Raw genomic sequence first — 570584 nt, forward strand, 5'->3', positions numbered from 1 at the left:
CTCGTGTCTTCAAATCTATGCATTTTTTTTCTTAAATTTATTTGTTCAAATGCTTTTTCTTTTTGACATCTTGATATTTGTTTGTTCAAAATTTATACAGAGCTGCTTCTGTGGTCGGACTGAGCCTGGACTCTGGAGACGGTACTGGAGCTGAGGACTGTGTCCAGGCTCAGAGCGACCCTGGCGAACACCAGCCACCCCCTGCACACAGCCTTCTCCCAGCAGAGGAGCTCCTTCGGTGGCAGACCGCTGTCATAGAGCCCCTCCACCCACAGATTCAGCTCCTCTTTTGTGCCCCGTGCTATCAGGGGGGTACAATAAAACACTAAGGAGGGGAGGGAGAGCGGTGGTGAGGATGGTGGAGAGGTGATGGTGATGATAATGATGATGACGATGACTGTACCTCAGTGTCGGCCAGTGCCTCTGGCTGACCACCTCGTGTGCTTTTATTGTGTACTTTTATTGTGTGTTTTTTATTGTATAGGCTAGCTATTTTTCTGGCAATGTCTTTTTTATTCGTTTGTTGCTATGTCAGTTTTTATTTATTTATTGTTCTTATTCTCTATATTTAACTCTTGCGTCTCATGTGTATATGTATGTATGCAAGCAATGGAGTTCACAGAATTTCCTCAATCAATAAAGTACATATCTATCTATATCTATCTATCTATCTATCTATCTATCTATCTATCTATCTATCTATCTATCTATCTATCTATCTATCTATCTATCTATCTATCTATCTATCTATCTATCTATCTATCTATCTATCTATCTATCTATCTATCTATCTATCTATCTACAGCTTTGGGGAAGCTAGTAGTAGTAATAGTTCATCCATCCATCCATCCATCCGTCCGTCCATCCATCCACCACCTATCCATCCATCTATCCATCCATCCATCCATCCATCCTTCCGTCTGTCCATCCGTCCATCCATCCATCCACCACCTATCCATCCATCCATCCATCCATCCATCCATTTACACCTACAAGCGTCCATTTACATATGTATATAAAATAAGTCGTTTGCACTTTATTTTGTTTTTGTTTTGGTATCTATCTATCTATCTATCTATCTATCTATCTATCTATCTATCTATCTATCTATCTATCTATCTATCTATCTATCTATCTATCTATCTATCTATCTATCTATCTACAGCTTTGGGGAAGCTAGTAGTAGTAATAGTTCATCCATCCATCCATCCATCCATCCTTCCGTCTGTCCATCCATCCGTCCATCCATCCACCACCTATCCATCCATCCATCCATCCATCCATCCATCCATCCATCCATCCATCCTTCCGTCTGTCCATCCGTCCATCCATCCATCCACCACCTATCCATCCATCCATCCATCCATCCATCCATCCATTTACACCTACAAGCGTCCATTTACATATGTATATAAAATAAGTCGTTTGCACTTTTTTTTGTTTTTGTTTTGGTATCTATCTATCTATCTATCTATCTATCTATCTATCTATCTATCTATCTATCTATCTATCTATCTATCTATCTATCTACAGCTTTGGGGAAGCTAGTAGTAGTAATAGTTCATCCATCCATCCATCCATCCTTCCGTCTGTCCATCCGTCCGTCCATCCATCCACCACCTATCCATCCATCCATCCATCCATCCATCCATCCATCCATCCATCCTTCCGTCTGTCCATCCGTCCATCCATCCATCCACCACCTATCCATCCATCCATCCATCCATCCATCCATCCATCCATCCATCCATCCATCCATCCATCCATTTACACCTACAAGCGTCCATTTACATATGTATATAAAATAAGTCGTTTGCACTTTTTTTTGTTTTTGTTTTGGTATCTATCTATCTATCTATCTATCTATCTATCTATCTATCTATCTATCTATCTATCTATCTATCTATCTATCTATCTACAGCTTTGGGGAAGCTAGTAGTAGTAATAGTTCATCCATCCATCCATCCATCCTTCCGTCTGTCCATCCGTCCGTCCATCCATCCACCACCTATCCATCCATCTATCATCCATCCATCCATCCATCCATCCATCCATCCATCCTTCCGTCTGTCCATCCGTCCATCCATCCATCCACCACCTATCCATCCATCCATCCATCCATCCATTTACACCTACAAGCGTCCATTTACATATGTATATAAAATAAGTCGTTTGCACTTTATTTTGTTTTTGTTTTGGTATCTATCTATCTATCTATCTATCTATCTATCTATCTATCTATCTATCTATCTATCTATCTATCTATCTATCTATCTGAATGAATAAATTACTGTGAAAACGCCTTCAATAAAGGCTGACATGACCTACAGGACACAGGATGAGTAATGTATCATAATAATTTTAACTTTTTTTTAATTTCAGAGACAACAAAAGTACATTTAACATTCAGTTCAACATTTTCATTTTAATCTGTGTTTCAGTGTGGAAGATAAAGAAGATAAGTCTTTGCACTGGGTAAAAGCACTGATATCATCTATCATACAATAGTCAAACATGCGGTCCGGGGTCCAAATCCAGCCTGCCAAAGGGTCCGATCCGGCCAACGGGATGAATTTGTAAAAAATTGCAAAAATTACATTGTAGATATTAACAATCAATGGAGTCAAAAATAATTTTAATTCAGGCTCCACATACAGACACATACAGTCCAATTAGATTTCAAGTGGGTCAGAACTAGTAAAATATTATCATGATAACTTATAAATAATGACACCCTCAAATTTTCTTTTTGTTTTTTTTGGTGTAAAAAGTAAATTACATGAAAATGTTTACATTACCAAACTATACGTTTACAAAAAATGTGAATAACCTGAACAAATATGACCAAACGGAAATGTCTTAAGAAAAGTAAATGCAATTTTACCAATATTTTGCCTGTTACTAAATATGTTGTGCCTTTTTTTAGATCTGATCTGTAATGCATATGTATAAATGATAAGTTAAGGCAGAATATTGATAAAACTGTTCTTAAATTTCTAAACAAATTTCATTTTTTTTCAGGTTATTCACATCTTTTTTGTTTGGATAGTTTGTAAATGTAAATATTGGCATAATTGAATGTTATTATTTGCCCTAAAACAATTTGGAGTCGTCATTATTTATTGGCTATCATGCTATTATTTTACTGGTCTGGCCCACTTCAGATTAAATTTGGCTGAATGTGGCCCCCGCAAGAAAACGAGTTTGACACCTCTCATCTATCAGTTATTTTCATCTGTAGCTCTACAGGCATTTGTTGCAAAAACAAAATTAAATATAGTTTATACAGCTACAGCGTGTTAAAATTTGTAGCTGATATAAAACCCTGACCAATCACAGATGCTCAGTGGTGTAAGACCCACCCCTACAGTTCTTGAACTATAAGAAATTCAAGAACTCTGCAAGGAAAATTATGTTTCAAGTAGTGGATTTAGACCCTGATCCATGAAGTGGAAACACATGGAGTGTCTGTGGTGGAAAAAGGGTTTATGACAGAGAGGAGAGAACTGAAGAAGTGACTTTAAGCTACTCTGTGGGACACGTGAAAATCTGAGCTACCTCCTGGTGTAAGATTTAGTCCTCTGTCAGATACCGGAGACACAGCGTGAGTCATAAATACTGAAATCATGAAAGTACTGCATCACAACCCACTAGAATGTTTCACATTTTTGGAAAATACTCTCTTCTCTTTCTCCTTCCAGCCATGTTGAACTGGCTGAGGGAATTTATAGTAGCTTTTTTCCTCCTGCAGGTAAATTTATATCTGAAGTCTGTACGTTTGCTATCATCAAAGTCCATTTTAGTGAAACTGGTGCCAGAAACAGCCAGTCTGGCTCTGGCCCAAAGTGAAGACATAAAAATAAATAATAGCGGTACATCTAAACCTCCTTCAATCCTTCAGGAAAGAGAAAAAAAGAAAGTGAGAAAAGGCAAATTCATTATCACAGACACTTATAACGATGATGAATGGAAGAAGTGTGTGAAATAACACAGAAAAGCTCAAATAAATCAAGAATATGAAGAAAAGGTGAAATGATACAGGGACACTTTGATGTTTTATACACTGTAAAAAAAAAACAACTGTAATTTAACAGAATTTTCACTGTTTATTTTACAGATTTTTCCTGTATTTTAAAGATACAGGAAAATATCAATGAAATGACAAAAATAGACTGTGATTTTACATGTCAAATGTAAAATAACAATGAAAAAACTGTAGCTGTGAATAACCATAAAATTTAAATTTTTTTTTTTTTTTTTCACAGAAAAATACATTTCAAATACATTTGCAAATGTATCATAATTTCACAAATATTTATTTTCTATTCATGAGATTAAACTGTTAATTTATAGTTTAATAAAAATAAATAAATAAAACGAGATAAAATTTCTGATAATTAAACGTTAAAGAAGTATTTGTTCTGTAAGTTGAACAAGACTTGTTTGTTCATTGACAAATATCTTGTGTAATTACAGGAGGTTTCACAACAAAAATGTTGAATAAATGTATTTTTGTGAATGTATAACATGTATAAGCACTGATAAACTGTCCAAATACAGTTTTTTATCAGTGGATTGTGCAACTTTGTCTTACTGAAATTTACTTATTTATTTATATGTATGGGTAATTTGATTGTTTTAATACATGTAAATATTCTTTATTAAATATTAAAAAGTCAAAAAAAATATGCAAAATCTCATGTAAAGTCAGGGCAAAAACTGTATTTTAACCCTTTCATGCATGAATTATGAGAACCTTAATCAAGATGTTTTTGTCCTGTTTTTATTCTTCTTTAGTCATGAAAAAAATAATAAGTAAGGAAGTAAATTTTATTTATAGAGCACTTTTCACAGACAGAGTCACAAAGTGCTTTACAGTGCAAAGTACAAATAAACAGTACAAATAAAATACAATTAAAATACCAGTAAAATACAATTAAAATACAATTAAAATATGATAAATCCATAAAGTGCAATCAGTTTTTAGCAGCCTTGAGTCAGTTGGGAAATTAAAAAGCCTGCTTGAACAGGAGTGTTTTGAGGTGTTTTTTTTAAAACTCTCTACAGAGTCCATGGACAATGCGATGCGATACGAGATTAATTTTTTTTTAAGAGCTTATTTTTCATGGAGTTGCAATAATGTCGACTCAGATGGATACCATACGTTTCATTTTTGAAACAAAGCAACATGTATTTACTGATATACTATGTGACAACTATGAAATAAAAACTTTTTTTTAACATATTCATATATTTTAACATACTCTGAATACTAATTATGCTATATGTAAAGTGTCTTTTAGTACTATGAAAAGCACCATACAAATACAATGTATTATTATTACTAGTCGTGGTAGTCGTAGTAGTAGTAGTAGGAGTAATAGCAGTAGTAGTAGTAGTAGTAGTAGTAGTAGTAGTAGTTATTACTCACTTCATAGAGAAAATATGCAAAAAAAGAAAAAAACATTTTGTAAAAAACAAAATAAAACTGTTAATTACAGTCTAATGTCAATCAGCAATTGATTTACACTCAAACATGTCACTATAGATCATGTTTATCAAGAACAGTAAAGTTTCAGTAATGGTATGAATGTCAGTGTATGGGATGGTGCATAAGTGTCCACTGTGTTGGCTGATATGGAACTAAAACAACAAAATCCATGAATATACAAGAGAACAGCTGGAGAATAACTGTCCACTGTAGTGACCACTATGTATGAAAGGGTTAATTATGGAAAATTACAGTATTTTTATGAGATGGTTATTTTCCGTTATTTAACAGTATTTTCTTGGCACCCCTGCTGCCAGAATAATACTGTTTTTTTATGGGGTTTTTTTTTTTTTTTTTACAGTGTAGTTTAAGTTCTTCAGGTATGCTATTCCAGACAGATGGAACCTGAACCACAGAAGTCCCCTTACCCTTGGTCTTAAGCCTTGAGCCGGCAGGTGCTTATCAGAGGACCCCAGACTACAGGAAAAGCTTTAAAAGTCAGGATTAAAATTTTAAAATCAATTCAAAAATGGACAGAAAGTTGATAAAAGGAAGCTATCAGGAGAGGTGTGATTTCCATAATTTGGTCAAATAATATACATGGGATAATGCAAACTTTTCAGCACAAATAGAGCAGGAAAATACTCTGAAGACACACACATTAGACTGTGCTACAGGGAAAAGATAAGCTTATCTTGGATTTAAAAGATAAGAGGCCTTGTAAAAAAAACACTTTTCAGATAAAATGAGATAATAAAAACCTGCTTGTTCTAGACGAAGGTAAAACCTAAAGCCGTATCTCTAAAATCAAACTGTGTGTGTGTGTGTGTGTGTGTGTGTGTCAAATGTCTGTTACCGTGTGCAGCCAAGGTCTGAATAATGAATCCAGATCTATCAAACAGCCTTGATTCCCTGCTCCTGACAGGCAGACTGTGTCCTTGCTCACCATGTTGTCTCCAAAACTGGCCTGTTTGGGGACTAGTCCGCTGGTTGTAGACTGTGCCACCTCCACATCCTCACAGAAAAATACAACAAAATAAGTTCTGCTTCATATAAAAGTACAAATGCACAGTGCAGATCCCAGAGGCTAAGACTCTAATGCCATAGTTATTATTAAACCACAGACTGCACTTGTTAAGACACATATTTTCCTGTGATAAAATGCAGACTTCTATTAGAGAGAAAAAGGAGTAAACCTGCAGTAAGTCAGCAGTCAGTAGTGTTTAATTAAGGGCATAGAGTCAAGGCTGATACCTTGTTTTCTTGTGGAAAGGGTCTTGTGATATTGGTTTGACAAATGAGGGGAAGGAGTCGTTGTGACTGATAAGAGTAAATCCAGCAGAAAATGTGGGTGTTTATGTCTGAAAGTCAACATAACCCAAGAGTATCTACACTAACATAATATCAGTGATGTAGACACTGAAACACAGCAAAATGTACAGATTTAAGAGCAAAAAAGCGTGGAAAGTAGCCAAGGATGTCACTTGAGATCTTGGTAATAATGTTGAGAAGAAAAACAAGAAAATTATAATTTGAAGCACTTTATTGCACTATGCTCTTTAGTTTTTAGTCTTTTAAATTTTTATACATATACATTTATAATGTTTAAAGTATTTTAGGCTACTTATATATTTCGTGAGGTGTGTTTTTTATTTATTTATTTTTTATAAACTGACACTGTGGTGAGCCAAGCACCGATATTTCATTTAATAAGGTACTGATGGTGCATTTATTGAATGATAATAAAGCAAGTCTGAAGTCTGAAGTCTCTCTGAAAAACAGTTTGTTCATGGTTTATTATTATTATTATTATTATTATTATTATTATTATTATTATTATTATTATTATTAATAATAATAATAATAATAATAATAATAATAATAATAATAATAATAATAATAATAATAAGAGACAAAAAGAAAAGGAGTGGACTGTTGTCCTTGGTTGAGCTAATAATCAAGATGCTGAAGATCCATTTCTAATGACATTGTCCTCATCATAAGGTTGAATCCAGCCAAGACAAATTACCTTTAACATTATTACGTAACAAGAATCACATACTGATAACAGTCCGCTGCCATTAAAAAGCCAGAATTGAGTTTTTCACTTTTACAACCTGAGGTTGTAAATGGAATAATTCTTATTAAATTCCATCCTAACGTTGTTAAATATGTGGAGTATAGCCTCAGGCTGCATAAAACATCACAAAGGTCAAAGTTACGTTAAAATGTTTCACACAGTGTCAGCAAAGTGAAACTTTATAATGATGTGTCAGTTATTGTGAAGGGGTACCTTTCTTCTTTGCGGCTTCCACTCAAATAACACTCATCCATAACCACGGTCAGTGCTGTGAATGTCACAGCATGATTTCTGAAATTGAATTTTCTCAGGTTTCATAAATCTAATAAGCTCCCAGTTAATAACAACTGAGAAAAAAGAGATGAGTGAACAGCTTTCAATGGGATTTGATTGTTCAAAATCAAAGGCCACCCCGACATATTTTGTGCTCAGACCCATGAACACATCGTACTATATGAACACTGCATAAGACCTTAAGTTAAGCTTGACATTTGTCTGGTAGGGAAGACAATAAGTTAAATGTGCAATTCTGGAAAGGAAATGATGGACTTTAATAGCATTCTTCATGGTCAGAGGTGACAGATGCAACATGTATGAAGCTAAAACATTTATCTTTTCTATTAATGAGAATATGAATAATAGAAAACATGAATAATCAGAAAACAGATGAAAAATAGCCTTAACTATCTGTCTTTGATCAACACAGACACTTAGTGAACAGCAAAAAAGAGGCAGAAGAGGTTTATTTTTCTGTGCTATAGCTGATGAAAATATGTGCAACAAATCATTTGGGGTTTTTTTCTGACAAAAGAAAGAAGCAAAATAAAGTTGTAAACATTACAGCCTCTGGTACTGGCTAAGATTGCCATGAAAATGAAACATGCATTTTCATTCTTTATAATGAAAATCAAATCACTCATGTTTTCACTCCAGTAATTTCAGCTTCTGAAACAACTGATGCATTTATTTATAGTGCCATCAAAGATGCTGTATAGCGACTGGTTATTTATTTGGCCTTCATCATAACAGATAGTTGAAGTTGTGTTTAGTGTCACAGTAGTGTGTCACAGTGTGACAGCTGTAATCACAGAACTGGTGTTCTTAGCATGACATTTACCGCGGTAGAAACATCTGTGTTTAAACAGAGCAACACACTAAGTATTTGTAATTGTTTCACTTAGTATTCATGCAGCACTTAGCTCACTGAACACAGATTATGACCTGTCGTTTTGTCCATACCATTAAACATTCAACCCATTTTTCCCAAGCCATACATCATCTGAACATTGTGACATAATGACATAATGGCCTTTGTCAGACACAAATCAGAGAAAAACTGACCTGAGACCAGTCTGTGTTTGAACAACCCACTCTGAGATCTGGACCAGAAATGTCATCTTAAGGGGGTAAAAGGGATAAAACAGAAAAATAAAACAAGTGATAATTGCAATATGATTATGTTAGCAGTAAAAAAAAACTGTTAAAAACACAATCTTTTGTGTATTATTATTTTGAACACAAGACAGTCCCTTATTCTTTCATTCTGAATTGCTTTGAAGGCATGATCATGTCATGTTATGGCTGCCACTGCTGTCTCTGATTGGCTTACCCTGGCAGCACTCGAATACTGTGCAGATGTCAGAGTGTTCTGAGAGCGCCTGCGGCCTGTGGAATCGCAGATTGCCACCCTCCTGTCTGCAGGTTACTTCAATCAAAATTAAATATTCTTACCAATTTGAGACAACGACATAGTTTAAAAGTTGAAATAATTGCAATTTTTGGTTCGTCGTCTTCTCAACTTTTACTTCACACAATGCCATCTTTGTTTTGGCCAGAAGTGCAAACCGTATGATCCTGACGATATTGATATTTTCTTTTTCAGAACCTCCACCAGCCACTGAACCTCCTAGTGCCTAGGTTCCCATAAGGCTATGGACCCCTAGTTAAGGTCTCACACATAGTTTATGCAGGGAATTAAAATCCATCACCAATTATTGCTATTTAAATTGTGTTAATTGAAATATACATATATATATTTTTCCAAAACCAATCACATAGGAAAAATGCCCAACATCTATGCTAAACATGCAGTTATGTTACAAGCCAGACAGCATACTACAGAGGTTTACTAAGAGACCAGACACACATACTACTGGTGAAAGTGTAGTTTGCATGAAAATTGTGAACTTAAAACAGCTCCATAACAATTGTGTATTTTTCAGTGTCACATTTTGATGGAAACTGTACTTAAATACACAAATCTCATGACAATACAAGTGCTAGAAATAAGTAATATTACACAATTAAAATGCACCAGAGGCCACCAAATAACACCAAATTATAAAAATTTTCTTGGGGGTGCATGCCCCCAAACCCCCCTAGGTGAGGCGCACCTGTGGCACACAGCGGCACATTCCATCCCACAATAACTCAACACACAAAGTTGTGCAAAGCTACTTTTGTTTTTAGTGCAAACTACTTAAATATTCTGGGAACACTCTGAGATGTGCATGTATGTATATGTATATGTATGTATATATATGTATATGTGTATATATATGTATATGTGTATAGATGGACAGATGTGTATGTGTATGGGTGTATATGTGTGTATGTATATATGTACATATTGTTGGTTTAGACAAAGGGGTGAGAGCTAATAAGCTATGCTTCTTCTCACTCCTTTTCGAATATGACTTTTTTCTTTTCTTTCTTTTCTTTTTGCATGTATCATTATTTCATGCTTCCTTGAATTTTCATTTCTGTATTATGTTGTGCAAAGAAGTCAGATAGTAGTAATCAGGAAGCTTGTATCATATTCATATTCAAAATAAATCAATTAAAAAAAAATAATGTACTAACATCGTGTGGTCATCACCATCATGGACAACCCTCCCGCCAGCGCCACCCCCGATACTGATGTGCCGCCCCAACCATGGCCACATTTTATTTCATATACACCACATGTACATTCTCACTTTACAGTCTTCCTCAGTGGCTTTCGTACATTTGTCAGATCAGAATTCAAATTCTTAAAACTACTCATTCAATCTTCACATCATTATGTCGCTTGTGAACATTAAAAAAGCAAAGTTTCTCATTTCTTTGAACAAGTTGCAAATGCTTTGGTACATCCATGTAAATCAGGGGTGTTAAACTCATTTTAGTTCAGGGGCCACATTAAGCCAAATTTGATCTGCAGTGGGCCGAACCAGTAAAATAATAACAATAATATATAAATAATGTCATCTCCAAACTTTCCTCTATGTTTTAGAACAAAAAAAGTAGAATTATGCGATGAAAATGTTTACATCTACCAACTATCCTTTAAAACGATGTGAATAACATGAACAAACTGAAATTTCTTAAGAAAACTAAGTGTAAGTTTAACAATATTATGTCTCAGTTTATCATTTAAACGTGTAAATTACAACTTACAAATCATAGTGGATCTACAAATCCACAAAAGATTTAATAACAGGCAGAATATTGTTAAAATTATACTTCAGACATTTTATAATGTTCATATTTGTTCAGGTTATTCATGTTTTTGTGAAATGTTAGTTTGTTTTAGTGTAAATACAGTAAAATGACATGAAAATATTTACATTTACAAGGACAAAAATTTGAAGTTGTGAGTATTTATAGGTTATTATGATAGTATTTGACTGATCTGACCCACTTGAGATTAAATTGGTCTGTTTGTGGAACCTGAACTAAAAGGATTAATGTCTTCAGTTTAATTTTTGCATTTCACAAATTCATTCCAGGGGCCAGACTGGACCCTTTGGCGGGCCGGATTTGGCCCCCGGGCCGCATGTTTGACACCTGTGATGTAAATGATTATGTACAATCCTTTGCTGTTTCCTGCATTATCAACTGCCTATGTCATGCTGATCAAACTGTATTATAATGGGTCTGTGTTGAATAGTCTCACCCCCACAACATTTAGGCATTAGTTCATCACATAAGTCTTTACATGTAAAATGGTTGAACAAGTTGTCATAATATGTCTCAAACTTTTTTTTTTATAAATCTGTCCTGAATTGGTAAATTGCTCCCAGGTGAATCTTGACTTTCTCTAACAAAGAGAAGATATTTGTTGTGATGTGGAAGAGGATTTGTGGCCCAACAGACAGGAACATCTGCAGGTGTAGGAAGACTGCTCCACTGCATGTACAGTTTTCCCTAAGGAGATGGTCCTATGTTCACATTTCTGCTTTTGTTTTTTTCTTTGTGCTATGCAGTGCTGTCTTTTCTTTTCTGCATCACAATGACATGGTCTGTCAACAAATTACAGTACAAACAGTAAGAGCGTAAATGTAAATCTGGTCCGGTCTCTTGCAATCAATTTCCCACATACACTAAGGTGTAACTTACAATTTACAATATTATTGTCATCAGAACTTTAGCCACAGTTTACATCAGAACATCCCTCCAGAGTACACTGTTATTGACAACATGACTAAGTAATTGGATTGTCTTATCTGTACACAATGACACAAGGACTTGTCATTGTGACTGCACTGACACAGATATTTACTTTTGAGGGAAGAACTAAGGATTTGGAGGAAGAGACTGGCTTTTACAGGTAATCCATGGTGTTTTGCTTTTTGTACAAATTGTTTTGAGAAATGCACTTACCGGTTTATAAATGTCAAGGTTGATTTGAGAAATGTACCAAAGCGTCTGAGAAAAACTGTAATGCTGAAAATAAAAAGTAGTTGCTAAAACTACTTTTTCGAGCCATAGTTTTACAAACTACATTTCTCCAGGGGTAGAAATGTAATTTGTTTGAACTACTGCCATGATGAACTATTACTACTACCAGCCTCCCCAACACTGTAGATAGATAGATAGATAGATAGATAGATAGATAGATAGATAGATAGATAGATAGATAGATAGATAGATAGATAGATAGATAGATAGATAAAAAATAAAGTGCAAACAACTTATTTTACATACATACATAGACGGTTGTAGGTGTAAATGGATGGATGGATGGATGAATGGATGGACAGATAGGTGGTGGATGGATGGATGGATGGATGGATGGATGGATGGATGGATGGATGGACAGATAGGTGTTGGATAGATGGATGGATGGATGGATGGATGGATGGATCGACAGATAGGTGGTGGATGGATGGATCGACAGATAGGTGGTGGATGGATGGATGGATGGATGGACAGACGGATGGACGGACAGACAGATAGGTGGTGGATGGAGGGATGGATGGATGGACGGACGGACGGACGGACGGACGAACGGACGGATGAATGGATAGGTGATGGGTGGATGGATGATGGATGGATGGATGGATGGATGGATGGACAGACGGACGGATGGACAGACAGATAGGTGGTGGATGGATGGATGGATGTGAGATTTGTTTACCTGTATTTTGTTTTGTTTGTTATATTCAGTTTAAACTGGTTGTTTAAGCTCTGTAAAAAAAAAAAAAAAAAAGTACATACTTTTTAGAGTGTGAACTTGCTAGGAAGCCTATATACCTCAGACAGCCTCACCCTTTTGTGTGCAAACACAATCCAACACCTGGGTGTACATCCGTAGCCAATTTGGCAACAGAAACAAAGCTACACAAATTACTGCTGCCATTACATCCACCTAGATGAGTGAAAACCCACTGTACACACACACACACTGCTCCACCTTGGGTATAAATAGTGTTCTTGACGGCAGAGACCTGGCCCCAAATAGCATCTGCAATTATTTTTTCACTCCTTGAAAGTGAGAAAGTCAAGGTTTAGATCACAGGTGTCAAACATGCGGCCCGGGGGCCAAATCTGGCCCGCCAAAGGGTCCAGTCTGGCCCGTGGGATGAATTTGTGAAATGCAAAAATTACACTGAAGATATTAACCCTTTCATGCATACTGGTCACTACAGTGGACAGCTATTCTACAGCTGTTCTCTTATACTCATAGATTTTGTTGTTCTTTTCGTTGTTGTTTTTTTTTTTTGTTTTTTTTTTAACACAATTCTTTATTAAAGTTTTAAGACACTACATATCTTTTCTGACATGAATTGGTAACATTATGTAGATCTCTCCTGACCATAAACCCCCAGAATCACAAGCCCTCCCCATAGTTTTCACATAATTTATCAGTAAATACATGTTTCTGTGTGTCAAAAATTAAACATATGGTGTCCAGTTGAGTGGACATTTTTGCAACTTCATGAAAAATAGGTTCACAAGAATTTTTTTTTTTTAATGTATTTTTATTTTATTTATTTGTTTTATTTTTCAGAAGAAAATTTTCAATCATATTGTTTTTTTCATGCCTAAAAAGGAAAAAAACACTCAGGAAAAATTGTTGATTAAGGTTCTCATAATTCGTGCATGAAAGGGTTAATCATTTTAGTTCAGGTTCCACAAACAGACCAATTTAATCTCAAGTGGGTCAGACCAGTAAAATACGATCATAATAACCTATAAATACTCACAACTCCACATTTTTCTATTCGTAAATGTAAACATTTTCATGTCATTTTACTGTATTTACACTAAAACAAAGTAACATTTCACAAAAATATGAATAACCTCAACAAATATGAACATTTTGAAATGTCTGAAGTGTAATATTAACAATATTCTGCCTGTTATTAAATGTTTTTTGTGTTTGTAGATCCACTGTGATCTGTACGTTGTAATGTACATGTGTAAATGATAAACTAAGGCATAATATTGTTAAAAATTGCACTTAGTTTTCTTAAGGAATTTCAGTTTGTTCATGTTATTCGCATTGTTTTAAAGCAGGGGTGTCAAACTCATTTTAGTTCAGGGGCCACATTCACCCCAGTATGATCTCCAGTGGGCCGGACCAGTCACATAAGAACATAATAGCCTATAAATAATGACAACTCCAAATTTTTTATATGCAAAAAATAACATTAAATTATGATAACATGTACATTTTACAAACTATCCAAACAAAAAAGATGCAAATAACCTGAAAAAAACTGAAATTTCTGAAGAAAAATAAGAAGAAATAATAATAAGAAGAAAAATTTGATCAATATTCTGCCTCAATTTATGATTAATACGTATGCATTACAGATCAGATCTACCAAGACACAAAACAGGCAGAAAATTGTTCAAATTACACTTATTTTTCTTTAGACATTTCAGGTGTTTCATATTTGTTCAGGTTATTGATATTTTATTATTAAAGAGTATCAGAATTTAATGGTCTTTGCAGCAAATTAAAGAGAAAAAATTGGTGTTGCCATTATTTTAGACATGATGTCATATTATTTTTTTCACATTAAACCAAGAAGAAAATTTGGAGTCATTATTTCTTGGTTATTATGTTATTATTTTTGAGTTTGACGCCCTTGACTGTTAATATCTTCTGCACTTTGCAAATTCATCTATTATTCTTTAGTTTATCGTTGCCACATGTACATTATAACTTCCAGATCACAGTGGATTTACAGATACACAAAATATTTAGTAAAAGGTGGAATATTATTAAAATTGCACTTCTCTTAAGACATTTCAGGTTGTATTTACATTTACAAAGAGAAAAAATCTGAGTTGTGAGTATTTATAGGTTATTATGAGATTGAATTGGTCTGAATATGGAACCTGAACTAAAAGGATTGTTAATATCTTCAGTGTAGTTTTTGCATTTCACAAATTCATCCCAGGGGCCGGACTGGACCCTGTGGCGGGCCGGATTTGGCCCCCGGGCCGCATGTTTGACACCTGTATTTTAAAGGATAGTTACCTCCGCCAAGGAGGTTATGTTTTTGCCAGGGTTTGTTTGTTTGTTTGTCTGTTTGTTTGTTTGTTTGTCTGTCCGTTAGTGTGCAACATAACTCAAAAAGTTATGGACAGATTTGGATGAAATTTTCAGGGTTTGTTGGAAATGGGATAAGGAAGAAATGATTAAATTTTGGTGGTGATCGGGGGTGGGGGGGCCCACGGGGGGGGCCACTGATCAGCCTTGGCGGAGGTCTGCGCTCTCCGAGTGCTTCTAGTTGGTAAATGTAAACCTTTTCATTGCATAATTTTACTTTTTTTGCCCTAAAACATAGAGGAAAGTTTAGAGTTGACATTTTTTACATATTATTATGTTATTATTTCACTGGTCCGGCCCACCGCAGATCAAATTTGGCTTAATGTGGCCCCTGAACTAAAATGAGTTTGACACCCCTGACTTAAGTGGAATTTTAATAATACTCTCCCTGTTATTTAGTGTTTTGTTTTTTTGTAGATCCGCTGTGATCTCTAAGTTGTGATTCATATGCATAAATGATAAACTAAGGCAGGGGTGTTTTGAAAATCAATGGAATTAAAATAGTTTTAACTCAGGTTCCACATGCAGACCAATTCAGTCTAAAGTGGGTCAGACCAGTAAAATACTATCAAAATAATATTATCAGAATATCTGAATTTTTCTGTTTGTTTTAGTGTAAAACAAAAAAAAAAAAAAGCAAAATTATATGAAAATATTTACATTTGCAAACTATATTTTAGCAAAAAAAAAAAGAAAAAAAGTGACTAATCTGAACTATGAACAATCTGAAATGTCTTAAAAGAAATAAGTGTAATTTTTACCTTTTTTTTGTGTATTTGTAAGTCCACTGTGATCTAGAAGTTTTAATGCACATGTGGAAATGATAAACTAAAACATAATAATGTTAATGTTACACTGAAGATACCGAAAATCAATGGAATTAAAATAGTTTTAACTCAGGTTCCACATGCAGACCAATTCAATCTAAAGTGGGTCAGACCAGTAAAATACTATCATCATAATAATATCAGAATATCTGAATTTTTCTGTTTGTTTTAGTGTAAAAAAAAAAAGCGACATTACATGAAAATATTTATATTTGCAAACTATATTTTAGCAAAAAAAAGTGACTAATCTGAACTATGAACAATCTGAAATGTCTTAAAAGAAATAAGTGTAATATTTACCTTTTTTTTGTGTGTATTTGTAAATCCACAGAGATCTGTAAGTTATAATGCACATGTGGAAATGATAAACTAAGAAAAAAGGTGAACGACACGCACATCCAAAATTAGAGGTGTGCTGGATCCCAAAAAAGTAGAACGTGAGAAAAAATGAAGGAAGGTCCGCACAACCAGTGAACCAGTTGGGAGCTCACTGGTTGTGCGGACCTTCCTTTATTTTTTCTCACGAAATGATAAACTAAAGCATAATATTGTTAAAATTCCAATTTTTTTTTTCAGTTTGTTCATGTTATTCACTTTGTTTGAAAGGATAGTTTGTAGATGTAAACAATTTTATCATGTGATTTTACTTTTTTCACTGTAAATCATAGAGGAAAGTTTGGAGTTGACATTATTCACATATTATTACGTTATTATTTTACTGGTTCGACCCACTGCAGATCAAATTTAGCTGAATGTGGCCCCTGAACTAAAATGAGTTTGACACCCCTGAACTAAGGCATAATGGTGTTTTACTAAAGAATTTCCAGGTTGTTTATATTTGTTCATGTTATGTTCAAGTACAATTCGTAGATACAAACATTTTCATTACAGAACTGACTTTTTTCACTTAAAGGTTCTTATCCTATTATTTATATTATTTTACTGGTCCAGCCCACTTTATATCATATTAGGCTGGATGTGGCCCTTGAACTAAAATGACTTTGACACCCCTGGTTTAGATGAACCCACTGCTGAAAGATTTAATTTACCAGTGGATGTGTATTGATTTTACTGTTAAAATCAGTGTTAAACAGCTTACATTGAGAACAAGAATACTCTATTTACATATGGCGCTGAATTAAAAAGGTGGTATGAATGTGGCCTACAGCATTCAAATTGTAGGGTCCACAATGACGCAAGCAATCTCCCTCAAATTAAAATAATTAAATAAATAAATAAAAAAGAATGAAATTGTTTGGGAGTTTCAAATGAGACCTTCAGGCCTTATTAGGCTGCAGAGGTGGGTGGGACAACACAGCAGGAGTTTTGAGGGCAAAAGTAATACTGTCTTCATTAAAATGCATCAAAAATAAAGCTGTTACACAAGAGATGCTCAACAGCTGGAGGCTGCTTGGCATTTATTAGAGATGAGAAAGTCAACAGAGGATTTCTCTGCAACTACTTTATCTTGGAAAAAAAAAAAGGTAGTTGTGAGTGGCTTCAATAAACTGGGCAGTAGTCGATCTGCACCAACAAAGGTTCTTATCAAATGTCATGCTTTAGGTGGTCAGTTCAAGTAGTACAGATAAGCAGATATATGTCACAAAATCTAATCCTCTGACTTTTTTTTTTTAGCTTTATTTTGAAATTTTTTTGTGAATTCAGGAACAGGTACATTCTGGCCCGGTGTTCTGTCGAGTTGAGCGTCTCCGTCGAAGTAAGCTACCAGTAGCTTATATCGACAGCGACATCTATCGATTGACGCTACCCCGTCAAAACATGCTACCTTACATTTCGACACGCCTATCTGAAAATGAAATAATGCTTCAGCTGTAGAAAAACACCATTATTTACTTATTCATCTGAATATGGGTAGAGGAAGCTTATTTGAAAGGCTTTTAACTTCTATCAAATAAAGCTCCCACTACAGGTAACATATTTATACAGGCTTATAACTTCTATTAAATAAAGCTCTTACTATAGAAACACCATTATTTATAATAATAATAATAATAATAATAATAATAATCTTTATTTATATAGCACTTTTCATACATAGAGACTGTAGCACAAAGTGCTTTACATATCAGTTTAAAAATCAGTACCACCCCCACCCACGCACCCACCCGCACACACACACACACACACACACACACACACACACACACACACACACACACACACACACACACACGCGCGCACACACACACACACACACATATGCAAACCCACAAGCTCACACATACTTAAAAAGACTGAGCACGGGTAGACCAGAGCGAAAAAGTAAAAGTAAAAGGGGAGGCACTGTCTCAGGGAGCCATCCGCACCAGGAGGCAGCCGCCAACCCCGGCAACCAGGCGCCAGCGACACAGTGCCGCATCCCGACCAGTAGGAGAGGGCCAACTGGGACCCCCACCCACCAGAAAGGAGCAAACCCCAGTGAAAGAAGGCGCCACAGCCACCGGAGTCCACAGCCGCCCCCCGGCATGGAGGGCTCCCTCTGATAAAACACTGGAGAATAAGAAACATTAAAAAGATATAAAAGAACTGATTAAAAGAGGCTAAATTTAAGACATATATGAAAATAATAAAAATATTAAACATTAAAATGATAAAACAGAAGCACTGGTTAAAAGAATCTTAAGATATATATATTGAATATAACTATAAAACCTTTGAGTGGATAAAACAGAGGCATTAGTTAAAAGCCAAATTAAAAAGGTGGGTCTTGAACCTGGTTTTAAAAATTTCTACATTCTCTGTGGCCCTGAGGTTCCCTGGCAGGCTGTTCCAGAGGCGAGGAGCATAATGCTGAAAAGCTGCCTTGCCATGAGTTTTTGTGTTGGCTTTTGGAACCATTATGTTATTATCATCTCACTTCAATATTCTACGTCTATCCTTCGTGCACATGTAATTGCTTACAGGAACTGTTAACATAGATTCAGTCAGTTAAATGGTAGGCTATCATTATTGGTGTCTGTTGAACTAACTTAAACAATAATCTAAATGCTATTAACACCCACCTGACCCATGCACTTAACGCTATATAATACAATGAGAACTTCCTTACGCTATTATCATCTCACGTCAATATTCTACGTCTGTCTTTCGTGCACATAATTGCTTTCATGATTACCGCTCAAAAGGCACTATTAAAGAAATATACTTACAAAATATGACTCACTTCTGCCTGGGGGAGCACAAATCGACGGGCATTTAAACTGTGAAAACGCTTAGGGGCATGCGCATGCTCAGTAGCACTAGGTAGCTCAACTCGACAGGTAGGGTGGCTCGACAGGACACCGGATCTACTAAGATTCCAATTTGCGTGTAGTAATTTGCTTGCAAAATCTAGAATTTTGCGTGTGGGGTGTGACCACGGTTTATGGGTGATTTACAAAGATTGCTTGCACAAATTACAACAGGTGCAAAAGTCTTGGAGACCGCCCTATTTAAATGAGGGTTTTGCATGAGCTACTGGAGACAATACGCTGTGGAAACTGCTCTGGGATAAACCAGCACTAATGGGAACAGTGACTGAATGATCCAGATGCACGGAAATGTAACGTTGGAGGAGTTTTGTCATAGAAGGTATTGCATGACTCATTCATTCATTTATTTTTCATTTTAAAGGTGTGTGTGTGTGGGGGGGGGAGTAGATGGATTGAATGACTTTCACACACACATAATTTTGTCACACTTGTAGCCTAATGTTGGTGCGTATTTTTAATCACAATCATCAGGAGTGGAAAAGAGTCCCGTAAAGTGTCTGTGTGTGTGTGTGTGTGTGTGTTGGGGGGGGGGGGGGTATGTCTCAATTATTTTTTCTTCCGTCACTCCAAAAATGTTCACACGAGGGTGACAAATGCGTTCTCTGCATCTCGTTTCATCATTGCAATGTCTCTTAACTAGGGATGCACCGATACCACTTTTTTCCAGACCGAGTACGAGTATGAGTACTTACATTTGAGTACTTGTCGATACCGAGTACCGATACGAGTACTTAATAATCCCATTCCAGTTCTTAATTCCTTTTGTAAATGTGCTTTATTGTCGTTGTCATTAGTCTGACTGGAACAAAGTGCTGCTACTGACATTTAATGTGTTGGAATGAGCGTTTCTCAATTAATCCACCAGGGGCGCTGCTCTGAATTAACTATACTGGACAAATACCACGAAGAAGAGGAAAGGTTTTTGAGAAGAAGAAGAAGAAAGTCAGTAATAACAAACATGGAGATGACAGAGGTGACACTATGTGATACTAATATTGCAGCGTTTTCACTGGTAAGGTTTAAAAGCTTAGCTTCAGCAGGTAGAGAAAAGAGAAATGAGCCATAAGTTTCGTTTTCATTTCTGTTGGCGGCGGTCCGCACCGCTCTGTACACCCGCTGGTATTCTCATTCTGTTTACGCATCCGCCAGCACCTGGAAAACGGATGGAATGTATGCAGAGGACGGACAGAACGCTGCGTCCGTATCTGTCTGTGTCTGTAACGTTACTTGCAGTCAGCGTTACTTTTATCACCGTCATTTATTTTGATAAATCTCCACACTCTTCACACTCCACACACATTATTCCGCGTACCTGCTGCACTGAACTGTGAATGTCACACGGTCTTAAGTGGTATCGGTGCAGTTGTATTGGATATCTTTTATGAGTACGAGTATACACACTGAGTATTGGAACCGATGCCGATACTCGTATCAGTATTGGTGCATCCCTACTCTTAACCACTTCCATGTGTGCGCAATTACACATCCAAACCGTGTGCGCCTCCTTTTTAGACGTGTTTAATAAAGACGCAGTTTCTATCAGCAAAATTGCTTTCAGGTTTGATAAATCACTGTGCGTGTGCTAAATTAATATATTTACATTTTCTCCTCCCAGCACACCCACAACTGCATGTAAACGCCCCGAATTGCATATTCTTTGTGACAAATGTACTAATTGGATGCAGACGTGCTATTTTGCACCTTTAAAAGATGCAACCCTTATTGCGCACTGTTACTAAATCAGTTTGTACATTTTTTTGCGTGTGCAATGAGTTTGCACACGTTTTAATACAGAACCTTTGATAGATCCGGCCCTCTGTTTATTTAGCTCTTCTGTCCACTGTTCTCTCATCTACCAGTAACAACTACAAACATTCAGAAACAGTTAACTGTGATGCAGAGATCTGTTGACTTCCACATATTCCCAGGTGGACACATATGGAATTCACTAAATATGTTCAAAATTGGACATTTCTGAAAGCCTCCAAAGATTTGCTTTTGCACCATTCTCTGGTCAAAATATGGAGTTTGCTACTACACTGAAAAAAGTGGGTTGTTGAAGTAACATAAAATAATTTTGTACATCGGTTGCACTTAATAAAATCAAGTTTTGTAAAACAAATGAAGTCATGTTAAATATAACAAATTTTATTCTGTTAAACAAGCATGATTTTGTTATGTTAATATGAAGAATTTTTTATTGTCAGTAAAACATGGCTTTTTTCTACTAGTGATAATATTTTTTGTGTTAACTGTATTTAATTATTTCATGTCAAATTAACATGACTTGTCATTATCTCCTACTTAGACTGACATGAACTTAACTTAGTGATCTTAAGACTAGATCATAATTAACCCATAAAGACCCAAACATCCACCTTTAACCTAAACCATCTACTGCATTGCAAAAATCTAAATTTTACCAAGTGTATTTTTCTCATTTCTAGTCAGAATATCTCATCACATTTAAAATAAGACATAATCACCGAAAGAGTAACTTTTCAGTGAGATAAAAGAACTTATTTTTAGACAATAGATCGTGAAAATCTTGAATTAAGAAATCCTAACGATAATTTCACTCATTCCATCGGCAGATTTTTTTGCTTAATTTAAGATTTTATTTTGCTTAATTCAAGCAAAAAATTCAGGATATGGAACGAGTGAAAATTATCTTGGTAAGATTTTTTGAAATAAGATTTTCAGGATCTATTGTCTAAAAATAAGTTCTTATATCTCACTGAAAAGTCACTATTTAGGTGATTGTCTTATTTTAAATGTGATGAGATATTTTGACTAGAAATGAGGAAAAATACACTTTTGCATACAAGATTTTGCACTTTTTCCAGGGTGATGTCACTGTTTAATACCTGTTGATCCACTTATTCTATCAATTAATGTAAATAATTGGTGTAAAATACACTTAATCATCTTTTCATGGTCATCAGATATGACTCATTTGGACGTTCAGAGGCTCTGTGGAAACACCGTCATCCTATACAACATTAATTCACCAGTAAAACCAATGGAGTTGGATCAATGACAGTGGATTGAGATGCTTGGTTTATGTTCAGTTAATGATAGATTTTACTGAAAAAGTCACTTTTTCTTCAGTTTTCAGTGTTTCTGATATAATATCCCTAAAATCTATCCCTTTAATCTAAACTTTTATCAACATCTACATGATCAGTGAATTAAAATTAGGAAAATCTCTTATTTGCACTGAAAAAACACAAAATACAGAAGATCATTTTACAATAAATGGTGCAAAATCACTTAAGGAAGGTTAAATATAAAGGAAAAATTAATTTGGAAGGTGCCAGAAAAGTAACACTGGGTCCTTATAGGTTAATAAAAAATCACAAAGATGTTCAGACATTACAGACACTACAGAATATAAATATATATATATTTTCCTTCTGTCAATTCACAGTTCAGTTGGAGAAGTGACAGGTTACAGAGGAATAACTCTGGATGAAAAGTCAGGGAATTATAAAAGTTAGAAAAACTCCTCCTCTTCGTATGTGGGGTGTATCTGTGGTTAATGCATTGACCACACTCTGGGTCACTTCCATACCTTCAGTTCACTGCTGTAGGACAACTTTTAGTTCAGACAGGTTATTACTTATAATTCATTTTTTCTGAGCACATTCAGCAGATGGAACAGCTGTAGTTTGGAACAACTCAAACCACAACTCAACTCTAACCCAGTGGTTCTCAATCTTTTTCTGTCGGGCCCCCCTTTGGAGGACAAAAAATCTCCAGGCCCCCCTCAACCCCAACAACATTGTAACAGTGGTGCAATTGTAACTTTTATTGAAAGAAACATCAATACTGTAACAGCACTTTTTGCTTTTCCTTCAACTGTTTGTTGCACAAGTTAAAAGTAACTTAGATTTTTGTGTGAACAATACAAATAAACTCAACAAGACTGCTCCCTGAGACAGTATTTTTCCAAATAAAAATAGGAAATGAGCAATTATCTTACAACTATGATAATAAAATTCCTTTTTTTAGAACAACAAATACATTTTGGGTAACAAAGACGAACATTTTAACAATATCAGTGGCTGCAATGAGCCCATTTACATTGCACATCTCAGAACATTAAAGTGCAAACTGTACAAACTGTGCAAAAACACAAACATTGCACATTTTTCTTTTCCAGTCCAATCCTTGTCCATTGTCCAAACCTAAACTCTATGTCTAGTCTAGTGACAGATCACCATGGCAGTAGATTTGTTTGTTTTATGTCCCTAATAGGCCATAAGGTGAACCATGAAAAGTGGCTAGAAAATGATTTTTGTTCCCATGTTTGGGCACTACTTTTTAAACACATTTTTGTTTAGACTGTACCCTCATGGACTTTGGGTTAAAAGTTCTCCACAATACATCCATCCAGTTTTTTTGTCACAAGCAGGGCCAGATTAACACTTCATTGTACCCTGGGCAACAATATTCAAGGGCCCCATCATCACAACCCCAGGATCCCTATAATCTGGCAAAATACAGAATAAGTTCCAGGAATATATGTAAATATACCCTATACTTCAATATCTAACTGTCATCAAATGCATTTTGATGTACAAATGTGTAAATGCTCGTAGAACTACAAGTGCACCACTACAGCCTCTTGTCAAGGCCACTCACTTGCATATGATGATATGAAAACAAAACACATTAGCATCAGTATAATCTAAAATTGATCCACTACACTACGTTCTTTAAATTTTCAGCTTTTTTAATGTCCCTCTCCTTTTTTAATTTTTGTTTGGTGCTCCCACTTAGCTGCTTCTCCATGTTTGCAATGTTTTGATTCGTGTACGTCACTTATGTCGCGCAGTTCTTGACATCTCACATCCCGCTCAGTGCACGCACGTTGATTTGCATCACCGCTGATTCGCTTTTTGGACTGACTAATGAGGAGAGGGTCTCAGCTCATGGTCACAGACAGCAGGAGCAGGGTTTCTGTGCAGTGCAATGGCTCCGGGCAGCGGACAGTTTCATTTATAAGCAAAAGATAACCAGATATTTTCGTTATGCCGGAGCTACCCAGGGCCCTTCAGAGGTCGCGGGCCCCTGGGCAATTGCCCAGTTACCCATATGGTTAATCTGGGCTTGGTCACAAGTCATAAATCTATATGAATATAAAATTAAAAAATGAAAATTCTGTGATGCTAGGTTCACTTGTTTTATTTATCAATATAAAATGAGTCCAGGGTGCTCCAATGCTAAAACAGTCGTTCCACCTGCTACATGTTGTAACCTGAAAAAAAAAACAAACAATAAAATACCCAGAAGTGATCCTATGACCCCCTGGCAAGCCTTTGCACCCCCCCTAGGGGGCTGTCCCCACAGTTTTAGAAACACTGCTCTAACCCCCCCTCCCCCGATCACCACCAAAATTTTAGCATTTGTTCCTTGTGCCAGCATCAGCATTTCCAAAAATTTTCATCCAAATCCGTCCATAACTTTTTGAGTTATCTTGCTGACAACAAACAAACACACAAAGCAAAGTGATCACATTATGTCCTGGTGGAGGTAATAACAGTACAGCATTCAGCCATGACATCTACTACTACAATATAAAGTGTAGTTACTGTAATATAATGTGTAATAATCTGTTTACATTTCAGTCATTTGTCCTCCTCTTCTATGCTTTTGTCTTTATCATTATCTGGACTTTGCTCTGTCGTTTTTATTTCTATTTTATAAATGTGTGTGTGTTCTGTTGTTTTCTGTTTACTGTTACTGTTACTTTACTATTTATTTCTATTTACTGATCCTGTGGATTGTCATTTTCTTCACCATACCAATGTTGAATGACAATAAAGAATCTTGAATCTACATGTAGAAAACAACTGGACCAGCAGTCAATGGCTTGAAGGAAAAAGGTAACAAAATGTAACTTTGCATAATCTTAAGGCTTTTCCCCAGTTAACCCATAAAGACCCAAACATCCACCGGCGACCATAATCATTCACTGATTTCAAATGTTTAATACCTATTGATTCATTAATCCTATCAATACATGTAAATGATTGGTGTAAAATACAGTTATTCATCTTTTCATGGTCATCAGATTGGACCCATTTGGACGTTCAGAGGCTCTGTAGTGAACGTGAAAACACTGTCATTTTCTCCAACATTGATTCACCAGTAAAACTCACGGGTAGAGATGGGAATCGATAAGAATTTAACGATTCTGATTCCATTATCAGTTTTGCGTACTAATCCAATTCCTGATCGATTCTCTTATCGATTCTCATTGGGTGAGGGAATAAAAGAGTGCAAACGGGTGTGTTTGCATTAACTGTCTTTTATATTTCCATCTCTGCACAGAAAAAATCCCATATACAGTATGTACAAGTAATAATAACAGATGACGCTGGGCCCAGTTCAGGGGGGAGGGCGGCGGTGGCGGCGTGCAGTGAAAGTGAAACTAAAGACGCTTTACTAATTCCTCTATTGCCGCATGTCCACTACATGGAACCAGTTCGACTCGGCTCATCTCCCGTTGTTGTGCCCCTCATTTCCTTTCCCCTACCTTCGGAAACTTGTATTTGAGGGGGTATGACATTTGTTGCCCGCACCAGAACCGGAACTGGGCCCAGTGTTCATTCTGCCGCTACATTCACAAGCGTCGCTAAGGAGCGTATCAAATACATACATTCCTGTAAATGAATCACATGCTGTGGACAAATGTTTGAACATATTGGAGGGATTCCACCTTTACTGAAGAAATGGAAGCTTTGCCAGTGTTCCAGTGGACCTGGTGTCGTCTTTTTGGACCATTTCTGCCTCAACACCATGTTGGCTACGTTGTGACCAAAACAATGCAGTGTATGTGTGACGTCATCGTGCATGCGCAACGGAGGTGGACTCAGTAAGCAGAATCATTAAGCAGGCAGGCAAACGATTCCGAAGGAATTGAGCAACTGGGATCCGGTTCTCAAAAAGAACTGGTTCTCGATTCCAACCCTACCCACAGGGTTGGATCAATGACAGTGGATGGAGACGCTTATTTTATGTTCAGTTTATGATATATTTTGCAGAAAAATGTATCTTTTTCTTCAGTTTTCTCTGTCTTGGATATAATAATCTTCAACTTTAATCTGAGCTTTAACATCTACATAATTAGTACATAAAATATAACAAAATACCAGATTTCCACTTAAAAATGTAAAATAAATAGGATAATATTTGAGTACATGGTGATAAATTAGTTAAAGCTGCGTATGACTTTTGTCACCAATTTTTCATCAAATCTGTAAAACCCAGGTCATAGTGTAGGTATCACGAATCCAATTTCGAAGTGTACTTCACCATAAATAATCCATTTGTTTACAAACAGAGCCGGTATGTCACTCGGGGATTTTCGGAAATTTGTCACAACATGCATTGTAGGAAGCAGAGCTCCACGCAGACACATTATGGCTGCGGCGGCAACAAACACGGAAACAGCTTCAATGCCTCTTGCTACTGCAGCTACGTGTAGCTCCACTTCCCACAATGCACGATGTGACAAATTTTTCCAAAAATGCCTGACTGACCTCGATTTGTAAAACAAATGGATTGTTTATGGTGGGGTGCACTTCGAAATTCTTCACTGTGAGGGAAAAGATTCAAGTGAGTAATCATGGAAAGACTAACGGATTCGTGATAATTAGGCTATGACATTTTGCCATTATTTTTGCAACCATAAAGTCATTCTGATGCTTTGCAGTTGTAAAAGTGTAGACTACACTCCAAATGAATTAAAAAATAGTAGTAGTAATAATTAGGGGTGTAAGAAAATATTGGTTCTGCAATATATTGTGATATTTCATGTCACAATACTGTATCCATATTAAAAAGTACTGTATCGATATTTTTAGGTATTTATTCAAATGCAGATATTGTGGAGGCTCATTTTTGTTTTTTTCTTCTTATATTTTATATTTATTCTTATTTATCACTCTTTTATTAAATAATGTTAGTTCCTTTATTGGGATTGCAAAAAATAATGTTCTGATGTTAGTTATGAACTAATAGAATATGAACATTTGAACAGGATCTTAAACTGTAATGTCTGTAAAACATAATTTAAGTTTGAACACAGGATCATTTTGTGATATAGTATAAGATCCAGTTCTGATCCAATAAAAATGTGTTTAGTATTGGTGCATATTTCTGGTGTAATTCCATTCTTCAAGGAAATAATCATTAAAAAAAAAAAAAGAAACAAACAAAAAATTGCCTTTTAACAGTATTATGACATATCGTGATATATAGTATCGTGATCCTAGTATTGTGATTTGTATCGTATCGCCATATTCTTGCCAATACACAGCCCTAGGAATAATAGTAGTAAAAGTAGACCACTTTTTATTTCATGACACTGAAGGTATTTGTCTGTATTCTCCATTGCAAAGACAGCCTTCACATTCCAGTCGATTTTTGCTGCACAACACAATAATGACAAATGTCACCAGAAACTTTGATTTATTCTCAACATCTTCTGTACAAACTAATTTTAAAGAACTTCTCAAACAGTCACCACTTTGAGGTAAAACATAAAAAGATATATTTTGGTTCCAGACAGTTTAAAAAAAATAAAAAACCTAATTCTGTCCTAAAATGGCTCTTCAGACAGCAAATGTTGCCGACCCATGCTTTAAATCAATTACACTTTCTTGGGTGACACTAAAAGCAGGATGCAGTGACAGTACCAGTGCATCAGGGAATATGTTGTTTTTATCAAACCTTTGAAAGAGGAGAGTGAGCTGTGGTATTAAATGGATAAATGCCCACAACATAAAACAGCACAAAAAAAACACCTCTATGTGAAAACTTGCTGTTAGATCTCGATAAATTCACAATCTTGCATGGGATGTTTACCAGTATAATTATAATATTTTACCAAGAGCGTTGTATTGGGGGTTTGTTGCATTAATGTTGCTAAGCTAGTGAGTTTATTTCAGTCTATTTGGATACATGGGCATCTATGACAGATTAATGTTTGGTTTGAGTTCACTTTAACTTACAGAGTTTATGTATCGTGTTGTTTTGCTGCTTCTGCATAAATAACAAACGACAAAATGATTACTTCAGACGGTGATGATTTATCGTACATCTGGGAGCTGCTGGTGTGGTTTCTGAAGTGTTACATGCAGAAGTCTGATTTACTCTGCTGCTGGAGAGATGCATTACAACGTAAAAACATTATAGAATCCTTGCAAAACTCAGATTGGACAAATAAGACTATCATAGTTTAAGTCAGGGGTGTCAAACTCATTTTGGTTCAGGGGCCATATTTAGCCCAATTTATATATATTTAGCCTCAAGCGGGCCAGACCAGTAAAATTACTTAATAACCTATAAATAAAGACAAATCCAAGTTTTTCTTTTTGTTTTAGTACAATAAACCCCCAACTAAATAATGAAAATATTTACATTTTACAAAAAAGATGTGAATAACCTGAAAAAACAGAAATTTCATTTTAAAAATTAGTGCAATTTTAACAAAATTATACCTCGACTTATTATTTATACATGTACATTACACACAGTGTTACATAAACATTTGGTAACAGGCAAAATATTGTTAAAAGTTTGGAGTTTGGAACTAAAATTTGAACAATTTTTCCAATATTACATCTCTTATTATTAACACAACTACAAATCACAGTGGATCCATAAATGCACAAAACATTTAGTAACAGGCAGAATATTGTTAAAATTGCACATTTTGGGTTGTTCATCTTTCTTTTTATGCATGTATTTATTTACATTTTATTGTGAAAGAACAGTTTTGTAAATGTTAATATTTTCACAGTGTAATGTTATTTTTTTCACTTAAATTTTTTCCACATAATTTTTCACAAAGAATATTTGTAGTTGTCATTATTTATGGGTTATTGTGTTGTTATTTTTACTGTAGATCACATTGGTCTGCATGTGGAACCTGAACCAAAATGATTTTGACAACCTTGACTGTTCAGGTTCAGTTTAGCTTTTTCATCCTGAGGGCCGGTATGGAACCTTTTGCGGCCCAGATTTGGCCCCCGGGCCACATGTTTGACACCTGTGGTTTAGGTGATTAATAGAAAGAATGCAGCATCACAAATACAGTTAAGGGAATATGGACTTATGTTTACTTCAACTAGATAAGTCAAGCACTTATAATAAAGTACATCAATCAGACATAATGTTCTGACCAATGACAGGAGAAGTGGTAATAATATTGATTATTTCATTACAGTGGGACCTTTCACTGGCTTGGATATATTAGGCAGTAAGTGAAGCAGCAAAATGAGCGTCGTAAAGATCTGAGTGACCTTGACCAGGTCCATATTGTAACGGTGATGACTGGGTCAGAGCGTCTCCACAACTGCAGGTCTTGTTGGGTGTTCCTGGTCTGCTGTGGTTAGTGTTGACCAAAAGTGGACTAAGGAAGGACATCCCAATCTCAGGGCAGTTGACCACCTGTGGGAGGTGTTGGAGAAATAAATCTGATCCATGCAGGTTCACCTCTCTACTTCCAAGACTTCAGGGACCTGCTGCGAACATCTTGGTCCAGATACCACAGCAGACCTTCAGAGGTCTGGTGGAGTCTAGGCCTAAGGTCAGAGCTGTTTTTGTGGAGAAAGGGGAACCTACACAATATTAGGCAGGTGGTAATAATGTTCTGCACCTGTAGATGTTCCACCGGTTGAGATCTGGTTGTTTTTTAGATATACTTAGCGCCATTAAAAACAGGTCAGAATAATATGTATATTTGGAGATATATTCAATTAATTGGTTTGGGGTTACCTTCTTATTAAAGAGGGAGGCATTGGTCATTAGAGAATGAATTGTGGACAAATTGTGATCAACTGAACAAGTTTATTCAGTCACTGAATACGGGTACTCGGGATGGGAATCGAGAATCAGTTCTTTTTGAGAACCAGATCCCAGTAGCTTGATTCCTTGGAATCGTTTGCCTGCCTGCTTAACAATTCTGCTTATCGATTCCACCTTCGTTGTGCATGCACGATGACGTCACGTGTACGCTGCATTGTTTTGGTCGGAATGTAGCCAACATGGCGGGCAGAAACAGTCCGAAAAGACGACACCAGGTCCACTGGAACACTTGCAAAGCTTCCATTTCTTCAAAAGGGTGGAATCCCTCCAATATGCTCAAACATTTGTCCACAGCATGGGATTCATTTGATACGCTACTTAGCAGCGCTTGTGAATCTAGCGGCAGGACGTCATCCAGGCCCAGATCCGGTTCTGGTGCGGGCAACAAACATTGTACCCCCTCAAATACAAGTTTCTGAAGGTAGGGGAAAGGAAATGAGGTGCACAACAATGGGAGATGGGCCGAGTTGAACTGGTTCCATGTAGTGGAAATGCAGCAATAGAGGGATTAGTAAAGCGTCTTTAGTTTCACTTTCACTGTACATACCCCACCCCATGCCCCCCCCAAACTGGGCCCGGCGTCATCTGCTATTATTATTTGTACATACTGTATATGTTATATTTTCTGTGTAGAGATGGAAATATAAAAGACAGTTAATGCAAACACACCTGTTTGTACTCTTTTATTCCCTCACCCAATGAGAATCAATAAGAGAATCGGATCGATAAGCAAAATTGATAATGGAATCAGAATCGTTAAATTCTTATGGATTCCCATCCCTAACAGGTACTCAGAAATTGAAAGTATCATCATTCAATATTGGGTGTGTCCACCTGTGGCTTCCAAACAAGCAGTGCAGCGACAACACATGGAACTGACCAGTCTCATGATCCCGTCCTGAAGGATTCGATCTGATTTGGCACCGATCTTTCACTCAGACGACTGATTGTACTGCGATGACAGCACAGACGGCGAGCGACTTCACCACGGCTCAGACCTGCTCGTAACATGACAATAGCTCGTTCTCTCTGTTGTATTGTAAGTCGTGGCATTTTGAGCAAAATATTTCAGCGTTTTCTTTGCTGCCTTTAAATAGGCTATTGACCACACCTAAAGTTACCAGTCAAGCATGATTCTGTACGAGAGATTCAATTCAATATCCGATATTAGGGGATTAGTCCAAACGCCGACATTGTGCATGTCGGGAATGAAAAATCATCTCGTGAGCAACATATACAAAATAGGCACCTGAGTAAATCATTTTCTAGAAATTACACCACATGTTTGGGATGTGCGTTTTTAATGGCGTTAATTATACTTTTGGTAAGTATGAACCACTTTACATTGGGTCTGAACAAGATCTGGAGGTGCTCTGACCCAGTGATTTGGCATCACAATTTCCCTCCTGTCAAAGTTCCAACACATCAACTTCAAGGGCTAAATGTTCACTTTGTGCCTAATATACCCCACACACTGACAGGTCCCATTGGAATGAGATAATCAAAATTAATAGCACTTCTCCTGTCAGTGGTCATGATGTTATGGCTCATCGGTGTAAGGACAAAATGATTAAAAAAAAATGCAGAGTTTCTTGGCTGATACAACAGCAAACAGCATCAAGCTCAGCCTAAGCCTTCAAAATCTGGATAAAAGGTTGGGGAAAAGTTGTGATAATTTGTTATATTTTGTGAGAAAATTATTCCTATGATGGATTCTGCTTTAATTCTGCTTCATTAGATCCTTATATGCCATGTCACATTATTTCACTGTTGCTGCTGCTACATGGACCACCCCTTTAACTGACACTAGTTGCTTTTCCATTGACCCTCAAATTGCGCAAATATAACTTGTGCATAAAAATATACCAAATGGGAAAATGACAATTTCGCCAAAATTCTCGTTTGTTGATTAAAATTTTTTTGCGCTAGCAAGAGGTGTTTTTTTTGGGTGTAGTGCAATGGTTACATCTTGCAAAACTGCAATGGAAAGACCTTTTTGTGCAACTAGAGTCACGTGAATTAAAACAAAACTGATGTTGACGGACGTTACAGCAAGCAAAGAAGAAGAGTTTTAAAAGAAACATGGCGCGGTATGTGTGCACACACCAGGAAACCAAATCATTTTTAAATTTAGTACGTGATAGAGGGGTAAAATATAATAATAATGAATATACAGGCTGGGGAAGCAAAATTTACAATATTTTGAGGCAGGGATTGAAAGACAGTGTATGACCAATTAGTTTATTGAAAGTCATGAGAATTTATTTGCCACAAGAAAATTGACATAATAGAAAATGTTTGTATTCTATGTGTCCTCCTTCTTTCTCAATAACTGCCTTCACACGCTTCCTGAAACTTGCACAAGTGTTCCTCAAATATTCGGGTGACAACTTCTCCCATTCTTCTTTAATAGTATCTTCCAGACTTTCTCGTAATAGTTTTGCTCATAGTCATTCTCTTCTTTCCATTATAAACAGTCTTTATGGACACTCCAGCTATTTTTTAAATCTCCTTTGGTGTGACGAGTGCATTCAGCAAATCACACACTCTTTGACGTTTGCTTTCCTGATTACTCATATGGGCAAAAGTTTCTGAAAAGGTATGGATAATAGTGTTAGGTATGATTATGACATCAATATATGTTTGGTTTCAAAACAATTGACGTAGTGCCTGCTGAGAAAAAACAACTAAATGTTCATTGTACATTTTGCTTCCCCACCCTGTATCTGTAAATCAATGTGATTTTTACATTCGTCGCCATGTTTATGGAATGACTTCTCGTGTCATCTCGTAATAATATACTCTACCAGTCAAAAGTTTGGACTCACCTTCTCATTTAAATGGCATGAGATGGAGCACAGATGACCAAAAAGGGCTCAGCATCACTAGGAACTCCTTCAAGACTTTTGGAAAACATTTCAGGTGACTACCTCATGAAGCTCATTGAAAGACTGCCAAGAATGTGAAAAGCAGTAATAAAAGCAAAATGTGGCTATTTTGAAGAATCTAAAAATAAAAACATGCTTTGAGTTTTGTTTTGTTTTTTGTTTTTTTTTAAACTACATAATTCCATATGTGTTCATTCATAGTTTTAATGCATTCAGTGAGAATCTACAATGGAAACAGTCATGAAAAGAAAGAAAAACCAGGTGAGTCCAAACTTTTGACTGGTAGTGTATAAACAAATCATCGCATTTGTGATTTGATGGAAAAACCAACATGACGCACTTCTGTTTATTTGGACATTTAGTAAATATCGGTAAAGTTTTGCACATATGTCCAATGGAAAAGCCACTACTGTTGCTGTATACTGTGTAATTTTGTACATACTTAGAAGTTATTTTATTATTTCTTATTTTTTGTGTATTTTATGATAGTTTTTATTCTATTTGACTTAGCTTTTATATATTTTATTTTACATGTTTTTATCTTTGCTCATGCTACAAACACAGAGACCTGGGTAACTATATTTCGCTCTATCATGTACGATTGATTGAATGACAATAAAGCCGAGTCTGATATGATCTTTTTGTCCTGCCTTATTTATTAACTTTCAGGTTGTAGTAACGGCTCAGATGTTGTCATCATTCTTCCACCTAATGAAGAACAGTAAGACATAGATAAGTGTAACGAAGGAGAATGGCGACTGAAATTAATCATCCGATGTCAGGATTGTTTCAGCAGAGGACATCCTGTGAGACTGAGCACATAATCACACAAGTATGAGGTAAAAAAATATGGTGTGCTCTAAAATTGAGAAGTTTCTGTCTCACCGGTGAGCACCGAAGACAATCACAGCTCAAATTCAAAGGCTTTTCAGATTAAGAATGAGCTCACCTCTCACTGAATAAGAGAAAGGAGAAGAGTATAAGAAAAGAAGGAAACGAAGGGAAAGGAAGATGCTGGGGTGATGCACTTATGTTGAGGGTTTATTGTAGATTCAAGTCGTTGATTCATCTATAGAATGAAATAAAATTGTAAAAAAGAAAATCCATCAGTGTTTCCAAAAGCATATGGTGATGTTTTGTTGGACCGTAGTCAGTCTGTTGACATAAAGAGGTTAAAAAAACACAAGATTAAAGCAGCAGGGATTAAAGGATGGTAGCTTTTTAAGCCCTCAAACCAAATAATCATTTAACAAAATAGCTGCAAATGAATTCATGGCTGTCACCTTAACAGTTACTCACTAAAACTCTCAGCATTTTAACCATTAACCCTCTAGTATCCCATCCAGTAAGGCCCTTACTAAGCACCAAGTGTGCCTTTTTGGCACACATGTGGAATAATGTAAAAAAAATGTTCATACAGTTTGTTTTTAATTCTTTTACACTTTTTTATTTCATCAACTTGAGCTGTAAATAAAAATACCCAATATTCAATAATTGTCACATTTTTTAACCCTTTAAATGCTGTGTTTGTAATGTAAACAAACCATTTGTTTAGATGCAAAAAACACAAAAAAATATTTTTTTTCCAATACACTACATAAAAAGTGGATCACAAATTATTTGGTTTTTGCAGTCTGGCATATGTCAATGATTAACTCCTACATCGGTTAATTTGCATTATTATTTTTGGCGCTAGGTCAAATATTCAAAAATACTAGCATCTGTCACCAAGTGTGTGAAAAATGCACACGTATAAATCAAACTATTAAATATTATACACTGATTTATTCTAATTTGATTTTATTTTTGTAAATCAAGGTCAGCCCTAATCATACATATCAAATAATCATTCATTTTACATTTTTTTTAACCCTTTAAACGACCTCTTTTCATCAAGATGTCACTACATTTTTTGATGCAAAAAACACAAAATATGATTTTTTTTTTTTCAAAATACTACATAAAAATTGGATTAAATGTTATTTGATTTTTGCAGCCTGGCATATGTCAATGATTAACAGCAACATTAACAACGTTAATAAATTAATTTAGACCCTCACCTCTCAAATGAAGCCCAGATATCAGTAAAAGCAGGATTTATGTCTTAATGGCTTTTGGATCAAAACAGTGGTTCTAATGGAAGAAATAGTGTGTTTTAGGCACACTTGGGAGACAGATGCTAGTCTGGTAATTTTCTTTTGTTTACAATGTGCAAATTTTAGTTGGTGGCCAGAATTTTAAAGATCATGCTAAAATGAACAGCTTTTGAATTCTAACCGTATTTAAATTGTGAAAAATAATATGAAGTTTTTTAACACAAAGTGCAAAGTGTGCCTAAAAAGCGCACTCGGATACCGGAGGGTTAAAGACCTATAACTATGAATATTTTCTATATTTATCCTTTCCTAAGTCATTTATAATGATTTGTTCTGATATTATCACGTAGATGTTAAAGTCACAGTAAATTCAAGGTTATTATATCAGAACTGGTCCAAAATAGAACGGCCACATTGGCTCTTAAATGTTCCTTCAGAACAAATATTACAAAAATGCATCGCAGTCTATCATGGTTGACTGTTGAGGCAAAAACTACATTTAATCTCCTCCTTCTTATGAGGAGTGCTATTGTGAAGGGGAAATCTGACTTTCTTACCGACAGAATAAGGCATAGAGGTTTACAACGTAATGATGGCACCAGACAGGTTACCACGGGTCACCTTGTTGAGCCGTATTATGTAATAAATTCCCATTATGTAATAAAAGTTCAAAATGTAATAAGAATGTCACGTCATCGTGTAATAAAACTGCATTACGTAATAAACTGGCGCATTTTGTAATAAACTATGTCAACGCATTATGTAGTAAATTTTTTCACATCATGTAGTAAGTTATTACAGTTTGAGACACTGATTACAAAATGCACTTGACACATTTTTATTTAAAAAAAAATGTAATAACATGGTTCATTATGTAATAACAATCCAAATTAATATCATTTCAGAGCAATTTAGAAGAAATTAGTCACAGGAGCTCCAGGTAATGTAATCAGAACTTTAACCACACAGTTTAAAGATTTAATATAATTTTGTAATTTTGATTTAAGTTTTATGATGTTACTATAAAATGTTAAGTATATTCTACTAATTTGTAGACATAGCTGAAAGTACGAAAAAGTTTAAGTTGAACGGAATTAAATCACTAAGTTTTAGTCATGACCATCATAAAACTTAAATCATTTAAGTGCATTGTAATTAAAGCATTTTAGTAAATACAAATTCTGGGCTTACAGTGCGCCTTTTTATCTTCACATTGCATTGTGGGTATTGGGCATGTTGTTGAAAATGTGTTATTTTTATGTGCAGGGGTTCAGCGGGGTTGTGGTGTTAGTGTTAATTTGGATTTAATGTGTGTATGTCAGTGTTTATTGGCCTTTTTGTGTTTGTTTTTGTATTTTTGTAGAGCTGCACCATGAGTCAGAGCCAGAGGAAGAACAATGGCTTTACTGTTCATCTAAGACTGTTATTGTACAATGGAAATCTTAATGTCTTGTCAAATTAAAAGCACTTCCTGCATAGGCAAAATGACATTGAGCTAACTTCCAATCATGCGTCAATATATCAAGTTGAATAATTTCATAAATGTTGTGGGCAGGAATATGGTTATGAGTTTGATTTTCTAAAAAAAAGTAGTGTAATTATAAATTAATCTGGCTGCAACTGAGAAAATTAGTCAGTGTAACCTAAAATGCGGAGTTGAATGGTTGGATAGTGGGGTTGATTTTACAACAGATTTAAAGAACAAATAACTTGTCTTTTAGTGTTTTCTACTTAATAGTTTAAGTTCAATACTTTTAGCATTAAAGTTGAACCTACTTAAACCAACTGATTAGTCGATCATTACTCAAATCATGTAAGTGCAATCACTTGTCTCAAATTCTTTGAGTAAACTCTACTTATCCAGGCTTACAGTGTATAGATTTGAGTTATAGAAATGCATTTTTTAAAAACTGTTTTTTAATGTTTTAGTTTTTATTAATGTCAGTTTTTTAATGAGAACATCAGCCTGTTCTGGGACTACAGGTGGAAATTAGCACTGGTGCTAGAACCTGGTACACTACAGCTCTCCTTTTTAAGGTTAATGTATATTGTGCATTGTCCTGGTCTAAATAAACAAATAAAATGGAAAAAAAAAACTTTGCTGTTCTTGATAAACCTGATCTGCAGTAATATGTTTTAGTGTAAATCAATGGCTAATTGTTATTAGACTGTAATTAACAGTTTTCTTAATCAAAAAGTTTATTATTATTATTATTATTATTATTATTATTATTATTATTATTATTATTATTTTGCATATTATCCATGAATTGAGTAATAACTAGTATTAGAGTATGATAAAAATGTGATAAAATGGCATTAGTGGCTTTAAAAATGTTTTTATTTCATGGTTTTCACATAGTTTATCACTTTCTGATAATACGTTTTAAATACATGTTTCTTTGTTTCAAAAATCAAATGCATGGTGTCCAGCTGAGTGGACATTTTTGTAACTCCATAAAAAATAGGTTCATTAAAAAAAATCAGTTGCATTGTTTTGTTTTTTTTTTCATTCCTAAAGAGGAAAAAAACACTCAAGAAAAAAATCTTGACTAAGGTTCTCATAATTCATGCATGAAAGGGTTTAGCCCTATCGGCTCGCCCACGGGCCGAAAAAATTATATTAATATTCATCTACTATAAAAAATATAATAAATCAGGACAATGAATGTTTTTTTCACCTTTTGCTCAAAGTTTAGACCCTGATGTTAATAAAAGTACATCAAAAGTGTATTTTAGTGCAAACTTTAATGTTTAAACATGATTTTTAATCTTTGTGGGGTGAAATATACGCTATTAAAAATCTCCGACACGAACAATTAATTTATGCATATCATTGTCAATCCAGCCGAAAACAAACAGGCGAGGATAAAAAATTCTAATTTCTCTTTTAGTTTGTTAGAGTTTACTCAGGCATAGTAATAGATACAATATTTAGACAATGGGAATAGATTCTGTGAGGTCTCTAAATGTCCATAGACACCAAGAACATCCATATGAACCTTATTATTGTGAAGTAATTCTTCATTTACTTTGGGTATGTCTTTTTAGGCATTTTTCCCCTGAAAATATGGTCAGGGTTTAACAGGTTAAAGTCAAGAAACAGTATTGTTTGTATCTGCTGTTGTAAAATCTGTATGTCGGTACTCATGCATTTGTGGACAAGCCATTGATGCTGGCAAACTTCCTACGGCAAGACAATTAATGTGCATTCAACCATGTCTTCAGGCCAGGTAAAGTAGCCTTACAGCATTTTAAACACACATTATTGTTTTATTTAGATGACAAATGAACAGATCTACATAACAGCCTATAACCCATTGCTAATTAGTGGAACATAGTTTTACTGTAATAAAATGTTGTTAGCCTGGTCATCATATTCATAGGCAAGGCAAGGTATATTTATTTGTATTATTTGTTTATGTATGTATGTATATACAGGGTGGGGAAGCAAAATTTACAATATTTTGAGGCAGGGATTGAAACAGTGTATGACCAATTAGTTTATTGAAAGTCATGAGAATTTATTTGCCACAAGAAAATTGACATCATAGAAAATGTTTTTATTCTATGTGTCCTCCTTCTTTCTCAATAACTGCCTTCACACGCTTCCTGCAACTTGCGCAAGTGTTCCTCAAATATTCGGGTGACAACTTCTCCCGTTCTTCTTTAATAGTATCTTCCAGACTTTCTGGTAATAGTTTTGCTCATAGTCATTCTCTTCTTTCCATTATAAACAGTCTTTATGGACACTCCAACTATTTTTGAAATCTCCTTTGGTGTGACGAGTGCATTCAGCAAATCACACACTCTTTGACGTTTGCTTTCCTGATTACTCATATGGGCAAAAGTTTCTGAAAAGGTATGGATAATAGTGTTAGGTATGATTATGACATCAATATATGTTTGGTTTCAAAACAATTGACGTAGTGCCTGCTGAGAAAAAAACAACTAAATGTTCATTGTACATTTTGCTTCCCCACCCTGTATGTATGTATTTATTTATTTCGTTCATGGTTGTGCATTTCATCAGTAAACATTCAATAATCATCAAGTAAACAAACATGTACACACCCATGCTCGAAAAGGAGAAGGATGAAGAAAATCTTATATTTCCTGCCCCCTTCTAAATAATAATAACCTTAATGGTTAGCCATACACAACTAGCTATAAAATCATGCAGTATAAAGTCAGACAAACCAAACTAAATACATCCAAAGATAGTACCAAATGAATACAAAACCAAAACTAACCAAAACTACATGTCCAGAAAGTACAAAACATAGGTAAACATAAACCTGATGAAATGATGCAAAAACATTATACCAGACCAAAATGAGTAAATAAATATGTCACAAGATGCAAAACAAATACGAAGCCAAATGTAAAACTTATAACTGTTGATATAATCTCATTGTTCTTTCTTTATACACTTTTTTTCAGTTGGAATATGTTTTTACAGTCCTTCAACTCATTATGAAGACAATTCCAGAACATAGGTAAATATAAACCTGATGAAATGATGCAAAAACATTATACAGTCCAAAGCATGTAAATAAATATGTCACAAAATACAAAACAAATACGAAGCCAAATGTAAAACTTATAACTGTTCGTATAATCTCATTGTTCTTTCTTTATACACTTTTTTCAGTTGGAATATGTTTTTACAGTCCTTCAGCTCATTATAAAGACAATTCCAGAGTTTAACACCCACCACTGATGCACACATCTGCTTCAAAGTTGTCCGTGCACACTGGTGTTTGAAATAGCACCATTTGTATATTGTTTGTGTAGCGCCATTCATACACAAGGTGGTGCTTTACAAAGGCATGGAAACACATAAAATTACAAAGGACAATAGCAAGAATAAAACATTAAATAAAAGGAAAGTGCAGGAAAGATGCTCCACTCTGGTGGAAACCACCGTCTCTGGGGTTACCTGCCTCATCGTGAGCCCAATTTGCTACTCGTGCCCCCGGGGACTCAAAGAATCCCAGATGCTGAACTGGTTGTTAACAGGTTCTCTGCGAACAGCGGGTTAACCCTGCTGTCCCAGTTCTGACAAACCTTGAAGCCCAATGCGGTCGTTCCCCCTGCACAAACCCTGGCAGTGTCCCGAACTGCCTGCTAGCACCTTTAAACCTGGTATACCACACATGTTTTAAACCTGTGGCAGAAAGAAAGAAATTAAAACAAGAATAAGAGATCGTTAAAACAAAAGCTAAAAACAGTCTTGATTGAAATTAAAAATGTAATGGTGATTCAATCAAAACAGTTAAAATAGTGAGTTGCAGTGCAGGTATTAGAACTAGAAAAAAAAAAAAAAAAAAAAAGCTCTAACCAAGGCAGCTGTAAACAAATGAGTCTTTAACCTTGATTTAAAAGAACTGAGCAGTTTTCTGGTAGTTTGTTCCAGATGTGTGGAGCATAAAAACTAAAAGCTGAACCATCTATAGCTTTATAAACTAACAAAAGTATTTTAAAATCTATTTGTTGGGAGACAGGAAGCCAGTGTTAAGATGTTGTAATATTGTTGTATCATATTATAATACAAATAAAATCGAAGATCGATTTGTTATGTTGTAAATTCAATTTACATTATGAAATATGAATTATGAAACAACTGCAGCATCTGAAACTGACCACAATGAACATTTGACAAACAGTACCACAGAGCTTCAGTTTCAGCTTCACAGTTTGTCATGTCTTTTATGTATTGTGATTGTCTCTGCCAACTCAGCATATATTTCTTTTATTAGTACATTTTTCTTCTCTTCTCTTTTTTTTTTCTTTTTCTTTTTTTTTTTTTATCAATTACTAGAAATTTCAGGCGACCACATTTGAATTCCAGGCGACCCCAAATTTCGTCCCGAACCCAAGGTTGAAAAAAACACTGGTTTAGATATTTGATCTGTATTTATTTCTGTTTGTTTGGCAATTAATGACCCCTGCTGTTGGAGAAAAGGTACATGTCAAGGTAGTCATGTGATGCATCTGGTTAGTCATGTGATGCTTCAGTCAGTCATGTGATGTTATATAGCAGGGACAAAGAGTTTAGTTCTGTTTTGGAAATTCTGGGGAAAACCCACCTTTTTAAGAAGAGCTACTCCTTACTTTTGGTTGGAGGGTGCACATGGTAGGGAGTACTACTAATTATTATTTAAATTGATTTGTTTGTAATGTTTATGTTAAATATGTTAATTATGCTTGATGCCAACATTTTGATATTATATGTTATGTTTTTTTGGGTTTTTTTTTTCAGTTTTTCACGGTGGTTTGGTGTTTGATGGTTGATGAATGGTTGATTTATTTTCTCTTATTTCAGTCGGAGCGTGGTTCTCTTCTCTAGCCGGAAGAAAAAAGTTTAGGAGCAGCTACAGTGTCAGTGCAGGCAATACAGATGCTCTGGAGCGATGAAGAAAGTGTAATTGAACCTATGGTGAGTTGTTGTACCATAAAAATGACCTTGAAAATATAGTTTGAAGGGTTGAAAAACTCCACAGTGTTGCTTTAAGGCAGTGTTTTTCAACCTGGGGATCGGGACCCTACGTGGGGTCGCATGGAATTCATATGGGGTCACCTGAAATTTCTAGTAATTGATTAAAAAAATGTAAATAAATTACTAATAAAGAATATTTTTAATGATTCAATATATTTTTTATTATAATTGAAACACCACACATTTTTCCTAATAAAAATCAAGTTCAAATAAAATGCAGGATGTAATATGAAACAGAGAATGGAAAGCTTCACCCGCCTGACCCCGCTGAGACATCTCCAACAGAAAAATGTCTCCATTTTGAATGTCTGGGGTCGCCAGAAATTTATGATGTTAAAAGATTCTGTTGGGTTTCTCTAAATTGGCTTTGAGCAGGGGTGTCAAACTCATTTTGGTTCAGGGGCCATATTTAGCCCAATTTGATCTCAAGCGGGCCAGACCAGTAAAAGCATGACTTAATAACCTATAAATAATGACAAATCCAAGTTTTTCATTTTGATTTAGTACAAAAAAAACAAAACAATTAAATTATGAAAATATTTACATTTTACAAAAAAAAAGATGTGAATAACCTGAAAAAAAAACCCAGAAATTTCATTTGAAAAATTAGTGCAATTTTAACAATATTATGCCTCGACATCATTTATACATGTACATTTACACACAATGTTCCATAAACATTTGGTAACAGGCAGAATATTGTTAAAATTTTGGAGTTGGGAACTAAAATTTGAACAATTTCTACAATATTCCATCTCTTATTATTAACACAACTACAGATCACACTGGATCCATAAATGCCCAAAACATTTAATAACAGGCAGAATACTGTTCAAATTGCACATTTTGGGTTGTTCATCTTTGTTTATATTTATGCATTTATTTGCATTTTATTGTGAAAAAATATTTTGTAAATATAAATATTTTTTACAGAGTAATGTTTGTCTTTTTTCACTTAAATTTTTCACAAGGAAAATTTGTAGTTGTCATTATTTATGGGTTATTGTGTTGTTCTTTTTACTGTAGATCACATTGGTCTGTATGTAGAACCTGAACCAAAATGATGTGGACAACCTGGAGTGTTCTGGTTCATTTTTGCACTTTCATCCCATGGGCCGGAATGGAACCTTTGGTGGGCCAGATTTGGCCCCCGGGCCGCATGTTTGACACCTGTGGCTTAGAGTCTGGTTTTGACCAACTCTATATATAAAAGTGTCAAGAGATAACTTCTGTTGTGATCTGGCGCTATATAAATAAAATTTGATTGATTGATTGATTTGATTAGTTTTCCCTTTTAAGTCGTTTTGGAAAAAAGCATCTGCCAAAGGCATAAACAACAAAAAAAAACAAAAAAAAAAAAAAGGGGTCACAAGTAGGGGTGTGTATTGGTAAGAATCTAGAGATACAGTACAAATCACAATACTGGGATCACGATACGATATATCACGATACTGTTAAAAAGGCAATTTTTTGTTTGTTTCTTTTTTTAAATGATTATATCCTTGAAGAACTGAATTACAGCAGAAATATGCACAAATACTAAACACATTTTTATTTGATCAGAACAGGATCTAATGCTATATCACAAAATGTTCCTGTGTTCAAACTTAAATTATGTTTTACAGACATTACAGTTTAAGATCCTGTTCAAATGTTCATATTCTATTAGTTCAGAACTAACATTATAACATAATTTTTGTGTGATCCCAACCATGGAATTAACATTATTTAATAAAAGAGTGTTAAATAATAATAGCTTTTTTGCTAATACTGGCACATTTACCGAAATGTTCATTAGTATACTGTCCCTGCTGAACAAAAAAACAAATGAATGAATAAAATAAAAAAATTTTTAAAAAAGAGAGAAAACAAAAATGAACCTCCACAATATCTGCATTTGAATAAATACCTAAAAATATCGATACAGTACTTTTTTAAGACCGATACAGTATTGTGAAATGGAATATTGTGATATATTGCAGAACCCATATTTTCTAACACCCCTACTCACGAGCCAAAAAAGGTTGGGAACCACGGCTTCAAGGCAATATTTTCAATGGAGTTCATGTTATTTATTCAAAAATTTTGACACTATTGGTCTATCAGATCCAAATACACTCTAAAAAATTATTCATGGGGTTAGTAAATTAAGCTTAAAATCAAGAGCTTTCTCTGCTTAAAAAATTAAGTGTGTTGCATGTACACATTTAAATCAGTTATTTTATGAAGATGGTCTAAATGAAAAACAAGGAAAACAATCTTAACTTAATAACATATTGGTTTTGAACAGACATTTCTGCCTTAACTTAACATATTAGTATATTAAGTTAGTAAGTTTATATTGCAAAAAAGAGCAATAAGAATTGTTCACAATGTTGGTTTTCGGGAGCACACAAATCCACTATTTTTACAATCTAAAATCTTAAAACTGATTGACCTTGTGGAATTCAAAACTATTGAAATAGTATATAAAGCTAAAAACAATTTATACCGGGCAATATTCAAGGAATGTTTTATGAAAGAGAGGGAGGCTATGATTTACGGGGAAAATTAAATTTAAAGATTCATAAAGTACGCACTACATTAAAAAGTTTCTGTATCTCCATTTGTGGAGTAAAACTGTGGAACAAATTGTGTGTGGAGATAAAACAAATATCAAATATAATTCAATTTAAAAAAAGATATAAAGAATTGATTCTTGAGAGGTACAGTATTTAATAATGACAATGAGGCTTGTTTGTTTTGTTTGTGTATGATAGTGTACTGTTAAATCTGCTGGAATTATTGAAGAAAATGTTTGATTTGTTGAGTCTGTTTGTATGACCATACTGACACGAATATAATGTCGTGGATAATTCAGTTACTGTATTATGGATTGTTGTGGTACAATGCTAAAATTAGGGCAATAGTATAGGTTAATTGCTGTATAAAGTTAACAAAAAGGTGTAAAAGGACTGAGGGGTAGGATTAAATAAGTTTATACTTCTTCCTGCTCCTTTTCGACCATGCAAAATTCAGACTTGTATGTGCTTGAAGATAGATTCTGTCCATTTAAATGTTGTTTTGTTTATGTCTTAATAAAACAAACAAAGCAAATTTTCTTTGCATGTTCGAAATAAAATAAAGAAATAAAAAATAAAAAATAAGTACAGCTTAAACATCTTGTAAGCGTCCTTTAAAAGCTGAGTACAAATCTGACGTGCCTACTGTTGAAGAAAACAAAAAACAAATCCATACATCCTATCGGTCAACCTGTGACTGCAGAGTACCAGTAATTTCACCTGCTGGATCAGTGAGTTTCCACACAGCCGTAGACATCAAATCGCTCACATCAGCAGAGCCTGAGGCGAAAAATACAACCCCAATACAGATCACTGATGGACACGGAATGACATGAAGAATGGGAGGCTTTTACAAGTAGATGCTGAGAAAGAAGGGCATTCTAGGTACATGCAGCATGAGGGAATATGTGTGTGAATGGGTAAAAATGTCTACATATTTCCTGTCCTTTAATTTTCCTACCTTTAGATCGGTGGTTCCCAGCCTTTTTTAGCCCATGACCCCATTTTAACTTCACACATTTCTGGTGACCCCAGACATTCAAAACTGAGACTTTTTTCTTTTTTTTTTTCGCTAAAATTAATTTAGTTTTGATCATGTAATAGTTTTCTATACTATGTTGCAAATAAACATTAATTTTAGACGACATTTAGTCTATATTACAGGTGTCAAACATACGGCCCGAGGGCCAAATCCAGTCCGCCAAAGAGTCCAATCTGACCTGTGGGGTAAATTTGTGAAATGCAAAAATTACACTGAAGATATTAACAATGATTTTAGCTCAGGTTCCACATACAGACCAATTGAATCTCAAGTAAATCAGACCAATAAAATACTATATTAACCTAGAATTAATGACAACTCCAAAATGTTCTTTGTTTTACTGTTAAAAAAAAAAAAAAAATTACATGAAAATGTTTACATTTACAAACTATCCTTCCATAAAAAATGAGAACAAATATGAACAACCTCAAATGTCTTACAAGAACTTAGTGTAATTTGTCTGTTTTGTGTATTTGTAGATCCACTGTAAACTACAAAGCACATGTGTAGGTGATAAACTGAGACATAAAATTACACTTATCTTCTTTTTTTTTTTTCTGTAAAAACAGGATTTTTTTTTTTTTTTAATTATTTTTTACAGTGTGGGTTCTATCTCTGAATCTTTTCTTACCTGCAGATGCGACAGTATTAGAAGGAGCACAAGTTATTCACATAACCAAAACCATTCCTCTAGAGATGTTTTTTTTTTCTTCCCCCCCATTATTATTATTTCCTTGCAGAAGTGATATGACGTTCATGAACGAATCGAATCTTTTGAATGGCTCTTTTCAGTGAACAGCTCCTGATTGAATGGCTCCCTTCAAAGAGCCAAAAGTCCCATCACTATTTTTTACAGTATTGTTCTGAAAACCACAGCTGCCAGTTTTTGTTTTTTTTTCTGTAAAAACAGGATTTTTTTTTTTTTTACAGTGTGGGTTCTTTCTCTGAATCTTTTCTTACCTGCAGATGCGACAGTATTAGAAGCAGCACAAGTTATTTACATAACCAAAACCATTCCTCTAGAGATGTTTATTATTTTTTTTCCTTCCCCATTATTATTATTTCCTTGCAGTAGTTATGTGACGTTCATGAATGAATCGAATCTTTTGAATGGCTCTTTTCAGTGAACGGCTCCCTTCAAAGAGCCAAAAGTCCCATCACTATTTTTTACAGTATTGTTCTGGAAACCACAGCTGCCAGTTTTTTTGTTGTTTTTTTTCCCGTAAAACAGGATTCTTTTGATTATTTTTAAAATTTATTTATTTTTTTTAGTGTGGGTTCTTTCTCTGAATCTTTTCTTACCTGCAGATGCGACAGTATTAGAAGCAGCACAAGTTAGTCACATAACCAAAACCATTCCTCTACAGTAGAGATGTTAATTACACCCCCCCCCCCCCCCCCCCCCATTATTATTATTTCCTTGCAGTAGTGATGTGACGTTCATGAACGAATCGAATCTTTTGAATGGCTCTTTTCAGTGAACGGCTCCCTTCAAAGAGTCAAAAGTCCCATTACTATTTTTTACAGTATTGTTCTGGAAACCACAGCTGCCAGTTTTGTTTTTTTCCGTAAAAACAGGATTATTATTATTATTATTATTTTTATTATTATTATTTTTTTTTTACAGTGTGGGTTCTTTCTCTGAATCTTTTCTTACCTGCAGATGCGACAGTATTAGAAGCAGCACAAGTTAGTCACATAACCAAAACCATTCCTCTAGAGACGTTTTTTTTTTTTTTTTTTTCCCCCCCTTTATTATTATTTCCTTGCAGTGTGCATACATACAGCATTTATGCAAATATCCCATGTTGCTCAGAGCCTCGTGGAACTGCAGCATTTTGCGCCGCGCGTGGATGGAGCAGCAGTAGTAGAGAGCGCATTGGACGGCGGGGAATGATCACATGACAGAGGCAGCATGTGCGATTTAAAAGAAAGGCAAAGACAGACTTGAGCATCAGATTGGTGATCCGAGCGGAGGATCAGGCGGAACATCCCCTCAGCTCTGCGCGCACTGCAGCCTCCAACCGGCGGATGGACCGGGACCGAGGCTCACATCCAACCTTTTAGACCACACTAGAGCGGTAATAACAGCTACCCTTCCTCCTTACCAATAAAACCCCTTCACCGTGAAAGGGAAAAAAAAAAAAAAAAAAAAAAAAAAAAAAAAAAAAGCCTTTGTCCCACCTTTGTTCTGTAAATTATTATCCCAGCAGCAGCGCGTCCACAGAGATCCACGCATCCCTAATCCTCCAAAAAGGTAAGAAATACAACTTTTTCATTAAATTTTTATTTTTCTAATTACATATTAGCATTTTAAACCCCCCCCCCCCCTCTGTAATCTCGCGTTGTTATGCATGATCCGAGCGCAATTAATTAATTGCATTTATTTAGTGTTTTTTTTTTTTTTTTCTAACCCCTCTCGCATCTGGAATATCATACATGCTTTGGCTCAATGTGGATGAGTATCTGACAAAGGGAAATGCAGGCAGATGAGAAAACTGCATGAAAAAAAGAGTATCTCAGCTTGGTTTGAGTGCTGCAGCTCATGGAAAGAAATATTTGATGTGTAATTAATTCTGAACTTGTCACACTGTTAAAAAAAAAATAAAAAATCCTATTATTTTTACAGAAAAAAACTGACAGCTGTGGTTTTCAGAACAATACTGTAAAAAACACATCCAACTGTAAACATATTTATGAAGTAACATGTAGATTTAACATTGTAAACATGTGGATTTAACATTTTAAACATGTAAATTTAACATTGGATTTAAATGGTACATGGACTGCACTTATTTAGCACATTTTCTCCACCGTCATGGTGTCCAAAGCACTTTCCAAATCCACCAGGTCCAACTGGGAACAATTTAGGGTTCAGTGTCTTCCATGGACACATTAACATATGGACAGTCAGAGCCAGGATTCGAACCACCAACCCTTTGGTTATTGGACGAGCTGCTCTACCAACTCTACCAACCCATTCATGCGCAAGTTTAAAATGTTAATAGTTTACTTTTTTATATAACTTTTTTATTAAAAAAAAAAAAAAGAGGAAAAAAAGCAAATAGGTTGTTATTTCAACATTATGGTCTTAGCAATTTAAACGGCACCACAATGTTTTTCAATTCAGTTTTATTTTCTAAAAACAATATAAATACATCATTTCTACATACAAATCTGGTTTTGTTCACATACTCTTCCTGTAAGAACTACAGCTATATTTGATTCAATCACTGACACAAAAATCTTTTCAAATAAACAATTTGCATTGTATTGTCACTGACAGTTTTTTTTATGTTGCAATTTTACAACTTTTTGGTGTTAATTCTACAGTCATTTTTTACAGTGTATCTGACAAAGGGAAATGCAGGCAGATGAGAAAACTGCATAAAAAAGAGTATCTCAGCTTGGTTTGAGTGCTGCAGCTCATGGAAAGAAACATTTTATGTGTAATTATTTCTGCACTTGTCAGAAGAAATGTCCCAGTTTCCTAAAAAAAGACACACAATGAAGATTTTTTAAAAATATATATTTTAACCCTTTCATGCTTAGTGGTCACTACAGTGGACAGCTATTCTACAGCTGTTCTCTTATTGTATTTTCAAGGATTTTATTATTTTAGTTCCATGTCAGCCAACACGGTGGACACTTAAGCATCATCCCATACACCAGGGGTATCAAACTCATGTTAGTTGAGGGGCCACATTCAGCCTAATATGATCTAAAGTGGGCCGGAGCAGTAAAATAATATAAGTAATAGGATAAGAACTTATAAATAATGTCAACTCCAAAGTTTTTTTCTCTGTTTTTGTGTGAAAAAAGTCAAATTCCGTAATGAAAATGTTTACATCTACGAACCGTACTTGAACAATACATGAGCAAATATAAACAACCTGAAAATTCAGTGCAATTTTAACAATATTACGCCTTAGTTTATTATTTATACATATGCATCACAACTTACAGATCACAGTGGATCTACAAATACACAAAACATTTAGTAAGAGGCAGAATATTGGGACAATTCCACATACTTCTCTTAAGAAATTTGTGGTTATTCACATTTTTGCAAAAGGCTAGTCTGTAAATGTAAACATTTTCGTGTAATTTTACTTTTTTTTTTTTTTTTACACTACATCAAAGAGAAAAAATAGTTTTCATTATTTATAGGTTATTCTGATAGTATTTTACTGATCTGATTCACTTGAGACTGCATTGACCTAAAATGATTTTAACATCCTTGATTGTTAATATCGTCAGTGTAATTTTTGCATTTCACAAATTCATCCCAGGGGCCAGATTGGACCCTTTGGCGGGCCAGATTTGGCCCCCGGGCCGCATGTTTGACACCTGTGCCATACACTGACATTCATACCATTACTGTAACTTAGCTGTTGATAAACCTGATCTGCAGTAACATGTTTGAGTGTATATCAGGTATTTGTTATTGTTGTTAGACTGTAATTAACCCTTTCATGCATGAATTATGAGAACCTTAATCATGCTTTTTTTTCCCTGAGTGCTTTTATCCCTTTTAGGCATAAAAATAATAATTCTATTGATTTTTGTTAGCTTATTTTTATGGAGTTACAAAAATGTCCACTCAGCTGGACACCATGCATTTAGTTTTAGAACCAAAGAAACATGTTTTTACTGATATACTGTGTGAAAACTATGAAATAAAAATGTTTTTAATGCTGCTAATCTGATGTTTTCTCACATTTTAACATACCTGCATGGAGATAATATGCAAAAAAAAAAAAAAACAACCCTGTTAATTACAGTCTAATAACAATTATCAGTTTTTTTACTCTCAAACATCTTACTGCAGATCAGGTTTATCTAGAACAGCAAAGTTACAGTAATAGTATGAATGTCAGTGTATGGGATGATGTATAAGCGTCCACTGTGTTGGTTGATATGGAACTAAAACAACAAAATCCATGAATGTACAAGAGAACACTTTTGAACAGTTGTCCACTGTAGTGACCAGTGTGCATGAAAGGGTTAACATTAAGTTTTTTTTTTTTTTTTTTGCATATAATCTCCATAAAGTGAGTAATAGCTAGTATTAGAGTTTGTTAAAATGTAACAAAACATCAGATTAACAATATTTAAAAATGATTTCATAGTTTTCACACAGTGTTTCTTTGCTTCTAAAATCAGCTGAGTAGACATTTTTGCAACTCCATGAAAAATAGGTTCATAAAAAACAATTTCAACCGCATTATTTTTTTTTCATGCCTAAAGAGGAATAAAAACACTCAGGAAAAAAAAAAAAAAAAATCTCAATTAAGTTTCTCATAATTCATGCATGATAGGGTTAATTGAATGATGTCGCTCAAAGAGGCAAAATTGTATATATTTTTTTTCTTGATCGTGCTTCACTTTGCTGAATTATTGCCTCTGATGATTTATTCAATCTCAGCAGTGACTTTGAAAGTAAGGACAACTTGAGTTAGGAGCATAACTGATCCTTTTTTCTGCACCAGCGTCTGTAGTGTCTATATAATATTTGACAGAAGAAATAAAAGGATCCAGTTGTCACATGTCGCTACTGTACGTCCAATTAAGGGACAGTCTGCTGCATGTAGACGAGAGCCGTTGTTTTGGATTCTGCTGCTTTAAATCTGTTATGTGTAAAATTTCAGCAGAGCAAATTTGCATGGGACAGTATTAGAATCCATACTGCCTCTCAACCAGGCATTTAACAGCTGCTGTTAAAGCTGCGGCTGAGGACCGATTGCTCTGGGTGTCTGTAATTTATGCACTTGATTATTCTACACTAGGGATGGATGATCAGGACAAAAGATCACAATGTTTCTAATTACAATCAGCATTTGATCTGCTGTCTTTCCTCTTAGTTTAGTAACAGCCTGAGGATTTATTTATTTGCACAATTAAAACACAATATTACAGTAAAGATATCACTATTTCCACTGTAGATCCTTATTATGGCTTTAAGATAATGATTAAGACTGCCATATATCGGACAGTAAATTGGGAGTGATTATTATTATTATTATTATTATTAGTAAAAACTACATCTGACAGTGACTGTTCAGGCATCAGACATTTGTCCAGCAATCTTCTCACAACACAAAGATGGAGAATAATTGGATGAAAAAAAAAAAAAAATTGTAACTTAACTCACAGCTTAACTCCACTGCGGGGATCTTGTTTGTTTGTTTGTTTGTTTTTTTTGCATTTTTTTATGGACACTTGATGAGACACACTTTGACATCATGTGGATTTTCAATATCCAAAGCCTAGTTTCCAGAGGCTTTAATACTTGTTAATATACTAATATATGGAACTGACACATACACAAAAAACACTCAAAAAGAGAATTCAGAGTACATTCATTGTGGTGCACTGTGAAACCTACCATTGAAACAGTGGCAGCTACTCTTCTTTCAGAGAGGGGAAGCTCATTGTCGGCTTACATAAAAAAAAAGTCAAGTTATTTAAACATAAATTGGTCCCTCCGTTCCTTTCTAAGAAAATGGTCAGTGACCTTATCGTACCAACTAAACAAGAAAATGTTGAAATTATGTTAAATTGAAACAAGGAAGTACAATGAGTGTGTTTTATTTACAGTCCAAGAAATGAACAAGTAATTTCGTAGTGGTTTCTCTCTCGATTTCACAGCAGAATGCGCGACGGTATTAAACTGAACTCTGTCAGTGAAGGAGTAGATCTCAAAATAGCTGTCAATCAAACAGGATTCAGCCTTTTGACTGATCCTCCAATCAGCACGTGGAAGCTCAGCGTCCAGCCCGACCGAGCTCTGCCCACAGCTCCATTCACCCCCAGAGATGCCGAGCGTCCGGGGGCGGGACAACATCGTGGCATTTATCCAATTACCGTCCAGTTTTGAGGCAATGAAAAAAACTGTTCCACTCAGTCCCATTGAAGTGCATGGACGCTGAGCGTCTACGGACAAATGCACTGAGCAGAGATCGAATGAGAAAACAGCGCAACAGGAATGTATGAGGAGTGAACAACATCGAGTCCGTTGATTTGTGATAAAGCTGATTCTGAACGAACTCATCTGTGAGATGAAAGTGTTCCAACACATTTGTAGTCAATGAATTGTCAACACAACCGTACATATTTAACCTTTTAATTTTGTAATTTTAGAGAAAGCTGCGCTTCCCTTGCAGTCGATGAGAAATAGCCTCCGCATTGAAAGTACCATGATTTGTACTAGGGCTGCACCGATACCAATACCAGTATCGGGTTCCAATACTCAGTGTGTGTACTCATAAAAGTACGTGGATACAACCGCACCGATACCACTATCAGCAGTGTGACATTCACAGTAAAGTGCAGCCGGTACACAGTGGAGGAGTAACGTCAGCAGTGTGGAGATTTTTCAAAATAAATGACGGTGACAAAAGTAACACTGACTGTAAGTAACGTTAAAGACACAGACGGATACGGACGGAGTGTTCTGTCCATCCACTGCGTACATTCCATCCGTTTTCCAGGTGCTTGTGGATGCGTACCCGGACGGAGAATACCACTGGGAACTGTGGAGATAGAAGATCTGTTCAAAGAGCAACAGTGTGAGTTAGAGAAAAACTACTGACAGATTTAGGACAACTACCCTCATCAATATCAGCATTAGTATCCACATTAGTGTTACCTCCTCTGTCATCTCCATGTTTGTTATTACTGACTTTCTTCTTCTCAAAAAACTTTTCTTCGTGGTGTTTACCCAGTATTGTTAATTAAGAGTGGCGCCCCCTGATGTATTAATTGAGAAACGCTCATTCCAGTGCATTAAATGTCAGTAGAAGCACTTTGTTCCAGTCAGACTAATGACAACGACAATAAAGCACATTTTCAAAAGGAACTAAAAACTGTAATGGTATTATTAAGTACTCATATCAGTACTCAGTATTCAAGTAAGTATTCAAATGTAAGTACTAGTACTAGTACTCGGTCTGGAAAAAAGTGGTATCGTACATCCCTACACTTAATCAGACACTATAACATTATATGGACTCGCAGCAACTGAAGCCCAGTTTCCAGAGGCTTTAACCCTTTCATGCATGAATTATGAGAACCTTAATCAAGATTTTTTTCCTCAGTGTTTTTATTCCTCTTTAGGCGTGAAAAAAACCAGACAAAACAATGCAATTGATTTTTTGTTAACCTATTATTCATGTAGTTACAAAAATGTCCTTTCGGCTGGAAACCATACATTTAATTTTAGAAGTAAAGAAACATGTACGTAGTTACTGATATACTGTGAGAAAATTATGAAATAAAACATTTTTAATGTTGCTAGTCTGGTGTTTTCTCACATTTTAACATAACTGCATGAAGATAATGTGCAAAAAATAAATAAATAAAAAAAAAAAAATAAATAAAAAATAAAAAATAAAATAAATAAAACTGTTAGTTACAGCTTAATAACAATTAGTGATTTTTTTTTTTTTTACACTCAAACATGTTAGTGCAGATCAGGTTTATCTAGAACAGTAAAGTTACAGTAATGGTATGAATGTCAGTGGATGGGATGATGCACTAGCGTCTACTGTGTTGGCTGATATGGAACTAAAACAACAAAACCCATGAATATACAAGAGAACACCTTTGAACAGCTGTCCACTGTAGTGACCACCATGCATGAAAGGGTTAAAAGAGCTTATACTGATCCATGCTACATTAACAGTCTGGTAAAACTGCATATCTTAACCCTTTCATGCATAGTGGTCACTACAGTGGACAGCTATTCAAAGCTGTTCTTTTATATATTCATGGATTTTGTTGTTTTAATTTCATATCAGCCAACACAGTGGACGCCTATGCATCATCTCATACACTGCAATTCATACCAATACTGTAACTTTGCTTTTATTGATAAACCTGATCTGCAGTAACATGTTAGAGTGTAAATCAGTTGCTTTTTATTGTTATTAGACTGTAATTAACAGGTTTTTTTTTTTTTTAAAAAACAAAAAGTTTTGGGTTTTTTTTTTGAGTGAGTAATAACTAGTATTAGAGTATGATAAATTGTTAGAAAACATCAGATTAGCAGGATTAAAAATGTTTTTCTTTTTCATAGTTTTACACAATTTATCAATAAATACATGTTTCTTTGATTCAAAAATTAAACGCATGGTGTCCAGCTGAGTGGATATTTTTGCAACTCCATGAAAAATACATTCATAAGAAAAATTTCAATCCATCCATCCATCCATCCATCCATCCATCCATCCATTATCCACCGCTTATCCGGGGCCGGGTTGCAGGGGCAACAGTCTAAGTAGGGATGCCCAGACTTCCCTCTGCCCAGACACCTCCTCCAGCTCCTCCTCCAGAAAAATTTAAATTGTATTGTTTTTTTCATGCTGAAGGAGGAATAAAAACACTCAGGGAAAAAAATATTCTCAGTTAAGTTTCTCATCAGGGAAAAAATCTTGCCTAAGGTTCTCATAATTCATGCATTAAAGCACAGGTGTCAAACATGTGGCCCAGGGACCAAATCTGGCCCGCCAAAGGTTCCATTCCGGCCTGCAGGATGAAAGTGCAAAAATGAACCTGAACAGTCAAGGCTGTCAAAATCATTTTGGTTCAGGTTCCGCATACAGACCAATGTGATTTACAGTAAAAATAACAACACAATAATCCATAAATAATGACAACTACATATTTTCTTTGTAAAAAAAAATATGTGGAAAAATAACAAAACAAAACATTACACTGTGAAAGTATTAACATTTACAAAACTATTCTTTCACAATAAAATGCAAATAAATACATAAATATAAACAAAGATGAACAACCCAAAATATGCCATTTTAACAATATTCTGCCTGTTACTGTGTTAATAAGAGATGTTATATTGTACAAATTGTTCAAATTTTAGTTCCAAACTCCAAAATTTTAACAATATTATGCCTGTTACCAAATGTCTATGTAACACTGTGTGTAATGTACATGTTTAAATAATAATTTGAGGCATAATATTGTTAAAATTGCACTAATTTTTCAAATGAAATTTCTGTTTTTTCAGGTTTTTCAAATTTTTTTTTGTTAAATGTAAATATTTTCATAATTTAATTGAAGTTTCTTGTACTAAAACAAAAAGAACAACTTGGATTTGTCATTATTTATAGGTTATGAAGTCATTATTTTCTGGTCTGGCCCGCTTGAAATCAAATTGGGCTAAATATGGCCCCTGAACCAAAATGAGTTTGACACCCCTGCATTAAAGGGTTAAACTAACATTTGGAAACAGAAGTAGAAGACATACACTAAAGTTGTCAGATCGTCCATTCCTGTTCGAGCGTATTGTTCAGTAGATTTGATTTGTCCCATTAGCTTGCAGAACGACAGCCGTCTCAACATTAGAGCCCCATCCGTTGGTCCCATCGGAAAATGCAGACGGAGAATGAAAAGTTGACTCAGTATTATAATATAATGTAACTGCTTCCACAGTCCATCTGGGGCTTGTGTGTTTGTCTGCATCCTAATGACGATGCGCACAGTCAGAGACGTAGCTGTTGTCTTGGGTGTCCTGGTCGCCCAGCAGGCAGTCTGCACATTCGATAACCCCGCTGCACACTGAGCGGCAGGATCTTTCACCTTTACTGAATGTCAAACCCGCTCTTTTTATCTGCCAACATCTCTTAGGTTTCACAGCGCACCACAATGAATGATGTCTGAGCTCTGAGTGGTACATGTACGTGTGCTGCCAGTTCCATATATTAGTATATTAATGAGGATTAAAGCCTCTGGAAACTGGGCTTTGGATATTGAAAATCCATATGATGTCAAAGTGTGTCTCATTAAGGTGTCCATAATAATGTGAAAATTAATATTTATAACCATTAGAAGCCCTCGTCCTTAAAGAGCTCATTCTGCTATTTACATAATTTATCCAGACTGAATGGATGTGGCAAACCATATGCAAATTAACATCTGATTAGAAAGTACCATTAGCTACATTATTACAAGCGCTAAATGTGTTTGCAAAGTGTGTGACTATATTTCAGGTTATTTAATTATCTAACACCACGCTAATAATGATGTCTCATGCTCGCTGAACCACTCTTTGACAATTGGATCCTGATGAATCCTAGTATTGTCATGTTGGAATGTCCTGCGCCATCAGGGAAAAGAATATATTATGATATAAAGACTAACTTTTTGTGGTCTCGGTCTTGTCATCAACTCAACTCATTTGGCTTCGGTTAGGGATGGACTTATCTGACTTTTTCAGTTCTGATGCCGATACCAATGCCGGGGCCTTGCGTATTGGTCGATACCCGATACCGATCTGATATCACTGGTCTACAAGGAAAATGCTTCCAGAATAAAAGTAATGAAATTTTACCACACGAGAGTCACTGATAAAGAAAAATCAAGTAAAAAATGCTGGTTGGCTGAACTTTCCAAGATACAGCCTTGGGTCAAATGTGAAATTCAAGAATTAACGAGAGAATGGGTTTGACTCAAAAGGAATATTTGTCTCAGAGCTACAAGATCTACTTCAAAACACTGTCTGCACATTAGAATACATTCACTTTACAGGTTCTATTTAGTGGAAGATTTATAAAACTATTATATAAATGTACATAAACCGATATATATGTGGAATAACACTTAATCATATACCTTGAAAACATGAGCAAACCGGCACTTTTGTCATTTATTTTCCAATTAATCTTATTAAAATACGTAACATTTAGCACATGTAATCTCTGAAGCAAATCATTTCGAAAAAATTGTAGACCAGTGTACCAGTCCGTGCGTTTACTTGACAACTTTTATTCCTGAATTAAACTGATTAACGTTTAGATTCTATTTCAGATGCCCATGTAAACACCTTATTCCAGTTGAAAAAGAAAACTTCGGATTAAATTTAAATCTGATTAAAGTCACTGGATTAATCCACTTTTGAATCCGGTCTAAATTATTCCTCGGACATGTAAACCCTTTATTCCGTTTGGACTTTATTCCTTCCATTCTGCACATGCTCGTTGTCTTGTCCTGTCGCGATGACGCACACATTCTGCGCTGGTGGAAGAATATGCAATGCAGTCTAGTCAACCCAAACCGTTCCAGTGGGCTACTCTGATGGGATCTACCAGCCTCTAACTTGAACTGCAGTGCACCGATCGCCTTGTTCTCACAGCCCTTCCATTAGCTTAGCTTAGCCTTGTTTCGCATAATCGCTTCATTCCTATGGTCGGACGTAGCCAGGCTTTTATAGGTGATCCGTAGTATTTTATGAATGATTTTGTGAAATTCAATTCTCCCTAATCATTCCTTTAGTCCGGTGGGGTCGATATGATCACAAATTGAGGCTCAAATCATGGCGATGTGACTTACTGCAGGAATAAAATCTTGGGAAATAAAAACTAATGCAAAGCTAAAATGGTAAAGCAAAGCTAATTTAACGCATGCATCCCTTCCAACAAAAAGATTTTCCAACTTCCGTCAACACAACAGTCCCAAGATTGTATGAGTGCAGTAAGTTGCAGATCGAAAGAAATAATTAGGGAGAGTCGGATTTCAGAAAATCACTTACGAAAGACAACAAATCACCTTTAAAAAACTGGCTACGTGTGACTATGGAAATGCAGTGACTATGCTAAGCTAAGCTAACAGAAGGGCTGCGAGAACAAGGCAACGTGAGCACTGCAGCGCAAACCCTTTTGCTCATGTAATGTTATTGTATGTATGTTATTCGGGTTTAACATTTCCATGTAAACAGAAGAGAAAGTACTTTAGTTCCAGTTTAATTTCTTCTGGAAAAATAAATCGGATTTAAAAAACATCACGTAACTGTACGCATTGTTGATTTAGAGCAAAGGGTTTCACTGGGGGGGGGGGGGGGGTAACCTGCAAAAACATGTGGGGGTGGGTAAAAAAAAAAGACTTTTTGCAGGTAGCACAGGTAAAATTAAATGAAATGTGGGTGGATAGCGGGCAAGGTAGTGAAAAATAAAAGACGACTCAAGAATGAAAATAATTATCAGGACATTTAATGAGGATGATAATAATTAATTCCACCGTGGTTGATCCACAGCTGGTTGGTTTTATTGTGAAGTGAGCTTCACCTCTGTTTACTTCCGCCCACAGACATCCTTGAGCAGCACCTACTAGAGATTTATTGATGGCGTGCCTTTTAGCCAAAAATAAAACCCTTTAAATGGACTTACTGTGCAGATGATGTGTTTAATCATGGGTCAGGTTGCGGGTCTAACGTATGCAGATTTGGAAAAGTGGACCCATGCAGGACTCTGTTGCCAGTGACATCATCGTGCGTGCGTGTGTGCAGTGTGCTAGCGACATGACTACTGTTGTACATTACAACAGTACAAATCAAATCATTTGGCACATAATCCCCCCTCCCTGCTCACGGACCTCAGTCCAGTCAGAAATTTATTTTTGGGGGGGCAGCAGTAGTCAGTGATAAAGTGAATGGAGCTCACTTTCACTTTCTCACAGCTTTGTCTGCAGAGCTATATAACTAGGGATGGGAATCGATAAGAATTTAACAATACCGATTCCATTATCGATTTTGCTTATCGATCCGATTCCTTATCGATTCTCATTGGGTGAGGGAATAAAAGAGTACAAACGGGTGTGTTTGCATTAACTGTCTTTTATATTTCCATCTCTGCACAGAAAATAGACCATATACAGTATGTAAAAATTATAAGAACAGATGACACCGGGCCCGGTTGGGGGTGGGGGGAGCAGTGGAAGTGAGACTTAAGATGCTTTACTAATTCCTCTATTGCTGCATGTCCACCACGTGGAACCAGTTTGACATGGCTCAGCTCGTCTCCCATTGTTGTGCACCTCATTTCCTTTCCCCTACCTTTGGAAACTTGTATTTGAGGGGGTACGACATTTGTTGCCCACACCAGAACTGGAACTGGGCCTGGCGTTCACTCTGCCACTACTTTCACAAGCGTCGCTAAGGAGCGTATCAAATACGTGAAATTTCTGTAAATGAATCACATGCTGTGGACAAATGTTTGAGAATATTGGAGGGATTTCACCCTTTTGAATACATGGAAGCTTTGACAGTGTTCCAGTGGACCTGGTGTCATCTTTTTAGACCATTTCTGGTTCAATATCATGTTGGCTACGTTCTGACCAAAACAATGCAGTGTACGTGTGACGTCATTGCGCATGCACAACGAAGGTGGAATCGATAAGCAGAATCATTAAGCAGGCAGGCAAACGATTCCAAGGAATCAAGCTACTGGGATCCGGTTCTCAAAAAGAACCGGTTCTCGATTCCCATCCCTATATATAACCCACCACGTCCTCCACAGGTCTGTTGTTATTTTTAGAATTACATTCACTAAAATGTTGGGGTTGATCAGGGCTGATACCCGATCCTAATATCGGATCGGTACAACCTTAGTTTGGTCTTGTCTTGGTCTCAATACCCTTCGGTCTTGATACCCTCCAGTCACGACAGTGTTTTGGTCTGGGTCTAGTTGGTCTTGACTACAACATAACCTTTTTCCATCGAAACACAGTCCCGTGTTTATGCTCTCTATCAAACTGATAGTTGTTTAACCCTTTATAGTTCACTCATAGAAATACTCTGGAAATCTAAATTTCAACCTTTTTGTGTTGGACAGCATAACAAGACTTTATTACTTTTGTGAATTTAAAAAAAATGTTTGTTATGTAGAAAATCAAGGACAATGAAGTTACCATATTTGGTTCCTTACTTGCTTAACATTACATTAATTTAATTATCATAAGGCACTTTATAATGTAAGGTCATGGAAACAAAAAGCAAATGCCCCTAAGAGAATTGGCAAGACTGTGAAGGATAAACCAGCAGAACAAATAGAACTGGGCAGAAGTGAGTGGGAAGAGGAGAGGTGAAAGCACAGAGAATGGACAGTAACAAAACACAAGCAGAGGCCAGTAAGTGCACATCAGGCACATACAGTTAAGAGTTACCAGCAGAAAGAATCAGGGAGAGGAAAAAGACCAAACAACAGGAGAGCAAAGACACAAAGTTATTAACATGTGGTTAAAATGGGAAGGTTAAGGATGCTGAATCCTAAACAAAGACTGTTTGGATAATAAACATACAGTGCAAAAATAGAATATTCACACACGTATGTTTTTTATTTCATTTGCAATTATTTAACTGCACAGGTTGATTCTGCTTCAATTATTTGTTCAGTTCCAGTGTCTGAGTGTGAAAAAGCTTGTTGCTCCTCACTGAAACACATTCATTCATTTGAGGACACAGAGAGTAACCTCAAACCTACCCAATAATTAGAACAGCTTTAATACTGAAAAGTGCGATCAACACAACCTCACGACACTTATTTTATTTTACGTTTGAGTTGAATACCACTGGAAATTTGTAGAGATTAAAATGAAAGTTTGATTCCCTCTAATAACCTGCACTGTACGTTTAGGTTTACTCAAAGGTTTTATAGATCAATTTAGGATTTATTCCAGTGGCGGCTGCTCATCTTTCAGAGAGGGGAAGCTCATTATCGGCTTACATCAAAAAAATTGTCAAGTTATTTAAACATAAATTCGGCCCTCCGTTCCTTTTTAAGAAAATGGTCAGTGACCTTATCGTACCAAGTAGGCATCTTTTCCAGGGACTCGATAGCTAGTTCACTCAGACCTAGCCGACAATATGATTGATTTAACTATCTACAAAACGATGTTAAACTCAAACAAGAAAGGATTAAATTATGTAACTGAAACAAGAAAACAATGAAATTATGTTAAATTGAAACAAGGAATTACAATGAGTGTGTTTTATTTCCAGTGCAAGAAATGAACAAGTAATTTCGTAGTGGTTTCTCTCTCGATTTCACAGCAGAATGTGTGACGGTATTAAACTGAACTGTGTCAAGTTAAGGAGTATATTTCAAAAAAGCTGTCAATCAAATGGGATTCAGCCTTTCGACTGATTCTCCAATCAGCGTGTGGAAGCTTGGTGTCCAGCCCAGCCAAGCTCCACCCACAGCTCCATTCACCCCCAGAGACACTGAGCGTCCGGGGGCGGGACAACATCATGGCATTTATCCAATTACCGTCCAGTTTTGAGGCAATGAAAAAAACTGTTCCGCTCAGTCCCATTGAAGTGCATGGACGCTGAGCGTCTACGGGCAAATGCACTGAGCATAGACCATATGAGAAAACAGCGCAACAGGAATGTATGAGAAGTAGAGCCCAACTGATATGGGATTTTTGGGGCCAATGCCGATACCGATACTGGGGGCTAAAGAAAGCCGATATCCGATATATTGGCCGATATATGAAATAAGAACATTGATCTACACAGGATATAATAATCTTTTATCAGATAATTGTGGATAGGTGGATAAACAGTTGCATAAATCTTTGTTTATCTGACAAATATAATTTACACAACTTTCAAATGCAAACTATGCAATCACAAAAATAATTAGAGCAAAAAATATTACTGACCACACAATTATGTTTTCACTCACAAATTTTGATGTGTCTGCCTCACGGCACTACAACTTCTTATGTGGACTAAGGACTAAACTGAGCATGTGCAGAGTGAATTAGGTGAGTCCTAAGTTGTTCCTGACTGGAGCACTTGCAAGAGTTACAACTGACCAGTGTTACAACTGTCCCCAGTCTCCCCTACAGTATTAACAGCCAGGCCTGCTGGCAGAATGAAACTGTGAGGTAGACAGGAAGTGCACAGAGATGGGTGTGTGGGGGGGTGAATACTTCATAAGATGAGGGGGGGGTCCGTGATTTTTGGAGTGGGAGGGGGGTTTAGCAGTCTATCCTCGTCAGAGCGCGTGGTAGCGGCCCGTGATTTTTGCTGGGGTGGGGGTCGGAGCTGGGGGGGGGGGGGGGGGGGGGGGGGATAAGCAGTCCATCCTTGTCAGAGCACGGGGGAGTAGCTCTGTGATTGTGTGGTGTGGGGGGGTGATAGCGTCATTGTCCGAGCAGGAGTGAAAGTAAAATTAACTCGCTTTAAAGTTCCTCTTATTCTCCGGGCAGCGCACACACACACACACACACACACACACACACACACACACACACACACACACACACACACACACACACACACAGGAGCAGCAAGCGACAGAATCTCCGTGCAGTAAAAAAAGTTAATATATCAGCTACATCGGCTACATATTGGCCGATGTTGATTAATTGGTGATACGCTATAATCGGCCCGATTAATCAGCCGGCTGATTAATCAGTCAGGCTCTAATGAGAAGTTAAGAACATTGCGTACGTTGATTTGTGATAAAGCTGATTCTGAACAAACTTGTCTTTGAGATGAATGTGTTCTAACATATTTGTCAAATGTCAACAGAACCGTACATAGTTAACCATTTAATTTTAGGGGAAGCCGAGCTTCCCTTGTAGTCTATGAGAAATCACCTCTGATTTCTTCATATGCAGATGTCAGAAAGTGTCATCCATGCACCCAGTTATTCTGGGCTGTAGATACATTGATATAACTAACCATCAACTCTGCAGGTTGGATCATTCAGAACTGAGGCAGCCCATTGATTTTATCTGAACAAGACACAAAGCGAACACCTCTGCTGTGAAGTTAATGATCACGTCCTGTTGTTGTTTTGTTGCCCTGCTTTTGCCCCTAGTACAGTTCTTTAATTTGAACGCTTAATCGTGCATTTTGAGTTGTCCAAATTCTTTTTGATTTCAGTCTGTGGGCTCATTCTGTTCAGGCAGTTCAATATTCAATTTGAAGACTGTAAATACACAACTACACATCTGTTTTTGAATATTCTAGGCTTGAGGCAGATTAACTCTAGTTTATTCAGAGAGCACAGCCCTATGACAAAGCCAACAGACCACTTTTCACTGTTCCAAGATATTATTATTAACCACAAATTATGATCTGTTTTATCACGTTTTGTGTCAGTTGGTGCTGTTGGTCAGTTTAACTGACTGCTACCATGGTAACAAAGGTCTCAGTTCTAATTAGTCAGTTGGTACCCGTTGGTGATCCCTTTATTTTTATTTTATAATGTAACTGACAGTTGTTAATGCCATGTCCACACTAATATGGATTTTTTGCAAAGTAAATGTTCTTCTCTGCACTCGTGCCTCTTGTCTACAGTGTTTGAGATCACTAACACAGACATTTTCCAAAATGCTTTCCAGGGTGAGGATTTTTTAAAACTATGGTTTATTTATATACATGTGGAAAACGAACACATTAGAACAACCTTAGAACCTTAAAAATATTCGAGAACATGCACCTCATGTGTATATAAGTCAGTGTGGACATATTCAGAAACAGAAACATGTACCAGCATATCTATGCTATATGACGATTATAGTTTAATGGGGATGTACCCGTTTAGAAAAATGTCCATATTATTGTGAACAGGGCATTAGCCTCGGATAGTCAGCCTTATCTCTGCAGCGCTGAAGATGGTCATGCTTCACTCCTGCTACTTCTTATCATTATTACCTCTGCCAAGGAGGTTATGTTTTTGTCGGCGTTGGTTTGTTTGTCTGTCTGTCCGTGGGCAAGGTAACTCAAAAAGTCATGGACAGATTTAGATGAAAATTTCAGGAAATGTTGATACTGGCACAAGGAACAAATGATTAAATTTGGTGGTAATCGGGGGGGTGGGGGGGCGACTGATCTGCCTTGGCCGAGGTCTGCGCTGTCTGAGTGCTTTTCTAGTTTAGATAATCATTTAATTAGTATCAGTCATATTATAGTATATAGTATAGATATGCTTAGACTAGGAAGGCTATTATTGTTATTGATTATATAAGGAGAAGGGGTGGGAGTTTATAAGTTGCACTTCTTCTCACTCCTTTTCGAGTATGTATTATATGTCTTATATCTTATGTTTAAGTGTTTTATTTATTTTCTTCTGTTTTGAAATAAATACATCAATCAATCAAAATATCATTATTTAGAGTTCATTAGCTGTGGCTGAACCAGTTTAAGGGTGCATTACCTCTCCTACGTGGACTGGTGTTGCTACACACTCATGCATAGGCTTTGGTAGTCCTACTTCTTCTCTTCTGCTGAATAGAAGTGTGACTCTTATGCCACGTTTCCACTACGTGGAACCGGCTCGACTTGGCTCGGCTCAAATTTTTACATCGGCCACCCTCGGCAAACCATGGTGTAGTTTTGTGGGCTGTCATCATATGGATTAACCTACTGCTGTATTTACTGTCAACTTCCGCATCTGTTTTTTGTAAAACGGTGGGTCACAGAGACGACTCTCTGACCAATCAGTGGTCTGAAGTGTTTATATGTCACGTTTTAGTATCTGGTCCCCAGTCCTGGAACCTCGGCAGAGGGGATACCAAAAAACTAGTGCCTGGTACCAGATTTCAGGTCCTTTTTCGTAATGGAAACGTGAAAAGGCCGAGCCGAGTCAAGTTGAGCCGATACCACATAGTGGAAATGCGGCATTAGTGGTGAAAGTTGTTAAAATGGAGGTTCCTGCTCAGACAGGAATGGTTAAATCTGCTGAAATAAACAACTTGATGACAATGCTTTCAGTGTCCATTAACAACCATGCACAGAGCAGGTTAGACAAATTACTGGACTGATCGGTTAAAGTAAGGCTGATTCTTGCCACCTACGTTTGTGCCAGGAAAGTTCAGGGCACGTTCAGCACCATGGACAGCGGCCATGACAGGTAGTGATGAGGAACAAAATCCACAGTCCTCGTTCTGTACAATAATTCATGGTCATGTTCAACTGCAGCCAATGTGTCACTTCACCTTTTAAAGTTGCACTGTTTTAGTACGTTTCCCCTTCACGTGCACGGTGGTTCTTTGTTCAGCTGTAGTGGAGGTTTAGCAGCTTTAAATATGCCTACTTATGACTAGAGAGTGGAGCTGGACTCTTATATGAATTTAAGCCTAAGTAAGTGTGTAATGTATTTTTGTATAGACACACACTGGATTTTTTTTCTGTCATCACTTACATTTGGTTGACAGTAGCAATAATAAACAATAGTGTTTGGCAGTAAACAGCAGATGACTCTGAGCTGTGGTTAAACTTGTGATTAATGACAGTCAGGGTCTCAAACTAATGCACCATTGGCCTGATTTTGATGAATTGGGGATGAAGGGTGCCTGTTGTTACTTAGCCCAGTGCCTGGAGAAGTGCCTGCATTATTCATAAGCAAAGCCATGTCTGTTTGTCTTTTATTTTATAGCCTTGATGATGGCACAGTAGCAAAAAAAAAAAAACTGCATGGTGAAACTTCAGTGCCTGACTTGTCCCACTTTTCCTTGTCCTCAGCATTTATCACCTACTATGAAATCAAAGCTGGACTGGATTCTTTCTCTTTGCGGGAAATACCAAGGCAATCGTTGTAAACTATGAATATATTTTCATTAATACAAAATTCCTCATGGTTGAAATGGTGATTTGATCAAAAGGCAGTGACAGTGGAGTCACAATTTATATTCCTGCAAGTACAGCTGTGCATAGAGGTGGATATGCTTTTCTTCGTACACTATCACAACTGAAGGGAAGTCTTTATTCTAAATAAATACATTCAGATGGGCTGCTTTTAACAGATGACTTTGTGTGTTACCTACACCTACAAGAGTATATGGAAACTGTCTCTTTGTATCAGCGGTATTACACAAACACTACTGAACCGGTTTTCACGACTCTTGGTAGAAGGCAAGACCCAGGGCCAAGGACAAGCCCAGTAAATCATGGAGGAGATGCATTAAAATAAGAGGAGGCCAGAAATTTTGTTCCCTTTTTAGCTTACTGGCTGACAGGCTGTAAGCTATTGTTGTCATCCGGCGTCGTCGTTGTCTGCCGGCGTCGTCTGTCGTCGTCTGTCATCTGTCGGCGTCGTCTGTCATCCGTTAAAAAAATTTCAATCGTCTTCTTCTCCGAAACTACAATTCCGATTGACTTCAAACTTGGTATACAGCTTCTTTATGATCATGTCAACAAAAGTTAGTGAAATTATTTGGATCCGGATCTGATTCTGGATTTGGTGCAACTTTGAAAAATTTCCCCATTATAAGAGATAGGAAGTGGATCGATGCAGTAACTCGGTAAATGTAAATTATTTCAAGTGTACATTTCTACAGTCCAGCCCTGATGGGGAGATGACCAAAACATAATGTCCACATGCTGATCAGGATCTTCTTCTGGATCCGGGAACTTACAGAAAATTTAACATGGGCTCTTATGGGGACAAAATTTCAATCGTCTTCTTCTCCAAAACTACAATTCTGATTGACTTCAAACTTGGTATACAGCTTCTTTATGATGATGTCAACACAAGGCATTGAAATTATTTCGATCCAGATCTGATTCTGGATTTGGTGCGACTTCGAATAATGTTCCCGTTATAACAGATAGGAAGTGGATTGATACAATAAATCAGAAAGTATCAATGATATCAAGTTGGAATTTGAATTTTTTACAGATCTTGATTGGAATATGACCAAAATATGGGCTATTTCTGTAATATCATAAATACACAGAACTGGATGATAATAAATGGTATCTGGATACCATTTATTATCATCCGTATTATCATACCATTGGTCCTATTTTTTTTTTAAGGTGACAACCTGATTTTCGGCGGTCGGTTGTCGTTGGGCAGTCTGGTGAGGTCAGTGACATGAGTCTGTTTGGTGTGTTCTGTGCGATCAGCCGTCGTTAATACACTCGCCAGTCTTTTAAGCCGATTCAACATGTGTAACCAATCACCAACAAGTCATTCAGTCGGACCAGTCTGATTGGTGGAGGGATAGCCCTTGACTATAATCGGTGAACGAGAAGTTTCCATGTGAATGTAGCTACGCCAAGGTACTTCACACTATTATTGTCTTCTATAATCGGCCATTCGCTGCTCATATCGTATCTGAATGAGTACCAGTCAGTGTTGACTATGGACTTCATTCAGTCCATGAAGTGAACATTGTTAGCATAGTACGATTTCTCCTTAGTTTTCGCCTGCGTCATCTTTCTTCCTCCACAAGAAGAAGCCTGAGAGCTGACAACGCCAGTATCTTCTTATTGCTAGCCATCTGTTCACCAAGTACAACCACAACACTCTCTGCTGACAACAATGACTGATGACAGCAAGCGTTGGCCTAGACCAGGGGTGTCCAGTCCTGGTCCCTTGAGAGCTACTATCCTGTATGTTTTAGATGTTTCCCTCATCCAACACACCTGACGGTCATTATCAAGCTTCTGCAGAGCTTGATGATAGGCATGTCATTTGAATAAGGTGAGTTGGAAAAGGGAAACATCCAAAACATACAGGATAGTAGCTCTCGAGGACCAGGATTGGACAACCCTGGTCTAGAGAGATGTTCCGTCATTTCTGGTTTTACATCTTGCACAAGCACAATGTATGCTCAAGTCGGTAGTCGATTTGGTGTGTTCTTCACACTAGTTTGATTGTGTAGGGGAGACGGGAGCTGACTGATCAGTCGGGCTACCTTTTCTGGCGACGATCTGCAGTTGGGTTGGCGTGTCTTCGCCCTTAACTGCATTACTACGGAGCTCACATAATGCCTTTAACCCTTACCTAAGTTATTGTCTGTGGGTTATGTAAGGGTTGGTGCTTTATTTAGGCTATGCAAGGGTTTGTAGCTGTTACTCATATAATGGAAAGACTTTATTTTTTTGTATTCTTATGGTGGGCTCAACAACTGATGAAATGTTACAAAAAAAGTGTCTTATCCAGGGGTCTCAAACTCATTGTCTTCCAGGGGCCACATTTCAGCCCGATTTGATCTCAAGTGGGCCAGACCAAAAAAAATTATAACATAATAACTGATAAATAATGACAACTCCATGTTTTTGTCTTTGCTTTAATGCAAAAAAAAAAACAAAAAAAAAACTCCATTAAATTATGAAAATACTTACTTTTATAAACTATCCAAACAAAAAAGATGTGAATAACCTGAAAAAACTGAAATTTCCTAAGAAAAATAAGTGCAATTTTAATAATATTATGCCTCAACTCATCATTTCTACATGTGCATTATGGATCAGGTCTACAAAGACACTAAAGACTGAGGAACAGGCAGAAAATAGTTAAACTTGTGCTTAATTTTCTTTAGACATTTCAGGTTGTTCATATTTGTTCAGGTTATTCACATTTTATCGTTACAGGATAGTTTGTAAATGTAAATATTTTCATATTTTAATGTTATTTTTTGCACTAAAACAAGGACAAAAAAAATTCGAAGTTGTCATTATTTATAAGCGTAATGTGATATTTTTCACATTAAACCGAGAAAAAAATATGGAATCATTATTTTTTTGTAGGTTATTCTGCTATTATTTTACTGTAGATCCTATTGGTCTGTATGTGGAAGCTTAAGTAAAATGAGTTTGACAGCCTTGACTGTGGAATTTTAGCAATTTCATCCTAGGGGCCGGATTGGAACCTTTGGTGGGCTGCATTTGGCCCCTGGGCCTCATGTTTGAGACCCCTGGTCTTATCTGTGACTCAACACTAGACTGCACATGTGGGCCAGGTGGAGTCAGCTGAAATGACACACATTCACTACATTATCAGTGATTATATTAGAATGGTATTAATTATATAAAATACATACATAAACTAACCACCAAAAGGAACAAACTCATGAATTTGCATAAAGACCATGGTAATAGGCAGTTACGCTAACACAAACAGCATGGCCAAAAACAGAAAATATCTTGTTATACCATGTTTAGCTTTGCATGTATTAGAGCCCGACCGATTAATAGGCCGGCCAATTAATCAGGCCGATTATAGCGTATCACCAATTAATCAACATCGGCCAATATGTAGCCGATGTAGCCGATATATTAACTTTTTTTTGCTGCGCGGAGATTCTGTCACTCGCTGCTCCTGTGTGTGTGTGTGTGTGTGTGTGTGTGCTGCCCGGAGAATAAGAGGAACTTTAAAGCGAGTTAGTTTCACTTTCACTCCTGCTCGGACAATGACGCTATTACCCCCCCACACACAATCACATAATCCCCCCCCCGCTCGCACGCTCTGACAAGGATGAACTGCTTATCCTCCCCCCTGGCTCCGACCCCCCCACCCCGGCGAAAATTACGGACCGCTACCACGTGCTCTGATGAGGATGGACCACTAATTTCTCCCCCTCAGGCTGCGAAAATCACGGACCCCCCCCCCCCCCCTTGTCTTACGAAGTATTCATCCCCCCCACACACACCCATGTCTGTGCACTTCCTGTCTACCTCACAGTTTCATTCTGCCAGCAGGCCTGGGTGTTACTAGTGTAGGGGAGACTGGGGACAGTTGTAACATGGGTCAATTGTAACTCTTGCAGTTGCTCCAATCAGGAACAACTTAGGACTCACCTAATTCACTCTGCACATGCTCAGTTTAGTCCTTAGTCCACATAAGAAGTTGTAGTGCCGTGAGGCAGACACATCAAAATTTGCGAGGGAAAACATAATTGTGTGGTCAGTCATATTTTTTGCTGTAATTATTTTTGTGATTACATAGTTTGCATTTGAAAGTTGTGTAAATTATATTTGTGAGATAAACAAAGATTTAATGCAACTGTTTATCCACCTGTCCACAATTATCTAATATAAGATTATTATATCCTGTGTAGATCAGTGTTCTTATTTCATATATCGGCCAATATGTCAGTTATCGGCCAATATCGGATATCAGCCGATATATCAGATATCGGCTTTTTTTAGCCCCCAATATCAGTATCGGCATCGGCCCCAAAAATCCCATATCGGCCGGGCTCTAGCATGTATCCACCGTGGCATCAGGGAAGAAAGAAAAATCCACTGATGTTCAGACCTGGTCATTCAGTAGATTCAGGTTCAGCTGACCTCATTTTATGGACATATAATGTAACTGAACCTAGACCTGGTCCAACTGAATCAACCCAGATCATAACACTGCCCCCACATGCCTGTACTGTAGGCACTAGGCATGATGGGTAATCAGTTCATCCACCTCTCTTCTCACCCTGATGCCCCCATTACTCTGGAACAGCGTCAATCTGGACTCATCTGGACCACATGACCTTTTTCCATTGAAACACAGTCCATTCTTTCTACTCTATCGAAATGAAGCCTTTTTTTCTGATTAACCTGATTGAGCAGTGTTTTTCTTCAGAAAATTTTAAAATTAGAACCTACCCACTGTATCGGTTAGGATTAAAGGATTTGTTTCTGAGACATATTCATCAGTGCAGTAATTATCTAATGGATCTTACCTACTTAGTTAGATCCAGGTGGGGACTTCGTTTGCTGGGCTGTGTGATTTATGGATGTTTTAAAAAATGACAAGCGTAGACTCCAGGTCTGAGCACCGTCTGGTTTGTGGCTGCGTCTGAACATGAGTCACCACATGTCCACCTGCCACACATCAGAACCTCAAACAGCCTTTTGAATGTGTACCACGTCTTCACTTTTAAGTCAAACTAACAAAGATACATGCACAAACACGCACACACACTGTCATTTTTGACTTTCAAGTGACAGTGCATCAAATAGCACAGTTTGTCTCATTCTGTTGGCTGACATTGATTTGCTCAGAGGAGAAAAGCACAAGACAAGACATTTTAGTATGCTAAGCCTGTAAGCCATAGATGAAAGACAAATGAAAAAGGGAAACTGCGCTGCGACTAATGTAAAGCTCCACAAAATGGAACTGGTAACTGTCTCATTTCATGTTGTGCCGTGTTTACACAGTTGTATCCCACCGCTCAGAACTCCTATCTTTTTTTCGCTCTTTTTGTTTTAGTGAGTCAGCTAAGGTCCATGATTGTGTGCTCTTGGTTAGAGATAAGCACACAGAAAACAAGAGCAGGGCAAATGACTGTCTACTCTACAATATAGATTAATGAATATCCTCATTGATTATTATGAAAAAGCCGTTCCAGCTGCTGTTCTGATGGAGGATCGATGATATTGTTGCACAGCTTCACAGCACTCAGATAAAGTATTATGAACAGGACAGAATATGGCTCTACGGATACACAGAAGGTTATCCATGAAGCAAAATGACCCGTCTCTCTCAGAAAAGCTATGTTGTTTCTGGGCAAGGACAAATACTGCGGATAAAAGTTAATAAAAGTTCCATTCTTCCCCTTTTTGGAGTCACTTAACATGGTTGACACGGTGGTGCAGTGGTTGTACTGTCGCCTCACAGCAAGAAGATCCTGGTTTGATTCCAACTAGGGATGTAAACAATTAATCGACTAACGATTAATTGTCAATAACAATTTGCTTGATTACATTATTAATTGTCAGTTAATTGCCCTTTTCCGCCCGCCCACACCTGTCTGAAGGCTGGCGGTTTGTCCATGCTGCACTGATAGCCGGTCATTGAACCGGATCATGGCATTGATGAGTTAGAATGTCTTTATGGAAATAGTGGAGCCAATCCCGTCTGTTTGGGGGAGCAGTACACCCCCGAATAAAAACATGCACAAATGCGAGGTCGGTTGGTGTAGTCTACAGTTAGTGAAAAGTTTCACTTTCACTTCTGTGGGGGCACGGACTGCACTGTACCCCCATAGTATTAGAAGTAGGATGGAAAGTGACTTATGCACGCCGCGGTTACCAACCAACACGCACACATCCCCCACCCGTACTGTGCACGTGTGAGACCCCCCCCCCCCCCCCCCCCACACGAAATGCACACACGTGTACCCCATACACCACAGGTGTCAAACATGTGGCCCGGGGGCCAAATCAGGCCCGCCAAAGGTTCCATTCCAGCCCACAGGATGAAAGTGCAAAAATTAACCTGAGCAGTCAAGGTTGTCCAAATCATTTTGGTTCAGGTTCCACATACAGACCAATGTGATCTACAGTAAAAATAACAACACAATAATCCATAAATAATGACAACTACATATTTTCTTTGTAAAAAATTATGTGGAAAAAAAAAATTTAACTGTGAAAATATTAACATTTACAAAACTATTCTTTCACAATAAAATGCAAATAAATACATAAATATAGAGCAGTGGTTCTTAACCTTGTTGGAAGTACTGAACCCCACCAGTTTCATATGTGCATTCACTGAACCCTTCTTTATTAAAAAATAAAATATGATTTTTTTCAAATTCAAGACACAGGTATATGTTTTACTGGTGCGCAAAATGAACCGTGCATTAACATCACTGTGTTCAAAGAACAAAACCAATACAGTGCATGAACTCACAACAAATTACATACCTTTTCACAAAGACATGACCTTTTTTAATACTACCACACTGAAATGGTTTTAATTTTTAACCTTATGTATTCCAATAATGAACTTATTGTATTTATGCTATTTATCATTTTTAACATTTTAACACACACCCATCACCTAATTTCCATCAGGCTACAATAATAAGGAATATTTACTGCAAATCAGTGTGACTGACGGCTTTAGTGTAATATGATTTCTCCATCCGCGACGGTGCGTCAGTTGTCATATGATTGCAACTGACCAGTGAGGTGACCGAAAAATGTAAACAAACGCTACACATGGCTGCCTCTGTGGTTAACAGGAAGTAGCAAAAGTCATAACAACAATTTGGAAAAATACTCAAATAATTCCATCGTCAGACGAGTGGAAGAGAATTATAAACACTTCCGGATGTGTTGTAGTGCTATAAGCAACAACAATACACTGGATATATTGGATGTCAATCAGAGAAAGAGTCTCCGAAGCCAATTTGTTTACATACACGACCTAGCCCGACACACACACCCGACTAATGAGTCGAGTGTGTGTCTTGACCTCCGCCGAACCCCTGAGACTGACTCACCGAACCCCTAGGGTTCGATCGAACCCAGGTTAAGAACCACTGATATAGACTAGATGAACAACCCAAATGTGCAATTTTAACAATATTCTGCCTGTTATTGTGTTAATATAGAGATGTTATACGGTACAAATTGTTCAAATTTTAGTTCCAAACCTCCAAATTTTAACAATATTCTGCCTGTTACCAAATGTCTATGTAACATTGTGTGTAATGTACATGTATAAATAATAATTTGAGGCATAATATTGTTAAAATTGCACTAATTTTTCAAATGGAATTTCTGTTTTTTCAATTTTTTTTTGTTAAATGTAAATATTTTCATAATTTAATTGGGGTTTCTTGTACTAAAACAAAAAGAACTTGGATTTGTCATTATTTATAGGTTATTAAGTCATTATTTTACTGGTCTGGCCCGCTTGAAATCAAATTGGGCTAAATATGGCCCCTGAAACAAAATGAGTTTGACACCCCTGACCTACACACACCGGCGAAAGGCACACGTGCCCCTGCCCCCCCCCCCCCCCCATCAACAGATGAATTCCACAGGAAACACAGACTGTATCCAGTAGTTCAATAAATCAGTCATTAAGGAATATGACATGATTTTTCATGAAGTGCATAATCAATATTTTGCTTTTATTCTTCTAGACCATACTGAAAAAGAAATTCAGGTTCTCAGGAAAATCGCCGCTTATCAATTAATCGTTAATCAATTGATAAGGGCAACCAACTAACGATTAATGAATTAATCGATAATTTGCATCCCTAATTCCAACCAAACTCCACACTTTTCTGTGTGGAGTTTGCATGTTCTCCCTGTGTCTGTGTGGGTTCTCTTTGGGTACTTTGGCTTCCTCCCACCATCCAAACTAAGGTTATTAATGTTGATGAAAACTAGAATTGAAAAAACATTTTCGTTAACTGAAATAAATCAAAACTATAATTAAAAGAAAAAACGATAACAAACTGAAACTGAATTGTGTGCTTACAAAACTAACTAAAAAGTATAAATATATATATGGATAAAATTCCCTTTGTTTTCGTCTTTGTCAATGTTGGCTTGATATGAAATCGATTTTTTTAGCTAGCGGTACCATATGACGCTTCACGGTCCGTCACTTCTCGTCACTTGTGGTTTAGAGTCATTTTCTGGTCCTCACTCTACCTGAAAACATGGAGACTAAAGTTGGGAGAAAGCAGCAGAGTCCTGTCTGGGATTTATGGGAATATGACGGCGAGGAAGATAAAAGATTTGACAAAACTAAAATTAATACTAAAACTAAACTAAAACGAAGCATTCAGAAATAAACGAAAACTAATAAAAACTGGTAAACCTGCTCTAAAAACTATTTAAAACTAACTGAATTAGAGAGAAAAAAAAAAAAGGTCAAAACTAAATAAAACTAAACTATAATGAAAATCCAAAACTATTATAACATAGATCCAAACACTTGCACTAATGGTCAACCTACAAGTGAGAGTGATTGTTTTTTCATCTCTATATGTCAGACCTGTGATGAACTGGCAACTTGTCCAGGGTGTACCCCACCTTTTCTATTATAGAATTCTGACCCCCATATGGAAAAGTGACCCACCCCCAATAAATCACCAAATTTGTAAAAATAAAAAAACAAAAAAGTTTATTCAAGATATATGTAAATACAAAACAAGTTACGAAAAGCACAAAAAAATCTATTAACTGTAATGCATTGCACAAATGTACAAGCACGATATTAAAAATATATCTGTGAATCTGTGATTAACACCTCTTATTTATTAAAAAAAAAAAAAAAACTTACTGATTCAAATCCCGTAACCTTTATTGCAATCTGTTTTCACCCATTTAGTGTTGCATAGTTTTTGTTACAAATATTAGAACATTTATATATAACAAAATAAATAATAAACCCACAATTATTTCATAATTTAGGGTAGATTTCATGTCTGTAATGTCCAGCAACTCTAAAATGAACACAGATTTTTTTTACTTCAGAGGCTATATGAATTAATTAATTTGGTAGTTTCTGGTGAAAATGTCAAATTATACACAAATATTTAAGCTTATTATGATGTAGAAATGTATCAGAACATTTTTATTAACATACAGTACAAATTCATATAAAGGGTCAAAATTCTATGGAGTGGGTCAGTTTTCCAGACTATAAAATTGACCCGCAGGTCACAATTCGATATAGAAAAGTGACCCGGGGCTCAGATTTCCATGGGGTCAGAATTCTATATGACACCGGAGTGGGTCCCTTTTTCAGCCCAGGAGTTTCATGCCCAAACCGGCTCACTTTTCCATGGAGGAGGAATGTGAATAAATTAAACAGCAGCTAACTCGTACAATGCCATTATACTGGGTGTAAGTTCAGGTATGTGTCAGTAAGTTAACAGAAAACACTTAAAGTTTAAATTAGATAAAGATTTATAAGGTAAAAAATGTGAAATGAAAAAAAATAAAGATTAAAGGTGAAATTAAAATGGTTTTAAATTAAAGTGGCATTTTTCTTCCCAACAGAGAGGTGCTCTATTGTTAAGTAGTGGTGGATTGAGAAAAAATGAAAGGGGCGGGGGGGGTGCTCGCTTTGTTTACAGAACATACTGTGCATTACAGTCATATTCCCAACACAATATATACTTTAATCTTAAGTAACCCTGAAGCTTAGATGTAAATGTCACAGCCTGAAAAATACCAAGACAATCCGATAGCAAATAGGTCAGCCTTTGGCCGACTGAGATGTAGCTCTGCAGGTAGCACTTTGGACTGCAGCGTGGAAGACTGTGGTTCGATTTCTGGTCTGAGCAGCAACTTTTTCTGCAGTTTTTCAAATGGAGGGGCACGACGCTGGGGGAGCTGGTAGGTAAATCCACCAGCTTTACACTAAACTCTTCAGTGGCTTCCCTTTTCTTTAACCTGGCCTTCTGGGCTCCACCTGGCCTCTTCCTGCCCTCCATCACACTGACTGATGCTTTGTGCTATTCTGTTGCTATATTTTAATTTGACCTCTCCAGAAAAGATGATTCGTGGGCCAAACCAACTTTAATATTTGGCAGGGAAGAATCCTCAGGATGGTAGAACCCATTTATCTACTGCAATTAGGGAATGGAATCGAGAACCGGTTCTTTTTGAGAACTGGATCCCAGTAGCTCGATTCCTTGGAAATGTTTGCCTGCCTGCTTAACGATTCTGCTTATCGATTCCGCCTTCGTTGTGCATGTGCGATGACGTCACACGTACGCTGCACTGTTTGGTCAGAACATAGCCGGGTATGGCATTGAGGCAGAAACGGTCTAAAAAGATGACACCAGGTTCGCTGTAACACTTGCAAGCTTCCATTTCTTCAAAAGGGTGGAATCCTCAAATATGGTCAAACATTTCTTCCCACAGCATGTGATTCATTTACAGGAATGTTTATGTTTATGTTTATGCATTTGGCAGACGCTTTTTTCCAAAGCGACTTACAGGGGAAAACCAATCAAATCACTCAATCAATCAAATTTTATTTATATATCGCCAGATCGCAACAAAAAAGTTCTCATGACACTTTATATATAGAGTTGGTCAAAACCAGACTCTAAGCCAATTTACAGAAACCCAACAGAATCCTCCAGGAGCAAACACTTGTGACTGGTGACAGTGGAAGGAAAAACTTCCCTTTAACAGCAGAAACCTGGAGCAGACCCAGACTCCTGGAGGATGGACGTCTGCCTTGACCAGTTGGGGTTAAAGAGAGAGGGTAAAGAAAGAGAAAAAGAGAGAGCGATAGAGATAGACACTGGGGGAGAGGGGGAGTAGGGGGAGACACATGGAGGCAGTTGAGGATAAGTGAGTGATGATGATGAAGGCAGGACAACTGCAGCAGGTCCAGAGATAATCCTGGGAAAATCTGTGATAATCCTGAGAAAAACTTTATTAAATATTTAAAATGGAATGTCTGACAGTGCTAGGACAGGAGGTGCTCTCGGAAGAGCTGGGTCTTCAGGAGCTTCTTGAGGATAGGCAGGGACGCCTCTGTTCTCGTAGTACTCGGTAGAAACGTTCCACCAACGTGGAACGACCCATGAAAAGAGCCTGGATTGTCTTGTACAAGGTCTGGGGGGACCACCGGACAACGTTCCCCAGATGAGCGGAGTGGTCGTGGGGCAACATAAGCTTTTATCAGTGGACCTAAGGAGGTAGGAGCAGACCCACTGAGAATTTTGTGAATGTCACGTATTTGATTTGCTACTTAGCGGCACTTGTGAATATAGCAGCAAAGTGAACACCAGGCCATCATTTGGGCCCAGTTCTGGTTCCGGTGTGGGCAACAAACGTCGTACCCCCTCAAATACAAGTTTCCAAAGGTAGGGGAAAGGAAATGAGGTGCACAACAATGGGAGACGGGCCGAGTCAAACCGGTTCCACATAGTTGAAATGCAGCTATAGAGGAATTAATACAGCGTCTTAAGTTTCACTTTCACTGTACACCCCCCCCCCCCCCCCCCCCCCCCCCCGCCTCCCCAAACCAGGCCCGGCGTCATCTGTTATTATTATTTGTACATACTGTATATGTTATATTTTCTGTGCAGAGATGGAAATATAAAAGACAGTTAATGCAAACACACCCGTTTGTACTCTTTTATTCCCTCACCCAATGAGAATTGATAGAATTGATAAGGAATCGGATCGATAAGCAAAATCGATAATGGAATCGGAATCGTTAAATTCTTATTGATTCCCATCCCTAACTGCGATGTAGGGGCTGCACTGTCAGATGAATGGAGAATGAATGCAAGAAGATTAGATAAGTCACAGATACTGTAAGTGTCCAAGAAAATGTTCCCATCCACCTGACCCAAACTCAAGACTGACATGAGCCGGTCCATCGGGAATCCTCCTGAATCTCCTGATTAGCCACTCCACCCTTGCTCTAAATCAGTGGTTCTTAACCTTGTTGGAGGTACTGAACCCCACCAGTTTCATATGCGCATTCACCGAACCCTTCTTTATTAAATAATGAAATATGATTTTTTTCAAATTCAAGACACAGGTATATGTTTTACTGGTGCACAAAATGAACCGTGCATTAACATCACTGTGTTCAAAGAACAAAACCAATACAATGCATGAACTCACAACAAATTACATACCTTTTCACAAAGACATGACCTTTTTTAATACTACCACACTGAAATGGTTTTAATTTTTAACCTTATGTATTCCAATAATGAACTTATTGTATTTATGCTATTTATCATTTTTAACATTTTAACACACACCCATCACCTAATTTCCATCAGGCTACAATAATAAGGAATATTTACTGCAAATCAGTGTGACTTCTGATGTTGCCTTTGAGAGACCAGTTCAGAAATGCGTGGCTTCACCTTGGCAACGGTGCGTCGGTCGTCACATGATTGTAACTGACCAGTGTGGTGACTGAAAATGTAAACAAACGCTACACGTCTGCCTCCGTGGTTAACGGGAAGTAGCAAAAGTCATAACAACGATGTGGAAAATAATTCATCGTCAGACGAGTGAAAGAGATTATAAACACTTCCGGATGTTTTGTAGTGCTATAAGCAACAACAATACACCACGTATATTGGATATCAATCAGAGAAAGAGTCTCCAAAGCCGTTTGTTTACATACACGGACCTAGCCCGACACACACACCCGACTGATGAGTCGAGCGTGTGTCTTGACCTCCGCCGAACCCCTGAGACTGAGTCACCGAACCCCTAGGGTTCGATCGAACCCAGGTTAAGAACCACTGCTCTAAATATAGTCCTTATAGTTCTAATGAAGACATGTGTAGCCACTACAAAAAGAAACAAAGTGATGGGCTTTGAGGCCAGCACAGGTTCACACAGAGTACACTATAAAGCTGCACACTACGGTTCTGCAGTGAGCACGTCTTAAGGTCAAACCAGAGTTAAAAGCCTCAAAAGGAGTTTCAGCTTCTCAAAAAGGCCTCTTATAATTATATACCTAAAATCACAATAATAACAGCTCCATCATGAACACAAAAGAGGTCTGGATTGTTCTTGCTCATGTTTTTATGCACACAGATTTAGTGCCGGGCTTGTCTGTGTGTTGATTGACTGACAAATTGATATGTCTTATTTCAGAACTGTTTTTGAGTTGAAATTGCCTCAGGTAAATCAACAGAAAGATTAGAGTTCAACCAAATACATGGCACAAGGACGTTTTATGAAGTCGGTTTGACATCAGTGTGCCATAAAAGTCACGTCTAGGTCCAAACCACATCAGCAGACCCTGAACACTTGTTTATTCTCATGTTTTTCTTTAGTGAGGTGCCAGTAAGGGTTCAGAGAGAGCTGAATTTATTGAACTCAATTTCAGTGATGCACATAAATTCAAATGTTTAATGCCCCGAATGCACTAATATTTTTCTTTAAGTTTGGGCCGGTTGTCCACACATAAATAACACATTAGGTTGCAAAAAAGTCCAGTATTATCCACAGTGTCCACAGTTTGAAGTTAAATGCAAAAAGTGATTTGTCTGAGGGTTTGAACTGGTTTGTGGTTGTTTTTGTGTTGTTATTTGGACAGAAATATGTTGTAAAATGAGACTCATGTGGGCCAGATTTACAAACTAGTACTCATGCTGAGGGATTGAAGAATACTGCACATGCACATATGTTAAAAGTAGGGCTGGGACATTAACACGTTAATTTTGATTAATTAACCCTTTCATGCATAAGTCACTACAGTGGACAGTTATTTTCCAGCTGTTCTCTTGTATATTCATAGGTTTTGTTGTTTTAGTTTCATATCAGCCAACACAGTGGACGCTTACACACCATCTCATACCTTGACATTCATACCATTTCTGTAACTTTGCTGTTCTTGATAAACCTGATCTGCACTAACATGTTTTAGTGTAAATCAATTGTTATTTGTTAGACAAGAAGTTTTTTTTTTTTTTGCGTATTATCTCCATGAAGTGAGTAATTACTAGCATTAGAATATGTTAAAATGTGAGAAAACATCAGATTAGCAGCATTAAAAATGTTTTTATTTCATTGTTTTCATATCACTTTCTGATATTGGGTTTCACACACATTTCTTTCCTTCGCAAATTAAATGCATGGATATTTTTGTAACTCCATAGGAAAAAAAAAATTCGATCACATTGTTTCTTTTCATGCCTAAGGAGGAATAAAAACACTGAAGAAAAAAATCTTGACTAAGGTTCTCACAATTCATGCATGAAAGGGTTAATTACAGGAAAAATAATGCAGTTTAAAAAAATAACGCATTTAATCATATTTTATTTTTACACTCTAGACAAAACAGAACATTTCTCAGAGCATGGGTTTTTAGTGTGACATTCATAGCGATGCACTGAACAAGTGGAAGAGGCAACGTTAGGACAATAATGACAAGGATGAGACGGCGTTGCTTGGCCCAGTGGACGGGACATTTTTAAAAAATGGATGGATGGAAGCCTAGATAAGAGCCCTGTTGTGTTCAAACTTTGACACAAAGAGTTTGGATACCACCACAGTTATTCAAGCCTACACTAGCACCTAAATGACAAACACTGGAGCTAACGCTAACACTAAAGCTGCGTTTCCACTGCGTGGTATCGGCTCAGCTCAACTTGACTTTTTTGCGTTTCCATTATGAAAAAGGACCTGGAATCTGGTACCCGGTACTAGTTTTTTGGTATCACCTCCGCTGAGGTTCCAGGACTGGGGACCAGATGCTAAAATGTGACGTATAAACACTGCAGACCAGTGATTGGTCAGAATCGTCTATGTGACCTGCTGTTTTACAAAAAACATATGCGGAAGTTTACAATAAATATAGCGGTAGGTTAATCCACATGATGACAGCCTGCAGAACTACACCATGGTTTGTTGAGGAGGTTCAGACGTAAAAATTCAGCTTGAGCTTGACAACACAACATGCAACGAGTGAGTTTATCAGCAACTCCCTGAGCAGACGACATGGAAGTAACACGCCGCATCGCTATGACGTCCAGGTACTCTAAAGTCTGTAGTATCCTGTAATGAAAATGATCTCCAGGAATAGGACCTGGTACCCGAGCCGAGCCGGTTCCACGTCCATTTATTTTTTTTCAGAAAACGGTGTCTCATAAACTCAGAAAAACAGAGCATTTTTTTTTTTTTTTTTTTTTCAGAAAACAGTATCTCGTAAACTCAGAAAAACAGAGCAAATTTTTTTTTTTTTCAGAAAACAGTATCTCGTAAACTCAGAAAAACAGAGCAAATGTTTTTTTTTTTTTTCAGAAAACAGTATCTCGTAACCTCAGAAACACAGAGCAAAAAAATTTTTTTTTCAGAAAACAGTGTCTCATAAATTCAGAAAAACAGCACCGATTGTTTTAAACTTATTTTTTCTCGTAATTATGAGATAATTATCTCATTAATTCAGAAAAGCAGAGCCGAAATTATTTTTTGTGTGAATGCAATATGCTTCAGTAATTAGGGAACCATTTTTTTTTGGTCTTTTTTTCTTTTTCTTTATCATTTTAGATGGTATGGCACTTAGTGTTTTATGGCACTTTAACTCTTGGTTTGTTTATTTTTGGCCAAGGATATTTATTTATCACTTTACTACTTTTCTGAAATGTACTTGAAAGTACTGTTTATTTACAAAACAATCATGTTTAGTAGATTATATAAATTAATGAACAGGATTTGGTTGTTTAAATGTATGTATGTGTCTGTTAATTGATTTAGTCATCTACTGTTTGAATTGTAAAATGTTGCTTCTGGTGTCAAATATTGATATGCAATTAAAATACGATTAATTCATTACAAGGTCACTTATTAATTAGATAACTTATTTTAATCGACTCCCACCACTAGTTCAAAGAGTTACATTTTTCATTTGATCATATTAATATTAATGGCTCAATCAATATTTTTGGTTGTTTAATCAGGTTTATTGTTATTATCTTTCATCTACATCACTAAAATGTCTTTAGAGGTGAGGGTGTTGAATATTTCTGATTACAACTGTATATGTTTGGTTTAATTTCCCTGTTTTTACTAAAGTGAACAATATTTCATTGCAGAGACATATAATGTATTTTCAGTATTACTACTCAGGATACAAGTTATTGGCTTTTTCCTGATCCAAATAGTTATTATCAACATTTAATAAAAATCCAAAATATTTTTCACTATTAGATCAATCCTTTGAAACTTGATGGCACATGAAAATCTCACCTTAAAGTAAAAAAAAAAAAAAAAAATCTGCATGGATGTGTAAAAGTGTCAGTTTTTTTTTTTTTTTTTTTTTTAAAGCCATCTCCATGTCTTTGTGTTGTACTTTTCCTGTATTAGAGTAAAATATTATTGTGGTTCCTCACAGTCTGTTGGTGGCAAATCAAGTCACTACTCTAGCATAAATATAAAACTGGTTTAGTATTCACAGGGGCTTCTGGCAATTCCTTTTAATGTAGCGGCATTATTGCCAAAAAGAGGCTCCAGACCAGTGTAATCATTTCCTCTCAGCTGTGCTATTGTCTGCATATATCAGCCATCTTTGCACTCTCCCAAAGACAGTGCACAGATAAGCGTCTTTGGATGCACACTATTTGCTTTTCCGTGTGCCACTGATTTGTTCTTTGATTACTTTTGCCATTTTGAATCCATTATCCTTCAGGTATCAGCACCCCGGCTGAGACGGAGTAGATATCAAAAATTCCTTCACTCATTACATTGTTGTTTGCTGGGGCAGCGCATTATACAACACATTATCACACACTCACATTTTTCTGCGAGTTCAACAGATTCTTCAGTCTTTTACTCGCAGATGGAAAATGGTTGGATATGAGGTCTGGAACTGAATTAACCTGTGGTTGAGTCATCTTCTCCTCTGTCTGAAGTCGTATCAGCTCTGATTCTAGGGGAGATTGAGACAGTGTCGTGAGGTTTAAAGTTTGAACATGAGGAGCTGTTCATTGGTTTAGAACAGTGGTCCCCAACCTTTCTGAGCCAAGACACATATTTTACATTAGAAAAATCACAAGGTACACAACCAAACAAAAATGTCACAAAAAGTATCTTTACTGAAATATGATGCAAATCTGGGCAACACTGTGGTGCAGTGGATAGCACTCATGCCTCACAGCAAGAAAGTCCTGGGTTTGATTACAACACCAGTGGATGGGGGTAGGACCTTTCTAGGGATGGGAATTGAGAACCCCAGTAGCCAGATCCCTGCTTAACGATTCTGCTCATCAATTCCGCATTCGTTGCACATGCGCGATGACGTCACACGTACGCTGCATTGTTTTGGTCAGAACATAGCCGATATGGCGTTGAGGCAGAAACGGTCTAAAAAGACGACACCAGGTCCACTTGTAACACTGTCGAAGTTTCCATTTCTTCAAAAGGGTGGAATCCCTCCAATATGCTCAAACATTTGTCCGCAGCATGTGATTCATTTGATACTCTACTTAGCGGCGCTTGTAAATCTAGCGGCAGGACATCATCTGGGCCCAGTTCCGGTTCCGGTGTGGGCAACAAATGTCGTACCCCCTCAAACACAAGTTTCTGAAGGTACGGGAAAGGAAATGAGGTGCACAACAACGGGAGACGAGCCGAGTCAAGCCGGTTCCACGTAGTAGAAATGCGGCAATACAGGGTGAGTCAGAAAAAAACGCTCTTTCCATTTAAAGAAATTGTACTGCTAAAACGGAAACACTGATTTTTCTTTTGACCATACAGTCATATTGATGTGGTTACTGAGCATGTCTGGTGATGTAGTCATAGATTTATTGCATTGCATAAGAGAGAGAAGGTCCATTGTTTATTGGGCACTGAAATACCTGCCAACACAATGTATGCCACAGTGAACAAACTTGAAATTGACAACAATTACAGGAGTCGGGGCTTTGCTTTCACACTCAGGACATAGGCCTACATGACAGTGCCCAGGGAGTTTTCATCATGGCAAGACCACAGCGATTGCAGGTATTATTTCCTCATCGAGTTGTCTGTTTGGGTCAGGAGAGAGAGTGGCCACCTAGATCCCCGGACTTGACCCCCCTTGATTTTTTCTTGTGGGAGTATCTTAAAAACCGTGTGTATCAGACTGTTCCACAAACTCTTCAGGAACTCCGAAATCGCATCACGGCTGAAATCCAAGCCCTACGACGAACACGAATGGCGAGAAGAGCTGTGTTAGAGATGCGACAACGAGCACAGATTTGCATCAGTCTGAATGGTAGCCAGGTTGAAGGTCGTGCCGGACGACTTCGTTGAGACAAAACATTTTGATGTCGAGTAAACATGCTGTAATGGTTGACAATTTCAATTTCATTCACGGTGGCATAAACTGTGTTGGCAGATATTTCGGTGCACAATAAACAATGGACATTCCCTCTGTTATGCTATGCCATAAATCAATGATTCAATCGCCAGACATGCTCAATGACCACATCAATATGACTGTATAATCAAAAGAAAAATAAGCATTTCCATTTCAGTGGTACAATTTCTTTAAATGAAAAGAGCATTTTTTCTGACTCACCCTGTAGAGGAATTAGTAAAGCATCTTAAGTTTCACCTTCACTGCATGCCCCCGCCCCCTCCCTGGCGTCATCTGTTATTATTATTTGTACATACTGTATATGTTATATTTTCTGTGCAGATGGAAATATAAAAGACAGTTAATGCAAACACACCCGTTTGTACTCTTTTTATTCCCTCACCCAATGAGAATCGATAAGAGAATCAATAAGGAATCAGATAAGCAAAATCAGTAATAGAATCGGAATCGTTAAATTCTTATTGATTCCTATCCCTAGACCTTGCTGTGTGGAGTTTGCATCTTCTCCCTGTGTCTACGTGGGTTCCCTCCGGGTACTCCGGCTTCCTCCCACCATCCAAAGACATGCACTGATAGGTTAATGGTTAATCTAAATTGCCCATAGGTGTGAATGTGACAGTGATTGTTTGTCTCTATATGTTCAGCCCTGTGATGAACTGGCGACATGTCCAGGGTGTACCCCGCCTTTGCCCATGAGTAGCTGGGATAGGCTCCAGCGGCCCCCATGACCCTATTGAGGATAAATTGGGTTCAGAGAATGAATGAATGAATAATGCAAATGTAGTTTTGAAATGTGAAGGCTGAGAGGGCTGTATCAAGGACCCCTCGGATGGACCCACCTGCTTACGGATTGAGGTCCCTTGTAGTATAATAGAGGCACCCCCCCCCCCTCCCCCCCAGCCCGATCCGCAGGTCCTGCAGATAACTCACTGATCCGCGCATCACTAGTGAGGGGGGCATTATCAACAGAACGCACCACATCAGGGCCGGTTTACTTTTACTTTTTTCACTTTGCAAAAGGGAAGTGGGAGACAAGGTTATAATAGTTTTGGATTTTTCATTATAGTTTAGTTTTATTTAGTTTTGACTTTTTTCTCTAATTCAGTTAGTTTCAATTAGTTTTTAAAGCAGGTTTGCTAGTTTTTATTAGTTGTTTTCTTCTAAATGCTAAGTTTTAGTTTTTTCTTTTCTCTTCTTCTCCGTCGTATTCAAATAAATCCCAGACAGGACTCTGCTGCTTTCTCCCAACTTTAGTCTCCATGTTTCCAGGTAGAGTGGGGACCAGAAGACGACTATAAACGACATGTGGCGAGAAGTGATGGACCGTGAAGTGTCATATGGTGCTGTTAGCTAAAATTGCTCGAGGGAAATAAATCACTTTTCTATCAATCCGACATTGACAAAGACAAAAACTCAGAGAATTTTATCCATAATTTTTATACATTTTAGTTAGTTTTGTAAGCACACAATACAGTTTCAGTTAGTTATCGTTTTTTCGTTTAATTATAGTTTTGATTTATTTCAGTTAATGAAAATGTTTTTTCAATTCTAGTTTTCGTCATTTTGTTAGTTTTCGTAACGATAATAACCTTGGTTGGAGAGTGTTGTTGTAGAGCAGATCATCGGTGCGTGCAGTCACATATCTATATCACGCTGCTGGCTTACAGTACCAATCAGGTGAAATGGGATAATCTTCCATGGCACACCTGGTGATTTCTCACAGCACACTTATGCGCTGCAACACAGTGGTTGGAAAACACTGGTTTAGTAGCTAAGAATAGGAAGCACAGTGTAAAGGTTCACAGTTACACCACTGTTATTACTGTATTCTAAGTATTATATCATTCAGAGGGCTGCGGCGTTGTCATAGCTATGTGTGTATGCAAAGTATTCATATCACAGGATGAACGATGTCAAGTGAGGCAAATTAACACAAACACATCATGTAAAAGTGCTTTGCTGTTTTACTCAGAAGAAAAACTTCATCTTAACTTCATCAGAGTCTTCAATCTGCCTCATTAACATGACTTATCCTGATTTATGTCTTCTTAGAGACGTGGTGTTTTGTTGTTAAAGACAACAACTGCAGTTTGAAAGTGACGTTAAATCAGAAGTATCTTAACCTGTTAAACCCTGGGCCATTTGTTACCTCCGACGGGGTATTGTGATCACTTTGCTTTGTGTGTTTGTTTGTTTGTTTGTTTGTTAGCAACTTTACGGTGAAACTATTGCAACCATCTTTACTAAATTTTCCTCACAGATAGGCCTAGGCCCTGGGACCAACCCATTAAATTTTGGGCCAAATAGGCCAAAGTTCAAGGTCACAGCAAGGTCACAAAATCTCTAATTTTCCTATCTCTCATTATTGAGCAATTTTCAAAAATTCATAAAAAATTCAAAACAACTCCGATTAGCCTCCAATTTGATACAGAACAATATCTTGTATCTGGCACAAAATTATTCACATCCACTGTGGAATGTGGACTCTGTGGACATTTCAATTTAACACTGAAAATCCCATTTACAACACATTATTCATTATAACTCAACAAATATTGATTGGAATTGAATATAATTTGACATACACATGACTGGTACCAAGCTTCAACTTTGTACGAAATACAACTTTGTACACAATTTTTCTGCTGTATGGAACAACCTTGAAACTGTTTAATTTAAAAAGAAATGGTTGATCCACACATGTACACTGTTCGGGGTGCTTGGTGGAGGTTTGCGTTCTCTGAACACTTGTTTACAGATGGAATCATTTTAATGCAACACAGAACAACAAATTTATCTATGAATTCAAATTCAATTTTAGGGATTGGATCGGCTTAGTATTGGCTTAGTGGTGCAAAGTTTGTGGCATTAGTCTGTTTTATGATATTATTTGTGACATATACTGGTCTCAAACTGTTAGTTTGTTTTGGATATTTGCCCATTTATGTGCTTGTTTGGATTGAGTTCTCTTTTCCAAATAATGGTTTTGCTGATCTTTTATCTCACATTCTTCTGGTTTAGTGGATGTATAGCATGTGTGTATTCCTTCAAGCATCACTTATCATTACCATGGCAACACAGATGGAAACGGCGGCTGCCAGGTGTAAGAGGCAGCGGTAGATGCTGGCTTCAAAAAGTCTGTCTGATTGTCATTGATGTTGTCTTCTCACTAAAATATGAATTCCTTAATTTTATTGAAACATAATTTAATTAACAAACAGCTTTACTTACAAGACCTACAAACGGTTGTGTTACTCATGATAATATTTGATTCAGTTTACAGTTTTACATTGCCACTAAAAAGCTAGTGTTTACAATCGATCACCCATCACCACCTTATACTCTCAGCATCTCTACTCTTGTCCAAGTGCGGTGATGCCCAACTCAAAAATGTCAAGGGCCAAAATGAAAAGTCAAGGCTTCAAAACAGTGGTACAAAAACCAGTGGGTCAAATAATATTATATTATTATGGGTCTCTCTATTAAGATACAATCTGGATTTAAGGGAAGTATGTACAGCATTAAAAACAAAAGTTTTAGGGGAAAAACAACTTCTATAAACCACAAAGATGGTATTATTTGTGATCTTCTTTAACTCCTTTAACTGCCCTTAACATGTCTTTATTTGTTCAGACAGTATGACATTTATTGCATGAATTTGCTGGTGTTTTATAGCAGGTTTCATTCAAGACGTTTATAACTGTTTGTGCTGCTTCTCATCATGGGGTCAGAAGTCACATTAAATACTGACTTTAACTCATTTAGCTCAGTTTTTTGTGTGTCTTTTAAGGCTGTGCATGTATTTCCTCTATTTCCTTATTGTATGTGAAGAAAAGAGAATCAGATATCAATATGTATGCTCATTTCAACCCTGGTAAAACAAACTTAAAATTGGCGTAAGACTTTTGCACATTACAGTGTAGTTTTATCTGTTGCTAATAAGATAGTAACAAGATGCTCTGGGGAAAATTTGTGTTGCATTTTATTATATTATTTTAATATTTTAATCTCTAATCTTTAACTGCTCATATAGCATTTACATCATAATAAAGAGTAATGAAGCTGTTATAACTAGACTATAGATTAGCTGAAGACATAATTGCAATAGGACTAGTATCACAGAAGACAAAGTTCAGCTCAGGGAGGAGTTGGTCGGTAGATAACAACACAAAACAGTATTGAGATTTCTTTGTCATTCTGACATGACATCAGAGATGCACTGCATTCATCAATGAAATTATGATGCATTTTGGCCAAAACAATTTCATTAAAGCACCATAAGAATAAAAGATTTTTAAAAAAAATATATATCATTTAAGTTTAGGTTGGTACCATGTATTGAATGTAAGTATAAAAACAAAAACTAAAAAAGCACTTGAAGAGATCAGACCTCCGCCAGAACAGATCAGCCCCCCCCCCCCCCCACACACACAATCACCACCAAAATTTAATAATTTGTTCCTTGTGCCAGTATCATCATTTCCTGAAAATTTCATCAAAATCCATCCATAACTTTTTGAGTTATCTTGGACACAGACAGACAAACAGATACACCCTGATGAAAATATATGGCGGAGGTAACAAACACAAACAACCAAATAAATAAATACCCAATATCTACAGCTGCAGTAATAAAGTTAAGTGCACTTCAGTTTGTGTTGGACACATTTGATGACCGAAAGAAAATAAAGCAACCAAAGAAAAATTCCCAGGGGAAAAAATATATAATGCAGTTATGGTACAAATCACACACGCTTGACAAAAATTTGAACCGACTGGGCGGTGGTGTCACGGCACTGGATGTAAGTGTCAAGAGATTTTTTCCTAAATTGTCTGTAAAAACAACTAGCTTTTATTATGAATGTCCATGCATGCGCAGTGTGAGTGAAAAGGTGTGTGTGTGTGTGTGTGTGTATGGGGGGGGGGGGGGGGGGCTTGGCTGCTACAGCCTCCAACCAGACCATTACAGATGTGTCATGAGCTAGATTCTTCAATAATAATAATAAACAGGACAGATCATTGTTTACTACATAGTTCCATATGTGTTCATTCATAGTTTTGATTAGGGATGCACCGATACCACTTTTTTCCAGACCGAGTACGAATACTTACATTTGAGTACTTGCCGATACCGAGTACCGATATGAGTACTTAATAATCCCATTCCAGTTCTTAGTTCCTTTTGTAAATGTGCTTTATTGTCGTTGTCATTAGTCTGACTGGAACAAAGTGCTGCTACTGACATTTAATGTGTTGGAATGAGCGTTTCTCAATTAATCCACCAGGGGACGCCACTCTGAATTAACCATACTGGACAAATACCACGAAGAAGAGGAAAGTTTTTTGAGAAGAAGAAGAAGAAAGTCAGTAATAACAAACGTGGAGACGACAGAGGTAACACTAATGTGATACTAATATTTCAGTGTTTTCGCTGGTAAGGTTTAACAGCTTAGCTTCAGAAGGAAGAGAAAAGAGAAATGAGTGATAAGTTTCGTTTTCATTTCTGTTGGTGGCGGTCCGCACCGCTCTGTACACCAGTGGCGGCTGCTCGTCTTTCAGACAGGGGAAGCTCATTGTTGGCTTACATCAAAACAAAACAAAACAAAAAAAAAAGTCAAGTTATGTAAACATACATTCGGCCCTCCGTTCCTTTTTAAGAAAATGCTCAGTGACCTTATCGTACCAAGTAGGCGTCTTTTCCAGGGACTGGACCAGTGTCCTCTCTGCTTAGATTGCCTTGGCCCATTGTGTTGCAGGTGTAAGACTTCAGCCTTTTTAAACTACAGATGCTCCTTTCACTCTGACCTAGCCGACAGTTTGATTGATGTAACTATCTACAAAACGATATTAAACTCGAACAAGAAATGATTAAATTATGTAACTGAAACAAGAAAACAGTGAAATTATGTTAAATTGAAACGAGGAAGTACAATGAGTGTGTTTTATTTACAGTGCAAGAAATGAACGAGTAATTTGGTAGTGGTTTCTCTCTTGATATCACAGCAGAATGTGCGACGGTATTAAACTGAACTGTGTCAGTGAAGGAGTAGATCTGAAAACAGCTGTCAATCAAACGGGATTCAGCCTTTCGACTGATCCTCCAATCAGCACATGGGATTCTGGCGTCCAGCCCGGCCGAGCTCCGCCCACAGCTCCATTCACCCCCAGAGACGCCCGGCGTCCGGGGGCGGAACAACATCGTGGCATTTATCCAATTACCGTCCAGTTTTGAGGCAATGAAAAAAACTGTTCCACTCAGTCCCATTGAAGCCCAGAGACGCCCAGCGTCTACAGACAAATGCACTGAGCAGAGATGTATGAGAGAACACCGCAACGGGAATGTATGAGGAGTGAACAACATCGCGTCCGTTGATTTGTGATAAAGCTGATTTGAACGAACTCATCTTTAAGATGAACATGTTCTAACACATTTATAGTCAATAAAATGTCAACACAACTGAACATATTTAACCATTTAATTTTCGTAATTTTAGGGGAAGCCGGGCCTCCCTTGCAGTCTGTGAGAAATCGCCACTGCTGTACACCTGCTGGTATTCTCATTCTGGGTACGCATCCGCCAGCACCTGGTAAAAGGATGGAGTGTATGCAGAGGACGGACAGAACGCTGCGTCTGTATCTGTGTCTTTAACGTTACTTGCAGTCAGCGTTACTTTTATCACCATCATTTATTTTCAAAAATCTCCACACTCTTCACACTCCCCACACATTATTCCACCGCTGCGTACCTGCTGCACTGAACTGTGAATGTCACACGACTGTAAGTGGTATCAGTGCATTTGTATCAGATGTCTTTTACGAGTACAAGTACACACACTGAGTATCGGAGCCGATGCTGATACTCGTATCGGTATCTGTGCATCCCTAGTTTTGATGCCTTCAGTGAGAATCTACAATGTAAATAGTCATGAAAATAGAGAAAAACCAGGTGAGTCCAAACTCTTGACTGGTAGTGGAACTGTTAAAACTGCAGATATCTATAGTATTCTCCATTTTTTTTGTGCAAAAACCCTCCAACAAACCCACTGTGCTTGTTGTTTCTTTACTCTTAAATAGAATGAATTCAATTGGTGACACTTTACTGCAGCTAATTTTATTAATATATGATGAAAAAATGCTGGCGCTATTTTTGCAGCTTTTTGTTATTCACTGTATAAATTCTATTTTGCTTTTTATCTCAAATATGTTTTTCAGAATCCCAAATGGTATTTCCATGAGGAGAGCACTCGATGAGGTGCTAAATTACATTACAGAAATGATTTTTAAGCTTCCAGAAAGAGTAGCCCTGGTTTGAACTGGAGGCAGCGTGATTAAAAAAAAATAAATAAAAAAAATAAAAAATCAGTGTGTTCCTCAGGAGCATAAGAATGTGAGAGAATAAAAAATGAAGAGTGTGTTTGAAATTATGATAATGACTTCCCATTTATCTCTCGCACATATCCTTGAGTAATCATGTTTATCACAATTTTAAATGTGCATAATGATTAGTAAATCTAAGCTCATTATAAAACATAGGGTCACAGAGGGAGTCTTTAAATAACACAAACATTATCAGCGCTGGGCTCGTGTGCTGGGGCGGCGGATGACACATCCCCTCCTAAACTGTCAAAATCCACACACTGCTATACACAACTAAAGCAGGAAACATTAAACCTCAGGATTTCAAAGGACACTTTCACTGTGGTACCCAACGGATTGAGCTTTTTTTTTTCCTTTTAAGATGTGAAATGTAGTAAGTGACCTGCGATCTTCAGCTTGACATTTTCACAGTCAGCCAAGCGTAAAAAAACCCACTTAGATCGATGACTGAATTTAAATATGGACGATCGATGCGTAATGCATATTTAGACTGATTCAATCTGCTGTTGAGCTTCATCGACTTAATGAGTGAAAGGTGACATAAATCATTAGAAACAGTAATGTGCTTGTACAAATACAGATTAAAATGGACATGTTGTGTTTGTAAGAAGAAGCAGCTGAATTGGTTTAAATCAATGTGTGGATTTTTTTGGTCCAGCCTTTGTTATGAGTTCATTTTCAGATTTCAGTTTTACCTCCAACAGTAGAAACAAGTCATATACAAATACTACAGTAATGGTTTCTGGGAATTTTTAGTATTTTACTTTTTCGTCTGTCTGTCTATCATCTGTCCGTTTATCTGTCCACCCACCCATCCATCCATCCATCATTCTGTCCATCCATCCGTCCGTCCATCCGTCCGTCCATCCATCCATCCATCCATCATTCTGTCTGTCCATCCATCCATCCATCCACCCACTGTCTATCCGTCCATCCATCCATCAATCCATCCATCCATCCATCATTCTGTCTGTCCATCCATCCATCCATCCACCCACTGTCTATCTGTCCATCCATCCATCCATCCAACTGTCTGTCCATCCATCCATCCATCCATCCATCCATCCACCCACTGTCTGTCTGTCTATCATCCATCCATCCATTATTCTGTCCATCCATCCATCCATCCATCCATCCATCCACTGTCTATCTGTCTGTCTGTCCATCATCCATCCATCCATCCCCCCACTGTCTATCTGTGTGTCTGTCCATCATCCATCCATCCATCCATCCATCCATCCATCCAAAGGAGCTTCCACAAAAGCTGAGAGAACAGAATACTTCATTACATCTGAAGGACCTTGGGTATAAAAAGATTTCCAAAAACCTATTCAAACATGAGAAATGCAAAGGTAACCAAAAGTGCTAACCACTGCACCACCAATTAAATAAATAAATATGAATCTCATTTCTACTTTAAATTTGAATTTTACAGTATATTTTTTACATTCTTACTCAATCACAAACATCAATTGTTATTTATTTTAAACAGAGGAAAAAGCTGAAGTGGAAATATGGGCTGGTCTGAAACAAGTCTATTTGGAGTCATTTTAAGTGCTGCTTGTACATATTTATTTATTTTTTTTAAATCTGCATTTATCAATTGTCTAAACACTACACTGGACTATCTCAGTGCAAATGCTGTTGATTTATTTCCAGTCGATTTAGTCCATCGTGCTGGAAGCTGCACAGTGCTCATTGATTAACTCACTTCATTGAAATCCTTTGCAGCTTCTTGAGACATTACCAGTTTTGCACACATAAGTAGTGTCTTTTTGCTACGTATTTGTGAGTGGAAAGTGAGGAAGGTTAATGGATGACTTGTGAACTGTGAAAGGTCAGAAGGCAGGAAGCGGTCTGCTGATAAGAGTCATCAAGTACTGTGGGGGTTGATGGTGAACGATAACTGCAGAGCTTCTTCCATTACTCATGCATGCTTAAAGTCCTTGGTTCTGTCACCTCTGTAATTAAAGTCTGATGTCTAATGAAAGGGATCCTAAACACTGTCTCAGAGTCCTTGAATAAAGCTGTGTGTTCGCGCTATTATAGTTGGAAAGTGCAATCGGCCTGGTTCAACCTGATTAAATTTATGCAAAGAGATACAGTATAAAGACAAAGGTTGGAGTGATAGTCAATGCTTTGTCATTGGACATATTCACAAAACTTTACTGATATTTACTAAATATAAAAAAAACCAGAAGTGTGTAATGTCGGTTTTTCCATTAAATCACACATGCAATGACTTGTTTATTTATTATCATGAGATGACATGAGAAGTCATGCCATAAACATTGTGACGAATGTAAATATTGTGTTGATTTACAGATTTATTCATTATTATTATGGGTGCTTCTATGAAATTGGTCCCTAAATACAGAACATGGGGGCTAAAAATTCAAACTACATGTAGACTAATGTTTTGAAGCAAGTTTGGAAGCACTTCGGGTCTATTTTAAAAATAAATACTTACTGAGATAAATGAGAAACTTTTTCAGATAAAACACATTTTTATATTTTTTTTAGATTATATTTAATACAAAAATCTGTATGTAACAGGGTCAAAAGGACACAAAAATTATGCACTTATATATTTTTTTGAATATCTCTTTATTCTCTCACAGGTACATTTTGGGAATGGAACTAATTATGCAAAGCAGAGTGTTTCACAAAAATGACCACTGTTGCAAAATTAATCGCCATTTATATGCGTTTAACTGGGCAGGTTCTGTATGTAACACAAGTGGACACGATGGGTTACATACAAAACCTGAAATGAGACTGAGATTCGTTAAAAAGCCACATGTCTGGATTAGAAAAACCACTATGATCAGCAAATTTAACACTGTCTTTATTTATAGTGCTATATAAGACCATTTACAGCCATGTATTCAAGATAAAATGCACTGACACCTAAGTAGTTTTTCACGTCCACATTTTGGTCCTATTTTTTGGCCTAAATATCTGATAAAAAATTCATTAATTTTGGCATGGCTCAGAGCAAGAGTATAATTTATTTTGCATTTATCTGAGGTCATCCTTAGGTACATCCTGGGGGAAAATATACCTAAATTTCTCTTTTATTATTGGGTCTAAAAAGCTGGAAAAGTGCCAGGTACCAAAATGTACCCATTTTCATAGAGGCACCTTTATATATTACCCCTCTATCCCGTACTAAATTTAAAAAAATCATTCAGTTTCCTGGTGTGTCCACACATACCACGCCATGTTTCTTTTAAAACTCTTCTTCTTTGCTTGTTGTAACGTCCAACAACATTCGGGTTTTTTTGTCATGTGACTCTAGTTGCGGAAAAAGGTCTTTCCATTGCAGTGTTGTGTGATATACCATTTGTGCTCCGCTTGAAAAACCACCTCTTGCCAGCGCAAAAACTTTTAATCAAAAAACGAGAGCTTGGGAAAAATTGTCGTTTTTCCATTAGGTAAATTTTTATGCACAAGTTATATTTGTTCAATTTGAAGGTCAATGGAAAAGTGACTAGTGACACCTCAGAAAATGAGGTTTTGCATCAAAGACGACTGATAAATTGCATTTATTCTGCTTTTGTGACCTGTCTAGCATGAACTCCTTTTCTTTTATGTGCCTGTTGCTCTGTACAACCTCTGTAGCAACTTCAATATTACAAACACTGCCTTTGGGTGTTCAACCCTTCTCTTAAAACATTTTGAAGATTTCCTTTTGGTGTCCTTTTTCATACAAAGGCTGCAAGCAAAACTCATTTTCTTTACATCTCTGTGTGTGTGTTTTGCAAGGATGAATCGTTTGGAAACAGTGAAGCATGAAATTCCATTACTCTAGCTATTGTTGACTGATTCATTTAAGCCATAACCAGCTTTTGTCAATCCTAATCCACAAATGCACAGATTTTTTTTTTTTCACAATACACACACATTTTTTGTGTATTTTGCTGTTTGATCCTCAAAAATGCAGTTAATGGTCTCTAAAAGCTGACCTTTTGGAAAATAACAAGTTGATGTAGTGATTTTGAAGCCTTTAGTTTGTATTTTGGCAGTTGTCATCTTTGCTGTCTGGAACCAGAAATTGGGAGAAAAACTAAAAGAGCAGGGGGAGTACACGGCATGGTTTGGTTTCAATCAATAGTCTAGTGGTCCCTGGAAAAGTGTCTATACTCAAAATTTTTGCCTTTTTTTTTTTAAACATAGTTCAGAAGAAATGCCCTGTTTTAGAAACAGAGACATATAAGACTACTCTATTTACTTTCCCCAAAAATCCATCAGTAGTATTTACTCACTATTATAAAATTATCATGACTTGATCAGGAGCAGTTTGTGGGTATTACTGGTCACACAAGCAGCTGCATGAATGTCAAATGGATTCAACATGAGACAAAAGTAGGATAACGTTAGCCTTTCATAACATTAGCCTACTCACACAGTTGAATTATTGGTGACAAAATCTCTTCTCTAAATGTGCAGTCATATGGCCAGTAGTTTAAAACAGTGACTCATTTGGAAACCACCTTAAAACTTACCTCAGAATTATGTATTCCATAAAATTAGGTTCTCTCAATATGTGTCACTCACTTGAAATACGTTTATTGTTCTTTTCTCGTTCACATTTCAAATAATCGCGCATCTTTTAACGAGACGTGCAGTGACTTGTCAATCAACCGGGGTGGAACTGGCAACTGAGATGTCCAATCAGGTTCCAGAGGTAGCCAGCGCCAGTTAGTAATATTTTCCTCTGCATGACCCGCCCTACTCTGCCTCTGATTGGCTCATCAGTCCTCATGCCTAAAGTTAACCAATCTAATTAGTGAAGGCAGCGAGTACTATCCAATTAGAGGCAGAGTAGGGCGGGTCATAGCTTCACCATCTGAGGGGAAAAAAAGGGCAAATTGTCTCAGATCCTACTGAATGGTGCACACCAGGGGGATTTAGAAGTGAGCATACGGAATGCTGACTGAAAAATAAGTATATGCCAGTATACGGCGACTACACCACTGGTTTCGACCAATGTTAACTTCCAGACACAGTCAAATGTGAAAACATGGATAACAACATAATTTGACAGACTTGTTAGTGTAAACTCTTAACCACATCTACAGTTGAGCAATCAGGACAAATATACATTTCATTCAAGAAAAGCTAAAATCTTATAAATGGGGCAATAATTTACCACAAGGAGGCAATTTAGCAGGTCCAAATAAAGTGAATTACATCAAAAAAAAAAAAAAAAAAAAGTTTAGTATTTTGTTTTCTGAGTGGTTGTACTAGTATCTCATAGCTTTATTACACTTACAGGGGTCATATTTTGCAAAACCCACTTTTATTAGTCTTTGGTTCATTTATTTGTGTATTTGGACCCTAATAGTTCCAAAAGTTTGAATTTGAACCCTCCAGGTGCTGCAAAGCTATCTTTATATCTACAACTCGTTTCAATTCCTTCTTAATTTGTTAGGTTTTATAACTAGTTACGGCATGACATTTGCACATTTAAGGTTAAGACTTCTGACGAACATTTCTCAGAGTACGACATAGTTTTTTGTCGTCAGCAGCAGCAGTTGTAGTCCATACTGAAAATATGTCCAAACTTCGAGCTGATTACCAAAAATGTTCAGTTGTTGGTTGAATGGGACAGAGCAGCATGGTCCACAACCTAGAGGGGGTGGGGTGTGAAGTGGCTCATTTGCATTTAAAGGGCCAGTGCTCAAAATGACCTTTCTGGTGTCATTACTCAGAAATAGGGTTGAAGACGGACCTGTGGAGTTGAATTAATGAATAATTCAGACCCAAGTATAGCATTTACAGTTTATGTAGAACACAGGGAAATGTTTGAAAATACATAATTCCTTTAAAAAAAAAAAAAAGAAAAATATCACTCCTTTAACTGGTGTTCACTGTTTTCTCCTTTATACATGAGATAATTTTGTGCATGGCGTTAGAATATTGGTGTTTTATGCTTAATGTCACACTCTTCCATCATTATGGAGGTCACTTCTGCATAACCTGACGTTCCTACTACACAGATCCCTATGCTCTTGATTGTGCTTCAGTTGTTTTTTGTGTTTTGATGTGGATGTGATGACAGTGTTTGTGAGGATAAGATGTTTTTGAGAAAAGAAATTGTTAGGGAGGTCTGTCCTTAAAGTCCCGACATCACATTTTTATTTTCCAAAATATCAAGAATCTTACAGAATCAAGTGTTGTGCAACCATGCTTGTTTGAACACAGAAACTTTCTTGCATCTCTGACTCATATTGAAGTGCCTCGGAGCAAGTGGAGTAATCTCACCAGGCCATTTTCTCCATAAGGAAAAATCTCTAGAATAAATCTGCTGCAAAAAATGACTGGAGACAGATATTTTATGCAGGATGCATCTGCTAGTAGAAAATTTGGGAAAGTAGTGCTTTGCAAAAGTAGTGCAGTGATTAATGACCGAGATGGAAAAGAACCCAGTGGTGTGAATCTGCTCCTAAAATGTGTCCTCTTTTTATGTAAAGCTCAGCCTGTCAGATTGGCTGAAATAATACGGCATCAGGGCAGGGTCAGACAGTGTAGTGATGCAGCGCCATGATGATGTAACGAGAGATGGAAATGTAAGGTCTGGAGAGCCCAGACCCCAGTGCATCGCTTACAAGCCTGCAGGAGACATGAGTCAGACCTCATGATGATGATGGCCTGTTTCCACTCGTCTGCTGCATTCCCATAAACATGCCCAACTTGTGTGACCTCTTTTTTTCACTATCTGTGAACAAAAATGCAGATTTGGGAACCCTGTGGATGCAAAGAGCAAGTAAAGCTGCAATGCTTAGATTTTTCTTTTGTCATTATTGAGCAAAAAATCCATAATTGCCGTAGAGCACAGGTGTCAAACGTGCGGCCCGGGGGCCATATCCGGCCCGCGAAAGGGTCCAGTCTGGCCCTTTGGATGAAGGTGTGAAAAACAAAAATTACATTAAGATATTAACAATCCTTTAGTTCAGGTTCCACGTTCAGACCAATTCAATCCCCAGTGGATCAGACCACTAAAATACGATAATAACAACAATAATAATAATAATAATAATAATAATAATAATAAGCCCTGCGATGAACGGGCGACTTGTCCAAGGTGTACCCCGCCTTCGCCCCGATGTAGCTGGGATAGGCTCCAAGCAACCCCCGTGACCCTAGTGAGGATAAAGTGGGTTCAGAAAATGAATGAATGAATAATAATAATAATGATAATAATAATAGTACTCACAACTCCAAATTTCTTTGTAAATGAAAATATTTTCATGTATTTACACTAAAACAAAGTATAATTTCACAGAAAATGTGAATAACCTTGTTGAGCCACATTATGTAATAAATTCCCATTATGTAATAAAAGTTCAAAATGTAATAAGAATGTCACGTCATCTTGTAATAAAGCCGCATTATGTAATAAACTGACACATTTGTAATAAACTACCTCAGTGCATTATGTAGTAAATTTTGTCACATTATGTAGTAAGTTATTACAATTTGAGAAATTTATTACAAAATGCACTTGACACATTTTTATTTTCAGGAAAATGTAATGTAAATTCATCTTTAAACTGTGTCGTTAAAGTTCTGCTTACATTATCTGGAGCTCCTGTGACTAATTTCTTCTAAATTGCTCTTAAATTATATTAATTTGGATTGTTATTACATAATGAACCATGTTATTCCATTTTTTTTTAATAAAAATGTGTCAAGTGCATTTTGTAATAAATTTCTCAAATTGTAATAACTTACTACATAATGTGAAAAAATTTACTACGTAATGCGTTGACGTAGTTTATTACAAAATGCGTCTGTTTATTACATAATGCGGCTTTATTACAAGATGACGTGACATTCTTATTACATTTTGAACTTTTATTACATAATGGGAATTTATTACATAATGTGGCTCAACAAACCTGAACAAATATGAACAACCTGTAATGTTTTAAGAGAAGTAAGTACAATTTTAACAATATTCTGCCTGATATTAAATGTTTTGTGTATTTGTTGATCCACTGTGATCTGTACTTTATAATGTGCATGTGTACATGTGAACTGAGGCAGAATATTGTTAAAATTACACTTATTTTTTCAGTTTGTTCATGTTATTCACATTGTTTGAAAGGACAGTTTGTAGATGTAAACCTTTTCATTGTTTAATTTTACTTTTTTCACTCTAAAACATAGAGAAATTTTTGGAGTTGACATTATTTATATATTATTATGTTATTATTTTACTGGTTCGGCCCACTGCAGATCAAATTTAGCTGAATGTGGCCCCTGAACTAAAATGAGTTTGACACCCCTGCCGTTGAGAATATTGTATATCAAGTGGTCTGGCAAAAAAAAAAAAAAAAGAATTCTCCCCATTTCTGTGAAATCCAAATGCACACCATGACGCACACTGTTTTCAGACAGTGTGGGGGGGCTTAAACATATGACTGACGGCTGTAATTACTGATCACTGATCAGGTTCAGTCAGAGCTGACTGCACCGGTGGCTCAGCACAGAAGCTTGGAAAAGTGGCTTCTCTTTTACACAGCAACAAGAAACAGTGTCAGGTCATCTATTGTTATATTTAGTCTTTTATTTTGGACTGAGAAAAGAGAGCTGCAGAAGGAGGTGTGTCGTAGTGATAGAGGCCAAAAAGTAAAATAGGGATTGGCTTGAGTTGTTCAATCAACTACCATTCTGTCATGTATGGACTCCTAGAAGAAAAAATGCCACCAAATCAACAAAGACTGTTCCACTTAATAATTTGCATTGTTTTGGTCAAACTTTGGAAAACAAGATGTGTAACGATCATTATTCAGAACTTTATAGATTGTGACACAGTGGTCAAACATGTTCTGACCAAACTACGTAGAAGAAGAATGTTGGACACATTACAAACAGTCCCATGGAATATTATAGACTTGTAAGTCTGTTTCTCATATAAAAAAAGAGGTGGAGGAGGTGTGTGTAGGGTGTAAGTTTCTGTATATATGTGTGTGTAGACATGTAAGCGTATTAGTCTAAGTGCGTATGCATTTGTTATTGTAAATATGTGTTGGTATATATTTATATGTGTGAGTGTAAATACAGATATTTTATTTTTGTTCATCATCGTGAACATGGGCAAGTGTATATTTTCATGAGTGGGTGTATATACAGGTGGGGAAATATGCATACAATTATTAAGTATAGATGGGTATTTTTCTGTGTTTGCAGTACCTTGTAAAATCTCCTTGAATTAACCCTCCGGTATCCCGTCCAGCTAGGCCCTTACTAAGCACCAAGTGTGCCTTTTTGGCACACTTGTGGAATAATGTAAAAAAAAAAAAAAAAAAAAAATCACACAGTTTGTTTCTAATTCTTTTACACTTTTTTCTATTTCATCAACTTGAGCCGTAAATAAAAATACCAAATACTCAATAATTGTCACATTTTTTAACCCTTTAAATGCCGTGTTTGTAATGTAAACCATTTTTTTGGATGCAAAAAAAAAAAATTTTTTTTTTTCCAATATACTACATAAAAAGTGGATCACATATTAAATTTTTGCAGCCTGGCATATGTCAATGATTAACAGCACTATCGGTTAATTTGCATTATTATTTTTGGCGCTAGGTCAAATGTTCAAAAATACTAGCATCTGTCACCAAGTGTGCGTAAAATGCACACCTATAAATCAAACCATGAAATATTATATATTGATTTACTTTTCTGCTTTTATTTGATTTTATTTTTGTAAATCAAGGTCAGCCCTAATCATACATATCAAATGGAAGAAATAGTGCGTTTTAGCACACTTGGGAGACAGATGCTAGTCTTGTAATTTTCTTTTGTTTACAATGTGCAAATTTTAGTTGGTGGCCAGAATTTTAAAGATCATGCAAAAATGAACAACTTTTGAATTCTAACCTTATTTAAATTGTGAAAAATAATATGAAGTTTTTTAAAACGCAGTGCAAAGTGTGCCTAAAAGGTGCATCCGGATACTGGAGAGTTAAATAAAGGTTATTTAAAAAAGTAAAGAAGGGTTGTAATGATTACAAGAATAATTATAAATCGTGGTAAAATTCCTGACTGTTAGTATTATTAATAATAATAATAATAATAATTTTATTTATAGGCGCCTTTCTTGGCACTCAAGGACACCGTACAGTAAAACAGGAGAATATAAAACAAGCAATAAAACAGTTACCGTTCACATTCTAATTATCAGTAAAACAGTGTTTAATTATGGCACTTTGAAAACTCATGGTGATACTGCTCATTTCCTGAAGAAGCAGCAGCACTCTGGGCACACATGCGCAGTTTACAATATATGGCCTCTGAAAACATGGCTGAGGCCATCTGCACGGACAGCGCTCCAGAGATTGCACACCTCCATCCCATACATCTCTCTCTCTCTGAAAAAGAAACTAAAACAACTAAAAGTATAGTTTATAGTAAGGCTCTTCCCAGCTCAGGCTGTTCAACTTCCAGTGAACTGGTCTGTTTTGAACTGGTCTGGTCTGTTTTGACGGTCACAGATCTCACCCCTGGCATTGATATTGATTAAATCCTATCAATTCCCACTCTTAGTGCAGATGTATCTTATGGCCATAAGGTGCCATCTTTAACGCACATTTGTATGTTTGATGTTTACATGTTAATATTGTAATGTTTCTACCAACAGAAAGTACATCATGCATGTTATTTTATTTGGGTTTTTTTTTCAAAACATAACTTGGCTAAATTATTTCAGTATGTGCATAAATACTTTTTGAACATTTTGAGCACATTTCAACAATACCACCAACACTATCACCATAACGGCGACATCAAAGGTGTTGCAACACTCTTTCTCTCTATGGCTCTGCTTCATCCCTCAGCTCCATCTTTATCTAAACCAGGAAGAGACCTCCCACTGGCCACACCCATTACTCAAAAACAAGGAAACAAAGATAAAGAGGACAAAAAAATGTTCAAATTTATATTGCAAACAAGTAATGTGTCACTCCATATAAACAGTGTAAGGTTAGAGTTAATTCCAACTCCTAACATCACTGCACATGCAGTAACCCATGTGGTAACTGCTACTGTGACATGAATTATGTAAAGATGATGATTATATGATTTCTGCTGGGGTCTGTGCCATGAACATGGACATGAACGCCACTATGGATCCATTGGTAAAGGTAGGACACAGTTTAACTTTACCAAAAAAATTGCAGCCTCTGTGATTTTGTGACATGTAACCATTGCAGTTCTGATAAACACTGATACACAGAATATACATAAAACAGACAGAGTCGCAAGTATCTCATCTGAAACAGCCCAGGTGGGAAATCTGGGTTATGTGTGAGATGATACAGAGAATATCAAAAACCTAACAAGAATACTTACAGTACATGAGAGTTTGCTTGTTTTGCTCTGGTTGGTTGTGATTGTGATTTAGAGCCACTACATTTAATTAATGACAAAAGAAAATCGTCTTACATGTTTCCAACAAGTTTTTCATGTACATACTAAATACTAAATAAGTGACAGATTAACAGAAAATAGATGACTCATGTCTGAAACGTGATGCTTCTTCATGTGTCATTTACTGTAATTTATTTACTATTTTTCTGATAAATTCTATAATTTTTTTTATAATTTACTTGAATTTAGCTTTTTTGTTTGTTTGTTTGTTTTTTGTTTTAATGGAATTATGCATTTTCAAACATTTCCCTGTGGTCTACATAAACTGTAAATGCTCTGCTTTGGTCTGAATTCTTCATTAATTCAACTCCACAGGTCCATCTTCAACCTATTTCTGAGTAATGACACCAGAAAAGTTGTTTTGAGCGCTGGCCCTTTAAATGCAAATGAGCCACTTCAGGCCCCACCTCCTCCAGGTTGTTGGCTGTGCTGCTCTGTCCCCTTCAACCAACAACTGAACATTTTTGGTAATCGGCTCGAAGTTTGGACATATTTTCAGTATGGACTACAACCGCTGCTGCTGACAAACAATTATGTCGTAGTCAGAGAAATGTTCGTCAGAAGTCTTGACCTTATTTATGCAAATGTCGTGACGTAACTAGTTAGAGACGCAACAGATTAAGCAGGAATTAAAACAGGTTGTAGAAATCCAACTGATTTTTGCCAAAATGAATATAAAGATAGCTTTAGAGCACCTGGAGGGTTCAAATTCAAACTTTTGGAACTATTAGGGTCCAAATACATAAATAAACAAGAAAAGCACTTGGAGAGCACAGACCTCCGCCAAGACAGATCACCCCCCCGATCACCACCAAAATTGAATCATTGCTTCCTTGTGCCAGTATCAACATTTCCTGAAAATTTCATGAAAATCTGTCCATAACTTTTTGAGTTATCTCGGTAACAAACAAACAAACACACAAAGCAAAGCGATCACAATACTTCCTGGTGAAGGTAATGAACCAAAGGCGAATAAAAGTGGGTTTAGCTAAATATGAGCCCTTTTAAAAGACACGTTTAACTAAACTCAAATTCAGTTTAAACTCATGATTAGATCTGATGAAATGACTTGCGGTCTGTGTAAGTTTAATTGATTTAATCATTAATGATAATAATTGTTATTCCCTGCCCTATGCTGGCAAATCCCCCGAATATTCAGATCTCTGTGTTGCATTTGATGCATGGCTCGTGTTGTTGAAATAAAGTCTGATTGATTGACGGATTGAAAGATTGATTGTGTTGATAATGAAAACAATTGTTAGTTGCTGCCAGTGTTTCATTTCTAGATCAATAAGAACTCACAAAGTGAAAAATCTCCAAGTTGTGCTGAACTTTAAGACACTGGACTTTTAAAATGACAACCTGGTCTCACAGAATTCCATGTATTGCCACGGACCTTTACCTCAAAATCCGTGGTGGCATCATGGAATCGGTGAAAATTCTGTGATACCACCACAGAAGTGATACCAATGCAAGTCAGTGAAAGGCATGAGCTGTGGTCAACCTGGTCTCACAAAATGAGGGACATTTGCTGCATTTCCACTGCGTGGTACCGGCTCGACTTGACTCATCTCGGCCTTTCCATTACGAAAAAGGACCTGGAATATGGTACCCGGTACTAATTTTTTGGTATCACCTCAGCTGAGGTTCCAAGCGATACTAAACCGTGACATATAACACTGCAGACCACTGATAGGTCAGACAGTTTTCTCTGTGACCCGCTGTTTAACAAAAAACAGATGCGGAAGTGGACAGTAAATATAGTGGTGCATTAATCCACATGATAACTAGAGCCCGACCGATTAATCAGCCAGCCGATTAATCGGGCCGATTATAGCGTATCACCAATTAATCAACATTGGCCAATATGTAGCCGATATATTAACTTTTTTTTTTTTTGCTGCACGGAGATTCTGTCGCTCGCCGCTCCTGTGTGTGTGTGTGTGTGTGTGTCTGTGTGCGCGCTGGCCAGAGAATAAGAGAAACTTTAAAGCGAGTTAGTTTCACTTTCACTCCTGCTTGGACAATGACGCTATCACCCCCCCACACACAATCACATAATCACGGAGCTATGCCCCCCCCTGCTCCGACCTCCCTCCGCGGTGAAAATCACGGACCGCTACCGCACGCTGTGATGAGGATGGACCGCTAACCCCCCCCCGCCCCCCAGCCCCCCTGCCCGCTTCGAAAATTGCGGACCCCCCCCCCCAGTCTTATGAAGTATTCACCCCCCCACACACCCATGTCTGTGCACTTCCTGTCTCCCTCACAGTTTCATTCTGCCAGCAGGCCTGGGTGTTAATAGTGTAGGGGAGACTGGGGACAGTTGTAACACGGGTCAGTTGTAACTCTTGCAGTTGCTCCAATCAGGAACAACTTAGGACTCACCTAATTCACTCTGCACATGCTCAGTTTAGTTCTTAGTCCACATAGGAAGTTGTGGTCCCGTGAGGCAGACACATCAAAATTTGTGAGTGAAAACAGAATTGTGTGGTCAGTCATATTTTTTGCTCTAATTATTTTTGTGATTGCATAGTTTGCATTTGAAAGTTGTGTAAATCATATTTGTGAGATAAACAAAAATGTATGCAACTGTTTATCCACTTGTCCACAATTATCTAATATAAGATTATTATATCCTGTGTAGATCAGTGTTCTTATTTCATATATCGGCCAATATATCGGTTATCGGCTAATATCGGATATCGGCCAATATATTGGATATTTTTTTAGCCCCCAGTATCAGTATTGGCATCGGCCCCAAAAATCCCATATCGGTCGGGCTCTAATGATAACAGCCCAAAACTACACCATGGCCGGTCGAGGAGGTTCAGTCTTTGGTGGCCGATGTAAAAATTCAGACAAGACAACACGCAACCAGCGAGTTTATCAGCAACTCTCTGAGCAGACGACACTGAAATAACGTGCCGCATCGCTATGACATCCAGGTACTGTAAAGTCAGTAGTATCCAGTAATGGAAACGGTCTCCAGGAATACTGAGTCGAGTTGAGCTGAGTCGAGCTGGTTCCAGGTAGCGGAAACGTGACAATTGACAGAAGCTTCTACTAGAGATGCATTTATTCAACAGTGGTTCCTGAGTATTCACAGTCCAACTGTCCCTCTAAACATGCATACACTTATTACTTCCTGCTCACACAGCCATGCAGAGAACATGCTGTTGTGAAATGTCAGTGAGATAAGCAACATCGCCCTGCTGCTCCCCAGAGAGCGAGGAGAGGCAGGAAACACAATTACTGTAATGAGGAGTTAGACCTGTCTCCACTGTAGTCTCAGCACAGTGGGTCTACCTCTGCCTATGACTGAAAGGGACAGCATTTACATGGTGGAAGTGCTCACCGGGGGACCTAAACTGAACGTGCACAGTTGATTTATATTTTTCCATTTTCATGATCTTCTCAAACTGACTGCTCGTGGCACAGGGCGATTCTCGAGGCCGGTCTTGATTTTGATTGATTCCCCAGGCGTGGCTGTCGTTTGACTCAACTTTGCCAATCACAAATATGTGTCAGATCGATGGGAAGGGCCTCTTCAGTCAAGAGTTACGATGCGCTGTCACAAAGATTATCCTTAGACTTGTGCAGTTTAGAATCAGATTGTAAAGTAGGTTTTTACATAACAGGGATTTATACTGGAGATCCGATGTAGAAGTAATTAAAATATACTTAAGTAGGAAAAAAAAGTCCCATAAAGAATCATAAAAGCACAAATGTGAATTCAAATGTACATTTAATATGCTAAATATAAGCATATATTAAATTAAATGAAGGTGTTAAGTGTACAGAACAGGTGCACTATGGATATGCAAAGGACTGTGGTGTAAAACGTGTGCAGTTTGCAAATGTAAATCCATCTGGTGGATGACTAGTTGTGTCCTTGGGGTGGGATAAGAGTCTGTGTTGGTAATTTGCCATGCTTTTCTTTTACACTGCTTTAAACCCACACAGCTTGTGTTTTCATTCCAGCTATTTAACAGGACGAGAAGATAATCTATCACTTTCTATGTTATGATTGATGAATTGTTCTATAAATTCAATAGTGAAATGTTGCAAAGCCATAATGTACTCCATCACATTGACTATTATCTTTCATCTTAGCATCATAAAAGATAACACTTACAGAAAACTGTCAAAATAAGGTTATAATTAGTTATGCAATTAGTTATCCAATTTCAGCACAAATGAGACCAATATGCCCTGCGATGAACTGGCGAAATGTCCAGGGTGTACCCCGCTTTTGCCCGTAAGTAGCTGGGATAGGCTCCAACACTGTAAGCCCGGATGAGTAGAGTTTACTCAAAAAATTTGAGGCACGTGATTGCACTTAAATGATTTGAGTAATGATCGACTAATCAATTGGTTTAAGTAGGTTCAACTTTAATGCTAAAAGTATTGAACTTAAACTATTAAGTAGAAAACACTAAAAGACAAGTTATTTGTACTTTAAATCTGTTGTAAAATCAACCCCACTATCCAACCATTCAACTCAGCATTTTAGGTTACATTGACTAATTTTCTCAATTGCAGCCGGACTATTTTATCATTAATTAAACAACTTTTTTTAAGTTAATGAAAGTCAAAATCCTATTCCTAATTGAATTAGTTATTTAATTATTCAACTTAGCATATTGTAGCATGAATGGAAATTAGCTCAATGTCATTTACCACTACAAGAAGTGCTTTTAAATTGATAAGACATTAAGACTTTCATTGTACTAAAACAATCTTAGATGAACAGGAAAGTCATTGTTCTTCCTATGGCTCTGACTCATGGTGCAGCTCTACAAAAATACAAAAACAAACACAAAAAGGCCAATAAACACTGCCATACACATATTAAATCCAAATTAACACTAACACCACAACTCCACTGAACCCCTGCACAGAAAAATAACACATTTTCAACAACATGCCCAATACCCACAATGCAATGTGAAGATAAAAAGGTGTGGTCATGACTAAAACTTAGTGATTTAATTCCATTCAACTTAAACTTTCTCGTACTTTCAACTATGTCTGCACATTAGTAGAATGTACTTAACATTTTATAGTAACATCATAAAACTTAAATCATTTAAGTGCATTGTAATTAAAGCATTTTAGTAAAAACAAATTCCGGGCTTACAGTGAAGCGACCCCCATGACCCTAGTGAGGATAAAGCAGGTTCAGAAAATGAATGAATGAATGAATGAGACCAATATTTTCAAGTTATATCTTGCTAAGCATCTCTGTATTGTCCATTCATCCATTCATTCATTCATTTGTTCATTCATTATCGGGCCCGCTTTATCCTCACTAGGGTCACAGGGGGCGCTGGAGCCTATCCCAGCTACTGTATTGTCCAAATCATGTTAATTTGAGAGTTACTTCCAGTCCTGAAAATGAAAAGTCACACAAGCAGTAGGAACAGACCATCCAGTCTCTTATCAGTAGACACATTTCTACTCTAATACTGACTCATCCTATGGAACTGTATACGCCAGTTCCCAACCTCACCTCTAAAGTCTTTTTAAGTATTATATATGGATATAAAGTTTCCAAATTGTTACCCCGCCTCCCAAAGGTGAGGCAATGGGTATTGTTTTTGGTTCAGTTTGTTGGTTTATTAACACTATAGCAGCAAAACTATTGGTTGAATTCATACCAAATTGGGTTTGTAGATTGCCAGTGACCCAGAATAGATGTGGTTACATTTTGGGAAAAATAGGTCAAAGTTCAAATTTTTTATGATTTTTTAAAAATCTTTTTTCTTCTCCCATTTTCTTAAAAAGGACGAAATTTCACATGTTTATAAAAACATAAATTTTGTTTCAATTTACTTCAAACTTGGCACATATATAGAAGCAATTGATATGCTGACATCAGCACACACATAGACATGATGACATCAGCTGGATCGATGCCAAAATAAGCTACAATACGTACGAGGGGCGGGGTTTGTTGTGCCTGGCACCACTTGTGTGTTTCTTTGTTTGTTAACACTCTACCAGCAAAACTATCAGTTGAATTTATACCGAATTAGGTTTATAGATTGCAAGTGACCCAGAGTAGATGTGATTACATTGTGGGAAAAGTAGGTCAAAGTTCACATTTTTTATGAATTTTTTAAATCTTTATTTTTCTCCCATTTACTTATAATGGGCGACATTTCACATGTCTATAAAAGCATCAATTTCGTTTCAATTTACTTCAAACTTGGCACAAATATAGAGCCAATTTATATGCTGATATCAGCACACACATAGACATGATGATATCAGCTGGATTGATGCCAAAATAACCTACAATATGTGTGAGGGGCAGAGTTTGTTGTGCCTGGAACCAGGGTGCGATTTGTTGGGGGGATGGGGGGAATCAACCCCCCTCTGGTTTTTACATCCCTCCTTCTGCTCAATAAATTTCATCTTTATGGGGGACAACCAACCAATGTAAATAACAGGCAGGTTGTGACAGTTTTCTTCCACCTACATTCCTACATAACGTTCACCTGAACCGTACTGTTAGCAGTCTCAGAATTCGCGAATGTCCTCATTCACTGGGGCGCTGTAAAGGGGGGTAAATGTGATGAATTCATGGGGCCCAGCATTTGTGTGCCCTGTGGATACAGGTTATAAGTTGTGAAAATTTTGTGTAAGATCCGCTGTATAATAGAGGAATAGAACCTGGGAGTTGGACGTTGAAAGTATGTAAAGTTTCACTTTTGTTTCACACCAGCATTAGTTATGTTAGTTATAGGCCGCACCCCCACATATATAACTGCCCCCCTCCCCCACTCAAAAAAAAAAAAAAAAAACATCTCCCCCTCTGTTTTTTTGACAAATCGCACCCTGCCTGGTACCACTTGTTAGATTTGGGGTCTGTTATGTCCTCACACAGCTCTGGATCAGAAGCCAACTTTCATATCTATTAAAATGTTTGAGCTTGGAAAACTTGCAAAAATATTTCAATCTTTTATTTTAAGATTCTACACGATGTTGAAATGTAGAAACCATAGAACTAGTAGAAACTATATATAATTAGTGGATGATGGAACCGGGGTATCACCCTTTGGTTTCTGAACTGCCCTTTTGAAGCCAATAGTTTGGGATTTGACCATCTCCTCGTTGGTATTTAGGAGCCAGAAGTGACCAAATTTGGACAAAATACACCACTGGAGCCACTGGAGGTTGATGAGTCACTATCTCAGCTAATGTGAACCCTGCATAATTAAGTTCTTTTACAGTCTTGTTAGTACAGCCTATTAACCACAGCTGTCTGCTTGGGAAAAGTGTTTTATTAAATTAACTGAAACTGTTAAAGACTGACTCAGCAGGCGAGTGAACAGTCAGCGTGAAAGGTCAGAGCCATCTGTGAGGGATCATGGGTGAGCTGATGCTAAACGCTGTCCTACTGTCTCTGTAAAATGTTAAACTTTATCAGGCAATGCATGAAAAGTGGATCTCATTAACCTGAAATACAGTGGAGCTGTCTGTGAGGAGAAAAATGTTGGATTTTCCTCAGACAAGCAAGATCTGAATAACAGAGGAAAAGACCAGCGGAACTCTGATTAAAGGGTCCAAATAAAACAAATCAGACCTGAATGATTTCTTGGAAAAAAAACTATTGGCTTATTAGTTTTATAAAGAACTGAATGTAAGTCTATGGGAGCCAGGACATTTTGGAACCATCCAGTCGGTGACATTACAACTTTAATTTAAGCTTTGGTTTCATTTTGGAGTCGAGGTTTAGCGTTTTCGATAAGAGCACAGGTGTCAAACATGCAGCCCATGGGCCAAAACCGGCCCGCCAAAGGGTCAAATCTGGCCCGTGGGATGAGTTTGTGAAATGCAGAAATTACACTGAACATACAGTCACGCATTTCTCACAGCACTTAGTAAAAGTCTGAACATGAACAACCCGCCTCCCTCCAAAGCCCCGCCCACTTCTTTCTGCCTGAGCTCTGACGCTCTCCTCCTCTCAACTGATATGAGCGGTGGAAGCGGAGGTGGAGGCGGAGGCCCGGTCCGCTTCGGTGTGTCCGTGGACTCCTCCCTCAGCAATCAGATACATCATTCACCTGCTGCAGCTCCTGTTTCATCAGTAGACCCTGTATTTAAGGGTCTGGTCTGTGCAGTGCTGGGTCAGTGTCTACTCATCACTTGGGAGATGAGGTGTCCAGGCCATGGGCGCATGCACTGTGAACATGTGGCCGCCGCAAATTTTCTCATCCTGCATCATCCCACATTGTGTGACACCAAGTACATGTACGTGTATGAGTCCCACAGTCATAAAAGCTGAGCTTTATGCAGACCTGTTTAGTCCAGTACAGCTGACTTCTGGACTTTTATCGCCATCCTTCATTCATCGGACTCGGACATCGGACATGTTTGTTCCCCTTAGTTGTTGTTTTTGTTAATAAATCCGTTTTTTTCCCTTCCACATGTGCATTTGAGTCCTATCCAAACACATCCTAGACAGGAGACTGTGGTTAGTGATAGGAGGGGCAGCGCGAGTGAAGCATCAGATTCAGAGGTACTCATATCAGATGTGATAATGGATCGGATGTTGGACTGCCGTAATGGATGATTGACAGGAGGCTCAGCAAGGTTCGGTCAATTATTTAATTCGGACCGAATAAAATGATTGGTCAGAATTTTATCAGAAATATGAGCAATATATGAGAATTAAAATTTTTTGAGTTTCTATACCTGGTAGATTTCTTTTACATTTTAGTTTGACACACACTTATTAGGAGCATTTTAACCCTTTCATGCACAAATTATGAGAATTTTTTCCCTGAGTGTTTTCATTTCTCTTGAAAAATAAATAAAATAAATTAAACAATTAAAAACATGTTTAAAAAATACATTTAAAAACAAAAAAGTAATAATAATAAAAAAATTCTCATGAGCCTATTTTTCATGAAGTTGCAAAAATGTCCACTCAGCTGGACATCATGCGTTTAATTTTTGAAGCGAAGAAACATGTATTTACTGATAAATTGTGTGAAAATTATAACTATTACGCTCAGGGGAGATCTACGCAATGTTACCAATTCATGTCAGAAAAGATATGTAATGTGTTAAAACTTTAATAAAGATATGTGCAAAAAAACAAAACATGAAAATCCATGAATATATAAGAGAACAGCTGTAGAATAGGTGTCCACTGTAGTGACCAGTATACATGAAAGGGTTAAGATGACAAAAGAAAAGTGCAAAAATGCCGCATCATACGGTATAGCTTTAATGGATAATTTGCATCCTTAATTTGTACTGTGTGATATTTTCTGTCTTTGTAGATTGTTTCTGTTTAATGGTTTGTGTTTAAAACCTCTTTAGCCCAATCAGCCCGCCAGCGGGCCGAAAAAATTATATTAATATTCATCTACAGTCTACTCTCGTTAAACCGCCCGCCGTTATACCGCCATTTTCGCTCACCGCCGACCAAAACCATTGCACAAAAATCCCCAATGCATTATTCCATTAGCTACCGCCATTTCCGCCTATCGCCATCCGCCAGCCCAGTTCCATGCACAAACAACACTTATACCATTGATTTCCCGATCGTTATACCGCCACCGTGATTGCCATCGAGTACACATAAATTTTAACAATGCACTGAAACAAACGCGCCAGACGCTGATCGCGACAAGCTACGACTAGGTCTACGGAACGGCCACCGTTCATTTATCGCAGAACACTCAGTAGGTCAGGATGTCGGGAAGAGGACGTGGGATTAAGCCAAAGCCTCAAGATGATGGGGTGTCATTTCCCGACACGGTATAATAATGCTTAAAATGTTTCCCCACTTTAAATGATCCCTTACAACATAACAGAATCAAGATTTATTTAGAAATGCAATTAGAACGGGTTAACGGAGGCAGCATAGACATCATATAGTAAAGACATGCACATTATGGACGCAACCCGTTGTAACGCCATTTTGGCTATACCGCCAATTTGGCCGTGAACGGAAGTTGGCGGTATAACAAGAGTAGATTGTGGTATAAAAATATAATAAATCAGGACAATGGATGTTTTTTTCAACTTTTGCTCAAAGTTTAGACCCTAATGTTAATAAAAGTACATCAAAAGTGTATTTTAGTGCAAACTTTAATGTTCAAAGATGATTTTTAATCTTTGTAGGGTGAAATATATGCTATTAAAAATCTCTGACACGAACAATTAATTTATGCATATCATCGTCAATCCATCCGGAAAAAAACAGGCAAGGATAAAAAAATTCTAATTTCTCTTTTAGTTTGTTACAGTTTACTCAGGCATAGTAATAGATACAATATTTTAGAATATAATAATGGGAATAGATTCTGTGAGGTCTCTAAATGTCCATAGACACCAAGAACATCCATATGAACCTTATTATTGTGAAGTAATTCTTCATTTACTTTGGGTATGTCTGTTTAGGCGTTTTTCCCCTGAAAATATGGTCAGGGTTAACAACAAGCCAGAGACAAGAGATGAAATGAGTCCTGTTGGCTAAACTCTGGCTCATTTATAGCTTTTTATATTTCTGTTGATTAATGAGCCTTGACCCTGTTAAATAAAGTCATTAAATTAAATTAAATCCTCCATTTAGTATCTTGACCAATGGGGACAATAGTAAAAACCATTAAACACAACCAGTGTTATTTAAAAAAACAGCTTCTATTTCATCTTACTGTCACTGTCTTTGAATCAGTGCATCCCAGAATATTTCCCTCCGGTCTCATTCTTCATTTAATTGTGAGGTCTTGGTTTATGTCGACATGTTCCATGTTTTCATTTTCCACCTTCTGGCAACTCATTGTTTCTCCCTCTCATCCTCCAAATGTCTTCCATGCCTGAAGCTCTCTGGGACATCTGCCCTCTTACTGCTGCTTATTATATCCCCGAAATGGAGTTTGGGATATAATGGCTTTACCCCAAAGAACGCCGCCGCTGGATCTACCGCTGCCGGATATCCTTCGTGTGAACGTGATAACTAGGACAGATTTGGTTGGATTTCTTCTCCCTTTATAACCAACATAGGGGACCCCTAGTGGAAGAACCCTATCGATTTCAGTTTCTCTATGAGTATTATAAGTCATCCAAAGCCGGAAATCAGTTTTTTGGACATAAATCAAGCTATTATAGTTCAGTTGAGATAATATTTGGTTCATATTGATCGTCTTACAAATGTCCATTTTCTCACTACCATCCAGAGTTCATATGGTGTCATTTTCATTCACTAGGTGGAGTTTTGTGGGGAAAAAATTGGTTTTCGGACCATTATTCTGCCACTATCAGGTCGATGTGGCTCAAATTCAGTTCATATTGACTGTCTAACAATTATCTCTCTTCATGTCACTACCTTGAGTTAGGGATGCACCGATACCACTTTTTTCCAGACCGAGCACGAGTACAAGTACAAGTACTTACATTTGAGTACTTGCCAATACTGAGTACTGATATGAGTACTTACAGTTTTTAGTTCCTTTTGTAAATGTGCTTTATTGTCGTTGTCATTAGTCTGACTGGAACAAAGTGCTGCTACTGACATTTAATGCACTGGAATGAGCGTTTCTCAATTAATCCATCAGGGGGCGCCACTATTAATTAACAATACTGGACAAATACCACGAAGAAAAGTTTTTTGAGAAGAAGAAAGTCAGTAATAACAAACATGGAGATGACAGAGGAGGTAACACTAATGTGGATACTAATGCTGATACTGATGAGGGTAGTTGTCCTAAATCTGTCAGTAGTTTTTCTCTAACTCACACAGTCGCTCTTTGAACAGATCTTCTATCTCCACGGTTCCCAGTGGTATTCTCCGTCCGGGTACGCATCCACGAGCACCTGGAAAACGGATGGAATGTACGCAGTGGATGGACAGAACACTCCGTCCGTATCCGTCTGTGTCTTTAACGTTACTTGCAGTCAGTGTTACTTTTGTCACCGTCATTTATTTTGAAAAATCTCCACACTGCTGACGTTACTCCTCCACTGTGTACCGGCTGCACTTTACTGTGAATGTCACACTGCTGATAGTGGTATCGGTGCGGTTGTATCCGAGTACTTTTATGAGTACACACGCTGAGTATCGGACCGATACCCAATACTGGTATCGGTGCATCCCTAGTTTACATGATGTCATATTTTGACACCAGGTGGTGTGTTTTTTCAAAATGGCTGGGGGAGCTTCTGTTGAAAAATCAGTTTTTTGGACATTATTACCAGCGTTGGTTTGTCTGTTTGTCTGTCTGTCTGTTTGTGTGCAAGATAACTCAAAAAGTTATGGACAGATGTGGATGAAAATTTCAGGAAATGCTGATACAGGCACAAGGAACACATGATTAAAATGTGGTGGTGATCGGGGGAGGAGGGGGCACTGATCTGTCTTGGCGGAAGTCTGCGCTCTCCGAGTGCTTTTCTAGTTAAAGGAGTGATATTTTGCATTTTTAAATGGAATTATGTATTTTAAATCATTTCCCTGTGGTCTACATAAACTATAAATGCTATGCTTGGGTCTAAATTCTTCATTAATTCAACTCCATAGGTCCATCTTCAACCCTTTTTCTGAGTAATAACACGGTCGTTTTGAGCGCTGGCCCTTTAAATATGAATGACCCACTTCACACCCCACCCCCCTCCAGGTTGTTGACTGTGTTTTCTGTCCCGTTCAGCCACTTGTGTTTGTTAATACAACCAACAACTGAACATTTTAGGTCATCGGCTCGAAGTTTGGACATATTTTCAGTTTTTACTTCAACCGCTGCTGCTGATAAACAATTATGTCGTACTCGGAGAAATGTTCGTCGGAAGTCTTGACCTTATATGTGCAAATATTGTGACATAACTAATTATAGATGCAGAACAGGTTGTAGAAATCCACTTGATTCTTGCCAAAATGAATATAAAGATAGCTTTGCAGCACCTGGAGGGTTCAAATTCAAACTTTATGAACTATTAGGGTCCAAATACAGTCTACTCTCGTTATACCGCCAACTTCCGTTCACGGCCAAATTGGCGGTATAGCGAAAATGGCGTTACAACGGGTTGCGTCCATAATGTGCATGTCTTTACTATATGATGTCTATGCTGCCTCCGTTAACCTGTTCTAATTGCGTTTCTAAATAAATCTTGATTCTGTTATGTTGTAAGGGATCATTTAAAGTGGGGAAACATTTTAAGCATTATTATACCGTGTCGGGAAATGACACCCAATCATCTTGAGGCTTTGGCTTAATCCCACGTCCTCTTCCCGACATCCTGACCTACTGAGTGTTCTGCGATAAATGAACGGTGGCCGTTCCGTAGACCTAGTCGTAGCTTGTCGCGATCAGCATCTGGCGCGTTTGTTTCAGTGCATTGTTAAAATCTATGTGTACTCGATGGCAATCACGCTGGCGGTATAACGGTCGGGAAATCAATGGTATAAGTGTTGTTTGTGCATGGAACTGGGCTGGCGGATGGCGATAGGCGGAAATGGCGGTAGCTAATGGAATAATGCATTGGGGATTTTTGTGCAGTGGTTTTGGTCGGCGGTGAGCGAAAATGGCGGTATAACGGCGGGCGGTTTAACGAGAGTAGACTGTACACAAATAAATGAACCAAAGACTAGAAAGTGGGATTAGCAAAATATGACCCCTTTAAGGAACTAGTCAACCAATCAAGCTTAAACTTGGTTCATATTGATCGTCCAACAAATATCTAATATCTTTTCTGACATTATTCAGCAAATCATTTTTTGACATTATTCAGGTTATCGGATATCCTTGGTGTGAACGTGATAACTATCCCCCTTTAGCACCAACATACAGTTGCGGAAAAAATTATTAGACCACCTCCTGTTTTCTTCAGTTCCTTGTTCATTTTAATGCCTGGTACAACTAAAGGTACATTTGTTTGGACAAATATAATGATAACAATAAAAATAGCTCATAAGAGTTTAATTTCAGAGCTGATATTTTGCCATTTTCCATGTTTTCTTGTTAATAACGTGAATCCCTTCAGTTCTTACATTAATATCTATGGCGTTGTACTGACAAAAACAGTGCTTTTAGACGTTCCATGTTTTCTTTTCTGTCTGTTTTAGTCACATGATACACACAGGAGTTAGTACTTGATTACATAAACATTGTTTTTGATGACTTTTGACGGTCTAATGATTTTTTCTTCGACTGTAGGTGACCCCTGTGGGAAGAACCCTATTGATTTCGGGTGGTCCGTGAATATTATCACTTGTCCAAAAGGTGGCGCTTTTTTGACCAATTAAGTTGGTATCTTTTGTACATTGGGTAACACTTTATAATAAGTACACACTATGAAGCATTAGTTAAGCATTAATGAATACTGAATTCATTATTTATAATGCATATTTATTACGTGAAAACTCATTAGTATTTGGTTTATAAGCACAGTTATAAATGTTTTACTGATCATTCATAATTATAATCATTCAATCAGGCAGTTTGTTTGATAATCCCATGTGCTGTGTCTTTCCTTTGTTAGAATAACTCAGACTTTTGTGAGTTTTTAGGCATTGCCAACCTTTAAATCTCATTTGTAAATGCTTTATATGGCACAGAAAGAGCACACTTTAGATGAGCTCACACCATATACTTAATTAATGAGTAGTAAGTGCTTTATAACTACCTGAAATAATGAATTCTAGTATTAATAACTGTTTACAGGACATCTATTGGAAAATAAATGTGTGAGTTCGTATAAAATACCCACTAATATATTCACTAACCATTAGTACATGTCTGAATAGTGTATATGCGAGCATAAATGCACATCATAACTGGTTTGTAACTGATGCAATACTACATTTTTAAATGTTGAATCCATAATTTATAAAGTATGAAGATACAATCATTAAGCACATTGTAGATGAGCTTATAAATGATGAGTAAAACCATTATAACTGTGCTTATAAACCATATACTAATGAGTATTCATGTCAGAAATATGCTTTATAAATGATGAAATCAGTATTTATTAATGCTTAACTAATGTTCATATTAATGAGTAAAACATTTATAACTGTGCTTATAAACCATATAATAATGAGTATTCATGTCAGAAATATGCTTTATAAGTGATGAATTCAGTATTTGTTAATGTGTAACTAATGTTCTTATTAACCTTTTCATGCATGAATTAAGAGAACCTTAGTCAATATTTTTTTCTTGAGTGTTTTTATTTCTCTTTAGGCATGAAAAAAACAATGCAATTGAATTTTTTTTATGACCCTATTTTTTGTGGTGTCACAAAAATGTCCACTCAGCTGGACACCATAAGTATGATTTTTGAAGCAAAGAAACATCATCAGAAAGTTATATAGTGTGTGAAAACAATGAAATAAAAACATTTTTAATGCAGCTAATCTGATGTTTTCTCACATTTTATCATACTCTAATACTAGTTATTACTCATTTCATGAAGATAATATCCTCCTGAGACCCAGGAAATTGACAATTTTAGCTTTTTTACACTAAAAAAAAATGTCTTGTTTGGAAACTGCATAATGCAACAGTTTTTCAGATACATTTTTAAAATCATTTTTATTTATTGATTGATTTTTTTTAATGGAATGTCCTTTGCAATGGACAGCATTTAAGTTAAATTGTCAAACTTTTGTCCCCTATACAGGTCAAAATGCATTGCTGGGTTTCAGGAGGATATGCAAAAAAAACCCCAAAACCTTTTGGTTCCAGAAAATTGTTAATTAAAGTCTAATAACAATGAGCAATTGATTTACACTAAGGATGTCCGATATTTGCTTTTTTGCCAAAAAACGATATGCCGATATTGTCCAATGCTTAATTTCCGATTCCGATATCTACCGATACTGCTGCCGATATAGGTGGGATATTAAACTAATTTTTGGTAACATCACATATCTCCTGTCATGGAATTAACACATCATGCCTAATTTTATTGTGATGCCCCATTGGATGCATTCTCAAATGCAACAAGGCTTTCAAAATGTAAACACTGTGCAAAGAATACATACTTCAACTTAAGTTGTGGAAAAAATGCCATATTTATTTATTTTCTGTCCCTCCCTCCATGAGTCTATTACAGTGTGGCAACTCTACTGTACAATTTTGAAAACTGCACATTTATTTCAGCTACAAACAATGCTTCATTTACGTGTCGGTAAATGCCGGCGAAATCAAGGCATTATTTTATCGGTTTTAATGATAGGCAAAAATAAACGATAACGATATTCACCGATATTACATTGTTATTCCAATATCGGGCCTATAATATCGGTGGGCCAATATTATCGGATATCCCTAATTTACATTAAACATATTACTGCAGATCAGATTTATCATGAGCAGCAAAGTTACAATAATTTTATGAATTGCAGTGTTTGGGATGATGCATAAGCTTCCACTGTGTTGGCTGATATGGAACTAAAACAACAAAACCCATGAATATACAAGAGAACAGCTGTAGAATTGCTGTCCACTGTAGTGACCACTATGCATGAAAGGGTTAATGATGAGTAAAACATTTATAACTGTGCTTATAAACCATATAATAATGAGTATTCATGTCAGAAATATGCTTTATAAGTGATGAATTCAGTATTTGTTAATGCTTAACTACTGCTTCAAAGTGTGTACTTATTATAAAGTGTTACCGTAAATTGTGTCGTTTATTTGCTTTATTTTATATCAGAGCTTTAGGGGGATTTCAGGGGGTATACACTTGCTGTCGGCCCCCAACAGCATAAGCCTTGTTGTTTTTTCCTTTGATTCTCATATTTTTATATCATTGCATGTTCCCATTTTTTGCTGTATTGCATCAGAACTGTACCTGTCTGTCGAAAAACGCCTGCACACATACTGTGTCATGTTTACCTGGTGATTTTGCTCTCTCGGGGCTGTTGTCCTGATCCCAAACCTCTGTCCTGTTTCGATCCGTAGTGATGAGTCTGCGTGAGAGGGATAAGAGCAGCTTTCTGCTAAGCTGGGCGGCGTGAGTGCGGCTTTCTAAGAGCTTTATGCTGTAGTGTGGGTGGTATTGTTGTGAAGATATTTACAGATGGGTTTTATTTGCCTTGCATGTTCTAACTTTATGAACAACATGCTGTATCGACACTGTTTTACTGCTAAAGCTGGCAGGAAATGTTTTTTTTTTTTTTTTTTTTTAAACAAACAGAAGACAAGAAACAGAAGCTCAATATGTGGCTCTGGATTTTGTAGTGAATAACACAAAGAATCGTAGTAATTTCAGACAAAATAATAGAACAGTATAGATTGTACATCCATCTACCTGACAGATTATTAATCTTGAACATTGCTGCGTTGTGGAGAATAATTGCATCAGACAGTGTTAGACTCAAAAGGCAGCTTTCACCATGAGAATAAAGAGCCTCGGCTGTAATTCGTAATGCACTTTTCATTTCGTTCGAATGTTTTAATAATGAAAGATTCTGACTCTGTTTACTTCGTCCTTTCCTTTTCGTCCTTCAGCTCTCCAACACAAAACACGCTGTGCTCAAAGAGAAACCCTCATGTTACCTCCTGGTGATAACCACCAGGTTTAGATCTTGTTGATGTATTGATTTCTGCACTTATCTCCATCTTTATCGTGAGAACTGAGGCTGAAATCCAATATTGCCGGGCTATTTTCACACCCCGTGGAGGTGAGCCGCTTATGCAAACAAGTGTCATTGCTCTTTTGAGAAAGTGTAGGTAGAAAAACACAGTGTTTTTGTTTGTATTGATCTGCCCTCTTGTAGCTGCAGTTGCTCAGCAGAGTTCAGGAAGCAGCTCTGGGTAATGTGGTTAATATGGAAAATAAAGTTTGTTTGTTTTTTTTTGTTTTTTTTTTAATATACACATCAGCGCTACTTTAAGCCTTAAAGACCCAAACATCCACCATCTACCAAAATCATCTACTGATATCAGCGGTGTAATCCCTGTTGATCCACATATTCATGTAAATAATCGGTGTAAAATACAGTTTGTCATCTTTTCATGGTCATCAGATATGACCCATTTGGACGTTCAGAGGCTCCATAGTGAACATGGAAAGACCAATGTGATCTCCAGTAAAAATAACAATACGATAACCCATAAATAATGACAACTACAAATTTTCTTTGTGAAAAATTATGTGGAAAAAAATTTAAGTGAAAAAAATAACATTACACTTTGAAAATATTTACATTTACAAAACTATTCTTTCACAATAAAATGCAAATAAATACATAAAAAAAACAAAGATTAACAACCCAAAATGTGCAGTTTTAACAATATCCTGCCTGTTACTAAATGTTTTGTGCATTTATGGGTCCACTGTGATCTGTAGTTGTGTTAATAATAAGAGACGTAGAAATTGTTCAAATTTTAGTTCCAAACTCCAAAATTTTAAAAATATTCTGCCCGTTACCAAATGTTTATGTAACATTGTGTGTAATGTACGTGTATAAATAATAAGTCGAGGCATAATATTGTTAAAATTGCAGTAATTTTTCAAATGAAATTTCTGTTTTTTCAGGTTATTCACATCTTTTTTTATAAAATGTAAATATTTTCATAACACTGGGTTACAAAAAATGTTTTTTGCAAGTTGTCTAGGTTTTTTCAACTGAATTAGGACCATTTGGCACTGCTAAATCCAAAAATGACATCTGTTTTTCTGAATCAGGTCAGGTTTTTTTGCTAATTTGATTTTGAAAAATTTGATCTTCTCACAAAACTGATTACATTTTTGTGACTTTATCAGCTGATTTTTTACATAGTTCTCACCCAAAATAGGTTTTAAGAGAAAAAAGCTCATTTTCTAACAGGATGTATTTATTAAGTGTTACAAACTGTAGCAGAATACATCAGGCTTATTTTTTCAACATCTTCTAGTCGAAGCCATTTCATTCACCTGTAATTTAAAAAAAACATTAATCATAACTTGGCAAAAGTAAAATCTTCAGAACTCGTTTATTGCAAGAAATATGAAAGAATCTTGTATCATATGATGTGAAAATGCCCATAAATGTAAGCAAAAATGTTAAAAAGCCAATATGTAGCATAGTTCAGAAAGTTGACCTGACTGAGCAAAATTAAAGTGATTTTTGGATTCAGCACACCAAAATTATCCTAAATCGCCTCAAAAAACTTAAACAATAAATGTGTTGTTGACCAGTGTAATCGGTGTAAAATGCAGTTTGTCATCTTTTCATGGTCATCAGATATGACCCATTTGGACGTTCAGAGGCTCCATAGTGAACATGGAAAGACCAATGTGATCTCCAGTAAAAATAACAACACAATAACCCATAAATAATGACAACTACAAATTTTCTTTGTGAAAAATTATGTGGAAAAAATTTAAGTGAAAAAAATAACATTACACTTTGAAAATATTTACATTTACAACATGAACAACCTGAAATGTGCAATTTTAACAATATTCTGCCTGTTACTAAATGTTTTGTGCATTTATGGGTCCACTGTGATCTGTAGTTGTGTTAATAATAAGAGACGTAGAAATTGTTCAAATTTTAGTTCCAAACTCCAAAATTTTAACAATATTCCGCCTGTTACCAAATGTTTTTGTAACATTGTGTGTAATGTACATGTATAAATAATAAGTCGAGGCATAATATTGTTAAAATTGCAGTAATTTTTCAAATGAAATTTCTGTTTTTTCAGGTTATTCACATCTTTTTTATAAAATGTAAATATTTTTCATAATTTAATTGGAGTTTTTTTGTACTAAAACAAAAAGAAAAACTTGGATTTGTCATTTATTTATAGGTTATTAAGTCATTATTTTACTGGTCTGGCCCGCTTGAGATCAAATTGGGCTAAATATGGCCCCTGAAAGCAAAATGAGTTTGACACCCCTGTTCTACAACAGTGATTCACCAGTAAAACCCATGGAGTTGGATCAATGACAGTGGATTGAGATGCTTGGTTTATGTTCAGTTAATGATAGATTTTGCTGAAAAAGTTACTTTTTCTTCAGTTTTCTCTATTTTTGATATTATAACCCTCAACTTTAATCTGAGCTTTTATGAACATCGACATGATTAGTAAATTAAATGTTGGAAAATATCAGATTTTCACTGAAAAAAGCACAAAATACAGCAGATAATATTACAATAAATGGTTATAAACCACTTAAGGATGGTTAAATATAGAGAAAAATTCATTTTGGAACTGACACAAATGTCACACTAGGTCCTTATGGGTTAAAAATCTCCACTAAAACAGTCACCATGTCCATAGTATTCAATTTATTTTCTCATTTATGTCCTAATTTACATTTTATTGTGCTACCTGACAATAATATCTGAGATAATTAGCCTCTCATAGTGACATTGTGAAGGCAGACATTGCAGACATTACATTTGTTCCTTTTCTTTTAGCCGAACAGGTAAATTAAGATAACTGGACTAGCTGATTAGCCCTACCTCCTGCTGCTAATTAGGATTAGTGAACCCATAATCACTGATGGTGGTGATAATGGGAACGGCATAGCTGACGGCAGTTTGGGCCTACGGTGTGAGAGATTGTATTCTGGGGAAAGACGATAAGCACATAGAAAAACCATGGGAATTATTATCAAACTGAATCGATGATTGATATATGATTGGCACGAAATAATGGTTTCATCTGTTGAAACCCTCAGGTCCACTGACTATACACTTTTAATATTCAGCATGTAAATAACTCTGTGCTCAAGATAGGGATGTGAACAATTAACTGACTATCAGTTAACCCTTTCATGCATGAATTATGAGAACCTTAGTCAAGATTTTTTTTTCTGGAGTGTTTTTATACCTCCTTAGGTATAAAAAAAATTGCGATCGAGTTTTTTTTTTTTCATGAAGTTACAAAAATGTCCATGCATTTAATTTTTTAAGTCAAGAAATATGTATTTAAAACCCAATATCAGAAAGTCAAATGAAAATAATGAAATAAAAACATTTTTAAGGCCGCTAATTTGATGTTTTCTCACATTTTAACATACTCTAATGCTAGTTATTACCTCATATATTATGCAAAAAACAACTCTTTGTCTAACAAATAACAACTGATTTACACTTAAAAATGTTACTGCAGATCAGGTTTATCAAGAACAGCAAAGTTATAGTAATGGTATGAATTGCAGTGTATTATGGGATGTTGCATAAGTGTCCACTGTGTTGGCTCACACGGAACTAAAACAACAAAACCTATGAATATACAAGAGAACAGCTGGAGAAGAACTGTCCACTGGAGTGACCACAATGCATGAAAGGGTTAATTGTCAATAAGAATTTGTTCGATTAACCCTTTTATGCATAGTGGTCACTCCAGTGGACAGTTATTCTACATCTGTTCTCTTGTATTTTCATGGGTTTTGTTGTTTTAGTTTCATATCAGCCAACACAGTGGACGCTTATACACCATCCCATACACTGTCATTCATACCATTACTATAACTTTGCTGTTCTTGATAAACCTGATCTGCAGTTACATGTTTGAGTGTAAATAAAATTTGTTAATAAAAATTGGAAATATGATAAAATGCGAAAAAACATCAGATTAGCTGTATTAAAAATGTTTTGATTTTGTATATCACTTTCTGATATTCAAAAATTAAACACATGGTGTCCAGCGGAGTGGATATTTTTGGAACTCCACAAAAAATTATGAAGGTAGATTTGTTTTTTTATTGCTTTAACCAAAAAAAAAAAAAAGTCATAAAAAAAATGAATAAATCAATTTTTAAAAAATTCACTTGTATCAAGGAAAAAAAAAAAGTGTTCAGTTGCAATTTTTTGGATCGTAATTTGTTTTTTTTTTTTTCATTCAAACACTTTTTTTTAAATTGATTTTTTTTTAGTTACAGCAATAAAGCAACAAATCTACCTTCATAAAAAACAGGTTTATTAAAAAAATCAATTGCATTGGTTTTTCATGCCTAAAGAGGAATAAAAACACTCAGGAAAAAAATCTCGACTTAGGTTCTCATAATTCATGCATGAAAGGGTTAAATTCCAATAATTGTTGGTTAATTACCCTTTTCTTAAACCGCACCTGTCCAAATCTGTATCTATTCAAATCCGTATTTATTTGTATATTTTTTATATTTATAACCATTGTACTACATTCATAACAAACCGTTTTTGCACTCTCCTTTTAAACACTTTTTTACTCAAATTTGTATGACTGTTTTTGTTTTACATGTATGTGTATGTTGATGTGTATATTTTGCTGCTGACAACACTGTGAATGTCCCCATTGTGGGATCAATAAAGGAATATCTTATCTTATCTTATCTTATCTTATCTTATCTTATCTTATCTTATCTTATCTTATCTTATCTTACAGGGGTTGGACAAAATAATGGAAACACCTTCACCTCAAGATGATAATGCCCCAATCCATACAGCTAGAATTGTTAAAGAATGGCATGAGGAACATTCTAATGAAGTTGAGCATCTCGTATGGCCGGCACAGTCCCCAGACCTCAACATTATTGAGCATTTATGGTCAGTTTTAGAGATTCAAGTAAGACGTCGATTTCCACCGCCATCGTCTCTAAAAGAGTTGGAGGGTATTCTAACTGAAGAATGGCTTAAAATTCCTTTGGAAACAATTCACAAGTTGTATGAATCAATACCTCGGAGAATTGAGGCTGTAATTGCCGCAAAAGGCGGACCTACACCATATTAAATTATATTTTGTTGATGTTTTAAGGTGTTTCCATTATTTTGTCCAACCCCTGTATCTTATCTTATCTTATCTTATCTTATCTTATCTTATCTTATCTTATCTTATCTTATCTTATCTTATCTTATCTTATCTTATCTTATCTTATCTTATCTTATCTTATCTTATCTTATCTTCCACGGTGGTATTTGTGGTGTCGACAGTAGGGGGAGCCACTGCTTAAACTAGGCTTCATCGCTGAGATTGAATATTGGGGGGGGTCACCCTGTCCACCCTGTCCACCCTGTCCACCTGTCCACCTGTCCACACCTGTCTGAAGGCTGCCAGCTTGTACACGCTGCGACGCCGTGGCTGGGATAGCCGGTCATCGAACCGGATGATGAGTTAGAATCGCTTTAGGGTCATGGTGTCTGTTTGTCCCACATGCTGCAGGTTGCCTAAATACGCACACATATGTGGGGTCGGTATCGGTCTGAAATCTCACTCCATCATGTCAGTAATGCAAAGTCAAAAATGCCCATTTCTTCTAAACTGCCCCTCTTCAGATCCATTTATTTTATTTAATTTTTCTGCAGAATTTATTTAGTTGAATATATGAATGAATATGAATGAATGAATGAATGAATGAATGAAGTTTTTATTATTGTGTCTTGCATAAAGAACATGCCCAGCCCTTACATGAGCTTATAAAACACCAAAAATACAAACACCAGACAATAGGCACAATAGATATGAACGAAACGAAGTACTGACCTATTTAACCCTTTCATGCATAAGTCACTCCAGTGGACAGTTCTTCTCCAACTGTTCTCTTGTATATTAATGGGTTTAGTTGTTTTAGTTCCATATCAGCCAACACAGTGGACACTTACGCATCATCTCATATCCTGACATTGATACCATTACCTTAACTTTGCTGTTCTTGATAAACCTGATCTGCACTAACATATTTGAGCGTAAATCAATTGTTATTTGTTAGACAAGAAGGATTTTTTTTGCACATTATCTCAATGAAGTGAGGAATTAATAGCATTAGAATATGTTAAAATGTGAGAAGACATCCGATTAGCAGCACTAAACATGTTTTTATTTCATTGTTTTCCTATCCCTCTTTGATATTGGGTTTTAAACACGTTTCTTTACTTCAAAAGTTAAATGCATGGATATTTTTGTAACTCCACAGAAAAAAAAAAAAACTGGATCGCATTGTTTTTTCATGCCTAAGGAGGAATAAAAATACTGAAGAAAAAAATCTTGACTAAGGTTCTCACAATTAATACATGAAAGGGTTAAACAAACACATGTGCTGCTTTTTCCAGGCTTTACAAACAAATAATTCTAATTTATATACATTTGAACTAAACAACCATTTCATCTTATCATCATCAGTGCTCCAGAACATATCAGGATTTCGGATACACATATCATCAAACAAAGAGGCTCTCAGTTCATCATATAGAGGACAATACAAAAGAAAATGTGATTCATTTTCCATTTCCTGAAACAATAAAGGAAGGTCCGCTCAACCTGTGAGCTCCCAAACCATTTATTCAGTGACGTTTCGGGCCGAGGCCCTTCATCAGACTGAGGACAGACAAACTTACACAGGTGTTTTATATGTAGCATCTAATCACAACAGGTGACCTGCGTTACACATCATTCTGGAATAACAGAAAAAAAGTCTGTTAAAACTTTTCAAACATTTAATCAGTTATAAATGATCAAGAGTCAAACATTCCAAGTATCCACAAATACAAAATACGCAGGTGTTTTATATGCAGTGTCCGACCACAATAGCACGTGACAAGCAATATACGTCATCTTAGAAGAGCAGAAAATAACTTATTAAACCTTATCATACGTACAATCATTCATAAATCGTAAAGTGTTTCAAATGTCTACAAATACACAATAATATTACCTTTTTTCATCATTTTCCACTTCCCCCCAAATCACACAGTCTAAAAAGTCTGTTTTCTTCTACATAAATGTCATTATCTGTACTGTATCCAATGGTACAATAAATCAGTCGTTAAGGAATATGACATGCTTTTTTCATGAAGGATATAAACGATATTTAACTTTTATTCTTATAGACCCTATTGAAAGAAAAATTCAGGTTCACAGGAAAATCACCGCTTATCAATTAATCGTTAATTGATCAACAAGGTCAACCAACTAATGATTAATGGATTAATAAATTGATCATTTGCATCCCTAGTTCAAGTATATTTTTGCTGCAACTTTCTATTCTGAATAACATCAGGTGAAGTATAAACCACACTAGTATAAACCAGGGATGTCAAACTCATTTTAGTTCAGGGGCCACATCCTCCCAATATGATCTTAAGTCGGACGGACCGGTAAAATAATAACATAATAATCTATAAATAATGTCAACTCAGAACTTTTCTTTATGTTTTAGAGTGAAGAAAGTAAAATTACATTGTGAAAGCATTTGCATCTACAAACTGTCTTTTAAAAAAAAAATCACGTGAATCACATGAACAACCATGAAAAAACTGAAATTTTTTAAAGAAAAATTAGTGCAGTTTTAACAATATTATGCCTCAGCTTCTCATTTACACATGTGCGTTACAACTTACAGATCACAGTGGATCTATAAATGTAAGAAACATTTAGTAACAGGCAGAATACTGATAAAATTGCATGTATTTTTCTTAAGCCAATTCAGGTTGTTCATATTTATTCAGGTTATTGGCATATTTTGTGAAAGAATAGTTTTTAAATGCACACATTATCATGTAATTTTACCTTTTTTTTACACTAAAACAAAGGAAAAATTTGGAGTTGTCATTATTTATAGGTTATTATGATAGTATTTTAGTAATTTTACTAGACCTTGAACTAAAATGATTGTTAATATCTTAAGTGTAAATTTTGCATTTCACAAATTCATCCTATGGGCTGGATTAGACCCTTAGGCAGGCCGGTTTTGGCCCGCTGTTTGACTACCCCGGATATAAAGTGTTTCTGTATTTCTTCTATAAGTACAATAGTTAGGGTAAATTAATGTTAAATGCTGAATACTGGAATGTTTTCCTGGCACACTGATTAATTCTGGTCACTGTTTTCTGTCCTGCTTCTGATGCATGTCGACACTTCTTGCAGGTTGTTTCATAATATCAGTCATCTGGAGAAATAAACGGGTTACGCTGGTTGAACAGTTAGATATCATGTCATCTGTCAATAAAACTTGATGCCAGTGAGGGTTTGGATCAGAGGAGATAAAGGAGAAAAAATTAGAATGTTAGGGTGTTGTTTTGGACAGGCTATGCTAACCTTATGTTGTAATGTTAATTTAGCTGAATGAAACTGACAAGGATAGTTTAATTATTTGGAATTATTTGAAATATTTCGTTATTTGTCTTCTTTTAATCCACTGTTCTGCATTTCTGTCTAAAAACCTGTGCATGATCAGGTAAGCAACATTTAATCCTTTAACAGGAGTGCATCTTGATTTGTATTTATTTTAGTTTACATCAGGGGTCTCAAACTCATTTTCTGTCAGGGGCCACATTCAGTCCGATTTGATCTCCAGTGGGCTGGACCAGTAAAATAATAACATAATAACCTATAAATAATGACATCTTTTAGTGCAAAAAACCCATTAAATTATGAAAATGCTTACTTTTATAAACTATCTAAACAAAAAAGATGTGAATCACCTGAAAAAAATTAAAATTCCTTAAGAAAAATAAGTGCAATTTTAACAATATTTTGCCTCAACTTATCATTTCTACATGTGCATTATGGAACCGAACTACAAAGACACTAAACACTGAGTAACAGGCAGAAAATTGTTAAAAATTGAGCTTAATTTTCTTTAGACATTTCAGATTGCTCGTTTGTTCAAGTTATTCACATTTTATTGTTTCAGGATAGTTTGTAAATGTAAGTATTTTCATAATTTAATGTTATTTTTTGCACTAAAACAAAATCAAAAATTCGAAGTTGTCATTATTTTATAGGCATAATGTAGTATTTTTTTCACATCAAACCAAAAAGAAAATATGGAGTCATTATTTTTTGTAGGTCATTCTGCTGTTATTATTTGACTGTAGATCATATTGGTCTGTATGTGGAACCTGAACTAAGCCTTGACTGTGGAATTTTTCCACTTTGCAAATTCATCCCACGGGCCGGATTGGAACCTTTGGTGGGCCACATTTGGCCCCCGGGCCGCATGTTTGACACATGTTATATACTTAGCACCATTAAAAACGCATGGGTCAGAATAATATGTACATTTGGAGATGTATTAAATTAAATGGTTTTGAAGTTACCTTCATATTAAAGAGGGAAGCACTGGTCATTAGAAAATGAATTGTGGACAAATTGTGATCAACTTAACATGTTTATTCAGTGCACTGAATACAGGTACTCAGAAATTGAAAGTGTCATCATTCAATATCAGGTGTGTCCACCTCTGGACATTAAGGGATTAGTCCAAACGCTGACGTTGCATGCACTGGGAATGAAAAAAAATATAGCTATTAACTGTGTTACTCCTCTTGTGAGTAACATATGCAAAACAGGCACCTAAGCAAATCATTTTCTGGAAATTACACCACATGTTTGGACCATACATTTTTAATGGTATTAAGTATATTGTATATATATTAGGGCCATCAAAATTAACGCATTAATACAGAAATTGTTTGCAAAAATTAATTAATCCATCGTCATGACTGATTAAAAATTTTAACGCAATTAATCCATCTGCAGCACAGAATGACTCTGAACGTCTCTGGCAACGCATTTGGGTTAGTTTGTCCAAGTAGAGTTAGCGTCACGCATGTGCAAATAGGTAGCTGATCTGGTAGTGTGACAGGCAGCAGAAGCAACCCATAAATATGGAAGATGCTAAAGGGCACGTTGGCCGTCTGGATGGAAATGAGGACAAAAAAAAAAACAGCTGAGAGACGGGACAATTGTTTCAAGTTGTGTCCAAAAGCATCCACTGATCTAAAATATTTAATAACTAATGATCCACTAAACCTATCAATACATTTAAGTAATTGGTGCAAAATGCAGTTTGTCATCTTTTTATGGTCATCACATATGACCCATTTGGACGTTCAGAGGCTCCATAGTTACCATGGAAACACTGTCATCTTCTACAACATTGATTCACCAGTAAAAATCATGTAGTTTTAATAAATCAGTGGATGGAGACACTTGTTTATATGTTCAGTTATTAATATTTTGCTGAAAGAGTCACTTTTTCTTCAGTTTTCTCTGTTTTTTATGTAATAACCTTCAACTTTAATCTGAGCTTTTATGAACATCTACATGATCACTGAGTTAAATGTTGGAAAATGCCATATTTTTACAAAATAATGCAAAAAACAGAGGGTAATATTACAATAAATGGTGATAAATCACCTCAGGAAGGTTCAATATTTTTTGGGACCTGCCACGTAAGTAGCTCTGGATCTTTATGGGTTGAAGTTTCTTTGTTGAAACTGTTGAAGGTGTTTATTAAACACATTAAGTGCATATATATAAGTGCATATATATATTCCTGTCTTTCTTGAGTCTGTTTGCTCGTGCAAAATGAAATACAATTAATATAGATGAATATATAATATGCATAGCTTCATCCCTTAGACATTTTAATGGTTTGGAAAAAGTTGTAGAGTTATACAAATACAGTCATTAAGTGACATCCCAAAATGAGGCTCATCTCTAATATAACCTGTTTCTTGAAGTCCTGTTGCTTTCTTCAGTTGAGCTCTTGTCTGTGTGTCAACAATTTATGGTTTACACTGAAAACCAGCCAGAGAACAAAGAGTGCACCTCATGATATTGATCCTATATGTGAATTGAAATGTGCAGTCATGCTGTTCTGTAAATATGCTTTTTGATTAGTGTCTAATTTAGAAGCAAAAGACAACAAACATAAGCATCCTCTTGTGAAGACATGATTTGCTTCCTTGCCCTAATTTCCTTGTTTATTTCTGTCAATAAATCCGGCGTCTCATGCATTTTTTTTCCTCAGCCAATCACACTGTATATACATGGGCCCACACACTGTTTCCATTTATTATTCAAGGACATAATTGTCATGGAAGCTTAGTACTGGCAATAACCCTACAGTTAAACGCCTGTCTGAGTTTCCATTAACCTACACAATAGAGCCGCCCTGCTAATTTTCACAGCTCCACTTTAGCAATAATTGATATTCATGATGTGCGTTTTTGCAGCTGCCAGTTGCATTCAGGGTATATTAATCTGCTTTAGGATGAGTGTCATATTTAAGTCAACAAATCAGTCAAACCTCTGCCAAACCAGCCAATCCACACTACCGTTTTCTTTCAGAGCACATAAGTTGTGACTCACTGTGTTATCTGACTGACAACATAATGTCTATAAATTGTTTCAACTAAGCAGTCTGATTAATTATGGACAAGTTGAAGTGTGACTGTAAATACCTGAGCTTTTTGTTGTGCTACACTATTAGTCAACTAATTGATTAGCCCATCCACAGAAGATTACGTTTTTAGAGCTACAAGAGGACAATTGATTCTTGCATGCTGATAAATGGAATAAATTACTGGTCTTACATTTGACTACAATGGAAATTCAGAAGTTTTAACCCAGGGGCATCAAACATGCGGCACTCGGGCCAAAAGCTGCCAGCAAAGTGCAAAAATTACACTGATACATACATATATATATATATATATATATATATATATATATATATATATATATATATATATATTTTTTTTTTTTTTTTTTTTTTTTTTACTTTTTTTTTGGAATTCAAGTTTTTATTGAACTTTTCAAAGGCTTACATGGCACACTTAATATGTTTCTCCATACACTCAAAAAAAAAAAAAAAGCATAAAATAGTAATAAAAGAGATTTCTGCTCTGAGCCAATTACTTAAAATACAGTCTACTCTCGTTATACCGCCAACTTCCGTTCACGGCCAAATTGGCGGTATAGCGAAAATGGCGTTACAACGGGTTGCGTCCATAATGTGCATGTCTTTACTATATGATGTCTATGCTGCCTCCGTTAACCCGTTCTAATTGCATTTCTAAATAAATCTTGATTCTGTTATGTTGTAAGGGATCATTTAAAGTGGGGAAACATTTTAAGCATTATTATACCGTGTCGGGAAATGACACCCCATCATCTTGAGGCTTTGGCTTAATCCCACGTCCTCTTCCCGACATCCTGACCTACTGAGTGTTCTGCGATAAATGAACGGTGGCCGTTCCATAGACCTACTCGTAGCTTGTCGCGATCAGCGTCTGGCGCGTTTGTTTCAGTGCATTGTTAAAATTTATGTGTACTCGATGGCAATCACGCTGGCGGTATAACGGTCGGGAAATCAATGGTATAAGTGTTGTTTGTGCATGGAACTGGGCTGGCGGATGGCGATAGGCGGAAATGGCGGTAGCTAATGGGATAATGCATTGGGGATTTTTGTGCAATGGTTTTGGTCGGCGGTGAGCGAAAATGGCGGTATAATGGCGGGCGGTTTAACGAGAGTAGACTGTATCTAGAATTTCAGTCCAGAAGGGTCTGATAAAAACACATTCCCACATACAGTGAAGGAAAGTTCCAGTTTCCTCTTTGCATTTCCAACACAAATCATCACCCAATAGTTTCATCCTATACAGTCTTGATGGTGTGTAGTAGTATCTATGCATTACGTTATATTGCGTTAAGTTTATCCCTTGCCTCTCTCACATGTTTACCACAATCAGCCACAATTATTGCCCATTTATCATTTTCAATCTCTCCACCAAGGTCCCTCTGCCAAATCATCTTTAACTGGTTAGAGTCATTGGTGAGAGAAGAATTAACAATTTTGTAAAATTGTGAGGGTTTTTGTTTTCCAAGTGAAAGTTTCATATAGTTTATCACATACACTGAAGATATTAACCATTGAGTATGTTGAATTTGTTTTAGTTCAGGGGCCACATACACCACAATGCGATCTCAAGTAAAATTATAACATAAGAACCTATAAATAATGACGACAAATTTTCTTCTTGGTTTAATGTGAAAAAATATTACATTATGCCTATAAATAATGACGACAAATTTTTCTGTGTTTTAGTGCAAAAAATAACATTAAGTTCTGATAATATTTACATTAACTAACTATCCTTTAACAATAAAATGTGATTAACCTGAACAAATATGAATAGTCTGAAATGTCTGAATAGAATTAAGTGCAATTTTAACAATATTTTGCCTGTTACTAAATGTTTTGTGCCTTTGTAGATCCAATCCATATATAATGCACATGTATAGTATAATAGGTTGATGCATAATATTGTTACAGTTGCACTTATTTACTCCATCACCCCTGTACTGGCTTCCTTTCACTTCTCTTGCGGTCACTTACTGGATCCAGTTTAAGATTTTATTGCATGTTTTTAGGCACCCTTTTACCTTTCAGAGCTTTTAACTGTGTGCATTCTGGCGAGAGAAAGACGATCCTCAAATCGCCTGATTTCAGACGTGCCAAAAACCCATCTGATGACAAAAAGTGACAGAGCCTTTTCTGTTCAGGTCCAAGGCTCTGGAACATTCTGCCCCATCATGTCACATGTTCACAGTCCATTGAACACTTTAAATCTCTTTTAAAGACGCACCTATTTGCACTGGCTTTTAATACAAGTGTGTGACTTTTATTTGTTTTATCTTCTGGTTTTGTTTTTAGATACTATTTATCCTATTATTGTGTATCTGTTTTTATTAGTTTTAGTATATCTTATCTTCTGTATCCATTTCTTTTTTAATTAATTTGACGATATCTTTTATTTTTACCTATATCCTTGTACAGCACTTTGAGCACTTTATGTTGTTGTCAATGTGCTATAAATAAACTTGACTTTGACCTATTTTTCTTAACCCTATAATGCCAAATGTATCATATTTGATACATGAGTTTTGAAGGACTCTACATGATCAGTGTAATATTTTTTTTCTTGAAAAACCTGATGTATACAATTAGATACATGTAATACACGGATAATCCACCAGGGGGGAGGAATTCATTCACCAGAGGCCTTTCCAGTGACACTACAAGATTAAATTAATGAGGAAGGAGGAAGAACTTCGCTAATTTTGAAAAGGAATTACCAATTTTTTAGACCTGTTTGTGTTATATTATATTTTTGTTTGTTCAAAAATAATATTTGACCATTGAGACCTGATGTATCAAATATGATACAAAGTTGAAACTCATACATAGAAATTGATATTTGAAAAAAAAAAAAAAAAAAAATGGGGTCGTTCAGAAGGACCAATAAAGGCTCCAATTTGAAAGATGCTCGAAAAGGAGTAGGAAGAAGTAAAAACTTAAGTATTCCTACCCCCAATCTCTATTCCTTATGTTGTCTATATAAATAGCAATTATTATTTTGTATGAATATCAGTATAATAATAACAACAATAACTATAATAACAACAACAATACAACAATATAACACATCCTTATTCCTATATACACAACTATCATACAACTCTCAGATATTAATAAAAACTAAAAAAAAAAAAAGAAACCAAAAACACCTATACATATATAATATAAATGCATATAATATTCTATATTGTCCTATATAGTAATATAGTAATAATATATTCATATATCCATATTTAAACTAGATATTGTCAACACATATGCGGCAAAGCCCCACTCTGAAAAACAACCGGATTCCCCCTTCAAGCCCTTTCCTCTCTTCACACTTCACCACAAGTAACTTCATAACAACTGATGATAGAACAATGAATTCAGTTCCTGGAATATTTTAAAGGTGCAGGAGACTTTGTGGCCAGTTTTTCATCAAATCTGTCAAACCTCAGTCATATCCTCAGTATCATGAATCCGTAAGTCTTTCTGTGATTACTCACCTAAATCTCTTGCATTACGGTGAACAATTTCTTAGTGCCATCCACCATAAACAAACCATGTGTTTACAAACAGATTCGGGAGGTAACTCGGGCATCTTCGAAATTTTGTCGCAATGTGCATTGTGGGACGCGAAGGCTTGCGCCGCCGCCTCACAGCAGCAGCGACAGCACAAGCATATGATATTATATGGATGAAACAAACATGACGCGGAAACAGCTGAAACGCGGAAACGGCAGGAGGAATATGCATAGAGGGAAGGGAGCTCCTGCCGTTTCTTGTGTCTTTAGCGGCTGCCGTTGCCAGACAGCGGCACAAACTGGCGTTTCCCACAATGCACGTCGTGACAAAATGCTGAAGATGCCTGAGTTACCTCCCAGCTCTGTTCGTAAACATATGGTTTGTTTATTAGGGTGGTCCTTATATGGGGTCAAAAATTTTTTTTTGGGAAATGTTCAACTCTCACCCCCTAAATTTATTAGGATGCTAATAAAAGCAAACTGTGCAAAATTTCAGATTGTTTTGAAAATATCTGGGGGTAGCTCAAGGCCTTTGAATATTTCCAAAATCGTTAAATATTGCATAAATTTCACCGTTCTTACAAACGCACGCCACATTACAAAATGGAATGCAACATTGCTTTTATTAACACCCACACATTAACTACATACGCACAACTACACAATATATCCATAAAAAGGAACAAACAAGCCAAAAAAGTTCATGCATGTATTCGCAAAAGATCATAGAACTCAAGTCAGAATTATCGTCTTGTCTTCAGTTGAGTGATCGTAACTGTTGTCACATGTATATTACAAGTATGTTACAAAATAGCAAGAAACAAATGAACAAAAATAGTGTCCTGCATTCATGACTGAATATTGAACTGAAAGATGCATGATGATAATGTTGATTAACAACTACTGTCACTCAGGAGCACAGAGCAGCGTGGCCTTTCTTGCATCGGAGTATTGTCTGTGCTTCACTCAGACTGATATGTTTTTACTGTCAAAGACATACCACGACTAAAACACTAAACAGTGATTCCACACAAATTGTGCACAACAGCACCTTTTGGGGGAAACCCAAAATTAGGAGATGAGGTCAGCAAATCCAAGTAATATGGACATTTTAAGCTTTATCTAGTGATTTGCTGACTGGGTAAAACCACCACATGTGGTTACCAAGAGTCAGAATACGTAATGCCTAGATCTACATGATCAAATGAACCAATTTCAGCCATAAATCATTAAACGGCATGCCAGAAGCCTGGCACACAATGCAGCATATAACGTGAAAAATACCGAATATGGTTAATTGTTATATTTTAAACTTCTTGAGCAACCTCTAAATATTGGTTAATGTTCCTAAAATTTTGCCAGAATTTTTTCTTTATTTATCCTAACAAATTGGTGGGGTGAGAGCATGAACATTTGAAAGTTGAAAAATAAGAACCACCCTATTGTTTATGGTGGATGGCACTTTGAAATTGTTCACCTTAATGCAAGAGATTCAGGTGAGTAATCACAGAAAGACTTACAGATCTGTGATACTTAGACTATGACTGAGGTTTTCAGATTTTATTAAAAAATTGGTCACGAAAGTCTCCAGAAACCTTTGAGAGCCTGGCTTGACTTGACCTAGTATTAAGTCAGTTATGTTTTTCTTTTTTTTATTTGTACCATAGGTAAATATAAGGTACGGCACTGTAGAAAAACGTGTCATTCCTTTGAATTTATCCAAAGACTTGACTAGATTTTTTTCATGTCTTGTAAAAATGTAAACCTTTAACTCATATTTTGTATTTTTTCCCCTTATTTTTCGACAGGAACAACAAGACAAGAGGTTCCAAACAGCTTTGCAGCTCACAGGTAAGCCATCATTTGCAGATGTCATTGCATTGATCGCAATCTGACAGCAAATGTAAAAACAGAGCTCATGCTGAGACAGTCATATTGAAATGTAGGGAGAAAAAAAATCCGACATGCAAGGTAAAGCGTGGATTGCCACTCATGCGCTATGGCAGGCATCCATGTGTCCTGTGGTGTTAGAGATGGCTGTGTGTGTGTTAGTTGGGATTATTGCCTCTGCATGAAGTCAGCCACACAGACAGCATGCAGCCATTTCCATCCCACTGTCTTAATGCAGAGTCAGGACAGAAATCACCTTCACAAAGACAGGACACTCAAACAGCATTTAGTGCAACTGCACCATGATCTGTATTTATTTAGGAAGGAAACATGATCTATGTGTGAATATGCAATGTGTGTCTTTAGCACATGCACTGTTTTTACATTATTTTTCTCTCTTTTTTTTTTTAAAGTAACCAAAGATGTGGACCATGACATTTGAGTATTTACAATTGTTAGTTATCCCTTAACCCATAAAGACCCAGTGCTACTATTGTGGCAGTTCGCAACGGAATTTTTCATTCTTAAGTGATTTATCATTGTTTTTTACTGTTATTATCCTCTTTATTTTGCATTTCTTCAGTGAAATCAGGTATTTTCCCAATATTTAATTTACTGATCATGTAGATTTTAATTAAAACTCAGGGTAAATTCAAAGGTTATTACATTAGAAACAGAGAAAAATGGAGAAAAAGTGACTTTTTTAGTAAAATCTATCATAAACTGAACAAAAAAAGCATCTCCATCCACTGTCATTGATCCAACTCCATGGGTTTTATTTGTGAATGAATGTTGTAGAAGATGACAGTGTTTCCATGTTCACTACAGAGCCTCTGAACGTCCAAATGGGTCATATCTGATGACCATGAAAAGAGAAGATACAGACAAACTGTACTTTACACCAATTGTTTACATGCATTGATAGGATTAATGGATCAATAGGTATTAAACAGTTTATATCATGTGATGGTTTTGGACGATGGTGGTTGTTTGGGTCTTTATGGGTTAAATGGTATCAATACTTAGACAGAAGTTCAAGTACGATGTGAAACAAAGAAAGTCCAGATTTTTGTATAAACTGCAGTAATGTGTGCATTTCTTCTGGATCGGACCAAATGATTTTAGACTCAAGGGTCTAATCTTCAAGTGTCCAATGGGAGCGTTGGCTCACTTCGCTGAATAAACAACTAAAATATCATTTTGTTGTGACAGGATTTGCCCATTAGTGGCAGCTCTACAGTCGAACCATGAATCAAACACATGACTTTTTACCGGGGCGCCGATGAAGGGGGGTAAACATGACAATTTCATGGAGCCCAGTATTTGTTTGGGGCCCATAGAGCAGTGGAGGGGGTCCAGTGGATATGCAGAAGCTTTATAACTTGATAATGTGAGACCTATTTAAACAAATTAATTTTTTTATGTAAGAAAACACTGCGAATACTTTATATAAACTAGAAGCACTCGGAGAGCGCAGCCAAGGCTGATCAGTGCCCCCCCCCCCCCCCCCCCCCCGGTGGGCCCCCCACCCCCGGTGGGCCCCCCACCCCCGGTCACCACCAAAATTTAATCATTTCTTCCTTATCCCATTTCCAACAAACCCTGAAAATTTCATCAAAATCTGTCCATAACTTTTTGAGTTATGTTGCACACTAACTGACAGACAAACAGACAAACAAACCCTGGCAAAAACATAACCTCCTTGGTGGAGGTAAAAATTCATGTTGTTTTAATAGATGGTAATTGAATACACTAAAAAAAAAAAGTGATGTTGATCTACATAGGGTAATTGAACATACTATACATAAAGAAGTCATGTTGGTTTAACATAGGTTAGTTTTGTATACATGACGTAAAATAAAACATTTAAATATATGTAAAAAAGTTATGTTATTTGAACAAATAAGAATTGAGTATACTTTACCAAAAAATATTTATTTGTGGTAACATAATTTTATTACGTGCAACCGATGTACATATTTTTTTCACGTAAATTGAAGAGACTTTTTTTTTCAGTGATACAAGTTGTGAAAATTTCGTGTAAGATCCGATGTATAAGAGAGGTGTAGAAGTCGGGAGATGAACGTTGAAAGCATGTTTATATATCTGTTTTGTTCTTCATAACCTCAAAACCAAAGGTAACAAGTGGTGCCAGGCACGACAAACCCCACCCCTCACATGTATTTTGCCCATTATTAGTAAATGGGAAGATTTAAAAAAAAAAAAAAAAAAAATCATTAAAAATTTGAACTGTGACCTACATTTCCCAAAATGTAATGACATGTGTTCTGGGTCACTTGCAATCTATTAACCCAATTTGGTATGAATTGAACCAACAGTTTTGCTGTTTAAGTGTTAAACAAACAAACCGAACCAAAAACAATACCCCGTGCCTAGGGATGGGAATCGAGAACTGGTTCTTTTTGAGAACCGGATCCCGTTACCTCGATTCCTTGAAATCATTTGCCTGCCTGCTTCACAATTCTGCTTATTGACTCTGCCTTCGTTGTGCATGAGCGATGACATCACACATACGTTGCATTGTTTTGGTCAGAACGTAGCCAACATGGTGTTGAGGTAGCAGCGGTCCAAAAAGACGACACCAGGTCCACTTACTTGTAACACTTGTAGCAGCAGAGTGAACACCAGGCTGTCATCCGGGCCCAGTTCCAGTTCTGGTGCGGGCAACAAACGTCATACCCCCTCAAATACAAGTTTCTGAAGGTAGGGGAAAGGAAATGAGGTGCACAACAACGGGAAACGGTCCCAATCGAACCGGTTCCACATAGTCGAAATGCAGCAATAGAGGAATTAGTAAAGCGTCTTTAGTTTCACTTCCACTGTACGTGTGCACCCCCCCCCCCCGCCGCCCGGCATCATCTGTTATTTGTACATACTGTATATGTTATATTTTCTGTGCAGAGATGTAAATATAAAAGACAGTTAATGCAAACGCACCCGTTTGTACTCTTTTATTCCTTCACCCAATGACAATCGATTACACTGGTCTACAATTTTTTAGAAATGATTTGCTTCAGACATTAAATGTGCTAAATGTTATGTATTTTAATAAGATTAATTGGAAAATAAATGACAAAAGTGCCGGTTTGCTGATGTTTTCAAGGTATATGATTAAGTGTTATTACACATATATATTGGTTTATGTACATTTATATAATAGTTTTATAAATCTTCCACTAAATAGAACCTGTAAAGTGAATGTATTCTAATGTGCAGACAGTGTTTTGAAGTAGATCTTGTAGCTCTGAGACAAATATTCCTTTTGAGTCATCTCATTAATTCTTGAGTTTCACATTTTGACCCAAGGCTGTATCTTGGAAAGTTCAGCCAACCAGCATTTTTGACTTGATTTTTCTTTATCAGTGACTCTCATGTGGTAAAATGTCATTACTTTTATTCTGGAAGCATTTTCGTCGTAGACCAGTGTAAGAGAATCGATAAGGAATCGGATCAATAAGCAAAATCGATAATGGAATCGGAATCGTTAAATTCTTATCGATTCCTATCCCTACCCATGCCTCCTCTTTGGGGCGACTGAGTAAAAATAGCCAAAGTCACCAAACATGAACCTAATCTCTCCCATCAGAGCTAATAAATCCACTCCAACTGTCATAAACAGTGGAACATTTGGTGACATGAGGCTCACAGTGATACACATCATTAAAGTTTCAGTAAATTACCTGAAAACTTAGCCATTACGTTGTCATCAGCAGCACAGTTTAATTGGAATGTTTCATTTTTGGCCCTAAATGTATTTGTTTTTGACGTATATAAAGGTGTTCTTCTGTGGATGTGGCTCTAATGATGTTTTCTGAATCCCAGCAGTGCTAAGAAAACACTGAGTGGTAGAGTAGAGTTAAAAGGCTCTGACCAAGAAACACAACATCCTCGCTTTAATCTCCCTGTTGCAGAACTTTATAGAAGATCCATATTCTCTCTAATACTTCATTTGTGTTTATTGACAGGCAGGTAGATTAAACCACTTTAGTAAAAGCGATCTGCAGTGGCTTTGTCTGTCGTCCACGTTAAATAATTCATGAGTGTCTACAGTCAGGTTGGGTTTCAGAGTGTACACTGTGTTGCATACCAAAGCGGAGTTAAGTGACAACGATTGTCTGTGTTTTAACAACAGCGGTTAAAAAGTATAGAATCAGTCTATAAAGTATTTCTCACCGCTGCCAGCAGAATAATAATAATAACTTTTATTTATATAGCACCTTTGAAAACTGACTTTACAAAGTATTTTGACAAACAAAGCAGAAGGGCACAACAGCAGGATACAATTGGAAAAAAAACCAAAAAAAACAAGACACAAGCAAAGACACTAAAACGTAGAAAACAAAACAATAAAAGAGATATGTATGGAAAACTCGAAAACATGACACTGAATAAATTTGAATGTATTGAAGTAGAGAGGGCAAAGATTACACAACAAGATGCTGTCAAGTTAATGTAAAAATGAAGGAATGGAATAAAACACCATCATGTATGTCAATATAAATGAATAACCAAAACAGAGTAAAATGAAATATTCAAACTTGAACCCTTTCATGCCTAGTGGTCACTACAGGGTGAGTCAGAAAAAACGCTCTTTCCATTTAAAGAAATTGTACTGCTAAAACGGAAACACTGATTTTTCTTTTGACCATACAGTCATATTGATGTGGTTACTGAGCATGTCTGGTGATGTAGTCATAGATTTATTGCATTGCATAAGAGAGAGAAGGTCCATTGTTTATTGGTCACTGAAATACCTGCCAACACAATGTATGCCACAGTGAACAAACTTGAAATTGACAACAATTACAGGAGTCGGGGCTTTGCTTTCACACTCAGGACATAGGCCTACATGACAGTGCCCAGGGAGTTTTCATCATGGCAAGACCACAGCGATTGCAGGTATTATTTCCTCATCGAGTTGTCTGTTTGGGTCAGGAGAGAGAGTGGCCACCTAGATCCCCGGACTTGACCCCCCTTGATTTTTTCTTGTGGGGGTATCTTAAAAACCGTGTGTATCAGACTGTTCCACAAACTCTTCAGGAACTCCGAAATCGCATCACGGCTGAAATCCAAGCCCTACGACGAACACGAATGGCGAGAAGAGCTGTGTTAGAGATGCGACAACGAGCACAGATTTGCATCAATCTGAATGGTAGCCAGGTTGAAGGTCGTGCCGGACGACTTCGTTGAGACAAAACATTTTGATGTCGAGTAAACATGCTGTAATGGTTGACAATTTCAATTTCATTCACGGTGGCATAAACTGTGTTGGCAGATATTTCGGTGCACAATAAACAATGGACATTCCCTCTGTTATGCTATGCCATAAATCAATGATTCAATCGCCAGACATGCTCAATGACCACATCAATATGACTGTATGATCAAAAGAAAAATAAGCATTTCCATTTCAGTGGTACAATTTCTTTAAATGAAAAGAGCGATTTTTCTGACTCACCCTGTAGGGATGGGAATCGATAAGAATTTAACGATTCCGATCCCATGATCGATTTTGCTTATTGATCTGATTCCTTATCAATTCTCTTATTGATTCTCATTGGGTGAGGGAATAAAAGAGTACAAACGGGTGTGTTTACATTAACTGTCTTTTATATTTCCATCTCTGCATAGAAAATATAACATATACAGTATGTACAAATAATAATAACAGATAATGCCGACCTGGTTTGGGAGGGGGGGGGGGGGGGCAGTGAAAGTGAAACTTAAGGCACTTTACTTATTCCTCTATTGCCGCATTGCCGGAACCAGCTCGACTCGGCTCGTCTCCCGTTGTTGTGCACCTCATTTCCTTTCCCCTACCTTCAGAAACTTGTATTTGAGGGGGTATGACGTTTGTTGCCCGCACCAGAACTGGAACTGGGCCCGGATGACGGCCTGGTGTTCACTCTGCTGCTAGATTCACAAGCGTGAATCAAATACGTGACATTCCTGTAACTGAATCACATGCTGTGGACAAATGTTTGAACATATTGGAGGGATTCCACCCTTTAGAAGAAATGGAAGCTTTGACAGTGTTCCAGTGGACCTGGTGTCGTCTGTTTAGACCGTTTCTGCCTCAACACCATGTTGGCTACGTTCTGACCAAAACAATTCAGCATACTCGTGACGTCACCATGCATGCGCATCAAAGGCGGAATCGATGAGCAGAATTGTTAAACAGGCAGGCAAACGATTCCAAGGAATCAAGCTACTGGGATCCGGTTCTCAAAAAGAACCAGTTCTCGATTCCCTCCCTAGTGGTCACTACAGTGGACAGCGTGGATTTTGTTGTTTTAGTTCCATATCAGCCAACACATTGGGCGCTCAGGCATCATCCTATACACTGCAATTGATACCGTTACGGTAACTTTGCTGTTCTTGATAAAATTGATCTGCAGTAACATGTTTGAGTGCAAAGTAATTGCTTATTATTTTTATTATACTGTAATTAACACCTAAAAGTTTTTTTTTTTCATATTATCTCCATGACGTGAGTAATGACTAGTATTAGGGTGTGTTAAAATGTGATAAAACATCAGATTAGCAGCATGAAAAATGTTTTTATTTCATAGTTTTCACACAGCGTATTAGTAAATACATGTTTCTTTGCTTCAAAAATTAAATGCATGGTGTCCAGCTGAGTGGACATTTTTGCAACTCCATGAACAATAGATTCATTAAAAAAAAATTTCAAAAGCATTGTTTTTTTTAATCCAATCCAACTTTATTTGTGAAGCACGGTGGATTAAAGTACTATACAGAAAAATAAATAAAAACCAAAATAACAGTGTAAAATACAAGAATAGATTAAAAGACATAGAACAACTGTAAAAAAAAAATTTAAAAATAATAAAATAAAATAAAATAAAATAAAATAAAATATAGATAAAAATACAGAAGAATAGATAAAACCTAAATAAAAGAGTAAAATACAAGAATGGATTAAAAACCCCGGGCCACATGTTTGACACCTGTGGTTTAGTGTCTTTGTGGATCCGATCCATAATGCACATGTAGAAATGATAAGTTGAGGCATAATATTGTTAAAATTGCGTTTATTACCTCCGCCAAGGAGGTTATGTTTTTGCCAGGGGTTTGTTTGTTTGTTTGTTTGTTTGTTTGTTTGTTTGTTTGTTTGTTTGTTTGTCTGTCTGTCTGTTTGTCTGTCCGTTAGTGTGCAACATAACTCAAAAAGTTATGGACAGATTTTGATGAAATTTTCAGGGTTTGTTGGAAATGGGATAAGGAAGAAATGATTAAATTTTGGTGGTGATCGGGGGTGGGGGGGCCCACGGGAGGGCCCATTTCCAACAAACCCTGAAAATTTCATCAAAATCTGTCCATAACTTTTTGAGTTATGTTGCACACTAACGGACAGACAAACAGACAGACAAACAAACAAACAAACAAACCCTGGCAAAAACATAACCTCCTTGGCGTGGGGGGGCCCACAGGGGGGGGCAGCTTCTAGTTTTTCTTATGAAATTTAAGGTTTTTTTTAGGTTATTCACATCTTTTTTGTTTGGATAGTTAATAAAAGTAAGTACTTTCATAATTTAATGGGCGATTTTTTTGCACTAAAATAAAGACAAAAATTTGGAGTTGTCATTATTGAAGATAACGTATCTCAATAAGATTCTCTTAATTCAAAAGAAATTTTTAAGAATGATCAGTTTTTCTAAGAGACTCAACTCATCTGCTCCTCTTTTCAAAAAATTCAATCTTCTCTCAGTTTTTGATGGGAACGTTTACCAGACCTGTGTCTTCATGTACAAATATGTTCACTTAATTCATAGTCTTCCTAAAGTGTTTCACGATTTCTTTATGTTGTCTTCTGTTATTCACAACTTTCCGACACGATTTTCAAGCAAATTTTATCTTCCGTACTGCTGAACTTCAGTCTGTCAGTATTCTCTGAAATATCGTGGACCAAATCTGTGGAATAATAATAATAAGACCTGAACTTAAATTAACATCTACTTTATCATTGTTTAAAAAGCATCTGAAAAGGACTTTAATTCATGAAAAAATGTAAGGCCGTGTATCACTCGATTTGTATTTGATGATTTGTAATGTGGATTACATTTTTTACTGTTTTTACTTTAGTTTATTATTTCAGTTACATTGTATTTTTTTAATTCTTTTTTTTGTGTATTGTTCATTTCGGGGGAGGTATTCATATAAGCCTTCTTTTTGGCTTCTAACCTCCCCTGCACAATTTTGTTACTTGTTTGAATGTTGTTTTTTTTCTATTGCTGTTTTATTTTGTGCAAATAAATTAACAAATTAACAATAAGATAAGATAATCTTTATTTGTCACACACAATTATACACAGTACAATGTGCAGTAAAATGTGTTTTGTACCTGCATCCAGTTTCAATAGAAAAAATGTAAAAATAAAGGTTCAATTAAAAAAAAAATAAAAATAACAATAAAGGTTCAGTAGAAAAATACGGTTCTGAAATATATGTACATATACATAAAATCAGTCAAATAAGCAGTAGGAACACTGTTATGCATTATACATTATATAAGGTGCATGTGTAAAAAGGTGATTATGCTATTATTTTACTGACCCGACCCACTTGAGATTAAATTGGGAACCTGAGCTAAAATGATTGATATTTTCGGTGTAATTTTCGCATTTCACAAATTCATCCCAGGGGCCAGACTGGACCCTTTGGAGGGCCAGATTTGGCCCCCGGGCCACATGTTTGACACCTGTGGTTTAGTGTCTTTGTAGATCCGATCCATAATGCACATGTAGAAATGATAATTTGAAGCATAATATTGTTAAAATTGCACTTCTTATGAAATTTAAGTTTTTTTTTTAGGTTATTCACATCTTTTTTGTTTGGATAGTTAATAAAAATAAGTATTTTCATAATTTAATGGGCGATTTTTTGCACTAAAACAAAGACAAAAATTTGGAGATGTCATTATTTTTATGATAAGATAATCTTTATTTATCACATACACAATTATACACAGTACAATGCGCAGTAAAATGAGTTTTGTACCTGCATCCAGTTTCAATAGAAAAAATTTAAAAATAAAGGTTCAATTAAAAAAAAATAATAAAAATGAAGGTTCAATAGAAAAATAAGGTTCTGAAATATATGTACATATACATAAATCAGTCAAATAAGCAGTAGGAACACTGTTATACATTATACATTATATAAGTTGCATGTCTAAAAAGGTGATTATGCTATTATTTTACTGGTCCGGCCCACTTGAGACCAAATCGGACTGGATGTGGCCCCTGAAAGAAAATGAGTTTGAGACCTCTACTCTGAAATGAACACGGAAACACCATCGTCCTCTGCAACATCTGTTCACCACTAAAAACCGAGCAGTTTGACAAACGACTGATTCTAGACACTTGTTTTTAAGTAGAATTAATTATATATTCAGCTGAAGATGTCATGTTTTCTTCAGTTTCCTCTGTTTTGCTTTGAAATGACTGAGCTTTTATGAAAACCTACATGATCAGTGAGTTAAATACAGGAAAATACTTGATATTCACAGCAAAAATGCAAAGGATAATATTATGAGGTACCAGCGACTTGGTCTAAATATTGTGGACTGCTGATTCTAACATCCATATTGGCAACACTACTGATGATGTGTCCTGAAATTTACATCCTTCTCATGTCTGAGATCCAGCTCCCATCCCCCTCTCAAGGCACATCAAGGCAAACCTCATGTGCATACCATCTACTGGCACAAAGGACAGTTTAACATCATGTCCCGTGTTTCATGATTCTATTATATATCTTAATAAATCACTTGGGAATGGATAAATGTGAGGGAAAATCATTTGGAAGTCACCACAACAAATTGTTCTGGTTCTTTATGGGTTAAAGATTTGTTTTGCCCGAAAGTGTATGTGGAAAGGAATGGATGCAGCTGTGGCAGGTCTGGAAAATATTTTGGGTTGTTGACTAAATCACTCATTATTTAGATTAAACTGTAAATTAAATATGACTTATATAATAATTAACTTGTTGTAGTTTGCGTGGTTTAACCACACATTTATCTAACCAGTAAGTGAAGGTGTTTGATATCTTAAATCAGGGATGTCAAACTCATTTTAGTTCAGGGGCCACATGCAGCTTAATATGGGCTAAAGTGGGCCGGACCGATAAAATAATATAAATAACACTGGGTTACAAAAAAAATTTTTTTTCCAAGTTGTCTAGGTTTTTTCAACTGAATTAGGACCATTTTGCACCGCTAAATCCAAAAATGACATCTGTTTTTCTCAATCAGGTCAGGTTTTTTTGCTAATTTGATTTTGAAAAATTTGATCTTCTCACAAAATTGATTACATTTTTGTGACTTTATCAGTTGATTTTTTATATAGTTCTCACCCAAAATAGGTTTTAAGAGAAAAAAAAATCATTTTCTAACAGGATTCCTGTTAGGTACAATGGCGTATTCACCACAGATTTAGCAAAATACGTCAAGTTTATTTTTGCAAGATCTTCTAGTCGAAGCCATTTCATTCACCTGTAATATTAAAAAAAAACATTAATCATAAATTGGCAAAAGTAAAATCTTCAGAACTCGTTTATTGCAAGAAATATAAAAGAATTTTGTATCATATGATGTGAAAATGCCCATAAATGTAAGCAAAAATGTTAAAAAGCCAATATGTAGCATCGTTCAGAAAGTTGACCTGATTGAGCAAAATTAATGCGATTTTTGGATTCAGCACACCAAAATTATCCTAAATCAGCTCAAAAAACTTAAACAATAAATTTGTTGTTGACCAGTGTAATCATTCATCATTCAATCATGCGGTTTGTTTTATTTATCCCATGTGTTTTGTCTTTCCTTTGTTCGAATAACTGAGACTTTTGTGAGTCTTTAAGGCATTGTCAACCTTTAAATCTCATTTGTAAATGCTTTATATGGCACAGATAGCGCACACTTTAGATGAGCTCACACCATAGACTTAATTAATGAGTCGTAAATGCTTTATAACTACCTGAAAAAAAAAGAATTCTTGTATTAATAACTGTTTATAGTACATCTATATCCTAAATCAGCTCAAAAAACTTAAACAATAAATTTGTTGTTGACCAGTGTTATTGATCCATTATGCATTGGCTCTCACATTCATACTCTGGTGGAGATAAGCAACAACTGTAGCGACAGCTGCTCTAGGGCAGGATGATGGAAGCGTGGCTGCCAATTTGCACCAAACAGCCCCTCCGACCACCACCAAACATTCATACATAAGTGTGAGTGACACTGGAGGCAAGGAGGGTGAAGTGTTTTACAAGGACACAACGGCACGAGTAGGACAGAGCAGGATTTGAACTGCCAACCCTTCGTTTACTAGATGACCCACTCTACCTCCTGAGCCACGGTATCTTGCCTGTTTCAGAATGACAGATGTGGCCACGATACTTAAAAAGATTTATTTCACTGATGTCAAGGGATAGAAGGCTCATTCCTGAAGGCAGCTCCAGGGAGGAGTCTGCTTTCACTGCTGAACAATCAGTTTGATAAATGACATGACAAGTGACAAAAATGTACAATAGTGATAGAAACAACTACAGTATGTGATGCATTTTTGTGCAACTCTTACTATGATACACAATTCATGTTTCCACATTTCCACTGCTAGCTTCTTCCACCTCCTCAGTGACTGTATTTGTTGTGGGTATGTTGGCTCTGACCCTAGCTGTGAGAAAGTCAAGTTTTGTGAACCTGGGGTCAAGAAATGCATCTGTAAGCTGGGGTATGAAATTATCCAGCAGGAGGGTCTGAAATGACAGATGAGAATGTCAAGAAAGTCATGATTCACAGTCAGGGTTCATTTTTCTGGGCAGGTTCACCCTCACTGAAGAAATGTTCTACTTTCAGGCTCTGTCTTGTCAGTTATAAAGAGGTTACACAGAGCTTTATATCAGAAATTCAGGAAAATAATGCAAAATTACTTGATTAAATGTGTTTATTATTGTCATTAATGTTATCTGTGTTAGCATAGATAGATAGATAGATAGATAGATAGATAGATAGATAGATAGATAGATAGATAGATAGATAGATAGACCTTTTCCAGGGACTGGACCAGTGTCCTCTGAATGTCCAGCAGAGCTGGTCTGGTTAGATTGCCTTGGTCCATTGTGTAGTGGGTGTAAGACTTCAGCCTTTTTAAACTAGAGATGCTCCTTTCACTCCGACCTAGCCGACAGTTTGATTGATTTAGCTATCTACAAAACGATATTAAACTCGAACAAGAAATGATTAAATTATGTAACTGAAACAAGAAAACGCTGAAATTATGTTAAATTGAAACAAGGAAGTACAATGAGTGTGTTTTATTTACAGTGCAAGAAATGAACAAGTAATTTCGTAGCGGTTTCTCTCTTGATTTCACAGCAGAATGTGTGACGGTATTAAACTGAACTGTGTCAGTGAAGGAGTAGGTCTGAAAATAGCTGTCAATCAAACGGGATTCAGCCTTTCAAATGATCCTCCAATCAGCACGTGGGATTCTGGAGTCCAGCCCGGCCGAGCTCCGCCCACAGCTCCATTCACCCCCAGAGACGCCCGGCGTCCGGGGGCGGGACAACATTGTGGCATTTATCCAATTACCGTCCAGTTTTGAGGCAATGAAAAAAACTGCTCCACTCAGTCCCATTGAAGTGCATGGACGCCCGGCGTCTACGGACAAATGCACTGACCGGAGATCGAATGAGAAAACAGCGCAATGGGAATGGAGGAGAAGTGAACAGCATCGAGTCCGATGATTTGTGATAAAGCTGATTTGAACGAACTCGTCTGTGAGATGAACGTGTTCTAACACATTTGTAGTCAACGAAATGTCAACACAACCGAACATATTTAACTATGTAATTTTCGTAATTTTAGGGGAATCCGGGCCTCCCTTGCAGTCTATGAGAAATCGCCTCTGTCTGAGAAGGAGTAGGAAGAAGCCAAGCTTACATCGCACATGTCTAGAACTAGATGTGGCAGACCGTCCGTCAGTCAGTGCCTTATTTTTAATGCAGTATTTCAGGACAGGGTGTCAGAAAGTTTGGTACAGACATTCACTCTGGACGAATGACCTGAAATAGTTTTGGCGACCCCATGTCTGTCCATTATGAGTGTGATATGTCAGGGAAGCCTGGAGGGAATTTCCTCAAAGTTGCCTCAAATGTGCTCTCAGAAACGCCTTGGGGGATTTTTTTTTTTTTTTTTTTCTATTTTACCACTTGGATTCAAGGATTGATGGATTTTGGTGGCTAAAGGTCAAAGTTGTTGTGACCTTCAAAAACATGTCTTTGGTCATGACTAAACTGCATGAACAGATGATGATGTGAAGATAGTGAGTTCATCTGTGATTCAGTAAGCCTCCTTCATCCAGATAACTGTTCACATGGAGGCATCCTGTTTACCATTTCCACTTTGAGCTGTTGTTTCCTGTTCATTTTGAATACATTTTTCTAAAATATCTCGCTGTTTTTGTTGCAGATGCTCTTTGGGACTTTGCTCCGTACACTGTACATCACCTCCCAGAAAACACACATACTTGACTTGCAGATTGGCTCGGTTGGTTTTCAGGACCAGGCTTTATATAGCTGCATATAAATGAGAAATAATCAGTCACTTTAAATCTGACACATTCTCCCCAAAGTTTTTTATTTCAGTCATTTGAGTCATTTCATTTTCACACTGTGCTACTATAGGAGGTAATATATGATGACAGCCATGGTTGGGAATAGTTTGTTAGTCAACTTTGTCTCTATAGAACTGAACCTGTTTGAGGTTTTAAAATTGATTAAACTGTTTCAAAAAAGTAGAATAAAAGGAGACAGTTTATTTCAGCCATTAAGGGATATGTACCTCCACCAGGAGGTATTGTGATCGCTTTGCTTTGTGTGCGTGCGTGTTTGTTTGTTTGTTAGCAAGATAACTCAAAAAATTATGGACGGGTTTTCATGAAATTTTCAGGAAATGTTGATACTGGCACAAGAAAGAACTAATAAAATTTTGGTGGTGATCGGGGGGGGGGGGGGGGGGGGGGCACTGATCTGCCTTGGTGGAGGTCTGCGCTCTCTGAGTGATTTTCTTGTTAGCGGATGTGATTAAGCAAGATTCATTTGTAACAAACAAACATAACTATAGAATAGAATAGAATAGAATAGAATAGAAAGATAGACTAGAGTAGAAAAGGATAGAGTAGAATAGAATAGAGTAGAATATAATATAGTAGAAAATGATAGAATAGAGTAGAATAGAATAGGATAGAATAGAGTAGAGTAGAAAAGGACAGACTAGAATAGAGTAGAGTAGAATGGAATAGGATAGTAGAATAGAATAGAATAGTATGGAATAGAATAGAATAGAATAGAATAGAATAGAATAGAATAGAGTTTATTACATTAGAATAGAACATAATAGAATAGAATAGAGTTGAAGAGAATAGAATTGATTAGATTAGAATAGAATAGTATAGAACAGAACATAATAGAATAGAATAAAATAGAATAGAATAGTATAGAATAGAACAGAATAGAATAGAGTAGAAAAGGATGGACTAGAGTAGAATAGAATTGAGCAGAGTAGAATAGGATAGAACAGAGTAGAAAAGGACAGAGTATAATAGAGCAGAATAGGATAGAATAGAGTAGAACAAAGTAGAATAGATAGAATAGAATAGAATAGAATAGAATAGAATAGAATAGAGCTGATAGAATAGAGCTGATAGAATAGAATTGATTAGATTAGAATAGAATAGTATAGAATAGAATAGAACATAATATAATAGAATAGTTGAATAGAATTGAATAGGATAGAATAGAATAGAATAGAATAGAATAGAATAGAATAGAATAGAATAGAATAGAATAGAGTTGAATAGAATAGAATAGAATAGAATAGAATAGAATAGAACATAATAGTATAGAACATAATAGAATAGAATTGAATAGAATAAAGTACAGTAGAATAGAATAGAAAAGGACAGAATAGAATAGAATAGAATAGATCTTTGTTGTCACAGGAACATTGAAAATCAGTTTAGCAGCTCAGTTCAATTTAGCTGCAAAACACTTGTAAAAGGGGCTGTATAAGAAAATAAAAAATAAAAAAATTTAAATATTACAGAGTGTTAAGAAAAAAGTAGGATTGCGCAAAGGCTTCAGAATAAAATATTAATACACATGTGCTACTGAAGGACTACGAGAACTTCTGAAATGAACAAAATATACAAGAAGAATATACAAAAGCTAACTCTATACTGCAGATGAGAGATATTTACAATGAATAGGATATATACAGGTAGTAGTAAGTAACTATGTGTTTTTTGTGGAAGGAAAGTGTAATAAAATTAATTATCTGACAAAGCTTTTATTCTAAAAATGGTGTCATTGACTTTTCGGAGGCTGCTAGATGAGTTCCAGATCATGAAATCCCACATTCATGCAGCAGTGCTTTCTGTTTAATAAATAATTTAACTGTGTATTTAACGCATCTACAGCCAGAATTGAAATAGCTGCAGGGTGTTTCTGATGTGCAGTCTAGTTTTTATAAATGTGTGGAATGACTCAGCAGCTGATTAAAAATGACCAGACGCGAGAACGTGTCTGTGTTTCACTTTTATTTTAAGCTACATGTTGATTCTATGTCAAAAACACTCCAGCTTTTGTTCACACTGAAGCCTCTCAGATATTAGGTAACCCTTTGACCCCTGATGTGTCTGTGGTGAGCGCTCTGAATGGAAGATTTATTTGGAATATTCATAAAAATTCCTCCATTTGCTTAATTGGAAAAAATTTCAAAAGGTGCTGATACAATAGATCTTCCCATAGACATCTGAGCATGCTCAGTGTACCCCCTGCTGCTTCTGTAATGGGGGACAAAACAGAGAGCAATGAATGAGGCTGACTCACTATAGAAATAGATGGTTTGTGCTTTTTTTTTCTTTTTAGACTGTTTTCCTTGTTTTTTTTATGTTTTTACTGTTGTTTTGATTTTCCTTTGATTGACTGATTTATTTTTTTTTACTGTTTTTATCGAGTTTTGACCATGTAACTGCTTTCTGGAGTTCAACCAGGTGCCAAAAAGCAGCTGGACTGATTTAACCCTTTCATGCATGAATTATGAGAACCTTAATCAAGATTTTTTTTCCTGAGTGTTTTTATTCCTCTTTAGACATGAAAAAAAAAAAAACAAAGTGATTGAAAATTTTCTTATAAACCTATTGTTTATGGAGTTGCAAAAATGTCGACTCAGCTGGAGGCCATTTGTTTAATTTTTGAAGCAAAGAATCATGTATTTACTGATATATTGTGTGAAAACTATTAAATAAAAACATTTTTAATGCTGCTAATCTGATGTTTTGTCACATTTTAACATATTCTAATATTCAGTCATTACTCACGTTATGGAGATAATATGCAAAAAAAACCCAAAAACAAAACCTTTTGGTTTAAAAAAAAAACAAAAAAAACCGTCAAAACACAAAACACAAAAACAAAACAACAAAAAAACAGTCTAACACAGTGTTGTTCAACCTTGGGGTCGGGACCCCACATGGGGTTGCCTGAAATTTCTAGTAATTGATAAAAAATAAAAAAAATTAAAAAAATAAAAAATATGTTGTAATGATTCAATATATATGTCATGATAATTAAAACACCACACCTTTCCTTAAAAAAATAAAAATGTAAAAATAAAGTGTAAATATTGTCTAAAATTAATGTTTATTTACACATAGCAAACTATTACATAATCAAAAACAAATTAATTTTAGCAAAAAAATGTCTCAGTTTTTGAATGTCTGGGGTCGCCAGAAATTTGTGATGTTAAAATGGGGTCAGGAGCCAAAAAAGGTTGGGAACCACTGGTCTAATAACAATAACAAGCAATCGATTTACACTCAAACATGTTACTGCAAATCAGGTTTATCAACAACAGCAAAGTTACAGTAATGGTATGAATGTCAGTGTATGGGATGATGCATTAGCATCCACTGTGTTGGCTGATGTGGAACTAAAACAATAAAATCCATGAATATACAAGAGAACAGCTGTAGAATAACTGTCCACTGGAGTGACCAGTATGCATGAAAGGGTTAAAAAAAAAAAAAAAAAAGAGCCCCAAAACAAAAACTACTGGGCCAAGATTCAAATACTTGAGTCTGTTCCACTTCTCAGTTCATGTTCAACATCCTAAATCTCTTATTGATGTACATTCTGAGTGCCTTATTTAGTAAAAACTAGGGATGTCCCGATCCGATGTAAAGATTGGTATCAGCAGCCGATCTGGCATTTTTGTAGAGGATCGGATCAAATTTAGTCACAAGATCAGGCCGATCCGGGCCCAGTTTTGGGGGTGGGGGGGGCATATACAAATGTCCTGCCCCCTCAAATTAAAGTTTCCGTAGGAAGGGAAAAGCTGCACAACAGGAGGCTTAGAGGAAGTAGTAAAGCATCTATAAGTGTCACTTTCACTTTAAGGTCTGCACGTACTCGTTATGAGCCATGTACGGTAGTGATGCGCGAGTCGGGTTTTTTTCAACCCGCGGGGCTTTTGTGGAATTATTTGACCTGACCCCACCTGCCCTGCAAATAAACTGACATTCTTTTGACCCCCCTCCCAACCTGACCCGTAAGTAACTCGCTGATCCGTGCATCACTAACGTACGGCACGGAATGCACCCCCACGTAATCCCTGGATGGACCTGTCCATAGACGAGCTACAGCAGTGGCAAACATACAGCCTGCGGGCCAAAACCGGCCTGCCAAAGATTCTAATTTGTCCCACAGTATGAATGTGGAAAATGCAAAAATTATACTAAAGTTATTTAGAGTTAAAAGTGTCATAGTTTTAGTTCAGGTTCCACATTCAGCCCAATTGTGTTCTCAAGTAAAATAATAGCATAATAACTAGGGATGCACCGATCCGATACCAGTATCGGGCATCGGCTCCGATACTCAGTGTGTGTACTTGTATTCGTACTCGTAAAAGTAATCTGATACAACTGCACCGATACCACTTACAGCAGTGGGACATTCCCAGTTCAGTGCAGCAGGTATGCGGCGGTGGAATAATGTGTGGGGAGTGGGAAGAGTGTGGAGATTTTTCAAAATAAGTGACGGTGATAAAAGTAACGCTGACCGCAAGTAACGTTAAAGACACAGACGGATACGGACGCAGCGTTCTGTCCGTCCTCTGCATACATTCCATCTGTTTTCCAGGTGTTGGCGGATGCGTACCCAGATGGAGAATACCAGCGGGAACCATGGAGTTAGAGGATCTGTTCAAAGAACGACTGTGTGAGTTAGAGAAAAACTGCTGACAGATTTATGACAACTACCCAGGGCTGGGCCAGTTTCCATCCTACTTATAATACTATGGGGGTAAGAAGCGGTGCGGACCGCTGCCAGCGGAAGTGAAAATGAAACTTATCACTCATTTCTCTTTTCTCTACCTGCTGAAGCTTCACTTTTAAACCTTATCATCAAAAACGCTGCAATATTAGTATCACATTAGTGTTGCCTCTGTCATCTCCATGTTTGTTATTACTGACTTTCTTCTTCTCAAAAAACTTTACTCTTCTTCGTGGTATTTGTCCAGTATGGTTAATTCAGAGTGGCGCCCCCTGGTGGATTAATTGAGAAACGCTCATTCCAACACATTAAATGTCAGTAGCAGCACCTTGTTCCAGTCAGACTAATGACAACGACAATAAAGCACATTTACAAAAGGAACTAAGAACTGGAATGGGATTATTAAGTACTCATATTGGTACTCTGCATCGGTAAGTACTCAAATGTAAGTACTTGTGCTCGTACTCGGTCTGGAAAAAAGTGGTATCGGTGCATCCATAATAATAACCTACAAATAATGACTCCAAATTTAAAGCAAAATGTCATTATAAAAAGCTGGTATCAGATCAGTATTGGATTGGTATCGGCAGAACTAATCCCCGAAAAAAAAACGTTTCGGATTGGATCGGAAGCAAAAAAATCCAGATCTGGACATCACAAGTAAAAACCTGTCAAACTTTCATTTCTCTCTCCATCTTTTTCTGTTATTCTGCTCTGTTTTGACCCTAAAACACACAGTAAAACAAAACCACTGAAAAAAAGGAACACAAGCACATACAGCAGTTTTTATGACGGACGCAAATTCATATCAGCCCATAAAGGATTGCATGTATTACAGGGTCATATGTTCTCAGCGTTTAAGTTTTCAGTCTTCAAATATATCCTTTATTCTGCTATAAGCTTATCCTTATTTAACTGAAATCTTTCCATTGTACCAGTTACAATAAAACCACACTTCTCTCCTCGCATACTGTTTAATAAAGGCTCTTGGTAGTGAATGATATCATTATGGTAATACAGCAGTATTGCCCAGAAGCCCAAAGGCTGCCTCTGTGACTCTGACTTAAACTCATTACAGGCTCCACATTGTAATGTTATGGCTTCTCTGGGGGATATTGCCTGCTCCAAAATGATGTACTCATTTTTGTTTCATGGATTTCCATCTTTCGGGGGTTTACTGACAGGCAGGTTGCAGAGCCTTGCATCACGTGGAGTCAGACTAAAAGCATATGTAAAAGATAAAAATAACAGGTAAATAGATGTAATTATTCCTAAATTTCAGAGAAGTAAAAACAATCTCCTGTGTCATTTGTGAAGATGGGGGTGGTGGCGGGGGTGCAAAGAGATAATGCTTTTCTGTTGAATAATAAATGAGGTATCCTTCCCGCTGAGGTGACCTTGAACAATTCGCTGCATCTGTTTAATTAGTCACCAACAGGATCAGCTTAATCTTCCTGGATCATAGGTAACACCGTACTGTCCCTTATACAGGCGGACAATTACAGAGCCACGGCTCAACTCCAAATGTCGAATCAACCATTTGATATTATTCATACTTGGCCTGAAGCGATAACATCAGCTGAAATATAATAAATCTCCCCTTTTCGTGTGAGTCACTCATCTTGCCACTAATGACCTATTCGCAGGAAATCCCTGTTTTGAATCATGTATTCTAGGAAATAACTGAGCTGATTGTGTTTACATGTGTGTCATTATCCCTTTTATTATATTAGGATTATCTTGGTTTAAGTCATGTTTAGGGATGGGAATCGAGAACCGGTTCTTTTTGAGAACTGGATCCCAGTACCTTGATTCCTTGGAATCATTTGCCTGCCCGCTTAACGATTCTGCTTATTGAGACCGCTTTCGTTGTGCATGTGCGATGACATCACATGTACGCTGCATTGTTTTGGTTAGAACGTAGCCAACATGCCGTTGAAGCAGCAGCAGTCCAAAAAGATGACACCAGGTCCACTTGTAACACTTGCAAAGCTTCCATTTCTTCAGAAGGGTGGAATCCCTCCAATATGCTCAAACATTTCTCCACAGCATGTGATTAATTTGATACGCTACTTAGCGGAGCTTGTGAATCTAGCGGCAGGACGTCATCCGGGCCCAGTTCCAGTTCGGGCAACAAACATCATACCACCTCAAATACAAGTTTCTGAAGGTAGGGGAAAGGAAATGAGGTGCACAACAATGGGAGAGAAGCAGAGTCAAACCAGTTCCAAGTAGTGGAAATGCGGCAACAGAGGAATTAGTAAAGCGTCTTTAGTTTCACTTTCACTGTACACACCCCCCACCCCCACCCCCCAAACCGGGCCCGGCGTCATCTGTTCTTATTATTTGTACATACTGTATATGGTATATTTTCTGTGCAGATGGAAATATAAAAGACAATTAATGCAAACACACCCGTTTGTACTCTTTTATTCCCTCACCCAATGAAAATCAATAAGAGAATCAATAAGGAATCAGATTGATAAGCAAAATCGATAATGGAATCGGAATCATTAAATTCTTATCGATTCCCATCCCCAGTCATGTTTGAGGTTTGGCTTTTAGATGGAGCACAGAAAAATCTGGTTCTTTGTATCTACATTATGCCAGTAATAGATAACTGTAGTTGTTTTTCCATTGACCTTCAAATTGCGCAAATATAACTTGCGCATAAAGATTTACCTAATGGAAAAAGACAATTTCGCCAAAAGTCTCATTTTTCAATTAAAAGGTTTTGCACTGGCAAGAGGTGGTTTTTCGGGTGTAGCGCAAATGGTATATCAAAGCTGCAATGGAAAGACCTTTTTTTGCAACTAGAGTCAGGTGAATTAAAAAAACGGATGTTGACGTACGTTACAACAAGCGAAGAAGAAGAAGAAACATGTCGCGGTATGTGTGGACACACCAGGAAACCCAATCATTTTTTAATTCAGTATGAGATAGAGGGGTAAGATATAATAATAATGAATATATCTGAAAATCAACACCATATTTATGTTCGTCACCATGTTTATGCAATGACTTCTCCTGTTATCTTGTGATAATAAATAAACAAATCATCGCATTTGTGATTCAATGGAAAAAACGATATTACGCACTTCTGTTTTTTCGATGTTTGGTAAATATCGGTAAAGTTTTGCGCAGATGTCCATTGGAAAAGTGACCAGTGAAGATTAACCCATAAAGACCAGAGGTGTCAAGTAACTAAGTAGAAATACTTTGTTACCTTACTTAAGTAGAAATTTTGGTCATCTATACTTTACTGGAGTATTTATTTATTTATTTATTTGATGAGGACAGTGCATATTAACAAACATTTAGTACAAATAAAAACATTGCTTTGTGTAAATATGCACAAAAATATATAAAAACAGACTAAACATACAAACAAGACAATGCAGTGTATACAATACATTACTATATAAAAGCGTACATCATACAACACATTATTAATACAATAAAGACAAAATAAAACTGCCAAGAAGAATAACTACTGAGATGGAAATGAAATGTGGAGCAGACATCACAGGTGTTGATAGGTTTGATTAGCTTTTAACATTTTTTTTTTTTTTTAGCTTTTTTCCTAAATGTAGAAAAGGTGGAGTGATAATTTTTCAGCTGACCTTTTACTTCTACTCCTTATATTTTCATGCAGTTATCTGTACTTTCTACTCCCTACATTTTAAAAACAGCCTCGTTACTCCTACGACATTTCAGTTTTCATTCCGACTTGTCATTGTTTAATTAAAAAAAACTATCCAGATAAATTGTGCCATCCAGATAAAGTGAATTTGATTGTGGTTGGATGAGAAGTGTAAACATATACCATTCCAACACCCTGTTGATTTGTACGTGATCTGTCACACCTGCACATGACACACATCCCGTCACACTCCAGTAAGGACATAGTGCACTGTAGGTCCCTGTGGTGAGGCCTAAGCTTTTGTCCTAATGGCATTTTTTCCCCCTTGCAATTTCCTTTTATACTCTAGATAGTTTTGAAACCAGTACTTTTATACTTGAGTAAAAAGCTTGAGTTGGTACTTTAACTTCTACAGAAGTCTTTTTAACCCTGTCAACGCCAAACGTATCATATTTGATACATGAGTTTTGAAGCCCTCTACATGATCAGTGTGATTTTTTTTTTTTTCTTGAAAAGTCTGATGTATACAATTATATACATGCAATACATGGATAATCCACCAGGGGGGAGGGATTCGTTCACCAGAGGCCTTTCCAGTTACACTACAAGACTGTCAGGAGGCAGAACTTGGCCAATTTTGGAAAGGAATTACCAATTTGTTAGACATGTTTGTATTACATGATGTTTTTGTTTGTTTAAAAATAATAATATTTAAGCGTTGAGACCTGATGTATCAAATATGATACAAAATTGAAAATCATGCATAGAAATTGATATTTGAAAGTAATTTTTTTTTGGTTGTTTAGAAGGACTAAAACTGGCGACTTGTCCAGGGTGTACCCCGCCTTTCCACCTATATAGCTGGGATAGGCTCCAAGCGACCCCCGTGACCCTAGTGAGGATAAAGCGAGTTCAGATAATGAATGAATGAATGAATAGAAGGACCAATAAAGGCTCCAGTTTCAAAGAACTGGAATTTTCTGTCAACGATTTAATGAGTCAGGCTTTACAGGGTTAAACCCTAGTATCTACACTTCTAGCTGAGGAATGAATGTGAATACTTTTGACGTCTCTGATAAAGCCCCAAACATCCACCACCGACCAAAAGCATCGACTGATCTAAACTGTTTAATACCTGTTGATCCACTAATCCTATCAATATATGTAAAACAATTGGTGTAAAATGCAGTTTGTCATCTTTTCACGGTCATCAGATATCGTTCAGAGGCTCCGTAGTGAACATGGAAACACCGTCATCTTCTACAACATTGATTCACCAGTAAAACCCATGGAGTTGGATGAATAACAGTGGATGAGGACACTTGTTTTATGTTCAGTTAATGACATCTTTGCTGATAAAGTCACAGTAACCCTCAACTTTAATCTGAGCTTTTATGACCTGACATGATCAGTAAATTAAATATAGAAAAACACCTGATTTTCATTTTAAAAATGCTAAATACAAAAGATAATATTGTAATATATGGTGATAAAACACTTAAGAAAGGTTAAATAGAGTGAAATATTCATTTTTATAATTGCCATAGAAGTAGTACTGGGTCTTTATGGGTTAAAGCTCAAACTGGTACTTTAGTCTGTAATTATGTCATAACTCTTAACCTAACCTTACATTAATTTGACTGTGTTTACAAGCATGATGTCACTTTGCCTTATTGTGAGCATGGCTCTAAATGTCAGCATCTGTTTTATCAACAACAATGGGAGAAAAGAGCGTCAGGAACGATACATGTCCTCGCTTTGACAGTGTCAGACTGTCAGTGTCACTGTCACCTCATAGGAGACGGGATCGCTGGATTAAAACCCACAGCCGTCACTGCTCAGATAGAGAGTAGACTAACCCACAGTACAGAGGACAATCTCCATATGAAGAACTTTTTCATTTCCACCAAGACAAAACTTGTTGACTCCAGAAGTCAGATGGTTTCTTAACCCATAAAGACCCAGTGTTACTTCTGTGACACTTCCCAATTTAATTTTTCTCTGCATTTAATGTTTCTTAAGTGATTTATTACCATTCATTATAATATTATCCTCTGTATTTTGTGTTTTTTAAGTGATAATCAGTTATTTTCCTATATTTAATTCACTGATCATGTAGATCACAGGTGTCAAACATGGGGCCCGGGGGCCAAATCCGGCCCTCCAAAGGGTCCAATCTGGCCCATGGGATGAATTTGTGAAATGCAAAAATTACACTGAAGATATTAACAATTAACAATGGTGTCAAAATAATTTTTATTCAGGTTTCACATACAGACACTTACAGTCCAATTGCATTTCAAGTGGGTCAGAACCAGTGAAATATTATCATAATAACCTATAAATAATGACAACCCCAAATGTTCTCTTTGTTTTTTTTGGTGTAAAAAGTAAAATTACGTGAAAATGTTTACATTACCAAACTATACTTTTATAAAAAAAATGTGAATAACCTGAACAAATATAAACAAACGGAAATGTCTTAAGAAAAGTAAATGTAATTTTACCAATATTCTGCCTGTTACTAAATGTTTTGTGCGATTGTAACGCACATGTGTAAATGATAAACTGATAAACCGAGGCAGAATATTGTTAAAATCGCACTTGTTTTTCTTAAGACAATTCAAGTTGTTCATGTTATTCAGATTTTTAAGGAAACTTTGTAGATATAAACCTGATGATAACATAATTTTACTTTTTTCACTGTTATTATTTTACTGATCCAGCCCACTTGAGATCAAATTGGGCTGAATGTGGCCCCTGAACTAAAACGAGTTTGACACCCCTGATGTAGATGTTCAAAAAAGCTCAGTGTAAATTCATAGGTTATTATGTTAAAACATAGAAAACAGAGGAAAGTGACTTCAAAAAAAATAAATAAATAAAAAAAATCTATCATTAACTGAACATAAACCAGAAGTCTCCATCCACTGTCATTGATACAACTTGATGGGTTTTACTGGTGAATCAATGTTGTAGAAGATGACGGTGTTTCCATGTTCACTATGGAGCCTCTGAACATCCAAATGGGTCATATCTGATGACCATGAAAAGATGACAAACTGCATTTTACGCCAATTATTTATATGTATCCATAGGATTAGCAGATCAACAGGTATTAAACAGTTTATCACTGCAAAAATCTAAATCTTACCAAATGTATTTTTCTCATTTCTAGTCAAAATATCTCATTACGCTTAAAATAAGACATAATCACCTAAAGAGTCACTTTTTTAGTGAGATATAAGAATTTATTTGTAGACAATAGATCTTGAAAATCTTATTTGTAGAAATCTTACCAAGATAATTTTCACTTGTTCCATTAGCAGATTTTTTTTTGCTCAATTCAAGATTATTTTGCATAATTCAAGCAAAAAAAAAATAAATCTGTCAATACAACAAATGAAAATTATCTTGGTAAGATTTCTTGAAATAAGATTTTCAAGATCTATTGTCTAAAAAGAAGTTCTTATATCTCACTGCAAAGTTCCTCTTTAGGTGATTATGTCTTATGTTAAGTGTGATGAGATATTTTGACTAGAAATGAGAAAAATACATTTGGTGAGATTTTGATTTTTTTCCAGTGAGGTCAGTTGATGGTTTTGGTCACCACTGGCTGTTTGGGTCTTTATGGGTTAAAACCAGGATATAGGTCAAGTTAGGATGTGATTTTTACAGGTGCAAACACAAAAAATGGGATACTTCCAAATAGGAATCCACTGATAAAGAATAGATATAAAGAAACAGATAAAGTAAAATAACCTAACCTCCATATTGGCAATCGTTGACCAAGAGTTTTGTGATTGGTGATTAGGCGACTCATCATTGAAATGTGGTTGCTGTGGCAACAGTATTTTGCACTACATACTTAACACAGCCTTTTACTAGGGTTGGTGGAAAAATATCATGTGAGTTTCAGTGTTTTATTAATTCTCAAAAACTGTTTTAAATTTCTAAACTCTCTTTGTCATATGCAACAGTTGTGTGTTGTTTACACAATTACTTCGACAGATTTACCATTTACTCTATTACTTTGCTGACACCAGTATTGAATAGTAACTTGTGGATTTGTTGTTGACTGACTGTGGATTTTTGAAGGCTTATATAACACTAGTTGCAGCCAGGAAATTAATTCACTGACTTCATTAGAAGTTGGATAATAAAGTCAATGTAATGACTCTCTAAATGATTCTATCTGGATTGCTGAACAATGCCTTCACTCATTTTTAACTTGTTTTTCCCTCAGAGTCAGTGCACTTTCCTTTGAGATGCCCATTATTGGAGCCAATTTCAATCAATGTTAATTTGTGAAATGTCCTGTTAGTGTTGATTAATGAGCCAAAATGATTAATCTGAATGTCTATACACTGTGCCATGACATATATTGCATCAGCAGATTCTTGCCAATGCACAGACCTTGAAGATGATGAATTGAGAAATAACATCTTTTAAATGGCACCGTGGATTCTCCACTGGACCAGGTGAATTTGATGAGTCCAGGTTGGACTGAGGTTACAGGGTCTCAGTGACGTCTTCATGGAGGGTCAAGGGGACAGAAGCATGAGTCATTTATTACAATACAGTCAATCAGATTGTAATGCAGCAAACTGCCTCAGCTATGACTTCTACTTTATATTCTGTGAAGAAGGTCTTTTTAGTCAACATTTTACATCCTTTATCTTTTGTGCGTATAATTACCTTTTGAGAAATGTTCCAGGTTAATTTGCATGAATGTCCTTAAGGTCCTACTGCTTTGTCTGTTGACTTGATGCTAAATTATGCAGAGGTTCAGTCTCAAGGATACATGGAATCTAAATTAAATTTAATCCAGCAATTTTTTTTTCCTTCCTCCTTTTGTCTTTCATGTGACCTTGTGCTGCTAGTCATCCATCACGTCAAAACACAGGCATCCTGCACAGGCTTTGGTTCCAGCCTGGATGGAAAAGTGGTTATTCATCCATATGATGAACACTGTTACAAAAAACAGAAGGTGACCCTACACCTTTGACACCCTGTGTCTCGCTGTGCACACTGAAGCATGTGGCCAATGTGTATAAGATTGCAGGCGTCAGTGGAGTTGGACATGGTTTCTGTTTAGAAACTGATAAGGATGCTTTCTGAGAATTGAATTTCAGTGTTCTTGAGGATGCAATACGTTGCTTAATCCTGCATGGCCCAGATGGATATCTATGTCTAAATTGGTTGTAAAGGCTGAAGCCTTTTATGATTCATGATGTTTGTTAATAGAGAAGGAAGATTGTTCTTTATGTATAAAATGAAATCACATGTCTCTGGACAACAGACTTGATTTCATGTTTTTGTATTCATACAAGTTGTTATGATTTATCCATTTGTTTTATCTACGAACTGCAAAGTAGAAAAGATGAAACTTGAGATTTGAATTTTTTTTTTATTTGATTATTAAATGTCAATGCCCAGGGTTTACCTCGGCCCCACACACCTGATGAGGATTACATGGTTCAGAGGATGGATGGATGGATGGATGGACATTCAAAGAAATACACTTTCTAATAGTGGATACTGACAGTGATTTTTTTTTTTTTTTGTTTGTTTTGTTTATTTTGTTTTGTGATGTTTTTTTACCCCATTTTTGCCAGGATAACAAAAAATATTCATTATTTAAAAAACAGCGGAATTGTTTCAGTCTTCCATCCCCTCATCATACTGTCTTTGATTGCAGCATAAATTCATTCAAAGGCATCAAGGTTATCAAACAACCTTTATGTTGTTTGTGGATCCTTACTTTTACATGGTTTCATTGTGTAAAATATGGAGGCATGTATTACAGAATGTGTCAGATTGTCTGGCTGACAAACGTCTTGTTGATAGAGCTCGTCCCGGGGAGTGTGTCACACAGAGCCATTTCCTCATGCTAACAAGCGTAGCAGGTCTCATTTGGGTGTCCTCAAAGGGTCAGGGTCACAGCAGGGATTGGACAAAGCCAGCACCATCAGATTTGATGAAATGCCACGGTAGAAAAAAAGGCAAATGAAAGGGCTGTTTTGCCCTTTGATGCAGCGACTAAAGTTGAGGGCTATTGCCAGGGGATGCAGAACGGTGTGAAATCACACTGTACACTGAGATACTGCACCACAAAGCACAGCCCCTGCAGCTCAACAACATTCGACTAAAACAGAACTTGAGGCGATGTTGCTGTTTGTAGAAGTACTGTTGTTTATATTATATATACAGTAAGTTCATATTTACTGACACAGATTTGAAAAAAGACACATTTTATAGACAGTATTGGATTAATGCTTGTGACGAACTATCTCTGATTGGTTTTTGGATGCATCATTGAAACACATGCATGCTTTGAAACTCTTCACTGAGCTCCAGTTTATCTCTTTCAAATTAAATGAGCTGACATTGTCATCCCTATGAGGATGTCGCTCTCAGATTCATTCAATAAGATCCATTCTGACTAAACTGCCTTCATTTGTAAAACAAAATGGAGCAATTATCCTCTCCTGATTTGTGTGTTTGAGAAGTAAATGGAGAATATGAGATAATCTGGGATTCTAATGAGCTAAAATTGGCCTCATTCTCTATATGGCTTCAACATTTAATTGGATGGTGTTGTTATTATTATTTTATTTTTTTGCATCACTCCACCATTATCTCCTGCCTTATTTTTCCATGTCATTTCATTAATTTATCACAGCATATGCTGCTATGTGACAGTTATGACAAAAACATGAAGAGTCCATACTGGTCATGAATATAAACTGTAACCCCAATCAGACTCTTTTGTGTGTCAAAGTAATTAAAAACTTTGACTGGCATGTACACTTCAGAAATATACTATACAAACTATACTATACTATACTATACTATACTATACAAATTATAACATACCACACTATACTACACAAAACTATACTATACTACACAAAACTATACTATACTATACTACACTATACTGTACTGTACTACGCTATGCTATACTATACTTCACCATACTATACTATACTATACAAACTATACTATATTATACTACACTACACTGTACTGTACTATACTATATTATACTCTAATATACTATGCAAATTATACTACACTACACAAAACTATACTATACTATACTATACTATACAAATTATGCTACACTATACTACACTGTACTGTACTATGCTATACTACACTATACAAACTATACTATATTGTACTATAATATACTATACAAACTATACTATACTATACTATACATAAATATGAAGTATATATAAATATAATGAAATACAGAAATTTTTCTCAGAGGGAGAAGGGGGATACAATCACAATACAAAACGCAATCACAAGGGTTAACTAGAAGAACAGTCAAACAGATGAAGAAGAAGAAGAAGAAGAAGTAGAAACGGAAATCAGTTTAAAGGAATATATTAAATATAAGTTGTTAAATAAATATACGGATGAGGAAAAGCAGTTTAATCCAGGATAGTAATGGCAGTGTATAAAGAAAGAAATATAGTTGTATTGTTTTGTGCTGTTCTGTTCTTTAAATAATCAAAATTGTTTTAGTTATGTGTAGTAGGAAGGGTGTAGATACATATAAGTTTATAAGTCTGCATACTCCATACCATACCATACCATACTTAACTATACTATACTATACTATACTATACTATACTATACTATACTATACTATACTATAATTATTGACAACAAAAACATTTTATCATGGCAACCCATGATAATAAATTATGTCCAATGTTCTGCATGATCTTTTGAAAACAGATTTTGATGTGACTTCAAAGTGCATTAAACTCTGTTGAGTATAACTTTTCAGTTCCTGGCTGACCTTTAGGTGTCAGAGCTTCTGTCTGTGGTGGTGAGATCTTTCAAATGCACAATGCAGCTCATTGTCTTATCAGTCCTGTGTTGCTGGGAAACATCCCTTCAGCATCATCTTTATCTGAGATAGGTTCTACTCATGCAAGCTGGTCAGAATTGCAGTGTTTTCTCCAAATAGTGATGAAGCTGAAAGGGCTCCGTTCAATGCATAGATGTGTCATGAGCACAGGGGGAGATGAGCCATATCTGCAAAATGAACACCATCCCTTTGGTTCCCAAATGGTGCTGCTGCAGGTTTATTTCAATAGAGTATTCAATTTAAAGTTGATTACCTGGTAACTGCAGCCCACTAAACTCACTTTAGAGATAATAAATAACTGGATTAGCCAATAGAAAAAAAAAAAAATTGAGGGCATTGTTGTGGTTGGCAACAAAGAGGAGAATTAGCAGCTAGCTTTTTATTGTCTTAAAAAATATACATGGCAAAAATCAAAATCTTACCAAGTGTATTTTTCTCATTTGTAGTCCAAATATCTCATCACACTTAAAGTAAGACATAATCACCTAAAGAGTAACTTGTCAGTGAGATATAAGAACTTATTTTTAGACAATAGATCTTGAAAATGTTATTTCAAGAAATCTCACCAAGATAATTTTCACTTGTTCTATTGGCCAATTGTTTTGCTTGAATTAACCCTTTGGTATCCGGGTGCGCTTTTTAGGCACATTTTGCACTTTGTGTTAAAAAACTTCATATTATTTTTCACAATTTAAATAAGGTTAGAATTCAAAAGCTGTTCATTTGAGCATGATCTTTAAAATTCTGGCCACCAACTAAAATTTGCACATTGTAAACCAAAGAAAATTACCAGACTAGGATCTGTCTGCCAAGTGTGCCTAAAATGCACTATTTCTTCCACTATAACCACTGTTTTTGATCCAAAAAGCCATTAAGGTATAAATCCTGCTTTTACTGGTATCTGGGCTTCATTTGAGAGGTGAGGGTCTAAATTAATTTATTAACGTTGTTAATGTTGCTGTTAATCATTGACATATGCCAGGCTGCAAAAATCAAATAACATGTAATCCAATTTTTATGTAGTATATTGAAAAAAAAATCATATTTTGTGTTTTTTGCATCAAAAAATGTAGTGACATCATGATGAAAAGAGATCGTTTAAAGGGTTAAAAAAAAAAAAGTAAAATGAATGATTATTTGATGTGTTTGATTAGGGCTGACCTTGATTTACAAAAATAAAATCAAATTAGAATAAATCAATATATAATATTTAATAGTTTGATTTATAGGTGTGCATTTTTCACACACTTGGTGACAGATGCTAGTATTTTTTAATATTTGGACTACCGCCGAAAATAATAATGCAGATTAACCGATGTTGGAGTTAATCATTGACATATGCCAGACTGCAAAAACCAAATAATATGTGATCCACTTTTTATGTAGTATATTGGGAAAAAAAAAAAATGTTGGTGTTTTTTGCATCCAAAAAAATGGCTTGTTTACATTACAAACACAGCATTTAAAGGGTTAAAAAATGTGACAATTATTGAGTATTTGGTATTTTTATTTACAGCTCAAGTTGATGAAATAAAAAAAAGTGTAAAAGAATTAAAAACAAACTGTATGAAATTTTTTTTGACATTATTCCACGTGTGCCAAAAAGGCACACTTGGTGCTTAGTAAGGGCCTTACTGGACGGTATACCGATGGGTTAAGCAAAAAAAAAAATCTTGAATTAAGCAAAAAAAATCGGCCAATAGAACAAGTGAAAATTATCTTGGTGAGATTTTTTGAAATAAGATTTTCAAGATCTACTGTCTAAAAATACGCTCTTATATCTCACTGAAAAGTTAATCTTTTGGTGATTATGTTTTATTTTAAGTGTGATGAGATATTCTGACAAGAAAGAAGAAAAATACACTTGGTAAGACTTTTATTTTTGCAGAGCATAGCCACAGTCTAGGGTTTAGTGTATCAGAACAACCAAGTGACACTCGCCCACACTTACTTCCAGTAGGTTCAGTTACTGTAACGGATTTCTAACTAGACCCAAAACGACCATAAACAACTTCAGCTCTTTCCAAACACTGCTGCCGGAGTTTTAACCTAAAACAACGTGGACACTTCTGAAGTCTTCACACTTTTAGTTCCAGAATAGACTTTAAAGTGCAGTCCATAAAGCACTGAAAGGCTTGAGTAATTTATAGACGCAAAACAAAGCTCTGATGTGTTTAAAGAATATAAACCGAGCAAGACTTTTAGATCTATTGACTCCAGTCAGCTAGCCGAGCCCAGAGTCCAAACTCAATGCAATGAAGCAGCTTTTCGCTTTTCTGCTGCAAACAACTGGAACAAACTGGCAGCAGAGCTTAGATGTGCCTCAAATGAAGCGAGAAAATCACTTTGGTGCCTGCACGGAGAGGAAGAATAAACCCCAATAGCTCTGTGGGGCTTATGAATATTTTACTGCCATTTAATTTGCCTTCACTTATTATCAAATTTGCCAATAATTTTCTGCTGATCAATAAACAAGCTAAGGATTTTTAGCTCCGACGATACCATTATTGTTTTAAGATGCACTGGAAATGAATGTGACCTTATCATTTGACTCTGTAACAAGATGAGCAGATTGTAAAATTTAATACTGGTTCCATTGTAGTAAAAGACTAAAACGCTAGAAATTTATGTAATGATTCACAGTTCTGTGTTCAGGGAGCTTGCAAATTACTGGATTCACAGCTTAATCTTTGCTTTTGACATTTGTTCTTGTTCTTTTCACTTAGTGGCACAGCATTTGCATAGTAGCAGTGCATAGTATTTGCATAGTATTAACCCTTAAAGACCCAAACAGTCACTGGTGACCAAAATCATCAGCTGATCTAAAGTATTTAATAACTGTTGATCCACTAATCCTATCAATACATGTAAATAATTGGTGTAAAATACGTTTTTTTCGTCTTTTCATTGTCATCGGATATGACCCATTTGGATGTTCAGAGGCTCCGTAGCAAACATGGAAACACTGTCATCTTCTACAGCACAGGTGTCAAACATGCGGCCCGGGGGCCAAATCCGGCCCGCCAAATGGTCCAATTTGGCCCGTGGGATGAATTTATGAAATGCAAAAATTTCACAAAGATATTAACAATCGTTTTAGTTCAGGTTCCACATTCAGACCAATTCAATCTCCAGTGGGCAGGACCAGTAAAATACTATCATAATAACATATAAATAATGAAAACTCCAAATGTTTCTCTTTGTAAATGTAAATATTTTCATGTATTTACACTAAAACAAATTATAATTTCACAAAAAAAAAATGTGAACAACCTGAACAAATACAGACAACCTGAAATGTCTTAGGAGAAGTACAATTATAACAAGATTCTGCCTGTTACTAAATGTTTTTGTGTGTTTGTAGATCCACTGTGATCTGTAAGTATTAACGGAGGCAGAATATTGTTAAAATTACACTTTTTTTTTCTGTTTGTTCATGTTATTCACATTGTTTGAAAGGATAGTTTGTAGATGTAAACATTTTCATTATGTAAATTTACTTTTTTCACTCTTAAACATAGAGAAAAGTTTGGAGTTGACATTATTTATATGTTATTATTTTACTGGTTCGGCCCACTTCAGATCTAATTTAGTTGAACATGGCCCCTGAACTAAAATGAGTTTGACACTCCTGTTCTACAGCATTGATTCACCAGTAAAACCCATGGAGTTGGATCAATGATAGTGGATGGACACACTTGGTTTATGTTGTTAATGATATATTTGCTTAATAATCTTTAACTTAACTCTAAGTTTTCATAGTGGATGGAGACACTTGTTTTTTGCATTTAGTTACTGATATTTTTGCTGAAAAAAAATGACAATAACCCTCAACTTTAACCCTTTCATGCATAGGCCACTCCAGTGGACAGTTATTCTCCAGCTGTTCTCTTTTATATTCACGAGTTATGATGTTTTAGTTCCATATCAGCCAACACAGTGGACACTTACGCACCATCCCATACACTGACATTCAGACCATTACTGTAACTTTACTGTTCTTGATAAAACTGATCTGCACTAACATGTTTAAGTGTAAGTCAGTTGTTATTTGTTAGACAAGAAGTTGTTTTTTTTTGCATATTGTCTCCATGAAGTGAGTAATTAGTAGCATTAGAATATGTTAAAATGTGAGAAGACATCAGATTAGCAGCATTAAAAATGTTTTTATTTCATTGTTTTCATATCACTTTCTGATATTGGGTTTTAAACACATGCTTCTTTACTTCAAAAATTAAATGCATGGATATTTTTGTAACTCCATAGGAAAAAAGAACTCAATCACATTGTTTTTTTCATGCCTAAGGAGGAATAAAAACACTGAAGGAAAAAATCTTGACTAAGGTTCTCACAATTCATGCATGAAAGGGTTAATCTGAGCTTTTATGACCATCTGCTATTAAATATAGGCAAATACTTGATTGACACTGAAAAAGTGTAAAATATAGAGGGTAATATTGTAAGAAATGGTGATAAATCACTTAAGACAGGAGAAAAAATCCACTTGGGAATGGACACAAAAGTAGCACTGGGTCTATGGGTTAAACCTCCATCATTGATTCGCCAACAATTTTTTTCCCGTAGCTTTCCGTGGGTAACTGTGTTAGAGATCTACTTACCCAAAATTCATTTTAGTTGCATCTATAGATGTTTTTTTTTTTCTTTTTTTATTACTGGTGACCAAATAACAATGAATGCAAAAGTTAAAGTTCATGTTAAAACATATTTCAGTCACGGATGAGTAATGATTTTTGAATAAAATTGAAAAGTGTTTAAAAAGTTATGCAAATAATTAATCTAACTGTCTCTGTCACTTAAATAGGAAACACTTTATAATAAGTACACACTATGAAGCATTAGTTAAGCATTAACAAATATTGAATTCATCATTTATAAAGCATATTTCTGACATGAATACTCATTAATATATGGTTTAAAAGCACAGTTATAAATGTTTTACTCATCATTCATAATCATAACACTGGGTTACAAAAAAATGTTTTTTGCAAGTTGTCTAGGTTTTTTCAACTGAATTAGGACCATTTTGCACCGCTAAATCCAAAAATGACATCTGTTTTTCTCAATCAGGTCAGGTTTTTTTGCTAATTTGATTTTGAAAAAGTTGATCTTCTCACAAAATTGCTTAAATTTTTGTGACTTTATCAGTTGATTTTTTTATATAGTTCTCACCCAAAATAGGTTTTAAGAGAAAAAAAAATCATTTTCTAACAGGATTCCTGTTAGGTACAATGGTGTATTCACCGCAGATGTAGCAGAATACGTCAGGCTTATTTTTGCAAGATCTTCTAGTCGAAGCCATTTCATTCACCTGTAATATTAAAAAAAAACGTTAATCATAAATTGGCAAAAGTAAAATCTTCAGAACTCGTTTATTGCAAGAAATATGAAAGAATTTTGTATCATATGATGTGAAAATGCCCATAAATGTAAGCAAAAATGTTAAAAAGCCAATATGTAGCATAGTTCAGAAAGTTGACCTGATTGAGCAAAATTAATGTGATTTTTGGATTCAGCACACCAAAATTATCCTAATTCAGCTCAAAAAACTTAAACAATAAATTTGTTGTTGACCAGTGTAATCATTCATCATTCAATCATGCGGTTTGTTTGATAATCCCATGTGTTTTGTCTTTCCTTTGTTCGAATAACTGAGACTTTTGTGAGTCTTTAAGGCATTGTCAACCTTTAAATCTCATTTGTAAATGCTTTATATGGCACAGATAGCGCACACTTTAGATGAGCTCACACCATAGACTTAATTAATGAGTCGTAAATGCTTTATAACTACTTGGAAAAAAAATAATTCTTGTATTAATAACTGTTTATAGTACATCTATTGGAAAATAAATGTGTGACTTAGTATAAAATACACACTAACATATTCACTAACCATTAATACATGTCTGAATACTAAATGTTTAAATGCTGAATCCATAATTTATAACGTATGAAAATACAATCATTAAACACACTGTAGATGAGCTTATTAATGATGAGTAAAACCATTATAACTGTGCTTATAAACCATATATTAATGAGTAGTCATGTCAGAAATATTCTTTATAAATGATGAATTCAGAATTTGTTAATGCTTAACTAATGCTTCATAGTGTGCACTTATTGTAAAGTGTTACCCTTAAATATACTTTGACTGTTTTAACGACAAAATCTGTTTTCCGTGTTGTAGAAAAACGACACAGAATTACTGCTGTTCAGTTCACTCCTGCTGCATGTGTGGTACAGTACATACTACAGTTTTGTGTGTTTTTACTTGAACCCTTTCATGTTTTCTGGTCACTACAGCGGACAGCTTTTCTACAGCTGTTCTCTTGTATATTCATGGATTTTGTTGTTTTGTTTTTTGGTTTTTTTGCACATATCTTTATTAAAGTTTTAACACATTACATATCTTTTCTGACATGAATTGGTAACGTTGTGTAGATCTCCCCTGAGCGTAATAGTTATAGTTTTCACACAATTTCTCAGTAAATACATGTGTCTTTGTGTCAAAAATTAAACATGTGGTGTCCAGCTGTTGTGGACATTTTTGCAACTTCATGAAAAAATAGGTTCATAAGAATTTTTTTAAATAAATTTTTTTTAACCCTTTCATGTATAGTGGTCACTACAGTGGACAGCTATTCTACAGTTGTTCTCTTGTATATTCATGGGTTTTATTGTTTTAGTTCCAGATCAGCCAGCACAGCGAACACTTATGCATCGTCCCATACAGTGCATTTCATACCGTTACTGTAAGTATGCTGTTCTTGATAAACCTGATCTGCAGTGACATGTTTTAGTGTAAATCAACAAACAAAACCGTTTTTTTTTTTGCATATTATCTCCATGAAATCAATAATAACTTGTATTAGAGTATGTTAAAATGTGGGAAAACATCTGATTAGCAGCATTAAAAATGTTTTTATCGTATACTTTTCCATATCACTTTCTGATATTAGGTTTTAAATACATGTTTCTTTGCTTGAAAAATTAAATGCATGGGGTCCGGCTGAGTGGACAGTTTTATAACTCCTTAAAAAAAACAAAAAAAAACAATCCTAAATGGCATGTTTTTTTCATGCCTAAAGAGCAATAAAAACACACAAATATTGTGACCAAGGTTCTCATAATTGCATGAAAGGGTTAATGTATTTTTTAACATTTTTATGTATTTTATTTATTTTTCATAAGAACATTTTCAGTCACATTGTTTTTTTCATGCCTAAAGAAGAATGAAAACACTCAGGAAAAAAAAAAAATCTCGATTAAGGTTCTCATAATTCGTGCATGAAAGGGTTAATTGCTAATTCCAGCATAAAAAAATAAGAGCTCTGTCGCTGTTGTTTTTTTTTTTTGTTTGTTTGTTTGTTTGTTTTTATTAAAAGAGGGCAACCGATATTGTATTGGAAATCATAGACACACAGCTGTTGAAGGGTTTAGTTTATAATAATTTACATTAGTTGGAATAAAGGATTTATTGATCAGATTTCAAAAGTCAAAGTCAGCTTTACTGTCAGTTTTTTTGTCATATGTGCACTGTTACATTCAGAAAATGAAATTACTAGACTCTAAGGCCCCACGGTGCAAAATTAATATAGTAGAAAAAAATGGAATAAAATATAAACAGTAAACGATAAAACTATAAACATAGAATATTACAATAAACAATAAACAGCAGGGGTTGAGGAGAAAATAAATAGACAATAAAGATCCAGCAGCGAAGTTAATAAACAGATGAGGTACTGAGGTATTCGACAGACAGAAATCATGTGGAATATAACTAATAAAACTATTATTTGCCCTGATTTGTTTGCATTCATAAAAACCAAACGGCAATCTTTTCAGAAAAAAAAATTTGGTTGCTTGGTTTGAATTTGCGGTTTGCTTTTACTCTGCATGAAGAACTCCTCGATCATTAGCTGCGCAAAAAAACACTGCGTTCAATTCGCTTCTACCGCCTCCTCGATTGAGCAGGTGAGTTTGTGATTTACTCGCCTGACATGGCATTTTATTCACTGCAGGCGGTCAAGCCTTAGGAGAAATTGGCAAAAACCCCGACGGATGCTGATGAGGTCCCTTGAAGTGTGAGAACTTTTAATCATGTGACAACCGCCGGAAGAAAAAGTAGCTTTAAATAGGCAGTGCAGGTCACTTGGAGGTTGTTGATGGTGGACAGGCCTTTAGGTCTGAATGAATGATCATTTTGATGAGGCTGTATGATTAGAAACCCTCTCAGTGGCTCATCTTGGTCCTTATGTAGCCTTCTCGTGTGGATAAATCAAAGTCAGCCCCTAACTCGGTCTCTTTTGCTCGTCTCTGCAAAGTCATTAATCCAAGGATGTGGCCCACGGGGTTCTCTCCTCCTGCTTCACTCAATACTTGTTACATGAAAAATAAGCTTGTTTTTTTTTTTTTTTTTTCCCTCCCTCGCCTCTCTTCCACTCTCCACATCTCTTTTATTTGTTTTAATGGGCTACAGCTCCTGGTTTTCACCCAAGAGGATGAGTTACGTGTCCTGCTGGGGGTTTTCAGCAGGATTTGGAGTGTGTAGCGGGCTGTAAATTGCTACGCTGCGCCTTTGCTCCAAATTGCTCTAAGGGTGTATTCACGAAATCTCCCACTCTGTTGGTGTGATTTTTCTTTTCTTTGGTCTTCATATCCCTCCGTAGTCTGCTTCTTCCACAATGCCACTCATGATGGGGAACACGACAGGAATAAACAAGAAAAGCACTCGTAGAGCGCAGACCTCCACCAAGAGAGATCTGCCCCCCTCCCCCCCCCCCTTCATTTTGTTGATTATTTTGTTCATTTTGTTTTTATATTTTCTTCTTTTTTTCATTTTGTTCATTATTTTCTTCATTTTTCTTCATTTTGTTTTCATATTTTCCTCATTTTTCTTCATTTTGTTCATTGTTTTCTTCATTTTTCTTCATTTTGTTTTTATATTTTCTTCATTTTTCTTCATTTTGTTCATTGTTTTCTTCATTTTTCTTCATTTTGTATTGTATTCATTTTTGTTCATTTTGTTCAATATTTTTTTCATTTTTGGCCATTTTGTTTTAATATTTTCTTCATTTTTCTTCATTTTCTTCATTATTTTCTTAATGTTTCTCCATTGTGTTTTTATATTCATTTTTCTTAATTTTGTTCAATATTTATATTTTCTTCATTTTTGTGCATTTTGTTCATTATTTTCTTCATTTGTGTTCATTTAATTTTTATATTTTCTTCATTTTTGTGCATTTTGTTCATTATTTTCTTCATTTTTGTTCATTTTATTTTTGTATTTTTGTCATATTTTTGGATTTTGTTCATTATTTTCTTCATTTGTGTTCATTTAATTTTTATATTTTCTTCATTTTTGTGCATTTTGTTCATTATTTCCTTCATTTGTGTTCATTTAATTTCTGTATTTTCTTCATTTTAGTGCATTTTGTCCATTATTTCCTTCATTTGTGTTCATTTAATTTCTGTATTTTCTTCATTTTTGTGCATTTTGTTCATTATTTTCTTCATTTGTGTTCATTTAATTTTTATATTTTCTTCATTTTTGTGCATTTTGTTCATTATTTTCTTCATTTTTGTTCATTTTATTTTTGTATTTTTGTCATATTTTTGGATTTTGTTCATTATTTTCTTCATTTGTGTTCATTTAATTTTTATATTTTCTTCATTTTTGTGCATTTTGTTCATTATTTCCTTCATTTGTGTTCATTTAATTTCTGTATTTTCTTCATTTTAGTGCATTTTGTTCATTATTTCCTTCATTTGTGTTCATTTAATTTCTGTATTTTCTTCATTTTTGTGTATTTTGTTCATTATTTCCTTCATTTGTAAGTATTTGTAAGTATTTTCCAAGTATTTGTACGTTTTTGGGGCGACATGGTGGTGCAGTGGTTAGCACTCGTGCCTCACAGCAAGAAGGTCCTGGGTTCGATTCCAACACCAGTCGACGGGGGGTGGGACCTTTCTGTGTGGAGTTTGCATGTTCTCCCCGTGTCTGCGTGGGTTCTCTCCGGGTACTCCGGCTTCCTCCCACCATCCAAAGACATGCATTAATAGGTTAATTGGTTAATCTAAATTGCCCATAGATGTGAATGTGAGAGTGATTGTTTGTCTCTATATGTTCAGCCCTGCGATGAACTGGCGACTTGTCCAGGGTGTACCCCGCCTTCGCCCCTATGTAGCTGGGATAGGCTCCAAGTGACCCCCGTGACCCTAGTGAGGATAAAGCGGGTTCAGAAAATGAATGAACATTTTTATGTTTTCTTCATTTTTGTGCATTTTGTTCATTTTCTTTGTGTTCATTTAATTTTCAATATTTTCTTCATGTTTGTGCATTTTGTTCATTATTTTCATTTGTGTTCATTTGATTTTTATATTTTCATCATTTTTGTACATTTTGTTCATTATTTACTTAAATTGTGTTCATTAAATTTTTATATTTTCTTCATTTTTGTGCATTTTGTTCATTATTTTCTTTATTTGTGTTCATTTAATTTTTGTATTTTCTTCATTTTTGTGCATTTTGTTCATTATTTTCTTCATTTGTGTTTAATTTTTATGTTTTCTTCATTTTTGTGCATTTGGCTCATTATTTTCTTCATTTGTGTTTAATTTTTATATTTTCTTCATTTTTGTGCATTTGGCTCATTATTTTCTTCATTTGTGTTCATTTAATTTCTGTATTTTCTTCATTTTTTGTGCATTTTGTTCATTATTTTCTTTGTGTTCATTTATTTTTTGTGCTTTCTTCATTTTTGTGCGTTTTGTTCATTATTTACTTTGTGTGTTCATTTAATGTTTGTATTTTCATTTTTGTGCATTTTGTTCATTTTTTCCTTCATTTGTGTTCATTTTATTTTTGTATTTTCGTCATTTTGTTCATTATTTTCTTCATTTGTGTTCATTTAATTTTTATATTTTCTTCATTTTTGTGCATTTTGTTCATTATTTTCATTTGTGTTCATTTAATTTTTGTATTTTCTTCCTTTTTGTGCATTTTGTTCATTATTTTCTTTATTTGTGTTCCTTTAATTTCTGTATTTTCTTCATTTTTGTGCATTTAGTTCATTTTTTCCTTCGTTTGTGTTCATTCTGATGATTTGAGTCCACTCCTCCTTCTGATTGGACCAACCCACCCCCGATCACCACCAAAATTTAATCATTTCTTCCTTGTGCCAGTATCAACATTTCCTGAAAATTTCAAAAAAAATCCGTCCATAACTTTTTGAGTTATCTTGCTAACAGACAAACAAACAAACACGCATGCACACAAAGCAAAGCGATCACAATACCTCCTGGCGGAGGTAATAAACACAAGCTGGGCCTTGTCATACCAGATCATGCTTTTCGTACCCACACCAGTGTCGCCAGTCATCTGTCTTCGTGTATTTTAGTGACCGACATATCTTCTTTCCTTTTCTGTCTCTACTATCGGGTTCCCTCATCCTCTGTTATCATGGCCTGGAGAAGAGTTGTGAAATTCATGACATTCAGATGTGGAGGGGCAGGGTGACTGAGGACAAGAATAGTCTCCCGAGTCTTTGATGAGCGAGTTATACAATGTCAGCACCGCAGATAATCTCGCTCTCGCAATTTGTGGCAGAGAGAGAATCTCATTTGTTGCATTTGGTTACGGACCAGTAGCTACCACTGCCGTGCATGTTTCTGCTCCATAGCATTAGAACTGTGGTGACCAGTAACATGTGCACAACCTGAAATAGAATAATAGATGGCATCAAAATAAAAGGCGATACAACCTTAAGTCTTTGTTCGTAAAACAAGCTTCTCCTCCACTCTTTTTTCTCATTGTTGTGAAACTCATCTTAGGTGTTAGACCAGGTCGATTTAAAGTCTTTCTGCTTGAAATCCAAAAATATCTGTTGTCAAACATATCTCTGAAACAGCCACCGGGATGCTTACAACCTCAAGAGGATGAAAAAGTAGTTCCTCTGGCTAACAGTAAGGGGTAGTGTTGCTCCAAGACAACTTCATTAGTCTTTTTCCTTCTTTTCCCTTTGACAGTTTCATTCCTGTGTCACTCTTACATAAAGCCTCGACTGTAGTGTTTCTTATGCAGCTTCACAGCATGCACAGAATAAATTGTACTTTTTGTATGAAAAATGTAGAGTCTTCTTTAATACTAGCTTCGAAATACAATTGATCAAAGTCATTTCCTTAAAATTTGACTTGCTTTCTGGTTGTTTTGTGATGCTTGCCTCAAACGTAGCATGTGGATCTGTAAAGATACCAAATAATAAATGGTTCTGTTGGAGGGGGAGAAGAAGTGCACTCTACAGTTCAGAAAGTTAACAAAAAAGGAAATGAAAACATGATTGTGGGCATTTCAGGCCACTGTGGCAGAGCCTGTTGTCCTTGCAATCTTGTCAGTGTAGCTGTGTGCACAGCTGGTAAATATTTAATATGTCTGTGTCCTGCTTTGCTGTTCCCACAGGGGAGGAACTGTAACGATGTAGTAAGTCTTTAGTCCTCAACAACCGTATCAGAAGAGCAGTGGCTGCACTTGAAGGTTTACTGACTCATCCCACCTGAAGGGAGCAGGTGTCACAGGTGAAAACAGCAGGGACCCTTACCACGAAGTTAGTGAAGGAACTCCTGACTCCAACGAGGACTTTTTGGTGTCACAAAGGGGGTGTAAGACCAGTGTTGTATAAAGTACTGGAAAGTCACGCTTGAGTAGAAGTACAGGTCCCCTACCAAAAAACTACTTTGGTACAAGTTCAAGTCACCAAAAGGTTACTCAAGGTTACTCTAGTTAAAGTCTAAGTATCTAGTATTAACTATACTCAATTACCTCCGCCAAGCAGGTTATGTTTTTGTCTGTCTGTCTGTGTGCAAGATAACTCAAAAAGTTATGGATGGATTTGGATGAAAATTTCAGGAAATGTTGATACTGGCACAATGAACAAATGATTAAATTTTGGTGGTGATTGGGGGGAAGGGCACTGATCTGCCTTGGTGGAGGTCTACGCTCTCCGTGTGCTTTTCTACTTATATCAAGTAATCTTCACTTAAATGTACTCAAGTAATGAAAGCAAAAGTACAAGTAAATATTAACAACAACTAAAGGCAGTCAGAATTTGACAGGTTGAGTGCACTTGTTCATTACGCAAGTAGGCCCAATGACAAATCAGTTTCCTGACTTTGTTGCAGTCACCGGTAATCTCAGCGGCAAAAACTCCAAATTTTTTCCAATTTTTTCCAAGTATTTGTACGTTTTTGGGGCGACATGGTGGTGCAGTGGTTAGCACTCGTACCTCACAGCAAGAAGGTCCTGGATTCGATTCCAACACCAGTTGATGGGGGGTGGGACCTTTCTGCGTGGAGTTTGCATGTTCTCCCCGTGTCTGCATGGGTTCTCTCCGGGTACTCTGGTTTCCTCCCACCATCCAAAGACATGCACTAATAGGTTAATTGGTTAATCTAAATTGCCCATAGGTGTGAATGTGAGAGTGATTGTTTGTCTCTATATGTTCAGCCCTGAGATGAACTGGCGAAATGTCCAGGGAGTACCCCGCCTTCGCCCCCATGTAGCTGGGATAGGCTCCAAGCGACCCCCATGACCCTAGTGAGGATAAAGCGGGTTCAGAAAATGAATGAATGAATTAGTTTTTGTAATGGGTAACAATACTCATTCATTCATTCATTTTCTGAACCTGCTTTATCCTCACTAGGGTCACGGGAGCCTATCCCAGCTACTTATGGGTGAAGGTGGGGTACACCCTGGACATGTCACCAGTTCATCTCAGGGCTGAACATATAGAGACAAACAATCACTCTCACATTCACTCCTATGGGAAATTTAGATTAACTGGTGGGAGGAAGCCGTAGTACCCAGAGAGAACCCATGCAGACATGGGGAGAACATGCAAACTCCAACACCAGTTGATGGGAGTGGGATGTTTCTGTGTCCTTTCTGTGTGGTGTTGGAATCGAACCCAGGACCTTCTTGCTGTGAGGCACAAGTGCTACCACTGCACCACCGTGTCACCCGAGTAATGATACTGTGCATTAAAAATGTATTGGAGTAGAAGTATGACTTAGGAAATGCAATGAAGTACAAGTGAAAGTAAACAGAATAAAAATACTCAGTAAGGTACTAATTCTCCCAAAACATACTTGAGTACAGAGAAGTATTAATACTTTGTTAGTATACAACACTGGTAAAGACTACCTTCAGTTTTCAGAGTTACCTCCTGGAGCAGCATCTTCAAAGTAACTTATCAGACAAACTTCACCTAATCTCGAGAAGGTTACATCTAAAACAGTGGTTCTCAACCGGGGGGGCGCGGACACTCTCCCAAGGGGGTGTGTGAGTATACAGGGTGGGGAAGCAAAATTTACAATATTTTGAGGCAGGGATTGAAAGACAGTGTATGACCAATTAGTTTATTGAAAGTCATGAGAATTTATTTGCCACAAGAAAATGTACATAATAGAAAATGTTTTTATTCTATGTGTCCTCCTTCTTTCTCAATAACTGCCTTCACACGCTTCCTGAAACTTGCGCAAGTGTTCCTCAAATATTCGGGTGACAACTTTTCCCATTCTTCTTTAATAGTATCTTCCAGACTTTCTCATAATAGTTTTGCTCATAGTCATTCTCTTCTTTCCATTCTAAACAGTCTTTATGGACGCTCCAACTATTTTTGAAATCTCCTTTGGTGTGACGAGTGCATTCAGCAAATCACACACTCTTTGACGTTTGCTTCCCTGATTACTCATATGGGCAAAAGTTTCTGAAAAGGTATGGATAATAGTGTTAGGTATGATTATGACATCAATATGTGTTTGGTTTCAAAACAACTGACGTAGTGCCTGCTGAGAAAAAACAACTAAATGTTCATTGTAAATTTTGCTTCCCCACCCTGTATGCCAGGGGGTTGCGAGTGAAATCACCGTCCGTGTGTGCAGGTGCGTTAGCGACTACTGTTGTACATCACATTATAAATTACTCGGCACATACTCCCCCACGCTCACGTATCGGATTGAGGTCCGTGAGCAGGGGTGGGCATATCGTCCGGCACATCGTCCATCCGTCCACTGTCCCCCCCAGTTGCAGATAGTCAATGATAAGGTGCGGGGAGCTCATTTTCACTTTATCACAGCTTTACCTACATGTCCTCCCCTACATACAGGTCTGTTGTGTTACTTGTAGGGATGGGAATCAAGAACCGGTTCTGTTTTGAGAACCGGTTCCCAGTAGCTCGATTCCTTGGAATTGTTTGCCTGCCTGCTTAACAATTCTGCTTATTGATTGTGCCTTCATTGTGCATGCATGATGAGGTCACACGTACGCTTCATTGTTTTGGTCAGAACATAGCCAACATGGCGTTGAGGCAGAAACGGTCTAAAAGAATGACACCAGGTCCACTTACTTGGAACACTGTCAAAGCTTCCATGTCTTCAAAAGGGTGGAATCCCTCCAATATCCTCAAACATTTGTCCACAGCATGTGAATCATTTACAGGAATGTCACATATTTTGATATTTAGCGGTGCTTGTGAATGTAGCGGCAGAGTGAACGCCGGGCTGGTTCCGGTTCCGGTGTGGGCAACAAACGTCGTAACTCCTCAAATAAGAGTTTCTGAGGGTAGAGAAAGGAAATGAGGTGCACAACATCGGGAGAGAAGCCGAGCCGAGTTGAACCAGTTCCACATAGTAGAAATGCGGCAATAGAGGAATTAGTAAAACGCCTTAAGTTTCACTTTCACTGCACCCCCCCCAACAGGGCCGCCGTCATCTGTTATTATTTGTACAAACTGTATATGTTATATTTTCTGTGCAGAGATGGAAATATAAAAGACAGTTAATGCAAACACACCCGTTTGTACTCTTTTATTCCCTCACCCAATGAGAATCGATAAGGAATCGGATCGATAAGCAATATCGATAATGGAATCAGAATCGTTAAATTCTTAACGATTCCCATCACTAGTTACTTGTAGAATTAGGCACCCCCCTTGTCCCACAAATTTTTTCAGGCATAGGGGGGTGGGGGCGCCAGTAGGCTCACGATGCCATTAGTGGGGCGTGGTTCCAAAAAGGTTGAGAAACCCTGATCTAAAGCACCTGCTAATCATTAGAACATTCCATGGATCTTGAGTAATGAATAAAAAACACAGTAAAAGGAGAAAAAACATCAGTGAAAGTGTTTGTAAGGAGGGAAACAGCCCAGACCGTCTAGCCTTTTGACTTTTCTTTGTGATATACTGTAGATTAATATTTCAAACATGCGGCCCGGGGGCCAAATGCGGCCCACCAAAGGTTCCAATCCGGCCCATGGGATGAATTTTCAAAGTGCAAAAATTCCGCAGTCAAGGCTGCTGAACTCATTTTAGTTCAGATTCCACATACAGACCAATATGATCCACAGTAAAATAATAGCATAAAAACCTACAAAAATGATGACTCCATATTTTCTTTTTGGTTTGATGTGACAAAAAAATCATACATTATGCCTATATAAATAATGACAACTTCAAATTTTTGTCTTTGTTTTAGTGCAAAAAATAACATAAAATTACACAAACTATCCTGTAACAATAAAATGTGAATAACATTAAGCAAAAAAAAAAAAAAAAAAAAAGCTTGAATTAAGGAAAAAATCTTGAATTAAGCAAAAAAAAAATATCTTCAATTAAGTAAAAAATTCTTTAATTAAGCCAAAAAAATCTTGAATTAACAACTTCAAATTTTTTTCTTTGTCTTAGTGCAAAAAATAACACTAAATTATGAAAATATTTACATTTACAAACTATCCTGTAACAATAAAATGTGAATAACCTGAACAAATATGAATAACCTGAAATGTCTAAAGAAAATTAAGCACAATTTTAACAATTCTCTGCCTGTTACTCAGTGTTTAGTGTCTTTGTAGATCTGATCCATAATGCACATGTGGGAATGATAAGTTGAGGCATAATATTGTTAAAATTGCACTAAATTTTCTTAAGTTTTTTTAATTTAAATTTCAGTTTTTTCAGGTTATTCACTTTTTTTTTTTTTGGATAGTTTATAAATTTAAGTATTTTCATAATTTAATTGTTTGGTTTTTTTTGCACTAAAACAAAGACAAAAATTTGGAGTTGTCATTATTTGTAGGTTATTATGCTATTATTTTACTGGTCCGGCCCACTGGACATGGAGATCAAATTGGGCTGACTGTGACCCCTGAAGGAAATGAGTTTGAGACCCCTGATCTAGACCTTGTCCGTGATCCGTGTTTGTGATCGTGAATGAATCAGAAGCACCTTAACGGCACCTTAAGGTGAAGGTGTTGGTTTTGTCAAGCAGGGTAACAAAGGGATCGTGGCTCTTGTTGAGCTGGTTTTGTGATGCAGACCCCAGGTGTTACAGCATTGCGGACCCAGCTGCAGAGGCTTTATACGACTGTGTTGTTAGACGCTTAGACAGATCTGTGCAGGAATAAACAAAGGACACACATGGGGAGTTTCAGAGACTCAAAGTGACATATTAAACTAACAACTAAACTATGTGGAAAGGGAGGCAGTGACACACAGACCAGTATTTATGCTGAAGCTGTGACTGGGGAAGAGGGCCAGGTGTGCAGGTGTCCTGCATGAGAGGGAAACCAGGGTTACTGAGTGTCAGAGAAGGACGACATGGACCTGACAAAGGTAACAGTGACTATGTTTACACACACACTAAAATTCCACTATTATTACAAAGCCATGTAAATACCTCCTCTGTTTGGATATTCTGAATTACTTCTCAGATACTGTGTGATCTTAGGACCATCCTTAAGGCATATAAACTAGGTTTGTGGTTGCAGTTAGGGCAGTGGTTCCCAACCTTTTTTGGCTCGTGACCCCATTTTAACATCACACATTTCTAGCAACCCCAGACATTCAAAATGGAGACATTTTGTTGCTAAAATTAATTTTTTTTTGATCATGTAATACTTTGTTTGTTTGTTTGTTTGTTTGTTTATCGGCTAAAATTTACTTAGGGGGTCAAATGAGTGGTACATTTATGTCAAAAAAAAAAGTTGTAAGAAATCCATAGAACTGTGTTGAAATAATGCTAATACATTTGTGCACAGACTACTGATATTATTTGACAGTGGAAGCTCTATTTTCAGAAATATTGGATTTTGAATAGCACGTGTATGTGGAAACTTTTGCTGGTGGACGGATGTGACATTACCCATGATGATCTGGTCAGTACCAGTACTTTATTAGGAATAAACTTATATACTTACTATTACTAATTCTCCTCTTATTCATAAATGTTAGTATTGTGGATCTAAAACAATAACAGCTGACACAAAAACACAAAATGTGGCAGTGGACGGATGTGACATGGTTGTTACGGATCCCATCATACTGATGCTCGGCAGCCATGTCACCGTTTCCAGAAATGATCCCTGTGCAAAAACTAGTATCAGAATTATTTATTGTATAGTTTATCATCATACTAAAGAGTAAATAACAACATAGAACTGTTATTTCTTTATAAAAATGCTTATTATTAGAAAACTGTTGATTTAAAAAGTGACGTGTGACATTCTTAATGTATGTATTGGCGTAACATAAACAGGATGGATCAGCACCATACTCCATATTGCAAGTTGCAAAAATAAAACATGTGATATGTAGGATAGAATCTTGTAGAAAAATTGGGGAATCTAAAACAATAGAATATTTGTTTTTCAAGTAAATTCAGTTAAAATATAACTTGGCCATTTGTGACATGAAAATATAGCAATAATTGGGATGAAATTGGACATTTTTGACCTGAAAACATAGTTCATATGACCATCAACATGTTGCAACAGAACTGAAATCCTGTAAATTTGCATAACTTGCATTTGCCAACACAAAGTTCCTTTGGGGATTCACTTATATTGATTTCTTATGCACAAAGACATAAATAAGACCTCTAAGCAAATTTTAACTGTTATTGTTTATTTTTGGTTGTGAAACAGTACAATACAGGGTTCATTGATGTAACACCAATGTGATAGCAAAACAGGAGAGAAAATAATATAACACCCCCCCGTAAAAAAACAAAACAAACTTTGTGATCCTATGTTGCAAATAAATGTTAAATTTAGATGACATTTAGTCTATATAATGTATATTATTATGGATGGAGGCAGAAAAGCCAGGTTGAGATTACTGCAGTATATAATTTTTATTGGTAAGTTTTTATTTTTATCAATTACTAGAAATTTCAGGCGACCCCATTTGAATTCCAGGCGACCCCACATGGGGTCCCGACCCCAACGTTAGAAAACACTAAGTTAGAGTAATGAGAGAATTTTTAGTGTTATCTTTATAATATTTAAAGGGGTCATATTTTGCTAAACCCACTTTTATTAGTCCTTGATACATTTATTTGTGTATTTGGACCCTGATAGTTCATAAAGTTTGAATTTGAACCCTCCAGGTGCTGCAAAGCTATCTTTATATTAATTCCAGCAAAAATGAGTTGATTTCTAAAGCAAAAACATGCCTGAATGAGTGAAGTAAATGAAATTAATGCATCCTTGGTGTTTAGTTAGTGGGAGCAAAGGTCGGATTTTGCTTTGTTTTCTAAAAAAATACATGTATCATCATACAGTCCCCACAATTTCTGTAATTTATTTATTTATTTATTATTTTCAGCTAATAACAAAAGCAAGTAATTTAAAGGGGTCATATTTTGCTCAATCCACTTTTATTAGTCTTTGGTTCATTTATTTGTGTATTTGGACCCTAATAGTTCATAAAGTTTGAATTTGAACCCTCCAGGTGCTGCAAAGCTATCTTTATATTAATTCCGGCAAAAATCAAGTGGCTTTCTACAACCTGTTTTAATTCCTTCTTAATTTGTTATGTTTTATAAGTAGTGACATCACAACATTTGCACATTTAAGGCCCAGACTTCCGATGAACATTTCTCCGAGTACGACATAATTGTTTGTCAGCAGCAGCGGTTGTTGTAAAAACTGAAAATATGTCCAAACTTCGAGTCGATTTCCTAAAATGTTCAGTTGTTGGTTGTATTAACGAACACAAGCGAACAGTCAACAACCCGGAAGTGGGTGGGGTCATGTGCATTTAAAAGGCCAGCGCTCAAAACGACCTTTTTCGTGACATTAGTCAGAAATAGGGTTGAAGATGGACCTGCTGAGTTTAATTAATGAAGAATTCTGACCCAAGCATAGCATTTATAGTTTATGTAGACCACAGGGAAATGTTTGAAAATGCATAATTCCATTTAAAAAAGCAAAATGTCACTCCTTTAAAACACACACACCAAATGTTATGCATTACACCCAAACATTAGCAAGAAAAAAACCATGGATCAAATACAGTGTGAGCGTATTAGAGTAACCTTTTACATTTTGCATATGCCATAAAAAATAACAGCGTTGAATAAGCAATAGTGAAAGGATCTGACCGTAAATTACAGCCAAACCTGTCAAAAAGCTCTCGCTGTAGCTTTTCCCCTTTTCATTTAGATGGTGTGAAAAAACCACTCTGCTGAGGTGTTATAAAGAAAATCCTGCATCCGGAATATCTCGATTTGGGTTTTTGCTGCTTTTTCCTGTTCTTCAGTCGGTTCTGTGTGTCATACATAAACCAACTAGTCAACAGTTTGTAAGATTGGGGTAAAGATGCACACCCCAACACAAAAAACACATTTCTGGATGGAAAGAGAAACAAATCAAGTTAAAAACAGATGAAAAACATGGATGTCAGCAAGGTTTTATATATGTATAAATATCACAGCATTGACCTTTTAAACCCATAAAGACCCAAAACCCAAAAGTATCTACTGATCTAAGATGTTTAATACCTGTTGATCCACTCATCCTATCAATACATGTAAATAATTGAGGTAAAATGCAGTTTGTCATCTTTTCATGGTCATCAGATATGACCCATTTGGATGTTCAGAGGCTCTGTAGTTACCATGGAAACACTGTCATCTTCTATAACGTTGATTCACCAGTAAAACCCATGGAGTTGGATCAATGAAAGTGAATGGAGACACTTGGTTTATGTTGTAAATGATAGATTTGCTTAATAATCTTTAAATTAACTCTGAGTTTTCATAACCATCTAAATTAAATACAGGATGGCTAAAATTGACTTAGGGGGTCAAATGAGTGGCCGTTTTTTGTCAAAAAAAAAAAAAAGTTGTAAGAAATGCATAGAACTGTGTTGAAATAATGCTAATACATTTGTGCACAGACTACTGATATTATTTGACAGTGGAAGCTCTATTTTCAGAAATATTGGATTTTGAATAGCACGTGTATGTGAAAACTTTTGCTGGTGGACGGACGTGACATTACCCATGATGAGCTGGTCAGTACCAGTACTTTATTAGTAATAAACTTATATACTTACTATTGCTAATTATCCTCTTATTCATAAATGTTAGTATTGTGGATCTAAAACAATAACAGCTGACACAAAAACACAAAATGTGGCAGTGGACGGATGTGACATGGTTGTTACGGATCCCATCATACTGATGCTCAGCAGCCATGTCACCGTTTCCACAAATGATCCCTGTGCAAAAACTAGGATCAGAATTATTTATTGTATAGTTTATCATCATACTAAAGAGTAAATAACAATATAGAATTGTTTTTTCTTTATAAAAATGCTTATTATTAGAAAACTGTTGATTTAAAAAGTGACGTGTGACATTCTAAATGTATGTATTGGCGTAACATAAGCAGGATGGATCAGCACCATACTCCATATTGCAACCTGTAAAAATACAACATGTGATATGTAGTATATAATCTTGTAAGAAAAATTGGGGAATCTAAAAGAATAGAATATTTGTTTTTCAGGTAAATTCAGTTCAAATATAACTCGGCCATTTGTGACATGAAAATATAGCATTAATTGTGATGAAATTGGACATTTTTGACCTGAAAACATAGTTCATATGAGCATCAACATGTTGTAACAGAACTGAAATCCTGTAAATTTGCATAACTTGCATTTACCAACACAAAGTTCCTTTGGGGATTCACTTATATCGATTTCTTATGCACAAAGACATAAATAAGACCTCTAAGCAAATTTTAACTGTTATATGTTTATTTTTGGTCGTGAAACAGTACAATAAAGGGTTCATTGATGTAACACCAATGTGATAGCAAAACAGGAGAGAAAATAATATAACACCCCCCCCAAAAAAAAAAAAAAAAAAAAAAACAACAAACAAACAAACTTGAAAACAAAAAAACAAATGCGATACTATGTTGCAAATAAACATTCATTTTAGACGACATTTAGGCTATATAATGTATATTACTATGGACAATGGCAGAAAAGCCAGGTTGAGATTACTGCAGCATATAATTATAAATATAAAGTAAATATAATATAATATAAGTTCCTTTGGGGATTCACTTATATTGATTTCTTATGCACAAATACATAAATAAGACCTCTAAGCAAATTTTAGCTGAGAAAAATACATGATTTACAGTGACAAATGCAAAATATAGAGGATAATATTATAATAAATGGTGATAAATCACATAAGAAAGGTTAAATAGAGAGAGAACATCATTTGAGAACCGACACAAAAGTAGCAGTGGGTCTTTATGGGTTAATTAGGCAGTTGAGGGAATGAGAGAGTGTGTTTTCCAAGTGCAACCAATGGTGGAAAACTGTTTTGACACAACGAATTAGAATGACATAAATGACTTTTCAATATTTTGATGGGATAAACATGTAGGGCATTATTAATTAGAGTATGCGCAGCTGCATATAAATGGGTGTATTAGTGGAATATTAATTTTCATTAGCCATAGCAGCTTAGTAAGGGTATTAAACTTGTCAGGTTGACATTTCTACATAGACAAATGTGTTCGTGCTGATATTTTTAGTATTTAATTGATGGGGTTCTGTAATATCAATAGGACTACGAACCACAAGACGTATTTTCTTTTTTCTTCCATAATCCCGTCTTTCTCCAGACCATTTTAGATGTTTTCTGAGTTTATTTTCTCACATGTATAATGTTATGAATCCGGTTTCTTTTTTCATTATTAATTCTCTTTCCATATGCCTCTGCCTGTCCTCTGTGTACCCAGATGCTCCACAGTGGCTCAGTCTCTCGGTCCAGAGGTAATTTGTTAGCCAAGTATTAGTCTGCCATTGTGACAACAGTGTTCCGGGATATACTGAACTCCATCTCACAGAGGGCAGCCTCCTATTACCATCCTCCTCCTCCTGTCGTCAGTCAAGTCCTCAAAGTCAAGGCTGACCTGCTTTAGAAGAACACTCCAGATAGTCTGCCGAGCCTCCTGGATGTAGACTGTGGACATACACTAATTATACCAAACTACCCTTTCCCTTTCACCTTACTCTCACAAATCACTCTGGGTAAATAACTTTTTCCTTCACACATCCTCCGGAAGGCCGTGTTGGTGAAAGGTGCTCTTTGAACTACACTACTGTGCCAATAACGCCTTGCTCTGGAGGATGATTCTGTTAGAGAAGTGACATTTCACTGACAGTCGGCTGAGGAACAGGGCATGCTGACTGGAAAAGATGAACAGCAGTTTGTGTACACTTTGTTCAGAATAAAAAAAAAAAAACTGACTGGACTAGAGCCAGTTTGCTTCTTTGAAGGGAAGATAGTGCTGACCAATAGACTGTGTTTTCTTCATCAGCGTTACTCTGCTGAAAAGGAGACCAGAAAAGCGAATGTTAATATGTTTTCACTAAACTCCTTGACTTCTCTGCTGCGGGTCAGCAAACTCAGCAAAACTAAGCTAACATCACTAAGTACCTTTATTCGATTTGGTGAGAGCCTGGGAAAAAGACATTCCCTGGTGGCTCTTGTCGAGGACAAGCCTGAGGAAAACTTCAAGTGTTCTTTAATTTTTAAAACGGACATAGGGTCAGATCTACTAAGGTCCAGTGTTGGGCAAATTACTTTTAAAACGTAATTACACTGAACAAAAATATAAATGCCCCACTTTTGTTTTTGCTCCCATTTTTCATGAGCTGAACTCAAAGATCTAAAACTTTTTCTATGTACACAAAAGGCCTATGTCTCTCAAATATTGTTCATAAATTTGTCTAAATCTGTGTTAGTGAGCACTTCTCCTTTGTTCTTTGCTGAGATAATCCATCCACCTCACAGGTGTGGCATATCAAGATGCTGATTAGACAGCAGGATTATTGCACAGGTGTGACTTAGGCTGGCCACAATAAAAGGCCACTCTAAAATGTGCAGTTTTACTGTATTGGGTGGTCCAGGGGGGTCAGAAAACCAGTCAGTATTTGGTGTGACCACCATTTTCCTCGCACAGTCTTCTTCATGAATTCTCTGAAACAGCTTTGGAGATGGCTTATGGTAGAGAAATGAACATTCAATTCACAGGCAAAAGCTCTGGTGGAGATTCCTGAAGTCAGCATGACCATTGCATATTCCCTCAAAACTTGTGACATCTGTGGTATTGTGCTGTGTGATAAAACTGCACATTTTGGAGTGGCCTTTTTATTGTGGCCAGCCTAAGGCACACCTGTGCAAAAATCATGCTGTCTAATCAGCATCTTGATCTGCCACACCTGTGAGGTGGATGGATTATCTCAGCAAAGTAGTGTTCACTAACACAAATTTTGACAGATTTGTGAACAATATTTGAGAGAAATAAACCTTGTGTGTACACAGAAAAAGTTTTAGATCTTTGAGTTCAGCTCATGAAAAATGGGAGCAAAAACAAAAGTGTGGCATTTATATTTTTGTTCAGTGTAGTTATAGTTACTAATTACTTTCCCAAAAACAGTAATTGAATTAGTGTTACGCCCCAGCCTAGGGGTTCACCAGGGCAAACATGATATGCTCTACTTATGTCCCCTCCCAGCTCCCAAGCACACACGTCAGTCAAAACTAAAATTCACAGTGTTTATAATTTTTTTTTTTTTTTTTGCTAAACAACTAAGGATGGGTTAGAGGAGGGAGCGGCTAAAACAGGGGTCTGCTAACTGTGGCTCTGGGGCCACATATGGCTCTTCAGCGTCTCTCTATGGCTCCTCTGGTCAAAAAACATAAGGAATATTTTGAAATGAACTGAATGAGTCATTACTTTTAAACACTGCTATAGGCCTAAATCTATTCTAACTTTGTCTATCTGCAAAAATGTGCAGGCTTTACACAGAATGAAATAATTTTTTGACAGCATAAAAACCAAAATGGATTATTTTCTTGCCAAATTCAATACAAGATGATCAATTTGCATTTGTTTGTAGGTTGTAAGTAAGCCACTATACATGAAAGTTGCACTTTTTCTCCATTACACAACGTAATTATGTTTTGGAAATAGTGTCCATCATTAAAAAAATTGTACAAATCTTGAATGTTTTCTTTCTTGTAGTTTTATAATTTCATAAATGCACCAGACATTGCATTATTGTAATGGAAATACAAAGTTAAATAGCAAACCAATCACAAATAGGCTACAACAGAGCAGCCACCTCATGGTAAAATGTAGATGGGTTTAAAAAAAATGTTATGGCTCCAATCAGATTTCTTTCTTTTTTTCCAGACAAAAATGGCTCTTTAGGTTGTAAAGGTTGCCGACCCCTGGGCTAAAACAATAAACAAAATCTCTTCGAGTTCAAACTAACTTACCTAATCAAAATAAATGCATGAAATAAAATACAGAAAACTTACCTAAACTTCCTAGCCAAAAAAACAGGAGAAAATGGGAAAATAAAAGAAGCCGACCTCCCCTACCAGAAAATGATCAATTAACCAAAATACTATTTACAACTATATACAATCAAATTGTCACAGCAACACACGAAGACTGACGGTCACACACACAGACCACAGGGTTGAGAGCTGGCAGGAGGCAAGCGAGAGGGCGAACAGAAGCTCCAGGGCCATTTTTAAAGGGGCCGGGCAATCATGCTCCACCAATCAGCCTCCTGCAAAACAAACAGACACAAAAAGGGCACAGCACACCTACAGGATGGGGGAGAACACACACACTAAACAGAAACATATATACATAGAACACAAATAGACAAATTATGGCCCAGGGTCATAACAATTAGTAACGGAATTACTCCTTCATAAATGTAATTAGTTACCAGGAAAAGTAATTATTGCATTACTTTTTTGAAAAACCTTCAAATATGTAAAAGGAAACTGATTTTTGAGCGGGATTCACGGGTCAGTTGCACAGAGTTGAACAGCAGACAGGTACTTCATACTAAGGTTATTATTGTTAACAAAAACTAACAAAATGACAAAAACTAGAATTGAAAAGACATTTTTGTCAACTGAAACAAATAAAAACTATAATTAAAAGAAAAAAAAAACAATAACTAACTGAAACTCTACTGTGTGTTTACAAAACTAACTAAAACAGATAAAAATTATGGATAAAATTCCCTTCGTTTTCATCTTTTTCAACATCAGATTGATATGTAAGCAATTTATTCCGCTCTAGCAATTTCAGCTAGCAGCACCATATGACACTTCACAGTCCGTCACTTCTCGTCACTTGTCGTTTAGTCGTCTTCTGGTCCCCACTCTACCTGGAAACATGGAGACTAAAGTTGGGAGAAAACAGCAGAGTCCTGTCTGGGATTTATTTGAATACGACGGCGAAGAAGATAAAATATATTTAAAAAAGCTAAAATTAATACTAAAACTAAATTAAAACTAAGCATTTAGAAAAAATTAAAACTAATAAAAACGAGCAAACCTGCTCTAAAAACAAATTAAAACAACTGAATTAGACAAAAAAAAGTCAAAACTAAATAAAACTAAACTATAATGAAAAATCCAAAGCTGTTATAACTTTGCTTCATACCATGACTTTGGTGAGGCTGGGGTCCACCAGGGCCTGGCTTTTCCACCACATCAGTGCATATCTGTGTAACCGGTGGTGTCGGACTCTGCATTGTGGCCTTTTTCTTTTAATGACGAGACCCACACGTGTGTCCTTGGAGGCAGTCTCCGTTTATTGTTCTGACAAAAGTGACAGAAAACATAAAAACCTCTGGTCAGTATACACCATTAAACAGCCTCCTCTCCCACAGAAATCCGGAACAAAAAGGGCCTATACATTAAATCATTAAAACAAAATGCAACATACCTGATAAAAGTGACAGAAAACATAAAAACCTCCGGTCAGTATCCCCCGTTAAACAGCCTCCTACAGAAACCAAAATGACAGAAATGTGTTTAAGCACCTGATACAGCCTGAACTAGCTGGTTCATGTAAAAAAAAATTAATTAGTAGAGACTAATTTTTTTTTTTCTTTTTCTTATTCTTTTTCCTTCCTCGCTAATTCTTGAATTTCACATTTTGACCCAAGGCTGTATCTTGGAAAGTTCAGCCAACCAGCATTTTTTACTTGACTTTTCTTTATCAGTGACTCTCATGTGGTAAAATTTCATTACTTTTATTCTGGAAGCATTTTCCTTGTAGACCAGTGTTATTCATTCGCTCTCACACTCCCCCTCTGGTGGTGGTAAACTACATTTGTAGCCACAGCTGCCCTGGAGCAGACTGACGAAAGCGTGGCTGCCGTGCGTCAAGGAGGGTGAAGTGTCTTGCCCAAGGATACAACAGCACATGGACAGAGCGGGATTTGAACCGCCAACCCTTCGGTTATTGGATGACCCCATCTACCATCTGAGCCATGGCCGCACCTTTGAAAGACACAACCCTTAGTGCACACTGTTAGTAAATCAGTTTGTACATTTTTTTGTGTGTGCAATGAGTTCGCACATGTTTTTATACACGCAAACCTTTAGTAGATCTGACCCATAATGTGACGACTTGAGGGAGTTTCCTCAACTTTGAGACAAGCTGAATTTTGTGGCTAAAAGGTTGATTTTTATCTAAAACTGCTTGTAATTGTGCACGTGACCCTATGATGCACAGAGTGAATGCATACACTATAACAAATTTTACCGTTAAATAACAGTAAAATAGTGGCAGCTAGAGTTGCCAGCATGCTACTGTTATTCTACAGTATCTCTACTGTAATCTACAACTACAGTTTCTTACTGTAAAAAGTATTACGGTACTGGGCTGTATATAATGTTCCTTTTACAGTAAAATACTGTTAGCCACAGTTGCTGCATTTTACAGTAACTACAGTATTCCAAGAAACAATATATTACTGTAAAACGTATTTAATGTAATATTTACGGTATAACACAGCGAAAAGCTACGATTTTAACATTTCAAATTACATTTTAAAATACAAAATCATGAACATTGCTAGAAAAAGCTCAAACAAGAGATGATACTATTACATATAACCATGTAAACTGACCACTGTTTAGTTTAACAGTGTCCACTTCACAGCTAGTGAGTATGCTTCAACTTAAATTAGCTGCATGTTTGCTACATACGACTAACACCCCGAAATATGCAGTACTATCATGCGTGTTATACTGTGCAAGTTGCGTCCGGTGTGAATGCAGTTTATGGAGGCAATTTAATGTTTAATGAACCCAAAATGTCACAGTTATGTTGATAAAATCACAATTACCTTGATAAATGACCAACTGGAGCAGGATGGAGTTATGGCAGTGTTGGTAGAAGCATCAGGTGACCTCCGTTCCAGCGCTGTATGGGGTTAAGTCCAGGTGAAAATAGCCATCCTCAGTTATTTTCTCTTTTTATTTTATCCTTCTGCTTCAAAAAAGAACCACTTACCTTTGATGCAGCAAGTCTATAGTGAAACATTCATTGGATTGAATCTTTTCTAAATGAGCTGGTGGGACTTGATACCAGATGACTTTGTTCAGATGAGTTCTGGGCGGACAGCAGTGGAAGAATTGAAGAAAATACTGTAGAATACTGTCAAATTTTGCAGTAGCTTACTGTTTTAAATTTGCACCTTAAAGACCTCATTATTTACAGCATTATACTGTATTTACAAATAACAGCACAATACTGTTCAAAATTTACTGTTTTTTTACAGTAATTTGTTACAGTGTAGGATTGAAGTTAAAGTGCAGCTTTACCCCTGTTTGAGTGTAACTCCAATGACATGATGTGAAAACTGTGAGAAAAAGGCTGAGGTGGAAGTGATCCATGGTTGAATGTCCAAGTGTTGATGTAAGACAGGAGTAGTTCAGGGACATCTGGATGACAGAGAATTAGAAAACATTTATGCAGAACCATAAGAGGCTCTGAAAGGGTCCATTTGAGTCTTTGTACTGATTTCACCATCTAATAAAAGCTCATCTGAAAATCAGTATCCATGCACATGTATGCTGTATTTAGAATATTTTGTCTTCTTTTTCTCACCATCATTTAGTCTTTTCTGTTGAACTGGAGTCCCGAAGTGTTCCTAAACTTACCAAAGTTCCTTGATAGTTCTGCAGTTTGTATTTTAATATATTATTTCAGATTTAGTCCAACAAATAATATAATGGATGTAGTGGATTGAAGCAGTAGTTTTACAGAGCACAGTTTCTGCTCCCATGTTAGTTGGACTGAAGCAGAGCAATATAAAGAATTCAGTTCAACCCAGTGGAAAAGGAATTGATTAGAGGTAACAACACTGATTCCTTTCTATGTTTATTTTATGAGGTAGATACTATATACTAAATCAATATTAAAAGTACAAATAACACTTTTTTAATGAGGTATGGAGTTGAGCCGTTTTCACCTACAAAATGCATAGTTTCACTACATATTTGTTGATTTTTTGTTTTTGTTTTTTTTGTTTTTTTCACCGTCACTGATGCATTTCAGTACAACTGAGTCCGACTGATTCTATTTGCAGGTGTTCAGTATCACTTAAAGACATTGTTCTTCGTAAAGCTGTAACTAAATGACTAAATCACTTAAAAAAGAATAAGGTTATAACTAGGGATGTATGTAACAATATGAAAATTTCATATCACGGTTATTGTGACCAAAATTATCACGGTTATTATTATCGTGGTATTGTTGAAATTGTGCTCAAAATGTTCAAAAAGTACTAATACACACACTGAAACAATTTAATCAGTTTGTTTTTTTTTTTTTTTAAATGATAATAACAAAATAAAATACAATTCACAATGTACTTTCTGTTGGCAGAAACATTCAAGTATGAACCCTTAGTGGTCTGAACCTATTTTGGCTGTTTTTCAGTCCTTTTGATTTTGCCTTTATATACTATATAAACAAATGTTTCCTATACTCATGTTTGGTATCTTTTTTTTCAGCACAACTTCATCTATGTCATCTGCCTATTATTTTTTCACTTTAATCTACTATAAAAACATAAAAGGCCAGAAAACACACACAGAAAAAAAAAAAATCTGATTTGAAAAATGTATACACTTTATTGCATAAATAACAAAAAGATGCTTAACGAACCTTTTCAAAGACTTTAACCCTTTCATGCATGAATTATGAGAACTTTAATCAAGATTTTTTTTTCCTGAGTGTTTTTATTCCTCTTTAGGCGTGAAAAAACCCCCAATGTGACTGAATTTTTTTTTAAATCAACCTGTTTTTCATGGAGTTACAAAAATGTCCACTCAGCTACACCATGAATTTTATTCTTGAAGCAAAGAAACATGTATTTAAAACCCAATATCATAAAGTGATATGAAAACAGTGAAATGAAACCATGTTTAATGCAGCTAATCTGATTTTTTCTCACATTCTAACATATTCTAATACTAGTTATTACTCACTTCATGGAGATAATATGCAAAAGATAAATATTAACAATTGATTTCCAGTCAAGAACCAATCAAGAACAGCAAAGTTACAATAATGGTATGAACTGGAGTTTATGAGATGATGCATAAGTGTCCACTGTGTTGGTTGAAATGGAACTAAAACAACAAAACCCATGAATATACAAGAGAACAGCTGGAGAGTAACTGTCCACTGTAGTGACCACTATGCATGAAAGGGTTAAAAGTGAATATTGGTTCCAAATATTAGGTATATAAAATCAAAATTGTAATAAATTAAACCTATACTCAAATATTTGATAAAAAAGCAGGTCTTTACATAGACCTTTTCTCCCCTAAAAGTGCAGTAATCAAACACGGTGATCATGATAATTAGAATTTAAACGATAATACTAACCATCTGCAATTTTACCACGGTTTATCGTTATACCGGTAATCGTTACATCCCTAGTTATAACACACATACATACGCTTTTGACTCTAAGTCTACTACAGTTCTACCATGAACCTACACAATAAACACATCACAAAGAAAGCCTGAGTTGTAATGAACTGAAAAATCATTATATTTACACATGCCACATGTTCAGTCTGCTACGCTCAAACTGATTGGTGTCACTTTCGTTTCTTCACGGTGTGGAATATTGTCATTGCATTACAGAGCAACGTTCAGCTGCACTACAGGTTGTCCTCATGTGCGCAGACTAAATAATGCAGGCATCATATTATGTATAAATAAACCTTCGTAGTTCTGCAGCCTCTGAAGCAAATAGGAAAGTGTGAAAGTTTGTTTTGGTTTTTAAAGCCCATTTACAGACACAAAAAAAAAACAAATAAAGTACAGTGTACCTCATAATAAAACTTAAACGCACAATAAAAGTTTCAGCAAGATGGCAAGGAAACAAAGGATAAGAAAACAAATGGGATTTATGAAGCAAAGATATCATCGAAGTAGACAATAATTAAAAATGTGTTAAAAGCAAGACGCTTTTGCTGGATTTTGTTAAAAGAAAGTGGAGTTGCAGCTTGAGTATTTGCAGATCCTCTAACACTGAGCAGAGATCCTCAAAGGCTCTCGTATTCAGGCTGAATATATCTGACGTTAGCCTTGAGGTCATGACCTAAATATATCAGATAATACTCTATTTTCTCACTGTAAGATGTTCTTAAGTCACAATGCTTTATTTTTTATCTTTCAATACCCAAAATAGTGCCTCACCAGCTATTTAAGACCGTTTTAACTGTCATTTTGAGACAGTATTGTTTTAGTTCCATGACAAACGGAAGGGTCAGGTGTCAAGCATCATTGTAGGATTATCAATATCAGTTAATACAGGACAGAGGGACCTTGTTGGAGACATTGTGGATATTCTGTGCATATCCCTGTGTCCTTTCCTTTAAGCTTCTGATTTGATTTATAGCCCACGTCTGGCGAGAGTCCAGCGAGACCCCATAGACTCACAAAAGATTGACTCAGAAAGCCATCGGAGTACCCCATGGTGTACTGAAGGGGGATGAGAGGACAATTAATGCACTTGAACTGGACAGAAGAGGACGATTATACCGCATCATCATAGGAGAAAACCTAAAAAAAAAAAAAAAAAAATTCGATCAACAGCAAGTGAGAAGGCGGCCAGAGGACATGGAGGGGAAAGAGAGGTGAAATAAAGAGGGAAGAAAATGAAAAGTGAAAGGAAACAAACAAAAAAAAAAGGACGAGATGTAAAATAATACTGTCTGGTTTGCCTTTAAGCTCTTCGTACAGTGACAAAGATATCACGACCACCACACCCTGACGGTGGTGTCAGTTTGACATGCCTCTCAATTTGAGGAGGAATTAAGTTGATTTTCTGCAGCAAGAATGTCGTCCGCTGTCCTTTGGGGAAAAGTATGATCACAGTAAAATCGCTGAAAACTGATTATGGAGCTTCTATGGGTCAAAATAGGTCAGATAACACAAGAGACATGTACTGGATGATAATTAGGCAGCAGCTTTTTCAGAATAGTTTTATTTTATCCAGGAAAACCCACTGCTACTTTTGTGGCAGTTCCCTAATTAATTTTTCTCTCTATTTAACCTTTCTTAAGCAATTTATCACTGTTTATTATAATATTATCCTGAATATTTTGTGTTTTTTTCAGTAAAAGATCATGTATTTTCTGATATTTAATGTAGATCAGGGGTGTCAAACTCATTTTAGTTCAGGGGCCACATTCAGCCCAATTTGATCTCAAGTGGGCCAGATCATTAAAATAATACCAGTGAAAAAAGTAAAATTATATTATGATCAGGTTTACATCAACAAAGTTTCCTTAAAAATCTGAATAACATGAACAACTTGAATAGTCTTAAGAAAAACAAGTGCAATTTTAACAATATTCTGCTTCGGTTTATCAGTTTATCATTTACACATGTGCATTACAATTACAAAACATTTAGTAACAGGCGGACTGTTGGTAAAATTGCATTCACTCTTCTTAAGACATTTCCGTTTCTTCATATTTGTTCAGGTTATTTGTAAAAGTATAGTTTGGTAATGTAAATATTTTCATGTAATTTTACTTTTTTACGCCAAAAAACACAAAGAGAGAATTTGGGGTTGTCATTATTTATAGGTTATTATGATAATATTTTACTGGTTCTGACCCATTTAAAATCTAATTGGACTGTATGTGTCTGTATGTGGAACCTGAATTGACACTATTGATTGTTAAAATCTTCAGTGTAATTTTTACATTTCACAAATTCATCCCGTGGGCCAGATTGGACCCTTTGGCGGGCTGGCCGATTAATTGGTTGGGCTCTAATATACACAAACAAGATGGAAGAGGTGAAATGATGGATGAGCTTTCTTTTCATTGCAAACTTGCACATTGTGTGCCGCCATAGTTGTATTGACGTCACGCTGTAGTTTGCGGTGAGGTCAGGGTACTTCAATCTGGCCCGACTTTGCAACTAGGACTTCTGGCTCAGACAGGCGTTCCAATGCATTTGACTGAATTGGACGTCGGAAACTTCCCATCTCCCAGGACTCTGGAATGCAGCATTAGTCCTGGAGAAGAAGTCAGACAGCAGGGGGCGTAAACCCTCCCTGCTGTTCGGCCAATCCTCCTGAGCAGCCAATAAGACATGTCACAGCAACATAATAATAATAATAATGGATTAGATTTATATCGCGCTTTTCTATGAACGCATACTCAAAGCGCACACAGTGGATCCATTATTCATCCACATCCTCTGGTGGTGGTAAACTACATCTGTAGCCACAGCTGCCCTGGGGCAGACTGACGGAAGCGTGGCTGCCAATTTGCACCTACAGCCCCTCCGACCACCACCGAATATTCACACGCATTCATACACCAGTGTGAGTAGCAGCACTGGAGGCAAGGGGGGGTGAAGTGTCTTGCCCAAGGACACAGCAGCACATGGACAGAGCGGAATTTGAAACGCCAACCCTTCGGTTTATTGGACGACCCACTCTACCATCTGAGCCATGGCCGCCCCAACCATGGTCGCCCCATGTGACGTTATGTAACATCATGTGACGCTTCTGACGAAGGCTACAAGAAGTAACTGAAACTAGTAAAGCAGGTAAACAAACAACTACCCCTTGTCTGAGAAATGAATTACCTACAAAAATGAACTGGTTTTCTTTGCATTATTTGAGGTCTGAAAACACCTGCATATTTTTTGTTATTTTGACGTGTTCTGCAAATACATGCTCTAAATAACTAAATAATTATTTGGAATTTGGGAGAAAATGTTGTTGATAGTTTAGAGAATAAAACAAAAATGTTCATTTTACTCAAACACATTCCTGTAAATTTATGGTATAATCAGAGAAAGTGATAATTTTGCAGTGTCTCTTATTTTTTTCCCAGAGCTGTAGGAAGTGAACACAACACTTTGATAGAAAACTAAGGCAAAATTGGACTTAATTGCTTTGTATGTTAAAATTAATACTTGTGTTGCATTACATTGTGTGTGTGTGGGGTTTCCTTTAAAATCATCAGTGTGACATTACATGAAAAGAACCAAATTAGTGTTGAAGTTATGGATGGTAAAGTTCACCAATTCCCATTTGTGCATGGGGGGAAAAACTTTAAGATGTGAGTGTAGCAATTAAAAAAGTCTACACTGGATGAACTCACAGTGAATCATGTCTTACATCTCTGAACTATTATAATCTGATTTATTGATAGGTAACAATTAAAGGCCCAATGACTCTATTATGTAGAAATCTGACCAACCAATTTTATGTTTACTGGTACTATGATTCTTGTTGTGTCCTCCAAACACGTCAGTAGCCAGTTCTTGTCAAGTCTAGCAGCCAAGTCTCATGGCCAAGTTTTGCGTGAGTCTAAACAAAGCTTTAGGCTATGGAGGCTGAGGCGTGGTGTGAGCTTGTAACTGTAGATGGAACAGGAAAGAAGAAGTGTAAAAGGTGTGGCCCGGGTCTGGTTTCAGCCTATTTTTTGTCACAGATTTATTTATTTTTTTTGTTCTTCTAATGAAAAGGCCTGTTCGAAGAAAGTGATGGTTTTTTTTTAAGTCAAAAAGAAAGAGCATTACTCCCTAAAGGACAAAGTAGGCATATTTTGTTTAACATGGCAACCGTTCATTGACTTTTTTGTTTTTTTTCTCTCCTGTAACTTTGTTGTGTCTTTTTTTTTTGGTTTGGTGCATATGTGTGTTTTTACTTATTCAGTCATCTTCCATTTCCCCTTTTGTGAAGTTATTGTATATACACAGGGGCGCCGCTACCAATTGTGGGCCCCATGAAAGGTAAACGTTATGGACCCTTTTATAAAATTCAGTATCTTGTCAGTTGTTCAGTATCTTGGGGGTGGGGGGGGGGGCATTCCATGCATGAAGTCGCTTAAAACGAAACTGAAACTTAACATACTTTAAATATCCGACTTCCGACTTCTACGCCTCTCTTATACAGAGGATCTTAAACAAAATTTTTACAACTTCTACCCTGGATCGACTGAACCCCCTCCACTGCTCTATGGGCCCCCCATAAATGCTGGGCCCCATGAATTTGTCATGTTTACCCCCTCTTATCGGTGCCCCAGTATATACATGTGCATCTCATTTAGAGCCCGACCGATATGGGATTTTTGGGGCCGATACCGATATTAGGGGCTAAAAAAAGCTGATATCCAATATATTGGCCGATAACTGATATATTGGCCGATATATGAGATAAGAACATTGATCTAGGATATAATAATCTTATATTAGATAACTGTGGACTGGTGGATAAACAGCTGCATAAATCTTTGTTTATCTCACAAATATAATTGGCACAACTTTCAAATGCAAACTATGCCATCACAAAATAATTAGAGCAAAAAATATGACTGACCACACAATTATGTTTTCACTTACAAATTTTGATGTGGCTGCCTCACGACGGCACTACAACTTCTTATGTGGACTAAGGACTAAACTGAGCATGTGCAGAGTGAATTAGGTGAGTCCTCAGTTGTTCCTGATTGGAGCAACTGCAAGAGTTACAACCGACCTGTGTTACAACTGTCCCCAGTCTCCCCTACACTATTAACACCCTGGCCTGCTGGTAGAATGAAACTGTGAGGTAGACAGGAAGTGCACGGACATGGGTGTGTGTGGAGGGGGTGAATACTTTATAAGACGAGGGGAGGGGTCTGTGATTTTCGGAGCAGGGGGGGCTAGCGGTCCATCCTCATCAGAGCGTGTGGTAGTGGTCCATGATTTTGGCTGGTTTGGGGGGTCAGAGCGGGGGGGAAGCAGTCCTTGTCAGAGAGTTTGTGTGTGTGGGGGGGTAGCTCCATGATTATGTGATTGTGTGTGTGTGGGGGGGTGATGGCATCATTGTCCGAGCAGGAGTGAAAGTGAAACTAACATGCTTTAAAGTTCCTCTTATTCTCCAGGCAGCACACACACACACACACACACACACACAGGAGCAGCGAGTGACAGAATCTCCGCGCAGCTAAAAAAAAAGTTAATATATTGGCCACATCAGCTACATATTGGCCGATGTTGATTAATTGGTGATACGCTATAATCGGCCCGATTAATCGGCCGGTTGATTAATCGCTCGGGCTCTAATCTCATTGTACCATGTGTGAAAAAAAAAGAAAGAAAGAGCATGAATGAGAAATTAAGTAAACAAAAGTGAACTTTTTATGATTCACGGCTGAAGTTGAACGAAAGAAATCAAAAGAAACCTGAATCGTACTGAATTACATCACAACACATGCTTTGTATCATGTTCAGTCTCAGTACTTTATGTTCAGGTAAATCCTTGTGAATTACACTAATTGCAATAAGAGTGGATTTTCTCATATTGCGTTGGTTGTAGCTTCATCTGTATTTTTTATTCTTTTTTTTTGTATCGGTCTGCTTCAAAATATGTGTTGCATTGTCTCCAGAGATGCACATCCCAGTAGAAATAAGCTCGAATGTTTATGTGTAAACCTCCTGTCAGTTTAGTGAACACAAAGCTTAACGTGTGAATATTTCTGTCAAAAAACTGCTAAAGGCTTAATCTTTTGCGATGTATAATTGTTAAATGCAGCTCTGTCGGCTAAGATCCACAGCAGAGAAGAAATCCTGTCTCTCCTTGAATGTCAGGTCTTTTTTTATATTTTTATTTTTTTTCATCTAATTCCCACATGGATTTTTTTTTTTTTTTGAGCGAAAACTCTCTAAGGGTTCATGTCGTGAATAGAATCATTTGGCGTTAAACTGCAGTGGGGAGTTGCTTTTGCCAGATATAAGTGGCTAATTTAGGTATTTTGTACCCTCTTCCAGCTGGAAATGAAAAAGAATTGGTCAGATAGCGCCTGAGAAATCATCCTGTTTTGTTACCAGGACAACAGAACAGCCGGATGCACCTTTTCTCTTAATCCGGCGGAGATAGTAGCTACAGAGCGCCGCGGAGACATGAGGAGGGAGGGAGGGAGGGAAGGAGGGAGGGAGGGCCGGGAACGTGTACACACATAAAATACTCTCAGACATCACACACACACACTTGATGAGGGCTGAGACAAGGAGGGAAGAGATAGAGGTGTGGAAAGAGAGGAGAGGTGCAGAGAGAAAAAACAACTCATTTGGTAGAAGGGAAAGAGGTATGTCAGTCATTCTGTAGCCCCCGTGTTGTAAACTGCACTGATATCCTGCAAACCCCCAGGAAGCCCGATCAGCAGGATGCCTCAGAGGAAAAGAAGTTTCACATTTGGAGCTTACGGCGGGTAAGATAATGGAGGATTATCTCTGTGTTCAACGATTTTGGAGTGCGCCCGCTGTGTGTGCTATAATGAAACAGTGAGAAGCTTTACAGCACCTGTTGCATCTTTCTTTCTACACAGTCTTTCTTTAGTGGCCACAAAGGTGGAATGAGAGGAAAGTGTGAGACTGCTCCGGGACTTGAATGCACCTGAACAACAAAAGTGCACAAGTACAAGGTCATCTACTGTCAGCGCTGCGCTCATTATTTCATTCTAGTAGATACTGAGATTTAATTAAATAGGAAGGTCAGTGCATTAATGTAAAATAATACAGGGGTTAACAAGGGTGTTCTTGTGCATTTGATTGTCTCGGTCAAGGTGTTTTCTCAGTAGGTACAGCTCATACAGTATTTAAAAGAACATTCTATCAAATCTATCTGAGTTTTAGTTCCCAAAATTAAATTATTGAAAGGTTTTGAGTTGAGCGCCGCATTATTTTCTTGTTACCTTCGCCAGGAAGTATTGTGATCGATTTGCTGTGTGTGCGTGCATGCATGTTTGTTTGTTTGTTAGCAGGGTAATTCAAAAAGTTATGGTTGGATTTTCATGAAATTTTCAGGAAATGTTGATACTGGCACAAGGAAGAAATGATGAAATTTTGGTGGTGATCGGGGGGTGGGGGGTGGGGGTGGTCCAATCAGAAGGAGGAGTGGACTCACATCATCAGAATGAACACAAATGAAGGAAAAAATGAACAAAATGCACAAAAATAATGAAAATACAAAAATTAAATGCACATAAATGAAGGACATAATGAACAACATGCACAAAGATGATGAAAATACAAAAATGTAATGAACACAAATTAAGGAAATAATGAAAAAAATGCACAAAAATGATGAAAGTACAAAAATTAAATGGACATAAATGAAGGAAATAATGAACAAAATGCACAAAAATGACAAAAATACAAAAATTAAATGAACACAAATGAAGGAAAAAATGAACAAAATGCACAAAAATGATGAAAATACTAAAATTTAATGAACACAAATAAAGAAAATAATGAACACAATGCACAAAAATGATGAAAATAGAAAAATTAAATGAACACAAATGAAGAAAATAATGAACAAATGCACAAAAATGAAGAAATATAAATATTGAACAAAATTAAGCAAAATGAATATAAAAACACAATGAAGAAAAATTAAGAAAATAATGAAGAAAATTAAGAAAAATTAAGAAAATATAAAAACAAAATGACCAAAAATTGAAGAAAATATTGAACAAAGTGAACAAAAATGAATATAAAACAAAATGAAGAAAAATGAAGAAAACAATGAACAAAATGAAGAAAATATAAAAACAAAATGAAGAAAAATGAAGAAAATAATGAACAAAATGAAGGGGGAGGGGGTGAAGGGCTGATCTCTCTTGGCGGAGGTCTGCGCTCTCCGAGTGCTTTTCTTGTTTCTTCAATGTAAATAAGCTTGTGGATTATTGAGTTATAACTGTATTGAGTAAGGATTCAGTTAGAAGTATGAAATGGTCAGATTATCCAGCTCTAAAGACTTGGTCGTGACCCACAGTTGGGGCACAGGAAATGTGCATTTTAAACTTATTACCTCCACCAAGGAGGTTATGTTTTTGCCAGGGTTTGTTTGTTTGTTAGTTAGTTTGTTTGTTGGTTAGTTAGAAATATAACTGAAAAAGTTATGGACAGACTTTGATGAAATTTTCAGGAAATGTCCGAAATGGGACGAGTAACAAATGATTAGATTTTGGGAATGATCTGGATCACTGTCTGGATCCAGGAATTTTCAAAAGGATTCTTTAGTGCTTGAGTGCTTGATAAAAAAAACAGAACAAAATAAGTTCCCAACAGGTTCTACAAGATAGTGAGGATCCAGGTCAATCTTCGGGGCGGGGGGGGTGCTCGTTTGTCTGTTAGCAAGATAACTCAAAAAGTTATGGATGGATTTGGATGACATTTTTCGGAAATGTTGATACTGGCACAAGGAACAAATGATAACATTTTGGTGGTGATGGGGGGGGGGCTGATCTGCCTTGGCGGAGGTCTGCGCTCTCCAAGTGCTTTTCCAGCTTGATCGTGTGGAATGCTTGTGTTGTTCTCATAACTGGTCTCATCTTATTGAATGTAGTCTAAAAATAACTGCAGTTTGCTTTACTGTGGAGAATGAAAATAAGAGCCTCTTACTCTGCTCAGATGCATTTATCTGGGTTCATTTAAGAAGTATTTATCCTGTAACATGCATAAAACTACAACGTGATATCATGAAATCACGTAAAAATACATGCCACTTTTAATTGGTGTGTTATCTGTGCACATTATAAGCTTTCCGCGTGTATGTTAGCGTCAAATATCACGCACTGGAGGTTTGGGTTATGTGAACCGGAGATGTTGACATCAATCGACGTGATCAAATGGCACTGAATAACACGCGAAAGGGTGAAAATGCGTACGTATAGCACACCAGATGCCATAAGAACTGGTGCGACATATCACACAATTTCATGAGATCAGTCTCTAAAACTATGTTGTGTTTTGTCAAATGTGCAAGTCTTCCAAATGGCTGGTGTTCATTTTGGCATGCATTCACACTTAGGATTGTGGATAGGATGGTAATGGTTTGGCATTTTTCAAACAAAGGTCTCATATAGGAAAAAAATAAAGTTTTGGAAGACTGCTTTAAAATAGAGTAAAAAGTTATTTCTCAAAGTTATTACAAGTTTGACTTAAGCGCTGTATTGTTTTTAAATAGGTTTGGAATATTAGCGACAACATCAAGGAAATGTGTCCACGATTAACACTGAATGTATGAAATATTGACTTATTAGGCATGGCAAGGCAGGTTTATTTCTGTAGCACATTTCATGTACAAGACAATTCAAAGTGCTTTACATAAAACATTAAAAGCATTACAGCAGAAGCAATAAAAAGCATAGGCATGACAAAAACAAACAAAACAAAGCAAAATCAGATAAATAGATAAAACAGATAAACAGATAAAACAGATAAAAACTTTTAGCTTAAAAGGAACAGTGCAGATCCGAACTGATGACTCAAAACTCTATTCAAATGCAGCTGTGAACAGGTGGGTCTTTAAATAAACTGAGTGTTTCAGCTGATCTGAGGTTTTCTGGGAGTTTGTTCCAGACATGCGGAGCATAGAAGCTGAACGCAGCTTCTCCGTGTCTGGTTCTGACTCTGGGAACTGACAACAGACCGGATCCAGATGACTTGAGGGGTCTGGTGGGTCCATACTGGGTCAGGAGGTCACTGATGTATTATGGTCCTAAACCATTCAGAGCTTTATAGAGGGAATGCACATATGTCACTTCCTCCCTGGGCCACGCCCCTCTAAGTTAGACCGAGTGGCAAAAACAAACCGGGTCAACGTGACGGAGCATAGCAGTAACTACAGCGAGACCCGGAAAAATGTGGAATATAACATGAAATTAAAGACAACTCTGGACTAAAAGGAAAATGCTTCCAGAATAAAAGTAATGAAATTTTACCACATGAGAGTCACTGATAAAGAAAAATCAAGTCAAAAATGCTGGTTGGCTGAACTTTCCAAGATACAGCCTTGGGTCAAAATGTGAAACTCAAGAATTAACGAGAGAATGGGTTTGACTCAAAAGGAATATTTGTCTCAGAGCTACAAGATCTACTTCAAAACACTGTCTGCACATTAGAATACATTCACTTTACAGGTTCTATTTAGTGGAAGATTTATAAAACTATTACATAAATGTACATAAACCAATATATATGTGTAATAACACTTAATCATATACCTTGAAAACATGAGCAAACTGGCACTTTTGTCATTTATTTTCCAATGAATCTTATTAAAATACATAACATTTAGCACATTTAATATCTGAAGCAAATCATTTCTAAAAAATTGTAGTCCAAGTGCAATTGGACTCGACATGGATCCATACAAGCTACCAAACAACAAGTGGTCTACGAACATTGATCTGTGGCCGGAAATCACGTATCCTGACATTTATATGAACCTGATTTCAATGCCGGGAAAATCCACAATGCAAAACCTGAAAGCATTCAAAAGCCAAAGAGTTGTTGACATCCTCGTTATTGTTACTTAGAGGATTCCAGCTGGTGAGTGCTTTAATTCAACATACTATTGTTTTTGAGGTTTTCTGTCAGTGCAGATGTATTTTCTTGGCGGTGATTGCCAAAGTAAAAGCCCAGCAGTAGTGCTCACAGTTCACTACTGATTTACTGGAGTTGAACCCTTAGTATTGACCCAAGTGAGTGGATGATCTACTGGTACTGTGGAGATTTAAGTAGAGTTAACATCAAATACTTGATACAACACAGCTACAACAGCTTTGTGCTAGAGTACCCTCTTATTTGAAAAACTAGGTTAGCCTCAGTTTAACCTGTTTAACTCTGACCATATTTTCAGGGGAAAAAACGCCTAAAAAGACATACCCAAAGTAAATGAAGAATTACTTCACAATAATAAGGTTCATATGGATGTTCTTGGTGTCTATGGACATTTAGAGACCTCACAGAATCTATTCCCATTGTCTAAAATATTGTATCTATTACTTTTTTATCCTCGCCTGTTTTTTTTTTTTTCGGCTGGAATGACGATGATATGCATAAATTAATTGTTCGTGTCGGAGATTTTTAATAGCGTATATTTCACCCCACAAAGATTAAAAATCATGTTTGAACATTAAAGTTTGCACTAAAATACACTTTTGATGTACTTTTATTAACACTAGGGTCTAAACTTTGAGCAAAAGTTGAAAAAAACATCCATTGTCCTGATTTATTATATTTTTATTGTAGATGAATATTAATATAATTTTTTTAGGCCCGCGGGCAGGTCAACAGGGCTAAAGGGGTTACGCTAGTTCACAAATCACGTAGAGCACAAGGTTCAGAATCACACAATTAAAGACAAAAATGTTTCAGTTATGAAATATAGAACTAAATGACAGATGCTAACATTAAGAGCTTTACTACGAAGTAACGTTAGCCAAAACGATATGTAATTTAAGGTATGATTTTACGCAAGAACACAGCATAAATTAACGTTACCTTACACAAAATGGCAACCACAAATCCAGGTTTCGTTGTCTGGATTCCAGTTATTTCTACGAATTGCAGTGATCCATCTACTTCTTCTGTCTTAGGCTTTAGGTCGCCGGTAAAACGATAGCTCCGAGTGCTATTTGTGCGATCAGTGACACAACAGCTCTTACACATTTTTTAGATTGTTCTAAAGTTTTCGCAGTATTCAAGCCAAAGCCGCTACTCATCTCCCTCTTTCTGCCACTCAGTGGACGTAACCGTGGTAACTTCCACTAGCGGTGACGTCACGTGCATACCCTCTGTAGACCAGCAACAGAACTTTAAAGTCTATCCTCTGATGGACAGGCAGCCAGTGTAAGGACCTCAGAGGTGGACTAATGTGGTCCATTTTTCTGGTCTTAGTGAGGACTCTAGCAACAGAGTTCTGAATGAGCTGCAGTTGTCTAATGGATTTTTTAGGTTGACCTGTAAAGACACTGTTGCAATAATCAAGCCGACTGAAGATGAATGCATGGACTAGTTTTTCCAGGTCCTGCTGAGACATAAGATCTTTTATCCTTGAGATGTTCTTAAGGTGATAGTAGGTTGATTTTGTCACTGCCTTGATATGTTTTTCAAAATTTAGGTCTGAGTCCATCACTACACTCAGAATCTGTATCTGAATCTGTATCTTTATGTTATGGACGGATTTTCAGGAAATTTTCAGGAAATGTTGATACTGGCACAAGGAACAAATGGTTAAATTTTGGTGGTGTTGAATGGGGGGGGGGGGGTGTGTGAACTGATCTGTCTTGGTAAAGGTCTGCGCTCTCTGAGTGCTTTTCTAGTTAACTATATTTGGTTCACAAAAGAAATCAGATTACTCAAAAACACTCAAAATGTAAGTATAAAGCTCTAATGACTGGAGTCTGTCTAGTTGTAGCTGCAGCTGCTTGGAAGTATTCCTGCGTTTACAGAATAAACTGTAATATTCAGGCTAAATTAAATAATGTTATCTTGTTTTGTTTCTGCAGCTTTCCTTTTTGTAAATAGGGTAGGCATAAATAAGTTGTTGCTTCAGCCTAAGCCTTTTCGCCCATGTTTAATATAGAAATCCAAACTCTATCTATCTATCTATCTATCTATCTATCTATCTATCTATCTATCTATCTATCTATCTATCTATCTATCTATCTATCTATCTATCTATCTATCTATCTATCTATCTATCTATCTATCTATCTATCTATCTATCTATCTATCTATCTATCTACATAGTGTTCTGTTAAATGGACAAATTATACTACTTACTAATTAACATGATTTATATGTGAGGAAAACCAATGAGAGGTAAAAAAAAAAAAAAAAAGAAAGAAAGAAAGAAATAAAATCAAGTAGGAAAATAAGAGCAGAAATAATAATAATAATAATAATAATAATAATAATAATAATAATAATAATAATAATAATAATAATAATAATGTCATTTTTATTAGAAATAATAACAATAATAATAATAATAATAATAATAACAACAAAAGTTCACTACATATGTAAAATACATTTGAGCTCATGCAAAACCATGATGTACCAGTAAAAGTTTGCTTTTAGGACAGACTGAAAAGAATACACTTAATGATATTCACTCAAACTCATCACAGCTGCTTTTCTGACCTGCAAAAAAACATAAAGATACAGAATAAATATTATTTTCTATGTGGTGACTTTTCAGCTAAATTAAAACATTATATATAACCCATTTGTCTTCACAGCATTTAATTAGTGAATATAGTGAGTCCATCACTACACTCAGATTCTGGCCTGGTTGGTGGTTTTTAGGTCTATAGACTGAAGCTTTGTGGTGACCTGCAGTCGTTTCTCTTTGGCTCCAATGACAATTACCTCAGTTTTGTTTTTGTTTACATACAGATGTAGAGGTTACAGTAAAAAAAAAGTCTGGCTAGAGCATCTTCAACCGTACTTTTAAGGGTGTATTTACAACCACTTTGTTTGGTCCATTTAAAACGGACCAGAGTTCGTTTCCCCAGAAAGTCTGGACTTTTTTTTTTAGGTGTGAATACAAACATGCAAACTCTAATTCGAATCAAAAAAGCAGACCGAGACCACCAGTTTCCAAGTGGACTCTGGGCCGGTTCACTTCTGGTGTGAAAATAACAGGCCTGGACCTGAAACAAACCAAGGAACCATGCACCTTTTTGTTCTTGATGAGCCACTGTAGCCACTGGAAGTAGCTGAGCTTCGTGGGTAGTCAGAACTAATAACAGTAACCATGAGCCATGGACAAACGTGGACCAATGAGGAGATTGAATATCTCACTGACATTTGTTCAGATGCCCATATTATGAAACTGGCTCCAAATGAACTGTTCTCAATTGTTAACATTATTTTCGTAAATTTGTGTCTGTATAAATAGAATACATATTCCAAAAACCATAACTGCATGTAGGACCTCCATGTTTGTTTTCATCAACACCTGCCGTCTCTCATTCAACCCGCCCCTGACTTTTCTGTCCAGTGCCAGCACAGTTCGTCACATGCGTGCTTCTGTTTACAAATTTTAGTCCACTAGCAAAAAGTGCAATGAGAATGCGATCCGACCCAAATGAAAAAAAATAAAGTCCATATTCAATCCGAATCAAATAACCCAGGGGTGTCAAACTCATTTTAGTTCAGGGGCCAAATTCAGCCTAATATGATCTAAAGTGGGCCGGACCAGTAAAATAATATAAATAATAGGATAAGAACTGATAAATCATGTCAACTCCAAAGTTTTCTCTGTTTTTGAGTGAAAAAAACTAACATTTCGTGATGAAAATATTTACATCTATGAACTGTACTTGAACATAACATGAACAAATATATATGATAACAACCTGAAAATTCTTTTAAAAAATAAGGGCAATTTTAACAATATTACACCTTAGTTTATCATTTATACATGTGCATCACAACTTACAGATCACAGCGGCTCTACAAATACACACAACATTTAACAACAGGCAGAATATTGATAAAATTCCATATACTTCTCATAAGACACTTCAAGTTATTCATATTTGTTCAGGTTATTCACATTTTTTTGTAAAAGGCTAGTCTGTAAATGTAAAGATTTTGGTGTAATTTTACTTTTTTTTTTTTTTTTTAAACTAAAACAAATGGGAAAATTTGCAGTTTTGATTATAGGTGATGATAGTATTTTACTGGTCTGATCCACTTTAGATTGAACTGACCTAAAATGATTTTAACATCCTTGACTGTTAATATGTTCTGTGTAATTTTTGCATTTCACAAATTCATCCCAGGGCCCAGATTGGACTGTTTAGCGGGCGGGTTTTGGTCCCTGGGCCACATGTTTGACACCTGTGAAATAATGCTGCGTTTCCACTACATGGAACCAGCTCGACTTGGCTCGGCTCGGTATTCCTGGAGACCATTTCCATTACAAGATACTACTGACTTTACAGTACCTGGACGTCATAGTGATGTGGCGCGTTATTTCTATGTTGTCTGCTTAGAGAGTTGCTGAAAAACTCGCTCGTTGCATTTTGTCTCATCTGAATTTTTACGTCGGCCACCAAAGACTGAATCTCCCTCGACTGCCATGGTGTAATTTTCGGGATGTCATCATGCAGATTAACCTACCGCTATATTTACTGTCCACTTCCACATCTGTTTTTTGTAAAATGGCGGGTTACAGAGAAAACTGTCTGACCAATCAGTGGTCTGCAGTGTTATATGTCACGGTTTAGAATCGCTTGGAACCTCAGCGGAGGTGATACCAAAAAAGTAGTACTGGGTACCAGACTCCAGGTCCTTTTTTGTAATGGAAACACAAAAAGGCCAAGCCGAGTCGAGCCGAGCCGAGTCGATACCACACAGTGGAAACGGGGCATAAGCGGACCAAAGTACTTTCCAGGAGTGAATACATCCTAAAATACATCAGTGAAGAAATGCACTGGATCTGGATCAACATGAAGATGTCACATTTGCATATCAGCATGAAAGTGTATTCTTTTGACACAGTCAGAGAATGAATCTTTGAGATATGAAAGTAATTCTGCTTTATGACCAGTGAGCAGCTCAGCAGCACACTGCATTAGAATTCATGAGGCAACAGAATTACTTTTACTATTGTGTTTTGCTGCTTATGAGCTCTGCCAAGTCTGGCTAGACAACACTCATGAGGCTCAGTTCTGACATTTCAGTTGTAGGCGTCGGGTTAAAAGCTTGAGTGCACGGCCACATACAGCCAATAAATACGCAAGAAGGTAGTATGTAGGGCATTGAAAGCAACGTCTCTGAAACAGCAATGACGGTTCAGTTGGAAAGATGTGCCATGAGGAAGTAGTAGTTCAAAAATAGGAGTGTAGTATTATTTTTGGATATGCACTCAAATGAAAAACCCTTCAGCTGCACATGAGAGGTGCACTTTATTTTAGGACTTTTTGATGTAGGAGTTACAAAAGAAAATATGTTTGATTAATTTTGGTTGTTTAGTTCATCTTTGGCGTTTATTAGTACGTCATCAAGGATTGCATTCCATCTCCACCCAACAGAGACAGTCAGGAAATTAGTTGTCAAGTATGACAGTAGGTGGGTTGTTCATCACTCAGAAACTGGTCTGAACTAAGCACCAGACACTAATGAGCTGTAGTATTGACTCTACAGTGGCTGTTAGGCAGCACAGTTTAGTTAAAGTGATGTAACTCGGCTTAATTGAATGTCCTGAACTACTGCCTTCTCTCTGTCCTCATTAGCTCCATTCACAAAAAAAAAAAAAAAAAAAAAAAAAAAAACACCAGTGGATTAAACATCAGTGACATGTCAGTGAGTTTGGAGTTCAGCTGCCAACAAAGTCCCCAAAGCAGAAGTAACTGTTCTGGCTGTTAGGTGCTTGACTTTTCTAATCACTATTGTTTGTGTGTAGAAGAAAAACTGCAAGTTAGCACAAGCTTCTCCACAGCCACTTTAGGGAATAGGTTGGGTTTTAGTTGTTGTTATTGTTACAGTGTTTATTTGATAGCAGTGAAAGTTGACAGAAAGCAAGATTAGATAAAGATGGGAACAACATGAAATGGAGCAGGGTGGATTCACAGTGTGGATGCTGTAAATTGTTATCTTTCAAGGAGATATCGAGAGATAGATTCCTATTTTTTGTTTGTTTGTTTTTTGTCCTTTTTTTTTTAGCTACTTCAAGAGACTTTTTTCAAACTTTGTTATACTTTTCTATAGACTTTCTCTTTTCACTGTAAGACTTTGAGGATCTTTTGAATGAAAATTGTTAGGTAAATGCAAATTATTATTATTATTATTGTTGTTGTTGTTGTTGTTGTTATTATGGGGTGGGCAGGGGTATAGCACTGTTCAACTGCTGTTTTTCAAATTTGACATGCATGTTTTTTATCACCAGGAGAGGTGTTTGATGGCTGAATTTTTTTTTTTTTTTCAATTTATTTTCCAATCCAATCCACCTTTATTTACTTTAAAACAACTGCAGTGGACCAAAGTGCTGTACAGAAGAATAATTAAAACCAAAATAAAAGAATAAAATACAGAATAGATTTAAAGACAGAGAAACTGTACAAAAAGGAAAAGTGCTATACAGAAGACTAAATAAAACCAAATAAAAGAATAAAATACAAGATAGATTAAAAAGCCATACAATTAAAAACAACAAAATAAATAAATAAATAAATAAATAAATAAATTGGATGGATGGATGGATGGATGGATGGATGGATGGATGGATGGATGGATAGATAGATAGATAGATAGATAGATAGATAGATAGATAGATAGATAGATAGATAGATAGATAGATAGATAGATAGATAGATAGATAGATAGATAGATAGATAGATAGATAGATAGATAGATAGATAGATAGATAGATAGATAGAAACAATAAACCACTACTAAATAAAATAATAGAATAAAGATAGTACCTTCAAACATCTCACATGGTTTCAAAAGCCAAGGAGAAAAGATGGGTTTTAAGAAGGGATTTTGTATTTATATATTATTATTATTATTATTATTATTATTATTATTATTATTATTATATTATTATTATTATTATTTATTGTTATTATCATTATTTATGTTTTTGGGGTTTTTTTTCCCAGATTTTTAAATAATTCAACTTACAAAACTTGTTCAATTGAATTCATGAACATTATTCACCTGATTCTTTTCAAATTTGACACATATGTTCTCCACATGTCTTCCTCTTAAGTTTACCTTTTCACTCGACCGAACTACCTAAAAAGGACAGTTATTAACTTTAATCTGCTTTCCATTTGTCTTTTATTTTAAATTCAAAGTTAATCCCTGACTAGGCAGGGTATCAGTGAACAGGAGGGTAAAATGTTGTGCGACTTGATGGGGGTATTAGTTAATATGTATTAGGGGGTAATAGTGTTTTGTAGAATGTTCATGGGTTGTATGACGTATGAATAACACATACAGCCTGTCCAAAAATAAGCCCCACACACAACATTTCTTTAGCTTTGATTACTCATTCGCCATGCTGTTGTTTATGCCATGAAATGTTAATGCAATTTCACAATAAATGTCACAACATTTTCTCTATCCACACTACCAGACCTTGTACTGATGAGTTGGACCACTGTGTAAAGTCTTCTCAAATGCATTCTAAAGCTCCTCAGTGGGTTTCAGGTCTGGACTCTGGACCTGGTGAATCCTGATATTGTCCAGTCTTTACACTCTCTAACAAACTGATGGTTGTTTAAGAAATGATAAGCTACTCACCGCATCAGTTAGTGTTAAAGAACGTGTTGTATTTGAAACAGATTAGTCACTGTACAGTATTTATCCAAAGGAAGGATCTGAGCTATTTGCTGAGTTAAATCCAGGTGTGGACTTGGGATGATAGTGCTTTAACCCTCCGGTATCCCATCCAGCAAGGCCCTTACTAAGCACCAAGTGTGCCTTTTTGGCACACTTGTGGAATAATGTCAAAAAAATTTTCAGACAGTTTGTTTTTAATTCTTTTACACTTTTTTCTGTTTCAATCAATTTGGAGCCATAAATAAAAAATACCAAATACTCAATAATTGTCAACATTTTTTAAACCCTTTAAATGCGTGTTTGTAATGTAAAACAAACTATTTTTTTCGGATGCAAAAAACACAAAAATTAATTTTTTTTCAATATACTACATAAAAGGTGGATCACATATTATTTGATTTTTTCATCCTGGCATATGTCGAGGATTAACGCCAACTTGGTTTAATTTTGCATTATTATTTTTGGCGCTAGGGTCAAATGTTCAAAAATACTAGCATCTGTCACCAAGTGTGCCAAAAAGGCACACCTATAAATCAAACTACTAAATATTAATATCGATGTATTTTTCTGCTGTAATTTGATTTTATTTTTGTAAATCAAGGTCAGCCCTACTCATACATTCAAATGGAAGAAATAGTGCGTTTTAGGCACACTTTGGGAGACAGATGCTAGTCTTAGCATTTTCTTTTGTTTACAATGTGCAAATTTTAGTTGGTGGCCAGAATTTAAAGATCATGCAAAATGAACAACTTTTGAATTCTAACCTTATTTAAATTGTGAAAAATATATGAAGTTTTTTAACACGAAGTGCAAAGTGTGCCTGAAAGGCGCACCCGGATACCAGAGGGTTAATCGCTAATGGGGCCAGGACACAGTGACAGGGGCTGCTGATGTTTGTTTGCCTGTTAGCTAACGTTAGCCACACAGCTTATGAGTAGCTCCGGTTCCACGACCTCACCGTGAAGTGAGAACAAATGTCAGAAACTTCAATGTCCGGCTAAAGTTTCCTATTCCACTCCGCTCCAGTAGCGTATTTGATCGCTATGTTTTGCCTTCTTGTTGCCGGCTTCATTGAAAACAATGCACATGGTCAGGGGGGGAGGGTTAACGGTGGGTTTTATGACAGTGAATATGAACTTTGAAACTGTAGGGGGAGCTCCATAAAAAAAATGCTATAAAAACAGCGACGAACAACCAAACGGTAAAATCTTACACAGTTGCACTTTAACATAATAGACTGGATCCTAAACATGGACAGGTAAAGTTAAATGAATGTTTTAGTGGGGAAATTAATTTAGGGGTCTCAAACTCATTTTCTTTCAGGGCCCACATTCAGTTGGATTTGATCTCCAGTGGGCCGCACCAGTAAATAATAGCATAATAACTTATACAGGGTGGGGAAGCAAAATTTACAACATTTTGAGGCAGGGATTGAAAGACAGTGTATGACCAATTAGTTTATTGAAAGTCATGAGAATTTATTTGCCACAAGAAAATTTACATAATAGAAATGTTTTTATTCTATGTGTCCTCCTTCTTTCTCAATAACTGCCTTCACACGCTTCCTGAAACTTGTTCAAGTGTTCCTCAAGTATTCAGGTGACAACTTTTCCCATTCTTCTTTAATAGTATCTTCCAGACTTTCTCGTAATAGTTTTGCTCATAGTCATTCTCTTCTTTCCATTATAAACAGTCTTTATGGACACTCCAACTATTTTTGAAATCTCCTTTGGTGTGACGAGTGCATTCAGCAAATCACACACTCTTTGACGTTTGCTTTCCTGATTACTCATATGGCAAAAGTTTCTGAAAAGGTATGGATAATAGTGTTAGGTATGATTATGACATCAATAAATGTTTTGTTTCAAAACAATTGACGTAGTGTCTGCTGAGAAAAAACAACTAAATGTTGATTGTAAATTTTGCTTCCCCACCCTGTAATGACAACTCCAAAATTTTGTCTTTGTTTTAGTGCAAAAAGACCCAATTAAATTATGAAAATGCTTACTTTTATAAACTATCCAAATAAAAAAGATGTGAATAACCTGAAAAAAAAAAGAAATTTCTTGAGAAAAATAAGTGCAATTTTAACCCTTTCATGCATAAGTCACTCCAGTGGACAGTTCTTCTCCAGCTGTTCTCTTGTATATTAATGGGTTTAGTTGTTTTAGTTCCATATCAGCCAACACAGTGGACACTTACGCATCATCTCATATCCTGACATTCAGACCATTACTATAACTTTGCTGTTCTTGATAAACCTGATCTGCACTAACATGTTTAAGTGTAAATCAGTTGTTATTCGTTAGACAAGAAGGTTTGTTTTTTTTTACACATTATCTCAATGAAGTGAGGAATTTATAGCATTAGAATATGTTAAAATGTGAGACGACATCAGATTAGCAGCATTAAACATGTTTTTATTTCATTGTTTTCATATCCCTCTGATATTGGGTTTTAAACACGTTTCTTTTCTTCAAAAATTAAATGCATGGATATTTTTGTAACTCCACAGAAAAAAAAACAAAAAACAACTCGATCGCATTGTTTTTTTCATGCCTAAGGAGGAATAAAACACTGAAGAAAAAAATCTTGATTAAGGTTCGCACAAGTAATGCATGAAAGGGTTAATAATATTCTATCTCAACTTATCATTTCTACATGTGCATTATGGATCGGATCTACAAAGACACTAAACACTTAGTAACAGGCAGAAAATTGTTAAAATTGTGCTGAATTTTCTTCAGACTTTTCAGGTTGTTCATATTTGTTCAGGTTATTCACATTTTTTGTTACGGGATAGTTTGTAAATATTCTAATATTTTCATAATTTAATGTTATTTTTGGACTAAAACAAAGACAAAAATGTGAAGTTGTCATAATTTAAGGCATATTGTAATATTATTTTTTTCACATCAAACTGAGAGGAAAATATGGAGTCATTATTTTTTGTAGGTTATTATGCTGTTATTATTTTACTGTAGATCATATTGGTCTGTATGTGGAACCTGAACTAAAATGAGTTCCATAGCCTTGACTGTGGAATTTTTCTACTTTGCAAATTCATCCCATGGGCTTGATTGGATTCTTTGGCGGGCCGCATTTGGCCCCAGGGCCGCATGTTTGAGACTCCTGCTTTAAGTGATATTATTTTTTTCTAAACTATAACTATATATATATATATATATATATATATATATATATATATATATTATATATATATGTTTTTTTTTTTTTCTGTTGCATTTCATTCAACTTCATTCAACTTATTCTGCAGGCTGAGTTTGGTGAAAAAACAGCCGTTTCTCAGCCTGTCTTATTTTACACTCACATAAAAGCACTGTGTTGCAGCAGAGAACTGGATATTTTAGTTCTACATGTTTACATTCTCAAACCCAAATTATGTAGTTACAACTCAATCTGATTATTTCTTGTTGTTTCAATTCCTGAACAATGACTGACCCTGGGTTCTGTGACAGCGGTGAATCTCTCGTAGGTGTATTAGGATGTTTGTTTCTGGGAAAGTAATGAGCTTTTCCACTTTTTTTTTTTTTCCTGATGTCTCACAGATCGGCTTTTATGTGCAGTTGTCAAGATAACTTGTGTCTATTGTTAAAAGCCCTGCTGTTGAAAATAAGTCTCTCTAGGGAATTAATACTTAATGAATGACAGAAAGTATTCACAAACACAATTGGAAGAAACCTAGACTCGGACCATCAATTACCGGTCTACATTTGTTTCAGGATTTCTCCTAGAAGAACTTATTTTGTTGCAGGATAATTTCCTCGCACAATCAAATGGAAATTGCCGTTAGCACATAATAATGTGGCTGTTTCTCTAAAGCGCAACAACTCGTAACAAAAACCCATGAGCTGAAAAACAAAGGAAATTGCGTCCTATTAAGCATCAGCTTGACTGTCAGCTATGCTACTTTCGCTGTAGAGGTGACATCCTTTTTCTGCAAATTCAACCCCGGCAATTATGCGAAATTGGCAAAACGATTTTAAAACAATAGGTGCTTGAGGACTGTGTGGGTGAATGGCTATTATTAACACTGTTGTGCACATGGATGTTCAGTAAACTTTCCTTTAAACCTCATACATGTGGTTAAACTCCATAACCTACAGAAAAAAACCTGCACAGGCCAGTGCAGTTTCATAGACCCCCCCCCCCCCCCCCCCCCACTTCACCAGCACCAGCTTAAAGGCTTTGTTTGAAATGAGGGAATTGAATTAGAGGTTAGAGGTTGTGTTGGTAAACTGAAGCTTTAGAGGAAGCTTGGTTATGATGCTGGCATTTTCACGAGCTGAGTGTGTTTCTGGTTCAAGACAACAGGCAACAGCTCAGCCAAGTGAAAGACTATGGGACTGTGTGCAGAACGTACTGCCCTGACCACTTCCCCATCGTGGGTTTTGTACATGACGGTGGTGTCAAGGAGGATGGTAGACTCTGTACCCACTGCACCTTCATTATCAGGTGTTTGTTTTGTTTTTTTTGCTGCCCAGCTGGGCTGATCTACCATGGCAGAGGTCTGTGCTGTCTGAGTGTTTTTCTAGTTTTATGTTTGTCATCATTCCCTCGTATGTAAACAACAGAATAACTCTGTGGACAAAATACCACTGTTAATGTTAAAAAAAATACTATGTAACTATTGCATTTAAGCTGTGGTATTTAAATGAACGTGTAGTGAGGTTTAGGCACAAAAACTAGTTTTGGAAAAGTTCATGGAATGAGCAAAAATGAGACAAAAACAAGCATTAATCTTTAGTTAGAAATAGGACATTATGCTCTTTCATTTTTTGTTTTTGTATGCGTGTACATATATATATATATATATATATATATATATATATATATATATATATATATATATATATATTATTATGTGTTATATTATATATATGTTGTATATATATTATATATATATTATATATATATATATATATATCTATATATATAAGTGTGTGTGTATATATATGTATATGTTATATGTATATGTGTATATATATGTATTATGTGTGTATATATATATAATATATATATATATATATATATTATATTATATATATTTATATAAAGGTGTAAATGTTCTCCATATGCATATATATTTTATCTTGGGGAAAAAAAAGGGAAGTAAATGGTAAATTGTAATTCTGTGATTGGAAGTGTTCTATTTTTCTTCATAAAAACATTGGGGAAAAAAAAGAAATGATACATTAACACTGGGAACTGCATTTAAGCTGTGGCATTTAAATTAATGTGTAGTGAGGTTTAGGCACAAAAACTAGTTTTGGAAAAGTTCATGATATGAGCAAAAATGAGACCAAAAACAAGCATTTATCTTTAGTTAGAAATAGGACATTATGCTCTTCATTTGTTGTTTTTGTATGCATGTGTATATGTATACATATACGTATAAATGTAATGTGTCTCTATATGCATATATATTATACTTGGAAAAAAAGGGAAGGTAAATTGTAATTCTATGATGGAAGTGTTCTGTTTTTCTTCATAAAAATACTGTGAAAAAAAAAAAGAAAAAATAAGATAAATCGGGGAACTGGGGTTCAAAGTTCAATGTATTGTTGTTACGTGAGGGGAATTAGATTACGGCCAGCAGTAAATAAATAAACAGACAACATCAGTCACAACAACGAATACAGACACAAATTCCAAATTACACTGTTATTGTACTGAGAATGCAAACAAATACATCAGTGCTGATGCATTTAAGGCACCGACTGCCTCATCTGAACACCTTCCAGTCACATGTTTTACATCATCATATTTTGTATCTTTCTGCTGATGCAGTGTGCTTTTATAAACTCTTTTACATCCTCATTAAAGTAGTGTCTCTTTGTAAACTTCCATGTACCAGTTCACCTGCTGTTTAATGTTTTTTGTTTTCCAAACTCCCCCTGGAAACCCTGTGTTTAACGTCACAACACTATGAACTATGGGTGATCCCCTCAGGCAGAGTCTGCAGAAGATATTGACTTATGGGAAACGTCTGTAAAGGCCTCCAGATGTCCACGACACAGTGGGACAACACTAAAGGTCTGTGAATGTGGACATAACCAACCCTGACCTTCTCAGCTTCGTCCCTATTCAATGACACTGCGTCAAATTGTACTTTTTACATTTTTTTTTACATGAATTTGTGTAAATAACAAGAGGTCACATCATTTATTATAACCTGTAAACATAATAATAATAACAATAGTAGTAATAATAATAATAATAATAAAATTTTATTTATAGATACCTTTCAGGACACTCAAGGTTACGGAAGCGTGTTGCATTCACATTAAAAATAAAATTCAGCTCTGTTTTCCGAATTAACGTTATAATTATCTTGTAATTACGAGAAAAAAAGAAAAAAAATTAAATTCAGCTCTGTTTTTCTGAATTAACAAGATACTGTTTTCTGAAAAAATTAAAATTTGCCTCTGTTTTTTATGAGATAATTATCTCGTTAATTCTGAAAACAGAGACAAATTTTTTTTCAGAGAACAGTATCTCGTTAATCCAGAAAAACAGCCAATTTAACATTTTTTCAGAGAACAGTATCTTGTTAATTCAGAAATTCAGAAAAACAGAGCCGAATTAAAAAAAATTCAGAAAACAGTATTTTGTTAATTCAGAAAAACAGTCGAATTTTTTTTTTTTTTTTTACTTATTTTTTCTCGTAATTACAAGATAATTATCTCATTAATTCGGAAAAACAGAGCCGAATTTAATTTTTGTGTGAATGCGATACGCTTCCCTACAATTCACCATACAAAGTTGTTAAAATAAATAAAAAACAATGAAAATTACACACATACATATATAAAACACATAGGTACATTGACCAATAGTGGTGTTATCTAAAAATTTTGAGCTATACCCATTAGTTTCAGTTGATATGTCATTCATTTGTATTCCAGCCCTGATGTCAAAGTATTGTGTTGGTTTTAATAATTCATCTAGATGTATTTTGTCCACTTTGACTCTGACAATTAAAGTGTTTGCTCTTTCATTAGCAGGAGGCTGCCAATACAAATCCTTTCCCAGCAACCAGCCAAATGCTGTTTGTATCCCCTCAAGGGTTAGGTTGTCACTTCTATTAAAGCTCAATTCAATTTAGTCTGTTTTTTAAAAAAATAAAAGTTTGATTAAATTAGCTGCTTCACTGCCACCATGGTAGATGTCGTATAAAACAGCTGGTATGAGGGTGGACAGCCTGGAAAATACAGAAAATGTAGATTCAAGTCAGACGCATGTGGTGTTTAGTCAGGCTTCAATAACACGTGTTAGCCCCACAGACTGAACTTTACCAGTTCATACCAGCCCTTACTCACCATGTGTAGCAGAGAGTGCTGATGGAGGATAACAGTTGAAGTGCTCTTGACAATCTTGTACAAATGAAATGCTTCTTAGTCCTTCCACTTAAAAGAAGCACACTGAACACACTCAGGCCAATTATGATTTTTTTTCTTTATCAGATTTAACACAGTTCATAGTTCATTCTGTCTAAATTATCTATCAGCATGAATTTCACTATCTACCAAAAGGATATTTTAACATTTGAAACCAGCTCTTGGTTGAAGTCAATGTATTTTTAGGATTATTTACATGGTAGGATTTGTTTCTTTCTTTTTACCTCCGTCAGGAGGTATTGTGATCACTTTGCTTTGTGTGTTTGTTTCAAGGTTATAATAGTTTTGGATTTTTAATTATAGTTTAGTTTTATTTAGTTTTGACTTTTTTTTTTTCTCTAATTCAGTTAGTTTTAATTCGTTTTTAGAGCATGTTAGCTAGTTTTTATTAGTTATCGTTTTTTTTCTGATTGCTTAGGTTTAGTTTAGTTTAGTTTTAGTATTAGTTTTAGTTATTTCATATATTTTATCTTCCTCACCATCCTATTCAAAGAAATTAGTGAGGTTCGAATCAGCGGGTTACTCTGGACACTTTATTTGGGGGTCAGGTTAGGGCAGCTCATTGACTGAGCAGAGACACAAACACATGTTCATTATGATGTCTAAATTCCCTATAGCAGGTTGGTGTGTGTGTGTGTGTGTGTGTGTGTGTGTGTGTGTGTGTGTGTGTGTGTGATCCATACACAACGTAACTTACGTGAAAACAATGCAAAGATGTGCAAAGCGTGAGAGGAGATGCACAAAGCAGCCAGCAGTTTAACCAGATAGAAACACACATAACCCAGCTAACCAGCAGTTAAACCAGAAAGAAACATATATAAACCAGCTAACCAGCAGTTAAACCGCATAGAAACATATATAAACATGTATAACCAGTTCCTCATCAGTAAACCACACCTTAGCAGATCTCTCATTATCTTAATCATCTCCAGTTTCCTTATTAGCCAACTTTGCTTCAGTTCAGTTCATCTAGCTGTAGCTAGTAACATCAAACGTTTTTTTAACATTCTGACAGGTTCCATACCTCTGTAATGGATTAGTTTTCCTCCTCCTCTTTTCCTCCTCTTCTAAACTGTGCAGTTAAGGCCTTGGAAAGCCTTTTTCATGGTTATAAACTCTCCAGTCTTTACCTGGATGCTAGTTCAACACTGACTCTGTCCTTTAGCTCTGCTCTGTCTCTGTCACTCACGCGCACACACGGTGTGCAAAAAAAAAAAAAAAAAAAACTCGACCCCACTCATCGCTAAAGTAAATCCCAGACAGGACGGTGCTGCTTTGTCCCAGCTTTAGTCTGTATGTTCCAGGTAGAGTGGGGACCAGAAGACGACTGTAAACCACCAGTGACCACACATGACAGACTGTGAAGTGCTGTATGGTGCTGCTAGCTCAAATTGCTAGAGCGAAATAAAATCAATTTGATATCAATGCGACATTGACAAAGACGAAAAACGAAGGGAATTTTATCCATAATTTTTATACGTTTTAGTTAGTTTTGTAAGCTCACAATACAGTTTCAGTTAGTTATCGTTTGTTCTTTTAATTAGAGTTTTTATTTATTTCAGTTAATGAAAATGTTTTTTTCAATTTTAGTTTTTGTCATTTCGTTCGTTTTCGTTAACGATTATAACCTTGGTTTGTTTGCGTGTTTATTTGTTTGTTTGTTAGCAACTTTATGGGGAAAACTATTCCAACCATCTTTACCAATCGTACCCACAGATAGGCCTAGGCCCTGGATGAACCCATTAAATTTTGGGCCAAGTAGGCCAAAGTTCAAGGTCACAGCAAGGTCACAAACTCTCAAATTTTCCTGTCTCTCATCATTGAGCAATTTTTGAAAATTTATAAAAAATTCAAAATGACTCCGATTAGCCTCTAATTTGATCCACCCGTAGCTTATAACAATATCTGTATCTGGCACAAAATTGTCCACATCCAATGTGGAATGTGGACTCTGTGGACATTTCAATTTAACATTAAAATCCCATTTACCCACACATTTTTCCTTATAACTCAACAAATATTGATTGGAATTTAATATAATTTGACATACACATGACTGGTACCAAGCTTCAACTTTTTCTGCTGTATGGAACAACCTTGAAACTGTTTAATTTAAAAAGAAACAATTGATCCACACATGCACACCATTTGGGGTGCTTGTTTTCTTTCTGTTTTTATTACATTTTGATTAGTTCATCTAAGTAGTGTAACAGTGTAAGCATGGTAGTAATTACTTTTGCTATTTTTCTAACAGTTTTTTTTTTTTTTTTTTTTAATTGAACAATGAAGCTTAAACATTGTTAATTTTGATATTGGTGGAGACAAATACACCAGTAATAGCAGGGTAGGTTTTAGTGACAATCTCCCTTTTCACAGTTACCTCTGCCAAGTGTAATGGCAGAGGTTATGTTTTCTATGGGGTTTGTTTGTCTGTCTGTCTGTCTGTTTGTCTGTTAGCAAGATAACTCAAAAAGTTACGGACAGATTTTCATGAAATTTTCAGGAAATGTTGATACTGGCACAAGGAACAAATGGTTAAATTTTGGTGGTGTTGAATGGGGGGGTTGGTGGGGAGGTGGACTGATCTGTCTTGGTAAAGGTCTGCGCTCTCTGAGTGCTTTTCTAGTTAACTATATTTTGTTCACAAAAGAAATCAGATTAATCAAAAACACTCAAAATGTAAGTAAAGAGCTCTAAATGACTGGAGTCTGTCTAGTTGTAGTTGCAAGCTGCTTGTAAGTATTCCTACGCTTATACAAATAAACGGTAATATTCAGACTAAATTAAATGTTATCTTGTTTTGTTTCTGCAACTTTCCTTTTTGTAAATAGGGTAGGCATAAATAAGCTGTACTTCAGCCTAAGCCTTTTCACCCATGTTTGATATAGACATCCAAACTGTATTATGTATATATCGTGTTCTATTAAATGTATATATCTTTGTTTAGGTGGGACAGTGCACATTAATGAATACATTTATGCATTTCACTTCAGTATAAACATGCAAATATGCTGGAGTTAGTGTCAGCGCTAATTTTCATCTGCAATCCCCACTTAATAAATAAATAACAGTGATCCATGCAATACACAGCAATATATGTGTGTGTCTGTAATGGAAGAATAAATTACTACTACTACTACTACTACTACTACTTATTAGTACTTTCTAATAAACACAATTTATATGTGAGGAAAAACAGTGAGAGGGTAAAAAAAAAAAAAAAAAGGAAGGAAGGAAGGAAGAAGTCAAATCAGACAGCAGAAAATTAAAAGCAGAAATAATAATAATAATAATAATAATAATAATAATAATAATAACAACAAAATTTCAAAACATAAGTTAAAATACATTTGAGCTCATGCAAAACCATGATGTACCAGTAAAAGTTGGTTTTTAGGACAGATTTGAAAAGAACACCCTTAATGATATTCACTCAACCTCATCACAGCTGCTTTCTGACCTGCAAAAAACATAAAGATACCGAATAAATGTTAGTTTCTATGTGGTGACCTTTAAGCCAAATTAACACCAAGGTTATTATCGTTAACAAAAACTAACGAAATGACAAAAACTAGAATTGTAAAAACATTTTCATTAACTGAAATAAATAAAATTATAATTAAAAGGAAAAAAATGATAACTAGTGAAACTGTATTGTGTGCTTACAAAACTAACTAAATTTCTAAAAAATTCTGGATAAAATTCCCTGTGTTTTTGTCTTTGTCAATGTTGGATTGATACGAAATCAATTTATTTCCCTTGAGCAGTTTTACCTAGCGGCACCATACGACACTTCATGGTCCGTCACTTCTCATCACTTATGGTTTACAGTCGTCTTCTGGTCCCCACTCTACCTGGAAACATGGAGACTAAAGTTGGGAGGAAGCAGCAGAGTCCTGTCTGGGATTTATTTGAATACGACGGAAGAAAAGATATAAAAAAAAAACTAACACTAAACTAAAACTAAGCATTTAGAAATAACAAAAACTAAGAAAACTAGCAAACCTGCTCTAAAAACTAATTAACCTTTCATGCATAGTGGTCACTACAGTGGACAGTTCTTCTCCAGCTGTTCTCTTCGTATATTCATGGGTTTTGTTGGTTTAGTTCCATATCAGCCAACACAGTGGCTGTTTACGCACCATCCCATTCACTGATCTTCAGACCATACTGTCACTTTGCTGTTCTTCATAAACCTGATCTGCACTAACATGGTTGAGTGTAAATAACCTGTTATTTATTAGACACAAAGGTTTTTTTTTTTTTTTTTTTGCATGTTACATCCATGCCGTGAGTAATAACTAGACTAGTATATGTTAAAATGTGAGAAAACATCAGATTTGCCGCATTAAACAATGCTTTTATTTCATTGTTTTCCTACTTTTTTTATGGAACAGGTTTAGGGCTGCTGGACCTTTAATCTTATAATTCTGACTTTAATTTTAGAATTCTGACTTTAAACTCAGAATTCTGCTTTTTTTCCTCAGAATTCTGACTTTAAGTCAGAATTTTGACCTTTATATCTCAGAATTCTAACTTTTTTCTCCGAATTCTGACTTTTTTCTCTGAATTCTGACTTTAATCTCAGAATTCTGACTTTAATCTTAGAATTCTGATTTTAAACTCAGAATTCTACTTTTATTCCTCAGAATTCTGACTTTAAACTCAGAATTCTGCTTTTTTTCCTCAGAATTCTGACTTTAAAGTCAGAATTTTGACGTTAATCTCAGAATTCTAACTTTTTTCTCCAAATTCTGACTTTTTTCTCTGCATTCTGACTTTAATCTCAGAATTCTGATTCAATCTTAGAATTCTGACTTTAAACTCAGAATTCTGCTTTTTTTTCCCTCAGAATTCTGACTTTAAACTCAGAATTTTTTCTCAGAATTCTGACTTTAATCTCAGACTTCTGCCTTTTTTTCCCCTCATAATAATAATAATACAATAATAATAATACTAATATATAATAAGAAGAAGAAGAAGAAGAAGAAGAAGAAGAAGACATACATATTGGACCTTAGTTTATTGTATTTTTTTCCAGTAGTCATAATCATCTTCCGTACTTTCTGATATTGGGTTTTAAACACACGATTCTTGACTTCAAAAATTAAATGCATGGACATTTTTGTAACTCCATGAAAAAAAAAAAAAGTTTTTCATGAGGAATAAAAACACTCAAGAAAAAACCTTTACTAAGGTTCTCATAATTCATGCATGAAAGGGTTAAAACTAACTGAATTAGAGAAAAAAAGTCCAAACTAAATAAAACTAAACTATAACGAAAAATCCAAACTATTATAACTTTGATTAACACATTGTATAAAACCCATTTGTCTTCACAGCATTTAATTAGTGAATATAGTGACTATAATTTCTCAGAAAATAACATAAAACATTAACTTTTAGTTTACACTTGGAGTATGTAACACCCTCCCCTCCTTAGCATTGACTATGTATTATTTAGATGTGTGGGTTTAAATTGTCAGTCTGTTTGCGTGTCCTTTGTGGAGCCTGTGTCATGTGTCTCCTCAGTAGATGAAAGTGTAGTTGTTTATATGATAGTTTGCTTCTCACGCCTGTTAACACCAAAACAATGTGTGCTTGTGTCAGCAGTGGGAAAATCACCCACCGTATCACTGACGGGCAAACAAATGTTTCCATTTTCAACAATGGGACAACAACAAACACCAGAAAAGAGCAGAGGCTTCACCAGCATCAGTCACGGTGTCAGTCAGGTGACTTTTACCTGATGATAGCGGCGCCAAGTGCAAGCAGATGCAATACAAAAAGGGTCATGAGATAATATATTTGATGTCAAACTCTGAGCGGAGGTAGTGTTTCAGTTTCTTACATCATACCATCCTCCTCTCATACACCACAGTGACAAGCACTGAAAGAAGAGACGGGGAGAAAAGACACTGAATGAGACAGTGAAGGACTGTAGGACTGAGCACAGAGGAAACATGTGGAGACACTGAAGCCCTGAAATCAGCCCTGAACACCACCCAGCTCTAGCCTGCCACCCAGTGGTGTGGTCAGGACATTGAATAATCACCAACTGCCTTTTGGAGAGGAACAGTAATAAGGTTGTAGGTACACTATATGGGCAAAAGTATTGGGACATGTTGAATTCAGGTGTTTCTTTTCTAATAAGGGTCTGGGTTTCAAAACTATAAAGACAAATGTAATAATATAGTTTTATATTGGGATAAATATCATTGCATTGCACTGATTAGTGTTGTTTATGTTTATGCATTTGGCAGATGCTTTTTTTCCAAAGCGACTTACAGGGGAAAACCAATTAAATCACTCAATCAATCAAATTTTATTTATATAGCGCCAGATCGCAACAAAAAAGTTATCTCATGACACTTTATATATAGAGTTGGTCAAAACCAGACTCTAAGCCAATTTACAGAAACCCAACAGAATCCTCCAGGAGCAAACACTTGTGACTGGTGACAGTGGAAGGAAAACTTCCCTTTAACAGCAGAAACCTGGAGCAGACCCAGACTCCTGGAGGATGGCCGTCTGCCTAGACCAGTTGGGGTTAAAGAGAGAGGGTAAAGAAGAGAGAAAGGGAGAGCGATAGAGATAGAGACTGGGGGAGAAGGGGGGAGTAGGGGGAGACACATGGAGGCAGTTGAGGATAAGTGAGTGATGATGATGAAGGCAGGAGAGAGGTAGGACCACCGCAGCAGGTCCAGAGATAATCCTGGGAAAATCTGTGATAAGCCTGGAAGAACTTTATTAAAATATTTAAAATGGAATGTCTGACAGTGCTAGGACAGGAGGTGCTCCTGGAAGAGCTGGGTCTTCAGGAGCTTCTTAAAGATAGGCAGGGATGCCTCTGTTCTCATAGTACTTGGTAGAGCGTTCCACCAACGTGGAACGACCCATGAAAGAGCCTGGATTGTCTTGTACAAGGTCTGGGGACACCAGACAACATTCCCCAGACGAGCGAGGTGGTCGTGGGGCAACATAAGCTTTTATCAGTGGACCTAGGTAGGTAGGAGCAGACCCACTGAGAATTTTGTAGGCTAGGATTAACGATTTGAATTTGATGCGGGCAGCTATGGGTAGCCAGTGTCAATAAGTAATGGGGTGACATGTGCCCTTTTAGGCTGTTTAAATTGTTATCTTTATTTCCAAAATGTCTGAGATGGTTTTTACTTAATGTCTCTCAACCATCACCAGCATGAGAGTAAAGTGGCTGCAAAGAGGTCTAAAGCGTCACAAAACACAGTTTAAACCAAACTAAACAATGCAATGATATTTATCCCAATATAATAGATAGATAGATAGATAGATAGATAGATAGATAGATAGATAGATAGATAGATATGATCTATGATGATGATGATAGATATGATGATAGATATAAGTATTCGGCAGCTTTACGTACAGCACAAGAATACAAAAAAACAGACAGACCAAAACACAACACAACAGTGGGTTAGTAACCAGGTTGACATTAAGGTTAGTATATATACTCTGAAAGACACTTGCTAAAGAACTAAAGAACTACCTCTAAAAGAGCTTCCTGTACAATACTGTAAATAAAGTCTTCTGGTTGTATTTACATATTTCAGGGCAGTGATATAAAGTGAATCAGTGATTTAAGTGTAACAGTTATTTACGTGATCTACGGTGGTTCGAAAAGTAGGTGTAGTCCAACTACTAAATACTACGTTATGACATTTATCATTATTGTTTTGTATCCCAGACCCCTGTTAGAAAAGAAACACCTGAATTCAATGTGTCCGAATACTTTTGACCATATAGTGCCGTAAAATTGTATGATTTCTATGTGAACATTGGTTGCCATTCAACAACATGTATCATGTGATGACAGAACAACTGCTATTTGTTAATATGCTTTATCTTTTATATCACTGTTGAGATCCACACTCGACACAAATATTTGTTGTATTTTCTGAGTTATCTGCCACACAGATGCAGGCAGGAAGTTTGTTTGAAAAACGTGGAGGAAAGTGAACGTAACATAGAATAGGGTAATGCCAAACCCCTGAAAGATGCAGATCAGCCAAGAGAAAACATGCAATAAAATGTGTCTAATTGTGAATTTTCAGAGCATTTACTTTATTGTGATATACAGGGTGGGGAAGCAAAATTTACAATATTTTGAGGCAGGGATTGAAAGACAGTGTATGACCAATTAGTTTATTGAAAGTCATGAGAATTTATTTGCCACAAGAAAATTTACATAATAGAAAATGTTTTTATTCTATGTGTCCTCCTTCTTTCTCAATAACTGCCTTCACACACTTCCTGAAACTTGCGCAAGTGTTCCTCAAATATTCGGGTGACAACTTTTCCCATTCTTCTTTAATAGTATCTTCCAGACTTTCTCGTAATAGTTTTGGTCATAGTCATTCTCTTCTTTACATTATGAACAGTCTTTATGGTAAGTGGTACAACTTTTTCATTGTAAAGTAGATATTTTCCTATATTTAATCTGTTGATCATGTTGATGTTCATTGAAACTCAGAGTAAAGTCCAAGGTTATTAAATCAGAAACAGCGAAAACAGAAAAAAAGGGACTTTTTCAGCAAATTTATCATTAATCAAATGTCTCCACCCACTGTCATTGATCCAACTTCATGGGTTTTACTGGTGAATTAATGTTGTAGAAGATGATGGTGTTTCCATGGTAACTACGACTAGGAAGGGTTTTTGTGTTTCTGTCACCGGGGTGAGACTGTGGAACAGATTTAATATAGAGTTAAAGCAATGTCCAAGCATGAAAGAATTTAAAAAGAGGTACAAAGACACAATTTTTCAGAGGAACAGGGAGGAGGGAGGGCTTGGGGATCACTGGGTGTGATAAAGATGTACAAGTATGTGGTAAGTGTGTGTAAATGTATGTATAGGTGTGTATGTGTGTGTGTATATGTAAGTGTATATATGTGTGCAGATCTGTGTATGAATATGTATTTACATTACACTCTTTGACGTTTGCTTTCCTGATTACTCATATGGGCAAAAGTTTCTGAAAAGGTATGGATAATAGTGTTAGGTATGATTATGACATCAATATATGTTTGGTTTCAAAACAATTGACGTAGTGCCTGCTGAGAAAAAAACAACTAAATGTTCATTGTAAAATTTGCTTCCCCACCCTGTAAACTCTTAAGTATAAACGGTTGCTCTAAAAAAGAAAGAAAAAAATCTTTCCATTAAGGCTGTTTGTAACTGATCCTCATAACTGATTTGTCCTGCACACCAGGAAACCATGAAATCAGATCATGAAAATTTCCTGCTATTTCGTCATCAAACACTAAATCCACTATTTTGAGTCCCTACTGTAAATTGTATTGTGTAAACCCAATATATACATGTAATTTATCTTCATATTGCCCTTGTCTGAAATATTCATTGCTTTTTATTATGAGCTTATAAAAATGCATCCTTGTAGACTAAAACTTGGCAGAGGTGCGGGAGTTGGTTTCACTTTAAATGCAGTTTAAAGCACCTGAAGGGCCAGCGTTGGAGCTAAACCTGAATTATTATAAGTTTCTCTTTAAATAGTCGTACAGTTACAGACTCTGCACTCTGCTCCTATCCATTCCACAGCCTGCTTTCCATAAATAAATTATTTTAATACTAAATAAGATGCTCTTCTTCTATGAATATTTTAAGGATGCGCTGGTAAATCACATCGGCTGTGCCTCTGAAAGCTTCCCTTATTCGGAATTACATTTGTGACACTATCGGCCATTTCATTTATCATGTTGAAGGGTTTTTCATGATAATAGTAATAAATTAGAGGTGAATGCTAAGCAAATAACAACACATGGAGAGATTTATCTGACTATGATACGTAATTTGTTAGACAGGATGAATTTCACCTCTTGGACAGTAATGGAAGGGGAAATATTTCTTTGAGGGGAACATATTTCCTAGATGACCCGGCAGTAACCTCTAATTGAGATGAAATTGAGTTTCAGTGACACTGTGCTACTTCAAACTCTACTTTAAACTAACTTTAGATGCATTTTCACTCTATCTAGTCTAAAAAGACTGTCAGCAGAATTACATCCTTTGGATTCACGAAATTTTAATTTGGTTGTTTACCGATAAATAGAGTGTGCGTACGTCAGATAACAGTGGTAATTATTTGATTGGCTCTGCCTCGGGGTTAAAGGGATAAGTGGTGATTATTCACAGATTCATTGTGTCTAATCTGTGTGTTTTGAGGTCCCTTGGAAGATGAATGCAGGTGAGGGAGAATTTATTCTGCATTACTTGTGTTTGGGGGTGATGGAAAAAGGCTGCAACCGCCTAATACTTACAACACTTAAGCAATAAAATGCATCTGAGTAAAAAGCTGAAGTGCTTCGTACCTCCACCAGGAAGTATTGTGATCACTTTGCTTTGTGTTTGTTTGCATGTTTGTTTGTTTGTTAGCAACTTTACGGGAAAACTATTCCAACCATCTTTACCAAATTGTACCCACAGATAGGCCTAGGCTACAGGTGTCAAACATGCGGCCCGGGGGCCAAATCTGGCCCGCCAAAGGTTCCATTCCGGCCCACAGGATGAAAGTGCAAAAATGAACCTGATGGTGATAAATACTTAAGAAAGGTTAAATAGAGAGGAAAAAATCATTTGGGAACTGCCATAAAAAAAAAAAAAAAAGGCACTGGGTCTTTATGGGTTAAACATTAATAACATTTTATTTCTTTGCCTTCATATTCACTCATGCAGATATTATGCAGGTACTGTTATAGAAGTTCAGGTTAAATTACATTGTAGAAAAGCTGCCCACTGTAGTAACCACTATGTATGAAAGGGTTCAATTTTGAGCCAAGTAGGCCAGAGTTCAAGGTCACAGCAAGGTCACAAAATCTACAATTTTCCTGTCTCTCATCATTGAGCAAAATTTTCAAAAATTCATAAAAATTCAAAACGACCTCCAATTTGATGCACCCGTAGCTTATAACAATTTCTTGTATCTGGCACAAAATTGTCCACATCCACTGTGGAATGTGGACATTTACATTTAACATTAAAAATCCCATTTATGACACATTTTTCATTATAACTCAACAAATATTGATTGGAATTGAATATAATTTGACATACACATGACTGGTACCAAGCTTCAACTTTTTCTGCTGTATGGAAACAACCTTGAAACTGTTAAATTTGGCAGAGGTTTGTGTTCTCTGAACACTTGTTACCTCTGCCAGGAGGTATTGTGATCACTTTGCTTTGTGTGTTGTTTGTTGTTTTTTAGCAGGATAACTCAAAACGTTATGGATGGATTTTCATGAAATTTTCAGGAAATGTTGATACTGGCACAAGCAAGAATTGATAAAGTTTTGGTGGTGATTGGGGGGGGGGGGGGGGGGGGGCAGAACTGTCTTGGCAGAGGTCTGCGCTCTCCGAGTGCTTTTCTTGTTATTTTGTATTCAGTACATGATGAATTATTTAACGTATTTTTCCCCAAAATTTCAAGTACCCCTGGGAGTACATGTACCCTACTTTGGGAACCCCAACTATAGACCATGAGGAACTCTATATAGATGTTTTATATTAAGATAAGGATAGATGTTTGTAACTAAACCAATCTGATAATCCTCTCATAAACATGTTTTTTCTCTTTGGCTTTTATTTTTCTAATATGTAATTACTTTTATTGTTTTCATTTTGTATGTGTTTTATTTGTTCTTAGGTCTGTGTACAGCACTTTTGACCAACTGTGTTGTTTTTAAGTGCTTTATAAAAAAAGTTGAGTTGAGTTGGTGTACTACCTACTCTATGTGATCACTTTGCTTTGTGTGTGTGTTTGCGTGTTTGTTTTGTTAGCAGGATAACTAAAAAAGTTTATGGATGGATTTTCATGAAATTTTCAGGAAATGTTGATACTGGCACAAGGAACAACTGATTAAATTTTGGTGGTGATCGGGGGTGGGGGTGGGGGGTCTGATCTGCCTTGGCGGAGGTCTGCGCTCATCCGAGTGCTTTTCTTGTTTTTTCTTTGGTTTCTCTAGTTTTTGTCTTCCCACTGGCAGTTATTCTCGTCATAAGACTCACACTGTGTTTCTCTTACTGTCATTTGTCACATCAATCCAACCCAGCAGTGTTTATTGCTGATGGTGTGTACCAGCTTTACAGTCTTTTTTTGCTTTAAGTAATCCATAATGTAACTGTATGTACTGTACGTGCACTGCTCAGCCATACACCCTGACCACTGAAGGAGAAGTGGAAATAGTATTGATTATTTCATTACAGTGGGACCTTCAAATAGACAGCAAGTGAACATGTAGTCCTTGAAGCTGAATGTTGGAAGCAGCAAATCTGAGTGACTTTGACCATATTGTGATGACTGGGTCAGAGCATCTGCACACTGCAGGTCTTGCTGGGGTGTTCCTGGTCTGCAGTGGTTAGTGCCGACCAAAAATGGACTAAAGCAGGGCTCTCAAACATGCGGCCCCAGGGCCAAATGCAGCCCACCAAAGGTTCCAATGTGGCCTGTGGGATGAATTTGCAAAGTGCAAAATTCCACAGTCCAGGCTGTTGAATTCATTTTAGTTCAGATTCCAGATTCAGACTACCCATATCAACAGTAAAATAATAGCATAATAACCTGTATTTTCTTGAATGAATGAATGAATGAATGTTATTTCAGTTAATACAAAATACAAAACATATACATATTAAAAAAAAACAACAACAACCAACAACAAACAAAACAAAACACATACATATTAAAAAACAAGCAAACATACAATTAACACATTTTGTAACTGAAAAAGGCAGAAGCTGAAGCCGGAGGCTTATTTCTGCTTCTCCTATTCACATCCTTAATTCACGTCTAACACCCGTAGTTGCAGCAGGGTACATACTTAAACACAAATTATACTACATTCAGTTTATAAATCATTTTGTAATCATATTACTTTCATAGCCCTTCAGAATTTGACAAATTAAAATCTTTTTGAAACTCACAGTGAGCTACACAATTTCACTTCATCCCTCAATTCGTTCCATAGCTTGACACCAATAACTGAAACACTGTGATATTTAACGTTTGTTCTTACTTTACCTTTTTTAAACACAAACATCCCTCTTAAATTATAATGTCCGTCTTTTAACTTAAAAATTTTCTGAATACAAAAAGGAAGGTTTTTTACTTTTAACGCGCAAACATAAATTCCATTGTTTTTAAATATACAATATCAAAAATTTTAGTAAACCAGATTCTACAAAAAGTGGATTACTTGATTGGAGATAACCAGCTTTGTTTATGACTCTAATAGTTTTTTTTTGGAGGTTTAATTATCGGGTCTAAATTAGTTTTATACACATTGCCCCATATTTCCACCATCAGTATGACATATATGGCATTACAAGTGAACAGTACAACATATGCAAACATTTTTTGCTTAACACAGTCGCGAGTTTTATAAAGACTCGCAACAGCCTTGGACATTTTGCATTTGATATATTCTATTTGTGGTTTCCAACAGGTTATGGTCAATAATCACTCCCAAAAATTTTGTTTCATACACCTTTCAATTTCAATTTCATAATTTCAGTTAGTTTAGTTTAGTTCAGTTTAGTTCCGTTTCTTCTCGGTGGATGTGAAAACATAATATTACATTATGCCTATAAATAATGACAACTCAAATTTTGTCTTTGTTTTAGGTGCCAAACAATAACAGCAAATTATGAAAATATTTACATGTGTTTACAACACTTCCTGTACAATAAATGTGAATACGCTGAACAAATATGAACACCCTGAAATGTCTAAAGAAACTTAAGCACAATTTTAACAATTTCTTCCTGTACTCAGTGTTTAGTGTCTTTGTAGATCCGATGTACAAATTGCAGTGTATGAGACGGTGCATAAGCGTCACTGTGTTGGCCTCATATGCAAATAAAACAAGAAAAGCACTCAGAGAGCGCAGACCTCTGCCAAAGAGACCCCCCACCCCCTTCATTTGTTCATTATTTTCTTCATTTGTTTTTATATTTTCTTCATTTTTCTTCATTGTGTTCATCATTTTCTTCATGTTTCTTAATTTTGTTTTTATATTTTCTTCATTTTGTTCATTGTTTTCTTCATTTTGTTTTCTATTCATTTTGTTCATTTTGTGCAATATTTTCTTCATTTTTGGTCATTTTGTTTTTATATTTTCTTATCATCTTCAATTTTTTTTTCTTCATTATTTCTTAATTTTGTTCTTCATTGTGGTTTTATATAATTTTTCTTAATTTTGTTCAATATTTATATTTTCTTCATTTTTGTGTATTTTGTTCATTATTTCCTTCATTTGTGTTCATTTAATTTCTGTATTTTCCCTCATTTTTGTGCATTTGGTTCATTTTTTTCCTTCTTTCGTGTTCATTTAATTTCTGTATTTTCCTCATTTTGTGCATTTTGTTCATTTTTTTTCCTCTTTCGTGTTCATTTAATTTCCTGTATTTTCCTCATTTTTGTGGCAGTTTGTTCATTTTTTTCCTTCGTTTCGTGTGCATGTAATTTTGTATTTCACTCATTTTTGGGCATTTGGTACATTTTTTTGTCCTGCTTTTCGTGTGCATTTAATTTATTGTATTTTTCTTCATTTTTGAGCATTTTCTTCATTTTTTTCTCATTCATTGTGTCAATTCTGATAATGTGAGTCCACTCCTCCTTCTGATTGGACCAACCACCCCACCCCCCCGATCATCACCAAAATTCATCAATTCTTCTTCCTTGTGCCAGGTATCAAACATTTTCCAGGAAAATTCCATAAAACAACATGTGAAATATATTCAGAAGACAAGATAAGATCTAAATTAAGGGTTTTTTTTCGGTGTGACACTTTAATAGCAGGAGTCCCTCTATAGCAATCTTGTATAAAATTACAGATTTATTTTGCAAAAATTACAGCATAAAATTTAGTGGTCATAGCAACTTCAGAGACTTGGCTGAGTGATGAGAAAGAGTTACAAGATGAGTTAGAAGGATAGGAGATGTTTTGCCAAAACAGAGCCAATAAAAGAGGAGGGGGCGTGGCCCTATTTGTGTTAAATGATTTGAAATGTAAGATAAATGGTGAGTTGACAATTGCTATAGACAATCTGATGGAATGTGTAACGGTTGAAATTAAGATGGAAAAACACAAAACATATTTTCTTAGTTGTATTTACAGGACACCCAGGGTCATGTATTGAGAAATTCAATAAGGAGATTATTAATTTATATGAAAAAAATGTGATAAGGTGATTTTGGGTTTGTGGTGACTTTAACATTGATCTATGGAAATGGAATGAACATGCAAAAACAGCAAAGTGTAAACCTATGTTAGTTTGAGTTTTCACCCTGTAATTACAAACCAAGTAGAATCCACTTGGAAAGCGCAACATTGATTGATAATATTTTTACAAACATTATTGATGGTGAAATAACGAGTGGTCTATTTCTGACTGACATACGTGATCATTTTGCCAGTTTTATAGAACTGGAAATGAACAACAAATTATCTTTAACCAACTATAAGCAAAAACCTTGTTTGGTAGAACACAAGTCACCATGAAGCAATTATGGCCTTAAAGGGAGGAATTAATAAAGTTATGACTGGCAGAGGTTTATGTAGATGAGGTTATGAATCATATAATGCATTTCCTAGACATATTTCTGACATTGTACAATAGACATTGTCCTGTGAAAGAATATAGACAAGATCTTAAAAAGAATAAGAAACCATGGTTAACTAAAGGACTTGGAAAGGGCTTGTAAGAAAGAAAAACATCCTTTATAGGGAATTCCTGAAGCACAGAACGAAAGAAAAAGAGAATAAGTATAAAAAGATACAAAAATAGATTGACAGCATTATAGAAACACATAAAAAAAAGCCTATTATGATAGTTGTTAGAATACACAAAATGAGATTAAAGGTACTTGGAGAGTGTTAAATGATATGATTAAAAAAGTAATAAAAAGAATTTTGCTACATATGTTGTTAAAACTGGTGACACTGTGGTGGAAAATACAGAGGACATCGTGAATATATTTAATGATTTTTTTGTTAATGTCGGTCCTAATTTGGCAAAAAGATATTACCAAGTGGGAAAAGGATGATAAAACCTTTAATTTTTGCTATTGAAAACAATAATTCAATGTTTCTTGGTGGAGTTTGTGAAAGTGAAGTGTTGGAAGTGGTCAGGAAATCTAAAAATAAAAAATCTACTGATAGAAATTCCATTGATATGTCACTCATAAAACAGTGATAAACAGTATCCTTCAACCATTCACGTATATATGTAACAAATCATTTCAAACAGGTACTTTTCCAGAAAATATGAAAATAGCTAAAGTGATTCCGATTTATAAAAATGGTGATAAGCACATGGTGTCAAATTATAGACCGGTGGTCACTGTTACACAGTTTTCTAAAATTCTTGAGAAACTGTTTGTAAAGAGGTTAGATGACTACATAGACAAATATAGGATATTAAATGATCATCAGTATGGATTTAGGAAAAACCGATCAACATCTTTAGCAGTAATGGAATTTGCAGAAAATATAGCAACAGCAGTGGATCAGAAACAACATACTGTTGGTGTTTTTATTGATTTAAGGAAAGCATTTGACACAATTGATCACTCAATATTACTCCGGAAATGTGAAATGTATGGTATAAGAGGTGTGACGCAAAACTGGTTAAAAAGTTATTTACAAAATAGGTCTCAGTATGTATCAATTGGAAATACAAATTCACAACTTAGAAACGTAACATGTGGGGTCCCACAAGGTTCAGTGCTGGGACCCAAGTTATTTATACTTTATCTAAATGATATCTTTATGGCATCTAGTAAGTTAAAATTTACAATATTTGCAGATGATACTAATTTGCTTTATTCGGGAGGTAAATATGAAACAAATATTAGAAACTGTGGAAAAGGAATTGAGCAAGTTAAAAAAATGGTTTGATGTAAATAAGTTATCACTTAATGAAGATAAAACAAAATTTATGGTTTTTGGTGGTGCTAGGGGAAGTGATGATATAAAACTGAAAATTAATGAAATTGAAATTTGAAGGGTGTATGAAACAAAATTTTTGGGAGTGATTATTGACCATAAACTCTGTTGGAAACCACAAATAGAATATATCAAACGCAAAATGTCCAAAGCTGTTGCGATTCTTTATAAAACTCGAGACTGTTAAGCAAAAAATGTTGCATATGTTGTATGTTCACTTGTAATGCCCATATATGTCATATTGTGTGGAAATATCTGGGGCAATGTGTATAAGACAATTAGGACCCAATAATTAACTCCAAAAAAAAGCTATTAGAGTCATAAACAAAGCTGGTTATCTCCAATCAAGTAATCCACTTTTGTAGAATCTGGTTTGCTAAAATTTCTTGACATTGTATATTAAAAACAATGAATTTAGGTTTCACGTTAAAAGTAAAAACCTTCCTTTTTGTATTCAGAAAATCTTTAAGTTAAGAGAAGGACATATAATTTAAGAGGGATTGTTGTGTTTTGAAAAGTGTAAAGTAAGACCAAACGTTAAATATCACAGTGTTTCAGTTATTGGTGTCAAGCTATGGAACGAATTGAAGGATGAAGTGAAATTGTGTAGCTCACTGTTGAGTTTCAAAAAAGATTTTAATTGGTCAAATTATGAAGGGCTATGAGAGTAATATGTTTACAAAATAACTTATTACACTGAATGTAGTATAATTTAAGTTTAAGTATTTATCTGCTGCAACTTAAGTGTGGACATGGACTAACGGATGTAAATAGGAGAAGCAGAAATAAGCCTCCGGCTTCAGCTTCTTCCTTTTTCAGTTACAAAATGTGTTAATTGTTATGCTTGTTTGTTTCTTTTGTATATGTAGGTGTTTTGTTTTGTTGGTCTTTTTTATATGTGTGGTGTTTGTATCTTGTATTTAACTGAAAATAAACATTCATTCATTCATTCATTCATTCATTCAAAATTTAATGAAATCCATCTGTAACTTTTGGAGTTATCTTGCTAACAAACAAACACACACACACACAAAGCAAAGCGATTACAATAACAACAAAACCCATGAATATAGCAGAGAACAGCTGTAGAATAGCTCTCCACTGTAGTGACCGCTATGCATGAAAGGGTTAATACCACTTTGCCTGTCAGTGGTCAGAATGTTATGGCTGATCGGTGCCTGTTTGGCCACTGTCCTGTTCACATCTGTTTTCATGTAATAGCCATCCATCAACACTCCAAGTCTGATAAACCTTTCAAGTAAATAGTTAAAAGAAGTGGAGGAAGGAAAATAAAGCAAAGAAATCAGGCACTTCAGAACATAATTCATACGTTCAGAACATAAAAACATAATAACTGCATTTAGATTTGAGGTTAGTTTCAAGGTGTGCTAAAGGAAAGGCAGTCAGTTATAAACCAATGCCATCTAAAAGTCTCGCCAATAGAATAAATGTTCCAATATGTCAAAACAGAATGAAAGCTCAAAGTATCAGGTGGAGTTCATGATGTTTGATGGGATACTGGTTAAACCCTTTCATGCATAGGTCACTACAGTGGACAGTTCTTCTCCAGCTGTTCTCTTGTATATTCATGGGTTTTGTTGTTTTAGTTTCATATCAGCCAACACAGTGGAACACTTATGCATCCTCCCATACAGTTTAATTCATACCATTACTGTAACTATGCTGGTGTAGAAAAAACCTGATCTGCAGTAACATGTTTTAAGTGTAAATCAATTGTTATTTGTTAGACAAGAAGGTTTTTTTTTTGCATATTATCTCCATGAGTGAGTAATTACACTATAAGCACGGATAAGTAGAGTTTACCTCAAAAAAATCTGAGGCAAGTGATTGCACTTAAATGATTGAGGAATGATCGACTAATCAGTTGGTTTAACTACTTTCGGTGCCAGACAGTTAAGGGGCTAATAAGCCTTAAAAGTGCCACAGAATTTGGCCGTTTTTCAGTATTTTCGTGTCGTTTTTATAATCGAAGTCCTGAATCGTCATCAGAACTCATTTCTAGCAGATGGGACTGTTTTGACAGATCGCTGTGTTTATGATATTACTACAAAAATGGCCATCTAATTTTGCATATGATTTCATTCATAAATTCATTCATAAAATTTCCCAAGCAGAAAAACGAAAAAGCGAGCTCTTCCTTGGTCAAAAAACCGCTCGGTAACATCCGACCGATTGCTACTTGGATTCAAAAACGCACCGGACGCAGCCGATTCATTATTGATCGTAATTTGCAAGAAGATTTGAAAGAACGTCATCGAAATGTGAGAAAGAAATGGGGGTGGATGGTTTGTTTGTACACAAATATGGCGTGTTCTCCAAAGCCGATCTGATCGGCCCCGTGGCACTTTAAAGGTTGTATTCGTAAAGCCGATTTAATCGGCCCATGGCACTGAAAGAGTTAAGTAAGTTCAACTTTAATGCAAAAAGTATGGAACTTAAACTATTAAGTAGAAAACACTAAAAGACAGTTATTTGTACTTTAAATCTGTTGTAAAATCAACCCCACTATCCAACTATTCAACTCAGCATTTTAGGTTTCACTGACTAATTTTCTCAATTGCAGCCAGATTAATTTATCATTGATCATGATCGGGGGAGGTATTCATATAAGCCTTCTTTTTGGCATCTAACCTCTCCTGCACAATTTTGTTACTTGTTTGAATGTTGTTGTTTTTTCTATTGCTATTTTTACTTTGTGCACATAAATTTAATTACATTTTTTTTTTAATTAAACACCTTTTTTTAAGTTAACCAAACTCAAAATCCAATTCCTGACCAATATGTTATGAAATATTCAATTTAATATATTCTAGCACGAATGGAAGTTATTCATGGCAATTTGCCAGTACAGGTAGTGTTTTAATTAGACAAAACATAGAGATTTTCATTGGTACAATAATGATGTTAGATGAACAGTAAATCCATTGTTCTTCCTCTGGCTCTGACTCATGGTGCAGCTCTACAAAAATACAAAAACAACACAAAAAAGGCCAGTAACACTGGCATACACACTTAAATCCAAATTAACACTAACACCACAACCCCGCTGAACCCACGGCACATAAAAATCAGCACATTTTCAACAACATGCCAATACACACAATGCAATTGCAAGATAAAAAGGTGGGGTCATGACTAAAACTTAGTGATTTAATTCCATACACTTAAACTTTTTCGGACTGTTCAACTATGTGCTACACATTAGTAGAGAGGTACTTAACAGTTTATAGGAACATCATAAAACTTAAATAATTTCAGTGCATTGTAATTAAGGCATTGTCAGTAAAGACACATTCATGGGCTTACAGTGTAACTATGCATTAGAATAGGTGTAAAAGTGAGAAGACACAGAGCGAATTATCATATCATCATTAAAAATGTTTTAATTGTCATTGTTTTCATATCACTGTTCTGACAGGGGTTTTAAAAACAACGTTTTTTTACTTCAAAAATTAAATGCATGGATATTTTTGTAACTCCATAGAAAAAAAAAAAAGAAAAAAAACTCGATCGCATTGTTTTTTCATACCTAAGGAGGAATAAAAACACTGATGAAAAAAATCTTGACTAAAGTTCTCACAATTCATGCATGAAAGGGTTAAGCAGAGGTATTTGATTACAACTAAAACATAATATAACACATGCACATGGTCAGTGTTGGACTACTTCAAATGTTCCTGTAATAGGGAATTAACACATTAACAAGATCACATGTAAGACTGACTATGAATAGATTTACTGTATGAAGAGTATTGTGTAGAAATGAACCTTTATGAAGCATTAAACAATACAATGGATTTAGTGTGGTATGATTAATGAGGACAGTTAAGAGTGGTTTAATTTAGTCACAACCAGCTGTAACTTGTCTGATGAGGAAACGTTGCTTTATAGAGAGAAAGCAAGTTCATCTTATAAACAAGGGTGTGAAAATGTAACGAAGCCAGCTTTCGTTTTCTGCAGGCACCACAAGAAACTGTAGCTGCACAACCTGTCCTAGATGTTTACTCAGTAATGTGGGAAATGTAGCTCAAAGATACGTCACAGAAAAAAATATTAGACCACCCTTGTTTTCTTCAAGTTCTTGTTCAATTTTAATTGCCTGGTACAACTAAGGTACATTTGTTTGGGCACATCCAGCTCATAAGAGTTTAATCTCAGAGCTGATATCTATCACATTTACCATGTTTTTGTGATAATAACCAAAAATAACTTCAGTTCTTACATCAATATCTATGACATATACTGACAAAAACAATCTTTTAGGCATTCCATGTTTCTTTTTACTGTCTGTTGTTAGTCACATGATACACACAGGAGTTAGTACTGGATTGCATAACCATTGTTTTTGATTATTTTTGATAGTCTAATACACAGGTGTCAAACATGCAGCCCGGGGCCAATCTGGCCCCGCCAAGAGGGTTCATATCCGGACCCTGGGATGAATTTGTGAATGCAAACCTTACACTGAAGTATTAATAACACTGGGTTACAAAAAAAGTTATTTTTGCAAGTTGTCTATGGTTTTGTTCAACTGAATTAGGACCATTTGGCACCGCTAAATCCAAAATGACATCTGTTTTTCTAATCAGGTCAGGTTTTTTTCCTAATTTGATTTTGAAAAATTTGATCTCACAAAATTGATTACATTTTGTGACTTTATCAGTTGATTTTTTATATAGTTCTCACCCAAAATAGGTTTTAAGAGAAAAAAAATCATTTTCTAACAGGATGTATTAGTATTATATGTATTCACCGCAGATGTAGCAGAATATGTCAGGCTTATTTTGCAAGATCTTCTAGTCGAAACCATTTCATTCTCCTGGAATATTAAAAAAAAAACATTAATTAACCATTCATACATTGGCAAAAGTAAAATCTTCAGAACTCGTTCATTGCAAGAAATATGAAAGATTTTGTATCATATGATGTGAAAATGCCCATAAATGTCAGCAAAAAATGTTAAAAAGCCAATTTGTAGCATAGTTCAGAAGTTGACCTGATTGAGCAAAATTCATATGATTTTTGGATTCAGCACACCAAAATTATCCTAAATCAGCTCAAAAAACTAAAACAATAAATTTGTGTTGACCAGTGTAATCAAGGATGTTAAAATCATTTTAGGTCACTTCAATCTAAAGTGGATCAGACAGTAAAATACTATCAAAATAAACTATGAATAAATGGAAACTGTGAATTTGTCTCTTGTTTTTATGTAAAAAGAAAAGGTAAAATTACACAAAAATTTACATTTACATTTGCAGGACTAGTCTTTTACAAAAAATGTGAATTTCTGAAATCTCTTAAGACAAGTATGTGGAATTTTAATAATGCTATTTTTAATATTATTTAATGGTTTTGTATTTGTAGATCCACTGTGATCTGTAAGTTGTGATTCACATGTATAAATGATTAACTAAGTCTAATATTTTAATATTGCACTTATTTTAGTAACGAATTTTCAGGTGTTCATATTTGTTTATATTATGTTCAAGTACAATTTGTAGATGTAAACATTTTCATTACGGAATTTACTTTTTTCACTCAAAATGATTATCCTATTATTTCTATTATTTTACTGGTCTGGCCCATTTTAGATCATATTAGGCTGAATGTGGCCCCTGAATAAAATGCATTTGACACCCATGGTCTAATAGATTAGATAGACAGATAGACAGATAGACAGACAGACAGACAGACAGATAGACAGATAGATAGATAGATAGATAGATAGATAGATAGATAGATAGATAGATAGATAGATAGATAGATAGATAGATAGATAGATAGGACTATATATAATAAATTAGAAGTAGAAAAACAGACCTGGACAAACAAAAAATCCTGGATAATTAAACTGTAAGGCGTAAAAATAACTGCAATGTTCAGTTTGCTGAAGGGCAAAGTGACATTATGTTGTTTTATTCAGTGTATGAGATATTGGTGTAGATCAATACCATTTAAGGCTGCACGATACTGGAAAAAACTGACATTGCGATTTTTTTTTTTTAACCCTGCGATATAGTTTGCGATATGTAATAGCTGTGTGGTGCTGATGTAACGGTCAACCAAATTAGTTGTGTTGCTTCTCGATGTGTCAACAGTTGCAAGACACTATCGACACAGAACACGTGTTTCAGTATCATCCTTCCTGTAGCCGAAATAATTCCAGATATCTGACGTTGCTTTTGTTTTTGGCACCAAGTCTTCATTTTTGGTGATTTTCTCTTGTTCGTTGCTCGTTTTTCAATGTTGTTACAAGCGGTTAACCCCAGGTGCAGGGGGCGTGGTCTGCTGATTATGAATGACTGTGATTGGTGGATCGCTTCAGGCAGTGTGTGTCAGGTACCGAGGTGGAAATTAGTTGAGAATACGTTGAGTCATTTGCCTCCATCATGCAGGACTTGCGATGTGACTATTGTACACATGTACATTGCGATGGCGATGCTCTACGATATATTGTGCAGCTCTCATACCAATGTTCTGTCGACTGTCAGTCGCTTCTGTGTCGGTGTTTCTAATTGTCAACCGGACTATGTGTTTATCCCCTGGAACGGGAGAAATAATCACAAGTGATTCAACAGCGTTTCCTCGTCAGGGATTTACTTGATCCAAGTGCACACTCAGTACATGTTTCACTTCAAACATCACATTAACCTCAAACTCATTTTCACAGAATATTGAACATCAGTTAACGCACTCCATTGACATATATGAAGTAGTTGTAAAAGGGGCTAATTTGCTATGCTAGACAAGTGTAAAAGTTTGAATGAACTGATTGGACTATATTTTAATCATCATCATTTACCTCAAAACCGTTTTTTACCTCGTATTAAACATTCGGATCGAACACACTGAAGTAGCATACATGAAGTCAGTTCTGAAACGGCTATGCTAGGGCAAGCGTTTAAAAACTTGGTTACAGACTTAAATAGGACACATGAACACAACATTACTTATCATTTACATTCGCTGATACAAATAATATAACAAGTCAGCAATGGTGTTAGACCGGACCGCTGGCAGAAACTAATTTAGACACATAAGCACTCACAAAATAGCCATACCCGCATGAACTAAGCTGCGCAGCGGAACGTAACATTTCTAACGTTTTCACTCGAACACAAGGTAGATCGCAAAACATGCTTATAAAGTTATAGGGGTTGGACAAAATAATGGAAACACCTTCACCTCAAGATGATAATGCCCCAATCCATACAGCTAGAATTGTTAAAGAATGGCATGAGGAACATTCTAATGAAGTTGAGCATCTCGTATGGCCGGCACAGTCCCCAGACCTCAACATTATGAGCATTTATGGTCAGTTTTAGAGATTCAAGTAAGACGTGGATTTCCACCGCCATCGTCTCTAAAAGAGTTGGAGGGTATTCTAACTGAAGAATGGCTTAAAATTCCTTTGGAAACAATTCACAAGTTGTATGAATCAATACCTCGGAGAATTGAGGCTGTAATTGCCGCAAAAGGCGGACCTACACCATATTAAATTATATTTTGTTGATTTTTTAAGGTGTTTCCATTATTTTGTCCAACCCCTGTACATACAAAGTGATCTACAACACAGACTTAATCGTTACACTTGGTGCAAGCTATTGATAACTGGTAGTGGCAAAATTGCACAGTATTTACCTGAAACAGGGGAGAAATGATCACAAAGTGATTCAACAGCGTTTCCTCTTCAAGGGATTTTACTTGAATGAGGAAAATGAATGACCTCCCCTGAGTTAGTGGGCGGAGACTAATGCCATCACTCGGTCTCACAGATCAAAAGTTATCAAAGCGGATCAAATAAATCAATAATAATCTTATCAAAAATATATTATGAAATGAAACATTTTCACTTATAAGGCACCTTAGTCACAAGTCATTTTAACATCAGTATGAATATCTTTTCATAACAAATTTTAAACATATCTAAAATCTTTCTATGAACTTCTAGCTCTATGTATTTGCATCTTGTAACATATGTAAGATGCATATAGTGTGGAGCATGTGTGAGTGGTAGTGCTACACCTTTAAGTCTTGGATGCCAAACATCAGTTGTCACGTTCTGGTTTAGGTCTGGACAGGGACACACATCCTTCCTTGTCTCTTCTTATTTCTTGTTTTTATGAGTGATCATTGTCTGTAAGATTAATCGTCTCTAAATCTGTTTCTCTCTAGAGTGGACAAGACCTTTTCTAGGACCAAGAACCTTATGGTGAGGTCTACTGCCACACAAAAATCACGTTACGTATCAGAGAGTTTTGTTTTGTGCTTCAGTGATGCACAGTGACATTGTCTGGTGCAACTTTTAGCCTTTTATAGTTCACTCATAGAAATACTCTGAAAGTCAAAATTTCAACCTTAGTGTGTTATTGGAGGACATAATAAGACTTTATTACTTTTGTGAAATTTTTAAAGATGTTTTACTATGTAGAAAATCAAGGTCAATGAAGTTACCATATTTGGTTCCTTACCCATAAGTGGCAAAAAAAAAAAAATCTAATAAGTAAATATATGAATACAGAAAAACACATGTGAGATAAAAGGAACATGTATTTTAGAACATTAGAACATCTTTTTTCTAACATTAGACCAGTGTTTTTCAACTTGGGTTCAGGACCCCATGTGGGGTCGCCTGGAATTCAAATGGGGTCGTCTGAAATTTCTAGTAATTGATTAAAAAAACAAAAACAAAGTGCAAATAAAAAATATATGGTGAGTTGACAGAAACAATCCCAATACATAAAAGACATGACAAACTCTGAAGCTGAAACTGCAGCACTGTGGTTCTGTTTATTTTTTCAAATGTCATTGTGGTCGGTTTCAGATGCTGCAGCTCTTTCATAATTTTAGTCTGAGTTCTGGTTTGTTCAGTATTAATTGTCAGCCTTGTAAATCTAAGCTGGACTGACTGTACATATCCTGACCAAGGAAAATAAAATTCTCACTTTGTGCAGTAATCTACACCTGGATTTCTGCCTCCGTCCATATAATATAAATTATATAGACTAAATGTCATCTAAAATTAATGTTTATTTGCAACATTGTATAGCAAAACTATTACATGGATCAAAAACAAATTAATTTTAGCCAAAAAAAAAAAAGTCTCTGTTTTGAATGTCTGGGGTCGCCAGAAAATTTGTGATGTTAAAACGGGGTCATGAGCCAAAAAAGGTTGGAAACCACTGCATTAAACCCACATAAGGGCTGATGCAAACACCTGTGCAGAAGTTGAGATGGTGAGTAGTTTTAAATTTCTTGGTGCCACTATCAACCGACAATCTCAGCTGGCACTTAAATACCAGCATCATTGTTAAGAAAATCACTGCCACGGCTTTTGTTTTTGCACAAATTAAAGGAATTACCTTAAACTGGCAGATTTTATCAAATTTCTATCGTTGCGTGATTTAAAGCATCCTTACCTTCTCGCTTACAGTGTGGTTCGGTAATCTAACTGTACACGATCGAAAATCCTTAAACAGAGTTGTCCGTTTTGCCTGCAGGACCACTGGTACTGCCCTGCCAGATCTTGATGTCATGTACAGCTGTAGGGCCTCTGTCCCAGGTCTTGGGTATTGTAAAGGACCCTACTGGGTCACCCTGGCACTGGTCTTTTTATTCTTCTATCCGGCAGACGCTATTGTTCTATTAAATGTTTCTACCTCTAGGTCTGCCAACAGTTTCTTTCCCAGTGCTGTGTAGCCTTAACGACTCTATATCACATACTTAACAATGTATGGTGTATGTTTTATTTTTGTACTTGTGCATAAACAACGCACTTTATATTCATGCCCTTTGTCCAAGTGGAGTGTCGGTTGATCTACAGGGGCACCTGTCTTTTTATTACTCTTATTCATGTCATTTTCATTGTTTTTTTTACCTTGTACTGTCTTTCATGCGTTTTTATACTGAGCTCTTGCAACTCGTTTTCCAATGCAGTTTTTCTGCAAATGGCAAATAAACTGATTCTGATTCTGTCCACATCCACATTATAACTTTGAACATCATTCCTTGCTATAGTGCCATTACTTCATGGTACCTAACAAGGCAGGTACACTCACTGTTCATGCAGAGATGGACCTTATCAGTGTTGGGAATAACGGCGTTAAAATAGCGACGTTACTAACGCCGTTATTGTTTTCCAGTACGGGTAATCTAATTAATTACTATTTGAAACGTTACAACACCATTACCTGCAGTGAAATGTGGTGCGTTACTATTAGGCCTGTAACGGTACACAAAATTTTCGGTTCGGTACGTTTTTGGTTTTGAAAGCCACAGTTCGTTTTTTTTCGGTTCGGTACGGGAAGAAAGAAAACCCCTCAAAATGTCTTTAATACATTAATGAATTTTTGAATATTTTCCCCCCAATTTTTGGACACAATAGAATATAGGAAAACAGGAATAATATAATTCTGCTGCTCTAAATCAAATAGAAAATAAAATAAATTATTAATATTACTAAAGGTATTTTAAACATTAGTATTGCACTTTTCCCTGACAGGTAGTTTTGAACGAACAAGAAAAATCTAATCACAGTTCTGTCAGTTCACATTCTGCAGAAAAATATCAACAAAAAAATTCTGCATGAAGTGCAACATTAACAGGAGGGTAAACTGGTATTCTGTTTAAACAAACTGAAGAGCAACACTGACAACAAACTTAACCAAATTATTTATTTTAGGACAGAGAACAAACTGTTTAGGCCACTTTGTGTACTTGTGTGTGTCTGTGTGTGTGTGTGTGTGTGTGTGTGTGTGCGCGCGCAAGGTGCGATTTGCCTTGGGGATGGTTTGTTTGTTGTTTTTTTGTTTTGTTTTTTGGGTCGGAGTCGGGGTGGGGGGGGTAACTAACGTAACTAACGCTGGCGTGAAACGAAAGTGAAACTTTATTTTTATATACTTTCAACATCCAACTCTGAGTTCTATTCCTCTGTTATACAGCGTGCGTGAGAGAGAGACACAGACAGAGCTAGTGTGTTTTAGAACTACCGTAGTTCATAGGTGGTAAACAGCGTTCGTCTTATCACCGTCTCTTTCCTCGTTGTTGTCTTTCACCGGGACCTGAAGTGATCCAAACAGGACTGTAATGATGGCGGAGGGTCTTCAGTCTCTTCCTTCCAGGTTGACATCATTTTTGTGTTTTTTTTTTTACTTTATATCAGCTGCTATTTCGTATTTCGGGTCAATATGTACATCCTTTAATATGTCCGTGTGAAACTTGCGCAGATTTAAAGTTCCGCATCAAACAATGTCTTTTGTTCCTTTCTCTTTTTGTCATCATACTGTGCCGTTTCGGTACAGCTGTGCACCGAACCGAACAGGTGTGTACCGAAACGGTTCGGTTCGGTACGTGTACCGTTACAGGCCTAGTTACTATGCACTGACATCTAACAGCTGTTATCCATCTTGGCTCACTCAGCCAGGCATGAGAAGTGTGCCATTCACGGACGAGTCGAGTCTTTTGAACGGCTCTTTTCAGTGAACGATAAGAACCGATTCGTTGCGAGCCGTTTTTATATTTAAATTGCCCACACTGCCTTCATGCTTCACCTGTGTGTCCATGAGTCTGAGCTGTCCACGCTACCTTTACCTGAACGACTAATGACATCTCCAAGTTTGAGTTGTCCACAGCACACCACATTCACTTGAACGCAGCTACGTGTGCAGCTAATTTAGGGGAGGAGTTATCAGTGAGTCTGTCTGACTGGACTGAAGACATTTACCACAGTATCAGGGAGGAGCGACTGAAAAAATTAGAGATGTGGGATCAACTGGAGGAGCATCTTCTTCCTATAAATGCACATATGCACTTATGTGGTGGAAAAGCCGCTGATGGACCCCAGCCGGGCCCTGGTGGACCCCAGCCTCACCACAGTCATGGTATTCAGTACCTGTCTGCTGTTCTACTCTATGCAACTGACCCGTGAAACACGCTCAAAAATCAGTTTCCTTTTACATATTTGAAGATTTTTCAAAAAAGTAACGCAATAATTACTTTGCCTGGTAACTAATTACATTTATGAAGGAGTAATTCCATTACTAATTCAATTACTTTTTTGTGAAAGTAACTACAACTAATTACTTTTTAAAAGCAATTTGCCCAACACTGGACCTTACAGACCCTGTAGATCACATTGGACCTGAGATTGCTCCCTCACCGTCCTCACTGTATCTACTGCCGTCACTGTCTCGTGATGTATGCGGAAATTACCAAAAATAGTCACATGCCCGATAAAGGGTTAAGATGCAAGCTAAAGAAAAACAAAGCATGCTTTTTATTATACCAAATATTATACAATAACCTTTCTTCCCCTCTACAAGGGTTTTTCTTTTGTTGTTGTTTTCTGCAGCACCACTACACAAAACCTACCACATTAAAATTTCAGAGACACTTGACTCAGCGTACTATAAAGAACACAGAAACAGACTTTGATTTGTCCGTCATTTTAATGGTTAGTCAGCAACTAAAGACAGGCTGCGTCAATCCTGTGAATTATTCCTAGTGTGTGCTTTTTAATAAATGTGAGGAAATTCAGTATGAGGAGTTTAAAAAGGTGACGCTGATAAGACCGTAGCCCTAAGCGTACCTTCTATCCTTCCTTTTTTTTTTTTTTTTTGTTAAATCTCAGCCGACTTTTTCCTGAGTCATAATCGGATTTTCTAATTGTGCATAAAATTATTTTTCTATCTGGTGTTAAAGACTTAAGACATCAGCATATAGTCAAATGGAGATTGTGGAGCTTGTAGTGTTTCCATCTTTGCAGGCAGAATTAATGTGTGACTGCAAATACAAGAAGAAGAGCAGATGGAGGGAGACAGGGAGCAGACATATGTGTGTAATACCAGCTGGACATGCAGGGCGCTCACCTTAGATATCTCAACCATAAAAAGCAGCTGATATAACCACTTCCACATAAATACACCAGCTCATTTGCATTAAGGAAATATCACAAATTGCATTAGATTATCACAAAGTTATTCTGCATAGCTTCTTATGATAGAAATGTGGAATTAATTACCAATTTTTACTGGCAACTGGGAGAACTGTTCTATTTCAAGAACTAGATGAAATGTTAATATTAATTACATTTCCAACTTTCCCCTCGAGTGATGGATTTTGTTGTTTTGTGTCTCTGTATGTTCGACAGCCAAAAGAAACAAAGCAGTAGAATGCATTATTAGGATTTTTTCCACTCTTTTGTTTACGTGGCTGTCAGCCGGCACCGCAGCCAAAAAGATAAGAAAGAAATCCACCAAAAAAAACAAGAAAAGGAGTCATCAAGAGGCTAAAAAAGGACAATGGGACCCTGTATTGAAAATGGGTAATGGAAGATACAAGCATGATTCAGGCTCATCAGTGGAGAGCACACCCTGACATACCTGATGAATTTCATTTGGAGGGTTTAGTTTTCTGTCTTTTGCAATCAGGTCTGTAGTGTATGTTAACAGTGTATCATAACTGGGAGGTGCAATCTCTAGTGATCCCCAGCGCAGTGCTCTGATTATAATCACTGAATCATTATGCCAGAAAAATACAGTATCAACAATACACTTAGTATTGATTAATTCATTCTTTTAAGAGACTGGATGTGATATCTTGAGGAGTGGCTTTTTTCCTGAAATCTGTTAGGTTTCGATGTATGATATGTTTTAATCACTTGAACAAGCCTCATTTATACATGTTGTTAAAACAGTAAAGCAGTGTATTGTTTTCACTTCTTTCTATGCGTGGGTGTGAGAAACTATAGCATCTAGCCCAATCCACTGAACTGTGAAATATGCAAAAGCAGCTGCATGTGAAAGAGGCCACATATTCTAAACACTAGGGGTGCACCGATACCGATACGAGTATCGGTATCGGCTCCGATACCACTGGTCTACAATTTTTTAGAAATGATTTGCTTCAGAGATTAAATGTGCTAAATGTTACGTATTTTAAAAAGATTAATTGGAAAATAAATGACAAAAGTGCCAGTTTGCTGATGTTTTCAAGGTATATGATTACCGTAAATGATACCGTAAAAATTTTAGAAAGAAAATCAATTTTGTACATGTATAAGCCACGCCGGTCTATAAGCCGCGGGTGTCCACCAGTGGCGATTTCTCATAGACTGCAAGAGAAGCCTGGCTTCCCCTGTCATTACAAAAATTAAATGGTTAAATGTTTGGTTGTGTTGACATTTCATTGACTACACATGTGTTAAAACACGTTTATCTCACAGATGAGTTTGTTCAGAATCAACTTTATCACAAATCATCAGACTCCATGTTGTTCACTTCTCATACATTCCCGTTGCGCTGTTTCCTCATACGATCTATGGTCAAAGCATTTCCCCGTTGAAGCCTGGCTTCTATGGGAGTCTATGGGACCGAGTGGAACCTTTTGTTTCATTGTGTCAAAACTGGACGGTAATTGGATAAAGGTTTTCTTTGAGTTCAAATGAAATTCTTCCCTGTATGTAAATGGGTATGATATGTGTGAGCTTGCTGTCATATCTATAGGTTGATTTGTTGTTAATATGATGATTAAAACACAAAAGACAAAAAACGAGGCAATAAAAGGATAGTAATTTAAGCACATTTTCTTTCTTTTTTTTTGACGGTGGACTTATGGGGGTTTCCTTTGGATTTGTGCTAAAACGAGATTGACTTGCTTTTGTGCCGGCTGTGGATTCACAGACTTAAAATGACTTGAAAGACACTTGAAAGTGAACAAATTTTTGTTTTTCGTTAGAGTAGGACTTTTAATTTATTTTTAAAATATAAAGATTAAAAACAAGTAATTACGTCTGTTGTAATATCATTTTCATTTAACATTACGCACGACATGCGCATTAATTCTGAGATGCTTTAAATTTATGACGGTCTCTGGAGAGCTTTATTGGGTGTTTTCATTCAGAGTTTGTTTTGTATATTTGTGAAACAATATTAACATTTGAAGGTTTACTATTTTTCCTTAAAAGTTCCCCTTTTGTGTATGTTAATATTAACTTTATAAAGGTTAAGTTGTTAATGTTACTCATTCCTGCATACCTGGTAACAATAGACAGATTCTTCCCTGGGGTGTGGCAGGCAATAAGGGAAAATCATCGTATGTGCCGCATCGGAGTATAAGCCACAGTGTTTAAAGCGTGGGAAAAAAGTAGCAGCTTATAGTCCGGAATTTACAGTAAGTGTTATTACACATATATATTGGTTTATGTACATTTATATAATAGTTTTATAAATCATCCGCTATATAGAACTTGTAAAGTGAATGTATTCTAATGTGCAGACAGTGTTTTGAAGTAGATCTTGTAGCTCTGAGACAAATATTCCTTTTGAGTCAAACCCATTCTCTCGTTAATTCTTGAATTTCACATTTTGACCCAAGGCTGTATCTTGGAAACTTCAGCCAACCAGCATTTTTGACTTGATTTTTCTTTATCAGTGACTCATGTGGTAAAATTTCATTACTTTTATTCTAGAAGCATTTTCCTTGTAGACCAGTGATACTCAGTGTGTGTACTCATACTCGTACTCGTAAAAGATATCTGATACAAATGCACCGATACCACTTACGGCCGTGTGACATTCACAGTTCAGTGCAGCAGGTACGCGGTGGTGGAATAATGTGTGTGGAGTGTGAAGAGTGTGGAGATTTTTCAAAATAAATGACAGTGATAAAAGTAACACTGACTGCAAGTAATGTTACAGACGCAGACAGATACGGACACAGCGTTCTGTCTGTCCTCTGCGTACATTCCATCCGTTTACCAGGGGCTGGCGGATGCGTAAACAGAATGAGAATACCAGCGGGTGTACGGAGCGGTGCAGACCGCCGCCAACAGAAGTGAAAATGAAACTTATCACTCATTTGTCTTTTCTCTTCCTGCTGAAGCTAAGCTTTTAAACCTTACCAGTGAAAACGCTGCAATATTAGTATCACATTAGTGTTGCCTCTGTCGTCTCCATGTTTGTTATTACTGACTTTCTTCTTCTTCTTCTCAAAAAACTTTCCTCTTCTTCATGGTATTTGTCCAGTATGGTTAATTAAAAGTGGCACCCCCTGGCGGATTAATTGAGAAACACTCATTCCAACACATTAAATGTCAGTAGCAGCACTTTGTTCCAGTCAGACTAATGACAACGACAATAAAGCACATTTACAAAAGGAACTAAGAACTGGAATGGGATTATTAAGTGCTCTTGGTTGTGCTGCTGGGGGTGCTGGGGGTTGTGTGGGGGGTTGATGGTGTCCTCCCCTCTTTGGGCTCTGCTTGCTGGGCTCCACCCCCCACCCCCCCCATAGCCATATTAATTTAAATTGATTCATATAAACTCAAAACAGATAGCAACTGATACAAATACATTGTTACAAATATTAAATTATTTAACTAGTAGTATTGTGACTGCCTCTGCCGCTACCGCTGCCACAATAATAATTCTAGCAAATTAGGCTACTGGTATTATTAAATATTTTTGTATTATTACAACAATTATTATTTTCCGCCTCACTCTCCCCTCTCTCTTTCTCACTTTTCATTTATACCCCCCTCTTCCCCTTTTCCGTGTCACCCCTAACCAAGCTATATGGTTTAGTTGCTATTTACATTTATGATCTTTTTCTTTGTAATATGATGTTGTTGTTGTTGTTGTTTGTCAATACTCTGTCATTGTTGTTGTTTTTGGTTTGTTTGTTTATTTGTTTGAGTTTCCCTTTGTTTATGTGTTGTTGTTGTTGTTTTTCTGTCCACATTGTCTTGTTAACTATCACTAATTAAAAAAAAAAAAAGTCAGTAGCAGCACTTTTTTCCAGTCAGACTAATGACAACGACAATAAAGCATATTTACAAAAGGAACTAAGAACTGGAATGGGATTATTAAGTACTCGTATCGGTACTTGGTATCGGCAAGTACTCAAATGTAAGTACTCGTACTTGTACTCGGTCTGGAAAAAAGTGGTATTGGTGCATCTCTACTAAACACTAACATTTTGTTGTTTTTACCTCTCGGCCAACTTCTGGCCAAGGGGTATTGTAATTGTTTTGTCATCTGTCTGTCTGTCTATCTGTCCATTCAACGACATAATTGCATTATCTGAAGATTGCATTGAGATGTCTGCACCAAATTCATACTGTGGATTAGGGTTGGGAATCTTAGTTGTAAGGCCAATATGATACGCATCTCGATACAGCAGCTCCGATCTGATATATTAAAGATACATGTGTGGCGTCTCGCGATGTGATACGTTTCACACCCAAATCACAATACAGAGTGATTAAGCACATTCTGATTTAACAAATTCATTCTGGTAAAAAAAATATGCAGTGCAATTCAATGAGGTTGATTATTTCTTTATCATTCACAAAGTGGCTTTTGTGCAATTCCAGAAAATGTGCCTCACATACAGTCAGGTGAAAAAGCTGTTTCTCTGCATGTTTCTAACATTCAACTTCTTGCTCCCTCGCTGAATCAATTTATAATGTAATGTATTTGTAATGCAGACAATATAGAAAAAGGTTCTGTCTCTTTAAGAGACACCTGCACAAGGTATTCTGGGATGCGCTGTTAGATGAGTATGTGACTGTTTAAGGAAGTATCTCCAGCATTTAATGCAGTTGCTATCGTAAAAAGTACACGTTCAGAAACCACGTCTTCTATATCTGTCAGATTCACATACACACATTACAGTATGGGTGGTGCTCATGCCACAGTCCATCCACAGAGTTCATACTGTCGTGTACAGTGTCAGTGTACACATCTGCAAATCCACAGCACATGTTAATGTGGGTCTGAAGAAAAGAAAAACTTTATCCAAATAAATATTAACACTTTTAAATGCAAGTCCAAATATATTCTATTGAACGGATCAAATTTTATGGATGCAAACATTCAATAACCGATGCATCGTGATATCGTTCCAAACTTTTCATTCACTCGCAGCTTCTCTACCGGTGCACTCGGATCATGCATGCATGTGTCGGCGTATCGATACATATTGGAAAATCTTCCCATCCCTACTGTGGATGCATCTTGGCATGGAACAGAAGCCTATTGAAAATAGGAGACCTTGACCCTCTTTTCAAGGTCCAATTGCCTTATGGAGTTAGAACATCTGAGTACTTTCAAATGTAAATAAGTTTTACGCAAAGACAATCTAATCTACATTATAGGGCAGTAATACTACATTCCAGGCTGGTTTATGAGCCCGCAAGTCATGACTTCAAACCACGACTCACAGCTTTGTAGCATTCCAGGCAATTCACGCCAAACTGCCTGAGCGCAGGGAACTGTGGTAGTTAGATGTAAACAAACCAGCACGGAGGACCGTACGTTATGCTCATTTATGATCATTTCCATCACCAGAAGTGCTTGCTCTTTGCTTATTTGAGGGAAACAGAGGAGTAATAATGGTGCATAAGGCAGAGAAGCTGTTATGCCTTTTATGTTAAGTTATTTGGATACATATTTGGTATTAATCTATTCTTGCACTCAATGGACTGAAAATTAGCTAACGCTAGATTAGCTGCTGATTGTGCATAATATTTACAGATAAATAATGTCACAGCAATACCTTGTTTTAATAAACAATTTGCATAAACACCACATCCATGGGGGTTCCCATTGTTGTTTCATGGGCTACGTGACGTTACAGCTCGGAACTGGGAGTACATCGATCTAGTACAAGTTCACAGGTGGGAAGTCACAGGTTTGACTGTCATTCCAGTGCATTTTCACTGGTGGAAGGTTGGAAAAACACGAGTTACGGCTTGCCTGGAAGGCAGCATAACTTTCAACAGAATCTTACAGTATACAGTATTGGCCGATGGGGTATTAAAAGTTATGTTTTGTTAAATATAGTCATGATAAGTCTAGAGGAGCCAAAAAGTCAAATGCATGGATGTAAGCATCATTTATCTTTTAGGGAACAGTAATTTTTTTGTGTGATCTGGAATTATGTCAAGCCATTCAAGCCACTTAACAGTGGAAAAGAGACAGATTTTTGAACAAAACCAATATGCAAATACTTACTTCTAATACGTACAGTCACTGAAAAAATAATTAGACCACCCTTGTTTTCTTCTATTTCTTGTTCATTTTAAAGTCTGGTAATACTAAAGGTACATTTGTTTGGAAAAATATAATGATAACAACAAAAATAGCTTTTAAAAATTTAATTTCAGAGCTGATATCTATCCATTTGCCATGTTTTCTTGATAATAACCAAAATCACTGCAGTTCTTACATCAGTATCTATGGCTTTGTACTGACAAAAACAGTGCTTTTAGGCATTCCATGTTTTCTTTTCTGTCTGTTTTAATCACATGATACACATAGGAGTTAGTACTTGATTGCATAACCATTGTTTTTGATGCCTTTTGATGGTCTAATAATTTTTTTCTCGACTGTATTTTCACTGTCTTTTGAGACTAATTTGTACAGACGCCTCTGCAGAGTGAGTCGTGTTCTTTAAGACCTTTTAATTATAAAACACAAGAGATGATTAAACAAACCCATGTTATGACTTCAGACATTTCTCAGTGAAGAGAATGACTTTGTACAATAATAGATCGGAAATTATGTATGGGTATATTGACCCGTTTTGCTTTTTTTTTTTTTGGTATGGTATGGTACGGTATGGTATGTCTATATTTGGACAGGGACAGTGCACAATAATACATTGACTGAGACAGAATCAGATGAAAGATGCTTGTTACCAGTTATAGTATACGCAAGTGCTAATTTACACCTGTAGTCCCTGGACAGGTTGATGGTTAAAAATAAATAAATAATGACAGAGTTTGGTGTATGTAAATGATCAGACCAATTAATAAGTTACCACAGAAACAAGGTTACATATGTGTCACATCAATCAAAGAGTTACTCTAAAATCTAACATTGATGTAAAATTGTAATAGTAATAATAATAATAATAATAATAATAATAATAATAATAATAATAATAATAATAATAATGGATTGGATTTATATAGCGCTTTTCTAGACACCCAAAGCACTTTACATTATTAACTCATTATTCATTCGCTCTCACATTCACACTCACATTCACAATTTTGGGATATAGTTGGCTTCTGACAATTGTAAAATAACCTCAGTTTATGTGTAAGTTCTTTTTTGGCCAAGTCGTTGTTCATGCTTATAGTTTAAGTGTTCAGCTGGACTGGAAAAAAACACTGGAATGAAAAACAAATGGAATGAAAACTTGATAAATACCTGTCCAGTTGAATGTTAGAAAACAAACAAATAAACAAATAATCTCCCCATAATCACTGAAAATTAAAAAAAAAAAAAAAAAAAGAAAGAAAAAGATATGGGAGAATTTAGGCAAGTTGGCAACAAAGCAGTTATTTAACCCTTTCATGCACGAATTATGAGAACCTTAATCAAGATTTTTTTTTTTTTCCTGAGTGTTTTCATTTATCTTTAATCATGAAAACAACAATGTGATTGAAAAATTTCTTATGATAAAATAAATACAATAAATTTAAAAGATTTTTTTTTTAATGTTAAAAAATACAGTTAAAAACAAAAAAGTAATAATAATAATAAAAATTCTCATTAACCTATTTTTCATGAAGTTGCAAAAATGTCCACTCAGCCAGACACCATGCATTTAATTTTTGAAGTGAAGAAACATGTATTTACTGATAAATTGCATGAAAACTATAACTATTACACTCAGAGGAGATCTATACAATGTTACTGATTCATGTCAGAAAAGATATGTAATTGTTAAAACTTTAATAAAGACATGTGCAAAAAAAACAAAACAACAAAATCCATGAATATACAAGAGAACAGCTGTAGAATAGCTGCCCACTGTAGTGACCAGTATACATGAAAGGGTTAAGGTGGACTTATAATAGAAGTTATAAGCTGTGTAATTGGTCTAACTCTTAAAATATGGATCACCATTTCATACCTTTATTTTCCTTAAAAAAAAAAAAAAAAAGATAATTTTTCTAATGAAAATCATGCTTCACAGGATGATTATTGTTTATTTATTCTCCTGTCATCAGTATGTATAGAATGCAGTAAAGAACTAATAGAATTTCAGTGCAGATTCCATCATATATAAAGTAATGGTAAGCAATTTTGTCCAGGAGATAGATATTTTCTCTGCGCTTGGTATATTTTTCCCTATTCCTTCTCGGATGTGTTTTATTTGTCCTTTGGGAAGTTTGTGTGTGATTCTCTCCATCTTTGTTACATAGCCTGTCACACTCATATTGTGTTAGAAATACCACCATGTCAGTGAGATTTACAACAGGAGCATCAAACCACAGCCTTTCATTAAACACTGGCTTTCCGGGATCCCATGCCATGCGCCACTTCCTCAAATCCATCACAACATTATCCACATCCAGCAGGTGCAGCTGTGTGTGAATGAATGTCTCTGGATGCATTTGTGTGTGTTGGTATGTTATGACCAAGCAGTGGCTTCTCCATCATCTCACCCCTGCGCACATACAATATTTTTGGTGTTGATGTTACTTGGGTTGCCTTAAACCATTGAAATGAGTAGCTGAAAGGTGAGAACACACTTATTTTGCTGTGCAAAAACGCTCACAGCACAGTGTTCCCAATTAAACCCTCATTAACTAGATTGCTCTCGATAATGGCAGTGCTTATCTCCCTCAGTCTTAAGCTCTTGCTGTGCTGCTATAAGGAGGGCACAATAAATGCCATGACATTTCTGCGAGAATTGTCATTTGATGTGAAAATGTTTGTCCTTAACAATTTTACTCTGCATGAATACGGGAAAAGCATTAGAATGACATGTTTCCATTAAAATGAAAATCTAATGAAACCACAAGAGCAATTTCATCAGAGTGTCTATAATTACACTGGTCAACAACACATTTATTGTTTACGTTTTTTGAGCTGATTTAGGATAATTTTGGTGTGCTGAATCCAAAAATCACATTAATTTTGCTCAATCAGGTCAACTTTCTGAACTATGCTACACATTAGCTTTTTAACATTTTTGCTTACATTTATGGGTGATTTCACATCATATTATACCAAATTCTTTCATATTTCTTGCAATAAACGACTTCTGAAGATTTTACTTTTGCCAATTTATGATTAATGTTTTTTTTTTAATATTACAGGTGAATGAAATGGCTTCGACTAGAAGATCTTGCAAAAATAAGCCTGACGTATTCTGCTACATCTGCGGTGAATACACCATTGTACCTAACAGGAATCAAGTCACAAGTTTCATAAAGTGTGCTTACCAATCTTATTTTGGTATTAATTATTATATTTTGTGAGAAGATCAACTTTTTCAAAATCAAATTAGCAAAAAAACCTGACCTGATTGAGAAAAACAGATGTCATTTTTGGATTTAGCGGTGCAAAATGGTCCTAATTCAGTTGAAAAAACCTAGACAACTTGCAAAAAACATTTTTTTGTAACCCAGTGTTATAAACCTAAATAGTTTATGCTTTGGACACCACTTAAGGACAACTCTTAGAAATGTTTCATATAGTACCGTACTTTCCAGACTATAAGCCGATACTTTTTTCTCACGCTTCGAACCCTGCGGTTTATGCAATGATGCAGCTCATGTTTAGATTTTTACGGGCTAACGGCCTCCAGGGGGTGCTCTAGCAGGAAGCACAAAAGCAAGACAGACAGGTGGAACAGGTGATGAAGAGGAGAAGTTTTAAGCTTAACTTTTAACAATCATTTTGCACAAACTCTCATCATGGAAAACACACGAAGAAATGCATATGATGTAGCTTTTAAGTTAAAAACAATCGATGTGTCTGTCTAAGAAGGAAATAGAGCTGCAGCACGTTTGCGCCATTGACAGCGACAATGAAAGAGAGATGTAGAAGGTGTGTGACGGAGCCTTTCTGAGACTGTTCAACTCCGACATTGAAGAAGACAACTTCAGTGGTTTCAGTGCGCAGAAGGAAGATGAAGATAGCGATCGGTGACTTTTCTGGGTTTTTTAACCAGCCGTTTTACTGCCGTGTTACAGGCACTGTCTGGAAAAAAGCAGTTAAAGTATGGAAAATGGCTAAAATTTACTTAAGGAGTCAAATGAGTGGCCATTTTTGTCAAAAAAAAAAAGTTGTAAGAAATGCATAGAAGTGTGTTGAAATAATGTTAATACATTTGTGCACAGACTACTGATATTTGACAGTGGAAGCTTTATTTTCAGAAATATTGGATTTGGAATAGCACGTGTATGTGAAAACTTTTGCTGGTGGATGGACGTGACATTACCCATGATGATCTGGTCAGTACCAGTACTTTATTAGTAATAAACTTATATACTTACTATTACTAATTATCCTCTTATTCATAAATGTTAGTATTGTGGATCTAAAACAATAACAGCTGAACAAAAACACAAAATGTGGCAGTGGACGGATGTGACATGGTTGTTACGGATCCCATCATACTGATGCTCGGCAGCCATGTCACTGTTTCCACAAATGATTCCTGTGCAAAAACTAGGATCAGAATTATTTATTGTATAGTTTCTCATCATACTAAAGAGTAAATAACTATAGAATTGTTATTTCTTTATAAAAATGCTTATTATTAGAAAACTGTTGATTTAAAAAGTGACGTGTGACATTCTTAATGCATGTATTGGCGTACCATAAGCAGAATGGATCAGCACCATACTCCATATTGCAACCTGTAAAAATAAAATGTGATATGTAGGATAGAATCTTGTAAGAAAAATTGGGGAATCTAAAAGAATAGAATATTTGTTTTTCAGGTAAATTCAGCTAAAATATAACTTGGCCATTTGTGACATGAAAATATAGCATTAATTGTGATGAAATTGGACATTTTTGAGCTGAAAACATAGTTCATATGAGCATCAACATGTTTCAACAGAACTGAAATCCTGTAAATTTGCATAACTTGCATTTACCAACACAAAGTTCCTTTGGGGATTCACTTATATTGATTTCTTATGCACAAAGACATAAATAAGACCTCTAAGCAAATTTTAGCCGAAATAAATATTTAAATAATCTTTCTGTTTACCATCTTTCTGTGTAAATATCTCATGTTACAACGTGGACACCTGCGGCTTATAGTCAGGTGCGGCCTATATATGTACAGATATTTTTTTTCTTTTAAAATTTGGTGGGTGTGGCTTATATTCAGGTGCGCTCTATAGTCCGGAAAATAGGGTAATTTTTGCATGTCCAATAGAAGCCAATTATTCTTAAAGGAGTTGTATGTAGGATTGTGGCCAAAACTGGTACTGCAATCACATTCCAAATACTGTGAGAGTGTGGTATCCCCTCTGCCTCCCCCCAGACAAGGGGTTGCCAGATCCAGCATGAGCGTCTGCTACAAGAAGGTACCATGGCAAATGATGAGTCCTACAATGGTATAAATACTGGGCCACGGTCCCTTCACCCAGTGGCTCTCATCGGGCAGTGACACCGAGGCCCAGACCCAGTGAGACCATGGGAGAGCCAGTGCCATTCTTCAGATTATTCTCCACTTTCAGCCATCGCCATCTTTCAAAAGCATCTCCCATACATATCCTTGTTTGGTTTCTCACTTTGTTGTGATGTATTTGGGAATAATAAGAGGCCTTCTGGGTTTAGTAACGTCAGGCATTTGTGATCAGAAATGTTCCAGCTGCAGCTCTGTGGGAACTGACAACCTGGATGTCCAAACCAGAGGCGATTTCTCATAGACTGCAAGGGAAGCCTGGCTCCCCCTAAAATTACGAAAATTAAATGGTTAAATATGTTCGGTTGTGTTGACAATTCATTGACTACAAATGTGTTAGAACACGATCACCTCACAGACGAGTTCGTTCAGAATCAGCTTCATCACAAATCAACGGACTCGATGTTGTTCACTTCTCATATATTTCCGTTGCGCTGTTTCCTCATTCGATCTCTGCTCAGTGCATTTGCTCGTAGACGCTCAGTGTCCATGCACTTGAATGGGACTGAGTGGAACAGTTTTTTTCATTGCCTCAAAACTGGACTGAAATTGGATAAATACCACAATGTTGTCCGGCCCCCGGATGCTCGGCATCTCTGGGGGTGAATGGAGCTGTGGGCGGAGCTCAGCTGGGCTGGACGCCGGGCTTCCACGTGCTGATTGGAGGATCAGTCGAAAGGCTGAATCCCGTTTGATTGACAGCTATTTTGAGATCTCCTCCTTCACTGACACAGTTCAGTTTAATTCCGTTGCGCATTCTGCTGTGAAATCGAGAGAGAAACCACTACGAAATTACTTGTTCCTTTCTTGCACTGTAAATAAAACACACTCATTGTACTTCCTTGTTTCAATTTAACATAATTTCAACGTTTTCTTGTTTAGTTGGTACGATAAGGTCACTGACCATTTTCTTAAAAAGGAGCGGAGGGACGAATTTATGTTTAAATAACTTGACTTTTTTTTTTTTTATGTAAGCCAACAATGAGCTTCCCCTCTCTGAAAGACGAGCAGCCGCCACTGGTCCAAACGCTATTAACTTTGTGATTGGGTGATTGGCGGAGCATCAGACCAAAACACAAAATGACAACATAAACATTACTTGTGGGCTGACACTTGGCTTTTCAAATGCAAATATTCTGGCTAGACTGCTACTGTCAGTGATATCAGTATTTGAAATGAACATAATTCCTTATAGGGAATTTTGTCTGGTGACTTTCAGGGCCATTTTATGATTACTTGGAACATAATTCATAATTCTTACAGCTCCTTTAAATTTTGCCAACAAAAAAAAAAAACAATCTGTCTGAGGGTTAACAAATCTTTCTTGGCTGAAGTTTCTAAAACTCAAACAAAAGTCTAGTCTCCAAAAGATTAGCTTTGGAGCCAGATGTATTTGCCTTAGAGCAGGTATTTCAGATCAGTCTGGAACTGACTCAAACTGATGCTTGGCCTGAGCCGCTCACAGCTGTTTCTCCGATATGAGGTCCGATGTGGTTTCATACCGAGACAGGGTTTCATCTGCGGTTCCTTATGTTGAACACTGGCTTCAGTCCATGTGGTAAAGCCCACCTGTCCTACCTCAGGAGGAACTCCTAAACGCCACATGAACGGCTCCTTCTGTAACAGGCTGCACCACCCAGTCTGTTTTTCATTCATCACTTGAACTCACCACAGATTTTAATTCAGTTAATTGGTCGTTCATTGGCTGCAGACAGCATCGGTCAGCAGTACGACCATCCGTGACAGCCTGTAGTCATCACATTTAGCCGTGTGTTTTTAGGATTATATAACATTTTAAGTGGTTTAAATCATTCAAAACTAAATAAATAAATACAAATAATGCAAGTGTTTATACAGAACAACGAAACCTGATTTGACTGACAACATAATCAGTCTGGTAAAGCCGGTGGTTTTCCATTAGGAGTATGAACAACAGCACTTCAGCTTTGATTTGCAAAGATATGTTCACATATTTCCGAGGGGATTGGCTTGGTTTAATTCACCAGCTCAATCAACGTTCCTTATGTTCTTGGCCTGATTGAGTGTAGGTCTATCCAAAATAGTAATTTATGTTTATATAGAAACATCAGGCGCTTATAGAGGATAGGGCTGCATCAAAGGAAACTAAAAATGACAGAAAGACAGAAAGTAAGAAATAGGGATGTAACGATATGAAAATTTCATATCACAGTTATTGTGACCAAATTATCACGGTTATCATTATTGTCGCAGTATTATATAAATTGTGCTCAAAATGTTCAAAAAGTACTTATACACACTGAAATAATTTAACCAAGTTGTATTTAAAAAAACAAACTACACAAATAAAATAATTGGCACAATGTACCTTCTGTTGACAGAAACATTCAAATATTAATCCTTAGTGGTCTGAGCCTATTTTGTCCATTTTTCAGTACTTTTGATTTTACCTTTATATACTACATAAGCAAATGTTTACTATACCCATGTTTGGGATCGTTTTTTTTTTTTTCAGCACAACTTCATCTATATCATCTGCCTATTATTTTTTCCACTTTAACCTACTATATAAACATAAAAGGCCAGAAAACACACACAAAAAAAAAAAAAAAATCCGATTTGAAAAAATTATACTTTAACACAAAGATGTTTAACAAACCTTTTCAACGACTTTAAAAGTGAATATTGGTTCCAAATATTAGGTATATAAAATCAACATTGTAATAAATTAAAACTATTCTCAAATATTTGACATAAAAGCAGATCTTTACATAGATGTTTTTTCCCCTAAAAGTGCGGTAATCAAACACGGTTATCATGATAATTAGATTTTAAATGTTAATACTAACCGTCTGCAATTTTACCACGGTTTATCGTTATACCGGTAATCGTTACATCCCTAGTCAGAAATGACTACTAACAGGTATTGAGAAAAATGTACAATGTAGAGGATGACGGTCAGAAAGATGGGGAAAACAATCCTCTATTACAGAGTTTTTCAACCTTGGGGTCAGGACACCATGTGAGGTCACCTGAAATTCAAATGGGGTCGCCTGAAATTTTTAGTAATTGATAAAATTAAAAAAAAAAAAAAAAACATACTAACAAAAAAATATATGGTGAGTTGAGAGAGGCAATCACAGTCTATAAAAGACATGACAAACTGTGAAGCTGAAACTGAAGCACTGTGGTTCTGTTTATCTGTCAAATGTTCATTGTGGTCAGTTTCAGATGCTGCAGCTCTTTCATAATTCATAGTCTGAGTTCTTGTTTGTTCAGTATTAATTGTCAGCCTTGTAAATCCAAGCTGGACTGACTGTACATATCCTGACCAAGGAAAATAAAATTCTCACTTTGCGCAGTAATCTACACCTGGCTTTTCTGCCTCCGTCCATAATAATATACAATAAATAGTAGGCCTGTAACAGTACATGTACCGAACCGAACTGTTTTGGTACTCACCTGTTTGGTTCGGTACACAGCTGTACCGAAACGGCACAGTATGTTGAGAAAAAGAAAACGAAACGAAAGACGTTGTTTGATGCAGAACTTTTAATCTGCACAAGTTCCCCACGGACATATTGAAGGACGCGCACATTGACCAGAAATACCAAATAGCAGCTGATAATAAGGTAAAAAAAACAAAACACAACAACAACAAATATGTTGTGAACCTGGAAGGAAGAGATTGGCGACCCTCCACCACCATTACAATCCCGTTTGGGATCAGTTCAGGTTCAGGTGAAAGACAACAACGGGGAAACGGACGTTAATAAGACGGACGTTGTTTACCGCCTATGAACTACGGTAGTTCTAAAACACTTACACTAGCTCTGTCTGTCTCTCTCTCACACACACACACGCTGTATAACAGAGGAATAGAACCCAGGAGTTGGACGTTGACAGAATATAAAGTCTCACTCCAGCGTTAGTTACGTTAGTCATGGACCCCCACCCCCCCCACCCCCAGCTCCGACCAAAAAAAAAAAAAACAAAAAAAAACATCCCCCCGACAAATCGCACCCTGCACGCACGCGCACACGTACACAAAGTGGCCTAAACACTTTGTTATCTGCCCTAAAATAAATAATTTGGTTAATTTTTGTTGTCAAAGTTGCTCTTCAGTTTGTTTAAAGAGAATACCAGTTTGTCCTCTTGTTAATGTTGCACGTCATGTGGAATTTTTTGGGTATTTTTATGCAGAATGTGAACTGACAGAACTGTGATTTGATTTTTGTTGTTTGCTCAAAACTACCTGTCAGGGAAAAGTGCAATACTAATGTTTAAAATACATTTAGTAATATTAATAATTCATTTTATTTTCTATTTGATTTACAGAATTATAGCAGCAGAATTATATTCCTGTTTTTCTATAACCTATTGCGTTCAAAAATTAGGGGAAAATTTTTCAAAAATTCAAAAATGTATTAAAGACATTTTGAGGGGTTTTCTTTCTTCCCCTACCGAACCAAAAAAGAAAACCGAACCGTGGCTTTCAAAACCGAAAACGTACCGAACCAAAAATTTTGTGTACCGTTACAGGCCTAATAAATAGACTAAATGTTGTCTAAAATTAACATTTATTTGAAACATTGTTTAGCAGACTGTTACATGATCAAAAACATACATTTTAGCAAAAAAAAGTCTCTGTTTTGAATGTCTGGGGTCGCCAAAAATTTGTGATGTTAAAATGGGGTTATGAGGCAAAAAAGGTTGCGAACCACTGCTCTATTATCTCATGGACAGAAGGAGACATGCAGAACTTTTACATCATGTGACATTGGTCATGTGACCTGTGAACTAAGTCCCAGAATCCAGAGGATTTTTGGTCTGAACCTCTTGAATGTCAAAAATGAGCAGACTAATTCTCATGTCAGAATTATTCTTGCAATGCCAGATTACTGAAAGGACATAATGGCCTTTAAAACGACAGAAAAATACCATTTAAGCAGTCAATCAGTCGAGCAGATTATCTCTAAGAAAAACACATTTACTTAAGACACACTTGTGTGCATGTGGTCTGACTGATAATAAGGAATAAAATATTGTTCTGATGAGATATTATACATACCGCTGTATAAGCCAGTTAGATGGAAAGTTTTGTCTTTCATCTAAGAAACTTAATCAACCCAGTTAAAGTTAAAAATAACCCTGCAAATTATTATGATTAACAATGACCTGGGCAATGAGGACGTACACAGACATTTAAGACATAGATAATATGTTTCCTACACTGTAAACCCCAATAAGTTAATTTAACTAAAAAAAATTGTTGAAACTGATTACATTGAACTTTTTAAGTAATGTAACTCTAAACTGGTTGACTTAAAAAAATGTAAGTAATGAGTAATGAAAACTTGAGTGTATTAAACTTAAATGCTTGATTTGAATGGAATTGCTATTTTAAGTCCAACACACGAAATGCCAAGTTAATTTAACTTCAAATTTGTTCCAGTGTCAATTGCTTTGTATAATCTGTAATTTAGTATCATCAGTTCATTGTACTAATTTCCAAGTTGATTTAAATCAAAATCTTTTGTAATATAAATTGTTTTATATAATCCTTAAACTTAATTTATTATAGCATTGATGGTAGTTTGGCAGGAAGTCTGCTCTCTATAATTTGCCAGTACAGGAAGTGCCTTTAACACCACAACCCCACTGAACCCCTGCATGGAAAAAGAACACATTTTCAACATGCCCAATACCCACAATGCATTGCAGTAATAAAAAAAAAAAAAGGTGTGGTCATGACTAAAACTTAGTGATTTAAATTCATTCACCTTAAACCAGTGTTTTTCAACCTTGGGGTCGGGACCCCACGTGGGGTCGCCTGGAATTCAAATGGGGTCGCCTGAAATTTCTAATAATTTCTAAAAAAAAAAAAAAAAATTAAAACTCATTAATAAAAATTTACATTATAGAGTCTAAATGTTGCCTAAAATTAACTTTTATTTGCAACATGTTATAGAAAACTATTACACGATCAAAAACAAATTAATTTTTGCCAAAAAAAGTCTCCATTTTGAATGTCTGGGGTCGCCTGAAATTTCTAGTAATTGATAAAAAATTAAAACTTACTAATAAAAATTTACATTATGTAGCCTAAATGTTGCCTAAAATTAACTTTTATTTGCAACATAGTATAGCAAATAGCAAATTTTTACGCGATCAAAAACAAATTAATTTTAGCCAAAAAAAAGTCTCCGTATTGAATGTCTGGGGTCGCCTGAAATTTGTAGTAATTGATAAAAAAGTACAACTTACTAATAAAAATTGACATTATATAGTCTAAATGTTGTCTAAAATTAATGTTTATTTGCAACATACTATAGCAAACTATTACACAATCAAAAACAAATTAATTTTAGCCCCCAAAAAAATGTCTCCGTTTTGAATGTCTAGGGTCACCAGAAATTTCTAATAATTTCTAAAAAAAATTTAAACTTACTAAAAAAATGTACATTATATAGCCTAAATGTTGTCTAAAATTAATGTTTATTTGCAACATATTATAGCAAACTATTACACGATCAAAAACAAATTAATTTCAGTAAATAAAATGTCTCCATTTTGAATGTCTGGGGTCGCCACAAATTTCTCATAATTTCTAAAAAAAAAAATTAAAACTTACTAATAAAAATTTACATTATATAGCCAAAAATAATGTTTATTTGCAACATATTATAATAAACTATCACACAATCAAAAACAAATTAATTTCAGTAAATAAAATGTCTAACTTTTGAATGTCTGGGGTCGCCACAAATTTCTCATAATTTCTAAAAAAAAAAATTTAAAACTTACTAATAAAAATTTCCATTATATAGTCTAAATATTGCCTAAAATTAACTTTTGACTATGTCTACAAATTAGTAGAATATACTTAACATTTTATAGTAATCTAATAAAACTTAAATCATTTAAGTACATTGTAATTAAAGCATTTTAGTAAATACAAAATCTGGGCTTACAGTGAATAAGGTTACTTTTCCAATGCAAAACATTTCTGACAATATTATTTTTCTTCTTGTTAGAAGAATATAATACTCTTTTGTTGATATTACTTTATTTCCGTGTGTATTGTTGTGAGTACTTTTTGTTTGTTGCATCCCAGTCATTCACTCTGTGCTGCTCCAGTCTGACCTATGCTTTACGTGCAGATCTGGATGGTAATGAAGTGGTCCTAAGTGTTGAAACGATGAGGACGAGTGTGTCAGAGAGGCCTCTAATTGGGCGTCTCTGCTCTTCAGATGGTCATTGATGTCCATTCTCTATTGTAATATAAAGTCCGTGTTGTGAGGAGAAAACAAACAGGAGAAGATAGAAGCCATCTGGAGCTCATAGACTGAGCCAGAGCAGAGTGACTGTCAAGGACAAACAAAGTGTATACACTTAGCACAGAGGATAGAGAGAGAAATGCACATAATAGCACATATAGAACCAGTTTAGAGCTGCGCAGTATTTTATTTGAGCATCGCCATGGCAATGTACGTGTGCGCAATAATCACATGTAGGGATGGGAATCCAGAACCGTTTATTTTTGAGAACCGGTTCCCTTGCTCTCTCACTCATTCATTTGTTCATTCATTCCCTCATTCACTCATTCAATCAATTAATCAAATTTTATTTATATAGCGCCAAATCATAACAAAAGTTATCTCATGACCCTTTACGTATCGAGTCGGTCAAACCCAGACTCTAAGCCGGTTTACAGAAACCAACAGAAACCAAGAAAATCCTCCAGGAGTGAACACTAGTGACTGGTGACAGTGGAAGGAAAAACTTCCTTTAAACAGACAGAAACCTGGAGCAGAGCCTGACTCCTGGAGGATGGACGTCTGACAGGAAAAGAAAGAGGGTAAAAGAGGAGAGGGAGAGAGAGAGAGAGAGACACAGAGAGACAGAGGCTGGGGAAGTAGGGGGAGACACATATTGGCATTGATGCACAGATGCATTCATTCACTCATTCATTTATTCATTCACTCACTCACTCACCCACTCATTCATTGATTCACTCACTCATTCATTCATTCACTCATTCAACCACTCATTCACTCACTTACTCATTCATTCATTAATTCATTCATTCACTCACTCACGCACGCACCCACTCATTCATTGATTCATTCATTCACTCACTCAATCACTCATTCATTCACTCACTTACTCATTCATTCACTCACTTACTCATTCATTCACTCATTCATTAATTCATTCACTCACTTCTCATTCATTCATCCCCTCCCTCTCTCACTCACTCACTCACTCACTCATTCACTCACTCATTTACTTATTAATTCACTCAGTCACTCATTCATTCACTCACTCATCCATTAACTCATTCATTCACTCACTCATTCATTCATTCACTCACTCATTCATTTACTCACTTATTTATTCATTCATCCATTCACTCACTCATTCACTCACTCATTCACTCACTCACTCATGCACTCACTCACTCATTTACTCCCTCCCTCCCTCCCTCCCTCCCTCACTTACTCATTCATTCATTCACTCATGCATTAATTCACTCACTCATTCATTTATTCACTCATTCATTCACTCACTCATTTACTCATTCATTCACTCACTCACTCACTCATTCATTCACTCACTTACTCATTCATCGATCCATTCACTCCTTCACTCACTCATTTACATTGGGTATACTTTCCTCCTCTGGTATCTTACATATGTTCGTATATATTCAGGTTGTGTTGCACCTTACTTTAAAAGGCTTGCTCCTTTGCTGTTTCTCATCCCACATGTGTTCAGTTGGGATGAACATGTGACTCAGGAGGCCGTGGAGGCTCCCGCATCACAGTGAATTCATCGAGGCGTTCCCGGACACCGTTACATTCTGGATGTACTGCTTCCACGTTTCAGTTCAGAAAAGCCTCAACAGCGGCCTGCAGTGTTGACACATCATGCAGCTGCATTAAGACTAAAGGCTGAGTGCCCACATTATGGTCCTCTCATCACTGACCCTGTGCTTCGTCAGTGGAGCTGTGGGGGCACTTTGGTGGTCACAGTGAAGGGGGGGGGGTGTTGGAGAGTCTTTCTGTCACTTTCAGACTCAGATTGGACTGAACGTCGGTTTTTCTGCACAGATCCTTCCTCTCACAGGTGGGACTAGTTAGTAACAACAGATTTAACCTGCATTTACCTCAGACCTGAATCATGACACAGGATCAACAAATTAACCCATAAAGACCCAAACGACCACCGGAAACCAAATTTAAACGGTTTAATACCTGTCGATCCACTAATCCACAGGTGTCAAACATGCGGCAAGGCTCCAATCTGGCCCCTGGGATGAATTTGTGAAATGCAAAAATGACACTGAAGATATTAGCAATCAAGGATGTTCAAATCATTTTAGGTCAATTCAGTCTAAAGTGGATCAGACCAGTAAAATACTATCATAATAACCTATAAATACTGAAAACTGTAAATTTGTCTCATTGTTTTAGTGTAAAATTGCACAAAAATTGCACAAAAAGACTATCCTTTTACAAAAAATGTGAATATCTGGAATGTCTTAAGACAAACTCATTTTAGTTCAGGGGCCACATTCACCCTAATATGATTTAAAGTGGGCCAGACCAGTAAAATAATATAAATAATAGGATAAGAATTTTTTTTTTTTGTAAATTTATTTGCACAAAATAAAACAGCAACAGAAAAAAAACAACATTCAAACAAGTGACAAAATTCTGCAGGAGAGGTTAGAAGCCAAAAAGAAGGCTTATATGAATACCTCCCCTGAAATGAACAATACACAAAAAAAAAGAATTAAAAAATACACTATAACTGAAATAATAAACTAAAGTACAAACAATGAAAATGTAATCCACATTACAAATCATCAAATACAAATCAAGTGATACACGGCCTTACATTTTTTCATCAATTAAAGTCCTTTTCAGATGCTTTTTAAACAATGATAAAGTAGATGTTGATTTAAGTTCAGGTTTTAGATTATTCCACAGATTTGGTCCACGATATTTCAGAGAATACTGACAGACTGAAGTTCGCCAGTACGGAAGATGAAATTTGCTTGAAAATCGTGTCGGAAAGTTGTGAATAACGGAAGACAACATAAAGAAATTGTGAAAAACTTTAGGAAGAATATGAGTTAACCCTCCGGTATACCATCCAGTAAGGCCCTTACTAAGCACCAAGTGTGTCTTTTTGGCACACATGTGGAATAATGTCAAAAAAATGTTCATACAGTTTGTTTTTTATTCTATTACACTTTTTTTTATTTCATCAACTTGAGCTGTAAATAAAAATACCAAACACTCAATAATTGTCACATTTTTTAACCCTTTAAATGCTGTTTGTAATGTAAACAAACCATTTTTTTGGATGCAAAAAACACAAAAAAATATTTTTTTTCAATATACTACATAAAAAGTGGATCACATATTATTTGGTTTTTGCAGCCTGGCATGTGTCAATGATTAACTCCAACATCGGTTAATTTGCATTATTATTTTTGGCGGTAGTCCAAATATTCAAAAATACTAGCATCTGTCACAAAGTGTGTGAAAAATACACACCTATAAATCAAACTATTAAATATTATATATTGATTTATTCTAATTTGATTTTATTTTTGTAAATCAAGGTCAGCCCTAATCATACAGATCAAATAATCATTCATTTTACTTTTTTTTTAACCCTTTAAATGATCTTTTTTCATCATGATGTCACTACATTTTTTGATGCAAAAAACACAAAATATGATTTTTTTTCAATATACTACATAAAAATTGGATTACATATTATTTGATTTTTGCAGCCTGGCATATGTCAATGATTAACAGCAACATTAACAATGTTAATTAAATTAATTTAGACCCTCACCTCTCAAATGAAGCCCAGATATCAGTAAAAGCAGGATTTATGCCTTAATGGCTTTTGGATCAAAAACAGTGGTTCTAATGGAAGAAATAGTGCATTTTAGGCACACTTGGCAGACAGATGCTAGTCTGGTAATTTTCTTTGGTTTACAATGTGCAAATTTTAGTTGGTGGCCAGAATTTTAAAGATCATGCACAAATGAACAGCTTTTGAATTCTAACCTTATTTAAATTGTGAAAAATAATATGAAGTTTTTTAACACAAAGTGCAAAGTGTGCCTAAAAAGCACACCCGGATACCAAAGGGTTAAGTGAACATATTTGTACATGAAGACACAGGTCTGGTAAATGTTTACATCAAAAACTGAGAGAAGATTGAATTTTTTGAAAAGAGGAGCAGATGAGTCGAGTCTCTTAGAAAAACTGATCGTTCTTAGAAATTTCTTTTGAATTAAGAGAATCTTATTGAGATATGTGGGACAGGTTGCCGCCTAAACAGTATAAACTTTTGAGTGAAAAAAGTTAATTCCGTAATAAAAATGTTTACATCTATGAATTGTACCTGAACATAGCATGAACAAATATGAACAACCTGAAAATTCGTTAGTAAAATAAGTGCAATGTTAACAATATTACGCCTTAGTTTATCATTTATACATGTGAATCACAACTTACAGACCACAGTGGATCTACAAATACACAAAACATTAAATAACATGGAGAATATTATTAAAATTCCACATATTTCTCTTAAGACATAGGTGTCAAACATGCGGCCTGGGGGCCAAATCCGGCCCACCAAAGGCTCCAATCTGGCCCCTGGGATAAATTTGTGAAATGCAAAATTTACACTGAAGATATTAATGTAATGGTGTCAAAATCATTTTATTTCAGGTTTCACATACAGACACATACAGTCCAGTTAGATTTGAAGTGGGTCAGAACCAGTAAAATATTATCATAATAACCTATAAATAATGACAACCCCAACTTTTCTCTTTGTTTTTTGGTGTAAAAAGTTAAATTACATGAAAATGTTTACATTACCAATCTCTATGTTTACAAAAAATGTGAACAACCTGAACAAATATGAACAAATGGAAGTGTCTTAAGAAAAGTAAATGCAATTTTACCAATATTCTGCCTGTTACTAAATGTTTTATGCGATTGTAACGCACATGTGTAAATGATAAACTGACAAACCGAGGCAGAATATTGTTAAAATTGCACTTGTTTTTCTGAAGACAATTCAAATAGTTCATGTTATTCAGAGTTTTACAAGAACGTTGTAGATGTAAACCTGATCATAACATAATTTTACTTTTTTCATTGTTGTTATTTTACTGGTTTGGCCCACTTGAGATCAAATTGGGCTGAATGTGAAACTGAACTAAAATAAGTTTGACACCCCTGGTCTACAGCATTGATTCACCAGTAAGACCCATGGAGTTGGATCAATGACAATGGAGGGAGACACTTAGTTTATGTTCAGTTAATGATACATTTTACAAAAAAAAAGTCACTTTTTCGTCAGTTTTCACTGCTTTTGATATAATAACCTTTGAATTTACTTTGAGTTTTAAAGAACATCTACATGATCAGTGAATTAAATATAGCTGAATATCTGATTTACACCAAAAAAAAAAACCCTCAAAATAAAGTGAATAATATTATAATAAATTGTGATAAATCCCTTAAGATAGGTTAAATATAGAGAAAAATTGATTCTGAACAGCCACAAAAGTGCCACTGGGTTTTTATGGGTTAAAGCAGCATCTTCTGGTTTAGCATCACAAAGATGATTCATTTTTACCACTTAAATCTCCATGACAACGCACTGAAGAGCTAACCTTCTCTGAACCAGGTTCTGTTTGAGACAGTGGATCAGAACGCGTGAAAGATTCACCACCTGAGCAATAAATTCAGCTAGAAAATTTTGTAGACTGAACAGGTAGTGAGGTCTCTAAAGAAGACAGGAGTTCTACAGCCGGTTCATATCCTACGGGTTTACTTTGTACAATGATAGAAACCTGGAACAGAGAATGATTAGACCAGTAAAGTCTTAAAGGTGTCGACTTTAGAAGATTTGGCTTAAGGTGTGCTTACTGATTTGAGTTATTACCTCTGCCAAGGAGGTTATGTTTTTGTCGATGTTGGTTTGTCTGTCTGTTTGTGTGCAAGATAACTCAAAAAGTTATGTATGGATTTGGGTGAAAATTTCAGGAAATGTTGATACTGGCACAAGGAACAAATGATTCAATTTTGGTGGTGGTTGAGGTGGGGGTGGGGGGGGCACTGATCTGCCTTGGCGGAGGTCTGCCCTCTATGAGTGCTTTTCTAGAAAAGAGAGTGCAGACCTCCACCAAGGCAGATGAGTGCCCCCCCCCCATCCCCGATTACCACCAAAATTGAATCATTTGTTCCTTGTGCCAGTATCAACAGTTCCTGAAATTTTCATCCAAATCCATCAATAACTTTTTGAGTTATCTTGCACATGGACAGACAGACAGAAAGACAGACAGACAGACGGGGGGGCACTGATCTGCCTTGGTGGAGGTCTGCACTCTCCAAGTGCTTCTAGTTATTTTATATCTGTTACCTCCGCCAAGGAGGTTATGTTTTTATCGGCGCTGGTTTGTGTGTCTGTTTCCGAATACAAGTTTCCAAAGGTAGGGGAAAGGAAATGAGGTGCACAATAACGGGAGACGAGCAGAGTCAAACTGGTTCCACGTGGTAGAAATGGCAATAGAAGAATTAGTAAAGCATGTTTAGTTTCACTTTCGCTGTATGCCCCCTCCCCCCAAAACCAGGCCCGGCGTCATCTGTTATTATTAGGGATGTCCGATAATATTGGCCCACCGATATTATTGGCCCGATATTGGCATAAAAATGTAGTATTGGTGAATATCGTTATCGTTTTTTTTGCCTATCATTAAAACCGATAAAATAATGCCTTGATTTCGCCGGCATTTAACTGAAGCATTGTTTGTAGCTGAAAGAAATGTGCAGTTTTCAAAATTGTACAGTACAGTTGCCACACTGTAATAAACTCATGGAGGGAGGGAGAGAAAATAAATAAATATGGCATTTTTTCCACAACTTAAGTTGAAGTATGTATTCTTTGCACAGACAGTGTTTACATTTTGAAAGCCTTGTTGCATTTGAGAATGCATCCAATGGGGCATCACAATAAAATTAGGCATGATGTGTTAATTCCATGACAGGAGATATGTGATGTTACCTAAAATGAGTTTAATATCCCACATATATCGGCAGCGGTATCGGTAGATATCGGAATTGGAAATTAAGCGTTGGACAATATCGACATATCGGTTTTTGGAAAAAAAAAGCCAATATCGGACATCCCTAGTTATTATTATTTGTACATACTGTATATTCTGTGTTTTCTGTGCAGAGATGGAAGTATAAAAGACAGTTAATGCAAACACATCCGTTTGTACTCTTTTATTCCCTCACCCAATAAGAATCGATAAGGAATCGGATCAATAAGCAAAATCAATAATGGAATCAGAATCGTTAAATTCTTATCAATTCCCATCCCTATTTATGATGACTCATCTTCCATCTGAACTCCAGCTTTCACAGCTGATAACCATCCTTGTGACTCCGCTTAGCATGATTGTAATTGTTGTCTGTGTTGAACTCGCTTCCTGACGAGGGCCCCAGGTCGTCAGGAGTTGGGATAGATCTAAATTAGGACAGCTTCATCCTTCTCAAACCTCTCTATTACAGTTTTTCTGAACGACTTCCCTGCCCGTTCTGGAATTACACTGAACATTTGCCATTTGTCAAAGCAATTCCATCAAACCACAAAATGGATTTTGAGTAAAAGCCTGCAACCTGCTCAAAATCCACTCAAAAGTGAATATTTATGTCAGAGTTACAATGCTTTTGCCATGTTGTCAGTATGACTTCTGTATTTTCTGAAGGAAGAAATGACTGAGATTTTAATGATGATAGAAAATGCTCAAGTAAATACACTGTAAATGTTTCACAGAGAGTTTTATTATAATGTAGTGGATACTTCAGTGTATCTGCATGCTTTAGGGCTGAAGAACACATGCAGTGACCCAGAAAGGTGAAAGAGAGAAATATTATGACCCACTACAGATGCAATGTGGTCTGCTTATGCAGGTTGTGCACACACAGGGCGCAGTCGGAGAGCAGCTCAGTAGTGTAATGAAGGAGGTTATTTTAGCAGATGGGGTTCGCCTGTTATTTATTGCACCTGTTCTGGTAAATCCATGCTCGATTGCCGCTGCAGCTGATAGATGAGAACACAACATGCATGTTTGGATTCATTTAACACACTTGATTCAGAAGATTGAGCAGATACACATAATGCTCAAATTATTTGCAGCTGCACAGTCTCATCCATCACAAACCATTCCTGCACTCGGAACTTTATAATCTTGCATTTTTGGACACAGGATGTAATTTGTAGAGTGTGATCCTTTTTGATGCCTTTTTGTTTTAGATGTTTTTCTGGTCTTACACTTTGCCTTCTCACCATTTACATCAGTGTTTTTCAACCACGTGGGGCTGCCTGGAATTCAAATGGGGTCACCTGAAATTTCTAGTAATTGATTTTAAAAAAACAAAACAAAAAACAAACAAAAAAAACTTACTAATAAAAAAATCTATGGTGAGTTGAGAGAAACAATCACAATACATAAAAGACATGAAAAACCCTGAAGCTGAAACTGAAGCACTGTGGTTCTGTTTATCTTTCAAATGTTCATTGTGGTCGGTTTCAGATGCTGCAGCTCTTTCATAATTCATAGTTTGAGTTCTTGTTTGTTCAGTATTAATTGTCAGCCTTCTAAATCCAAGCTGGACTGACTGTACATATCCTGACCGAGGAAAATAAAATTCTCACTTTGCGCAGTAATCTACACCTGGCTTTTCTGCCTCTGTCCATAATAATATACATTATATAGACTAAATGTAATCTAAAATTAACCTTTATTTGCAACATAGTATAGTAAACTATTACATGATCAAAAACAAATTAATTTTAGCCAAAAAAAGAAAAAAAAAGTATCCGTTTTGAATGTCTAGGGTCGGCAAAAATTTGTGACGTTAACCCTTTCATGCATGAATTATAAGAACCTTAGTCAAAAATTTTTTCTTGAGTGTTTTTATTCCTCCTTGGGCATGAAAAAACCAATGCAATCAATTTTTTTTATTTTTTTTTCATTGAGTTACAAAAATATCCGTGCATTACATTTTTGAAGTAAAGAAACGTGTTTAAATCCCAATATCAGAAAGTGATACGAAAACAATGAAATAAAAACATTTTTAATGCTGCTAATCTGATGTTTTCTCACATTTTAACTTATTCTAATGTGAGTTATTACTCACTTCATGGAGATAATATGCAAAAAAAAAAAGTCTGACAATTAACAGCTGATTCACACTTAAACATGTTAATGCAGATCAGGTTTATCAAGAACAGCAAAGTTACAGTAATGGTATGAATTGCAGTGTATGAGATGATGCATAAGTGTCCACTCTGTTGGCTGATATGGAACTAAAACAACAAAACCCATGAATATACAACAGTTTTGAATAACTGTCCACTGTAGTGACAATTATGCATGAAAGGGTTAAAATGGGGTCACGAGCCAAAAAAAGGTTGGGAACCACTGATTTACACAGAAATGATTTACAACATCTATTATGGTATTATACCGCACTTAAACATACACCTACTGTGCATTTCTCCCTCATCCACTTTATTAGCTTCCCCACTTAGTATAGATGTACCCTGCTAATTAATTGAAATGCTTAGACTTATTGAAGAGCTAATGTTCCTCGCAGCTGGTGCTTAACATTATTGGCTGGTCTATTGCATTGGAGTTCAGGAGACACAGTTAGTACATCTGACTGAGTAAAGAAGACAGTGAAGGAGAATGATGACTCATTTTCAGTGGAATTTATAGTTTGTATTACATGCTCTGAAGCACCATGAACATTGTTCATAGATGGAAGAATCAAATCGTTCACTCATCATTCGTCTTTCACTTTTGTGTGATGATGGAAATTCAAGAGATTAACCCGTTAAGACCCAGTGCATCTTCTATAGCAGTTCACAATTATTTTTTTCTCTATATTTAACCTTTATTAAGTCATTTATCACCATTTATTATAATATTATCATCTGTGTTTTGTGTTTGTATTATATTTAATTTACTGATCATGTAGGTGTTCATGAAAACTCAGACTAAAGCTGCAGGTTATTATATCAGAAATAGAGAAAACTGAAGAAAAGGTGACTTTTTCAGCAAAGATATCATTAACTGAAAGTAAGCCAAGTGTCTCCATCCACTGTCATTTTTTCAAACTCCATGGGTTTTACTGGTGAATCAATGTTGTAGAAGATGACGGTGTTTCCACATTCACTGTGAAGCCTCTAAACGTAAAAAAAAAAAAAAAAAAAAAGACAAAACCGCATTTCACGGATCAACAGGTATTAAACGTCTTAGATCAGTAGATGGTTTTGGTCAACTGTGGATGTTTGGGTCCTTATTGGTTAAAGGAGTGATATTTTGCTTTTTTAAATGGAATTATGCATTTTAAAACATGTCCCTGTGGTCTACATAAACTGTAAATGTTCTGCTCGGGTCTGGATTCTTCATTAATTCAACTCCACAGGTCCATCTTCAACCCTATTTCTGAGTAATGACGCCAGAAAGGGAAATGAGCCACTTTACGCCCCATCCCCTCCAGGTTGTTGACCGTGCTTTCTGTCCCGTTCAGCCACTTGTGTTTGTTAATACAACCAACAATTGAACATTTTAGGTAATCAGCTCAAAGTTTGGACACATTTTCAGTTTTTATTACAACCGCTGCTGCTGCTAAACAATTATGTCGTACTCGGAGGAATGTTTGTCGGAAGTCTTGACCTTATATGTGCAAATTTCATGACGTAACTAGTTATAGATAGGGATGGCCGATATTGGCTTTTTTGCCAAAAACTGATATGCTGATATTGTCCAATGCTTAATTTCGGATTCTGATATCTACCGATACCGCTGCCGATATATGTGGGATATTAAACTAATTTTAGGTAACATCACATATCTCCTGTCATGGAATTAACACATCATGCCTAATTTTATTGTGATGCCCCATTGGATGCATTCTCACATGCAGCAAGGCTTTCAAAATGTAACCACTGTCTGTGCAATGAATACATACTTCAACTTAAGTTGTGAAAAAAATGTCATATTTATTTATTTTCTCTCCCTCCCTCCATGAGTCTATTACAGTGTGGCAACTCTACTGTACAATTTTGAAAACTGCACACTTCTTTCAGCTACAAACAATGCTTCATTTACGCGTCAGTAAATGCCGGCGAAATCAAGGCATTATTTTATCGGTTTTAATGATAGGCAAAAAAACCGATAACGATATTCACCGATATTACATTTTTATGCCAGTATCGGGCCGATAATATCGGTGGGCCAATATTATCGGATATCCTTAGTTATAGACATAATAAATTAAGAAGGAATTAAAACGGGTTGTAGAAATCCACTCGGTTTTCTGCCGGAATGAATATAAAGATAGCTTTAAAGCACTGGGAGGGTTCAAATTCAAACTTTTTGAACTGTTAGGGTCCAAATACACAAATAAATGAACCAAAGACTAATGAAAGTGGGTTTAGCAAAATATGACCCGTTTAAACAGAATTATTCAAACCACAACTATGAATGAAAATGGTAAAGAGAATGTGATATTGCTGATCACTTTTCCAATCAACAGGTACAGTGTGTTTATTAAGACAGATGCATGTCTTCACCTATCAGTCAAACAAACAAAGTCACCGGTCTCATTTGCTCTTATTCCTGCTCATCACTCAGTACCTAATATGCCACCTGGAGTGGCTGTGGACAGTGTGTGTCTACATAATGAACTTAATCAAACAATTAGCCAACAGAGCAACCAGAAACACCACAGATCAGAGAGCAGTTCGGACCATTAAAATCATATCAGGGTCATCACAAGTCCATTAGATGTAGTAGACTTTAACAGCAAAGTAATGGTTTCACAGGAGTTGGAGGCATCTACTCTCCAAAACACAATGTATTCTTCAAGATTATGGTTCCATTAGTGTATAATGACCTCATTGTGAGAATAATATTTGTGTTACAACTGGATCAGTGGTGTAGTGGTCTCTGGAGAAGTTGGTATACTCTCAATTTTTGCCTTTGTTTTATTTTAAGCAGTCCAGAAAAATACCCTGTTGTAGACACAGTGACACAAGACTACTCTATTTAGTTTACCCAAAAATCCATCAGTAATATTTGCTCATTATTATAAAATTATCATGACTTATCAGGAGCAGTTTGTAGGTATTACTGGTCACACAAGCAGCTGCATGAATGTAAATGTATTCAACATGAGGCAAACACAGGATAACGTTAGCCTTTCATAACGTTAGCCTACTCACAGTTGAAATAATGGCGACAAAATCACTTCTCTAAATGTGCAGTCATATTACCAGTAGTTTAAAACAGAGACTCATTTGAAAACCACCTTAAAACTTACCTCAGAATTATGTATTCCATGAAAGTAGGTTCTCTCAGTATGTGTCACTTCTCGTTCACATTTTCAACAATCGCACATCTTTCAACGAGACGTGCAGTGACCTGTCAATCAACTGGGGTGTCCAATCAGGTTCCAGAGGTGGCCACTGCTAGTTACCTCTGCCAAGGAGATTATGTTTTCGTCCGCATTTGTTTGTCTGTCTGTTTGTCTGTGTGCAAGATAACTCAAAAAGTTATGGACAGATTTGGATGAAAATTGCAGGAAATGTTGATACTGGCACAAGGAACAAATTGTAAAATTTTGGAGGTGATGGGGGGGGGGCAACTGATCTGCCTTGGCGGAGGTCTGCGCTCTCCGAGTGCTTTTCTAGTTAGCAATATTTTCCTCGGAATGACCCGCCCTACTCTGCTTGTGATTGGCTCTTTTTCATCATCATACCTAAAGTTAACCAATCTAATTAGTGAAGGCAGCCAGTACTGGCCAATTAGAGGCAGAGTAGGGCGGGTCATGGCTTCACCATCTGGGGGGAAAATGGACAATTTGGCTCAGATACTACTGAATGGTGCACATCAGGGGGATTTAGAAGTGGGTATACACAATACTGACTGAAAAATAAGTAGGTATACGCCGTATACCCTGAACTACACCACTGATCCCCAGCCAGCATGTCCATGTGGGCCCCAGAAGGGTTACAATTGGGCTGCATATAAGGGTCCCATATGAGTTTGTCCGCAGTTTCTATGGTGACCCCACATGTGTTTGCCCATAACAGAATCAGAGATCTGAATATCTCATATTATTTATTCTTCGCACTATTTATCCCACGATATTTATCTTTCATGTCATTTGCTCTACTTCTCATGTTATTTGCACTATTTAAATTCTATGTTTTACAAATATCTTAGTTTACAATACTTTTTATTTTTTAATGTAAGTAACTGTGCCTTTTACTGATATTTGTTGTCGTTTTACAGATATTTGTTGTCTGTCTGTGAATTCTTACACTGAACCTGAGAGCTCTAACTCAATTTCAATGTACTTGGTATAATAACAAAAAAGAGATTCTGATTCTGATTTGGATTTGGATTCTGATATGGGCAAACAGATGTGGGGCCACCATGGAAACTGTGGACAAACCCACATGGGACCCTTATACAGTATGCAGCCCAATTGTAACCCTTCTAGGGCCCACATGGACATGCTGGCTGGGTCTGAATGGGGCATTTATATGTACAGAGGAAGTGAGTCTCCTCCACTGAGTCCATGATATTTCCTCTTCTTTTTGTGTGTTTTTCAACAGGTGAGATCCTATATTAAGGTACAGAGTTACAGAGTTAATATAACTATAAACAAAATAGTCCAGAACAGACAAATGAGACAGTGGTTGGACATTGGGCTTAGTTGTTTATAACAGCCACCGTAGATGAGGGTAAGGCAAAGGGTATTTATTTGGTGCACTCAGAAACTTCACCACTAGATGTCACTATTACAGAATAGGTGCTTTTCTATTAATGTATTTGATGAACATTTTGAAATTTAACATTGGAAAACATTTATGGAAGCAGTCAAATTTGAAAAAGCTAATACATCTAGCATTTGACAAAAGAGTAAGCACAGAGAGGAATTGGAAGCATCCTCCGTGAATAAGCTCTGTCACTGTGAAAACTTCTCTCGTGTGATCAATTGGTTTTTTGCTGCATTTTCCAGATATTCTCACAAAGTGTGAAAACATGTTTGGTATACCAGATACTACTGACTGATGAGTAGTGTCTCATCTGTGCAAAAAGACAATGTAGTCATTTAGATGGAAAACAACAACAGACTGTTTCTGGTTCTTCTACTCTGTTTATTATAACAGAGCCTACAGCACCAGCTGCTGGCGACACAACACATCCTAGATGATTCACTCCAAACAAGTTTAGGGAAACACATAATTTGCATTTTAATTTTCTTTACAAAAAGCTGCTTAGAATTTGCTGGACCTTTTATGGAAACACAGCTACTGAACATTAATTGCTGACTTAAGAGGGGATGTTTGTGTAACCTATTTCCATAAAACATATAAACTAATAATCATGTGCATAATATTTAGTTTTTCTTTTATTTTTTTAACTTTGTAAATAATGTCCACTCCACAATACAAGACCACAGGCACAAATCTCAGTCAGAAGCAGGATGATAGCACCTTAATATACAACATGAGGTTATGCATCACCAATAAGATTTATTGTAGCAATAAATGTAACATAGGTTCCCATCTTTTAGTAAAGGCGGTTTTCTGAAGCCTTAGTGAGAATGTGATCTGCTCCATTTGATAAATATCCCAAACTTTTTGAATCCATGTATTGTATGAGGGAGGTTCTGGTTTCATTCATCTGATGGTTATAGACTTTAACCCTGTAAAGCCTGAACCATTAAATCATTGACAGTAAATTCCAGTTCTTTGAAACTGGAGCTTTTATTGGTCCTTCTGAACAACCAAAACAATTTTTTTTCAAATCTGAATTTCCATGTATGGGTTTAAATTTTGTGTCATATTTGATACATCGGGTCTCAATGCTCAAATATTATTATTGTTGAACAAACAAAAACAGAATATAACACAAACATGTCAAACAAATTGATAATTCCTTTTCAAAATTGGCAAATTCTGCCTCCTGACAATCTTGTAGTGTCACTGGAAAGGCCTCTTGGGAACGAATTCCTCCCCCCTGGTGGATTATTGGTGTATTGCATGTATGTAATTGTATACATCAGGTTTTTCAAGACAAAAAATATCACACTGATCATGTAGAGGGCTTCAAAAGTCATGTATTAAATATGATACATTTGGCGTTATAGGGTTCAGGCAGCAGTGAATAATATATTCAAGAGGTATTTATCTGCCCTTCTATCCAGACCTTCACTTAATGTTTAGTTTTAAAAAGAAGATGATCTGACATTTCATTAAAACAATTCACATTAATATTACGTTTAAAGAGTGTACAGTGATGATGAGCCTTTATTGGTCCTTTTGAGCAACCACAAATTTTTTTTTTTCAAATATCAATTTCCATGTATGGGTTTAAATTTTGTGTCATATTTGATACATCGGGTCTCAATGCTCAAATATTATTATTGTTGAACAAACAAAAACAGAATATAACACAAACATGTCGAACAAATTGATAATTCCTTTTCAAAATTGGCTAATTCTGCCTCCTGACAATCTTGTAGTGTCACTGGAAAGGCCTCTGGTGAACGAATTCCTACCCCTTGGTGGATTATCTGTGTATTGCATGTATCTAATTGTATACATCAGGTTTTTCAAGACAAAAAATATCACACTGATCATGTAGAGGGCTTCAACACTCATGTATCAAATATGATACGTTTGGCGTTATAGGGTTCAGGCAGCAGTGAATAATATATTCAAAAGATATTTATCTGCCCTTCTATCCAGACCTTCACATAATGTTTAGTTTTAAAAAGAAGATGATCTGACATTTCATTAAAACAATTCACATTAATATTACGTTTAAAGAGTGTACAGAGATGATTAAGAAATAAAATAGGTGGTTGTGTTGTTGATGACTGTGCTCCAGCCTCTCCTCCATATGTTACCCACCCCATTGACAGTCTATTGGTTTCACACTCAGTCTGGGTCCAGGTTTATCACCGCCAAATAGAAAGGGCCACACAATCGCAAGGTAATTATGAGACCCAGTAGGGTTCTTGGAAATCTGACAACACTGCTGTGTTGAAGAACTGCTTCTTTTCCTCCCTTAGAAATGATAAAGGGAATTAGGGCAAAGACCTGAACCCTCAGGCTAAATATTAATTCCTATTTCTAAAGATTTCAGTTTATTCAGCTCATTTTACCTATTTTAACCACCCTTACATATGCAATGTAGAAGAGGATTTAGATCCATGATTTTTAATACCTGAACTGATAATCATTGTGTTTTCATTACAATAGAATGAAGCATTGGTAGCAGGTCTTCTCACAGAGAGGGCCTTGTTCCAGTGTCGTGTTTCTAAAGAAGCCCTGAATGGACAAATTACTCACAGATTCAACAAAGGCCATTTTGGCTTTTTAGACGCAACAACAGATTCTCCTCTCTGCTTGGAAGATGGTGCGTTGACAAGCATTCTGCTGGTTTGGTCTTTTAGGACAGCTCCTGCTTTTTGGGATTTAATGAATACTTTAAATAGCGAGTGATGAATGAGTTAGGCTGGGAACATAAAAACAAATCTCTGCTGATTTTTGGAATACATCAGCAAATAATAGTGATGTTTTCTCTGTTGTGTTTACACCGTTCATTTCGCTCATAGTAGAAATTTAAAATCCTGTTTCCGTTTCCTTTTGTTACATGAGCTAATCTTGTATTTAATCCTGTAAAGCCTGAACCATTAAATCACTGACAGAAAATTCCAGTTCTTTGAAGCTGGAGCCTTCTGAACAACCAAAAAGACATTTTTTTCAAATATCAATTTCCATGTAGGATTTTCAATTTTGTACAAATTTGATACATCGGGTCTCAGTGCTCAAACATTATTATTTTTGAACAAACAAAAACATAATATAACCTGAACTTGTCTAACAAATTGATAATTCCTTTTCAAAACTGGCAAAGTTCCGCCTCCTTCCTCATTAATGACAGTCTTGTAGTGTCACTGGAAAGGCCTCTGGTGAACGAATTCCTCCCCCTGGTGGATTATCTGTGTATTGTGTGTATCTAATTGTATACATCAGGTTTTTCAAGACAAAAATACCACACTGGTCATGTAGCGGGCTTCAAAACTCATGTATCAAATATAATGCATTTGGTGTTATAGGGTTAATGCACTAAGTAACACATCACAACCACCCTGCAATAGTGCTAATAGGGTACAATCGAATGTAGTCAAATATATGTTACTGCAGTAAATGACTACATCACATTTATCGAGTATAAATTGTAACATATTGTTTCAACCCATTGGCATGAAACTCATTTTAGCATTTCACTCATATTTCTCTCTCCGATGGCTTTCTCCTAGTCACAGAGACACAGTCATTGCATTAAACATTAAATGCAGTATGCTATAGATCAGGGGTGTCAAACATGTGGCCCGGGGGCCAAATGCGGTCCACCAAAGGGTCCAGTTTGGCCCCTGGGATGTTTTTGCCAAGTGCAAAAATTCCACAGTCTTGAATTGTATCAAGCAAAAAAAAAAAAAAAAAATTAACTTGAATTAAGGAAAAAATCTTGAATTAAGCCAAAAAAAAAATCTTCAGTTAAGTAAAAAAAAAAAAAAATCTCGAATTAAGCAAAAAAAAAAATCTCAAATTTAGCAAAAAATCTTGAATTAAGCCCAAAACAAAAATGTTCAATTAAGTTTAAAAAAAATCTTGAATAAAGCAAAAAAAAAAAAAAAAAATTCAATTAAGTAAAAAAATTCTTGAATTAAGCCAAAAAGAAAAATCTTCAATTAAGTAAAAAAAAATCTTGAATTAAGACCAAAAAAATCTAGAATTAACAACTTAATTTTTTTCCTTTGTTTTAGTGCAAAAAATAACATTAAACTATGAAAATGTTAACATTTACAAACTATCCTGTAACACTAAAATGTGAATAACCTGAACAAATATGAACAACCTGAAATGTTTACAGAAAATTCCACACAATTTTAACAGTTTTTCTGCCTGTTCATCAGTGTTTAGTGTCTTTGTAGATCTGATCCATAATGCACATGGAGAAATGGTAAGTTGAGGGATAATATTATTAAAATTGCACTAAATTTTCTTTCGTTTTTTTATTTAAATTTCAGTTTTTTCAGGGTTTTTTTTTTTTAATTTATTTATTTTTGGATAGTTTCTAAAAGTAAGTATATTCATAATTTAATGGGGGGTTTTCTACACTAAAACAAAGACAAAAATTTGGAGTTCATTATTTATAGGTTATTATGTTATTATTTTACTGGTCCGGCCCACTGCAGATCAAATTTAGCTGAATATGGCCCCTGAACTCAAATGAGTTTGACACCCCTGCTATAGATACTGTTGCCTCATGGGTCATTTGTGGCTGACGAGTGTATTTAGGTCTGTTTATTTTGACTCTGCAGGGTCAGTTAGCTCAAGTCTTGGCTTCTAACTGCTGCTGTAACATTAGTATTTTGTTACATCATGTATTTTGGTTGGTTTATACTTGTTTAAAATAATGTGTTTGTCTCAGGCAGTACTAACCTCAGGATGCATCAGCAGGACCTTTGAAAAATACTGTCAGGAGACAGCTTGTTTTGGTTGATGTGTGCATTGGGGAAATGCACTATGACTACACTCCTACATAAAAGAATGCCACGTAACAAAGGTGTGTGTCTTTGTCAAAACTTGCCATTTGCAGCGTGTAGTTTCAGCTCGGATGTTGTTGTTATTTCATGTAGCAAGGAGGGTTTTTCAAAATAGGAGCAAAAAGACAAAGGAGGAGGATGCCATTCCTGGCACTGGGCGACTGAAATAGGTGCTTGTACTTAACTCATAAAGACCCAAACAACCACTGGCGACCATTACCATCAACTGACCTAAACTGTTGAATACCTGTCGATCAGTGGCGGCTGCTGGTCTTTAAAACACAGGAAGTTCATCTTATGGCTCCAGCATTAAACTTGTCGTATTATAGCAAAGCAATTAAAAATGAAAGGAAAGCTTAACCCTTTCATGCATTGTGGTCACTCCAGTGGACAGTTCTTCTCCAGCTGTTCTCTTGTATATTCATAGGTTTTGTTGTTTTAGTTCCATATGAGCCAACACAGTGGACACTTATGCAACATCCCATAATACACTGCAATTCATACCATTACTATAACTTTGCTGTTCTTGATAAACGTGATCTGCAGTAACAGTTTTGAGTGTAAATCCGTTATTTGTTAGACAAAAAGAGTTGTTTTTTGCATATTATATGAGGTAATAACTAGCATTAGAGTATATTAAAATGTGAGAAAACATCAAATTAGCAGCCTTAAAAATGTTTTTATTTCATTGTTTTCATTTTACTTTCTGATATTGGGTTTTAAATACATATTTCTTTACTTAAAAAATTAAATGCATGGACATTTTTGTAACTCCATGAAAAAAACAAAAAACAAAACTCAATTGCATTTTTTTTTATGCCTAAGGAAGTATAAAAACACTCCAGACAAAAAAAATTTTGACTAAGGTTCTCATAATCCATGCATGAAAGGGTTAATTGAGGCTGTTATGTTTCATTTATACCATAAAACCACAGCAACACACACTTGTAGGTGTATGACTGAACCCTTTTTCTCTTCAGCTGATGACCTCTCTTCCACTGATATCTGTATGGACAGTGGCGTGCATAGACTTTTTGAAGGGCAGGGCTGAAAACAAAAAAAAGGGCACTGGAGAGGGCACTAAGTTCTGCGTGTTTTTGAGGGCATTTTAGTCACGTTTATATTTACAAATGGCACATTATATAGCCTTTAAACGGACTAATTAGACAGACAATCAAGTTAGTTTGTGGTTAGGATCAGCATCCATGAGAACTGTGTAGACTCAACGTTGGACAGTGAAGAACACACAGAAACATGGATGTATGAAGGAAATAAATCCCTAGGGGGTCTGGGTGTCCTCCCCCAGAACATTTTCAATTAACTAGATGCCATTTCCTGTATTCGAGTACATTTTAACACCATATTAACACCAGATAATCCAAACTGGTTCTGGGAGATATAGTTCTGGCTCAATATAGATCAAAAAAGGGCCAAACATAAAAGTCATTGCAACAGTAATTTTTAACAGTATTTCCTGGTTTGAATAGTCGACTGGAGTTTAATGTGTTTTCTTCACCCAAGAGGGCTCTGTGATAAAGACACACAGGGAAGAATACACATTTAAAATATTTATCTGACAACTCAAAAGAAACAAACTATGATGAAGCATGGGAATAAGTGCTGCTTCATTGCTGCAGGTGGCAGGGATGAATCAAGTCTCAAGTCTTTGAGGTATAAACCAAGTCAAGTCTCAAGTCTTTGACCTCAAGTTTCAAGTCATGTCAAAAGTTTTCTAAGTTTTATGTCAAGTCTCTGTGTGAGTGACTGAAGTGCGACGGAACTTTATGCATGCATGTGTTTTTGCCATCCAAGAGGGCAGTTTATCATGTTTTAACCAGCCTTGGGAGGAGTTTACTGTGTTTTTTTTCACCCAAGAGGGCAATTTAGTGTGTTTTTCCAACCAGGAGGGCACTTAAGCACAGGTTTTGGCTCCCAAGAAGCACTTTATAGTGTTTTGGCTTCCAAGAGGGCACTTTAGCACACGTTTTGGCTCCCAAGAGACACTTTATAGTGTGTTTTGGCTCCCAAGAGGGCACTTTAGCATGCGTTTTGGCTCAGAAGAGGGAACTTTATAGTGCGTTTTGGCTCCCAAGAGGGCACTTAAGCACCTATTCTGGTTCCCAAGAGGGCACTTAAGCACACGTTTTGGCTCCCAAGAGGGCACTTTAGCATGCGTTTTGGCTCCCAAGAGGCACTTTATAGTGCATTTTGGCTCCCAAGAGGGCACTTTATAGTGCGTTTTGGCTCCCAAGAGGGAACTTCATGGTGCGTTTTGGCTCCCAAGAGGGAACTTTATGGTGCATTTTGGCTTCCAAGAGGGCACTTAAGCACCTGTTTTGGTTCCCAAGAGGGCACTTAAGCATGCGTTTTTCCTCCCAAGACGCAGTTTTGCCACCAAGAGAACAATTGCATTTTGCCAACCAGGAGGGCACTTTAGCACACGTTTTGGCTCCCAAGAGACCCTTTATAGTGTGTTTTGGCTCCCAAGAGGGCACTTTAGCATGCGTTTTGGCTCAGAAGAGGGAACTTTATAGTGCGTTTTGGCTCCCAAGAGGGAACTTCATGGTGCGTTTTGGCTCCCAAGAGGGAACTTTATGGTGCATTTTGGCTTCCAAGAGGGCACTTAAGCTCCCAAGTTTTGGTTCCCAAGAGGGCACTTAAGCATGCGTTTTTTCCTCCCAAGACGCATTTTTGCCACCCAAGAGAACAATTGCATTTTACCAACCAGGAGGGCACTTAAGCACATGTTTTGCCTCCCAAGAGAGCACTTTATAGTGCGTTTTGGCTCCCAAGAGGGAACTTTATGGTGCATTTTGGCTCCCAAGAGGGCATTATAGCACCCGTTTTGGCTCCCAAGAGGGCATTATAGCACCCGTTTTGGCTCCCAAGAAGGCACTTTAGCTCACGAGGTGGGGGCAACCCTGCACACCACTGCGAATGGAACTGAGTTCCAACTTACTCCAATGCCAGTATATTTCAGTCAAAACGGGTTCAGCCTTTCGGACCAATACCTACTCTTTCGAACAGTTCATCCAATCCAACATCCAAAGTCCAGCATCCTGGCCCACCTACTGACCCATTTACCCCCTGAGACACTGAATGTCTGTGGGACGTTTTTTTTTGGTGGGATGATTTTATGCATTTAGCCAATGACCATCATGCTTCCCTGCAGTGAAAAAAAGAGCTCAGTGTTGCCTCATAGACAACCCACTGACACTCGACGTCAATGGGGAATTCAACAGTGTAGGATACTGATACGAGGGATTAGGGAATTCATGTCAGAAAGTAAACGGTAAACAGCTGACCAGACCGACATAACCATAAAATTAAATGCATGCTTGCACAGTTTTAATGTAAATGTAATTCGTATCTATATTTTAAATTCAACAGTGCAATTCTGCCCATTCATTTCCTGAAATGTTAGAGGAAGTTCAGCTTCCCTTGCTGTCTCAAAGCAATCTCCTCTGCTGTCGATCCACTAATCCTATCAATACATGTAAATAATTGGTGTAGAATACAATTTGTCATATTTTCATGGTCCTCAGATATGACCCATTTGGATATTTGGAGGCTCCGTAGTTACCGTGGAAAGACCGTCATCTTCTACAACATTGATTCACCAGTAAAACCTGTGGAGTTTGATCATTAACAGTGGATGGAGACACTTGGTTTATGTTCAGTTAATGATATGTTTTGTTGAAAAAGTCACATTTTCTTTATTTTTCTGTCTTTCTGATATTATGACAATGATCAACTTTAATCACTTTTTTATGAACATCTACATGATAAGTGAATTAAATTTTGGAAAACACCTGATTTTCATTTAAGAAAAATGCAAAATACAGAGGATAATATTACAATAAATGCTGATAAATAGCTTAAGAAAGTTTAAATATAGAGAAAAAATTCATTTGGGAACTGCCACAAAAGCAGCAGTAGGTCTTTATGGGTTAACGTGTATTTTTACCATCATTCTCATTGCCTTGATATAAAAAACTAATAGAGAAAAGGCAAATATTTTAAAAGACTGCTGACGGGAAACAGTTGCTACCTCTGAAATGAGGTAAAAAAAAAATGTTCATAAACTTTGCTCATTTGTTCTAGGATAAATGTGAGGTTGTTCTTTAGAAGACGAGGACAGATTAAGTCAGTGAGACTGCAGTTACCCATATTTTAAAGAATGGGATCATATTGTTCTTACATTACAAGTTTCAAAATGTCAGTGTTCTTTGTTGTTGGGCTGGGTGTAAATGTTAAATTGAGTCAAGCTGCTACAGTGAAGGACTATGAGAAGTTGACAGACACAGAGAGGAATGAAACTAATGAAAAGAGGAATAGAAAAAAAAAAAAAAAAAAAAAAACACTCAACATGCCCCATATTTAATTATTCTTGTAATTGCACATCATGTGATTAACTTGACAACTCTGTTTTCCCACGTATGCACTTGGGAGAAAAAATACAAGTAATTTGTTAGTCAAACTCCTCACGACCTGGTTTGACTCTCATTTGTTCTGCTTCTGCATTGGCAAAGATTTCCTTTCATCTCCAGCTCCACCTCGCTGTCAGCTCAGAGCCTCTACACTGGCAGGGAGATGATGATTGCACTTCACCTACATGCTTCACACTCCTTCTCTGCCTGTTAGAGCTCGGCCTAATTCAGGCACCCCTGCAGGAGTAACACTATCTTCCGTCCTTAGGTGATAGATCAGCTCACCTGGGACCTCCAGGAAGCCCAACAGGTTATCCACTGCAACATGGAACCTCCTGAGCAGTGAATGAAAAGATGAAAAGCCTTTGTGTGTTTCTTTCGTTGTTGCAGACACTATTATGTGTGTGCTAAAGTTAGTTGTTGTGCTGGCTGTAACATCATACTCACAGAAGGGTGTGGATGAGTCCAGAGGCTGCCAAAAGGCTTGTCTTATATCCCCTTATGGGCTAGTTTCAGGGCCTGCAGCCTCACATATTGATTCATAATACTACCATTACGTTTGTGCAGCCTGGTACTTTTAGTGGAGCTACTACTGTAACCCTAGCAGGCAGCTAAATCTGTTGATGGAGGTAATGCCTCAGAGAAAAGATGCAGCAGGAGGAAGGATGGGCTCAGAATGAGCTTTCCTGACTCTGTTTTTGAAAGGAACATTTGGTAAGTTAATACATTACTTATTCTGCTTAGTGTTTTTTTTTTTTTTTTCTCCAGTTGCATTAGGCTTTGGGTTGCTGTCTATAAAAATGAAACAAAGTTGAGTCATAGCCTGGAAATTTCTGCAGTTTTTTATGATGCAAGGTGAATCATAGTTTCTATGTGTGGATATACGAGTGAGCTGCTCACATTTACAGTTGTTTTGCACATGGTTTGAATTTGGTTTTGGTGCAAAGGGGTAGAAACGAACAGAAATACCTCCTATGCAAATCTACTTTGTTTTGACTCTGCGTGTAATATGTATTGATGTTTTTTTTCTGTCTTCAGCTGGAGGATTTAGCTCCACACAAAAGACAAAAATGTGATTATTCAGTCAAAACTGACCTGTGTGTATTACTCTGTGGGCTGAGCAAGTGATTTTGACCTCCTTCCAGAATCTTTATATCTTTGGACATTCCCGTAGACAATGAATAAGGACGTTTTCACACAGCGTACTCGAGTCTGTATTCAAGTACGCTGGACCCCAAAGTCCGCTTAATTTTATCCATGTGAATGCAACCGTTCTGTGCCCGAGTCCAGCTGAGAAGGTAGTCTAAGAGTTCCTTTATTATCCTGGCATTTAGTACATGTATCAGGAATATGATTTAATAATAATAATAATGATAATTATAATAATAATAATAATTATAGTGGATTAGATTTCTATAGTGCTTTTCAAGGCACCCAAAGCGCTTTCCATTATTGATCCATTATTCATTCACTCTCACATTCTCCCTCTGGTGGTGGTAAACTATGTATCCAGAGCTGCCCTGGGGCAGACCGATGGAAGCGTACCAATTCGCACCAAACCCCCCCCCCCCCCCCCCCAAACATTCATACACATTCATACACCAGTGTGAGTGACACTGGAGGCAAGGTGGGTGAGGTGTTAGGGATGGGAATCGAGAACCAGTTCTTTTTGAGAACCAGATCCCAGTAGCTCAATTCCTTGGAATCGTTTGCCTGCCTGCTTAACGATTCTACTTATCGATTCCGCCTTCGTTGCGCATGTGCAATGATGTCACGCGTACGCTACATTGTTTTGATCAGAACGGAACAGTTGTGTTGCACATGGTTTGAATTTGGTTTTGGTGCAAAGGGGTGGAAATGAACAGAAATACCGCCTATGCAAATCTACTTTGTTTTGACTGTGCGTGTAATACGTATTGATGTCTTTTTTCTGTCTTCAGCTGGAGGATTTAGCTCCACACAAAAGACGAAAATGTGATTATTCAGTCAAAACTGACCTGTGTGTATTCCTCTGTGGGCTGAGCAAGTGATTTTCTCCATTATGTATGAATGTGATGCAAAATCTGCCGCATTTGAGAGCCTTTTATCTAACTGGCTGCCACTAATGTGTCAAATGGACAATGGGATGGTTGGGCTAATTTCTGTAGAGGAGGGTTTTTTGTGTTGGAACAAGCTGTCAGAGTAAAGCAGATACTAGGACAAAGACAGTTAATGTTGCCTTTAAGGTATTGTTCCCTTTTGAAAATGGAACTTTACATTTGAGTCTGTCTGGCTTCAGTGTTTTGTTTTACTGATTGAACGGACTACTGTAAAGCAGAGGCAAACACTAAGCAAAGCAACACCCACTGACAGATCAAGAGAAAAGGGGAGGTGGAGATTGATGGTGAACAAAGGGGAGACATCGTGAGCAAGAGTCGATGAGGAGAGCGCGTTTTGTGTTTGTCCTCAGAATAAAATCAGTCAGTAAAAAAAAAGATACGCATGTATATGGGAAAGGGGGAAGTGAGAGAGACAAGAGAGCGAGAAAGAGAAAGAGAGGGAGGGAGGGAAAAAAAAGGCTGGGTAGGACAGAAAGGGAGGATAGAGGGGAGGGCTGCTCTCAGCATCATCTGACAAAAGAGAGGCTGATCTCCGACAGCAGGTGTGGAGGAAAGAGAGACTGAGTCAGACACACGGAGGGAGCGAGACGTAGAGGAACAGCAAGTTGATGAAGAGACGAGACTGAGCTGCAAGTGAAGCAGCGCTGCAGATAGGTAAGCCCGGGTGGAGATGAAGGAGTGAAGGGGTGAAGGAGTGAAGGGCTGCTGCTGCTGCGAGAAGCTGCTGCTGCTGCTGCGAGAAGCTGCTGAACGATTGATGAATTGAGAAAGAAAGAGCTCAAGTAAATGAGGTGGACAGATGAAAGAGAGAGATGGACGTATGGGACAAACAGTGACAGACCAGTCCACTTCCAGCTGGCCTTCCCTCCTCTCACTCTAGACCTGAACTTTCTCCATCTGTCTTCATCTCTCTCTGCTTTTTTTCTGTCTTGTCCACCCAGGAAGTGGCTGACTGGCATCTCGAGTAAATGACTCTGCTTTCATTGTGCATTAGCTGCTGTACTTGATTAGATTAGTTGCTCTCTACTAAGTGGACCTGCAAAGCTTAGGGGTTTATGTGTACTTGTGTGTATCGTGTGTGTGTGAGTGCATGTGAGGCAGCCTGTGTGGTTGAAGAAAACATGTAGCCAAGCAAGACATTAGTCACAGAGTAAGGATGAGATCTAAATAGAAATTTTGTACACTATTTATGAGTCTTAGTGGCTGACGCTGAGAGCAAAAAAAAAAAAATTAATCTATAACGCCATTGAAGGAGAAACCCTGGAGCTGCTCCAATGGTGTCGACTGGAAAACACTCTGTGCTCCCATAGATTGCTTTGAGTACTCTTATTCAGTTGAGCTCCATTTGAGTGTTATGTCAACAATTATTATGTGTGAAATGTCGGTGCTTTGCCAACACTTGTCTTCAGGTTACTTTTATTTGAGCCACTTTGAGGCACATTAAAGCGAAAATCACAGATTTCAACACTGATAAGAATGATACACACACATACAGTAAAAGGCATAAACCGACTAGAATGTGTGTGTGCACCAGACGCCAGAAAACTAAAAGCAGTTTTGGCATAGACTTAGTTGTTCATGGCCAATAAGTTGTTTTCTGCAGCATTTTTTTTTTTTTTTAACAGCCATTTTAGTTAAAAGGCTGCAGACAAGTTGATAGATAAATAAACCAATCTCTCAAAGTCTTTGAAATGACACTGAAAAAGACGTATTACTTATATTATTACTATGAAGTATTCGCTGTTTGGCAGAAAGAGACGTTATAGATGAGATTATACAGCGGCACAGTTAAACTTATACAGTCAAAGAATCATTAACACATAGTTGGTTAAACATGAGGCAACTAAATTATCTTAAAATGGATTAAAGTGGAGATCCGTCAGATTAAGTGTCTTTAAACATTAGTTACGTCTTACATACAGTGTTATATTATGTGCCATTTGAGTCTCATTGCTTCAAAGCAGTGGATACAACTCCTCTGATGTTTTGCAGCATAGCCCAAGGTCTTCTGCAGAGACAGACGTGCCTGCTAAAGCCCATTTAGTACAGGACAAAGTTGCTTTGCCATTAATAAATAAGCTTACTTTACCATAGCAGCACTGGATCGGATGATATCTGACTGCTTGCGCTGCCTGTGGTTATGTTCTGTTTCCCAGAGAAACCAATGCATCTGTTGAGCTGGCACACATGCAACAGCGGAGGCTGTCAACTATTTAACCTAAGGGCAACATTATTTACTAGTAGCATTGTGGATTTAACCAGATTAACCCTTAGATTAAACACATAATTTCACTTATGACCTGTTTTTACATCATTTCATTTATTAGATACACCTATATTTTGCTGTGTTCCTTTTATACTCTCATATAAATGCAGCTTCAGTTTAAAATCTGACGCTTTTTTTCCACAATATTTTTATTGCTATTGAAGTTTTATCATGAAAGGTATGCAAAGTAAATAATAATATACATAAAGAACATGAATCAAAACAACACAAACACCCATTCACATCAGGTAAACTTGCACCAAATTATATCTATCTATCTATCTATCTATCTATCTATCTATCTATCTATCTATCTATCTATCTATCTATCTATCTATCTATCTATCTATCTATCTATCTATCTATCTATCTATCTATCTATCTATCTATCTATCTATCTATCTACCTACCTACCTACCTCTCTCTCTCTCTCTCTCTCTCTCTTTCTCTCTCTCTCTCTCTCTCTCTCTCTCTCTCTCTCTATGTATATATATATATATATATATATATATATATATATATATATATATATATATATATATATATAAACATACATATATTCTTATGAATGTATACATATACATACATATACATAGAAATAAAATTCAAATACAGCAGTCATAATAATAAAAAATAAAACAGTAATAATTTGGATGTCATGTCCCTATTTTCCAGATACCATAATGTTCATATAAAGTTCCCATAATTCTACACATTCCTCCAGTTTTCCTTTGGTAACATACGTCAGTCTTTCCAGTCTGATACACTCTGATAGTTCTTTTATCCATTTCTTTATAGAAGGAGCAGCCAAGGCGATAGCTCTCCTGGCATACAACAGTCCAAAGTCCAACACTTTAGTTTGTTTTGCATTATGTGTAAAATCCTCAGGGTACAGTATATTCCCAGTTTACAAAGTTTGGCGCAAAATGGAATCTGTATGTTAAATACCTCAGACATACAACTGATGACCTCCTTCCAGAACCTTTGTATCTTTGGACATTCCCACAGACAGTGAATAAAGGCGTTTTCACACAGCGTACTCGAGTCTGTATTCAAGTACGCTGGACCCAAAAGTCCACTTAATTTTATCCATGAGAATGCAACCCTTTCGTGCCCAAGTCCAGTTGAGAAGGTAGTCTAAGAGTTCCTTTATTATCCTGGCATTTTGTACATGTATCAGGAATATGACTTAATAATAATAATAATAATAATAATAATAATAATAATGAATTAGATTTCTGTAGTGCTTTTCGAGGCACCCAAAGGGATTTACATTATTGATCCATTATTCATTCACTCTCACATTGTCCCTCTGGTGGTGGTAAACTATGTATCCAGAGCTGCCCTGGGGCAAGCTGACAGAAGCGTGCCAATTTGCACCAAACGGCCCCCCCCTCCCTCCCTCCCCACCAAACATTCACATGCATTCATACACCAATGTGAGTGACACTGGAGGCAAGGTGGGTGAGGTGTTAGGGATGGGAATCAAGAACCAGATCCCAGTAGCTCGATTCCTTGGAATTTTTTTGCCTGTCTGCTTAACGATTCTGCTTATCGATTCCGCCTTTGTTGCGCATGCGCGATGACGTCACGCGTACGCTGCAGTGTTTTGGTCAGAACGTAGCCAACATGGTGTTGAACCAGAAACGGTCTAAAAAGATGACACCAGGTCCACTTGTAACACTTGGAAAGCTTCTATGTCTTCAGACGGGTGGAATCCATCAAATCTGCTCAAACATTTGTCCACAGGATGTGATTCATTTACAGGAATGTCACGTATTTGATGCACTACTTAGCAACGCTTGTGAATTTGCAGCAGAGTGAACGCCAGGCCCAGTTCTGGTTCCAGTGCGGGCAACAAACATCGTACCCCCTCAAATACAAGTTTCCGAAGGTAGGGGAAAGGAAATGAGGTGCACAACAACGGGAGCCGAGCCGAGCTGAGTCGATCTGGTTCCACGTAGAGGACATGCGGCAATAGAGGAATTAGTGAAGTGTCTTAAGTTTCACTTTCACTGCACCCCCCCATACTGTATATGGTATATTTTCTGTGCAGAGATGGAAATATAAAAGACAGTTAATGCAAACACGCCCGTTTGTACTCTTTTATTCCCTCACCCAATGAGAATCGATAAGAGAATCGATAAGGAATTGGATCGATAAGCAAAATCGATAATGGAATTGTTAAATTCTTATCAATTCCCATCCCTAGTGAAGTGCCTTGCCCAAGGACACAACGGCACATGACTCGGACAGAGCGGGATTCGGACCACAAACCCTTGAGTTATTGGACGACCCGCTCTACCTTCATACACCAGTCTTGACATATGAAGGAGTTTTTATATAAACGCTTGCAAACCATTTATATTGTAGTAACTTAAGTTGTATATTTATAGTTTGTTTTTGGGCCTTCGAACAGACATGGTTCCAGTCTGATTTTTGTATGTCATGTCTCCGTGCATAAATCTGACACTTTTAGTTTAGTATCTTATTCTGCTACACCTTATGTGTTTCTAATGTCTTACTTTCTTACTAGTGTCTATCTGCTTTACTACCTGCCCCCATAATTGTCCCACAGGGATTGGTTAATTAAATGAAATTAAATTAATGTTTTTCTTTTGTTTTTTTCCTTACTCTGATTCTTTTCAAATGGAAATAATTCTGGTATTTGTTAGGCTAGATCAACTTTACTTTAATTCTATTGGACTAAACTCAGGGAATGTTAAAGACTGAAGAATAATGTGTGTGTGTGTGTGTTAAAAAGCTAGAACACAGATTGAGATGAATTGTGTGGTGGGCTAACAGCTGCTCCATTGGCCTACTCACTATTGGAAAAGCAATTTTAGTCTCCATGAAGATTCTAACAGTACATCCATCATGTTAAATGAAACTGGACTTTACCTATCAGGGATAATCAACAATGACTCAAACAGTTGCTTATACAGAACACTGACAGGCAGTACTGTTACCACTTATATATTTTATGCTAATATTAGTTTCACAGAAGCGCGTCAGTTCAAATGCTTTAACACCTAACGTCTAGTGGCGATGCATATTTTACAGAACTGTGGATTGCGTAGTTGATACTTTGACCGCTTATACTGTAAAGTAAAATAAAGGATTGGCGGCTCTGACCTCTGTTGACCCTCTCTGCCTTGTACTGTTTAACAGTAGAAAAACACTAGAGATCCATCCCACTTAACTATACGCTTTAAATTCAGTTTGTGGCCCATGCAGCGTTGCCCGGCTCATTTGTATTTGCAGGTGCTGCACAGTCTGAGCCATGATTGGACTACAGAAAGCTGGAATCCTTATCAGAGCTCATGACCCAGCAGTCTGTGGAGGCAGCTGCTGGCAACACACTGGATTAATTGGCGGATTTTGCTTCAGAATGCTTTGTATCCATTTTAGAAACATCCCGCTTCCAAAATCTTACAAAGACATATGATATTATCTTTAAACAATTTTATTTCATGAGGCAGGCTGGAATTTTGGTCTTCTTGCCTATAGAGAGACAAAATGGGACACTTTTCTGTCTTTGTCTATCTTTCTTTGTCTTAAATGTCTGCCGATGTGCATTTTTTTCATGACAGTTCATTTGCTTTTCTCTAATCGGATTTCAATTTCCGTTTGATTTTGTTCTTCAAATGGCACATTTTTTAGGTTTTTTTTCTTTCAGGGGATAGGTAACGTTGCTAGGTGACGCTCACATTCACACAACAGCAAGCTGTAACAAGAAATCATCCTCAACATGGAGAGAAAAAAGGTGACAGAGCTTAGCAGGCCCTATTCATTCATTCATTCATTCATTCATTTGTACAGTGCATCCACGGTGAATGTATGGTCTGGACAAATGAACCACAGTTGTGACCCTGAAACCGGACGATCAAAGATATATTATTCATAGTGGTGTGAGCATGTGTTTGTGTCAGCGAGGGTGAGAATGTAACACACCTGATGCACACATATTTCTTTTTTATTCCCCCGTCATTTAACACTCTGAGTGACCCTCCAGCTCAAGGGTGTCAAGCGTAAGGCTCAAGTGCAGAAATTACACTGAAAATATCAACAGTCAAGGACGTCAAACTCATTTTGGTTCCAAGGTCAAAATGCTTATTACCTCCACCAAGGAACAGCGGAGGTTATGTTTTCATCTGGGTTTGTCTGTCTGTTTCCTCCGCCAAGGAGGTTATGTTTGTCTGTCTGTCTGTCCGTGTGCGAGATAACTCAAAAAGTTATGAACGGATTTGGATGAAATTTTCAGGAAATGTTGATACTTGCACAAGGAACAAATGGTTAAATTTTGGTAGTGATGGGGGGGGGGGGGGGGGGTTGCTTGTTCATCTGTCTGTTAGCAAGATAACTCAAAAAGTTATGGATGGATTTTGATGAAATTTTCAGGAAATGTTGATACTGGCACAAGGAACAAATGGTTAAATTTTGGTGGTGATGGGGGGGTAGCACTGATCTGCCTTGGTGGAGGTCTGCGCTTTCTGTGTGCTTTTCTAGTTACCTCCGCCAAGGAGGTTATGTTTTTGTCGGCGTTGGTTTGTCTGTCTGTCTGTCTGTCTGATTGTGTGTGAGATAGCTCAAAAAGTTATGGATGGATTTGGATGAAAATTTCAGGAAATGTTGATACTGGCACAAGGAACAAATGATTAAATTTTGGTGGTGATCGGGGGTGGGGTGGCCCACGGGGGGACCCACTGATTGGCCTTGGCGGAGGTCTGCGCTCTCCGAGTGCTTCTAGTATGTCTATTTGTTTGTCTGTTCGCAAAAAACTCAAAAAGTTAAGGACGGATTTGGATGAAATTTTCAGGACATGTTGATACTGGCACAAGAAACAAATGATAAAATTTTGGTGGTGATCGGGGGAGGGGGGGTGGCAGATTTTGATGAAATTTTTAGGAAATATTGACACTGGCACAAGGAACAAATTATTAGATTTTGGTAGGGGTGGGGTGGGGGGAGTGGCAATTTTGATGAAATTTTCAGGAAATGTTGATACTGGCACAAGGAACAAATGATTAAATTTTGGTGGTGATGGGGGGGAGGGATTTTTGCTTATTCATCTGTCTGTTAGCAAGATAACTCAAAAAGTTATGGACGGATTTTGATGAAATTTTCAGGAATGTAGATACTGGCACAAGGAACAAATGATTATAGTTTAGAGTTGATGGGGGGGCGGCAGAATTTGTTGAAATTTTCAGGAAATATTGATACTGGCACAAGGAACAAATTATTACATTTTGGTGTGTGTGGGGGATTTTGATGAAATTTTCAGGAAATGTTGATATTGGCACAAGGGGCTGATCTGCCTTGGCTGAGGTCTGCGCTCTCCAAATGCTTTTCTAGTTACCTCCGCCAAGGGGGTTATGTTTTTGTCGGCGTTGGCTTGCCTGTCTGTCTGTTTGTGTGCAAGATAGCTCAAAAAGTTATGGACGGATTTGGATGAAAATTTCAGGAAATGTTGATGCTGGCACAAGGAACAAATGATTGAATTTTGGTGGTGATCGGGTTGGGGGGGTGGGGGGGCCCACTGATCGGCCTTGGTGGAGGTCTGCACTCTCTGAGTGCTTCTAGTTTGTCTGTTAGCAAAATAACTCAAAAAGTTAAGGACGGATTTGGATGAAATTTTCAGGAAATGTTGATACTGGCACAAGGAAAAAATGATAAAATTTTGGTGGTGATCGGGGGAGGGGGGGGGTGGCAGATTTTGATGAAATTTTTAGGAAATATTGACACTGGCACAAGGAACAAATTATTAGATTTTGGTGGGGGTGGGGGAGTGGCGATTTTGATGAAATTTTCAGGAATGTTGATACTGGCACAAGGAACAAATGATTACATTTTAGTGTTGATCGGGGGGGGGGTGGCAGAATTTGTTGAAATTTTCAGGAAATATTGATACTGGCACAAGGAACAAATTATTACATTTTGGTGTGGCGGGGGGGGGGGGGGGGGGGGGGGGGGGGGGGGGGGGGGGGGTGTGGGGGGGGGGGGGGGGGGTTTGATGAAATTTTCAGGAAATGTTGATACTGGCACAAGGGGCTGATCTGCCTTGGCTGAGGTCTGCGCTCTCTGAGTGCTTTTCTAGTTATGTAATATTTTTCCTGTTACCAAATGTTTTGTTCCTGTGTAGATCCACTATGATCTGTAAGTCGCAATGCACAAGTGTAAATGATAAGTAGACAGAAGAGAAAGTGATTTTTGAGACGCCCTAACGTGATGCTTTCTAAGTTTTCTAATAAACTAGAGATTGAAGTCTTCCTCTCATCAATACACATAAACTCATGAGAAACAGTTTTGGATTGTGCTAAAGGACTTGTCAAAAAGCTGAAAACAGGCCTAGCAGAACTTCTCTCCACTGTAAAAAGTGACAGTCATAATTAGTCTTCAGAGCAGTTTACTGTCATCCATTTCATAAAGAAGAAGCAAATAAATAAATAAATGAGAAAAAAAAAAAAAAAAAAAAAAGAAATAAGCATATCGACTAGACTTATGATAATGCTCTGTGATTTCTTTTTCTTTTCAATATTATTTGTTTCAATCATCTAGTCATTGTTTTTTTTTTTTGTTTTGTTTTGTTTTGTTTTGTTTTCAGGCAGAGCCCAGTTAAATGAGCTAACTCAGATAATAACTTTCATCTGATGAATTCATTCCCGGCCTAGTCTTTCTGCAGAATTGATCAACAATTAAAAAAAAAAAAAAAAAAAAAAAGAAAAAAAATCTAAATGAGCAGACTTATCCTTTAAGAATTCATCATGTCTATGCTTACTAAACATCTGGCATCTAATTAAGTTGCATTTGGTTGAAACAGACTTTGTGCACTTGGTCTTAAAATGAGCATTTAATCGTTCCCCTTGAGAAAATCCACAGAAGCTGGTTTTGTTCTAACTGCAGTTTTCTTCCTGGACATCTCTGTGACTGTGAGTTAGACAGTATATGGCCATGTATTTGGTTCCTGGGTCTTCAGTGGAGACTTAATCAACTTAATACCACCACTTTGATGTCACAATTATAGAAATCATCAATAATATACAAAAAAAAAAGCAAAATAACAAAACATTTGGCAAATTGAGGGTCAATACAATTATCACTAAAGCAAGAAACCCAGTTAAGACAACTCCAAACCAAATCGGACCGATATCTTTTATTAATATTTTTAGCAGGAGCAAAAAAAGCCATTACCCGAAAATGGATTTGTGAAGATCCTCCAACACTTACAGACTGGAAACATGTTGTGAATAAAATTTATGACATGGAAAGGTTGACCTTCTCATTGTAAAAAAAATTTAAAAATTTCAGAAAAAATGGGATCTGTATGTAAATCTAAGAAATCCTTGAACTTGTATAATCTTATACTGATATACGCTTATGTGATTTTTTTTTTTTTTTTTTTGCCTAATTTGTCCTGAACCTAGAAGCTAGATGCTCTAACTGTTGTGGTCTGTTTTTTTTTTTTGTTTGTTTTTGTTTATTTGTTTTTTTTCTGTATACTTTAAAATTTGGAGATAAAAATAAAGTATAAAAAAAAAAAAGACAACTCCAAAACTATACACTACAACCACAACTGGACCATGTACATCATCTAGAGCAGATCAGAATCAATACTTATCTGATAATATGACAAAAACATACAAAAACTATAAAGCAACCCCCCCCTATCACCACCAAAATTTAATAATTTGTTTCTTGTGCCAGTATTAACATTTCCTGAAAATTTCATCCAAATCCATCCATAAATTGTTTAGTTTTCTTGCACAGACAAACAAACCCCGATGAATAAATAATAAATAGAAATAAGTTAAAAAAAAAAAAAAAAAGTAATGGTAACACTTTACTTGAAGGTCTAGTTTATAATGCATTAAGCGCACATTCATAAGACATTATTATGCATTATAAAAGTCATTACAACAGTTTATGATCATGTACAACAACTTATACCAAGGTTAATAAAGCATTGTAAGTGTAGGCATAATGTATTATAAATTCAGCTTTCATAATGTTTTATACATCCATTCCAAAGCAGTGTGAAGGAATTTATTTTTTTTAGGTGGGGAACTTTTTTTAGGTTTTGTCACTGGTCTCTGTACCCATCTATTTTAGGGGTTTCATATTTATTTAAAAAAAAAAAGTATGTGTTTGAATTAAAGATTTAGAGCTGCCACATTATTTTTTATTTATGTATAAAGCAACATGTAACACTTCTATTTACTGACTCTGTTCTTTTAATGTTTTGTTTTTGCAAAATAAAGAATTATTAAAAACACTTAGATGTATAACACTGGTCCACAACAAATTTATTGTTTAAGTTTTTTGAGCTGATTTAGGATAATTTTGGTGTGCTGAATCCAAAAATCACATTACTTTTGCTCAATCAGGTTACCTTTCTGAACTATGCTACATATTGGCTTTTTAACATTTTTGCTTACATTTATGGGCATTTTTACATCATATGATACAAAATTCTTTCATATTTCTTGCAATAAACGAGTTCTGAAGATTTTACTTTTGCCAATTTATGACTAATGTTTTTTTTTAATATTACAGGTGAATGAAATGGCTTCGACTAGAAGATCTTGCAAAAATAAGCCTGATGTATTCTGCTACATTTGTGGTGAATACACCATTGTATCTAACAGGAATCAAGTCACAAGTTTCATAAAGTGTGCTTACCAATCTTATTTTGGTATTGATTATTATATTTTGTGAAAAGATCAAATTTTTCAAAATCAAATTAGCAAAAAAAACCTGACCTGATTGAGAAAAACAGATGTCATTTTTGGATTTAGCGGTGCAAAATGGTCCTAATTCAGTTGAAAAAACCTAGACAACTTGCAAAAAACATTTTTGGTAACACTTTACTTGAAGGTCTAGTTTATAATGCATTAAGCGCACATTCATAAGACATTATAATGCATTATAAAAGTCATTACAACAGTTTATAATCATGTACAACAACTTATACCAAGGTTAATAAAGTATTATAAGTGTAGGCATAATGTATTATAAATTCAGCTTTCATAATGTTTTATACATCCATACCAAAGTGACAAGTGTTTGTGGGAAGAATCTCAAGTACTGGGTTACAATACACATTCTAACCATCATAACTCTAGCCAGTTATAAAGACACAGAGAACTGCTGTGACATGTAGTTTCTGAAACTGAATAATGCCTTATAAACATCAATAATAAGTTACAGGAGGACTTTAAGAGCTTTTAGTAAAGTGACAACACTGTATAAGGTTATTAGGAATTGTATGATATTATAACACAAGTATGATGACGTATGAGCAGTATCTGCTGGCTCTAAGTAAAGTGTAAATCAAAAATTATACATCCGAGTGTTCTTAATAACTCTTTATTTTGCAAAAACAAAACATTAAAAGAACAGAGTCAGTAAATAGAAGTGTTACATGTTGCTTTGTACATAAATAAAAAATATTGTGGCAGCTCTAAATCTTTGTTAATTCAAACACACACACACACACACACACACACACACACACACACACACACACACACACATATATATATATATATGTATATATATATATATATATATATATATATATATATATATTTTTTTTTTTTTTTTTTTTTTAATAAATATGAAATCCCTAAAATAGATGGGTATAGGGACCAGTGACAAAACCTGACAAAAGTTCCCCACCTAAAAAAATAAATTCCTTCACACTGCTTTGGTATGGATGTATAAAACATTATGAAAGCAGAATTTATAATACATTATGCCTACGAGGGCCGTTCAATAAGTTCATGGCCTCACCCAGAACAGAACAACACAGACTGATAATTTATATTTTATTTTTCAACATAATCTCCATTTACAGCAATGCACTTGGTCCATCGATGTTCAAGCATCACTATCCCATCACGAAAGAATGTAACATCCTGTATTATAATAACCAGTATTTCTGGGTGAGGCCATGAACTTATTGAACGGCCCTCATACACTTATAAGACTTTATTAACCTTGGTATAAGTTGTTGTACATGATCATAAACTGTTGTAATGACTTTTATAATGCATTATAATGTCTTATGAATGTGCGCTTAGTGCATTATAAACTAGACCTTCAAGTAAAGTGTTACCAAAGTAATAAATCAAAAACATCACAGCCTACTCAGAAATGCTCATTCCTTATATACAAAATCCATCCTCCTTTCTTTTAGTACGGAAACTGAGGAGATCGGTGCCCCTCAGTTCCATCAATAAATCCTTTTTATGTCCATGGAGGCCAAGGCTGCCAGTCTCCTCTGTCTAGTCTTATTCCTGGCATAATTTTCTCTTCTCTTACGGGCAGAGAATGTCCGTTTGACCAGCTAGCTAGCGTCATTGTTGGCCGACCTCTCCTCATGACGTCCGGCTTTTCTGGAAAAGTTCACCTTGAAAATGGATTTTTAAATATATCCAAGACCAAATCATTTTCCTCTCCTCCGTTGGCCACAGTGGGCGTAAAAAATTGTACCTCAAATATATTGATAGTTCAATTCAATTAAAATGAGCTTTATTCGCATCAAAGCTACAGTCCTGTGCAGAAGTTTTAGGCAGCCTTTAGATTTTCTGTTTTTGCAGCGTTGAAATGAACATGCATATTTATTTCTCAGTCTCTTTTCTTCAGATGCAACCAGAAAATACAAGAAATATGTGCACAGCCTTAAAAGACACACACAAAAAACAAACTAAATGGGTTCTAAAGGGTAAAGTCAGTATTTAGTGTGACCTCTGACCCCATGACGAGAAGCAGCAAAAACTGTTACAAACACCTGGCATGTGTTGAATGAAACAAGGAATGAAAAATCAGAAAGTGAATGACAAAAATGTCAAATTGTCTGAACAAAAAGATTAAAGACATGTTAAGTGTAAAAGGAAGGTCACACTAAATACGACCACTTTTGGTTATTCCATTGAAACTTTTATTTTTCCTGCTGTTCATACTTCATTGTAGTATTTACTGGCTATTATTAAGTTAGTAATTTTTTTTATAGAGCACTTTTCACAAACAGGGAGTCACAAAGGGCTTTACAATGCAAAATACAATTAAAAATGCAATTAAAATACAGTTAAAATACAATTAAAGTGCAATAAATACATTGAGTGTAGTCAGTTAGATTTAAAATGCCAGCTTGAACAAGAGTGTCGAAAGATGTTTTTTAAAAGTCTCAACAGAGTCCATTATTATATCCCCGAAACTCAATTTTGGGGATATAATAATAGTGTTGCTCTTACCATCTAATCAGAGTAAGGATAAATGTTCACAATACTGTGGATCCAGTTCATTCCCTTGTGCCATTGTTAGTAAAAGTCTTGAGCTTGAGCCATAGGTGTAACTGCACATGCATACAGTGCAGTGGCGGCTGCTCATCTTTCAGACAGGGGAAGCTCATTGTCGGCTTACATCAAAAAAAAAAAAAAAAAAAAAAATTGTCATGTTATTTAAACATAAATTCATCCCCCCGTTCCTTTTTAAGAAAATGGTCAGTGGCCTTATTGTACCAAGTAGGCGTTTTTTCCTGGGACTTGACCAGTGTCCTCTGAATGTCCAGCAGAGCTAGGCTGCTTAGACGGCCTCGGCCCATTGTGTAGCGAGTGTAAGACTTCGGCCTTTTTAAACAAGAGAAGTTCCTTTCACTCCAACCTAGCTGACAGTATGATTGATTTAACTATCTACAAAATGATTTTAAACTCGAACAAGAAATGACTAAATTATGTAACTGAAACAAGAAAACGCTGAAATTATGTTAAATTGAAACAAAGAAGTACAATGAGTGTGTTTTATTTACAGTGCAAAAAGTGAACGAGTAATTTCGTAGTGGTTTCTCTGATTTCCCAGCAGAATGTGTGACGGTATTAAACTGAACTGTGTCAGTGAAGGAGGAGATCTGAAAACAGCTGTCAATCAAATGGGATTCAGCCTTTCGACTGATCCTCCAATCAGCACGTGGGATTCTGGCGTCCAGCCCGGCCGAGCTCCGCCCACAGCTCCATTCACCTCCAGAGACGCCCGGCGTCCGGGGGCGGGACAACATCGTGGCATTTATCCAATTACCGTCCAGTTTTGAGGCAATGAAAAAAACTGTTCCACTCAGTCCCATTGAAGCCCAGAGACGCCCGGCGTCTACGGACAAATGCACTGAGCAGAGATCGGATGAGAAAACAGCGCAACGGGAATGTATGAGAAGTGAACAACATCGCGTCCGTTGATTTGTGATAAAGCTGATTCTGAACGAACTCATCTGTGAGATGAACATGTTCTAACACATTTGTAGTCAATGAAATGTCAACACAACCGAACATATTTAACCATTTAATTTTCGTAATTTTAGGGGAAGCCGGGCTTTCCTTGCAGTCTATGAGAAATCGCCACTGATGCATACAGTGGAAGATGAAGTGGAGGAACATTTCATGTCAGTGCCTGATGCCATTTCCTGGTCCTGGTACCTGAGTCTGGGTGGACCCTTTCCCTCTTGCATAAACATTTCCCACTTCCTCTTGTTGATATCCAGAGAAGAAGAGTTGCTGGTGTTGGGACAGGAAGTAAGACATTTGACAGCCTCTTTTTTTTTTTTTTGGCTTTTTGCATCTCTCTTTACCACTACAATCCGTCCAATCTGTCTTCATGTTTGTGGTGAGGCATGGGGGGTATTCCCTCCACTTATGGCTCCAGTTGTCTTTAGGCTTTGATTCCAAGCACGAACACATACAGACTCCAGATAATTGTAAATGTAGCTGGAAACTGATCCTTCGGGATCATGTGCGAACTGTCTGGCAGCAGAGTTGTTATTGTTTGTGCTGGTTTGGTTTGTGTTGCTTCCTGTGTGTCAATCAGCTTCTCAATGTCACACAGTGACCCCACCACCTGCTACTGTGCACATTCACCCCATGTCTGTCACAACAGTCACAGACGGGCATCACAGGCTTGAGAATGGCATTTATTTTTATATTTAATTTACATTTTTCTTCTAATTTCATTTTAGTTTTAAAAGTGAAGAGGAGGGATGGCATGATGGTGCATCAAAGGTGCCATATGTAGGATTGTGGCCAAAACTGGTACTGCAATCACATTCAAAATACTGTAGAGCAGGGGTGTCAAACTCATTTTAGTTCAGGGGCCACATACAGCCTAATATGATATAAACTGGGCCAGACTGTTAAAATAATACAAATAATAGCATAGGAACTTATAAATAATGTCAACTCCAAAGATTTCTCTATGTTTTTGAGTGAAAAAAGTAAAATTCTGTAATGAAAATGTTTCCATCTACGAATTGTACTTGAGCATAGCATGAACAAATATGAACCCTGGAAATTCTTACGAAAAATAAATGCAATTTTAACAATATTACGCCTTAATTTATCATATGCATCACAACTTACAGATCACAGTGGATCTACAAATACAAAGAACATTTAATAACAGGCAGAATATTGTTAAAATTCCACATTTCAGACATTTTTGTAAAAGGCCAGTCTGTAAATGTAACCATTTTTGTGTAATTTTACTTTTTTTTTTTTACACTAAAACAAAGAGGAATACTTGCAGTTTTTATTATTTATAGGTTATTATGATAATATTTTACTGGCCTGATTCAGTTTAGATTGAATTGACCTAAAATGCTTTCAACACCATTGATTGTTAATATCTTCAGTGTAAATTTTGCATTTTACATATCATCCCACGGGCCGGATTGGACCTTTTGGTGGGCCGGTTTTGGCCCCTGGGCCGCATGTTTGACACCTGTGCTGTAGAGCGTGGTATCCTCTCCTCCTCCCCCAAGGCTAGGGGTTGCCAGATCCAGCATGATCATCTACTACTAGCGTTTCCACTAATCCTTGCCACCGCACCATAAATTTCATCCAAAAAAATCATCACCAGACTTATTCTACACATGTATAATATATAATAGAACAGGACAAACATCCTGGCCACTCAAATGGAAGTTTACACAGATTCAGGAGTTGGGAAAAGGGAAATGAGCCTTAAGTTTCACTTTTACCTCCACCAAGTACAAGCGGCATGGATTGTTACCACACCCCCCAAATCTCCCCCCCTTTCGGATCACAGATTGGTACCGAAACCTCCCCCAACCGAACCATAGATGCCAGACTACTGAACCCCCCCGACCCCTTTCGATTTACACACCACTACATGAAGAGGTCACTTCCACAGAAAACAATGAACTACAAGGAGCTACCATAGCAAAAGACAAGTCCTACACCGGTACCAGGTCCTGGGCCGGCAGTCTCCTCACCAGGGCCAGGAGAAGAGACTGCAGCCCGGCCCTGGGAGAACACACGGTCTGGGACCGGGTGAAGAGGCTATGGCCCCGGCTCTTAGTGGCTCTTACCGGGGGGTCAGACTAAGGCAGAGCCGGCGTCGGTCTTGAAATTCTTCTCTGCTTTCATCCGTCTCCATGTTTCAAAATCATCTCCTGTACATATCCTTGTTTTGTTTCTCACTTTGTCACAATGTATTTGGGAATAATTAGAGTCAGAGGCGATTTCTCATAGATGGCAAGGGAAGCTCGGCTTCCCCTAAAATTACGAAAATTAAATGGTTAAATATGTACAGTTGTGTTGACAATTCATTGACTACAAATGTGTTAGAACACGTTCATATCAAAGACGAGCTCGTCCAGAATCAGCTTTATCACAAATCATCGGACTGGATGTTGTTCACTTCTCATACATTCCCGTTGCGCTGTTTTCTCATGCGATCTCTGCTCAGTGCATTTGTCCGTAGATGCCGGGCGTCTATGGGCTTCAATGGGAATGAGTGGAACAGTTTTTTTCATTGCCTAAAAACTGGACGGCAATTGGATAAATGCCACGATGTTGTCCCGACGCCGGGCGTCTCTGGGGGTGAATGGAGCTGTGGGCGGAGCTCAGCCGGGCTGGATGCCAGGGATTTCACATGCTGATTGGATGATCAGTCGAAAGGCTCAATCCCATTTGATTGACAGCTATTTTGAGATCTACCCCTTCACTGACACAGTTCAGTTTAATACCGTCGCGCATTCTGCTGTGAAATCGAGAGAGAAACCACTACGAAATTACTTGTTCATTTCTTGCACTGTAAATAAAACACACTCATTGTACTTCCTTGTTTCAATTTAATGTAATTTCAACGTTTTCTTGTTTCAGTCACATAATTTAATCATTTCTTGTTCAAGTTTAATGTCGTTTTGTAGATAGTTCAATCAGTCATACTGTTGGCTAGGTCGGAATGAACTAGCTATCTAGCAGGGTGCACATGATGGCAGACTGCTAATGTTGTCGACCTAATTTTGGCAAAGCCATTCGATAGTCTTCCTTATGAGGAGAAACATTGAATTAAATAGCAGGGCAGATCAACACCTGACAAGACGCCCACTTGGTACGATAAGGTCACTGACCATTTTCTTAAAAAGGAACAGAGGGCTGAATTTATGTTTAAATAACTTGACAAATTTTTTGATGTAAGCCAACAATGAGCTTCCCCTGTCTGAAAGACGTGCAGCCGCCACTGATCAGAGTCCTTTAAGGTTTATTAAGGTCAGACATTTATCATTAGAAATGTTCCAGCTGCAGCTCAGTGGGAACTGGCATCCTGGATGCTGAAAGGCGACTGATTCTGTGATTGGAAGACAGGTGATGGGCGGAGCCTCAGACCAAAACACACAGTGACAACATAAACATCATTTCGGGGCTGACACTGAGCTTTTCAAATGCAAATATTCTGGCTGGACTACTACTGCCAGTGATATCAGTATTTGAAATGAACATGATTCTTTAATGTCTGGTGAAAGTCAAGGCCATTTTACAGTATAATTACTTAGAACATAATTCCAACATACTGCACCTTTAAGGCTCATTCCCCAGCAGTAATTGGTGTGGGTGTTTCTGTGTTGTGTGGACTGGTGTGCATGTTCCACCTTGTCTGTGGGTTTTCTCCAGGTACATTGTCTTCCCCTCACCATCCACAGACATGCATCTTAATTAAGGTTAACAGGTCAACCTAAGAGCTGACACGTAATTTATCAAATGGGCTTATTCTTTAGCTGAAGATGTCTGTTTTATGGAACTGTTATCCTTTTTAAAATACCACTTGTAGAACAAAAAATTACAACCTATTTTATTGATTGTACTTTTTACACCATAGCCATAGCTTGAATTTGACGCTCAAAATTATATCTAGAAAATTTGCAAATTTATTCACTCTTTTGATTATATACATGATTATTAAGTTTCAAGTATTAGATTTTCATTATTTTGTAATTACTATTGATATTTATGAGTTTGAACATTTGTAAGTTGCTTAAAAGGCCCTGTCCACGTATTACCACGAAAATGCCTATTTTTAATTTTCAAGTTACTTATAATTCAGATATTTGAGTAAAACTTTGAGAAAGTAATGATCTTTTGATACATTTTGGGTGATGCACACAATGGTAAAGAGTCGTCCATATGTTGCTATGGCAACTTGTCTATGTCTTCCTACATTCTCATGTCAATAAAACAGAAAATTTTCAATATTTTACTCCAAAATTCATTCTCAGCATAGTTGAAAAGATTTTGTCCTACTTGATATTAATTTCTGTCAAGAGCTGCATGTTTTGAATGTTTGCGTAAAGGTTAAAAAATTGATATCCATTTCAAGTCCACGTGTTACCAAGCAATAATTTGACATTTTTCACCTAAAAATTTTATCTCCCCAAATTGTGCTGTACATAATGTTAAAGTGCTTATTAAAAACCTACTCAAATATGTATATTAAATGCATATAAGTTACTCTGCTTACATGACAGACACTGTTGAACACCAAATGTGTCCACGTGTTACCACTTGATCGGACCCAGTTACAGAATTACACAGTTAAAACACATAAAACAGGCACATTCGACAATAAACAGTTAGTAAAAAAATAACATTTACAAGCAGATTAATCCATAAAGACACAACAACAGCCACTGACGACCAAAACCATTTACTGATCTAAACTGTTTAATGCCTGTTGATCCACTAATCCTATCAATACATGTAAATAATTGGTGTAAAATACAGTTTGTCATCTTTTCATGGTCATCAGATATGACCCATTTGGACGTTCAGAGGCTCCGAAGTGAATGAGCAAAACACCGTCATCTTCTACAACATTGATTCACCAGTAAAACCCATGGAGTTGGATCAATGACAGTGGATGGAGACACTTGTTTTATGCTCAATTATTGATATATTTGCTGAAAATGTCACCTTTTCTTCAGTTTTCTCTATTTCTTAATGAACATCAACATCATCAGCAGATTAAATATAAGAAAATACCTAATTTACACTGAAAAAAAAAAACTAAATACAGAGGATAATATTACAATAAATGGTGATAAATCACTTAAGATAGGTTAAATAGAGAGAAAAATATATTTGGGAATTGCCACCAAAGTAGCGTTGGGTCTTTATCAAGATTATAATAGTTTTGGATTTTTCATTATAGTTTAGTTTTGTTCAGTTTTGACTTGTTTTTCTCTAATTCAGTTAGTTTTAATTTGTTTTTAGAGCAGGTTTGCTAGTTTTTATTAGTTTTCATTTTTTTCTAAATGCTTAGTTTTAGTATTAATTTCAGTCTTGTCGTATCTTTTCTCTTCTTCTCCGTTGTATTCAAATAAATCCCAGACAGGACTCTGCTGCTTTCTCCCAACTTTAGTCTCCATGTTTCCAGGTAGAGTGAAGACCAGAAGACGACTCTAAACCACAAGTGACCACAAGTGACGGACCGTGAAGTACCGTACGGTGCCACTAGCTAATATTGCTAGAGCAAAATAAATCGCTTTCGTATCAATTCAACATTGACAAAGACGAAAACGAAGGGAATTTTATCCATAATTTTTATAAGTTTTAGTTAGTTTTGTAAGCACACAATACAGTTTCAGTTAGTTATTGTTTTTTTCTTTTAATTATAGTTTTTTATTTGATTCAGTTAACAAAAATGTTTTTTCAATGCTAGTTTTCGTCATTTTGTTAGTTTTCGTTAACGATAATAACCTTGGTCTTTATGGGTTAAGAATAACAAGTGCAAGAACTCGCAGTTTGGACTTAAAAGTGCTCAAAGAAATTAACTCAGTTTCCAGTCTTTCTGTAGCTGATTCTATGTATAAGGTGCAGAGTAAACAAAAGCCCTTTGACCCAGTTCTGTACAAACAAATGGAACAGAAAGCAATATGTGATCATTTGTACAGAAAGAATAGAGGGAATGCACATATGTCACTTCCCCCCTGGGCCACACCCCTCTAAGTCAGACTGAGTGGCAAAAACAAACCAGCTCAATATGACGGAGCATAGCAGTAACTACAGCGAGACCTGTAAAAATGTGGAATATAACATGAAATTAAAGACAATTGGACTGGACATGGATCCATACAAGCTACCAAACAACAAGTGGTCTACGAACACTGATATGTGGACGGAAATCACGTATCCTGACATTTATATGAACCTGATTTTAACGCCAGGAAAATACACAATGCAAAACCTGAAAGCATACAAAAGCCAAAGAGTTGTTGACATTCTCGTCATTGTTAATTACTGGATTCCAGCTGGTGAGTGCTTTCAATTCAACATACTATTGTTTTTGAGGTTTTATGTCAATGAAGATGTATTTTCTTGGTGGTGATTGCCAAGGTAAAGGCCCAGCAGTAGTGCTCACAGTTCACTACTGATTTACTGGAGTTGAACCCTTAGTATTGACCCAAGTGAGTGGATGATCTACTGGTACTGTGGAGATTTAAGTAGAGTTAACATCAAATACTTGATACAACACAGATACAACAGCTTTGTGCTAGAGTACCCCCTTATTTGGAAAACTAGGTTAGCCTCAGTTTAAGCTAGTTTACAAATTATGTAGAGCACAAGGTTCAGAATCGCACAATTGAAGACAAAAACGTTTCAGTTCTAAAATATAGAACTAAATGACAGATGCTAACATTAAGAGCTTTACTAAGAAGTAACGTTAGCCAAAACAATATGTAATTTAAGGTATGATTTTACGCAAGAATACAACATAAATTAACGTTACCTGACACGAATACAGGTTTCGTTGCCTGGATTCCAGTTATTTGTATGAATTGCAGCGATCCATCTGCTTCTTCTGTCTTTGGCTTTAGGTCGCCGCTAAAACGATAGCTCAGAGTGCTTTTTAAATCTATTTGTGTGATCAATGGCACAACAGCTCTTCCCCATTTTTTAGATTGTTCTAAAGTTTTCGCAGTATTCAAGCCAAAGCCGCTACTCATCTCCCTCTTTCTGCCACTCAGTGGATGTAACCGCGGTGACTTCCGCTAGCGGTGACGTCACGTGCATACCCTCTATAAGTAAGAATTTCTCTTCTCAATGAATGTACAAAAATAGACAGGCAAGAGACCAAGTATTGCCATATATATGAAGATATACCCACGGCTGATCCTTCTGGTGGCCAGAGCAGGACATCCTACCCCAGAGTACAACTCACCGTGGTGAGTCGATGCTTTACAGTTTACAGTTTACAAAAGGCCGTAACATAAAAGTGACTCCCACTCGAATCCAGACTCCCAAAGAGGACCGTGACAATACTTTTTTAAACCAAAAATGAGCAGCAATTTATTCTCTACGGGGTGAGCAAAGCCAAAACAATAAACAAAACAAACTCAACAGCTCTAAACTTCCCTAACAAAATAAAGAAACTAAAATACACAGGTCTAACCTGAACACTTAAATCAGAAACAGGAGAAAATGTGACAAAATAAAATAGGCTGTCACCCTTACCTGGTGCTGCTATGAATATATACAATCTGTTTACAATATTTACAAATGCAGAAGAACAGAAACTCTCTCTCACAAACAGATTCACTCTATAATACTGGCAAATAAGTGCGGCGTCTTTTGGGAGCAAGGTGAGGTCAGGAGCCAGTTGGGAGATGTCATCTTGTTCCTTTTAAAGGTTGGCTCAGTTTCTCTCTGCCAATCAGCAGGACGTGCTTTGCTCTGGATTTGCCAACCAGCAAAAGCCACCTAACCTAACACATACGCACTGATTTTTACATCCCTACTTCTGCTCAATAAATTTCATCCTGAGGGGACAACCAGCCAACTGAAATAACAGACAGGTTGTGACAGTTTTCTTCCACCTATATCCTACATTACTGGCACTAACGTTCACCTGAACTGAACTGTCGGCACTCTCAGAATTCGCAAATATTCCCATGCACTGGGACACGGTAAAGGGGGGGGGGGGGTTCGTGACAAATACATGGGGCCTAGCATTTGTTTGTCCAGTGGATACAGGTTAGAACAGTGGTTTTCAACCTTTTTAAGCTCGTGACCCCATTTTAACATCACAAATTTCTGGCAACCCCAGACGATCAAAACAGAGCCGTTTTTTTTTTTTTTTTTTTTCTACTATTAATTTGTTTTTGATCATGTAATAGCTGGCTATACTGTGTTGCAAATAAACAGTAATTTTAGATGACATTTATTCTATATAATGTATATTATTATATCATTCATTCATTCATTCATATTATTATGGATGGAGGCAGTAAAGCCAGGTGTAGATTACTGCACAAAGTGAGAATTTGATTTTCCTTGGTCAGGATACGTACAGTCAGTCCAGCTTGGATTTACAAGGCTGGCAATTAATACTGAACAAACAAGAACTCAAACTATGAATTATGAAAGAGCTGCAGCATCTGAAACCGACCACAATGAACATTTGAAAGATAAACAGAACCACAGTGCTTCAGTTTCAGCTTCACAGTTTGTCATGTCTTTTATGTATTGTGATTGTCTCTGTCAACTCAACATAGATTTTTTTATTAGTAAGTTTTTATTTTTATTTTAAATCAATTACTAGAAATTTCAGGCGACTCCATTTGAATTCCAGGTGACCCCAAGTGGGGTTCTGACCCCAAGGTTGAAAAACACTGGGTTAGAATTTGTGAAAATTTTGTGTAAGATCTGCTGTTTAATAGAGGAATAGAACCCAGGAGTTGGACGTTGAAAGTATGTAAAGTTTCACACCAGTGTTAGTTACGTTAGTTACGTATCCCCCACGTATATAACTGCCCCCCCCCCTTTTTTTTTTTTTTTTTTTTTTGACTTATCACACCTGTCTTAAATGCACCACTTGCCCTCTACAGGCCAGTGTGGAAGGAAAGCAGAAACTATAATGAGAGAGAGAAACACAATACACAATACCTGAACCCATATACGACTTCAGGGTCATAACATGGTAATGAACCTCAGAGAAGCATGGTAGACAGTATCAACCATCTGAAGACACTGAGCAGAAGCACTCATGTATAAAACATCTCCGTTATCTAGTATTGCTAAAAAAAAAAAAAAAAAAAGTTGCAGCAACAAGCCACTTTTTTGCATTAAAAGAAAAACACAATTTGTTTAAGGTTAATTAATGAGTGCTGGACAGCAACGAAGGCCTTCTGCAGCGATTTAATGGACTGTACAAGAGTCGATCCACTGCAGTAAATAATTGTCATCAGCATAAAAGTGCAAATTAGCATTTGACACATGATCATTAACATAAATAATAAATAAGAGGGGAGCCAAATACAGAACCCTGTGGCACCCCCTTGTGGACAGCAACGAATTCAGAACACAGACCAGTCCTAGCAATGAGATAATTTGACCAAAACAATAAATGCATAAAAATAAATGCATGTTTTTTCCCCTGTAAGTCGCTTTGGAAAAAAGCGTCTGCCAAATGCATAGACATAAACAAACCACAAAATAAGTACTCGAGAACATTAATTTTATTTAGTTTAATCCATTCTAGGTGCGTGTTGCTATGGGCTAAATAACTTGGAGCCTGTTCATGTTAGTACTCACTTAGCCATGATTCATGAGTTCATTCTTTTACCATCTATATGCTTTCTTTTTTGCCTTTTGCGCTATTATGACTGTGCGCTGACTGTTTTTCTTTGATTCGTGTCATAATAAATCCCTGCAGTATCATCGTTTCATATGTCAGGATGGTGGTATCTGATAAAGTGTTGTCACTGATAGTCAGAATATGCCAGACTGAAATGTTTCCTGTTCCAAACCTAGCATTTACTCCTTTGCTAGATAACCTTGGTATCTCCCTTGTAAATCAGTGCAGTGACAGTCAAAACAAATGCACATATTCACAAAAACTGTTAATCTTGTGTGGTGAGAGTCATCAACCATGTCAGTGGAAGTGAAAGTGGCAGGCTGTCAGGCAGCCATCATCTGACTGTCTATTAAGTCTTCCTAAATCAAGATTGATTTGCACTTTTGTGCTTTGTGTCTCATATGGGTTGACACAGAGGGGTTGGTTTAATGCCTTTGGTCTGGATGATGAAGCAGCAGACAGGTGGCATCAAGTTAAAAGGGTAAAGCACAGATAAGAAGGAAAGACTTTACGCCGTATGTGCAAAGAAAAAGAAAAACCTTTAGAGCTGAAGATGGAATTGGCCTTCTATAGTCTGCAGTTTGGGGTTTGTCTGTTTTTTTACTTATATTTTATTGTTTCATTTTTGAGATTTTACAGCATAAACATTTGGGAGATAGTAGTCGCCTTTCCACTGGACATCTTGTTGAGCCGCATTATGTAATAAATTCCCATTATGTAATAAAAGTTCAAAATGTAATAAGAATGTCACATCATCTTGTTATAAAGCCACATTATGTAATAAACTGACACATTTTGTAATAAACTACGTCAACGCATTATGTAGCAAATTTTTTCACATTATGCAGGAAGTTATTACAATTTGAGAAATTTATTACAAAATGCACCTGACACATTTTTATTTTTAAAAAAATGTAATAACATGGTTCATTATGTAATAACAATCCAAATTAATATAATTTCAGAGCAATTTAGACTAAATTAGTCACAGGAGCTACAGGTAATGTAATTAGAACTTTAACCACACAGTTTAAAGATTTATTTAGCACATTACATTTTCCTGAAAATAAAAATGTGTCAAGTGCATTTTGTAATAAGCTCAATGCTCCCCTGTTTGAGAATGTTTTGTGTTTTTTTTGTTTTGTTTTTTTTTTTCATTATTTTTTTTTTCTCTTTCTCTTTACATACATAGAAGTCATGTAAATGATGTAAAATGCTAAGATGATGCTGACTGAAAAATAATAATAAAAAGATAATTACAAAAAAATAAATAAATAAGGTTTTCAAGATCTATTGTCTGAAAAATAAGTTCTTATATCTCACTGAAAAGTTACTCTTTAGGTGATTATGTCTTATTTTAAGTGTGATGAGATATTTTGACTAGAAATGAGAAAAATACACTTTGTAAGATTTAGATTTTTGCAGTGTAGTGCCAAATGTGAATGTACCTAAATCACACTCTGATCTGATTTCTCTGACCACATTCATATGTGGCTTGGACCATGTGGACACATTCTTTTACCAGTATGAAACCTGAAACCAGATTAAATGATTCTATAAATTGTTCTAAATCCATTCTGAAAAGCCCACAGACTGACTTCCTGTGAAGAAATAGATTTCCACAGTTCTCATAATCCATTTGAAATTCATCTTCATGTTTCAAACACTTGAAGATCCGGTCACCACTAGAAAACCAGTGAAGAAGAGACTGAATAATCTACACTTATACTGATTATATCGGTATTTAAGTTATACTGATTGATTGTCAAGGTCATCTCACACTAGTAACCGGCAAGAAAACCATCCCCTTTAAATGTTGCTGGTAGTCTTTAACCAGCACAGTTAATTAATTTGTAAGAGAAATATTACAAACCCAGCCTGTTTTGCAAACAAACCACCTGCAGGAAACTCATGATTGCTTTCCTACATTTGAGGACATCAGATCATCTTGTGTATTTGCATATAGAGTGGGAAAGTGAGATCCGATCGCATGTGATCACCCAATATCACACATACAGAGACTCATCCAAAAGCCACTTGTGAACTGATCAGTGTTGTGTGAGTTACTTCCAAACTGTAATATATTACACATTACTTGTTACTGTTATTTAAAGGAGTGATATTTTGCTTTTTTTTTAAATGGAATCATGCATTTTCAAACATTTCCCTGTGGTCTACATAAACTGTAAATGCTCTGCTTGGGTCTGAATTCTTCATTAATTCAACTCCACAGGTCCATCTTCAACCCTATTTCTGAGTAATGACACCAGAAAGGCAAATGAACCACTTTATGCCCCACCCCCTCCAGGTTGTTGTCCGTGCTTTCTGTCCCATTCAGCCTCTTGTGTTCGTTAATACAACCAACAGCTGAACATTTTAGGTAATCGGCTCAAAGTTTGGACATATTTTCAGTTTTTACTACAACCACTGCTGCTGACCACCGCAGCAGGTCCAGAGATAATCCTGGGAAAATCTGTGATAATCCTGGGAAAAACCTTATTAAAATATTTAAAATGGAATGTCTGACAGTGCTAGGACAGGAGGTGCTCTCGGAAGAGCTGGGTCTTCAGGAGCTTCTTAAAGATAGGCAGGGACGCCTCTGTTCTTGTAGTGCTCGGTAGAATGTTCCACCAACGTCGAACGACCCATGAAAAGAGCCTGGATTGTTTTGTACAAGGTCTGGGGGACCACCAGACAACGTTCAATGAACAAAGAATTCTAACTAGTCATAGAAACATTAGCTTACGTGGTCATTGCTAATCACAGGGATCATACTAACTAGCTTCTGTAAAGCAGGGTTAGGGTTAGTAATGAGCCTATGTCCATGTCGCCAACGTACTGTCTTTTACCGTCTTTACCCACTGGCTGAACACCAACAGGAAATAGAATTTTCCTGCCACATTTTTAATTCCTTAAGGCAGTGTTTTTCAACCTTGGGGTCGGGGGTCACCAAGAATTCAAATGGGGTCGCCTGAAATTTCTTGTAATTGATAAAAAAACAAAACAAAACAAAACAAAATTTACTAATCAAAACTATATGGTGAGTTGACAGAGACAATCGCAATCCATAAAAGACATGACAAACTGTGAAGCTGAAACTGAAGCACTGTGGTTCTGTTTATCTGTCAAATGTTCATTGTGGTCGGTTTCAGATGCTGCAGCTCTTTCATAATTCATAGTTTGAGTTCTTGTTTATTCAGTATTAATTGTCAGCCTTGTAAATCCAAGCTGGACTGACTGTACATATCCTGACCAAGGAAAATAAAATTCTCACTTTACGTAGTCTACACCTGGCTTTTCTGCCTCCATCCATAATATACTCAGTGCCAATGAAAACGCAACTCTTGAATGGGTTTTATTGTTCCTGAGCTGCATCAATATGTTTAAGTTTCACCTGTATAAGATAATTCCAGACAATTTCTTAACAACCTGAGACGGGTTGAGCTATTGTCATGCTTGAATGAACTTGTCTGCATTCATAAGACTTGTTTTTCTCATTGCTCAGCGATGAACTGCTCAACTTAAGGAATTGTGGTCAGTTAAGGAGTGGTCATGTTCTGTATATAAAGGCAAGCTGAAAAGCACCAAAATCGTTTGCAATAACTCAGCGATGCCTAGACTGACACGTGACCAAAGATGCCATGCTATGGGGCTCCTGGAGGCCGGAATCTCTGCTCGGCAGGTGGGGCGCCGTTTTGGATGCAATGTGTCCACCATAGTCAGGATGCAACAGAGGCATGAAGAAACTGGCTCAACTGCAGACAGACCTCGCCCTGGACGAGTACGTGTGACCACGCCACAGCAGGATCGCTACATTGAGCTGCAGCACCTCCAAGACCGCTTTGTGACTTTTGGTTTTGTGGGTCCTTGAGCTTCTTTCTTTATCCTTATTTTTTGTCAACAAATTTGGATGTGATTTTTTATTTTTACTATATAGAAATGGCCTATGATTAATTCCAAAGAGCTTATGGAATAAAAATCCTCATCGATTTAAAAAAATATAAGAATCTTCAAGTTTTGTATTTTCATTGGCACTGAGTATAATATACATTATACAGACTAAATGTCGTCTAAAATTAACCTTTATTTGAAACATAGTGTAGCAAACTATGAAATGATCAAAAACAAATTAAATTTAGCAAAAAAAAAAATGTCTCCGTTTTGAATGTCTGGGGTCAGCAGAAATTTGTGATGTTAAAATGGGGTCATGAGACAAAAAAGGTTGGGAACCACTGATTTAAGGTCTCGCGGTCTTCCTAGGTTCTTTTTTGTTTTGTTTTTTATTTAAGCAATTAAATTATGGATAAAAGGTGTGTTGTAACGAAAGTGCTATTAAACGTGTACCGAGTAAAATATTACTGAAAACTGATTAGTAATCCCTTACACTACTGTGCGAGAGCAAAAAGTAATCTGTTACTGTAACGCATTACTCTTGTAGCCAGGTCTGAACAGGGAACTTGTTTTGTTAACTGTAATAAACCTTGTTTGATACTGCTGCTTTCATTCATCTCAAACTAAGTCGAAGTCTGACTTCACTGATTTCATTACACCTACAGGCAAACAATGTTCCACCGGAGACGAAACCGATTTCTAACTGCGGAAGCTCAGTAAGCTCTGACTTTGTAGACACATTGGAAACATCATTCTTTGTTCAAGGCAAGATTTGACATCATATTTCCTTTATGCCGCTGCATTATATGAAAGATGCACTAAAGTTCAACACTGAAGAAATGACAGTGCTGAGAAGCTGGAGATTCTGCAGGAATGATCTGACAGCCGTGTTTGGTAATTTCCAAGGATTCAACACAGATGAAAAGAGCAGAGTGTGTTATGTTACAAATAGAAATCATGCATCAGCTTCAACTTCAGGTCAGCAGTCTGTTGTTACAAAGCCTCTGTTTACTCTGATTATCCAGCCTTTTCAGCTTTAATAGGAAAGATGATAATGAAGATCTTCCATTTCAATCTTCTCAATTGAAAAGCACTGTGCTCTGTGCCTGTTAACCCTGTCAACCCCTGACATCTCAGCACTGACTGATCTGAATTATGATGTATTTCAAATATTCATAAAAATTCAACCGTTTGCTCATTAGGAAAAATTTCAAAACACACTGACAGAATAGACGTTGTTCTTTCCACAGACATCCAAACATGCACAGTGCACCCCCTGCCACCTGTGTAAAGGGGGGCAAAACAGCAGTGAGTGAAACTGACTCAAGGGTTACATGTGAGCTGGGGCGCTGCTAGGGATGGGAATCATTAAAAATTTAACGATTCCGATTCCATTATCGATATTGCTTATTGATCCGATAAGTCACCCCTGCCACTAATCATACACCATACACCACACATTCACTTCTTCCACATGGCAAACAATTGCCAGGTAGCATTATAATTCATAGCTTGGTGGGTGCACACACTGGGCTCAGGGCCAGATTAACACTTCATTGTACCCTGGGCAACAATATTCAAGGGCCCCATCATCACAACCCTAGGATCCCTATAATCTGGCAAAATACAGAATAAATTCCAGGAATATATGTAAATATACCCCATACTTCAATATCTAACTATCATCAAATGCATTTTGATGTACAAATGTGTAAATGCTCGTCGAACTACAAGTGCACCACTACAGCCTCTTGTCAAGGCCACTCACTTGCATATGATGATATGAAAACAAAACACATTAGCATCAGTATAATCTAAAATTGATCCACTACATTAGAAAGAGAGGGAAGTGTCCTCCATTTTCACAAAAAATAAATAAGAAACCATTTCCAAAGTATCCAGAATTTATTTAAGAACACTTTTTGCCAACACAAATGTATTGAATCGTCAGAAAAAGCCCACAGACAAAAACACAAACATAATCTGATAGAATCAGATATGAATTTTAAACAGAAATCCCCTTGTCACCTCAGAATTCAACAAGAGAGTTAAAGTAAGTGCAATGTAAACATCTTGAAATCTGCTTTCTCTCAACAATAAACATATCTCAACATTTTCTTTTTTTAATTTTCGTTTGGCGCTCCCACTTAGCTGCTTTTCCATGTTTGCAATGTTTTGATTCGCGTATGTCGCGTAGTTCTTGACGTCTCACATTCCGCTCAGTGCACGCATGTTGATTTGCGTCACCGCTGATTCGCTTTTTGGACTGACCAATGAGGAGACGGTCTCAGCTCATGGTCACAGACAGCAGGAGCAGGGTTTCTGTGCAGTGCAATGGCTCCGGGCAGCGGACAGTTTCATTTATAAGCAAAAGATAACCAGATATTTTCGTTATGCCTGAGCTACCCAGGGCCCTTCAGAGGTTGCGGGCCCCTGGGCAATTGCCCAGTTGCCCATATGGTTAATCCAGGCTTGACTGGGCTACATTTAAACATCTAAGTTAGTCTCCTGTGCTGTTTTTCCCATGAAATTGTACAAAAACACAAACACAAATAAGTTTGAATTAGGTCTTTTATTATGTTAGATTCTATATTGTGAAATTTTGCTCCTAATTATGTTTTTTCCTCTACTTACCATGGTGCTTCTTGGTTCTGGGCAGTGGAAAAGGACCCAAAGGGAGCATCAGGCTGCCTTTTATAGTGCCCGAGTTAAACGAGGGAAATAGGCTCAGCCTGTCACACTGCACCATACCAGGTTTTTCTGAGTATTAAAGAGAGTGTGTAAATGCTATAAGTAATAAGATGACTCTTTTGATGTGTTTTTAAAAACACATTAATTGTTTTGTGATTTAACTATGGAAAACAATGTATGTAGTGAGATGAAATGTTTAATTAGTACCAATTACAAATGGTATGGTCCAGTGGGAGGGGCCTAGCCTTTAAATGGAGGGGGTCTGACATTACTTAGGACAGTTAGAGAAGGGCTGTGGTGCTGTGCAGACCTGTGTTACTTTTTGTTGTTTTTATTATTGTTTGTTTATTTCCTTGGATGCACTTAAGGGCAATAAAGCTCTTCACCTTTTTTTGAGTCAAATGGAGTTTGTCTTGTTGTTTTAGCTTTAGTTTTAAGACCAAATTAGACTTTTTCCAGGCAACCTTTCGGCAACCTACCCTCACTTCAGGTCAAAGTGTGACAACTGCGCTCTGTGCCTGTTAACCCTTTAAACCCCTGACGTCTCAGCACTGACTGATCTGAATTATGATGTATTTTAAATATTCATAAAAATTCAACCGTTTGCTCATTAGGAAAAATTTCAAAACACACTGACAGAATAGACGTTGTTCTTTCCACAGACATCCAAACATGCACAGTGCACCCCCCTGCCGCCTGTGTAAAGGGGGGCAAAACAGCAATGAGTGAAACCGACTCAAGGGTTACATGTGAGCTGGGGCGCTGCTAGGGATGGGAATCATTAAAAATGTAACGATTCCGATTGCATTATTGATATTGCTTATCGATCCAATTCCTTATCGATTGTCTTATCGATTGTCATTGGGTGAGGGACTAAAAGAAACACAAACAGGTGTGTTTGCATTAACTGTCTTTTATATTTCCATCTGCACAGACAATATACCATATACAGTATGTACAAATAATAATAATTTGCAGTGCAGTGAAAGTGAAACTTAAGACGCTTTACTAACTCATCTATTGCCACATGTCCACTACATCTAACCAGTTCAACTCAGCTCGGCTTGGCTCCCGTTGTTGTGTACCTCATTTCCTTTCCCCTACCTTCGGAAACTTGTATTTGGGTACGACGTTTGTTGCCCACAGAGGAACCGGAACTGGGCCCGGCGTTCACTCTGCCGCTACATTCACAAGCGTCGCTAAGTAGCGAATCAAATACGTGACATTCCTGTAAATGAATCACATGCTGTGGACAAATGTTTGAGCAGATTGAAGGGATTCCACCCTTTTGAAGAAATGGAAGCTTTACAAGTGTTACAAGTGGACCTGGTGTCGTCTTTTTAGACTGTTTCTGCCTCAGCACCATGTTGGCTACGTTCTGACCAAAACAATGCAGCGTACACGTGACATCATTGCGCATGCGTAATGAAGGCGGAATCGATAAGCAGAATTGTTAAGCAGACAGGCAAACGATTCCAAGGAACTGGACTACTGGGATCTGGTTCTCAAAAAGAACCAGTTCTCGATTCCCATCCCTAGGCACTGCGAAGAATTGGGGACCCCATGAAAGGTAAATGTTGTGGGCCCTTCAGAAAATGCATTATCTGGAAATGTGTCATCAGAGCGGGGGGGGGGGCAGGTTTTCAGCTGGCATGAAAACGAAAGTAAAACTTAACTTTTGACAAATTTTCACAACTTCTAACCTATATCCACTGGGCCCCATGAATTTGTCATGTTTACACCCCCCACTTTACAGCACCCCAGCATGGGATTGCTTATCACCACCAATTTGCATTTTATTTATTAACATGTTTATACTGAAATGGAACGTATAAATGTGTTCATTAATCTGCACTGTCCTGTCTAAATAAAGATACATACAATATACAATTATCCCTCAGAAATGACACTGTGCCATCGCTCCGTATTTGCGTTTCTTCTAAGCAGCCTTCAGAAATGCCCTGTGCTGCAGGTTTGTGGGCAGGATGCATGCACAGAAGGGCTGCCAGTTCGAGCCACTGACTGTTGTGTGAGACAAAGTGTGAAGTAATATGCCGTGACCAGAATCCTGGTTAGACTGGTAATTTACTCCAATCGCACAGAGAAGAAAGGGGCTAAGAGGATCAGAGACAAGAGCTGAGGGCATCAGGTTGAGAGCAAAGCTGAGGGTCCCTTTCTTCTGCATTGTATCAAATATTGCTTTGTTCTGCCTCTTGTCTTCTCCGACCCATTCCTCTGTTCAGTTCAACTCATTCCTGCTGGTTCTCCAGTGTAGGGACAGACTTATCGTCGGCTTTAGTCACTATCAGATCTGATGTTCACCGTTTTATGATTGTATTTAACAGTTTAAGGCCCGATCCCAATTCACCCCTTAGCCCTACCCCTTAGCCCTTGCACTGAAACAGAGCTGCAAGGGGTAGGGGTTGAAACATTCCTCCTATGAAATGGGATAACCCTTAGCAACCTATTACGTCATCAGCAGTCATCGATGCCGCTATTAACAGATGCGAAAACTTTGTTTCTGAAAGTATTCAGCAGCTGTAACCGTCTCTGTTACATGGGCTCTGGTCATCTTTTTTCAGCTATCAACTATAAATTGCAAAAATGTGATCTATAACACATTGAAACGGCATTAAACAATCAAATGATTAAGTTGTTTATGAAGAAAATACATACAGTTGTGTGTTTCTGTCATCACACTGCTGCACTTTTTGGCCGTGTTTACCTCCATCTTGCCAATAATTCGAACAGAATAGAGCAGGGGTGTCAAACTCATTTTAGTTTAGGGGCCATATTCAGCTAAATTTGATCTGCAGTGGGCCAGACCAGTAAAATAATAACATAATAACCTATAAATAATGACAACTCCAAATTTTTGTCTTTGGTTTAGTATAAAAAAACCATAAAATTATGAAAATACTTACTTTAATAAACTATCCAAAAAAAAAAAAAACCTGAAAAAACTGAAATTTAATTGAAAAAACATAAGAAAATTTAGTGCAATTTTAACTATTATTCCTCAACTTATCATTTCTCCATGTGCATTATGGATCAGATCTACAAAGACACTAAACACTTAGTAACAGGCAGAAAAACTGTTAAAATTGTGCTGAATTTTCTTCAGACATTTCAGGTTGTTCATATTTGTTCAGGTTATTCACATTTTAGTGTTACAGGATAGTTTGTAAATGTTAATATTTTCATAATTTAATGTTATTTTTTGCACTAATACAAAGAAAAAAAAAAAAAAAGTTGTTAATTCTAGATTTTTTTGTCTTAATTCAAGATTTTTTTTTTTTTTACTTAATTGAAGATTTTTCTTTTTGGCTTAATTGAAGATTTTTTCACTTAATTGAAGTTTTTTTTTTTTTTTTTCTTAATTCAAGATTTTTTTAACTTGATTGAAGATTTTTTTTGGCTTAATTCCAGATTTTTTTTTGCTAAATTTGAGATTTTTTTTTGCTTAATTCAAGATTTTATTTTTTTTTTGGCTTAATTCAAGATTTTTTCCTTAATTCAAGCAAAAATTTTTTTTTTTTTTTGCTTAATTCAATTCACTGCACTTGGCAAAAACATCCCAGGGGCCGAACTGGACCCTTTGGCCCCTGGGCTGCATTTGGGCCGCATTTGGCCCCTGGGCCGCATGTTTGACACCCCTGGAATAGAGGGTATGCATGTGACGTCATCGCTAGCGGAAGTCACCGTGGTTCCACCCACTGAGTGGCAGAAAGAGGGAGATGAGTGGCAGCGTTGGCTTTAATCCTGTCTAAACTTAAGAACAATATTTAATAAAAAATGAGGAAGAGCTGTTGTGAGATTGATTGTATGAACAGGTTTGAAAAGCAGTCGGAGCTATCGTTTTACAGACAATGAAAGACAAAAAAAAGAGAAGTAGATGGATCCACAAATCCAGGAAACCAAACCCAGATCTGTGGATTCCATTTGGTGTCAGGTAGCATTAATTTATGCTGTGCTTTTGGGTAAAATCATTCCTTAAATTACATATTGTTTTGGCTGACGTTACTTCTTAGTAAAGCTCTTGGTTTCATGATCAGATCTTTCATGGTTTTTGTCTTCATTTTGTGATTCTGAACCTTGTGCTCCTACATGATTAGTAAACTAACTTAAACTGAGGCTAGCCTAGTTTTTCAAATACGAGGGAACTGGAGAATAAAGCTACGACGGAGTATTAGGACCACATAAGAAAATAAAAACACTTGTCACTACAAGAATAAAGTCATAAAATGTTGGTATAAAACCCATAATTTTATGATAATAAAGTCGAATACAAAAAGAATCACAATGTTATGAGAATAAAGTCGTAGTTATAAAAAAAACCTCATAATTTAACAAAAATGTCATTCGTTTATGAAATTAAAGTCGTCATATTCCGACAATGAAGCCATAATATTACAAGAATAATGTCGTAATTTAATAACAGGTGGGAAAAATATGATTTACAAGACTAAAGTTGTACCCTGCTCGTACAAAGCAGTAGTATCTGTGTTGTATAAAGTACTGGATCTGAACTAGACTCAGTAAATCTCCTCAGTACCAGTAGATCCTGCATATATTCACTGGGCTCAGTCCACGGTCTACTGGAAATGCACTTTGGATCAGCTGGTTCTGGGCCGTAGTTTTGGACCCTGGTTGTCAGTGATGATGAAACCATGTATATTTGTTTCAGGTAAAAATAGCGATGATCCCTTACACCTGAATGTCAGGATATGTGATTTCTGTCCACATGTCAGTGTTCGTGGACCACTTGTTCTTTGGTAGCTCGTACGGATCCATGTCCAGTCCAATTGTCCTTCATTTAATTTCATATTTCACATTTTCCTGGTCTCCCTGTGTTTACTGCTGTACTCCGTCATGTTGAGCAGGTTGGTTTTTGACACTCAGTCTGACTTAGAGGGGCGTGGCCTGGGGGGGAAGTGACGTATGTGCATACCCTCTATTATGAGAAATTTCTCCTACCCCTCCGTTCATAGTGTGGTCCTGAAATATCTTAGTTTCGAGGGCCAAACAGCCCTCCACCTTAGCCCTTCCAATCCGCCTAATTGAGAATCAGGACAACACTACCCCTTCACTTGTACACGCAAAACGGAGGGGTAGGGGTAAGGGGGAGGGGCCAAGGGGTGAATTGGGATTCAGCCTAACTGTTCTTTAGGTGAGATTCTGAATGTGTTGTGCTGGAAGCTGGATAACTGTGGACCAAAGTCATTATTGTTAACGAAAACTAACGAAATGACAAAAACTAGAACTGAAAAAACATTTTCATCAACTGAAATAAATAAAAACAATAATTAAAAGAAAAAACAATAACTAACTGAAACTGTATTGTGTGCTTAAAAAACTAACTAAAACGAATGAAAAATATGGATAAAATTCCTTTTGTTTTTGTCAGTGTTGGATTGATATGAAATCAATTTATTTCACTTGAGCAATTTTAGCTAATGGCATCGTACGACACTTCACGCTCCGTCACTTCTCGTCACATGTCGTTTAGAGTCGTTTTTTTCGTTCCCACTCTACCTGGAAACATGGAGACTAAAGTTGGGAGAAAGCAGAGTCCTGTCTGGGGTTTATTTGAATACGACAGCAAAGAAGAGAAAAGATATGACAAAACTAAAATTAATACTAAAACTAAACTAAAACTAAGCATTTAGAAGAAAAAATAATAATACAAACTAGCAAACCTGCTCTAAAAACTAATTAAAACAAACTGAATTAGAGAAAAAAAAGTCAAAACTAACTAAAACTAAAGTATAATGAAAAATCCAAAACTATTATAATCTTACTGTGGACATATATCTGTTGTATATTGTTACAGTGGAAGAGAAGCAGAGGAGAGGCACTGAAGAACTCTGAAGCACTAGGATTTTTGCAGAAACTCCTACATAAAAATCTGCGTAATTGTTGTGTATCATGACGTGGGCAACCATCGTTAGTTAGCCAATGTCAACAAATAACCAGCTCTCAGCACAAAACACACTCACAAGTAAATAAACACATGCAAATCTTCTATAGTGTCCCTGCTGAAGGAGGGGTGGGAGTGACTAAGGCTTATTTCTTCCTAGTCCTTTGAAAATATGCAAATTGAATATATCAAGTTAGGATTTCTATCTGCGTTATATTTCCATTTTTTATACAACCACTTTGTGTTTTTTTTTTTTTTTCTTCTTTCTTTAACCCACCATCACCACCCCTCTTCAGAGGATAACTTTATTTTTACCTACAGCTTGTGTTTAAGTAACAATCTCAAACTTTATATGCACATGTTCATCCATTCCTTGCTTGTATACATATACATAGAGGGAGGGCTCATATAGACAAAAGTGTAAAGCAGGGGTGTAAGAAAACATTGGTTCTGCAATATATCGTGATATTTCATTTCACAATACTGTATCGATATTAAAAAATACTGTTATGATATTTTTAGGTTTGTTTTTTTTGTTTGTTTTTTTTAAAAATATTTTTATTGAAAAGTATGGCACAACAAAGACAAACTCAACAATTCAGGCAATACAAATCTGACAGAAAAATATAATAGTCACTGTCCAACAAAAAAAAAAAAAAAAAACTGAAATCAGAGCCACACTTACCATTTTTCTTTTTTTTTTTTTTTTGAACAAGGTGTACAAGAACCAAACCCACAATGAAAATAAGAATAAGAATGAAAAAAAAAAAGAAAAAAAAATTTACCCTGAAAACCAAAAGTAAAATCACATATGTACAAAAAAAATTTTAAAAAAATCTGTAGTAAAACAGATGTGTTCATTTATTTATTCATTTTCTGAACCTGCAGTTGGGATAGACTCCATGCAAAGAATATATACATATATATATAAATGCCAAAAAACAAAAACCAAACAAAACAAAAACAAAAACACACCCACAAGTACCCACAAAAAAAAAAAAAAAAAAAAAAAAAAGGGGGGGGGGGGGGTATTTTTAGGTATTTATTCAAAGACAGATATGGTGGAGGTTCTTTTTTTTTTGTTTGTTTGTATTTTATTTATCATTATTTAACAGTCTTTTATTAAATAATGTTAGTTCCTTTGTTGGGATTGCACAAAAATAATATTATGATGTTAGTTATGAACTAATAGAATATGAACATTTGAACAGGATCTTAAACTGTAATGTCTGTAAAATGTAAAATTTTGTGATATAGAATTAGATCCTGTTCTGATTTTTAAAAAATTAAAAAAAAAAAAAAAAAAAAGTGTTTAGCGTTTGTGCATATTTCAGGTGTGATTTAATTCTTAAAGGAAATAATCATTTAAAAAAAAAAATTGCCTTTTTAACAGTATCATGATATATCTTAATATATCGTATCGTGATCCTAGTATTGTGATGTGTATCGTATCACCAGATTCTTGCCGATACAAATCCTAGTGTACAGGGAAAGAAAAAGAAAGAAAAGACAAATGTTTTTTTTAAATGAGGGTGAAAAGTGGGATCGTGTCTGTAGAAAGTTGAGGAGAGGGGACCAAACAGAATGGTTCTACTGCTGGGTGTTGTGTGGTGGTGGTTCGGTTTAGGTTTTCCAGTGAAATGTGCTCTAAACGGGGGAGGAGAGAAGGAGAGAGTGGAGGGGGGACCACTTTGTTGTTTTTGTTTGCTCTCATTTCATCGTCTTAAATGTTTGATATAAAATATTGAAATGAAATTCATGGAAGTTACAGGGTTAGTAAACATGAACAGGCAAATTAACATATACCCCAGCAGCTTATACAGTATGTCATTTTGTTTTTGGCAGTGACTCTGTTCCTGTAACACTCTGAAACATCTGCACATGTCGCAGACTCTCGCTGAGTTCACCAACCCCTGAGTAGAGCTAGAGACTCACTTTGCATCGAGCAGTGAAATGAATGAACAGCCTTAGTTATGACGCTCACTAATTGGGATGGAACAGGCAGAAGTTGTGAACAATTAGACATGCTCTGACCTCTGCGTCTGCCTGATTTACATGTGCCAGCGTAGCCAATTGGATCGTTTTCTTCGACAGTCTATGGTCAGGTGTCACAACAATCACATAAACATATAATACATGCATATGAGTGAGTGAATGTTTCATAAGAACACATAAAACACTTTAACACAGGGGTGTCGAACTCATTTTAGTTCAGGGGCCACATCCTCCCAATATGATCTGAAGTGGGCCGGACCAGTCAAATAATAATAATAATGGGGGCGGGGCTTATTTCAGGAAAATTTTCAGATTCAACTTTAGCCCTGATTTTCTGATGCAACAAGATGTTCTAAGCACTCCTGTGTAATTTTTTTTTTTGAAATTTCATCCAAACCCCCCACCCCCACCCCGAAAATTACTTTTTCAACCCTTGTTGAGCCACATTATGTAATAAATTCCCATTATGTAATAAAAGTTCAAAATGTAATAAGAATGTCACGTCATCTTGTAATAAAGCCGCATTATGTAATAAACTGACGCATTTTGTAATAAACTACCTCAATGCATTATGTAGTAAATTTTTTTGCATTATGTAGTAACTTATTACAATTTGAGAAATTTATTACAAAATGCACTTGACACATTTTTATTTAAAAAAAAAAAATGTAATAACATGGTTCATTATGTAATAACAATCCAAATAAATATAATTTCAAAGTAATTTAGAAGAAATTAGTCACAGGAGCTACAGATAATGTAATCAGAACTTTAACCACACAGTTTAAAGATTAATTTAGCACATTACATTTTCCTGAAAGTAAAAATGTGTCAAGTGTATTTTGTAATAAATTTCTCAAATTGTAATAACTTACTACATAATGCGAAAAAATTTACTACATAATGCATTGAGGTAGTTTATTACAAAATGCGTCAGTTTATTACATAATGCGGCTTTATTACAACATGACGTGACATTCTTATTACATTTTGAACTTTTATTACATAATGGGAATTTATTACATAATGCGGCTCAACAACCCTGAAAACATGGGGTTTTTGGCAACTTTCAAACCTTCTTCACTTTTGATAAAGTACAATGTAACAATCTGCTCATGCTGGACCCTTAAATGTTTTTTGTGTGAGACATGCCATGTCTTAAGAGTGCTTTGCATTACAAAAGGTGTAGTGTCAAGGTCAAATTATAGGTCAAAGGTCACCCAAATGGTCCAAAATGTATATTTCATGGAATTAAACTGTTCATGTGGGTTCTTCAAAATGTTGGGCTCAGGTTCTCTCCTCATAACACATCTACTGACCACGAACAACTTCCATTCAATAATACACATTAAACAGAATTATTTACTCAGTGTATTCTCCATATAGACATGTCAAAAATAACAAACAGTAGTTTCACATGACTTTGACATTTACATGTGTATGTCCTGTTGCGGGCGACACAGTGGTGCAGTGGTTAGCACTGGTGCCTCACAGACAGAAGGTCCTGGGTTCCATTCCAACACCAGTCGATGGGGGTGGGACCCTTCTGTGTGGAGTTTGCATGTTCTCCTCATGTCTGCATGGGTTCTCTCCGAGTACTCTGGCTCCTCCCACCATCCAAACACATGCACTGATAGGTTAACTGGTTAATCTAAATCACTCATAGGTGTGAATGTGACAGTGGTTGTTTGTCTCTATATGTTCAGTCTGTGATGAACTGGCGAAATGTCCAGGGTGAACCCCGTCTTCACCCATAAGTAGCTGGGATAGGCTCCAAGCAACCTAGTGAGGATAAAGCGGGTTCAGAAAATGAATGAATGAATGACGTGTTAGTGGTTCCCTCTAAAATCTGTGCTAATGTTTCCCGCCACACTAATGGTGGCAAATTCAAATGGAATGTATATGTTACAATATTTTATCTCTAATGTGGCTTTGAAAGGGCCAAAGGCCCTGGGGGATCCCACCAGGAAACAAGGGGGAAGAGAACTTAGGACACATTTGATAAAAAGTCGGAATGGTATGAATTTTTGAAAAAACTAGGCATTTTGGTGACCTTTAACCTACAACATGACCTTGACATTAGACTTTTCATAGTACGAAGTACTTTTACAATACAATATGGCACTGACAAGATCATTAAATGGCCCATCATGAACATATTTATACACTGCACTGGACAAAAGAGTAGAGAGGCTGTGAAAGTTGCGATTTTCAGAGTTAAAAAAGTAATTTTGGGGGGGGGGATGAAAATTTAAAAAAAAAAATTGCACAGGAGTGCTTAGAACATCTTGTTGCATCAGAAAATCAGGGCTAATGTGGTATTTGATATTAAGCCTCCCCCCTCTAATAATAATATGTAAATAATGCCAACTCCAAACATTTCAATGTGTTTTATAGTAAAAAAAGTAAAATTACATTATGGAAACATTTACATCTATAAACTGTCCTTTTAAAAATGTGAATAAAATGAACAACCATGAAAAAACTGAAATTTATTAAGAAAAATAAGTGCAATTTTAACTATATTTTGCCTCTGCTTATCATTTGTAAATGTGCATTACAACTTACAGATCACAATGGATCTGCAAATTTACAAAATATTTTAGTAACTGGCTGAATATTAGTAAAATTGCACTTACTTCTCTTAACACATTTCTAGTTTTTCAAATTTTTTTGTGAAAGGCTAGTTTGTGAATTTACACATTTACATGTAATTTCACTTTTTATTTTTTTTTTTACACTAACACAGAGGAAAAATTTGGAATTGTCATTATTTGTAGATTTTTTATGGTAGTATTTTACTGATCTGACCCACTTGAGACTAAAGTAGGGCTTTTTATGGCCCCTAAAGTAAAACCATTGACTGTTAATATCTTCAGTGGAATTTTTGCATTTCACAAATTGATCCTACGGGCCGGATTGGACCCTTTGGTGGGGGATGGATTTGGCCCCTAGGCCATATGTTTGAGACCTGTGCTTTAACACAAAGACAGCAATACATAAAACAAAGCACGCTTCAAGTTATTGAAATTAATTATAGAGTTTTGTCACATTTATAAGATTTTTTTTTTTTTTTACCTGCTACCAGAAAAATAATTGCTCTGAGTTTGCCACATATTTGCAAATCATTAAAGGAGTGATATTTTGCTTTTTTAAAATGGAATTGGACCAGTGTTTTTCTTACTTTTTGTATGTTTGAGAGACTGAATATGAATAAAAATACACTGATCAAAAAAAAAAAAAAAAAAAAATCAGTTTTTATAGCTTTTTGATTCTAATAATCATTATCAGTGTTGATCCTGAAAAAAAAAAATAAAAAAAAAATAAAAAATCCCCACTCTGTTTAATGATGACATGCATAAGGACAAAATCTCACCTGAATTACAGCATCACCCAGTGAAGTTGCATTAGTCGTAGTATTTGTGTAATAAGTGGTTTAGTAACATCATCCTCCTTGTTGTAGTTAGACTTGAATGATCCTCTTTGATAGAATGAGGCAATCTTGTTGCAGACATTTTCCTGTGCTCATGTTGCTTAAATGAGAAACTCCACTCCAGGCAAGTCATAACTTCTGTCTTTCTCTTTTTTTTTTCTCTCCTACCCCTCTGCTTCCTGATTCACAGGAAACAAGATGGAAGGATTTCTCGGATCTCTGATGAAATAGAGCCCTCATTAGCGCACTCTCATCCTCCATTTCCTCTTCCCTCACTTTCAAAGGTAACACAACCTTTTGACCTGATGGTGTTCTCGTTCTTTTTTTCAGGTTTGCACATGTAGACCTGCTGCTATAGTTAGAATCTGCAACAATCTGAACATAATAACGAGAGTTAATATGCAGAAAGTTCTACACACATACTTTTTCCCACAGCAGACCATTGGGCATGAATTATAAAAGTAGAATGTAATAGGAATAAGTGTAAACCATTAAAAAAAATGTAATGACACCAGTGACCATTAGTGATGTCCCGATCTGGATTTTTTTTGTCCGATCCAATCGGATTTTTTTAGGATTAGTTTTACCGATACTGATCCAATACCGACTTTTTGCAATAAAATTTTGATTTAAATTTGGAGTCATTATTTATAGATTATTATGCTATTTCTTTACTTCAGATCACAAGTCGGCTAAAATTTACTTAGGGGGTCAAATGAGTGGCCATTTTTGTCACAAAAAAAAGTTGTGAGAAATGCATAGAATTGTGTTGAAATAATGCTAATACATTTGTGTCACAAGGGGAAAAGAAAGGACTCAAATGCTCGGTACTGAAGGGGAAAAAAAATAAGTTTATTTAACAAAATCTGAAAACAACACAACAAAAACCTAACACAAAAACTAAATCAGAAAACAGAGTCCATAAAAAAAAAACATACAAAACCTGGGGTCAGAGTCCGTGGATGAATATGGGTAATTGTCCGGGCTATGGAAAGGAATGAGGAGTAATGGACCAGCGCTGCATGGCTGCAAACCTAATCCTTAAATAGGCCAATGGTAATTGGCTGCAGCCACGCAGCGCCAGCAGGTGAGTATGATGATGATAATGATTATAACAAAAGAGGAGCTGAGGGTCACACAGGCACAGGTCCTGACAATTTGTGCACAGACTACTGATATTATTTGACAGTGGAAGCTATATTTTCAGAAATATTGGATTTTGAATAGCACGTGTATGTGAAAACTTTTACTGGTGGACGGACGTGACATTACCCATGATGCTCTGGTCAGTACCAGTACTTTATTAGTAATAAACTTATAGACTTACTATTTCTAATTCTCCTCTTATTCATAAATGTTAGTATTGTGGATCTAAAACAATAACAGCTGACACAAAAACACAAAATGTGGCAGTGGACGGATGTGACATGGTTGTTACAGATCCCATCATACTGATGCTCGGTAGCCATGTTACCTTTCCACAAATGATCCCTGTGCAAAAACTAGTATCATAATAATTTATTGTATAGTTTATCATCATACTAAAGAGAAAATAACAATATAGAATGGTTATTTCTTCATAAAAATGCTTATTATTAGAAAACTGTTGATTTAAAAAGTGACGTGTGACATTCTTAATGTATGTATTGGCGTAACATAAACAGGATGGATCAGTACCATACTCCATATTGCAACCTGTAAAAATAAAACATGTGATATGTAGGATCGAATCTTGTAAGAAAAACTGGGGAATCTAAAAGAATAGAATATTTGTTTTTCAGGAAAATTCAGATAAAATATAACTTGGCCATTTGTGACATGAAAATATAGCATTAATTGTGATGAAATTGGACATTTTTGAGCTGAAAACATAGTTCATATGAGCATCAACATATTGCAACAGAACTGAAATCCTGTAAATTTGCAGAACTTGCATTTACCAACACATAGTTCCTTTGGGGATTCACTTCTATTGATTTCTTATGCACAAAGACATAAATAAGACCTCTAAGCAAATTTTAGCTGAAGTGGGCTGAATGTGGAACCTGAACTAAAACACCTGTGACACCTGTGACTCTTAATAACTTCAGTATAATTTTTGCACTTTCCAAATTCATACTGTGACAAATCAGAACCTTTGGCCCACGGGCTGTATGTTTACCACTGCTGTAGCGCATCTATGGACAGGTCCATCCAGGTAAATGGTAAATGGTCGGTACTTAAATAACACTTTTCCACACATTTATGGTGCCCAAATTGCTTTACAAATGCCGCGTTTCCACTTTGTGGAACCAGCTCGACTCGGCTTGGCTCGGCATTTCTGGAGACTGTTTCCATTACAGGATACTACAGAATTTACAGTACCTGGATGTCATAGCGATGCGGCGCATAATTTCTGCGTCGTCTGCCCAGGGAGTTGTTGATAAACTCACTCGTTATGTGTTGTCTCGTCTGAATTTTTACGTCGGCCACCAATGTAAAAATTCTGAATCTGAATCTCCTCGACTGACCATGGTGTAGTTTTGGGCTGTTATCCTGTGGATTAATGTACTGCTATATTTACTGTCCGCTCCCGCATCTGTTTTTTTGTAAAACGGTGGGTCAGTGAAAAAAACTGTCTGACCAATCAGTGGTCTGCAGTGTTATACATCACAGTTTAGTATCGCTTGGAACCTCGGCGGAGGTGATACCAAAAAACTTGTACTGGGTACCAGCTTCCAGGTCCTTTTTCGTAATGGAAATGCAGAAAAGTCGAGTCGAGTCGGGCCGGTACCACACAGTGGAAACGCGGCAAAAGCCTCACATTCCCAGTCACACACACACTCATACACCAGTAGGCAGCTGCCACCATGCAAGGCGCTGCCAGGCCCTACTGGAAGCAATGTAGGGTTCAGGGTCTTGCCCAAGGACACTTCAACATTGCCTTTGGTCATTGGGCGACCCGCTCTACCAACTGATCCACTGCCGCCCAGGTATTATATGGGGGTGTGTTTTGTGCCGTACGTTAGTGATGCACACATCTTCGGGTTACTCGCGGGTCGGGTTGGGTCGGGTCAAATAATTCCACAAAAGCCCCGTGGGTTGAAAAATACCCGACTTGCGAATCACGTTAAAGTGAAAGTGAAACCTATAGAAGTTTTACTAATTCCTCTAAGCCTCCCGCTGTTGTGCAGCTAATTCTCCTTTCTGTTACCTTCAGAAACTTTAATTTGAGGGAGCAGGACATGTGTTTACCCCCACCCCAGAACCGGGTACAGATCGGCCCGATCTCGTGACTAAATCCAATCCAATGTTCTAAAAAACGCCAGATCGGCAGCCGATAACAATCTGTAGATTGGATCGGGACATCCCTAGTGACCATGATCTGAGCTGGCATCAGTGTTTTGCTTCTTGGTTTTTAGGAGCAAACATTAAATCACATCATTTGGGTCTGATATATTTCAATTTGTGCAGAGGAATACATTTTCTTCCATTTAGTTGGACTCAAAGATGAATGATTGGATTTTCGGATAAAGACATGGTTGTAAAAGACTACAGTGGTTCTCATTAAATTCCTTCCCAGTGTTCACCACATATTAGAAGAACCCATACACACATATGGATGTGAAGTGTTACTTGAATAGTTGGTGATGATTTAATGTACAACTGCAGTGCAGTAATTAGCATCGACTAGGCTTTTATATTGTAACTGGAAGCTCATGAATTGTAAAGAATATAAAAAAACAGCCTCATGTCGGTGTTATCCATGAGAGTGATTGTGCTCAGATCATTATTTCAGATTCAACCCCGTCTTGCCAAAATTACATCAATGTGCAACTCATGCCATATTATTTACATTTTGTTGTAAACATAATGCTGGCCACAGTACATCATGAAAACAAACACAATCGGTGGCTTGATTTTGTTTGAGATTTAACATTTCTCATTACATTCATTTCGTTGAAGGATCTCTGTCGTCTTTTGCTTCTTGTTAATAGCCACACTGCAAAACATTACAGCCACAATTAGTTATGTGCACTTTTTTTTTTGCTCTTCAACTCTAACAGCTCCAACTAGTTTTGGATTTTCAACTCAGCTGTTCTAGTTTTCAAAAGTTAAACATCCATTAATTCACTGTCTTGACTGATTGAAAGTTTTTTCATCTAGGTTGACTTAACTTACAAGTTATCAGTTGAAAAAAAAAGAAGAAAAGTGGCGGGATGGGGGAGGGGATTTGGGCGTTAGAGAACAAATAGTTACCGCCACATTTGAGTGGCCTCCTTAAACCGATAGCAAAGTTGACATGGACATAATCAGCAACATATACATTACAGATGAATCATATATTTGATTTTGGACTGATTTAGGGACACTTCGAGGCCAATGATGAAGGACTACACTGTAAAAAGTCATAAGCTCAATTAGTTACCATAACTTGTTTCTATAATCAAGGGAGTAGGTTTGATTTTGCCATTGGTGGGGACACATAAGTGCTCGAAGGCAGTACTCCTGAAAGTTGATGTTTTTTTGCATTTGTAATCATAATTTCATGTCATGTAGAGCTGATCAAACAAGCAAACAATCATAGTCAGAAAAAAAAAATTCAGTAATTGACATGTTTATAATGCATATCTGACTAGAAAAGTACTCGGAGAGCGCAGACCTCCGCCAAGCACAAAAATTCCCCACATAATTGGTGATACAAATCCTACATTTATTTTTTAAAATAAAATCCGCCTTCTGGATCAGATCCGGATCAGCCTTTGAAATGTGATAGAGAACCCCATTGTCAATTCCTGAGTTAAATTTCATGAGTTTTGGTCAATAATTAAGTGAGATATTGGGAAACGAAAATTTTGGCCCCATTTACCACAATGTTAACGAAAATTTCAAAGTGATCCAGAATCCAGGATTTCTTCCGGATCACCCCCGAAAGTTAATCATTTCTTCCTTATCCCATTTCCAACAAACCCTGAAAATTTCATCAAAATCTGTCCATAACTTTTTGAGTTATGTTGCACACTAACGGACAGACAAACAAACAGACAGACAAACAAACAAACAGACAGACAAACAAACCCTGGCAAAAACATAACCTCCTTGGCGGAGGTAAATACCTAAAAACAATACAAGAATTTAATGCATTCTGCAATGTTGTTCTCATGACTAACATATGCATTATTATTTAACCTCACCTGTGAATTTCCAGCCTCTCCTCCTCTATCTCCTCCTCTACCTCCTCCTGCCTCTCTATTGTTTGTCACCTGACATAAATATGCTTATCCATGACAGATGAACAGATTAGGGATACAGTGATCATACAGTTTGATGGTACAGTTACTGCCTGAGCAAAAAAGGCTTTTACTTTCAATTAATACATGTAATTTATTCCGCAAAAATATGGATAAAATCACATCTAGAATCACATTTAGAATCTGAGGTTTTATTGTATTTTCCCCACAAATTGTCTTTACGTGTGTTTTTTAAACAGTTGCTCTCTCCCATAGAAATACATGAAAATAATAAGTAAAATAACTTTTAAAAAGTGTTTCTGTTTGGCATTGAATAATATCTTTTATTCAATATCTGTGTTGAGCCTCTACAGTTCTATACCCTTAAACTAACTTACAGTTTGACTCCTAAAGAAATGTCTTTTGTCCAGTTTTCTTTTCTTTGACATTCTTCAAATCGTAATTACCGAGCACACACGCACGGGCGTGCACACACACAAACAAACACATGTACAAATGTAGATCTAAATGACACCACTGATATTCAAATCCATCTAACTGACACGACCCAGGCAGAACAAATGCCAAACATGTTGAAAAGTTACGTTAGCGGTCCAACTAGCAGGTTCCTTTTACAAGCAGATGGAGTGACAGCGGGGACGGCCAATCACATGTACGTTAGCAAAACCAAAGAGCCAATCGGAGAGAGATATTTACGTTGGAGGCGGGACTTCTAGCAGAGACCGACTGTTAACCCTTTGTGTGCCATAATCATTGACTAAACACTACGGACAGTGGTTGGATTGATAGTGAGTACACAGTAGTGGATGGATATTGGTAGGGACGTGTCCCTAGCATCCCTATGCAATTCTACGCCCCTGTCTATAATTTACTTTCATTTAACATAATGAGTTACGAAATTTCAGTTTAACTTCATGAGTCATTGGCATTATGGCCCAAGGTTGTAAGCCAGTTCAGTGACATGTAAATTTAAATGTATCAACATAACTTAACAATGTGAGTTTTAAAATGGTAACCGGATCTCTCAAAAACTGATCACGACCACTGGTGTTGCAGCAATATTAATGCAAGGTACAAATAGTGCTGGAAATTTGGTCTTGATCTGATAAAAGACTAATAATTATGATGTAAGATTTTTGTCACATAATAACTGTACATGCTGGTTTTGAGAAGTAGGATACTGATTTGGGTGAATGGCAATTGCTAGCAGGGGAAGGTACAGAATGGTAGTGTGTTGTGTACTCCAACATAAACACTCCATGTGTTTACAAACAGAGCCAGTAGGTCACTGGGGCATTTTTGGAAATTTGTCACGACGTGCACTGTGGGAAGAAGAGCTCCACGCAGCTGCAGTATCAGCAACAACAAACATGTCGACCAAGTGAAAGCACTTGCGTGGCACTCCGCTTCCCACAATGCACAGAGCAACAAATTTCTGAAAATGCCCCAGTGACCTACCGGCTCTGTCCTAATATAGTTTTATATTGTGATAAATATCATTGCATTGGATTGGTAAGTTTTGTTTAAATTGTGTTTGATGTTTTTATCTCAAATCCTCATGAACAGGACATTGTACAAGCTGCAGCCATGATGTGTCCCAATATTTTTGTCCATATAGTTTATAAGCATCAATATTTCCTTAAAGTTTAACGGGAGATTTTTATTCCTAAGTGAGATATGAAGAAAGTAGATGATTAGCTGTGGTAGAAAATGATTATTTACAGTCAGAGCATGAAGAATATTTTAGAAATTTACAGGTAAAACATTTAAAATTACAGTCATGGATAAAAACAAAAAACAATGTTGAGAGAAATTAAGTTAAAAAATAAAAGATCTCAGGCATTTTGGAAGCAATTTGTGATACTTGGGCTACGACTCGGGTTTTACAGATTTGATGAAAAATTGGTGATGAAAGTCATACGCAGCTTTAACCAAGTGTTTTTAGTCAATCTAGAAAATACTTTATAGAGTTGCCATCAAAAACATCAAATTGGCCGAACTTTTGATGGAATGAAATTCATGTCTGTGAAAAATGTATATTTACGCTCTGGGGCAACACTTCTTAAAACCTATATTGATTAAAAACTGAAGAATTCTGGTGGATGACCGAGGACGATGTTATGAAACTGTCAATGTATTAAGTATTGTCTTAAATCACAGGTGTCAAACATGCGGCCAGGGGGCCAAATCCGGCCCGCCAAAGGGTTCAATCTGGCCCGCAGGGTGAAATTTGTGAAATGCAAAAAATTAGATTGAAGATATTAATTAAACTACAAAATAATAATGTGGGAAAAAAATAAGCCAAACATTTACATAAAATAAAGTAAAATAATAAAATAAACAACAAAATGAGCAAAAACAGCTACACTAATAAATAACAAAAACAACAAGAATTAATAATAAATCAACATGAACAAAATAAGACACAAACTGAACAAAAATTGGTTGGGTCAAAATCATTTTAATTCAGGTTCCACATACAGACACATACAGTCCAATTAGATTTCAAGTGGGTCAGAACCAGTAAAATATTATAAATAATGATAACGCCAAATTCTCTCTTTGTTTTTTTGGTGTAAAAAAAAGTAAAATTACATGAAAATGTTTACATTACCAAACTATACTTTTACAAAAAGTGGAAATAACCTGAACAAATATGAACAAATGGAAATATCTTAAGAAAAGTAAATGTAATTTTACCGATATTCTGCCTGTTACTAAATGTTTTGTGCGATTGTAACGCACATGTGTAAATGATAAACTGATAAACCGAGGCAGAATATTGTTAAAATTGCACTTTTTTTTCTCAAGACAATTCAAGTTGTTCATGTTATTCAGTTTTTTACAGAACTTTGTAGATATAAATCTGATCATAACAGAATTTTTCTTTTTTCCTTGTTATTATTTTACTGGTCCGGCCCACTGGAGATCAAATTTGGCTGAAAGTGGCCCCTGAACTAAAATGAGTTTGACACCCCTGTCTTAAATGAAGAACTAGCTGCTCAGAGCAAAGATGATTGTGAACATCTTGAAAAGGAAACGGTTTAAATGGATCGGTCGCGATGTGAAAAGGGCACAGTAACATCACACAGGCTGTCCTTAACTTGACATGAGAAGGAAAACACAACGGAAGAAGAACAAAGAATAATTTTGTGGAGAAGAGTTAAGGGTGAGCAAAAGAAGATGAAACACACCTGGGGAAGCATGTCAACGCTAGCCCAAAACAAGCAGGAGTGAAAGTCTTTCATTGTTCTTCACATGCCAGAAGGCATAACGGATCGGAAGAAAAAGAAAAACACTCAGGCGTTATGTTGAAACAAAGGTTTATAACAAAACATATCTGATATCTGCGGTTGCTTGTGTACATCTGTGAGTCAGCGTTGTTATTATTAGCTTTTCTACATGAGTATTCTTGGCTTTAGAATCATCTGCCCTCGTCTTCATTATGTCACTGAATTTTCTCTCCTCATCCGCTCCTGTTTTTTTTTTTTACACATCATATACTTTATACTTCAGCTGTTACACCCAGGTGAAAGGTGCCTTCACTGCCCCCTCCCACCCCTGTAGCTCTAGTTGGCAGCTTGTTGTTCCTGACAGAAGAGCGTGCACCTTCTGTCAGAGGCGTCTGAGGCAAATATAGATCTGCAGCAGTTGCTTCTGTCTGAAACGTACCATAGATAGCGCAGTAGATTGTCCTCACTGTGTTGTTCTGTGGGTTTTTATGATGTTTTGCCTTTTGGTCAACTGTCTTTCTTGTCACCTGTCAAGGAACTACAGATGGAAATTGGCACTGCTGCTACAATATGGTATATTTACAGCTGCAATTTTTGTAGATGTTCATTAATATGCACTGTCCCTAATAAATAAATGAATGAATGAATGAATGAATGAATGAATAAATAAATAAATGAATAAAAGAATGAATGGATGAATGAACGAATGAATAAATAAACGTACAAACAAATAAATAAATAAATGAAAGAATGAATAAATAAACAAACAAACAAACTGGCCAAAAAAAAGTTGCACATGCAATGTCTGACTGCACCCCCTTTGGTTTTGATTACAGGAGACATTCACTGGATTTACAGTTGTGCTCTTAAGTTTCCATACCTTAGCAGAATTTATGATTCTTTGGCCATTTTTCAGAGAATATGAATGATAATACAAAAACTTTTCTTTCACTTGTGGTTAGTGGTTTTGTGAAGAAATGTATTATCAGACAAATGTGTTTCCTCTTTTTAAATCATACTGACAACAGAAACTATCCAAAAGACCCTGATCAAAAGTTTACATACTAGGGCTGTGTAAAAAAAAAAGTTGATTTAATCGATTTTGGATCGATTTCTTGTTAATTTTGCGTAATTGATTAATGGTGGATGAGCTCGATTTTTCAGAGCAGGATTGCAAGTAAATGACCCGCAGAAGCGCGGTCGGCTCGGTCTCGCGAGCCCCTCGTGGAGACTGTGTCGTGCTTGCGACGGTTCTGGTGCAGGGGGAACGTGGAGGAAGGGTGGGGAAAACCCCTCAAACTCGAACCTGCAGCGTGGAGGAACTGGCCAGCGGAGGCGGGTTGCGGAAGCTAGTCGTTCTAGAACTATTAACTTCGATCACCTGTGGCTGAGTGCGGAGTTAGAGGAATAGTAAAGCGGAAATCACGAAGCTCCGCCCACCCTCTCCCTCCAGTGAGTTTCTTGTACCAAGTGCCCAACATGATTCTGTTTCAGGGGGGCAAATTGGTGTCAGTGCCCCAGGGTGACAGTAATGTACCTTAAGGCTGGAAGTACCAGCCATAAAACAGAATAAAGATGAGACAGAAGACCGATCTGAGCCACTGTAGAAACATGGACATGTTTCTGTCCTGTTTATTATTTAAGAGTAGACTCATCTATTTACTGCTGAAATGTCATACTTATTTCCTTTCTAATATCAATATTGATTCTGTATTACATGACTACAGTAGTCAAATAATCAAGTTACAACTCAAAATTGTACTTTGGTGTCACTAAATGAATCTGAATCAATTAATACTGAATCGAATCGAATCGCAATTAATCAATTCAGAACCTTATGAATCGAAATTGAATCGATTAAGGAAATTGGCCATGATACCCAGCTGTAGTACATACCCTAGTTCTTAATCCTCTGTATTGGCCCCTTTAACATCAATAGTCGCTTTTCCATTGGACAGATGCGCAAAACTTTACAGATATTTAAATTATCGGGTTTCCTGGTGTGTCCACACAGACCGCGACATGTTTGATCTTCTTCTTTGCTTGTTGTAACATACATCAACATCCGTTTTTTTAATTCACCTGACTCTAATTGCGAAAAAAGGTCTTTCCATTGCAATTTTGCGTGATATACCATTTGCGCTACGCCCGAAAAACCACCTCTTACCAGCGCAAAAACTTTTAATCAAAAAATGAGACTTTTGGTCAAATTGTCATTTTTCCATTAGGTAAAATTTTATGTGCAAGTTATATTTGCGCAATTTCAGGGTCAATGGAAAAGCGACTATTGGCAGCTTGAAGTCTTTTGTGGTTGTTGTGGATGAGGCACTTTATTTTCTCAGATGGTAAAGCTGCCCATTCTTCTTGGCAAAACACCTTCAGTTCCTTTAATATTTTGGGTTTTCTTGCATGAACTGCATGTTTGAGACCTCCCCATAGTGTCTCAATGATATTGAAGTCAGGAGACTGAGATGGACACTCCTTCACCTTCACTTTTTTCTGCTGTAGCCAATGACAGCTGGACTTAGCCTTGTGTTTTGGGTCATTGTCATGTTAGAATATCCAAGACCATCCCATGCACGTTCTGTCAGGGTCTGTAAACTTATGAACACAACTGTAACTACGCAAATAGTTCAGATCCTTCCATGGGTCAGTACTAAAGTGGTTAATAACATTTCAGCTGGAACAGGTTATTTAATTCTAACTGATGCAGGAAGTGTCCTCTCATGTCTTTAATGTCCAAAAGTTTGGATAATGCCAGGATTGATCAGGATCATCTGGTTTGTGACTGAATGGTTCAGGGAGAATGAGACATGATTTTCACACATGGATTAGAAACCATGAAGTCCAGACTCTAATCTGGGATGTGATGAAGACTTGATGCAGCGGTCCGATTCTCCATCATCAATAATCAAAAATTAATGCAACTATGGGTCAATGTATCTTTTGTAATTGGATTTTCTTTTCAGAAACAAAAGAAAAACTAGTGGTTAATTGATTTTTGTTTTAAAATAGAAGAATTATAATTGAATTTCAAGGTGGTTTTCTTTTTCAGTGTCAAAACATATAAACCAATTTAAAAAAAAAACAGATTGATTTTAGTTTTCTCTTTCTAATAACAAAAAAAGAAAGTTACTGCCTGACAGAAATGGAAAACGGACCAAAAAGTGATATTTTTTTCATTTTCTGAGACTGGATATTGTAATTTTCTAGGAAAGAGCATTAATGCCTCAGTCAGAAACATTCTTACGAACGATGGGTTTGTACGAATCTTCCAGTTCGTATAAAATATGGACATCGTAGACACACTCCCTCCACAAATGTCTACTAACTCCAGATTTCGTACGAACTGGAAGATAAGTACAAACCCATCGTTTGTAAGAATCTTTCTGACCGAGGCATTTTCTTTCCTTGAAAATGACAACATCCAGTCTCAGAAAATGAAAAAAAAAACAAGTGTTTTTGATCCATTTTTCCATTTCTTTCAGATAGAAACTTTATTTTTTGTTATTAGAAAGAGAAAACGAAAATCGATCTGTTTTTTAAATTTGGTTTATCCGTTTTGTCACTGAAAAAGAAAAGGCAAAGTCTACTGCAACAGTACTTTAACACAAAATATCGGTTCGTCTATTGCCACAGATCAATCAAATGTTTTGTACTAGAGCCAATCAAGGATACTGTTACATGAACTCATTCGCCTCTTGTTTTTTTTTTGTTTTTTTCTTTCTTTGTTTGGCTTTTTTTTACACATTAGCCTCTTATTGCCACAGTACTTTGGTGATATATTGCGTATACTTCAGTGCATTCTTTTGTGCATTTTGCTACCACAGTACTGTGTCAGTAGCCACTTCGAAAAGAAAATCGCCTTGAAATTCAATTTTAATTATTCTGTTTTAAAATGAAAATCAATTAACCACTAGTTTTTCTTTTGTTTCTGAAAAGAATATCCAATTACCAGAAGATACACTGACCACTATGGATGGAAAAAAAATATTATGAACCTTATTGTGACACTACATCAGCATTATGTGGAAAAACAGATGTCACAGTGACTGTCGCCTGTAATCAAAACCAAAGGTGGTGCCGTCAAATATTGCATGTGTGCCTTTTTTTTTTTGGCCAGGCAATGTAGTTGGGATTAATAACACTGGTCAACGACAAATTTATTGTTTAAGTTTTTTGAGGTGATTTAGGATAATTTTGGTGTGCTGAATCCAAAAATCACATTAATTTTGCTCAATCAGGTCAACTTTCTGAACTATGCTACATATTGGCTTTTGAACATTTTTGCTTACATTTATGGGCATTTTCACATCATATGATACAAAATTCTTTCATATTTCTTGCAATAAACGAGTTCTGAAGATTTTACTTTTGCCAATTTATGATTGTTTTTTTTAATATTACAGGTGAATGAAATGGCTTCGACTAGAAGATCTTGCAAAAATAAGCCTGACGTATTCTGCTACATCTGCGGTGAATACACCATTGTACCTAACAGGAATCCTGTTAGAAAATGATTTTTTTTCTCTTCAAACCTATTGTGGGTGAGAACTATATAAAAAAAATCAACTGATAAAGTCACAAAAATGTAATCAATTTTGTGAGAAGATCAAATTTTTCAAAATCAAATTAGCAAAAAAAAACCTGACCTGATTGAGAAAAACAGATGTCATTTTTGGATTTAGCGGTGCAAAATGGTCCTAATTCAGTTGAAAAAACCTAGACAACTTGCAAAAAAAACATTTTTTTGTAAGCCAGTGTAATGTGTAACTAAATATAAAGCTGCAAACAACAGACTTTCAGGAATATATCTGTGAATGTTATTATATGGTATTTCAGTTTCTGTGTCTCTTTGTAGATGTTATGATTTTGCTTTAGTTTTGTTTTGCCAATGCTCAAATTGACTGTGTACATGTGCCATGGTTTGTAAATATATACAATAGTGCTAGTAGTTTTAACAAAAGGGAATCAGTTAGGTTTTTTATTGCTGGTTAATGTTAAAGCTTCTTAAGTAATTCCACCGAGTGTTTCTGCATTGAACAGCCTTGACCTACTTTAAAGCCTAAAGACAGTTTCACATAGTAGAGCTTAGATCAGAGATATGCAGGGAATGAGATGAAGCACATTCTGCTGAATTTGGGATGTTGAAAGGTGCTGCACTGCTCTTGTCAGCAGAAACATATTAACACAGTCATGTTAACCTGCTGGTCGCTGGATAACCTTCATGTAAAGTTGCACAGACTGTTGTTTTTGCAGTAATCCTGATGTACTCTAATGGTATGGTATGCACAAAAATTATAAACTTAAAGACTTAATGCTAACCACAGTGTCAAAGCCTATGTGAAATATGTAAGCATGTGTTAAATAATGTACAGCTGAGTTCAGGAACATTACCATTAGCCTTAGAGAACATTCGACTTAATGCCTCTGCAGAGGACAAACATAACCGTGAGTTATGTGGAACTGAATAGGATGTTGAGGGGTTTTTTATTTGTTTTATTGTCCTGTCTATGAGGATGTAAGGAATGCACTCTTCACTTGAATTGTTTTTGTCTGTGAGATTGTGAAAAACCTAAGTTGCGCTTCAGAAAATAACCTTCTCTACTGCAGACTTTATTTGCTAGGGCGAAGAGAGATGACAGAATATTTTATTTAAGACTGAGCCGTAGAAGAAATTGCAATCTTGTAGTGAAACGTTCCACCGCTAAGGGTTGGACATTTTTATACATGCCATGAAATTAAAGAATCCAAGCAATCTGTCAACTATAAACTACAGCACATATGTAAACCCTATGAAGTATGAACCATAGCATGTTTTCATTAGACCACAAATGCCTTCACACGGACACATCTTTCAACAACCACATCCTCAATTTAATTTCCCTCTCCAAGACATTATGCAACAGTTTTCATAGCCTCAGAAGTACTGCTTATGAACCCTTGGCGTAAAATCAGTGGAGAAACTAGCTGTTTTTATGAGACTAGGACTACCAGTGGAATCAGCAGGATGGACAATATACTGAAAAGGGAAGAGCTCCATCCAAAGAGCATAGAGTCGACAAGTACTATTAATTTACCTAAGTTTTTTTTTGTTTGTTTGTTTTTGAAGTGGCTACTGACACAGTACTGTGGCATGAAATGAATGAATGAATGAATGAATGAATGAATGAATTAATTGCTATTTATTGTCATTTCACAGCACAGAGTTCATCAAACGAGATTGCGATCGATGAGTAGGGATATCAGGCCGCCGCAACTGGTGTGCAGCCACAGAGTCCTTTGCAGTGAAGAACACAGGATAATGCAAAGCACAAATATACATATATATATATATATATATATATATATATATATATATATATATATATATATATATATATATATATACATATACGTATATTTGTATATATATATACAAATATACATCATACAGTTTTCACACATTACACGTGGACACATGCTGGTATTTTTTCATGGATTTGATAGGATTTGGAGGATAGGGTGAATAAAAAAAAAAACAGTTTGAGAGCAGCCAGATTTGGAGTTGGGGCGGGCAAGAATGTGTGTGAAATATCGGTTGGTCTATTACCACAGAGCCAATCAGCACCCTTGTTATGTCATGTCTAGACTATTAACTTGTTACAGCCTGAAAAGTACAAAGGCAATCAGATAGCAAATAGGTCAGCTTTAGCACCAGCAGAGATTTAGCTCAGCAGGTAACATTTTGGACTGCAATGCAGAAGACTCAATTTCGATTCCTGGTCGAAGTAAGAAAAAAAATTCTCGTAGATTTTCAAATGGGGGAGGGGCACGGCGCCAAGGGTGCTGGAAGGTAAAATCTGACGTTGATCTAAATCAGCTACTGGGACAACGTTCAGAGTGCAGAATTTGGACCACAGCACTAACACAACTGACAAAGAACTGAGAAGTCACATGACTCACTGCTGCATCCAACATGTAGCTCCGCCCACCTTCTCCAGCCTCCCTGACTGAACAGAGCAAAGAACACCATAAAACATATAGAGCATTTAGAAAAATAATTCCTATTCTATACTACACACTATCACTAATTTGTGGTTTCTCCTGTCAATTGCCACAGTACTGTGGTAGCAAAATGCACAAAAGAATGAACCAAAGTATACGCCATATATCACCACAGTACTGTGGCAACAAGAGGCTAATGAGTTCATGGAACAGTATCCATGATTGGCTCTAGTACAAGTGTTAACATTTGATTGGCTCTGTGACAATACAAAAACTGATATTTCGTGCCACAGTACTGTGGCAGTCGCCATTGCCTTTTTTTTTTTTTTTTTTTTTTTTATTTATTAAGGTGACAGACATTAATGTGATTCTGATGGTCTGTTGAGCCACATTATGTAATAAATTCCCATTATGTAATAAAAGTTCAATATGTAATAAGAATATCGCGTCATCTTGTAATAAAGCGGCATTATGTAATAAGATGATGCATTTTGTAATAAACTATGTCAACGCATTATACAGTACATTTTTTCACATTATGTAGTAAGTTATTACAATTTTAGAAATTTATTACAAAATGCACTTGACACATTTTTATTTAAAAAAAAATGTAATAACATGGTTCATTATGTAATAACAATCCAAATTAATATCATTTCAGAGCAATTTAGAAGAAATTAGTCACAGGAGCTCCAGGTAATGTAATCAGAACTTTAACCACACAGTTTAAAGATTAATTTAGCACATTAGATTTTCCTGAAAATAAAAATGTGTCAAGTGCATTTTGTAATAAATTTCTCAAATTGTAATAACTTACTACATAATGCGAAAAAACTGACTACATAATGCATTGAGGTAGTTTATTACAAAATGCATCAGTTTATTACATAATGCAGCTTTATTACAAGATGACGTGACATTCTTCGTTACATTTTGAACTTTAATTACGTAATGGGAATTTATTACATAATGCGGGTCAACATGGTCCCTGGAAAGATAAATTATGGTTGTTTATGAAAGTTAAAAATTAAAAAAAAAAAAGTAAAAAGACAGTATGGATAGATCAACATAACTAATGTATTGCCAGACATAAATTACAAACTGCAACCCTAATAAAAAAAAAAAAATAGTGTAGGTATGATCTCACATGGATGCATCAATAAAAGTCTTAGGCAGAATATCGCCTATAGCTCATATTAAAGTGAATTATCAAATTTGTCAACTACGAAGTGACAGCCAACATACTTTTTACAAGGTAAACAGCATAACTATAGTCAAAGCAGTCAAAGCATTTCTATGTGGAAAAAGAGAAAATATAGTAAACATACTAACTGTTGCATTGGATGTTGTAGAACACATAATACGTCCATTGATTGTTCTGTGTTTTTCTGTCAAAGTGAGAGAGGGTTCCTTCAGTCTACAAGCAGCAGTGTTTTGGACCTTAACCTCTACAATCAGCCGGCTCATCTGAGGTGTTGAAGGGGTGAAGGGGTTGCGTTTCTCAATGCGATTTGTCTCCCTCTGGCACCTGCAGCCAAAGCAAGGTCAGGCCAGTCTGTGCAGCTACTGTAGATCTATTGAATGCTCGGTCCCTTGCAGATTCTCTCTGGTTGAAGCGATAGTTTTCTCTGTCCATTGATTGAGTCTCTTTGAAGTTTAGTTTTCCATTTTTCTCTATTGCCTTTGAGGATGCGTCTGACCCAGGGTGCATAAATGGAGGAGCGACGAGCAAGTAGGCGTGGGGATATTGCTTTGGATGCAAATCATTGGCGATTTGTCTGTGGAAATTCAAATGGCGCTCTGGTTGTGAGGAGTTCGTGAAATACTGGAGTTGGAGCGTTACTATTCAGGCTGAAGACGTTCACTCAAAGCAGCCAGTCAATCAGGAAAACTCTTTGATTGTTCAGCCACGCACTCACTCACGCGCTCTTTCTCGCGGTTTCTTCTAATCAGCTCAAACAAACGAAATGTGTAGCTCTCAGCCCCTCATGCATTTTTACAGTGACTTCCCCACAGTGGCTCCATCTTGAATTTAACCCTTTATAGTTCACTCATAGAAATACTCTGAAATTCAAAATGTCAACTTTAGTGTGTTATTGGAGGACATACATGATCACAATCAAGATGAACAAGTATATTTGCAATCCGTTATTAACCCTTTCATGCATAGTGTTCACTACAGTGGACAGCTACTCAAAGATGTTCTCTTATATCCTCCTGAGACCCAGCAATGCATCTTTGTCTTCTGTAGTGGACAAGAGTTTCACATCTTTACTTAAAAATAAATAAATGTCCACTGAAAAGGACATTATATACACAAAAAATGTATCTGAAAAAACTGTTGCATCATGCTGTTTCCAATTAAGGCAATTATTTAATGTAAAATGGCGAAATGTTTACTTACTGGGTCTCAGGAGGATATATTCATGGATTTTGTTGTTTTAGTTCCATATCAGCCAACACAGTCGACGCTTATGCATCGTCCCAAACACTGCAATTCATACCATTACTGTAACTTTGCTGTTCTTGATAAACCTGATCTGCACTAACATGTTTGAGAGTAAATCCATTGTTTGTTATTGTTATTAGACTGTCATTAAAAAAAAGTTGTTTTTTTGCATATTATCTCCATGAAGTGAGTAATAACTAGTATTATAGTATGTTAAAATGTGAGAAAACAACAGATTAGCAGCATTAGAAATGTTTTTATTCATAGTTTTCACACAATATATCAGTAAATACATTTTTCTTTGCTTCAAATATGAAACACATGGGGTCCAGCTGAGTGGGCATTTTTGCAACTCCATGAAAAATAGGTTAATAAGAAAATTTTCAAAACTAAACAGGAATAAAAACACTCAAGGGAAAAAAAAAAATCTGATTAAGGTTCTCATAATTCATGCATGAAAGGGTTAATCAGTATTCCAAAAAGATCCCCCCAAAACTATTCCCAAAATGTTTCTTTGGCCATCTTATTACTAGATCTTGCAATCCTCCAAATTTGAAGAAAATGGTATAAAAACTGATAAAATGGCGACCCAATGAGCGTGAAAACGTGCACAATTTTATTGTTATAAGAGAGCAAAATTATTGTTCATAATGTTTTGTAACACAATAAATAATTACTACTCAACTCCTGTGTCTTTTTTATTACAAAATAAATGCATCACATTGCTTTTCATTTATTGATCATTTTTGTTGAACAGCTGTTTGATTATCAATTCTTATTTTCAGTATTAAGACGATCAACCATTTTGTTCTGAAAACCCTTCTTTTACAGCCCTTTAATTGTAATAATAGAATGGGAACCTGTTATTTAAGTATTATTATGACTAAATATGCACAACTAGACAGATTTTGGTATGCTCCCTGGCTGCAGAAAATTTGGTAACAATGAGGCAAACGGATGTTTACGTCGAACCGCATGTTTTCAATGGCGCGTTGTTCACCAAAATTAGTGTCTGTACACCAATATACTTCCATCAATAATATCGCGCATATGCCTTATAGATATATTGTTATTATTCGTTCACAAATGTTTATTTACTCCTGTACCAGGAAGACTTAGTTACAGATCTAACAAAGATGCGACCATGTGGTAAGACAGATTTCCATTCCAACCTTGTAGAGTCCGTACACCAAGTAGTGTCCGTACACCATATCAAAATATGTGGGTCTAATTTTATTGTTTCTGTCAATATATGGAATTTTTCAGCACACATGCTTTGGACACGACATCTATGCAATAAACAATGCATGATTATCCTGAGTGCTGAAACATTTGTTTATCTTTGTAGGCATTAAATATGGAGGCTATTAGGCTGGAGTGTCCGTGCACCGTACACCGATAATTTCTGATTTGACAGGGGTACAAGCCTGCGAAATTTTTAGTAGACACCATAATACAAAAATATTTTGGACTTTAAAAGAGAAATATCAGACAAATAAAATGGCCTGTCTGATTTTTTGATAAAAGTTTAAAAAAAAGTTAAAGTTATGGATGGATTTGGATGGAATTTTCAGGAAATGTTGATACTGGCACAAGGCACAAATGATTAAATTTTGGTGGTGATCAGGGGGGCAACTGATCTGCCTTGGTGGAGGTCTGCGCTCTCCGAGTTTAATAGTAAGGTTTTTTGGGTTTTTTTTGGTTTTTTTTTTTTTTTTTTTATCAATTACTAGAAATTTCTGGCAACCCCATTTGAATTCCAGGTGACCCTATGTGGGGTTCTGACCCCAAGGTTGAAAAACACGGATCTAATATAAGACTATTAAATCCTGTGTATATTCATTTTCTTATTTCATATATCGGTTATTGGCCAATATATCCGATATCAGCCGATGTATTGGATATCTGCTTTTTTTAGCCCCGAATATTGACATCAGCATTGGTCCCAAAAATCCCATATCAGGCTCTAATGTTAGATGAAAAGAACATCAGCATCTGCAAGATCCCTTTGAACATCATTCCTTACATTAGTACCATTACTTCATGGTACCTAACAAAGCAGGTCCACTCACTGTTCATGCAGAGGTGGACCTTACAGACCCTGTAGCCCACATTAGACCTGAGATTTATTAACTCACTGTCGTCACAGTAACTGTTGCTGCAACTGTCTGTGTAGCTTCTCATTTTTTCATCATTCTTCTTAATTTTTCTTCTCGGTTCAATTGGACTGGACTGGACCTAAACCAGTCCAGTTGAACCGAGAAGAACTACCAAGAAAAAATGTTGCTGCCACTGTCTTGTAATGTTTGTGGAAATTACCAAAATTAGTCACTTGCCCAATAAAGGGGAGCAGAAATTAAGGTGAGCTCCTAAAAAGACATTCAAAAGGCCAAACAAGTGCTTATATTACCTCCACCAGGAGGTATTGTGATCACTTTGCTTTGTATATTTGTTTGTTTACGTGTTTGTGTTAGCAACTTTACGGGCAAACTATTACAGCCATCTTTACCAAATTGTACCCACAGATAGGCCTAGGCCCTGGGATGAATGCATTAAATTTTGGGCCAAGTAGGCCAAAGTTCAAGGTCCCAGCAAGGTCACAAAATCTACAATTTTCCTGTCTTTCATCATTGAGCAATTTTCGAAAATTCATAAAAAATTCAAAACGACTCCGAGTAGCCTCCAATTTGATCCCCCCGTAGCTTATAACAATATCTTGTATCTGGCACAAAATTGTCCACATCCACTGTGGAATGTGGACTCTGTGGACATTTCAATTTAACATTAAAAATCCCATTTACCACACATTTTTCATTCTAACTCAACAAATATTGACTGGAATTTAATAGAATTTGACATACACATGACTGATACCAAGCTTCGACTTTTTCTGCTTTATGGAACAACCTTGAAACTGTGTAATTTAAAAAGAAATAGTCGGTCCACACATGCACACCGTTCGGGGTGCTTGGCGGATGTTTGCGTTCTCTGAACACTTGTTGATTTCTGCTTTTTCTTGTCCTTTATCTGTTCATATTGTGTCGCTACAGTCGCCGTAACAAAACAGCATTCTACAACAGCAGGTTTACATTCCTGACAGCTTGAGCTGAAATGTGACACTCACCGACTTCCCAATCAGTGTTCTTTATAATCGAAACAATGTCAGACAATAAGAGTGGTAATTAATATCTCACTCACATTCTCCATCATGTAACAGTTTTGAGACAAGAACGCAATTGGTATTCAGCGTGTTTGTGTAAATGTTCTAAAATCCCAGGTTGATGTTCAGCTTTATCCAATCCAGACCTTGGTAAACAGGATGAGGTAGTGTTTAATTGACAAACTGATGCAATATCCATCCACTGGGACTTTTTTGTGTCCGTGTAAAATCCATATTTGTGTGCCCTTTGTCTTTAAATCATGTAACCTCTGCTGATCGTGTGTACTTCTCATCGATTTCTCTGCAGGTAATCAATACGGGGGTTAGCTGACCTTGTTTATCATCGGTGGCAAAATGGAAATAGTTTAAACCACATATATGGGCACAGTTTGTACTCTTGAAAGCTTACAGCAGCTTTTTTTTTTTTTTAGAAGTAGGTCAGTGTTTGTTGATATCTGATGTTGGAAGCCTGATGGAGAGAGCTGCACAAAAAGACCGTTTTCATAGAACGACAGCTCTGCTTTCATCCCCAGCGCTTCCTTGTCTTTCTATCTCTTCTTTTTCTCATCGGTTTCCTGTTTTTATACTCGTACTTATCACCACGCTGCGCTGTATGTCCATCTTATATATCGCATGGTTAAAATGATAACACTCTGAGCATTTGCATGTATATATATATATATATATATATATATATTTTTTTTTTTTTTTTTTTTTTTTTATTTAACAAGGACTTGGATGGAATGAAAAATGTCTGATGATTTCCTACGCAGACTGTCTATACAAGAATCCATCCAAATTTATCCGCATGCATTCAGCTTGTGCAGTTTCAACACATTTATTACCTCCGCCAAGGAACGGCGGAGGTTATGTTTTCATCAGGGTTTGTCTGTCTGTCTGACTGACTGACTGACTGACTGACTGACTGACTGACTCCAAAAGTTATGGACGAGATGAACAAAGAAAGGGGGGGACTTTGAAATTTTCAGGAAATGTTGATACTGGCACAAGGAACAAATGATTACATTTTGGTGGTGAGGGGGGGGGGTTGATGCATGCACATTTCTTTTTTGCTGTTTTTTCTGTTGCTGCCTTGACCAGTCAATATCCCCATTATGGGATCAGTAAAGTCTAATCAAATCGAATCATGCCTTAAAAGGTGTCAAGATGCTACCTTGAAAGTTGAAGTTTTCCCCCTGAATTAACCCTTTCATGCATGAATTATGAGAACCTTAGTCAAAAAATTTTTTCTTGAGTGTTTTTATTCCTCTTTAGGCATGAAAAAAGCAATGCAATTGAAAACATTTTTTTATTTTTTATGAACCTGTTTTTCGTGGAGTTACAAAAATGTCCACTCAGCTGGACGCCAGGCATTTAATTTTTGAAGCAAAGAAACGTGCATTTAAAACTCATCATCAGAAAGTGATATACTGTGTGAAAACTATGACATGAAAGCATTTTTAATGAGTGCTAATCGTATATTTTCTCACATTTTTTTCATACTCTAATACTAGTTATTCCTCATTTCATGGAGATAATATCCTCCTGAGACCCAGGAAATTGACAATTTTAGCTTTTTTACATTAAAAAAAATTGTCTTGATTGGAAACTGCATAATGCAACAGTTTTTTCAGATACATTTTTAAAAATTATTTTTTTTTTATTGATTAATTTTATTTAATGGAATGTCCTTTTGCAATGGATAGTATTTTTTTTAAAGTTGAACTGTCAAACATTTGTCCCCTACAGAGGACAAAATGCATTGCTAGGTCTCAAGAGGATATGCAAAAAAATAAATAAATAAACTTTTTGTTTCAGAAAACTGTTAATTACAGTCTAATAACAATTAGCAATTGATTTACACTAAAACATTTTTCTGCAGATCAGGTTTATCAAGAACAGCAAAGTTACAGTAATTGTATGAATTGCAGTGTTTGGGATGATGCATAAACTCCACTATGTTGGCTGATATGGAACTAAAACAACAAAACCCATGAATAAACAATAGAACAGCTGGAGAATAACTGTCCATTGTAGTGACCGCTATGCATGAAAGGGTTAAACTGCTAGTCCTGGCTGTATAATGTTCATTTTTCACTTACCTCTTCGTCCAGTGGTTCCCAAACTTTTTTGGCTCATGACCCCAGACATTCAAAACTGAGACTTTTTTTTTTTTTTTTTTTTTTGCTAAAATTAATTTGTTTTTTATCATGTAATAGTTTGCTATACTATGCTGCAAATAAACATTAAGTTTAGACAACATTTAGTCTATATAATGTATATTATTACGGACGGAGGCAGAAAAGCCAGGTGTAGATTACTGCACAAGGTGAGAATTGGATTTTCCTTGGTCAGGATATGTACAGTCAGTCCAGCTTGGATTTACAAGGCTGACAATTAATACTGAACAAACAAGAACTCAAACTATGAATTATGAAAGAGCTGCAGCATTTTATCTACTGGCGTCCTTGGTGCTGTGCCCACTGTTTAGAGATGTAAAATGTTGAAAAAATGCAAACATTCCTGCTGGGAATCAAACGTCGTAGACCATAGCATTACTTACTGAGCTATCCGTCCACATGTTCTTCGGGGCACAAATTTATTGATGCATCCCAAGGCTCTCCTATCTCTTGTATTCATGAACAGAGTCTGTATGTTTTTCTGGCAACCCCAGACAATCAAAACGGAGCCATTTTTTTTTTCTAAAATTAATTTGTTTTTGATCATGTAATAGCTTGCTATACTCTGTTGCAAATAAACATTAATTTTAGATGACATTTATTCTATATAATATACATTTATATATCATTCATTCATTCATTCATATTATTATAGACAGAGGCAGAAAAGCCAGGTGTAGATTACAGCACAAGGTGAGAATTTCATTTTCCTTGGTCAGGATATGTACAGTCAGTCCAGCTTGGATTTACAAGGCTGACAATTAATACTGAACAAACAAGAACTCAAACTATGAATTATGAAAGAGCTGCAGCATCTGAAACTGACCACAATGAACATTTGACAGATAAAAAGAACCACAGTGCTTCAGTTTCAGCTTCACAGTTTGTCATGTCTGTTATGTATTGGGACTGTCTCTTTCAACTCACCATATATTTTTATTAGTAAGTTTTTATTTTATTTTTATCAATTACTAGAAATTTCAGGTGACCCCGTTTGAATTCCAGGCGACCCCCCGTGGGGTCCCGACCCCAAGGTTGAAAAACACTGTCTTAGACTTTTCTGTGTTTTATCAAGTTGTGAACATTGTTTCTGCATCTCTGTTTCCTATCTATATCCTAATACTGGAAGGTCTCAGAGCATCTGTGTGTGTGTGTGTGTGTGTGTGTGTGCATCTGCATAGTTCTGACAAATGTAGATGTTTTTAACTGGCCAATTTGGTACCAACAGTTGAGGAATAGTCCCATCTCCACATTAAACATCCTGGCAAGTTGATAGCACCAATATTTTGGGAGATATTAGTCATTTTGGAATACAACAGCCTTACACTCACGTTGCTTGGTTGACGGGAAGCGCAGTGCCACGCTGCATGATGGGAAATGAAGTTAAAAACAAGAACGATGCATTTACTAACTTCAGTCCCTAGATAGCTGTAATAATATGACCTGTGGTTCCCCACGGATCAACATGCTAGTCTAAGTATATTTATGTTAACCCTTTCATGCATGAATTGTGAGAACCTTAGTCAAGATTTTTTTCTTCAGTGTTTTTATTCCTCCTTAGGCATGAAAAAAACAATGCAATCAAGTTTTTTTTTTCCTATGGAGTTACAAAAATATCCATGCATTTAATTTCTGAAGTAAAGAAACATATGTTTAAAACCCAATATCAGAAAGTGATTTGAAAGCAATGAAATAAAAACATTTTTAATGCTGCTAATCTGATGTCTTCTCACATTTTAACATATTCTAATGCTAGTAATTGCTCACTTCATGGAGATAATATGCAAAAAAAAAAAAAAAAAACTTCTTGTCTAACAAATAATAATTGATTTACACTTAAACGTGTTAGTGCAGATCAGGTTTATCAAGAACAGCAAAGTTACAGTAATGGTCTGAATGTATGGGATGCTGCGTAAGTGTCCACTGTGTTCTGGAACTAAAACAACAAAACCCATGAATATACAAGAGAACAGCTGGAGAAGAACTGTCCACTGGAGTGGCCAATGCATGAAAGGGTTAATTCAGTGAAATTGCAAACCCCTATACACATACTAAATGTGTCTACCTAGTACAGCAGTGTCAAAGTCATTTTATTTCACAGGCCACATTCACCCCAATATGATCTCAAGTGGGCCGGACCAGTAAAAAAATACAAGTGAAAATTTTTTTTAAAAATTACATCATGATAATGTTTATATCTACATCATTTCCTTAAAAATCTTAATGACAGGAACAACTTGAAATGTCTTAAGAAAAAAAGTGCAGTTTTAACAATATTCTGCATCAGTTTATCAGTTTATCATTTAAACATGTGCATTGCAACTTACATTACAATTACAAATACACGTAAAAAAAAACCCAAAAACAATTACAAATACACATAATATTGATTAAATTACATTTACTTTTCTCAAGACATTTCACGTTGTTCATATTACTTCAGGTTATTCACATTTTTTGTAAAAGGATAGTTTGTTAATATAAACATTTTCATGTAATTTTACTTTTTTTTTTTTTTATATGAAAACAAAGATAAAATCTGAAGTTGTCATTATTTATAGGTTATTCTGACAGTATTTTCTGGTCTGACCCAATTGAGATCTAATTGGTTCATATGTATATGTAAAATGATTTTTACACTATCGATTGTTAATATCTTCACTGTAATTTTTGCATTTCACAAATTCATCCTCCAGACCAGATTGGACCCTTTGGCGGGCCGGATTTGGCACATGTTTGAGACCTGTGACCTAGTAGCTATTCACATTTATTAAATGTACACTAACTATTAAGTCCGAAATCTTTTTTGTGATATTCAAGGTTTCCTGCATTTCTTTTAGGCTTTTAGGCACAAACTGAACATGCGAAGAACGCCGCTAAATGGAAATGCACCAATTTACAACATTTTTATTCATGTCTTCAGCCCTATATACAATAATAAGCACTCATTCTAAAACATGTCAGCAAGAATAAGTGCTTATATGAATGTGGAGAATGGAAAATGGCTCATAATCACCTCTTTGAATCTGTAAAAGCAGTACAGCCATAATTACTAACTGCCTTTCAACATGTGCTTTGAAAGTATGGTAATCTGTAAATTTGTCCTTGTTCACCTGAAATGTACAGCACCCACTGCGACATTTTCATGGATATAGTTGTTGTTTTTTTTTTTCTTTATAGAGCAGAAGTGTTTCTGAGAGGCTTGAGAAACACAAGATAAAAGAAAAGAGGAAGAGAATGGTCTCTTATTGTGAGAACCATGCTGTTTTTTTTTTTTTTTTGTGATGCCGCTTGCATATGTGTGTGTGTGTGTGTGTGTGTGTGTGTGTGTGTTTGCATTAAAAAGAGAAGATAGTTCTGCAGGGAGGGGACAGAGTGGTTCCTCCCTTCCTCTTAGCTGTCTGTGTCATGGGAGGGGGCATGAAAAAGAGGAAGGAAGAGAAATGAGAGTCTCACATTAGAGTCCATGCTTTCACCTCATACATACATGTATGGTTTGCTGATGGACAGATATCAAGTATTCTGTACTTAGTTCAATGCCTCTGCGACACAGAGTGTGAAGTGTCATCTTCAATCTCGCCTATATCCTGGTGGCGGACAGTGACATCAACACCCTCGTTGTTGTCAGCTTGCCTGCATCCGTACTTGTGGAATGATGACTGAGCTCAGGATGGCTAAGAATGCCTTATTGGATGGATTGCTCAACAGTCCTCCCAGTAAGCCTTTTCTCAACAGACGATGCCTCAGTGATGTGAGTATTTTGCACTTGGATGAAGTGACAGATGTATTGCTCTCACCTTTGAGTGTTAAGTGAGCCTAGACACTGAAATGTATACATTTGGTGCTGTGGATGTAAAAAAAAAAAAAAAAAAAAGGATTCTGTGCATTGTGTACAGGGGTTGGACAAAATAATGGAAACACCTTAAAAAATCAACAAAATTTAATATGGTGTAGGTCCGCCTTTTGCGGCAATTACAGCCTCAATTCTCCAAGGTATTGATTCATACAACTTGTGAATTGTTTCCAAAGGAATTTTAAGCCATTCTTCAGTTAGAATACCCTCCAACTCTTTTAGAGACGATGGCGGTGGAAATCCACGTCTTACTTGAATCTCTAAAACTGACCATAAATGCTCAATAATGTTGAGGTCTGGGGACTGTGCCGGCCATATGAGATGCTCAACTTCATTAGAATGTTCCTCATGCCATTCTTTAACAGTTCTAGCTGTATGGATTGGGGCATTATCATCTTGAGGTGAAGGTGTTTCCATTATTTTGTCCAACCCCTGTAGATGAACACACGCTCCACTGATTTGCAGCCTCTAGGTTTAATCAACTGTATTGTGACCAGAAACAAAAACTCTACAGCAAATAAATTTTTTATAGATTAAAAACACACACTTGTACTATGAATTGAAGCTCTTCAGTGCAGTGCCTCCACATTCTAACTAAGCATTGCCTCCATTTCTTCCCTCCCTGTTGTGTTTACTGTGCAGTATGTGTGGTTCACTGATAATCTGGCCGGTATAGAACAGTGTTTGTTGATGTTTGTTTTGCAGCCAAGAGAGCAGTATCTTGCTGAATATCATATGGCATTGTTTATTTTCACATGCAACAATAGACTGAGGCTGCACCTTCAGCTTTACTGGGTCAGGGTCAGGTGTGGGTTCATTTATATGAAGCTGCAAGGGGGTAATAAACTCTTCAAATGTTTTACTATGTGGACATGTGAAAGTGTTAATGTGCACACACACGTGTTTGCTGTCCTGTGGTACTGTGTGTGTTTGTACGGTCATGTCTTTATTATTTATGGGGATGTAAATCTGTTCCCACTGTCGCTTGTAGGGACATGACTTCCTTATGGGGACAAAATACAGATCGTCGTCATGTAAATCATTACATTTGAAGGTTAAGAGTTGCTTTAAAATAACAGTTGGGTAAGGTTTAGCTAGTGCAAGTCTTCAGTCATGGTAATGTCTCATAAACACATAGAATCACAACATGTTTGTGTGTGTGTTTGTGTGTTTGTGTTTCCAAGCCCTGCAGTGCTTCTCCGTAAATTTAAGCTGTCATGTGGAAACATCAGCTTGGCACTTCAGTCCACTTGTGTTACATGGTGAACAGAGGGCTCACCCCACAACAAGCGCCTCTCTCCTCCTTTCATTTCAGGTTACAGCACTTGAAAATCCTGCACCTTTACAAACATGCATCTTTCTAAGCACACGTTTCCCTCTACGTTGCCCTGCAGGTGTAATTAAATGAGTTAGATTTATGCCTTTTTTGTTTACATTAGTGTCAGTGCACTAATGCTGCAAGTGGTAAAATGAGATTCTATTATGGTGTATATGAAACCCAATTTCCAAACCATAGTTGTCAATTTATTTTCTCTTACAGCTTTATAGTCTCTGCCTCTGCTTACCCATTTTCCTTCTAATAGGTGAAGTGTGTATTCATGCAACAATAAAACTACACTCAGAGTGTGAACTGCAGGGAGCAGAAGGAGCTTGGTTACTTTTAATAAGACACAAGCGCTCCTCAAAACATGATTCTGGTGGTCTCAAGATATGCTATTTTTTTTTTTATGAATTATTTAAAAAGCCATTCCAGAATGATAATGTTATGAAATGCAAAAAAAAAATAATTTGCTTTCACCTTTATTTAACAGGCAAAAGTATAAAGAAAATATTTTCAGTGTTTCCATTGAGCAACAAATAATAAAGACACACTGTAAAAAAAAAAAAAAAAAAAAAAAAAAAAAGGTATTATTCCGGCAGCAGGGGTGCCAAAAAAATACTGTTAAATAACGAAAAATAACCATCTCATAAAAATATGTTAATTTTCCATTATCAAAATACAGTTTTTTGCCCTAACTTTACATGACATTTTGCTTCTTTTTTTTTTTTTACCTTTTAATGTTTAGTAAAGAATATTTACATGCATTAAAACCATCAAATTACCTATAAATATATATATAAATAATTTTCAATGAGACTAAGTTGTACAATCCACTGATAAAAACTATATTTGGACAGTTTATCAGTGCTTATACATGTTATACATTCACAAAAATACATTTATTCAACATTTTTGTTGTGAAACCTCCCATAATTACACAAGATATTTGTCAATTAACAAACAAGTCTTGTTAAACTTACAGAACAAATACTTCTTTTACGGTTAATTGTCAGTAATTTTATCTCATTGTATTTTTTTTTTTTTTTTTTACAGTATTGAACTTTAAATTAACAGTTTATTCTCATAAATAGAAAAGAAATATTTGTGAAATTACGATACATTTGCAAATGTATTTTAACTGTATTTTTCTGTGAAAAAATAAATAATTTCTTTTAAAAAATTGAAATTTTTTGGTTATTCCCAGTTACAGTTTTTTTGTGTTATTTTACATTTGACATGTAAAATCACAGTCTATTTTTGTCATTTCATTGATATTTTCCTGTATCTTGAAAATAAAAGAAATATCTCTAAAATAAACAGTGACAATTCTGTTAAATTACAGATTTTTTTACAGTGCAAAATAGAAATCCAAAGTAGAATGTGCAACTAACACTGTTCTGTCAGATTCCACAGGTGAGGGATTATGATCGAACCCAACTTATATCTTTATACAACGCTATAAATGTACTCTATAAATAAACTTAACCATGACCTTGACTTTAAAGTAGCCAAAAAATGTAGTCTTCACATGGATGTGTCGTGTACCAAACTTCATCTTTACTGGTTGAAAAATTTCCCAACAGATAATTTCAAAGGATTCAGATCTTTCACCATTCACCGCACATACTATTGTGAAAAATAAAGGAGTCCAGGAAAATCTCAATATATATGGGAGCTTCTATGAAACTGGATTCATTTTTGTATCTGGCACTTTCCCAGCTTTTTGGACCCAATAATAAAAGAGATATTTAGACATATTTCCCCCCAGGATGTACCTAATGATGACCTCAGATAAATGCAAAAAAAAAAATATACTCTTGCTCTGAGTCATCCCAAAATAAATGAATTTTTAACAAATATTGGGGCCAAAAGTAGGACCAGAACTGAGACATGAAAAGCTACCTAGGTGTCAGTACATTTGATCTGGAACACATGGCTGTAAATGGTCTTATATAGACTATAAATGAAGACACTGTGTTAAATTTGGTGATCTTAGTGGTTTTTCTAATCCAGACATGTGGGTTTTTCATGAATCTCAGTCTCATTCCAGGATTTGTATGTAACCCATCGTGTCCACTTGAGTTACATACAGAACCTGCCCAGTTAAACGCATATAAATCGCGAATGACTTTGCAACAGCGGTCATTTTTGTGAAACACTCTGCCTTGCATAATTAGTTCAATTCCCAAAATGTACCTGTGAGAGAATAAAGAGATATTTAAAAAAAAATAAATAAAAATAGTAGTGCATAATTTTTGTGTCCTTTTTACCGTGTTACATGCAGATTTTTATATAAAATATACCATAAAATGATATAAAAATGTGTTTTATCTGAAAAATAGTTTCTCTTTTATCTCAGTAAGTATTTATTTTTAAAATAGACCCAAAGTGCTTCCAAACTAGCTTCATAACGTTAGTCTACATCTAATTTGAATTTTTAGCCCCTCTGTCCTGTTTTTAAGGACCAGTTTCATAGAAGCACCAGTATAAAGACCAACGATGGAAACCACTGTTGAGTGTGTGACCTTTGACCCACATGTGACATTGCCAAAATATGGCTTTGTTACCGTGATTAATATAACATGAGCTCAAGAGCCTGCGTTTTTGCTTCTTCGGGAGAAAATAAATTGTATTCTATGTGCTGAAGGTGAAAAAGGAGCATCCTGTTCTTATGATTAACAGCATCAGTGATGGTCTGGGGTGCATCAGTGCCCTCAGAACAGCTGACTTGCATATGTGTGAGGATATTCGGAATTATATCGGAATCCTTATTGTATGCTTTTCCAGTAAGTTTGGGATTATTTCAGCCAGGTTTCATTCTGCTCAAGCTACAACAATGTGATTTAAATTTTACAAACAGCGAGAATTGGCTAAAATTCTATTGGTAAAAACTGCAATAATTAATATCCTAACTTCCCAAGTGATTAAAAAGAAATATTAATTCAAAATAATTAAAAGAAAAGATAAGGCATGTGGAAAATACCTTTGTTCCAACTTTTTGGAGTATATTGCACAGATTGAGCTCCTGTAAAAACACTGAAAATTCCTTCTATCTATTTTTGTCAGCTGAGTCAAGGTTCAAGGGGATATGATTTTTTTATTGCATTTTTGAAAATGTCCCGACTGTGGTTTGTGGCCATCATGGATCATGCACATTTTCAAAGTTATAGTTGATGTATGATTCATGTACGTATAAGCATGATTCATCACTAATTCACTTTAAAAATAACAACATCATAAACTTCTGACTTTGACTTGAAGATCAGAGAAAAAATCCACAAATAAAAGGGCATTTTATATTTTCCAAGTGAGGAAGTACAGATGGAAAATTACATAAGAAAGAACTCAGTTTTTATTTATTTTTTTTACCTTTAGAAAACATGTAATTAATTACTATTCCTACATATTTTTAACCATAAGTGTAGTACTATTGAAATAAGCAGAATCCTTCTTTATTCTTGCTGTTTTTCATGGTGCTGGAAGAAGCACAACAAAAGTAAAATGACTAATCTATTATCTTATTCTCATAAATAATAATCTAATGATTTTATAACGGATTAGCCATAAAATTAAATCAAGTCCTTTAGAAATATTTTAACATTTTTAACGGCGTAAAGCAGGGGTGTCAAACTTATTTTTGTTCAGGGGCCACATTCAGCAAAATTAGGTCTGAAGTGGGCAGAACCAGTAAAATAATAACATAATAATGTATAAATATTGTCAACTCCAAACTTTTCTCTATGTTTTAGGGCGAAAAAAGTAAATTTACATTATGAAACGGTTTACATCCAAAAACTATCCTTTCAAAAGATGTGAATAACATGAACAAACTGAATAAATAAGTGTAATTTTAACAATATTCTGCCTCAGTTTATCATTTACACATGTACATTATAACTTATAGATCACAGTCGATCTACAAATACACAAAACATTTAATATCAGGCAGAATCTTGTTAAAATTATACTTACTTCTCTTAAGATATTTCAGGTTATTCTTTTTTTTGTTTGTTTTTTTTTTGCAAAATTGTACTTTGTTTTAGTGTAAATACATGAAAATATTTACATTTACAAAGAGAAACATTTGGAGTTGTCATTATTTATATGTTATTATGATAGTATTTTACTGGTTCTGACCCACTTGAGACTGAATTGGTCTGAGTCCGGATTTGGCCTCTGGGCCGCATGTTTGACACCTGTGGTGTAAAGTAACAAAAAAAAAAAAAGAAAGAAAGAAAGAAAGAAAGAAAAGTGAGAACCCCCCCAAAAGCAATGGTATAGTTGGTAACACTTTATAATCAGTACACACTATGAAGCATTAGTTAAGCATTAACAAATACTGAATTCATTATTTATAAAGCATATATCTGACATGAATACTCATTAGTATATGGTTTAAAAGCACAGTTATAAATGTTCGACTAATCATTCATAATCATAATCATTTATCATTCAATCATGCAGTTTGTTTTAATAATCCCATGTGTTTTTGTCTTTCCTTTGTTAGAATAACCTTTATTAACCTTTAAATCTCATTTGTAAATGCTTTAAATGGCACAGATAGCGCACACTTTAGATGAGCTCACACCATAGACTTAATTAATGAGTAGTAAGTGCTTTATAACTATTGAGATAATGAATTCCTGTATTAATAACTGTTTATAGGCCATCTATTGGAAAAGAAATATGAGTTAGTATAAAATACACACTAACATATTCACTAACCGTTAGTACATGTGTGAATAGTGTATTTTCAAGCATAAGTGCACATCATAACTGGTTTTTAAGTGATGCAATACAAAATTTTAAATGCTGAATCCATAATTTATAAAGAATGTAAATACAATCATCAAGCACATTGTAGATGAGCTTATTAATGATGAGTAAAACCATTATAATTGTGCTTATAAACCATATACTAATGAGTATTCATGTCATGTACTGCTGCCCGTATTGGCCAGGACACTCTTGGAAAAGAGATTTTTAATCTCAGTGAGGTTTTCCTGGTTAAATAAAGGTTAAATAAAATAAAATAAAATAAAATAAAATGAAATGTCAGAAATATGCTTTATAAATGATGAATTAAGTATTTGTTAGTGATGAACTAATATGCTTATTAATGATGAGTAAAACCATTATAATTGTGCTTATAAACCATATACTAATGAGTATTCATGTCATGTACTGCTGCCCGTCTTGGCCAGGACACTCTTGGAAAAGAGAATTTTAATCTCAGTGAGGTTTTCCTGGTTAAATAAAGGTTAAATAAAATACAATAAAAATAAAATAAAATAAAATGTTAGAAATACGCTTTATAAATGATTAATTAAGTATTTGTTAGTGATTAACTAATGTGCTTATTAATGATGAGTAAAACCATTATAACTGTGCTTATAAACCATATACTAATGAGTATTCATGTCAGAAATATGCTTAATAAATGATGAATTCCGTATTTGTTAATGCTTAAGTAATGTTTCATAGTGTGTACTTATTATAAAGTGTTACCAAAAGTAAAATTACTAATCTATTATCTTATTCTCATAAATAATGATCTGATGATCATATAACGGAATAACCATAAAATTAAATCAAGTCATTTAGAAATATTTTTAACATTTTTAACTGCGTAAAGTAAAAAAAAAAAAGAAAGAAAAGTGACAACCCCCCCCACCCCCAAAAGCAATGGTATAGTTCCCACACTGACTGAACGCTTTAGGCACCAAACTACTGAGTCTTCCAGCTAATTTGGTCATTGCACACAGTCAAATGAATGGTTGGCTGTAGCAACAAGACAAGCACCATGGAGCTTTGAGGTTAATTTTCCCCTAAGACTCAGTTGTTTACAGTGTGTTCATCTTCAGGCGTGGAGAAACGATTCTCCTGGTGTTGAATGGAGCCTCAGTGAGACTTGTGTCAAGTGGGGTGGATGGTGTTCGAGGGAGTGCCATCATAGTGAAATGTGGAATTAAGGGGTGTCAGAGGCACCAAGAGGAGGTCTCATGTCTGGAGACTGCACAGCCAGCTGTTTTTACACTGAGCAGCGATGAAGTATGAGTGAAAGACTGCAGGGAAATCACAGAAATCCAGCCTTACAAGCTTTCAAATCCATGTCCCGTTTTGGATCTGTGTCAACTTTCTCCCCCAGACCTCGGACCTGTTTGCCATGATCGAGAGGATGCAGGTACAGTAAACAGTCTCCTGCCTCTGCCTTTTGTACTTACTGCCTTGTGCATTTATTTTCTCAGCCTTTATTCAAATCCAGCGCTCTAAAATTCACTCTCTTCGGACATAAAACTTCCATTTACTGCCGCTTTAAGAGTCCAGATTTTTCTGCCTCTACTTCTATTTCTGTACTCCAGATCACCGCCGTGCAACCGCAACAATTTCACGTGTGTGTCCGTGTATCCCTCTATTTGCTATTCATGTGTTTTTGCTTTTTTGCTGCCGAGACAGCCCGAGGCTTTCTATTGAAACCTGATGCTCCTCAGTGTGCTCGATACAGCCTTTGTGTTTGATCTGAACAACTGGCTAGTTGTCGGTATCATCGAATGTGTAAAATATTCTGCTTTTGCAATATACTGCAGAGTTTGTTATGCAGCTTGCAGTGTAGAAATTACACAAAGCAAGAAGGGTGTACTCTGGATAACCCACTGAACGCGATGATACTTTAACAGCTACTTTGATCTAAGAGACCCTTTGGCTGTGCAGACACTCACAAACCCACACTCTCCTCAGAGGTCAAACACTGTATGAAAATGACTGCAGTTTCATCAAACATTGCAACACTGGAATCAACACAGTATTTACAAAACATTTTGAAGATATATGCAATCATTTCTGTGGGTGCTGTCTATTTTATACAAACTGAAGCAGGAGTGCACTACATCATTTCAGACTCAAATCACATTTTTTAAAGCTGCAGGAGGTGGAAATCAGATGAAAATATATGCCTTCTTTCTGCAGATCTGTCCTTTCTGTAAAAATCTGAAGACTAAATATAAAGATACCATACCATACCATACCATACAATACCATACCATACCAACTTTATTTACAAAGCACTTTAAGAACGTTAAGAACTGTAAAGTGCTTTGGGTGCCTAGAAAAGCGCTATCCAAATCCAATCCATTATTATTATTATCATTATTATTACTATTATTATTATTTTTTTTTTTTTATTATTATTAGGCCCGAGCCCAGACATACATGTCGGCGAGGGCCTATTAAAATCGCATGGTTCCGTTATTATTATTATTATTATTATTATTATTATTATTATTATTATTATTATTATTATTATATGCCATTTTGATCCCAAATTTCATCCGTTCAACGTTCACAAAAAGTCAATTTTATTTGACCAAAATTTCAAGCCCGGTGAAAATGTATTATTATTATTATTATTATTATTATTATTATTATTATTATTATTATTATAATTAGGCCTGAGCCCAGACGTACATGTTGGCGAGGGCCTATTAAAATCGCATGGTTCCGTTATCATTATTATTATTATTATTATTATTATTATTATTATTATTATTATTATTATTATTATTATTATATGCCACTTTGATCCCAAATTTCACCCATTCAGCGTTCACAAAAAGTCAATTTTATTTGACCGTAATTTCAAGCCTGGTGAAAATTTATTATTATTATTATTATTATTATTATTATTATTATTATTATTATATGCCGCTTTGATCCCAGATTTCACCCGTTCAACGTTCACAAAAAGTAAATTTAATTTGACCAAAAATTCAAGCCCGGCGAAAATGTTGTTATTATTATTATTATTATTATTATTATTATTATTATTATTATTATTATTATTATTGTTTATGTTTATGTTTACGCATTTGGCAGACGCTTTTTTCCAAAGCGACTTACAGGGGAAAACCAATTAAATCACTCAATCAATCAAATTTTATTTATATAGCGCCAGATCACAAAAAAAGTTATCTCTTGACATCTTATATATATAGAGTTGGTCAAAACCAGACTCTAAGCCAATTTACTGAAACCCAACAGAATCCAACATATTATTATTATTATTATTATTATTATTAACTTTACAGCTGGCCAAAATGCCATACACTAATCATAAAACAAGGAAATAAATAAGTAAATAAGTAAAAACAGTGATAACACAGGGTGCAAAGTGGGCTAAGAACAACAAAATACAACCATCATAAAAAAAGACAAATTAAAATGTGATAAAAACAGCATAGGAAATATAAAAAAAAAAAATCTCACTCTGGTTAAAAGCCAATGAGAAAAAGTGCATTTTTAGACAGTATAGATTACAAACATAAGTATTCAAACATAAGAACTACCATTTTTGTGTCAGACTGTACCTGGGTGTCTTTTAGGGCTTTCTTGTTTATAGTTTTTCAGTGCTTGGACACATCAGAAACAGCACTTCTGCGCTGCACACAACAGCAGGATATTTTATGAATAGTAATACATATTCGTCATCAAGAAGTGGGAATAAGGAAGAGAAAGAAACAGAAGCAGTGGAACAACCTTCAAAGAATGAATTTAATGAAAGCATTTCCAATTTCCATTTGATTCATAGCCTTATTACAAAAAAAAAAAAAAAAAAAAAAAAAATAGTGCATCAAGTGTAATGCATTTGAGATCTCACCGCAGGGTATTTGAAACAAAGGGTTGACTGATCAGCGATGCTTTGTTACGCATCTCACTGTCTCTGTGCTTTGGGAACTGTCAGTAGTTGCGAGTCAGCAGAATAAGAATAGACGGAGTAGATAGAAAGGCCTTTTTGGAACTTTTGGCCCTAAAGTGAAACTGCTGATAATGATATGTCTTAGTGAAACATTTCCCTGTCGTCATGGATCTGTGCTTATCTTTTTCACCCACTCTCAGATATCTCTCCACTTTTTCTTCCTCTTTCTGTGGCTCATCTGCTGATTGTGTTTGTGTTATGTAAACATAAAATACTGCCACAAAGAATTATTGCACTATCACACTGAGCAAAAAATTGCTTGGAGCTCGACCATGTATGTGTTTGTGCATTTATCTTTACACATGTGGGGACTTACTTATTTCACCTGTTCCATCTCTATGCTATCATATTTTTCCTCTCTGCCTCCACAGGGTTGCAGAATGGATGAGCAAAGATGCCCCCTCCCTCCTCCCCTCAAAGTAAGTCGCAAATCCTCACATCTCCTTGTAGACCCCAGTCTGGTAAAGCGTCTGTAATGGCACAGTTATAAACCTTCCCTTATCAGCTGTCAGACAGGCTTTAGGATGCTCACCAACTGAGTTAGGAACTCAACAGGGTCTAGAGCCTCAAAATCCTCAGCCGTCCTATTACCTAGACCAGCTAATGCAGTTGGTCTGGAAGGAGATATTCTCAGCAGGCGGTCTGGGCTGAAGTCAGACTGGGAGCAAAAGAGATGGTTTCCACAGAAGTGCATCTGGACACGCAGATCCTGAAATTATAAGCAGATGCTGATAGAAATAAAATAACAATTTAGCCTATATATATTAGGCCTGTAACGGTACATAAAATTTTCGGTTTGGTACGTTTTCGGTTTTGAAAGCCACTGTTCATTTTTTTTTTTTTTTTTCGGTACGGGAAGAAAGAAAACCCCTCAAAATGTCTTCAATGCATTTATGAATTTTTGAACATTTTTCCCTCAATTTTTGGAGACAATAGAATATAGAAAAACAGGAAAAATATAATTCTGCTGTTGTAAATCAAATAGAAAATAAAATATTACTAAATGTATTTTAAACATTAGTATTGCACTTTTCCCTGAAAGGTAGTTTTGAGCAAACAACAAAAATCTAATCACATTTCTGTCAGTTCACATTCTGCATTAACCCTTTCATGCATGAATTATGAGAACCTTAAGATTTTTTTTTTTTCCTGAGGGTTTTTATTCCTCTTTAGGCATTAAGAAACAATGCAATTGAAAAAAAAAAAAAAAAAAAAATGAATGAACTTATTTTTCATGGATAAGCAAAAATATCCACTCAGCTGGACACCATGCATTTAATTTTTGAAGCAAAGAAACATGTATCTACTGATATACTGTGTGAAAACTATGAAATAAAAACATATTTAATGCAGCTAATCTGATGTTTTCTCACATTTTAAGATACTGTAATAATAGTTATTACTCACTTCATGGAGATAATATGCAAAAAAAACAACAACAACACATTTTTGTTTAAAAAAAACAAACAAAAAACTGTTAATTACAGTCTAATAACAATATCAAGCTTTTTTTTTTTACACTTAAACATATCACTGCAGATTAGGTGTATGAAGAACAGCAAATTTACAATAATTATATGAATTACATTACATTATGGGATGATGCATAAGTGTCCACTGTGTTGGCTGATATGGAACTAAAACAACAAAACCCATGAATATACAAAAGAACAGCTGTAGAATAACTGTCCTCTGTAGTGACCACTATGCATGAAAGGGTTAAAATAACAACAAAAAAATTCCACATGAAGTGCAACATTAAGAAGAGGGCAAACTGGTATTCTCTTTCAACAAACTGAAGAGCAACACTGACAAATAAATTAACCTAATTATTTATTTTAGGAAAACTAACAAAGTGTTTATGTCACTTTGTGTGCTTGTGTGTGTGTGTGTGTGTGTGTGTGCAGGGTGCGATTTGTCAAAAACACGGGGGGGGGGGGTTGTCAGAGGCTTGGGGGGGGTATACTCAGGGATTCAGTCCATAACTAATGTAACTAACACTGGTGTTAAACAAAAGTGAAACTTAACATACTTTCAACGTCCAACTCCTGGGTTCTATTCCTCTATTATACAGCGTGTGTGTGAGAATGAGAGAGAGAGACAGACAGAGAGAGAGACAGGCAGAGCCAGTGTAAGTGTTTTAGAACTACCGTAGTTCATTGGTGGCAAACCACATTTGTCTCATCACTGTCTCTTTCCTCGTTGTTGTCTTTCACCTGAACTTGAACTGATCCAAACAGGACTGTAATGATAGTGGAGGGTCTTCAGTCTCTTCCCTTCAGGTTGACATTATATTTGTTGTTTCTTTTAACCTTATGGCAGCAGCTATTTCATATTTAGGGTCGTTTTGCGCTAGTTCCATATGTCCGTGTGGAACTTGCACGGATTTACAGTTCAGCATCGAACGACGTCTTTCATTCATACCGAACAGGTGCGTACCGAAACGGTTCGGTTTGGTACATGTACTGTTACAGGCCTAATATATATATATATATATATATATATATATATATATATATATATATATATATATATATATATATACATATATATATATATATATATATATATATATATATATATATATATTTATATCCTTTATTTAACCAGGTAAAAAATAGCCTCATTGACATTGCAAATCTCTTTTTCAAGAGTGCCCTGGCCAAGAAAAGCAGCATACCACACAGTTTCTGACAAGACAAGACCTTATCAACACATAATACAAAAACTCTCAATCGATAAATACAAAACAATCATTTGTGCAAGTTCAAAAACAGTTACATTGACCAAGCTCATCGATTTTACTCTCCTTTAAAATAGCTTATATTCATCTATAGTAACCAATACAGATAGATTTAGGTTGTTTTGCAGGGCATTCTATGCGGAGAGGGCAGCAGATTGAAATGCAGTCTGACCCAACTCTGATCTGGCTTTAGGATCCACCATCAATATGTTTTTCTGCGAATGCAAAGCAAACTGTTGTTGGTTTTTCTGCATACAAGTACAGAGGCAAGATGGGAGGAGCTGAGAATACATTTGTAAATGAAAATCAACTGATGAGACCACCTGCGAACATACAGAGAAGGGAATTCAGCCGTAGCATACAAAGTACAATGGTGAACGCAATTTCCAAAGCCAGTCATAAAACATAAGGCACAGTGGGAGACAGTGTCCAGCTTTTAAAAAAGATTTTCAGACACAGTCATAGAAAGGAGATCACCATAATCCATCAGAGGTAAAAAAAAAAAAAAAAAAAAAAAAAGTAGCAGAAATTAGTTGTTTCCTTGTATGACCAGAAAAAGAGGATTTGTCTCTGCAGAGAAAACCTAGTTTTAGCTTTAGTTTATGTACTAGATGCTCACCTCTATACAGGGTGTATCAGAAAAAAGTAGACTCTCAGAAAAAACACAACATTAAACCAAAATGCGAAGACATTTTGAAAATCTGCTCATATGTGTTTATTGACCATGTAATTGTCCCTTGATTGACACCAGTGTCCTGGGTCAGTTTTCATGCTTCAGTGAACAACGCTAATTTGAATTGTGCAAAACAAAAGTCTGCTGCACATGGAAGTGTAAGGGTTAATATGAGATCTGTCACCAAAGATGACAAGTTCCATTGGTCTTTTACTTGCATACATTAAACAGTAAAAAAAATGATGACATGTTAACCCCCTACCATCGATACAAAGATTTCACACACTGGTGAGAAACTGAAAATTAATAGTAAAATTTGCTCAGTGAGTCCAAATTTGGGTTTTACACTTCAGGATTTGAATGGAAGGCGCACACTTCCGTTAGTCGAAGGATTCCAGCAGGTTTAGTCTTCCACCTGGGCCCCGTTCCTTGCCACACAAATTTGTGCCCCCCTCAACATATCTGCGATGTCACGCCTAATCCTGCCCCTGTTCTACCTCACGAGTTCCACTTCAGCTGTGATGATGCAATGAATTACATATGCTGACTGAAATGTTTCAAATTTCAAATCATCAGCTCAAAACAAACGTAAAGAATCCTCACTAACAACCAAGGTTATTATCGTTAACGAAAACTAACGAAATGATGAAAACTAGAATTGAAAAAACAGTTTTGTTAACTAAAATAAATAAAAACTATAATTAAAAGAAAAAATGATAACTAACTGAAACTGTATTGTGTGCTCACAAAACTAACTAAAACGGATAAAAATTATGGATAAAATTCCTTCCGTTTTTGTCTTTGTCAATGTTGGATTGATATGAAATCAATTTATTTCACTTCAGCAATTTTAGCTAATGGCACCATACGGCACTTCACGGTCCGTCACTTGTCGTCACTTGTGGTTTAGAGTCGTCTTCTGGTCCCCACTCTACCTGGAAACATGGAGACTAAAGTTGGGAGAAAGCAGCAGAGTCCTGTATGGGATTTATGTGAATATCATGGCGAAGAAGATAAAAGATATATAAAAAAAAAAAACTAAAACTAATACTAAAACTAAACTAAAACTAAGCATTGAGAAGAAAACGAAAACTAATAAAAACTAGCAAACCTGCTCTAAAAACTAATTAAACCAAACTGAATTAGAGGAAAAAAAGCCAAAACTAACTAAAACTAAACTATAATGAAAAATCCAAAACTATTATAACCTAGCTAACAACATTAACCCCTTGTGTTTGGCATGATAGACTCAAACCTGTCATTAATGTGAAATCTTTGTATCGATGGTGAGACTCAGATCTGTTGAGGAAGATTTGTGCATGTCTTTCTTCAATTCCTGCAAGAATATCAGCTGTGTGTTTAACTAAACAGACCCAGGTTTCACACTGAGTACATAAATAGGGACTAGATTTGCATTATATTTCAATAAATACACTTTTAGTGAAATTTTTGTTTGGTGGTGTGCCTTCTGATTTTTCTAATGTAAAATATGGGTCATCGGAAACACTAGTATAAGCAACGCATTGGCTGTAAGTGAACTAACTGGTGTTTGACTTCAGACAGTGTTAGATGGATACCATTTAATGTGCACATTGACATCCTCAGATGCATGCACAGTACAACACACAACACAAGAAAGACAGTCCAACAGCTACTTGGTAGTTTATTGAACAGGACTGAGACAGAACTGAATGTACTGCATCTACAGTCAGATGGAGAGCCAGCACTTGAGGTCTTGTGCCGCGTTTCCACTTTGTGGAACCGGCTCGACTGGACTCAGCTCGACTGGACTCAGGTACCAGGTACTATTCCTGGAGACCGTTTCCATTACAGCAGTGGTTTCCAACCTTTTTTGGCTCGTGACCCCATTTTAATCATCACAAATTTCTGGCAACCCCAGACATTCAAAACAGAGACTTTTTTTTTGCTAAAATTTATTTGTTTTTAATCATGTAATAGTTTGCTGTACTATGTTGCAAATAAATGTTAATTTTAGACAACATTTAGTCTATATAATGTAAATTATTCTGGGCGGAGGCAGAAAAGCCAGGTGTAGATTACTGCACAAAGTGAGAATTTGATTTTCCTTGGTCAGGATATGTACAGTCAGTCCAGCTTGGATTTACAAGGCTGACAATTAATACTGAACAAACAAGAACTCAAACTATGAATTATGAAAGAGCTGCAGCATCTGAAACTGACCACAATGAACATTTGAAAGATAAACAGAAACACAGTGCTTCAGTTTCAGCTTCACAGTTAGTCTTTTATGTTATGTGATGGTCTCTGTCAACTCACCGTATATTTTTTATAAGTAAGTTGTTTTTTTAGCTTACCGTCCAACAGGCCGCAAACTATTGTCGTCATGCGACGTCCGTCGGCGTCGGCATCATCCATCATCTGTCATCGTCTGTCGTCCGTTACAAAAATTTCAATCGTCTTTGTCTCCGAAACTACAATTCTAATTCAAACTTGGTATACAGCTTCTTTATAATGATGTCAGCAAAAGTTAGGGAAATTATTTGGATCCGGATCTGATTCTGGATTTGGTGCCACTTTGAAAAATTTCTCCATTATAAGAGATAGGAAGTGGATCGATGCAATAATATCAAGTTGAAATTTCTACAGTCCAGCCCTGATGGGGAGATGACCTAAACATAATAGCCACATGCTGATCAGGATCTTCTTCTGGATCCGGGAACTTACGGAAAATTTAACATGGGCTCTTATGGGGGAAAAATTTCAATCGTCTTTTTCTCCCAAACTCCAGTTTTGATTGACTTCAAACTTGGTATACATCTTCTGTATGATGATGTCAAAACAAGGTATTGCAATTATTTCCATCCAGATCTGATTCTGGATTTGGTGTAACTTTGAAAAATTTTCCCATTATAACAGATGGGAAGTGGACTGATACAATAAATAAGTATCAATGATATCAAGTTGGAATTTGAATTTTTTACAGATCTGATTGGAATATGACCAAAACATGGGCTATTTCTGCAATAGAATAAATACACAGAACTGGGTGAGAATAAATGGCATCTGGATCCATTTCCCAAAGGTTTTAATTTTGCCGGTAAGCTACAGGGCCATTGGTCCTTTTTTTTTTTTTTTTTTAATCAATTACTAGAAATTTCAGGTGACCCCATTTGAATTCCAGGTGACCCACATGGGGTCCCGACCCCAAGGTTGAAAAAACACTGTAACAGAGGATACTACCGACTTTAGAGTACCTGGATGTCATAGCGATGTGATGTGTTACTTCTGTGTCGTCTGCTGAGAGAGTTGCTGATAAATTTGCTCATTGCATGTTGTCTCGTCAAGCTCATACTGAATTTTTATGTTGGCCACCAAAGACTGAATCTCAACCGACTGTGGTGTAGTTAACCTATCGCTATATTTACTGTAAATTTACGCATCAGTTTTTTGTAAAGAGACAACACAGAGACAACTCTCTAACCAGTCAGTGGTCTGCAGTGTTTACACATCACGTTTTGGTATCTGGTCCCGTACCTTGGAACCTCGGCGGAGGTGATACCAAAAAACTAGTACCGCATTCCAGATTCCAGGTCCTTTTTCGTAATGGAAATGTAAAAAGGCTGAGTTGAGTCAAGTTGAGCCGGTACCACATAGTGGAAACGCAGCATCATTTGCAGTTCGATGGCAGTCAAAAGGGTGTATATAAAAGTTTTAACTGACAGCAGTGTGTGATGCCACAAGTGAAATGAGCCGTTTAATGGTTCAATAGTGTGAACCCTCTGGGAACGGCTTTCCACTTTGTGTTTTAACATTACTTTAGGGATTTGTTTCATCTCAAACACAAGTGCATTAATGCTGGTGGGTGCTAATGTTGGCCGATTAAGACCTGACTACTAAACAGTGTGAAAATGAATCCCACAGGTGTCATATCAGGCCTCAGTGGATCCCAGTCATGTTCAATCGTGCGGTTTTCCACTTGGCTTTGTTCACAGGCATACTCAATTTTACATTAAAAACACTTATTTTACCAGATATTTTAATCACAACAGAAATTTGTTGTAATAGGAAAAGCACGACAACACAAGACAGGGACAAAAGACAGCAACCGCTAAATGGAACGTAGCCATGATAATGTCAGAATGTCAACTGTTAAAAAAGGTTTTATCATAGTAAGAATCACATGACTGGCTCTAATGGACTTTAGATTGTTATGTATGTGGAGCATGTCTCGTGTGAGTCAGCTGGGTTGTTTACTGTCATTCAGTGGATGATCTAGATGCGTTATGGACCACTTCATCCTCATTCTGCACAGTATGACACCCTGTCCAAAAAAAAAAAAAGAATAAATACATGCAATTCAAATTTAGACTTTTCAGTTTTAATCTAATAAAAATAGTGTTTAACCCTTTCATGCATAGCGGTCACTACAGTGGACAGTTATTCTACAGCTGTTCTATTGTATATTCATGGGTTTGGTTGTTTTAGTTCCATATCAGACAACACAGTGGACGCTTATGCATACAGTGCATTTCATACCGTTACTGTAACTTTGCTGTTCTTAATAAACCTGATCTGCTCTAACATGGTTCAGTGTAAATCAATTGCTAATTGTTATTAGACTGTAATTAACAGTTTTGTTTGTTTTTTTTTTTGCATATTATCTCCATAAAGTCAGTAATAACTAGTATTAAAGTATGTTAAAATGTGAGAAAACATCAGATTAGCAGCATTAAAAATGTTTTTATTGCATAGTTGTCCATATCACTAGTCACTTTTCCATTGGACATCTGCACAAAACTTTACCAATATTTACTAAATGTCGAAAAAACAAAAGCGCATAATGTTGGATTATCATTTAAATCACAAACGCCATGATTTGTTTATTTATTATTGTGTGATAACACCAGAAGTCATTCCATAAACATGGCAATGAATGTAAATATAGTGCAGATATATTAATTATTAGTATATATACCCTTCTATCCTGTACTAAATTAAAAAATGATGTGGTTTTCTGGTGTATCCACACATACACACACGTTTCTTCTTCGTTGCTTGTTGTAATGTACGTCAACATCCATTTTTTTTAATTCACCTGACTAGTTGCAAAAAAAGGTCTTTCCATTGCAGTTTTGCATGATATACCATCTGCGCTACGCCCAAAAAACCACCTCTTTCCAACGCAAAAATTTTTAATCGAAAAATTAGACTTTCGGCGAAATTGTCTTTTTTCCATTAGGTAAATTTTTAATGTGCAAGTTATATTTGCACAATTTGAGGGTCAATGGAAAAACGACTACTTTCTGATATTAGGTTTTAAATACATGTTTCTTTGCTTCAAAAATTAAATGCATGGTGTCCGACTGAGTGGACATTTTTGTAACTCCTTAAAAAAAAAAAAAAAAACTTGATTGCATTGTTTTTTTTTTCATACCTAAAGAGGAATAAAAACACTCTGTAAAATCATCTTGGCTAAGGTTCTCATAATTCTTGCATGAAAGGGTTAAATCAGTGATTCCCAACCTTTTTTGGCTCGTAACCCCATTTTAACATCACAAATTAATAGCAACCCCAGACATTCAAAACTGAGACAATTTTTTTGCTGAAATTAATTTGTTTTTAATCATGTAGTAGTTTGTTATACTATTTTGCAAATAAACATTAATTTTTGACAACATTTAGGCTATATAATGTATATAATGCACCTTTTTTCAATTTTATGCAGAAAAGTGTGTGGTGTTTTATTATAATGACATATATATTGAATCATTACAACATATTTTTTATTTTTATTTTTTATTTTTTTAATCAATTACAAGAAATTTCAGGCGACCCCATTTGAATTCCAGACGACCCCACGTGGGGTCCCGACCCCAAGGTTGAAAAACACTGCCCTAAGTGTTTTATGTGTGTTTCAGACACAGCAGCCTTTTTTAGGCTCATGACCCCATTTCAACATCATAAATCAATGGTGACCCATGACATTCAAAATGGAGACAATTTTTTTGCTAAAATTAATTTGTTTTTGATCATGTAATAGTTTGTTATACTATGTTGCAAATAAACATTAATTTTTGACAACATATGTATATAATGCACCTTTTTTCAATTTTATGCAGAAAAGTGTGTGGTGTTTTATTATAATGACATATATATTGAATCATTACAACATATTTTTCATTATTATTATTATTTTTTTTTTTTTTTTTAATCAATTACTAGAAATTTCAGGCGACCCCATTTGAATTCCAGACGACCCCACGTGGGGTCCCAACCGCAAGGTTGAAAAACACTGCCCTAAGTTTTTTATGTGTGTTTCAGACACAGCAGCCTTTTTTAGGCTCATGACCCCATTCAACATCATTGCGACCCCAGACATTCAAAACGAAGACAATTTTTTAACTAAAATTAATTTGTTTTTGATCATGTAATAGTTTGTTATACTATGTTGCAATTAAACATTACTTTCAGGCAACATTTAGGCTATATAATGTATATAATGGACCTTTTTAAAATTTTATTAGGAAAAGTGTGTGGTGTTTTAATTATAATGACATATACAGTCTACTCTCGTTAAACCGCCCGCCGTTATACCGCCATTTCCGCTTATCGCCATCCGCCAGCCCAGTTCCATGCACAAACAACACTTATACCATTGATTTCCCGACCGTTATACCGCCAGCGTCGCGGCGCGGCACCTCCGAGGTGCGCCGCCGTGGCACCTCTGAGGTGCGGCTCCCAGTGTTGTCTTTTCCATGGAAACCGGGTCGAAATGGCTCTTTGAGTGTTAAAGGTTGCCGATCCCTGCCTTACAACATAACAGAATCAAGATTTATTTAGAAACGCAATTAGAACGGGTTAACGGAGGCAGCATAGACATCATATAGTAAAGACATGCACATTATGGACGCAACCCGTTGTAACGCCATTTTCGCTATACCGCCAATTTGGCCGTGAACGGAAGTTGGCAGTATAACGAGAGTAGACTGTATATTGAATCATTACAACATATTTTTTATTAGCAAATTTTTTTTTTTTTTAATCAATTACTAGAAATTTCAGGCGACCCCATTTGAATTCCAGGCGACCCCACGTGGGTTCCCAACCCCAAGGTTGAAAAATACTGCCCTAAGTGTTTTATGTGTGTTTCAGATACAGCAGCCTTTTTTAGGCTCATGACCCCATTTCAACATCATGGTGACCCCAGACATTCAAAACGGAGACAATTTTTTAACTAAAATTAATTTGTTTTTGATCATGTAATAGTTTGTTATACTATGTTGGAAATAAACATTAATATTAGGCAACATTTAGGCTATATAATGTATATAATGCACCTTTTTAAAATTTTATACAGAAAAGTTTGTGGTGTTTTTATTAAAATGACATATTTATTGTGAATCATTACAACATATTTTTTATTAGTAATTTTTTTTTTATCAATTACTAGAAATTTCAGGCGACCCCATTTGAATTCCAGATGACCCCACGTGGGGTCCTGACCCCAAGGTTGAAAAACACTGCCCTAAGTGTTTTATGTGTGTTTCAGATACAGCAGCCTTTTTTAGGCTCATGACCCCATTTCAACATCATAAATTGATGGCAACCCATGACATTCAAAACGGAGACAGTTTTTTTGCTAAAATTAATTTGTTTTTGATCATATAGTAGTTTGTTATACTATGTTGCAAATAAGGTTCTAATAGTTTTGGATTTTTCATTATAGTTTAGTTTTATTTAATTTTGACTTTTTTTTCTCTAATTCAGTTCGTTTTAATTTGCTTTTAGAGCAGGTTTGCTAGTTTTCATTAGTTTTCATTTTTTTCTAAATGCTTAGTTTTAGTTTAGTTTTAGTTTTGTCGTCTCTTTTCTCTTCTTCTCTGTCGTCGTATTCAAATAAATCCCAGACAGGACTCTGCTGCTTTCTCCCAACTTTAGTCTCCATGTTTCCAGGTAGAGTGGGGACCAGAAGACGACTCTACACAGGAAATTTGCCTGTGTTTACTCAAATTGAAGAAAATTTTACTCTACTCAGATAACATTTGGTCCCTCCCTAAAAGAGTAAAAGTTACTCTTTGGGTAGAGCTCTCCAAACTCAATACAGAGCAAAATCTACTCAATATTGAGCAAAATTTACTCATTATAGAGCCAAATGTACTCTTTGTGAGGAAAATGCTTAGTAATTTTTCCTGTGTAAGTGACGGACCATTAAGTACCGTATGATGCCGCTAGCTAAAATTGCTAGAGCGAAATAAATGGCTTTCGTATCAATCCCATGTTGACAAAGACGAAAACGAAGGTAATTTTTTCCATCATTTTTATACGTTTTAGTTTTGTAAACACACAATACAGTTTCAGTTAGTAATCATTTTTCCTTTTAATTATAGTTTTTATTTATTTCAGTTAACGAAAATGTTTTTCCGATCCTAGTTTTCATCATTTCGTTAGTTTTCGTTAACGATAACAACCTTGGTTGCAAATAAACATTAATTTTAGGCAACATTTAGGCTATATTATGTATATAACGCGCCTTTTTTAAATTTTATACGGAAAAGTGCGTGGTGTTTTTATTATAACTACATATTTATTGTGAATCATTACAACATATTTTTTATTAGTAATTTTTTTTTTTTAATCAATTACTAGAAATTTTAGGCGACCCCATTTGAATTCCAGGCGACCCCATGTGGGGTCCCGACCCCAAGGTTGAAAAACACTGGGTTAAATCCAAGTGTATAAAAACCACACACTCCAGACAGCTGTGGCAGTGTGGCTCATGCTACGCTCAGGGCATGTTAACATGTGACACAATGATTGACAGATTTCCCCCGACCCCTGGATAGAGTGTGGTACTTTAAAATAGAACCCATGGCAAACGTGAGGCCAATAAACCCTGCAGTTCCATCTATTAAAGCTGCAGAAGTGGAATCGGTGGCTTTTCACTGTGTTCCCTCAGGACTCTAACCCATTGGGATTTTCAATAAGCACTAATTAAACTGGAAACAAGTCATGAAATATTTCTAATGATGAATAAAGCGCCACCTATGAGATATGAAAAACCTGCACTTTTGTCGTCTGGGGATTTGTAAGATAAGGTTAAAGCAGCAGCAGTGGAGTCTGTGTATGTTAAGTGAATCATTAACATTGATCGGTGAAAACACAGCATCATAAGGTGTGTATTTTTTTAACAGGGACGAGTGGGTGTTCTGTAAGAAATAGCCTACAGCCTGACTCGTCATTGAATCAGTCTGGGTCTACTCCACAGGGGCTTTTAAAGGTGTTGGTACACTAAAAAAGTAACACATTAGAGAGTGGTCGGTGGTTTACAGGACAGATTAATGTCACAGTGATAGATGTAATAGTCTGAAGGTGAAAGAAGAGATAAGTATGTGATGTTTGTAAGTGGTGCATCATCAACAACCTGCAGATTAGAACACACCACGTTTTTTATAATCCTGTTTTAAAAATGTCTCATCTCACTGAGGTTTTAGAAAACAGTCTGTAGTCTGATTTTTTTTTTTTTTTTTTTTTTTTTTCCATATTTTGTCATCTGTTGCCAAACGGCTGCCATGTTTGAATGGATTCTCTATACTTACATAATAACAGACGAGTGCAGAATGATGCAGTTCAATGTTACTTGTTCACAAAAAGAGACGTGTCTTCGTGACAGTTAATATAAGACATTTGTTATGGCTGCTGTTTTCTGCCAAAGCTGTAAATATGAAAACCTTGATAAATACAAAAGTGTGTGATGGTTCATATTCAATCACAGTGTTTACGCTCAGTGTGACAAGCAGAAGTGAATATGTGAGTAGAAGCGTGTTGTTTGTCCGTTGGACTCATATTCATTTCCTTCTCTGCAGACAGAAGAGGACTACATCCCTTATCCCAGCGTTCACGAGGTACATCAGCAGTATATGCAAGAAGAATTACAAATACACTATACAGTTACAAATACACTATACAGTTACAAATACACTATACACTTACAAATACACTATACAGTTACAAATACAGTATACACTTAAAAATACACTATACAGTATCAAATACACTGTACAGTTACAAATACACTGTACAGTATCAAATACAGTATACACTTAAAAATACACCATACAGTTACAAATACAGTATACAGTTACAAATACAGTATACACTTACAAATGCACTATACAGTTACAAATACACTATACAGTTACAAATACACTATACAGTATCAAATATAATATACAGTTACAAATACACTATACAGTTTTAAATACAGTATACACTTACAAATACAATATACACTTAAAAATGCACTATACAGTTACAGATACATTATACAGTTACAAATACAGTACACAGTCACAAATAGAATATACAGTTACAAATACAGCAAACAATTACAAATAGACTATACGCTTACAAATAGAATATACAGTTACAAATACACTGTACAGTTACAAGTACAATATACAGTTACAAATACAGTATGCAGTTACAAGTACAATATATAGTTACAAATACACTATACAGTTACAAATACACTATACGCTTACAAATAGAGTATACAGTTACAAATACACTATACAGTTACAAATACAGTATACAGTTACAAATACAGTATACAGCTGCAAGTACAGTATGCAGTTACAAATACAGTATACAGTTACAATTACACTATACGTTAACAAATAGAATATACAGTTGCAAATACACTATATGTTACAAATTCAGTATACAGGTACAAATACAGTTACAAATTCAGCATACAGTTACAATATGCAGTTACAAATACACTATACAGTTACAATATGCAGTTACAAATACAGTATGTAGTTACAAATACAGTATACAGTTACAAATACGCTATACAGATACAAATACAATATGCAGTTACAAATACAGTATATAGTTACAAATACAGTTACAAATTCAGTATACAGTTACAAATACAGTATGCAGTTACAAATACAGTGAACAGTTACAAGTACAATATGCAGTTACAAATACAGTTACAAATTCAGTGTACAGTTACAAATACAGTATACAGTTACAAGTACACTATACAGTTTCAAATACAGTATACAGTTACAAGTACGATATGCAGATACAAATACAGTATACAGTCCATGTAGAGCTGAAGCTTTAAACATAGGTTTCCTAGAACATCCAGGTCTATATCAATAAAGACTGACTGATTGATTGATTGATTGATTAGTTGATGTCTCTCCATGTAGTTGATACTATCTCTGTGAACACTGATATTCTGTCTCTGGCTGCCAGGTACTGGGTCGCAGTAGTCCGTTTCCACTGATCCTGTTGCCCCAGTTTGGAGGCTACTGGATCGAAGGGACCAATCATGAGCCAAAAGACCCCCCAGAGGCTGATCAACCGTCCTGTCCTACCTCCCACATCAAACTGGAAACAAACAGCCTCGCCAAGATCTACAGGAAGCATTTCATGGGCAAGGTGAGTGAGGTGGCAGCAGGGGATCTGGATTCACTGGACTTATTCTTTATTTTTTTCTAGTTCTGTTTTTTTTTTCCTCTTAAATTTCTTGATTGTCCTGTTTTTGACCAGCAAAAAAAAGACCAAAAAAAAAAAAAAAAGGTTTTATTCTATCACCATCTAGTTAACTTCAGATACACTGTTCCCCTTAAAGATGGATAAATAGGATTCATAAAAACACAAAATCTAAGAAAAATCTGACCTGCACTCTCTTTTTAAACAATTAAAACGCTTTTATCATGGATGGATATAGATGGCTTTGATTAGGTTTCATATGACTGTACCATGATAATCAATATTTTGGGTCCAAAGAAATCTTAGGACTGAGTTATTTTATTCAATTTATTCCATTTTACTGACACAGAGTTGCATTTGGGTCTACAAAAAGATAAATATATGCAACAAATATTATATTGGAAAGCCAGTTTTACCTTAAAGAAGCCAGATATTCTCTATATATCACCAAAATGTCTTATATTTAGGAGAAAAATAAAATAAAACGTAATTTGAGTAGACTTTTTAAAATTAGAATAGAACTGTAAGCACTGAAAAATGAATGCCAAGTATAAGCAAACTGTTTATAGAAACATTTGGTCTAGTATTCTTGAAATGAAAAGCTGTGACATTCCTTAAATAAGAAAACAAAGTTGTTTTTCCACTGAGCTCTTATGCAAACCATTGTTTTTAACTTGTGACTGCTTACACACAGCTCCGTATTAACTGGAAAATATGAATTCGACAAAGTAAGATATATTTACATAACACTTTCTAAAATTAGATTACCTTTCTCAAACATGATTACTTTTACTTTTTCTGTCTGGAAATGCCTGATTTGTATTATGACATAAAAATATAAGTCTAGTGTTTTCACGTAAATAAACATTTTGTCAGTGTTGTGATACAGTTGACGAACTGTGAAACACGTAGTATTTCTGTTACATAACCCATCAGCCATTCCGCATTCAGGATCTGATTTGTAAAACATGTACTTGTTTAATTTCCTGGAGGGCAGTTTAACTACTTTTCCTTAATTAGAAGACTGTCTCTCTCCACACTGGTCCATTTCTAATTCATGGTAACATTTTTATTCTAGTGTCCCCTCGTCCCCCCCCCTTGTCAGTAGCTGTAGGACTCATCCTTGCGTTAAAGGTTCCTCTGCTTATCTGCCTCCAGGAACACTTTAATTATTACACCATGGACGCTGCCCTCGGCCACTTGGTCTTTTCCATGAAGTATGATGTCATTGGGGATCAGGAGCATCTGCGCTTGATGCTTCGGTACGATTTTCTATTATTTTTATCTCTGACCTGTTTCCTTTTCATGCTTATTTATCACTCTAGTGCTCATAGAAACATTCAAGATTTACTGATTTGTTTTTTGTTTTTTTCCCTCTTATGTAAACCTTAACTCTTTGAAATGTAATAATTCCATACGTATGACTCAGTCTGCTCGCAAATAATGTTTATTTGAGCACAAACGACACGGAAGCAGAGAAACAATCCCAATTCTTTTACATTCTGCTTCTGTGATGAATTTTCAGCTGGGTTACTAACAATAGGCAGCGCTGTTGGAAGCCTTACCCCTGCCTCTGCTTTCCACCGCCTGTCACAGTGAGCCTGCTGCATTTACTCATCAGTTTTATCTTCAATTAGACGTCTGCTGCAGATACTGTCCAGGCAACCATTGTGAAAATTGTTACAGCTTTAATGAATGTGGTTACCTATAACACCAGATGGCTCTTCAAAGTGTAATTGGACTAAATAAACGTTAACCAAACATTATGAAGCAGTGGCGGCTGGTGAAAATATTTTTGTGGTGGGGCGCAGTTAATAATAATAATAATAATAATAATAATAATAATAATAATAATAATAATAATAATGGATTAGATTGATATTGCGCTTTTCTATGAACGAATACTCAAAGCGCATACAGTGGATCCATTACTCATTCTTCATTCTAGGGATGGGAATCGTTAAGAATTTAATGATTCCGATTCCATTATCGATATTGCTTATCGATCCGATTCCTTATCGATTCTCTTATCGATTCTCATTGGGTGAGGGAATAAAAGAGTACAAACGGGTGTGTTTGCATTAACTGTCTTTTATATTTCCATCTCTGCACAGAAAATATAACATACAGGGTGGGGAAGCAAAATTTACAATGAACATTTAGTTGTTTTTTCTCAGCAGGCACTACGTCAAAACCAAACACATATTGATGTCATAATCATACCTAACACTATTATCCATACCTTTTCAGAAACTTTTGCCCATATGAGTAATCAGGAAAGCAAACGTCAAAGAGTGTGTGATTTGCTGAATGCACTCGTCACACCAAAGGAGATTTCAAAAATAGTTGGAGTGTCCATAAAGACTGTTTAGAATGGAAAGAGGAGAATGACTATGAGCAAAACTATTACGAGAAAGTCTGGAAGATACTATTAAAGAAGAATGGGAGAAGTTGTCACCCGAATATTTGAGGAACACTTGCACAAGTTTCAGGAATCGTGTGAAGGCAGTTATTGAGAAAGAAGGACACATAGAATAAAAACTTTTTTTTTTTCTCTTTTTTTTTTTTTCCCTTTTTTTTTTTTTAATTGAAGAGAAAAAAAAAAGAATAAAAACATTTTCTATTATGTAAATTTTCTTGTGGCAAATAAATTCTCATGACTTTCAATAAACTAATTGGTCATACACTGTCTTTCAATCCCTGCCTCAAAAGATTGTAAATTTTGCTTCCCCACCCTGTATACAGTATGTACAAATAATAATAACAGATGACGCCAGGCCCAGTTCGGGGGGGGGGGGGGGGGGGGGGCAGTGAAAGTGAAACTAAAGACTCTTTACTAATTCCTCTATTGCCGCATTTCTACTACTTGGAACTGGTTCAACTCGGCTCGGCTTGTCTCCTGTTGTTGTGCACCTCATTTCCTTTCCCTTCTTACCTTCGGAAACTTGTTTTTGAGGAGTTACGACGTTTGTTGCCCACACCAGAACCGTCCCGGCGTTCACTCTCCCACTACATTCACAAGCACCGCTAAGTAGAGTATCAAATACGTGACATTCCTGTAAATGATTCACATGCTGTGGACAAATGTTTGAGGATACTGGAGGGATTCCACCCTTTTGAAGACATGGAAGCTTTGACAGTGTTCCAAGTAAGTGGACCTGGTGTCGTCTGTTTAGACCGTTTCTGCCTCAATGCCATGTTGGCTACGTTCTGACCAAAACAATGCAGCGTACTGTGACGTCATCGCTCATGCACAACAAAGGCAGAATCGATAAGCAGGCAGGCAAACGACGCCGAGGAATTGAACTACTGGTCCACTACTATTCTCCTTATATATGCTACCACTTGGAGATATCATCAGAAAACATAATGTTAGCTTCCATAGCTACGCGGACGACACACAAATATACATCTCCGCAGAACCCAATGACGTGACAGCCATCCATTCCATTACAAACTGCCTCACAGCAATGAATCAGTGGATGTGCAGGAACTTTCTGAAACTGAATGAGGACAAAACTGAAATCCTGCTTGTTGGCCCAAAAGCAAAAAGGGAAATGCTGATGAGTAGGATGGGCAAACTCACTTCCTGGATCAAACCAGAAGTGACAAGTCTGGGAGTCATTATAGACTCAGACTTAAACTTTAAGTCCCACATAAAGAAAGTCACTAAAACGTCATTCTTCCACCTCAGAAACATAGCCAAAGTAATGCCGGTTATAAATCGAAAGGATGCTGAAAAACTGGTCCATGCTTTTATCTCCAGCAGACTGGACTACTGTAATGCACTCCTTACAGGTCTCCCAAAAAGCAGCACAGACAGACTTCAGCTGATTCAGAACTCTGCAGCTAGGTTATTAACCAAAACCAAGAAGAGAGAGCACATTACTCCAGTGTTGGTTTCCCTGCACTGGCTACCGGTAACCTACAGAATTGATTTGAAGATACTACTCCTCACGTATAAAGCTCTAAATGGAACCGGACCAAGTTACATTGCAAACTCACTGATCAATTATGTACAAACTAGAACACTGAGGTCATCAAACGCAGGGTTACTAGCGACTCCCAGAAATATTACAAGGAAAATGGGGGACGCAGCCTTTACTAACTATGCGCCAAAGTTATGGAATACAATTCCAAAAGACATTAGAGAAGCCAGTTCACTGAATATATTTAAAACCAAATTAAAAACATTTTTATTCTCATTAGCCTTTGAAAGGAGATAAAAATTGGGTCACAATTCAGGAACCAGGAATGTGCGGTTTTTCATTTTTATTTTATCTTATTATATTTCTGTTTTTATTTTTTTATTTTACTGTATTTCAAATTTCATCTTATTTCTTGCACTTCAAAAATTCTATGTATAATCAAATATTTTAATGTGCGCTGCTTTTATTTTTATTTTATTGTATTTCTCACATTTCATCTTATTTCTTGCACTTCAAAAATTCTATGCATAATCAAATATTTTAATGTGCGCTGTTTTTATATTTATTTTTATTTTATTGTATTTCTAATCAAATCTAAATGTATTTTAATATTGTATTTTTTTCAATCAATGTGAAGCACCTTGGGCTACAATTTCTGTATGAAAGGTGCTATACAAATAAAGTTTATTATTATTATTATTATTATTATTATTACTGGGAACCAGTTCTCAAAAAGAACCTATTGACAAGATACCACTGTTTTGTAGCAAATATTTAACAGGGTTTTATTAACCCTTTCATGCATGAATTATGAGAACCTTAATCAAGATTTTTTTTTTTTTTCCTGAGTGTTTTTATTCTTCTTTAGACTTGAAAAAAATAATGCAATTGAAACTTTTTTTGTGAACCTATTTTTCATGCAGTTCCAAAAATGTCCACTCAGCTGGACACCATGCATTTAATTTTGGAAGCAAAGACACATGTATTTACTGATATATTGTGTGAAAACTATGAAATAAAAACGTTTTTAATGCTGCTAATCTGTTGTTTTCTCACATTGTAACATACTCTAATACTAATACTAACTTCATGGAGATATTATGCAAAATAATAATAATAATAATAATAATAATAATAATAATAATAATAATAATAATAATAATAATAATAATAATAATAATAAACTTTTGATTGCAGTTTAATAACAATAACAAGCAATTAATTTAGACTCAAACATGCTACTGCAGATCAGGTTTATGTAGAACAGCAAATTTACAGTAATGGTATGAATTACAGTTTTTAGGATGATGCATAAGTGTCCACTGTTTTGGCTGATATGGAACTTAAACAACAAAATACATGAATATATAAGAGCAAAACTGTAGAATAACTGTCCACTGTAGTGACCACTAGGCATGGAAGGGTTAAACAAATAAAACTTCATGTGATGAACATTAAAGGAGTAATCTAGTATTTTTCTGTCGAAAGTAGGTGAAAAAAACAGGCTTTTTACTTTGTTGCAAAAGCAGCTTTTCTAGAAAAAGTCAAATATTCTTAAATATAATGAAATCATCAACTAAGACAAATCTGCCAAAGATCTCTTTTAAGTGGATTTCTTAAAACTAGATTCAAGTCTAGCCACGGAAAAACTACTCTGAAAATCGATGTTACTACAGGCAGCAAAAACAGTTGGACTTAATACTGTTAAATTTGAGAAGCCTCACTCTCACAAAATTGAAAACAAACATGTTCCTCTGCAGGAATATTATGAAGATGTAACCAGTATCTCATTAAGACAAATATTCTTTAAATCACATTACTTTTTTTTTTTCTCATGAGAAACATTCATTATCTGATAATCATATAGATCAGGGGTGTCAAACTCATTTTCTTCCAGGGGCCACATTCAGCCCAATTTAATCTGAAGTGGACCGGACCAGTAAAATAACAGCATGATAGCCAAAAAATAATGACAACTTCAAATTGTTTTAGTGCAAAAAACATGACATTAAATTATGCCAATATTTACGTTTCCAAACTATCCAAACAAAAAGGATGTGAATAACCTGAAAAAAATGAAACTTGTAAAGAAATATAAGTACAATTTTATCAGTATTATGCCTCCACTTATCATTTATACACATGCATTATAGGTCAGATCTACAAATACAAAAAAAAAACATTTAATATTTAATAACAGGCAGAATATTGTTAAAATTGCACTTAATTTTCTGTAGATGTTTCAGGTTGTTCATATTTGTTCAGGTTATTCACATTTTATTGTTAAAGGATCGTTTGTTAATGTAAACCTTTTCATAATTTCATGTTTTTTCCACTAAATCAAAGAGAAAAAAATGGTGTTGTCATTATTAATTGGTTGTTATGATATTATTTTTGAGTTTGATGCCCTAACTTGCACTTTGCAAATTCATCCTGCGGGCCGGATTGGAATCTTTGGTGGGCCGGATTTGGCCCCCGGGCCGCATGTTTGACACCTGTGATATAGATAAATGATACTTACCTCCCAGAAATAATCTCCTCTCTTTCTTGAAATTCTGTCTTTGCAGTGTTAGCATACACTTACTTAAACCTGCACCTTTGTGAGCTTGCCTTAGGACACAGGTGTCAAACATAAGGCCCGGGGGCCAAATCTGGCCCGCCAAAGGGTCCAGTCCGGCCCGTAGGATGAAATACACTGAAGATATTAACAATCAATGTTGTAAAAATCATTGCAATTCAGGTTCCACATAAAGAACAATTAAATCTCAATTGAGTCAGACCAGTAAAATATTATCATGATAACCTATAAATAATGAAAACTGCAGATTTTATCTTTGTTTTAGTAAAAAAAAAAAAAAAAATTACGTGAAAATTTTTTTATTAACAAACTGTCCTTTAAAAAAAATGTGAATAACCTGAACAAATATGAACCTGAAACGTCTTAAAGCTATACCTACCGATGTGGCATTTCTCACAGCACTTAGTAAAAGTTTGAACATGAACAACCCGCCTCCCTCCAAAGCCCCGCCCACTTCCCCTTGCCTGAGCTCTGATGCTCGCCTCCTCTCACCTGATGCGCGCGGAGGAAGCGGAGGGGCAGGTCCGGTCCACTTCGGTGTGTCCGCAGACCCCTCCCTCAGTAATCAGATACATCATCCACCTGCCGCGGCCCGCGGCCCCTGTTCCATCAGTAGACCCTGTATTTAAGGGTGTGGTCTGTGCAGCACTGGGTCAGTGTCTTCACTGCACCACGGAGATGAGATGCCCAGGCGACGGGCGCGCGCACTGTGTACGCGTGGCCTCCACGAATTTTTCCATGGACATTTGAGGTTTCATAGTCCATATATTTATCATCCTACATAATCCTACACTGTGTGACACTATGTACATGTACCTGTATGAGTCCCACGGTCATAAAAGCTGAGCTTTATGCAGACCTGTTCAGTCCAGTACAGCCGACTTCTGGACTTTTACCTCCATCCTTCATTCATCGGACTCCTGTTTGTTCTCCTTAGTTGTTGTTTCTGTTCATAAATCCGTTTATTCCCTTCCACATGAGCATTTGAGTTCTATCCATACACATCCTAGAAAGACTGTGGTCAGTGACAGGAGAAGCAGCGCGAGTGATGCGTCAGATTCAGAGGTACCCGTATAGGATGAGGAGACGGCGATAATGGATCGGATGCTGGACGGCCGTAATGGATGATTGACAGGAGACTCAGCCAGGTTCAGCCAATTATTTTATTCGGACCGAATAAAATGATTGGTCAGACTTTTATCACAAATATACGAGAATTAAACATTTTTAAGTTTCAATACCTGGTGGATTTCTTTTACATTTTAGTTTAACATACGCTTATTAGGAGCATTTTAAGATGACAAAAGAAAAGTGCAAAAATGCCACATCATACGGTATAGCTTTAAGAGAAGTACATGCAATTTTACCAATATTCTGCCTGTTACTAAAACTTTTGCGTATTTGTAATTGTAATGTAAGTTTTAATGCACATGTGTATATTATAAACTGATAAACTGAGGCAGAATATTGTTAAAATTGTACTTGTTTTTCTTAAGACAATTCAAGTTGTTCATGTTATTCAGATTTTTAAGGAAACTTTGTAGATGTAAACCTGATCATAATATAATTTTACCTTTTTCACTGTTATTATTTTACTGTTCCGGCCCACTTGAGACCAAATTGGGGTGAATGTGGCCCCTGAACTAAAATGAGTTTGACACCCCTGCCTTAGGATATGTCTAATAAATTAAATAATATGGTAAGTACGTAAACATTCTTCAGTAATCACACCATTATAAATCTGAAATAGTTTGTGTGTCCTTAGCAGCTCCAAACAGCACACACCGGTGTTCTGCAGAGGTTTGTATCTGTTAAGTAACATCAGTATAAATAAAACTCTTTAAATGTTTGTATGGTACAACAGAAATTCTGATTCCAGTCTCTGTGAAAATATTGACTTAAAAAAAAAAATGCTCCGCTGTGTACTTCACAATAAGCACACTATTCATCTGTGTTGTTCGAGTACAAAGCCTCCCACCCACAGTCACCAGAGCCCACTTACTCAGATACTCCACTCCTTCACATCCTGCTGAAGACAGACGAGGATAAGAAGGAGGCACAACTTAACACACCATATAACCTGTGAATTAATTTTAGCGCCCAAGAGACTCTTCTCCAGATTTTAATAGCTGTATCTCCCCTCTGTTAGTAGAGGTTTAGAGTGGATGAGTGCGAAGCAAGGTAATAGTTTCAGCCCACAACATTTTTCACACGGTGATGTTTTCCCCGGAGTGGGCGCCACCCACAGTCACCCCAGTCAGACTCAGTCATCTCAGTGGGTATAGTCACAGCCGCTGACTCACACTGTCCATTTTTAAAGCATCTGTACAGCATGATGATGTCAGAATGCCTTCGGTTTTATGACCAATGAGGTTATGCGATTACTTCTGTTGGTCTGTCTCTCAGCAGTATTGCACAGAAACTACTGCACTGATTTGCATAAATGTGGGCAGATAAGGCATAGGCCAAGGAAGAACCACCTTAATAAGGGTTTTTCATGCATGACCCGGAAACAGTTCTTGTTTTTTTTTAACTTTTTATTTAAATTTTTGCACAATATAAAACATAACAAAACAAAACATCTGAGACAAGACATAAATAAAAATAATAATAAATTACACCACATAGTATTATTATTGTTACAAATATTATACTACATCTATAGATACATTGCCAAATATCGAAATATTCATATATTTGTACAGGGTGGGGAAGCAAAATTTACAATATTTTGAGGCAGGGATTGAAAGACAGTGTATGACCAATTAGTTTATTGAAAGTCATGAGAATTTATTTGCCACAAGAAAATTGACATAATAGAAAATGTTTTTATTCTATGTGTCCTCCTTCTTTCTCAATAACTGCCTTCACACACTTCCTGAAACTTGCGCAAGTGCTCCTCAAATATTCGGGTGACAATTTCTCCCATTCTTCTTTAATAGTATCTTCCAGACTTTCTCGTAATAGTTTTGCTCATTGTCATTCTCTTCTTTCCATTATAAACAGTCTTTATGGACACTCCAACTATTTTTGAAATCTCCTTTGGTGTGACGAGTGCATCCAGCAAATCACACACTCTTTGACGTTTGCTTTCCTGATTACTCATATGGGCAAAAGTTTCTGAAAAGGTATGGATAATAGTGTTAGGTATGATTATGACATCAATAAATGTTTGGTTTCAAAACAATTGACGTAGTGCCTGCTGAGAAAAAACAACTAAATGTTCATTGTAAATTTTGCTTCCCCACCCTGTATATAAATACAAAACACCTCATGTCAGGGCTTATAAGAGCAATTCTCGTCAACAACCCAAAAAGTTTAATTATACAAATAGTCTTCGACCATGTGCCATCTCCGCTTAAAAAGATCCATTTTCATTTGTAATGATGCGGTCATTCTTTCCATAGTGTACACTTGTTTCAGTCTTTGTTTCCATTCTATTACCGTTGGTGATTTGACACTCTTCCAATTTACTGTTACTATTTTTTTTTAGCAATCAGTGGTAAAATATGTAAAATATATCTCTGCTCTGCATTAAAATCATTGACCGGTATGACTCCAAGTAAATAGAACAAAACTTTTGAGGGGACTTCTCTTTTTACAATTCTTTCAATTTCTTCTTTGATATTTTTCCAGTATATAAACAAGCTCGGAGAGTCCCAAAATTCGTGTGTATGGTCACCTGTTTTACCACAATTTCTCCAGCATAAAGCTGTAGATGGATCCTTGACAAAATAAGATATAACCAAAGGAGTATGAAAAAATCCGGTCTTGAGTTTCCAATCAAATTCCCTCCACTGCTGACTATTGATGCCTTTATGACTAATATTACATAATTTGTCCCACAATTCGTCTTCTATAACAGTATTTGATTCCAATTCCCATTTTTCTTTGATATCATAGGTATTTTGAAAGGTGTCTGGTGAGAGTCTTTCATAGAGATGAGAGATATGTTTGCCCGCTGACCCGGAAACAGTTTGAAACGACTCATTTTGTATATCGTTTCTTCTGGTTTACTTGTCAACAGTGGCTGAGGCCATATTGAAGTGTCACTGCTGTGCACCCCAGTGTACATCGAATAAACAAAGGCAACTATATTTAAGTTTTCACGGTTTTCCTTCAGATTTAGTGGAGAAAAAAGAAATGGGTGGTCGCAATTCATCGAGATAAGGGGCCAAACTTCAGAATCCAAGCAGGAAGTACGTTCGTGGTCATGCGTGAAAAACCCCTATTATTGAAGCAGATCCACCGTCTGTTATTGTGTTTGACACCCTTTAACATTAGATACCTTTGAATGGGAACGGTACTAACCTTTAACGTTTTATCAGGCAAGTGACTATTTTTGGTTATTTTCAAAAACATTACCGTACTTTCTGGGCTATAGAGCACGCCTGACTATAAGCCGCACCTGCGTATAAGCCGCACCCACCAAATTTTAGAAGAAACAAAATATCTGTAGATATATAGGCCACACCTGACTATAAGCCACAGGTGTCCACGTTGTAACATGAGATATTTACACAGAAAGATGGTAAACAGAAAGATTATTTAAATATTTATTTCCATACCTTAACCGCTTTTTTCCAAACAGTGCCTGTAACACGGCAGTAAAACGGCAGTAACACGACTGGTTAAAAACCTCCGAAAAGTCATTGATCGCTATCCTCATCTTCTGCGCATTGAAACTGCTGAAGTTGTCTTCTTCAGTGTCGGAGTTGAACAGCCTCAGAAAGGCTCCGTCACACACCTTCTCAGTCTCTTTTCCGTTGTCGCTCTCAATGGCACTAACGTGCAGCAGCTCTATTTCCTTTCATGGACAACCAGATCGATTGGTTTTAGCTTAAAAGCTACATCATATGCATTTCTTTGTGTGTTTTCCATGATGAGGGTTAGTGCAAAATGATTGTTAAAAGTTAAGCTTAAACTTCTCCTCTTCATCACCCCTTCTACCCGTCCGTCTCACTTTTGCGCTTCCTGCTAGAGCACCCCCTGGAGGCCGTTAGCCCGTAAAAATCTATACTTGAGCCGCATCGTTGTGTAAGCCGCAGGGTTCAAAGCATGAGAAAAAAAGTAGCGGCTTATAGTTCAGAAAGTACGGTAATACGGTAACTCTATAACACCAAACATCATATTTGATACATAAATTTTGAAGCCATCTACATAATCAGTATGATATTTTTTTCTTGAAAAACCTGATGTATACATTTAGATACATGCAATACATGGATAATCCACCAGGGGGGAGGAATTCATTCACCAGAGGCCTTTCCAGTGACACTAGAAGACTGTCATTAATGAGGAAGGAGGCAGAACTTTGCCAATTTTGAAAAGGAATTACCAGTTTGTTAGACATCATTGTGTTATATTATGTTTTTGTTTGTTTAACTCTTTCATTCATGAATTATGAGAACCTTAGTTGAGTTTTTTTTCCTGAGTGTTTTTATTCCTCTTTAGGCATGAAAAAAACAATGCGATTGAAATTTTTTTATGAACCTATTTTTCATGGAGTTCCAAAAATGTCCACTCAGCTGGACACCAATTTTTGAACCAAAACAACATGTATTTAAAACTCATTATCAGAAAGTGATAAACTGTGTTAAAACTATGAAATAAAAACATTTATCATGCAGCTAATCTGATGTTTTCTCACATTTTAACATACTCTAATACAAGTTATTACTAACTTCATGCAGACAATATGCAAAAAAAAAACCTTTTTGATGACGAAAACTGTTGATTACAGTCTAATAACAATTAGCAATTATTTGACACATGTTACTGCAGATCAGGTTAATCAACTCTAAAACATAGAGAAAAGTTTGGAATTGACATTATTTATGTATTATTATATTATAATTTTACTGGTTCGGCCCACTTCAGATCAAATTTAGCTGAATGTTGATCAGGTTTATCAACCTGATCTGCAAAGTTACAGTAATGGTATGAATTACAATATATTATGGGATGATGCATAAGTGTCCACTGTGTCAGCTGATATGGAACTAAAACAACAAAACCCATGAATATATAAGAGAAGAGCTGGAGAATAACTGTCCACTGTAGTGACCAGTATGCATGAAAGGGTTAAATATAATAATATTTGAGCACTGAGACCCGATGTATCAAATATGATACACAATTGAAACTCATACATGGAAATTGATCTTTGAAAAAAAAATTTTTTTGGTTGTTTAAAAGGACCAATAAAGGTTCCAGTTTCAAAGAACTGGAATTTTCTGTCAGTGATTTATTGATTCAAGCTTTACAGGGTTAAAAGACAGTGAGAGTAAGAGTTAGAGTGAGGGCAGTTCACCTCTGTATGAACAGTGAGTGTACCTGCTTTGTTAGGTACCATGAAGTAATGGTACTAATGTAAGGAATGATGTTCAAAGTGATAATGTGGATGTTGACAGGTGTCTGGATCAGCATTTATGTTGGTCTAATGTTTTAAAATACATGTTCCTTTTAGGTTACATGTGTATTCTTGCATTTTTTATATATACTTCTCTGGGTTTTTTTGTTTTTTGCCACATACGGGCAAGGAAACAAATGTAGTAACTTCACTGACCTTGATTTTCTACACAACAATAAAAAAATTAGAAAAAATTCACATCATTCAAGTCTTGTTAGGTCCTCCAATAACCCACTAAGGTTGAAATGTTGAGTTTCAGAGTATTTCTATAAGTGAACTATAAAGGGTTAAGGATGATCTAAGAAGTTCCACACTTCTGGAAACACTGTCAACCCTGTTTTCATTAGGATAGTGTGGGTTTGTGTCGGAATGTGGACAGACTAAACTGAGACTTTTGGACATACTCCTAAATAGCCAGGTTGAGGCTTCACAGTAATTGCGTCCCTTTCACGAGAGTCTTTCAAAAAGTAAGAGGTGACCTTTAACTACCAGCTCAAAATTCAACATGCAAACTGAATTAGAGTTTATTCTGTCCTTGTTGTTCCTGCTGGCAGTTGTAGTGTCCTTACATTCTGCTGTTTATTATGTTACTTCTGACTACATCCACAGGTGGTGAGCTGCTGCAAATTTAGCAACTGCCGGTAGTTTCAATGTCCAGTGGTGTTATCAGCTCCTGTATCATGTCAGATATGTCTCAAACATGTTAATATATTCACAGAAGTTGAACTTGGCTGAAACACTAGTTGGATGGAGATCATTTCAACATAAAAAACATGACTTAAAATGAAAACATATTAGTTTCGGTAGAGCCTTATAAAAGTGACTGAGATTCCAAACCTTCATTTCACCACTGATGAAAACACAACAGCTAACCTATGGATAATTACCTTAAACTTAGTCACATGTTTCACTTTGAGCCAATGGTGTCAGTTCTCTGTGGTTCAGAAGAGCAGAGTTTTTGTCCATAAGAGTAGAGATTTGTGATCTGTTGATTTATGATTGAGTTTGTTTTAACCCTTAAAGTCCCAGAACTATTTATTTGGCGACTTTCAAATCAATGTTCCTCTACATTTCACCTTTCTTGAGTGATTTATTTCCATTTATTCTAATACTAATCCTCTGCATTTTGCATTTTTCAGTGACAGTCAGATATTGTCCTATGTTTAATTAACCCTTTCATGCATAGTGGTCACTACAGTGGACAGTTATTCTACAGCTGTTCTCTTGTATATTCATGGGTTTTGTTGTTTTAGTTCCATATCAACCAACACAGTGAACGCTCATGCATCATCTCATACACTACAATTCATACCATTACTGTAACTTTGCTGTTCTCGATAAACCTGATCTGCACTAACATGTTTGAGTGTCAATCAATTGCTTGTATTTTTTTTTTTTTTTTTTTTTTTTTTATTAGACCGTAATTAACAGGGTTTTTTGTTTTGTTTTGTTTTTTTTAATAAAAATTTGTTTTTGTTTTTGTTTTGTTTTTTTTGCGTATTATCTCCATGAGGTGAGTAATGACTAGTATTAGAGTATGTTAAAATGTGAGAAAACATCAGATTAGCTGCATTTGTATTTCATTGTTTTCACTCAGTATATCAGTAAATACGTGTCTTTGCTTCAAAAATTAAATGCATGATGTCCAGGTGAGTGGACATTTTTGCAACTCCATGAAAAATAGGTTCATTAAAAAAATTTCAATTGCATTGTTTTTTTAATGCCTAGAGGAATAAAAACACTGAGGAAAAAAATCTTGATTAAGGCTCTCCTAATTCATGCATGAAAGGGTTAACATATACATCATGTAGATCAGGAGTCACCAACCCTGGTCCTTGAGGGCTACTATCCTGCATGTTTTAGATGTTTCCCTCTTCCAGTGAACCTGACTGTCGTTATCAGGCTTCTGCAGAGCTTGATGGTAGGCTTATCATTTGAATCAGTTGTGTTGGAAGAGAGATGCACCTAAAACATGCAGGATAGTAGCCCTCGAGGACCAGGGTTGGTGACCCCTGATGTAGATGCTCATTAACCCTTTCATGCACACTGGTCACTATAGTGGACAGTTATTCAAAGCTCTTCTCTTGTATATTCATGGGTTTTGTTGTTTTAGTTCCATATCAGCCAACACAGTGGACGCATATGCATCATCCCATCCACTGTAATTCATACCATTTGTCTAACTTTGCTGTTCTAGATAAACCTGATCTGCAGTAAGATGTTTGAGTGTCGAAGGGGTGGGATTAAACAAATTATGAAGGGGTGGGATTAAATAAATTATAATTCCTCCCACTCCTTTTCGAATGTGCAAATGAAGTCATGTAGACGTATAAGTTTTGTTTTTTTGTTTTCTTCCATGACCTCTTACTACCTGTTTTATTTCTAAAGACTAAGTACTTTGTCTTGTTGCATATTCAAAATAAACTAAACTAAAAAAAAAAAAAAAAAAAAAAAAAAATCAATTGCTTCTTATTATTACTAAACTGCAATTAACTGTTTTTTTTTTTGTTTGTTTGGGTTTTTTTTTTACAAAAAAATGTTTTTTTTTGCATATTATCTCCATGAAGTGAGTAATGACTAGTATTAGAGTTTGTTAAAATGTGAGAAAACTTCTTCTTCTTTTCTTCAAAAATTAAAAGCATGGTGTCAAGCTGACATTTTTGGAACTCCATGAAAAATAGGTTCATAAGAAAATTTTCAATCGCATTGTTTTTTTCATGCCTAAAGAGGAATAAAAACACTCAGGAAATAAATGTTGATTAAGGTTCTCATAATTCATGCATGAAAGGGTTAAAGTTCAGAGCAAATTCAAAGGTTATAACATGTGCCCATTCCAAACATGTGGTGTAATTTCCAGAAGATGATTTGCTCAGGTGCTTATTTTGTATGTGTTGCTCACGAGATGAATAACGCAGTTAATAGCTGTATTTTTTAAATTCCTGACACGTGCGATGTCGGTGATTTGGACTAATCCCTTAATGTCGGACATTCAGTTGAATCTCTTGTACAGAGTCACGCTTGACTGGTAACTTTAAGAGTGTATTCACACCTGAAAAGTCCTTCGGTCCGCTTATTTGATTCGGATCAAATGCGGACTTTATTTTTTTTCATTTGGGTCAGATCGCATTCACGTTGCACTTTTTGCTAGTGGACCAAAATGTGTGAACACAAGCACGCATGTGACGAACTGCGCTGGCATTGGACAGAAAAGTCGGGGGCAGGGTGAATCAGAGACGGCCGGTGTTGATGAAAATAGACGTGGTGCTCCTACATACGGTTATCATTTTCGGAATATAAATTGTTTTTTACAGACACAAATTTCCGAAAATAATGTTAACACTCATGAAAAGCTCAGTCGGAGCCTGTTTTGTAATACGGGCATCTGACCAAATGTCAATGGCACATTCAATCTCCTCATCGCCCCACGTCTGTCTACAACTCATAGCTGCTGCTATTAGCTCTGACCACCCGTAAACCTCGGCTACTTCCAACGGCTACGGTGGCTCGTCTAGCACAAAAAGGCTCAAGATTCCTTGGTTTGGTTCGGTTCGAGGTCGGTTATATTCACACCAGAAGTGAACCGGCCCAGAGTCCATTCGGAAGCGGAAGAAGAGGTGGTCTCGGTCCGCTTGTTTGGTTCGAATCAGAGTTCGCATGTTTGTATTCACACCTAAAAAAAAGTCCGGACTTTCTGGGGAAACGAACTCTGGTCCGGACCAAACGTGGTAGGTGTGAATACACCTTAAGTGTGGTCAATAGCCGATATAAAGGCAGCAAAGAAAACACCGAAATGTTTTTGCTCAAAATGCCACGACTTACGATACAACAGAGAGAAGGTACCATTGGCATGTTACTGCAGGTCTGAGCCGTGGTGAAGTTGCTCGCCGTCTGCGCTGTCATCACAGTACATTCAGTTGTCTGAGTCCCAGATCGGTATCAGATCAGATCCCTCAGGACAGGATCATGAAACTTGTCAATTCCATGTGTTGTCGCTGCACTGCTTGTTTGGAAGCCAGAGGTGGACACACCCAATACTGAATGATGACACTTTCAATTTCTGAGTACGTGTGTTCAATGCACTGAATAAATGTGTTAAGCTGATCACAATTTGTCCACAATTCATTCTCTAGCGACCAATGCTTCCCTCTTTAATATGAAGGTACCCCCAAAACCAATTAATTTAATTTAATATATCTCCAAATATACATATTATTCTGACCCGTGCATTTTTCATGGCGCTAAGTATATAAAAACAGAGAAAACTGAAGAAAAATTGACTTTATCAGCAAAATTTGTCATTAACAGATCATAATTATAAGATAATAATCTGCATTTTATCTCAATTATTTACTTGTTTTGATAGGATTGGTGGTTTGGTGCTTGTGGTAGCAGGTGGATGTTTGAGTCTTTTGGGTCTTTTTGGGTCTTGGGTCATAAAAAATAAGAGACATAAAAATGAATGCAGGCTCAGTTACACAACAGACTGTAGGGCCGCTGTAAATGGGTCCATCAAATTGCCACCTGTCTCATTAAACCATCATCTTGTTTGCTTTAGACTTTAGTAGGTGTCATCAGAATTTGCTGATCTATGGATAAGGCGTAGAACATCATCACTGATTGTTTTCACATGGTAGATAACAGGTAGAAGGAAAACCTAGGTCAGGGGTGTCAAACTCATTTTGGTTCAGGGGCCATATTTAGCCCAATTTGATCTCAAGCGGGCCAGACCAGTAAAATAATGACTTAATAACCTATAAATAATGACAAATCCAAGTTTTTCTTTTTGTTTTAGTACAAAAAAAAACAAAAAAACAATTAAATTATGAAAACATTTACATTTTACAAAAAAGATGTGAATAACCTGAAAAAACAGAAATTTCATTTGAAAAATTAGTGCAATTTTAACAATATTATGTCTTGACTTATTATTTATGCATGTACTTTACACACAATGTTACATAAACATTTAGTAACAGGCAGAATATTGTTAAAATTGCACAAATTTTTTGAGTTGTATATCTTTGTTTATATTTATGTATTTATTTGCATTTTATTGTGAAAGAATAGTTTTGTAAATGTAAATATTTTCACAGTGTAATCTTATATTTTTTCACTTAATTTTTTTCTACATAATTTTTCACAAAGAAAATTTGTAGTTGTCATTATTTATGGGTAATTGTGTTGTTATTTTTTACTTCAGATGACATTGGTCTGTATGTGGAACCTGAACCAAAATGATTTGGACAACCTTGACTGTTCAGGTTAATTTTTGCACTTTCATCCTGCGGGCCGGAATGGAACCTTTGGCGGGCCAGATTTGGTCCCCGGGCCGCATGTTTGACACCTGTGACCTAGGTCATAATTTGTTCTGTATAACTTGAACTGTCGTCTTTTGTAGCTGTTTCTTCTCTTTACATCTTGTATTCAAAGTAAAAATAACGATGTACTTTCCTTCATATTAACAGATCTATATTTACTGTAGGATTTGTTTCTATAAGATATTAATTACTGCAATGTAGTTGAGACTTTGGACTTTAGTGTTATAATGCATGGGGGGGGGGGGGGGGGGGGGGGGGGGTGATGCTGTAAATGTCAGCAGATTACATAAATGCTGAAAGAACCTCCTGAACCTCCCTAGATCTACATTACCTTTGTTTACACAGTATAATATAGTAATATTACCAGGATGTAAATAATATACTCCAGCTGTTATCTGTTTCTATTTCTGAGCCATGAATTATAACACAGCTCTTCACAGCTCTAGAGTTTTATTGCATTATCATAATGTTGCAGCTAAAACCTGTATATGAATAATATTATCAATAGTTTGCCCAATTTGTTTGCATAAAATCTCTTGATACAGTGAAAATTTCCCATATTATGAGTTCCTCTGTTCAGTAAACCAGGTTTATTACACTGGGTTACAAAGAAATGTTTTTTGCAAGTTGTCTAGGTTTTTTCAACTGAATTAGGACCATTTTGCACCGCTAAATCCAAAAATGACATCTGTTTTTCTCAATCAGGTCAGGTTTTTTTGCTCATTTGATTTTGAAAAATTTGATCTTCTCACAAAATTGATTACATTTTTGTGACTTTATCAGTTGATTTTTTATATAGTTCTCACCCAAAATAGGTTTTAAGAGAAAAAAAATCATTTTCTAACAGGATGTATTTATTAAGTGTTACAAACTGTAGCAGAATACGTCAGGCTTATTTTTGCAAGATCTTCTAGTCGAAGCCATTTCATTCACCTGTAATATTAAAAAAAAACATTAATCATAAATTGGCAAAAGTAAAATCTTCAGAACTCGTTTATTGCAAGATATATGAAAGAATTTTGTATCATATGATGTGAAAATGCCCATAAATGTAAGCAAAAATGTTAAAAAGCCAATATGTAGCATAGTTCAGAAAGTTGACCTGATTGAGCAAAATTAATGTGATTTTTGGATTCAGCACACCAAAATTATCCTAAATCAGCTCAAATAACTTAAACAATAAATGTGTTGTTGACCAGTGTAATCAGATAGTGCAGAGAAAAGCATAAATTCACATATTAGAAGGGCTGAACGCTGCAGAAAATGTTTCCACTAAAAGCAAAACAAACAAAAAAAAAAATCTGTGTCTTTTCATTTAATTTTTTACTGCTCTGTTGTTTATTTCAGTAGTTGCTGGGCGCATCTGACTATCGCTCACATGCAAAAATAAAAAATTTAAATACCACTCACCTCCTCATAGTGTCGGTAGAAAAGCTCCTTTATGAATTTTTATTCATTGTTATTCACTTTCATGACTGCTACACACCTTTCAAGCAAAAGAAAGTATTTTGATTGTTTAATTTGTTTCTTTTTCAGCACAAAGCTAAAAACACACCATGATGTGATCCCCATTTCCTGCCTTACTGAGTTTCCCAACGTGGTACAGATGGCCAAGGTAGGCAGTAATTATCAGAAAAGAGTTTCCGTGCGCACTGTGCAATTAAAACAGAAAAGACTGACTGTACTATTTTCACTGACAGCTTGTTTGCGAAGAAGTTAACGTGGATCGGTTTTATCCCGTCCTCTATCCAAAGGTAGGCATTTTTCATTTGATTTTACTTTGGATTAATGCAGTGCTTCTCAATCTTTTTCTGTCGGGCCCCCCTTTGGAGCATGAAAAATCTCCAAGCCCCCCTCAACCCCAACAACATTGTACCTGTGCTGCAATTATTACTTTTTTTAAAAGAAACATCAATATTGTAAGAATACTTTTTGCTTTTCCTTGAATAATTTGTTGTGCAAATTAAAAATAACGTAGATTTTTGATTGAACAATATAAATGAACTCAACAAAACTACTCCCTGAGACATTATTTTTCAAAATAAAAGTAGGAAATGTGTAATTATCTTACAACTATGACTGTAAGGTCCTTTTTTTTTAGAACAACAAACACATTTTGGTAACAAAGATGAACATTTTAACAATATCAATGGCTGCAATGAGCCCGTTTATGTTGCACATCTGAGAACAACAAAGTGCAAACTGTACAAACTGCAAAAACAGAAACATTGCACATTTTTCTTTTCCAGTCCAGTCCTTGTCCACTCTCCAAACCTAAACTCTTTGTCTAGTCTAGTGTCAGATCACTATGGCAGTAGATTTGTTTGTTGTACGTTCCTAAAATGAGTCCAGGGTGTGTTGAGCCGCATTATGTAATAAAAGTTCAAAATGTAATAAGAATGTCACATCATCTTGTAATAAAGCCGCGTTATGTAATAAACTGACGCATTTTGTAATAAACTACATCAACACATTATATAGTAAATTTTTTCACATTATGTAGTAAGTTATTACAACTTGAGAAATTTATTAGAAAATGCACTTGACACATTTTTATTTTTAAAAAATGTAATAACATGGTTCATTATGTAATAACAATCCAAATTAATATAATTTCAGAGCAATTTAGAAGAAATTAGTCACAGGAGCTACAGGTAATGTAATCAGAATTTTAACCGCACAGTTTAAAGATTAATTTAGCACATTGTTATTATATTGCCGTGTCAGTTGTGTCTGATACAGTATCTTATGATCTTGGAAATGAACCATGTTATTACATTTTCCTGAAAATAAAAATGTGTCATGTGTATTTTGTAATAAATTTCTCAAATTGTAATAACTTACTACATAATGTGAAAAAATTTACTACATAATGCGTTGAGGAAGTTTATTACAAAATGTGTCCGTTTATTACATAATGCGACTTTATTACAAGATGACGTGACATTCTTATTACATTTTGAACTTTTATTACATAATGGGAATTTATTACATAATGCGGCTCAAGACACCTTATATTGATAAAAATATTTTAATTTGCTTTAAAAAGGTTCTGTTTAGAAATAAATCCATTTATTGTTCAACATCAGCATTTTCTACTTTGTGTGTGCATGTTGGAGTGTGTGGACTAATTGCGAATGTAATGCTAATAGGTAGGCTAACATTACCACTACTACAACTACTAATCTGCAGGGCTACTTCAATTAAAGAGGGCAAAAAAATCTACTTGAGTGTCGTTATTACGTAATGAACCATGTTATTACATTTTCCTGAAAATAAAAATGTGTCAAGTGTATTTTGTAATAAATTTCTCAAATTGTAATAACTTACTACATAATGTGAAAAAATTTACTACATAATGCGTTGAGGAAGTTTATTACAAAATGGGTCAGTTTATTACATAATGCGGCTTTATTACAAGATGACGTGACATTCTTATTACATTTTGAACTTTTATTACATAATGGGAATTTATTACATAATGTGGCTCAACAGGGTGCTCCAACGCTAAAACATTAGTTCCACCTGCCACATGTTCGAACCTGAAGAAAAAATAAACACCTAGGAATGATCCCATGCCCCCCCCTGGCAACTCTTCGCGCCCCCCTGGGGGAGCCCGCCCCACTATTTGAGAAACACTGGATTAATGCGTCCTCCACTGCAGCGCACTACCTGCTCTGTGGAGCCGACTCGAAAATATCTACTTGTTTTTCAGGCATCAAGGCTCATCGTTACCTTTGATGAGCATGTGATCAGCAACAACTTCAAGTTTGGAGTTATTTATCAGAAGTTTGCCCAAGTGAGTAGTGTGTTAGAGACGCCGCCGCTGCCGCCGCTGATTTTTGCTTTTGAAATAATGAGCTGCAACCTCCTGAAATATCTGTTACTTTCTCCTTGCAGACAACAGAGGAAGAGCTGTTCGGGAACATGGAGGAAAGCCCTGCCTTTGTTGAGTTCCTGGAGTTTCTGGGCCATAAGATTGAGCTTCATGACTTTAAAGGGTTTGGACACTTCAATTGCTTTCAGTTTTCTCAGGTGCAATTTAAAGCCTCTTTTGGTTAATCCTCCGTGTGCGGTTTCCACCTCACGTCTGTCAGCAGCAGGCCATCATTTACTTCACTGCTGATCATTGTTGGCCTTTAAACGAATCCCCCCCAAAAAGCGATTTAGAGTGTTCTGATATTTGTAGTGTCGCTGACATTGTGATTGAGTAGGCAGAAGAAGTGCCCTTGGCATTCTCTCAGTGATGGATGAGCCTGCAGGGTCCGGGTCCACACACTTATGTCCCACTCGAACACTGCTGTGGTCGTTCCTTCTCAGTCTTGCGTTTAGCTGCTCATTTCAATCCTATCCTTGACTTCTCTTTTCATCTTTTAGTCTCTCCTCTTTTTAATCTCGTCCTCGCGCTTCACTCAGGCACTTAAATATGCTCTCTTTTGTTCTCCAGGTTTCGGGGTGGGCTGGATGTTACTCACGGCCAAACGGGGACAGAATCCATCTACACAAATTTCCACAGTAAAGAGATCATGTTCCATGTGTCCACCAAGCTGCCTTACACCGAGGGAGACTCACAGCAGGTAAAAAAGACATTTCAGTGATTAATTTTCATGGTGGCTAATGTGTGCTTTCAAGGCGGATGTCAGCGTCCCTCACTAATGGATTTGTAAAGACATCTTCATGTGACTCATGTCGTAGCAGCAGCTAATAGGGTCAGGAACTGTAAAGACGACTGCCCTTTCATTTAATGTCGGAGCAAGAAAAATTGATTCGAAGTACAACCTGACAGAAAGCATATATTACGGAGGTAAGCAAAGACTAATATGTTTTGGACAAGAAAGAAAAAGAAGCAGTTAAAAAAAAAAAAAACTAGCCCTGAAGGAAAAATAACACTGGGTTACAAAAAAATGTTTTTTGCAAGTTGTCTAGGTTTTTTCAACTGAATTAGGACCATTTTGCACCGCTAAATCCAAAAATGACATCTGTTTTTCTCAATCAGGTCAGGTTTTTTTTGCTAATTTGATTTTGAAAAAGTTGATCTTCTCACAAAATTGATTACATTTTTGTGACTTTATCAGTTGATTTTTTTATATAGTTCTCACCCAAAAGAGGTTTTAAGAGAAAAAAAATCATTTGATCACTTGATTCCTGTTAGGTACAATGGTGTATTCACCACGGATGTAGCAGAATACGTCGGGCTTATTTTTGCAACATCTTCTAGTCGAAGCCATTTCTTTCACCTGTAATATTAAAAAAAACATTAATCATAAATTGGCAAAAGTAAAATCTTCAGAACTCGTTTATTGCAAGAAATATGAAAGAATTTTGTATCACATGATGTGAAAATGCCCATAAATGTAAGCAAAAATGTTAAAAAGCCAATATGTAGCATAGTTCAGAAAGTTGATCTGATTGAGCAAAATTAATGTGATTTTTGGATTCAGCACACCAAAATTATCCTAAATCAGCTCTAAAAACTTAAACAATAAATTTGTTGTTGACCAGTGTAATCTATGGGCTTGCCTCTTGCCAGATTTGCAGATTTGTGGCTAGGTGCAAAATAGTACCAAAGAAGTACTGTTTATAAGTAAAGTATTCCATATATTTGGATGAAAGTGATACTGTTCTACATTGCATTTGTATGTACAAAGTATTTATTACAAAAAAAAAATGTTTGCTCTAACTGCAACAGCACAACAGGAAAGAGAAAAAATAAGGATCAGCTGAATTATTGACTGTTTTTCAAAACATAAATTTACAAATCATCAGTGTTGGGCAAATTACTTTAAAAAATAATTAGTTACAGTTACTAGTTACTTTCTCAAAAAAGTAACTGAATTAGTAACAGAATTACTCCTTCATAAGGCAAGGCAAGGCAAGGCAAGTTTATTTGTATAGCACATTTCAGCAACAAGGCAATTCAAGGTGCTTCACACAGGACATCGAAATAAAAGAAACAAAAAGAAACACATTTAAAACATTATAAAAGAAACATGTAAAAGGTGATTAAAAACAGCAAAACAACACATAAAATAAAAAGAATAAAATAGAATAAAATAAAATAAAATAAAAATAAAAACACACACATATTAAAGTAAGAGTTGCAGTGCAGAGTTTCAAAGAGAATAAAAAGTCAAAAGCCTTTTAGTCAAAGGCAGCAGTGAACCGGTGAGTCTTTAACCTTGACTTAAAAGAACTCAGACTCTCAGCAGACCTGATATTTTCTGGTAGTTTGTTCCAGATATATGGAGCATAGAAACTGAACGCTGATTCTCCATGTTTAGTTCTGACTTTGGGAACACAGAGTAGACCTGCACCAGATGACCTGAGTGGTCTGGATGGTTCATACTGGACTAGAAGGTCTCTGATGTATTTTGGGCCTAAACCATTCAGTGCTTTATATGCTAGTAAGAGAATTTTGAAGTCTATTCTCTGAGAGACAGGGAGCCAGTGTAGAGACCTCAGAACCTTCATAAATGTAACTACAGTCTACTCTCGTTATACCGCCAACTTCCGTTCACGGCCAAATTGGCGGTATAGCGAAAATGGCGTTACAACGGGTTGCGTCCATAATGTGCATGTCTTTACTATATGATGTCTATGCTGCCTCCGTTAACCCGTTCTAATTGCGTTTCTAAATAAATCTTGATTCTGTTATGTTGTAAGGCAGGGATCGGCAAGCTTTAACACTCAAAGAGCCATTTCGACCCGGTTTCCGCGCCGGTTTCCGCGGCGCACCTCGGAGGTGCCGCGCCGCACCTCGGAGGTGCCGCGCTGCACCGCACCTTGGAGTTGCCGCGCTGCACCTCGGAGGTGCCGCGCCGCCGCGGCACTGGCGGTATAACGGTCGGGAAATCAATGGTATAAGTGTTGTTTGTGCATGGAACTGGGCTGGCGGATGGCGATAGGCGGAAATGGCGGTAGCTAATGGAATAATGCATTGGGGATTTTTGTGCAATGGTTTTGGTCGGCGGTGAGCGAAAATGTATAACGGCGGGCGGTTTAACAAGAGTAGACTGTAGAAGCACTTGGAGAGCGCAGACCTCCGCCAAGGCTGATCAGTGCCCCCCCCCCCGTGGGCCCCCCCACCCCCAATCACCACCAAAATTTAATCATTTCTTCCTTATCCCATTTCCAACAAACCCTGAAAATTTCATCAAAATCTGTCCATAACTTTTTGAGTTATGTTGCACACTAACGGACAGACAAACAAACAGACAAACAAACCCTGACAAAAACATAACCTCCTTGGCGGAGGTAATTAGTTACCAGGGGAAGTAATTATTGCGTTACTTTTTTGAAAAACCTTCAAATATGTAAAAGGAAGCTGATTTTTGAAGTGTTTCACGGCCAGTTTTATAGAGAAGAACAGCAGACAGGTACTGAATACCATAACTGTGGTGTGGCTGGGGTCCACCAGGGCCCGGCTGGGGTCCACCACATAAGGGGATCTGCATTCATAGGAAGAACATGCTCCTCCACTTTTTTCAGTCGCTCCTCTCTGATACAGCAGTAACTGTCTCCGTCCAGTCAGTCAGACTCTCACTTATAACTCCTCCCCAGTTAAACTGCACGCGTAGTTGTGTTCAAGTGAATGCGTTGTCCGCAGCACACCCCAAACTCGGAGATGTCATTAGTCGTTCAGGTGAAGGCAGCGTGGACAACTCAGACTCATGGGGCACACAGGTGAAGCATGAAGGCAGTGTGGGCAATCTGAATATGAGAACGAATCGGTTCTTAACGTTCACTGAAAAGAGCCGTTCAAAAAACTCGACTTGTCCGCGAACGTCACACCTCTCGTCTCGTGCCTGGCTGAGCGGGCCAGGACAGATAACAGCTGATAGATATTAGTGCATAGTAATGTGCCACATTTCACTGCCGGTAACGGCGTTGTAACATTTCAAATAGTAATTCATTAAATTACCCGTTACTGGAAAACAATAGCGGCGTTACTAACACCGCAATTTTTAACACCGTTATTCTCAACACGGCAAATCACAGAAGATTAACAGCAGAATTTGTAATTTGCATGAACAATTTTGAAAAGGTTTAATGTACTGTGTTACATTTCCCACAAACACAGACACAAAAAAAACCACAACTCATGGACGGAGGTCACAAATTGGGAAAGCAACAAAACAAACTTCCACAAAAACCCTAAAAAGAGGTCAAACCAGTAAAGGGACTTTTTAGGGTTTCTAAAAGGAGACTGAAAATACGATTTACAATCACCAACTGAGTCTATCACAGAGACAGATAAAACAAAAAGATGGGCCTCAAACAGTACTTAAAATGGGAGCCAGTGGTCAGGATGGGGGGTGGGGCAAACTGAGGTGGGAGGGACAATCTCCTTTAACCCTTTCAAGCACAGTGGTCACTACAGTGGACAGCTGTTCAAGGCTGTTCTCATATATATTCATGAATTTTATTGTTTTAGTTCCATATCAGACAACACAGTGGATGTTTATGCATCATCCCATTCACTGTAATTCATACATTACTGTAACTTTACTGTTCTAGATAAACCTGATCTGCAGTAACATGGTTGAGTGTAAATCAATTGCTTGTTATTGTTTTACACTGTAATTAGATTAAACTGTTAATTTAAACTTTAATACTGTAAAAAAAAAAAAAAAAAATTATAATAAAATGACATAAAGTTACTGACAATTAACTATAAAAGAAGTATTTGTTTTGTAAGTTTAACAAGACTTGTTTGTTAACTGACAAATATCTTGTGTAATTACAGTAGGTTTCACAACAAAAATGTTGAATAAATATGTTTTTGTGAATGTATAACATGTATAAGCACTGATAAACTGTCCAAATACAGTTTTTATCAGTGGATTGTACAACTTAGTCTCATTGAAAATTATTTATATATATTTATAGGTAATTGGATTGTTCTGATACATGAAAATATTCTTTATTAAACATTAAAGAGTAAAAAAATATGAAAAATCTCATGTTTAGTTGGGGCAAAAAAAACTGTATTTCAATTATGGAAAATTACTGTATTTTTATGAGATGGTTATTGTCCGTTATTTAACAGTATTTTTTCGGCACCCCTGCTGCCGGAATATTACCATTTTTTTTACGAGTTTTTTTTTCTTTTTACAGTGTAATACAGGAGTCATGTAATGCATTACAATTCTGGACAGTAATATTGTAATGTAAGGAATTACATCTAAATAACAGTAATAAGTTATCTGTAATGGATTACAGTTTGGGAGTAACTTGCATAGCCCTGCCTGGGACCCTCATGATAACCAGTGCACCCCCATCTGTTCCACTGCTTTTGTCCATGTAGTTTACGTCTAATACAGTAACATAAGCCTTCACTGTGCTCGTCTCACAGGAGGCTTTACCTGGGCTTTACAGGAGCAGTGCAGCTGTCACATGGTTATTTATTTACCTCACTTAACCCTGCTCATCTTAACACACATCCCTGTTGTAGGTTTTCCATTTCCACTTGCTTCTCCACGTCAGCAGGTCTCCCACTACACTCCTCCGATTCTCTTTGACTTTAATCTCTCGGCAGCATTAGTCCTCAGCTCCTCTTCACTGCATCTTTAAGTGGTTTGAACTTTGTTACCACAGTAACTCAGTCCATATTACCAAGGCGTGAAGAGAAACACAAGGCACACGGTAAACAACACCCACATGGGATGATTCATGAGGGAACACAAAGAAAGGAGCAAAGGTTCGTCCATAATAACGCAGAATTATTTGAGGCAGGAGAACACATTACTGCAGCTCGGATGTGATCTGATTTGAGGCATTACCTCATTAACACAAGTCAAGTGTCTCACTCAAGCCCACCCCTTGAGTTTGTCTGGAGCACCTAACTGTCCGTGCTAATGCTCCAGTCCATCATCATCTATCATCATTGAGTAAGACGAAGGAATTTCACTCAGCTCTGTGGTCTCAAAAGGCTTCTGTTGGAATATATATCAAAGCTGACAGCTAATAAGCTCAGGGGTGAAGCTGTAGTAACCTGGTTGTCCTACATCAGCTGCCACAGGTCCAGTTTCACCCTCAACTTTCACTTAGAATAACATGCAAGAGTAAAGAGAGGGAGAGAATAAAAGGTTAAATGTATTTTTTAAATTAGTATTTCCATTCCATCCTTGACTCTTTCTTACCTTTGTTGGTTTGTGCTTGTTATTGTTTACCATTGTTGGTATGCGATTATTGTTGAAATATATTTTATTCTAAGTTATGCAGACTATAAATAGTTGCTTTTCCATTGAGCCTCAAATTGCACAAATATAACTTGTGCATGAAAATTTACCTAATGGAACAATGACAATTTCACCAAAAGTCTCATTTTCATAAAAGTTTTTGCGCTGGCAAGACATGGTTTTCGGGCATAGCACAAATGGTATATCACACAAAACTGCAATGGAAAGACCTTTTTTCCCAACTAGAGTCAGGTGAATTAAAAAAACGGATGTTGACGGACGTTACAACAAGCAAAGAAGAAGAAGAAACATGTTGTGGTATGTGTGGACACACCAGGAAACTGAATAATTTTTAAAATTTAGAACGAGATAGAGGGGTAATATATAATAATAATGAATATATCTGTAAATCAACACCATATTTACGTTCATCACCGTGTTTATGGAATTACTTCTCATGTCATCTTGCCAGAGGCGATTTCTCATAGACTGCAAGGAAAGCCCAGCTTCCCCTAAAATTACGAAAATTAAATGGTTAAATATGTTCGGTTGTGTTGACATTTCATTGACTACAAATGTGTTAGAACACGTTCATCTCACAGACGAGTTCGTTCAGAATCAGCTTTGTCACAAATCATCGGACTCGATGTTGTTCACTTCTCATACATTCCCGTGTCTCTGTTTTCTCATTCGATCTCTGCTCAGTGCATTTGTCCGTAGACGCTCAGCGTCCATGCACTTCAATGGGACTGAGTGGAACAGTTTTTTTCATTGCCTCAAAACTGGACGGTAATTGGATAAATGCCATGATGTTGTCCCGCCCCCGGACGCTCAGCATCTCTGGGGGTGAATGGAGCTGTGGGCAGAGCTCAACTGGGCTGGACGCCAGGCTTCCACATGCTGATTGGAGGATCAGTCGAAAGGCTGAATCCCATTTGATTGACAGCTATTTTCAGATCTACTCCTTCACTGACACAGTTCAGTTTAATACCGTCGCACATTCTGCTGTGAAATCGAGAAAAACCACTACGAAATTACTCGTTCATTTCTTGCACTGTAAATAAAACACTCATTGTACTTCCTTGTTTCAATTTAACATAATTTCAACGTTTTCTTGTTTACTTGGTACGATAAGGTCACTGACCATTTTCGTAAAAAGGAACGGAGGGACGAATTTATGTTCAAATAACTTGACTTTTTTTTAATGTAAGCCGACAATGAGCTTCCCCTCTCTGAAAGACGAGCAGCCGCCACTGCATCTCGCGATAATAAATAAACAAATCATCACATTTGTGATTTAATGGAAAACCCGACATTACACACTTCTGTTTTTTCGACATTTAGTAAATATCGGTAAAGTTTTGCACAGATGTTCAATGGAAAAACGACTATTTAGATAGTTACTAAGAGTAATATACTGCAGTTTTCCTAATCTGTTTACTATCTGTTATTTACATTATTAGGACTCTAAACAGATGTTACTGAATCATTAAGGAAGCAAAAGTAATGTTTTATGTTGTATAAATGTGAGATGGGGGTGGGATTTAATAAGTTTTCTTGTTCCCACTCCTTTTTGAGCAGAACATATTGAATTTATTTTTTTATTACTAGTGTACATAGCAATTGCTATTTTGTCTTGATCTTCTTTATTACCTCCGCCAAGGAGGTTATGTTTTTGCCAGGGTTTGTTTGTTTGTTTGTTTGTTTGTTTGTTTGTTTGTTTGTTTGTTTGTCTGTCCGTTAGTGTGCAACATAACTCAAAAAGTTATGGACAGATTTGGATGAAATTTTCAGGGTTTGTTGGAAATGGGATGAGGAAGAAATGATTAAATTTTGGTGGTGATCGGGGGTGGGGGGGCCCACGGGGGGCACCACTGATCAGCCTTGGCGGAGGTCTGCGCTCTCCGAGTGCTTCTAGTTTATTAATGGATTTGCTGGGATATTAGTTCCTTATACACAAAAACTGTTTAATTTTTTTTCTTCTGCTCAAAACAAATAAATGAATGAATTATTAAATTATTAAAAAAAAAAAAAAAAAAGAATGTCAATCATATAACACATAGAAGTCTGTTAAAAATGGCCAGATTTAGTAGCAAACTAGAAGCACTCGGAGAGCGCAGACCTCCGCCAAGGCTGATCAGTGGGCCCCCCCGTGGGGCCCCCCCACTCCCGATCACCCCCAAAAGTTAATCATTTCTTCCTTATCCCATTTCCAACAAACCCTGAAAATTTCATCAAAATCTGTCCATAACTTTTTGAGTTATGTTGCACACTAACTGACAGACAAACAGACAGACAAACAAACCCTGGCAAAAACATAACCTCCTTGGCGGAGGTAAAAATCTGTTTTAAAGTTTGCTAAAGTAATGTCTTCATATTCAAAAGCTTCTAATAATTAAAAAGCGTGAAAAATTCCTACATATTGAAAACGTATTTCTCAGAAAAACTAAAACATGCCTGAGTGAGTGAAGTAAATGGAATACATGCATCCTTGGTGTTCAGTTAGTGGGAGAAAAGGTCTTCTAAAAAATAAATCTATCATCATACTGTCCCCACAATATCTGTAATTCATGTATTTATTAATTTCAGCTAATAAAAAAAAAGTCATTTAAAAGGGTCATATTTTGCTAAACCCACTTTTATTAGTCTTTGGTTCATTTATTTGTGTATTTGGACCCTAGTAGTTCAAAAAGTTTGAATTTGAACCCTCCAGGTGCTGCAAAGCTATCTTTATATTCATTTTAGCAAAAATCAAGTGGATTTCTACAACGCTTTTCAATTCCTGCTTAATTTGTAACGTCTATAACTAGTCATGTCACAACATTTGCACATATAAGGTCAAGACTTCCGACAAACATTTTTCCGAGTATCAGTAGCAGCGGTTGTAGTCTATACTGAAAATATGTCCAAACTTTAAGCCGATTACTTAAAATGTTCAGTTGTTGGTTGAATGGGACAGAGCAGCACAGCCAACAACCTGGAGGGGGCGGGGTGTGAAGCTGTTCATTTGCATTTAAAGGGCCAGCGCTCAAAACCACCTTTCTGGTGTCATTACTCAGAAATAGGGTTGAAGATGGACCTGTGGAGTTGAATTAATGAAGAATTCAGACCCAAGCATAGCATTTACAGTTTATGTAGACCACAGGGAAATGTTTGAAAATGCATAATTCCATTTTTTTTTTTTAAAAAAAAGCAAAATATCACTCCTTCAAAAAATCAATTAAAAAGTCACACGTTTTCAGACCCCCCTCTGAGTTGATTCAGTTAAACCCGTTGCTGATCGTTTGCCACAGTATCCTTGAGCTGTCAATCCCATTCTGTCAATCCACACATGACTCTGGCTGTTTACAAAGTGAGAAACATGGCATTTAGCTTCACTGTGATCACCAACTGAAAATGGAACATGAGGAAAAAGGGCAACTTTATTCTATAATTTCTCTGACTTTCCAAAGACATACGCAGTGGTATAACTTCAAGTTACATACGGCACAGTTTATTAAATTGTGTCAAACTTTGTGAAGGTGGGAGACACATATCAGATTACATCCAGTCATCACGATAAAGTATAGTTTCAAAATATATGTAACATACATGTGGGAGAAACTTCTTTATTTGTGCTTGAAAAACATCCTATATTATAAAAGGGAAGCGGACTCTGTCTGTATGTGTGTCTCAGGCATCACACAAAATCTGTAAAGAGCTGACTGCATCAGTTTGGCATATTTATATATTTTTGATCAAGGAACAGACTAGTGAAAACAGCAAGTTGATAGGACCAATATTTTGGGAGATATTAGTAATTTTGGAATACAATGGCCTCCCAATGGCCAATCACGCTGCTATGCCCAGAATCATAGAATCATCATTGAAGTGGGTTACCTAGCAACAGATAAACAATAGGGCCAGGTTGCCATGGTGTCAAAGTTTATGTGCAGAAACAGACATGCAAGCTGAGAGGTTATTCAACTGAAAATGCCAGTGGAATTTACCAAGAAAGGAAAGAAAGTAAAGGAATGAACTGGATCAGAGAATCCTACTATATAATGCAAGTTCTGTGTCCGTCTGCCCGGCGTCCCATTGACGTGTGATCAATGTTGCAGCATGGGAGGGTGCTTGGGTACAATGCTGCTTGTGTAGTTAAATATAGTTTTTCAGGACAAATCTGAGTAAATACATGAAATTTCCATTTTTCTAATAATCACTAAACACTATTATACTGTATATTATTCTTGGTGCTTTGGTTTCCACAGCAACAACAATAGAATATAGATATTTACAGGTGTATTAAGTTAATCCAAGTAGTTAGGTCGTATAAATATGCAAAATAAAATGTTTTTAAAAATTGCTAGAGCTATATATCTTTTCAAGTTTTTTCACCGCATTGTAAAACACAGCCTGTTGCCCATTGTTTTTAATGTTCATATTCTCTTGCTTTTCTTTACAATATTCCCCATTTAGCTCATATTTCTGTTGTTTTATATTTCTGGCTGAAATTGCTTTAGCAAATTAAGAAAACTTGCCAGAGCCTGAAGCAGATGGTTGATTGTTCTCATGTGAACACACACGTTTACACACATTTGGCTCACCAGACAGAAGCTGTAAAGCAATTGTGCTGCTAACTGGAAAAGAATCATCTATAAATCCCTGGGTAAATATTTGCAGCATTGAACTGTGCACAACTGGTCGACTCTTGAGCCGTTTTATTTTTACGGGAGCGGCAGTTAAGGCTGTAAGGTGATGTTATCGGGTATAGAGCGGTTCTGTGGAAAAGCACTTCAACACTTTAAAGACAGAAGGACATCAGTGCAGAGTAAATATCACAATGGACCAACTGATCTGTAAAATGCTGTTTAACTGAGTTATACTGCTTATTAGGCTACGCTCACACAGCAGGTCTTAAAGGTGGGGCATGAGATCTTAGAAAAACGGTTCGAGCGAGCTACATTTTGAAAATACTCAATTCAAAAGTCCAAACGCCTTTCTTCAGACATCCCCCGAAGCCACGCCTCCAGAGTACTGGCACGTGTAATGCTTGTTCTCAAGGGTTCACAAGCGCCGCACAGCGACAATTCGCCCGGCTCCACACTGTAAAAAAGAAAGAGTTGAGAAAACGTAAAATATCAAGGCAACGTGATGCAAGAGATTTTTGAATTTTCTCAAAGTTGACTTCACTACAATGTTCTCATTGTCCCAACTTTCTTTTCAAAGTTATGAAAGTTGATTTAACAATTAATCACTTGTTGTTACAACTTAAAACTATGAGTTAAATCAAATATTTATTTTATATTATCAGTACAAAAAAACTTAGCTAGTTAAACAAACACACATTTCTGCTTTATAAAAACATCAAGTTTCAAGTTAAAACAACTCACAACATTACATTATCCATTCAAAAAAAATCTTGCTTTCTTTTGTCAAAGGAACATACCATTATTACAGATGAGAGGGAGGACTTCCTTTAGGACAGAGGGAGGCAAATCCAGTCCTTGAGGGCTGGTATCCTGCATGTTTTAGAGGTTTCCCTCTTCCAGGTGTGCTGAAAGAGAGAAACCTCTAAAACACAGGTGTCAAACATGTGGCTCAGGGGCCAAATCCGGCCCGCTAAAGGGTCCAGTCTGGCCCTGTGGATGAATTTGTGAAATGCAAAAATTACACTAAGATATTAACAATCCTTTTGGTTCAGGTTCCACATTCAGACCAATTCAATCTCAAGTGGGTCAGACCAGTAAAATACTATCATAATAACATATAAATAATGACAACTCCAAATGTTTCTCTTTGTACATGTAAATATTTTCATGTATTTACACTAAAACAAAGTATAATTTTGCAAAAAAAATGTGAATAACCTAAACAAATATGAACAACCTGAAATGTCTTAAGAGAAGTAAGTAAAATTTTAACAATATTCTGTCTGTTATTAAATGTTTTGTGTATGTGTAGCTCCACTGTGATCTGTAAGTTATAACGTACATGTGTAAATGATAAACTGAGGCAATATATTGTTAAAATTACACTTATTTTTTCAGGTTGTTCATGTGATTCACGTTGATTGAAAGGATAGTTTGTAGATGTAAACCTGTTCATCATGTAAATTTACTTTTTTCGCTCTAAAACATAGAGAAAAGTTTGGAGTTGACCTTATTTATATATTATTATGTTATTATTTTACTGGTTCGGCCCACTGCAGATCAAATTTAGCTGAATGTGGCCCCTGAACTAAAATGAGTTTGACACCCCTGTTCTAAAACATGCCAGATACCAGCCCTCAAGGACTGGATTTGAATACCCTTGCTTCAGGAGAAGCCAAATCTTTGGGAGGAGTTGGGATTTCCACACTAGTATGAGCAAAGCCTCTCTGACTCAGGGTGTTTGAAGATGGTCGCTCCAGAAACAGGTGTTCTGGGTGTTGGGACCTTTGACCCCATTGGTGGAAGAGGCTTTGGCACACCTGTGTGGCCTGATTGCTGTATGACGTTCTAAGTAGGTACCAAGACAGAGGGGAATGGGTAAAGGCGGCCATACACTGTGCGATTTTAGAGACGATTTCTCACTCGTGCGACTATTTCTGGGATCGGGCCAGATGAGCCTCTAATTGTGTGCCGTGCTTTGTGCCATGCACATGGGGTAAGGAGAAGCGATTAACACCTCACGACCAGCAATCGTGTGTTCTACTCAAAAGTTGATAATCTTTGTTGTGCTATTTAGAAAATCTTAGGACAACAATGAGAGGACTTTGCTGGGCAGACAAGTTTTTGTAGGTTGTAAATGGAAAGCTTTATTTCTGAGTCGGTTTAATTTGAAAACTTTAATGAAATCAACAATTACTAGTTATCGTTTTTACAGTGCAGTTATACTGGACATTAGAACAGTCCAGTGTTCATGAGGGTGGGTGTGTGAAGGGTGAGGGGGGTTATTATGTTGAGTTCAGCAGTTATATGGCATGTGCATCATTTATTTATTATCGGATGTGGTTTTCTCCAAATTTTACACAACTATGGTAATAATAATAATAGTAAAATCAATAAAACTACAAATATGTATAAACCCAATCCCACATCTGTACACCAAAACTTTCCTCAAATGTAGGGAGAAAATTGTGATAGTCTAGATCACAGGTGTCAAACATGCGGCCCAGGGGCCAAATCTGGCCCGCCAAAGGGTCCAATCCGGCCGGCGGGATGAATTTGTGAAATGTAAAAATTACACTGAAGATATTAAAAATCAGTGGTGTCAAAATCATTTTAATTCAGGTTCCACATACAGACACATACAGTCCAATTAGATTTCAAGTGGGTCAGACCAGTAAAATATTATTATCATTATCAAATTCTCTTTTTTTTTTTTTAGGTGTGAAAAAGTAAAATTACATGAAAATATTTACATTACCAAACTATACTTTTACAAAAAACATCAATAACCTGAACAAATATGAACAAACGGAAATGTCTTAAGAAAAGTAAATGCAATTTTACCAATATTCTGCCTGTTACTAAACGTTTTGTGCGATTGTAATGCACATGTGTAAATGATAAACTGATAAACCGAGGCAGAATATTATTAAAATTGCATTTGTTTTTCTTAAGACAATTCAAGTTGTTCGTGTTATTCAGATTTTTAGGAAACTTTGTAGATGTAAACCTAATCATAATATAATTTTACTTTTTTCACTGTTGTTATTTTACTGGTCCAGCCCACTTGAGTTCAAATTGGGGTGAATGTGGCCCCTGAACTAAAATGAGTTTGACACCCCTGGTCTAGATATTGTGTAAAAGTGAATGTTGTCAAAAAGACTAAAACCTTCCAACAAAACAGGAAACAGTTGGATGAGTCAGTAGAAAACAGCTGAGTCATAGACCACAGATTTGCAAAATCATGAACCATTTTTGTTTTACTTTCCATTAATGTTCATGAATTTCCCAGGCTTTAAAAGCGTGGATTAAACTCATTCTATTGAAGTATATTCAGTATAATAGAATAACAGCTGCAGTATCACATTGAATTCGACTGGTGTTACAGTATCAGTTGATAATCTGATACTGATTCTGCCACTAATAGCCATAACTAGATGGATGTCTTAATTTCAGTTTTGTAATAAATTATTCAGCTGTGGCTTTTTCTGTGTATAACATGCATAGCACAAGCTGTCAAGACCGATAAAACATATGAATATTAATTTTTTGGCTTTTGCAAGTTTAAAAAAATAGTTTCAAAGAGGAGAGCGTCCAGCTGGGACTGTGTTTACTTCCTGTCCATCGCTGTGAATGCCACTGGTGATTCTGTGATGGGGTCTGGGTTTTGATCCTCTAACTACTTATTTAGGACGTTCTGGCTGTTATTTGCTGTGTTTATTTGTGTCATGCAGCTGCAAAGGAAGCGGCACATAGGCAACGACATCGTAGCCATCGTATTCCAGGAGGAGAACACGCCCTTCGTACCCGACATGATCCAGTCCAACTTCCTGCACGCCTATGTGGTGGTGCAGGTGGAGAACGCATGTACGGACAATGTCACTTACAAGGTTTGTTTCAAGTACATGAAATAAAGCAGGGGTGTCAAACTCATTTTAGTTCAGGGGCACATATGGACCCGTTACAGTCTGAAGGGGGCCGGACCAGTGACGCAATAACATAACCAGACACAACAAACCCCGCCCCTCGCACATATTGTAGCTTATTTCGGCATCGATCCAGCTGATGTCATCATGTCTATGCATGTGGTGATGTCATCATATCAATTGCCTATATATATGTGCCAAGTCTGAAGTAAAGTGAAACAAAATTGATGTTTTTATAGGCGTGAAATTTCGCCCATTATAAGTAAATGGTAGAAAAAAAAGATTTAAAACCTGGGGGGACAGAGCTTTTTCTATTACTGCTCCAACCCTCTGGAACTCCCTCCCACCTACCATCCAACACTGCTCCAACCTCAACACCTTTAAATCCCTTTTAAAAACTAATTTATTTAAGATTGTGTTTAATGTTTAATTTTAATATTTAACTATTTTATATTCATATACCTGCCTTTTGCACCTGCTTTTTATCTGTTTTAAATGTGTTTGGTTTCTTTTATCTGCTGTATGTAAAGTGTCTTTGAGTTCTATGAAAAGCGCTATACAAATGAAATATATATATATATATATATTTTTTTTTATTTATTTATTTTTTTTAAATTGTAAAAAAAAATTAAAGTTTGACCTACTTTTCCCAAAATGTAATCACATCTATTCTGTGTCACTGGCAAACTATAAACCAAACTTGGTATGAATTCAACCAATATTTTTGCCGCTACAGATGTTTGAAACGTCGCTCATTATAAGTAAATGGGGAAAACATTTTTAAAAAAATTTTAAATTCATAAAAAAAAATTTAAATTCATAACAAATTTTAACTTTGAACTATTGTTCCCAAAATGTGATGTGATCTATTCTGGATCACCGGCAATCTATAAACCAAATTTCATATGAATTCAACCAATAGTTTTGCTGCTAGAGTGTTAACAAACAAACAAACATACAAACCGAACCAAAAACAATACCCCTTGCCTCCTCTTTGGGGGGCGGGGAAATAACCAATGTAAACTCCAAAATCTTCTCTATGATTTAAAGCAGTCTTTCTCAAATGGGGGTATGCGTACCCCCAGGGGTACTTGGAAGAAGCCCAGGAGGTAGGTACTTGACATTTTTTATGAAAAATGCATTAAATAAGTCATCATATACTGAATACAAAATAAATCATGAAAATGAATGCTGAGATCTAAAACACAACAAAAACATTCACATAATAAACTGGACACTTCTGACCTTATTTCATTTCAATATTAAAAACTCAGAGGACCCCCCCTTAAGCTTTGGTAACATTTTAATAACATTTCTATTTTGTATTATTCAAGATGATTTTATTTGAGTAATTAAGTAATTATTTTTTGTTGATGTAAGGTTCATTTATTCATTAAGGACCAATTCATTTAATTTATTTTTCTCATCAGTGAAAGAGGGCACTTATCAGTTTATATTTTGCACACAGTATTTACTTTGAATATATAAATATATTAATTGAATATATTAAAATAAAAATATATGTTGTTTGTTGAGAAATATTTGAAAATAAAAACAGACATGTTTGGCACAGGAACAGATTTTGCCTCATTTTTTTCAATCAAAATGCTGACTAAAAATACACTAGGCTAAAAATATATATATTTAAGGGGGTACTCCACTGTAAAGAATTTGAGAACCACTGATTTAGAGTGAAAAAATTTAAATTACATATTGAAAACATTTACATCTTCAAACTATCCTTTAAGAAAATGTGAATAACGTGAACGACTATGAAAAACCTGAAATTTCTTAAGAAAAACAAGTGCAATTTTAACAATATTCAGCCTCAGTTTATCATTTACTCATGTGCATTACAACATACAGATCACAGTTGATCTACAAATACACAAAACATTTAGTAACAGGCAGAATATTGGTAAAATTGTACTTATTTCATTTGAGGTTGTTCATATTTGTTCAGGTTATTGACATTTTTGTGAAAGGACAGTTTGTAAATGTAAAGATTTTCATGTTATTTTATAGAAAATTTGAGTTGTCTTTATTTTTTAGGTTATTATGATATTAATACTACACTAAAATCATGAATACTGATCTAAAATCATTTTGACACCTTTGTTTATTCAGTGTCATTTTTGCACTTTGTAAATTCATCCCACGGGTTGGATTGGACCCTTTAGTGGGCCTGTTTTGGCCTGCGGACCACATGTTTGACACCCCTGAAATAAAGGAAGCATCAATTCCGCTGTATTTGCATCAGTCCATTATTATTCTGTAGGTTAGATTGTGCATTTGACTCTCTCTGACTTTCATCGCTTCACCTCCGCTTTGGTTTTGCCTCCAGGTATCTGTAACGGCTCGGGATGATGTACCTTTCTTTGGTCCTGCTTTGCCTGACCCCGCCATCTTCAAAAAGGTGAGCAGCCGACCAAACACACAAACTGAGCTCCACTTTACAGACATCAAACAGTAAGCCTCCATCAGGTCTGCTCTTCACTCTCTTCATTTCGTCCTCAGGGCCCAGAATTCCATGAGTTTCTGTTCACCAAGCTCATTAACGCAGAGTACGCCTGCTACAAGGCTGAGAAGTTCGCCAAGTTAGAGGTGAGAAGAGTGTTACGATGTTCAGTGATGCTCTAGGGGTGAATGTCTGCAGTTTGAGTGTGTCTGTATGTACATGTGTGGTGTCCTAAATGTTCATATAGTCACGGAAAAAATTATTAGATTATTAGGTTATGCAATCAAGTACTAACTCTTTTTCTTGTTCACATATTTTACATATCAAGGTTATATATGTAAGTAGTTTACAGAAATGTACAGGGTGGGGAAGCAAAATTTACAATGAACATTTAGTTGTTTTTTCTCAGCAGGCACTACGTCAATTGTTTTGAAACCAAACATATACTGATGTCATAATCATACCTAACACTATTATCCATACCTTTTCAGACACTTTTGCCCATATGAGTAATCAGGAAAGCAAACGTCAAAGAGTGTGTGATTTACTGAATGCACTCGTCACACCAAAGGAGATTTCAAAAATAGTTGGAGTGTCCATCAAGACTGTTTATAATGGAAAGAAGAGAATGACTATGAGCAAAACTATTACGAGAAAGTCTGGAAGATACTATTAAAGAAGAATGGGAGAAGTTGTCACCCGAATATTTGAGGAACACTTGCACAAGTTTCAGGAAGCGTGTGAAGGCAGTTATTGAGAAAGAAGGAGGACACATAGAATAAAAACATTTTCTAATATGTAAATTTTCTTGTGGCAAATAAATTCTCATGACTTTCAATAAACTAATTGGTCATACACTGTCTTTCAATCCCTGCCTCAAAATATTGTAAATTTTGCTTCCCCACCCTGTACAATGGCAACATGTATTAATGACTAGGTTGTGACAAGCTATTTCTTGTTACCTTTTGCAGTTTTTATTTTACAGCATTTTACTTTCATTTAATCTGGTTGATTATATAACTGATTTTAAGTCAGTTAATGCCTGAAACTAGAATGGCCAGAATTATTAAGCTGTTTTATCAACACTGAGAAGTACAAAGCTGTTTTTACTCCACATTAAATGTCACTTTATTGAAAGACAGTGGCCTTTTCTTAGAAACAACTTTCCAAACACCTCAAAATATCTGTGTGTTCTGTGAGATAAGATATGTTAAAAATATTTGCAAGTGAAAATGTTCCTGGATTGTTGGCTGATAATTTTTGTATGTGCAGTCACGGAAAAAATTATCACATTTACATTTACATTTATGCATTTGGCAGACGCTTTTTTCCAAAGCGACTTACAGGGGAAAACCAATCAAATCAATCAATCAAATTTATTAGACCATCAAAAGTCATGAAAAATAATAGTTATGTAATCAAGTACTTTGTATTTTGGTTATAATCAGGAAAACATGGAAAATGGATAGAGATCAGCTCTGAAATTAAACCACTATGAGCTATTTTTGTTATCATTATATTCATCCAAACAAATGTACTTTTAGTTGTACCAGGCATTAAAATGAACATGAAACTGAAGAAAACAAGAGGTGGTCTAATAATTTTTTTCCGTAACTGTATTACTGATTTTAAGTCAGTTAATGCCCGAAACTGGAACTGCCAGAATTATTAAGCTGTTTTATCAACACTAAGAAGTACAAAAGTGTTTTTACTGAAGTCAGTCAATTTTGTCCATTTAATCTCTTCACATGTAATACAAATAATGACCAAAGAGCATCTGCTTTGCCTTCAGTCTTACACCATAGTACAGCAATAACATGTTCTTGTAGATATCTACACTAAATGTTATTTCATTGAAAGACAGTGGCCTTTCCTTAGAAACAAATTTCCAAACACATTAAAATATCTGTGTGTTCTGTGAGATTAAATATGTTCAAAATATTTGCAGGCGAAAATGTTCCCTGATTGTTGGCTGATAATTTTCTTATATACAGTCGCGGAAAAAATTATTAGACCATCAAAAGTCATCAAAAACAGTGGTTATGCAATCAAGTACTAACTCCTGTGTGTATCATGTGACTAAAACAGACAGAAAAGAAAACATGGAATGTCTAAAAGCACTGTTTTTGTCGGTACAATGCCATAGATATTGATGTAAGAACTGAAGTGATTTTGGTTATTATCAAGAAAACATGGAAAATGGATAGATATCAGCTCTGAAATTAAACTGTTATGACTTATTTTTGTTGTTATTATTATATTTGTCCAAACAAATGTACCTTTAGTTGTACCAGGCATTAAAATGAACAGGAAACTGAAAAAACCAAAGGGTGGTCTAAAAAAATTTTCCGCAACTGTACGTCTAAAACAAGGGTGTCAAGCTCATTTTAGTTCAGGGGTCACATTCAGACCAATATGACCTGAAATGGGTCGGACCAGATCAGTGAAAAAAGTACAATTACATTATGAAAATGTTTACATCTGCAAGGTTTCCTTAAAAATGTGGATAACACGAACAACCTGAAATGTCTTAAGAAACATTTGTGCAATTATTAGAATATTATGCCTCAGTTTATTATTTATTTATATACATTACAACTTACAGATCACAGTGGATCTACAAATACACAAAACATTTAGAATATTGTTAAAATTACACTTACTTCAGCCTGAACCAGAACTTGCTATTTTTGGCTGTTCTCAGAGTTTCAAGAATATACCTGCAATACTACAGCATTCACGCTATCGCTAAGAGGCTGATATTAAACGAACGGAAGTCTCCAAATCCTCCTTCTTTTCAAATGTGGGTCAATGATATGTTGTCATTAATACAGATGGAAAAGCCCAGGTCTTTGAGGACATGTTCTGTGAACGCTTTTTCAAGTGCTTGGACTCTGTTTCATACTTGGAGGAAGTTAGATTGGACTAAGGATTATTTATATCTGTATACCAGTGACTGTCCGCAGCCTCTGCCCCTCTTTCTTTCTTTAAGTAAGGACTATCTAGTTAATTAATTAATTAGTTGTTACACACATCTGAGCCTTTGTTTTTGTTTTTGTGTTTTAACCCTATAACACCCAAACATATCATATTTGAAACGTGAGTTTTGAAGCCTTCTACATGATCAGTATGATATTTTTTGTCTTGAAAAACCTGATGTATACAATTGGATACATGCCATACACAGATAATCCACCGGGGGGAGGAATTCATTCACCAGAGGCCTTTCCAGTGACACTACAAGACTGTCATTAATGAGGAAGGAGGAAGAACTTGCCATATTTGAAAAGGAATTACCAGTTTGTTAGACATGTTTGTGTTATATTATGTTTTTGTTTGTTCAAAAATAATATTTGAGCATTGATACCCGATATATCAAATATGAAACAAAACTGAAACTCATAAATGGAAATTGATAATTGAAAAAAAAGTTGGGTTGTCCAGAAGAATCAACAAAGGCTCCAGTTTCAAAGAACTGGAATTTTCTGTCAGTGATTTAATGGTTCAGGCTTTACAGGGTTAACATAACTGAAAACTGCAAAATGTAGTTTTTTTCATTTACACTTACTTTCCTTAAGACATTTGAGGTTATTCACATTTTTTGCGAAAGGATAGTTTATATATATATATATATATATATATATATATATATATATATATATATATATATGTATGTACATAGATAGATAGATAGATAGATAGATAGATAGATAGATAGATAGATAGATAGATAGATATGTAGATATATATATAGATATATATAGAGGGTGGGGAAGCGAAATTTACAATATTTTGAGGCAGGGATTGAAAGACAGTGTATGACCAATTAGTTTATTCAAAGTCATGAGAATTTATTTGCCGCAAGAAAATTGACATAATAGAAAATGTTTTTATTCTATGTGTCCTACTTCTTTCTCAATAACTGCCTTCACACGCTTCCTGAAACTTGCGCAAGTGTTCCTCAAATATTCAGGTGACAACTTCTCCCATTCTTCTTTAATAGTATCTTCCAGACTTTCTCGTAATAGTTTTGCTCATAGTCATTCTCTTCTTTCCATTATAAACAGTCTTTATGGACACTCCAACTATTTTTGAAATCTCCTTTGGTGTGACGAGTGCATCCAGCAAATCACACACTCTTTGACGTTTGCTTTCCTGATTACTCATATGGGCAAAAGTGTCTGAAAAGGTATGGATAATAGTGTTAGGTTTGATTATGGCATCATATATGTTTGGTTTCAAAACAATTGACGTAGTGCCTGCTGAGAAAAAACAACTAAATGTTCATTGTAAATTTAGCTTCCCCACCCTGTATACATACATACATACATACATACATACATACATATATATATATATATATATATATATATATATATATATATATATATATATATATATATATATATATATATGTGTGTGTGTGTGTGTGTGTGTATATATATATATACACACACACACACACACACACACACACACATATATATATATATATATATATATATATATATATATATATATATATATATATATATATGTGTATATATGTATGTATGTATGTATATACAGGGTGTCCCATAAGTCTCCATACATAGGACACATAATACATATGGTTCTAACATGTATTTCTTTATATTTCTTCTTTATAGTTCTTCAGCAGTGGAGGACACGCATTGAAATGTGTTCCCGACAAAATGGCAGTCATATAGAGCATATTATATAAATAAAATAGTTTATGTCAAGAAACGTTTATTTTTCCTATGTATGGAGAGTTATGGGACACCCTGTACATATATATATATATATATATATATATATATATATATATATATATATATATATATATATATATATATATATTTTTTTTTTTTTTTTTTTTTTTTTTTTTTTTTTTCTTTTCTTTTTTTTTTTTCTTTTTTTTTTGCACTAAAACAAATAGAAAACATTGCAGTTGTCATAATTTATAGGTTATTATGATAGTATTTTCCTGGTCTGATCCACTTGAACTGATATTGGTCCGTATGTGGAACCTGAACTATAATGATTTTGACACCCACGACTGATAATATCTTCAGTGTAAATTCTGCATCTCACAAATTTATCCCACAGCCCAGATTGGACCCTTTAGCAAGCTGGTTTTGGCCTGCGGGCCATGTTTGATATCACTGTCCAGGCAATCGATGAGCTTGTTACACATGTGCAGTTATGAGCACTGGATATTTTCTACCATAACTGAAATGTGCATCATGTTAGGCATCCCAAACCTAGCACAGATAACATAAAAGAGGTGATATTTTCATGTTTTGATGGTCAGAGATTACAGTTTGGTTGAGTTCAGAGATGTGAGACGATAATAGATCTGAAGGAAACAGTGAAGAAAAGGTTCCCCGGTCAACAAAACAAACATGAAGCTGCATGTTTTTCTGCAGTTGCTAAGGTCATATTGAATATGTGAGGTTTCTGTACAAGATGTAATATTCTCTTTTCATATTCATATAATAAAATAAATAAGTACATGAAAGGAGTGTGAAAGGAAAATGTGTAGATGTGTAAGTGAACGTATATGTATGCCAGACAAAAAAGGATTTGTGAAAGGAGAATGTATGTGATAGAGCTGCAGAATGTTACATTTACACTCTACAGTCACTGTATTTTAAGGATAAATGAAGTATTTCAGAACTGTCCATTTCGTATGATCGTGTTTTTATTTACAGTTAAATCTTTTTTTATCCTTCATACCTCTATGTGTCATAGATATTGCATGTATATAAATTTCCTGACATATAGATCCTTTTACGTCAACCATACTTTTTATTACTGAATCCTGTTTTTATTACTGAATCCTAGTTTTTATTACTGAATCATGGTTTTTATTACTGAATCATGGTTTGATACACAGTTTTTATATGCATACTCATTTTATCTTGAATAGTGTCTGTTTTATTTATTGCTGCTGCCTCCTGAGCCATTGCACTGAAATGTCATTTTGATGTAAATCTGAATGACACATATAGTTGGTCCATGTCTATGTCTATGTCTGTGTCTATGTATGTCTGTGTCTACATCTATATCTGTCTATATCTATGTCTGTCTATATCTATATCTGTCTATATCTATTTCTGTCTGTCTATATCTATCTATATCTGTCTATATCTATGTCTATATCTATGTCTGTCTATGTCTATATCTATATGTGTCTGTCTATATCTATGTCTTTCTATGTCTATACTTGTCTATATCTATGTCTGTCTATATCTATGTCTGTCTATGTCTATATCTATACCTGTCTATATCTATGTCTATATCTATATCTGTCTATATCTATGTCTGTCTATGTCTATACCTGTCTATATCTATGTCTGTCTATATCTATATCTGTCTATATCTATGTCTGTCTATGTCTATATCTATGTCTATATCTATATCTATGTCTGTCTGTCTATATCTGTCTATATCTGTCTGTCTATGCCTATATCTATATCTGTCTATATCTATGTCTATATCTATATCTGTCTATATCTATGTCTGTCTATGTCTATATCTTTGTCTATATCTATATCTGTCTATATCTATGTCTATATCTATGTCTGTTTATGTCTATATCTATATCTATGTCTATATCTATATCTGTCTATATCTATGTCTATATCTATGTCTGTCTATATCTATGTCTATATCTATGTCTGTCTATATCTATGTCTATATCTATATCTGTCTATATCTATGTCTATATCTATATCTGTCTATATCTATGTCTATATCTATGTCTGTTTATGTCTATATCTATATCTATGTCTATATCTATATCTGTCTATATCTATGTCTATATCTATATCTGTCTATATCTATATCTGTCTATGTCTATATCTATATCTGTCTGTCTATATCTGTCTATATCTATGTCTATACCTACATCTACATCTATGTCTACGCCTTTATCTACGCCTACGTCTACATCTATGCCTATGCCTATGTTCATGCCTATACTGTTTGTGTTTTAGGAGCGCACTCGTTCAGCTCTCTTGGAGACTCTGTACGAGGAGCTGCACATCAACAGCCAGTCCATGATGGGTCTGGGTGGAGATGAAGATAAACTGGAGAACGGAGGTGGAGGAGGAGGGGGCGGAGGCTTCTTTGAGTCGTTTAAGGTATAGTCCATTCCTCTTTGGAGTAAATGCATACTTTTACTCTGCAACTCCACATGCATGGTGGATGACTGGAGAAACTTCTAGGACACTTTTTTTTCCCTCCCCTGTCTCTTGGCTGGGATTCTGGGTACTCACACATCAGAAAACAAAGCATAGCAAATTTGCAGTATCTCAAAGGACCAGTCCTGTGGCATTTGGTTTCCTCCCCTGGCTGTGACAGCTGAACTCAGTATGGTTTTCATGTGTTTGGGACTGAGGACCGTCCTGTTGCATAGGAAAAGGACTTTGCTCTGAGTGAGAGCGCTCCGTCAGTGACCATTAGGGAGGTGGAGCGTAGCCCGGTCGCTGATGCACGGCGGTAGGAGCTGTGATTGTGTGTGCCTGATGAACGGTTTAATGACCCCTCATTATGGAGCTGATGATGCGCTTTCCATGTCTCCCCACGGGCAGCGTTCCCTCCATGTTTTTCTCCTCTCTATCTTTCCTCTGCCGTTTCTGAGGATCCACCTTTCTCTGTCTGTTTCTGCTGATTTACGCTCTGTTTTGGCTCTGCTTCCTTTTATATCTGTGTGCTTCAATGAAACTGGGGATATTTTGGTACCTGGCACTTTGACATTTTCCAGCTTTTTACACCCAATAATAAAAGAGAAATTTAGACTTATTTCCCCCCAGGATGTACCTAATGATGACCTCAGATAAACGCAAAAAAAAAGTATACTCTTACTCTGAGCCATCCCAAAATTAACCCTTTCATGCATGAATTATGAGAACCTTAATCAATATTTTTTTTTTCCTGAGTGTTTTTATTCCTCTTTAGGCATGAAAAAACACAATGTGATTTTTTTTTTTTTTTTTTTTTTTTTTTTTTTAATGAACCTGTTTTTCATGGAGTTACAAAAATGTCCACTCAGCTGGACACCATGCATTTAATTATTGAAGCAAAGAAACATGTATTTACTGTCATACTGTGTGACAACTATGAAATAAATGTTTTTTTATGTTGCTAATCTGATGTTTTCTCACATTTTAACATAATAGAATAGTAGTTATTACTCACTCTTATAATACGCAAAAAACAACAAAAAAAAAAAAAACAAACGTGTTAATTACAGTCTAATAACAATTAACAACTGATTTACACTCAAATATGTTGCTGCAGATCAGGTTTATCAAGAACAGGAATGTTACAGTAATGGTATGAATTGCAGTGTATTATGGGATGGTGCATAAGTATTCACTGTGTTGGTTGATATGCAAGTAAAACAACAAAATCCATGAATATACAAGAGAACAGCTGTAGAATAACTGTCCACTGGAGTGACCACTGTGCATGAAAGGGTTAATGAATTTTTAATAAAATATTTGGGCCAAAAATGAGACCATAATTGGGACATGAAAAGCTACCTAGGTGTCAGTGCGTTTTATTTTGAAAAGATCGCTTGAAATTATCTTATATAGCACTATAAATAAAGACACTGTGTTAAAGTTGATGATCCTAGTGTTTGTTTCTAATCTAGACATGCAGGTTTTTTATGAATCTCAGTCTCATTCCAGGTTTTATATGTAACCCATCGTGTCCACCTGCGTTACATACAGAACTTGCCCATAAAAAAATTGTAAATGATTTTGCAATAGCGGTCATTTTTTGTGAAACACCCTTCCTTGCATAATTAGTTAAATTCCCAAAATGTAGAGAATAAAAAGATATTCAAAAAAATTGTAATGCGTAATTTTCGTGTCCTTTTGACCGCGTTACATGCAGATTTTTGTATTAAATATAATGTAAAAAAAAATCATAATAAAAATGTGTTTTATCTGAAAAATAGTTTCTCTTTTATCTCAGTAAATATTTTATTTTTTAAATAAATCCAAACTTGCTTCATAATGTTAGTCTACATCTGGGTTGAATTTTTAGATTCCATGTCCTGTTTTTTAGGGACCAGTTTCATAGAGGCATCCGTTTTAATACACATAATCTAGAAAAATTAACTTCTATACAAATCGACTCTTCTCAAAAAATCGTGTTTAATTTGATTCTACTTGATACGTTACTATCTGTCTTTAATGCTCATAGAATTTCACATTTGAAGCTACACAGACACATGCTTCAATGCAAAAATCAGCTCCTAAAAACCAGGAAAAAAAAGGAATAAAATGGTGGACAGTACTCTTTTTTAATTATTATTATTATTATTACTGAACAAAGAACAATTGAACAGTATATATATATATATATATGCATAATAGTATACATCAAAGTAGGATAAAAAAGAAAAATGTCACATTTCACAATATATTTTAAATTTCCAATATATAGAAACAAATGTGAGTAAAAAAAAGAAAAATAAAATAAATCTAAATAAATAAAAAATAAAAGGACAGAACATACAGTCGCGGAAAAAATTATTAGACCACCCTTGTTTTTTGGGTTTTTTTTTTTCAATTTCTTGGTCATTTTAATGCCTGGTACAACTAAAGGTACATTTCTTTGGACCAATATAATGATAACAACAAAAATAGCTCATAGTAGTTTAATTTCAGAGCTGATATCTAACCATTTTCTATGTTTTCTTGATAATAACCAAAATCACTTCAGTTCTTACATCAATATCTATGGCATTGTACTGACAAAAACAATGCTTTTAAGCATCCCATGTTTTCTTTTCTGTCTGTTTTAGTCACATGATACACACAGGAGTTAGTACTGGATTGCATAATCATTGTTTTTGATTACTTTTGATGGTCTAATAATTTCTTTTGCAACTGTACTTAAGAAAATTAGCAGCCAATAATCCAGGAACATTTTCACTTGCAAATATTTTTAACTAAGGATGTCCGATATTGGCTTTTTTGCCAAAAACGATATGCCGATATTGTCCAATGCTTAATTTCCAATTCCGATATCTACCGATACTGTTGCCGATATATGTAGGATATTAAACTAATTTTAGGTAACATCACATATCTCCTGTCATGGAATTAACACATCATGCCTAATTTTATTGTGATGCCCCATTGGATGCATTCTCAAATGCAACAAGGCTTTCAAAATGTAAACACTCTGCAAAGAATACATTACATACTTCAACTTAAGTTGTGGAAAAAATGCCATATTTATTTATTTTCTCTCCCTCCCTCCATGAGTCTATTACAGTGTGGCAACCGGTGAAATCAAGGCATTATTTTATCGGTTTTAATGATAGACCAAAAAAACGATAACGATATTCACCGATATTACATTTTTATGCCAATATCAGGCCAATAATATCGGTGGGCCAATATTATCGGACATCCCTATTTTTAACGTATTTAATCTCACAGAACACAGATATTTTAATGTGTTTGGAAAGTTGTTTCTAAGAAAAGCCCACTGTCTTTCAATAAAGTGACATTTAGTGTAGATATCTACAAAAACATGTTATTGCTGTACTGTGGTGTAAGACTGATGAAAGAGTAGATGCTCTTTGGTCATTATTTATATTACATGTGTAGAGATTAAATGGACAAGATTGTTGAAAAAAATAATTCTGACTTCAGTAAAAACATTTTTGTACTTCTCAGTGTTGATGAAACAGCTTAATAATTCTGGCAATTCTATTTTCAGGCATTAACCAACTTTAACTCAGTAATATAATCAACCAAATTAAATTAAACAAGTGAAATGCTCTAAAACAGGGGTGTCAAACTCATTTTAGTTCAGGGACCACATTCAGCTAAATTAGATCTGCAGCGGGCCGAACCAGTAAAATAATAATAATATAATAATATAGAAATAATGTCAACTCCAAACTATTCTCTACATTTCAGAGCGAAAAAAGTTAATTTACATTGTGAAAAGGTTTACATCTACAAACTATCCTTTCAAACAATGTGAGTAACATTAACAAACTGAAAAAATAAGTGTAATTTTAACAATATTCTGCCTCAGTTTATCATTTACACATTTACATTATAATATAAAAAATACACAAAACGTTTAATAACAGGCAGAATCTTGTTAAAATTTTACTTACTTCTCTTAAGACATTTCAGGTTGTTCATATTTGTTCAGGTTATTCAACTTTTTTGCCAAATTATACTTTGTTTTAGTGTAAATACATGAAAATATTTACATTTACAAAGAGAAAAATCTGGAGTTGTCATTATTTAAATGTTATTATGATAGTATTTTACTGGTCCTGCCCACTGGAGATTGAATTAGTCTGAATGTGGAACCAGAACTAAAAGGATTGTTAACGTCTTAATGTAATTTTTGCATTTCACAAATTCATCCTAAGGGCCGGATTTGGCCCCCGGGCCGCATGTTTGACACCTGTGCTCTAAAATAAAAACTGGACAAGAAATATCTAGTCACAACCCACTCACTGTAATAAATGTTGTCATTGTACATTTCTGTAAACTACTTACACATATAACCTTGATATGTAAAATATGTGAACAAGAATTGCTTCAAATCAACATCTGTGGATACGCAAAAGAAAAAATCTGACATACTAACATTTGATTGGACCACTTTTAACTTTGATTACAGAAACAACTTGTCACAGCATTTTTTTTTTTTTTTGTACTTTTTTTTTTTTTTTTTTTTTTATTGTTCTACTATAAGGAACAAAACAAACATAGAAATGGTCCCCATTATGTTCAGACATTTACATACTGTTTACTGTCCACAGATTGGATGGAAAAGTCCCATTTTTTCCCCATACTTTAACACCAGGGGTGTCAAACACATTTTGGTTCAGGGGCCATATTTAGCCCAATTTGATCTCAAGCGGGCCAGACCAGTAAAATAATGACTTAATAACCTATAAATAATGACAAATCCAAGTTTTTCTTTTTGTTTTAGTACAAAACCCCCCCAACTGAATTATGAAAATATTTACATTTTACAACAAAGATGTTAATAACATGAAAAAACAGAAATTTCATTTGAAAATTAGTCCAATTTTAACAATATTATGCCTCGACCTATTATTTATACATGTACATTACACACAATGTTACATAAACATTTGGTAACAGGCAGAATATTGTTACAATTTTGGAGTTTGGGACTAAAATTTGAACAATTTCTACAATGTTACATCTCTTATTATTAACACAACTACAGATCACAGTGGATCCAGGCACAGGCAGAACAGGCAGAATATTGTTAAAATTGCACATTTCAGGTTGTTCATCTTTATTTTTATTAATGTATTTATTGGCATTTTATTGTGAAAGAATAGTTTTGTAATGTTATTCTTTTCACTCAAATTTTTTCCACGTAATTTTTCACAAAGAACATTTGCAGTTGTCATTATTTATGGGTTATTGTGTTGTTATTATTATTTTTTTTACTGTAGGTCACATTGGTCTGTATGTGGAACCTGAACCAAAATGATTTGGACAACCTGGACTGTTCAGGTTAATTTTTGCACTTTCATCCCGCAGCCTGGAATTTAACCTTTGGCGGACCAGATTTGGCCCCTGGGCCGCATGTTTCACACCTGTGCTTTACACTCTTCTGTTGTTCTAGGTGGAGATTGTAGGTCATCATTAATAATGTATTAGATTTATAAAGCACTTTTCTATGAACACAAACTCAAAGCGCACATTCTCTCACACATTCACACTCTGGTGGTGGTAAACTACATTTGTAGCCACAGCTGACAGAAGTGTGGCTACCAGTCCGTGCCTCCGACCACCACCGAACATTCATACACCAGTGTGAGTAGCAGCACTGGAGGGTGAAGTGTCTTGCCCAAGGACACAACAGCATATGACTGGGACAGAGCGGGATTCGAACCGCCAACCCTTCGGTTATTGGACAACCCATTCTACCATCTGAGCCATGGCCGCCCCAGCCAATCATTTCAATTAAATGGATATGACTGACAATTTTTATCACCAAGGAGACTGAGGGAGGATCACCACGGCATCATTTTGATAAAGTGAATGAATGAATGAATACATTTATTTTTGGTTTTACATCAATCATTGTACTCAGTACATCAATTGTAATAAACATAAAAACCAAAAAAGGAATAGGCTAGAAGCAAAAGCTTATTTTTTGCCTATCCTTTTCAACTAATACACTGCTTACATCAACTTAAATGTGCACAGCATCGAGCATTCACACCATAATAATAACAAATTAAAAAAAAAAAAAAAAAGTCAACAACAAAAAAACATCTACCATCTCGTTTTGATATTTCTGAATAATTTAACCCTAAAGTACTCCTTTTTTTTTTTTTTTTTTTTTTTTTTAACTTTGCCAAAGGAGTGGATAACTTAAATGCATCATAAGGTCCATCCCATAATTTCACACCCACAATCCCAATTCATGTAGACTTCACATCTGCCCCCACTCTAATCCACTCACACATCAAAATCTCTGAAAAGTATCTTCATTATTTTTTTAAAGCTAGACCTAACCATCAGAACACTGCCCCCACAGGCTTGTACTGTAGGCACTAGGCATGATGGGTAATACCTTCATCCACCTCTGCTCTCACCCTGATGCACCCATCATTCTGGAACAAGGTTATTATCATTAATGAAAACTAATGAAATGACAAAAACTAGAATTATAAAAACATTTTCGTTAACTGAAATAAATAAAAATTATAATTAAAAGAAAAAAACAATAACTAACTGAAACTGTATTGTGTGCTTACAAAACTAACTAAAACGGATAAAAATTATGGATAAAATTCCCTTTGTTTTCGTCTTTGTCAATGTCGGATTGATATGAAATTGATTTGTTTTGCTCTAGTAATTTTAGCTCGCGGCACCACACGACACTTCACGGTCCGTCACTTGTGGTCACTTGTCGTTTACAGTCGTCTTCTGGTCCCCATTCTACCTGGAAACATGGAGACTAAAGTTTGGAGAAAGCAGCAGAGTCCTTTCTGGGATTTATTTGAATACGACGGAGAAGAAGAGAAAAGATACGACAAAACTAATATTAATACTAAAACTAAACTAAAACTAAGCATTTAGAAAAAAAAATGAAAACTAATGAAAACTAGCAAACCTGCTTTAAAAACAAATTAAAACTAACTGAATTAGAGAAAAAAAAGTCAAAACTAAATAAAATTAAAATATAATGAAAAATCCAAAACTATTAGAACCTTGCTCTGGAACAGGGTCAATCTGGACTCATCAGACCACATGACCTGTATCCATTCAAACACAGTCCAGTCTTTATGTTCTTTATCAAACCGATGGTTAAGAAATGAGAATCTCCTGCATCAGTTACAGATGACGAACATGTAACTGAAACATACAGCATTAATCACTGCCGTCATCATCCAATAAAAGAGTCTGAACTAATCGTCAAGATGGATTCCTTTTCACCAGGCTGTGTATATAACTATAACCTGTCTTATAATGTTTTAATATTAAATTCTGAAGCTGCTTTTCAATTGTTTCTCTCAGAAGTTCAGTTCACATGTAACTATGTACTGATTTTTATGTTCAGGTTTAATTAAAAAACCCCTTTAGCCCTATCGGCCCGCCTGTGGGCCGAAAAAATTATATTAATATTCATCTACTATAAAAATATAATAAATCAGGACAATGGATGTTTTTTTCAACTTTCGCTCAAAGTTTAGACCCTAATGTTAATAAAAGTACATCAAAAGTGTATTTTAGTGCAAACTTTAATGTTCAAACATGATTTTTAATCTTTGTGGGGTGAAATATACGCTATTAAAAATCTCCGACACGAACAATTAATTTAAGCATATCATTGTCAATCAAGCCACAAAAAAACAGGCGAGGATAAAAAATTCAAATTTCTCTTTTAGTTTGTTACAGTTTACTCAGGCATAGAAATAGATAAAATATTTTAGACAATGGGAATAGATTCTGTGAGGTCTCTAAATGTTCATAGACACCAAGAACATCCATATGAACCTTATTATTGTGAAGTAATTCTTCATTTACTTTGGGTATGTCTTTTTAGGTGTTTTTCCCCTGAAAATATGGTCAGGGTTAAATAGGTTAAAGATATTAGCGCTTGAATTGATACAGAAAAAGTCCACGAGATGGGTAAAAAAAACTGATGTATTAGTGTTGTTTTAAAATATAAACCCAATCCATAAAATGTACGTTTTACCTCATCTGCCATTGGCTAGTGACCTCCAAAATTTTACCGTCCGAAAATATTTTTCACCGAACAAATTTTTAAAAAATCATGCCTCATTTGACTTAAAATAATTACCATACTTTTTTTTTTTTATTTATTTTTTTTAATAAAATCCAACTTGAAGAATTATTGCTATTTTATTAGGTTATATTTCATTTCAAGGTAACTACTGCATCATCATGTCATAAAAATACTCAAAAGTGCATCCGTTGACATTGACTGAGTGAGTCAAATGTCTGTTGGTGAGTATTGGCAAGAATCTGGTGATACGATACAAATCATAATACTAGGATAACGACACAATATATTGCAATAAATCACGATATTGTTGACAAAGTGATATTTTTTGGTTGTTTTGTTTCTTTTTAAAATTATTATTATTATTATTATTATTATTATTATTATTATTATTATTATTATTATTATTATTATTATTTCTTGCAAGAATGTAATTACATCAGAAATATGCATAAACACTAAACCAATTTTTATTTGGTCAGAACAGGATCTAATGCTATATCACAAAACTTTCTAAACATGCGCAGAACAATCCGGCAGAAGTGGTCCAGTAGATAAAAACAAAAACTCACATGTAATTCAAAATTTTCCGTCAGCTACTGGTGGGTGTGTGTTTTTGTTTTACACGCCAAACTAATTTTCTACCTGCTATTGGCGCTTGGCGGGTGTTAATATTACGCCCTGCCTTAACTTAAACGTTTTTTGTGCCTAAACCTAAAACCTTAATGCAGTGGTTTTCAACCTTGGGGTCAGGACCCAACGTGGGGTCGCCTGGAATTCAAATGGGGTCGAGTGAAATGTCTAGTAATTGATTAAAAAACAAAACAAAAATTACTAATAAAAAATATATGGTGAGTTGAGAGAGACAATCACAATACATAAAAGACATGACAAACTCTGAAGCTGAAACTGAAGCACTGTGGTTCTGTTTATCTGTCAAATGTCCATTGTGGTCAGTTTCAGATGCTGCAGCTCTTTCATAATTCATAGTTTGAGTTCTTGATTGTTCAGTATTAATTGTCAGCCTTGCAAATCACAGCTGGACTGACGGTACATATCCTGACCAAGGAAAATAAAATTCTCACTTTGTGCAGTAATCTACACCTGGCTTTACTGCCTCCGTCCATAATAATATACATTATATAGACTAAATGTTGTCTAAAGTTAACGTTTATTTGCAACATAGTAAAACAAATTATTACATGATCAAAAACAAATAAATTTTAGAAAAAAAATGTCTCCATTTTGAATGTCTGGGGTCACCAGAAATTTGTGATGATAACCCTCCGGTATCCTGTCCAGCAAGGCCCTTACTAAGCACTAAGTGTGCATTTTTCACACACTTGTGGAATAATATCAAAAAAAAATTTCATACAGTTTGTTTTTAATTCTTTTACACTTTTTTCTATTTCATCAATTTGAGCTGTAAATAAAAATACCAAATTCTCAATAATTGTCACATTTTTTAACCCTTTAAAAGCCATGTTTGTAATGTAAACAAATCATTTTTTTGAATGCAAAAAACAGCAAAAATTTATTTTTTTCAATATACTACATAAAAAGTGGATCACATATTATTTGATTTTTTCATCCTGGCATATGTCAATGATTAACTCCAACATTGGTTAATTTTAGGGATGTCCAAAAATATCGGCCCACCGATATTATTGGCCCAATATTGGCATAAAACTGTAATATCGGTGAATATCGGTATCGTTTTTTTTGCCTATCATTAAAACCGATAAAATAATGCCTTGATTTCGCTGGCATTTACCGATGCATAAATGAAGCATTGTTTGTAGCTGAAAGAAATGTGCAGTTTTCAAAATTGTACAGTAGAGTTGCCACACTGTAACAGACTCATGGAGGGAGGGAGAGAAAATAAATAAATACGGCATTTTTTCCACAGCTTAAGTTGAAGTATGTATTCTTTGCACAGACAGTGTTTACATTTTGAAAGCCTTGTTGCATTTGAGAATGCATCCAATGGGGCATCACAATAAAATTAGGCATAATGTGTTAATTCCATGACAGGAGATATGTGATGTTACCTAAAATTAGTTTAATATCCCACATATATCGGCAGCGGTATCGGTAGATATCGGAATCGGAAATTAAGTGTTGGACAATATCGGCATATCGGTTTTTGGCAAAAAAGCCAATATCGGACATCCCTAGTTAATTTGCATGAATTATTCTTGGCACTAGGTCAAATGTTCAAAAATACTAGCATCTGTCACCAAGTGTGAAAAAAGGCACACCTATAAATCAAACTATTAAATATTATATATTGATTTATTTTTCTGCTGTAATTTGATTTTATTTTTGTAAATCAAGGTCAGCCCTAATCATACATATCAAGTGGAAGAAATAGTGCGTTTTAGGCACACTTGGGAGACAGATGCTAGTCTTGTAACTTTCTTTTGTTTACAGTTTGCAAATTTTAGTTGGTGGCCAGAATTTTAAAGAGCTTGCAAAAATGAACAACTTTTGAATTCTAACCTTATTTAAATTGTGAAAAATAATATGAAGTTTTTTAAAACGAAGTGCAAAGTGTGCCTAAAAGGCGCACCTGGATACCGGAGGGTTAAAATGGGGTCATGAGCCAAAAAATGTTGGGAACCAGTGTTTTAAAGGAAGCTGGGATATAAAGTCTGGTCTTGTGTGGCAAAGTCCTGGACTGTGTGTAACCCTCCTGTGTATTTAGAAAAGGCAAAGAAGTCACAAAGCAGGTGAAATGCCCAAACAGTAATATATAACATATGTAGAAATGGTGTTATGAAACCTATTTTTCATAAATATATAGATGCTTTATGTTTGTCTGTTTGCATAAATGCACAGAGACACTGTTTTTCCTGGAGACTGGGTTTCTTGTCTGAGAAGCATATATTGTCTTGATTTATGTCATTTCTTCTTAGATTTTGCTTTTTGCTGTGAAACTCTGTGACTTTTTCTATCTCGGTACACTGGGCTATCTCACTTTGTTTCGCTCTCTTGGTGCTATCTACTCATATCACAATATCCCATCATAGAATTATAAATGAAGACCTGCAGTTTCATTTTCCCTCACCGCTGAACATTTCACTCTCCTCAACCTTCTGTAAACATACAGTATTGCAGCCTTTCCCTCTTATCTGTTGACCTACACTATCCCTAATTTAACCCAGGTCTTCAAACATGGTCTTGGATCCAAACATGTCTGGTGCTAAAAAAAAAAAAAAAAAAAGGCCAATATGAGCAAAAATACAATGGAAAAAAAAGAAAGAAAGACTTGAATTAAACAACTTTTCATTATGTAGTATAGTCAGTGATTTCAAATATGAGCATTTACTAATATGTACATTTATGTCAACATTTGGACTTAACCTAAGACCAGGGGTGTCAAACATGCGGCACGTGGGCCAAAACCGGCCCGCCATAGGTTCCAGTCTGGTCAAAAATTACACTGAATTAACAGTCAAAGGTGTCAAAATGATTTTAGTTCAGTATTGATGATTTTAGTGTAGTATTATTACCATAATAACCTCTAAATAATGACAGCTCCAATTTTTTAAAAATAAAATTACATGAAAATCTTTACATTTAAGGCTCATTTATGGTCACTTTATGTACGTAAATAGGTTTGTCTATTTCTAATGTTGTCATGCGTCATTGCCTTCATACTTCCATGCGTCCTGTACGTTGGAATAAGCGTTTCTCAATCAATCCACCAGAGGGCGCCACTCTTAATTAACTTCCTGGCTGAATACCACAAAGAAGAGTAAAGTTTTTGAGAATAATAAGAAGAAAGTCAATAATAACAAACATGGCGATGACAGAGGAGGTTTCACTGATGTAGATAGTAATATTAATGTTCAGAAGGATAGTTGTAATAAGTACGTCAGTAGTTTTTCACTAACTCACACAGTCGCTCTTTGAAGAGTTCTGCTATTTATGGAAGTTATTCTGTTCAAATCTCAACACCGCCTCCACTGTTGCCAGTGGTACTGCTCCATATTCTCCGTCAGGGGTACGGAAGGGGTAAAGCTCCAGGAAAACGGACCGGAATACGTACTTAATGTACACAGAGGATGGACAGAACGCTCTGTCGGTATCCGTCTGCGTCTTTAACGTAGAGCATAAATGAGCTCTTTCAAACCTTTCACAAAAATGTTAATAACCTGAACAAATACGAACAACCTCAAATGAAAAAGTGCAAAATGGGTGGCTCAGAAGGTAGAGCAATAAACGAAAGGTTGGTGGTTTGAATCCGTTGTGTCCTTGGGCAAGACACATCACCCACCTTGCCTCCAGTGTCACTCACACTGGTGTATGAATGTGTGTGAATGTACAGTGGTGGTGGGAGGGGCCGTTTGGTGTGAATTGGCAGCCACGCTTCTGTCGGCCCGCCCCTGGAGCTGTGGATGCAAATGTAGTTTACCACCACCAGAGTGAGAATGTGAGAGTGAATGAGTAATGGATCAATAATGGAAAGCACTTTGGGTGCCTTGAAAAGCGCTATAGAAATCTAATCCATTATATTATTATTATTATTATTATTATTATTATTATTATTATTATTATTACTAGCGGCATTGTACCCGTGGTGCCATTGTACGATAGCATTAAAAGTAGAACTTGTCTGCCACCACTATCCATTTGTAAACTACCATTTAATCATGCATTGTGCAGGTAATAATTTGAACCAACATGTGAGGCATGAAGGGAAGAGCATGTAGGCGGTAGTGAACTGCCGCCTTCACATTGTAGCATCATCTGCTAGCAGTAGAAATTTCATGAACGGCAGCATAACCGCTTCCAAAAATGGAGTATGGTGGCAGGGATGAAGAATTCAAGGTAGAGAGAGGCAAAATCACCCAGCATACCTCACAACATTTGAATACGGACATAAAGTTGTGCCTAGTAAATAGTCAGGTAATGTTTCTATTCATTTGGCGAGTTTGGCGGCAATCGAGCCTGTGAAGACTGAGGAAAATCCGTACAAATGCCCTCCTGTGCTGCAACATCGATGAGACACAGAACGTGTATTAAATAGTAGGATTATTTATTTATTTATTTATTTAGTTAGTTAGTTAGTTATTATTAACCCTCTGGTATCCGGGTGCACCTTTTATTATTTTTCACAATTTAAATGAGGTTAGAATTCAAAAGTTGTTCATTTTTGCATGATCTTTAAAATTCTGGCCACCAACTAAAATGTGCAAATTGTAAACAAAAGAAAATTACAAGACTAGCATCTGTCTCCCAAGTGCGCCTAAAACGCACTATTTCTTCCATTTGATATGTATGATTAGGGCTGACCTTGATTTACAAAAATAAAATCAAATTACAGCAGAAAAATTAATCAATATATAATATTTAAGTTTGATTTATAGGTGTGCCTTTTTTCACACTTGGTGACAGATGCTAGTATTTTTGAACATTTAACCTAGCGCCAAAAATAATTATGCAAATTAACCAATGTTGCCGTTAATCATTGACAATATGCCAGGCTGCAAAAATCAAATAATATGTGATCCACTTTTTATGTAGTATATTGAAAAAAATTAATTTTTTTGTGTTTTTTGCATCCAAAATAATGGTTTGTTTACATTACAAACACGGCATTTAAAGGGTTAAAAAATGTGACAATTATTGAGTATTTGGTATTTTTATTTACTGCTCAAGTTGATGAAATAGAAAAAAGTGTAAAAGAATTAAAAACAAACTGCATGAAAAATTTTTTTGACATTATTCCTCAAGTGTGCCAAAAAGGCACACTCGGTGTTTAGTAAGGGCCTTGCTGAACGGGATACCGGAGGGTTAAACACAGAAAAGAAAAGAAATGTCAGGTTGTTCACTGCCGTTCATGTTATTTGCATTCATAGTTTGTAAATGTAAACATTTTATGTAGTTTAAATTTTTTTATTCTAAATCATATAGAAATTTTGGAGTTTACATTATTTATAGGTTATTGTTATTTTGTCACTGGTCCGGCCCACTTGAGATTGTAATGGGTACATAATCTGGCCCCTGAACTAAAATGAGTCTGACACCCCTGATCCAGACTGAACTCTAAAGTCCCATTTACAGTATGTGTGGTATATACAGTGCGTCAGTGCGGATCCACTGACAGTATCTCCTCGTTTCTCTCTGTAGCGGGTCATCCGCAGCAGAAGCCAGTCTATGGACGCCATGGGCCTCAGTAACAAGAAGTCACACACAGTCTCCACTAGTCATAGTGGCAGCTTTACCCACAATCCCGCAGAGAGCCCCAAAACCCCAGGGATTGTAAGTAGCCCCTTTTGGTTTCCATGATGCCCACCTAACACATGCATTACACTCATGCATAGAACAACATTCTCAGCACTCACAGTTCAGCAGATAAACACACACACACACACACACACATACACACACACACACACCTCTCAGCCCCATTCTGTCTTACAAGCTGCACTTTAGCAAATTACGCCTGATAGCAGTGTAGCGTTTTACTTTCATCAGTATTTTCACATCAAAGCACTCGTGTTCGGTCGTGACGTTTTAAATTTACTCTTGCTTTGTACTAAGCACCTTTCACTGATTACCATTTTTTCATTTAAGGCTCCTAGTGTTCCTCTAAGACTAGCTCCTGTGTTTGACAAATGAACAGCCCGAGTCATTCTCAGGTTTTCATTCATTTTCATCACCACACTTGTGTGACAGTTTAAATTCTAGGACGACGTTATCAATCGTAGCGTATCCATCGTAGAAGGAATCTGATGATGTCCTTCTCAATGCAAGATGACCCCCGAGTCTTTGTGAGCCCCAGTTTTTTTTTTTTTTTGTATTGAAGTGAGCTCAGTTTAGCAGCTGTTTGACTACCCAGACTCCCTCCCTTCTTCTCATGTTTTTTGTCATGACAGTCTCCCCTTTGTAAATGTTATAACCCTTCTATGCAACTTGTGCATGTTTGGCTGAAGGATTTGCATGGCATAAAAAAGCAAGGAGCACACTGTTAATGGGGTTAATTCAATGTCTACTTTTATGAAATTCACTGCCGTTTAGATTTGGGGTCATTCCATGGCAATTCAACCAATGGTCCCCACATGACCCCCTCAGAAAATTCTGAAAAAAATCACACTTGTTCACCTATCAGATAAACAAACACATCCAAAAATTTAATGTCATATCTGTAATAGTTTAGGAGATACAGCCCTTTGAAAATTTTTTTTTTTTTTTTTAATTTTGCAAATTTGCTTTTCGGCCAACTTTGAGGAGCTACATCTCCTTAGGTATTCAAACCACACTGCTGAAACTTACTGTCTGGGGTGAAATCCCCCTGAAAAGACCATATTTTGCATCAAAATAATTGTAGGTGCCTTCATGTTTGGTCCATGAGGCCTTGAAATCAGGCGAAAAGGCTAATTCTTCAAAATGTCCTCTCTCTTCTGGCTTGCACTGTGCCATAATGGATGAATGTAGAGACCTAATTTTTTTTTTTTGCATGGATTCTTATGGTCAAGATGCAACAATATACTGCAAAAAGACGACATTTCAATGAAAAGTGTTGCTGTGAGGCAATGAATAAAATGGGTCGATTTCTGTTTTTCACAAACATACTCTTTATTTGAGCACCCAAATTACCATGTGGCCAGTTAATGAAAATTTTGAAATGTTTACCATGTCTTCATATATGTTTCAAGATGTTGTGGACAAAATTTTAGCTTTGGGATAGAACTGGTTCTATTTTTAATTTCTTTTTTTTTACTGCATGACTATATTTTCTTTTGGGCGACACGGTGGTGCAGTGGTTAGCACTCGTGCCTCACAGCAAGAAGGTCCTAGGTTCGATTCCAACACCAGTCGACAGGGCGTGGGACCTTTCTGTGTGGAGTTTGCATGTTCTCCCCGTGTCTGCGTGGGTTCTCTCTGGGTACTCCGGCTTCCTCCCACCATCCAAAGACATGCACTAATAGGTTAATTGGTTAATCTAAATTGCCCATAGGTGTGAATGTGAGAGTGATTGTTTGTCTCTATATGTTCAGCCCTGTGATGAACTGGCGACTTGTCCAGGGTGTACCCCGCCTTTGCCCCTATGTAGCTGGGATAGGCTCCAAGCGACCCCCGTTACCCTAGTGAGGATAAAGCGGGTTCAGAAAATGAATGAATATATTTTCTTCAAATTGTATACAAACGTAGGTGTAAATGGCATTTTTAACAGTATAATGGCATTGATTATTGCACAAGTTACGATAATACTTGAGATATTTGAACTAGGGTTTGGAACTGCATGATGGTTCAGATAGAATAATTCTAGATTTCCCAGAACTGGCTCAGGTTGATGCCTGTAGTAGAGACTTCTCGGAAATTGGATGGAGATGGTCAGTTGACCCAATTTCACCAGGGTCAATGACAAATGTAGCTAAGATTTCCTAGAATTTTTATGATGCTAGCCAGCCTAATTTTGGGAATTCTATTCATAATCCTGAACAAAGTTACTCATCATGGAGGAAAAATGTGTTGTTGGATTGATCTTACAGGATGAATGTCACAGAAAGACATTATCAAGACAAACAGGCTTTCTGAAAATTGGCGATTCATTTTGAAGAATTAGCCTTTTCGCCTGATTTCAAGGCCTCATGGACCAAACATGAAGGCACCTATAATTATTTTGATGCAAAATATGGTCTTTTCAGGGGGATTTCACCCGAGACAGTAAGTTTCAGCAGTGTGGGTTGAATACCTAGAGAGATATAGCGCCTCAAAGTTGGCCAAAAAACAAATTTGCAAAATTAAAAAAAAAAAAAAATTTCAAAGAGCTGTATCTCCTAAATTATTACAGATATGATATTACAATTTTGGATGTTTTCGTTTATCTGGTAGGTGAACAAGTGTGAATTTTTTCAGAATTTTCTGAGGGGGTCATGCGGGGGTCTCTTTGAAATCAGGTTGATTTGGGATGGAAGGACCCTGTGGTATTGACAGTAGATGCAGCTCGAGCTAAATTAACCCCATTCCTGAAGTTTCCCTTACCTCATGATTTATGTCTGCCCTTCTGAATGCATCACTAAACACACTTGTATCCCCCAGGATATGTACTGCCGACATGCCGCGCAGGAGATGTTTGCGCTCCATCTCTTGGTGTGCCCTCTTCTGTCAGACCCCAGCCTGCTTTCGCTCTAAAAAAGCTTCTCACTGTGCCCTCAGTATCATGTCTTCTATATTAAGTCATGCTGTGAGCTCCCTTTCCAAGCACTTTTGCACCTTGCTGTTGATATTCAGTGTGCTATTTGCATGGTGATCTTACGATGTTTTATTTTCTTTTCCTTCCTCTCCTGCTTTTTTCAAACTATCATGTCCTCTCTTCCCCTCTGCTTCTCCTGCCCTGTCTTGTGTGGCTCAGTCATTGCTTGTCCCAGGGAAAAGTCCCAGTAAATATGGACGTCGAGGCAGTGCCATAGGGATAGGAACAATAGAAGAGGTTCATGTATATTTCTCCCTTCTTTATGTCACCCGTTCTTTTTCTTTGATTTCATGCCACTTTAAAGATGTTCATTGGTTCTAAATGTGCCTTTATATGGTGTTTTAGCCCCTGCGGTTACGACAGGTTTAGATACGCAGGTGTTATAAGTCACAATGACATTTATTCAGCTAAGGTTTTTATTACACTTTCATTAATCCCATTCATTCACACCGTAGCGTCCCTGTCTAGCATTGACACATAATGGCTAATATCCAATAATCCATCACAGAAAGGTGGCTGTTAAAGCTCATTGTCGTAATATTCATAGTTTTTACAGGTAGATGATTTCATTTCCGATAATTGTTGTAGCGTTTTTACACTTCCATGTTTTGCATTCCATCACAGTGAGTCTCAGGGCTCCATGCATGAATTCCATCACTTCATATTTATTTTAAGGTTGCTCTGAAAATTAGAAAAAAAAAACAAAAACAAAAAAAGGTTTTGTGCACAGATATCAAAGTAACTCACCGTTGAATCATTCTGCATATAAAATGTGTTTATCACACCTTTTTAAATGTAGAAAAGTAAACTCCCTAGTCTGACCTCAGTACTGAAAACATAACCGGAGGGAAGATCACTAAAGAACTTTCCATCCATACATTTATATATATATATAATAAAAAAAGAGCATGAATCACCTCCTGACATTGTTTTCTAGTATATATATTTAGAATAAATTCCCGCCTGAAGCCCAGTTTCTCACAGCTTTATAAAACATATTTCCAGGAGTGTCATTCCATAATCAGACGGAATTTCCAGTCTGTTAGTTTATTTCATCCCTAGTATAATGCATATAGATACTTTTCTCTTGCCTACGTTGTCATGTTCTCTATGTTTTGTGAAAGGGTTACTGTATCCCTTTAGTCTGTGTCTGATTTTTTCCTCTCCCTACCCACCGTCAGTCATTGATCATTCCTGGAAAAAGCCCAACCAGGAAAAAATCTGGGCCCTTCAGCTCCCGTCGCAGCAGCGCCATTGGCATCGAAAACATCCAGGAGGTCCAAGAGAGGAGGTGAGAGGACACTGATCAGCCGTGAGTGGGTGGTGAAGACAGAATAGTGTTGCAACAGATGGAAGCAAGGACATTAAAATGACAAATTCAGCTATTAAATAATGGACTGGAATTTTATGTGACTGGAAGTGACATTTTACAGGGGGTGGGGGGTGGGTTCATGCCTTCCTTTATGCATAATTAAAGTACGTTATAGAATTTCTAAACGGTGAATTATTACTAAACAACTCAACTGTATGTGAGATTTGTAAGTGATTTATAGCTATTAATTCTGTCTTCTACTGTGTTTCTTGCCATTTTTTTTTTTTATTCCATTTGTTGCTATTATTCTTTTAATTATAGTTTTTAATAGTTTGTAGAATTACCTTTTGATGTTTTTAACCTTTTCATGCATAGTGGTCACTACAGTGGACAGCTACTCAAAGATGTTCTCTTATATCACAGGTGTCAAACATGCGGCCAAATCCGGTCCACCAAAGGGTTCAATCCGGCCCGCAGGATGAAATTTGTGAAATGCAAAAATTATACTGAAGATATTAATTAAACTACAAAATAATAATGTGGGGAAAAAAAATAAGACGAACATTTACATAAAATAAAGTAAAAGAATAAAATAAACAACAAAATGAGCAAAAACAGCAAAACTAATAAATAACAAAAAACAACAAGAATTAATAATAAATCAACATGAACAAAATAAGGCACAAACTGAACAAAAATTGGTGGTGTCAAAATCATTTTAATTCAGGTTCCACATACAGACACATACAGTCCAATTAGATTTCAAGTGGGTCAGACCAGTAAAATATTATAAATAATGACAACCCCAAATTCTCTCTTTGTTTTTTTGGTGTAAAAAAGTAAAATTACATGAAAATGTTTACATTACCAAACTATACTTTTACAAAAAGTGGAAATAACCTGAACAAATATGAACAAACGGAAATGTCTTAAGAAAAGTAAATGCAATTTTACCAATATTCTGCCTGTTACTAAATGTTTTGTGCGATTGTAACGCACAAGTGTAAGCGATAAACTGATAAACCGAGGCAGAATATTGTTAAAATTGCGCTTTTTTTTTCTCAAGACAATTCAAGTTGTTCATGTTATTCAGTTTTTTAAAGAACTTTGTAGATATAAACCTGATCATAATACAATTTTACTTTTTTCCCTGTTATTATTTTACTGGTCCGGGCCACTGGAGATCAAATTTGGCTGAAAGTGGCCCCTGAACTAAAATGAGTTTGACACCCCTGTCTGATATCGTCCTGAGACCCAGAAATGCATCTTTGTCTTCTGTGGTGGACAAGAGTTTCACATCTTTACTTAAAAAATAAATAAATGTCCACTGAAAAGGACATTATATATATAAAAAATGTATCTGAAAAAACTGTTGCATCATGCTGTTTCCAATTAAGGCAATTATTTCATGTAAAATGGCGTAAATGTTTACTTACTGGGTCTTAGGAGGATATATTCATGGATTTTGTTGTTTTAGTTCCATGTCCGCCAACACAGTGGACGCTTATGCATCATCCCATTCACTGCAATTCATACCATTACTGTAACTTTGCTGTTCTTACTAAACCTGATCTGCAGTAACATGTTTTAGTGTAAATCAGTTGTTTGTCATTGTTATTAGACTGTCATTAAACAATTTTTTTTTTTTTTTTTTTTTTTGCATATTATCTCCATGAAGTGATTAATAACTAGTATTATATTATGTTAAAATGTGAAAAAAACAACAGATTAGCAGCATTACAAATGTTTTTATTCATAGTTTTCGCACAATATATCAGTAAATACATTTTTCTTTGCTTCAAATATGAAACACAATGGGTCCAGCTGAGTGGACATTTTTGCAACTCCATGAAAAATAGGTTAATACGAAAATTTTCAAAACTAAAGAGGAATAAAAACACTCACGGGAAAAAAAAATCCTGATTAAGGTTGTCATAATTCATGCATGAAAGGGTTAATCACTATTTCTTGTTTTTCAGTTTGAATGAATTTATGATGCAGAAACTAATCAGCAGGTGACAGTTAAACAACAGCTGGTTCGCAACAAAGACTTGCTTTATTATAAACAGTTCAGACAATCCTCAGATCAACCAGGATTTTTTGGTCATATACGATTTTTTTTTTAGACAAAAGTTACAGAAATTAAAAAAAAAAAAATGTATTCATAGAACTTATTTCTGTCTTTCTCTATCCCTAAAGCCGGGAGGTGTCGCCCAACACCCAGAGGACACCAGACAGCTTCTTATCACAGGAAAACAAATCAGACAACTCATCCAATCACAGCTCTCCAGAGTTTCCTCCCACCAAGAACAGGTGAGCAAAGCAGTGCTGATGGAGGTCAATACTAAGGCCCAATCCCAATTCACCCCTTACCCCTACCCTTTCGCCCTTGCACTTGACACTACCCCTTGAAAAGGAGCTGCAAGGGGTAGGGGTAGGGGTAGGGGTAGGGGTAGAACCATGCCCCTATGTAATGGGTCAACCCTTTGAGACCTATTACATCATCAGCAGTCATCGATGCGATATTAAGAGATGCAAAAAATTTGTTTCTGAAAGTATTCCCCATGTCGTCAGTAGCTGTAACCATCTCTGTTCCATGGGCTTTGGTCGTCTTTTTACGGCTATCAACTATAAACTGCAGAAATGCGATCTATAACACATTGAAACGGCATTAAACGGTCAATCAAATGATTAAGTCAGTGTTTTTCCACCTTGGGGTTGGGACCCCACATGGGATCGTCTGAAATTCAAATGGGGGTTGTCTGAAAATTCTAGTAATTGATAAAATAAATGAAAACTTACTAACATAAAATCTATGGTGAGTTGACAGAGACAATCCCAATCCATAACAGACAAACTGTGAAGCTGAAACTGAAGCACTGTGGTTCTGTTTATCTGTCAAATGTTCATTGTGGTCGGTTTCAGATGCTGCAGCTCTTTCATAATTCATAGTTTGAGTTCTTGTTTGTTCAGTATTAATTGTCAGCCTTGTAAATCCAAGCTGGACTGACTGTACATATCCTGACAAAGGAAAATCAAATTCTCACTTTGTGCAGTAATCTACACCTGGCTTTTCTGCCTCCGTCCATAATAATATACATGATATAGACTAAATGTTGTCTAAAATTAACCTTTATTTGAAACATAGTATAGCAAATTATGAAATGATAAAAAACAAATTAAAATCAGGTTAAATCAGGATTAAGTTGTTTACGAAGAAAATATGTACATTCGTGTATTTCTTTCATCACACTGCTGCACTTTTTGGCTGAGTTTACCTCCATCTTGCCAATGATTAGAACAGAATTATGGGAAATTTTGTTGTGTGGTCCTGGAAAATCTCTGTTTCGAGGACTATACAACCCTTCCCCTTAGCCCTTCCCCTCCTTCTAATTGAGAGTTGGGACAACACTACCCCTTCACATGTACGTGCAAAACGGAGGGGTAAGGGGGAGGGGCCAAGGGGTGAATTGGGATTCAGCCTAAAGCCACTTACTTTTTTAGGCAAGGCAAAGCAAGTTTATTTGTATCGCACATTTCAGCAACAAGGCAATTCGAGGTGCTTCACACAGGACACTGAAATACAACGACAAGGGAAAAAAAAATACATTTAAAACATTATTAAAGAAACATGTAAAAGGTGATTAAAAACAGCAAGTAAGAAAACAACACATAAAACCCCAAAATATAAACACACACATATTAAAGTAAGAGTTGCAGTGCAGAGTTTCGAAAGAGAATATAAAATTTAAAAAGTAAAAACCTTTTTAGTCAAAGGCAGCAGTGAACAGGTGAGTCTTTAACCTGGACTTAGAAGAACTCAGACTCTCAGCAGACCTGATATTTTCTGGTAGTTTGTTCCAGATATGCGGAGTATAGAAACTGAACGCTGATTCTCCATGTTTAGTTCTGACTTTTGGAACACAGGAGGAGTTTTTTGTTGCTTATATTGCTATTACTCTATTACTCTAGTACTATACAGGGTGGGGAAGCAAAATTTACAATGAACATTTAGTTGGTTTTTCTCAGCAGGCACTACGTCAATTGTTTTGAAACCAAACATATATTGATGTCATAATCATACCTAACACTATTATCCATACCTTTTCAGAAACTTTTGCCCATATGAGTAATCAGGAAAGCAAACGTCAAAGAGTGTGTGATTTGCTGAATGCACTCGTCACACCAAAGGAGATTTCAAAAATAGTTGGAGTGTCCATAAAGACTGTTTATAATGGAAAGAAGAGAATGACTATGAGCAAAACTATTACGAGAAAGTCTGGAAGTGGAGGAAGCAACAAAAAACGTACCAAAGCTTTTATTAAAGCTCTCAAATCCAAAATCCTAAAGGATCCAACTCAATCCATGAGAAAAATGGCAATTGAACTTGAGGTAGACAAAAAGACCATTAGAAATGCAGTAAAATATGATTTGAAGTTAAAATCTTACACAAGAACACCAAAACACTTTTTGACAACAGCAACAAATCCAACTTTAGCAATTTTTGGGAATCATGTTCATGGCCGCCTTCTAGCCCAGATCTAAACCCTCTGGATTCTGCTATTTGGGGCGTTTTAGAACATGCTACCAGTAGAACATCACACAGCAATGTCGACTTTCTTAAAGATACTATTAAAGAAGAACGGGAGAAGTTGTCACCTGAATATTTGAGGAACACTTGCGCAAGTTTCAGGAAGCGTGTGAAGGAGGACACATAGAATAAAAACATTTTCTATTATGTAAATTTTCTTGTGGCAAATAAATTCTCATGACTTTCAATAAACTAATCGGTCATACACTGTCTTTCAATCCCTGCCTCAAAATATTGTAAATTTTGCTTCCCCACCCTGTATTACTCACTGACATAAAGCAGCTCATGACTACATTCATATGATTGTTTTCGCTTTGTCCAGTTAGCTTGTTGTCAGTTTGCATCCTGCAGATTGAAGCTCCTTTTTCGTTCTGCACAGTGCACTGACAAAAGACAGTAAACAGAAACATTATCTTTGATGCTGCAACAGAAAGCGAGGAAGGACGACCCAAACACAGCCACAAAGGCAGACAGGCAGGAGAAGTTCAATGAATTTATCAAAGAAAACAACACAGCTTAGCAGCAGGAAATCAGGGAGTCCAAAGAGTATGAAGTTTCAAACACCAAGACCAAGAACCAACCAGAAAGATAAAGAAGCAGCAGGCAGAGGCACTCGTCTGAGAAGACACACACATTATGAACTGTCAGGGAAACACAGGGGAAACCAGGGGAGTGTTTACACATGGGCAAACTGAGGGCGAGACCAGGGGCAGGATTTGGGAAGAAAATGAGCACAAGGGCAAGACCTGAAACGACAGGTTAACATTTCAACAGAAAACTCTAAACACAATAACATTTGTGAGGAAACAGAAACAGGAGTGGAGAGCATGGGGTTCACGACACTGTTAATGTTAATGAATCTGAAGTCTAAACTGAACAAAGCATAATTACATTAATCCTTAAAGGCATGAGGGCAAACGTTTCAGTAATTTATAGACTGGTAGCTTATAGACTAGAAAATCTATTTTGTAACTACCTCGAGGCCAGTGTAAAGATTTTAAAGCTGGAGTATTGAGTTGTTTTCTTTGTTTAAAACTCAGGCAGCCTCATTCTGTTTAATGGTCTTCATGGGAGGTTCAGTTAGAGGAGTGTTACTGTAGTTAAAACCCCTTAAACTCCCCCCATGGGCCCAACTCACTTAAACATACATTAATTTATCTTGTAAATAACTCTGAGTTTGAGTAACTGCACATGTTACACATCACTGGAAACACTGGAGAGCTGAATTTCTTGATATTTCAACGATACATGCCCATTCATTATTCAAGCATACACTCAAAAAAATGATTCTTGGCTCTAATAAACATGAAGTAATATTTTAAAGTAAAATGTAACTGAAATATATGAAATTTAAAATTTATGTATCCGAAAAAGTCAAACATAATGTGAATATGCTTAGTATAAAGTGAATCTAAACAAATAAAATAAACTTTATTTACTAGATCACATAAAAAGGCTGAGCGTCACAGTCAAACACAGTTTATGTAAGTTTGCATTAACTAAAGCAAATCTGACTGAAGGTATTTAATTTATTCATATTGACTCAGTATGATAGAAAAAACATTGTTTTAAATGCAACTCTTTACATTAAACTTACACTCAACAAAAATATAAACGCACCACTTTTGTTTTTGCTCCCATTTTTCATGAGCTGAATTCAAAGATCTAAAACTTTTTCTATGTACACAAAAGGCCTATTTCTCTCAAATATTGTTCATAAATTTGTCTAAATCTGTGTTAGTGAGCACTTCTCCTTTGTCCTTTGCTGAGATAATCCATCCACCTCACAGGTGTGGTAGATCAAGATGCTGATTAGACAGCAGGATTATTGCACAGGTGTGACTTAGGCTGGCCACAATAAAAGGCCACTCTAAAATGTGCAGTTTTACTGTATTGGGTGGTCCAGGGGGGTCAGAAAACCAGTCAGTATTTGGTGTGACCACCATTTTCCTCACACAGTCTTCTTCATGAATTCTCTGAAACAGCTTTGGAGATGGCTTATGGTAGAGAAATGAACATTCAATTCACAGGCAAAAGCTCTGGTGGAGATTCCTGAAGTCAGCATGCCAATTGCATATTCCCTCAAAACTTGTGACATCTGTGGTATTGTGCTGTGTGATAAAACTGCACATTTTGGAGTGGCCTTTTATTGTGGCCAGCCTAAGGCACACCTGTGCAAAAATCATGCTGTCTAATCAGCATCTTGATATGCCACACCTGTGAGGTGGATGGATTATCTCAGCAAAGAAGAAGTGTTCACTAACACAAATTTAGACAGATTTGTGAACAATATTTGAGAGAAATAAACCTTGTGTGTACATAGAAAAAGTTTTAGATCTTTGAGTTCAGCTCATGAAAAATGGGAGCAAAAACAAAAGTGGTGTGTTTATATTTTTGTTGAGTGTATGTAATAAAATTACATGGAAAATTTACATGTAATTAAAATACATAAAGTCAACATTTTTGGCTTAATTATTTTTTTGTAGTGTAGCAGCAGGATCAATAAGCTTTTTTTTTTTTTTTTTACCTTTATTTAACCAGGAAAACCTCACTGAGATTAAGAATCTCTTTTTCAAGAGTGTCCTGGCCAAGACGGGCAGCAGTACATTAAATAGTTACAGACAGACTTTCATACATAAAACAAATACATAAAAAGCACATAGACAAGTCAAACCTTCCAAAGTCAGCTCAAAAAGTGCTCATGAAATGTAGACAAAGTGCATCAGGTAAAACATCTGCAGCCAGATATCTCCCTCTCTTAAGTCATACAGCATCCTCTTAAAAGTGTCTAACGAAACCAGATCCTTCAGTTTCAGGTCTTTTTGTGGTTCATTCCAGGTGAACGTGGCCACATACCTGAAGAAGCCTTTTTCCCCGGTTCAGTTCTAACTTTAGGAACAAACAACAAGAAAAGATCCTGAGAATGCAGATTATAAGCGTCTGTGGTTCTCCGACTGATGTAGGTCTGAAGGTAGGATGGGAGCAGACCTAGAATAGACTTGTAAATTAAAATACGCCAATGATTCAGTCTGCGAGCTGACAAGGAAGACCATCCTACACGATCATAAAGACAAACAAACACAACTCACCAATGAAGCCTCATAGTTCTCCACCAAAACATAGAAGTCTGACAGAAACGGTCTTATAATTCTGTCAAAAATCAAATAAAGTAATAAAATAAGTCCACGGCTGCAACATTTCACATTTTGCATCACTCGTGCTTTATTTTCCACTTATTCTGAAGAAAACATCAGTTAGCCGGCAGCCTTTAGCGACATTGCACTTGCAAAAACAACAAGAAACTCTGATCTTTTGATTGACACTTCATTTCATCAAGTAATCACTATGCAATAGTTCCAGCTTCCAAAAATAGTGAGAGCCGTCATTGGAAAAGTATGCAGTTCAGCACAGATTGGCAGACTTTTGGAAACGACTACTAGAAAACACCTAAGAATAATGCATGCAAAATACTTGTTTTTTGAACAACTGTTATCAAATTTAACGTGGAGCTAGGTTAAGTCTTCATAGAATTTTATTCCAAGTTGTTGTCTACAACTTACAGTCAGGGGTCCTACACAAGTATGGAAAGTATAGAAAGTATGGAATTTGATTTCATAAATTTCCAGGTCTGTAAAAGTATGGAAAATGGAAACAAATATATGGAAAAATTTTCATGTTTCCGAGACTGTTGCTACTGTTCTATTTTCTAAAACATAAAATTATGAATATTTTTTAAAAAAGAAATGTATTATCTGTTTTTTTAAGGTGTTTGCTAGTGCAGCTAAAATGCTCGACAAATGACAAGTTGAATGCCCCGCCTTCTGCTCTTATCCTCCTCCAACCTTTTTTAAGGCCCGCCCAGGTGTCGTCAAGTTTCACTGCTGCTTTGACGGACAGGTGATGTCCACAAAACTGTTCATGAGCGAGCTATTCAACATGCCTTGTATGATCGTTGGCAGAACTCCGAATAGGTAGATGGAAATTCTCTGACAACTGCCTCATAAATCCCAAATATAAAGACTGGTTGGAATTTTTTTACCAAGACATCTGGAAATTAGGGTCTGGAAGAAGTATGGAAAATGGAAACTAATATATGGAAAAATGTTCATGTTTCCGAGACTGTTGCCACTGTTCTATTTTCTAAAACATAAAATTATGAATATTTTTTAAAAAAGAAATGTATCATCTGTTTTTTTAAGGTGTTTGCTAGTGCAGCTAAAATGTTCGACAAAAGACAAGTTGAATGCCCCGCCTTCTGCTCTTATCCTCCTCCAACCTATTTTAAGTCCCGCCCAGTTGTCGTCAAGTTTCACTGCCGCTTTGACGGACAGGTGATGTCCACAAAATTGTTTGTGAGTGAGCTATTCAACATGCCTTGTATGATCGGTGGCAGAACTCCTAATAGGTAGATGGAAATTCTCTGACAACTGGCTCATAAATCCCAAATATAAAGACTAATTGAATTTTTTTTTACCAAGACATCTGGAAATTAGGGTCTGGAAACAGTATGGAATTTTGAAATTTCAAATGTGTAGGAATCCGGTACAGTTCTCTGTAGGTATTTAAAAAAAAAAAAAAAAAAAAAAAAAGAATTCAGGTGAGAGCAAAATTCTTATTTTTTAGTGTTGTCCAGATTTATATTAACCCTGTCATGCATAGTGGTCACTACAGTGGACAGTTATTCTACTGCTCTTCTCTTGTATATTCATGGGTTTTGCTGTTTTAGTTCCATATCAGCTAACACAGTGGACACTTATGCATCATGTAACTTTGCTGTTCTTGATAAACCTGATCTGCAATAACACGTTTGACTGTAAATCAGTTATTATTAGACTGTAATTATCATTTTTTCTTTAACAAAATGGGTATTTTTGCATATTATCCCCATGAAGTGAGTAATAACTAGTATTAGAGTATGTTTAAATATGAGAAAACATCAGATTAGCAGCATTAAAAGTGTTTTTATTTCATAGTTTTCACAGTATACCAGTAAATATACGTTTCTTGGCTTCAAAAATTAAACGCATCACATCCATTTGAGTGGACATTTTTGCAACTCCATGAAAAATAGGTTCATAAAAAGCTGTTAATCGCATTGTTTTTTTTTTGTTTTTTTTTTCATGCCTATATAGGAATTCAAACGGGGGAAAAATCATGATTAAGGTTCTCATAATTCATGCATGAAAGGGTTAATCAGTACCAGTTACAGTGATGCTGATTGTTGTAGGTAAAGCTTCAGACACTTACCTTTCAAAAGAGGCCTAGACCGTGTCTCGGAAAAAGCTCTGAGTGGAATTTTGCAAGGTTTTTGTTCGGCGTTTTAGGTGAAAATATTTAAAATTTTATGAGAAATAGAAGCATGGATGAGCTCCTCTTGGTCTTTTCTTTGGCAACAGTTACTAGTTCAGTGGTTCCCAACCTTTTTTGGCTCATGACCTCATTTTAACATCATACATTTCTGCTGACCCCAGACATTCAAAACTGAGCCTTTTTTTTTTTTTTTTTGCTAACGTTAACTGCTTTTTGATCATGTAATAATTTGCTATACTACTGTATGTTACAAATAAACATTAATTTTAGAGGACATTTAGTCTATATAATGTATATTATTATGGACGGAGGCAGAAAAGCCAGGTGTAGATTACTGCACAAAGTGAGAATTTTATTTTCATTGGTCAGGATATGTACAGTCAGTCCAGCTTGGATTTACAAGGCTGACAATTAATACTGAACAAACAAGAACTCAAAGTATGAATTCTGAAAGAGCTGCAGCATCTGAAACTGACCACAATGAACATTTGACAGATAAACAGAACCACAGTGCTTCAATTTCAGCTTCACACTTTGTCATGTCTTCTATGTATTGTGATTTTGCCCACTCACCATATATTTTTTTTAGTAAGTTGTAAGTTCTTTGTTAGTTTTTTTTATCAATTACTTGAAATTTTAGGTGACCCCATTTGAATTCCAGGTGACCCCACATGATGTCCGGACTCCATGGCTGAAAAACACTGTACTAGTTTCTCACGGCAGTTTTAACCCTTTCATGCATAGTGGTCACTACAGCGGACAGCTATTCTACAGCTGTTCTCTTGTATATTCATGGATTTTGTTGTTTTACTTGTATATCAGCCAACACAGTGGACACTTAGTGGTCAAAACACAGTAATGTCCCGTCAGAGAGCAAACTTTAATTAACCCTTTCATACATAGTGGTCACTACAGCGGACAGCTGTTCAAAGGTATTCTCTTGTATGTTCATGGATTTTGTTGTTTTATTTCCATATCAGCCAACACAGTGGATGCCTATGCATCATCCCAAACACTGCAATTTATACCATTACTGTAACTTTGCTGTTCTTGATAAACCTGATCTGCAGTAACATGTTTGAGTGTAAAAAAATATGTTAATTGTTATTAGACTTTAATTAACCCATAAAGACCCAAATATACACCAGTGTCCAAAAGCATCTACTGATCTAAAATGTTTAAGAACTTCTGATCCACTAATCCTATCAATACATGTAAATAATTGGTGTAAAATGCAGTTTGTCGTCTTTTCATGGTCATCAGATATGACCCATTTGAACGTTCAGAGGCTTCGTAGTGAACGTGGAAATACAGTCATCTTCTACAACATCAATTCACCTGTAAAACCCATTGTGCGATCAATGATAGTGGATGGAGACACTTGGTTTATGTTCAGTTAATGATAGATTTGACTGATAAAGCCAGTTTTTTCTCAAGTTTTCTCTGTTTTTGGTGTGATAACCCTCAACTGTAATCTCAGCATGATGATTAAAGTACATGATCAGTAAAATAAATATAGAAAAATACCTGATTTTCACTGAAATATATGCAAAATGGAGAGGATAATATTATGATAAATAGTGATAAATCACATAAAAAAGAATTAATAGAGAGAAAAATTCAAATTAACTCCCACAAAAGTAACAGTGGGTCTTTATGGGTTAACAGTTTTTTTTTTTGTTTTTTTTTTAAACAAAAACTTGTTTGTTTTTTTTTTTGCATATTGTGTCCTTGAAGTGAGTAATAATTAGTATTAGAGTATGTTAAAATGTGAGAAAACATCAGCATAGCAGCATTAAAAATGTTTTTATTTCATAGTTTTCACACAGTATATCAGTAAATATATGTTACTTTGCTTCTAAAATTAAACGCATGATGTCCAGCTGAGTGGACAGTTTTGTAACTCCAAGAAAAATAAGTTCATAAAAAAAAATTAAATTGCATCATTGTTTTTCATGTCTAAAGGAGAATAAAAACACATCATGACATAAAAAAAAAAAAAAAATCTTGATTAAAGTGCTTATAATTCATGCATGAAAGGGTTAATTGCCATTCCAACATTTATTTCAATATAAAATAGCTCCTTGTTTTGGATAATCCCTTATGGTCCAACTAAAGCAAAAATGAATTTAAAAGTAAAACTGTGGGTCCTTTAGCAACACTAATCTGTTAAATTGTCTCTAAAATGTCCCGTCAGAGAGATTTTGAATACTGTGTTTTGACCGTTATGCATCATTCCATACACTGTAATTCATACCATTACTGTAACTTTCCTGTTCTTGATAAACCTGATCTGCAGTAAAATATTTGAGTGTAAATAAATTGCTAATTGTTATTAGACTGTAATTAACACATTTTTGTTGTTGCATATTATCTGAGTGAGTAATAACTATTGTTATAGTATGTTAAAAATGTGAGAAAATATCAGATTAGCAGCATTACAAAAAATTAATTTCATAGTTTCAGTCAGTAAATGCATGTTTCTTCGCTTCAAAAATTAAATGCATGGTGCCCAGCTGAATGGACATTTTTGTAACTCCATGAAAAATAGATTCATTAAAAAAAATTTCAATGACATTGTTTTTTTTCATGCATAAAGAGGAATAAAAACACACAGGAAAAGAAAATATCTTGAATAAGGTTCTCATAATTCATGCAGGAAAGGGTTAATATAACTGATGAAGATGAGATCCAGGTCTATTAGAATACATGGATTTTGGATTTCAGGTTTTTAGACTAATTCTCTTCTCTTTAGTCTGTTTTTTGTGTCCTCATTTAACCAAAGTATAGTGTAAAGAAAAAAAAAAAATCAAAGTTAGCTTAAGAGGACGCAGGTGTGTGAACGGCCAGAGTGACCCAGGTGTGCAGCTTGGCGATGTGTTGCAGGGCACCGTCCATCCCGGAGGCTCAGGACCTTTCACGCTCCTCGTCAAACGCCAGCAGCTTCGCCAGCGTCGTAGAAGAGCACGAGAACGAGCAGGACCCTGAGGAAGAATACGACACCGGGCTGGTAGGTGCACAGACACAAGCTGTAACAGTAATAACAAGAAAAGCACTCGGAGAGCGCAGACCTCCGCCAAGAGACACACACCCCCCCCCCTTCATTTTGTTCATTATTTTCTTCATTTTTCTTCATTTTGGTTTTATATTTTCTTCATTTTGTTAATTATTTTCTTCATTTTTCTTCATTTTGGTTTTATATTTTCTTCATTTTGTTCATTATTTTCTTCATTTTTCTTCATTTTGGTTTTATATTTTCTTCGTTTTTCTTCATTTTGGTTTTATATTTTCTTCATTTTGTTCATTATTTTCTTCATTTTTCTTCATTTTGTTTTATATTTTCTTCATTTTGTTCATTATTTTCTTCATTTTTCTTCATTTTGGTTTTATATTTTCTTCGTTTTTCTTCATTTTGGTTTTATATTTTCTTCATTTTGTTCATTATTTTCTTCATTTTTCTTCATTTTGTTCATTGTTTTTTTTCTTCATTTTGTTCATTATTTTCTTCATTTTTCTTCATTTTGGTTTTATATTTTCTTCGTTTTTCTTCATTTTGGTTTTATATTTTCTTCATTTTGTTCATTATTTTCTTCATTTTTCTTCATTTTGTTCATTGTTTTTTTTCTTCATTTTTCTTCATTTTGTTTTATATTCATTTTTGTTCATTTTGTTCAGTATTTTCTTCATTTTTCTTCATTTTGGTTTTATATTTTCTTCGTTTTTCTTCATTTTGGTTTTATATTTTCTTCATTTTGTTCATTATTTTCTTCATTTTTCTTCATTTTGTTCATTGTTTTTTTTCTTCATTTTTCTTCATTTTGTTTTATATTCATTTTTGTTCATTTTGTTCAGTATTTTCTTCATTTTTCTTCATTTTGGTTTTATATTTTCTTCGTTTTTCTTCATTTTGGTTTTATATTTTCTTCATTTTGTTCATTATTTTCTTCATTTTTCTTCATTTTGGTTTTATATTTTCTTCGTTTTTCTTCATTTTGGTTTTATATTTTCTTCATTTTGTTCATTATTTTCTTCATTTTTCTTCATTTTGTTCATTGGTTTTTTTCTTAATTTTTCTTAATTTTGTTTTATATTCATTTTTGTTCATTTTGTTCAGTATTTTCTTCATTTTTGGTCATTTTGTTTTTATATTTTCTTCATTTTTTTCTTCATTATTTTCTTCATTTTTCATCATTGTGTTTTTATATTAATTTTTCTTAATTTTATTCAGTTTTTATATTTTCTTCATTTTTGTGCATTTAGTGTTCATTATTTCCTTCATTTGTGTTCATTTAATTTCTGTATTTTCTTCATTTTTGTGCATTTTGTTCATTATTTCCTTCATTTGTGTTCATTTAATTTTTATATTTTCTTCATTTTTGTACATTTTTACCTCCACCAAGGAGGTTATGTTTTTGCCAGGGTTTGTTTGTCTGTCTGTCTGTTTGTTTGTCTGTCCGTTAGTGTGCAACATAACTCAAAAAGTTATGGACAGATTTGGATGAAATTTTCAGGGTTTGTTGGAAATGGGATAAGGAAGAAATGATTAAATTTTGGTGGTGATCGGGGGTGGGGGGGCCCACGGGGGGGGGGGGCACTGATCAGCCTTGGCGGAGGTCTGCGCTCTCCGAGTGCTTCTAGTGTTCATTATTTCCTTCATTTGTGCTCATTTAATTTTATATTTTCTTCATTTTTGTACATTTTGTTCATTATTTCCTTCATTTGTGTTCCTTTAATTTCTGTATTTACTTCATTTTTGTGCATTTTGTTCATTACTTTCTTTATTTGTGTTCATAAAATTTTTGTACTTTCATCATTTTTGTGCATTTTGTTCATTTTTTCCTTCTTTTGTGTCCATATAATTTTTGTATTTTCATCATTTTTGTGCATTTTGTTCATTATTTCCTTCATTTGTGTTCATTTAACTTCTGTATTTTCTTCATTTTTGTGCATTTTGTTCATTACTTTCTTTATTTGTGTTCATGTAATTTTTGTATTTTCGTCATTTTTATGCATTTTGTTCATTTTTTCCTTCATTTGTGTTCATTTAATTTTGTATTTTCATCATTTTTGTGCATTTTGTTCATTATTTCTTCATTTGTGTTCATTTTATTTGTGTATTTTCTTCATTTTTGTGCATTTTGTTCATTATTTCCTTCATTTGTGTTCATTTAATTTCTGTATTTTCTTCATTTTTGTGCATTTTGTTCATTTTTTCCTTCATTTGTGTTCATTCTGATGATGTGAGTCCACTCCTCCTTCTGATTGGACCAACCCCCGCCCCCCCGATCACCACCAAATTTTAATCATTTCTTCCTTGTGCCAGTATCAACATTTCCTAAAAATTTAATGAAAATCCATCCATAACTTCTGGAGTTATCTTGCTAACAACCAAACAAACAAACACACATGCACGCACACAAAGCAAAGCGATCCCAATACCTCCTGGCGAAGGTAATAATAATAATCATAAGCACAGTTTGACACCTGAGCAAACCAAACATATGATAATGTCTCACAGCTGGTGACGTGTGTTTCCATTTGCATTTGTGCGTCTACAACTGTGGGAGAAAATATAATGTATTTGTGCTTGAACATTTTTGAAATAAACAGTGTGAGAAGGTTTGATGGATTAGCACTTACCTCAGCACTGATGTGTCAAATCTATTGCGTGATAATAAATATTAATGTGTCCGCTGTTCTTTTACTTTCACTATTTTCAAACGAGGAATAAAAAAATGAATAAATCCTGCCTCGGAGCAGAGCTATGACCATGATTACGCTGTCCGTCAGGCGCCAAATTGCCTGACGGTGTTACACATTGCTGGTGAAAAGGGAATTTACTTCAAACATTTTCTTTTCCCCTTCTTACAGGAAAGTGTGTCCTCCATCATGCCACTCAAGAGGGACTCATTAGTGTGCAGCTCTGGGGTGGAGCACAGCACCAGCCAGGGAAATTCTCCAGGTGAGTTTGGTATAAAAGGGCTCCTATTACTGGGCCATCCATAGCCTGTGGGTGTGGGAATCAGGCAAGTTACAAAAAGGTCGACTGGTTCTTATATCCAGAGTGTCTGGGGAAAATCTAGATGGGTGAGATGTAAGAATAACACTCTGTGCCTCCTGAGCAATTAACCCATAAAGACCCAAACAGCCACTGGCGACCAAAACCATCTACTGATCTAAACTGTTTAATACTTGTTGATCCATTAAACCTATGAATCCATGTAAATAATTAGTGTAAAATGCAGTTTGTCATCTTTTCATGGTCATCAGATATGACCCATTTGGGCGTTCAGAGGCTCCGTAGTTACCATGGAAACACCATCATCTTCTACAACATTGATTCACCAGTAAAACCCATGGAGTTGGATCAATGGCAGTGGATGGAGATGCTTGTTTTATGTTCGATTAATGATATATTTTGTTGAAAAAGTCACCTTTTCTTCAGTTTCCTCTGTTTCTGGTGTAATAAAGCGAAACTTTAGTCTGAGCTTTTATGAACATCTACATGATCAGAAAAGCAAATATAGGAAAATATATGATTTATATTGAACTAGATAAGCACTCGGAGAGCGCAGACCTCCACCAAGGCAGATCAGTGGCCCCCCGCCCCCCGATCACCACCAAAATGTAATCATTTGTTCCTTGTGCCAGTATCAACATTTCCTGAAATTTTCATCCAAATCCGTCCATAACTTTTTGAGTTATCTTGCACACAGACAGACAGACAGACAGACAGACAAACCAACGCTGGTAAAAACATAACCTCCTTGGTGGAGGTAAAAAAACACAAAATACAGAGGATAATATATAATAAATGGTGATAAATCAATTAAGAATGATTACATAGAGAGAAAAATATATTTGGAAACTGCCACAGAAGAAGTACACTGCAAAAATCTAAATCTTACCAAGTGTATTTTTTTCATTTCTAGTCCAAATATCTCATCACACTTAAAATAAGGCATAATCACCTAACGAGTAACTTTTCAGTGAGATACAAGAACTTATTTTTAGACAATAGATCTTGAAAATCTTATTTCAAGAAAACTTACCAAGATAATTTTCACTTGTTCCATTGGCAGATTTTTTTGCTTAATTCAAGTTTTTTGGGTTTTTTTGCTTAATTCAAGCAAAAAACTGCCAATCTAATCCATTATTATTATTATTAGTAGTAGTAGTAGTAGTAGCAGAGGTGATTTCTCATAGACTGCAAGGGAAGCTCGGTTTTCCCTAAAATTCCGATAATTAAATGGTTAAATATGTACAGTTGTGTTGACATTTCATTGACTACAAATGTGTTAGAACACGTTCATCTCACAGACGAGTTCGTTCAGAATCAGCTTTATCACAAATCATCGGACTCGATGTTGTTCACTTCTCATACATTCCCATTGCGCTGTTTTCTCATTTGATCTCTGCTCAGTGCATTTGCCCGTGGACGCTCAGTCCATGCACTTCAATGGGACTGAGTGGAACAGTTTTTTTCATTGCCTCAAAACTGGACAGTAATTGGATAAATGCCATGATGTTGTCCCGCCCCCGGACGCTCGGCGTCTCTGGGGGTAAATGGAGCTGTGGGTGGAGCTCGGCTGGGCTGGACGCCAGGCTTCAAGTGCTGATTGGAGGATCAGTCGAAAGGCTGAATCCCATTTGACTGACAGCTATTTTGAGATCTACTCCTTCACTTGACAGAGTTCAGTTTAATACTGTTGTGCATTCTGTTGTGAAATCGAGAGAGAAGCCACTACGAAATTACTTGTTCATTTCTTGCACTGTAAATAAAACACACTCATTGTACTTCCTTGTTTCAATTTAACATAATTTCAACGTTTTTCTTGTTTACTTGGTACGATAAGGTCACTGACCATTTTCTTAAAAAGGAACGGAGGGCCCAATTTATGTTAAAATAACTTGACAATTTTTTTTTATTTTTTTAATGTAAGCTGACAATGAGCTTCCCCTCTCTGAAAGATGAGCTGCCGCCACTGAGTAGTAGTAGTAGTAGTAGTAGTAGTTTTTGATACAATAACCCCCAACTTTAAACTGAGCTTTTATGAACAGCTTCATGACCTGTAAATTAAAAATAGGAAAAGACCTGATTTTCACTGAAAAAATACAAAATAGAGAGGATAATATTATAATAAATGATGATAAATCACTTTAAAAAGGTTAAATATAGAGAAAAATTTATTTGAAAGTGCAACAAAAGTAGGTCTGGGTCTTTAAGGGTTAAGTAGGAATACTGATGCCATCAGCGATAGATCAATACTGGCACATTGAATAAAATGTTGTGTGTTGCAACAGTACCTGTTCTTACTGGTGGTTGAATTAAGCAAAACAGTCTTGAATTAAACAAAAAAAATCTGCCTATGGAACAAGTGAAAATCTTGGTGAGATTTCTTGAAATAAGATTTTCCAGATCTATTGTCTAAAAATAAGTCCTTATTGCTCACTGAAAAGTTACCCTTTAGGTCAGGGGTCTCAAACTCATTTTCTTTCAGGGGCCACATTTAGCCCGATTTAATCTCTAGTGGGCCGGACCAGTGAAATAATAACATAATAACCTATAAATAATGACAACTCCAAATTTTTGTCTTTGTTTTAGTGCAAAAAAAAACCCAATTAAATTATGAAAATACTTACTTTTATAAACTATCCAAACAAAAAAGATGTGAATAACCTGAAAAAACTGAAATTTATTAAGAAAAATAAATTCAATTTTAAAAATATTATACTTCAACTTATCATTTGTACATGTGCATTATGGATCTGATCTACAAAGACACTAAACACTTAATAACAGGAAGAAAGTAGTTAAAATCCTGCTTAATTTTCTTTAGACATTTCAGGTTGTTCATTTTTGTTTGGGTTATTCACATTTTATTGTAAATATTTTCATAATTTAATGTATTTTTTTTGCACTAAAACGAAGAAAAAAGTTAATTCAAGATTTTTTGCTAAATTTGAGATTTTTTTTGCCTTAATTCAAGATTTTTTTTTACTTAATTGAAGATTTTTTTTTTTTTTTTTGCTTTATTCAAGATTTTTTCTTTAATCCAAGCTATTGGTTTTTTTTTTTGCTTAATTCAATTCAAGACTCTAATTTTTGCACTTTGCAAAAACATCCCACGGGCCGAATTGGAACCTTTGGCGGGCCGCATTTGGCCCCCGGGCCGCATGTTTGAGACCCCTGCTTTAGGTGGTTATGTCTTATTTTAAGTGTGATGAGATATTTTGACTAGAAATCAGAAAAATACACTTGATAAGATTTAGATTTTTGCAGTGTACTGGGTCTTTATGGGTTAGTATGGGAGGACCCGGGGGTGATGAAGTTCAGCAGTGTCAGAGGAGTTCAGTTTGAACAGGAGAAAAGAGCTCAAACCCCTCAGTTCGTCAACTTTCCACTTTATACAACTTCTGTTCAGGCTGCACGATAGGTTGTCACTAATGATTCAGTCTGAAGTATTAATCTTTGCATGCTGGGATATGCTTTTTCAGCTACAACAGCTGGCAGCATTATGAACTTGAGTTTATTCATCATGACAGACACACATCTGTCGCCTTCCTTCCAGCAGCTTCTCGTCTTCAGCAGCAACAGGACACAGTGAAGGGATCTGAGCCTAAAGGGACAGACAGCTGGGCCAAGACAGAGCGCCCCCCGCAGGAGCACAGATCCTCATCGGTGAGACAGCCTGTTTCTGTCCAGTCCACAAGTCACACCCGTTACCTGGTTCTCACGTTGAAACAATGATCTGATTATTCATTAGGGGTGTTAGAAAATATCGGTTCTGCAATATATCGCGATATTTCATTTCACAATACTGTATCGATATTAAAAAGTAATGTATTGATATTTTTAGGTATTTATTCAAATGCAGATATGGCATTTTTGTTTTTTTGTTTTTCTTTATTGTTTATATCTTATTTATTATTATTTAACTCTGTTTTATTAAATAATGGTTATTTGAAGCATCCTAAAAGCACTTTTTACTGTCTGAGAGGCAGATGGTAGTTCCTTTGGAAACTAGGAGAGTTCAAAAAATTTTGTGATATAACATCAAATAAAAATGTGTTTACTATGTGTGCGTATTTCTGGTGTAATTCAATTCTTCCAGGAAAAAATCTTAAAAAAAAAGAAAAAAAATTGCCTTTTTAACAATATCATGATATATCGTGATATATCATATCGTGATCCTAGTATTGTGATTTGTATCGTATCGCCAGATTCTTGCATATACACACCCCCAGTTATTCATATCCACAAAATGAAGAATTAAACATTTACTAGTACTTTGTTATTAGTAGATCACGTAAAAATACCAAATACTTTCGTACTATTAGTAGTGGAATGGGTAGTTTAGTACTACTTTGAGGTACTTTATATTGTATGAAGTACTGAGTATTTTCAGTTTTTCGCTACTTCGGCTGTACTACATGTCAGAGGTATTCAGAGGATGTAACGATATGAAAATTTCATATCAACATTATTGTGACCAAAATTATCACGGTTATCATTATTATCGCGGTATTGGCGAAATTGTGCTCAAAATGTTCAAAAATAATAATACACAGACTGAAATAATTTAACCAAGTTGTATTTAAAAAAAAAAAAAAACAAAAAAACAAATTAAATAATTGGCACAATTTACTTTCTCTTGACAGAAACATTCAAGTATTAACTCTTAGTGGTCTGAGCCTATTTTGGCCATTTTTCAGTATTTTTGATTTTGCCTTTATTTACTATATAAACAAATGTTTACTATACCCATGTTTGGTATCTTTTTTTCAGCACAGCTGCATCTATATCATCTATTATTTTTTTTTTCACTTTAACCTACTATATCAACACAAAACAACAGAAAACACAAAAAAATATATAAAATCCGATTTGGAAAATGTATATAATTTATTGCATAAATAACACAAAGATACTTAACGAACCTTTTCAAAGACTTTAAAAGTGAATATTGGTTCCAAATATTAGGTATATAACATCAAAATTGCAATAAATGAAAACTATACTCAAACATTTGGCATAAAAGCAGATCTTTACATAGGCGTTTTCTCTGGAAAAAAGCAGTAATCAAACACGGTTATCATGATAATTAGAATTTAAACGGTAATACTAACCATCTGCAATTTTACTGCGGTTTATCGTTATACCAGTAATCGTTGCATCCCTAGTCAGAGGCAAACCACATGTATCCAAATGTGTTCATTTTGAAGGTTTATATGCTCCTTTAAGGGCTGAGTTTCCAGTTCTCCTTCTCCTTAAGCAACATAAACAATTCACTGCAAAATGCAAAACTAAAAATAAGCTTGTTCTTCTGACGTCATGAAAAGTGACTGTGATTCTCACAAGATGGCAGAGCACAACAAACATATGATAACCTTATAGACAGGGTGCTTGCGCAGGTCTTGAAAGTCTGAAAAAGTATGGAATTTTGAAACACTGTACTGAACTTTTTGTGAAAGTCTCAATAAAATATGGAAAAAAGTTTCTCTCATAGTTGAATTTCAGAGTATGGTCAAAGACACATAATCCTGTAAGATAAGAAATACATGAGGAAAGCATATAAAAAACTAGATATGATTTCCCTAACTAGTTGGTACTGGAATGATTCTAGTGAAATTTGTTTGCGTGATGTCCATGCACTTTTGTGATTTTCATATGTTTCGAAAACGTTTCCGTCAGTAAAACATAATTTACTGTGAATTAGGCATTTTTTCATTCATACATTAATTAGTTTTGAAAAAGTCTGGACAAAGTCTGGAATTTTTATTTGGATAAAGAGCAAACACCCTGTATAGAATATGATGCATTGCTGTAGATTAAACTACTAACATATTCAAAGTAGTCCAAATTAACTTAATCTGAAGCATTTACAGTAAAAAAAAAAATGCAACACATACACAAATGCAGCAGTAATACAGATCTAAAAACACGATATACAGTTCTGTGCAAAAGTCTAAGGCTACTACATGTGGTTGGTTTTACAGGGTTTTAATGAATGCATTTTTACCTGTGAGCGTCTTTATGAAGACACAAGATAGTATAGGAAATATGTGCACAGTATTTAAACACTAAATAAATCAGAAGTAAATGGCTTCTACTGGTAAAAGTCAATATTCAATGTGTTTAATCCATTTTAAACTCTTGAGTTGATTATCTGGAAATATTGTTCATATATACAGGGTGGGGAAGCAAAATTTACAATATTTTGAGGCAGGGATTTAAAGACAGTGTATGACCAATTAGTTTAGTTTGAAAGTCATGAGAATTTATTTGCCACAAGAAAATTGACATAATAGAAAATGTTTTTATTCTATGTGTCCTCCTTCTTTCTCAATAACTGCCTTCACAGGCTTCCTGAAACTTGGGCAAGTGTTCCTCGAATATTCGGGTGACAACTTCTCCCATTCTTCTTTAATAGTATCTTTCAGACTTTCTCGTAATAGTTTTGCTCATAGTCATTCTCTTCTTTCCATTATAAACAGTCTTTATGGACACTCCAACTATTTTTGAAATCTCCTTTGGTGTGATGAGTGCATTCAGCAAATCACACACTCTTTGACGTTTGCTTTCCTGATTACTCATATGGGCAAAAGTTTCTGAAAAGGTATGGATAATAGTGTTAGGTATGATTATGACATCAATATATGTTTGATTTCAAAACAATTGACGTAGTGCCTGCTGAGAAAAAACAACTAAATGTTCATTGTAAATTTTGCTTCCCCACCCTGTATATATATATATATATATATATATATATATATATATATATATATATATATATATATATATATATCCGAAATTTGTAGTTGTTTTTAATACTTTTAAATGTTGTTATATTATATATTATATTGGTATATTATTGGTATACTATATATGCTGTTGTTATAATATTATATTATATTATATCATATTATATTATATCAAGGGCGACACAGTGGTGCAGTGGTTAGCACTCGTGCCTCACAGCAAGAAGGTCCTGGGTTCAATTCCAACACCAGTCGACGGGGGTGGGACCTTTCTGTGTGGAGTTTGCATGTTCTCCCCGTGTCTGTGAATGTGAGAGTGATTGTTTGTCTCTATATGTTCAGCCCTGCGATGAACTGGCGAGTTGTCCAGGGTGTATCCCGCCTTTGCCCCTATGTAGCTGGGATAGGCTCGAAGTGACCCTAGTGAGGATAAAGCGGGTTCAGATAATGAATGAATATATTATGTTATATTACATATTTTTTAGCTATTTTATTCCAGTTGCTATACTGATGAAGAGACTGAGAAATCCTTATATGTGGTCAGTTGAGTTTTGAACAACGAAACTAATGGTGACTTCAGACTTTTGCATCGTACTGTATATTTGTAAAACACTGACTATGTTTGCCTTCAAACTTCAGGTACATTTTGCTGATCATGCTTCCATACTTTTCCACTGTATTTGAATGAATGAATGAATGAATGCTTTATTTTTGGTTTGTACAGTAATCACCACACACAGTACAAAAACCACAATAAACACAAAAACCAAAAAAAGGAATAGGCCAGAAGCAGAAGCTTATTTTTTGCCTATCCTTTAACTAACCTTGAACTTTTTCACAAGTAAAGGATCTGAATACTGCTACTGTTATTTATTATCATTTCAATATCTTTTGGTGTTTTGTTAACGTGTTTGTAATAGACAAAATTAGACATATTTTAAGTATTTGTAAAATTAAGATGGATTTCACTCATGATTGTATAATATTTGGTAAACTGAATGAATAAATGTGTTGTGTATGTGCTCCTTCCTTTTCTGCAGAACTGTTAGCCACACTCCTCTAACTACTCTGATGCCCATTTTCAGGTGAGACATAATGTTGTTGTTGCATAAGTTACTTTTTATTAAACATACCAGGGATGCTCAGCTTGTTTTACCCAGGGGCCACTTCTGCAAAATGACAGGAGGTCAGAGGCCTTTTACATCATAGAGGTTAGAAGGAAGAGCTTTCAATTATCTGTATTATTTATTACACAATTTATTTACTGTAGTATTTGTACTTCCCTGTGTTTATCTTTTTTAAAACAGATTCAATGTTTTATTTTTATTGCATTAGAGGGGGGTGGTAGATTTTACTTTGCACCTCTGTGAACTTTTCCACCTTCATAAATGCTATCAGCTGTAATGGACACAACAATAACACAAAGGAAAACCAATCTCCTGTATCCACTGGTGCGTATCACATACAAGTATCAAGACAAATCCAACATAAAAAGCAGACTGAACTGCAGAGAAAAGGCATTAAAGTGTTTTCATCTCTGTCCCTGATGTGGAAGACTGATTTGCACATTGGATGGGAGTTAATGTTCATACATTTTCATTTTAATTTTTCGGTTTAATATTCTGTGCTTTATTTTAATATAATGTAAGACTCAGCGGGTAGAAATGTCAATCATGGGCTTACATCTTACTTTTACACTTCATATATTTTTTAGAGATTGTACTTTTTTTTAATTTTAACTTAATTAGATAAAGTCTGTCTCGCCTACTTTTACTCAAGTATTTGTACTTCTACTACAGTAAAGTGTGTAAAGTTTATTTTTTGAACAAGTGGAATTCATCAGATAAAATGAATGAACAAGGCCCATAACTTATCTTTCTTTGAAGTATTTCAAATGAACTTCATTTAGTCAAGTTTTTAACTTAATTAACTCTATAGAGTAGAGTAAAGTAGAGTAGAGTAGAATAGAGTAGCGTAGAGTAAAATAGAATTAAGTAGAGTAGACTAGAATAGAAGTAAGTATAGTAGGGTAGACTAGAATAGAGTTGAGCAGAATAGAGTATAAGAGTAGAGTAGAATAGATTAGAGTAGAATAGAATTGAGTAGGTAGAATAAAATACAGTAAAATAGAGTATAATAGAGATGAGTAGAATAGAGTTGAGTAGAGTAGAATAGAATAGAGTAGAATAGAATAGAATAGAATAGAATAGAATAGAATTAGGTAGAGTAGACTAGAATAGAGTAGAATAGAATTAAGTAGAGTAGACTAGAATAGAGTAGAATAGAGTTGAGTAGCAGTATAAGAGTAGAGTAGAATAGATTAGAGTAGAATAGAATACAATAGAGTAGAATAGAGTTGAGTAGTAGAAGAGAGTAGAGTAGAACAGAGTAGAATTAAGTAGAGTAGACTAGAATAGACTAGAATAGAATAGAATAGAATAGAATAGAATAGAATAGAATAGAATAGAGTTGAACAGAGATGAGTAGAGTAGAAGAGAGAAGAATTAAGTAGAGTAGAACAGAATAAAGTACAATATAATAGCGTAGAGTAGAATAGAATAGAGTAGAACAGACTTTATTGTCATTGTGCTTTATTAACATTGTAGGACAACAAAATTGTGGTTAATGACTGACACTTAAGACAGATCAGATACATATTTTAAGGTATTTAACTGTAAATGAAGCTTAGTTGTAAATGTTTTCACTACATTTTAAGGTGAATTTATTTTTATAATGAATTCTAAAATGGTGAACAGCCCAGCTGAGTATCCCTGCAGTATCTGTATACTATCTGAACAGTATCTGTATACTATATACAGTATCTGTATACTATCTGAACAGTATCTGTATACTATATACAGTATCTGTATACTATCTGAACAGTATCTGTATACTATATACAGTATCTGTATACTATCTGAACAGTATCTGTATACTATATACAGTATCTGTATACTATCTGAACAGTATCTCTTTACTATCTGTACAGTATCTGTATACTATATACAGTATCTGTATACTATCTGAACAGTATCTGTATACTATATACAGTATCTGTATACAATCTGAACAGTATCTGTATACTATCTATACAGTATCTGTATACTATCTGTACAGTGTCTGTATATTATCTGTACAGTATCTGTATACTATATACAGTATATGTATACTATTTACAGTATCTGTATACTATATACAGTATCTGTACACTATATACAATATCTGTAAACTATCTGTACAGTAGCTGTATACTATATACAGTATCTGTATACTATTTACAGTATCTGTATACTATATACAGTATCTGTATACTATCTGTACAGTATCTGTATACTATCTGTACAGTACCTTTACACTATCTGTACAGTATCTGTATACTATCTGTACAGTATCTGTACACTATATACAATATCTGTATACTATCTGCACAGTATCTGTATACTATATACAGTATCTGTATACTATTTACAGTATCTGTATACTATCTGTACAGTATCTGTATACTATATACAGTATCTGTATACTATATACAGTATCTGTATACTATCTGTACAGTATCTGTATACTATATACAGTATCTGTATACTATTTACAGTATCTGTATACTATCTGTACAGTATCTGTATACTATATACAGTATCTGTATACTATCTGTACAGTATCTGTATACTATATACAGTATCTGTACACTATTTACAGTATCTGTATACTATATATAGTATCTGTATACTATCTGTACAGTATCTGTATACTATCTGTACAGTATCTGTATACTATTTACAGTATCTGTATACTATATACAGTATCTGTATACTATCTGTACAGTATCTGTATACTATATACAGTATCTGTACACTATTTACAGTATCTGTATACTATATACAGTATCTGTATACTATCTGTACAGTATCTGTATACTATTTACAGTATCTGTATACTATATATAGTATCTGTATACTATCTGTACAGTATCTGTATACTATTTACAGTATCTGTATACTATATATAGTATCTGTATACTATCTGTACAGTATCCATCTGCTTTACTGCTTGTCCCAGACTCAGCTGATCCTCTGTGTATCCTTCTGTCAGCGTTCACACAACAGGCGCCTTCCTGCTGATTACAAGCCAAGGTCATGTAAACCCCACCACTGATGCAGACGAGGAGCAGAGTTAGACGCCAGATCAGGAGACCGACGCTGATCTACTGTCTGTGGCGACAGACACATAAACCTTGCTACTCGTATGTACCTACAGCCATCATTCCAGACCCACATGGAAATCCTGTTTAGACGTTGAAGGGAAAAGAAAACCCATCTGCACTCCCATGCAGCACTACTGAACACATCCGCCTGCCCGCTCACCCTTCAGACAAGTCAACTCTGAAACCTGATTGGTTCTCTACACACTTAACTGTTTTGTGTAGTCTGGATTTAAACAGGGATTTGATTTCATGAGTGGCAAAAAAAAAACAAAAAAAAAAAAAACACAGAAACAATCAAATAACTGGCATTTGTTTTGTGAGACAGCGGTCAGTAGAGAGGAGAGTTGCACTAGAAAAAAGATGTTTTTATGTCAACCTAAACTCCCACTGTGATGCTGGACGTGGGTTTCACTTTGATGTACCAGTAGTTTGTCTGTTGGACTACAGTTTGTATTTTACTGATGACCCCTCCTCCTCAGTGTCTAGCAGTGGATATTTAGATTGGAGAAGTTGTTTTTGCAGATGATACAGACGATGCGGTTGGTGGCTGTAGTAGCATCAAGAACTTTAACAGTAGTTGAGTGGAACATGCCACAAAAATGATACAATTTGTAAATTCATACTGTAATTATACTACAGTAAGTCTGTCGAAAAATATTTCAACATAATTATTGAATATGTTGACGCTATATAATTACATTGAACCAGTAATTAGTCTGGCCCCAACCTGCAACAGGCGTCTTCATTTCCACACTTTTAAGGTACTGCTGTTTTGAACTTTGTCCTCAAATGCTCTTTGTCTCACACACACACACACATACACATACATAAACACAAATACACACACCACTTGTTGATTTGATGTCTGTGTAAGGGTGTGTATACATTGGTACTGTGCATGGTATAAATCTGCTTGCCAAAACCTCTCCTCTGTACACTGGTGCCATGCTTGACATAGAGGTGTTGTCCCTGTGATTTGTGTTTTTATTAAAAACCAGCTAACATCTCCAGATGCGGTGCACATTGCTGAGAGAGCCAAATGTCATCGTTTCTTAATTTATTTGTAAAGTGTAACATATGTACGTGATCTAAGCACTACGCTTTCAGAGTCCTTTGGAAACGCTGACCTTTTTTGAAGGAGTAGATTTGTTGCTGAATATGAATTACACTGTGACTTTGTCTTGAAGTTGCCTTTATGATGATTGTGAGCTGCTTTAACCGAGGGTCATATGTAAAGGCACGGCATTGCCAGTTGGCTTGAATGTAAAACTAGACAGACATGTAATTATCTGTACATATCTGATCTAATGAATGGTCATAGCCTACAGTTTTGACTCCTGATCACAGTGGCTCATTTTTCTCTTGTCTTGAATTTATTACACGTGAAAGAACTTAAAGAAAGCGACGTTTATTTTGTCGAAGAGATCAACGACCGCGTCCTCAGAACAAGAACACTGGACCAAATGTGAAACACGGCATCATCATATAGCTGTTTATGCAGGTACAAATCAAAGCTACAAATCGCTCATAATATTTTGCATTTGACTCTACAGGAAAAATATGATTTAGAAAAAATATAGATAGACTTTTTGGTAACAATGACATATTTGTGTATTTGTGTAACAGCCTTTTATGAAAAGATCAAATGTTTTTCCCTGGACTTTCAAATGCTTGAGTAGATGGACTACGCCCTCTTGTGGTTCTGTATTATTATAGCACATCACCATGTGGTTCCTTTTGTCACTGTGCTCGCACTTGGCTGATCCAAACCACAACAGACTGGGAGTAAATCTATGTGCTTGATTAACATGATTGTATTTCTGTTCTTGTCAACAGTCTGCTTAAGCCCTTGTTCAAAAGACTTGTAAATATTGCTTTACGTTCTTTTTGTAAATAAATCCAACAAAATGCTTAATAAAGAAGATGATGCATAAAAGAAACTACTGTGCTGTAGTTTGTCATCATGAGTTTTGGTACAAAGTGAAATATCTACAGAGGGATGTTTATTTCAGAATAAATAGTGAAGAATTTTTGCTGTTAGGGTTTTTTTTTTTTTTTTTTTATCAAAGTGATGTTTTTTTTGGAATCGAATAATAAAGACACAAATATGCCACCCATAATATGGCCCTAATACAAAAAGATTACGTCAATCAAAAAAATTTATTTCAATCAAATAATAACACTTCAATAAAAAAAAAAAAACTTTTCAAAGAAAAAAAAATGTTCGAATACAATTTCTTGAGTCTCAAATATCTTTTTTGCATTCAAACACTTTTTTCTTTGATTGAAAAGGTATTTTTTATTGAAGTTAAGTTTTTTTAAATTATTTATTTATTTATTCTTTAAAGGCAGCTTTTCTTTTGATTGATTAACAAAGAAACAAATCTATCTCCTTCCAGTGGGGATTGGGACCAGGTTTAACAAACTCTGAAAAATCTGAAAATACTAAAAAAAAAAAGTGTCAGATGAGCAGAACTATCAGCCCCTTAGATTACTTTACTCTTACATTTTGTGTGCATGCTGCTGTAAGTTGGTTGTCAAAGTGATGGTTCAGTTTTTTCTCCAGACAGTACAGTCTGTCTCTCATTTGGTTCAGTTGAACAAACCCTTGTGTTCCTGCAGCAACATGCAGTTAGTATGATTTGGTGATGAATGCAAATAAATTCGAATCCATGCTTTTCTCAGCTTTACAATCTAAAGACCCTCAACTGCTAAACGGGTTGGAATGGATGTGGTTCTCTTTGTGAGTGCATCAGATTAGTGCCTAAAGAATCAAATTGTGTTTTATTACTGGCTGTGGAAACTGTGCAGACCATTCCTCTGTATGTTCAGTGTCTTTGTTACTGTACGTGTACTTGGGTTGGTTCTTTCATATCTGCATACATGCATGTGTAAAAACCAAAGTCACTGTGGTTGTCACTCTGAATACATAACATGCTATGGGGTTTTTTTTTTCCTGAAATGGTGCTCTTGGTTATTGTGACTGCTCTACAAAATTGTTTTGAACCCACTGTTTTTTTGTTTTGTTTTTGGCATTGTGTGTGAAATATTTTTGTTTGTACAATTTATGTTAATGGTTGTCACATTCTTACCTCTGCCAGGAGGTATTGTGATCACTTTGCTTTGTTTGTTTGGTTGTTTGTTAGCAACTTTACGGGAAAACTATTAGAACCATCTTTACCAAATTGTACCCACAGATAGGCCTAAGCCCTGGGACCAACCCATAAAATTTTGGGCCAAGCAGGCCAAAGTTCAAGTTCACAGCAAGGTCACAAAATCTCAAATTTTCCTATTTCTCATCATTAAGCAATTTTCGAAAATTCATAAAAAATTCAAAACGACTCTGATTATCCTCCAATTTGATCCACTCATAGCTTATAACAATATCTTGTATCTGGCACAAAATTGTCCACATCCACTGTGGAATGTGGACTCTGTGGACATTTCAATTTAACATTGAAAATCCCATTTACAACACATGTTTCATTATAACTCAACAAATATTGATTGGAATTTAATATAATTTGACATACACATGACTGGTACCAAGCTTCAATTTTTTCTGCCCTATGGAACAACCTTGAAACTGTTTAATTTAAAAAGAAATAGTCAGTCCACACATGCACACCGTTCGGGGTGCTTGGCGGAGGTTTGCGTTCTCTGAACACTTGTTTTGACTGTTTTTTGATTGCTGTTGAAAAAAAGAGACTTTAATCTCAGTGAAACATTTACTTGGGTAAATTAAGGTTATAATAAATAAATAAATAAATAAATAAATAAATAAAAACTTCTGAGTGCTTTTACAGAGTTATGTACCATACACTGTTGCCCATAAAGTTGGAATAAAATATTTTTCCCTCTTCTCATGTAATGATGACTAATTATAATCATTGTACCAGGTCAAATGTGATTACTGATGTTTATAACTAGGACTAAAAAGAGGAATGTGTCTGAAAGTAAAATTATTCAACCTTTATGGGCGATAGTGTGTAAACTGTTATATAACAGGGGAACACACCATAAACTAGTGCTCTGTACACCCCCTCTTTCTCCTCCATCTTTAAGAGAATTGGCTAATTGATAATGTCCTCATGGTCCAGGCTCAGCTCTCTCTTCAGCACATCCATTCCAGATGGATGTACAAGAGGACTGGAGTTAGATGGATAGCTGATGCTGAAGAGGGGAGGGACTTTTGGGCTCTGAGACCCCATCTTCATAATAAGTCATTTTGAGACATGTCTGCATCCCTTCATTTATCCTGGTCAACTATAGGTGATGTAAGGCATTAAAATTGTTTACTAAATTGACTTCTATGTTCTTCAATGCCTCATCACTTCTGGATGTTCAAGTCATATCAGGAGTTTCCACGCACAAGTGTCAGTATCCAGGCTTAAGACATCACACACACGGTCATAAACTGGGCTGACTGATGTGGAGTACACCGCCATTAAATGGTGGAGACTGAAGTGGTAAATCATTTTCCACCACATGGATTCTGACGGATAAGTACCATTTTAGCTCATGAAGTAGGAATGAAATACAGGCCTGTGTTTTGTTTGACCAAACAGATGACAAGTGAGGCAATAGTTTACAGAAGTGTGAAAGAACCACCTGTCAAAAAGCACACTGTTTGAAGTCTAACCACTTCCCAAACACACAAAGGAAACCAGGAACAATTTTCTGTTGACAAGAGAATTACATCCACCCTGCACATAAATAAATATTTACTGTAAAATCACTGGTTCAGATCAATCTCTACAACCTCAGTTCAGTTTTATTTGTAGAGCCCTATATCACAACAAGGTTGCCTTACAGAATTTGTTGGATATGAAAACAAAGAACAGTCAAATAAACAGTAAATGAAAGAAATAGATTAATGTCCCAGGAATCCCCTGTCCTTAGACCCTCCTTCTCAACAACAAAAAACTCAAAAAACCAAGTGGGAAAAGAGAAACCTCGTGGAGAATCACAGTGAAGGAGAGATCCACTCCCATGGACGGACAGGCTATAGATGCACCAGGACTGATGGATGTCCATTTGTGGATGTAGTTCCAGTCTGTAAAGATGCAGTAGGGTGGGGGCACAAGAGGGGATCCATCTAGTCAGATGAGACAGGTGAAGGCGAGGAGGTCCACCCACACAGGTGGGGGCGAGGAGGAACATCCACACAGGTGAGGGAGAGGAGGAGGTCCTTCCACACAGGTGGGGGCGAGGAGGTCCATCCACACAGGTGAGAGTGAGGAGGTCCATCCACATAGGTAAGGGCGAGGAGGTCCATCCAGACAGGTGAAAGCGAGGAGGTCAATCCACACAAGTGGGGGCGAGGAGGTCCATCCAGACAGGTGAGGACGAGGAGGTCCATCCAGACAGGTGAAAGCGAGGAGGTCCATCCACACCGGTGAGGGCGAGGAGGAAAATCCACACAGGTGAGGGCGAGGAGGTCCATCCACACAGGTGAGGGTGAGGAAGTCCATCCAGACAGGTGAGGGTGAGGAGGTCCAGCCACACAGGTGAGGGCAAGGAGGAGGTCCTTCCACACAGGTGAGGGCGAGGAGGTCCATCCACACAGGTGGGGGCGAGAAGGTCCACCTACACAGGTGAGGGCGAGGAGGTCCATCCACACAGGTGAGGGCGAGGAGGTCCATCCACACAGGTGGGGGCGAGGAGGTCCATCCACACAGGTGAGAGTGAGGAAGTCCATCCAGACAGGTGAGGGTGAGGAGGTCCAGCCACACAGGTGAGGGCAAGGAGGAGGTCCTTCCACACAGGTGAGGGCGAGGAGGTCCATCCACACAGGTGGGGGCGAGGAGGTCCACCTACACAGGTGAGGGCGAGGAGGTCCATCCACACAGGTGAGGGCGAGGAGGTCCATCCACACAGGTGAGGGTGAGGAGGTCCATCCACACAGGTGAGGATGAGGAAGTCCATCTACACAGGTGGGGGCGAGGAGGTCCATCCAGACATGTGAGGGTGGGTTTGGAAGTCCGGGGTCACAGGTCAGGACAGGGCACAGATGAGTCACCTCAGATCCCGTCGTCATTGGACCCCAGGCAGCTACAAATAGAAGAGTAACTACTCCTCCAGAGGGGAGAGTGGAAAAGGGACACCAGGTGAATAGTGATAAGCAAGACTAAATAAACTATATATAGTAAATTATAACTACAGACAAAAGTGTTACATACTACCAGAAACGGGGGAGAGGACTCAGTGCTCCGTACTTGCCCCAGCATTATCGCTCCTAGGGCAGCTTAGACTGAACTGTGGAGTTCTGTTATTTTTAACTAGCCTGACCATAAGCTTTTTCAACCTGTCAAAAACCACACTATTGAGAAAAACACAACGATTTTAATCACAAAAACTGGACACTTTGTAAAACACCAGAGACTGAGTGCTCAATGCTGCCCATGCATTGTGCTGGGGAACACCCTGCGTTCAGCTCACAAAGACTTACGCCGCTCGAGGCTTAGAATGCTTTTCAGCGTGGGAACACCAACACAGTGGGCGACCTGGGCACCAACAAAGGCTTATATGGCTCAAGACTTGAAACACTGAGACCTAAACTGCGGGTGCGCTCAACACAAAGCAAGCCATTGTTATTACACACTGTCAACTTGGTGCCACCCAGGGCCAAAATAAAAGTTATTTTGGCCACATACATACTAGTGTCTACTCAGGCTAGTGGTGGGAAAGAGTCGACTTATGTCTCCATTCTGCACTAATAAATGAGCGTATGACCACCAGTGTGTGTGTGTGTGTGTGTGTGTGTGTGTGTGTGTGTGTGTGTGTGTTGGTATTTGTGGTTTAGAGGGACATGTCACCTGACTACGCACCTGGGCTCCGAGGACCTATGTGGTTTAGCCGGACCATACCAGAGTCCTCATAAAACAAAGAGTGTTACTGTGTTATTGAGTGTCTAAATAACACTTTTTCGCTTTTTCTTTGAAAGTCCTTATGTACCACTTGACCTGACTTTGAGTGTATCCCAGTGTGTAGGACAGCGTCGCCACTGGCCAGTGGTGGAACTGCACTTCCTTACACATTTTCGATACACACGTGAAGTTTAGCGGGCGATTTGGCGGGCTTTCTTCTGATTGGCTGGTTTTTGTCAGTGGGCGGTACCTACAATACGTCGACTCCAAGGCCCGCCCACACCGTCTCCAGACCTTCAGGATGTTTAAAAATGAAATACTGGAGGAGGAAGTCGCTGCTTGGTGGACTAACGGAGTAAACACATACAGGTAAGGTTGGGGCCGTTTACACGGCGTAGGATTCAGTCGACTCCGGGAAGATTTCATCGCGGATTAGCCTTATGTTGACATGGAAACGCTGAGCCTGCTTTAAATGTTGGCCTTTACACTAGTTCTTATTACTCATCAGTTTGGGACTGACAGATTGAACAGGCAGAGGAGGATCTGAATGTCTTTCTCCTGTTGTTGGTTCACAGTTTTTTGAAGCATGCATCTAGCTGAACTCTCTCAGTAATTAGTCTCTTGTAGTTATGTTTTTAAATAAGAATCAAACAATCAGAAATTAATCTGATGTCAAAATCACTATAGTGATAACCCCAGTTTGTGTTAATCTCACAAGGTTCTTGGACCCAAAATCATAATGTGGCTCCTATCACTGTCATATCACAAAATCAAAATGCTGCTGACCTGCTTTTATTTTTATTAGTGTAATATTATTGCAGTAATAATCTATAGTGAATGAAGTAGAGTGAAAGAAGGAAGATGTGATTTAGAGACTGAGGATGGTGATGCATAGAATCAGTCAGATTGAACACCATTTAATTTTTATTACCTCCGCCAAGGAGGTTATGTTTTTGCCAGGGTTTGTTTGTTTGTCTTTCCGTCTGTCTGTTTGTTTGTTTGTCTGTCCGTTAGTGTGCAACATAACTCAAAAAGTTATGGACAGATTTGGATGAAATTTTCAGGGTTTGTTGGAAATGGGATAAGGAAGAAATGATTAAATTTTGGTGGTGATCGGGGGTGGGGGGGCCCACGGGGGGGGGCACTGATCGTTAGTGTGCAACATAACTCAAAAAGTTATGAACAGATTTGGATGAAATTTTCAGGGTTTGTTGGAAATGGGATAAGGAAGAAATGATTAAATTTTGGTGGTGATCGGGGGTGGGGGGGCCCACGGGGGGGGCCACTGATCAGCCTTGGCGGAGGTCTGCGCTCTCCGAGTGCTTCTAGTTTTTATATGAAAACCATGGCTGCTAGTGGACTAAAATATTTCCCTGGCAATGTGGCAACGCTGCGTCACCTGGTTGGCATGGTGCTCAGGGTGCGAGCGGAAGGGCGTGGGGCCAACGGTCCTACCGAGGGGGTGGTTGGGAGGTAGGCTCCACCCACGTCTGGAAGAACGTAATCATCCCTAGTCTAGTGCTTTGCGGGCTGGGCTGGCAAGGCGTGGCCACGGGGGGGTTGCTTGCCAGTACGTCCCCAGGGGCATACGTCGAAGGGGGCGGGGCCAATGGGTTCCGTTGAGGTTGGCTGGTAGGGAAACAGAACTCACCCGCCCCTGGAGGCGTGTCGACTCCAAGTAGGGGTTGTGCGTGCGTGGGTGGGTGAGCATGGGTGAGGGTCGCTTCGCTGGCGTGCTGTCCTTTTGGGTGTGCGTCAAAATTACGTCATTACGTCACATTCTAGAATAGAAATAGAGAATGCTTTTTTTTCTTTTTTTTATGCTGTACAGACGCCTTAATAGGGGTGAATGGATGAATGCATGTATGTTTAAACCTAATGAATTATATTATATTAAATTTATAATTATATTAAATTTGTAATTATATTAAATTTATAATTATATTACATTTATAATTATATTATTAAATTTATAATTATATTAAATTTATAATATAAAATTTATAATTATATTATATTAAATTTATAATTACATTATATTAAATTTATAATTATATTAAATAATTCTTTTCTATCTTTTTCCTTTTTTTTAAATAGACATATAAAAATATCAGGACACATCTACAGCTTGTAGAACTTGACATTTTGTCATTTGACATATTGTGACTGACATAAATACCAAGTTGTCAATAATTTTTAGGGTAAATATCAAAGCAGTATTTCTTGTAAGTTTAAGTTTGATTAATTGTGCAGCTCTAGTTTTATCCTTCCTGGATGCACCACTACAGGGATTCCCATATTCAGTCATTTGTCCATGTTTTGTAGAGGGATCCTCTGTTTGTTTTCTTCGTGGAGCGGGCCCTGCTTATGTGACCGTTGGCACACACAGTCTGGGCAGGTTTCCGCACAGCTGCTCTACCGAACTGAGAAGAAACAGAAGAAGGGAGAAGAAGAGCCCAAATGAGCCAGTGTGTGTGGAAGTAGGTCAACAACACAGATGTGCCTGACCAAAGAGCATTTAATAAGAAAACAAGAGCTACTAGGGGATAGAAATCAGTAGATAATTTCTGCCGGTGGATAAACAGGCCGAACCTTCTAGAAGGACGGAAAAGGGTGGAGAAGCTTGTGGGCTCTTGTGGAGAACAGCCCGTGTGTTTACTGTGTGTACCCATGGAAAAGCTGCTGAAGACGGCCTGACCCAACTCTGCTTTTTTCACTCCAACTGTGAGTTTTTGAACTTCTGTTAGGAACAGGACTTAGTATTCAGTTCCAGTGAATTAGTTTAAGAATAGAGTGATTTGGTCTTCTGTTAACGGACGGGTTTTCCCGTCAGTTGAACCTCCAGAAGGAAGGAAACAGAAACAAATGGAAACACACTGAAAAAAGGGCAAAGGGAGGTTGCTTCACTTTTCAAATATGTACTTGGCATATACAGCACAGTTTAATTCATAACATATACAACAGTTTAATTGTGTTCTTCCTCCTAACATATGTGGGTCAGGCTGACTTCTGAAACACTCCTGCTTCAGGAGGAAAAGCTCAGCTGCACTCGGACAGTTTTTCGCTGGGACTCAGAATAATGCTGCTTTGGACCACTCTGTACAAGGTAAGGATGAATTCAATTTTATACAACGTTATTCAGAATGACTTTATGCGCTGTTTTCACAGACCCAAGCTGTTCTATGCTACTAGCACCAAGCAACATGAATCTGTCAGTGCCAATGCTAAGGTTAGCTTAAGCTACCACTTACGTTAGCTACACGACTGTTGGCGAGTAGTGTTTTATATGTGGTCATATTTATTGAAATGTACACACAGCATATGTTTTGTGTCGACTTCAGTCTAAAGTGTGTGCTTTCAAGAGGGCTGTTGACAACTGAGCTTAGTTTAGTGGGGCAGAGGCAGCTGGAAGCGGTGCAGAGGAGAGCTAACATGATGGTTCCTCCTTGATGCATCTGATGATGATGGTACATCCTTCTGTACATTTACATTACGGCTCGAGTGGCCATTTTTGGACAGACAGCGAGTACATATTGGCTCGGTGCCGCCGCTAGGTACCGCGATGCCACGGCTCGGTGCCAGGTGCCGTGGTACCGCGGTACCACCTCGGGGCCAACGCTAGGTGCCGTGGCACCGTGATACCAGGGCTCGGTGCCAGGTGCCATGGGACCGTGGCTCGGTACCACATCTCAGCTCGGTACCAGGTGCCATGGTGCGGTGCCAAGGGTTCCTATCAATTCCATTGGACTGTGAGCTAAGGAAGCACCTTGTTCGGAGCGGTGTTTTGAACCATGTCAGTGCTACATAGAGGAGTTCCAACTCAGTACCAGCAGAAGGTGTACCTGCCCAAACAGATTCACATATTGTAAACACTGACTTCGTTGTTGTGTTTGCACGGTAATTGTCATATTCTTCCCACTATTTTTGGCAACCCTTTAACGAAAACGTGAATAATAAAACCTTTTGGGAAAACTGGGGCCTGTATAATTTTAATACAATCCAGTGTCATAGATATGCAATGGAAAATGTTTGAGGGGGAAAAAGGAGCAGTTTGTCATGAAAACAACAAGGTATGAGCAATGGCTGAGTGCAGGACAGGAAGAAGAAGACAGAAGGAACACAATAAATTTGAAATAACTGATACTGGTCAAATCCAATCAAATTTTATTTATATAGCACCAAATCATAACAAAAGTTATCTCATGACACTTTACAAATAGAGCCGGTCGATTATTCAAAGCCCTGACTGTCGCAAAGAAAATAATCGTTCTCCGCTGGAAAACCAGAAATCAGCTAAATATTCCACACTGGAAGAACCTGTTAAACACAACGGCATATTAAGGCCACATAAGAAAATAAAAACACTTGTCACTACGAGAATAAAGTGGTAAAATATCAAGATGAAACCTGTATTTTCATGAGAATAAAGCCTAGGATAAACTAGGATCACAATTATTTATTGGATAGTTCATCATCAGACTAAAGAGGAAAGAACAATATAGAATTATTTCTTTACAAAAATGCTTATTATTAGAAAACTGTTGATTTAAAAAGTGACGTGTGACATTCTTCATGTATGTATTGGCATAACATAAGCAGGATGGATCAGCACCATACTCCATACTCTGGGGGGGGGGGGTTCAGTCATAGTACTGGGTTGATCATGTAAGCTGCTGCTGCTGTTCCTGGGCCGCCACCCCCTCTACTAGCAAACTGTTTGTTTTGTTTTTCTTCCTCTTTTTTGCAGACGTACCGTGACCTTGTGTAATCTGTCCTTGCATATGGTTAGTAGCTCTATACTGTATCTGTGGAGCATATACCATCTGTGCTCTGTAGGCTGTCCATGCTCAGCTGTGTTTGCTGTTTGAAACATGGATAATAGAAAGAACAAGGGTGGTGTGGAGAAGACAAGAATTAAAAAGAGGAAAGCTCTGGAAGCAAATGCAGCCAAATGTGACAAAATCAGCAACTTTTTCACAAAAACGACCTCCCGGTTGGAAACAACTAATGAGGACAATGAACCGGGTAAACCACTTTTCAAGTTAGTTAATTATTGAGTCAGTGAATTGTGTGGCATTGTGGCGTGGAACATAATGTTATGCATTTTAAATGCATGATGCAACGCCACAGAACTGGGAAACTTTGTCTTGTAGCTCCTCAGAGTCAGAAAGCAGATCCAGCAGCAGACACCAGCCATGAGCCCACAAGTCCAGAGTGGGCAGGTAGGACTGCTCATAGAGGGAAGATTATTAGAATAAATAGCCTCCAGTGAAGAGTATGGTGTTGGCCTGTTCAGTATGAAAGGTGCTCTGAGATGCTCCAGGATTCAGCACTACATGAATGAAACTGACGCCAAGGCTTTGCAAAATAGAAGATTTGTGCTGAGAATTCTGAGCATTTTTAAACTGTGCTTTAGTGTCAGAAGCAGAGCCAGTAGTGATGAGGGGATTGTTCCTGTCAGGATGGAAGGAAAAGGTGAGCTGTTGGAACAGACTGTGTGAACAAGCATTAGTTCCAGTAAAACCCCTTTCTAGACCCAAACCATAGTCTTGACCGATTTTATTTTTTATCATTAAAAGTGAGACAGTAAATACACAAAGCCCACAACTGATAGGCCACAGCATAAAGAAATATTAAATAAGCCATGCATATTTTGCCAATGTAAATATCTGAATTGGTTAAGTAAGTCCAAATGTCTGTCGATATAATTTTTTTTTGTGATACAGGTGCAGGAGAGTCTAGAGAAACTGGAGGAAGTGTGAAAGGGAGAGCAGAGTCTACTGATGACAGAGGAGCAGCTCAGCAGCACAACCCTGAACCACTAGGCACAAAGGAGACAGATGAAGAGGAGTCTGTTGTTAGCTTTGATTACTTTGCTCAGTCACAGGATACACATACATTTTTTTCGTATCATCCTCGTCAAACCCCTAATATCACTGTACCAAAAGTTTTTGTAATAGCAAAGTTGGAACAAACCGCAAGTGGCTGACTTACTGTGAAAAAAATCAGTGTCTCTACTGCTCTGTTTGTCTCAAGCTTTGCAGAACAGTGCGTAGACCTAACATGTAAGGTTAGAATGACATGATTTTAATAATAATTGGTCGTGATCTAAAGTGGGCCAGTCTGAGGTATGAAACTCCAGGGCTGAAAATGAGTCTCAGTCTGGCCCTGCCAGAAATAGTGAACCACAGGCACCGGAAGTAAGCCACAGGCCACAGTGAGGTCTCGTCCCTACTGTTGAGCTGGCGGGTCAATTCTCCGTTTTTCCGGAGGTTAGGTCGCTGTGCCGTGACGTAGACCAGGGGTCAGCAACCCTGGTCCAAGAGAGCCACTATCCTGCATGTTTTAGATGTGTCCCTCTTCCAACACAGCTGATTCAAATGATAAGCCTATCATCAAACTCTGCAGAAGCCTGATAACGACCGTCAGGTGTGCTGGAACAGGGAAACATCTAAAGCATGCAGGATAGTGGCTCTGTAGAACCAGGGTTGCTTGATTCTATCCCTTCAGGTTTAAAAACTTTGCTATCTTCTACTATTAGTCCTTCAACAACCATTAGCCCTCAAATTGCACAATCAGAATTATACACAGGAAATTTAGATCCATTCTTGAGTAAAAAAAACTAATAATAAATGCATTAGAGAAGGGATTCAAAGGGATACAATTTGTAAGCCACCTTCCATCTTTTTTTGGAGTAATTCATATTCTGATGTGGAATGGGGAAAGGTATGGTTATTACCCAAGGACGTTTTTTATTTCCAATAAAGTGAGAGAGGTATCTTTAAAACTGTTCCATAGGTGTTATCCTACTAATTTAACTCTAAGTATAAGATCAATGTCGTCAATTAAGGTATAATTTTGCCCAAAAATACAGCATAAATGAATGTTAATTCAAAAAATGTTTGGGAAGGAATGCTTCTCAGACCAAAAAGAGTTTGTTCGAGGTGCTCTTTGGAAAAAGGGATTCAAAAAGTATTTATCACACCTGAAGAAGAATCCAAGGCACTCTCTTTCAACATTCAAATGCCTTTATTATCATGGCATGGTCATATATAGACCTAAAAAACTTCAACGCGTTTCAGCTTCAAGCCTTCATCAGGAAGCCAAACAGGAGCCTGAAAAAGTGTAGGTTCCTATATAGTAGGGTCTAACCAATAGGAACCTGCCAGCTGGGCATGAAGGGAATGGCCTGCAGAGGGTGTCCACATGGAAAAGGCCAGCAGATGGTGTCACTGCAGGTCAAATAGAAATATTTACAAGTATACATGAATAAAAATGTAAAAATAATAATTTACATATTAAGATGAAACCAGTGTAAAGTCTTTAAAACAAGAAACAGATAATACATTATAAGAAAACAGAAAAGTCCAACTCTTCATTCAGTCCAGAGGGTGCAGTGGCTTGGAGTTTAAAAATCCAGAAAGCTTCCCGTTGGTTTAATGTCTTTTGCCTGTCCCCCTTTCTTAAGGAGGATAGAATGTGGTCGATGCCAATAGCTTGTAGTGTAGATGGGTTGCTGTTGTGGAGTTCCAAGTAGTGTTTTGCCATCGGGTAGTTTGTGTTTCCAGTTCTAATTGCATATTTGTGTTCTGACAGTCTGTCCTGTAAACGTCTTTTTGTCCGGCCGATGTAGAACACTTTGCAGGTCGGACATTCCAGTCTGCAAATGATGAATGTTGTTTTACAGTTAATAAAATGATTGATTGTGTATTGTTTATGTGATGTAGAGTCCATGAAAGTTTTGGTCTGTATGACATTTGTACAGTGATTGCAGTGGCCGCATTTGTAGCTCCCTTTAGGTTTCTGACCCAGCCATGATGGAGTGCTAGGTTGGAGATGGCTGTGGACCAGTTTGTCCTGCAGTGTAAGGACATCTCCTAAAGGTGATGAGTGGAGGCTGTGGAAAAATTCGTCTGAGTGGTTTGTCGCTCTGAATGATGTCCCAGTTTTTATTAATTATTCTTTTGGCTTGGTCCACTTCTGTACTATATGTAGTGACAAATACTGTTCTGTTTTGTGTTTATTTAGGGGGATTCCTTTCTAGTAAGGTGTGTCTGTCCAGATGTTTAGCTCTTGTGTAAGCTTCTCGTAATGTGGCATTCTTGTAGCCCCTTGCCTGAAACCGTGCAAACATCTCCCCTGATTTACTCACAAAATCTGCATCTTGGTCGCACCCTCTGAAACTAGCCATAAGGGATGTTTTCTTTAAGCCATTTGGGATGAAAGCTAGTGGCATGTAGAACAGTGTTTCTGTCAGTGGGTTTTCTGAAAATGGAGGTGTGTAACATCACTAAATTGTCTTCATAAATAGTGAGGTCCAGAAAATGAATGCTATCTTTACTGTAGTCCAATGACAACTTAATGTTTGGGTTAATGTTATTAAGGAAGCCATGGAAAGCTTTAAGTTCTGCCCCTGACCCTGACCAAAACAAGCATACATCATCAATGTAACGTCCCCACCAGACAATGTGCTTTAAAAAGCTGTTCTTTTCCTGATTAAACACAAAATCTTCTTCCCATTTACCTAGGTAGAGTCCTGCATAAGATGGGGAATAGCAAGCACCCATTGCACATCCTTTTGTCTGCCTGAAAACCTTATCCATAAAAATGAATATATTATTGTTCAAAGTCCATTCTGTAAGAGTTAAAAGAAAATCATTAGGTGGCATTTCAGACTCAGGATGGTTTTTCAACTAAACCTTTGTGACCGCCAATAAAAAACAAACAGATCTTGACAAGTGTAGTCTGATCTAGTTCAAAGGAGTGGCTTGAAGTTCTGTATATCAAGAAAAATAATGAGGGCTGAAAGGACTAACTGACAAATAACATAAATAATCAAAATTAATATGTCTATCGACAGGTCTCTAGTGACGTTATACACTTTTGTATAAAGGAAAGTTATGTAACTCTTGAGTATTTAGTTGTGTGTTTAAACTTTGTCAGACTCTGTAATTGTTAATCACAAAATGCACTTTTGTTTAACCCATAAAGACCCAGTAGTATTATTGCCCAAGCTCCCAAATAAATGTTTCTCTCCATTTAACCTTCCTCAAGTGATGTAGCAGCTTTAACTGTCATATTATCCTCTATATTTTGCAGTTTCACCATAAATCATGTATTTTCCTATATTTAATTCCCTATTTTTAATATAAATCTTCATGAATATTCACAGTAGATTCAAAGGTTATTGTATCTAAACAGAAAACAGAAGAAAAATATATAAATAACTGAACATAAACCCAGTGTTCCCATCTACTGTCATTGATCCAACTCAATGGGTTTTACTGGTAACTTAATGGTGTAGAAGATGAAAATGTTTCCACAGTAACTACGGAGTATCTGAACATCCAAATATGGTCTGATATCTGATGACGATGTAAAGATGAAGAACTGTATTTTATTATTGATAGGATTAGTGGATCAGCAGGTGTTAAACAGGTTAGATCAGTAGATGGTTCTGGTCACTGGTTGTCTGGGGCTGTATGAGGAAAGGGGGAAAAAATGTCATTGCCGCTGCAATATGTTTTGAATTTTGAAAAATGAATTGAATATTTTGTTCAACAAACTGTAAGAATTCAAACTGTTGTGCAATAAGTGTTCCCATTAAAGGAAAGAAAATGTATTTAACCACTGCAATAAATATAAGTCAGAGCCAGTTCTGCTTTTACCCATTGCACCTAGTTGAAAAAGCACAAGGATTGTCAGTGTTTATGTTATTTGTGTGCAACACTGAGTCACATTAGAATTTACTTTTAGAAGTCTGCAGAGTTTGTCTTAAGTAGGCCTGTATGTGTAGGTTAGCCACATTGTCAGACCAACTGAGGTGCAAGTAAGATAGAGGAAATTCGTGTTTAAGCTGTAAGATTTCTTTTGCAATAACTGCAGTAAATTTGAATGTGAGCGAAAACTTTCAAACCTGTAGTTTATGTACAATTTGCACATTTTTGTGGGAGTTATGTTGTAGGCCTCATATTATAGCACTCTCCTGGAGATTGTCACAGTTAAAAACGGTTAAAAAGGCTCATTTCATAACTTTATTTGAATAGTAAAGTTAATTCATTTTCAGACTTCAGCCTCAACAGTAAAATGTATTCCTTCGTGATCAAATGTTATTGGAATATTTTAAGTCTCAACGGGATAGAATGTTAAAGTAATATCTTTGTTTTTTTATTTCCTTCTTAGATCTTATGGTGTGTTCAGAGCAAAGGTTTAAGAGTTACAGTGCTGTAATATAAAGATTTTCACAGATTTTCATTTTTCAGTTCAGTTCTGTTATTAATTAGTGATTAGAAAGTTCATCATTTAATTGCATTTAAAAAGGTGTTAAATGATTGTAATATAATATTTGCTTTATAATTTGCATGCTCATGGCATTTTAGTTACTTTATGTCAATGTATAGACAAGTTGCTAAGGATAAATATAAGACCTTGTAGCTTTAAGATCCTCAGGTGAGCTGGGGGGTGCTACGAGCCTAGGGGGTATGTGACATTAGAGCCCAGAGGAGCTCACAGTTTTTCTGGCTGTTTGGACTGTGTGCTTAAGTTCATATGTATTTTATTCTCTATTTTTTGTATTTTGTTCAATAAATCTGAGAAGACGAACTTTAGTAGAGGAAACCCTTTTTACAACAGGAGTTAGTGACAGATGACCTGTGTTGAGGAAGATTGACCCAATTCCTTGACTGTGGCTTCCTATGTGTTGTCTTCACTACTGTAGTGGCATTTTCAGAAGTAGGAGTAAGGGCACAATAAAGATGGAACGACTATGAAAATAGACAGGAGAACAAGGCACCACAGGATGCTCTGAGGTCACTAAATCCAGGCCCCCTGAACGGGTGCCGTGGTCTAGGTCTATATCATAATTAACACTTAATATTTGCGTTGAACCTTACAGAATACAAGGATAACTTTTACAACAACAACAAGGAGAGACAAGAAAATGATCCGTACAGTCAGGGACGCTGCTTGAGATGGTTGGTTGGTGTGTGATGACCATCAGCTGAGTCCAGGCCCTTTCTTCAGGCGAGGACATAGAAGGAGTGATGTCTCTGAACTGTCCGTCAGAGTTCATGAACACAGTCCGTTTGTGAACCACCCCTATGTCTTACTAGGGTTGGCTTTAGTTGACACCGGAGGGTTTCCATGAACCAGAGGTTTGTGTTCTCACCTCTGTTTGACCTAGTCAGACACAGGCCTAAACATGTACTGTGCAGTGGTTGTGTGATGTCAACCATGTGACCCATGAGCAGCGCTAGGCTTGCACTCAGGGTTGTTTTAGCTGTGTGTGTGAAAGCAGAAAGTGAGAGAAAAGTTTACGTTCTTGATCTCGTTCAGGGGGTCGCTCCCATGTAGGAATGTCATCAGCTTCATAGGTGGAACAGAGCATTTGAATTCACCATCTGTTCGTTGGTGGTTTTGGCTTTACCACTGATGTCAGCCACTTCTCGTCCTGGTCTACCTCGTTGGGTGTTGACTTGGGTCATGCACCTTTTAGGCGGCTGATGCAGAGATGACGTTTTTGCAGTGACTGATGTGAACCCTGGTGGCTTGTTGGGCCTTCTGAAGTCTGTGACCAGCATGAAGTCACCTGGTTGAAGGCTGTGAAGTGGACCTGAGGCTGGAATGGACAGGTCCACAGCTACCTGTTGACAAATCTGTTTGAGGATGGGAGAGAAAGCAGCACAACAAGAGAGCATATCATGTTTGAAATGAGAAGTAGGAAAGGGTTTGGAGATTCAGAGCAGAATCTCAAACGAGGAGATGTGGCAAACCGAATGTCAAAGGGGCTGAGGCTATGTCTGTCACAGGTTCACATGCACATACCCTACAGAGCACCAGTGTGGTTTTAGTGCTTTAACCATCCCCTCTTTGACACTTGGTCACACCCATGGGTCAATTTCACCAACAGCTTTTCAGGCTGACCTTCAGGGGACCACTGTCTCCAATTTCCCTTCTAGGAAAAATGAGTGAATACACAGTTGAATACCATCGATGGTTTCTGTCTAAGACAGGGATTAAAGTTCTCCGTCACCACGACGGATTTCCGTCAAATGGAAAAATTGAGGGGGGAAAAAAGTCATATTGAAGTAACTTCCCCATGTGTTTCGCAGAGTCCAGTTGGCACCGCAATCCTGTCCTGGGTCTGCAGGTGTTTAACACAGGCACGCCACGCACAGGGGGCTGATAGGTTTAACAGTGATGATAATAAGATGACTTCTTTATTTTTATGTCGGGAGGAGAGATTGATGACTATTTCTCTTTGGAAGGAAACGCTGCTCATTCTGTGCCTCAGAAACACATGGACAAGTTCAGCTTTACTGAAGTTCAGCCTCCAGACGCTAACTTTAGTTTAGTGCTAACAAGTAGCTTTCATTATGAAAGAACCACAGCGAAAAGGGAAGAAGACAGAACTGATCTGCATGGACCTTCATGTTTGGGTAAATAGCTTATCTCCTCTTGCCAGTATATGACTAGTGCGTGTGTTTGTGTGTATGTGCCCTTCCCGTGCGTGCGGCTGTGCGCGCCACGGCTTTACGCGGTTACGCGCCCGACTGCATAAGTGCTTTATTTTGACCCGTTTAGCATCTTATTTCCAACTGTGTGGTACAGGACGAAGATAAAATTGAATGTATGAGTAACACCCTTGGTATTTGCAAAGCCACTGTATTTTAAATACCCTCAGAGAGTATCTGTAACAGAATATAATTTCTGTTTCAGTTGACGTAATTTCTTCCAATCAGAAGAGAACATGATATTGGCGGGAGGGGGTTGTGGACGCAGGTTTGACGACGTACAGATTATTTTGGCCAGCACATACGACATCATGGACACGTTTGTAGAGGAAGGTGCTGAGGTGGTAACTATTGAGAGATGCGTGAAAAATAGATGGAGATGGGCGTGGCTTGATGAGAAGGGAGACCATGGAACTCCAATTGGATCATGGTGCAAAAAAAATGAAGCTGCCTGGTGCGTGCATGTGCGGAGTTGGCCACAAGAAAATTCTGTATGAGTTGGTTAGGGTTACATTTACACAGACATTTTCCCCAAAATTCATGTGCTGTTGGAGTTATGTTTTAGGAGTTCCTAAATTGTTAAATAAAAAGTTTTTCACTCATTTTTTGCAGTAAGGTTTTCTTCTAGTTATTATTTTCACTTGCTTCAAAGGTTTTCATACCCTTTAAAATTAACCAAAGAGCACCAAAATTGACCTGAAGCTCTAAAAATTTTCTGGGGGAGGACCCCAGACCCCCCACCAATACCACACATGACATTTTTTCTATCCATGTTACTAATCTTCTACACCTGTACACTCTCCCATTCAGTGTGTTTTACAGTATTGCCAAATTTGACTATATAAACTTGTACGCTATAGTAGTATTGTATTGCATCCTTTTTAATTGTGGCCAATGATTTTGACCAGAAGAAAATTTTCAGTCAGATGAAAAATTTTTGCTTTAATCCCTGGTTTATATTGACAATGGTGTGTTAAGCTATTCTCAAAACATGCTCTTCAAAGTGTACAGTGCGATACAGTAATCATTAAGCATGCATAAACACAGCATAATATTTTTAATGTCAATTCTTGTTTTTCAGACAGCTGATTTGCCACTCAATTTTTGTTCTTTTTTCATGGTTTAAAATTTTGTAACAATGCCAACTCATGCACAAAGAGCATCCATTTGCTCTCATTCTTTCTTTTTTTCAGGCGGCCACTGATCACTACAATCAGCTCTCCTGTCCAGGTCAAATGGATCCAGCTGTCAGCACAAAGGTAAATTAAATGTCACATTTAACTTGAATTTTTTTTTCTTCACTGGTAGATATTAACTTGTAAATCTGTGGTACATGTAAGTGTTACATTCAAGGTTTTGCAATGTTTGTCGGGCAGTGTCAAAACTATCGCTTGGTATCTGCAACAGTATCCTCCGTGGACAAGTGTGTTGAGTGTCTGGGACTTATATCTTCCTACAAGTGGCTTGGCTATGTATGCAAAGGTGAGATATTTAGTGAATTCATACAGTGTGTAAAAGGACAGTAAGTGGATATATAGCATGTGTTATGCTCTAATGATAAACAGTGCTGGGGTTAAAATACAAACTTACTAAAGTAATCACATGACATTTGTCTGTAATGCTGTAGTGTAATGCCTTAAGTGCTCTTAAATTCAATAATCACATTACAGTTAATAATCAAACACTTATCTCCAAATTATCTGCATGATTGAGGTAAGACAAAAAATCTTTAATCTATAGCTGTTTATGCATATTCCCACATCAACAGCCTGAGCTCTACAATAAAGACTATATACCCATGAAATTCAACACAATGGTGTCATGTTTTCACCCATAAAGAGGCTCTTAATCCCAGGCAGTCTTGTGCTAACTCAAAGGAGCAGGTGATTTGACTCCTCCCGATTACGTTTAGCCACTACTTCCATGATAAACATGTCAAATTAACTGGACAAGTCTACTGTAACGCAATGGTTTTGTCAGCAAGTTACAGGGGTAAATTTGTTGCTTTTGCGCTTTAGTGCATTTAGCCTATTACATGTGGTTAAGGCAATTTAAACGTTTCTGTCCTTTTGAAGTCTCTGTTATGAGTATTATTTTGAGGTGATTCATATTTGCACTGGGTGGTGAGAGAGAGAGAGCAACTGCTTTTATATTGTTTTATACATTGATATTGTTTCATTTTTAGGGCAAAGTGATCGTGCTGCAGTATCAGTCCTACTCCACAAAGATCAAACCAGAGAGTGTAACATGTCTGTGAAGGATAGTGCCACAGAAATAAATCCTAAAACCAGGAAATTAGTTAGCATTTTTACACTTCAGTTTCCCTCATCTCAAAGTCGACAGGTCTTTGTGGCAGATACTTCAGGGCAAAAACAGGGCTGACAAGCCACTCCAGGACCCACAAAACTGAAGTCAAGGTCATCATTAAGACTGATGGATGAACAACAGTGTCTTTGTAGATCCGATCCACAATGCACATGTGTAAATGATAAGTTGAGGCAGAATATTGTTAAAATTGCACTTACTTTCCTCAAGAAATTTCAGTTTTTTTCAGGTTCTCTACTTCTTTTTTGTTTGGATAGTTTATAAAAGTATTTTCACAATTGAATTGGGTTTTTTTGCACTAAAACAAAGACAAAAATTTTGAGGTGTCATTATTTATAAGTTATTATGCAGTTATTTTACTGGTCTGACCCACTTGAGATGAAATTGGGCTGAACGTGGCACCTGAAAGTAAATGAGTTTGAGAGCCCTGATCTAGGGTATAATGGTACACACAGTTCACGGGCTGGTTCAGTATGATTCAGTGGTGTCACCGTTTGGTATGTTTTCGGTACAGCCAAACAGAAATGTCCGTGACTTTATTATTTACATTTAAAAAATGTAATTTGGCCTCCTTTTTTCTTTTTGTCGTTTCTATTGCCCACCGTGTGTCAGCAGTGAATTTGTCATGTCCCCTGAGCTCTCTGAGCTCTTTTAGTCTGATAAATACATGAATTACCATCTGTGTTTAATGCTACAATCATATAAACATAAGCTGAACAGCCATCACTAACGTACCTCTCTGTCGTTCTGGCCAAATTGGTGTGCTGGCATTTACTACACACTGCTGCTTTGGGATAATGTTCACTGCTGTCAGCTGCTGAACGAGAAGCTGTCACCCAAAGCGGGTTTCATTTCCTGGTTCAGGATGCGTGTGTGCTCTAGGTCTGACTCCTGACATGAGTCATTCACCATGCAGCAGCTCATACTAGGTTAGCCACTAAGGAAAGTCTGTAGCCTTGCAGTGGTTCGTTCTTCAGTTCGGAATGTTTTTATCCACCACTCTCTCACCATCGGCCTCATAATTTACAACAAAACTGACACTGATGTGGCACCAAACACCAGATCTATAGGTTATCAGAGGATCTTGTTCTGGTCTGGTAATAGTGTTACTAACTATCTTGCGGCTAGCTGGCAGTAGCTTAGCAAAGCTGCATCCCAGTGTGTCTTACTGGAGTAACATGGTATAGTGTTTTGGTTGTGGTTTGGCAGGTTGAGTGCAGTGAGAACTTCATTTTAAATACACTTTGAGCTATATATTTTGTTTCCCATATATTATAAGATTTGTTTAATGTAACATTTGGTTTGCAATGTGTACCAAACTGAAAGCTATGTACCAAACAGTTCAATACAAATACGTGTATCATTACACCCCTGATATAAACATCACTGCTGCATCTCAGAGCAGGCTAGTTTAAAATTTTTACTTTACTGTGGCTGTGTTAATTGATTTATTTTGCACATTTTCAGTTGTTTTTATGTCCATCTATTCATATGAGTTTCACTTACGCCTCTTGCCAGATGAGATTGTGTTCAGTGACGCTGAAGCCAGTGCAAGCGAATCTGATGACTGCAGCACGGCAGTCACAGCAACAGAATGTGGAACTGTGGAGCCTATGGATACTGACGCTACAATCAAAGAGCAAGTTCATGACATGGAAGATTTTGGTAAGCTACCTCACATTATATTTGTTTCTGTCAATAAAATTTGTTATTTTCCGTACAAAAAAAATACTCTTGTCAAATTATCTGTTCAGCAGGGTCTGTATTGTCAGTGTCATCTACAGTAACTGAGACTGCTCCTCCCTCTGAAGGTAAGCCAAGTTGACTATAAAGCAAAAAGTGAATTGTGAAATTTTTTGTGAAAATTAAACGCCGTATCGTTGTCATGGGCAGGGAAATTAGCTATAGAGATCAAAACAAATTTTTTTTCCCAGGCTGTGAACATTTTTATTTCTGTTGTAAAGTGGGGCATTTTAGCATTGGCTATTATGGGGGTTTGTTCTCTTTTGGAGACAAGTTGAAGTGTCATTCAAGGAATTTCAGTGTTTGGTATTTGTGCGTTGTCTTCACTTTGCTTCAGTTTGGTTCACTACTGCAGATAGATCACAACCACAGGTTTGACACACATCACTATACACTAACTTTTTTTCTTTTTATATGAATCAGGCATTCTGAGTTCATCTTGTTTATCTTGCTGGTGTTGTAACTTTCAAGCCTGGGTGTTGCAGTTACTTATCAGTGTCCCAGGTTCAGACCAGTGTTGGTGAACCCAGGACAGATAAGAGCAGTGATGCACAAAACTCTCAAGCTTAAATTCCCTTGTCTACACTCAAAGAAATGGAAAACCCATGTAGTTATCCTTATGCAATGTATTTAAGTTGAAAAAAATTAATAAATTCATTTTTAGTGGAAAAAAACAAGAGTTACATTACATTTAAATAATAATACAAGTCTTGGGAATATTCAATACTGTTTAATACAATTTAGTCAACGCAGTCACTTAAAAAATGAAGTTTGTCCCAAAGCGTTTGCCTGACACATGCGCACTGCTCAGCAGCCATTTCTGCACGATCATCACCTGTCTGCAAGGCCTGTTGTGGCGTGTGCTCCTGTGATTTTTCGTCCATTTTCAGAGACATGCAGACATACACAGACACATGCAGACATACACAGAGACACAGACAGACACACTCAAAGCATTCGGGACCTGTGTTTGGCACATTTGGCACATGCCACTTTCTTGCCTGTTTTTTGAATTTGATTTAAATAAATAAAACATGAGTAACGTAAATTGACATGCGTGGTATTTATTGAGGTCCTCCAATGTTTATTAAATTCAACACAATGATGATTAATACCATAAATTCAATGTAATGTTTAATAAATTCAACATAATGATGTTTAGTAAATTAAACGTAATATTTGGTAAATTCAAAGTGTTTAATAAATTCAACATAATGTGGCATGTTTTCCGCAGTGCATTATGGGTAGTGGGTACTATGTTGTAAATGTGTTATTTTTATGCTCAAGAATTCAGCGGGGTTGTTGTGTTAGTACTAGTTTTGACTTAATAAGTGTATGGCAATGCTTATTGGACTTTTTGTTTATTTTTTCTGTATTTTTGTAATTTGTAAAGTTGCACCCTGAGTGAGAGCCATTGGCAGAGCAATGGCTATCCTGTTGTGATCATCTCAGTCTGGATTTCCCTACCTGTCAAATCAAAAGCACAACTTGTGCTCACACCTGACACTGAGCTAACTACCTGTCAAGCTTCCACCTACGCTATAATAATAATGTTAGGGCAAATAAATGTAGCAGCATATAGTAAATTCAGTGTGTTTAATAAATTGAACATAATGATGTTTAGTAAATTCAACATGTTTATTAAATTCAATGAAATGATATATAGTAAATTCAGTATGTTTAATTGATTCAATGTAATGATGTATACTAAATTAAACGTAACAATATTGAGTAAATTCAACATGTTTAATAAATTCAACTTAACTGTGTGATGTAGCACTTAATTAAGACAGTTTGCTGAAATTTAGTCATCTAGTATTTTTAAAATTTAAATAAAGTTTTGTGGGACCGGTTGACGTTATCTTATTATTTAAATCCAATGTTCTGTTTTTTTGAGTGTATGAATAAGCAATGATAATTAATGTGATGCATATCAGTAATTTAGCACTACTACTACTGTGTTATTGGAGATTTTTGATGTAATGCAAAAAAAAAAAAAACCTGTCTAGTTGTTGGAATCACATCTAGTGAGCAATCATTTGGAAACCTTAACTGAATTATTGTTTCCTCAAGGAGACAATTTCTTGTCAGCCTTAGCAATAGTTTAACTTAACTTTATTGACTCAAACTAACAGAATTTTTTTTGGTTTGTGTGTTATTTATTTTTCTATTTTGCATATCTTCTAGGACAAGATGCTTGTGAAGACCAGCATAGAAGAGTGCCAAAGAAAGTGTGGTTGAAGGCTGAGGTTGCCGCAGTATTGCGACATTTCAGAGATCACATTCAAAAAGGAAAACTGGCCACCAAAAATGAATGTAGTCAATGCAAGCTGGTAGAAGGCCCTGTGCTAGCACAAAGAACAGTGCAAAATATCAGGGACTTTGTTAGAAACTGAGGAATAGCTGCAAAGAGGCAGTCAGAGAAAAAAAAGCTTTAAATTCGCTGTCAGCCTTTTGTGTTATTCTTAACACTTGGAGATAGATTAGTCCAAACCAACTGTATGGAGCCATTTTAAGTTGTTATTTTGTTTTGTCATGTTACGAAGTCTTATGTTTGTATAGCAGAATGCTGCTCGGTTTTGCTGTGAAGCAGCAGAAATGTAAAGTCATCCTTAAATACTGGAGGTAATAAAATGTTTGAGTTAAAAGGAATTAAAAAGGCCCTTGTGTTTTTTTTGTTGTATTAGGCTGTTGGTCAGTGTCACCACTGCATTTTACTGATGTTTTAGATCTATATAGTACATAAATAAATATAAATGTCCTGTTCCTTTAATGCATGGTGCCGTCAGGTCAGTGTGTTTTTATATGTTAATAAAGGGTGATTTAAAAATGACATCATTGTCCCTTTAAAGTCCTGATAATGTTTGTCAGGTCATTGTGTGTTTATGTTAATGAGGGGTGATTGACAAGTGACATCAAGTGTATTTAATTTTTGATGCCTCTGGACATCAATTTTAATGCTTTTTAATGCCATTTAAGACCTTAATTTTCACAAAATCTATTTAATGACTTTTATTGCTTTTTAATGACCTGCAGAACCCCTGTGACAAGTTTACACACAGGATGATGTTTTGATGATGACAAGACCATAACATTTTAGTTTACTTACATCAGATTAATCAGTAATAAGAACACAAGATCTCACAGTAATCCTATCATTCCCGCCCTGTTTATACATGTAACTCTTTAATGCATAAAAATTCACTTAAGAAAAATACTCCAACACACATCTGAAAGACAGATTAAATGTTCATAAAGCAAAATAGATAAATGTATGAACATTTAAGAAGGTTACGATACATCAGTTAATACTCGATTTTTTAATTTTCTGAATCTGATCTGGTTTCAGTCCAGTACATACAGTCCATACATTTTATGTACAGGGTGGGGAAGCAAAATTTACAATATTTTGAGGCAGGGATTGAAAGACAGTGTATGACCAGTTAGTTTACTGAAAGTCATGAGAATTTAAATCTTCAAATCATATTTTACTGCATTTCTAACGGTCTTGTTGTCTACCTCAAGTTCAATTGCCATTTTTCTCATGGATTTGGTTGGATCCTTTAGGATTTTGGATTTGAGAGCTTTAATAAAAGCTTTGGTACGTTTTTTGTTGCTTCCTCCACTTCCAGACTTTCTCGTAATAGTTTTGCTATAGTCATTCTCTTCTTTCCATTCTAAACAGTCTTTATGGACACTCCAACTATTTTTGAAATCTCCTTTGGTGTGACGAGTGCATTCAGCAAATCACACACTCTTTGACGTTTGCTTTCCTGATTACTGATATGGGCAAAAGTTTCTGAAAAGGTATGGATAATAGTGTTAAGTATGATTATGACATCAATATATGTGTCGAGGCCCAAAACGGAATCTGGCCCGATTCAGAATCGGGCCGGCCCAGAATGGAATTCTATTCTAGGCCGGCCTAGAATGGAATCCTGCTGCTATAATGTTATTTTTATACCATGTTTAATGCAAATGATCTAAATTATTACAAAAATCAATACATGGAATTTCCAAATATGTGAAAAAAAAAATGAAACGAGCAACATTTTAATTGTAAACTATAATACACTTTATTTACAAGTAGAACCTAGTGGTACTCCTCACCAATATATGGTACAGTGAAATCGACTGAAATTGACAATAGTTACTCAAGGTATGTAAGACTGAGAATGTAAAATTATGACAAATTATGGAATTATGGATCATTTGCATTAAACATGGTATAAAAATAACATTATAGCAGCAGGATTCCATTCTAGGCCGGCCTAGAATAGAATTCCATTCTGGGCCGGCCCGATTCTGAATCGGGCCAGATTCCGTTTTGGGCCTCGACATATGTTTGGTTTCAAAACAATTGACGTAGTGCCTGCTGAGAAAAAACAACTAAATGTTCATTGTAAATTTTGCTTCCCCACCCTGTGCAAATATTTATATTTTGCACAAATATAGAAAAATATGCATGCATTGCTATCTTATGCACACACATCTTTTTGGCAGTTTCCTTTTTATTTATTTAACCAGGAAATCCCTTAAGACTAAAATCTCTTTTTCAAGGGAGCCCTGGCCACGACGACACACCATTACATCTTAAAACACATTTTTATAGACTTGCTTTTATGTGATGTCTGTCCCTTTTTTTAGTTTAATTGTTTAAATTTGAATTTTATCCTGTTTGATTATTAATTTATATTCTCATACGTGACGTTGTTTTATCTCATTTCTTCATTTTTGCATTGATTTGACAGCATCATGTTACGTTATCCCTGCCCTCTTTACTCTGATTTACTTAATTTATCCGAAGTGTCATGTTTTTGCATTTGTTGCACATATCTCTCTTATTGTGTTGCTTCTGTTTTTATGTTTTTACTTGCATCTTGTATCCTGCTGTTGTGCCCTCTGGTTTGTCTTTCAAAGCACTTTGTAAACTTTGTTTTTAAAGGTTCTATATAAGTAAAGCTATTATTAGTAGTAGTAGTAGTAGTAGTAGTAGTAGTAGTATCATTATTATTATTATTACAAAGTTACAAAAATTCTAAAATAAAACGTTAAAAACAGACACAGAACAACAGACACCTACAACAAAATCCAGTTTAGGAAAAGCAATTGCACTCTTCAGCAACACAGTTTTTTACCAGAACTTTGAACTCTCCCAGGGAGACCAAATCATTAAGCTATAATGTGTTCTGAAGATTGTTCCATGACCATGGCAGAAAATAAGAGAGAGCTGCTCTATCAAGTTCTGTGCAAATCCTGGGTATCTGGTAGAGCAGCCACCTAGTGGAACGAAAGTTATAACAGCTGTGTGTGAGTGATAGTAGATTACAGAAATATGAAGGGAGTTTACCCAGTTTGGCTTTGTACATAAAGATATACCAATGCTGCTTTCTCCTTAGGATTAATGAAGGCCAGGAAACCAGATCATAAAGTACACAGTGATGGGTATGGGACAATGAGTGGGATATAAAATGTAGAGCATAGTGATACACAAAGTCTAGGCAGCGAAGTGTAGAGGAGGCAGCATGCATAAAAATAATGTCCCTTACCCCATAATCACCCGTTATTAAATGTGAGTTACGAGTGGTTCAGTCTTCTCCCACTTTCATTTTGTTATCATGGATAGAAGGTACAAAAATGAGCTGTTTCAGTGACATGACTAAGGCACATATGATTTATTGTCTGGAACTTGAAAGCATTTTCAGAAATACAATCAAATACAAAATATTGCCTGTTTGTGTAGTTGCAAATGGAAGTACAAACCACTCATACATGTTGCATTTGACTCTGGAAGAAGAGTTACATCAAAAATAGATTGTTGTTTTGGTGATAATTATGCATTACACAATACATAATTACATATACAAATGTGTATAACAATTTTTCAAATGATTTTATATAAAGATGATTTCTAAGGATTTTCCTCAGGACTGAATGACTCCTTGAATAGATGGACTACGCCCTCTGGTGGTTCTGTATTATTGTAACACATCGCCATGTGATTGCTTGCACTGTATGACAGCACACAATCCAAACCATTAACAGGTTCTGCGTAACTCTTTTATAAGCTCAGTTAAAATTATTGTATTTCTGTCCTTGTCAACAGTCTGATTAAGGCCTTGTTCAAAACTTGTAAAGACTGACATAAACTGCTTTAGTAAAGATGAAGAGGATGCACAAAAGAAACCATTATGGTAAATTTCCCAGATTAATAATGATGGTATTTTTGTAAAATAAGAGAAATCTACAATAAAAGTTGCACAAGTGATGTCAAAATGACTGATAACACAGTAAACTAAATGCTGTTTTGTTTTTTTGTTTGTTCGTTTTTTTTTTTAAAGGCATTTGGTTGAAGCTTTATTGTCAAAAGTACAAAGAAAACATTTTAAATCTTTGCACTGACCAACTTAACTGACAAAAGGAGACTGAATAGTTTGTAAACTATACCAGTAACCATGTTGAGTCAGATTCCATAATTATCAGGTTGTACCAAACTTTGTTAAAGAATCTGTTTAAAAAGTATTCAGGTCTTTCACCACCGACTGTACATACATCCTCTGTTTCTCCTACAGACCTTTTCACCCTCTGTCATTTTCACTCACATCTCCACATTCCACCACTTGAACTCAAACGCTTTCCTGCGGACGTTTGAGCCACAGTGCACTTCTCCCAGCAGTTTGTGGTAGGCGGCAAAGTCGTCAATGAACGTGCATTTGAGGCCTAATCCGTCCATCAGACGGCACATCTCCGCCTCCAGAGCACAATGTCCGTTCACCTTGGGACCAAAAGGCTTCGGGATGCCCAGGTTTTTCCCCAACACTATCATGTTCACCTGGAAAAAGATGGATCAGACAATGTGATTAACAGAACAACTGTCAGCTCCCAGATTTATTTACTCTCTACTAGGGACGCACTAATCCGATACCAGTATCAGGCATCGGCTCCCATACTCAGTGTGTGTACTTGTACTCGTACTTGTAAAAGATATCCGATACAAATGCACCGATACCACTTATGGCTGTGTGACATTCACAGTTCAGTGCAGCAGGTGGAATAATGTGTGGGGAGTGTGAAGAGTGGAGATTTTTCAAAATAAATAATGGTGATAAAAGTAACCCTGACTGCAAGTAACATTAGGGGCAGCCATGGCTCAGTCGGTAGAGCGGGTCGTCCAATAACCGAAGGGTTGGCGGTTCGAATCCTGCTCTGTCCATGTGCTGTTGTGTCCCTGGGAAAGACACTTCACCCCCCTTGCCTCCAGTGCTGCTACTCACACTGGTGTATGAATGTGTGTGAATGTTCGGTGGTGGTCGGAGGGGCCGTAGGTGCAGAATGGCAGCCACGCTTCCATCAATCTGCCCCAGGGCAGCTGTGGCTACAAATGTAGTTTACCACCACCAGAGGGAGGATGTGAGAGTGAATGAATAATGGATCCACTGTGTGCGTTTTGAGTATACGTTCATAGAAAAGCACTATATAAATCTAATCCATTATTATTATTATTATTATTATTATTATTATTATTATTACATTAAAGACACAGACAGATACGGAGTGTTCTGTCTGTCCTCTGCGTATATTCCATCCATTTTCCAGGTGCATTATGGTTAATTAAGAGCGGCGCCCCCTGGTGGATTAATTGAGAAATGCTCCTTCCGACACATTAAATGTCAGTAGCAGCACTTCGTTCCAGTCAGACTAATGTCAACGACAATAAAGGACATTTTCAAAAGTAACCAAGAACTGTAATTGGATTACTAAGTACTCGTATTGGTACTCGGCAAATACTCAAATGTAAGTACTTGTACTTGGTCTGGAAAAAAGTGGTATCGGTGCATCCTTAACTCTCTACTAACCGATGAATGTTTGAATCAGAGCTATGTAATGTGTGCAAAATGTGAATCTTAAATGAAAGGGAAACTCACCATATCTGGGTAATAAGGCATTGCTCTTAGCACCCCTTCATCCTCCGCCATCTTGAAGAGGATCGGCAAGTCGATAATGTCCTCATCGTCCAGGCCCAGCTCTCTCTTCAGTACATCCCTGTTCCAGTCGACGCAGCTCTACAAGAGAAACAGATGTTACATGATCGCTGATGCTAAAGAGGGGAGGGACTTTTGGACTATCAAGCAAGTAAGTTTTATTTACAGGGCACTTTTCACAGACAGGGGGTCACAAAGTGCGTTACAGTGCAAGATACAGTTAAAAGGAATTAAAAATACAGAAAAAAATATGGTTTTAAAATGCAATTAAAAATACAATTAACCCTTTCATGCATACTGGTCACTACAGTGGACAGTTATTCTCCAGCTGTTCTCTTGTATATTCATGGATTTTGTTGTTTTAGTTCCATATCAGCCAACACAGTGAACGCTTATGCATCATCCCATTCACTGTAATTCATACTATTACTGTAACTTTGCTGTTCTTGATAAACCTGATCTGCACTAACATGTTTCAGTGTACATCGATTATTTGTTAGAAAAAAAAAAGTTTTTTTTTTTTTTTTTGCACATTATCTCCATGAAACAAGTAATAATTAGCATTAGAATGTGTTAAAATGTGAGAAAACAGATTTTATTTCATTGTTTTAATATCAATTTCTGATATTGGGTTTTAAACACGTTTCTTTACTTCAAAAATTAAATGCATGGACGTTTTTGTAACTCCATTAAAAAAAAACAAACAAAAAAAAACCTTGATCACATTGTTTTTATTTTTTTTTCATGCCTATGGAGGAATAAAAACACTCAAGAAAAAAAATCTTAACTAAGGTTCTCATAATTAATGCATGAAAGGGTTAAAATGCAATAAATTCATAAAGTGCAGTCAGTTTGTAGCGGCCCTGAGTCAGTTGGATTTAAAATAGTCTCTTAAGGTGTTTTTTTTAAAAGTCTGTCCAGTGGACACAGGTAAGAAGTTGTGAAAATTTCATGTAAGGTCCGCTGTATAACAGAGGCATAGAATTCGGGAGTCAGATACTTAAAGCACGTGAAGTTTCAGTTTCGTTTAACGCTAGCGTAACTGACATTAAGTACAGATCACACCCAGCTAAAGGCGCCCCTGCCTTTGAGGATGTTTAAGATGGCATTTAGACTTTCCTAATTATGTGTAATATTTGTCTTAAACTTGTCTGGTTCAAAAGTTATGAATCAAAAACTAGTTTGCTGTCCATCTGTGACGCCCTTGACCTCACCCATATGCAGAATGGAATATTATGTAATTTAGATTTCCTTGTCTGAATAAATAAGAGAGAAAGAAATGAGTATGGAAAAGATTTGTTCCAACATTCTAGTTAAATTCAAGAGAGGACTTTTTGGCCAGGCTGAGTAGAATGCATAATAGCCATAATAATAACTGAATTTTATAACCCTGTATTCATGTACAACCTAGTTATTTGTAGTCAGATGTCCTGAGTACACTAAAACTCCTCTGGCTGATTACACTGGTCAACAACAAATTTATTGTTTAAGTTTTTTTAGCTGATTTCGGATCATTTTGGTGTGCTGAATCCAAAAATCACATTAATTTTGCTCAATCAGGTCACCTTCCTGAACTATGCTACATATTGGCTTTTTAACATTTTTGCTTACATTTATGGGCATTTTCACATCATATGATACAAAATTCTTTCATATTTCTTGCAATAAATGAATTCTGAAGATTTTACTTTTGCCAATTTATGATTAATGTTTTTTTTAATATTACAGGTGAATGAAATGGCTTCGACTAGAAGATCTTGCAAAAATAAGCCTGACGTATTCTGCTACATCTGCGGTGAATACACCATTGTGCCTAACGGGAATCAAGTCACAAGTTTCATAAAGTGTGCTTACCAATCTTATTTTGGTATTAAACTTAGTGACCAATATAAAAATTCAATAAAATAAAATAAAAAGAAATGAAATAAAAATCAAATTAGCAAAAAAACCTGACCTGATTGAGAAAAACAGATGTCATTTTTGGATTTAGCGGTGCAAAATGGTCCTAATTCAGTTGAAAAAACCTAGACAACTTTCAAAAAACATTTTTTTGTAACCCAGTGGTGAGCCTATTACAGATGAACAGAAGCATATTACTGCCCATGAGTGTGGAAAGGCCTGGTCCATTGTCAGTGTTGTAATCAGTTATTAACATACTTTGTTCCATGTGCTGCTTACAGCCAAAAAAAGCAGCAAAGTTGAGCATAATTTTTTGCTCAAATGGCTCAGTTTTGTCGTCAACCTTTATGAGCATGAAAGATTTTTTGGAGAGGAAAATTAAAATTCTACTCACCTGAACATAGTTATTTTCAGCTTCAAGGTTCTCATCATCAAGTATCTCATCCACTGTTACTGGTTTTTCATCATGCAGACCTTTTTGGCAGTATCGAACAGAGTGAGAGTTAAAAAAAAATATATAATATGTTTTTGATCAGATGTATGTCTGACAGTGGTTAGACGCTACCATCAAACAGTTTGGCTTTTCCATGGCCGTCCCTCTGTAAGCCTCTGAATAGTTTGTAACCTGCGTCTGGACTGGTCAGCAGCAGCCGGAAGCCCTGTGCACAGAAACACAAGGGACAAAGATAACACTGGCTGCCACATATCCTGAGAGATTATTGACCTAGAGAAGAGTCATTTCAAGTAAAACTGCATGTCTGTATCAGCCGTTTACAGCCAAAAGCTTCCTGTCCACTCAGCTTTTCCCTTAAATTAATTAGCTTAGCACTCCCAAGTGTTTTGGTTTAAGAGGTAATATTTACCTTTCTGTCAGGAGCAGGAACAAATGTCATGAATTCATCAACGTGGCCGACAACAAGCCAGTCAGAAAATAAGGCAACAGGTTCCTGAACGGTCTGAGCCCACAAGAAGTCTTGAACCACTTTCGTCATGTTTCGTCCTTTAGTCGCTCTTAAAGAAAAATAGAAAAATATGCAATTGCGGTTCTTTCAGTATTGTGAACTACTACTTTGACTAGCACATTTGTTTTTATTTTACAGCGAAAACAACATTGCATTGTGTTTGAAAGCTGTCCATGCACAATTCATTCATTAACTAGAAAACCACTCGGAGAGCACTGACCTCCACCAAGGCAGATCAGTGCCCCGGATTTGGATGAAAATTTCAGGAAATGTTGATACGGGCACAAGGAACAAATGATTAAATTTTGGTGGTGATCGGGGGTGGGGGTGCCACTGATCTGCCTTGGCGGAGGTCTGCGCTGTCTTTTCTAGAAAAGCACCCATAGAGTACAGACCTCCGCCAAGGCAGATCAGTGGCACCCCCACCCCCGATCACCACCAAAATTTAATCATTTGTTCCTTGTGCCCGTATCAACATTTCCTGAAATTTTCATACAAATCCAGCCTTAACTTTTTGAGTTATCTTGCACACAAACAGACAGACAAACAGACAAACCAATGCCAACAAAAACATAACCTCCTTGGCGGAGGTGACTAGAAAAGCACTCAGAGAGCGTAGACCTCCGCCAAGGCAGATCACCCCCCCCCTCCCCCCCAATCACCACCAAAATGTAATCATTTATTCCTTGTACCAGTATCAACATTTCCAGAAAATTTCATCTAAATCCGTCAATAACTGTTTGAGTTATCTTACTAACAGACAGACAAACAAACAAAAAATCCCCCCCCCATCACCACCAAAATCTAATCATTTGTTCTTTGTACCAGTATCAACATTTCTGGAAAATTTCCTGAAATTCCATCCATAACTTTTTGAGTTATCTTGCTAACAGACAGACAGACAGACAAACCCCGATGAAAACATAACCTCCGTCGTTACACTTGGCAAAGGTAATAAAATTATGTTTTACACACATTACAATTTAAGATCCTGATCAAATGTTCAGATTCTATTCGCAACGGCTATTTGTCATCAAAATTAAATCAACTTGAAAGTGACTGAACTTAAAACATTAACATAAGTCAAACACTGGATGCACCATGGGTTTGTGGTTTACGCAGTCAAAAACACAATGTCCATTTCATAGATGTATTCCAAGTGGTTTATTTTCAGACTTTTTGCAGGCAAACAACAACCAAGGCCTTTTTGCTGTCTCTCCTGCTCATCCTGGCTGACTTGACATGTCTGTCTGTCTGTCAGTCAAAAAAAAAAAAAAAACACAGGCCCAACCAGGTGCAAAATGGTCTGACTTGGTGCTACCTATTTATACCCATGCCACCCCCCGATCACCACCAAAATGTAATCATTTATTCCTTGTGCCAGTATCAACATTTCCTGAAAATTTCCTCCAAATCCATCCATAACTGTTTGAGTTATCCTGCTAACAGATAAACAGACAGAAAAACAAGCCCCGATGAACACATAACCTCCGCCATTACACTTGGGGGAGGTAAATATTCTTTATATGTATGATCAGTTTTTAAACTCACGTAGGAAAGGCCACTCCGATGATAATTCTTCCCAGCGGGTACTCTTTTCCGTTCACAGTGACTGGGGGGCTGACTTCCAGGTTACCAAATGAGTCCATGCTACTCACATCCCTTCTGTGAGGAACCCTGGTCACATATCCAAAGTCAGGGCCCTAAAAAAATAAATTTTCATGATATAAAACACTAAACGATGTCTGAACGCTGCAAAAATCAAAATCTTACCAAGTGTATTTTTCTTATTTCTAGTCCAAATATCTCATCACACTTAAAATAAGACATAATCACCTATAGAGTAACTTTTCAGTGAGATATATTAGCTTATTTTTAGACAATAGAAAAGTTACTCTTGAGGTGATTCTGTCTTATTTTAAGTGTGATGAGATATTTGGACTAGAAATGAGAAAAATACACTTGGTAAGATTTTGATCTTTGCAGTATACTATCATAGTTTGCTCTCAGTTTGAATAAAACATCTCACCAGTAGGACATTATATGGAAAGTTATTGAGTTCTCGGTCTCTAGGGGAATCCAGAACAACAGGAAAGTGGTGATGAGGTGCGTCCACATAGCCAAACTCCAGCTCATCCTGAAAAACAGTAGGTATATGTGAATAGTGACTTTTACTCCTGCTTAGGGCTGGGTATCATGGCCAATTTCCTTAATCGATTCATAAGGTTCTGAATCGATTAATTGCGATTCGATTCGATTCAATTCAGTAATAATTGATTGATTCAGGTTCATTTAGTGATACCAAAGTACAATTTTGAGTTGTAACTTGATTATTTGACTACTGCAGCCATGCAACACAGAATCAATATTGATATTAGAAAGGAAATAAATCTGACATTTCAGCAGTAAATAGATGAGTCTACTCTGAAATAATGAACAGGACAGAAACATGTCCATGTTTCTCCAGTGGCTCTGAACGGACTTCTGCCTCATCTTTATTCTGTTTTATACCTGGTGCTTCTAGCCTTAAGGCACATTACTATCACCCTGGGGCACCGACACCAGTTTGGCCCCCCTGAAACAGAACCATGTTGGGCCCTTGGTAAAAGAAACCCACTGGAGGGGGAGGGTGGGCGGAGCTTCACGATTTCCACTTTACTATTCTTCTAACTCCGCACTCAGCCACAGGTGATCTAAGTTAATAGATCTAGAACGACTAGCTTCCGCAACCCGCCTCTGCCAGCCGGTTCCTCCGCACTGCGGGTTAGAGTTTGAAGCCAGGAGGACCTCCCACAGAGGGGTTTTCCCCACCCTTCCTCCACGTCCCTCCCGCACCAGAACCATCGCGAGCATGACCACGAGGGGCTCGCGAGACAGCAGTTTCCGGGTCATTTACTTGTGGTCCTGCTCTGAAAAATCGATCTCATCCACCATTAATTGATTATGCAAAATTAAAAAGAAATTGACCTAAACTCGATTAAATCAATTTTTTTTCCCAGTCCTACTCCTGCTGTCTTCTTATCTTATTTATTTGACTTGATTGCAGGCCTAATTTGCCTCATATGTTGGATGAATATTAGTAAGTAAAATGAAAGTTGACCAGACATCATACTGTCTGCAGTTTCATACAAGTCAAAGTCAATGCATAAGTCTCTGCTCTGTGTTTTCATGCGCATCCATATAGTTGTGATAGTGTTTATTATATACAGGGGTTGGACAAAATAATAGAAACACCTTCACCTCAAGATGATAATGCCCCAATCCATACAGCTGGAATTGTTAAAGAATGGCATGAGGAACATTCTAATGAAGTTGAGCATCTCGTATGGCCGGTACAGTCCCCAGACCTCAACATTATTGAGCATTTATGGTCAGTTTTAGAGATTCAAGTAAGACGTCGATTTCCACCGCCATCGTCTCTAAAAGAGTTGGAGGGTATTCTAACTGAAGAATGGCTTAAAATTCCTTTGGAAACAATTCACAAGTTGTATGAATCAATACCTCAGAGAATTGAGGCTGTAATTGCCGCAAAAGGCGGACCTACACCATATTAAATTATATTTTGTTGATTTTTTAAGGTGTTTCCATTATTTTGTCCAACCCCTGTAGTTCCATAGATGGTTGAGATTTTTATTATTTTGTACAAACAGTTACAGTAGTAGTATATCCACTGTTAATACTTGTATTTGGAGCTAGTAGTATTAACAGTTATGGACATTTGTTCAAGTTATTGGTAATTATAGTAGCACCAGCTGTTTTAGTTTTTAACAGTTCTAGTTCAGTTTGCTGCTTATCCCCCCCATCTCTTTCTCTCTCTCTTTTTTTTTTTCTTCCTTTACCCTCTCTCTCTTTAACCCCGACTGGTCAAGGTAGACGTCCATCCTCCAGGAGTCTGGGTCTGCTCCAGGTGTCTGCCTGTTAAAGGGAAGTTTTTCCTTCCACTGTCACCAAGTGTTTGCTCCTGGAGGATTCTGTTGGGTTCTGTAGATTGGCTCAAGAGTCTGGTTTCAACCAGCTCTATATGTAAAGTGTCATGAGATCAGTCATGAGTTCCTTTTGATGAGTCCTATACATAGGATGGCTCAGGCTACTCTTAGATCTGCTGCTATAGGCTTAGACTGCTGGGAGACTCATCTGGATATACTGAGCTCTTCTCTGCTCCTCCTCCTCTCTGACCTCCTCTCTGCTCCTCTTTCTCCCTGACCTTTTCTCTCCTAATTTTCTCTTCTATTTACATCCCAGTGAATACATGTTACTGACTTGACTTCTTCCCTGGAGTCTCTGTGCTTTATCGCCTCACAGGTTTTCCCAGGATCATCACAGGTTTTCCCAGGATCCTCTCTGGACCTGCTGCTGTGGTCCTGCCTCTCTCCTGCCTTCATCGTCATCACTCACTTATCCATATAGTTATGATAGTGTTTATTATATAGTTCCATAGATGGTAGAGGTTTCTATTATTTGTACTAACTGTTGTAATAGTCGTATTAGCCACTGTTAATACTTGTATTTGTAGTAGTAGTATTAACAGTCATGGACCTTTGTTCTGGTTTCTAGTAATTATTCTAACACCAGCTGATCTGCTTATGACAGTTCTAGTTCAGTTATCTGTGCATCAACTACATCCATGTGTCTCCCCCTACTTTCCCCCTTCTCCCCCTCTCCCCCAGTCTCTTTCTATCACTCTCCCTTTTTCTTCTCCTTTACTCTCTCTCTGTAACCCCAACTGGTCAAGGCAGACGACCATCCTCCACAGTAGTCTGGGTCTGCTCCAGGTTTCTGTCTGTTAGAAGAAGTTTTTCCTTTCACTGTCATCAGTCACCAGTGTTTGCTCCTGGAGGATTATGTTGGGTTTCTGTAAATTGGCTTAACAGTGTGGTTTCAACCAGCTCAATATGCAGAGTCATGAGATAACTTTTGTTATGATTTGGTGCTATATAATAAAATTTGATTTAATTGATTGATTGATTGATTGATTTCCATACAGTCTCAGTGTGTCGTGACATGGCATCGTATATGCAAGTGTGACATATTTTCTTAAAGGGATCATTTTTAGCTAAGCCCACTTTTATTAGTCTTTGGTTCATTTATTTGTGCATTTGGACCCTTATAGTTCAAAGTTTGAATTTGATCCCTCCAGGTGCTGCAAAACTATCTTTATATTCATTTTGGCAAAAATCGAGAGAATTTCTACAACTTGCATTAATTCCTGCTTAATTTGTTACGCCTATAAATAGTTCCGTCACAACATTTCCGCATGTAAGGTCAAGACTTCCTACAAAACATTGCTCCAATTGTTTGCCTGCAGCAGTGGTTGTAGTCCAAAATGAAAATACAGTCGCAGAAAAAATTATTAGACCATCAAAAGTCATCAAAAGCAATGGTTATGCAATCAAGTACTAACTCCTGTGTGTATCATATGACTAAAACAGACAGAAAAGAAAACACGAAATGCCTAAAAACACTGTTTTTGTCAGTATAATGCCATAGATATTGATGTAAGAACTGAAGTGATTTTGGTTATCATCAAGAAAACATGGGAAATGGATTGATAACAGCTCTGAAATTAAACTCTTATGAGCTATGGTTGTTGTTATTATAATTCTCCCAACAAATGTACCTTTAGTTATACCGGGCATTAAAATGAACAAGAAACTGATAAAAACAAGGGCAGTTTAATCATTTTTTCTGCGACTGTATGTCTAAACTTTGAGCCGACTACTTAAGATCTTCAGGTGTTGGTTGTATTAACAAACACAAGTGCCTGAACGGGACAGAGCAGCACAGCCAGCAACTTGGAGGGGGTGGGGCATGAGGTGGCTCATGTGCATTTAAAGGGCCAGCGCTCCAAACGACAATTCTGGTGTCATTACTCAGAAATAGGGTTGAAAATGGACCTGTGGAGTTGAATTAATGAAGAATTCAGACCCAATAATAGCATTTACAGTTTATGTAGACCACAGGGAAATGTTTGAAAATGCATAATTCCATTTAAAAAAGCAAAATATCCCTCCTTTAAAGCTGCTGTAGTCCAGACAGACAATTGGAGCTACACTAATGCGTTAGACCACTGAGATGCCTCTCCATATACTGACCACACCCTCCAATTTGGGGGTCTGTTTAAATTTCCCAGCTCTCCCTCTGGCACACCAGTGCTGCTGCATTGCATCATTACTGCCAGTGCTTTAAGACCTCATCCACATGCAACCTCTAAAGAGAATATATTTATTCATCCCTTCCCAGTAACTACTAACAAAAATATCTGTGGCAGTGGCAATTTCTCATAGACTGCAAGGGAAGCCCGGCTTCCCCTAAAATTACGAAAATTAAATGGTCAAATATGTACGGTTGTGTTGACATTTCATTGACTCCAAATGTGTTAGAACACGTTCATCTCACAGATGAGTTCGTTCAGAATCAGCTTTATCACAAATCAATGGACTCGATGTTGTTCACTTCTCATATATTCCCGTTGCGCTGTTTTCTCATTCGATCTCTGCTCAGTGCATTTGCCTGTAGATGCCCGGCGTCCATGCACTTCAATGGGACTGAGTGAAACAGTTTTTTTTCATTGCTTCAAAACTGGACGGTAATTGAATAAATGCCACGATGTTGTCCCGCTCCTGGACGCTCAGCGTCTCTGGGGGTGAATGGAGCTGTGGGCGGAGCTCAACTGGGCTGGATACTGGACTTCCATGTGCTGATTGGAGGATCAGTCGAAAGGCTGAATCCCGTTTGACTGACAGCTAGTTTGAGATCTCCTCCCTCACTGACAGTTCAGTTTAATACCGTCACGCATTCTGCTGTGAAATCGAGAGAGAAACCACTACGAAACAACTTGTTCATTTCTTGCACTGTAAATAAAACACTCATTGTACTTCCTTGTTTCAATTGAACATAATTTCAATGTTTTCTTGTTTAGTTGGTACGAAGGTCACTGACCATTTTCCTAAAAAGGAACGGAGGGCTGAATTTATGTTTGAATAACTTGATATTTTTTTTGATGTAAGCCGACAATGAGCTTCCCCTCTCTGAAAGACAAGCAGCCACCACTGATTTGTGGGTAGTGATGGTCCCAGAGCCCAAATGCTAAACTCTAAATATATTCTACCGCTGCTATAAAACATTCAAACAGGAGGTGTGTGACTGGTCTGATTTCAGTTTTCTTACCTGCATCCAGCGATCTCCCCTGTTCACATATTCATGACAAATCTTAAGTTTGTAACCGCTCCCTCCAACGAGGTTCCTCATTCCTTGAAGGAATTTCTTGTTATCAGATGTACTAAAAAGGTAAAAAGAGACAGATGGAGTTTTTACAGGCAGATATGCACACAAAACATCTTCACATGGTAAAATAAAAAAGTATAAATAATTAGAAATGTGAAACAGTAGCTTGGTACCTTTTGTCACCATCATATTTATTATTGATCATTCAGCTCTTACCTGCAGACAAACACCTCTATAGGCTCGAGGGTGTTGGGTGTCATGATCCACGGTGCCACTCTGAACACAACTTTGTCTGTAAAAATAGGCGTCTCAGGAAGAGCCTGTAGAAATCAGAGAGTCTGCTAAGCACAGAAATAACACTCCCACCTATTGCCATTTACTCTGGTTGAAAAAAGGAATCTTAGGCTGATTTGTATTGTAATAAAATAAAATCACCTACATTAAATAAGGAGAACCCTGTTTTTTTTTTTTTTTAAATTTGAGCACAGTTTGACGACATTTTTAATACAGAACTAACTAAACAATAGGAGAAGAAGTGGGGTTGTGTTAGCTGCGGGTGTCATGTACAGGCAGGTCTTACTTGGTTAATAGGTTCTAACAGACTGAGGTTGATACTGATGAGCCCGTTGAAGTCTTTGTCTGGGAACCTGCGGCCCTCAACATAAAAGTGAACCTCCTCTGAACCTCCAACGTAAGGAACCTCCCTAGTGAGGACCCCACTGTTAAGCATCATCGGATAGTGTTTCTTCAAGTAGTTACCTGCCAAAGTACAGACAACATAAACAAGGTACAAAATATATGGTTATGCATATACTACTGCCATCATTTAACTTATTTACCGTTAAATCACACGCATTTCATTCACACAGGACATTACCAGAGGATTTCACCATGAAGACTCTGATAGACTCTGCATCGCCTTGAGAAATATGCATGGTGAGCTTGTAGCCCTCTGGGAGTTTAGCTGGGCCTTTGGTCCGAAGCACCATGAGCGACATGTCCTTCAGATCTGCACATCCACAAAAGGAGAGGTAATGTTTTAAAGCGCAGGTGTCAAACATGCGGCCCAGGGGCCAAATCTGGCCCACCAAAGGGTTCAATCTGGCCCCTGAGATGAATTTGTCAAATACAAAATTTACACTGAAGATACTAACAATCAAGGATGTTGAAATCAATTCAATCTAAAGTGCAAATTTTCCTCTTTGTTTTAGTATAAAAAAGTAAAATTAGAAAAAAAGTTACATTTACAGACTATCCTTTTACAAAACAATATGAATAACCTGAACAAATATGAACAATCTCAAAAGTCTTAAGAGAAGTAAGTGGAATTTTAACAATATTCTGCCTGTTACTAAATCTTTAAGTTGTGAGGCACATGTATAAATGATCAACATTGCATTTTTTTCTCCAGAATTTTCAGGTTGTTCATATTTGTTCATGTTATGTTAAAGTACAGTTCGTAGATGTAAACATTTTCATAATGGAATTTTACTTTTTTGTACTCAAAAACATAGAGAAACCTTTGGAGTTGACATTATTTACGAGTTCTTATCCTATTATTCATATAATTTTACTGGTCCGGCCCACTTTAGGTCAGATTAGGCTGAATGTGGCCCCTGAACTAAAATGACTATGACACTCCTGTTTTAAAGGAGGGATATTTTGCTTTTTTAAATAGAATTATGCATTTTAAAACATTTCCCTGTGGTCTACATAAACTGCAAATGTTCTGCTTGGGTCTGAATTCTTCATTAATTCAACTCCACAGGTCCATCTTCAACCCTATTTCTGAGTAATGACACCAGAATTGTCGTTTGGAGCGCTGGCCCTTTAAATGCAAATGAGCCACTTCAGGCCCCACCCCCTCCAGGTTGTTGACCGTGCTTTCAGCCACTTGTGTTTGTTAATACACCCGACAACTGAATATTTTAGGTAATCGGCTTGAAGTTTGGACATATTTTCAGTATGGACTGTGCATATAACAACTGAAAGGGCTCTATCTGCACTACTCTCTTTTACTTTATTTTAACTGATTATTATTTATGTTTTATTGATTATGTTTTAATTGTAATTGTGTGTTTTTAACCTGTCTCTTTTCCATTTTTGTAAAGCACTGTGAACTACCCTGTGTATAAACTGTGCTATACAAATACATTTGCCTTGCCTTGTCTATGGACTACAACCGCTGCTGCTGATAAACAGTTATGTCGTACTCAGAGAAATGTTTGTCGGAAGTCTTGACCTTATATGTGCAAATGTCGTGATGTAACTAGTAGGGGTGTTAGAAAATATCGGTTCTGCAATATATCGCGATATTTCATTTCACAATACTGTATCGATATTTTCAGGTATGTATTCAAATGCAGATATGACGGAGGTTCATTTTTGTTTTTTGTTTTTCTTTACTGTTTAAATCTTATTTATTATTATTTAACACTGTTTTATTAAATAATGGTTATTTGAAGCATCCTAAAAGCACTTTTTACTGTCTGAGAGGCAGATGTTAGGTCCTTTGATGGGACAAAAATAATGTTCTGATGTTAGTTCTGAACTAATAGAATATAAATATTTGAACAGGATCTTAAACTGAAATGTCTGTAAAACATAACACTGGTCAACAACAAATTTATTGTTTAAGTTTTTTGAGCTGATTTCGGATAATTTTGGTGTGCAGAATCCAAAAATCACATAAATTTTGCTCAATCAGGTCAACTTTCTGAACTATGCTACATATTGGCTTTTTAACATTTTTGCTTACATTTATGGGCATTTTCACATCATATGATACAAAATTCTTTCATATTTCTTGCAGTAAACGAGTTCTGAAGATTTTACTTTTGCCAATTTATGATTAATGGTTTTTTTTTAATATTACAGGTGAATGAAATGGCTTCGACTAGAAGATCTTGCAAAAATAAGCCTGACGTATTCTGCTACATCTGCGGTGAATACACCATTGTACCTAACAGGAATCCTGTTAGAAAATGATTTTTTTTCTCTTAAAACTTATTTTGGGTGAGAACTATATAAAAAATCAACTGATAAAGTCACAAAAATGTAATCAATTTTGTGAGAAGATCAAATTTTTCAAAATCAAATTAGCAAAAAAACCTGACCTGATTAAGAAAAACAGATGTCATTTTTGGATTTAGCGGTGCAAAATGGTCCTAATTCAGTTGAAAAAACCTAGACAACTTGCAAAGAACATTTTTTTGTAACCCAGTGTAATTTAAGTTTGAACACAGGAACATTTTGGGATATAGCAGTTGATCCTGTTGTGATAAAAAACAAAAAAAAAAAAAGTGTTTAGTATTTGTGCATATTGCTGGTGTAATTCAATTCTTCCAGGAAATAATCATTTTTCAAAAAGAAACATATTAAAAAAAAAATTGCCTTTTTAACAGTATCGTGATATATCATGATATATCGTATCATGATCCTAGTATTGTGATTTGTATCGTATCACCAGATTCTTGCCAAAACACACCTTTAGTAACTAGTTATAAAACATAACAAATTAAGCAGGAATTGAAATGGGCTGTCGAAATCCACTCAGTTTTTGCCAGAATGAATATAAAGACAGCTTTGCAGCACCTGGGGGGTTCAAATTAAAACTTTATGAACTATTAGGGTCCAAATACACAAATAAATGAACCAAAGACTAATAAAAGTAGGTTTAACTAAATATGACCCCTTTAAAACCTGGTATTCAATCCTGTCCCAGCTTGTCAGTCATGAAGTGTAAAAAATGCACTATTAACAAAGTGGAACAAAATGTCCTTGGGTAACCAGTACAGTAGAAGTAGCTTGAGGCTAAACAAGAATCCGTTTACACAGTATCAAATGAATTCATGAGTCTGGGAAACTATATGAAAGGATCAAATTTCAGCTCAACCAGTTTGTCTACTTCAAGGTTGTTTTAAGGGGCATATGGTACATGTAAGAATGTTGGCTTGCAGTTTTATCAAACCAGTTCACCATATCACCAATTTAATCTGCTATTTAATCTGCACAGAGAAAGCAAATATGAATGGCCTTAAATGTGGCAATATTAAAAAAGTAAATAGCACAGAGAGGATGTCTGTATAAGGAAGTGTTTTCACCTGAGTCTGTTGAGATGAAATTCTGCTCGCTGTCTAGTGTCTTCGCATACCTCCATTCAGAGTCACAATTGACCAGTAAGATGGCTCCATGTCCTTTAGGGCCCCATTTCCAGGTTCCCTAACAAGAAAAAGGACACCGAAACACTTAGATAAAAGATTCAGTCAAATGAATTTACAACACAATCATACATGTCAGAGTTTCTGTTTGCATCTTTCAAGTTGCTGAAACAGAACATAAACATTATAACCATGTGGGCAGAACAGTAGATCATAAAAATCAGATAATAAAGTTAAATGTGGCCGTTAAAACACAAAATCACATCTGTTCTGGCTTAACTACATATCTCGAATACAACAGGCAAGAGGAGAGTATAAACACCAGAAACAAAAGTATATCAAACATTTCCAAATTGTAACTAAAAAAGAGTCCATCTAAAACACAGGTGTCAAACATGCGGCCCGGGGGCCAAATTCGGCCCACCAAAGGGTCCAAAGGGATGAATTTGTGAAAAACTGCAAAAATTACACTTAAGATATTAATATTCAGTGGTGTCAAAATAAGTTTAATTCAGTTTCCACATACAGACACATACAGTCCAATTAGATTTCAAGTGGGTCCGACCAGTAAAATATTGTCATAATAACCTATAAATAATGACAACCCCAAATTTTCTCTTAGTTTTTTGGTGTAAAAAAAGTGAAATTACATGAAAATGTTTACATTACCAAACTATACTTTTACAAAAAATGGGAATAACCTGAACAAATATGAACAAACAGAAATGTCTTAAGAAAAGTAAATGCAATTTTACCAATATTCTGCCTGTTACTACTTGTTTTGTGCGATTGTAATGCGCATGTGTAAATGATAAACGGAGGCATAATATTGTTAAAATTGCACTTGTTTTTCTTAAGACAATACAAGTTGTTCATGTTATTCAGATTTTTAAGGAAACTTTGTAGATGTAAACCTGATCATAATAGAATTTTACTTTTTTCACTGTTATTATTTTACTGGTCTGGCCCCCTTTGAGATCCAATTGGACTGAATGTGGCCCCTGAACTAAAATGAGTTTGACACCCCTGACCTAAAACAACCTCACCTTATTAGGGTTGTTTTTCTCCACAACTCCATCTCTGTCGGCATCCACATCCAGTGAGATCTCTGCAAGACAAATGTTTGTAACTGAAAACCTTTTGCATTAGATGATTATATTACCAATTGTAGCATTAACAAACAGTGCAACTCATTTACAAAAGACAATATATGTGTGTGTTTCCATATCAATTTCCTTGTGGATCAACTTTATGCTAGAAAAAGACCATTTTGATGAGTATGTAACTGTTGTGTAGACTGTTAATGTTCTTCCCACATGCTGACAGGGGAACGACTCAGACATCAATGGAATAGCAAATATTTGCTTTGGGATGGTGGCTGAGACTGGTTGTAAACTGACATAAAACAGAGTGATATATTAACTTAACTTTGACAACCCTGCAGCATATTCCAAAAAAGTTGGGATGAGGACTAGTATTGAGGTTCAAACTTTTAATAACACTGGTCAACAACAAATTTACTGTTTAAGTTTTTTGAGCTAATTTAGGATAATTTGGGTGTGCTGAATTCAAAAATCACATTAATTTTGCTCAATCAGGTCAACTTTCTCAACTATGCTACATATTGGCTTTTTAACATTTTTGCTTACATTTATGGGCATTTTCACATCATATGATACAAAATTCTTTCATATTTCTTGCAATAAACGAGTTCTGAAGATTTTACTTTTGCCACTTTATGATTAATGTTTTTTTAATATTACAGGTGAATGAAATGGCTTCGACTAGAAGATCTTGCAAAAATAAGCCTGACGTATTCTGCTACATCTGCGGTGAATACACCATTGTACCTAACAGGAATCAAGTCACAAGTTTCATAATGAGTGCTTACCAATCTTATTTTGGTATTAAACTTGGTGACCAAGATAAAGTTTGGGCACAGATTGTGAGAAGATCAAATTTTTCAAAATCAAATTAGCAAAAGAACCTGACCTGATTGAGAAAAACAGATGTCATTTTTGGATTTAGCGGTGCAAAATGGTCCTAATTCAGTTGAAAAAACCGAGACAACTTGCAAAAAACATTTTTTTGTAACCCAGTGTAATGATATGATTTGGAACAACAGATGTCAGCAGGTAAATGTACTCATGTTTTGTTACAAAAGGAGCAGCCAGGAAAGGTGAAGTCCATTTCTCTGATTCTAATTCCTTCTGAACCACAAAAGCCAATTTATTCCAAAATTATCCAGTTCCTCAAAACAAGAAGGGAAGTTTTACTTTTATAGTGCAAAACATAAATCAAAACAGTCAAGGAATATCATTAAATTTCTGTGTATTAAGAACAAAAGGGCCATCCTAAAGTGAATCCACACTGTGTCTTTTCGCTCAGATTCCACCGCATCGACAACCACTATTTATTTGTAAGTGACAGAATGACACGGGCTCGTGAGCCTATGTCCATGTTGACGAGCTCTTATTAACAAGCACATCATCAACTTCTTTGGGCCCTGAGGCATTTCTGATGGACCATCAAACAGTAGACTCATGCACTGTTGTCCATTACAAAAGTCTCCCAGCTTTGTAATTTGCTATTGATATATTACTGTTGTAAATAAATTGTAAATAATTTCTATTCTGTTTAATTGTTCATTGTGTATCATGGATGTGTTTTATATACTTTTGACTTTGTATGGCTGCTACCTTGGCTAGGTCTCTCTTGCAAAACAAATTTCTAATCTCAGTGGGACTTCCTGGTTAAATAAAGGTAAAGTAAAACAAATACAGAAATTACAAATGTAAAGCTTACATGTATATAAATGTTACATGCATTAGCAGTGGTTTTCAACCTTGGGGTCACCTGGAACTGAAATGAGGTCGCCTGAAATTTCTATTAAATGATAAAAAAAATAAAAATAAAAAAAACTAAAAAAACGTACTAATAAAAAATATATGGTGAGTTGAGAGAGACAATCCCAATCCATAAAAGACATAACAAACTGTGAAGCTGAAACTGAAGCACTGTGGTACTGTTTATCTTTCAAATGTTCATTGTGGTTGATTCAAGATACTGCAGCTCTTTCATAATTCATAGTTTGAGTTATTGTTTGTTCAGTATTAATTGTCACTCTTGGAAATCCAAGCTGGACTAGAGTCTGGCTTAGAGTCTGGTTTCGACCAACTCGATATGTAAAGTGTCATGAGATAACTTTTGTTATGATTTGGCGCTATATAAATAAAATTTGATTGATTGACTGATTGATTGATGGACTGACAGTACATATCTTGACCAAGGAAAATAAAATTCTCACTTTGTGCAGTAATCTACACCTGGCTTTTCTGCCTCCGTTCATAATAATATACATTACATAGACTACATGTCATCTAAAATTAACGTTTATTTGCAACATAGGAGAGCAAACTATTACATGATCAAAAACAAATTAATTGTAGCAAAAAAAAAAGTCTGTGTTTTGAATGTCTGGAAATTTGTGATGTTAAAATGGGGTCACGAGACAAAAAAGATTGGGAACCAGTGCATTAGCAAGAAAAATGCTGCAACATATGAAAAACCTGGAGAGTAGTAACAAACGACAGTTCATGACAAACTCATTTGCGCAACCAACAGTAAAGGGTTTCATTGTTCCTATGATGAAACAAATAACGAGAAAGTAAAGAGGAAACGGCCATCAGCGCTTTAGAAATCAGCCTTTTTCAAGGAACAAAAAGTCAGACACAACACAAATTTTGTAAAATGTGCTAAAAATGAAAACTAGAAGCAAAAATATATGAAAATAAGTTCTATTAACCCTTTCATGCATAGGTCACTACAGTGGACAGTTATTCTCCAGCTGTTCTCTTGTATATTAATGGGTTTTGTTGTTTTAGTTCCATATCAGCCAACACAGTGGACACTTACGCACCATCTCATATCCTGACATTCAGACCATTACTGTAACTTTGCTGTTCTTGATAAACCTGATCTGCAGTAACATGTTTTAGTGTAAATCAATTGTTATTTGTTAGACAAGAAGGCTTTTTTTGCATATTATCTCCATGAAGTGAGTAATAACAAGCATTAGAATATGATAAATGTGAGAAGACATCAGATTATCAGCATTAAAAATGTTTTTATTTCATTGTTTTCATATCACTTTCTGATATTGGGTTTTAAACACGTTTCTTCACTTCAAAAATTAAATGCATGGATATTTTTGTAACTCCATAGGAAAAAAAAAAAAAAAACTCGATTGCATTGTTTTTTTCATGCCTAAGGAGGAATAAAAACACTCAACAAAAAAATCTTGGCTAAGGTTCTCACAATTCATGCATGAAAGGGTTAAAATGAAAGAAATGGCACATAATCTTACCGACAGCTGTCAGGTGAAGAAGGGCTTTCCCCAAGATGCTTTTATCTTCTCCGTAGTACCAGATTGAAAGCTTAAAAATATAAAAGCACAAGTTATTTCTGCACTTTGTGGGAATTTTTGATTCCACATTGACATTACAGGTACAGACTGCTGCCTTTGAAAATATGATTACCAGGGTTAATAATGTTTCAAATAAAAATGGTCAAATATGGCAAACACGTATGGCTCATATGATAAAACCAATGAAAACTTAAATGACAAAAGTACATTCTGTACATGTATGTATACATGTGTATAAGAATTGTGGGGGTGCGGGGAGGGGGTGGGGGGGGGTTGTGGCTACCTTTTTAAGTTGTTGGTTGTTTTGTTTTCTTTTGTGTCTTTTTTTTCACTTTTTTTTTCCTTTTTTGTAAATGACTGAAAATATGCTAAAACCAATTAAAAGTTAAATGACAAAAAAAAAAAAAAATACAGATCTAATAGTTTCTTTACAAAGTCACACTCAAGAAGCTCTGCTCAAAGTGAAATTTCTCCTCTAGTAACTGAAAAGTGAAAAATCATTAATCAAAACAAGTACAAGATACAAATGCCGCAAAGGGGGTGGACTGAACTTTAGCACTAGATATTCAATCATAAAATCATTTTTAGATTGTAGATGAATATTATTAAGAAATTTTCAGGCTGTACAAATAATGAAATCCAAAATGCAGAAACTTTAAACAGGTCTGAAATTGTCTGCACCTGTTTTGGAAAAATACTGACGGAAAAAAATACATTTGTCTGACATATGTTGGCATAGGGTGTGTTTATTGTTTCTTATGTATGATTGTCTGGCTTATCTTACCTTGCTATCATTTTCCTCTTCACTTGCACAGCTCATGGTGATCAGAACAGTAGAGCCTTCATCCAGTTTGATTGGAGAGAGGTAGGATGAGAGCTTTGGCTGGTGGCTGACGCTGCACTGAACTTTGGGAGAACATTTCACAGAGAAGGATTTGGTAGCCGGGGGTGCACTCCTGTAAACATAACAGCCTTTATTTAACGTGTGAGCAGTTTTTTATGTTTACAGAACACAGATATTAATTAAACACAAACATAAGATTAGATGTTGTTGAGTAAACATGTGAGCGAATGCACAGTCTATAGTCATTACAACTTGGAAAAGAGCAGTGCTGCTTTCAGGGCACATTTTTAATTATGGTAAATAAAAGAACATAAATGTTTAATAATGACCATGGAGCTGTGAATAGACTCTGCAGAGGATATATTATATTATATTATATTATCTTAATCTCCCTATAACTTTGTTATTAAGCCTGAATGATCTGAAATGAAAGGGGGGTATTTTCCATGTCTCCTTTAAAGAAGGGGACTGAGTTGAGGACACGTCTACACCCACTGGGACCAGTCTGGACTTGATAGGACTGCTGGCAGCGCAGTAGTGTGGAGATGGGTAGAATAGATACAAAGACTTTGTAAGACTGAGTAAAGGTATTTCAAGAGTTTTGTAGGAATGTAAATCTTTGTGAATAAAAAACATGCATAGATAGATAGATAGATAGATAGATAGATAGATAGATAGATAGATAGATAGATAGATAGATAGATAGATAGATAGATAGATAGATAGATAGATAGATAGATAGATAGATAGATACTTTATTCATCCCAGAGGGAAATTTACAGGTTCCAGCAGTATCACAAACTTAAAAAAAAACCTTGAAAACAATAGTAAAAACACTATAAATTTCCACAAAGAGTCAGTGCAAAGGAGACTGTTGTGTTAAGAGAGTCTGTGCAAAGGATATAGTGCATATATATAGGGAATGAATAACACTGGTCTACAAGGAAAATGCTTCCAGAATAAAAGTAATGAAATTTTACCACATGAGAGTCACTGATAAAGAAAAATCAAGTCAAAAATGTTGGATGGCTAAAGTTTCCAAGATACAGCCTCGGGTCAAAATGTGAAATTCAAGAATTAACGAGAGAATGGGTTTGACTCAAAAGGAATATGTGTCTCAGAGCTACAAGATCTACTTCAAAACACTGTCTGCACATTAGAATACATTCACTTTACAGGTTCTATTTAGAAGAAGGAAGATTTCTAAAACTATTATATAAATGTACATAAACTAATATATATGTGTAATAACACTTCATCATATACCTTGAAAACATCAGCAAACCGGCACTTTTGTCATTTATTTTCCAATTAATCTTATTAAAATACGTAACATTTAGCACATTTAATGTCTGAAGCAAACCATTTCTAAAAAAATTGTAGACCAGTGTAATGGGTCGATAATGTAAAGCACTTCAAGTGTCCAAAAAAGCGCTATAGAAACCTAATCCACTATTATTATTATTATTATTATCATTATTATTAATGTGAACAGTGTGTGTGGTGCTCAGTGCAGGAACAAAAAAAGAAAATAAAAACTAGTAATAAAAAGGTCCCTGAAGCCACACAATGATAAGAGGTTTGACGGATATGTGTAGTAGTAGTAGTAGTAGTAGTAGTTTATTCAGTCATGACAACACCAAATATTGTACACAGTATTGACATTTCACGCAAAAGAAAGAAAACGAATCACAGAATCACAAAATCAAGAATCATGTGTTTTATAATGTGCTGAATAATGACTGAAAAGGTATAGGCAGAAGCAGACTGCTTATCAAGGCCTATCCTATATCATAACTTTTTAGGCTACCAACCTCCAAAGAAACAACAACAGATAATTAATCGCATTTATAAGCTTCAAAAATAGCTTTACAAACCATTTTCTTAAAAACCAAAAAAGAATTACATGTTTTTAAATTTATGTTGGCATCATTCCAAAATTTAACTCCAATAATGGACACACATCTCCTTTTCATACATTTTTTTTTTTTTTTTAGCTTTTTGTACAGTAAATTTGCAAACACCTCTGAGATTATATGGAATGTCCTGAATTGAAAAGAACCTCTGTATTGGGTCAGGGAGCATTTTTGATTTTGCTTTGAACATAATTTGCATTATTTTATAATAAAAGAGATCATAAAATTTCATCACATAAGAATTTAGAAAAAGTGGCTCCGTGTGAGCATAATAATCAGCCTTATTGATAATACGTATAGCTCATTTTTGCAGTTTTATTATTGAATTTATGGTGGTTTTGAAGGTGGATCCCCACAATTCCACACAGTAAGTTATATAGGGAACAATCAATGAGTAATAGATTAAATGTGCAGTAACTTAAACAAATAAAATAAAATAAACTCTCTTAGAACACTTGTCCCACTCTTCCCAGTGGTTAATCCAGCCTTTTACTGGGTAGGCTGGTATTTGGCATCATTACAAACAGCATTTGTTCGGGACAACAAAGTATCTCCTGTTGAATACTAACAACAGGACTGTTTCTCCTCCTCTCTGAGATCCAACACCAACACTAACAGGACCCGCACAGAAAAGACATATCTCATTATAGGCGACAAAATCAACAATAGAACCCTTTATAGGGGTTGCATTCGGATTTTAATGTTGAAAATAGGTTTTAATCGATCGTGTAAAAACCTAAACTCTGCAAACACAAGTGTGGATTCTTATTGAGAATGCATCATAATATTGTTAAAATAGAGAGAGGTTGCAGACACCTAATACAAATACTGAGAGAAGTAAACAAATAACTTGCCTCTATATGTATGTGTGATCTAATAATAATAATAATAATAGCAATAATAAGGTGTGTATCTTCTTACCTGTTCAGGTTTATATTAATTTCGGTGCCGACCACATAAACAACCTTGGTCGTCTTGTCATAATCTACCCTCAGTGTGCGGCTTTGGGTCATGGCTGCAGCTCTGTTTTAACCACACACAGCTGTAATAGACCCTTAAAGTCTCTGCTTTATTTTTTCTCCTTTGGTCCCGGTAGATGGAGCGGAGACGCAGCTCACATACTGAGATCAAGATGGAAGCAACAAGTGATTATAAAGACCGCAAGTGCAGAAGCTCAGCGCCCTGATTGGTCAGAAGGCTGACCTCACCCCTGAGTCACCCAAGCAGATTCTGTTTCATCTTCCTCATGTGTCTGTGTGTCTTTTGTCTGCTTACAGCCCATGTGACAAAGCAGTAGGTACAATGGGATATAAAAGTAGCTTTTGTCCGTTGTTTGTGGTTTAAATTTACCCACAGAGACACAGACGCTCTTTTCTACCGGATGTCCCCTGTGTGGTGCACGGTCGAAATTACACCCCAAATAAGGCAAACATTTTTTATTGTTTTATTTATTTATTTGAAAAATTAACATTGAACAGTAAATATACATAATAGTATACAACAACAAGGGTAGAAAGTTCCATAATTCACAAAATCTTTTACATTACATAGAGAAATACATGTAAGACATTAGGAAAGAATAAATAAATAAATAAATAAATAAAAATAAAAATTAAATTAAATAAATAAATAAAAATAAATGTAATAAAAATTAAAAATTGCTCGAGGAATAAATAGAAATTATACAAACTGAATAAGATTACACTGGTCTACAATTTTTTTTTTAGAAATGAATTGCTTCAGACATTAAATGTGCTAAATGTTATGTATTTTAATGAGATTAATTGGAAAATAAATGACAAAAGTGCCGGTTTGCTGATGTTTTCAAGGTATATGATAAAGTGTTATTACACATATATATTGGTTTATGTACATTTATACCGGGTGACACAAAAAAAACAGGAACTTTTTAACAATCCAATAAAACCAAGAGTGATGGAAGAAAAATATTTTATTCATAGTAATTGAAACCTTAAAACAAGCCATTTAAGAAACAATGATGGAATTTTCATTTTTTTAAAATTACTTCCTGTAGATGGCGTCCTCCTGTACGAATGCATTCTTGAAATTTGCTGTTGAGATTCCTCATTGACCGCTGCAACATCTCAGCTGGGATACTGTGTTTCTTCTTTAGGGCAGATCCAGTCTCTTCAAAGTTATTAATCCAACATTTTATCGCGTGTTTTGATGGAAAAGCACCATGATGTCCTAAGTTGTAAAAATGTCGGAACTCCCTCTGCACAGCTGTCAAACTATCACCGTTTTTATAAAGCATTTTTTATGGCTAACGCACGCTGTTGCCCGTTCCACTGATCCATGGTTACTAAAATGGGGGTGTGTTTACTTGCTCAAGGTCACTGTCTCGCAGTGCAGCCACTTGCTCATGTCTGCCAATACGCACTTCAAAAATTCCCGTTTTTTTAGGTCACCCTGTATAATAGTTTTAGAAATCTTCCACTAAATAGAACCTGTAAAGTGAATGTATTCTAATGTGCAGACAGTGTTTTGAAGTAGATCTTGTAGCTCTGAGACACATATTCCTTTTGAGTCAAACCCATTCTCTCGTTAATTCTTGAATTTCACATTTTGACCCGAGGCTGTATCTTGGAAACTTCAGCCAACCAACATTTTTGACTTGACTTTTCTTTATCAGTGACTCTCATGTGGTAAAATTTCATTACTTTTATTCTGGAAGCATTTTCCTTGTAGACCAGTGTTATACATTTGACTTTTTTTTTTTTGCTTTAGAATTTATACTGTTTCTCAAGTTGTCTACGTAATTGGAAAAAAGGGCTTTGAAAACAGTGATGTTTGGACGTTGATGTGCAAATTTGGAGCAATGAATGTGAAATTTGGCAAAAAATAATCAAAAAGTTGATAATATATCTTTTTTCTGGAGTTATTTTATCAATGTGTGATAGGCCAAATAAAATGCGTTGAAAGTTCAGTTTACACGAAGAGTCAATTTTTGTGTTTATAAAATTATTTAAATCAATCCAAAATATATGTGTGTAGGTGCAATCCCAAAATAAATGACATATTGTTTCCTCTGTGTTGCTGCAAAACGAACAAAGAGTATCAATATTTCTTTTATATTTAATCATATAGGTCTTCACTGGATAACATTTATGGATCAATTTAAAAGTAACTTCTCCAAATAAGGCAAACATATGGATATGAACACCACATTAATAAACGAATAACATAACTTCCTATCTGAGAAATTTTGTTTTTTTAGTAAAGTTTTGTTACTTACTTGCAGAATTCTGGGCTGTCTGTAAGAAATAAAAAGTCCAAAAACAGTGTATCATGTATTAGGTTTTGTTACCAAAGAACATTCTGCAAGAAAACAGCTTTTTTTTTTTTTAAGTTTCTCAGAAATTGCATCATCGGAGGTTTTATTTGTCTACATTTCAGTACAATCACTGTATAAATAAATAAATAAATAAAAAGAAAAAATTTAAAATCGTTATTTTTTGATGATTAGGCTATATGTTTTAATTCATGCGTTAATCTTCAAACAGTTATTTTCTTCTGCAGTTTACTTGTGGGCTGACTGTGGGAACTTCACTCCTCTTTTATCAGAGTAAACACTGTGGTTTGAAAAGGCTCTTTTTTGCCTGGATCCGATGCAGGATTGAAGGAGTGGTGGCCCATTTTTCCAGGAAAGTAAAAGTATCTGTAAAATGAGATTTTGAGGTAAAGTACATACGCTTTATGTAGGCTTTTTTTTTTGCACCAAAAATGGGTCAAACTGAATTAAAACCTCCTCCTTCAGTTTTTTGACAAGCATTAAGATATTTATTTTAGTATGTTAGCTCAGATTTATCTTATACATCAAGAGCTTATTTTTGAGGCTCCTTTTTCAATTTCTGGACTTAATTTACCAGATTTTATACATCTATAAAACTGAGACATAATTTTCCCTCATCTGACTGCCTTTGAAACAACATGAACATTATAAACATGATGAAGATTATATAACAACAGATTAATAGGCCTATAGTGTACTTCTGTTAATTAATTTTCAAACATTTATACTGCAGTTTACCTGTGGGCTGACTGTGGGAACTTCACTTCTCTTTTATCAGAGTAAACAGTATGATTTGGAAAGACTCTTTATTGCCTGGATCAGATGCAGGATTTAAGGAGTGGTGGCCCATTGTTCCAGGAAGGTAAAGGTATCTGTAAAATGAAATTTTGAGGTAAGGCACATACGCTTTATGTAGGCTTTTTTTTTTTTTGCACCAAAATGGGTCAAACTGAATTAAAACCTCCTCCTTTAGTTGTTTGGCAAGCATTAAGATATTTATTTTAGTATGTTAGTTCTGATTTATCTTATACACCAAAAGCTTATTTTTGAGGCTCCTTTTTTCAATTTCTAGACTTAATTTACCAGATTTTATACATCTATAAAACTGAGACATAATTTTCCCTCATCTGACTGCCTTTGAAACTACATGAACATTATAAACATGATAAAGATTATATAACAACAGATTGATAGGCCTATAGTGTACTTCTGTTATCATTGTATATTGCCTGTTTTGTTATAAGCCAACTGGCGATTATTTAATAATGTTGATTTCACATTAGGTGTTTTTTTTCTGTGCTTTTTCGCACATGTACAATTGAAAGTGACTTGTTCTAGAGCAATTATTATGGTTTTGTAAAAATAAAAAGAAAAGTCAGATGAGATCAATAGAAGGGTTTGATGTATTAATAAATTCAGCTATGAAGAACTTTTGCAGTGCACAGTAAAGGATACTACACAAAATATATAGTATGGAGAACCAATCAGATCACTGCAAATGTTTGACAAGCTGGTGTACGGACCAATGGAATAACTATAAACATGCTGGAAAGAGGCGGGACTTAGCATATCCTATGTCATCAACTCAAAGGGCTTTGTTGTTCTTTCGGGACTAAAACACGGAGAAAATGGTGTTTAATGCGTTACAAAGAACCTCGGTAAAGTAAATCTAACATTTCATTAGGTCACATCGACTAGGAATCCAAGCAGGTGTGGTGTTAAATCGGTGTGTTTTGGTGGAAAAGTAGCGTTATTAGGAAACCAAATCACTTCAGCAGTGAGCTAGCATTAGCCACTCCGGGAGGGTTTCCAGATTGGAGCGGAAGGAATTCCAGGCACTGCGAAGAAGACAAATCTCTGCTAGGATGCCTCACGCAAGTTGGAAAAAACTGTATTTAACATTTCCAGTCGGAGCCATGGAACTATAAACGCGAAGCATGTGTTCGTTTGACTCATATTACACCACAAAAACAATTTAATGGTGATTTTGTAACTGTCAACGTGCCTGTTTAGCGAGTTAGCCACGTAGCTACGTAGCCGTCAGCAGGAGGACATTTAAAATGGCGGAAGATTGGCCCATTCCTTCGGCCCTCGTCTTCATGCTGTTGAGTTTTAGTGTCTGGTCTGGGGAGTCCTGTCCGGCTCCGTGTTCGTGTTTAAAAGGACCAGATGAGGTCCACATCATGGACTGCAATAGGAAAAGGCTGTCCGCGGCTCCCTTAGACCCACCAGAGGGACTGACCCAAGTGTAAGTAAACATTGAGCTGCACTGAAGTTTGGCCCATACTGACTCAACTGCACTGATTCATTTGTTCTGCCCAGAAGTGTCCCAAAACATGAAGGATCATCATATGATTGTTTGTTGACTACGTCTCTCTTATTGCACAAGGGGTTTCTGGTTTGTTATTTTCTTTGAGTAACATCTTGATAAATTTTCCAGTGGGGCATAAACAAAACCAGCCTGTCAGTCTTCATGTGTAAAGGATGATACATGTGTCTTATTGCAAAAGTATTGGGTTAATTATATATTTCAGTGTAAGAGAGTAAATGAATCAGATACAGTCTTGTGATGTTAGTCTGGTAAATGTTCATCTGGCTAATTTGCTAACTGACCTTAAAGTCAATGGGGCATAGCTATAAAGGAGACTATGCTTAATAGAGTTTAACCCTTTCATGCATAAGTCATTACAGTGGACAGTTATTCTACAGATGTTCTCTTGTATATCCATGGGTTTTGTTGTTTTAGTTTCATATCAGCCAACACAGTAGACAATTACGCACCATCTCATACCCTGACATTCATACCATGACTGTAACTTTGCTGTTCTTGATAAACCTGATCTGCAGTGACATGCTTTAGTGTAAATCAATTGTTATCTATAAGACAAAAAGGGTTTTTTTGCATATTATCTCCATGAAGTGAGTAATTACTAGCATTAGAATATGTTAAAATGTGAGAAAACATCAGATTAGCAGCATTAAAAATGTTTTTATTTCATTGTTTTCATATCACTTTCTGATATTGGGTTTTAAACATATGTTTCTTTTCTTCAAAAATTAAATGCATGGATATTTTTGTAACTCTATTGACAAAAAAAAAAAAAACAACTCAATCACATTTGGGGTTTTTTATGCCTAAGGAGGCATAAAAACACTCAAGAAAAAAATCTTGACTAAGGTTCTCATAATTCATGCATGAAAGGGTTAATACAGTCACACATTCATTTAATAATTCTATGAACTTTGCCTAGAAATTGCATATAAGTAATAAGAATCGAGTAGTTTCCGATGTCTTGTGAGCCCATGTGCATTTATTTACATGACACATTGAATTATCTATAGTTTCTATAGACTGGCAGCAAAACCCTAATGGGTGCATTGTTTTTCAGGATGACCGTGCTCCTATCTATAGGACAAGAGGGCTTATCAAATGGTTTAAGATTGATAGAGACATGCAGAGGCGCACTATTCATCCCACTGTAATTATTCACTATGATAATGACCCTATTGCTTAATTATAAAGTAGTGTATTTAACAGTTTTGCACAGGGTTCTGTTCAGTTCAGGTGTCTAGCTGTCTGCCACTGGCTAAGATGTCGCACATGGCTATTGGGACAAAAGATTCAAGATTTTTTTTATTGTCATTATATACCCAGAGCATACACAGTGACATTCTGGTGTGCTTGTAGAAACGGTAATATACAATACAACAAAAAGGAAATATACAATGTAAAATATTTAAATAGTAAAAACAGTAAAAAAAAAACAAAGACACCCACACACCACTACAAAAAGATTTTGTATTGTTCCATCCTACAGTGCAGAAAGTTGAGTTGTCCACTGCAGCTTGTTTCTCTGTCAATAAGGACATTGGGAAGGTATGATGGCTGTGAAAGTGATGTTGATTATATGTCATAACCTTCACATTCATCGAATCTTGACCCAATTGAGCAGCTATTAAAGATTTTAGCTCAACATGTTAAACAGCATTCTTTACCACCTGCCTTAAAACACCAAATGGAATGGAACCTACACCACATTTGGAAAAAATGTAAAAAACAGTTCACAGACACAGAACCAATGCCAAGGAGCCATAAAGCTGTTATGGAGGCAAAATTGACCCGACACCTTACTAAGGCACATTATGCTGGGTTTTTTCTTAATTTGTCACCCATGTCTATATATAATTGTTCTGACTTATGCAGTTATCATAAGCTTGGAACAGATTGTTCTGTCTTTAGGCTTGTAATGTTCAGATTTTGTTATAACATGAATTCCAAATACATTTAAATCGTCATAGTTGAAGATGTAGGATCTGGTAAAGCTGAGTTATGTTACTTTGTTTTGGTTGTAACGCAGAGACAAAATGCCTCTGAAGGAAACATGGTTTGTTGACGTCAGAAAAACCACGTCTATCCATCTTGAGCAAAGGCTTATTAGCATTGATCAGCTGATTGTCATATCGAAACAAGCAATTTCACAGCATTTGTCAGCATGAGTCATTCTGCATTATTTGAGTCATGTCTGCTGAAATCTTGATGATATGACATTTCAACTTTTCTCTGTATTTTTTAGAAATGGTAATTTTCTCTTGAAATGTGTTTTTTAGCCTCATGAATCACAATGAGCTGACTGTTCTTCCCTTTCTCGGAGATGTTTCATCAAACATCACCTCATTGTTTCTGTAAGTACAACCCCCTCAGTTATTCCTGTTTCTTCTGTCACTATTAAGATAATTTCTGTAAATCATATACAATAATACAAAGCTCATAACTGAATGCATGCATTTTTTTTTATTATTATTATTGTTTATTTGATGTGATTCAGGGTCCACAATCGGATCTCAGAGCTGTCAATGCATCAGCTGCAGCCGTATGTGTCCTTGGAGTCACTGGATCTGACATCCAACTCCATCTCTGAGCTCAAAGTTGGATCGTTCCCCTCCATGCAGCTGAAATATCTGTAAGTTCACACTTTGCAACTTAAATCTTAATTTCAATTGGAGTTAACAGTAAGATACCTACAAAGTAGGTTGTTGGTATTATAGATTGATCAAAGCTTTTTGAAAGTAATGAATTTTGATGTTTGCAGCACTTTGTGCTACAAAAACGCTCAAGCTTTTGTTATAAAAATTTAGACAAACATAAAAAAGACAAGAGCCAATAGCAGCCATCACCTTGGTCTGTATTCACAGTAGTAGTGTAACCAAAGTCAGAGCTGCACCCATAACAATAAGATACCTACAATGCAGCTTGTTGTACACATAAGTGAAAATAAAATAAAACTTGGAATGCCCAGGAAGAGTGTGTACATCTGAAGACTGATCTTAAATGTTTTGTTGAATCTAGTCTGATATAGGCTAAATTCAAAAGAGGCTTGTTACAATGTTAAATCATTTTTTTTTTTTTTTTTTTTTATACTCTTTATTTTAATATTTTGAAACACTTTTATAGTGCTTAACAACACTTAATAACAAAAAAACAAAAAAACAAAAAAAAAAAAACAAAAAAAAGGGGGGGGGGGGGGGGGGACAACCCACACAATAAAACAAGGGGGATGTTGTTCCTTATACATTCGACAGTTTTTCCATACTCAATCTGATATCAAGAATTTCTGTCCTTGAATATGATCCATTTCTCCCATCTTCGCTTGAAAGTTCCCATCTTAATCCTCAGTTGAAATGTTAATTTTTCCATGGAGTATATTTCCTCTATAATGTCCAGCCATTGTTGTAGTCGTAGAGGGTCACTTTTTAACCAGTTCCTTGTGATTACCTTTTTACAGGCAAGAGTTAAAATTTTAAATAAGTAAATGTCTTCTCTTTTAATTATGTCATCAGGTATTAGACCAAGGTAGATAGTCTGAGGGTCCATTGGAATTTTATAATTTAAAATATTCTCCATTGTCTGAAAAACATGGTTCCAAAACATTTGCATTTTTACACATGTCCAGAAGATATGCGAGTGATTGGCATTCATGTGTCCACATCCTCTCCAACATTGCTGCTGTTTTCCCAGTTGTTTGCTTTTAATATTTGGTGTAATAAAGAAGCGAATGAGGTTTTTCCAGCCAAATTCTCGCCAACCTTTAGAGCTGGTGGATGTTAGCTGTGTTTTGCACATAGAATGCCACTCACTTTCAGACAGGGTAATATTCAGTTCAGATTCCCATTTCGATTTAACATAATATGAATTCACACCATTACATTTTTGTAGACCCTGATATAATTTAGACACAGTCTTAGTGGGTGTGTGTTTGTAAGCTCCTGTAAAGACCTTGATCAGTTCACTGCCCTCTGATAAGTTACTTTTAATCTCTCTGTCAAAAAAATGTTTTACCTGTAAATATCCATACTGATCCTTATCCTCCAAATTATATTGTTTTTTTATTTTATCAAATGATTTAAAAGTTTTCCCCTCAATGAGTGTACAAATGGCTGTTATTCCCTTTTCTCTCCACCTCAAAAATCTATTATCAGATTTAGCAGGGGTGAATTTATCTGACTGGGAAGGCCATACCAGGAGCTTACTATCATTTTCCAAATTATATTTCTTAACAATCACATTCCATATTCTCAATTGTTCTTTTATGATGTCATTATCTCCCTTATATTCTGTGTGTTCTTTACCCCCTAAACAAGTCTGAGGTTGTGAAATGTCTAAATTTAAATCAATATGTTTCCATTTGGCTTGATACTCAGGGGAACACCAATTTACAATACACCTCATTTGGGCTGCGTAGTAATACTGTTTCAGATTAGGTAAAGCTAGACCTCCTTCTAATTTTCCCAACTGAAGTGTTTTAAGTTTTACCCTTGGTTTTGTCCCAGCCCAAATAAATCTAGATACTAATTTGTCCCACGTCACAAACTGAGAGTCAGGGATTCGGACCGGAAGTGATAAAAAGAGATAGAGTAGTCTAGGCAATAGATTCATTTTCACCACCTCTATCCTTGAACTCAAATCTAGTGTTAATGTTGACCAATTTATTATATCTTTCTGTATTCTATTATTTATTACCTTGTAATTTATCTCATACAGTCTATACAAGTCTTGAGTGATTAGTATCCCCAAGTATTTTATTATTTTTGTATCCCACTTTAATTTATATTTATGCCTGATGGTTTTACTTGGAGTATAATTTATACCCAGTATTTGCGTTTTTAAAACATTCAGTTTGTAACCTGACATTTTCCCAAAATTTTCTAAAACTGTCATAAGTTTAGGAAGTGTTGAGTTTGGGTTTTGAAGGAAGGCGATAACATCGTCCGCAAATAATCCAATTATATGTTCCTCTTTAGCCAAATTTATTCCTTTCAGGTCTTTATGTTGTCTGATTTCTTGAGCTAACGGCTCAATAAACACTGCAAAAAGTGAAGGACTCAGGCAACACCCCTGTCGTGTGCCTCTATAAAGTTTAAAGCTGTCCGTAAGTTGTCCATTAATCTTTATCCTAGCAGATGGGTCACTATAGAGAGCCTGTATACACCTAATGAATTGGTCATTAAAGCCCATTCTTTCCAATACTTTAAAAAGAAAAGGCCAAATAACCCTATCAAACGCCTTTTCTGCATCCAGGCTGACCAATGCTGCGTTTAGATTTTGTTTATTGGCGTATTCAATAATATGGAGGGTTCGTCTGATATTGTCCTGTGTTTGTCTGCCTTTAATAAATCCTGTCTGGTCCTCATTAATTAGGTCTGGTAAGTGAGATTCAAGTCGTTTAGCAATTATAGAAGTGAATATTTTATAGTCTACATTCAATATAGAGATCGGCCGATAAGATTCACATTGTTCTTTATTTTTTCCTTCTTTTGGGATCACTGAAATTACTGCTTCTTTCCATGAAGGTGGTATCTTAGCCTCTCCTAGTGTCCAGTTTAGTGATTCCAGTAACACTGGGGCTAGATCCTCCTTAAAGATCTTATACCACTCATTAGGGAAGCCATCACAACCTGGGCTTTTATTATTTTTTAGTTTACTAATAGCTTTATCTAGTTCTTGTCTTGTGATCGGAGCTGTTAATTTAGTATTCTGTATATTGCCTATGGAGGGTAGATCTAGCTTAATGTTAAATCATTTTACATTTCATTAGCCTGATAGCATAATTGCTTAAGCCGTATTTTTGGTCAGATTGTGATATTCGCACAACTTTACTCTCATAACACCACTGCTTCATTTTGCATCATCTCTGATCTGAAAAAAATAGGACTTAAGCAATAATGCTCTGAGGCCAGCGATTTTTAAAACCTCTGTACATGGAGCAGTAATTGGCCTTCTATATTACAGCAGGAGGATGAAACAGCATATATCTAAATTCAAATGCTACACAACAGAACTTCAGAGTACCAGTTTGGTGATGGCACAACACTAATTTCATTTTTCTGACTTTGTTGATTAATCATTTTATTGTAGGGGACTGGCTGTGTGACACCCTTTTGTGTAGATGTTCACATACACATGGCGTAATTTCAGCCCAAACATTAATTTCCTTTCTGATTATGGCTTTGATGTTTCTGTTCTTTTATCTCTTAGGAATTTGAGTAATAACAAGATCAGTGTCCTCGAGCCTGGCTGCTTTGAAAACATCTCCAGCTCCCTGCTGGTGCTGAAGCTTAACAGGAACAGATTAGCTGTGCTGCCATCCAAAGTCTTCAAACTTCCACAACTTCAGTTCCTGTGAGTATTTTAGGGAGTATTTGTCGTGAAAATCCGATATTAGTCAAAAATGTATATTGGAAAGGCTCTTTAAATAGTAAAATGTTAGGTTTTTTGTAAAAATAAGTTTAAAAAAAAATGTTTTACATCTCTTATTGTAGTGAAATGAAGCGTAACAAGATCAAGATTGTGGACAGCCTGACTTTCAAAGGGATGGATTCACTAAAGTCACTGAAGATGCAGAGAAATGGCATCACTAAGTTAATGGATGGAGCCTTTTTTGGACTAAACAGCATTGAAGAACTGTAAGTAAATTGTTTCTGGCTCTTCAAAATGACAACAGTCTGTTTGTGTTTTACTCAGCAGTTGTGGTGTGATTGAAGTAAAACAGTGTTTTTGCATTGGATATGAACAGACCTGAAAACACACAACTAGGATTTTTTTTCAACTTGCATCTTAATCCACATTTTCAAAATGAACATCTGTTAAAATTTGTCACTAACAGCTTCACTGTTCATGTTGCTAGCCTCAATGATGCCCATAGATTTGCCAGACTCTCCTTTTGATGTGAGCTTATTTTCACCATCTGTGTCACAGAGAGTTGGAGCACAATAATTTAACAGAGGTCAACAAAGGTTGGCTGTATGGCCTGCGCATGTTGCGTATCCTGCGAGTCAGCCAGAATGCCGTCAGCATCATTCGACCAGACGCTTGGGAGTTTTGCCAAAAACTGGAAGAACTGTGAGTCTTTTCGCTTCATCGCTAAAATCCTCTAACGCTTTGGAGTCTCGGCTTTCTTTTATCAGCCCCAAGCTCTGAAACTTATTCTGTATGATCAAAGGATTTACTGTTGTTTTTCTGCAGTAATGTTGGGCGTCTCATGCTGGTTGAATGTTTTCTTGCTTATGGTAAATGTAATGTTTTGACAAATTCTCATTCGAGGCTATAATTTCTTCAGTTATTTAAATTTGCAGTCAGTTCTTCTTTTATGTGCAAACTTTGTTTTATGTAGAGAGTTTCCATACTTCCCTAAAATACTGAAAAATGTCAAATCCACCATTCTGATTTTATCTGGAGATACCCAGTTAGTATGTGGACAAACACGGTGTCTACTCGCATCAGAAAAATTGGTACTCCTTGAAGCAATAATTGATAATTGTTTCTGTTAACATTACCTTGATAATAGTGCCAAGTTCAACGAGGTCTGGCTTGAATAGATTGATCAAAGCTTTTTGAAAGTAATGAATTTGATGTTTGCAGAACCTTGTGCTAGAAAACGCTCAAACCTTTGTTATAAAAATTCTGACAAATCAGACAAACATAAACCAACATAACAAAGACATGAGCCAACAGCAGCCATCGTCTTGTTTCTGTATTCACAGTAATAGTGTTACCAAAGTCATAGGTGCACTCGTAACAGTCATAAAAAGTATTAAACTCAACATGCTGAAATATGCATAGACCATTATGTGATATCTCTCATCTGTTCTTGTTTTCTGCAGGGACCTTTCTTTTAATTATCTGACCAGGCTGGAGGAGACTGCTTTCGTAGGATTAGGTCTCCTGGAGAGCCTGAACCTGGGAGAGAACTCCATTAGCCATTTGGGAGAGGAGGTCTTCAACGGTCTTGGCAGCCTGCGCACTCTGTGAGTTTTATGAAGCAAAGAAATCCATTTGAAAAATATGCATTGCCTGTATTTCCTTTGTGAAGTGTAATGAAGCTCACCATGTATTATATAACCAAGTCTTGACTTGTTCTTGAGTATGTGCATTCTCGTGAAGGCTGCTGATTACAGTAGGTTTGAGTTTTTCACTTTTCATGTGCTAGTCCTGTCTTGAATGCTTCTCCTGCGTCGTCCTCTAGTACTTTAGAGAATTACATAGAAGAGTGAAGATGTTGTGCGTCTGTCAGTGAAGCCCATGTTGCATTCTAATCCAGCTTGCCATTAGTCATCTAGTCTTTTGTCTTGAATAGAACCACCCAGTTAGTAGCTGAATCCAGCCTCACACACCACTGTCCTGCAGTTTAGTCAGGAAAACTCTTACAACACACAAACAAGCATGGGTGTCCTTGTATTTTAAGAGCACAAAGTAATCCTTTAGTTAAGACCATGTACCAACAAGTATTGGATGCAGCTGTCGTTCTGATCTAGCTTGGTATCATTAACTGTATTTCTATCTGGAATGCATACACTGCCAGTCAAAAGTTTGGACTCACCTGGTTTTTCTTTTTCATGACTATTTACATTTTAGATTGTCACTGAAGGCGTCAAAACTATGAATGAACACATATGAATTATGTAGTAAAAAAAAGTGTGACATAACTCAAAGCATGTTTTATATTTTAGATTCTTCAAAATAGCCACATTTTGCTTTTATTACTGCTTTGCACATTCTTGGCATTCTCTCAATGAGCTTCATGAGGTAGTCACCTGAAATGTTTTCCAGAAGTCTTGAAGGAGTTCCAAGTGATGCTGAGCACTTGTTAGCCATCTGTGGTCCTTCTCATGCTATTTAAATGAGAAGGTGAGCCCAAGCTTTTGACTGGTAGAGTGTGCAACCACAACTTAGTTTCCGAATTAAACTTCTCAAATGCAGTCAAAGTGGGAATCCATGTGAAACATATAGAGGGGTGTTGTAAAAATGTGGGAGGTGTGAGAGCAGGCTGGTCTCTACATTGTTGCTGAGCCAGACACAAAAAAAAAAAAAAAATACAAGTGTGTTAGAAGCGCTGTCTTGTGCATAGAACACAGCACTTTCTGGTTCTGACTTTGTTTACTTTTTAATATTTTAGTAAGCATGGATAAATCAAGAGCATCGTCTTATAAAATCCATGTCAGACACTTTTAATGTCTACTGAGTATTTCAGCAAGTAACACTGAAGCCCGTCATTAATTAAATATTGCTGTTCTGGTTGTTGTATTAATGGTCGTTATGTGTTTAAACAATTCCCTGTGTATGTGCTTCCATGTTATTGCTATAAAATAGACAAAGTGATTAAAATGTACAATTTTCCATGTTGTAAAGTATGTACTAAGACGGTAAGTGGCATTTTGAACCACACTAATACCATACAAAATAGTGGGTTCCTTTGGGTCTTAAAAAGTCTTTAAAGTCTTGAATTTACAACATTTAATACCTTAGAAAAGTCTTTAAAGGAGTGATATTTTGCGTTTTTAAATGGAATTATGCATTTTAAAACATTTACCTGTGGTCTACGTAAACTGTAAATGCTATGCTTGGGTCTGAATTCTTCATTAATTCAACTCCACAGGTCCATCTTCAACCCTATTTCTGAGTAATGACACCAGAAAGGTGGTTTTGAGCGCTGGCTCTTTAAAGCCAAATGAGTCACTTCACACCCCACCCCCTCCAGGTTGTTGACTGTGCTTTCTGTCCCGTTCAGCCACTTGTGTTCATAAATACAACCAACAGCTGAACATTTTAGGTAATCGGCTCAAAGTTTGGACATATTTTTAGTTTTTACTACAACCGCTGCTGCTGATAAACAATTATGTCGTACTCAGAGAAATGTTCATTGGAAGTCTTGACCTTGTATGTGCAAATGTCATGACGTAAATAGTTATAAAATGTAACAAATTAAGCAGGAATTGAAACATGTTGTAGAAATCCCCTCGATTTTTGCTGGAATGAATATAAAAATAGCTTTGCAGCACCTGGAGGGTTCAAATTCAAACTTTTTGAACTATTAGGGTCCAAATACACAAATAAATGTTCCAAAGACTAATAAAAGTGCGTATAGCAAAATATGACCCCTTTTAAAAGGTATTAAATTTGATATGGTAGGTTTTAAGTTATGTTGCCATAAACTGGTTCACTATATTGTGGTTAAATGTGTCTGTCAAATCTCCAACCGGCAAAGAAAGTAATGTTGGTCTACTCAGTTCCACCTGTTCCAACCCGACAATTTATATTGAAATAAGAAACCAGTTATCACTAACTTTGCAGCCCCCCGGTGAGAAATAACTCTGCACGGTCAGCATTAAGGCGTTGGAGTAAATAAATATATTTTCCTAAATTCTAGGAATCACAGATTTTTTCCCAGTATGACTGTGATTGCATGCATTAAATTCCATTCTAAGTAGTCTTAAAAAACTTTTAAATAGTCTTAAATTTAACCTGTAGAAACTTCTAGGAACCCTGAAAATATCTGAAAATACAGCAGCCAAGTTCTACACGATCAAGTCATACAAACAAGCTGCCCTCATCTGAGATGTGTTTGCAAAATAAGAAGTGATAAGAGGATAGGAAGTTATGAAGTTGCATTTTTGCACCGCAGACATCAGTTAAAGCCACAGCAATGAGAAAGAGTAAAGAAATATATTTTCCTAAATTCTAGGAATCACAAATTTTTCCCAGTATGGCTGTGAAATGGGCATTGAATTCTGTTCTAAGTAGTCTTAAAAAGCTCTTAAAAAGTCTTAAATTTAACTTGTAGAAACCTGTAGGAACCCTGAAAATATCTGGGAAAAAAAAAAAAACACACCAACAAGGTGCCGTCATCTGAGATGTGTTTGCAAAATATGAAGTGATAAGAGGATAGGAAGTTATGAAGTTGCGTTTTTGCACCGCAGACATCAGTTTAAGCCACGGTAACGAGAAAGAGGTCAACACTGAGAGGTTGGCACACTATTCGGGGTGCCTTCACGGTAGAGGGAAATTGGACAGTGCCAGAGTCCTTTCAGAGGTGGCCAGGCATGAGGAAAAAGAAACAAAAGAGCCCATGACCCATCCTGTAAACACAAGGCCTCTCTGGGCTTCCAGTAGACCCAGGAACTGTCCCAGTGCTAAACAGAGCCAATTAATTTCCCTCATCAGAACAGCAGGGGCAGTGAACTGTGTCGCACTGTGCAAGTACGCTGTCTCAGATTATTAGTCTGTACTGACTGTTACTGCCATTGACAACCACAGTGGAGAAGAACACGCTTTGTGATTTTTACATTTTTTTTAGATTTCATAGAACATGTTTGACATTCAATCTGTGTAAGATATGTTTAATGTCAAATATGTTCCTTGTCTTTTCAGAGATATCCGCAATAATGAAATCTCCTGGGCCATTGAAGACTCCATTGGCGTGTTTGATGGAATGAAGAAGCTGAATACACTGTGAGAAAACTCATATATCTGTAAAATGTTTTGCTTTTGGACCCTTATAAAAATCTCTGTTTTACGTCCTCATAAATTGTTAAGTAGTCCTTCGTTTGTACTCATAAAGTTTTGTTTTCTTTTTGTCTGAGTTGAAAAATGTTTTTGTGCGTATTTGTGATATTACAAAGCTTTAAACCTACCACTGAAGCAAAGGCTGTTTTTTCACTTTGTACTTGCACATAAATATAGATGAGCCTGACTTGCGCTAATAACCATATTCCTACATACAACTTAAATTTACTTCTTACCTGCTCTTTGTGAATAAAATAGCAGGTAAATTTATTAGAAACTATCATAAAAATACATTAACCATTACATTAAAGTGTCTGATATCTGTTGAAACTCTGGATAAATTCTGCTCTTACTGTGGTTTTATTTTGCTGTGAAATGTCCAGTTTTCTGAGTCTTATTGAAAGAGCATAGAAGAAACTGAACAAAAAACACAGAAGCTGTAGACACAGTGGCTTAAGTGTTAAATAAGATTACAAAAGAGCATGTTATAATGCAGCCAAGTTACTGAACATCTATTGAAATATCTTTCATTTCCAGAATCCTGCAGCGGAACAAAATCAAATCGATCACGAAGAAAGCATTCGAGGGCCTGGAGGAGCTGGAGCACCTGTGAGTAAAACCTCTGCTCAGCACTTGTTCTTCCATAGTCCCATTTGTCTCAAGAGGCTCTTGTGTTGAAGCGGAAAGATTAAAAACGGCAGAAGGCCTTTATTACCACAGTGCCGTTGTTGTCTTATGCCTGTGAACTAGGATGCTGTGTTGATCAGATCACATCTTAGGTGTGTCTAATCTATATTTTTGTCTCCTCTGCAGGGACCTGAGCAAGAATGGCATCATGTCGATACACCCAGAGGCCCTGTCCCACATGAAGCTCAAAGTGTTGTGAGTATATACAGAAGGATTTCTTTCTCTTCTGGTAAAGCCTGTGGGATTCAGGTTCTCCCTATATCAGTATTTAAAGCCAAAGCACTGAGAACTGTAGCAAAGTTCTCACAGCTTTGTTTTTTTTCTGGATGCCTTCATTGAAAAAGAATAATCTTGATTTTTTTTTTTTTTTTTTTTTTTTTTTTTTAACAGATTTTTAATTTGGTATTTGAGTTATTAAAATGAAACTGAACTGCTGGTTGATTGACTTTTGTGGTGTACGAAAAAATGCAAAACATGTGCTTGGTTGTTCTATTAAGTTGTCTTACCAGAACTATTCGCATCAACTCGTTTAGACAAATAAAATTAACTTCAGACTTGCGACATCTGTTCCTTCTCCTAGCCAAAAAAGACAATAGAATTGTTAAATCTCCTGACTTTCTGTGGTTTTCATCAGTCTGTTGTAGGAGTGTCTCTGAGGCATGGGCTAACGAAATGCCCCAGTAGACGTCAAACTCAGAAATTGTACTATGACAGCAGTCATATCCTCTTGTTATTAATTAGTACACCGCTTTAATAGAATTTTCCTGGCCACTGGATAAAATGGCTTTGCTCAAGGAACATAATAGCAACACCCATGTAATTAAAGTGTATTTTAGGAGTAAAATGAGTTAAACTGGGATGTAGAAGCATTTGGTTAATGTTCCTGTCCTGATTTAGCCTATTTAATGTAGATTTACACCTCCATTCAGTTACCCAGCCCTTTCTAATCAATTTTAGACTAATCAAACTTCCATTCCAAGTAAATATATGCATCTACTGTACAATCAGATCACTCGTGTAAATTGCAAATTCATAGTCATTTGTCTCATTGTGTAATCTCATCCCTTTATATTTGGAGAAGCTTAATGATTCCAACTAATTTTACACTGACTCATCTCATGCTTCCTTCATTATGTCTCTGTTCCCAGCATTCTGAACACAAGCAGCCTACTGTGTGACTGTCACATGCAGTGGCTGGGGCCCTGGCTGACTGACAGACCTTTCCAGCATTCTGTGTCTGCTATTTGTGCACATCCTGCCAGCCTGTTTGGTCGCAATGTCCTTTCCATCAGCCCAGATGAATTTGTTTGTGGTCAGTCCTGTTCTGGTTTTGTTGTTCACAGTCTTGTCACAGTATACACTGGGTATTGTTTTTTCACTGCAGAACTGGCAGTTGCATAAAACATCTGGAATAGTTTGGCAATTCCTGTTGTTTAGTCCTAATAAATTACCTTGACTAATGCAGCAATGCTGTATGGCAATGGCACTTCAGTGACCATTTCTGATGGGAAAATTAGGGGGTTAATTGATTATTGACCTGACGGATTATCTGAAATGATATTCAGCCATTTTGATGTTATTGGCTGCAATTTTCAGTCTGATAAAATTAAACCCTTACTCTCTCAGTAGTCATCATTTGGTAACATACTTGGCAACGCTGAACCACAGTATATGATGCTGCTGAACTGAGACTACTAATAGAGACACAATTTTTACCTCCGCCAAGGAGGTTATGTTTTTGCCAGGGTTTGTTTGTTTGTCTGTCTGTCTGTCCGTTAGTGTGCAACATAACTCAAAAAGTTATGGACAGATTTTGATGAAATTTTCAGGGTTTGTTGGAAATGGGATAAGGAAGAAATGATAAAATTTTGGTGGTGATCGGGGGTGGGGGGGGGCCCACGGGGGGGGCGCAGACCAGAAAATTTCATCAAAATCTGTCCATAACTTTTTGAGTTATGTTGCACACTAACGGACAGACAAACAGACAGACAGACAAACAAACCCTGGCAAAAACATAACCACCTTGGCGTGGGGGGGCCCACGGGGGGGGGCCACTGATCAGCCTTGGCGGAGGTCTGCGCTCTCCGAGTGCTTCTAGTCTGTTTATTGTTTTTGTTTCTGTCTTTATATAACATCTCTAAGTAATTTAGATTGTTTTTTGAAAATAGATTGTTTCATGGATTTGTTTTAAGATAATTGATGATGATAAGCTTTATTTTCGAACATACTGTAAGTAGGAATGAAATACAAAGGTGAACAAAAGGCAAAAAGAAATTACAAATTTAAACAGAACACTTCAGAATATTGAAGACAATAAGAAAAAAAATTGTCACACAGTGTATAACTATTTCATTGTGGCGCTTTAACAATGCTTTATGTCCCGAGTATTTGTATTTATTTATTTAGTTACAGGACAGTGTGTATTAGAGCTGCAACTGATTAATCGATTAGGTGTTTGAAGCGAATGCAAAAATTCATGATTCGATTAATGACCTCGAATTGATTGAAGGGAAATATTCTATTGCAGTTTTCCTGAATTGAAGCTTTTTTGTGCGTCACAATAAGCGTCCGTGTGAAACACAACAGTGGAACCAATGTTTAACAGCAGAGAAATGAAGGAAACAAAGCTTTGATTCAGGAGAATTTTTGGATCACTTTGAGTTGATTCATCAGTTGCAGCTCTAGTGTGTATTGGCATTAGTTGCAAAGAACAAGATGCATGCACCAGATTTAGAAGAGAAGCTAATTTCCTACTGTTGTCCTGGACAAACGACCAACGTAATAAAACATCACATAAATTACGAAGTACTAATACACTGGAAGAAAACCGTGACAAATATAGGAAAGTTTGCTCAGGCTGAACAGTTACAGCCAAATACATAAAGTATAAGTGGAGTAGGGAGAAGCTGAACTTGTATTGTCCTACCCCACATTGAATAATAATTCAGGTTTAATAGCATTTTATTGAAGTTTGTCATTGTTTTATTCAAAATTTTGACACAAAGATGTTAATTTTCTACTGCAAGTGCATTGTATATCAGTCCCTAATAGCACTGCAATGCTAGTGCTTAATTAATAAGACTAATCACTGCTATCATCTGTGAGGAATAAACATGTCATATTACTTTAAAAATCTAACGCTTCCTGTCCTTGCAAACCCGCAGATGATTTCCCCAAACCTCAGATCACATCTCATCCAGAGACATCTGTGGCACTGCGGGGTAACAACGTGACTCTGAGCTGCGTCGCATCAAGCAGCAGTGATTCACCAATGACCACAGCGTGGCGGAAAGACGGAGAAGTGCTGTATGATGCTGAAGTACAAATTATGCCCGCTACCAAGAGGGAGAGCTGATCTACACCACTGTACTCCACCTCCTTAATGTCAACTTCACTGATGAAGGGCGCTACCAGTGTGTGGTCTCCAATCACTTCGGCTCCAACTACTCCAACAGGGCGAAGCTCACTGTTAATGGTAGGACTTTGATCTCCAAATTTGGAACAAAAACGTGTGCTGTTACTTTCTGTCCAGTGTTTCCAGCAGTTTCTAGAAAGAATATGCTCTTTTTAGGTCTTTTAGATGTATTATACGGTGCGTAGTTGTGTTTTGATATCACTCAGAACAGGGCTTCTGCAGGTCATTAAAAAGCAATAAAAGTTGTTAAATAGATTTTGTGCAAATTAAGGCCGTAAATGGCATTAAAAAGCATTAAATTTAATGTCTAGAGGCATTAAAAAATTAAATACACTTGATGGAAAAAAGCATTGTTATTCACGATTTAATTTGGTTATATAAACTTTTCAAAATTTTGATTGGAGGTATAGTGTTATGATTGATAGGCCGAACCCTTTAATTATCTGTTGTTTATGGCCAGTGCACAAAGTCACAACACCGAATGCTTGGAATGCAAGGTGCTGTGAGCGTGTTCATACTGTGGTGAAAGAGTGGAGGGAATATTAGCAAATGTTTGAAAAATGGGAAAATGTAAGTTTCAGAAGAAGTGATTGGAGGAGGAACTATTCAGAATCTGGTTAAAGCCTGTCAACGGTAAACTGTCATAAAACTATATATAAAACTGTATCTGCAGTTGGACATGGACATTAAATTTGTTTAAAGTGGTATTAAAAAGGGCATTAAAAAGCATTAAATTAGATTTGCTGATACCTGCAGAAATCCTGTAAGATTTTAATCCTCTAGAGCAGGGGTCTCAAACTCCGGTCCTCGAGGGCCACTATCCTGCATGTTTTAGATGTATCCCTCTTCCAACACACCCGATTCAAATGATAAGCCTACCATCAAGCTCTGCAGAAGCCTGATAACGACCGTCAGGTGTGCTGGAAGAGGGAAACAACTAAAACATGCAGGATACTGGCCCTCGAGGATCTGAGTTTGAGACCCCTGCTCTAGAGCACAGGTGTCAAACATATGGCTTGCAGGCCAAAACTGGTTCACCAAAGGGTCCAATCTGGCCTGTGGATTAATTTTGTGAATTGCAAAAATTAACGTAACTGAAGAACTGAACTGAACTGAAGATATGAACAATCAAGGATGTTAAAATCATTCTTGTTCAGGGGCCACATACACACCAATTCAATCTCAAGTGGATCAGACCAGTAAAATACTATCAAAATGACCTCTAGATAATGACAACTCCATATTTTTCACTTTGTTTTAGTGTAAAAAAAAAGTTAAATTACATGAAAATGTTTACATTTACAGGCTATCCTTCCACAAAAAAATCTGAATAACCTGAACAAATATGAACAACGTAAAATATCTTAAGAGAAGTACGTGCTTTTTTTTTTTTTTTTTTTTTTTTGAAGACATATAAGGTTGTTATTGTTATGCACATTTTTAAGGAAACTTTGTAGATGTAAACATTTTCATAATGTAATTGTACTTTTTTCACTGTTCAAGGTTCAAGTTTACTTTATTTGTACCCGTGGGTAGATTTGTTTTGCAGATGAGGTGATTGCTTTTGGCATTACAGCAAGACATACATTGAACCTGTTAGACAGGTATTTGGTCGAGCTTCCAGACAGGACAAAAAGTGCTCAGTGTTCCACCATTCATCAGTATAGCAGCGTGGATAAGTAAAAGAATAAAATAAATAAATAAGATCAAATAAATAAAAACAAGATGCAATGAAACACAATTAAAAACCCAGAGAAGATAAAAACAGTCTGGGATAAAAACCAGGATAAGAACATAAAACTTAAAAGTTTGAAGTCACAATAATAATAAATAGAGCAAAGAAATAGAATAAATAACTAAAATAAGTTAATAAAGTGCAATGTCACTATTTCTTATTGAACTCAGTGACAGTGGCAGGAACAAAGCTGTTTTTGTAATGCTGTGTCCTGCACCTTGGGACTAAAAAACAGAGGAAAGGAGCTGAAATTCACCTCGTAAAGGATGGGAGTCATTATTAAGAATTGATGAAGCCATCCTCTGCACCTGTTTAGTGGACAGGGTGGCAGGACAAGACTGGGACTCACCAATCAGGCTACTGGACCATCTGACTATTTTATTCAGTGAGGTTCTCTCTGCAACTGAGGTCTAACCGAACCATGGCACCAGGCAAAAAGATAAAACAGACTCAGTAAAGGAACGATAAAACAAGGTTAAAATGGTTCGGTCAATGTGGAAGTGTGCCAGTTTTCTAAGGCAGTGAAGGCGCTGATGGCCCTTTTTACACACAGATCTGCAGTTTTCACTAAAACTCAGTTTTTTATCGATTATAGTCCCAAGGTATTTGTATGATTGCACTTGCTCTATAGTCTGACCTTTAATTAAAGTGACTCCGTGCCTGTCCTGTTGTTTCTAAAATCGATGACCATATCTTTTGTTTTAGATATGTTTAGGTGAAGGTAGGACTCCTCACACCACTGGACAAAGTCACCTATGACAGGGCCGTGACTGGTCTCCCCCTCTTTGAGAAGGGTGACAATAACTGATTCATCGGCATACTTAATGATGGCCCTGTTTTCATATTTACTCTGACATACTTTTACTGGTTTGTTCCACTTCAGATCATATTGGGCTAAAAGTGGCCACTGAACTAAAATGAATTTGACACCCCTGCTCTAGAGCTTATTTTCTGTTTTTGTTTGTGCTGTAAAATGATATCCTTTTTCCTTTTTTGTAGCTCTTCATTGTGTCAGAACACAATAAAACGAATGCAAAAACACGGAGTACTATTTAAAACCTCCAACCTCATCCTTAACTTATTCCTCCTTCCAGAACTGCCATCCTTTCTTAAGACTCCCATGGATTTGACAATCAGGACTGGGACTATGGCCAGGCTGGAGTGTGCTGCTGAAGGCCATCCATCACCCCAGATTGCTTGGCAGAAGGATGGAGGCACTGACTTCCCTGCCGCCCGAGAACGCAGGATGCATGTGATGCCAGATGATGACATCTTCTTTATTGCAAACGTGAAGACGGAAGACATGGGAGTGTACAGCTGCACCGCTCAAAATGCAGCTGGCAGCTTATCAGCCAACGCTACTCTTACTGTCCTGGGTGAGTCATCCACCTGATTAGCAGTGTGTGTTACTAATGTTTTCCCACGAGGTCATTTCAGAGTGTACATTCTGCTTAAATTGGCTTCCTGTTATGTTGCTCATTACACACTCTTATTTTTATGTGGCCTTCTGCTTGGTTGTAAATGCACACCTTGTTATACAATGGCAAGGCAGAATGTGAATTCTAAGTAGCTGGAGTATTTCTGAAACAGTCTCTCAATCAAACGAATGTACTTCTGCGACTTGAGTTCAGCTGTGCACTGGTACGAAATCAATGACAAGGTCAGAGTAGCAATTATTGTGATTAAGGTTTAGCAGTAGCTTGTTATTTTAAAACTAAAAGTGAACTCATACACGTCTGTCTTATTTGACCTAAATAACACTGGAGTAAATCAGAAATCAATACAATTCTCTTCCATTTCAGAAACTCCATCCTTCATGCGGCCACTGGAGGACAGAACAGTGGCCCGTGGTGAAACTGCTGTGCTCCAGTGTATTGCTGGAGGCAGCCCCGCCCCACGTCTTAACTGGACCAAAGACGACGGGCCTCTGGTGCTGACAGAGCGCCACTTTTTTGCTGCGGCGAACCAACTCCTTATTATAGTAGATGCCGGCCCTGCTGATGCTGGAAAGTACACCTGCATCATGTCTAATACGCTGGGTACAGAGAGAGGTCACATTTATCTGAGTGTGTCGCCGTCGCCCAACTGTGACACCGGCACAGGATATGATCAAGACGGATGGACCACTGTGGGCATCGTTGTGATCGTTGTGGTCTGCTGTGTGGTTGGGACGTCACTGGTGTGGGTCATTGTGATTTACCACATGCGCAGGAAGAGTGAGGACTACAGCATCACCAACACAGGTTGGAACAGTTCACTGTAACTACCTGCAGCCATGTTTCCATTACTGTATTTTTTTGAGGAAAGCAATGTGGTATAAAAACATTTAACTCGCATGAATGATCAGCTGGATTTTCAGCGTGTATTTCACAGGTGTCAAACATGTGGCCCGCGGGATGAATTTGTGAAATACAAAAATTACACTGAAGATATTAACAATCAATGGTGTAAAAATCATTTTATTTCAGGTTCCACATACAGACACATACAGTCCAATTAGATTTCAAGTGGGTCAGACCAGTAAAATATTATCATAATAACCTACAAATAATGACAACCCCAAATTTTCTCTTTGTTTTTTGGTGTAAAAAAAAGTAAAATTACATGAAAATGTTTACATTACCAAACTATACTTTTACAAAAAACATGAATAACCTGAACAAATATGAACAAACGTAAATGTCTTAAGAAAAGTAAATGCAATTTTATCAATATTCTGCCTGTTACTAAATGTTTTGTGCGATTATGACATACATGTGTAAATGATAAACTGATAAACCGAGGCATAGTATTGTTAAAATTGCACTTGTTTTTCTTAAGACAATTCAAGTTGTTCATGTTATTCAGATTTTTAAGGAAACTGTGTTGATGTAAACCGGATCATAATACAATTTTAATTTTTCACTGTTATTATTTTACTGGTCCAGCCCACTGGAGATCAAATTGGGCTGAATGTGGCCCTTGAAAGAAAAGGAGTTTGACACCCCTGGTCTATTTGGATATTCCAGAAGTAAATACACTGAAAAAGAACCCCATGTATTCCTCTTGTCATAAATAAAATGTTAGGTTTTATCTGGGAAATGGCAAAGAAAGAGCCTCCGTTGATGTTCTCTATCACTCAGGCTGTTTTATTTGCTCTAAACCAGTTGATTTTTTTTTTTGTATGATGTTTCAAATTTGCTCAAAACTGATATGAAAAGACGACCAGATGGTAATTTCAGTGTCACTCATTGGGTTGAAAATTGTGTGGTTGTGCTACATATTACTCATTAGGTGTGTGTCTGTCTTTTGCAGATGAGATGAATTTGCCAGCAGACATCCCAAGCTACCTTTCCTCTCAGGGTACTTTATCCGAGCCTCAGGAAGGATACAGTAACTCTGAGGCAGGAAGCCATCAGCAGCTGATGCCTCCTCTCTCCAATGGATATGTCCATAAAGGCACCGACGGTGGGTGATCATTTTAGATGTGGCCATTTAATGATGATGATAAACCTTTTTTCAAACATAAGTAGGAATAAAATGTAAAGGTGGCTTTTCTTCTTTTGGTGTGATTATTTTTATTTTTTTGATGTGGAGTAATTGTGTAATTTCAATGTTACATGCTTTTGTTTGTCACTGGCAAGGGAGTTTATGTAACCAATCTTAATATTGAATAAGTTCTGTTTTTTTCATTGACATAAATGAACACTCTTAGATTCACAGGCCATAGTTAAATGTGCCTTTTTGCTCTCAGCCCTCACAGCAGGATATTGTCATCGGTTTGTCGTCCATCTGTCCATCCTGATGTGCAAAAACTTTGGCCAGCTCTGATAAGTCAGGCCGAGGGTTTTCAAGTGCGCGCATATTATGTTTAACATTCCTGGACTGATACTTTTTTCTTGATAAGAAAAATGCACTAGATTCTAACTGATTACTATTTTCACATGATATTCTTTTGCCGTTATCTGATGGGTTAGGTTTATGTTTATAATATGATGACCCGTCATTATGTCAAAATCAAGAAGATTATGACAATATCATGACAAGAAAATCAAACAGATTAAAATACTACAGACTATCCTACTTAACATAGAACTGCTCTGACATTCAAAGTAAAACTCACATTTTATTTGTCTTCAAAACTGGGTTTTTTGTGGGAAGTACTGTTGAGTATTTAAAACACCTCTGGATACCTTATTATCTTGTTTTTCGTGTTCGTATCAGATCCCCACTGAAACTAGATGCTGACTAATTATCATGTATGTCCCAGGTGTGTGTTATGGAGACACAAGCAGTGAGGTGGAAACTGAGGGGAATAACATGCTGCACTGTAGGATCGGCTCTTTGTTCACTGGCCGTAGCAGCTTCCAGCCTGGAGAGTCCCGTGAGGGACTAACTGGAGTCCCTACAGGTTAGTGTCATCTACAAATTAACACGCATATGGTTTTTTCTGCAAATAATGTTTTTATGTATTTCTTGGAACTGTGATCATTCATTCCATAACATCAATAATGTATTTTTATGTGCCCTTACCAGCAGCATTTTTATGAGTAAGATTTGTCAGAAAGGAAACGTGTTGCTACTATATACATGGATGTTTATATTGGCTCAGAATTTCTCATCTGGTACATTCATAGTTGGAATTATTTGACATACATATTGTGCAAGGTTTTTTTTACCTCTGCCAAGGAGGTTATGTTTTTGCCGGCATTGGTTTGTCTGTCTGGCCGTGTGCAAGATAACTCAAAAAGTTATGGATGGATTTGGATGAAAATTTCAGGAAATGTTGACATTGGCACAAGGAACAAATGACTAAATTTTGGTGGTGATCGGGGGGGGGGCACTGATCTGCCTTGGCGGAGGTCTGCGCTCTCTGAGTGCTTTTCTAGTTTTTTCATGCTATGTTAATGTATGGTGGCACTGACAAAATCTCCAAAAGAAACTAAAGTTTGGAGAAGACAAACCATAAACTTCAAAGATGACCCCTGTTCTGATTGTTTTTCTGTCTGCTCAGCTGGCGCTGGTCCGTTGGTCATCTGCTCTGACTGCTATGACAACGCCAACATCTACTCTCGAACGCGGGAGTACTGCCCCTACGCCTACCTAGGGGAGGATGACCCACTGGACAAATGTCTACCAGGCCTCAAAGAGAGCTTCACAGAGCATGCTCAGCATGAGGACTCTGCTTTGGAAAGCCTCATTAGTAACCAATACTCCTCTGGGTTTCTCACCTCACATGACAAAAGCCTCAGTAGCCACACTCCCCCTGAACACTGCACTAATGGTAAGAAGATAAAGAGAAGTCCCAAACTTCCCTTAAGATCATGATGATGACACCATTCTTTACACAAAATCTGTCTTGTCTGTTTTTTTGTTTAATTTTAATATCATTTGACTGCAAAAAGAAAAAAAAAATGTTGGTTTCCTTCCTTCTTTCCTTTCTTTACTTAAGGTCCTTTTATCATTTCAGACTCAGACTAACTTTATTTTATCCCTTTTTGCAGTTCTGTTGTCCAAGTTTCTATGTATCATGAATTTTTATATCATTGTCAATGTTAATTATACACAGTGAACATCTTTATGCAAACACCCAGAATAGTAAAATCTCAGCCTGTCTGCTTTTCACATCTGTTTTCTCACTATAACCACCCCTATAGATTTCTTGCAGTCAAACGGGTTTGCTTTATAGGAGCTCAGGTTATATTGATTTGAAAGCAAACTGGAGACTGTTGAAAGCAACAAATTTGTAGTCTGCATTATGTTCAACATGAACTCATTGCTCAGAATTATTAGTGTGGGAACATCATCAAAGTCATATCTCAGCATGACTTTCTCTGCACTTACAATTAGGTGTTACACTGCATTCATAAAGACCTTTAGACTTTGCATGTTAAAACATGCACAAATCCCACTTCCAGGCAAAATCTGTTTTATACAGATACATAGGGCCCTGTGAGGCTTTTTGAGGGTTGCTCAGGTCCGGTCTTGCAGGTTAAATGCAAATGTAGATGTCAGAAATGCAAAAAAAAAATTGATTAAATGCAGTTTAATAACTATGGGGTCATGCATAAGTTGACGTCTAAGTGTCGTCTCCTCTGCTATTTTTGCAGATTCCCTCAGCAGGTCTCTGTGGGGAGAAGGGGAAGATCCATCGTCGAAACCCCAGCCTGTTATTTCGCAGCTCCCAGTGACTGTCCACAGGACCCCTCCTCTGACTTCCACCGCCGATGTGGAAGTTGAACAGAGTGACGCAGAGGCGGACCGCTTCCCCCACCAGTGCACACAGGACCACAGAAGTGCCTCTAATAGGACTAACCCACAGGAGCACCACGCTCCCACATAGGTCCTAACACTCACCCACGGTCTGCCTCGGACTCCTTGTTGCTGCACCCTCTCCTTCACCCACTACCTCCAAAGAGACTTCCTCACATTCTGCCAAAGATGCTCTCTTGTATGTTTACATTCCCCTTTCACTCAAGAGGACATGCTCAAGTTCTCCACTGTGGAAAGACTGCTGTGTTAGGCTGGAAAAAAAAAAAAAAATGGACCAGTGATTAAAGTGACCTCCTCCCTGACACCTCCACTTCTGCAGGATCCCATTCTCCCACATCCTCCACTCCTCTTTGTTCTCTGTCTACAGAGAAAGCTATGAATGTATGCTTCAGAGCCATGTCGGATGCTGCCATGAGTAAACACAAGCCATGGTCAAACCTTCACGAGCTCTTTTCCTCTGTCCCTGCCGCTGTGGGGCTTCGAGTTTGTGCCGGTGCTTTTCTCACTGGCAGTATTCTCATCATTCCCGGTAGAGACACATTAAGGAGCAGCCTACGTGATGACTTTGAACAGATTATTACACACCACCTCTTCCCAACCCAAGTGGGGAAATAAGGAGTTTAATGGGGGGGCGAGTGTAGTCCCCTGACCAGCAGTTTGTAGTCATTCAAATAGGAAAAGAACCTCGAAAGCAAACGTCCCACATTCCCACAGCTGCCCTTACTGACCTAAAATGATGCTGTCTGGTACTTTGTTATGCAATTCCCAGAGACTGTGACACCAAAATGTGGTGTATATTATGAATATATAGTATATATAAAATATCCTATATCGACTGTATCTGATATTTTCTTTTGGCCTTGGTCAAATGTAATTATTAATTCTTTGATTTTTTTTTTTTTTTTTTTTTTATCTCTTCGTTGGGGTATACAATTTTTGCACATGTGACAATCATTATTTGCTGGCTATTTCCTATTGGTTATCTATCAGATGGCCTTTTTTAACAAGCATTCTCAGTAACCTCAATCAGGTGAATTTTTACAATATGCACTGATTTGTTTTCACTTATCACACCCTGCAGGCACTTAATTTAAAGGTGGTACACATTAATATGCAGTGCTGTTTTGTTTTTGTTTTTTTCCTTTCACTATCAAGAGTTTCGTATACCTTCCGAAGATATCGACAAGCAAAGGTTTTCACTCGGGACTGTGAAAATAAGAATGTATTGTATTATTTTCTACATGGATGTACTGTATGTGTACATAAGACTAGTAATCTATTAAATTCCGTGTCCTTGTAATCTATTTGCAGAAAGGTTTGAGACATAAGCTGCAGTAACTTCAGAAACACTACCCTTATTTATTCTAAGTCTGTATCGTCCCAGTGTTATCCGGTTGTTCCAAGTGTTGAATAACATAAGATGAAACAAGCTACAAACAGCGTTGATTGATTTGGTGTTATTGGCATTTCCAGTGAAAAGCAGTAATTAGACAGATCCCAGCTTGGGTGAATTGAACTGTTGGTACTTGTCAGTTATTACTTTGCCTCAAGGAACAGCCGTGTTCGCTTACAAAGTTGAATTTCTACTTTAATAAGACTTTTGGTTAATGCACTTCAGGATATTACTGACTTTGCACAAAAATGTGTTTGACTCCAACAGATTTTTTTTTTTTTTTCAATGGGATCATGTCGTACAACAGACTCTAGCCTTATTCAAAAGTTTATTTAGTTTATGTTAAGGTACACAAGTTCATCATTAACTAGTTGCTTATCATATTTTACTGCTAGACCATGAACAAACTGTTTTCCCTCAAAAACCTCCTGACTGCTGCTTCTTGATATTAAGTATGAAAGTTTTTGTTTTGTTTTATTTTGTTTTTTTATTGTAGTCTGCTTTGCTCATTATCGGCAAAAATGAGAAGTTTTTTTGTTTGTTTCTTTAGGGAAAACTGCAGCCTATGGTCCTGCAGATTCAAACATTAATAAGTGCTGCGTATTAACTTATAAAGAGCTGATACTGATATACAATTTTACTGTATCCTAATCCGCAGCTTGTTAATGATGACTGTGTATCAGAGTGTAATAGTTTATATAGTGATAAACCAGACTGCTACATTGTGCTCATACAAACGATAAAAATCTTTAATGCTGAAAAGTTATCTACAATATGAATGCGTGATATTGTCATTTGTCGCTGTTTTTACAAACCGTAACATGGCCAAATTCCTTGTTGCTGTACTTTTTTTTTTTTTTTTTTTTTTAATAATTCACTGTGTTTAAGCTGCAGGTCGTATCACTACACTTCTGTACTCGTTGCACATGTGATCTCTTTTTTTTTTTTTTTGCACTCTCTTATTTAATGTTTTTTTTCCAGTAATGCTTGCCTCTGATTACCAAATCTGTCAATTCCAATCCCATCATGCCCATCAGGTGTTCTTTTGTAGCCACGGTAAACATCAACCTGCCCATTCATTTCCTCTACTTTGACACACACCCTGCGTAAGTGGGAGCAGATTGTTATTTCTTGTCTTTTTTTTTTTTTTTTTTTCTTACCGCTGTCCTAAGCCCATTACACGCCCATCTGGAACGACAGAGAGATTTTAATGGAAGCGTACGTACAATGCCGCATGTCCTGCAGGCAAACATTAATTCACTGCTCGATATTTTCTGCCAATATAGCAAAAAGTAATGTGCATTTTTTAAAATTTTTAGTCTCAGCGTTCTTTGTGTTTATACCAAAGTTTAGCAGTAAATGCTCTGTCAATTCCCTAATGCTGCTTTTCTTTTTTTTTTTTTTTTGTTTTTTGTATTGTCGAAGTTTTGCATTTTGTTTTCAGTAGTATTTTTGGACTTTGTTTACCTGTACATTCTGTAAAGCATGTCTAAAGAGCCTTTTTGTTACATAACCATTACTCAAACATTAAACATGAATTCTGATAATCTGGTTTGATTCATGAATGTCTGCTTCAAAACAACTATGAAATAGGGCCACGGATGTTATATAATAGTTATTTTCACTGCATATTTGTCTATTAACCCTTCGGTATCTGGGTGCGCCTTTTAGGCACACTTTGCACTTCGTTTTAAGAAACTTCATATTATTTTTCACAATTTAAATAAGGTTAGAATTTAAAAGTTGTTCATTTTTGCATGATCTTTAAAATTCTGGCCACCAACTAAAATTTGCACATTGTAAACAAAAGAAAATTACAAGACTAGCTTCTGTCTCCCAAGTGTGCCTAAAATGCACTATTTCTTCCATTTGATATGTATGATTAGGGCTGACCTTGATTTACAAAAATAAAATCAAATTAGAGCAGAAAAATAAATCAATATATAATAATTAATAGTTTGATTTATAGGTGTGCCTTTTTGGCACAC

At 36.3% G+C, this 570584-nt stretch overlaps 3 protein-coding genes across 10 annotated transcripts; 2 read left to right on the plus strand and 1 right to left on the minus strand.

Moving 5' to 3' along the window:
* The first annotated feature begins 47634 nt into the window (after positions 1-47634).
* Positions 47635-486658, plus strand: rap1gapb (RAP1 GTPase activating protein b). Of its 8 annotated transcripts, XM_030134454.1 has the most exons (25): positions 47635-47725; positions 137785-137827; positions 250251-250287; positions 341101-341194; positions 378448-378495; positions 391338-391376; positions 392743-392928; positions 394141-394244; positions 412756-412834; positions 412920-412973; positions 414935-415018; positions 415120-415220; positions 415667-415796; positions 429766-429921; positions 432302-432373; positions 432475-432561; positions 439417-439563; positions 453854-453985; positions 458105-458214; positions 460435-460548; positions 471005-471146; positions 474008-474098; positions 477709-477818; positions 481939-481983; positions 484991-486658. In XM_030134454.1, the coding sequence occupies exons 5-24, from the start codon at positions 378457-378459 to the stop codon at positions 481945-481947; spliced, it is 1986 nt and encodes a 661-aa protein (XP_029990314.1). In that variant the 5' UTR covers positions 47635-47725; positions 137785-137827; positions 250251-250287; positions 341101-341194; positions 378448-378456; the 3' UTR covers positions 481948-481983; positions 484991-486658. The 8 variants fall into 8 exon arrangements, with proteins under 8 accessions (XP_029990314.1, XP_029990317.1, XP_029990315.1 ...); XM_030134457.1 differs by lacking the exons at positions 47635-47725; positions 137785-137827 and adding an exon at positions 180347-180375; XM_030134455.1 differs by lacking the exons at positions 47635-47725; positions 137785-137827 and adding an exon at positions 205545-205740.
* Positions 486659-514211: 27553 nt separating this feature from the next.
* On the minus strand, positions 514212-539104 carry padi2 (peptidyl arginine deiminase, type II). Its single transcript, XM_030133731.1, has 16 exons — positions 538886-539104; positions 535989-536160; positions 535145-535214; positions 531825-531886; positions 530722-530839; positions 527496-527627; positions 527199-527377; positions 526835-526938; positions 526562-526673; positions 521424-521531; positions 520946-521097; positions 519296-519443; positions 518998-519091; positions 518827-518906; positions 516477-516614; positions 514212-515383 (listed from the first exon to the last, which is right to left on the minus strand). The coding sequence occupies exons 1-16, from the start codon at positions 538975-538977 to the stop codon at positions 515150-515152; spliced, it is 1995 nt and encodes a 664-aa protein (XP_029989591.1). The 5' UTR covers positions 538978-539104; the 3' UTR covers positions 514212-515149.
* Positions 539105-542846: 3742 nt separating this feature from the next.
* Positions 542847-570146, plus strand: lrig2 (leucine-rich repeats and immunoglobulin-like domains 2). Its single transcript, XM_030133730.1, is given in 19 exon segments — positions 542847-543525; positions 545886-545960; positions 546104-546238; positions 549811-549954; positions 550095-550238; positions 550531-550674; positions 551436-551579; positions 554980-555060; positions 555652-555723; positions 555928-555996; positions 556950-557113; positions 558966-559124; positions 559127-559276; positions 562046-562327; positions 562754-563194; positions 564246-564398; positions 565201-565341; positions 565945-566214; positions 567041-570146. Coding segments are annotated over 19 exon segments (3189 nt in total). The 5' UTR covers positions 542847-543337; the 3' UTR covers positions 567274-570146.
* The last annotated feature ends 438 nt before the right edge of the window (positions 570147-570584 follow it).

The sequence above is a fragment of the Sphaeramia orbicularis genome, chromosome 5 (genome assembly GCF_902148855.1).
Source record: "Sphaeramia orbicularis chromosome 5, fSphaOr1.1, whole genome shotgun sequence".
Taxonomy (NCBI): Eukaryota; Metazoa; Chordata; class Actinopteri; order Kurtiformes; family Apogonidae; genus Sphaeramia; species Sphaeramia orbicularis.

Excerpts from the sequence above, each read along its gene's own strand:
- padi2 (XM_030133731.1), bottom strand. The coding sequence starts at position 538,977 with ATGACCCAAAGCCGCACACTGAGGGTAGATTATGACAAGACGACCAAG. Across the intron at positions 536,161-538,885 it reads ATTAATATAAACCTGAACAG|GAGTGCACCCCCGGCTACCA; the intron begins GTAAGAAGATAC and ends TTATGTTTACAG. Across the intron at positions 515,384-516,476 it reads TGCCTTATTACCCAGATATG|GTGAACATGATAGTGTTGGG; the intron begins GTGAGTTTCCCT and ends ATCTTTTTCCAG.
- rap1gapb (XM_030134450.1), top strand. The coding sequence starts at position 367,803 with ATGATGACTGAGCTCAGGATGGCTAAGAATGCCTTATTGGATGGATTG. Across the intron at positions 429,922-432,301 it reads CGGACAATGTCACTTACAAG|GTATCTGTAACGGCTCGGGA; the intron begins GTTTGTTTCAAG and ends TTTTGCCTCCAG. Across the intron at positions 453,986-458,104 it reads GCCCCAAAACCCCAGGGATT|TCATTGATCATTCCTGGAAA; the intron begins GTAAGTAGCCCC and ends ACCCACCGTCAG.